We start from the raw sequence: 514,447 nt of genomic DNA on the forward strand, positions 1-514,447 counted from the left end.
CTATCTTCCCCGCCCGCACTTTCTCTTTCTCCTCTCCCGGCTGGGTCCCCTGCGTGTATCCCACGGTCTGATTTACTAAGAGAGTCATGTGGAACAGGGGAGGGGGAAAAGCCACTGAGAGCAATTACGGTAACTCGGTGGCTAACGCAAAAGGACTTATTTACATATAATTTGCATGCTCAGAAACGTATGGAAATACCCGATATGTCTGTACTTCCTTTCTAACAGGTCATCCGCACCCGCCTGCTTGCCTGCTCTTCTCTCCTCTAGGGCGGCAGCCCGGTCCCTTATCCAGTAACTTTTACGACCTTTTCGGTTACCCAGCCTGACACACGCTACCTCCTAGCCTTCGGAAGATTGACCCCTCCTCCCACCCGTAGGCTCCTCCCTTCCTCTTCTCCCTCTCCTGCTTTCAAAGGCCTCTTCCCCGCCCCCTTTTCTATTTCTGAACAGGCATGTTGCAGGCAGCTCAGCCGACTCCTTAGATTGCTATGGAATTGGTAGGGTCCTGAGCATCGAAGAAGCAGGAAGGCACATCCCACGAAGAGCTGCTGGGACTCACGAGAAGACTCGAGCCCTGCTGGGATTTTATTTATTATCTGTCTGTTATTTTTGGTCTTGCTTTTGTGGAGGGAGGGAGAGGAGGCTGTGCGGCTCGGTCGAACTTGAGGCAGCGCGAAGGCCCCCTCAGGCGGCGCCGAGGGCAGCCCCGAAGCCGGGGCCTGGCTCAGCCGCCGCGGCCGCTGTCAGGGAAGCGCAGGCGGCCAATGGAACCCGGGAGCGGCCGCTGCTGCTGAGGCGGCGGTGTCGGCAGCCCGACCCCGACCGCCCGCACCCCCTCTGCGGGGTTCTCCCGGAGGTAAGCGACTCCTACCCCGTGAGTCCTCCTGGCCCTTGTGAGTGGGGGTGGGGGGGGCCCTCTCCCACCCTGTCCCGCACAGCCTCTCCCCGCCCCCACACCTGGGTTCAACTACAAAACTGACGTCCTGGTGGCAGCTGCACCCCGAGTGTCTTCTCCACTCTTTTCCCTCAAGCCTAGGGTCCTCTTATGCTTTTTTGGCTTCCTCTTCTGTTTAGCTCCTCCCTCTGCCCCGGGGACCCCCCCCCCCGTCCCTGTTGCCTCTGTCCCGAGTTATTTTCTATTAAATCATGAACCCTTTCCACATCAGGACACCTCTTGTAATGCCCACCCTTGTTTGCCCTTCCTCGTCATCTGTGTTCTCGCCCCAAACCTTTCCCACAGCCTCCGCCTTCATCCCCTTTCCTATTTTGCCCCTTTTCTCCGATGTGTTCGTGCAGCCCCAGCACTGGGTTCCACTTCCCCGTGGCCCTCTTCCTCTGTTTCTGATTCCATTACCTCACTGCCACCCACCCAGCTCCTGGCTTTCAAGAATTGTCTCTTCCTCTCTCCTTAAGGAATCTCAGGCCCTCATCGGCATTCCCAAAGTACCATTTGCATTGTACTTTGACCTTAATTCTTACCCTTCTTCTCTAGAGTGCTTTATGAGCCCTGTAACTTTCTTTAGCTTCCCTTTCATCCCTCCTCAAACCCCCCAACCTCTGGAGGTTTGTTCCTATAGAAGAGAAAAGATCTGACAGTGCCCCTTCCCATTTGGGATTTCCAACTTTGACACCTTCTGCCTCGAATTTCAAGGATTTTTCTGATCCTTGTGACACTTGATTTTGTTTTCCATGTGGTCTTCATGTGCTCTCTGTCACATTCTTCATCTTTACATACCACTTATTTCAGGATCAGCTAAACCTTGAACTGAGATAAAATGTGTTGGGAGGAGGGGGAGCCTCAGCTGTCTCACTCAGGCTTTTCTGGACAGAAGGGTGTTTCTGAAGGATGGAGCAAGTTTTGAAGAAGTCCCTATCAGATTACACTTTGTTGACTACTCAGGATCAGCCACTAGGAGGGATGAACAGGCCTGCATGGAGACTGAATGAGGTTGTGAGAAATTTTGTTTTGGATTACTTAATTTTAGGCTTGTCTTTAAGGCATCACAGAGTAGAGTGTCTTCCCACCCCTGTCCAGATCCAGGAATCAGTTTACTGTCTGTGGCTTACTGGAATAGTTTTGGTTGATTCTATAAGAGCTTAGGCCTGGGGTGGGGTTGGGAGGTAACTGGGAAAAGGAACATGAGACATTAGAAAAAGGTTGTACATTCGGAATCAGGATTCCTGGGTTCAGCATATGACTTCCTCACTTGACCTCTAGAGTGACCTTTTGGGGAGAATGGCCCACTCTGTGGGCATTGGTGTGTAATAGGCTATTTGTAGGATGTGGGTTAGGGGAAAATTAGACTTGGTTTATTTGTTTACAGAATATTATGGGTTTCTCAGACAAAAGGCACTTATTAGTAGTGGCTTAGCTGACCTAAGACTTTTCCTTCATTGTGGTCTCTCTGTTGGGTCTTTCTAGTTGCCAGCTGTGGTGATAAGTCCGTTTGAAAGAACTGAAATTACTGACCACCTCTTCTGTTCCTCATGGACTTGGTCCATAATCCAAATTTTATAGGTGGGAAGTATGTTTGTGGGAAAGCCCTTGGAGGGAGATGGCTGGAGAAGAACTTGGAAACATGCTCCCTGTGTCCATGTCTCCCAGCCTATGACAGTGAAGAGGGCTGGTGAAGTTCCATTCATCTTCCGACTCTAGGCTGTCTGAAAGTAATCATGCTTCCTCTTCCCCCTTCTTCCTGGTCTCCCTCCTTGCTCCTGAGCCAGAGCACAGCCTCCTCATCTCCCCTTTTAGGAGGACTTTCACTCTTTTCAAATACCCCCAAAGAGAAATCCTGTTTCCCCTAGCTTCCCTGCTTCATTCTCAGAGCTGGGTCCACGCCTCATGAGAACATGTTTGCCAAACGCCATCCAAAGCAGCAGATTGAAATTCTTTGATTTGGGGAAGAAGTTTGGGTGGAACCTTTCAGCAATTGGCAGGAGACAAGACAGGGCCTAGTCCAAGCACATTTGGGGCTTGCAACAGGGAGTAACAGTTCAGAGAGAGGTGAGTGCACAGGTTACTTTCTTTGCCATCTGTCTCTTTCAGCAGGGGCTCCCAGAGCTGGCTTGGACTGTCTGGCTGGAATCTGCCTACACCAGCTCCCATGGCCCTGCACAGAGACTTCTCAGCCTGATTCAATATTGACTTAACTACCCTGCGACCACTGCCCTCCCTACCCTCTTGCTGGTAGCTTGAGAATGCCCTCTTCCCTGATACCAACTCCCCACTGGGGCCTTGGGGAAGCACTTACCTGGTTCCTGCTCGGGCCTGAGCCTGCTTGACTGTTCAGCCCGGAGTTTCTACAGGGGAAAAATAGTACTCAGTCTCTACCTTATCCATTGAGGTCAAGGGGGAAAGATGAGCAGAGACCTTCTTAAAGGAAGGTTTGAGTTAGACTTTAAGATATAAGAAGAAACTTCTCAACAGCACAACAGGCAGCCTAGGGTGATGTGGAGTCTCTTTGGAAGAGCAACCTCTTTTTAAAAATTACTATCAAAGGTGGGGCGCCTGGCTGGCTCAGCTGGTGGAACACACCTCTTGACCTCGTGCTTGTAAGTTCAAGCCCCACGTTGGGTATAGAGATTACTTAAAAATATAAAATCTTAGGGGCGCCTGAGTGGCTCTGTTGATTAAGCGTCTGACTCTTAATTTTGGCTCAGCTCATGATCTCATGGTTTGTGGGATCAAGCCCTGCACTAACAGTGTGGATGGAGCCTGCTTGGGATTCTTTCTCTCTACCCCTCCCCCCACACTCATGAGCTCCCTCTCTAAATAAACATTTAAATAAATATGTAAATAAATAAATGTTTGAAAAATTATTATCAAAGGCAAACATATACTGGGTAACAAATCCAGTGGCACTTTTATGATGAGATCAACAGTTCCTTTCCATTCATCCCTACTCCTATTCCTTTAATGTCTTCATTATCACAATATTTGTTTCTGAAGGTTAGCACTATAGCATTGGATAAAATGCTTGTGCCTCTATTTCTTGATTTATTAATTGTAACAAAAGAGGATTGAACTTTAGAGGATTTGCACTTCTCGTTTATATAATTGTCACTTTTATTTATTAGAAATCTGTGTAACTATAAATAACATATGTGACCCTCCCTTTCTTTTCCATGAACTTGTAAGGGTCTCTACTTTTTTAATGTTTTATTTATTTTTGAGAGAGAGACAGTACGGCCAGGGGAGGGACAGAGAGGTAGGGGGGACACAATACGAAGCAGGCTTCAGGCTCTGAGCTGTTAGCACAGAACCCGATGCTGGGTTCAAGCCCACGAACCGCGAGATCATGACCTGAGCTGAAGTTGGACGCTTAACCGACTGAGCCCCCCAGGCGCCCCTGTAACAGTCCCTTTCAGCTACTCACCTTGTAGGATTAAGATAGTGGCTTCACTACCTTTTTTTCTAACTCACATGATCCATCTCAAAGGGAGGGAAATTGAGCTTGCCAACCTGCTTGGAAATTCAGATGTTCTCTTAAGACTATTCTATGAAAATACAGGAACATGTAAAAACATGAGGTTTGGTTTGAACCAATCCGTATTTATCTATTCCCCCAAGAAGGGAATGGTGGTTAACTGGGTGAGAGGATTGATTTGGGACTTTTTACCTCCTATCCTAGCAGAGGCCAATCCAGGAAGGCCTTTAATGGAGACCAGTACAGGGGTGGAAGGTTGTTGCTTAGAATCTTTTGAGAAGTGGGAAACCAGGTTAAACATCCCCTCCCCCTAGAGGTTTTGCAGAGATTTACTTAAATCCTAGGTCACATAGAACACATGCATGTATAGCTTTTCTGTCTGCCCCTGCTGCGCTCTGCCCTGAACGGCCGCCTGATGCTCAGATGAGGATTCCCTACATTGCCCAGACAGTAAGCTGTGGAGCCCAGTCAGTTTTTAACACCCCCCACTCCCATCGCAGTGCCTAGAAGCCAGCTGCTAGACTGCGGCAGGGGAGGAATTTTCAGTCCCCTTTATCTAATTGGAAGGACAGTTTAGATTCCCAGTGTGAAATGTGGGGCTCAGTTGTTTGAACATCTTTGAGAGCATAGGAGCCATTTGATACTAAAGATTTGGATTTTCTTCTCTTTTTGCTTATTCTCTCTCTCTCTTTTGAGAGAGAGAGAACATGCAAGTGAGAGGGGAAGAGGGAGAGAGAACCTTAAGAGGCCATTCTCAGCATGGAGTCTGACTCAGCGCTTGATCCCATGACCCTGGGATCGTGACCTGAGCTGAAATCAAGTCAGATGCTCAGCAGACTGAATCACCCAGGCACCCCTCTTTTTTCTAATTCTCTTACAAGGGGAAGGGTGATGAATACAGGACCTGTTTCTTCGTTTCTTCTTTAGCTTTCTAGTCCTTTCCCTTTCTTTAGAATGGTTACTTACCAAAGCTATATTGTCTTTGCTTTTGAAAAGGAATGAATTGATGTTGAAGACCATATCAAGATTTAGGTTTTAGAAAATCCTTTTCCTGCTTCTTATTGTCTAAATTGGCAACTCAACACCTCCTTCCCCCCATGACTTGCTTCAGATGCAGGCAATCCCTGAGGCTCAAAGAGGCCAGGGAGGTCCACCTCCAGTTTGGTAGTTTCTAGTGGCAGAGCCTCCTACACAGGAGAAGAATCCAGTTTTCCTGCACCTCATGACACTGTCTGGTTCCCTAGGGAATAAAGACTGCTAGATGGGGGATCTGTTCAGTGAGGAGTCCCCTGAGTACTGTGACGTGGGATTCCTGGCTGAGTCCTGGGATTAAAAAAAAAATAATGGCAGGCTTACCTCCCTTGCTGGTGCCAGTAACAATCCCAATTGTGATCAATGTGGGCAGGCATCTGCTGCAGATCCTGGTGAGGTCTGTGGTGCTAAATGTGGGAGATTGTCTGAACTTCACATCTCTCAGAAGTTTTGAAAAGTGGATTTTAGGAGCTTTTGGTGACTTGGAAGTCTCTGGAATACAGGGAAGGGGAAAGATGTGCCACGCATAGACAGATTGAGGAAACAAAGTTAGTTGCATAAAACAGTTGAAGCTGTCATGTGAGTTTTTCAGCAGACCTAAAAGGTAGTGGTCTCAGTTGAGTTAGAATGACCCTCTGCTCAGAGAACCCTGCAAAGGTGTGGCAAGGGGAGATGAAACTTCCTTATGACTCCTGTGTCACCTAAAGCTGTGAGTAGGGACAGATCCACCTAGGCAGCCATGCTGGTTCTGCTGTTCAGAGGATGCTGCCCAATTTTAGGAGAGATAATGAACAAGTTGCCAAATTTTTACTGATTCCGAGCTCAAGCTGCATCGGAGAAATTAAATTCAGGGATGGGAACTTCTTGTTTGACAGAGTTGGGAGAAAGATAAACCGAAGAAGCCTTTTTTGGTGATCTCTGAGAACAGAAGAGTTCCTCATCTGTCTTCCAGCAAGACTTCAATGGGGACTGCTGGGAGGCAGGGAGCTGGGCTATAATAGTATTGGCAGAGCAGAATAGCTTTGACTTTTAATGTTTTAGAGGTTCAGGAAGAGGCCCTGGGAGGGTGGCAGTGGAAAATGGGGCTTCTCAGTGTGATCAGAGAATTTGTATCTTGAGCCTCTTTTCACCTACCCAAAGTCCTATGTCCCCAGATTCACAAGCATCCAAGGTGATGTCACTAATAGTTGGAAATTACCTGCATTCCAGCTCTACAGTAGATTCTGCCTTCCTCTTGCTCATGCTCTTGAGTTTATCTTAGATTCACTCTGTGTTTTCATGAAGAGGCCTCTGAGCCCATTGCTTACTACAGTCAGACTCTGGAGCTGGGTTGAGCTGACATTAACAATTTGCCTCTCCCAGTCCCCGTTTTGAAATTTCCTTCAGTTGTGCACTAACTCTTCTGATGTGGATTCGGTGAGGCTCTGAAGAACCGTTCTAGGAGAGCAGTGGCTTTTGTCACTCCAGAGAGGGCTTCTTGGTGATGTGATTCCTGTTCCTCCCTGTAGTTTGCATGTTATAGACCCATGAGCTCTGGCCCAAGTTCTTTTTTTTCTCTCAGCCCTTCCAGTTCTTGAAGTGTGTGTGTGATAATGGGGAAAGTAGTGTCGGGGTAGGAGAGAGCTGTCATAAATGTTTTGGAGGATTCTCAGACGAGTGTAACTCAAGTTCACTTTCCTTACAAACAGTATATGCGTGCGCACACACACACTTGCATGCGTGTACACTGTTTACTAGCCTGTTAGGTGATTGGGAGTCACCTAATATTTATTGACTGCTAACGTGTGCCAGGGACTATGCTAGATCCTTCTACACACATGAAGTTATTCCACACAGTAACAATGAGAAATAGATGTTTTTCCCATTTTCCAGTTGAGGAAACTGAAACTCAGAAAATAGATGGTTTGCATAAGATTACACATTTCATAATGGCAGAGCCAGGATCTTGAATCCCATCCCAGCCTATTTGACTCCAAGTTCAGGAGTCTTTCCACTTTACTTCAGCTACCACAGCACTAGAGAAAGAGAGAATGGTGTCATGAAGTCAGACAAGCAGAGAAATGACACACTTCTGCAGAGTTGATGATGGTTGTTTTAGAGCTGTTTTCTTCTAAGTGAAGCCTGGATATTATTTGCTGGCCCTATTCCTTGGAACTTTGAGTCTAAAGAGAAGGTAAAGTATCTGTGATTAGAAAAATATATGAAGACTTTGATACTAAATAAAGGTGAGATGCTTAGGACCTGTGTATGGAGTGTTATATGAGTAAGGAAATAACAGATTAAAGAAGAAAAGAAAAAGGTTATGGGCAGGCATGTCAGGGAAGACCCAGAAACAGTACAAAGATAGAAAAACATTTGAAGAGTTAGAGACAAGGGAGTAAGACGAGAATTGCTTCTCAGTCTATCTGCAGAATGTATACACCTATACAAACATAACATGTAAAGCAACATTTTGCAAATACAAGGTAGGAACAGAGGCTAAGCCGAGTAACTAAGTGCAGAAGGAAGGAAGAGTAATGTGATCAGCCATAGAGGTAGGAAGGGGAGGCTCCATGGGAGATGGCTTGTCGTCTGATTTTGAAGAAGTCCAGGAAGACAAAAAGAGGAGGGGCCTGGGAAGGTTTCATGGTGGGCAAAGGAAGACCCAAGGATGCCACCACTAACTGGTGTGTATGTGTCTCCCTTTCTGTTCCTTTCTGTCTCCTTCCTCCTCCAGCTTGGAAGCTCGAAGTCTGGCTGTGGCCATGGGAGACATGGTGGTGGAACCTGCCCCTCTGAAGCCAATTTCTGAGCCCACTCCTGGCCCACCAGGGAATAACGGGGGCTCCTTGCTAGGCGTCATCACGGAGGGGGTTGGGGAACTATCGGTGATTGACCGCGAGGTGGCTCAGAAGGCCTGCCAGGAGGTGCTGGAGCAAGTCAAGCTTTTGCGTGGAGGCGTGGCCGTCTCTAGCACAGGCACCCCACTGGAGCTGGTCAATGGAGATATTTTGGACAGTGCGATCCGTTGCCTGGATGATCCACCTTCCCAGATAAGGGAGGAAGAAGATGAAATGGGGGCCACTGTGGCCTCAGGCACAGCCAAGGGAGCAAGGAAGCGGCGGCAGAACAACTCAGCCAGACAGTCCTGGCTCCTGAGGCTGTTTGAGTCCAAACTGTTCGACATCTCCATGGCCATTTCCTACCTGTACAACTCCAAGGAGCCTGGAGTACAAGCCTACATTGGCAACCGGCTCTTCTGCTTTCGCAATGAGGATGTGGATTTCTATCTGCCTCAGTTGCTTAACATGTACATCCACATGGATGAGGATGTGGGTGATGCCATCAAGCCCTACATCGTCCACCGTTGCCGCCAGAGCATTAACTTTTCCCTCCAGTGCGCCCTGCTGCTCGGGGCCTACTCTTCAGACATGCACATTTCCACTCAGCGACACTCCCGTGGGACCAAGCTCCGGAAGCTGATCCTCTCAGATGAGCTGAAGCCAGCTCACCGGAAGAGGGAGCTGCCCTCTCTGAGCCCAGCACCTGACATGGGGCTATCTCCCTCTAAAAGGACTCACCAGCGCTCTAAGTCTGATGCCACCGCCAGCATAAGCCTCAGCAGCAACCTGAAACGAACAGCCAGCAACCCCAAAGTGGAGAATGAGGATGAGGTAAAATGCCTGGAAGGGGCAGTGGGGCAAGGTGGCATGGAGACAGGATGTCTGACATACAGTTCCTCTGTCCTTTTCTCTCCTTCCCTCTGTTTCATTTCACTGATAAAAGCATGGGATGTCAGAGTGGAAAAAGACCTTAGGATTCATGTATTCCAACTGCCTCATTTTACAAAGGAAGAACTCAGAGACCCAGAGAGATAAAGTGACCTCCCTCAGGTCATATAGCTAATAGCAAGACTGACACTCCTGACTCTGCCCGGGTGTTTTTACTCAACTTCCCTGCCTTTCCATTAACTGTTTACTGAGAACTGTGGCAGAGACCCCTCCCACCCTGACTTGATAGATACCTGGGGTATCTACCAGAACCTCTCAGAGCAGCAGCCATAGGGGAGGAAAAGGGATGGTGTGTGTGCTGGAGGGAAGGCGTGTTAAATACAGCCTTAGCTTCATTCTCCTTGTCCCTCCTCCTCATAATCCCTCTGCCCCACTCCCAGTGATCCTGCTTTTTGTCGACTTAAGAGTAAGGTTTATTCCCTGTCACTGAGGCATCTGCAGAATGCCCTTGTGCCTGCCTTTCCTCCAGAGAAGGGATGTCTTGCTGGGATCTTTCACTTTGCATTTGGGAGAAGCACAAAGGGAAGAGGAAAGTAGTCTTGGTGTGGAGTAAATCTTGGGCATGCCCAGAGGCTTGTCAGAGACTTGAAGGCTGGAAAGAGGAGAAGGCTGCAGGAACAGCTGGGGGTGTCCAGTTTAGGACCCAGAGCAGGGAGGAGATAAGCACATCAGTAGGTTATGCCCAACTGCCATCCCATGTCTGGACAGATAGCTTGGGAAGTTGCCAGGGGACAACCAAGTGTCAGTGACCTGGTGTCCCAGCCAGACAATGGTGCTCCAGTACCCCCTTCTGACTCACCACCATCCCGGCTCTCATCCTGGCTGCCAGCCCAGCCTACGAAAGAAGGGAGAAAAGAACAAGGAATTTGCACTTGTTGGAAAATGCATATAGCCATGGTGCTGGCATGTGCCCCTGTGGGGCACATAACCCACCCACGGTTTTGATACAATGAGACTTCTTTCAGCTTCTTTGAATCAGAGTGACTAAGGAAGGGAGAAAGCAGGAGGGACAGAGACTACAGAGCCTGCTTTCTGGAATTTTGGGATTTTGTTACGATAGTTTAATAATCGTGAAGCCAACAGAGCTAACATTTATTGAGCATCTATTATGTGCCAAGCATCATGCCAGGTACTTTACGTTTCATCCTCACAAAGTCCTAAGAGATGGGGATTATTTTACCATTGGGGAGACAGGTTTAGAGAGGCGAGGTGATTTGCCCAGGGCTGCTCAGCCAGGCCTCAGTTCACAGCTGGTACTCCTCCATCATTCAGCCAGGCCATCTTGCTTCTCAGCATCTGTTTTCCTAGGCCCTCAGCTGTCTCAGTCCACCTGGGGAAGAATGGCCTAGGCCTTAGCCATCTAGGTTTCCACAGTTCCGTGCACAGGCAGAAGAGCTCAACTGTTCTCAGAACCAAAATGGACCATTTCCTTTTCTGGTTGAGCTTGGCAGGGAAGTTCAGAATCATGAAGGGAGGTTGTTACAGAACAAGAAGAATCATTTCGATCTGGTGGGACTACGGTCATGAAGGGTTTGGGAGCTCCTCCTCTTGGGCTCAGGCCCATAGCAGTGTGTGTGTGAGCAGCTGGAAGTGAGCCCCATGGTGCCTCCTGTCAGGCGTGGCTTTTCTCTGTGTGCATTTGATGGTCCTCATCTTAGGATCAGAAAAGCTGAGGCCTCAGGGCTACTCTGTGCTGGTCCTTGATCTCTCTTCCTTGGTTCTAACTCCTTCCCAAGATGCAATCATGAATGACTCTGAGACCTAGGTATTCTGTTAAATCCTCTGGGATGGCTTCTCTGGCTGCCATTCTTTCCAACCTGGCACCTTATCGTGGGTCACTAGATCCAGGAAAGGAAGGAGATACCCCATCCCTAGGCATTCCTGGGTTATCTGATGCTGGCAGAATGAGATACCTGAACCCACTATGCGTTCTTAGGAAACGTGAGAGCAGGAGTGAGAGAATAAACATGAATATCTCTACGGGTCCAAGCACTGGCGTCTGGCACAGAGGTCTCTCCAAACCCCTTTGTCAATTTGAGGATACATCTGTCAAGGCCCAATACCAAGGGAATGGGTTTGCCTCCTCCTCCTCCTCCCCTGTTATGCAACATTCATTCACTCAACAAATGAGGTTGTACAGTGTGCAGAGTGTCCAGTGCCAGAGGCAGTGGGGGCTGGCCTGTCCCTCCAGGAACTTGGAATGTTGAGACCCCATTATCCGAGAAACCATTTAGTGTGGGACTCCCGATTTTGTTTCATGAAACTTCACTGAATTCATCAGTTCTAACAGTTTTTTGGTGGAGGTCATGACTCTCTTGAAAAGCTGTCTCCTGCGTATAAGGAGGAAGTCACCAGCTTACTAAACAAAGCACGAAATTATCTAAAGAGAAGCTCTGGAGAGTAAAGTGAGGCCGCACAAGAGGCGGCCCTGGGGCTGCTGGTCTAGCTGTCCCCCTGCCCGGAGTCTCCCTGCAGTCTTCCCCTCCCCAGATGTCACACAGGGTTCTGTTTTCCTCTAATGATGGGTCTTTTCCACTCTGGACCACAGCAGCCAAGGGCTCTAGCGTGGATTTCTCCCACCCCTCACCATTTCAGCCCCTAGGACGCACCGCTTCAAAGCAGTTTTTGTCAGCCTAACCAGAGGACTCTGCTCAGGTGGTTTTCCTTCCCGTTTGTAACCAAAATGCTGGACATTCTGACCTAGAGTAGGGGCCCAGGGAGCAGAGATGATTTAGGTACCACCCCCACTCCACACCCCGTCCCCATACAATGACAGTCCTAGTAGATGAGTTTTGTCTTTTCAGGACTGCAACCTTTGTACAGAGAAATCTGCTGCGTGTCACACTGGAAACCCCGGTGGGCCTTCCAGCCTGATGCGGTGTGATGTCAGCTTCTTGGCCTTAGCTTTTGTCCTGGAGCTGACTCAGTATGAGTGACTCAAGCCTACAGAGTAGGACAGATATACCTCCCTTCCCCCAGGGCTGTTAATGAGTCAGACAGGGCCCGTCTGTGGAAGACTCAGCTGGAGTGTTGCTCACAGAGCCAATATCCTGCCTGCTGTTTCTTCCCCAGCCAGCTCATAGGTAGAAATTGAGCCACTAAGTCAGAACAGACTCTGGCATCCTCCTCACTGCCTCAGCTCTCCCTCCCACCTCTGCCTACCTACCCAAAGCAGAGGAGTTGTTGCCTTGGGAGAGTGTTTGGCTTGCCTTCTCCCTCAAAGTGCCCTTCTCCCCAGATCCTTCAAGGAATGATCTGCCTGTAGGACCTCCAGCTAGAAGAGAATGTAAACCATGGAATGGAATTAAGTAGATGCTTGACATCCTGATTGCAAAGTAGAAGCTCAGTGACCACTGCCCTCCTGCCCCGGGACCTCCCAGGGCTTTGTCTCCTAAGGCCAGGCCCCTGCCCTCCTGCAGGTTGGTGCACAGGTATTGCCCCTTTGTCCCTACCCTGGGAGACCTTGGCGACAGAACTCAGGATGGGTCTGTGCGTGAGCTGCAACAGAGCCTCTGGAGGAGAGTTTGACTACTAGCCCTTTCCCCTGATTTGCTCTAGACACCAGTAAGACACAGGGTGAGATTTAGACAAATCCCCTCACCTGGGACCTGGATGGCTGCTACCCAGCTGCTCAGCTTTCTCAGGTGGATGCAGCTAGGGCCAGCTCCCCAACTTGGGTCCAAGAATTGTAATTTATTGAGTGGGGCATGAAATAACCTGATAGGAAGCCTGCGGAGGTTTGATAGATAGAGTCATCCCCTCCTTTATGCCCAGCAGCATCTAGCCCTGAGGTGTCATGCTCATGGCTCTGGAGTGTCCCTTGTCACCTGCTTCAGTGTTGGGACTGGTCTTCCCAGGGTGATAATGAGGCTGATTGGAGAGGAGACACCCTTGACACTGAAAATTTAGCTTTTCTCCTTCCTCCTTGCTGTTTCCAAGAAGCTGGAGGAATGCGGGCTTTCCAGTATGGGGGCCACACAGCTTGTTACATTCAGTCCCTTTGTGGTGGTTTCCACAGAGAAGACTCTGGGTGGGAGCGCATGAGTGGACTGAGTGGACGAAGAGAAAGGCAGCTTGCCAGGGCAGTTACTGCCCTGAGGCACCCAGATGTTAGAGGGAGAGCTGGGTTCAGGCAAGGAGAGAAAGGCAGAAAGTGAAAAGCACAGGCCCTCTGTCTCTTCAACCCTTCTTTTACGAAGGTCTGAGCTAGCAGCCTTCCAGTGTCTCCCACAAGTGTCAAGAATTGGGGCAAGTGGTGTTTCTGGGTTGACTTTCTCCTGTTAAAGCAGCAAGGTAGAGATCACAAGAGAAGCTGTTATGATCCAGGTTGGAGCTAAATTCTTTGCCTTTGTCTCTCTCCCCTCCCTCCCTGCCCCTCCTCCTCCCTTTGCCCTCTGGCCCTTTCCCAGGAGCTCTCCTCCAGCACCGAGAGTATTGATAATTCATTCAGTTCCGTAAGTGGGGCCAGGCTGGGACTGGGTGGCAGGCTCCCCCTGTGGCCGCATTTCCTCTCCGTCCCCAGGTCTTCTGAGTCCCCAGGCCAAGGCTGGAGTTAAAAGGTGCCTTTTTTTCCTGGGAGAACCGCCCCTCCCACCCGGCCTCCCCAGCCTGGAGGAATCCCCCGTCCTTTGCCTCTAGTACCCTGAGTCCAGGTGGGGCCTTCCCCCAGATGCACCTGGGATGCAACATGACTCAGCCCCTGTTCCTGGGTCTCTAGAGAAAACAGCTGGGAGAGAGGTAGAATTTACCCCTGGATTCACGCCAAGAACTGTTTGGCAGAAACCCCCAGGATCCTGTTTCCCCCACCCAGAACCCTTTCCCTATGGCTTCTGCCATCAGACCATCAAATATTTATTCAGCCCTTCTAAATGCTAGCCCCTGTGCTGGGGGAGCAGACTCCAAAAGCAAACAGGATTTGGCCTGAAGGAAAGTTTTACCTCCCCACAGCTGGTTTTCTTTTTTAGCTTCAACCACCTTTCTTCCAGGTCTGAGTTCTTCCCTTTCCCAGCTCACTGCCAGGAGGTTCCTTAATCTGCATTCTCCTTTCTTGTTCCCTCTGGACTAACCCCGTGACCCTCTGATCCCACAGGGTCTTGGACCTTGTTGCTGGGCAGAGACGTGAGAGGAAATGCTGGACCCTCTGGGAGTTTGGATGATTTTTTTACATTTTCTTTTTGATTTATCTACCCAGTCAATTTTCTCCGTTCTGTGCTGATTTCCTTTCAATCATGATTCCTATCTCCTCCCATGTGGCAGAGCCTCTTTCGAGGCCTGGGGTCACATCTCCAACATACTCAAGGAATGTAGGGGCCCCCGACCCAAATGCTGATTGGAAGATGGGAAGGAATTCTGCCTTTTCTAATCTAAGATGACTCTGAATTGGTTGGGGTGGAGAGTCCTTGGAACAGTGACCATTTGCCACCTGAGTGGATGGATTAGGGGATCAGGATGAATGAAGGAGTGAGTCTCCAAATTTCCTCGTCCTTTCTTTTGCTTTCTCCATGGGCCCCTGTGATATTTCCAGGGGCCACAGAAGCCCAGTTCTGCTCTCTTCCTGTCTTTATCTCTTTTCAACCCTGTTTCCCAGAGCAACCCTGATTGATTCTGATACCCTGTTTCATTATTGTGTGGAGCCCTGAGCCAGCCCCTCTGTGGGGCAGAGGCTGAGAGATGAGCTGTTCCTTTGAACCCTGGCCCTTTGCACATGCAGAGATGGGCCTGGTACTGCCCAGCTTTCAAAAGAAGCTCTTCTTTGCAGTGTAAGGGAGTGAGGGTAGAAATTCTCAATTCTCAGGAAACTAAACAGGACCCACAGAGAGGGAGAAAAAGGCCTGGTGAGTGAAATACTGTTTCTACCAGAAGAGGAGATACTGTTCTTACATAGCTGAGGGGAGCTGGGATGGGGCTGCTGGTTGGCTACCTTGATAAAGTGCCCTTATGATAGAAGGACTTGGACTGGGAAAAGAGCCCTTCTTTGTGTCCATCTTTCCTCCTACTCCCACCTCCCTCCCCAGGCAGACTTTGCCCTTTCTGAGAATGACGAAGTACCCAGCCTGCGGAGCCAGGCCCACAGCAGGGAGCTAATAAGGGGACGCTAGTCCCTGAGAAGGGGGAAGAGGACCTAAGGAAGAACCACTGAAAGAGACAGGCCTTCAGGGCCCTTGGCAAGGGCTGAAAGGAGCTATTGCTTTCTCCACCCACCTCCCCGCACCTCCCTCCCTCCATCTCCTTTTTCTGTCCCCATAGATTGTGCCTTCATTAATGCAAAGTCTACTCCCATCTCCTCCTCATCCCCTGCATGTGCAATGACCCCTTGTAAGAGACCGTGGGGTGGACCAGGGGGATGCCATGGAAGGTAACAGAAGTCATTTGAATGGTGTAAGTCCTCCTTCTTTGCAAGGGGACATAGTGACTCAGAGCTCCCCTCCCCAGCCATGTGGGCTCTGGCAGAACCCTGCAGCAGAGACTCAGCCCAAGAACCTTGAGCCGAGTGAAGCATGTCAGGTGTAATCAGCTCTTCTCTCCGTCCGCTCCACCCATCTTGAAACCTTGGGACAGTTCCTAAGGAACTCAGGGCCAAGAGAAGAGGGGTGCCTCCCAGTGACCCACATTCATGCCCTCCTCCCACCCAAGAATCAGCCTGTGGAGGAGTGGGCTGGCTTTTCTACGTACTCCCAGCTCAGGTTGTCTGGGGTGGAGTGGTGGGATCTGCTACCAGTGCTGAAAGGTAGCTCTTTCCCTAGGGTTCAGACATTGGGATCCCTGCCCTGCACGGCCAGGAGTGACTGAGTGGGTGGCCCACTTTTTTCTATGGTCTCTTCACTGTCTTTTACTTCACCCCAACCCCCTGTAGCCCGTCAGACTGGCTCCTGAGCGAGAATTTATCAAGTCCCTGATGGCAATTGGCAAGCGGCTGGCCACACTCCCCACCAAAGAGCAGAAAACACAGCGGCTGATCTCAGAGCTCTCCCTGCTCAACCATAAGCTCCCTGCTCGAGTCTGGCTGCCCACTGCTGGCTTTGACCACCACGTGGTCCGAGTGCCCCACACCCAGGCTGTTGTCCTCAACTCCAAGGACAAGGTAGGTGGACTCTGGCCCAAACCCATCCCTACATTTGACTCTTCTCCCATGGTTGTCCAGGTTTGTGTATATGCCCAGATATGCTGCACCAACATCCTGGATTCCTTCACAGTTCATGTGCGCCTGTCAATCTTGACTTTACCTCAGTGCTGTTGTGATCCTGGGGCCATCTTGTCCCCCTTCTTGGGCCTTTTTTCTGGTCCCAGAGAGGCCTAATCTTTCTAGTCCTCCTCTTCCCATGGTCAGGAGAGAGTTGCTCTCCAACCTCCTTCCAGCCCATCTTTAACTCTTAGGCTTTCCAGGCACAGTGACAGTGGGAGTAGAGAAATCTCTTGTTTCTAAGACCTTCTCTCATCACAGTGGGCAGGGAGGAGAGAGAAGTATGCCAGACACACGTTGGAGAGAATTAGCTGAACTTGTGTGCTGATTGGAACGAGTACTAAGGTTCGGGCTTTTTCGGAAGAAGTATTGAGGATTAGAACCCTGCTTGGAACAGCACCCAGCTTTTCCCCAGTCTCTTTGTCTATCTTTAGGACAAGCCCCCAGAGGCTTCCAGGCCTCTTTGATGGTGATAATCAATAGTTTTGCCTAAGTGCATCATCTGTACATGTGGGAGCTCAGCTGAAACATTCATTCATTCATTCACTCATTCATTTATTTATTTATTTTTAAAAATTTTATTTTGAAGTAATCTCTACACCCAACATGGAGCTTAAACCCACAACCCTAAGATCCAAGAGTCACATGCTCTTCCAACTGAGCCAGCAGGCGCCCCTCAGCTAAAACATTAAAAAAAAAAAAACCAAAACCTGTGCATGCTCTCACGCAAATTCTTTTTTTTTTTTTTTTTAATTTTTTTTTTCAACGTTTATTTATTTTTGGGACAGAGAGAGACAGAGCATGAACAGGGGAGGGGCAGAGAGAGAGGGAGACACAGAATCAGAAACAGGCTCCAGGCTCTGAGCCATCAGCCCAGAGCCTGACGCGGGGCTCGAACTCACGGACCGCGAGATCGTGACCTGGCTGAAGTCGGAGGCTTAACCGACTGCGCCACCCAGGCGCCCCTCACGCAAATTCTTGAAATGCGTTGCGTGTTCGCAGGACAAGTTCCTGCCCTGAATGTCGTGTTCACAGTGTCAAGGGACTGACAGGCAAGGGTTGGAGCTAGGAGTGGGCAGCTAGAAGGACAGTGTTAGCAGAGGGGAGATTTGGGAGACGATGGTGGAGCTAAGTGGCAAATACTGGTCTCACACCCACTGCACCCCACCCTGCCAGGCTCCCTACCTGATCTATGTGGAAGTCCTCGAATGTGAAAACTTTGACACCACCAGTGTCCCCGCCCGGATACCTGAGAACCGAATTCGGAGCACACGGTCCGTGGAGAACCTGCCTGAATGCGGTATCACCCATGAGCAGCGGGCAGGCAGCTTCAGCACCGTGCCCAACTATGACAATGATGACGAGGCCTGGTCGGTGGATGACATCGGCGAGCTGCAGGTGGAGGTGAGGGAGCTCCCAGGAGGTGGTACTAGGGCCCAGCACCCGTTCTCCAGGAGCTTTCGTTATATTTGAGACAGGACCACACACCCTGAGAGGCAGGCTGAGGCAAGTGCCCATACGAATGAGCTAGGTAGTAACGGGGATGAGGGGAAAGGCTCTGGACAGAGCTAGTCTGGAATATTCAGGTGGAGCTCGTTTTCCTGCTGAAGGAATTTAGGTTAAATATAAGGATGAATTCCTAAGCCCAAGGGAGTGAGGGAAACTTAGAGTATTTATTGAACATTTGCTATATAAAGCTGTCTTATGGAAGCAGAGAATGATAAGTCATACATTCATTCATTCAAGAAATATTTATGGGCCTTCTTTGTGCCAACCTTGAGTGCTGTGTGCTAGTGAGCACAATGGCCCCTGCCTGCAAGGAGTTATGACCTGAAAAGACAGACGACAAGACCAGTCAGCAGGTAGCTGTAGTCAGGCGAGACCCCAGTTGTGCTGCAGAGGGCAGGGCGTTAACGGGAGCACCTGAGGGTAGAGGTAGGACTTACTACAGACTTGGGCCTGGGCACACCTCAGATGATTTCCTAAGGAAGTAATAGGTCAATGGGGGCCTGAAGATGGGTAGGAATTTACTGGACGGAGCACTCCTGGCAGAGGGAGTAGCAAATGTGCAAAGGCTGGAGGACAAGAGAGCTCGGCCCGGTTGAGGAACTGAAGGACATTGTGTGTGACTGTGATGTGTGGTGTGGGTGAGAAGTGGTGAAGAAGGAGGCTGGAGAGGTTGGCATGGGCCCGGTTGTAGGAAGGATCCTATCAACCATGGAAAGAAACTTGGACTCTCGTGCAGAGCCAGAGCCACATTTTATGGAGGACTGTGACACAACCACATTTCATTTTGTGAAGACAGACTCTCTGTCCTTGAGCTTACAGTCCAATTAGGGAGACTGGACACAGACATCTAAGGGGAAAATTTTTGTTTAGGATATACAACAGGGCAGTGTGCAGTAAGTGCCGAGTGGAGTTGAGGAGAAGGGATCCACTGCGAAGGAAGGAGAAGGGAAAGGCCTTGCTGTGGACCCTGGGGTCTGGTAGAATAATTTGTATTTGAGAGAGATGGGGAAATAAGACTGAATGGCTGAGACTGAAGAAATGGTCAGAGACGACTAGTCGGGAGAGGCTCTGTTCTCTCCTAAGGGAGAATGAGGCCAAAGCTGTGGACAACACCTAGTAGAAGGCCCGAAGTCCAGCTTTCTGTGGCCGTTGTGGCGGGGCTGTGCAAACTTGAGCACACTTGGGGTCTTCTGAGAACTTGTTAAAAGTTCAGACTTCCAGATCCCATTCCCAGTAATTCTACTTCAGACTGATGGCAGGAAATAGGAGTCTGTGTTTTAGCAGCGTTCCAGGCAATTCTGATGCAGGTAGAGTCCACACCTGGAGAAACACTGCTGTAAGGCCTGTGTGAGTGCCTAGGCATTTGGGGTCCAGGTGGCGAGGATGGCATGGAACCAGGGCAGTCTTTTTGGAACAGCATCCATAAGGTGGTGGGGTGATTGTGACACAGAGGCAGCAAGCAGGCAGAGTGGCTGGAGGAGTAGATGACAGAAGCAAGGCCTGTGCTTGGCACTTCTGACTTGTGGTCCCCTCCTCTCTCAGCTCCCTGAAGTGCACACCAACAGCTGTGATAACATCTCCCAGTTCTCTGTGGACAGCATCACCAGCCAGGAGAGCAAGGAGCCTGTGTTTATAGCAGCAGGGGACATCCGGTATGGCCAGGCCACCACCCTGCCCCTTGTTCTTCCTCCCTCTCAGGCACTGCCTGTCTCCGTCCCCTTCCTGTGTGTCAGCCTGTCTTTCCCTCTTCTCTCTCCTTACTCTATCCTTGTCCTGAGACCATAAAACTTGAGGCAGTGAAGGTGCAGGTTGAGAAATTATTGGGCTACCGCAGAAGGACGTTACATTTTAAGAGGACTCCAAAGGGGTGAAAGCACCAGAGGAAGGAATTAGAACAGCGTTTCTCGGACCCAGTCTGAGGACTACACGTGTCAGAATCAAGGGAGAGGGGAGGAGAGCTTGCTGGAAACACAGATGCCAGAGCCACACCTGATCTGACTCAGAGTCTCGGTGGAGGAATGGGGCCTGGTAACCTGCATTGCAACATGATTAGAAACCACCAGGTTAGCAACACTCTCAGCCCAGGTTTCTAGCTCTGTGTGCCCAGAGTCAAGGAAAGAGTACAGGAAATTCCGGCATTGACAGGGACGTGAGGCTCTGGGGTGTCTCCTCCAAGCAAATGATATAGTTTCTTCCTGCTAGACGGCGGCTCTCGGAGCAGCTGGCTCATACCCCCACAGCCTTCAGACGAGACCCAGAAGACCCTTCTGCTGTTGCTCTCAAAGAGCCCTGGCAGGAGAAAGTAAGGTGAGTCAGGTGGGAGTGATCTCTAGGCCCTCCCAGAGCTTGCAGGCGACCCGGGACTCACCGCACCCCCTGTCTTGTCCATCAGCCTCTCCCAAACCATCAGGCTCCCAGGCTTCTGAGTCCTTGCCTTGTGGGGAGTTTGATCTGGGCTTCGGGCAGAAGCAGTGTCTGTCCTCTCCTGGCATCACCTTTTGCTTTTGCCTCTTTCTTCACAGGCGGATCAGAGAAGGCTCCCCCTATGGCCACCTCCCCAATTGGCGGCTCCTGTCAGTCATTGTCAAGTGTGGGGATGACCTTCGGCAGGAGCTCCTGGCCTTCCAGGTGTTGAAGCAATTGCAGGTAAGAAGGGGCAGGGGGGACAAAGGTGAAGAGCCAGCTGAGGTGAGCGTGCAGGTTGTCCCACAGGGCGCTTGCTGGGGCCCAGCTTTCTGCCCGGGGCTAACTTGGATGCAGACACAACTTGAGCTGGTGCTTCTTCCCCAGTGCACTTCCCCAGGAAGTACAACCATGGGAACAGCTCCACAATGACCCCTCGTGGCCTTTTCGTGGCCCGTGTCTGCTGCGATCCCTGAACTTTGGGGGCTGGGTTTGTCCTTTAGTCTCCGGACTGGCCTGTGGCAGGTGGTTTGCAGTGTGCTGTCGATCCCCTGAACCTTTGAATTGGTCGCCTGCAAGCAGCTTCGCCAATTTCATCCAGTTCTTTCTGAAAATATTGTCATTTTCTAGGGAGGGCTTTTCTGCACCTAAATCCTTTCTTTGCCTTTTTGGGGCTTTCTATCTATCCGATGCTTTTCTCACATACCTCCCTGTGTATTGTTGGGCCCTGGACTTCTTTCAAACCTCCCTGGTCCTCAGTGGGATCAGTGGGTTTTTACTCACTTGAAGATCCAGAATCCAAAACCATGGGGACTGTCCAAGGTTGAGGTCAGAGGGGGATTTTAACCTCCTCCCCCAGTTTGGAAAGATGATAGTCGCATGCCTCTGTGTCTCCTCACAGTCCATTTGGGAACAGGAGCGAGTGCCCCTGTGGATCAAGCCATACAAGATCCTTGTGATTTCGGCCGACAGCGGCATGATTGAACCAGTGGTCAACGCTGTGTCCATTCACCAGGTGAAGAAGCAGTCACAGCTCTCCTTGCTCGATTACTTCCTGCAGGAGCACGGCAGTTATACCACTGAGGCATTCCTCAGTGCCCAGCGCAATTTTGTGCAAAGTTGTGCTGGCTACTGCTTGGTCTGCTACCTGCTACAAGTGAAGGACAGGTGGGTGAACTCCTCATCCTAACCTCGGCCTTTCATGCGTGTTCTCACTCTTCCCCGCCTCCTGTTGCCTAGATGTCAAAGTGGAACGAACAGCACAGTTGAAGCAGCGACGTGTTTGCGCGCGGGTTCAGCAGGGAGGCAGACTTACAAGTACTAGGATACAGAGGCGGAGACCTGAAGGACCTAGGGGAGGAGCAAGGGATTGAGCAGGCAGTGTCTTGAAGGATGAGGACGACGAGGCTAGAGGGCACTGTGGGGCAGGGACTCTCCAGGAGAGGGACCAGCCCAGTGTGCTGAAAGCCGGGGCCACGCTGCCTGGCAGAGGGAGCAGAAGGCACCGCAGGTAAGCCGAGGCCAGGTCGGAGGGCCTCCCTTGTGAGGCCCAGGAGCCTCAGTCTGCAGGCACAGGAGTGACAGGGTCCAGTCTGTGTTCAGTGACCGTTTGGTGACCGCCCCTGTGGCGCTGAGGGTGAGGCTGGACTCATCCAGGTCTTCAGCAACAAAGCAAGAGGTACTGAGGCCCAGCCTGAGGGTGGTGGCGACGGTGACCGAGAGCAGGAGACAAGATGCATGTGAGGGACATGGTGGACACAAAGTTTTGCCTCCCAGCCCCATACTCCCTTTCTTGTTCCAACACATGACTTCCAAAGCTTTTAAGTGTCTGTTGTTTCCCCCAGAGTGGTCATTTCTTTCAATATCACATTGAACTTTGTGAGGTCCGACTTCACGTATAGGTGAACAACGTGTTGTACAGAGATAGTTACCCCTGAGAAAGTCTGTCTTAGAGAGTCTGTCTCCGGACAGTGAGTGACTCAAGGTCAGCACCCTGAATGTTCCTGTGACTTGCACCTCTCACTAGATAGAGGGCAGCCTCCTGGAAAGACAGGTGTGCAGTGGCCTGAGCTCCTAGGGCTCCCGGTAACATGGCAGTGTGTGAAGCTCTAACGGGATGTTTAACAGAAATCTCACATCCGTTAAGTACCTGTCATGGCCTGGCATTCTCGTATTAAAAGCCAACGAAAACCTTGTGAGGCAGGCGCTTCCCCCAAGGGAAATGAGGGTCCAGGAGCTTTCAGGACCTCTGCCTATTCTACCCAGCCAGCCCTACAAAGGAACCCAGCAGAGGCTCTGCATGCACAGGCCAACGGGAAATGTGATTATTTGTAAGGATTTTGGTTGCAAGCTTTAGACTATCCCTGAAGAAGTAGGATTTTGAACCCAAGGCCCAGAGAGCCTGGAGCTGAGCCCCGGATTAAGTGGGGGTGGCAGGCGGGCAGGTGCTAGTCAGGCCTTTGAGCTTTCCTGTAGGAAACTAGTGTGTTTGGAAGAGTAGAGATCATCCTTTAAAGAGGGTGAGGGGTCAGGCAGCTGATAAGCCTTGTAAAATAAAGAGCAGATGTCATCACTCTGTGAATGGATCAGCCACTGGAGAGAAGTGGTGACAGTGAACCATGTAGAATCAGGTGTAAGATCTCCTTAACTGCTGCAGAGAGCCCCGGACCACCTTGCAGCGGAGTGGATTCCAGCATTTGAGAGAAGCCTCCCCTCCATAGCCATGGGGCCGTGGGCATGAAATTCCCTTCTCTTGGAGCCTCTGTTTCCTCACCTGTACAATGAAAGGTTGGACTAGGACATCTAAAACCCTTCTCACTCCCAAGACTGCCTGTATTGCTAAATTTGTAATGCTTTCCCCAAGGGGGAAGGACTGAGGTGGGACTGGCTCCCCCTCTCTCCCCTTTTTTAGCCAGTCACACCAGACCTAGAGAAGGGGGCTCCAGACTAGGAGCTCTTAGCCTGCCAAAGCCTCTGTTGACACTGAGAGAGAGGGTCAGTTAGGCTGAATGGGCCGGGCTCACATGCTTGGCATGCTAACTGTTCCTCCTTCTGCTGGCCATTTTGGGGGGATCACGGAGACCTGGGATTTCTCTCCCTCTAACTCTTCTTCCTGCAGCTAGCTTGTAATAATTGTCTCCGGAGATTTTTTTTCTTTTAACGTTAGTGATCTTACCATGTAGTTAGAATCTCCTGCTCAGAGCCCCACGCTATTTTACACGTACACTCTGCTCAGCCTGTGCTCTTATAGTGGGGCTCTGCTCTGCAAGGGGCTGACAGGAATTACCATGAAAATACAGGTAAAGTATGTTCTGACTAGAGGCCTCCCACTGAGCAGAGGGCTTGGCCTCTGAGACAGCTGGCTGGAGCTAGAGACCTTTCCTTGCCTCCAGGTGCTCTATTTGGGATCAGTTTGGATGCCAGAAGCATGATTTTTGGAAAATGGGGATATTCAATTTAAACTGTTTTCAGTTGTTAATGCAATTTCAAAAATAATCATAATACAATTTCAGATTCCACGGCCTTTGATAGCAGTTTACTTTTCTGATTTCCCTTCTTTCCGCTGTTAGCTTTAGGTCCTAGGAGGTTGGGCCCAGAGTTCTAAGCAGCAACAAACGTGGCAGGAGGTGCCCCTGCCTGGTATCACGTGGCCAGTGTGTTGCATCTTGAGGCTCCCGCCTCAGTCAGACTTACTACTGCCTCTTTCTCTCCTCTGCCCCCTCCTCAGACACAATGGAAACATCCTTTTGGATGCAGAAGGCCACATCATCCACATCGACTTTGGCTTCATCCTGTCCAGCTCACCCCGAAACCTGGGCTTTGAGACGTCAGCCTTTAAGCTGACCACAGAGTTTGTGGACGTGAGTCAGGAAGGAGAGGTGCCTCACTGTGTCCTTTCTCTGTCTTGGGAGAGGGAGCTATGGGCTCCCCCCAAATTAGGGACAAACAACAGAAATGGCAGCAAGTCAGGGTGAGGCTGGATGTCCTGGGAGGCTTCCTGCCTGATAAGAGAGCGGGGAAGTCATGGAGTTTGGCGTGTCTGCCCCGACGGAGGGGGTCCTGGCTGGCTTATAGGACACTGAGCCCTGTGCACACACAAGTGTCCCTTCACAGGTGATGGGGGGCCTGGATGGCGACATGTTCAACTACTACAAGATGCTGATGCTCCAGGGGCTGATTGCTGCTCGAAAGCACATGGACAAAGTGGTACAGATCGTCGAGATCATGCAGCAAGGTGGGCTGGGAAGAGGCCGTATGTTTGGGGACAGGGCAATGCCCATAGTGCCTCAGGGTTCCCACTCATATTGGGGCCCTGGAGCATGGAACTTCCAAAAAGTGGATTCCACCTCAAGCCGGGGTGGGGGGGGGGGTACTCCCAGAGGGTTTCCAGCTCCCATGATCTAGTGCCATTCTTCCTTTGGGACATTCCTCCTGATTCCTGATAGAGCTGGAGGGGAGGTGGGAGGGTATGCAGGGGGTGGTGCACAGGCCACAGAAACCACCCTCTAGGCACACTCAGGGAAAGAACAGCATCCCTCCCTGTCTCCTGTCCCTTGTCTGCCTTAGCTTGTTTCCTTCCATGTCTCTGGCTCTTCTCTTTGCCACCCCATGTGTTTCTGGTCACCACTTTCCCCCCTGCTGGCCCTTGACCACACACTGCCCTGTCCCTAGGCCCCTTCCCTGTCCCAACACTGCCCTCTCCTGCTGAGCTGGAAGTATTCCCTCGGCTCTCCTCTTGATCCGCTCCCACGGAGCCATCTCCTGGCCACCTCGCCCTCCTGTCCCAGATCCCTCCTCTCCCAGCTCTTCTGGGCCCTGTCTCCCATCTCCCTTCTCAAGGCTGCAGTGCACACTGGGCTAAGCTGCCAGTGTCGTCCTCCTCCCCGCCCCTGCCCCCACCCCACAGGTTGTCGCCGTTGCTCAGGAGCGTCCCCGTCTGGCCCCGTGATGACGGTGGCCCAGATCATCTGTGAGTGTCAGACGTAGCATAGGCATTGGCCTGCGACCAGATAAGTGCCCAGCTCAGGGCCCGTTCCCCAGACCCTCTCCCCAGCCTTCCCTCTGGGTCCCGCCCTTGGCGAGATGGTGCTGGCCCTCTCCCCTTCTGCCCTCATGCAGCACCTGGAGGGCCTGAGGAGTGTGGGGTGCAGATGGGCTCAAGACGGAACTCCCCTTCCCAGGCAGAACTGTGTCCGCAGCCAGGGAAGGTGCTGAAGTGGGAGGGGAGGGCCTCGGCAGACAGCCCATGACCCGCGCCCTCGCCACTCCCCCAGGCTCTCAGCTGCCTTGCTTCCACGGTTCCAGCACCATCCGCAACCTGAAAGAGCGCTTCCACATGAGCATGACCGAGGAGCAGCTTCAGCTGCTGGTGGAGCAGATGGTGGACGGCAGCATGCGGTCCATCACCACCAAGCTCTACGACGGCTTCCAGTACCTCACCAATGGCATCATGTGAACCGGGCTGGCAGGGGTGGGGGACCCTCCCGGGAGGAAGCCCCGCCCGCCCATGGGAAATGGAAGGCAAGAAATACAGAGGATCATGTGGTAACTGTAGAGCTTGCTGGGAGTGGGAGTGCCAGCAGCGGCAGGGCCCAGACCTGCCAGGACCTCCCCTCCCGACAAACTGCAGGAAACTGCAGGACTCGATGCCCTCCCCCTCCGGAGGAGAGGCGACAGATGGGAGGGACACTGGGGCCTTTCTGCTCCTCACCAGGGTCCACAAGGTTCTTCCCTTAGGCCATCCTTGCTGTGTTCTGGGCCCCAGGAAGGGGGGAGGGTGGGGACAGTAGGTTCTTGGTACTTAGGACTCCTGTGGTTGCCCTTTGGCTGTGCTGCTGCCTGCCTCTGTCCCCTCCTAGCGGCTGGCTCTGACGTAGGGTCCTGCACGCGTGGTGGTTCCCAGTCCCGGGGTCAAGGGCGGGAAGGACTGGGACCCCTCCTGTGGATGAGGGGATCAGCCTAGCCACAGGGGATTCCTTGGCCTGATCCCTCCCCCACATCCGGGGAAAGAACTCTCAACTTTTTATTTTAATTTTTGTTTGAAATAAAGTCCTTAGTTAGCCATCTGTGTCATTACTGGGTTGTGTTTTTTTCAGGGGTTGGGGGGGAGGGGGATAGGTGAGGAAGTGTTGAGCAGATGCCTCAGTGTCCCTGATGCAGAAGGCACCACACAGAGCCAGGTGGAAGAGGACTGCTCCTTCCCTGCCTTGGCTCAATCAGTGCCTCCTTGTCCCTGGGAAGGGCCTCCCCGGTTTTGACTCTCACCAGCTCCCTGTCAAGTCCCCAATGTCTAGGTCACATAAAAAGAGGAGCCTGAATGGGGATTAAACCATGAGCAGTTTTAATGGTCTGGTTTTCTCCCTCCCATTTCCCCACTGTTAGTATTATTACTACAAGAATAAAGGATTCCTGAGAGCCTGTCCACTCCTCTCCCTTGGGCCCTCCCTTGACAACACTCATCCCCACCAACCCCCTCTGGATTTCTGGATTAAAAAAAAAAAAAAGTGAAAGGCACTGCAGGGGTGGGGGGCTCAAGTGCCAGGGAGTCTGAGGGGTGGTACAGGGGCAGGGCCAGGCCCTTGAGGGTGGAGAAGCATCCTGAGGGCCCCAGTGGCCTAGGAAAGTCCCTCCTCCCACCCCCAGACCCACCTCGGGGGTCTGCAGCAGGAGAGTAATTAGTGTTGGGCTCAGAAAGGAGGAATGGAGGGCCCATTCTACTAGGACCCACGGGCCAAACCCAAAGGGGACTGCAAACCACTATAATCCTCAAAAGCCTGTTGTGTTTGGGGGATGGGGGTGAGGAGCTGAACAAAATGTGAATTAGGATGAAATCCCTAGTCCAGGGACCACACAGCAGCAGTGACCCAGGCTCCCGGCAAAAAGGGAGGGGAGAGGGCTGGTCAACTCAGGCCCAGGCCTAGTTGTCCCCACTGCCCCCTTGCCGAGCCCTGATGAACGCCATGCCGTGTGTGCGAAAATGGGTCTTGAGGTTGAGGGGGCTGTCGCAGCTCTTGCCACAGACCTTACAGGTTAGCGGGCCCCCAGAGGCAGGCAAGGGGGACTCTCCCCCCTCTGGATCAGACCTCAGTGGAGGAGGGACCTCTTCCCCATCACCCAGGCCCAGGGCACTGGCACCACCCACACCCCGTTTCTTTTTGTGGCTGATGAAACGGTGCCGGCTCAGCGAGCCCGGGGAGGCGAAGCACAAGCCACAGTCGAGGCACTGCTGGGCACCGCCGTCCACCCTCAACCCCACCATAAGGCTCTGCTCCACTGAGCCACCACTCCGGTAACGCAGGGGCCCGTGGCCTCCTGAGCTGGGCCCACCCCTGGGGGACTTGGCCGGGGGTGTTGTGCTGTCAGGCTCCTCACTACAAGAGTCAGAGGACTGGCGGCGTTTCCGTCCTGGCCCCTGGAGGAGAGAGTACAGAAACTAGGCCTCCCCATCACCCCGCATGGTCCCGGGCACACCCACCTAGCTTCCCGAGGCCAAGGCCTAGAATCCTGCGGCGTTCCAGCCCCAGGGCCCTGACACAGTGGGCCGGGCCTCTGCCTACCTGGGCTCTGGCACCGGGGCCCCGAGCCAGGGTGCTCCCCCGGCCAGGGGACTGGGACCCGAGTGGCAAGCCATGCCGAACCTGGACGTGTTTCTCCAGGATCAGGCGGCTGCTGAAGGTGCGTTTTCCCTCTGTGCAATACCTAGAGGGGGAGAGTGCGGAGCGTGGGCACCAGGGGAACAGCCCAGAAACCAAGGCCTAGGACTCAAGGTTGGGTGGGGTGGGGTGGGGTGGGGCGGGGCGGGACGGGGGGGGGGAGTGGGGGGCTCCCAGAGAGGAGATCTCAACCTTCAGTCCACTCAAGACAAGACTCGGGTTGGCAGGTACTTAGTGGGGCTGGGGGCATGGGGTGGGCGGGTCACTTGCTGGGCAGAACGAGGAGGGGGACGAGGCGGCAAGCAGCCAAGGGTTACCTGCATGGGTAAACTCGCTTGATCCCCTCATGATTGACCCTGACGTGGCGCCTCAGGCTGGGGGCGGAACAGAAGGAGCGCTCACACAGGCGACAGGGAAACTTTTTCACAGACTGGGAGAGCAAAGGGCGGGGCAGCTCAGAGCCAGGCTCCAGGCCACTGCCCCTCCAAGGCAACACAGACCAATGCCCGAGGGGGAGCCCCACTCACCTTGCCATGCTCCTTCTTCATGTGAGCCACATACTCATCTCGCTCGGGGAACCAGGAGTGACAAAGGCCACAGGTCCAGCCTCCAGGGCCCCCGCCCCCACCACCCTTGATGCCTTTGCTCCCTAGCTCCCGCCGGGGCCGTTTGGTTGGGCGAGGGGGTGAGGGGGAGCTGGGTAGTTCTTCCTCTTCCGAGGATGACGACGACTCCTCAGTGGGGACGGTTGTTCCTCCCCGAGACACATCCAGCTCCTCGGGCTCAGCCTTGGGGGTCGTTAGGGCACCCGCGGCCCCTTTCCCAGCAGTGTCCTCCCCCTGGCGCCCGGACTGATGGGTGTTCTGAGAGAGGGAGACAAGGGTGCAGCCGTTGCAGGGGAGGGCCTGGCTCAGCCAGTGGCATTTGCTCCCACACCCCCACTTCCTGAAGGTCATGTGACCCCAGCCCCAGGTCACCACAGCTGAGCACACCACCCCACCCCCACCCCCGCCTCTGTCCCTTAACTTCTATACCTTGAGATGATCCAGCATGGTCCTTTTTTGGGCAAAAAGCAGAGGACAAGACGGGCACTTGAAGACGCTGACACGCTGGGGCAGCAGGTGCTGGTCGAAGTGTGAGGAGAGGAGGGGTTTGTGAGTGAAGACCGTGTCACACATGGCGCACTTGTAGATCATCCTGTGTGGGCGGAGAGGACAGTGCAGACACCCTGGCCAGCAGGGCCCCAAGCCCACTCCGGCCCGCCCCACCCCCTCCCAGGTCTCACTTGGCCTGCTGCGCATGGAAGCTGGGGTGCTGGGTGTACAGGTGGGCGTGGGCACTGGGTGCAGACTTGAAGGCCATGGGGCAGATGGGGCACTTGTGGAAAACCTCGCAGTGCGACGTCTGGATGTGGGACTTGATGGAGTTCACACCCCCAAACACCACTGCGCAGCTAGGGCACCTGGGGGGCACGGAGCGTGGAGGTAAGGTGGGGCAGCTCCAGCCTGTCCCCCAGCCCTCTCATCCCGGGAGCCGCTGGACTTAGAAGCTCATCGGCGATGGAGCATGAGCAAGGTGGGGACAGGAGGGGTGAATAGACCCTGCTCCTTGAGGGAGGCGTGTGGAGAGTGGTCTGGGGCTTTCTCTGCTCTCCATGGGGGCAGGGCAAAGGCAGACAGATCCCAGGAGGAGGGGTTCAGCAGGGGAGATGGGGCGCTCCCTGAAAGACCGGCTAAAAGGCTGGTACCGGGCCACAAAGTGCCGAGCTGCACAACGGTGGGCTTGGGGGGCGGGGATAGATGGTCTCAAGACAACGGGGCAGGAAGGCAGGAGGCACCTGTATCCCACACGGCGAGACAAATGCAGACAGGCCTCCCGGAGATGGGTCTGGAAATTGGCTTGCAGGAAGTTGCCCCCACACTCAGGGCAGACGTGGGGAGGCCGGTTCTTATGCATACGCTGGTGGGCGCTGAAGCTGCAGCGATTGGGGAGCATCATGGGACAGGTGGGGCACACCTGTCGAGGGGATGGAAACAAGACAGTGAGCAGTGGCCTGTCCGCTGTGACCTCCCCTAAGCTCCCAACCCCCTCCCAGGTCCTACTCCCCGGGCATCGGGCTCTACCCCGGGGAAGGGCAGTGAAAGGCAACTCACAGTGCTGTTGGCCCCAGGGGCGGAGGGCCCAAGCTGCTGGAAGTGGGCAGCCATGCCCGCCTTGTCCCGGCACTGCTCCTTACACTCCAGGCAGCGAAAACACGTGTAAGCCGAGGTGGCAGGGGCAGCAGGGGGCTCGGAGGAGAGCGGCAGCACAGGGGCCTCGGCAGGAACTGCGGTAATGGCAGCGGTGATGGCCCCGTCCCCCTTGCCCAGGGCAGGCAAGGCTGGAGGTCCGAGGGCAGGAGGGACAGCCAGCAGGGGCGTGATATCCGGCTGCCCCACCATCTGGTCCAGAGCAACGGGCCTCATGACCAGGTGTGAGCACTGCATGACAAGTCCTTTGTCCTTGTGCTCTCGGGCATGCAGCAGCAGGCTGCACTTGTTGAAGAAGACCAGGCGGCGGGCGCAGTGGTTGCAGGTGACCTCGATGCGCATGCTCCGGCGGTCATAGTGCCTCGCCAGGCTCTTCTCCAGTGAGAAGGCATCCCCACACTCAAGGCAGCGGTAGCCGGTTGGAGGCAGGGCCAGCCCGGCCTCGGCCGGAGGACTCAGGTTGGGCCGGTAGGCAGGCAGCAGGTTCTTGCTATTGAGGACCTTGTTGAAGGCCTCTACCAGGCTAGACTGAGTCCGCGAGATCACCGTGCCACCGCCCACCCCGGGCCCGGGGGCCGGCTTGGAGGGCTGCACCATCACCACCGAGGCACCGTTCACCTTCTGCCCCCCAGCCCCCAGCCCCACCCGCCCCTCGGCCTTGGGCAAGGTTTGGGGCACCAGACCTAGCACATTCTTAGCCATCGTCTTAGGGCTGGTGGCAGCACCTCCAGGCAGAACCACGGCCTTGCGGGCCACGCTGGCCGCCATCAGCATGGCCGTACTTGCGTTCTGGATGGTGGCCACAGGAAGCACGGTGCCTTTTAGCCGTGTACCATCACCCAGCTGGACGCTCACCACCTTTGGACCCTCAGGGGTCGGGGGCGCGGGGGATAGCTTCAGGAGGCCAGCCTCAGCTAGGAGGGTCCCTTCGGCCAAGGGGGCAGGGGGTTCGGGATCTGACGGGACCCGGGTTACCGTCCTTGTGATATTCCCGCAGGAGGTTTTAATGGTCTTGATCCGCACCTTGAGAGGCCTTGAGGAGCTGGAAGAGGCAGGGGAGTCGTTGCTGTCCTCATCTGCGGCCTCGGCTCCACTAGAGGGACTCTGGGGACTTCTGGGGGAAGACTTGGCCACCGGCCCCTCCTCCTCCTCTTCCTTCAGGGGCTGACAGCGGGGCACTCTGGGGGAGGCAGGAGGGCTCTGATGCCCTGGAGACTGCTTGAAGAAGGGCACCCCCGCAACCTGGGGAGGTGAGGCGCCGGCAGGAATGTCCATGGCCTCAGGGCTAGAGCCAGAGCCTAGCCCGGCTAGGCCCGGAGGATGAATGGGGCTGCAGCTGTCTTGCTTCAAGGTCCCCAGAGGTGGGGGAGAACCAGACGACAGCAAGGCTGGGCCATTCTCCCGGGACAGCTCAAAGGGAGAAGAGAAAGGAGGTGGGGTCATGGCCCCTTCCTGAGGCGGGGAGGGTGCAGCGGGAGGGAGGGGATCAGGGTGCTCCCCTGGCTCAGGCCCAAAATGAGCAAAAAGGTCCAAAGGAGCTTTGCCTTCCATGGCTTTTTCTTTCCAGGTACCCCCACTGGGAGGAGCTGGAGAGTGGGGTGTACCTGGAAGGGATGACTCAGGGCCCCCAAAACCATTCTGCATCAGACGATGTCCCACAGGCCCTTCCTTAGTCACCCCCACAGCCTGGGTCCCGTCCCCTCCTGAACTTCCAGCCGGGGACTCAGGCTGCTCGGGACACACAGTGTTCTTGACAATGACGCTGACTGCTGAGATGTCTGGGGGTGGCAGGCCATGATCAGAGGCCTGGGCTGGAATCTCGGGGCCATCCCGGGCAGCTGCTGCTGTTGCCTCTCCAGATTCACCCCCTACGCTGGGTTCTGGCTTCCCTGAGTCTCCGGGCCCCTCATTTTCTTCTGGCCCAGAGTGGATGGCTTCATTCGCATCAATGTCAGGGATGTCAAAGGCAGCAAGGAGGTCGTCGAAATCAGGGGTCTTCATGTCCCCCATGGCAGCGGGTCCCCAACCTGATGAAAACAGAAGAAAGGAGGAGAAACTGAGCCCTCTGGAGGCAGGGACCCCGGCCCTCCTCCCTGGAGAGTTCCAGCTTCACCTGCCCAGGACCTGCGCACAATGTGACCTGGGCACACCTTTACCGCTGCGCAAATCCTAGGGAGCTGGTGGAGGTCTGCCAAACCCTAAAACTGAAAGAGAGGTAGTGTGCACATTCCAGGGAAGACACCAAGATCCAGAAAAAGCCGAGGAAAAGGCACTGCTCAGAAACACAGCTGAGAGACAAGGGCAACAGAGACAGACGAGTTCAGTGAACATCTTGGTTAAAACTGCCTCAGCCCCTCCTGGGCCCTGCACAGAACCAATCAATTAATCAATAAAGGAGCAAAATGTACACAATGCTCTGGGGCTAAGGGCTCATTCAAGGCAGCACGGGACCCATTCACAATTTCTTCAGGGATCTTCTGGGGGTCCACAGAGATCTGAAAGGTCAGTGTACAAAGAGACAGTGACTTAGACCAAGATGTAAGAAATGATTCCAGTTCCAGCTTTATCAATGGCCTGCTGTCCACTGCCTTACTTTTGAAAAGGAGGGCCAAGTAATCCATACATTACAGGGTGAGTCTGAGCATGATAGGAATCGTAACCCTGAGAGTCAGAACCCAGAAGATTTGTTATTACAGCTGGGACAAACAAGGACTAGTCAGGTCAAGGAGGAGCTAGGAAGAAATAAGCACTGAAAATCCAGGACTGGGGTCAGAGAGAAGAATCAGGGGTTAAGTCTGGGGACTTGGGGTCATCACTGGCACCTGGAGATCTAGCTTGGTTACCAAGGAGAAGTGGACTGAGGGAAACCACCCAAGAGACCAAGATGGAAAGAATAAGACACAGGAACAGAAAGAGACAAAGAGACAGAGGGGAAAACCGTGACGGCACCCTGGTCACAAGGGCCCCAGCCTAGGCCTCTCCTGTCACAAACACCTGCTGCTAGCTCACCTACCTTCCCCAGAGTGCCTCTGCCCTCCCGTGGCCCTCCCTGGGCCAGCCCCTCCTCCCTTCCACTCTCCCTGGATCCTGCTCTCTCAGGGCCAAAACTCCAGGGTAACTTACCCAGCACAGCCGCCACAAAGGGGAAAAGCCAATCCCCCTCACTCCTGTCACTTCTGCTCTGAGCTCCGAACTCATACTCCTCCCCTTTTCATTTTCCCTTGGCAACACCAGTCCAGGAAGTCTCGCCCAACCCCAACCTGGCCCAGTGTATGCGCCCGCACGTGCACGCGTGCACACACACGCACGCGCACGCACACGCGCGCGCACACACACACACACACACACACACATCCCACAAGACTCATATGGCACTAAACCAACAAGAAGGATAGCCTAGGGCTTGTGGGGAACCCGGGTCTGTTCCTCACCAGTTTCTCCCCAAAAGTGTTTCCATATCTAAGAGGAAGAAACTGAAGAAGTCTCTGTCCTTACACATTCTCTGCCCAGGATGCAAGCCACTTCCCAGGGCCAATTCGCTCACCTCCTGCCAGCCTTTAGACCGAAACTGGAGACAGTCCCAGCAGGTGGCAGCTGGCAATGCTGGGAGGAAGGTAGGGTAGAGGAAGAGGGTACCAACTAGATTAAGAAAGGGAAGTTTCCCCTCATCACCCCCTACTTAATTCTGCAGTTTCTGGGTTTAAACACAGCCCTCCATCCCTTGCCTCTGCCCTGATGGAGAGCCAGGGCCCTCCTCTGCCTGGCTGTCTCCCCAACAGGAGAAACCCGAGCTACCTTCCACCCTGGCCACCAGAAAAGCGGGTTGGTGAAGCACAGATCACTGGGGACTACAAGGAAACATATGCCCACTCACCCTCCCCAAGCAACTCCCCCTTTGGCGTCCAAGTGACTTAGAGGTCATGCGATAGCCAGGAGCGGACAGTCCAGCAAGCAGCGGGAGCTCAAGGCCAAAGAGGCTCCCCCCCACCCCACGGCTGAGGCCTTTTCTCCGGCCGTTGTGCCCGAACTCTTGGGCTCCGGCCCTCCCCCCACCCCTTTCCTTCTGTTCTTCCCCAAACACCAAAGGAAGGGGCTGAACAGGAAGAGGGTGAACTGGCCTGGGTCGGGAGGGGGCTCCACTGCCCTTTCCCCTGGCCCGGGGCCTGCAGCGCAGAGGAGGGCGAGGGGCCGGCGGCCGGGGGCGATTAGGCTGCCGCCAAGCTGGGCAGAGGGTGGAATTAAGTCCCTGCCATCTGCCGAGGGCCGGCGCGGGGAGATGTCCGGGGTTTAGAGGAGGAGGCGGGGTGTACAGAGGAAAAGCCGCTGGGGAAACTGAGGCGCACCGCGCTTCTCTCGCTCCCACCGGCGTGCGGAGGGAAGGACGGGCGCCGGCCAGGCCAGGCCCCACGGGATCTGCCGCACAGCACCTCCCGGCCCAGGACTTCACAGGAGTAGGGAAGGCGCGTGGAAAGAGAGGAGTGGGGAGGGGACGGTCTTTGCGTGACTCGCAGCTCTCCGACCGGGGTCCGTCCCAACTCCGACCTCCTCCCCCCTCGTCCCGGCGCAGCACAGCCTCCTCCTCCCGCAGACTCCCGAGGATCCCTCGAGACTCGAGTGAGCCGAAGGCGCGCAGCGGACCGGGGCGCGAGCCTGAGTCCCGCCCGGGCCCGGACGCTGACCCGCACCCAGTCGGGGTGCAGGCTCCGCTCCGGCCAGGCCCAGCTCCCCCGCCCCCGCCCCCGGACACGGACACCATTTTAGGTCGCGACATCCCGCAGCCTCCAGTCACCGGGCCGCGCTTCGGACGCCTCTTGGGCTCGGGGCGCCTAGACTTGGGGACCCTGACCCTCCCTCCACGTTTACCCGGCAGGGGGCTGTGCTTTCAACAGGCTGGGAGTTTCGCCCATCCGCCTCAAGGGATGGAGGCGCCGGCGGGGCCTTCCTAGAAGCCGCCCCAGGGGGGCGGCGCGGAGAAGGGGGTAGTTGACCAAGTGGGGGAGGGGCGGGGGTATTTACCCGCCCCCCCGGGGGCGGGGCCAAGGGCGGGTATTACCCCAGGTATGCTTACTTGTTCCGCTCCAAGTGCGGGCCGAGACCCGGCGGTCTCTCGCCTGCTCCCACCGCCACCGCCACCGCCGCCGCCCTCCCCGCGGCCGCCGCTACTTCCTGCTTCTCTCCCGTTCAGCCTCCCCCTCCTTCAGCTCCCTCCGCGTTCCAGGTCTGGGCTGCCCGCTTCCGCACTCGCCATTGGCCCACGCTCCCGTCGTTCAGCACTGCGCCCCTCCCGGCCCCGCACTGGGTTGGTCTTAAGTACTGCCGCTCGGAACTAGCCCCTCACAGTCCTCCCAGCCTCATTGGGCAAGGAACCTAGTCCTTCTGAAGATGCCTCTCCCCATTGGCTGCGCCGGGCCCACCTGCCCCATCTGGGCATCTCAAAAATGACTGGCTTCCGCTACAGTCGCTTAGAAAGAAGCCAATCTGATCCCCTGCTTTCCCTCTAGAGGCGGTGACTACCCCAGGTGCGTCTCCGCCCCCTCACTCCCTATTGGCCACAATCCTTGAAGCCTGCAGTTCACTTATGCAAATTAAAAGAACTCTCAGCTTCTATTTGGTGGGCACTTTGAGGAGCGCCTCGTTGACTCCTAACGAAGCCCGGATGCGTAGATCCGCTTGCATTGTCTTCTCAAGCTAAACCCCAATGTCAGTCATGCCGTGCAGAAGTCACAAAATGGGACGTTACCCAAAACATTACGTCATCTGGTTGACCAGTTCCTTGCAGTCTTCCTACTGTCTAAATCGTCATATAACCTGCACGGATGGGGTTCTCGCGCGGGCCAGCTCCTGGGCGATGGCGTTACCCCTACCTTCTCCCTCTGCAGGAGCGCTTGCAGTGGGGGCGGGATTAGTTAAGAGTGTGGAAGGAACCGGCACCAGGAGCCCGGGACGGCTTTGCAGACCGGAAGTGGAGGAGAGGTGACGTTAGAGTGCTGGCGTGGCCTGAGCCATGTCGAAAGGGATCTTAAAGCGGCATGCTGGTAGGCTTCCTGAGCACGGGGACTGGATGGGACCGACCCTCGCTTCCATTTCCCATTTTAGGGCTCTCCTTTTCCCCGCCCCCAGCACGGGGTGGGGGTGGAGTCGAAGCCGGTTTTCCCGCGCTTTGTTGCCACGCCCCCTGGAGGCGGGAGAAGGGGTGGGGATCCTCCGTAAATAAGTTGCTTTGATATTCATAATACAGATGCTAGCACTGGCTGCCACCTCGCGCGCGGGCTGGCCTGTCCGCGAACCTCCACAGCCGGTCGCGTACGCAGCAGCTCAGCACCGGGACGCGATTACTAAAAGCGGTTCTGTTATCCTGCACAGGAGTCACTGGACCTCTGGACCTAGGACTCTCCTACGCGCCCCGAGACTTTACACGGGTAATAGCGACTGTATTGAGATGTCAATCAGAGTCTCTGAGTGGAAATCTTCGGGCCACCACCATGGAAATCTATGGTTCCATCGGGCAAGGCGCTCGACCTCCCTGCACCGATTTTTCTCTTGGATAAAATAGGGACTATAATACCCACCGACATGATTGTTTTTGTGAGGATTACACCCGTTCAGAACCTAAAAGTGCTTTGTAAAGTGATGGGCAAATGGAATCAGTGCTCCCCAGTCGGCCGCCTTCTTTGTGGAGGTTTGCCTGCAGTTAGTTACCCCGGCTCACAGTGTTCTTCCATGTCTGAACCACTAGCTAGAGTAGCTTCCTGGATGTGGCCAGACTGCATTCCATTCCCACCTCCTTCCCTGCGTCTTCCTGCATGGAATAATAATTACCACTGATGCACACGTACTATGTGTGGGACCTATTATAAGCACTTTATATGTATTAACTTATATAATCCTTGCCACAACAGCGTGAGGGAAGTACTATTATTATCTCCATTTTACAGGGGAAGAAATTGCGGCAGACAGGTTAGATTAGGTACCTTAACCAAGGTCAAAGGCAGTGGAGTTGAAAGTCCTAAAGGTCTGGAAAGCTGAACACTTTCGCAGATTCCTTTGTCAGGAGGATTGTGAATAGAAGTTTGTTCTTCAATTAGATGCACTATTCACTCAATTAAGAAATACTCTAATTCAGGGGCACCTGGGTGGCTTAGTCAGTTGAGTGTCAGACTTTGGCTCAGGTCATGATCTCCTGGTGGGTGGGTTTGAGCCCTTCGCGTTGGGCTCTGTGCTGACAGCTCAGAGCCTGTGAGCCCAGAGCCTGGTTCGGATTCTGTGTCTCCCTCTCTCTCTGCCCCACCCCTGCTTGCTCTCTGTCTCTGTCTCTCAAAAATGAATAGATTTTAAAAAAAATTTTTATAAAAAAATGTTATTGTTATTATTTTTTTTAATTAATGTTTATTTTTGAGAGAGAGTGCCCAGCTGGGGAGGGGCAGAGAGAGAGAGAGAGAAGGAGACACAAAATCCAAAACAGGCTCCAGGCTCCAAGCTGTCAGCACAGAGCCGGATGTGGGGCTCAAACCCATGAACCGTGAGATCATGACCTGAGCTGATGTTGCACCTAACCAACTGAGCTATCCAGGCGCCCCAGAAATATTTTAATTCAACCAATACCTGAGCACCATCTAGGAGTAAAATAATGTAGACACTGAGGATACAGCAGTGAACAAAGCAGACAAGAATTGCTGGCCTTATGAAACATACTGAGAAGACAAACGATAAATATGGCAAATAAGTAAGATAAATAGAAGCATGTTAGAATCTAACTGCCGGGAGAAAAATTAAGCAAGGCTATTAAGCCATAAAAAGAAATGCGAGGAGCTTAACTGCATATTGCTAAGTGAAAGAAGCCAACTGGAAAGTCTATATACTGTATGATTCCAACTATATGACATTCTGGAAAAGGCAAAACTGTGGAAGCAGTAAAAAGATCAGTGGTTGCCAAGTGTTCAGATAGAGGGAGGAATGAACTGGTGGAACACAGTGGATTTTTAGGCAGTGAAACTATTCTCTGTGATACTGTCATAGTAGATACATGACATCATACATTTGTCAGAAACCCTATTGTAAACTATGGACTTTAGTTAATAATAATGTATCAATATTAGTTCATTAATTGTAACAAATGTACCACACTAACACAAGATGTTAATTAGAGGAAAAACTAGGGGGAAGGAAGTATATGGTAACTCTAATTTCTGCTCAATTTTTCTATAAACCTAAAACTGCTCTAAGAAATACTCTATTAATCTTTTTTTAATGTAAAAAATAAAGCAGGAGGGGGGTACCTGGGTGGCTCAGTCGGCTAAGCATCTGACTCTTGATCTCAGCTCATCTTGATTTCAGGGTCGTGAGTTCAAGCCCCACATTGGACTCTGCACTGTGTGTGAAGCCTACTTAAAAAATAATAAATAAATAAATAAATAAATAAATAAATAAATAAAGCATGGAAGGAGTACAGGAAGTGTGGGAGGATTGTGATGGCCTTTCTGAGAAGGTGGCATTCAAGTAAAGGCAGAAAATTGGTGACTGAGCCATGCAGCTATCTGCATTGCTATCTGTGAGAACATTGCAGAAAGAGGGAACAAATACAAGGTCTTGAGATGGGAGCATGTTTCAGAGGGATAAGGGGTGAGATGAGTGGGTCAGGCCACCAGATGCTTTCGGAAGGACGTTGGTGTTTTCTCAGAATGGGATGGGAAGGAAACATGATGTAGTGGCCTGACTTAACTTTTAAAAGGGTTGAATGTGCAGGGAAGTGCAAATCAAAACCACAATAAGATATCACCTTATGCTTGTCAGAATGACTAAAATAAAAAACAAGAAATGGCAAATGTTTGCACAAATGTGGAGAAATGGGAACCTTCATGCACTGTTAGTGGGAATGCAAACTGGTGCAGCCGCTGTGGAAGACAGTATGCAGGTTCATCAAAAAATTAGAACTACCCTATGGTCCAGTAATTGCACTACTGGGTATTTACTCAAAGAATACAAAAACACTAATTCAAAGGAATACACATGCCCCAATGTTTATTGCAACATTATTTACAATAACCAAACAGGAAGCAACCTAAATATCCATTGATACATGAATGGGTAAAGAAGATGTGTGTGTGTGTGTGTGTGTGTGTGTGTATACACACAATGGAATATTACTCAGCCATAAAAAAGAATGAAATCTTGCCATTTGCAACAACATGGATGGAACTAGAAAGTATAATGCTAACTGGGATAAGTCAGTCAGAGAAAGACAAATACCATATGATTTTACTCGTGTAGAATTTAGGAAACAAAACAAGAAAAAAAAAAAGAGAGAGAAGCCAAAAAACAGACTCTTAACTATAGAGAACAAACTGATGGTTACCAGGGGTGTCTGGGGGTCTCAGTCAGTTAAGCGTCCAACTCTTGGTCTCGGCTCAGGTCATGATCCCACTGTTCATAAGATTGAACCCCACATGGCTGGCTCAGTCAGTGGAGGCCACAACTCTTAATCTTGGGGCTGTAAATTCAAGCCCCACAATGGGTGTACAGATTACTTAAAAATAAAATCTGGGGTGGGGGGAAGGCGGGGGGAGAACCAGGAGAATATCGTATCCTTAAAGTCACCAAAAAAAAAAAAAAGCGTTTCAAAGAGGAGGAGAAAAGAATGATCAACTGTCAGATGCCACTGAGAGATCAAATAAAATGAAGCCTGAGAACTGATCAATGGAATGGGTTAAGCAAAATTGAGGTTATGGGTGAGCACGATAAGGACAGATTAAATGGATTAGTGGCAACAAGAGCTTGCACATAGTGGTTTCAAAAGAATGATAAGGGGGTAGGGGAAACAGTGACTGTGGACAGTCCTTTCCAAGGAGGGAAGGAGAGGAAAGGGGTGATAACTGGAGGGGAAACAGAGGTGAGGAAAGGACTACTTCAAGATGAAGGAATTTCACTATGTTAGTACACTGAGGGGAAAGATCCTGGAGAGAGGAAAACCTGAGGTTGCAGCAGAGATAGAAAAAAGTTGTGGAGCCAAATGGTTAAAAAGATGAGGGGCGCAGTCTAGTTCCCGAGTGGAGGGACATGTAGAGTTCACCCATAAGGACAGGAGGGAAGGCAGAACGAGTGGGCTTGGCAAGGAAGCTGTAAAAATCTCTCCAGTTGCTTTTGTTGCTGCTTCAGTGTAAGAAGCAAAATCGTCCCTGGAAGTGGAGCTGGAGGTTTGAGGAGAGGGTGGGTAAGCTATAGGCATTCAGGAGCCAATCAAGGGGCTGAGAGGCCAGAGGGTTGGAAAGCTCATTGACAAGAATACTGAAATTAAGAAGATAGCTGTAGTGTGGGAAAGAGGGAAGGGAGCGGGGGCGCAGATGGCTGCAACCGAGAGAGGTGGTGGTAGTTTAATCACAAGGTACTACTACGTGTGTGTGTGTGTGTGTGTGTGTGTACGTTACCAGCTCCCTCTTAGCCCTTCCCAGGGAATAATTATTACTATCTGCTTCTATCACCATCGATTCATTCCATGTGTTCTTGAACTTCATATAAAATGAAATCATAGAGGGGCGCCTGGGTGGCTCAGTTGGTTAAGCGACTGACTTTGGTTCAGGTCATGCTCTCATAGTTTGTGAGTTGAAGCCCCTGCATCAGACTCTGGGCTGACAGCTGAGAGCCTGAAGCCTGCTTCAGATTCTGTGTCTCTGTCTCTCTCTGCCCCTCCCCTGCTCACAACTCTCTGTATCTGTCTCTGTATGTTTAAATAAACATTAAAAATTGCTTAAAAAAATAAATAAACTGAACAATTGACTGGCATTAGTATAACCATGATGTTATATAACCACCACATCTAACTGCAGCCATTTTCATCTCCCCAGAAGAGAACCCTGTATGCATTAATTGTTCCATTCCCCATCCCCCAAGCAATCTGTGTTGTTTCTGTGAATTTACCTATCTGGTTATTTAATATAAAGGGAATCATACAAGATATGACCTTTTATACCTGGCTTCTTTCACTTAGAATGTTTTCAAAATTCATCCAAGAAGTTCTTAATTTTAATAAAGTCTAATTGATCAACCTTTTATTTACAGTGAGTGTTTTTGTGTCCTGGTTAAGGTCAAGAAGTTTTTGTGGTTTTTTTTCTAGAAGCTTTATTTGTTTTACTTTTCACATTTAGGTTCAATGATCTATTGTGAATGGATGTATATGGTGTGAGGTTAGGGATCATAGGTCCCCCCGGCCCCATATGGATATTCACCATTTATTGAAAAGACCATCCATGGGGCACCTGGGTGGTTCAGTGGATTAAGCGTCCATCTTTTGATTTCTGCTCAGGTCATGATTCCTGGGTCATGGGTTAGAGCCCCATGTTGGTCTCTGTGCTGAGTGTGGAGCCTGCTTAAGATTCTCTCTCTCCCTGGGACGCCTGGGTGGCGCAGTCGGTTAAGCGTCCGACTTCAGCCAGGTCACAATCTCGCAGTCTGTGAGTTCGAGCCCCGCGTCGGGCTCTGGGCTGATGGCTCAGAGCCTGGAGCCTGTTTCCGATTCTGTGTCTCCCTCTCTCTCTGCCCCTCCCCCGTTCATGCTCTGTCTCTCTCTGTCCCAAAAATAAATAAACGTTGAAAAAAAAAAAAAAAAGATTCTCTCTCTCCCTTCCCTCTCTTGCCTTCTCCCCTTCTCCCAAGCATGTGTGTGCATGTGCGTGGGTGCTGTCTCTCTCTTTAAAAAAAATAAAAAGAAGAAAGAAAAGAAGAAAAGACCATCCTCTCCTCCCACCAAATTGCAGTGTAGTAGCATTGTGTTCTTGAAATGAATAGTTCCAGTAGTAACCAGTAACTTCCTGATATCCTCCCAACTTCCTAATCATGACAAAGATAGCAGTTTCCCTGGCAGACTGGTTCCGCCATTTTCTGAGAATCATTCCTGGAAACCCAGACTAGAGCCTGCCCCTGTAACCTTTCCGAGTACTTTGCAAACACCTGATTCAATACATTGAATTTCTTTCTTAAGATTGGATTTTGATTTTTGCACTGAACACTGACCAATTGAGCCCTCACACTTACGTGTGCTACTCATCAGGCTTGTCCCCAGTGTTGTTGGTGCATATATTGTTGCCTGGAGCTTAAATTTGTCTAATTTTCCCAGCAGCTGCCTTGTTACCAGGTAGGTGGAACTATGGTGACAAAGAAGGGAAAAGCCTTCTTGTGGTTTATTTTAGACTGTTGCTCCCAAGGGAAAAGTGAGCCACTGAAGTGGCCATAAGTGAGTGTGCAGAGTGTAGCCCAAGTCTGCTCAGTCTCATCCTACACACCACAGTACTCACCCAGGTAGACTCAGCCTTCAGACACTAGAAGTCCTCACACTCCCTGATGCCAACACACCCTCTTCAATCCACATCCTCCCCCTACGTACCTCATCCACAAGCATCAGCACCTTGGCCCCATGGCTCTGTGTGTGTGTCACTCATTCCAATCTCCCACCTGAGTTCCAGAGTGCCGCCCAGAAATGCCACAGACCCCACTCCCGAGACCCCACGATAAGAACCAAATTCACCTCTTTCTACCAAACGTCTCATCCCTGGTTTTACATTTTAGGGAAAGTTAACACTACTAATCCACACACGGAAATCTGGGAGGCATCTTTTACTCATCCCTCTTCCTTATCTATCACCCATGATGACCAAGCCCTGCCAATTCTACCTCCTTAATATTCTCATACCCACTTCTCAGGCCCATAATCACAACCCTTGTTCCAGCCAGCATCATGCTCAACCTGGTTGTTTGCAACAGATTCCTTATCTTTGCCCTACCCTAACTGAGGATTTTCTTCTATAAAACAAAGCTAATCATATTCAGAAGCTTAAAACCCTTCATCCTCTCCACATGCCTGCACATTGGAGGGTGCACATGTGAGGGTGAAGTAAAGACATTTTTACACCAACAGAAACAGAGAATTGAAAACCAGCATATCTCCACCACAAGAACTCTCATGGGATTGGCAGCTCTTTTTTGCTCATGGGTCTTGTCCCTCTGCTTTAATAAAATCACCTAAAGAAGAAGAAGAAGAAGAAGAAGAAGAAGAAGAAGAAAGACATTACAGGATTGCCTTCTGGGAGAATAAAAACTATCTCAGAAAGAAGGTCTATGAAGCAAAAATCAGTGAGAAAAAATTAATAAACTTGTGGGTTAAGCTAATGACTATATCTGACTTATGTGGTTTTAAAGCAGGACAGACTTCTGGGTGTAGAGGATATGTTATATATACTCATTTGTTTTTGCTCCTTCCTGAAATCTACTGCAATGATAATAAAGGAATTTAAAAAAAAATTTAATGTTATTTATTTTTGAGAGAGAGAGAGAGAGAGCGGGGGAAGGGCAGAGAGCGAGGGAGACACAGAATCTGAAGCAGGATCCAGGTTCCGAGCTGTCACACAAAGCCCGATGCGGGGCTCGAATCCACAAGCCACGAGATCATGACCCGAGCCAAAGTCAGCCGCCCAACTGACTGAGCCACCCAGACCCCCCAATAATAAAAGAATATTTAAGAACACATAAGTTCACAAAGACAAAGAGAATGGAAAGTGAAATTCTGGGAGCTAGAAAGCAGATTGATATACGTAACTGACTGCACAGACCAAAGAAAACTGAATTCTACGTCAGAGGCCAAAGCTGCAAGACAAGTTGGTTAGATTGCAGGTACCGAATCCCATGATTATCAGGAATCAGCAACGCCAGGTATTTCTGAAGGGGATGCTAAAGGCGGGGTGGAAAATAGGAAAACTATTTGAAACTCTAAGGAGGGTTGTATCCGAGGTCCCCTGCTCCATTCCATGCCCTTCTGTGACTGTCCCTCCTCCACCATGGCAGAAAGGTGGAGTTTAATGCTCCAGAGAGGGCAGGAATATCATCCTAAAAAAAAAAAAAGGAGGACCAAAAGAACATTTACATCCTGAATTCTGAGAACCCCAGCCCTTTCCCCAAACTCAGTACCCAGAATGCTAGCAATCAGAACCATACTTTCCAAGTAGGAGACTGGAATATGCTTGCTTGGAAGGATCTGATCTAAAGATCCTGACATCAGGGATTCCCCCAGGAAAAGGCCTGGCCAGATATGCTAGAAAGAACCTTACAGCTAACAGCTCCCCACCAAGGCTCAAAAATATCATCTCCCACACACCCCGAGACAGTAAAACTTAGAGGAGGTAAAACCTGCCCTGCCATTCATGAGGCTGAGATAAGAGATACAGAGAGCCCCTGAGGTGAACAAGAAACACTATTTCTCCCAAGGTACATAGCGATAAAGTTCGTAAAACTCCCTTTCTGTGACTATTGCTTTCTCACGCACTGAGAAACTCTGTTCTCTAAATTCATAGGCTAAAGAAACACTGCTGTTTGAAAGCATATCAGTGAGAGTGAATCATTCTTTCTTTGCCTGAAGGATTCAAGTCACCTTGAGACAGAGAAGCAGTTTTGATTTACAGCCCAGGTGCAGAGCCTCAGATAAGGGGTTTCTGGACACAGTATTCCACATCAATGTTTACTTCACAGTCCAGCCCTGATATTGACCTCTTTGCACGGATCCCTATTTACCTGGAGCCTATTAGAACACTGTTTCTTTCAAATTTCACCCAAGCCTGGGGTGCCTGGGTGGCTCAGTCAGTTAAGTGTCCGACTTCAGCTCAGGTCATGATCTCCAGGTTTGTGGGTTCGAGCCCCACACTGAGCTCTGTGCTGACAGCTCGGAGCCTGGAACCTGCTTCGGATTCTGTGTCTCCCTATATCTGCTCCTCCCTTGCTCACGCTCTGTCTCTGTCTCTCTCTCAAAAATAAATAAATGTTTAAAAAAATTAATTTCACCTAAGCCTTATCCTTGCCATAAGTCCTGTCGTACATGGATCTCTTCCTCTGGGGAGGTACCTGACAGTTCCTCTGGTCTGTGGTCTCCCTCACTGCACCACAGGCCGATCCGCCCATGTTGGCTGTTGGGTTGGTTGGGCTAGGACAACTCTTTCAAAGAAAACTAGAGGCTTTGGCTCAAAGCAAGAAGTAAACCAAAAATGAAGTCCAGTGTCATATGAGAAATGGGATCCGACACAGGCAAGAAGTAAGGAGAATCGCAGGGTGAGAGTGAAGGGAAGTCACGGGGGGGGGGGGGTGGCGGAGAGAGCAAAGAAGTCAGAGAGGATCAGGCCAGGAGCCTCCAGGAAAGACTTCAGGGGGAAGGTGAGATTGATTGGGTGCTTTCAGAGGAAATGCAGACAGTTGGAGAAGAGTTTGGGGTCAGTCAGCAACAAGAAGAAGAAAGGCACTTCAAGGAAGGAAAAGTATCATAGGGACACATCTATGAATAGCGTTTACATAGTCAAAATAATGTAAATTCTGAATAGTCCTTTAACCAAAGTTGTTATATAATTATATGGAGGAAGTGGGGAGGGAGGGTGAGAAAATGGAACAGGTGAGTCTTCCTCTTCCAGTTTAGAAATCCATGCATAATATTATAAAGTAAAAAATCAAGTATTCACAATGTAAGATGCTATTCAGAGATGCGGAGATAATTGATAAACTTTGAGGTACAATATTTGAAAGTGGTTGCTTCTAGGTAGGGGAGAATGGGGAGAGTGGGCTGGGATGTGTTGTTTATGACAAGTATTGTAACTGTTTAACTCCAAATTATGCACGTGTATAACTTAAAAGAAAATGAAAACAAGAAAAGGTAGAACTGGGCGCCTCAGTGGCTCACTCAGTTAAGCCTCCAGCTCAGGTCATGATCTCACGGTTTGTGGGTTGGAGCCCCGTGTTGGGCTCTGTGCTGACAGTATGGAACCTGCTTGGGATTCTCTCTCTCCCTCTCTCTCTGCCCCTCCCCTGCTCATGCGCATGCTCTCTCTCCCTCTCAATAAATAAATTTAAAAAAAGAAAAGACAGAACTAAAATCTTGAGCATAACTGCATATTAGTTGGGATGGATTGATTAAGGTTATTCTAGGGTTTTAATATTGATTGTTAATGGAGTGCCTGGGTGGCTCAGTCGGTTAACCATCCGACTTTGGCTCACGTCATGATCTCACAGTTTGTGAGTTGGAGCCCCCAGACTGTGCTGACAGCTCAGAGCCTGGAGCCTGCTTTGGATTCTGTGTCTCCTTCTCCCTCTGCCCCTCCCCTGCTCACGCTCTGACTCTCTCTTTCAATAATAAACGTTAAAAAAATTTTTTTTTAATTTTTTGATTGTTAAGTTAAATGTTCAAGTTAAATTTTTTCATTTTAATATTAGTAAAATAGAAGCAGAGTACATCATTTCCAAGAAGGTAGGGAGAAAAAAAGGAATGGAAGAGAACTCAAATAGTCCAAAAGAAGACAAGAAAAGAGAAAAATAAGTAAAAGACTTAAAAAGTTCTGGACAGATTAAAACCACAAAAAACAGGAGCACCTGGGCGGCTCAGTTGGGTAAGAATCTGAGTCTTGATTTTGGCTCAGGTCATGATCCCAGGGTCATAGGATCGAGCCTTGAGTTGGGCTCAACATGGAGCATGGAGCCTGCTTAAGATTCTCTCTCTCCCCCTCTGTCCCTCCCTTGCTCTCTGTCTCAAAAAATAAAAATAAATTTAAAAGAATAAATAAATAAAACCACCAAAAAACATTTGCTAGAAATGAATGCAATGATATCATAATCATAACCAACTTAAATAAATTCTTCAATTAAAGGTAATTTTTAATTATTAGGCTAAATCATAAAAAGTAATATCCAGCTATATATTGATTACAAGAGACATACCTAAAACATAAAAAATATAAAGGTTAAAAGTAGAAGAATAGAAAATATATTATTTTCTATTATAACATTATTGTATTTTCTATTATATATTATACTATTTAGGCAAATACTAACCAAAAGAAAGTTAGTGTAGATGTATTAATATCAGATAAAATAAAATAAAATTTGTAATAAAAATTACTTACAGATAAAGAGCTACTATATTGATTTGTTTCAATTCACCACAGACATGATAATTATAAATCTATATGTTCTTTTTTATTTTTTTTAATTTTTTAATGTTTTATTTATTTTTGAGAGAGACAGAGACAGAGTGTGAGAGGGAGGGGTAGAGAGGGAGACTCAGAATCCAAAGCAGGCTCCAACACGGGACTCAAACTCATGAACTCTGAGATCATGACCTGCGCCGAAGTCGGATGCTTAACTGACTGAGCCACCCAGGCACCCTTATATGTTCTTTTGTAATCAAAAAAAGAATTAGGTTTATGTATTTATTTTGAGAGAAAGAGAGAGTGAGAGAGCAGGGAAGGGGCAGAGAGAGAAAGGGAGAGAGACTCCGAAGCAGGCTCCATGCTGTCAGCACAGAGCCCGATGCGGGGTTCAAACCCACAAACTGTGAGATCATGACCTGAGCCGTAACCAAGAGTCAGATGCTTGACCGACTGAGACACCCAGGCGCCCCGTATTCTTAATAATATAGTGTCAACTTTATCAAGAAAAAATTGACAGAACCTTCCAGGAGAGATTGATAAACCCACCACACTTGTGGGAAATCTTAACCTACATCCCTCAGTTAATGGATGGATCAAGAAAACAGAACAAGTATATATAAATATATGTTTTTCATTAAGAATATGGAAGATTCAAACAACACAATTAAAGTTTTGACCTAATGAACTTATATAAAACCCTGCAGTCAATCACTAGAGAATACATTTTCTTTTTTCATATGCATACAACACTTTAAAAGATTTACTGAGGGGCTCCTGGGTGTCTCAGTTGGTTAAATGTCCAACTTCAGGTCATGATCTTGTGGTTCGTGGGTTCGAGCCCTGCATCAGGCTCTGTGCTGACAGCTCAGAGCCTGGAGCCTTCTTCGGATTCTGTGTCTCCCTCTCTCTCTGCCCCTCCCCTGCTCTCTCTCTCTCTCGAAAATGAATAAACATTAAAAAAAATTATAAAAAAAATTAAAAAAAAAGATTTACTGAGACATAACTGACATACAATGAGCTGCACATATTTAAAATGTACAATTTGATAAGTTTCTTTTTTTTAATTTAAGTATTAGATAAGTTTCAACTTAGCATACATCCATAGGACCATCACCATCATCAAGATAATGAACATATATTCATCAATCCCAGAAGTTTACCCGTGCATCTGTTACCTTGGGTGGCAATGGAACTAGTTTAAAGATGCCATTTTCCACCTCTTACAGCCGCTTGTGACTATGTGACTACAGTCCATGCATATAAGCATGAAAAAGAGTGCTGTTTACTGGATGGATCCTCCCAGAACGCTCCTTCAAGAAGGAACAGACAGCTGGCATATACCCTTTTTAGTCCTTTTGATCTTTTTCCCCTTTCCCCACTTTCTGTTTCCTGTTTGGAGCACAGACCTGACGATGGAAGGATCTTGTGATCTGGAGCCACACTGAGGATGGAAGACATGGAGAACTGCAAGGAACCTGGAAAGCTGAGGAAGCCCTGACACTATGTTGGCCCTGGGCTGTCTACGTCCAGACTTCATTCCCTTGAGAGAAAAGTTAACTTCCATCTTGTTTAAGTCTCTATTTCCAGTCTCAGTTACAGACATAGACGTAGTTCCAATTTGATGCAAGTTGGAGTAGTGTCAGTGACAGTACCTGAAATGTGGCGTTTGCTTAGGGGAAGTATGTTGGGCAATTGTTTAGGGGAGGATTGGTTCTACTGCCATATGGAAAGCTGGAAACGCCTGGTATTTGCAAACCACTTGATCAAATGGTCGCTCATTGTACCTTAGAAATCTACTAAGCAAGGGTTTTGTGTTCCGGTTTGTTGGTGCTGCTGCAAAATTCTGCATGAGACACAAAATTATGCTTGAACCAGTCTGTAAGCAGAAAAGAACAGAAAGAGAAGAGAAAAGAAAAAAGGAAAGGAAAGGAAAGGAAAGGAAAGGAAAGGAAAAGAAAACAGAAATAACACCACTAAGGAAAGCACTCTCTCTCCCGACACACACACACACACACACACACACACAGGAATATAAAAGTTGACGGAGAGTCTCATTATATGGATGCTTTTGGATTGAAAAAGCCAATTGCAAGGCGCCTGGGTGGCTCAGTCGGTTGAGTGTCTGACTTCAGCTCAGGTCATGATCTCACAGCTCGTGAGTTTGAGCCCCGCATCAGGCTCTGTGCTGACAGCTCAGAGCCTGGAGCCTGCTTCTGCTTCTGTGTCTCCCTCTCTCTCTGCCCCTAACCCACTCACATTCTGTCTCTGTCTCTGTCAAAAATAAATAAACATTAAAAAAAAATTTTTTTTGGGGCGCCTGGGTGGCGCAGTCGGTTAAGCGTCCGACTTCAGCCAGGTCACGATCTCGCGGTCTGTGAGTTCGAGCCCCGCGTCAGGCTCTGGGCTGATGGCTCGGAGCCTGGAGCCTGTTTCCGATTCTGTGTCTCCCTCTCTCTCTGCCCTCCCCTGTTCATGCTCTGTCTCTCTCTGTCCCAAAAAAAAAAAAAAAAAATTTTTTTTAAAGAAAGAAAAAGCCAATTGCTTCTCTACCCCAAACTGAAGCAGTTGAGAATGGCAAGTGCTAAACAGTCACTCACTAGGAGATAACACTGTGGCCCCCAAGCCTTTTTCAAGCACCTTTGGTTAAGAGTTCTGTGCTTGCCAACAGTGCAAGACCTGCAAAGATCAACTTAGCCGGGTTACCTTCCCCTTCAAGCCTTAACGAATTGGGGGAATGGTCAGGGCACAGAGGACAATATGCAAATCATGAGTTTCTAGCCTCAGTATGATATCTTTGGCCACAGTAACTCATGTTTAAGAATGGACTGGAAGCTATAATTATTTCATGAAACTATGTTAACAAAACAAAAACAAACAAACAAAAATCCATACCTGGCAACAGTCTGGCAAAACATCCTGGACCCACTACACATTAGTGGCTCCCTCTAGAGGCAGCTGCCAGAGATGTATAGCACTCAAGAAGAGAGAGCATCACTAGGGGGCACCTAGGTGGCTCAGTGGGTTGAGCGTCCCACTTCGGCTCAGGTCATGATCTCACTGTTCATGAGTTTGAACCCTGCATCGGGCTCTGTGCTGACAGCTCAGAGCCTGGAGCCTGCTTCGGATTCTGTGTCTCCCTCTCTCTCTCTCTGTCCCTTACCTGCTCTCTCTCTTTCTTATCTCAAAGATGAATAAATATTTAAAAATTTTAAAAAAAGAAGATATCTATCACCCACACAGGACTCTGCAGATGGTCAAGAGTGGGGATTTTCCCAGGAGCAGAACGAAAGTGAGCCAGACAGACCAACTAAGGCATGTACTCTCCTGTCAGGGCAGGTTGTCCTTGCCCCCTCCCAGACTTGATATACACTGTTGTTCTGGTTGTGTATTTCCATGTAACACAGCCCTCCAAAACTTCAAAATAGCAGTCATTTATTATCCCCACAGCGTCTGTGGCTCCCAAGGGTTTGGCTGGGTCCTTTGGCACAGGGCGTCTCGCGTGGCCGGAGTCACACCGCTGGCACTGGAGCAGCGGAGGGCTGACTAGGCATCATACCCTCTCCGTACATTCTCAGGGCTTCTCAGTGGCTCTCTGTAGAGGCTACTTTGGGCTTCCTCACAAGATGCTTAGCTTCAAGAAGGAAAACCATAGGCTGAGGATGGTGACACAGAGAGAAGGAGCCTGGGCCCTGATGAGGATGGGGCTTCTGTGAACGACCTACCTATGGACTTTTTACACGATAGAAAAATAAAACTTCAATCTAATTTAAGTCACTGTTATTTCTGGTTTCCATTATTGGCAGCCAAGTGGAGTTTCCACCTTAAAGAGTAAGCCTTTCGTACTTGACTATCCATAGGGGCAGGGATCCCTTTGGTTTTGGTCATTTTTATTCCCTGAAACTCATATACAATCTGGCACAGAAGAGGCATTCAGTAAATACTTGTTGAATGAATGCATGGCACTTTATGTTATAACTGGTTTACTGAACTGTCTGGATTCAATAAGTTGTGAAGCATCACCACCCCACCGCATGCCATCAGCCACTACTCTCATCCCTGCCCTGTCAGCAACCTTCCCTATCCCTGGGACACATTTCTCAAATATACTCCATGGCTTTCTGGTTGTTGTCATGGATTTCAAGTCTCAAACCACCCATTTTTAAAACTCATGAGGTGTGGAGTGGGAACCCTTAGAACTTGTAAAGACTTTAAAAATTAGAAATTCTTAGTCCTTTGAAAGCAGGGTCAGGAGGTTTGAAAATTCCTTTTGGGGGACAATGACCAAGGAGAAAAAGCTTACGGGAACTCAAAGACTGGCTCCTCCCTCATCCACCACACAGCAAGACCCACCAGCTGACTTTTTCTGGACCCTCTATGAGCTTTCAATTGCTCTTTGGACCTCACACTTAAGTCAGAACAGATAGCCAAGGATCAACTGAGAGTTGAAGGCAGCCTCAGACATGAAAGACAAGAAAAGGAACCAAGAGAGTAATGGAAAATGAAGGGATCAGAAGAAAATTCCAGGGGCACCTAAGTTGGCTCAGTTGGTTGAGCATCCAACTCTTGATTTCGGCTCAGGTCATAATCCCAGAATTGTCGGATTGGGCCTTGAATTGGGCTCTTTGCTGTCAGCATAGAGCCTACTTTGGATCCCCCTCTCTCTCTGCCTCTCCCCTGTTCATTCTCTCTCTCGCTCTCTTTCTCAAAAATTAATAAACATTAAAAAAAATCTCTATCACTGGGGTGCTCGGTAGCTCAGTTAAGCATCCGACTTTGGTTTGGTCACGATCTCATGGCTCGTGAGTTCGAGCCCTACATCAGGCTCTGTGCTGACAGCTCAGAGCCTGGAGCCTGCCTCGGATTCTGTGTCTTTCTCTCCCTCTGCCCTTCCCCCACTTGTGCTCTGTCTCTCTCTCTCTCTCTCTCTCTCTCTCAAAAATAAACAAACATTAAAAAATTTCTCTCTCTCTTCCTCTGCCCTTCTCCTCCACCCATGCATCCTCTCTCTCTAAAATAAATAAATAAATAAATAAGTTCCAAAAAACTGAATATCCTCAGAAAGATAAGAGAAGATAATGCACCCATCATATAAGAAGAGGATACTATTTTTCAAAGGAACATTCAGACAATAAAAGACTTCTCAGACATTAAAAGTATGAAAATGGAAGTAAATAAATTAGTAACAGGATTCTAAGATAAGTTTAGGAAATACCCTGGAATATAGAGTAAAAATACAAAGAATGGAAAATAAGAGATAAATACAAGAAAATTAGAGGTTCAATCTAGGGGATAGAATATTTGATTAAGAGGAGTTTTGGAAAGAGAGAACAAATAGAGTGGTTGGTAGGAAATTATTAAAGAAATATCTGGGTAACATTTTCCTGAACTGAACTTTCCAGATTGAAAGGGCCTAACACAATAAATTTAAAAAAATAAAGAAACGGGGGGCACCTAGGTGGCTCAGTCGGTTAAGCATCCAACTTCAGCTCAGGTCATGATGTCATGATGTCATGGTTCATGAGTTTGAGTCCTGCACTGGGCTCTTCGTTGGTGGTACAGAGCCTTGGGATTCTCTCCCCCCACCCCTGCCCTTGCTCGCTCTCAAAATTAAAAAACAAAGAAAGAAAAGAAAAGAAAAGAAGAAAAGAAAAGAAAAGATTTTTGAAAATCAAAAACCCAAGGGTTTTTCACTATGAAATTTCAAAGTAAATATTAAGAGAAATTTCTAAAGGCTTCCAGAGAGAAAATTAGGTTGCATACACGGAATAGTCAGTTGCATACACAGAATGGTACTGGATTTAGTAATACTCCCAAAAACTAGAAAACGATAGGGGCAATGCCTTCAAAATTCTAAACAAATATTATTTTTAATCTGGAATTCTATACTCCTCTAAGCTGTTTCCAGGCATGCAAAGACAGGAAATTTACTTTCTGTGCTCCCTTCATCACAAAGCTGTTAAGATGGTAAAGTATTAAAACAGAGCAGTGGGGTGCCTGGGTGGCGCAGTCAGTTAAGCATCTGACTCTTCATTTCGGCTCAGGTCATGATCTCACAGTTCATGATCTCAAGCCCCAAATCAGGCTCTGCACTGACAGTAGGGAGCTTGCTTGGGATTCTCTATCCCTCTCTCTCTGACCCTCCCCCACTTGCAAGCACTCTCTTTCAGTCAAAATGAATAAGTAAACTTAAAAACAAAAACAAAAACAAAAAAAAACAGGGGGCACCTTGGTGGCTCAGGTGGTTGAGCATCTAACTCTTGATCTCAGCTCAGGTCATGAACTCATGGTTGATGAGTTCCAGCCCCACATGGGGCTCTGCATTGGCAGTGCGGAACCTGCTTGGGATTTTGTCTCTCCCTCTCTCTGCCCTTCCCTTTCTCATACTCTCTCGTTCTCTCTCTCAAAATAAATAAATAAACTTAAAAAAAAAAAGCATGAAACGAGGGAAAATCAAAACATGGTATCCAGGAAATAAAGGATTGAGCCACACAGAAGAGAAACAAAGAAATTCCCTGGATGAAGATATAGGAAAGCCAAGACAGCTTTGCAGCAGGCCTCCTGCCACCAGATCAGCTAGACATCACATGAGGTCAATAGGCTACCTACTGTGTTTGACCAACTTGAGAGCTTTACACTTCTAAAAGAAGGAATGAAAAGAAAACCAACAACAAAAAACCCAAGGCAATTGTAAATTCCAGGAAAAACAAAAATGTGCGTAAGAGGCAAATTTAGTCTTAATATTCATGTGGCTTAATTGTAAACCAAATTTACATAGTCATAACTATATAAAAATAAATACTTATTTATCCTAAAACGCACCAAAACAAATGAAACCAAAAACCCAATAACTATGATCTACTATTGGAAAAGGTGATGAGTGCTGCATGTGGAGTATTTAAAGAATGAAATCCTAATCTTCTATCACAGAAAGTGTACTAAGTAAACTAAAGATTTTATTGATTTTTTTACCAAAATTTGTGATAAAGTCTTTTTATTTTATTTTTTTAATGTTTATTTATTCTTAAAAGAGAGAGACAGAGAGAGATCATGAATGGGGGAGGGGCAGAGCAGGACACAGAATCTGAAGTAGGCTTCCGGCTCTAAGCTGTCAGCATAGAGCCTGACGTGGGGCTCACAAGCTGAAGATCATGACCTCAGCCAAAGTCAGATGTTTAACCAACTGAGCCACCCAGGCACCCCTGTGATAAAATTTTAAAGTGACATTTATTCAAAGCAGTAAGACAAAATTTTATTTTGTTTCTGATGAGCTATGGGTCTAGTTTTTGTTTTTTTAAAGAATGTTTAAAGAATGCAGCAATTATAAGAACAGGGATGGGCCTATAAAGTGCAAGGAGAGGATGAACATTAAGCAAGATAAACCAGTAAGAGAAAGGCAAATATCATATGATTTCACTAATATGTGGAATTTAAGAAACAAAACAAAGAAAAAAAGAGAAAAACAAAAACTAGACTTGTTTGTTTGTTTGTTTGTTTGTTTGTTTGTTATATTGGGGGGAGGGGGTAGGCAGAGACAGAGGGAGAGAGCCCAAGGAGGCTCCACAGCATCAGTGCAGAGCCCAATGCAGGGCTCAACCCACGTTTGTGAGATCATGACCTAAGCTGCAATCAAGAGTCAGACGCTTAACCAACTGAGCCACCCAGGCACCCCAAAACCAGACTCTTAAATACAGAGAACTGGTAGTTGTTAGAGGAGCAGTAGGTGAAGAGATGGGTGAAATAGATAAAGGGGATTAAGAGTACACTTATTGTGATGAGCACTGAAAAATGTATAGAATTGTTGAATCTGAGATTTTGTGTCTCCCTCTCTCTCTGCCCCTCTCCTGCTCATCCTCTGTCTATCTCTAAATAAATAAATAAATAAATAAATAAATAAACTTTAGGGGTGCCTGGGTCGCTCAGTCAGTTAAGCATCCGACTTAGTCTCAGGTCATGACCTCACAGTACATGGGTTCGAGCCCTGAGTCAGGATCTGTGCTGACAGCTCAGAGCCTGGAGCCTGCTTTGGATTCTGTGTCTCCCTCTCACTCTGCCCCTCCCCCTGCTTGCGCTCTGTCTCTCTCTCTCTCTCAAAACTAAATAACTTATTAAACAATTGTTAATTGGGGCGCCTGGGTGGCGCAGTCGGTTAAGCGTCCGACTTCAGTCAGGTCACGATCTCGCGGTCCGGGAGTTCGAGCCCCGTGTCAGGCTCTGGGCTGATGGCTCAGAGCCTGGAGCCTGTTTCCGATTCTGTGTCTCCCTCTCTCTCTGCCCCTCCCCCGTTCATGCTCTGTCTCTCTCTGTCCCAAAAATAAATAAATGTTGAAAAAAAAATTTTTTTTAATAAACAATTGTTAATTGTTAATTTAAAAATAAATTTAAAAGTGTATATATAGTCCATTCCTCTCTCATATAATATGAAAATAGTGTAATCTTTGAAGCATCTTATGTCAGTTTTACCAGAGATGCTGATTTAAAATGCAGATTCATTACCCTGTCCAAGATGTACTGAACCAGTATGTCTCTGAGATCTGGCAGTGACATTTAACTGCATGACCCAGTGATTTTTAGGTATCCTAATGGAATCTATTACGAAAACACATCTTGAATTATCCTAAGGTATTTTCAATTACAATAATTTATTTTTTATTAAATTTATCCTCTCAGGATAGGAAGTTAATTTTCTCTCACAGCTCTGAGATATAGTGTTGATTCTATCAGTCTTTAACCACAAGGTCTCATTCTGTTGTTTCATCATTATAGTCTTAATTTATTTGTCATATTGCTCTGATTTCTCTATCCTTACTCATCAGATAATGGTCTTGTATTTTATACATATATTAATTCCATTGCATTCTCAGGAAGTCCAGTAGAAGAATACCTCACAAGTATTGTTCAAAAGGGGTGCCTGGGTGGCTCAGTCAGTTAAGCATCCGACTCTTAATTTCACCTCAGGTCATGATCTCACAGTTCATCAGATGGAGCCCCACATCAGACTCTGAGCTGACAGTGTGGAGCCTGCTTGGGATTCTCTCTCTCCCTCTCTCTCTATCCCTATTCTACCTGCTTCTCCCTCAGAATAAATAAATAAACTTAAAAAATGTGCCTTTCAAAAGAACCAAATAAGTATTGGTCAAAATATGACAGTGGAGTATAAAATAAAATCTGAGGAAAAAATATACTTTAAAAAGCTGTGAAGATTGACCCAAAAAAGGAAACAATAAACAGTAAAAAGTGAAGAGCTATGTGTTGTTCAATTCAAGAAATTAAAAACAAAATAGAATAAATCCAAAGAAAATGGAAGCACATAATAGAATTCCAGGCTGACATTTATTTTCCCTCAAGACTTTAGATATAATTCCAACATGTTTTTATATCTATTGTTGCTGATTAGAAGCTTGATGTCAGTCTGATTTTCTTTTCTTTTTTTCTTTCTTTGGTAGATACTCCACTGATATTTTCTTGCACACTAATATGTGTGATAGGAGAGGATGAATTTGGGGTATTTTAAGGAGGTAAGAGGGGCAGAACTTGACCACTCCTTGATAAGGAGGATGGAAGAAAAGAGAAAAACCAAAGATGATTCATTCCATTGGGAACAACAAAAATACAAGCAGATACGGGGTAAAGATGAGATGGGTTAAGTCATTCCAAGAGAAGATTCTTGTGTCTGGAAGCCTCTCTGGGTTTGAAACTCTGGAAGGGGTTTCCATTTATAGGTTGAAGCTACAGATGCAGGAGTTAGCATATAAAAATGTGATAGATGTTGGAGCACCCCACAAATGACATGTTGAGGATGTGGAGTGCAAGAGGGTACAGAGTGAGAAGAAAACCCAGGACGGGATCCTGAGGAATACTAACGCTTTAGGAAAGAGCAGTGAAAGAGAAGCCTGAGAAGTGTGTTGAAATGGGGGAGCCAGAAAGATGGGGGTGGAAATAGTGGAGAGTGCCATCAGAGAAGCCAACAGAAACAAGTTCAAGGAAGGGATGTTTAACCAGGTCAAGTGCAGCCGAGAGGGCAAGCAAGAGAAGGGATCAGTTTTGTAAGGAGGATGTCACTGGCCACCTCGGCCAGAGAGACATCTTCAGAAATGCAGAGCCGAGGAAGGTGAGGAAGGAAAGCAGGGAGAGAAGACTCTGGAACAGCTGAAGTGTGGCAAAGAAAGAGACGGGGTGGTGGCTAAAAGAGGAAGAGGCATTTTATTTTGGTTTAAAAACATTTGAGTTTTTCTGATAACAAAACTAGTTACATATTCTTGTCATAAAACCTGTGGAAAGCAAAACAAAGTGTAAAGAATAGAGAATTCTATAAACTCAGCTGACAGGGGTAGGTGACAACTATCCATCCCTAGGTGATGGTCCTTTCACCCACGTATGTTTAAATAAAAATTGGCTACTTTGAAGGATGCTTGTTTCATTTCATACATCATGAGCATTTTCCATTTCAATAAATAACCCATGGTTTTTATGATGAAGGAAATGATGTTCGTTGTAAGATAAAATGTCAAACAGTATGGTCTCAGATAAGGTTATTGGTGATGTGGGCTTGATGTGTGTCCACTGAGAGGAAAGCAGGGGCAGAGCAGGTGTTGAGGACAAAAGAGACTCTGCAGTGAGGTGGTGGCTGATGCCAGGAGGTGGAGGAGGAGGCTGGAGGGAAGGGACTCAGAAGCAAAAAGGTGGTATCTTCTGCTGAGGATGGGGGCATACACCAAAGTATGACATGATTGCTGCAGGGAAATGGTGACAGGGCTGACCACGAGGGCTGCTGAGAAGGGGAAAGAGCTGTTTCCTGGTGACACACCTTCCGGGGAGAGAGACCTGGGTTTTGATCCTGGTTCTGCCCCTTCATCAGCTAAATCCTTGGCCAAATTACCTAATCTCTCCGAACCTCAGAAGTTGAGATAAAAAGGTTGAAAAATAGATGGTTCGAGGATCAGTTCAGGCTTGGGGTTCAGCTCAGCTTGGGTAGAGTGAAAAGGAACTTGGGAGATGAAGTTACTGCCAAGACAGTGGTTTAAATGATAGATTACGAGACCTTTGCTCTTGACAGATGGGAGCAAAGCAAGGAAGAAACTAACAGTAAAAGAAAGGAAAAGGAAATTCTTTTCTTTTCCTTTTTTCTTTTCTTTTCTTTTCCTTTCTTTTCCTTTCCTTTCCTTTCCTTTCCTTTCCTTTCCTTTCCTTTCCTTTCCTTTCCTTTCTTTTGAGAAAGGGCATGAACAGGGGAGAGAGACAGGAGGAGAGAAAGAGAGAGAGAGAATGTCTTAAGCAGCCTCCACATTCAGAATGGAGCACAACACGGGGTTTGATCCCATGACCCGAGACAAAATCAAGAGTCAGACACTCAATCAACTGAGCCACTCAGGTGCCCCAAGGAAGTTATTTTCAATCTAGTGAAGTTATTTTTACATGTTTTACTGCACTGCAAATTTCTATCCCCCAGAAATAAATACTATGACATTTTCACTTATGTTTTGCCAGTGCTTATAGAAAGAAGGAAATGATTGATACAATGAAACATGTAAGAGTATGGACCCTACAGGGGCACTTGTCTGGCTCAGTCAGTAGAGCACGCAGCTTCTGATCTAGAGGTCATGAGTTTCAGCCCCACACTGGGCCTAGAGCCTACCTTAAAAAAAAAAAGCAAGGACTCTACAACCAAATTTCCTGGGGTCTGTCCTCTGTTCCATCACTTCTGAGCTGTAGAACAGTGGTTCTCAGGATCTCTTTCCACTCTTAAAAATGGAAGCTTCCCAAAAGGCTTCTGTGTATGTAGATTACACAGAGAGATATTTATTATATTAGGAATTAAAAAACTGAGAAAGATTTTAAATATTAATTTATTTAAAATCACAACAAACCCATTATATGTTAATATTCCTTAGTTTTTATGAAAAAATAACTGTATTTTCCAAAACAAACATTTAACGAGATGGGTATGCTATTTTACATTTTTGCAAATCTCTTTAATGTCTCATTAATGGAAGAAGACAACTGGGTTCTCAACTTGTTGCCATATGTTGTTTTGGTTGAAGGATATAAAGAAAATCTGATCTCACAAATATGTTGTTGGAAAAAAGGGAAACATCTTTTCCTTCCTTCTTTCCTTCCTTCCTTCCTTCCTTCCTTTCCTTCCTCCCTCCTTTTCTTTCTTTCTCTTTCTTTCTTTCTTTCTTTCTTTCTTTCTTTCTTTCTTTCTTTTCTCTTCCTTTCTTTCTCTTTTGTTTTAGTTTTTAATTCCAGTTAGTTCATATATAGTGTTGTATTAGTTGCACGTGTAGAATATAGTGATTCAAAGTAGGCATATTTCAATAGCTTTTTCAGATAGCAGTGGGTATTTTTTTATAGTATACCAAAACTTGACAAATAGTAGTTTCTTAAACGTTAGTTGCAACATAGAATCTGAAACCATATCAATGAACTTTTTGTAACCTGTTACATTTGAATCCATTTCTTTTCTTGTATTTGGAACAGATCATTTGGAGGCTATTGGTTCGATGTGTAATGCAGATCTTCCAAATGCTGGCACATTACCATATACAATCTGATACAGATGAAAAAAATAATATCATCATCCATCTCATTTATCCAAAGGATACAAAAATGCTGATTCAAAAGGGCACATGCACCCCAATGTTTACAGCACTATCGACAATAGCCAGATTATGGAAAGAGCCCAAATGTCCAACCACTGATGAATGGATTAAGAAGATGTGGTTTATGTATGCAATGGAATTCTACTCAGTGATGAAAAAGAATGAAATCTTGCCATTTGCAATGACGTGGATGGAACTGGAGGGCATTATGCTAAGCGAAATTTGTCAGTCAGTGAAAGGCATATATGATACAATTTCACTCATGTGGAATTTGAGAAATTCAACAGATGAACATAGAGGAAGGGAAGGAAAAATCAAAACAGAGAGGAGGCAAACGAGACTCTTAAATACAGAGAACAGAGGGTTGCTGGATGTGGCTGCGGGGTTGGTGGGGGGTTAAGTGGGTGACGGGCGTTAAGGAGGGCACTTTTAGGGATGAGCACAGGGTATCATATTTAAGAGATGAATCACTGGGTTGTACTCCTGAAGCCAAGACTATACTGTGTGTTAACTAACTTGAATATAAACTTTAAAAATATTATCCATCTCAAAACTTCTGAGAAACTTGTGGCACTTGGAAGAGCATGCGGCTCTTGATCTTGGAGTTGTAAGTTCGAGCCCCACGTTGGGTGTAGAGATTACTTAAAAATAAAATATTGGGGCACCTGGGTTGTTCAGTCAGTTAAGCATCCGACTCTCGATTTTGGCTCAGGTCATGATCTCACGGTTAGCAGGTTCGAGCCCCGCATTGGGCTCCACACTGACAGTGCAGAGCCTGCTTGGGGTATTTTCTCTCTCCCTCTCTCTCTCTCTCTCTCAAAATAAATGAACTTAAAAAAAAAAAGAAAATATGAAAGATGTGCACTCAAGGGTTGAGATGTAATAAAATTAATATGTTTTACTGCTTCATCAAGAACAGTATTTTGTCTGTTTTTTTAATTATTATTTTTTTAATGTTTATTTATTTTTGAGAGAGGGAGAGAGACAGAGTGTGAGCAAGGGAGGAGCAGAGAGAGAGGGAGACACAGAATCCAAAGCAGGCTCCAGGCTCTGAGCTCTCAGCACACAGCCCAATGTGGGGCTCGAACCCACAAAGCGTGAGATCATGCCCTGAGCCGAAGTCAGATGCTCAACCGACTGAGCCACTCAGGAGCCCCTTGTCTGTTTTTTTAAGCCATGATGATGTGGGGGTGAAGAATACCATGACTAGCGGTATAATTTGGTGCTGGTGTCTTGGATTTGTACTAAGGCACCAGCAGTTTCCCCTCACTGCCTTTGCATTGATGTAAATCCCAGCACAGCGGAGAGTCAAATGACACCTTCGTGTCATTATGAAAATACTTTTGACCTCACAACCCCCTTGAAAGTGTCTTGGGGATGCCCAGGGGTTTGTGGATCCCACTGTGAGAATCATCGTTTGCAGAGGAAGTTACCTGGCTTCACAGGGTTTCAATTTCCTCATTTAACAAACAGGATTAATAATGCTACACCTACCTCATAGGATTGTCATGAAAACTAAATAATTTAAAACACGTAAAACATTTAAAAATAGTCTCTGGCACATTATGTTATGCAAGCATTTACTAATATTATAGTCATATATCCAATGTCATCAAATGGTCTTCCAAAATAAGTTTATTGATAACTTTGGTCCATACTAATGTAACATAATTGTTGGATATCAGGTTGTTTCCAATTTTTCAATACCTTTATGCATAAATCTTTGGTACTTCTCTGATGACTTAAATTCCTACAGCAGAACTGCCCAAGGAGTATACCCATTTCTTCACAGTACTATTGAAAAGTGTACAGAGACTATCAAAGTAGGACAGCTAAAAAAAATAGGGGCCTATGGGCCCAGTGAATATTTGACTTCAACAGGGAGCATTACTTAAGGTGGACATGATCTAGGGTGTAGCCGTGAGTGTGGAAGATTTAACTATGATGATGATCACAGAATGAATATTTTTTTTAATATTTATTTTTGAGAGAGAGAGAGAGAGAGAGAGAGAGAGAGAGACAGTGAGTGGGGGAGGGTCAGAGTGACAGGGAGACACAGAATCCGAAGCAGGCTCCAGGCTCTGGGCTGTCAGCACACAGCCCAACGCAGAGCTGGAACTCACAAACTATAAGATCATGACCTGAGCTGAAGTCAGCTGCCCAACTAACTGAGCCACCCAAGGGCCCCAAAACTTTTTTTTTTATAAAACTCAGAAACAAGCAATACTGAAAAAACTATGAAAAGGAAAAATGATAAAATGTAAAATTCTGGATAATAGTTATCTCTGGGGAGGCTGTAGAGGTGGGTTCAAGAAGATACACCAGAGGAATGTGGCATTAGTAATATTCTAGCTCTTAAGTTGAATGCAGATATGTTCATTTTGTTGTTATGATTCATGATTTATATGTAGGTTATTTTATAGGTCAAATATCAATTACCTCTTTAAATATAATAAACAAGAGGATTACGTGATTTAGAAACTGAAGTAGAGCTGACAGTTACATTAGTTTCAGGTGTACAACATGGTGATTTGCCAGGTCTATATGCTGTACTCACAAGTGTAGCTGCTGTCACCATACAACACTAATACAACACCATTGACTATATTCCGTTTGCTGTCCCTTTCTTCTGTATGCTGCGACTTAATCATTCCATAACTGTTAGCCTGCACCTCCCAGTTCCCTTCACCTGCTCTGCCCATCCTGCAACCTCCACCCCTCTGGCAAACCACCAGTGTTTTCTGTATTTACAGGTCTGTTTCTGCTTTTTTTGGTGTTTGTTCCTTTTAAAAAAATTTTTTTAAGGTTTTTATTTATTTTTGAGACAGAGAGAGACAGAGCATGAGCAGGAGAGGGGCAGAGAGAGAGGGAGACACAGAATCTGAAGCAGGCTCCAGGCCCTGAGCTGGCAGCACAGAGCCTGACGCGGGGCTTGAACTCAAGGACTGTAAGATCATGACCTGAGCCAAAGTCAGACACTTAACCGACTGAGCCACCCAGGTGCCCGTTTGTTCCTTTTTTTTAGATCCACATCTAAGCGAAATCATATTTGTCTTGCTCTGTCTTACTTAGCATTATACCTTCTAGGTCTGTCCCTGTTGTAAATGGCACGCCCTTTTTTATGGCTGATATTCCAGTGAGTGTGTGTGTGTGTGTGTGTATCTCACATACATATCTCACATCCTTATCCATTCATCCACTGATTGGGTTGCTTCTGTATCTTGGCTATTATAAATAATATTGCAATAAACAGAGAGGTGCATGTGTCTTTTCAAGTATTTCTGTGTTCTTTGGATAAATACCCAGAAGTTGAATTAGTGTATTATATGGTATTTCTAATTTTTTGAGGAACCTCCAAACTGTTTTCACCAATTTCCACTCCCACCAGAGTGTACGAGGGTTCCCTTTTCTTCACATCCTTGTCAACACTATTCTTATCCTCTTGATACAAGCCATTCTGACTTGTAAATTGAGATCTCATTGTGGTTTTGATTTGCATTTCCCTGACGATTGGTGAGGTTGAGCATCTTTTCACGTATCGGCCATTTATATATCTCCTTTGGAAAAAGGTCTATTCACGTCGTCTTCCCATCGTTTAGTCGGATTGTTGGTTTTTTGTTTTTTGGTTTTTTTGGATGTTGAGCTGTAGAAGTTCTTTTTATTTAATTTTTTAAAGTTTGGGAGAGAGAGAGAATGCAAGTGGGGGGGGAGGGCAGAGAGAGAGAGCGAGAGAGAGAGAGAGAGAGAGAGAGAGAGAGAGAGACAAAGAATTCCAAGTAGACTCCACACTGTCAGCGCAGAGCCGATGTGGGGCTTGAGCTCACGAACCACAAGATCATGACCTACGCCAAAGTCAGGAGCTTAGCAGACTGAACCACCCGGGTGCCCCGAACTGTAGTTCTTTATATATTTTGAATAGTAACCCCTTATCAGATATATATTTGCAAATATCCTCCCATTTAGTAAGCTGCTTTGGGATTATGTGAATTTTGCATTCTATTCCATACCCTATGAGAAAACCGTCCTCTAAATGTGGTGCTCCAAGAAGATGAACAGGTTTATCTTGTGGCTTCACAGGCCTCACCTTGTCAAAGTCAGGTCTCAAGGATCCCTGGTCTTCAGTGTTTTCACTGCTGACCACTTTCCCATCTCCTCCACTCACCCAGCCAGTCTCTGAGCTACTCAGTCCTTCCCAAGTGCCTCTGTGTCATCAGCACATACGGTTCCTGCTGACTGGAAACATCCCCATCTCTTCCCTGTTGGCTGATGGACATTTCGCCCTGATGAACATGGAGGACTCAGGTGTTACCTCCAGGAGCCTTCCCAGAGACTGTGAGGGTTTGGCCCTTTCTCCCATTCTCACAGCGCCTCGTTCGTGGCCCTCTTTGGGCACTTTCCGAAGTGTGTAAACACACATTTCCAGGCCGGCCCTGCTCCAGACTCGAATCTCCAAAGGCCAATACTGTTTTATTTTTAATTAATTAATTAATTAATTAATTAGAGACCAGGTACTGAGGACTCAGTAGGGGACACTCCCCTTCGTGCCAGGCACTCCTCCCCTCTCTCACACTTACAGCTACTACTACTGGAGGCAAAAGGAAACAAAAGTTGCCAAGCTTTATTGAGGCAGCAGTGGTTACAGGTTAACATATCTAAGCCTACACCCCGCCCCACCCTGTGTGGCCCCTGAGCAGGCTCAGCCACCCTTGCCCCCAGTCTCATTTCTTGTCCTCCTCCTTCTTGTCTTTCTTGCCATCCTTGTTGGCCTGGGAGGCGAGGGACCCCATGGCATTTCGAATAGCTTCATTGTTGGGATCCACTCCTGGCAGGTTCTCCAGGACACTCTGAAGGAACTCGGGGTCCTGCATCACATCATAATCCTCTTCCTCCTGAAAAAGGGCAGGGTGGGCTTGGGGCAGGGGCAGGGGCTGGGCCATCTGGGGAGCACACGGCTGCCTGAGCCTCTCTCTCCACCTGACTGGGCGCGGGGACACCTCTGGCCAAGAGTAGGAAGGACAATTGAGGAAAATATCCAGTGCCTATATGCGGTACAAACTCACACATTTAGTACTGGCCAGAGAAACTGGAACTCAGCTTCCTGAGCATACAGCATAAAATCACATGCCATCACGTTCAGATTTCTTGCTCTCAGATACCCATTCTTTTTTTCCGCCTTTCACCCTGGTGGGAAGACAATATCCTACACACCCGTCCAGACTGCTCCCACCAAAAAGGAAGGACAATTACAGAACATGAGGACACTTACTCAACCTTGACTGTGAGTGTCCTATTGCCTTAGCAAAGTTTACCAACAAGAAACATATATACTTCTGTTTCTTTCCCTGTGCTCCTCAAAAAGCTCAGCTGTGAAACCCGAAGAGTGGTTTCAGGCCTGGAGGGTTTGAGGACATGAACACCAGGGGACTTTAAGCATGATGGGGATGGGGAGTCACTGCTGGCCCTCACCTTGGCAGGCTCAGATGTGTCCATGGCTGAACTGGCATCAATGTCGGCTGATTCTGCCTGGCCAAACTCTGAAGAAAAGAGGTCAGTGTGTTGAGCTCCATTTCCGGACCCAACCTCTCCGCCTGAGCACTGAGCCCCGGGGCCCTGACTCACCTGCACCCTGTAGGGACATCTGCATGGCGTAGGCAATCTGCTCTTCCTCGGTCATACTGCTCAGGTCGGGGAGCCCGGTGCGGCCAAACTCCTGCTGGCTGATGGTCATCTTCAGCAGGGCATCATCCGAGTCTGGAAAAAGAGAGTGGTAGAGTAGAACCGGTGCCAGGGTCCACACAGACCCACCCCCAAAGCGTTCCCCCAGCCCATATACTCCCGGGGCTGCTGGGCCTCCCCACTCCTTCTCCTGCACCTCCATCCCGGGCCACTGGGCACCCTTCAGCCCTATCCCTCACCTTCGGCCCCGGCTGTAGCAATCCCGGCCTCAGCAGCAGAGGCTGCAGCTGCCCGCCGGGCCTCCTCCTCCTGCCGCTGCCGCTGCTCTTCCATAGAGACACGAAGGGCCTGGCAAAGGGCAGGGCAAGGTCAGTCATTCTGCCCGCCCTCCTCGCGGGCACTGGGTGAGTCCCCTGAGGGGTGGGAAAGGAACACAAAGGGCAGCTTCTGGTTTATGTACATGGTGAAGAAGCTGGGAGGTAAGAGATGATATAGGGGAAAAGGGAGGACTTGGAAGAAGCCTGGGCTTTAATTACAAGTGAACAAGAGCACTGGCACTGGTGCCCCCGGAGATCACACAGATTTAAGGGGAAGAGGGACCCGAAGGGAGTATGGGAAAATGAGCAAGGGTGCTCGGGACTGTCTAGCCCTAGAGAAGCTAGCTATGTGGCGTGTGGGTGTGTGAGTAAGGAGGACAAAGAAGGACCCCTGGGCTCTACGTGAAGTCAATGTTTGCTCACCAGGGCCAGCTCAGGATCAGCACTGGGATCCACTCCAAATTCAAAGTCACTGGCACCAAGTCCCAGCATGGCACCACCTTCACCAGCCAGAATCGGAGAACTGATGAGGGCATCGGCCAAGCTGGGCCCGGGGGGCACTGTCACCAGATGAGAACCGGTACCATCTTTGCCATTCAGTGTGTTTACAAACGCTGTCAGCTTTTCTGTGTTCACTTCCTGAGGGAGGGAAGGACACAGCAGGCTCTCCTTCCCGCCCTACTCCCCGTCTTCTGCCACTTCAGCTTTTGTTTGTAGCTACTCTCTCACAGTGCAGGCACTCCTCTGGGGAAGGACTGTTCTGTTTACAGCCAAATCAAGTCCATGCCCCCCAACCTGGCCTTGCTCACCTCTTCCCCGAAGTTGATAATGTCAACATTCACTTTTTCCTTCTTGAGACGTTTAGCCAGCTTCACCAGCTAGGAAGAGGGAAGAGAAATGAGGAAATCTGTTCCATACCATGAGGGGAAACGACACACCTCACAAAAGCATATGGAAACTGGTTAACCTCCCCAAGGCCCCTCAACAGAAACACTGAATTCTGTAGATCCACCTTTCCCCGAAGTGATGAACCCAATGACTCTGCCAGGCTCCCTTAAGGCCTGAGAGACCCCATTCCCAAATGTCCCAGCTGTCACCTGGACTCACATCCTTCTCATTGTCCTCCACGGGACTTCCCACAAAGGCAATGATGCGCATCTTGTGATTCTTGCCCTGTCGGTGCTTCAGAGCCAGCTTGTAAAGAGAGAGGAAGTTCTCACAGTCAGCCAGAGGCATCACCTAGCTCACTCCCTGTCACTCTGCATTTTTTATGGTTCTTATGGTTTCTACATTCCTCAAGTCCACCATCCTGCTCACACACATTAGACACAGAAGGGTCTAATCCCTCCTTCACCCTTCCTCCTTGCTGTGCCTCTGTGTGGACAAGGAAGAGGGGTGAGTCTTAATTCCAGGGGTCTTTTCCCTCACCGTCATCACTGGTCCTGGAATTCTTCCCACCATATCTTTTCTACTCATTTCTGAGTCCTTTCTATTCCCCTGCTCTGGTTCTGGCTCAAGACTCCAGGGGAGAAATGAACAACGTTGGGGGCAGAACTTCAGAGCACGGAGAAACAATCAAAGGGATCCAGTAGGACTCACGTGGGCCACGCGGATGCCAGTGCAGAAGGTGATCTTGCCCTTGGGTTGGACAGTGTGAAGCTTGGAAAGGATGCGGCCGGTGTCAGGGGTGAGTGTGGTCAGCACTTCACAGTCACTGGGATGTAGGGAAACGGTTTCTGTGACTTCAGGTCAGGACAAGTGCCTCAAAAACTGTATTTGACTCTTCTTTTCTTTTTTTAAGTAAGTTCTACGCCCAATGTGGATCAAGAGTCACATGCTCTACCGACTGAGCCAGCCAGGTCCACCTGACTTGTCTTCTCTTTAAAGACCTTTATAATAACTGTAATCTCTACTTTTCTTAATCGAACGCCCAGTGTTTAGAGAGTAGACCTTAAAAGTTCTCATCACAAGCAAAGAAAAATTTGTGAGATATGGGTGTTAACTAAACTTAGCGTGGTGATCATTTTCACAATATATACATATATCAAATCATTATGTTGTATACCTTAAACTTATGCCATGTTATACGTCAATCATATCTCCATAAAACTGGAAATAGTATTCAGTAGATATGAGCGGAAGAAATAAGTAGTTGATTTTGCAAACTTGCCCTCTTCCTCCCAATTTCCCTTGAATTCCTGTTATGCTGCCTTCTGGGGGTAACATGACAATCCCTCTACCATAGCTCGATGCTATTGACTATGTCTCCCACCTGCTCCATCTCTAGACCCACTGGCCAGCTGACAACACGCATACTGCGATGGGAGGCTACTCATCCGAGGGTTATCAGTCCTTAGACCACTTCTAGGGTAAGAGGACATGTGATAAATGCCCTGGGGACCCTTATCCCAAATCACTTTTCATTGAATTTAAAATATATTGTGAACTCTCACCCCAGAAGATCTAGTTTCATAATTGTATTAAATTCAGATTAATATTAAACTCAAGTTACGATCTATATTTCCACCAAATAGTGAAGAAACTAGTCTAGAAGGTGGATAGGCAAACATAACTTCACAGAACCTACGAAAGGGTGGCAACCTGGATACCACAGTGGGTCACATGTGGGAAGCCACCCACCCACCTACCAAGCCCCTCCTCCTCTGCCCCATGTACTTGGCCAGTGTGATGAGGCCCACGTTGTTCTCAGGGTTGCTGCGGGTCTTGGAGTGACACACTATGTTGACAGCGTCCTGCTGGGCCTGCAGCCGGGTGGGTAAGAAGTCCCCATTCCGCATATATTCACTGTTGTCCACGCTGTCAGATTAGGAGAGAAGGAAGGGAAAGAAGACATATTGTAGGATCTCTCTAGTTCTAGGGACCCCTACCTCCCTGCAACACTTTTCCTTTGAGGGACATTGTAATGTACAGCAGTGCATTTATATGTGTGTGTGTGTATGTATATATATATACACATATATATACACATATACACACACACACACACACACACACACACACACACACACACAGACTTCCAAGCATTACACCAGACTTAGACACTCAAAATGAGAGAAGGGGGAAACAAAATTTAAATCTTCACTCCACAAGTGACTCTGATAAGCACCAAACATTGAGATCCACTCATGTACCACAACCACCTTCTCATAAGAGTCATGTAAGTGTTATTAAACACTGTCATGGATGTATATTCTAAATTTGCCTTTAAAATGTGAGCATTCCAAAAGTAGAAAATATTTATAAAATAATACATGATTGGCAGCACTGAGTGCAGGAAAACACAACGCAATCATTTGGTTAAATGTTCAACAGCTTTGACAGCTGGACTAAACTGCAAAAATGAGATTTCATGGATTTGGAGTCTCACTTCTTTTATCCTTGCAGTTTTTCCCAATCTAAGGTACCCAGATAATATGAAATATAAGCTCCAGCTTCCCAGAGACCATAAGAAGGCAAGTAAATGAAGCCGTTACACAAGCCCTGAGCAGGATCAATTCCTGATGACTCGAGATCCTCTAGAACTCTGTCAATGATTCCATCTGTGCTGAAGGGAGGAAGGAGTGGCCTCCTAGATGAGACACTTCATTTCCCCTGGCTAACAAAATATGGTCCGGGCGGCAATCTTTTTCTTTAGTATCCTCTGGCAATAAATATAAACCAAACATGATGAAGAGAGGTAATTAAGAAACTACCCTAAGAAACACAAATAGGAGTAAAGAACAGTGTTCAGGTTCAGGTTCAAATCCCCAATCTGTTACTTATTAATACTATGATCCTGAGGAAGTTACTTAATTTCTCTAAGGTCTAGTTACTTCATCTGTAAAATGAATTTTTACCTGTACAGGATTGCTACGATGATGAAATTCATAGAAAGTACTTAGCACAGGGCCTAACAATAAGCATGAAACACAGACTAGTTTTCATAGTGGAAACTCCATCTATGTAAAGGAGATCAAGGGCTGACTCGACTGACCATGCATTATATTCTTTTTTCCCTGATACACTGTTTCTGATTATTCTCCCAGCAGGGAAGTAACAGTCTCTCTAGCTTCAAATACAGTAGTGAGTCCAAATATAAAAAACAATGGAGGCATTGAGGACCATCCAACTGGACAGCTAGTAAGTATAAGGACTCTGGGCAACAAGGCAAGAGCAGATGGCTAAGGGCTGGAAGAAAGGCCTCATGCAAGCAAGGGGACTTGAGCAGTAGGGAGAACAGACAGTGGAGAATGCGGCAGCAGGGCTCCCACTTTGACAGACATCAGAACACAGGGAGGGTGATGGTAGTATGGTGGGATTAAAAACACAGATGCGGGGCGCCTGGGTGGCGCAGTCGGTTAAGCGTCCGACTTCAGCCAGGTCACGATCTTGCGGTTCGCGAGTTCGAGCCCCGCGTCGGGCTCTGGGCTGATGGCTCGGAGCCTGGAGCCTGTTTCCGATTCTGTGTCTCCCTCTCTCTCTGCCCCTCCCCCATTCATGCTCTGTCTCTCTCTGTCCCAAAAATAAATAAACGTTGAAAAAAAAAAATTAAAAAAAAAAACACAGATGCCTTGGGGGTGGGGGAAACACAGATGTCTGAACACCTACGTATGCATCCCTAGAAAAGTGTATGCACACTGTTTAGTTTTTCTAGTTTTGACCTCTATATGAATCGAATAATGTATCTATTTCTTGACTACTTTTGCTCAAAGGTATGTAATTTTTCCCAACAAAAACCCAACTCAAAATAAGGGCTTAGGGGCACCTGGGTGGCTCAGTTGGTTGAGCATCCAACTTCAGCTCAGGTCATGATCTCTCCGCTTCTGAGTTCGAGCCCCATGTCGGGCTCTGTGCTGACTGCTCAGAGCCTGGAGCCTGTTTCAGATTCTGTGTCTCCCTCTCTCTCTGCCCCTCCCCCACACATGCTCTGTCTCTCTCAAAAATAAAAACATTAAAAAAAATTTTTTAAATAAGGACTTATGATATTATCCACTTATTCCATAAAGTCTTCATTTAAAAAAGAATACAGATCCCTGGACTTCCCTGGCTGGGAGTCTGACTCAGCACATGGAGAGCAGAGTCAAATACTTGCAATTTTTAATAAACTCCTCCAAAGAATTTTCATGCACAGCAGACTATGAGGCTCTACAGAAAAAGAGGAGTGGCTCTCATCATTATTCTATGACTGGACTGCTACAATTGGCCACCAATATGTCTCTCTGGACCTAATCTTTCCTCCTATACGTCAAGCCAGGCCAATATTTTTTTAATGTTTATTTACTTTTGAGAGAGAGAGAGTGTGAGCACGCACAGGGGAGGGGCAGAGACAGAGGGAGACACAGAATCTAAAGCAGGCTCCAGGCTCTGGGCTGTCAGAAAAGAGCCCGATGCGGGGCTTAAACCCACAAACTGCAAGATCATGAGCCAGGCCAATATTCTTTTTTTTTTTTTTTTTTAATGTTTACTTATTATTTTGAGAGACAGAGTGCAAACAGGGGAGGGGCAGAAAGAGAGGGAGACACAGACTCCAAAGCAGGCTCCAGGCTCTGAGCTGTTAACACAGAGCCCAACATGGGGCTCAAACTCACAGACCGCAAGATCATGACCTGAGCCGAAGTTGGACACTTAACTGACTGAGCCACCCAGGCATATCCCATGCAATATTCTTTTTTTTTTTTTAATTTTTTTTTTCAACGTTTATTTATTTTTGGGACAGAGAGAGACAGAGCATGAACGGGGGAGGGGCAGAGAGAGAGGGAGACACAGAATCGGAAACAGGCTCCAGGCTCTGAGCCATCAGCCCAGAGCCCGACGCGGGGCTCGAACTCACAGACCGCGAGATCGTGACCTGGCTGAAGTCGGATGCTTAACCGACTGCGCCACCCAGGCGCCCCTCCCATGCAATATTCTTAAACGCCGTTTTGTATACGGCTTGGCCTCCCCATGGCGTGAACTCTTTCAGAAGTCCTCTGTGGAAGGTACCAGACAGAGGTCGACCTCCTGAGCCTGACATCCATCTACCTCTGAAAAAAGAAAGAAAGAAACTACCTCACACCAACAACCTTATAATCAAGTCACACTAGCCTATTTCCTAATTCCTAACCACACCTTGGGCATTTACACTTCAGCAGCTTGGTTTCTGCCCTTCCCCCTGTCTGTCTTTCCTCAACATTTGTCAAAATCCCTTCAAGGCCCCTCTTAAATTCCCTCTTGAGGACTCCTCAAGTACACTGAACCCAACAGATGTACAGCGCTGTACAGTTTACAGAGCACCGTCACAAACATTTTACCCACCTGTGCTATAAGGCAAGTGGAGGTCACTACTCTCCCCAGTGAGAGATTTACTACATTGTCAAGAACATAGAGCTGGTAAGTACCAAAACCACAGGATTTCGTATTCCAAATCCTGTCCTTTTTCTACTCTAACATGCTCTCTCCCAGAAGTTGCCAGATTTAGCAAATAAATAAATAGGACTCCACTCCCAGTTAAATTTGAACTATACATAATTAACAAATAACTTCCGGGGCACCTGGGTGGCTCGGTTAAGCTTCCGACTTTGGCTCGGGTCATGATCTCAACGGTCCATGAGTTCGAGCCCCACTTTGGGCTCTGTGTTGACAGCTCAGAGCCTGGGACATGCTTGGGATTCTGTGTCTCCCTCTCTCTCTTCCCCTCCCCCACCCCATCTCTAAAAAATGTTAAAAAATTTTTTAATTTTTATTTTATTTTTAATTTTTAAAAATGTTTATTTATTTCTGAGACAGAGAGAGACAAAGCGTGAGTGGGGGAGGGGCAGAGAGAGAGGGAGACGCAGAATCCAAAGCTGGCTCCAGGCTCTGAGCAGTCAGCACAGAGCCCAACACGGGGCTCAGGCTCAAAATCACAGACCGCGAGATCATGACTTGAGCCGAAGTCAGACGCTCAACCGACTGAGCCACCCAGGCGCCCCCCAGCAAAAAAAAATTTTTTTTTATTATTTTATTTTATTTTATTTTATTTTATTTAAAAAAAATTTTTTTTCAACGTTTATTTATTTTTGGGACAGAGAGAGACAGAGCATGAACGGGGGAGGGGCAGAGAGAGAGAGGGAGACACAGAACGGAAGCAGGCTCCAGGCTCTGAGCCATCAGCCCAGAGCCCGACGCGGGGCTCGAACTCACGGACCGCGAGATCGTGACCTGGCTGAAGTCGGACGCTTAACCGACTGCGCCACCCAGGCGCCCCAACAAAAAAAATTTTTAAGTAACTTTTTGGTATAAATGTGTCCCATGCAATATTTCGGACATTCCTATGGCCATTTTTTATATTAAAAACTATTGTTTATATGAACTATTCAAATTTAGCTGTGTATCCTATATTTTATCTGGCAATGCTATTCCCCGCCCACCAAAAGAAAACTCAGGTGGTTCTTCCATCCAACTGGCGATTTCTGTTTGTGTACTATTTTGTATTATATTTTACTCTCATACTTCGAAGAAATTGTTGAAACCTCGCAAAAGTTTGTGTCCTCATCTTCTACTCCAACTTATAATAAAATACTCAGCCCAAGTCTGAGACTGATTAAGAGATCTAGCTCACCAGATAAGGGCTTTAAAAATGTCAGAAAGCCTGGGGTTTAAATCTTGGCTCAGGCTAGTCATTTAAAATTGCTGAGACTCGGTATCTCCATCTGTAAAATGGACAGATATTTACCTAGGAGTGTTGTGAGGTGTAAGTGAGACAACGTAAATTCACGCCTGACACAGAGAAAGCAATTTATAAATAATACCTTTCGAGATGATACAGGGAAAGGTAATGGAGACAGAGATGAGCACCCGGGGCTGGGAAAGAATTTACAATTTCCCTTCCTAATACCCATTATTTTGAGAAGCGGAGGGCAAACTACACGATGAATCTGAGAAGCAGGACTCTGGCTACAGACAGCAGAGTTAGGGATAGTCTAGAGAAGATGACGCTAAACTAGAGCAAGGCAGCAGGGATCGGCTGGTCAATGACAGTCCGACAGCTGAGGGATACTGGGGGTGCTCCGGACCCATCCACCTCTCCCGGGCCCTAGGATGACTCAGGAAGTCGATGGAGCTCCTTCCTTCCTGGCCCTGGGCCTCATCTCGCCGACTGGTCCCCCCCCCCACCCCCATCCCAGCCCACCCGGCCTCCGCGCGACATGCGTCCCCCACCCCATCCCACCCCATCACGGGGCCCCGAGGCAGCTCCTCACCAGACCATAGTGCTTTCCAACACCATCTTGCCACCTTCCTCCCTCCCGGACCGGTTCTCCTAGACTGACAAACAACAACTTCTCCGATTGGTCCAATGCTCACCACCAATCATAAGGCCCCGCTCGGCGAGGGGCATTCGCCTCCAGCCTCCGCGTTGCATTTTGGGAATCGTAGGCGCAGCCAAAATGGAATGCATGAGGGACGTAGGACGTAGGTAACACGCAAGAGAACCCTTCTTTGCTTTCCGTGTCTTGCAGGTTCTGTGGTTGAGTTCTCTGCTGGCTGATCTACGAGAAGCGGGGAAGGATCCTTTGAAATTACTGTGGATGTGTCTGCCAGCATCGTTTTTTAGAAAGTGGCGGGATGGCCAATGACGTTCCAGCTCCGTCAGTTCCCCATAGCGTTTTGTGCACCCAACCACCAAGCCCTTAGCCTCCTGTATTGAATATGTATCTCTTCCTCCCATTTAATTAAGGGCAGGAAAAGTGTCTTAATCTTTGCAGTCCCTAAGCCCAGTACAGAGCCTGACACATGGTAGGAGCCAAGAAAAGGTTTGACAAATCAATCCTTTTAACTAATCTCCCAAAGAATGGGAGACAAACTAGTAAACCATTTTGGTTTGTTAATCAAGAACAATATTCATGGGAATGCAAGCTGGTGCAGCCACTCTGGAAAACAGTATGGAGGTTCCTCAAAAAACTAAAAATAGAACTACCCTACGACCCAGCAATTGCACTACTAGGCATTTATCCACAGGATACAGGTGTGCTGTTTCGAAGGGACACATGCACCCCCATGTTTATAGCAGCACTATCAACAATAGCCAAAGTATGGAAAGAGCCCAAATGTCCATCGATAGATAAATGGATAAAGAAGATGTGGTATATATACACAATGGAGTATTACTTGGCAATCAAAAGGAATGAAATCTTGCCATTTGCAACTATGTGGATGGAACTGGAGGGTATTATGCTAAGTGAAATTAGTCAGCCAGAGAAAGACAAATATATGATTTCACTCATATGAGGACCTTAAGAGACAAAACAGATGAAATAAGGGAAGGGAAACAAAAAATAATATAAAAACAGAGGTGGGGACAAAACATAAGAGACTCTTAAATATGGAGAACAAACAGAGGGTTACTGGAGGGGTTGTGGGAGGGGGCATGGGCTAAATGGGTAAGGGGCACTAAGGAATCTACTCCTGAAATCGTTGTTGCACTATATGCTAACTAATTCGGATGTAAATTTTAAAAAATAAGAAAGAAAATTTAAAAAAGGAAAAAAAGAATAATATTCAAAAATGCTTTGGATTACCTTTCCCTACACACACATGTAAAACTGGAAATTCCAGGCCTCTCCATTGGAGGGAAAGCGTAGCAAGGGACCAGGCATGGCTACAGAACACCATATTTAGAGATGGGAGAGTGGAGTGTTGTGGATATTACCTAAATGTTGGTTTAATAGATATGCTCAAAAGTTTTTGGTAGGCATCAGAGCTTGTATAGGAGTAAAATCTCCCTATTACTAGAGAAAAAAACTGTCAACATAACCATAGACAGGAATGGGGAAATAAGCACAGAAAAATAATTACAAGTTCAAACATAACCAAAATATTTTGCAAACAAGACAAGAAATACATTTAAAAACTAGCTACACATTGTAAATAGAGACACACAAAACTAGTGATAAAAAGTAAAAATTGGGGCGCCTGGGTGGCTCAATCAGTTAAGCGTCTGACTTTGCCTCAGGTCATGATCTCACAGTTCTTGAGTTCGAGGCCTGAGTTGTGCTTGCTGCTGTCAGAGTGGAGCCCTCTTTGGATCCCCTTTCCCCACCCCACCCCCGCCCCTTCCCTGCTCACACGCTCTCTCTCAAAAATAAACATTTAAAAAAGTTAAAGGGAGAGAGTTAAAAAAACTATATATATGTATACATATACATGTATATACATAAAATATATATGTATACTATATATGTGTGTGTATATATATATAAACACACACATATATATCAGGCAACAGTAATGAAAGAAACCGTGTATACCTATATTAATATTATACAAAATAGAAATCAACACAAATAGCTAAAGTAAGATCAGGAGAAGGGTATTTCATAAAATATAAAATCCATCAACAAAAAAATATTCTGGGTTACAATAATACAACTCCAAAGACAAATTGAATATCAAGGATAACTATAAGTATTCTTCTAAATGTATAAGTAAACAAAGACAAACATTCAACACAAACAAACTAGGAAATGAATGTTCTGGAATGTCATCACTGTTCTGGGAAAACATGATCCATGATACCTGTGCAGGGAAGTGTCACCATCTCAGCATTAGTCAGACATTTAATAGGTTGTGACCAGTTTTTAGTCACTACACTTTTTTGTTTAATTTTTAATGTTTATTTATTTATTTTTGAGAGAGAGAGACAGAGGGCAAGTGGGGGGAGGGGCAGAGAGAGAGGGAGACACAGAATCTGAAGCAGGCTCCAGGCTCTAAGCTGTCAGTAAGTACAGAGCCAGACGCAGGGATTGAACTCACGAGTCCTGAGACCATAACCTGAGCCAAAGTCAGATGCCCAACCGACTGAGCCACCCAGGCGCCCCTAGTTACTACACTTTTAAAAGTCTATGGAGATATTGCAAAGAATACAAAATATAATGACCATCAAAAAATGAGATAGTGAGGGGCGCCTGGGTAGCTCAGTTGGTTAAACGTCTGACTCTTGATTTCAGCTCAGGTCATGATCTGATGGTTGGTGAGATGAGCCCCAAGTTGGGCCCCACGCTGACAGCTCAGAGTCCCCTTGGGATCCTCTCTCTCACCCCTTCTCTCTCTGTGTCCCCCCCCCACTCCCCCTCTTGCTCTCTCTCTCAAAATAAATAAATAAACTTAAAAAAAATGAGAGTGAGAAATAGATTGACTTAATTCAACCTAGAGAATCAAGAACCAATACTCTCTTTGAACAGAGATGTCCTGTTAGCATTATGTCAGAAGCTGTTAAGAGAAATGAGAGTTGCAACAATGTGCACAAAAGACAAAATCTGATAGCATCACATTTTGGTAAAACGAGAGCTCTATAATGAAAAAAAGAACAAAACAATCCACTCATTTACCTGTGGCTCAGGCACTATTCTGGGCTCTTGGAGGGGAACAAAACAAAATCCTGCCCTCACAGAGCTTACATTCTATGGGGGAAGGCAGACAGTAAGCCAGTGAGGAAGCAAGCAAATAAATGAATAAATAAAATATAAATATTATGTATTTATATAATTTAATATATATACTTTTATATTTATATAATATTTTATATATTAAAATTATATATTTCTATGTGAAATACATTGCATTACATTAAAAATATAAATAAATATATAAATTTGTTTTCAAATAATGGTGATCACTTCAGAGAAAATTAAACCCGGGTGGATGTGGTTTCTATTTTATATAAATAGGATATTAGGGAAGCCTTATATTATAGACACCTAACGGATACCTGGGGAAAAGAACAAGTGAAAATGACCTGAGGCAAGAATGTACTTAAGAACTTGGAGTCTACTAGGGTGGGAGTAGAGGGACAGAGGGAGGGAGAAGAAGACCAGAGAAGCAAATGTAGTAAAGTATAGAGGTTGGTGTACAGTCTCATAGATCATTTTAAGGATTCTGAGTGAGTTAAGGAGCCGTTGCAGTTTTCAACAGACGATTGACAGGATTTGACTTGTGTTTTAACAGTATCACTTTGGCTGCTACAGAGAAATGACCTTGGGGAAAAGAGCAGGAGATAAACCGGTTTAGGAGACCACTTCAGTGATCAGATAATATGACGATGGCTTATTCTAGGGTGGTAACAAGGGTGAAATGGTAATACATGGTTGGGTTTCAAGTATTTCATAAAATACAAAACTGACAGAATTTGCCAATGGATCTGATGGAGGTTTTAAGGGAAGGGAGTGTTAAGGAAGACACCAGTTGATTCTAGACAACTAGAAGCATGGAGTCATTATTTTTTTTAATCAATTTTTTTTTTTTTAAAGTAGTCTCCATGTGCAATGTGGGGCTTGATCTCACAACCCTGAGATCAAGAGTGGCAGGCTCTACCGAGCCAGTCAGATGCCCCATCACTATTTCTGAAGATGGGTTAGGAGGGACAAGAACCAGAAATTCAGCTTTGGTCATGGTTAGGTTTAAGATGCCTATTAGACACCTGGATCTAGATGTCAAGTAAACGGGTGGATATAGGAATTTGCAGTTCAAAGGAAAGGTCTAGGCTGGAGACAGAAATTTGGGAGCTTTTAGCCGATACGGAGATAGTCTTTAGATCATGAGGTGATATGGGGTTTGAACAAATTATACAGGTCTTTAGGCTACTGTGAGGACTTAAAAAATTACTTAGGGAATGAATGTAGACTGAAAGAAGGGGTCCTATTATTGAGTTTTGGGGCACTTCAACATTTAGAGGCTAGAGAGGCAGGCACAAAAAAAGAGATGTAGCAGTGTAGCACCATGCTACAACCTAGTGAAAGTAGTATCCCAGAAGCCAAGAGGAGGGAATAAGAAGCTGTCAGATGCTGCCGCCATGTCAGAGGACGGACAGATTTAGCCAGATGGTCACCAGTGACCTTATTAAAAGTTTTGGTTGGGTGGTGGGGGCAAAACCTTAGAGGGAGTTCAAGAGAAATTAGGGTCAAAAAAACTATTAACAAAAATTCATCTGTAAGACAATTAGCTAACTCTGACCACTGGCTGGAGATTTGTTATTAAGAAAATTTTAAGGCATGATAATATAGTAATATATATATTAAAGTTTGTGTTTATTTTGAGAGAGCAAGCACAAGCAGGGGAGGGGCAGAGAGGAGAGACAATACCAGTCTGTGCTGATGGCACACAGCCCGATCAATGTGGGGCTAGAACTCATGAACCGCGAGACCAAGAACTGAGCCAAGACCAAGAGTCAGACTTAGTCAACCTACTGAGCCACCTAGGTGCCTCTCTCTCTCTCTCTCTATATATATTTTTTTTTACCCCATATATGTTTATTTTTTTATTTAAAAATTTTTTTTAAACATTTACTTATTTTTGAAAGACAGAGAGAGACAGAGTGCAAGCACGGAAGGAAGGGGCAGAGAGAGAGAGGGAGACACAGAATCCGAAGCAGTCTCCAGGCTCTGAGCTGTCAGCACAGAACCCGACGTGGGGCTCAAACCCACAAACCATGAGATCTTGACCTGAGCTGAAGTCGGACACTTAACTGACTGAGCCACCCAGGCGACCCTACCCCTATATATATTTTTAAAAAGGGTCCCTATCTCAGTTAAATGTTGAAGTATTTGTGGATGGAAGAATACGGTGTCTGGGATTTATTTTAACTTAATCCTCTGGAGGTGCAGAAAGAAAGTGGGGATGGACTAGAAAGTAATAAGTGAGGGGCACCTGGGTGGCTCAGTCGGTTGAACATCCGACTTCGGCTCAGGTCATGATCTCGCGATCTGTGAGCTCGAGCCCCACATCGGGCTCTGTGCTGACAGCTCAGAGCCTGGAGCCTGCTTCGGATTCTGTGTCTCCCTCTCTCTCTGCCCCTCCCCCACTCATGCTGTCAAAAATAAATAAAACATTAAAAAAACTAAAAAAAGAAAGTAATAGGTGAGATAGATTGGCCTTATTTCTGTTGATAATTATTGAAAGCTGGACAATGCATACATGGTGGTTCACTACTCTTTTGGTTGGAAATTTCCATTGAGAGAATTAATTGGAAAAAGATGCTGTATAATGAACTTCTAGAAAGTACTTTTTCAAATGATATTGACCTTTTTGTGTCCTTGAAAAACTAAAGAGGAGCACCTGGCTGGCCCAGTTGGCTTGAGACTCTACTCTTGATCTCGGGGTTGTAAGTTCGAGCCCCCACGTTAGGTGTAGTGATTACTTCAAAATAAAATATTTAAGAAAAGAGGAAGAAAAACTAAAGAATACACAGTTTAATCTGGAATCTATGGCAAGAAGGGATGAGACCCCAATTCTAGTGAATAACTTTCAGAATAGCTGAGATCGACATGCTGAAAAGAAAAACGTTAAACCATGGTCTCTTACTTTCCTAAACTTTTATGTGGAAGTAGCAGCTGCTGCTCATTAGAGGGGCCCTCTGACCATCAGAGGGTGTCTACTGCACCTATTCAGCATAACAGGTAAGAGTGGCAGAAAGACCACTTATGCCTAAAACATGTTCAGATTCAAGTCCTATTAGGGAAGAAGTTTTCTCCTTATCCAGTCTAAAGGAAGGCTGAGCCTATGGCTTACATTCAAAACTGAGAATCCCCAGTTCCTTTTACTCCAATTACTTGTTCTATCATAGTTTGCTTTTTTATCACCACCTCACTCCTGAATTATTATAGTCTAATCAGTCTGCTTCTCCTATCCGATACTTTGAGAGAACTTTGTCAACAGATTAGTCTTGGAATTATTTTGATCGTGTCCTACAGGCAAAAAACATTCTACAGTTCCTCACTGCCCATAGTAATTTAAAATAAAAAATTCCGGGGCACCCGGGTGGCTCAGTCGGTTAATCGTCTGGCTTCGGCTCAGGTCAGGATCTCGCGGTCCATGAGTTTAAGCCCTGTTGGGCTCTGCTGACAGCTCAGCTGACAGACTCTCTGTCTCTGTCTCTCTGCCCCTTCCCCCGATCACATTCTCTCAAAAATAAATAAACATTAAAAATTTTAAAAACAGGGGCGCCTGGGTGGCTCGCTCGGTTAAGCGTCTGACTTCGGCTCAGGTCATGATCTCACGGTCCGTGAGTTTGAGCCCCACGTCGGGCTCTGTGCTGACAGCTCAGAGCCTGGAGCCTGTTTCAGATTCTGTGTCTCCCTCTCTCTCTGCCCCTCCCCTGTTCATACTCTGTCTCTCTCTGTCTCAAAAAGAAAATAAACGTAAAAAAAAAAATTAAAAAAAAATTTTTTTTTAAACAATAAAATGAAATAAATTCCTTAGTCTAGCAGTCAGGGTTTCCTGTGTGTCCTCCACCTACACCAAGATTCTCATTCAAGTCTCCTCCACTATTGCTTCTGCTGTGCTCTCTTCCTTGTTCTGTTTTGGAGAGACACCTCTAGGACCTTGGGCTCAAGTACAACTTTCTTCAACACTTCTGGTCCACAGTGACCTCTAATTTTCTTCTTACATATTCCGTACCATTCTCCAGACAACTGAAATCCTTAACTGTATCCCATCTAACATGTTGTTTTTGTGTACACACATGTATGTACACTATACACTCTTGAAGGTCAATTACTTCTTTTGACCTCCACTGCCCAGTGCATTGCTTGCTACCTGCCGCTTATATATTTGTAGAATGATCTTAACAAGGTAAGGAATAGTGCTGTGGAAAGAATAGTATTAACTTGCTTCTCTCCAAAGCCCCCCACCTACAAGCCTTAGAATGAACACCCCCTCTTTGGCCTACTTTCCCATCACAGTAAAAGAGCCTAACTAAGCTCAACCTCACAGAAGAGGAAAACAGAACTGAGGGATGCTTTCTCTATGCTCTTCTAAGTGATGCCTTAGGGCCAGGTTGGGGGAAGGAAAGAGGGAATCTGAAGACCAACTTGTCTCAATCTTGCTGTGTCCCTCTCCTTTCCTCCTAAACTTGAGGAAGATTTTCGGTACTGGATCCCAAGATCCATCAGTTAAAATGGGTTGCCTTCTAGGCAACAGACCTACGGTAATTCCCTTCTTCACTCACCGCTTTTCCCTGTCAAATTGAAGTTGTTATGGTGGAGGGGTGGCTGGAAGGTAAGGAATGAAGCCAGCACCAGCCTGCACCAGACTGAAGGAACCTGGGGAAGACACAGTATTCGCTTAGAGAAACACAAAAAACATGGAGCCTGAACAGGGGCAGGAGATGGAGCGTACGGTGTTATGAAAAAGAATTAGGAAGAAACAAGAGGTCTAAATAACTGATGAAAGTTTAATACATTAAAACCAAGGATTTATCACTTTTATATTGCATTTGCGATTTCTGAACAATACAAAGTAGAGGCAAATAATGACACTTCATAAAAATGTTGATTCCCCATTCCCTTCCCTAAGACCCAGCCTCCCTCAAATATTCCCTCCCACCCCCTACAGAACTCTGTCCTGAATAAAACACTTAAATACATCATAAATAGTAAATTATGAAAAAAAATAGCAAGAATTGTTTCTTTCCTTCTTGTAAAAAAGAACATGGCAGCAAAGACAGGCAGCCAGAAACTGGCTGGGGGTGTCTAATATAGACAGTTACTTGGGGGATGGGCTACCCTACTATCAAGGTCGGGTGGGATGGACAGGAGAGTCTTCAACAATCTGCCTGAGATGCCAGGCCTCCTTCTTCCCCTGGCAGGAGTAGGAGGATCAGATGGGGAACCACAACTCTTGGAGACGGGAACAGAGGGATTACAAAGCTCCCATTTCCGAGTTCTCTGTATGAGAAGGGGCAGGGCATGTGGCACAGCAATGACCTCACCTAGGCAAGAATCTGCTGGCTCCCCGTGAGTCTAAGAGAATATCCTCTAGCCTCATAGCTAGACTGCCTGTTAAATGGACACAGGTGTCCCCTTTCCACTTGAACTCCACGAACACCAGAACTTTGTCAGAAAAGGTGGGAAGGGCAAGGAAGAAACCTTTCGAGAAGGATCCAAATTCATTTGATTAAGTCTTCGTATTTAGAAAAACAAGCAGAATATATTTCAAATTGCAGAACAGTAATAATCGTGATGGCCCCGCAGTGAGTCGGGTCCTGCCTAGGAAGGGCTCTGATCTTCCAGCCCCATGACTGCCCTTCTGTTTCAACCAAAGGGGTAAAGATTACCCCATGTCCCACTCTCTCCATTCCTTCAGGCTTAAGAAATTCATCAAGAGAGGTGGAGTTAAAGAGGTGCTGCTCTTGGCAAAGCAGTTCCACACTTCCATTTCTCAAACACCAGGGGGCTCTTCTGAGGGAACCCCATGAACAGGCAGCTCTCCAACACTTCTGGAGTTTTGATCTGAAACTAGCTTGAAATTGTGTGCTGTGCGCTAGTCTTTCTTTTCCTTTTTTTTAAGAAAAAAAAAAAAAAAAAAAGGAAGTTGGGAGTTGGTTTAACACCATTACTCCCCCAAAACCTTTACAAAAGTTACCAGGGTCTTCTTCCAGAGAAAGAGCTAAGGTGGAGATAAGGTGCCAGCCAGTCTGTCCTGAGGAAATAAGAGTCCAGCTCCTGGTGAAGGGTAGATGAGGAGGAAAAAAACCACCAAGTGCAGCAACCCCACTTCTAGCAGGAAGAATTGGGGGCTTGAAAACAATTCATTTGTGGAAGCCAAGGCTGGCCAGTTGAAAACTCATGCCACTCAACTCAGAAGTGGGGAGGACGCTGCTGTCCTCAACTGTCCAAGGCACTAAGGCCTATTTGTAAGGAAAGGGAGGGAGAAGACGATCTTCTTCAGGAAAGAGACAGCCCCCCCTAGCCTCCAATATGCTTCTTCTGTGATGACCACGAAGAAGAAAACTCAGCATTGCTGGGGCAAGGGCTGGCATCTTGGGATCACCAAGCTGGTAGAATCTTGTTCTAAGTCTTCTGAATTTTTTTGCTCACTGGAAAGGGAAAGAGTGTAAAATTAAGGATGTGGAGTATGAGATGAGGAGCCAGGAATGGAATTCAAGTTAATTTCAACCTGATTAGAAGAGTTAAGAAGTCTTCTTCTATTTCAGTCTCTGCTTGCAAGTACAAGGTTCCCAAACCACAAAATTTAAAAAGGCAAGATTTAGGGGGGCACCCAGTCCCTCTAACCTTGCCAATTAACTCCTTGTTCCACTCCATCAGTGATCATCTTTATACCCTTCAAAGCATTTACCTCCCCCACATCCCAGACACTCACATGGGTGAACTCTGACTCTGCAACTTCAGGCTTTTCCAAGAGGATTGAACTAACAGGAGAAAAAAAAAAATGGAGGCAGAGAGAAGTATTAGAAGATAAAAAAGAAAAAGGACCCTCCTTTCAAGTCAGATCTTATACTGCTTCTCCATATTTCACTTCAAGATCGATTTAGGATTCAGAAAGAAAAGGTTAAGAAACTACCAGATTTAGAAGCATGCCATTTTAATTAACTATTTATCATCTTGAGTACTACAAAGTATTTCCTAATATCCTCCCCTTCTGTTCTCAATTCCCAGGTGTGGCAGGCACTCAGTGATCACTGCTGCCTGATATTTATGCCATTGTAAAATTTTCTTTTGAGTGTAGGCTGGATTTAGTGATTCTCTTCTAGTGGACAGATGAGAAAACATCAATTCTGAGATTAGGTTACCAAATACCCTACCTAGCTTCCTCTTTGGCTCATGCTCTCACTGTTTGCTCTGAGAGAAGCCAGCTGCCACATGGAGAGAAGCATGTGACAAGGAACTAAGGAAGTACCACTGGCCAACAGCCTGCAAGGAACTGAATCTTGCCAACAACCACATAAGTGAGCTTGGAAATGGATCCTTCCTCAGGCGAGCCTCCAGATGAGGCTACTTCCCTTACAAACAGCTTGAATGTAATCTCCTGAGAGACTCTGAGCCAAAGGCACCAAGCTAAGTCACAATGAAGTATTTAAGCCACATAAAATCTGAGATAATAAATGTTTGTAGTTTTTAGCTGCCAAGTTGGAGGTAATTTATTACACAATCAATAATACAGCTTTTTGTACTTGAAAATGAAGTGCTGCTGAACTAAAAATCTAAAAAGTGGAAGTAGCTTTGGAAGAGGGAAGTGGGCTTTAAAGAGAGTTTTAGTGAAAGTTTAAGAGTGCCATGAAGGGGCGCCTGGGTGGCGCAGTCGGTTAAGCGTCCAACTTCAGCCAGGTCACGATCTCGCGGTCCGTGAGTTCGAGCCCCGCGTCGGGCTCTGGGCTGATGGCTCAGAGCCTGGAGCCTGTTTCCGGTTCTGTGTCTCCCTCTCTCTCTGCCCCTCCCCCATTCATGCTCTGTCTCTCTCTGTCCCAAAAATAAATAAACGTTGAAAAAAAAATAATAAATAAATAAATAAATAAATAAATAAATAAATAAAAATAAAAGTGCCATGAATATACTGTAGAATTTTAGACTTGAATGGGTGAGTGGCCAGTGTGGGCTGAAAGGAGAGTGAGAAAGATCTTACTGGCAAGTGAAGGAATTTAGTGGAACAAAGTTTAGCAACAATATCATATGCAGTTATGTGAAAAGTAGAATATGTACCTAATGAACTGGGTGATCTAGCAAAGGAGAATTCTAAGCAAAGTCCTGAAGGTGCCATGCAATTCCTTCTTAATAATGCTTAGAATAAAACTTAACAGAAGAAAAAGATTAAGGGAAGGACTATTAAATAAAAGGAGGACTTCCCAGGACTTAATGGTTTTGAAAATTCTGAGCCCCTCCAGATAGCACACCACGCTGAAGTTAAGAAACAGCTTGTGAACAAGCAAGGTTTTATAACCTGAGCACTACCAGGAAAATGTGCCCTAAAGACAAAGCCAATGGTATGACTGTAAAACATTTTTTTGAGACCTCAGAAAAATCAAAGTTTGTTGGTTAGAGTACTACTCAATCATGCAAAAGGCCATCCAAAAAGATTAATGTCTTGTAGATCCTCTCAACAACAGGATCTCTAAGAAGCACAGGACTTATATCAAGACGGTCAGTATCTGTGGGTGTGGCTTTTGTCTGAAGGACTGAATCCCAATGAGATTCATAGGAGGTCCACAAAATCTTTGAGGGCATTATAACAACAGAAACATTACCAGCTTGGACTGAAAGGGACAGAAACAGTACAAAATGAAGAGACCACTGGACCCTAAAATTGTACTGGCAAGAGAGCAGGCTGACAAAACTACTCAGCTGCAAACATTCTACCTTTTGTGAAAAGGTAAGACCCAGAAAGCAAAACCAAGACTCCAAATGGTGGAGCCAAGAGCCATGGAGAATTACCCCCATGTTTTGAGACTTGATAAAAGAAACTCCAACAATCGCTGGATTTTGGACTTAGCTATGCACCAGTGACTCCTCTGTGCCTCCTTCGCTCCTCTTTTTGTACAGGAATGTGTACAGTGGTTATCTCCTTACTGCCTCACCACTGTCTGCTGGGTATGAAGGGAGAAAACCTCTTTATTTTTCACAGGTCAAAAGACTGAGAGGAACTATACTCGAGGAACACCACCTGGGGAATTCGTTCAAACCAAGACCTAATTCAGAGGACAAAATTCTGGAATTTGAGCTGCTGCTATAATGGGGATGGGACTTTTAGAGACCATGGGAGCCAATGAACGCATTTTGCACATGGAGGGATGTGAATTATTGGGGGCCAGAAGATGGACTGTGACAGGTCGCTCGTTAGGTGGCTCCCCATGATCTCTGCTTCCTGATATTCATACCTTTGTGTAAGCCCTTCTCCTTGTGAGTGTGGGCGTGTGGGCCACGTTTAGCGACTACAATGCAGTACAGGTGACAGGATGTCAATCTTGAGGTTAGGTTACAAAAAGATTATGGCTTCTGCAAAGGTGCATGCACTCTCATTTACTCACTCTTGAGAGAAGCCAGCTGCTATGTGCTGAGTTGTCCTAACAGAGAGGCTCACGTGGCAAAGAACAGGGAGGTCCCCAGCCAATAGCTGGTGAGGAACTAATGCCCTCTGTCCAGTAACCCACAAGGAACTGAATGCTGCCAATAAGCACATAAATGAGCTTAGAAGTGAAGCCTCTCAGTCAAACCTTCCAGACAAGACAGTAATCCTGGCCAACACTTCATGAAAGACCCAGATTCTGACCCACAGAAACTATGATATATGCTTGTTATTTTAAGCCACAAGTTTTAGGTTAATGTTTTATGATGGAATAGATAATCAACACACCATGTTACAAAATTAAATCACAATCTTCATACTGGATTCTTTTGCAAGATTGACTGTTCATTTTCTTCACTGCCCAGGAATCTTCCCAGGCTTACAAAATAAGCAGAGAATTCTCATCTAACTCAACAGGAGATAAAGGGTTGGTTGGGGCGTGTTTTGACTGAATATCAGAAAAGTCTTGCACACCCCCCTAAAGATGGAGAGATACTGACACTTTTCCAAATCACTAAAGATCAGCTAAAAGAAAGTAAACCTGCAAAAATCTAGTGAGGAGCAAATGACAATGATCTCTTGAAGAAACAACTTATGGAGGTTCCTAAGGACCTGAAGAGAGACATGAAAAGATTATATGGAGAAAGGGGCCAAGGAACCAACCTTGTAGTTTGCATTTGTAAAGTCTCTCCAACTACAGGTGAGAAATAGGGGTCAGGAATAGTCGTGACCTCACTGATTTTCTCCAAAGGTGGAGTCTGAGGTAAAACATCAGGACGACCGAAGTGGACGCCTGGAAAAAAGAAAAGGGAAGAAAATCAATAAATAAAAAAGAAGACAAAATGGGGTGGGGAAAATACGGGGGGGAAAAAAATGAAGCAACTTGGCTTTTCCTGGACAGGAATGGAGAGTAGAGGTCCTAGGCAGATAAGATAGGGCTCCGAAGGAAGGGAGGGAGTGCCCACGCACAAGGGAGCCCCAGCCCTGGCGCTGACCTGGCTCCACTTCCGCCTTTGTTGTCACTTGTGCCTTGTGCTCCCCAGAGACCGATGTCTGGTAAGTAATGCAGGAGTTGCCGCTGGGGCCTGCTCGCCGAGAGAAAGATGAGCCAGACCGAAACTTTTTGGAAGGAGAGGGCTTCACTTCAAAAGGGAAAGAGAAAGCCTACTTAGCACCCACCTAAGAAACCATCACCAAGACACAGATACAAATCGCCAGCACCCCCAACACAAACCCAAAGGTGCTCTGCAAAGCGGGCAGAAGGACTAATGTCAACAAAGACAAGCTCTATTAACTACTCTTCAGAGGACAGGGTGTGCATCTTGGGTCACCTCACTTTGGAAAGCAGAGAACCTAGACGAAAGGAGACACACACACACACACACATCTTTCCCCTGCTACACGCAACCTCGATGGCTTTGCTTCCACCCGATGAGATGTCCTCTGCTCCGTCATCCCCTTGTTCTTTAGTAACGTCCTCCAGGTCAAGCTGACGAAGATGACCCTTTCACTCTGCATCCTCGTAGCACTTACGCACACAGCACCGTGATACTTTACACTTGTTTATATATCACTTTGAAAAGACTTTGAAAAGATTTTTCCATGTTTCTTTAAGACTGTCTGGCATGCCTAAGTCCTCTCTGCCGCACTGAGGGACGACTGAGGCCTAAGATGAGGAGATGGGAAGGAGGAGTTGGAAATGTGCCAGGGTCAACAGCATGGAAGGTTTGGGAAGAAGAATACTGGCGCTTTCCAGTCACAAAAGTTGAGGGAAGAGAGTGAGAAGGACTGCTAAGCAGAAATCAGTAAATGCTTCTCCAACCCTTTGATCCCACTCTGAGAATTCCTTGGCACTGGGGATACGAACAGAAAATAGAACACCTGTGATATCCTTGTCTATCTCTGTAAGTCTGGCTCTATCTCAGCCTGTGGCGTGGATCCTACTCCCACAACGACGCTCTTTCCCCACCAACCCCACTTCCCAGAAATGCCCCTCACCTCAATGACACACGGAGGGACAGCCAGGGGGAAAGCAGCAACTCGGAAACCACGGGGACAGACAGAGTGACTGACATAAAGACAGGTAGCAGTTCTCACGGGATGTGGGTAGAGCAGAAGAGGCTTTGGCAGTTCCCTGACAGAGGTGTCTTGCCCCCCCATCTCCTGGAGTAAGGGAGGCACTGGGGGGTCATCTGGTAGAAGCCACTTACAGGGTATCTTCTTGAACACTGTGTTGCACATGAAGCGTTGGAACCGTTCAGCATAGAAGCCTGGCCGATGCACCGATACGGTGTCCTGCAGAGCAGAAGAGAGGGCTGCAGAGTTAGAGATGGGGAGGCCCAGCAAGAGGGCCTCTATTTAGTCCTAGGGCTGCTTTCCCCTAGGCTGGGACCCAAGCAGAAGGGCAGAACCCACAAACGAAATAAGAACAAATGGAGGGGGCAAATCAGAACTGAAGGAGGCAGGAGAGCCTCTAGCAAACTGCTACTCACCCCATCATGTACCAGAGCTTTCCAAGAGTGCTCCAACTTCTTAACAAACCTGCCGAGAAAAATGTTTATCACACAGCCCCACAGTTTTTAAGTGAATGACACAGTTTTCTCTTTTAGAGTTGAAGAAGCTGGGAAAGCACTCCCTCTATAAAACTGGCTTTCCAAAGAACAGACACAGTCATGCTTGTTCAACATGGAGATCAAAGCTGTTTCCAGGGAAGTCACTTAGCTCCCCATAGAAAGAGAGCAGTAATTATGTCCCTGGTAAGTCAGAGACAAGAGCATTTATTACAAAAGGAGAACTGAAGGAATAGAGAACACTACCTCCGTTCCACAGGCTAACACTCTGCACAGAACACAGTGATCCTCTTGTTTTTCCTCTGAGGAAAGGGGAACGTGTTTCCAGTTGTATCCCTATGTGGAGTGTGACTCATCTCACAGGTTTCTCACAAAGAGCCAGACAGATGGTGTATTCTACCCTGGTGCTTCTGAGGACTGACTCAGCTCTCCACAGAGGTGTGTGTTATGTTTGGGGAAGTGGCAGGGTAATGAAGCCAAGGGAGACAGGCAAAATCAATGAACCAAACCACCATTTAAAACCTAATGAGGTAAGCAGCCGGGTTGCAACTCATTGTTCTTATTTCAGGAAGAATTTAGTGACAAACCCACCTGAAGGAGAAATGTGAGTGGTTATCTGCAACCATTCTGCCCCCTCATTTGGGATCTGTGCACTCCTCACCTGTAAGACTGAAGAATGTCAATGATCCCAATATAAAGCAGCAGCCTTTCCCCTTTACTATTGCGGGCCGGGATGCCACCCATACTGTTCCGGAAGACAAGAAGAAAAGAGTAAGAAAATCTTTGGCCTGGAACACAGGGCTTCTCTTAAACTCGAGTCAGATCAGGACAGGGAACTGAGACCTAAACATAACCGTCCCATCTCCCATAAACTGGGGAAGAGAACCTTCCTCCATCCCCAAGAACCACTCTGCAGTACGTATTACAACCTCTTTGCCTCCAAGTTTCACTCACCTTCCCCCTCCGACCCTAATTCCACCAAAGAGAATCTAAAATCACCTCTACTCAGCCATGTTGGAAACGTTCCAATAACTGAACTTCCTCAGTACTTTCATATTTTACTTCACGCCCACTAGGACACTCTTCTTGAGAGTCATGGTATCCTTTACCGTGACTTAAAACTGAAACTACCTATAAGACATTTATACTTCACGGTAAATATGCTTCCCTGATAGATCCACCGTGGTAAGAAGGACATCTTCCATAAAGCTGCCTATAACAAATTGCTTTTGGTGAAGTTTTAATATAATAGGCAGACATGTCTAAGACCCTGAGTAGATTCTTTTCAAAAAGTCTTTTAATTTCGAATAGCTCTCTTTCTCAGATGTGCTATAAATCCCCAACTTGAGACCTCTTCCTTTCTTTTTATATTCTTAAGAAAGTTCATTCTATAGTTCTATAAATACTAATACTGTCAACTTAACTCCTGAATCAGGGCTACTCTTATTCCAGAAGCTGGGTCCCCTCCTCAAGAAAAACCTACAGTGAGTCTATGCTCTCCTTTCCGGTGTCCCTGAGCCCACTCACTGGTCATCAGTCTCCATGGTGCCACCTCGCCGAGCCTCGCCCTGGATAGATTCCATAGCTGTGGAATAGAGAGCCTTTTGGGGGGCTGGTCTGCGAGTATCAACTGAATACTGTGTTTCATTGCCTAAGGGCTCTCGTTGGGCATGATCTATGTTATGGATTGACATCAAGAGGCTATAGTCCATTATCTTGAAACTCTGCAGCACCTAAGTGGAAAGAAAACAAAAACAAAAACCATGATCTGAGCCTTGGAGGTAAGAGAACTCTTTTTCAGGACCTCACAGCTTTCCTGATTCAATTCTTTTTTTGTTTTTTAAAGATATATTTTTTAAATATTTAATTTTTTTTAATTTATTTATTTTTGGGAGAGACAGAGTGTGAGCAGGGGAGGGGCAGAGAGACAGAGACAGAGACAGATAGAATTTGAAGCAGGCTCCAGGCTCAGAGTTGTCAGCACAGAGCCTGATGTGGGGCTCAAACCCACGAACTGAGATCATGACCTGAGCTGAAGCCCGACACTTAACTGAGCCACCCAGGCACCCCGATGTTTATTTATTTGAGAGAGAGAGAGAGGGACGGAGAGAGAAGTGAGAGAATCCAAGGAGACTCCACATCATCAGCATGGAACCCGATGTGGGGTGTGGGGCTTGATCCCATGAACCATGAGATAATGACCTGAGCCAATATCAAGACTCGGACTCTCAACCGACCAAGCCACCCAGGTGTCCTTCAATTATCCTTTTTTTTTTTTAATGTTTATTGGTGGGGGGTGGGGGAGCGAAGAGAGGAAGGAAGAGAATCTCAAGCAGGCTCTGTGCCGACACAAGGCTGGAACTCACAAACCGTGAGATAAATGACCTGAGCAGAAACCAAGAGTCAGATGCTTAACCAACTGAGCCACCAAGGTGCCCCTTGACAGTAAACCTTCAGGGTTAACTACATAGGCTTATCCTTTGCTCCTCCTAGTCCCTGAAGAAGAACATATTAACCTCCTCTGGTCACCGTTTACATCCCTTCAGCTTTCTTCCATTTGAGTAACTATATATTAGACCGCTGCCTAGCCCACAAGACGCTCTTTGTTCTTTCCTTGTATCTCTTTATTATTATTATTGAGCATTATTTTCTCAAGGGAACAAGGAATACATACTTGAATTGTAAAGAATCCACAAGGAAAGTCTGGTAAAGTACACTTCGTGATAGAACAGATCTGCTGCAGGACCTTATATGCCCAGCTTCAATTCAGTTCAGTATTTAGCGAAGCCCTAATATCTGTATGCGCTGTGCCTGCTTATTGGGGTACAAAGATACTTAAGAGGGGTTCTGTCCTCAAGGATATTATAATTTAGGAAAGAAAACAACTACAAAAATAAATGCAATACAGTCTACTATGTGCAACAACAAAACTGCTTACATGACTAAATAGTGTAGAAGTCAAGAAGTGATACATAAATAAGCTTATGAAGGATAAATTGGAAAATAAGTCCAAATAAAGGCCTGGAGACATGAAACAAACAGCATGTTACATCCTGTGAGATGTAATTTGGTACTACTAAAACAGAAAATGCAAAAAAATGGTGTGGCAGATTACAAGAGGTTGATAGGGGCAAAACAGTAACAGGCCTGATGTGTCATATTAAGGAGCCTCGATTGTGGGGTGCCTGGGTGGCTCAGTCAGTTAAGGGTCCAACTTCGGCTCAGGTCATGATCTTACAGCTTGTGGCTTTAGGCCCCATGTCAGGTTCTGTGCTGACAGCTCAGAGTCTGGTGCCTGCTTTGGTGCTTCTCTCTACCTCTCCCCTATTCATGCTTGCTGTCTCTCAAAAATGAATAAACATTAAAAAAAATTTTTTTTTAATAAAAAACAAGGAGCTTGAATTGTATCCCACAGTTCTCAACCCTCCTTCCATTCCAGAACACCATGTGAAAGGGTGTACTCCCACCAGTTCCAGTGGCCCACTTTGGTGATGCAGCTCAACCAAGGGTGTTTTGGTAGGTTGGTGGAGGAAGCGATGAAGAGAGCATAGGAGTGATTCTTTTTTTGTTGTTGTCATTGGTGGAGAAAGAGGGGGGTGGGCAAAGTGAGTGAGTGAGAGAGAGAGTGAGTGAGTAAGAGAGACAGAGAGACAGAGAACTTCAAGCAGGTTCCACACCCAGAGTGGAGCCCAACACAGGGCTCGATCTCACAACCTGAGATCATGACCTGAGCTGAAATCAAGAGGTGGATGCTTAACCAACTGACCCACCCAGGCATCCCAAGAGTGATTCTTATTTAAGTTTGAAACCAACTCTCTGCTCCATTGTATCTAGTCCTTTCAACCAAAGGACTCAAACTAACATAGGCATTGCCCTGTAAATAGATGCAGAGTAAGCAAAGAACAAGGATAGACAATGTTACGGAGTAGAGAAAGATCCTACAGTAACAGCTGAGGAAAAAAAAAATCAGTAGGAAAAAGTGTCACAAAAAACAAAAAAAAATGTACATTAAGAAAGTGGAAATAGGGGCGCCTGGGTGGCGCAGTCGGTTGAGCGTCCGACTTCAGCCAGGTCACGATCTCACGGTCCGTGAGTTTGAGCCCCGCGTCAGGCTCTGGGCTGATGGCTCGGAGCCTGGAGCCTGTTTCCGATTCTGTGTCTCCCTCTCTCTCTGCCCCTCCCCCGTTCATGCTCTGTCTCTGTCTGTCCCAAAAATAAATAAAAAAACGTTGAAAAAAAAAATTAAAAAAAAAAAAAAAAAAAAAGTGGAAATAGTCAACTGTCAAGCTGCAGAAAATTCAAGGAAAGACTCTGAAGTAGTCTCAGGGCACTTGGGTGGCTCAGTTGGTTAAACACCTGACTTTTTTTTTTTTAAAGCTTACATTTAAAAATTTTTTTTAATGTTTTTATTTATTTTTGAGACAGAGAGAGACAGAGCATAAGCACGGGAGGGGCAGAGAGAGAGGGACACACAGAATCCGAAGCAGGCTCCAGGCTCTGAGCTATCAGCACAGAGCCCAATGCGGGGCTTGAACTCACAGACTGTGAGATCATGACCTGAGCTGAAGTCAGACACTTAACCGACTTGAGCCAGGCGCCCCAGCACCTGACTCTTGATGTCAGCTCAGGTTATGATCTCAGAGTTCAGGAGCTTAAGTCCTGCTTTGGGCTCTGCATGGACAGCGGGGAGCCTGCTTGGGATGGTCTCTCAAAATAAACATTAAAAAAAAAAAGTAGTTGTCTCTATTTGGCATCCCAGGTCGTCACTGGGGAGAACAGTTCATGTGAAGAGAGAGCAAAAGCCAGGACAGTGGGTTGAGGCAAGAATAGGTGAAGATAAATGAAAAGGAAAAAATAGAAACATCATTAGATAGAGACACTGAAAAAGGACCCTCCTAACCTTAAGATAAAAGGGATAAAAGTTTGTACATAGAAAGAAAACAGTTGGTAGAGGCGGAAGCCAGGGGAGGGAAAGGAAGGAAGTTGTGAAGCAGGACCCTAAGGAAATAGTCCTGCAAAAGGGACTGACCTGGACTAAGACACCAAGTTGGGCAGAAAGGAGATTAAGGATGGGTGAGTGCAGACATGTTTATAAACTGGAGATGGGGGCAGGACAAAGGGATGGTATGGAACAGAAGAGTGAGGTAGTCTGTTGAGAAACAAGGCTGGGGGATAAAAGTTAGAAAATGGTTTGGAGACAGTCCCAATCATGTGACATCTGTGCTGAAAGGAATAGGAAGTGGACTGGTGGACAATATTGAGGCTGGACAGCATCAACCTATAGAGATGCCAGTAGACACAGGTGTGTGATTTCCTTCAGCAGCACACAGCTTCCAAGATATAAATGTGGATTTGGTAGGCAGGACCAAGATCTGAGGAATGATGGTGCTGATATGCAAATAAGAAGAATACAGGATTATGAGGCCTAGGAGAGGTAGAGAAGAAAATGAAGCCAGGTGTGGGGAGGATAAACAGAATGTAAAAATGTAAAGGCTCAGCAATGACCTAATGTAAAAGTTATTTTATTTTAATTTTTTAACTAATTTTTTTAATGTTTTTTAATGTTTATCTTTGAGAGAGAGAGGGCGGGGGAGGGGCAGAAAGAGAGAGAGATACAGAATCTGGAATAGATTCCAAGCTCTGAGCTGTCAGCACAGAGCTCGATGCAGGGCTTGAACTCGTGAAACATGAGATCATGACCTGAGCTGAAATCAAAAGTCAGTCACCTAACTGACTGAACCACCCAGGTACCCCGTAATTAATACGTTTATATAAAAAAAATTTTTTTTAATGTTTATTTTTGAGAGAGAAACAGAGACAGAGTGTGAGCGGGGGAGGGGCAGGCACAGAGGGAGACACAGAATCCAAAGCAGGTTCCAAGCTCTGAGCTGTCAGCACAGAGCTCGCTGCGGGGCTTGAACTCTCGAACTGTGAGATCATGACCTGAGCCAAAGTCGGATGCTTAACTGACTGAGCCACCCAGGCTCCCCTGTAAAAGTTATTTTAAATGAAGTCTGGGACATATAGAGCTAAGGAACTGAGTCCCATCTCCTACAGATTTGATGAGAGAATAATAACCTGTTTAAGTGACTGAAATTTTTGGTATCTGAGAGTGAAGGAAATATGACAAACTCACCAAACAGTCACGCTGTAAGGTCTTACATAGAGCATTGTACATATCAGCATCCAAAAAAAGACCATCTGGAATGTCTTGTAAGAAGTCCAGGTCTTTAAAGGTGGGTAGAGGCTTCTCTCGCTCTTTTTGGGAAGCCCGCCGTTTGTAGGTTGAGCCCTTGAGGTCATATTTGATGTGCATCTTGACTGACCGTGGTAAGAGATTGTTCATCACCACAATTCGAATGTTCTTACCACCTGCCTGCACACAGTACAGTCCATAGAATTTAGGCAGCAAAGTGCGAGGGTTCTGGTTGAGGTTCTGTGGGCATGAAAGTAAAAAGAAGTAAGACAACAAGTCAGCTGATTTTCAGTGAAACTCAAGAGCAAAAAGTTGCCACCCATCTTTCTTTGTCTGCTACATGGGGTTCAGGTCCAATCTGTCTGCCCATAAGGCCACATCATATTTGCTTACAATTTTCCAACACATCTATCTCAGTGATCCGATTATTATCAAGCTGAGCCACAGACCCTCCAATCCAGTAATCAGTCAGCATACTCAATGTATGATGGATACATTCTTTCAGAGAGGTTCAAGAGAAGATCGTATTGAAAAAGTCTTAACTCTAAGCCCTTGGTATAGCATATTCTTGTGGGTGTGGTGTGAAGCAAAACTAACTTCTCCAGAAGCTCCAAGGGCAGTCAATCAGAGTAAGATGGAATAGAGAACTATCAAGGTAAGTAACCAACCTCATTCTCCTGGTGTAGGAGGTAGACTAAGAACAGAAAATAAAATTATCACTGAATATCACCTTTGGGTAGGACGGTCTAAGCCAAATAACATTTAAAATATGACACATAAAACCCTTTTGGCCCCAGAGAGGCAAGAGAGATGGGCCCAAAAGCCCCAAAATGAATTACGTCTTTAAGACAGAAGTGCTGACATCGTGTTGCCCTGCTGACAAGAACCACCCCGCCCCCCAACCCCCACCTTGCCCAAGAGTGGAGTGGGCAGCACAGGTGGCCAAGTGCTCTTCTTTTCTCACCATGTAGTATCCTGGAAGCAGCTTCTGCAGAAACTCCGCCTCTTTATGCTGGACCGTTTTAATGATGAATTCATCGTCACTGGACACATAGAAGAGGGAACCACTGGCCCCAGAGCTGCAGAGTTCAATCAGTGGCTCACTGCAGAGGGAGTACTAGGACCCAGAAAAAAGAGAGCAAGAGGTTCAGAAATACCAGGGCTTGTCCAACCAGAAATTAAGTACAGATGCAATCCTAAAGTACAGAAATTAAGTACAGATGCTATTCTAAAGAAAGACTAGAAAAGCAAGACTGTGGAGAGAGGGTTTTCCTTTGGGAGGATCCCTCTGGTACTGGAGTCATAGGGTCCTGAGATCCAGAAGCTTACCAAGTAATCATCAGGCCGGATACCAAATAACTCCCGAAAGTAACGGAAGGCAACAGGTGCATAGGTTTTGAAGCGAAAGTCATTGTAGTGATGAGCAGGAGTCAAGTTGCTCCCTTCACTGTAGGGTTAAATAGAAGAACTTATAATTTACCAGTCCCTGTCAACCAAGGAGTCTACCCTGGACAGACACTCAGTCACCCAGAGGCAGGTCAGTACATCCCTTCTGAGAGAACCAGAGGTATTAAAAGAGTCGGTTACTTAACGGGACATTGGCACAATATGGGGATTAAGACACGGGCATAGAGAATCACACTGCCTCTTACCTAGTGCACTAAATTGCTTTTACGGCTCACTCCACAGGCCAGAGGCTCACGGAAGTACTCAAAAAACAGCATCTGCTCTCCAAATTCTCCAGTCCCACATCACCCCAACTAAGATCAAGTTAAGGACTGGACAGTGGGCACATGCCTATGTTAGATCTGACCCCTTAAAACTGCCCTCAGGTTGATATGAAAAAGCCACACTTCCCAGGAAATTCCCATGAACATTAACCTCTGTACCTGGGAAAGAAGATACTCTCCACCACATAGAAGTCTTGCATGAGGACATCACGCTCTGGTTTGGTACTCAGGCTTCCCACAGTGTGAGTAATGCCTAACTGGATGGCACCTTTCAAGGCAGATGAGGTTGTCTGAGAAACACAAGAGAAATGAGAGGAAAGATTCTAGTATTAAATCTGATCAGAACAATAAAAACTCTGGAGGGAAGAGCCAGAAGAAGCACTCCAAAGGCAAATGCCCTTTTAATACTTCAGACTAAGCTGGGGCAATCCAGTTCCTCCAACCTCTTGTTTAACTCGGCAGTTAAGCCTGGTAAAGACTGGCAGGGTACAAAGATACACAGTAGCAAAGGCAGACTGTCTGAGTCAGCCTCAGCTAGGCAAGGTGTTCCCGCCTATCCATATCTACATTTGGAAGATAACGTCCTGACAGAACAATCTTATATCTCACTCCAAAGGTTCCTGCCCCCAGAGTACCTGGGGCTTCTCCAAACATTTTATTCATGGAATATAGAATGTAACTAAAATTAACTGATATTTTGATTGACTACCTGGCTACAAAAGGCCTTTTAAGTCCTTTTAAGGCAGGGCCTGATTGGTGTCCCAAGGACAACAGAGTGGCACAAAATTGTTCCTAAGTGAAAAAAGCCTGAAAGACTCCAATTATTTCCGCGGGAAGTATTTAGAATTAAAATGATCACACTGTGGTCAAGAGCCCCACTCTTACAATCCTATAGGAAATTATCAGATCATCTAGATCTGTGCTGCCCAATACACCAGCCATGCATGGCTATTTGTCAACTTAAAATCAAAATAAACTAAAAATTCACCTTTTCAGTCTTACCAGCCACATTCAAGTATGACCAGTGGCTACTACCCGATAACACAGATTATAGCACATTTCAATCACTATGAAGTTCTACTGGACAGTTTTGCTCTAAATGATTTCCTTCATCCCCAATCCCCATCAAGTATTAAATTACTGGTACTTCTATTTAGTCCTCATTAAGCATTAAAATTAAAACTAAATAAAATTAAAACTAGAGGCTGGCTCAGGCGGTAGAGCATGTCTCTTGATTTTGGTGTCATGAATTTGAGTCCCATGTCGGGGGTGGAGATTGCTTAAAAAAATTTTTTTTATAACTAGATTTTTAAGTGTGTGCTTCTCCAATTAGACTAGAAACTCATCTTTTTGTCTCAATGTTCAGCACATAAACAGAGCTCGATATATATCTGTGGAATTGACACTGGGCCTTGGGCCCATTCCCAGGAGGGCCAGGTGCCTGACAGATTTCAGTCCACCTCTATTACTTGGGACAGTGCAATAAAGGCAGAGAACACATGTAAGAAAAATCTACATGGGCCAGAAACAGGACTCCAAGAAATCATCACACCCCATATTAAGCAAAGTATAGATGCTCAATGGAAGGTTGAATGCTGTCACTTGGGAAGCCTGAGAATCTCCAGAGTAGTCCAGAACTGCAAGTAAACTCTAAAGTCCAAGTTATATGATAGTTCTTGCACAAAGCCTTAGGATATCAAGGAATGAGACAAAATGTGGAGAATATCATCAAGGGGACAGAATTATCCCTTCCTGGAGTAAGATGAAAGGGTTCCACCCAGACATACCTTTTTTTTTTTTTAAATGTTTATTAACTTTTGACAGAGACAGAGAGACAGAGCATGAGTGGGGGAGGGGGAGAGAGAGAGAGAGAGAGAGAGAGAGAGAGAGAGAGAGAGAGAGAATCCGAAACAGGCTCCAAACTCACAGACCTCAAGATCATAACCCAAGCCAAAGTCAGATGCTCAACCAACTGAGCCACCCAGGTGCCCCCAGACATACCTTTTTATATGTCGTCTCTCCTGAGGAATCAACACCTCGGTGGCCTATTTTCTTCATGGGCATGCCAGAGGCATATGGCACCTGGAAAAAGACGAGTCAAAATTAGCACACGATCCCCATGCCATACACCATACAGCTACTGTGATGGTACATTAAAACAAACCAAAACACTCAACCTACCCTTTCTAGAAGAACATTTTGTAAAGTCTTCACAAGATTCATTCCGTGCAAATACACAGCTCTAATGTTGCTTCCCAATGAATTAACTGGCTAAAAGAACACAGAAAATTCCTAGGCCCAAATATTTCACTTTTTTTGAGAGAGAGAGAGAGAATGCAAGCTGGAGGAGATGGAAAAGGGGGGACAGAGAGAATCTTAGGCAGCCTCCACGCTCAGCACAGAGCCTGATGTGGGGCTCGATCCCATGATCCTGGGATCATGAACCCTAGTTGAAATTGGAGTTGGACTCAGCTGCCTGAGCCACCTAGGTGCCCCACATGCTTCACCTTTGATCCTCAGAAAGATGACGTTTAAAAAATGAGTACCAGGGTGCCTGGGTGGCTCAGTTGGCTAAGTGTCTAACTCTTGGTTTCTGCTCAGGTCATGATCTCATGGTTTGTGAATTTGAGTCCCTTATCGGGCTGCGCTTGCTTGGGATTCTCTCCCCGCCCCCCCCCCCCCACCTCCCCTACTAGCACTCACTCACCTATGCTCTCTCTCAAAAATAAATTTAAAAAAAAAAGAGTATCATTAAGGAAAAGCAGAAACAAGAGAACTACGAAATAGCTGCTCCAGGAAAAAGAACAAACCTCAGTTCACAGAAGGAGATAGGTTAAAAGTAGTTCCACAGACCTTTTTTCACCAACCTCCTTTCAGAAATTACTAACTCTCTAACCTTCAACCCGACCTGAACACTATTTGCCCAAAGTGAATTCACCAGTAACAATGATCTAGCCACTTGCAAATGAAAGTACTGCTAGTTGAGGCACTAAAAAGCTGAGGCAATAAGAGGACTCCTGAGACAGGGGCCTCAGGGCCATGAAGAGATTCCTGTGAATGAGATATGACTTTGTTTTCCACCCACATGACAGCCCCTGAAATGAGGAAGGAGTAATACAGTACGAGCAGCTGAGCCTAGAAGGCAATTCCCCACATCAAGATGAAGCACAAGACACAAAGGTATTCTTCATGAAGTCAATACTCCTTAAGTTAACAAGCCAGAGGCAAAAAAGCCCAGTGTAAATAGGGTGTGATGATCTTAGGGCCTGATATTCAAGTTTTACTGTTCTTGCTGAGGCCCTTAGTGTCAGAAAACCTTCAGTAAAGAATCTCAAAGATCTTGGAAGAGGTTCTCAAGAGAAAAATCTAAAATCACAGGCCAAAGGGGGTCTGCATTCTGAAGCCCTGTCATAAAACTGAGGAGAGAGGCAAGAAGTAAGAAGAGGTTTAGGAAATAATGAATAGAAAGAAAGGTAAGCAAATGGAAGATATTCTGCACAGAAAAGAAAAATTTAGGTAATTAACAGCATCTGTATAGTTAAAAGAAGTTCTTTAAATTCACTGAAGCTATGTAACCAGAAGGCAGTAACAGCAAAAACCAGAGAGTGAGCTTTAGTGCTGGACTTTGCAGGTTTTAACCCCAGCCTTATTGATCCCACTTATTAATTGTGTGACCCTGGGCAAGTTACAGAACCTCTAATTCTCACTCTTCTTATCTGTAACACATGGATAACAATGGTACTTAGTTCACAGCGGTGTTTACAGGACTAATTAAGAATAAAGGGCACTTAGGTAAATTATTTACTCTCTGGTACACTGTATTTGATACATTAAAAAAAAAAAAAGATAGGGGCGCCTGGGTGGCTCAGTTGGTTAAGCTCAGCTCAGATTCTGTGTCTCCTTCTCTCTCTGCCCCTCCCCCCACTCGCGCTCTATATCTCTCAAAAATAAGCGCTAAAAAAAATTTTTTGTAATCATCAATGTGAGCTATTAATACCTACAATAAACTGCAACAAAAGTAGTTGTATAATTTCTAGCTTACCAAAGACATGTCAGAATCTAGTCTAGCTTCCAAGATCCGAGGGTTAAAAATAAAGATGTTATAAACAGGTATCCTTCTATCCCAGAATTAAAGCTTTAGAAACATGATATCAATATAAAACTCACCTCAGATGCCATGGGTCTCTTGATTCCAGATGCTGTTAAAAGAATAAACAAAACACAATTACAAGTGTGTACACACACACTAGTACCCACAATCTCTATCAAGCACACTGAAACAATCGGGGTTTGCGTCAAACTAAACCCATGAGCCCCTGCCTCTTGCTCTGATACTAGATCCTTTTGGGAAGGGGTTTTAAATATTCATTCCTCTTCTTCCTCCATACTCACAGAACCCTTATGCATATTCCATTCTTGTTCTAGTCCCTTTTCTTACTCAAGTGATCATATTTTTTCTGGAAAATATATCTGTTCTTGATACATTTAACCATCAGTCAAGAGGGTCTCATTTGATACCGGGGCTGAAAGAGAACAGGTATAAGAGATAACTAAAGACCCACTGGAGAGTCTAGGGCTTGATAATTTTTCCTGTAGAGGTAAAAGGGTAAGAACTTTTAGAGCCTATCTATGGTGCTTTACTCCTAATTATTTCAGAAAAAAAGGTAAAGAGTTGATCTATGGAAATGAGGCAGCTAAAGACGAGAAAATGTAATGTCAAAATAATGAAGATTCTGCATCTCTACCTCCTCACCTTGATTTCTGCTGTAAACCCAACAGGAATTTGTTGGCATTTACTTACTAAAGTGAGTTTTACTTACCAAATATTTAATCAACGCAGATATGTAAGACAAGTGTGTGGTTCAATCTCGTATTATGACTTTTATTCACTTAAGTTTAGGAAAGATTTTAAGAATATATTTAGCTAAAGTGATTAAAAGAACCTATCTGTAGAAAACCTACCCTGAAAGGTTAAATCAATTCTCAAGGGTCTGTCATCCCCATAACTTTCATCCATGATCATAATGGAGACACATGAACACTCAGAGACAGACTGTCCTCCCCTTCATATTGGAGAATATTGATCTATACCTTCAAAGACTACTGATATATCGCTTTAATCTAATTCTAATGAATTCAAACGGAATAAAGATTAGCCATATTAAAGAAAATTAAAAAGAGGAGCCTGGGGGCGCCTGGGTGGCGCAGTCGGTTAAGCGTCCGACTTCAGCCAGGTCACGATCTCGCGGTCCGCGAGTTCGAGCCCCGCGTCGGGCTCTGGGCTGATGGCTCAGAGCCTGGAGCCTGTTTCCGATTCTGTGTCTCCCTCTCTCTCTGCCCCTCCCCCGTTCATGCTCTGTCTCTCTCTGTCCCAAAAATAAATAAACGTTGGAAAAAAAAAAAAAAAAAAAAAAGAGGAGCCTGATGGGATGATCTTCAATAATGTTAAGTTAATACTTGAGTAGGAAGACCCCAGTTCCACTATATGTATAAGGATTAATGGTGAGGCAACAGACACATGGGATTAAGGGCAATAAGGTAAAGCTCTAATTATGATTGTTTAAGACAACTGATCAAGGGCCCTGAGAATTTCAGAATACAGCTGGGCTCAGAGGCAAGGTTGTGATAATTAGCCCTTAGTTGTACAGAGGCCACAGACCAAGTATTTCTGTTACCAATAAACAGAGCAGTAAAATTTCCTTCCCTATAGTGAGTGAGTCAGGGTGGCAAAAAATGGGGAACAGATGGTTTTCACTCCTCTTCCCAAAAACAGAGGCAATGAAAATGTCACCTAGCTGTTAGGAAGATATGCTGCATAAAATGACCCAGAAAACTGAAAAACCAGTAGAGCCCAATAATCTATACCCTTTAGAGATGCTTCATCTTCAATCATCAACTTACTTGGGTAAAAGACTAAGTAAATTAGTAATGGAATCCTAAACTAAGCTTCCAAGGAACAATAAGCCAGGATGATTCAGATTTAGGATTAAAACTGCTACTGACCTACAATAAAGTGTCCACCACCAGCAAAAAAAAGTCTAACCTTTTATATCTTATAACCTTTTAGCCAAGAGTCAACATGCTGAGCTATTTAAAAATCAGAAGACCTGGGTTCAAATCTCTTTTAAATCAGGAAAATTGTTCTCTATACTTAACTAAAAAAGAACCTATATTAGAAGGCTTATGTAAAGACTAGATAAGCTAAATCAAATAGACTATAAAGTGCTATACAAATATGTTCTTTCTGCATGATTTCTTTGTTGTTGTTGTTTATACTTGAGACACACACACACACACACACACACACACACACACACAGGCGGTGAGAGAGTGGGGGAGGGGCAGAGAGAGCTGGAGACAGAATCTGAAGCAGGCTCCAAGCTCTGAGCTGTCAGCAGTGAGCCCCACACAGGGCTCGAACTCACGAGCCATGAGATGATGACCTGAGCCGAAGTTGGACGCCTGACTGAGCTACTACCCAGGCACCCCGATTTCTTTTTTCTTAATGTTTATTTTTGAGAGAAAGCGCACTTGTGCATGAGCGGGGGAGGAGCAGAAAGGGAGACAAAGGACCTGAAGCAGGCTCTGCACTGACAGCAGAGAGCCCGACGCAGGGCTCAAACTCACAAACTGTGAGATCATGACCTGAGCTGAGGTCAGACGCTTAACCGACTAAGCCACCCAGGCGCCCCAACTCTGTGATTTCTAAAGCAAGAGCAAAGTTGGGCCCGTAGCAAGGTTTAATGTTCAATTACCTAGACCTTCATGAAATTTTAATCAGCATCTCAAATTACTTGGCTCCTCCCAACGCGCCCCCCCCTCCCCAACCCTCCTGCAAGTGCATACATGCAACTATGGAATCAGTGATTCTCAATGAGAAAATCAGTAGGCTTTCAGTTGAGAAGACGAACACTGATTCTGCACTCCTTGGTCAATGCTTGGCCTATCCCTTCCTTTTTTATCCCAGAGGAAGAGGTTTGGAAGCGATCTGGCAGAACCAAGAAAAGCCAACATCCAGCCCTAGTCTGACAGTATTTCCTCCTCTGTAGAGAAGTAGTCACTGGACAAAGTTAAACAATGCAGATAAAAAGGCAGATTAAGTGATTTCAAGGCACAGAGTTAGGTATATGGCTTTCTTACTCTCTGAAAAGTTCTATTTTGCTAGTTTTATCCTTTCCTAGTTTTATCCCACAAAAATTGTAGCTCTACAGCTGCTACACTCTTGCAAAAGTACCCAGAACCAGGATGGGAGGAGTTCACTTAGCAGAATTTTGGTGCCAATGGCTTAGCTATCAGCAAGTGCAAAACTGGGATTAATCCCAAGGACACTATAGCTGAAGCAGTTAGAACGATATTGGGATCCAAATAGTAATAATCAGACCAAGTAATATTCTCTTCAAAGAGGAGAACATGGACCTAAGATTTACTCTATTCCTTGCTTGAAGTTCTGCCCCTGTGGCACAGACCGGAGCTCGAATCTAACAAAAATGAACAATGGAAGGGAAGAGAAAAATATCTAGAGAATTTTACCAGTGTTGCTGTTAACACCCAGGTTGGTCTACAAACCTAATAAAGAACAGAGTGACATTTCAAGGAACCAGATACCACCTGCTAAGGCTTGACCACTTGGTCCAAAGCTCTGCCAATAAGAAACTGTCTACTAGAGAAGTCCATGAGACCGAAGAGTCAACAGCATTGTACCTGTTCACCTGATAATCAAACTTTCTCTTCTGTAAGTACAGAAGGAGGAGGAAGAGAAGCTGAGGGAAGTGAAGGAGAAGTTGGGGGGTTGGGGGGAGACCAACTCAGCATGGCAACACCGGGCTTGGTAATGCCAGCCAGCCAATGTTTAAGGGAAATGAGATTCATCCCTATGGATAAGACTAGAATATGGTTTAGCAGAAAGTTTGTTTTCTAGCATCTTTGTGAAAAATTCTCTCTGATAAAGATACGTTATTATCTTATAATCCATATCCATGATCTATATATATCATTCTCTTTTTGGGTAGGGAAACAGAGTATAGGGCAGAGCTCCAATGTTAAAATTTACTTTACTCAGGGAAAAACTTTTCTCCTGAGAAACTGGGGGCCTGCCTCTCCCCTCTAAGCCAAAACTCTCAAGGATTATTATTAAAATGCCTACATATTGGGGTGCCTGGCTGGCTCAGTCAGTGAAGCATGCAACTCCTGATCTCAGGGTGATGAGCTTGAGCCCCACATTGAGTGTGGAGATTATTTTTAAAATACATAAATTTTGAAAAAGCCTACATCATCAGTCCACACCATGAAACGTGGCATGTGCTACAAGAAAGGAGAGCACATTACCCAAGGGGGGCAGATATGGAGGCTGACAGCTTAGCTATAAAGAAGGTCCTAGAGGGGCACCTGGGTGGCTCAATCGGTTAAGTATCTGACTTCAGCTCAGGTCATGATCTCACGGTTTGTGAGTTCGAGCCCTGCGTTGGGCTCTGTGCTGACAGCTCAGAGCCTGGAGGCTGCTTCCGATTCTGTGTCTCCCTCTCTCTCTGCTCCTCCCTCACTTGCACTCTGTCTCTGTCTCTCAAAAATAAACATACATTAAAAAAAAAAAATTTATTTTTTTTTATTTTTTTTTATTTTTTTTTTTTTTAAAAATTTTTTTTTTCAACGTTTATTTATTTTTGGGACAGAGAGAGACAGAGCATGAACGGGGGAGGGGCAGAGAGAGAGGGAGACACAGAACTGGAAACAGGCTCCAGGCTCTGAGCCATCAGCCCAGAGCCCGACGCGGGGCTCGAACTCACGGACTGCGAGATCGTGACCTGGCTGAAGTCGGACGCTTAACCGACTGCGCCACCCAGGCGCCCCAAAAAATTTTTTTTAAAAACAAAGAAGGTCCTGGACCCACCTCTCGCCAGCTCAATTTTAACACCTCCCAACACCAGTACAATGTTGAATTATTTCTGCTCCCCCACATCATTCATTTATTTAAAAACTATTAATTGATCATCTGTTACACGTCAGGAACGATGCCAGGCACTATGGACAGAGCTTTATGTTCCTGACCTAGAGGAGCTCACAAATTTTTCTTTTTTTCTGCTATCACTTGGGCAGATCCTCCTAGTTTTCCTTAATGCTGACTGCAAGACTCAAGGGAAATGCTGATACTTTTTTAGAAAGTATTTCTTTCCACTGGCAAAATGTTTATTTGTATAGCACTTTGAAAGCTTACAAACGTATCTCCTTTGACCCTTAAAACAGTACTACAGGCTTTGGGAACCATTTAAATTAAGGACTTAAGAGACATATCCACCAAGTATAATGTATGAAACTTGTTTGGATGCTGATCAGATAAGTAGTAAACTAAAAAGATTTCTGGGACAGGAACCTTGAGAGGAGAAATAAATACTACTAATTTTGTAGATGTGACAATACTACTATGGTTATGTCATAACTCCCTCCCTCCTTTTCCCCCTAAAATACAGTCCTGATCTGTAGGAATAACATTATGAAGTATTTATGCTGAAATCACATGAAGACTGGGATTGCTTTAAAATATTCCAAGGGGTGGAAGTAGGGAAATGGGAGAATAGATGCAACCAACTTGCAAAATATTGCTGCTGAAGCTAGATGATGGGCACAGGAGGTTCTTTATAGTTTTCGTTCTACTTTGTGTACAGCTTAAAAATTTTATAATTAAAAGTTTAGGGAAAAAATACCACAGAAGGAAACAAGTCTGGATAATCAACTTCTTCGTCTGAGCTGGCTTCTTTCTGAGAGGTTTTCTCTGGTAAAAAGCACCCAGATGAAGTTCTGAAGTAAAATTCTTTATATATTGCACTAAATTCCCAAGTCATGTCCATAGTCTGTTTCCTTCATGACTATGGGACTCCTTCTCATTAACAGGCCCTGGACCAAGAAACATTCTAAACAACTAATGTTGCAGCACTGAAAGCAAGAAATGAAGCCTTGACAAAAAGGCTGCATCAGAAAAAAATTAATCGTTCAAATAACTTATTTTTGAGTGGGCCAATAGATGATATAGAAACAACCATGGCAATATTGAACCCTGGTTACTCTGCAGAAAGAAGAAAATGTAAAAGACCTAGAGATGTAAGGGTGTACTCACTTTGGGAATTTTAAAAATTCCCAAAAAAATTTGGGAATTTTTAAAAATTGACAACACAAGCTCAGTGTGGCTAAAATCTACAGATGGGTTTTTTGTTTGTTTGTTTGTTTGTTTGTTTGAGAGAGAGAGAGAGAGAGAGAGAGACACCCCAGGATAGGGGGAGGGGCAGAGACAGAGGGAGAGAGATAATCTCAAGCAGGCTCCACACCCAGTGCAGAGCCTGACACGTGCGGGGCTCCCACAACTGGGAAAGTCGGATGTTTGACTGAGCCACCCAGGCGCCCCTGAAATCTATAGCTATTGATGAAAGTTGATTTTTAAACAAAACAAGTTGAAAACTCAGCTCCTTCAGTCATAATCAATAACCATTTATATTATGAAAAAAGTCATTCCAAAAGGGCCTTTGAGAATTTTAGTCTAACCTTCTTTTTATTTTTTTTCAACGTTTTTTATTTATTTTTGGGACAGAGAGAGACAGAGCATGAACGGGTGAGGGGCAGAGAGAGAGGGAGACACAGAATCGGAAACAGGCTCCAGGCTCCGAGCCATCAGCCCAGAGCCTGACGCGGGGCTCGAACTCACAGACCGCGAGATCGTGACCTGGCTGAAGTCGGACGCTTAACCGACTGCGCCACCCAGGCGCCCCTAACCTTCTTTTTAAGTAAAAGCAAAAGCATTAAGGGATGTGCTCAAAAATCACAAAGCAAAGGTAGTGACAAAGCCAGAACACGAATTCACATTCCTAATCCCCAATTCAACTCTCTTCTAAGAGAGTTTTGTTTTCAATTTCCTGGCCACCTAGCATCTAGAGAGCCCAAGCAAGCACCAAGGGAACTAGAATACTCTACTAAACTAAATTAATCTCAGAACTTCTAAGAGACAATATGAACACAATTTTCTTCCCCTGAGATCTCCCATTTCTTTGAGACAAGGAAATCTTTTTTTCATTTTCACTGGTAAGAGTCCTTCTCCTTCAGTCCTCCTCCTCTCCATCTTAAATTAACAATAACGACAATTCTGTCCCTCTGGTAACAGCCATCAATGTTACTGGCAAGAAGAGTAGGAAAATACCTTTTGCTTCTTTTAGTGAAGTTATCTTTGTTCTGGACCAAATAATGCCTGTATTCTAGAGCAGTAGAAACCTCTTTCAAGTCTAATATTTGCAAGAGCAGTTTTACAGACGTTAAGGTCCTCACTAGTAATAGAAAAGTACCTTTTTGTCTCTGTAATAAAACATCAATAACTTGGAGACAAAAAAAGAACTCCATCTCAGATTAGAGTTTTCTTTTTGGTGTGTGTGGGACCATGACTGGCTCTGATTAAAAGCATAAGGCTTTTATGATTACTGAATTTTCAGTGGACAAAAAAGAAGGCATCTGATAGACAAACTCTTTGTGTTTGTTTTGTTTTAGGGATCTTGGAACTGACTGCAGAATCGTTACCAATCCTTGGCACGTTAACTTCTAAGATACTTTCTGAAAGAATGAAAGAATCAATAACTCCACATCTTATGCACAGAAGAGCTCAGAATTTTGTTGTTTTTCTAGGAGAGCTAAGGTCAGAAGGGGAAGTTGTCTTCTGTACTACTCTCTCCTTCACCAAGGATTCCTGGTTCAGTCAGTAACCATTCAAAAATAAATAGTTAATCTGGTTTAAAATCACATTAGTTCACACACAGACTTTCAGATTAGTCAGGGGAGCAATAGCAGCACAGTGGGTAGAAATGTGGGCTCTGAAATCAGAACACCTGAGGTTTGAATACCTGATCCATCACTAACTAGGCAAGCTTGCACAAGTTAGTGAAAATTCTCTAGGCCTTGGTTACCTCATGTATAAAATAAGCATATAATAACATGTTCCTCATATGGCTGTTAAGAGAATTAAATAAATCACATATAGCATTTAACATATGATAAATGCTCTATAAATAACTAGTAACTATTATCTGCATTGTGAATTAGGAAACCTATCTACAGGATGGGAAGGGTCAGAGAAATGAAAAATGCAGTAGAAAGGGAAAAGAAGAAGAGTTTGGACTAATTTAATGAAACAAAAGGAAAGGAAGTTATGTGAAGATTTTGAGGGAGACAAAAAGGTAGTTGACTGATTTGTATCATACTGTGGAACTGTAAGAAAAGAACTTTCTGTGTTAAGATAGCATCTTTTTTGGGAAGGGCAGAGAGAAATGGGAGCTAACATCAAATAATGCTTGCAAGACACCCACAGCCTTCCCAGAAGAAGGCCATGTAGTGACCACTACACAAAGTCTGTCACTGTTACAGGGAAAAGAAGCTGGCTGCTAGTTACTGCGAGGAGCTCATGCTTCTTCAGCACAGATACACATCAGATCTACCTCTCTTACGGCTGACCCCACAGCACAGAAAGTTGAAACCTAAATGAGGAAAAACAGAAAGTTATCACTTACTTCGAGGGTTCTACTTGCTTACAGCAGAATAAGCATATTAAAAAACCAAAAACAAAACCCCTCTAAAGTTTAAAATTATGAACAGGGCTTACTTAACCCGATCCCTAGCACCATACTTGAAATGTACGATTTTTTTGCAGTTCTGAGTAAACATCCAAAAAACAAGAGAAGTTCTGGCAGAAAATTCCAAGAGTGGTCACAAAATTTGTAACCCAAATCATTTCACTCTGGAGTGATTTCATATTGACAAGAAAATTTCAGGTGCAAAGCTCATTTGTATACAGGCATCTACCCTTTTAAAAAAAAAAATGTGTGTACATTTTATTTGAGGGTCTTCCATTCTTGGAGGATAATCTGGTCATGCCTAGCAAAAAGTCTTAAAAACATATATGTACAATTGACCTAGAAGTGAGAATTTGTCCTAAAGAAATAGTCAAGTGGATAAAGACGTATATACAAAGATATTTACTGCAGCATTGTATGTAATAACTATTATTGGATAGATACTGTAATTAGAAAAAAATCTAAACAAAAGGAGATTGGTGATATAAATCATGTCATAAATAGAACATATAAACTATTATTCTTACGTATATTTAAGGATAGGATATGAAAAAAGTTAAAAAAATTATATAGTACAATACTTTTGTAAAACACTTATCTATAAATTCACATGTACTTACATACAATGAAAAGATCCAAAATTAGGTTCATTTTGTAATTTTAAATATTAATTTTCCCTTATCTATGTAAAATTTCTGGAAAAAATAATTACATAGATAATTTCATAATTAAAGAAAAGAGATACACAGGGATGGCTTTACTACTCCATTTTCCCTAGTAAACCACTACAAGATAGTCCCACACATACAGACCAATATCACTCCCTCCTCACACATTATCTCAAGCTCATTATAATCATATTGAGCGGCTGCAGAGATACACTAGAAGAAAAATGTGAAAAGAGAATGTCCAGAATGCACACAATCCCAAGCTACAAATAAGCATGACTCCTCTACACTCACTCTCTGCCACAAATCACTTTGAGATGTTTGTACAACCTGAAACATTCATCAGCACATATAAGAGGCTCTCTCTGAAGAGGTTTATCTTTCATGTCCTCCAGAATATCAGTATTTTCCTATAAAATGGGTACTTAATTTCAGCGCATCTCCTGGATACCAGGCCCTGAAAAATATAAAAGATCTACCCTCTAAATTATGAAAATAAGCTGGGAAATCTTTAATGTTACTAAAATAATTTCAAAACAGCTGAACCAGTCAAGTGCTAAAGTGGAAACAATCCAATCAATTTTGCTAAAATACAACAATTAATCATCACACCACGTCAGAGAGTACTTTTCTGAGAACTCTGGACCAGTCTTAAGAAAGCACTCCATTTTGGTCCTCAGCCCCACCCTAACTTATGTTTCTGATGAAAAAGGTACTGGAGGGGCTGGTTTCTAGTCACTTGGCAAAACACCAATGTGACTCTCCATATATTTGCTTGTTAGCACTGAACTACTTGCAGACTAATATTCACTATTAAGAAGGAGAAAATGTAGAGGAAAAGAAAAACCATCAATATAACTCTGAGAAGTATAAAAAGGCAAACTTCAGAAGGGGAAATGAGTTGACTTTAAAAGAGGAGATAACTGGGGCGCCTGGGTGGCGCAGTCGGTTAAGCGTCCGACTTCAGCCAGGTTACGATCTCACGGTCCGTGAGTTCGAGCCCCGCGTCAGGCTCTGGGCTGATGGCTCAGAGCCTGGAGCCTGCTTCCGATTCTGTGTCTCCCTCTCTCTCTGCCCCTCCCCCGTTCATGCTCTGTCTCTCTCTGTCCCAAAAATAAATAAACGTTGAAAAAAAAAAAAATAAAAAAAAAAAAAAAAGAGGAGATAACTGAAATATATTTCCCAACCATAAAAACCTCCGACATTAGAGTTGTTTCTCCCCCCACCAGAGTGTAGAACAAAACAGACTTGGCCTTAATACCAGAGCCTCTCCCTGCACTTTCAGAACAGAAGCATTTCCGTTGGAGATGAGATGACATCATCCATCAGATGAAAAACTAAGAGGCAGTGTGTGACTGACTTCAATGTTTGAAGTACACATATAATTTGGGGACGCCAGAGGCTGGCCGGATGTGCATTCCTCAGACAACTGGAGTTTCGCCTGGGCAAGTCATACAGAAGCAATCCCAGAGACCTAGTTCAATGACTTTCCAATACTACCACATCAAACGTGTCAAGGATACCTACACAGAGCACAAAGAGATATAAACAGACTTTGGGGAAGCAAAATGCTAACTCTCAGGGGTTCTCTTGGTTGAGAAGAGTGAGAGCCAGAGGTTTTAAAAGGAAAAAAAAGGCAAAAGCAAAAACCTACACAAAACAGAAACACAATCAGCCCAGTTATCTGCTGCACTTTCTAAAGCAATCTCTCTGGTCCTTGTTACCCTGAAATACTGAAAGCCATTTTAATTACACCCCTGTAGGTGCGAGGCACAACATGTTCTCCAAATGAAAATACTGAGAAATATGTTTGAGGTATCAGCCCACCTCCTAAGCACTCAAAAAACTGTTTAGAAACAAACAAAAAGGTACCATTACCACCGCCTCAATAAGGACTAAACCAAGCCACATCCCAGAGGAAAGCTAAATGTTGTTTCCTATCAAGTGTCAAGTTTTCCTAAGGATCGTCTAGAAAAAAGTCAGAAAGCCAAGGATGCTCCTAGAAACAAAAGCTACAAAGCAGTTTGATCTACCAGTCCTGAGGTCACCTCAGATAACAGCCAACTAAGTAGCAAGGAAATGAGTTACAAGATTACTAAAACTCATCCTGTAACATACAGCCTTTCTACAACACCTCTGCCACTAGTAACAAGCTCTCTGAACCTCAGTTTCCAGATTTGGAAAATGAGGTTAATTAAAATACCTCTTCATTTCCCTCTAGTGATAAACTTTTACTTCTACAAGGCAAATTTCATGGTTCTCAGGCCTCATATATGTTTTCTTGGCACTAAAACTTTGGTTGAAAAAAAATTGTGTCCTTCCAAAGAGACAGGAGTCTCCTGGATAAGCCACTCATGGCCATTGATTTCTTGGCAGATCACCACCTCCTATTTCCAAACCTGGCTCTATCTATCCTGAAAAAGCAAGGACTCTTGATGGATCGGAATGTACATGCTTTAGCAGAGAAATTTTAATGATATCATTGCCCCAAACAATGCACTTCAAGGCAATTACAAGGAATTACAAGGAAAATAAGAGATAATGTTACTTTGTTGTCATCCCTTTTATACAGGTTCTTTTTTTTTTTAAGTTTATTTTTATTTATTTTTTGAGAGAAAGAGAGCATGAGTGGGGGAGGGGCAAAGAGAAAGGGAGAGAGAAGATCCCAAGTAGGCTCCACACTGTCAGCACAGAGCCCCAAGCAGGGCTTGAAATCATGAACTGTGAGATCGTGACCTGAGTGGTATCAAGAGTCAGACGCTTAACCAACTGAGGCCACCCAGGTGTCCCTATACAGGTTCTTGTCAATGAAAATTTGAAGTTTACCAAGTTTGTTTACCTACATTGTTCACTGGAAATCTACTCTACTTCAGCTCATTATGTATGCTAAAAAGACCTCTTCCCATTCTTTCCCCACAACTTCCCTCACTTATCTTCCTTTAGACCACTCCCCATCAACACTGCTGATCTTTGGGATAGTGCTTCTTCTGGGTTAAACCCACATTGCTCAGTTAAGTATATAAGGTAAATAATAAGATATACTGAACTCCCTGCAAAGAACTTGCCCTCCTTACTCTTGCCAAAGTCTTCCTCAGACTCAACAGAAAGGAGCTTTTTCTGGAATCAGATGTTTACCAATACATTGTCTACAGGGACAACTGACTGGCTCAGTCAGTAGAGCATGTGACTCCTGACCTCGGGGTTCTAAGTTCGAGCCCGATGTTGGGTGTAGAGATTACTTAAAAATAAAATCTTCAGGGATGCAGAGCCTGCTTGGGATTTTCTCTCTCTCTGCCCCTGTCCCACTTGCGTGCATGCTCTCTCTCTCTCTCAAAATAAATAAACTTAAAAATTATCCTTAAAAAAAAAAATAAAACCTTTAAAAAGAAATACATATTGTCTACAGCCATTACAAACAAACAGACTGGAATTTCACAGGAGAAGAAAGAAAAATGACTGGGAGACAAGGTTTAAAAAAATGGAGGGGTTGAGGAAAAAAAGTTCATTTCAAATAGAAAACTGTAAAAAGAATGATGGAAGCTCACAGGAAGTATGAACAAAACCAATAAACACATACACAGAAACTAAACAATGCTCTCCTTTGATAGGAAAGAGTGGGGGAGTGAAGTGAGATAGGGGAAACTGGCTAGGAAGGGGTTTCCTCTAGGAAATAAATACCATCAACCCACTCTCTCTTTGAGGACTGAATGGTGGGCTGGGGTTTGGAACACAGAGAAACAGATTCCCTCTACCAGGCTATCAGAAAATAGTATACTTCCTCAAACATACTTTTATCCATGATCAAGAAACACACCCAGTCAACAGAAAGAGAGAAGAAACTAACAACTTTGCTCTTACTTTATGTCAAGCAAGAATATCCTAAAATTCTAGGAAAGAAAATATCCAGATTAAAGGATAAAAATAACCACCTTCTTTCTTTATCCCCAGTTCTGTCTTTGGCCTGGTTTTATCTCTGTTATTCACTTCACAGGCTACAGTTTCCATTATATTATCAAAGAAACACAGACTAATAAAACATGTAATAACTAGTAGCTGGCACCTATTTGGGCAAATATTAATCAGAAGACGTTTGTATCAACCCAGAACCGCACATAGAAACCAACAAAACATACAATTTTGAATCCAAAGCCAACTTATCAGTACATTATTACCAATTAATATCTGATACTAGACACCTAAAAAATCTGTATAATCATACTTGACCAAGTTTGAGCAGCCATGGCAGAAATAAATGGTTAAACAAAAACAGTGACATTCCGATATCAGTTTTCTGTCAGAATCTACCCAAGGGAACAAAAGTAAAAAAGAAGTGTCAAAACCCCAATGGAGAAAACAAACAGCAATATCTCTCCCTACTTACAAAATGTCAACCAAAATGGTGAACCTAGTCATATTCTGACTACATGACATTCTGTTCTATCTTTACATTTCCAAATTTCAGTTTCTCACTCCAGTAAAGTGGCTTAAATTGTATTACTATCCACTAGAACAGAAGCACTGAAGGGTAAAGGACCAGCGTACAAATGTTTTATACTGGACACAAAGAACACGGATGGGCACCTGGGTGGCTCAGTCAGTTGAGTGTCCAACTCTTGATTTCGGCTCAAGTCATGATCCCAAAGGTCATGAGATTGAGCCTTAGACGGAGAGTGGAGCCAGCTTAAGATGCGCTCTCTTTCTCCCTCCCCTCCCCCTCACACGAGTGTGCACACACACTCACTCATTCTCTCTAGAGAACAAGACAGAACACAGACAACAACAACAACAACAACAAAATACTCAACAAAATCCCTACCATTTGGAGTTATCAGATTATAGGCTAATTTACTAGTGGGGCTCTTCTGGGAAGAAGAGAGCCACCAAAATCAAGGATTTATGAGGCTGGCCCTACTATAAAGGTCCCAAGCAAAAATGCTTCAGTCCTGTGTTCTCTGGGGTTTCCTTCAGCAGTTACATGAAGTCAGGAAAGGAGCTATAAAGTTATTTCCAAATCATTTGTGCTCATGATAAAATCACATAGGTGAAGGGCCACAATTTCAGAAATGTTCTTGTCTGAAGCAAAAAGGAACTACAGGTTCATGATCTTCTAATGTTTCAAGTACTTTTTCTTGGGGGAGTCACGCATGATTTTATCACAAAGCTCTTATTTCAGAGAACAGTGTACACCTTAGCATTCTAACTTTACTTTCTAACTCCTTCAAATCAAGTCTCCAAAACAGAAACTCCTTACTCCCTTCATGGTAGTTTAAAAAAGGGATGCAGTGGCTTATTTCAAATCCTTTTTTTTTTTTAAGATTTTGTTTTTAAGTAACCTCTATACAGCAATGTAGGGCTTGAACTTACAACCTGAGATCAAGAGTCACATGCTCTACCAACTGAGCCAGCCAGGCGCCCCTGAATTTCAAGCTCTTGATAAACTAGTCAAACTACAGATAGGGAAACAGGCTCTCTGCACACTGGTGTGACAGATGGTCATACTGTCAACAGCACCTCATCAGGGCTAATTTTATTTTTAAGTGGTGCCACTGTCCAAATAATGAGGATGGGGAGAAAGCAAAAGAAGGAATAAATTTCCTTTGCACACCAAACAGCTGAGACTAGAAGGCAAACTGCATCAACTTTTATTAACAAAGTGTAAGAACAAGCACATGATGATGATGGCTGCTGTAAGCTGATATTCATTTATAATTGCTTCCCCCCAAATCCAAACATGGTAATTAATTATTCCAATGGGAAACGATGTCAAACATCACTTAGAGTGTATGGTTTGATCTAACCTCTGTATTTCACATGTCAGCAGAATAAAAGACCAGCTCTGACTTAATGGTGAAATACTCTAGACAGGGAATGACTGTTCCAAATAATCTGTCCTTTTTAATTTGAATTCCAAAAGATTTTGAGCCTCCAAAGGTTATAGGCAGCTTATCTAAGACATCAATCTATCCCTGAATCCTAACGTTCTTAACCTTGAATCTATTTTCAATATTGTCAAAGAGAGTTCCACCAAAACTTAAGTGAGCTCAGCTAAACATCTAAGAACAATAAATTGGTTTTAGAATGGTTACAAAACCCACACACACAATCTCCTACTTGAATTTCTACAAAGCCAGCCTTCTTACCTTTAACAATTTAGGAAATCATAAACCATCACTCATTCTTGTCAATGTCCTAATTCCCCTGGTACCATCCAGACACAGCAACACTCACCCCCAATCACAAATAAAACCCATTAAAAAAAAAAAAAATCAAAAAAATTCTAATAGCCTTTTTTTGCATCAGAATCTAATATCCTTCTTCTTCAATCACATCCTTAGAATGAAATATTTTACTAAATTAAATTTACTAAGGCCAAACCTAAGTGAAAGTGAAGATACACAAAAAAAGTCAACACTATGGATCTGGACACAAAAATCCCATCAGGTTTTCAGGACTATTTATAAACACTTTTTCTTAATTTCTTAATCCAATTGTTTCAACATTTGTCAAAGAAGCAAAGATGAAAGGTGTGAGAAACAAAAGTAAAAATAAGAATCTGAAGCTATTTTTAGACATTTTTATACTTTGACTTCTCATATGAACATCATGGAGTCAAGGAGCTGTAACGTCCACTGAAACCCAGTATTTTATTTTCTGGTGAAAACACAATAGGACAAAAACATTTACACAATCTGAATTACTAACTGCTAGCTGTAGGATCTGGCAGTAAACATAAAAACATAAAAATATCAAACAATGACATCTGAAAAAGACAGCAGGACTATCTGAAGCAGTAGAGATGGAAGAGGAGGAAGATGATTCCATTAAGTGACAAAAGAAATTTTCCTTTACTCCTAAATCTGCCCACATGGCCAATACTTCCATGGGACAGAGGCTGAATCAAATCCTGGAACATAAATACATGGTTTTTAAGGTTACCCTGGTTCTAATAGAACACCTAACTTCTTATAAGCTTAAGAACTACACACAACCTTCTTTTCTGCATTGGGGGAAAGAGAGAAAAGGTTTAAATTAAGGGACTACTCTAGAAAAACACCTGTTATTTTACCTCATCCTTCGCACTTAGAATGCAACACAAGTTGCTCTGGTCCTCTAATGCTTTTACAGGAAAGGCAAAAAACACCTCTCAAGAAACTAAAAATAGATGTACATAAATAAAACTGCAGCTTATGAAGAACATACTTGTGACCATGTAGCCAAGCTCATCCCAGCTGGAATATGAAAGCGGGAACCCTCTATTTAGCCAAGTCAAAAGGCAAGGATGCAATCCCAGGCCTAAGGAAATGTCAACCTCTCAAGTACAGCATCCAACATCTGACAGCTTCTCCTGCCTGTAGAGACAACAGTAACTGTGGAACACCAGACATTTCTGATGGAAGCTCTAGAACAGTTTCTGACTCAATTTCCACCCACCTCCCCACACTTACACACATTTTCCCTCCTACACACAATCTGCTGCTTTTCTTGTGGGCTCCTCTGCCCTGCCTCAATCTCCAGTAGTTTCTAACTACCCTGGCTCAGTGCTCCAAGTGCCGGTTTCCTGATACAAACTAAGCATTCTTCCAGTGCATTTCCTATTATGCAATATTTCTCCACAGCACGTACAACCACCTCCCAAGCACTCCATCCTTCCCAGGCCTAATTCCCATCACAACCTCTCTCAGCCTCTACTGTGCATCATTCCATCTTCTCCATCTGTTTTCTAGGGTCTTTTAACTCTAATTTTCCGCCTTCCTTCAAAACGCCCTATTCCTTCCCAAAGGTGGGCAGTCTGGAAATGGGAATCCTACAAGGAGGGTGTCTGATACAAATGCATGTGGGTACGAGCGCGTGTGCGGGGGTCGGCACTGGGAAGAGATGACGCACGAGGGGGGAGGCCTCTAAGGAAAAAGGTCTCCAATAACTCCCACCCCCAACAAAACCCACAATTCCCTAATTCCTCAGCAATCCAAAGAAAACGTCACATAACCCTTAAACATGTTTTAACCCCATGGCTTCTCTTCCACATTTTTATCCGATTAACCCCATAGTCAACTTGAATTCCACCTGCCTCTCACACTAAGTAATTCCTCTAAATACAAGGCCTCCGTTTACTTCAGTTTTCTCTACTTCTTTCGGTTTCCCTTCTGTTACCGTCCTACCCCCATTTTCAATCTCCATCCCTTTTCAAGTTCTCAAGTCGGTCTCCTAGAAGACAGCTTGTGTTTTTGAGAGCCTCCCTTTCCTCAATCAAATCCACCCTTTCCTCAGACTCCCCCTGACCGCTCAGAAAACCCTATTTGAAAACCCAACCTCCGTCCTCCTTACCGGCAACTCCTCGGACATCCCCAGTTACAGGTGCCCTCCCAGGTCTCGCTCTCGTTCCCATCGCACAGCCGCCATCAGCCCCCTGCCCACGCCCCGCCCTGATTACCTGAGGACGAGGCGCAGGAAGGGACGCCGGGATCCGCGGATGAAAACCCGACCGACGACGGCCCTGAGGAGGCCGACGCCATCTTGGCAGCCCCCTCCCCCTCAGCGGCCTCGCTCCCTTTCAATCGGGCTCTTCCTCTTCTCCGAGTCGAATTTTCTCCACGTCTCTTCACAGAACCCGCGTTCTGCGGGCCACCTCCCTGCCCCCTCCGGGGCCTCTCTCAGACACGTCGGGCTGGGTCCTGAAACAGCTCAGGGCCGCACCATTTGGCTGGCATAGGGGAAAACCGCCGTTTCGCACCCGCTCCGCAACTTCACCAGTGCTCCGAGGGAGCTACTTTCCCCTTTCACAAAGAAGTAGGCTCCAGCCCGCCGCCAGGACCCCGCGTCCGAACCTAACCACACCTAACGAAATAGGGGGCGTGAAAAGTCCCAGAGGAACAAATGCCCCCGCCCCTCCTCCCCAGCCACAGCCTGTTTATCGCCCAACCTCACTGCTCCACTCGGTGGCCAGGGGAAATCCGGGAACTGCTCATGCGCGTAACCTTTCCAGCGGTCCAGCCCACTCAATGGGGGGGGGGGAGAAGAGGGAGGCCCTGAGAGCCAATCGGAAGGCTGGTGTTGGTCACATTACACGGGTTCCTCTTGCCCTAACGAATCCACAGGTCGAAGACAAGCTCTTCCCCGACTGTGAACCAGCGCTACGGTGGCTCTGTGGGTCCAGTTAAATTCGTCTCTGTGAAAGGACCCGGCTGAGTTGCCGGAGCTCGGGATAAGTAAGAGTCGGCTCGGCTGGCCTTCAATTTTAGAGCCCAGGGTTAGAGCTCCCCACCGAGGCGCTGTTGTCAACTCAGCGACGTTAAGCCCTTGAATATCACAAAACATCACATGCGACTATTCTTCCGGCTTTACTGCTTGTTTACTGTTTGGCTTAACATGCGTGCTTGTCTTGCCTTCCTCTGAATGACATTCAAAACAGATCTACACTTTGCTTCAAGCGCAATGCTGGGCACAGTTATGGAATTCAGAAGACCTCTCAGAAAAAGCCACGGAAGGCGACCATATCACAATCTGCGATCCAGGCAAACCCTTGGTTCTGTTAATCGGTGCACCGAACTGCACAGAGAAATTCCGCAAACTCTTGGTTCTGTTAATCAGTGCACCGAACTGCACAGAGAAATTCCCCATTCTAGTCTAGCGTTCGAATTAATAAAGTACCCTGGAGATTGTGAAAACCAGATGGGGAGCTGAAGACTGATCGGACTGTAAGCTGCTGAAAAGCAAAGACTGTTTCACTCTTGTATCTCCAGCTCCTCCCATCTTGTGAGCCTGTACATGGTAGCGGCTCAATAATTATTTGTGAAATTAATGAATGAAGAGAAATTGTGTGTGGGGGGGTCTTGGTTTGCAGCCCCCAAGATGGCCTGGTTATCCTCTATCCGGATGTCTTCCGGGTCCTCAAAAGGGAACCTAGGACCATGAAGTCCAGAGACTACCACTGCCTATTTTCCTCTGCCTTCTACCCCTTTCTCAAGATAGAAATAATTGTTTCCCTGCTGCCACTTGCTGGATTATTCATATTCCATTGGGTATGAAGGTAGACAAACTACATGTTTGCGTTGCCATTTCATTCAATAGCAATGGAATTGAACGACACTGAAGTATTTTACAGTTGCCTATACATATTACCCCTCCACCCAACTAACAGTACAGGAACTAGACAGGTGGGAGCACACTGTCTAGCACAGGATTTGGCTCATAGGTCAAATAAATATTTATTGAATAAATTATACTTGTTTCCATAAAAGGCATGGAGTTGCTACCATTTCCTGAGTTATTTTAGAAATCAGCTGGTGTAGAACTAAAGCTGTTTCTGATTTAAAAATTGGAAATAGACCAATAAAGCCCTGACTCATACAGGCAGTAGGTCAAATAGAGGGATCTTCTCCCTGGGATTTGATCTATGAATTTGATTTCAGCCCTCCTGAAAAGAAGAGATCCCTGTTTTGTAGCTTCTTAGGGGTCTTTGTTTCTCTTTATGTACCAGAAAATGGCTGCTATTACTCCTACTACATGGTATTATGTCAGTCTGTTTACTTGTTTGTCTTCCTCACAAGACTGAATATTTCAGGGCAAAGATTACATCTTACCCATTTTCATATCTCAAGCATTTTATATCTCAAGCATCTTTGTGCCTGGCACAAAGTAGGTGCATAATACATGTCTCCTGAATATATGAAGGAATGAAAGCAAAATTCAAAAAGTGGGGCCAGGGTGTCTCTCATCTTTTCCCCCTTTACATTATCTCTGCTTCCACTCCCACTCAATCCCTGGGGTGTCCTCTGAGTCACAGAGCCACTCTTCCCCAGTAACATTCCTGGCATAGAAGACCTGGGGTGACGTGGCAGGGTGTGGAGGCAGAGGCATAGCAGGACATGTTGGCTTGGTGCCCCAAGGAAATTGAAAAAGGAGTTCACCAATATATATTTTGGAAAAGTAGAGCAATCTGGTGATTTCAAAATAGGTCCACGTATACAGATTTGACAGAAATAACGTGAGTGTGCACACACATGCATACACACACAGATTTTATCATATCTTAGAATAGTCCCTAAGGTTAGAATGGAGGGGGCTAGGGGCAAGCAAGATCAACGTAGACACAAAATAAGAGGATGAGTACCTTATTCATTCAATTGTCATTCATTAATTCATTCACTGAATTGACATTATTTACCCCCAACAATGTCCTAGGCACCATGAGAGTTCCTGGTATACCAGGTGAAGATAAAGTCCTCGCCCTCAAAAAGATCACAGACTAATGAGAGAGGCAGCCCCATAAATCATTAGAATAAAATGTAATAGCTGCCATCATAGAGTATGTACAAGTGCTATGGGTTGACAATCATACTCTCAGAATAAAAGATAGGAAGAGAAGTTGATACAGGGTCTTGACAATACCACAGACTATTTGATATTGGAACTATTCCAGAGAATCAAGGCGGCATGACCTCCGTGTTTATGGAAACTGTGCCAGGAAGAGAGATTGGCGACTGAGAAGACTTTACTGTCTTATAGAACCTATAGAACCAGAATTTGGCCAGGTAGACAAGTAAGGAAAAGAATCCTAAGAAGGAAAAGCAGGCAGGCACGACGAAGAATTGAAAAGTGATACTAGAATAGGACGATGAGGCAGGAGGTGAAGCTGGAAAGGCCGGGAGAGGCCAAACTATGAAGGATCTTGAATGCCATGTTAATAGTAGTTAGCACCTACTAACCATATGTGCTTACTAAATCCTGTGCTAAGCAGTTTACAAGATTAACATCTCTTAATCTTTGCAACAACTTTAAAAGATAAGTATTATTCGTCCCACCTTGTTATTTTCTTAAGTAGGTTCCACGCCCAACGTGGGGCTTGAAGTCATGACCCTGATATCAGGAGTCGCATGCTCTACCCACTGAGCCAGCCGGCGTCCCTAGTTCCAGTTTACAGATGAAAACTGAGATTCAGCAACTTGTCCAAAGTCACACAGCTAAAAGATCTTAAACTCAAACTCAGGTATGGCTGGCTCTAAAGCTATGCTCTTAAACACACTACTATTCTGCCTCAAGGATTTTGGACTTTAACCCGTAGATGATAGGGAGCCATTAAACATCTTCGAGTAGAAGAGTGACAAAGTCTGGGTTTTTAGAAAGGTTCCTACTAGAAGCAGAATGGAAAACGGACTGGAGCAGAGGTAAAAGACTGACCTCTTCTAAGTGAAAATTTGTTGACTCCTAAATTCTGGACTTAGGGTAGTAGGACTCCTGGAGTCACCGAGCCCTATCGTTCCACAGTCCAGGTCCGCGCGTGCTAGAACGGGTAGCTAGGTTGTCTCCGCGTTCCCGGTGGGCGGGGCTGCAGAGTGAGGAAGGCGCGGCTGACCGGACTAGGAGCCTCTCGAAGCTCTGCTACTTCTGCCTGTAGACTACTGGCTTCCGCCACCGCCTACCACCCGCAGGTAGTGGTGTCGAGCGCCGAGTTCCGCTACCCGCGCTGGGTGAGGGGCCTCTGATCGCGGCGCAGTCTCGGTAGGCGGTATGAGTTTGGCTGGGGGCCGGGCCCCCCGGAAGACCGCGGGGAACCGGCTTTCTGGCCTCCTGGAGGCAGAGGAGGAAGATGAGTTCTACCAGACGACTTATGGGGGTTTCACAGAGGCAAGAGCTGGGTCCAGGAAGAGGGAGGGGAGGAAGCTAAAGGGAGTCCTGAAGGGAGAAACCTCGGACAAAGAAGGGGGCGGGGAATGGAGTGGAGCCCTGGTAGCTGATACTCGCGACGGGGTGGGAGAGTTGGGGGTGGCGGGGGTTTAAAATGGAGTACTAGAAGGTAGAGCCCTAGATGGGGTTGGAGGGGTCGGGGATGGAAGGGTCTCCGGAGGCACCCCAGAGTATGGCAGAAACCGACAGCGTACTTTTCTAGTTGCCTGTTTTCACCACACTCTTGACGTCTAACGTAACGCGAGCTTCTCGCAGCCACGCAGTATATAGTCGTGGGCCCACGGTATGGTTCTTCACCAGAGGTATAGAAAGGAATCTCTTTTCAAAAAAAGGAAAAATAGAGGAGCTTAGCCTATGCTTTTTCCAGCTTTCAAGTCTCAATGTAAGTGTTTCCTTCGATAACCCTTCTTTGCTATAAAAAGTGTCCCATTTATTTCCTTCATAGTATACATTTCAAATTGTAATTAGATTTGGTTTGCCTACTTGTTTATACTTTCCTATTAGGTTGTCAACTCTGTAAGGTTAGAGATGGTCTGTTTTGTTCAACAGAATAAGTCTAGTGCCTGGGCTAGGGTCTGGATTGGATTGGCACTTGTATTGATTGAATCTGTCCATTCTTAAAATAGCCGTTGAGAAGCTAGGGCAAACCAACTACTGTGACAGGTTATAGGGAAGCAGAGAGTATTAAGAACACTTTTTCTTACCTATACCAGACCCCAATGGGGGAACCAGCTGAATTAACAGTTGAAATACTGTGTGATAAGGAGTAAAATAAGTGGTAAGGATAGGGTGCTGTGGTAACATGTGGCAGCCAGAGTCATTGGTGGGGATGGGCATCCTGGGGGACATGATGTTTAAACTTAGGATAGTATGAAAAGTAAGCTGTGGCTGTATGTACAGCAGTAGGGCTGAGAGCAGGGTAAGGAGAAAGGTTAGCCCACTGAGGGGGTGGAGCAGATATGTAAAGGTACTGAGTCTGGGTCTGGAGCCTGCATGTCTACTCATTCTCCAGACCTTGAAAGAGAATAAAGATTGGTAAGGCTGGAGAGAGTAGGCGTGGGCCAGATCATGTTGGGCCTTGTGAACCATGTTAAGGAGTTTGCTCTTCATCCAGAGGACTGAGAAGATTCATCAAAGTACATGATCAAATCTGTACTTTATATAGTTTTTAATGTTTATTTATTTTAGAGAGAGACAGAGTGCGAGCGGGGAAGGGGCAGAAAGACAGGGAGACACAGAATATTTTTAAAATTTTTTAATGTTTATTTATTTTTGAGAGAGAGAAAGACAGAGTGTGAGCAGGGAAGGGGCTGAGAGAGAGGTGGACACAGAATCCAAAGCAGTCTCCAGGCTCTGACCTATCAGCACAGCCCAATGCAGGCCTTGAACCCACAAACCACAAGATCATGACCTGCATGGGAGTTGGTTGCTTAACTGACTGAGCCACCCAGGCGCCCCCAAATTTGTACTCTAGAAACCTCACTCTAATGAAGAGAATGAAGGAGGCAGTGGGAGTAGAGAAACATGGGCAATAGGTTTCAAGACACATTAAGGAAATTGAATCCACAGGACTTGATGACTGATTGGGAGTCATTACTTACACAGCTATAGTTTAAAATAGAATGTTCTCTTCCCTCCCCCAAAGGCCATTTTCCTATTCCTGTCATTTTACGAGTCGTTATTTAATATGTACCCTTCATGCTTCCAAAAAGGATTAAAGGAGGCTTACCATATAAACAAAAAGTAGGAACAGTAAAAATAGAGACAGATCAGAAGTAATTGTACCAGGAGCCTCTGCTAAAATGGTAATAGCAATTGATACTAAATTTAGCTGTGAGCTTCCTGGCAGCCAAACCCTGAATTTCTTTTTTCAGTAAGAAAGAAGCATATACATTCTTTAAAAGAGAAAAACTTATTCAACGCTAAATTTTAGGAACTTAATCCTTAGATAAGATGTATAAACTAACAGGGTTTCGGCAGATGATGTAGAAATATCCTCTTATCTAGTCATGTCTATTAATGACCCTCAATAAGGGCCAAAGGAATGGTAGTAAATCCCTAACTTAATGAAAGCATTTTGATTGGACACTAAGCTAATGTGTAGTTGAACTACTATTCTCTGGTGAGATGACTTAATACCAGGTTAGAGCTGAGGGGATTAATGTGTTCCCAGGCTGTCTTTCACAAACATCAGTTGGGAGGAAATGATGGTCATCAGTGCAAGATTGAACTCTGGCTAGCTTGGAGTGTCAACTGTCTGTGCTATTTGCTTGCTTTGGCAGCATATGTACCAAGATTAGCCTGTTGGTCTACATCATTGATTGAAGAGAGAGCCACATGTTTGAGATGCCACCCCGCCCAGTTGACTCCCCTGCCCCCAAGTGTATTTTTCCCTTTACTTTTTAATGGGGCTGCCGTTCTAGACTTAACCTGCACTTTCTCAATTTCAATTCTAGGCCCCATGTTCTCTACTCCACTCAGCTAACCACCTCCAGAACTTTCTGAAACACTCCATGTATACAGTCTTCCTATCTCCCCAAGTCTTCATTGGCTCCCCATTACTAGTACTTGTACCCAATTATTTTTCTGTTCCAACACACCTGAGGAATGAGACCTATTTCTCAGTAACTTTAGTTTACCTCAACAATGATTATCAGTACTGGAACAAGCGAGGAGAGGGAGAGGATTGAGAATCCTTGGCCTGCAAATTAAACTCATGAGTTTATTAGCCTGATAATGTAAGTCTCTCTGTAGACTGAATGCAACCTTTTCAAGTCTTAGAGCCTTATAGGGCAGTCAGGAAATGTTGGAAGAAGGCTGTGCTGGAGTCAAAGGCAGCCAGCTAGGAAGATTTCTTGCCCAAGAAAAACTTTCTGCTTTACTTAGGTCTAAATCTTTATTCTATAAATAGGCTATGCACATTCCTGCTTCTGCATCTTTGTTCTTGCTGTTCCATCTACCCATGTTACCTCTGCCCTCTTGGCTGTCTAAACACTACCCACGTTTTATTTTATCTTATTTTATTTTATTTTACTTTATTTTATTATTTAAAAAAAATTTTTTTAATGTTTATTTATTTTTGAGACAGAGAGAGACAGAAAATGAACAGGGGAGGGTCAGAGAGAGAGGGAGACACAGAATCTGAAGCAGACTCCAGGCTCTGAGCTGTCAGCCCAGAGCCCGACGCGGGGCTCGAACCCACAGGCCGTGAGATCATGACCTGAGCCAAAGTCAGAGGCTCAACCGACTGAGCCACCCAGGCGTCCCTATTTTATTTTGTAAGTTTATTTATTTTGAGAAAGAGAGTGCACATGGGAGAGGGGCAGAGAGAGAAAGAGAATCCCAAGCAGGCTCTGTGCTGTCAGCGTGGAGCCCAAAGCAGGACTCGATCTTACAAACTGTGAGATCATGACCCGAGCTGAAATCAGGAGTCAGACGCTTAACTGACGGAGCCACCAAGGCGCCCCAAAACACTACCAGTATCTTAAACCATGGCTCAAGTTCTCTTTGTTCTTTAGAGTCTCAGCAAACTGTGATGTGATGACCAAATCTGGCCCGCTACCTGTTCTGTTTTAGCCCTTCACAGAAAAAGTTTGCCAACCCCTGCTCTAAAGGAATAAAGTCTAAAGTTTAGACCCTCCCAGACGACCAATCTATAGCAAGTGTGCCTTCCTTTGAGCTCCTGTAACACTTTAGTACCATTTGATACCTTATATGTTGTCTTGTATTTAAACTTCCTTTTATAATGATATCCTGTTCTCTGCCTGACTGTGAGACCCCTGAAGGTAAAGACCAAACCAAATCCTTTCTGTATCCCAGCACTTAACACTGTGTGCTACGGGTAAAGGGCAGTTAATGACTGCTGAAAGAGGTGGTGCTGGAGCCAGAGGCCATTACCTAGAAGGGCTTCTTGCCTAAGGAAATTGAAGAGCTGGGTTGGGAAGGAGAGTGGGGCAGCTCTTACCAAGAAAGCAAAGAGATTCTGTACCTGGAGGGGCACTGGTGACTCCAGTGACAGGGAGAACCTTCTCTCCTTATATCCTCAGGAATCTGGAGATGATGAATATCAAGGGGACCAGTCAGACACAGAGGATGAAGTGGACTCTGACTTTGACATTGATGAAGGGGATGAACCATCCAGTGATGGAGAAGCAGAAGAGCCTAGAAGGAAGCGCCGAGTAGTCACCAAAGCATATAAGGTGCAGGGGTATCCTGGTTTTCTTGGACTCCTGTAATTTCCCATAATTTCTCTTCTGCCCTTCATAAGGTCACAGGACTCCCCATGCTAGTCCTATTTCCCACAGGACTAGTTTTCTCTTAAAATCCTCATCTTTCTCTGTATTACTTCTGTTCCATGGTATCTGATTCCAATCTGTTCCCAGGAGCCTCTCAAGAGCTTGAGGCCTCGAAAGGTCAGCACTCCAGCTGGTAGCTCTCAGAAGGCCCGAGAAGAGAAAGCTCTGCTGCCATTAGAACTACAGGATGATGGCTCTGACAGTGAGTGTGGAGATGTTTGGGTCAATTGACAATTGGGTCAATTGGGTCAATCGGAACATAACGAAAAAGTATTGTATTCATGGCAAGTTAACTGAAGTTGACAACTGTACTATGGTTACATAAGGGAAGCCCTTATTCTTAGGAAATATACAGTGAAGTATTTAGGGTCGAGAACTAAGATGTGTGCAACTTAATCATTCAGGAAAACACACGCGATGCAAATGGGGCAAAAGGTTAACAGGAAGTGATCTGGGTAAAGGACACATAGGTACTTTCTGTGGACTCTTCTTACAACTTTTTTGTAAGTTTGAAATGATTTCCAAATAAGAAGTTTTAAAATTAAAAATAAAGGAGGTGGACATGAATTCAAAGATTTCTTCCTCTCTGACTTCTTCCCCAGGTCGGAAGTCCATGCGTCAGTCTACAGCTGAGCATACAAGACAGACATTTCTTCGGGTACAGGAGAGGCAGGGACAGTCACGGCGGCGAAAGGGGCCCCATTGTGAGCGGCCGCTGACCCAGGAGGAGCTGCTAAGAGAGGCCAAGATCACAGAGGAGCTCAACTTACGTTCACTAGGTCAGTCTGGTTTTGAGACTAGTGGGCAGAGGGAGGGGGAACCTTAGAAAAACGGAGACTGAAGGGCCTGAAGAGCTAGGGAGTTGAAGATCCAGAAGAAGGGAATCAGAGGAAGGAAATGGGGAGAGTGAGGGATTAGGAGCAAGGAGTGAGGCAGTTAGCTGGGCTCTAAAGAACAAGTTATATTGAAGAAAAAGTGTGTTTGTATAAAATAAGAATCGAATAGAACTGAGTTCAAATCCTAGTTCTGCCGTTCAGTTGCTGTAAGACTGCTGACAGATTGCTTAACCTACTTGCATCTTGCTGTCCTGGTTCACAAGGTGGGGTGATAATGCCTCCTTTAATGATAATCATGAAAATTAGAAATTCGCCAGAATTAGTCCATGAGATGAGCTAAAGTCAAAATTCTTTAAAATCCCTTCAGTTTATGTGCCGAGTACACTGTCACGTAAAGTAATATATTGTACAAAACATATATTTGTTTATAGGGCATTGAGAGTTGCAAATCATGAGAGGTACACGAGGGAATGGCAGGTTATACGCCTCCTGTCACATGCTCGATCTGGGGCATACTTCCATTGAGTGAAATAACACATACAATCACCTATAGTATGTGCTTTGTTCTCTCTGTCTTTCTCCCCCAACCCCCATCAAATCTTTCTCTCTCTGAATCTTTTATTTTTGGTCAAACACATATGGTTAAACATGGATAGCCCAAATGTGGAGTTGAGTATTGTTTACGCAGAATATCTGGGACCCATCCCATTCTACTTTTATATTTCTCAAATGTAGATAACTCCAAAAGAACACAATGATTGAGAAAAGATTTACTTCAGTTCCAACATCTTCAGGGTGTGTTTTCCTGTTTTGTTATAGTGACTTTAACATTGAACATTTAATCTTTGATGGTAATTCAGTACTTTCAAACAGTAGCTATCCTTCAAAACAGAAATGACTGAGAACCATCACAAACAGTGAGGTGACCTTGATGTCACTGTAATTACAGTCCTCATCCTTTGACCACATTGGTTGGTTTGGGCCACTGTAAGGAGGGTAACACCCGGGCTTCTTGTACCAGTAGCTGACATCGGAGACCCTGCAGAAGCAAGTTCTGCAGGGGGGACAAGAAGTTCATTTTTGAACATGTTGAATTCGAGGAGTTTTTGAGTGGTCCATGCAGTGCTGAGAGTTCAGTGTACACGTCTGGGCTTGGACAAGAGATCTAGGCTGGAAACAGAAATTTGGAAGTCTGTAGAGTATGGATAGCGTTGATGAGATTGGAGTGGGTCAGATCACCCAGGGAGAAAGCATGGGGAAGAGAAGATAGAGGCCGAAGAGAACCCTGCAGATGTACAAGAGGAGCTTAGCAGTGGCCAGGATTTGGAGAACTTCAGGAGAATTTATCTTAAGAATGCCAAGGAGGGGCACTTGGGTGGTCAGTCAGTTAAGTGTCTGCCTCTTGGTTTCGGCTCGTGTCATGATCTCACAGTTCATGGGTTTGAGCCCCACACTGTCAGCACAGAGCCTGCTTGGGATTCTTTCCTTCCCTCTCTCTCTGCCCTTCCCTCCCCCCCCAAATAAATAAATATTAAAAAAAGAAAAAGAACACCAAGGAAAGAAAATGTTTGAGAGAGAGTCTCTGCTGAATGCTGCAGAAATGCTACTCAAGAGGAGAACTGTGAAGTGTCCATTTGTTTTGATGACAAGGAGGTCAGATGAACTTAGGGAACACTTTTTGGAGACTACACCATTTTGAAGCCGGCTGGGGAGCCACACTTATAAAGCTTGGCTGTAAAGGGTGGTTTAAGGAGTAAAACCTATAGGATCTGGGGTCAATGTACAGTTTTCCTTATTTGTTTTATCTAAGATTAGAGGAACTCTTGTCTTTGGTGAGAAGCAACTGAAAGTTTAATGACAGAGAAGAAAGAAAGGATAGTTAATAGGGTGGGTTTTTGGAGAAGTGAGATGTGGGGGGAGTGGGGTAGCTAGAGTACAGGTGGAAGAATTGGCCTAAATTATGGAGGAGGAAGGAAGGATGGCTTGTAGTTGGAGGTTTATAAACCCATAGCAGGACATTGGAGTGGTTCTCATCTGATGTCTTTTAGGCACTATCACCTGTCAGGTGTTGGGCATAGAGTTGGAAGCTTGAGGATAGTGAAATGTGCTTGAAGTAGTTCAGGGGCGCCTGGGTGGCTCAGTCGGTTGAGCGTCTGATTCTCGATTTAAGCGCAGATCATGATCCCAGGGTTGTGAGATCGTGCCCCGTGTCGAGCTCTGTGCTGAACATGGAACCTGCTTAAATTCTCTCTCTCCCTCACCTCTTCTCCACTGCACGCACATCTTGTCTCTCCCTAAAAAAAAGTAAGAAGAAGAAGAAAGAAAAGAAATAGTTGAGATAGAATTATCTGCTGGCATTGGGGGAGTCTGTTGAATTTGGGGAACATGCATTCGTGGTGGTTCCAGTCTAGCCTGTTGTGTAGTATTTTTCCAGGAGCACTCAGCAATCCAGGTCTGGACCAGGGAGTGTAGATTGATGAGAGTGACTGAAATGATAGGTTGAGGAACCTAACCTTGATTTAAAAAGGAAACTGGAAGAAAAAAAAGAACAATGAAGACTGGAGGGGGCTGCCAGATAGAATGAGGAGAGATCCATGTATGGGAGGTATCAAAGGACAGAGGATATCTAGAATTGTGGAGCAAAACAACCAAAGCATAGGATGTTGCGGCCAGAGCCTGGGATGTGTGATTTTTAGTATTTCAGAGCTGGGGCAGTTCCCGGCTGTAGCCATAGTGGAATGGAGCAACAAATGTGTCATGGACAGGAAGATGAGATCCGTAAACTGTGGGGATGGGATGTTGAAGGGGCTACCCATGTGCATGCACTTTGAGGTCACTAGGGTGATGAAGGATAATAGGAGTTGAGTGGAGAGGAACAGTGGAAAGCATTGCTAAAGTCTTCAGAGAGTAAGGGAGTGAGCATGACAGGAAAGAAACATGATCTAGCCTGGTGGCATAAGTCTCCAGAGAGAAGTGGGTTTGCGCGTGGGGAGAAAAGCAGTGGTCTAAAGTTGCAGTGTGGGCTCAACAGGACCCAGGCACACCCTGCATGGGAGGTGGCAGGACGAGAGACCTCCACCAGAGGGCTGCAGGGAGAGCAGTGGCCTTGGGATGACAGGCTTCCAGGAAGACAAGTTGTGGAAGGAATTCACAGTGAGAAACTTGAGGACATAGATGAGTTGGCTGGTTATAGAGCAGGAGTTCCAGAAGGTACAGGGAAGTGTTTGAAAGGGGAAGTGTTGGAAGGTTGGCAGAAGGGAAAGAAAGCAACATTACCAACCAGAATTCCAAGTACAAGAGAGGCTAAATCATTGGTGGGGTTTCCAGAGCACACTTTTCTGGTCAGACTTTATCTAGAAGATTGGATGCACACTTAAGAAACAGAAATTTGGAGTTCATTCAGAGGAAAGGGATCAGGAATATTTTGACCTACTGAACATTAACAAATACTTGCTGAGTGCCTGTAATGGGTGGCACACCGCGTGGCCCTGATAATATGTAGGTAACATGAGTCACAGTCACTGCCCTTCAGGAGGAGACCTGTGTACCAGTGATGAACTACCATAGAGCAGTGTCACTGTCCAGACAGGGGACTGTGGCGAATAAGAGGAGCGCTCAGAAGGAGGATTGGTTCTTCTGCCCAGCTCGTTGTTGCCATGTGACAACGCAGATGCCAGGTTGCCCGATTTCCTTGTTAACTTTTTTTTATGTTTATTTTTGAGAGAGAGAGACAGAATGTGAGCGGGGGAGGGGCAGAGAGAGAGGGAGACACAGAATCCGAACAGGCTCCAGGCTCTAAGCTATCAGCTCAAAGCCCGATGCAGGGCTCGAACTCACAAACTGTGAGATCGTGACCTGAGCTGAAGTTGGACGCTTAACCTACTAAGCCACCCAGGCGCCCCTCCTTGTTATTTTTTTAAGAAGGATCAGAGGGGCACCTGGGCCGCTCAATCAGTTGATTGTCCGACTCTTGATTTCAGCTCAGGTCATGATTCCAGGGTTGTGGATCAAGCCGTGTGTCTGGCTCTGTGCTGAGCATGGAGCCTGCTTAAGATTCTCTCCCCTTCCCTCTGCCCTTTCTCCCTGTTTGCACATGTGCTTACTCTCTCAAAAAAAAAAAAAAAAAAAAAAAAAAAAAAAGAAGGACCAGAAATCTCTGTATTTAAATGTAATTTCCTCATTTTCAAATATCAGTAACTATTTCAAATTTTTTTTAAAATATAATACAGATCAAACAAAACACTTAGAGGAGCTGCCAGCATGCGGCCTCTGCCATAGGCTGTGAAAAGTACAGTAATGGAAGTGTCCTAGGCACAGGGGCTAGCAAAAAGAGAGTGTGTCTCAAAACCATGTTTTATGAGAAATGGTTCAAGGAATGGGTGTTGTGATCGGCCTGGAGGGAGAGACCTGGATACTAATTTCAACTATGTAAAGGACTGTCATGGAGAAGACAGGTTGGACCTGTGTCCTTTACAGCTTGAAAAGGTGAAACAGTGTCATCAGGCAACATATTTCAGCTGGAAATAGGAGAGAACTCTGTAATGACCAGAGATGCCTGAAGACGCAGCGCGCTGCCGTGGCTGGGAGTGAGCGGACAGGGCAGCTTGGGCAAACAGGCTCCTCATCCAAGGGTTCCTTCCAGCTCCAGAGTCCTGCTGTCTGAGTGCGTGAGGAGCTGAGTGGACGGGAGAGGTGGGCGGAGAGGATGTCGGGGGTTGGGGGTGGTCAAGCAAAGAATGTTGGAACTAGGAGGTGCTAGGGGGGCCTCAGAGGATTGGTGTGAGTGGCTTGGGCAGGCAGGGACTAGACAGGACAGACATGAGTGTGGGCATGGGGGAACTCACCGCCCCCTCATTCCTCCCTTTGACCCTGAAGAGACCTATGAGCGGCTTGAGGCTGACAAAAAGAAGCAGGTGCACAAGAAGCGGAAGTGCCCTGGGCCCATAATCACCTATCATTCGGTGACGGTGCCGCTCGTTGGGGAGCCAGGCCCTAAAGAAGAGAATGTGGATGTGGAAGGGTGAGTGCGTCACAGGGGAGAAGGGAAGAGAGCCTTCTCCCTGCCATCCTCAGTTCTCCTCACACAGCTCTCCAACACACAGATGTCCTTCAGGGTCCTCTTCCCTCAGCTGTGTTTCTTTCTGTTTTTCGTCTCTCTCCCCTCTCTCAGCAGTTTTCCCACCCAGCACAGCTTGCTTCTCCCCATCTGTCACTTAATAGATTCTCTCCGATTGTTGCCGTCATTCTGCCTCCTTCCTCTCTTTCCTCACCTGTCTTATCTCTTTGTCTGTTGTTTTCTCTCCTCAGACTTTTTGTGTTTCTCTGTCTCTCCCCTCAGACTGGATCCTGCTCCCACAGCTTCTGCACTGACTCCCCGTGCCGGCACTGGACCCATCGTCCCTCCTGCTCGCTGCTCCCGTACCTTCATCACTTTCAGTGATGATGCGACATTCGAGGAATGGTTTCCCCAAGGGCGGCCCCCAAAGGTCCCTGTTCGGGAGGTCTGCCCTGTGACCCATCGCCCAGCTCTGTACCGGGACCCTGTCACAGACATCCCCTACGCCACTGCTCGAGCCTTCAAGATCATCCGTGAGGCCTATAAGAAGTACATCACTGCCCATGGACTGCCGCCCACGGCCTCAGCGCTGGGCCCTGGCCCACCACCTCCCGAGCCCCTCCCTGGCTCTGGGCCTCGAGCCTTGCGCCAGAAAATTGTCATCAAATAAGGAGAGGAGTAGTCCTTAGAAACCTCTTTCCTGCCCTGACTTGGGGCTCTTAATGTTCCCCCTCCTCTCCCTGCTTCTCCTCTTGGTCATCTCTGACCTTTGCCTGGCCCTTTTCCATCTTTCTTTCCCCCCAGTTCCTATCGGTTTTATTTGTGTTTTTTAATCTAATAAAAGAGAAAGATCCCCTTTGTCTGGTGTCTCATTGAGTTGGGAGCAAGAAGTCTTTGTGAATGTCTGCGTATATATGGGTCTTTATTTTGTTTAATAGCACTTATTATGAGCTGCCCTTTTTAAATTGTAAGTATTCACTCCTCCAGCTGGATTATAAACACCTTTAAATTAGACCTCCAAACAAAATTCCTGTACTCCCCTTTATATCACCTTATATTCACTGCTTTGAATATAGCAAGACACCAAATAAGTAGGAATGACATGATTCCCCTAGTTTCTAGGACTCTGGCTTACATGCAGGAAGGGAAGGAAGTGCCATGGCTGTGAGTGGCCACTAGAGGCTCTCAGGGCTGGGCAGGGTATGGGGGCTGTGTATATGTGATCTCCCACCACCCCCCACCTGGCCAGAGCTAAAATAATAAAATGCTGAGCTCACTGTTCCCCCACCCTCTCCCCGGCACTGGGCTCTTCCTGCCGCGGGGACAGTGCTCCAGTAGCACTGACAGACCAACCGACAGAAGGGGAGGTGAGAAGGGAGGTGGCCACCAGGACTGGTAGGTGGGAAGGCAGGGGGCTTATGGACCAGAGCCTGGTGGGAGGTGGGAGGAGAGGAGCGGCTCCTTTCGGGAATGATGTGGAGTGTCTCCGTCCCTCAGCGTATGTTTCTGCCACTGTCTGTCCTATCCCTTAACCGTAGTGTACATTGTCCATGCAAGTATCTCACACACTTTCTGGATCTTTCATATTCAGTATGGTGTGTATGTGTAGCTTGTGTGTATTTTCTGTATTGTAAGAGATTGTGCAAGTTTAATCTTCCCACTGTTTTTAGAGAAACTTTATCGCATTTAGAAGGTATTTCCCACCCATTGGTCCGGTGTCACCTTCCCGTCCAAAGTCAGGGACAAATTATGGGGACTCAGCCCCTTCTCCTGAGACCATACCACCCTTCCCCCAACCTGGCACTCCCCCCAGCTCCTCTGAGCCCTTGCTTTCCCTTAGGATTTAGAGTTTTAGCAAACATAGAAAGTGAAATCTTGATTCCCCCACAATAAAAGGAAATGAGGGTAGGGTAAGAGAACTGTCTCTCTTCCCCCTTGCGTTCTTCGAGTTTAGGAAAAAAGACTGGATCATGGGGAAGAGAAGAGGAATTTCCCTGAAACTCTTTGTATGCCCCCCTTCCTTTCAATAGGAACTGGGCCTGGGGCCAGCTGTGTTGGCAGGGCCCTTGGCAGCTGTGCTTGGGCAAGAGGCACGGACGGACGAGGTTATAAGGGAGGGTGTTGCCAGGATTTCTCTGTCACACAATGGGCAGACAAATCACGCTTGGATGCCTGGGATCCCCATCCAGGGTGGCTGAAGCTGAGGAAGCAGGAAGAAGGAAGCTCTGGTTCTAACTAAACAACATAAGTCCCCACCTTCCCCTGCCCAGCTAGATTTCTAGCCTCCAAGGCATCCAGTTCATCGTTCTGCCCCCTGGCTCATCTGTGTCCTGCTGTGTCCATGTGTATCTTTCCATTCTCCAATCACTTTCCCCATTCCCCCCAGGCTCCGTGAGCACCAGAGTGGGGAGGGGGTGGGGCCATCATGTCATCGTATCAGAAGGAACTGGAGAAATACAGAGACATAGATGAAGATGAGATCCTAAAGACCTTGAGCCCCGAGGAGCTGGAGCAGCTGGACTGCGAGCTACAGGAGATGGACCCCGAGGTAGGGGCTCTGGCACAAGGAACCAACGAGGAAACGGGCAGCCTCCGAGCATTGGGGAAGGGGTGGTGGGCCCCGGGTGGCTGAGATCAGGGCTGCCTACAGGGCTTGGAATCCCAAGAGGGCCAGGGAAAAGGTGTGTGCAGATGTTTAGGGAGCCCTGGAGGTACCCCAGATCAGAGGTCTGACTTCCTCCCCAAAACTCATCCCGAAGAACATGCTCCTGCCCGCTGGACTAAGACAGCGTGACCAGACAAAGAAGAGCCCAACGGGGCCACTGGACCGGGATGCCCTTTTGCAGTATCTGGAACAGCAGGCACTAGAGGTCAAAGAACGTGATGACTTGGTGCCCTTCACAGGCGAGAAGAAGGGTATGGAGACACTAACAACCATGCCTACCAAAACCCAATGGTCATCTCTCAAGTGCACCCCCTCCAGCTTCCCTCTGACCTTCCAGCTTCTAGCTGCCCAGGGACCTGGCCACCCTGAAACACACATGCCTCTTTCACTCTCCAGCTTTTAGGAGAGATTAGGGGACCCAGGAGTCCTGAGCTGGTAGAGGACTTGGGCCTTACGGTGGCCCCTAGTGACCCAAGACTCCACCTCCTGGAGAAGGAAAGGAAGGAAGCTAGAGACAAGAATCGTAGGAGGAATGACCTCCACCTGAGCCACCCTTCATCTCCCCATCAGGGAAACCCTACATTCAGCCCAAGAGAGAAATTCCTGCACAGGAGCAGATCACTCTGGAGCCTGAACTGGAAGAGGCATTGGCCCATGCCACAGACGCCGAAATGTGTGATATTGCAGGTGGGTGGCAGTGGAAGGTTAGGGAGGGTGGGGAGATCCAGGGCAGAGCGGTTCTAGCCAGGCCATGGGACTAGTGAGGAAGGCCCTGAACAGGACACGAATGTTAGAGAAAGCCTCAGGTCATGGTTTTAAGTTTTTGCTTATGTATTCACTCATTCATTTTTTAATCTAATACATTCACATCTCAGAGACAAGTTTATAGGGATTATAAAGCAGATAAAAGTAGAACTATTCTGGCTGGAAATAGGAGGAAGTCTAAAAGACTCCCTCACTCTTTTCTCTTTTTTTTTTGAATGTGAAACACTGTTGTTTTTCCCTCCCTTACCCTCTAGGGGCTCCTTAGGGACCTTCCCTTAGCCCTGTCTCAAACTTGTTTGTTTGTTTTTTTTAAAGTTTATTTATTTATTTTGAAGTGGGGAGGGACAGAGAAAGAAGGAGAGAGAATCCCAAACAGGCTCTGTGCTGTCAGTGCAGAGCCCGATGCGGGGCTCAATCTCATGAACCATAAAATCATGACCTGAGCTGAAATCAAGAGTTGGACACTTAACCGATGGAGCCACGCAGGCACCCCCCCTCCCCCCCTCAAAGTTTTAAAAACTACCACCTTAAGCAGTTCATAGAAGGAAACCCTGGGACCTAGGGAGAGTGGGAACCTCTTTGGAAGAGGGGGGAGAAGTCAGGCTTTAAAAAACTGCAACAAATTCAGAATGAGAAGGGAGGGGATTTGGAACAAACTCCTTCTTCTCATTCCCTGTTCCCCCTCTACGTACTCTCTCCAGCAATTCTGGGCATGTACACACTGATGAGCAACAAGCAATACTATGACGCCATCTGCAGTGGAGAAATCTGCAACACCGAAGGCATTAGCAGTGAGTGTTTGGAAGCATGGCATCCAGGGCTTTGGGAAGGCAGTCCCAAGGTCTGATTAAAGGTAGCAAAGGGTGAAACGGGGATCATGGAGAGGTGATGGTACAGAAGTAATGGGAGAACCAATGGGGAGGAGGTTGTGGGGGACATGTCGTGGTTTCCTTCTGGCCCTTGCCCGCCAGGTGTGGTGCAGCCTGACAAGTACAAGCCGGTGCCGGATGAGCCCCCAAATCCCACAAACATCGAGGAGATACTAAAGAGCGTTCGAAACAATGACAAGGAGCTGGAGGAGGTGAACCTCAATAACATACAGGTATCTGACCCCTATGTTCCAAATAATAAATGGGATTAACTATGTGAGTCCCAGATATGTGGGTCCCTTAGCCTACCATCTCTTCTCCTCTGACAGGACATCCCGATACCCATGCTAACTGAGTTGTGTGAGGCCATGAAGACAAATACCTATGTCCGGAGCCTCAGTCTGGTGGCCACAAGGAGTGGTGACCCCATCGCCAATGTAAGGCAACTTGAAATCCCAGCCCCCTCCCCATACATGCACCCCTTGACATGCACCCCTGCCAGGGCTGTCATAAGGGGTTGGGGTTGTGCTGGGGATGCTATTCCCATCACATAATCTTAGGATGGCCTGATGAAGACTCCTACCCTCAGTCCCATGGCTCTTAGCTCGGAAATCCTCAGATCACCTTCTCAGAGAGCCACAGCCTGCTCTACCACCCCGCCAACTCCACCACACACTTAACCTCCCTGCTTCCCCTACGACCTGTGCTCCCTTCCATCTCCCTCTCACCCCACCTACAGCTCCTCAAGGACTCTTCTCAAAGAGCTGTGTTTCCCTCTTGCTCCTGTTCTTTCTCTCCTCAGTCATCTGTGAAACTGTCCCCTAATCCTAACCCAAGTCCCTACTACCCAGGCGGTGGCTGACATGTTGCGTGAGAATCGTAGCCTCCAGAGCCTGAACATTGAATCCAACTTCATTAGCAGCACAGGGCTCATGGCTGTGCTGAAGGCAGTTCGGGAAAATGCCACACTCACTGAGCTCCGTGTAGACAACCAGGTGAGCTTTCCCTCCCCTGGTCGCCTGATCATTCAATTAATATTCCCCGAGTCTCCTCCCTGAGGCTGCCACTGGGTCAGGATCTCACCTAATCTTGTCTGAAACCTCTTCGTTGTCTCTATGAGGGGAGCCAAGGTCAGCACCTCTTATCACCCCTTCTGATGAAACAAGCTTTTTCAACCTCCCAAAGGGTTGGTGGTATGGCGCGGTGAACAACACAGAGAAGGGGGCTGACAGGGTTCACCTCTCCGTCCCCCAGCGCCAGTGGCCTGGCGATGCAGTGGAGATGGAGATGGCCACCGTGCTCGAGCAGTGTCCCTCCATTGTCCGCTTTGGCTACCACTTCACACAGCAGGGGCCACGTGCTCGGGCAGCCCAGGCCATGACCCGGAACAATGAACTACGTGAGTAAATGCAGACATGCTGTATGGGGGCAAGTAGATCCTTCTGAAGCCTGACTTAGGGACTAATAGCCTGGGATACAGCCAAAGCAATATTCACACGTGAAGTTTAAATCCCCTAAGTGACTAAAAAGTATAGAAGAGTCTCCCTGCCCCCAAACGTATACCCGTAGAAAGGCAGGAAAGGAGCTAGACATACCCATTTGGGAGCATGGTACTTTTACTTGCCATGTCATGTCTTATTTGGTTTTGTTAATGTGGGGTGGGCGTGCTTGCTGGCCAAAGACACTACCTCTTTATGAGTCTGGCCTCAAGGACCTGGAAAGAAGAGCACCTCTGCAGGAAGTAAGAGATGGAAGAAAGACTTGTGTTTACTGTTTCCTGTTACAGGTCGCCAGCAAAAAAAGAGATAACACTTCCTTTCCCTTTACCAACCAGAGCTGGAAGCCCTGAATGCTTAAATCCTCATCTCTCCCCCTTCCTGTAAATAAAGGCCCTTCTGTCCACTCTGCCTGCCTCCTTCCTTGGGCTCTGGGGTGGGAATCTTGGCACCAACACCCAAGGGTTACTGCCAGTTCATCAGGGGATTATTTATACTCTGGGGATCAGCAGACAGAGAGGTTCAAGTTACTAGGAGGAGGTGGGGGAGCTCCCTCCCTTGGTGTTCCCCACACCCCTGTCTTTTCATTTAGTCCTTTCTGCTCTCACAGAGTACCTACCCCAACCCTCTTTCCAGACGTGGCCAGGTCCCCCGGCGTCTACCCACAACCCTCGTGTGATTTGAAGGAGGAAAGGACTTTGAGTGGCGGTGGGGAAGAAGGCAGACAACATGAAGGGCACAGACCTCCTTCTGACAGACTTATTAATAGGGCATTGGGCTACGTGCAGCTGACGCTTGGCATGACATTGGTAGAAGGTGGGGGAGGGGTTAGAAGTATGGGGAGTCATGTACATTGCAGGGAAGAATTGGCCAGGCTGAGAATGCAGGTTTGAAATCTTGAAATGGAACAAGGAAGGAGACTCGAGGAAAATTCGGCTTCCAGAGCCCACTGAAATTTACTTCTGAACTGAGTGGGGGAATGGAATGTGTCAGTCCAAAGGGAGATCAGGGGGTTCCTCTTCATCAGAGTCAAACTCAACATTCTCATCTTTTACCCATCGACCTTGTCCATCTGGGATCCATCCAGAGCTGGAAATAACAAAGAGAATAGGTCAGGAAAAGAGATTTAAGAAGTTAGTAGGGAATAAGGAAAAAAACAACAAGAACAATTGAGAAGGATTGAAAAAAGGAGAGTCAGAGAGAAAAGAGAAAACTTCACCTCACCTTCGAAGGGTGAGGTAATGATCCAGGGCACGTCTTCTCGTGGGGCTCATGGGTGCAGAGGATGAGACAGTTGCTGACTCCTTGGCCTGTGGGCCAGCCCCAGGCACGGGTTCCCTACTGATCTTCCCACTCTTGGGTTCAACCTCTGGGGGTGGCAAAGGGAAATGGGAGACAGAGGGACGAGGGGTTTCTGGTCTGGGTAGAGAAGAATCAACGTCTATAAAAGTGGTAAAGGATAAGGGCCAATTCTCTTATGAATCCCAACCCCTTACAGCAGTGCTTCCTAAAGTGTTTCCCTCAAGGGACACCTGGCTGGCTCAGCCCGTACAGCATGCAACTCTTGATCTCAGGGTTGTGGGTTCAAGCCCCACATTGGGTGTACAGATCACTTAAAAATAAAAATCCTAAATATAAATTTGTGTATCATATATATATATATATATATATATATATATATATATGTATATATATATACCATATGGTATATATACATATACATATGTTGTGTTCCTTAAGATGTTTTAGTAAGTGTTCTGCATGAAAAAGAATTTTGGGGGATGCCTGGGTAGCTCAGTCAGTTAAGCCTCCGACTTCAGCTCAGGTCATGATCTTGTGGTTCGTGAGTTTGAGCCCTGTGTCGGGCTCTGTGCTGACAGCTCAGAGCCTGGAGACTGCTTTGGATTCTGTGTCTCCCTCTCTCTCTGCCCCTCCCCTGCTAACACTCTGTCTCTCTCTCACAAATGAATAAACAATAAAAAAATGTTTTTTGGAATCAAATTGAGTTCTTTAAAGGCTAGGTTAAATTTTTTGAAGTTTTTTAATTTTAAGACTTTGTAGAGCCCTTAATATATACTAGTATTACTATCCAAATTAGGATTACAAAGTGCCATTTTTCCAAACCTAAAAAAAATTCTCTTTTTCCTGAAATACCAGTTAACATCTCTGGACTACTAGTATTCCTGAGAATACAATTTGGAATACAATCATTTTTGAGCCATCTATCTCCTCTGCCCTTTCCAACCTCTGGCTTTCCTACCCCACAGACCTGTACTTCCGGCGGCAGCAGCTGTTATAGTGAGGAGCTCTGTGCAGAGCACTTTGGGTGGTAAGTCGGGTCTGAGTTAACAGAGGAGCCTGGTATAGAGAGGGGAGACAGAGTCAGAGTCTTCAGAGCCAGAAAGAAGTCAAAACCCTTCAAGCAGACCCACTGGGAACACACTCTCCCCACCCTGATTACCTCAGCTTTGGTCTCTGACCTCCTCAATTCATTCTGCTGTCTTGGATTCTGCTCTGTTCCCTTCCCTGGCTGCTTCTTGCCATAGAAAAGCTGCAGGCCTGAGGAGACAGGGGAAAGAATTAAAAACAGAGAAGCAACAGTGATCTGCAGAGATCTGGAGGATTTCTTCTCTAACCCCTGTCTTCCCTCAAACTTACTGGACAGATGTTTCTTGCCTGCACGGTGGGCAGTCAGCATGGCCAGGGTGTCCAGGACAGGTCGGTGGGGACAGATGGCACAAGCAAAGCTGGACAGGAGGAGAGAAGATATTTGCTCCCGGGGGGGGGGGGGGGGAGAGGGGTCTCGGTTGTAAGTCCCACCTTGATCTAGCAATTAATCCTAGATACTCCGGCTCTCCCCCCTGATAAAATTTTATTGAGCCTCTAACTGCAGAACCCTCAGGCTTGATCACTCCTCGTCCTCACCGTCCATCCCGTAGCATCAGCGCCTCATCCTCTGGGATGTAACTGGCCAGCAGATCTCCGACTCTTCGTTTCTACAGGGGGATCAGAGAGTTAGGAGAAAGGATCGGACGGGAAACGACAAGGACGAGGATTGAAAGGGAGTAAGGACCATGAAAACAGAGATCACAGGGAGAAAAAGGGGTCACTACCCAGCTCTAGTCGCTCCCTCGCGCCGCGCCCCCCCACCCCGACTTGTTGCCAGAGCAGCAAAACAGCTCTTTCCCAGGGCAGTGAAGCTGCTCCCGGCGCTCTCCTCTAGCGCTTACTTTCAACACATTGAGTTGACTCCAATCATCACCTTCCCTCTTGAAAGACATCACGACGGAGGCCCAGAAACGAGCAATTCTCCTGGGTTGCTTCGCCTCTCCTTTCAGGCCACCGTAGCAAGATTGGGGCGTCTCCTTTCCTTCGGGTTCTTTTCCGGTTGGCCTCCTTACTTCCCTGGAAGCGCTTCCCAGCATGCACAGCGCTACCGCAAGCCGGCCCCAGCCTGCCGAGGGGCCCGCACTTCCTACGCCACCCGGCGACCGTGCGCGTGCGGGGCATTTTGGGAAATGAAGTCTTTTTTTTCAAAGAGCTTGCCGCCCAGCCCTCGCATCTTGACAGATTCGGGGCGTCTGCAGGGGAAGAACCTAAATGTGGAGACTGATTTTGAGAGTGTGGCGGATTTGGTGCTGTGCGGGCCTTAGAGGATCTCGGATTGGAAAGTGTGCTACGAGCTCTCGCACTCATCACGCGCCTAGTCTCCGGCCGACAGCCCACCGGGGGTGGGCCGGGTTTATTCCTGACACTAGTGGACCAACCCCAGGACGGGGCGGAGCCAGGGTGTGGGGGGAATTCAGGAGGTCGGGGCTGTCCGACAAGGGGGCAAACTGAGCTGAGTGTGGAGGCAGGTAACTAGAGTTCAAAGGTCAGAGGTTAGCGTAGCGATCTGTGGCGGCGGGGGGGCGGGGGTCGAAAGTCGGCGGGGTCCTGAGGATAGACACGGGTAGGGACTGAACACTCACGGTACAGATTTGTGGGAAAGGGGCTTGGAGGGAGGAGACGCGAGAGCGGAGGGGGTGCGTAGTACCGGAGGAGGCGGGAGAATTAGGAGAGAAGACAGAAGGGAAAAGGATCCTCTGGCTATCCATTCCTAGACCCCGGCCCCGTCACTATTGAGCGCTTAGCCGGGCCTCCCTTAGTTGCAACCCCGGCTGTCGGTAGGGTCAGGAGATGGCTTCTCCCTCTAGACAGGCCTCCCTTGGGGGGTCGGGACTGCTTCAAGGGAGCCGGGCTCGTTCTTACGGAAGCCTCGTGCAGTCGGCTTGCTCCCCGGTGAGGGAAAGACGCCTGGAGCATCAGCTGGCCCCCGGAGACACCCTGGCTGGACTAGCACTCAAATACGGGGTGACGGTGAGTCTTCCACGACTGGGATGCAGGCAACCATGTAGAAGAGATTTATTCCTCAAGAGAATGTCATGGCCCTTCTGGGCAGCTTCCCCTGAAATTGTCCCAATTCTGTTGTGGTCTGATCCACCCTTTATCTTTTGGTTTTCCCATCTCAATGTTGCATTGTCTGGTTGGGACAGATCTTGTGCCACTGCTCCAGTGGAGAGGAGCTTCTTCTGTTTATCATGTCGGTCTCTATCCTAGAGGCTTTCAATGTACATTAGCCCATTTGGTTCTCACAGTCCTATCGAGCATACAGGTATTGTCCCCTGTTTACAGATGAAGAAACTGAGACCTAGATTGGTTAACCAATGTGATCAAGGTCAAATAACTAATGAGTGTTAGAGTGGGAATTCAAACAAGTCTGTCAGACTCCAAGGCCTGTACTGTTAACCACACATAAACGTTTTAATTGCAAGTGATTAAACATTTACAGCAAACAGTCCAGGGCTGGTTTCTAGTTCTGAGTTTTTGTGAGACCAGTACTCTAATCCCTCTAGTTCTAAGTTTTTAAAGTCTTTCTCTTCTGGGTCTTTATACCTCATCAGTGCTCTGCCTTCTTCTTTCCAGTAAGGTGGCCTCCTTGGTGCAAAACAGGTACTCTCTACACCAGGCATTTCAGGTCACGCGTGGGGTCTCTTTGATAGGTGTAAGAAACATCGCATTAAAATGGATGAATTTTTTTCCATACCCTGTTGAGTTTAGCCAACATTTCTATGCTTGGTATGTTTCAACGGCTGTGCTAACCATTCTTAGAAACATAAATACAATGTGTTGTTGTTGCCCTTCTGTAATTTGCAATCTAGTGAGAAATGAACAGGGACGCAAATATGGATTGCAGGTGACAGAATGTGGTGACTTTGTAGAAGTATTAATAAAGGGTAGGAAATCAGAAAAGAAGATTAATTTTTACTTGGAAGGAGGCAGGGGAGGACATTAAGTGCAGTTTTTAAGGAGCCGTGAAACACTTAGAAATTCCTTGCTCTAGCTTCTCTGCAAGCCTATAATTCAGTTGTTTATACCTTTTGCGTGTTTGTCTTTCCAATAATCTGTGCTTTCCTTAAGGGACAGAACTATTTTCTTTCAGTTTTATATCTCTAGAGTCTGGCATAGTCCCTAGCACATAGAAGCTAATAGATGGTTTTTTTGAACTAATGAAAACGTGGCTAAGATTCCCACAGGTGGAGATTGGGAGGATTAGGAAAGCCACATTTCAAGTAGAGGCCATGGCCCACACCAAGGAAGGAGATATGAAAGTACTGAGCAGCTCCTGCATCCCAGGAGAGACTCTGAAGCTGTGAAAAGAAGGAAACTGTGCTACTGTAGATCGGTTATATGTGGAGGTTTTCTTACAGCCCTGTCCCCTCCTGAGTACAAAAAAAGCTCTGTAGCCTAGTGAAGGGTTCTAGGTTCTGGCCTCATTCTGCTGCTTACTAGCTGAGAGACTGCATAAGTCACTTCACCTGTCTGGGCCCTCAGCTTCCTTACCATTTGTAAAATGCAGAAGGTATATTAAATAATGATAATTACCTAGGTTATTACCTACCTAACACTAGGTAGTTACCTAACACCAGCTACCTTAGTGTTAACACAAAGTGTGTGCCAAGCTCTATATATTATCTCCATAAGACTTCAGGAGGTGGCTAAAACTATTCCCCAAATATTTAAAGATAAGGAAAGAAAGGCCTAGAAAGATAACCTGCTACAGATTACAAGTCTACTTAGTAGAACTAAGATTCAGACCAGGTTGTCTCATTCTAAAATCATCACTTTGAACTGCTCTGTTAAACCAGCTAGATTCTAGGGGCGCCTGGGTGGCTCAGTCGTTAAGCATCTGATTTCGGCTCAGGTCATGATCTCATGGTTTGTGAGCTCAAGCCCCGCTTCAGGTAAAACACAAGTCCTGCTTCAGGTGAGCCCCGCTTCTCCCTCGCTCTCTCTTTCTCTCTGCCGCTCGCTCATTTGCACCCTCTCTCTCTCTCTCTCTCTCTCAAAAAAGAAATAAATAACTAGATTCTAGTGGCCTTTCTAGCTCAGTGGACTGTGGCTCAGCAGTCTAGGACTCCTCTGGAGTTTGGCTTTAGTTACATTCTTTTTTTTCTTTTTTTAATTTTTGAGAGAGACAGAGACAGAGCATGAGCGGGGGAAGGGCAGAGAGAGAGGGAGACACAGAATCCGAAGCAGGCTCCAGGCTCTGAGCTGTCAGCACAGAGCCCGTCGCGGGGCTCAGACTTACAAGCTGTGAGATCATGACCTGAGCCGAAGTCCTACAGTCAACTGACTGAGCCACCCAGGTGCCCCTGGTTACATTCTGTTAAAAAGTGGAATGATGTTCAGGCGCCTGGGTGGCTCAGTTGGTTAAGCTTCCAACTTCGACTCAGGTCATGATCTCACAGCTTGTGAGTTTGAGCCCCGTGTCGGGCTCTGTGCTGACAGCTCAGAGCCTGGAGTATGCTTTGGATTCTGGGTCTCCCTCTCTCTCTCTGCCCCTCCCCCTGCTTGCACTCTGTCTCTCTCTCTCAAAAATAAACATTAAAAAAAATTTTTTTAAGTGGAATGATGTGGCCTTATATGGAATTTCTAGTAAATAAAAAAATAACAAAATTCACAGAACAATTCATAGCATCTTGGAGCTAGAAGGGACCTAGGATACTGTCTAGGCAAAATAAAATTAATAGCATCAAAACACTGGGCTAAATAAAAGTACAAAACTGCAAGCCAATTTTAACTTTTTTTATTGTTCAGATTAATCCAATTTTATTTTAAACACATTATAGCATATGATTTTTACTAATATACTACATCTGAGATTTCTATATTTTGTTATCTAGTTTATTTACTCATAAAGCATTAATGAACCTCTGCTGTATGCCAAATTTGTGTCATGCTGAGGAGTGCCTTGGGATACAGAGACAGCATCCCTGCCCTCAAAGGACTCACAGAGTTTGGGCAAGACAAATGTGCAAAGATGTGAATAACAGTACAATAGGGTGATAGGTGTTACATGGCAATGTTTACAATGTACCTTGGGAGTCCTGGAGAAGGTGACACAGAGGGAGTGACAGTTGATGAGTGGAAGTTTTCCCAGCAGAGAAGGGGATAGTGGAGAAGTGTGTCAGACAGATAAAGACACAAAGGTGTGGAAGATCATAAAATGTTTGAAAAACATGAAAAGTTCAGGATGGCAAAATGTATAGATGGCAGAAAGAGAGATGAGGCTAGACATCATATTGGGGTAGATCGAGAATCCTTGAATGCTAATTTGAATTTTATCTCTGAGCCAATGGGGGGCCATAGGAAGTTTATACACAGGGTAGTGGGTTGATCAGATTAATTTTTTTTAGGAAGATAGATGTCAGGGATGCCTGGATGGCTCAGTCTGTTGAACGCCCAACTGTTGACTTCAGCTTAGGCCATGATCTTAGGGTCATGGGATTGAGCCCCTCGTCCAGTGTGGAGCCCAGTGTAGAGCCTGCTTAAGATTCTCACTCTCCTTCCCTCTGCCCCTCTCCTCCTCTCACTTGCGTGTGCTCTCTCTCTCTCTCTTTCTCTTTCTCAATAAATAAATAAATAATAAATAAATAAATATCAATGTCAGCAGGGGGAGATGCATAGAAATGGAGAGAGGAAGACTGGAAGAGACGTTTTTTGCAGTAACTTGTTGACCAGCTGGGTATGGGTGGCAAAAGAAAAGTATAAGTTGAGGATGGCATCTACCCTTGTTTCTACCTTGGGCGGCAAGTGGATGGTCATGCCAGACACTATGTCCAGTGATGGATAAATAGGTACAAAGTAAATACTTTGGTCAGCAAAATTATTAATATTCGTGTGAAAAGCATTCCCAGAAGGAGTAAAAAGGCCCAGAATTCGAATTACACCTTTGTCATTAATTTGCTGGTTAATCTTAGGCAAGTAACAACCTGTCTGAGCCTCAGTTCCTTCATCTTTAACTGAAGTTCCCAGCATGAGACTCTTCAGGGATCCACAAGGTCAAAACTACTTTCATAGTAATGATAGTAAGACTTTGTCTTTTTCATCCTCATTCTCACAAGTGTACTGTATTTTTCAGAAGCTACATGACATGTAATATTATAGCCCATCAGATGTAAAGGCAGATAGGAGAATCTTCTGTTGTCTTCTGTTAAGTCACACATTAAACTGACTTGAAAAAATATAAAGCACTGCCTCTCTTTTTGCTCCATTTGTTGTTGTTTTGGAAAATAGTTATTTTTCATTAGCATATTTATGTTAACATGCAATGGGTTATTTTTAAATAAGTACACATTTTTCAATTTGTTCACTTTTACTTTATAAGAACGTGTATTGATAGCTATAATCTACATAAATGAAAGCTTTTTTTTTCCTCAATAGTTTTTTAAAATGCAAAGGGACCCTAAAACCAAAAAGTATGAAAACCGCTGATCAATAAAATAGGAATAGTATGGAAACCAATTTGACAATAAATTTCATATTATAAATAAATAAATACCCTAAAAAATAAAATAGGAATAATATCAACCCTCTGTATTTTAGCTTGGTTGTTATAGGGTCAAATAAGACTCTGTACAATCACTTTAAAAGGCCTGAGGTGCTGTACAGATAGAAGATTGATCATTACTACTGTCATTAATTGCGGTGACTTTTTTTTAAAGATGGAACAGATTAAGCGTGCAAACCGCCTTTATACTAATGACTCCATCTTCCTGAAGAAAACCCTCTACATCCCCATCCTGACAGAGCCCAGAGACCTGTTCAATGGTTTGGATTCTGAGGAAGAGAAAGAGGGAGAGGAAGAAGTACAGTCAAGTAAGGATGAAGTTCAGCCACACTCAGCTGACAGGAAGAAACGAGAAACAGGTTCAGGACGTGCTAACGGTGAAGCCCTTCCCACACCTGGCTGGGAACCCCACACTCCCATCCATGACCTCTCTGCCTCTGATTTCCTTAAGAAGCTTGATTCACAGATCAGCCTGTCAAAGAAGGCTGCTGCCCAGAAGCTGAAAAAGGGGGAAAGTGGGTGAGTCTTGAATGGTTCCTTTTACGCCCCCTCCATAGACTTCTTCATTCTTCCAGCCTTGCCTGACCAGACACACAAGTAAGTAAGCACAGTGTTAGCAGAAGCGATGTGAAGCCTTTCCCCCAGATGGCCCTGAAACAACGACAGAGCCAATGGCTGCTGGGACGGGTAGAGCAGCGGGAAATGGTTTTGTATTCTCATTGGAGTAAAATAGTTGAGTGTTGTTATGGCTGATGATCCATGAAGGAGCGTTAATGGTTAGAATTTACAGAGAGGGTAACGAGACTCCATCTGAGAGCAAGCAGCTCATGTATACTAGGAGAGGAGGACAGCTTCCCCTATACCTTTTCAGTGGGCCCTTTCTCAGGTTCTTCCCCTGACCTGTCACTTTGCCCCCTTTCCTCACCTGCAGGGTACCTGGGGAGGAGTCAGGCCTTCACCTGAGTTCCCCTCGGATGCAGCAGCGAGCAGTCCTAGGTCCGGTCCCGTTGACCCGGACCTCTCGGACCCGGACACTTCGGGACCAGGAGGATGAAATCTTCAAACTCTGATGTCCCCAGAAATGATTGGGAGAAGCAAGATGTTGAAGTAGCAACTTGAGGGGGAGAGGAGCCTGAGGTGAGGCTCAAGAACACGGTTTCCCGGCCCACCTCCCTCCCTCCTGCCTTCGTTCCAGCCTTCTCGTTGATCTAGAGTTCCTTGGCCCGGGGCAGCTTGATTGGCAAGAGTAGAGGATGGGGAACAGACCCCTCCTCAGTTCTTTGTCTGAATCTAGAGCTGTCCTTCAGATTCAAAAGGCTCTTTTTACGTCCCTGTTTGCTTCCCCGTCCCTTTTACCTTCCCTTGGCCTTAGAACAGGGTGGCGAGGACTCCCTCAGCCCCCAGCCTCCTTCCTCTCCGTCTCCAACTATGTTACCTAATTTATTTGGTGCTATATTGAAGTAGTATTTATTTGCTGTATCGTACGTTTCCCTCTTATAACTGAAAAATGGGATTTCTATAACTCTGGGGTGAAGGGAGCCCAGGAGTAGTAAGCCAATGCCCGCTGGCTCCCCACCTTCCCCACCTTCTTAGCCAAGCATGTCACTGAGGGTGGGGCAATCCGTGATCTAGCCCCTCTGCAGAGAATGGCAGACCGTGCTGGGGCTTTTCCCCAGTCTCAATGTAAAGAATTTGGGCTCAGTCTTAACCAACCAGTCCACTATAATTTGTTTATAACTCTTGCTCTGAGAAAAAGCAGCAACATAGGAACTGGAACTCTCCACATCACCAGTTCACCCTTCTGACCTGCTCCTCTGTTCAGCATGTGTGAGGCTAAGGGATGACAGAGGAATTACTTTGGAGTTTGAGGAGGAGGACAGTTGGGGGAGACTTGCTGGTGCGGGAGTTTCTTTGTTACACTCCCTCCCCACCAGCGCTGTTGATCTATGCCTTGCTCCTCACTGCGTATTTATTTGCAATCTGTAGCACTGATCTGTGGTACTGGTTTGTTTTGTTTTTGTTTTTTTTTTTTTTTTTTTTTTAGAGTTTCTTAAGCAGCAGTAGGCAAGGGAACCCAATACTACTGGCACTATGCCTCTGTCTCCTGTCTGGAAATGGTGAGAGGCTAGATAAGTGGTGTTTCTCTTTCCCTCACCTCTGTGATGGTCATAAGGTATAAGAAGCTGGAGAGATTAAACACTGAGCCCTGTGCATGCTTTAGTAGTTTTATTTCCCCTGTGAGAATCTCCCCTGCCCTAGCCCCTTCTTCCTGCACTCTGGAACAGAGCCTCTGGTGTCCATCCAGGCTCTACTTGGAGCTGGAGGTCTAGGATGGCTCTAAGGGGCCCCCACTCCCACTTCTGTCTTTAGGGTCCCCTGACGGGTTAGATGGGCTATGCCCTCTTACCCTGGTTCACAGGGGAGGGGGCTTCCCTGTTTCAAATGTCCCTTATGGGGGAAATAGAGATCCAAGTTTCACTTCGTCTTTTTCATGCAGCTTTGTTTCCTGTCCTGGGGCTGGAGTGGGAGAGAGGCCTCAACCCTCAGCTTTGCTTCTTCTCCACCAGCAGTTCGGGGGTGGGGTGGTCTCAGAGTCCAAAGCACTCTTAGGAAAGACGAAGCCGAGGACTGACAAGCATTAGTGCAGATGAGCAGGGTTAGAAAGCTCGTTCCGGGTTGTTTCCTCAGTCAGCTCTCTGGCCAAGGTGGCTTGTGCTGGGTTCCAGGGCCCTCAGAGTTTCCCCTCATCCAGCATCTTCCTGAGCCCATCACAGATCTTGCCCAGGTGCTGAGTGAAGTCGGGCCCGTAGAGGGCGGTGAGCAGGCCAGCGTCAGAGAAGTGATCGAACACGTGGCGGATGCGGCCGTGTGACTTGGGTGTGAGGTGGTGCTCCACCAGCTCCAGCAGCACATCCCGGCACTCGGTCAGCAGGCCAGCCAGCACCGCAGCCTCAAAGGTGAAGTCCACCTCGCCAAAGCTGAGTGCCGTCATGGCGCCCTGCCGCAGCTTTTGGCGGAAGCGGGCGGCCAGGGCCAGCTCACCGGGGCCAAAGCAACCGCTGCGGTGCAGCACGGCCACCTTGACCGCCACCTTGATCAGGTCCTTGATCACCCGCTGGGCCTGGGGCCGGCTGTGCGTGTACTCTTTGGAAACACGGTAGAGCTCATCTAGCACCGCGCTGCTGGTCTCGTCGATGAACAGATGAGCCACGGACCGACCTGCCATCTTACTCAGTAGCTTCTTCTCCGCCTGTAGTGCCAGACTCTTTGAGCTGAAGGACTCCATAGTGCCTGGGGAAGGGGGTGGTGGGGGCATGTGGTTAGTCGCCAGAAGACAGCCACAGGCATCCTTAGAAAGAGAGACATGGCTTTTCCCCCTTACTCTGGTTTCTTGCCCATTGTCATCATTTCATCTTTTTCCCCTGGGCCCCCTCGGTTCTCTAGGCCTGTTCCCATTTCTTTTCAAGTGGTACTGTAGGAAATTTTGATTTCTAAATCCAGAGGAGCAGTAATAGCTTTGGCTGGAGGAGTGAAGGCTCACAGGGGCCCGGCCTCACACGTGAAGTCTCAAGGGGAAGTAGGCCATTGCTGCCCTACAGTGGAGAAGATCCGCCTTACCTGGCTGATCATTCTACCCTTGTGGACGCTGACTGTGTGCCATGTGTCTATGAGGTGTGGCTATGACTCTCTGTTTTACAGCTGAGCAAACTGAAGCTCGCTTTAAAGAATTTACCCAATGTCAAACGCCACCGTTTTTCTGGCCCCAAAAGCCCATGTCAGCTCGTGTGCTCTACTGTCTGTAAAGAAATGGGGTGGGGGTGGGGGATCTCAGGAGTCCTAATAAAAATAACAACTAACGTTTATTGAGAACCTATGTGCCAAGTACTTTATGGGAATTGTCTTCCCGACCCTTCGTTAGGTCGGTGTCACCGTCTTACGGTGAGAACACTGAAGCTAAGAGGAATTAAGCAACTTGGCCAAAGTCGCTATAGCAAATGATAATGAGCTTTGAACTAAATAATCCGAAGAAACCTCCTTCCCTGGAATGTTCTCAGTGAGGTCCATGCACATGTGAGCATGAGAAACAAGCACCCCAGGGCGGGAGGGGGCAGGCGGTCCTGGAGGCCTGCAGTCTTCTACTGGGACTGACCCCAGGACCCTCCTGGTGGCACATCACTGGCATATATCCAGGGTTCTCTCCCCGTGGTCTTCGCCCGTGGTTCTGGTTGTTTTGCTTCTTACTTCCCCCTACCCTGCGCTGCAGGATGTGGCTGTGACCGCAGTGAGGAGCAGCCTCGCCCTCTCCCCCAAACCCAAATGGGAGCCTGAAGACTCAGGGCAGATGGGTGCTATTGACTGGGGCAGGGGTTTCTTCCCCAGCTGTGCCGGTTCAATGGGAGCCTGAAAAACTGCTTTGCTCCTGGGCCTGCCTGGGGTTTTCTGGCCCGGGCTCCACAGCCGGAAGAGGAGATTGCTCCATGCGAGCCTGCCTTCCTCCTTGGCCTTCCTGTTCCCCAGCTCTTCATTGCACCCGTTGTTATCTCCCATTTGCTCTACTGTCCTCTCCCTCCCTGTTTCAGTCTCTCTTTTTCTCTTGTCTGGGTCCTGCCCTGCGACCCTCTGCTCCAGCTCCCCCTCTGGCCCTTATGTCTACCCCCATGTTTCCTAGGACGTCCTTACATGTCTCCATACTCTGTTGCACACCCACATCACCCCCATGCCTCGGCCCTGCCTCTACACTGTCCCAAACCCTGTCTTTCTTTCTGAGGCATCCTTGCCCCAGGGAAAACTGAGTTGGACCTTTCTGCTGGGGACCCAAGAATTCTGTCAAGTGAGAGTCTCACGATATGGAAGGCTCAGGCTGGCAGGGCTGGGACCTTTCTGCCACCACCACCCCTAAAGACTACCCTCCTGTCATTGCTGGCCCCTCACCTGCTGCGTGCACTGGTGCCAGTCTTGCTTTGGGTGTCCCGGGAGAGCTGATAGAATGGAGAAGCTCCTAAGTGAGAGGCTCTTTGGCTTGGCCCCACCCCTGAAGCCCCGCCTACCAACTCGGTGCTCAACCTCCGGTTCATCACACTGTCTCTAAGAAGGTCTGTGGCCCAAGAGCCTCCCAGAAATACAACAAAGGTTAAAAGGAATACCAAGCATTCTGGAGGAAATAGCCTTGATTTGAGGTCATGAGGAGGGATTGCACATCCCCTGGTCTCAAATTGTTTGCTTCTTTCTTTCCTCGATGCCCAGTTCCTTGAGATCTTCGATTTTTGTGGTACTGGGAATGATATGAAGTACAAATTGCTGGAGTAGGGGTCAGTGGGGAAGGTTTTGAAGATTGAATTGAGCTTAGGCTGGAGATGCCAGAGGCAGACCAGAGACCAGCAGGTGTGAGCGTGTCCCTGGAGTCTCCAGGGGAGGGTGGTGCTTGGGGCAGCGGTATCACGAGCATAGGCCTCCAGTGCCTGCCTGGGTAAGGGGTGGCATGGACTGTCTCTGCCCTTAACCCTAGAGAGGAAGGTGCTGGGGCCAGGGCGACCAAGCCAGATGTGACCAGCAGGTGTCAGCACAGCACTGAACCACTACAGGAAACGCAGCTACTTAAGGTGCTTTGTAGCTGCTATAGGGATGAAGGTAAGACAGTTTCTGAATGAGGCCCAAATGTTTACCATCAAGAATCTGACAGTCTGGACAGGGAGATAAACTTAAGCAAGTGTAACTATAATGCAAGTCAAATGACGTCATTAGCTTTAGTAGAAATTGGAAGAATAATGAGAGTAAAGAGATGTTTAGATTATTTCTGAGAGGAGGGCTGACAAGGCAGAACGAGGAGAATGGATTCAACTATTTACGAGGCAGAGATGGTGGAGAAGTGCTTCCCAGATGATGGGGATAACCATAAGCCATCCAACAATTAAAGGTAATGTAGAGCATACTCAGGAAGCGCTGAGAGAGAAGTTGCTTGAGAGAGAAGGAAAGAAGGTTGCTTGAGAGAGAAGGAAAAGGCAGATCATGGTAGGCTTTAACAGATTTGCTCAAGGGTTCACACTTCTGTGGGCAGTGGGGAGACATTCAGCATTTTGAATCAGGAGAAAGAAATCATTAGCTCAGTGGGAATGGGTTAGAGGCTCCAATAAGTTTTTAGCGGAGGGAGGGCCCGCTGGATTGGCATATAGCTTGCACAGGATGAGGCCTGATGAGAGACCTTGGGCTTTGGTGATTTTACAAGAAGTTCTAGCAGAAGGGGAAGGGTTGGAAAGTGGGTTGGCTTGCAAAAGTTGAAGAGTAAATTGAAGTTCCGGAATAGAAGCCATCCACATGACACGGACTCCATGGTTGAGAGGCTTCAAGAGGTGAAATAACCTGTCCCCAAATTCGAAAGCTAGTCGATGGCAGATTAAGGGCCTTAGGTGATTCCCAAGCCTTCCCGGCTCATTTCCTCACAAGATGATGAGGCAGTAAATTCTACCTCATAATGAACATGGCAGGGTCCTGCTCCCGTATGCTCTGATTAATTCACTGATCATACATTCTGGGGACAGTGATACTACCAAAATCACAGGGACAGTGAGAGTCCTTTTTATTTATTTTTTATTATTTGTTAATGCTTATTTTTGAGAGAGAGAGTGTGAGCGGGGGAGGAGCAGAGAGAGAGGGAGGCACAGAAGCCCAAGCAGGCTCCGGGCTCTGAGCTCTCAGCACAGAACCTGATGCAGGTCTTGAACCCAGGGCTTCAACCTGAGCCAAAGTCAGACGTTCAACCCGCTGAGCCATCCAGGCTCCCCGAGAGTCCTTTTTATAATTTTTTTTTCAACGTTTTTTATTTATTTTGGGACAGAGAGAGACAGAGCATGAACGGGGGAGGGGCAGAGAGAGAGGGAGACACAGAATCGGAAACAGGCTCCAGGCTCTGAGCCATCAGCCCAGAGCCTGACGCGGGGCTCGAACTCACGGACCGCGAGATCGTGACCTGGCTGAAGTCGGAGGCTTAACCGACTGCGCCACCCAGGTGCCCCCCCCCCCCCGAGAGTCCTTTTTAAAAGGAATGTGCCATCTGGGGTGCTTGGGTGGCTCAGTTGGTTGAGTGCCCATCTGTTGATATCAGCTCAGGTCATGATCTCACGGTTCCTGGGATCCAGTGCCACGTCAGGCTCTGTGCTGTCTGCCCCTCCCTGTCCCTCCCCTGCTGGCGCTCTCTCTCTCTCTCTCTCTCTCTCTCTCTCTCTCTGTCAAAAAGAAATAAACATTTAAAAATGTGCAATCTAATTGGAAAATAAGAGATGTGTGAATACAAGAAATTGCAAATACTTTCTGAGTCCAGAATTCTCTGCCAATTCCTTACCCACTAACCTCTCCGGCTTCTCCTCTTGTGTGCTCCTTGTGCTCACCTCTCTCTGTCCCTTGTCCTGGGCTCCAGCTGTGTTGTAATTGTCTCAATTCCTCCAGTACTCACCGTGCGTGATTGCTGTTTCCCTCCTTCCACCTCATTCTGTGTTCTAGACTTTCCCCCTTCTTGTGTCTCTGCCTGGAACTCTTCACACACACACACACCTCTTCCCTGCCTACTTAATTCTACTCAGCCTTCGGGTCTCAGCTGGAAAGTCAAATCTGTGGAGCCATCACAAGTCCCTAAACCACCCTTCTGATGCATAGTGCTATTGAACCGTATACCTCCCCTATTATAATTACCCTCTTCACTGTAATTTGTGGCTTTTTAACTGCATCCCCACTAGACTGTAAACTCCATGAGGGCAGGGATGATGCCTTAGTGCCTGCCGAGTGCCTCACACACCCTGCTCAGTCAATATTGGCTGAAAGAATAAATTTAAAACCCACCCAAGAAGCAGGAGATAAGGGGGAAACAGTAGCAACACAACAGTCCCATGGAATATTGTTCATTTAATTCACTCATAGACAAGTCTTTTTTTTTATTTTCTCTTTTATTTATTTAATTTTTTAATGTGTATTTATTTTTGAAGGAAAGAGAGACAGAGTGTGAGTGGAGGAGGCGCAGAGAGAGAGGGAGACACAGAATCCGAAGCAGGCTCCAGGCTCCGAGCTGTCAGCACAGAGCCCGACGTGGGGCTCGAACTCACAAACTGCGAGATCATGACCTGAGCTGGTCAGTTGCTTAACCGACTGAGCCACCCAGGTGCCCCTCTTTGATTTTCTTTTAATCTATACCCATTTTTAGTAATCTCCAAACCCACAGCATATAATTAGCAGCAAATTAAAAGAGGAAAGAGGAGGTTTTAGAAGCAAGAACAGGATAACAATGAGAATTCACAGAGATCGAAAGAGGAGACTAGGAAAACAAAAAAATGAAAACTAGCATTCGTGGCCATACAGAAGAGGAGCCAACAGTATTAACCATGCATATTCTATCCTTCAGCATCCTCACTGGTTTCCTGTACAATTAAGTTCACGGTGCTTCCTCTGAGTAAGCAAAAAATTGGTTAAATGGTGGCATCTTAAATGTGTGAAACACTTTTGGATTTACCAAACATTTCACCTGCATTATCTCACTTGATCCTGTGAGGTAGGCAAGCAAGGAAAGTGGCCGCTCAAACAGATGACAGACTCAGCCTTAGAAGTGATTTATCCAAAACCATACTCCAATAGCTCAATTGAGGTCTTAACCACCCAGTCATGTTCTTTCCACTGTATAATCCACAGGAGATTAATAATCCCTTTTTGAATAAGCCCTATTTGAAACAGTTAGAATGAAAATGTTTTGCACGTAATTGGATAAACTTCAGTTATCTGGGAAAATAGGCAGAAGGGAACACTCCTATGTTTCTGTTTCACTGAGGATGCACCATGGTTAAAATCAGTACTCGTATCATTTCAGGAAAAGAAAATGCAGTGCAATTTGAAGCAGTCAACCAAAACTTCAGCCTGATGTAGCTGGAAATAGTTCACATCTTTGATGCGTTTATATCTTCCTCCATTAACCAAACTCTGGGCATTATCACTAAGTGCTGGGGATACAAAGATAAAAGACAAGCTTCCTGTCTTTACACTAAGTCGTAAAGACCTATGGCAAGTCCATATGGAAGTATCCAATAAACAATTGTAAAAGTGAGTTTAGAGCTCTGGAGAAAGACCCAGGTTGAATAGCTAGGTTTTATGGGGAACAGCACATTAGTCATTATTGTAATGTTTGGTGTGGGTTATCTTGACCAATGAGAATGTGTAAAGCAAGAAGAGATGGGTACGGACGTGACCCTAGGGAACACCAGCACATACGGAGAGATCAGACAAGGCTGAGAGAGAGGCCATGGTAATAGAAGTTAAGTCACTCATTCATTTAAGACTACCTATTTTTATTAAACGCCTAGTCTCTGTCAAGAGAAAGAAGGACCCAGGAGCCAAAAGAGGAGAGTGTTTCAAGGAAGGAGGGGCCAGTAGGGTCAAATGCCATAAGGAGGGCAAAAGGATAAAGTCTGAAGAACTGTTCATTGAATGTGACGAAGAGGTCATTAGTGGCCTTGATGAGAACAATCTCAGTGGGTTGATGGGGGCAAAAAAATAATAATATGATTGAGAAGTGAATGAGTAGAAGGAAATGCATACAGCAATTCTAGTTGACTCTAGAAGTTTAGCTGTGAAGGGAAGAAAGAAATGGAGAGATGGCTAAATACAGACAAGGATCAGAGGAAAGTTGAGAATTTTTTTTTTAATCATGTGAGATACTTGAGCATGTGTAGATGCTGAGGGGAAAATGTCAGTAAAAAAAGGAAAGGTTAAAAATAGAGGAAGGAGAAAGGATTTGAAGACCCAGGGAATAAAGCTTGTAAGTAGGAGATAAAGAGGACAGATTTATTCAACCAACGTGTTAATAGTTAACACCTGCTATATGCCAGGTAGTGTGCAAAATACAAAGTGTACAGTGACAGGCAAGATGGCCATAGCTAGGCCCTGGGTACATGGAACTTACAGGAAGGTGGGAAGGTGGACCTTGGACAGGAGATACAGATGCCTCATCTACTGGGATGACCAAGATGTGAGGATGTCCCTAAGGGCATCTGGAGAGGGCCCAAGAAGTTGGTGGAATTCTCACATTACTACTATTTTCTCTGAAGACAGATGTGGCAGCTGCTGAGATAAAGGAAGAAGTAGTGATGAAAGAAACTTGAGGAGGTGGAAGTTTGAAATAGCTACTTGTAAGGATTGGGAGAGGGTGATTTTCCAAAGTTGGAGATCCTGAATTTATTAGAGGCTCTGATCTGTGGGACTGTGGGATTTTCTCCGTAAGACCCCGAGAAGCAGGAGCAGAGTCATTTGGATTTGTCCTTTGATGTAGCTCTCTGGTTCATCCATTTCTTTCTATACCCAGTGTCACCATCCTTACCTGAATGCCTCTCTCCCCTCAACCTTGAACCCCCTATTTTCTTGCTGGTAGGTCTCCTTGTCTCCTTGCTAAAATAAAAGCATTTTGATAAGGAACACCCTTATTTGAGAACTTGAAATGACATCCTATTCCTGTCAGATTATTTTAACCTACTCACTTTAGCATTCCAAGCCTTCCATAATTTGTCTCCCTCTTCCCCTTTACTCTGATTGTTACTAGTATCTTTCTTACATCACTCCTGCCCAGCGTTTTGCTATCTATGCTTCAGGCTCCAGGCTTACCAAGTACAAATTTGCTTAAGCTAAGTTGCTCTTTAGAACATTTTCTTCTTTCGTTTGCACCAAACTGACTCCCACTAAAGTTCTCCATCTTCCATGATAAAATATATCCAATGGCTTTCCCTGCAGTCATCATGAAGAACATTTATTGTGTCTCTTTCATTTCAGAATTATATTCAATGTAGCTCTTTTTTCTTTCTCTTTCTTTCTCTCGAATGGGTATTGCATTTTAATCATTTAGTGCATTTAAGTTTTATTTTAACCTCAATAGATGGCTATTTTCTTTTTCAAATATTTTATTTTTAAGTAATCTCTACACCCAACGTGGGGCTCAAACCTGCAACCCTGAGGTCAAGAGTTGCATGCTCCACTGACTGAGCCAGCCAGGCACCCCAATTGACATTTTCTTTGTATTTTCTTTCCCTTTCTTTCTTTTTTAAGTTATTGTTTTTTTAATGTTTATTTATTTTTGAAAGAGATGGTGTGAGTGGGGGTGGGGCAGAGAGAGAGGGAGACACAGAATCCGAAGCAGGCTCCAGGCTCTGAGCTCTGAGCTGTCAGCACAGAACCCGATGTGGGGCTCGAACTCACGAGCTGTGAGATGGTGACCCAAGCAGAAGTTGGACACTTAACAGACTGAGCCACCCTCGCGTCCCTTAAACTTTTTAAAATGTTTATTTATTTACTTTGAAAGAGAAAGAGCACACGTATGTGAGCAGGGTAGGTGCAGAGAGAGAGGGGGAAAGAGAATCCCAAGCAGGCTCCCTGCGGACAATGTGGAGTCTGACATGGGGTTCCAGCTCACAAACCATGAGATCTTGACCTGAGCCAAAATCAAGAGTCAAACGCTTAACCAACTGAGCCACCCAGTGGCCCCTCTTTCTTTTTATTGAAGTATAGTTAACACACAATGTTACATTAGTTTCATATGTTCAACATAGTGATTCAACAAATTTGTAGGTTATGCTATGCTTACACAAGTGTCTGTCACCATACAATGCTAATACAATGCCATTGACTATATTCCCTATGCTGTCTCTTTCGTCCCCATGACTTGTTCTTTCCATAACTGGAAGCTTGTATCTCCCACTCCTTTTCATCTATTTTGCCCGTTCCCCAACGCTTCTGCCTCTGGCAACTATCAGTTTGTTCTCTGTGTTTATGGGTCTGTTTCTGCTTGTTGTTTGTTTGGTTTTTAGATTCTACATACAAGTGAAATCATATAGTATTTGTCTTTCTCCTCTTTTTTTTTTTTCTTTTGGTGATTGAGAATTTTATGTAGTGTTGTTTGGTTTTCTTTCTCTTCATTTTTTTGTGTATCTATTACAGGTTTTGGGTTTGTGATTAGCATGATATATCATGGCTTCTATATCACATCCTAAATATATAGCATTCTATATTGATGGTCATTTAAGTTTAAACACATTCTAAAAAGAACTTCTCTTGGGGCACCTGGGTGGCTTGGTTGGTTGAGCGTCTGACTCTTGATTTTGGCTCGGGTTGTGATCCCTGGGTGGTGAGATTGAGCCCCACATTGGGCCTTGTGTTGATTGTGGAGCCTGCTTAAGATTCTCTCTCTCTCTCTCTCTCTCTCTCTCTCTCTTTCTCTCTTTCCCTCTCCCTCTGCCCCTTTCCCCTCACTCAAGCTCTCTCTCTCTTTCTCTAAAATAAAAGAATAAAAAGAACTTTTTTAGTCCCTCCTCCTCACTATATGTATACATGTATGTATGTGCATATACACACACACACACACACACACACACACACACACATGTCTTTTGTCTGGGAAACGATTTCTCTGTTTCTATGTAAAAAAACATTTGTTTAATGTTTTATTTATTTTTGAGAGAGAGACAGAGACAGAGTATGAGCCGGGGAGGGGCAGAGAGGGAGACAGAGTCCCAAGGAGGCTCCAGGCTCCAAGCTTTCAGCACAGAGCCTGACACGGGGCTTGAACTCATGAACTATGAGATCATGACCTGCGCTGAAGTCAGATGCTTAACCAACTGAGCCACCCAGGCGCCCCTATTTCTCTAATTCTAAATGATCACCTTTGCCGGGTAGGGTATTCTTGGTTGTAGGTTTTTTTCCTTTCAGCACTTTGAATATATCATGCCACTCCCTTCTGGCCTGCAAAATTTCCACTGAAAAAAAATCAGCTGATAGGGGTTTCCCCTTGTACATAACTTTGCTTCTCTTTTGCTGCTTTTAAAATTCTTTCTTTATGTTTAAACTTTGACATTTTATTTTATTTATTTTTTTAATGTTTGTTTTTGAGAGAGAAAGAGCATGAGCAGGGAAGGGGCAGAGAGAGAGGGAGACACAGAATCTGAAGCAGGCTCCAGGCTCTGAGCTGTCAGCACAGAGCCTGATGTGGGGCTCAGACTTATGAACTGTGAGATCATAACTTGAGCCAAAGTTGGATGCTCAACCGACTGAGCCACCCAGGTACCCCCATAATCTTCGACATTTTATTTTAAATGTTTATTTTTGAGACAGAGACAGAGCATGAACGGGGGAGGGTCAGAGAGAGGGAGACACAGAATCCGAAGCAGGCTCCAGGCTCTGAGCTGTCAGCACAGAGCTTGACGCGGGGCTCGAACCCACAGACCCTGAGATCATGACCTGAGCTGAAGTCGGACGCCTGACTGAGCCACCCAGGCGCCCCTCTTTGACATTTTAATTATTATGTGTCTAGTGTGGATCTCCGAAGGTTCATCTTATTTTGGACTCTTTTTGCTTCCTGAACCTGGATGTCTATTTCCTTCCCTAGATTAAGGAAGTTTTCAGCTATTATTTATTCAAATAAATTTTCTGCCCCTTTCTCTCCTCTCCTTCTGAGACCCCCTATAATGCAAATGTTTATTCTCTTGATGTCATCCAACAGGTCCCTTAACCTACCTCATTTTAAAAATTATTTCCTGCGGCGCCTGGGTGGCGCAGTCGTTAAGCGTCCGACTTCAGCCAGGTCACGATCTCGTGGTCCGTGAGTTCGAGCCCCAGAGCCTAGAGCCTGTTTCCGATTCTGTGTCTCCCTCTCTCTCTGCCCCTCCCCCGTTCATGCTCTGTCTCTCTCTGTCCCAAAAATAAATAAACGTTGAAAAAAAAAATTCTTTCCTTTTTGCTGTTCAGCTTGGGTGCTTCCCATTATCCTACCCTTCAGATCACTGATCTTCTTCCGCATCCATTAATCTACTGTCGATTCCCTTTAGTGTGTATTTAATTTCAGTTATTGTATTTTTCAACTCTGATTTATTATTTTGTGTATTTTCTCTTTGTTGAAGTTCTCTTTGAGTTCCTCCATTTTCTCTCTCCAGTCTAGTGAGCATCTTTATAACCATTGCTTTATTTTTTTAAAGTTTTTATTTTAATTCCAGTTAGTTAACATGCAGTATAATATTAATTTCAGGTGTACAATATAGTGATTCAACATTTCTATACATTACTTGGTGCTCATCACTAGTGCCTTCCTTTTAAAAAAATTTTTTTTTAATGTTTACTTTTGAGAGAGAGAGAGAGAGAGTGTGAGTGGGGAAGGGGCAGAGAGAGAGAGGGAGACACAGAATCTGAAGCAAGCTCCAGGCTCTGTGCTGTCAGCACAGAGCCTGATGTAGGGCTTGAACTTATGAACCATGAGATCATGACCTGAGCCGAAGTTAGACGCTTAACTGAGCCACCCAGACGCCCCAACTAGTGCCTTCCTTAATCCCCATCCCCTCTTCCCCCCCTACCCCAACCTCCTCTCTGGTAACCACCATTTTGTTCTCTATAATTAAGAGTCTGCTTCTTGATATCTCCTTCTATTTTTTTCCTTTGCTTGTTTTGTTTCTTAAATTCCATATATGAGTGAAACCATATGGTATTTGTCTCAGACTTATTTCTCTTAGCATTATACTCTCTAGATCAATCCATGTCATTGCAAATAGCAAAATTCCATTCTTTTTATGGCTGAATAATATTCCATTTTATATATATAAATAATATATATATATATAATATTCCTATATATATATATATATATATATATATATATACCACATCTTCTTTATCCATTTATCAATTGATGGACACTTGGGCTGCTTCCATATCTTGACTATGGTAAGTAATGCTGCTATAAACATAGGGGTCTGTGTATCCCTTTGATTAGTGTTCTTGTTGATCATTACTTTAAACTCTAACAGGAATATTGATCATCTCCATTTAGTTCTTTTTCTGAGGTTTTATCTTATTCTTTCAATTAGAGCATATTCCTCTGTCTCCTCATTTTGCTTGACTTTCTGTGTTTGTTTCTATGAATTAGTGGAACAGCTACTTCTCCTAAACTTGAAGGAATGGTCTTAGGTATGGGTCATCGCTTGTGTAGACTCTATGTGCCTGGTGACTTTTGCTGGCTGGCTGGAGTTGTAGGGGACATGGGCTGGGGATCACGAGGCACTCCCTGCTAGGTCTGCTCTGGTAGGATGGTAGATGGCCATTTCTTCAAAGACTAGGACTGCATCCCACAGCGAATTGTATATGAAATAAGTGCTTAATACTTTATAGATGGAACTGAGATTTTAATTGGGCCCTAAAACTTTAAATAAATTACACTTCAGTCTCTATTCACTAACCTATTTAATGAGCATGTATTTGAGTACCTAAGTCCTTTGTTAGAAGCTGGGGAGATACATCTTGCTTACTCACTGTGAGGCTTAGCCCAGTCAGTGAGCCTGATCGGAGTTCAGTAAAGACCAGCAAACCCTTGTGCCTCCTTTCCTCTTGTCCAGAGACTAGTATGTGGGAGTAGGGGGCAGGAGGTGCCCACTCAGATAAAACTGTCCAAGAATGCCAATGTCTCCCAGGCCACCCACTATCCTGGGAATTTTGAGAACGTCTTTTGTCCCAGCCCCCACGCAGGGAAGAATCTTAGCAGGCGATACCAAGGTGGGAGCCAAGCAGTGCTGTCTGAAGTAATCTCATTCTCCCTCCCCACTGACCTTCCCAGAATCAAAGAGTCTTTATGGAGGATGGGGTTGGAGAAGAAGCAGTTTTGCTATTCGAAGGAATGTCCAGGGCCCTCTGAAGAAAGATGGAACACTAATCCTGTGTCTGGGACCAGTAAGGCTATACGTGGGGCTGGGACACTGGTCACTTTCCCTTTTTGGAGTCTCCATGTTGCTCCTCTTTCTGTGTGATTCTCTGAGTCAGTTTGTCCCAATCTCCACGTCTCTCTTTTGGCTTGAGCCTCACTCACCTGTCCTCTTCCATCAACCCAACAGCCCGACTGCCAGCCACCCTGGCTTCCTGGCTCCGTAGTTCCTGGCCTAGTGGCCTAAGCCCATCCTGCTCTGTCAGTAGGGGTGAGAGGGGAGGAGATGATGGGGACAAGGAAAACCTCCTGGTGACACCTTCCTTTCCTTTCCCAGGCCTCAAGCCCTCAAGCGCATGCTAGGCCTCCCTTATTGGGGTCATCATGAACCAGAGGAGGCACAAGGGAAGAAACAAGGAGGTCGAGGTAAAAACAGTAGAGAGGAGGGACAGAGGGTTGGGGGCAGAGGGGAGAGCCCCCCGAAGTGGAAGCCAGGTAGCCAAAGCCATTGGGGAGAAAGGAGGGAGGTTGAGTCGCGCGGCTCAGACAGTCCAGCCCAGCCGAGTCTCCGGGTTTCCCGTCGGTCTCTCCTTCCAGCTTCGCTTCCTTCCTCTCTTGTAAGATTTCTCCCAGGACCTCTCCGTGAGACCCCCTCCTCCGTACGAGTCTCGGCGATGGTCCGCTGGTTTCTCCATCTCGCGCCTGGCTTTGGTCTCCGGCTCAGCCTCCCGACCTGGCCCTCTCGGTGGGCGGTGCTCCTTACGCCCCGCCCCCAAGGAGGACTATTGGTGAAGAGGTGTCGAGAAGGTGGTGTCCAGCCAGCTTCCGAGAGCCAGATTGGTTGCGGCGACCCAGAGGCGGGCGGGAGGCGGAGCCGGCCGGGAGGCGGGCGGGGCGGCTGGGGCCCGGCCCAGAGCCCCGGGCGGTCGCATTGTTTTCCTGCACGGAGCCGCGGCGGGAGTGGGGGCTGCGACTGGGACCCGCGGCTTGCCAGACCCGACAGCGGCCGGGAGCTCAGATCCGGGCTCCATCCCATTCGGACGCTCATCTCTCCAGAGCCCCAATCACGGATTGCGAACTCGGCGTGGTGCGGGGCTGCTGCCCGCCCGCTGCGATCTCGGTCCCGCTGACCCGGATCTCGGAGCAAGTACCCCGGAGCTTGGGGAGATGGGGCTGCAGGGGAGGCCAGGAGGACGGGGGACGCCGCAGCTGGGGACAACGTTCCGAAGTGCGAGAGGGAACCGGGAGGGTGCCAGCGCGCTGTGTGCCTGGCTGGTGGAGAGGGTCAGCGGAGTTGGGGTGCTTGGAGGGAGGAGGGGACCGTGGCCGAGCCCCGTCAGTGCACTGTTGGGCGCATCGTCTGGCTCCTCTTCCCACCGGGCTTCTCTGAGTCGCGTCCCCTGGATTGGGGAGCGCGAAAGGGGATTATCTGAGGCGCGCACCGTGCAGAGGGTGGAAACCCTGGTGCCTTGACTCCCGGGCAGGGAAACTAAGGCTCCGAAACCCGCGGAGAACTGGACCCTCCTCTCGATGTCTCTGCAGGGATAGGAAGGGGGACGCGTCGTTCCGGACTTTGGTGTCACGGTTGCACCTCTGTCCTTGTGCAAGCGGGAGTCTGAGCACCTCTCAGGAGGTTGGCTGGGGCAGAGAGTCGGGGAAGGGGGCCCCCGAGAAACAACAGTCCCCGCGCCCTTCTCCTTTCTTCACCCCACTCGCCCCGGGGCTTTGTTAGACCAGGGTCTCCCAAGGAGGAGAGCCTAGCTGGAGACTGAACCTTTAGCCTGCGGACCCCGCTCAGCGCCGGCCGCAGGCCTGCCCTCTTTGGTTCCCAGCCTCTGGCCCTGTTTCTCTGGCCTGGGAGACCCGCCTCCGCTCCCCAACCCCCGCTCTCATCCTCACTCTGTCTGCGCCTGCAGGCCCCTCCAGCCCCTCCTCCCGCTAACGTGGCTCTGGGACCCGGTCCCGGCCCAGACTCTGCTGCCCGCCCCTCTCGGAGCCCCAGATCCAGTGAGGGGGAGACACGTCGAGCCCCTGGCCCCGGGCCCATCTTATGCCAGGCTCTAAACACCTGGATTATCCTCGTTGGGGGTTGGGTGGAAGGGAGAGTAGGTGCGGAACCAGGGGCAGAGGGTGGGAGAAATGTCTTGGAGAAGGGAATGCGCCTTCAGCCTGTTTCTCTCGAGGATCCTCACCGCGCCCCCCACCCCCTCTACCTCCTGTCTGCTCCCCCAGAGGAAGGTGGACTGGGGCGGGAGACCAGCCTGAGAGCTTCCTGCTATTGTCCCCAGCCCGGTCTCCCCTTCTCCATCCCTTCCCCAGCCTCCCCCTCCACCCGCCTTGACTCTGGTTGTGACTCTGGCTATGACCCTGGCCACTCCCCAGAGGTGGCCGTAGGGCCAGGAGGAGAGAGAAGGGCTGTTTTCTCTCCCAGCAAAGATAAGACCTAGGAGGGGAAGAAAGGTTTGGCCAGGCCTCCCCCATTTGCTTCAGATGGGGGGTATGATGCCTTTCCCCAGGCCCCGGGTGGGATGGGAACTGCTCAGATGCTGCTCCTCCAAAAACCAATGTGGGAAGCCTTCTTAAAGACATATCATACAAGTCTAGGGGGCCAATGCGAAGGCCAACCAAGTGTTTTCAGAGGCTGGACTAATCCAGTCCAAGGCAGGGGGTGGGGTGCAGAGACACTGGGCAGGAGGGAGGCAGGACCTGCTCTCTTAGGGAAGAAGGAAGGGGCTGGGGATGTTTGCTATCGGAGCATTTTGCCTAGAAATGAAGAGCATGTAAATGAGATGCAAATTAGCCTCTATTGTCCCCAGCTAGGGCGCTTTCTCGGTGAAGCCTGCTGGATTCTGAGGGTTTTAATGTGGGAGTGGTCGTCATGCCCCACAAACTCTCCCTGTCACCCTTTTCCCCAAGACTGGTCCTTCAGTTCCAGGAGTTTCCAGCTAGGGGCCAGCCCCTGCCCCTGCCCTCACATCTTTGGGTTTGAAGCGGCCAGCACCTCTGTAATCTAGCTCACTGTCAACACCCCGCCCCACCCCACCTCACAACACACCCACACCTTTCCAGGGCCGCACGTCCCTTTCCCTAGCTTCAGTAGACTTCTCCTAAATTTTCACATTTACTTCTAAGGGATGTGGTAAGGAGGTCTAGCTAAGCCTCTTCCCTTCTGTCCCTTCTTCCATCAGGTCACAGGTTTCCTATCCCCCTCAAACCCCCACAGGAGTCACGATCCCAGGTGAGGAAAGGGCAGCAGTTCCTGAAGGCAGGGGATGGAAACTGGCCTGGTCTGGGAGCAGGAAGAGGGGTCTGGCTGTTCTCCCCACTTGCCAGAGGCCAAAGTTGTTTCCTGGGTGAAGATACCAGTTGCCCAGGGCAACTTGGAGGGGGGGGGGAGCCGGAGGGGGAGGATAGGAGACAGGCTGGGTCCCTTTCTCTTCCCCTGGGAGCACCAGCATCCGGGGATGGGGGTGGGGTGGTTAGGGAGGCTTGGCCTTTCAGCACCAGAGGGTCGTTAGCTAGCTGACTGCTCTGCCCCTGGGGAGGGGGTCATCATTAGATGTTCCTACCCCTTCCCCTCCTCCAGCCCTCTTGGGACCCCATCTGACGTCAACCTCCCCACCAGTGACGCTGGACTGGGGGTGGGGTACACTTGGGTCCTGGCTCCAAGAGTGGATTTGGGGAGATGGAATGGGCTGGGCTTGGAAACCCAGGGTCTGTTCTTTAAGGGGACATGGTGGGATGAACAACTAAGGATTGGTGAGGGATAGCTGTCTATTCACAGAAAGGAAGTATTCTCACCCGACCTGGTTTCAGGAGCCACTCAGCCCCTCGCTTCAGTTTGAGGGGAGGGAGGGCAGGAAGCTGGAGTACACCTCCCACTGCGGGGGCCCAACCGGGGTCAGCTGGGGTGGGGTTGGCGGTGCCTGATGAGTGGGAAGGGCAGTCTCACCACGCTTTCACCATATCCATCTTTTCCTGGACTTTGGGCTACCGTTGCCTGTGCCTGTCGTTGAATTATTTATATTTCCATTTTGAGGCAGCCTGAAGAGGGAAGGAAGGGAAAGAGGGACATACGTGTTGAGCCATTTCTCATCACCAGTATAGCCAGTTGCATCCCTGGCTCCTCATAGGCGTCTGCTCCTCCTCATCAAGTACTTGCACTGGTTCTTGGGAGCCAGGGAGGGAGCAGGGGGTTGGAGAGGCTGGGAGGGGGCACAGTGGTCGGGCAGACAGCTGCAGCCAGAGCTAAGTTTAGCCTCTGATCTGGCTCTGATGCAGATGCATTTTTGGCTAAGGCAGCCCCCCACCCCACCCCGTACCCCTCCCTACCCAGCTTCTCCCTAGCAAAGAGAAGAGCCCTTGAGGCATGAACTTAGACTAAGACAACGACCCCTAGGCTTCCTGCCCCCACTCTGTCCTTCCCCAACCCTAGAGAGGGGATGGCTTCCTCGCAGCTGCCTCTTCCCCGGGCACAGCGCCTGAATGGCTCCCAGGGTGCCGTCCGGGTCTGTGAGGGAGGGTGAGGCAGACACGGTGCCCTCTTCCTCCTTCCAGTGCCAAGGAGTCACTATTTATAATTTTAAGGCTTCAGTGTCTAATTATAACTGAGAAGGGGTTAGTAAGAGGGGGGCCGGGAGGTGTCACCTACCGAATGTCCCAGGCCCGCTCAGAAGAAAGAAGAGGCCGTGTGAGGTTTGGAAGGGGAACGGGCGTGTCCTGTCCTTACCTGGGGTCATGCCTGCAGGTCTCACGCCAGCCAGTTTGGGCCAGTTGGAGAGAGAAAGGCCTGGAGTGACAGTGACAGCTGGCTGGGACCGAGGCAGTGCCAGAGAAAGGGTTGATTCCCCCGGCCCACAGGGTCCTCTAGGGTCAGACCAGGGGAGGAGCCCGCCTGGGCCAGGGGGGAAGGGATCTGGCCCCTTCCCCCACTTTTATCTGTCTCCTCTTTCAGGGCCGGCATATGGGTGAGGGGGCACCCCCTGGGGCCTGAGCTGCCCCGCACAGGATGCCCCGTGCCCCCCGCTTCATGCCCTTGCTGCTCCTGCTGCTCTCACTTCCCCATACCCAGGCTGCCTTCCCCCAGGACCCCCTCCCTCTGCTGACCTCTGACCTGCAAGGTGAGTGCCCTGGCCCGACACCCCGCTGGGTGAGCTCTGCACTCCAGACCCCTGTGTAGGAGGCCAGGGTACAGGAAGACACCCAGCAGGGGAAGCAGACAGGTAGAGGGAACGGGCGCTGCTGGCCCTGCTTCCTTCACTTGGAGGCAGTGCGGTCATTTGGTGGTTAAGAGCACGGACTCTCAGCCAGACCAAACCTTAGCAGGTTTGGATCCCTGCCCGGCGACTCATTAGCCTCACAACCTTGGTTAGATTGTTTAACTTTCCTTTGCCTCAGTCTCCTCATCTGCAAAATGAAGAGAGCAAATAGCATTCTGCCTCAGAGTTATGTAGGGATTAAATGAGGCGCCGAGAACACAGTCTGGCACATGGTAAGTGCTGCCTGTGTGTTTGCTATTACTGTTAGGTATGCCACAAAGGTTCAGGGCTGGTTCAGTGGTTCCCCACACCTCTTCCCCCATCTCCACCATTTGCACCACAACTAAGCCTAGGTCCCACTGTGAGGGAAACCATACACCCACTTTTTTCTGAGAAGAACCTTGATCTATTTGCAGGTTCCTGTTATGGATGTAGAATTTGGAGTAATTTTAAGGACCAAGGGACTGCAGTTGGGTCCCTGGGAGTAAGTGTTGGGGGATAAGAATAGCAAACACTTGCATGTGCCAGATGCGGTTCTGAGCACCGTATAAACATTAAAGCATCTATGTCTGAACTCTGAGCTGCCTCTGGGCGCTGATGATCATGGTTGCCATGGTCAGGCCAGCAGACACGGAGGGTGGTCAACGGAGACAGTGACCTGGGACGGCTGAGGTGGCTTCTGAAGAGCTTTGAGGGGATGATACCAAAAGCTGGGAGAAATGGAGTAAGTGCTCCAGACAGGACAGTGTATGGCACGGGAACGAGAGGGGAGCGCTAGCCAGCCCTACAGCCCTTCCAAGAAGGAACTGTGTTCAGCTCTGGAGTAGGACAGACCTGGATCTGAATCCCAGTGCCTTCTACTTCCCAGCTAAATAAACTAGGCAAATTCCTTAATGGCTTTAAGCCTCAGACTCCTCATCTGTAAAGTGGGGCCAATATTAGTATAGTAAAACCTTGCGGCAAGATAAGCAAACATTATTTTTAATTTTAATTAAAAAAATGTTTATCTTTAGAGAGATGGAGAGACGGAGCGCGAGCAGGGGAGGGGCAGAGAAAGAGGGAGACACAGAATCCAAAGCAGGCTCCAGGCTCTGAGCTGTCAGCACAAAGACAGATGTGGGGCCTGAACTCACAAATCGTGGGGGATCATAACCTGAGCCAAAGTTGGATGCCTAACCGACTGAGCCACCCAGGTGCCCCTCTAATAAATTTTAACTTGATAAATGAGCGATGTCTTGTGATACAAATAGTATGTGATACTGAATATCACTTGATCACAACTGAGCCAATGGTTCTTGAAATTCACTTTAATATACGAGTGCTTTGGATTACAAGCATCATTCCAGAATGAATTATGCTTGCAAACCAAGTTTTACTGTATTTCCCTTATAGGGTTGTATTAAACAAGGCATCTAAAATGCCAACATGGTGGTTGGCCGAGGTTAAGTGCTCAGGGCTAGCATTATTTTATTAATAGCTGTATTAATAGTTTTTTTAATACCTCACAACTTGTCTTCCTCATCCACAATGTCCATGGCTGGATTTCATCTGGCTGGAAAGGGTATTGGGGGAGTGCATGGTGTCCTGGCTCAGCCTCAGCACCCACCTCTCTGTGTCTTCTAGGGACTTCCCCATTATCCTGGTTCCGGGGCCTGGAGGATGATGCTGTGGTTGCCGAACTTGGGCTGGACTTTCAGAGATTCCTAACCTTGAACCGGACCTTGCTAGTGGCTGCCCGGTAAACTGGCCGTGGCACTGTTGTGGGGCCGACATGCATGCTCCTGGGCAGACATGGGACCTGCATGGCCACTGCAGCACCTTGCAGGGGACACATGCAGGTGTACAAGCCATGGGACGTGGACATGCTTGGACCCAGAGCGCAAATGCCGAGGCATGGAGTAAGGGGGGGATAGCAGGAGGTCTGCGATGTTTGTCTCTGACCACTGAGCCTGAGCAGGGTGGCAGTAAGGAGCTCAGGTGGGGTGCCTTCGTTTGGCTCTGATCCCTCCTTACCTCCCCCTGCAGGGATCACGTTTTCTCCTTCGATCTTCAAGCCCAGGAGGCAGGGGAGGGGCTGGTGCCCAACAAGGTAAGAGGCATGTGGCAGGAGGTGCAGGCATGGAGATGAGGCCTGGAAAGGTCTGCTGGGGGTCCAGCGGGTGGGAAAAAGAATCCAAAAGGAGCCGTCATGTGAGGGGGCATCCAGCTTGCCCCATGATGTTCCCTCCCTTCTGTCTCTCCCTTCAGTATCTAACATGGCGGAGCCAAGACATGGAGAACTGTGTTGTGCGGGGAAAGCTGACGGTGAGGAGCGTGAGGAGCGGGGTGACAATATCGAGGGGAGAATTTCCCGCCTCTCCAGGCTCTGTCCAGGACCACAGTAGTCCTCTGCTGTGCCCAGTTTTCCCGCCCACTTGCATCTGGGGTGGGGTGGGGGGGATGCAGGAAAGGGGATGAATAGTTTTTGCCTTCCTTCACAGAAGAGCTAGGCTCTAGCAGGCCAAAGAATCTGTCTGAGGTTGCAGGGTAGCAAATAGCTTGGCTGGGACTTTACCCCACATTGCTCTGACCGTCTCAGGGGAGGTGGCCTTACTTCCTGTGGCCCCCTGTCCCAGTCCTAGGGAGCCCTGTCGCTGACCTGGAATTTTGGCTTCTCTAGGACGAGTGCCACAACTATATTCGTGTTCTTGTTCCCTGGGACTCCCAGACACTCCTTGCCTGTGGAACGAACTCATTCAGCCCTGTGTGCCGCAGCTATGGGGTACAAAGGCGGAGGGAGGGGGTGTGGGGCAGGGAAGGGGTCATGATGGGAGTGGGAAGAGAACCCAAGGTGGGCAACCAGCGAGGGTAGGGGAACCGGAGTGTCCAGAATGCAAGGGTCCTGAAGGGGTTGGGGAGAGACGCAAGGGGACGCGGGGAGGTGGGTGATGGAGCCAGACTCCGAGACCCTGATGGTTCCAAGAATCTGTTCCCTCTCCCTCCAGATAACTTCGCTGCAGCAGGAGGGTGAAGAGCTGAGTGGGCAGGCTCGATGCCCCTTTGATGCCACCCAGTCCAACGTGGCCATCTTTGCAGGTGTGCACCTGGGCACGTGAGAAGCGGGCCTGTGGCCGGAGGGGGCTACCACCTCAGCCCTTCTCCCAATTTGGTCTCTCCCTATGCTCCTGAGTGGAAGGTTGAGGTAGGGGGCAGGGCCAGGGTGAGTGAGGTAGGGGTGTAGGAGGCCCAAGAAGCGCCAGATCCCTGGGCCCTCCCCTGACTCCCCCCTACCCGCCCCTCCAGAGGGCAGCCTATACTCAGCCACAGCTGCGGATTTCCAGGCCAGTGATGCTGTGGTTTACAGAAGCCTTGGGCCTCAGCCCCCACTCCGCTCGGCCAAGTACGACTCCAAGTGGCTCAGAGGTCAGGGCGGGCCTGGGGGAGGGAGGCTGCTCTTGGGGAGGAGGTGCAGGGGGAGGACAGGGGGAGGTTCAGGGAGCAGGCAGAGGGTGGTGGTACTGGTACTGTGCTTGTGTGAAAAGCAGAAGGCTGTGTGGGGCCTGGAGTCTCTGAGCATGCTGTTTCCTGTCTCCGCCCCCTCAGAGCCACACTTCGTCCATGCCTTGGAGCACGGAGACCATGTCTACTTCTTCTTCCGAGAGGTCTCGGTGGAGGATGCTCGGCTGGGAAGGGTAAGGAGGTGGGCACCAGGGGTGGGTAGCTAGAGAGTTCTGCTGGATCCTGAGGAGCCAGTCAAGAGTCAGTGAAGAGCTCCTGGCCCTAATCTCCACCATATAGTCCCTTGGACTCTGAGCCCCAACTTGGAGTAGCTCCCAGCCCTCTGCCCCCACATCCTGCTCTGTCCCTCATCCTTGACCCCAACCGATCTACCATGCTATACCCTTCCTTTGCTGTGCCCCTAACATTGGTCTCTCGGTCCTCCAACACTCCAGATTCGTGTCCCCGCCACTGGCCCTGGGGCCCTCCCTGTTCTCCTAGTCCTGGCTCTCCCCCCCCCCCACCCAGGTGCAGTTCTCCAGGGTGGCCCGAGTATGTAAACGTGACATGGGCGGCTCACCTCGGGCCTTGGACCGCCACTGGACATCCTTCCTGAAGCTGCGGCTCAACTGCTCTGTTCCTGGAGATTCTACCTTCTATTTTGACGTCTTACAGGCCTTAACTGGGCCTGTGAACTTGTATGGCCGCTCTGCTCTCTTTGGGGTCTTCACCACGCAGACCAATAGGTTAGTAGTAGACTAACCGACATGGCCCAATCTGTCCCTTGTCCCACCAGCGTCTGAGCCCCCCTCCCACAGCCTGCTGATGCCTTATAATGAGGGGAGACTCCATTCAAGGCCAGTTTACTATTCTGTTCATTTTTTTTTCTCCCAGCATGGCCCCCAGAGACTGTCTCACCCTCTCAGGCTCCACGTCCTAATATGGTGCATAAGGGCAGCTGCCGTGTCTCACCTGGGAGGGGCTGTGCTATCCCTCCCAACCCCCAGCCCACATCCTTTTCTGGCTCCTTCAGCATCCCTGGCTCTGCGGTCTGTGCCTTCTACCTGGATGATATCGAGCATGCGTTTGAGGGCAAGTTCAAGGAGCAGAGGAGTCTGGATGGGGCCTGGACACCCGTATCTGAAGACAGGGTTCCCTCCCCCAGGTACCCAGGATGGGGGTGGCTTTTTGTGGGGGCAGAAGCAAGCAGTGTGTTCCCACATGGGATTATGAAGAGAGGGTCTATGGGATTAGGGGGAGGGGGCTCAGTGGGTTGGCATGGGACTGGAGAGCTGTGGAGAAAAGGAAGGCAGTAGTTGAATGTCTGTGTGAAGGGGTAGAGCAAAGGTTACCAATCATGTTTGGGAGCAGCTGGGGGGGTGGGGTACTTAACTAAACCCTGGGTCCCCGTCCTAACATGGCTCCTTTCCATGTGCCTACCAGGCCAGGATCCTGTGCAGGTGTAGGTGTGGCTGCCTTGTTCCCCTCTTCCAGAGATCTCCCTGACGACGTCCTGACCTTTATCAAGGCTCACCCACTGCTGGACCCGGCCGTGCCACCTGCTACCCATCAGCCTCTGCTCACCCTCACCAGCAGGTATGTGGCTAGACAAATGACAGCTACTGCCCAACTCCCCCCCCCCCCCCGCCACTCTCTGTCTCCGACCTCACAAGCTAAATCATATTGGTGGGAAGAAGAACCCATGAAAGTGGAAGGGAGAGCGAGAAGAAGAAAAAGTCTGGGCGGGAGGAAGCACCCGGAAGTGGGCACCAGGATACATGGGCCGTCTTCCACTAGTCAGCTTGCCCTGACCCAAGGCCTATCCCTCCAGGGCTCTACTGACCCAGTTAGCTGTGGATGGTAGGGCTGGTCCCTACGGTAACACCACAGTCCTGTTCCTGGGCTCCGAAGATGGGACAGTGCTGAAGGTACTGCCCCCAGGGGGGCCATCAGGGGGCCCTGAGCCCATCCTGTTGGAAGAAATCAATGCCTACAGCCCTGCCAGGTGAGGCCTTCGTCTGGCAGTCCCTCCCAACCCCCCCCACCCCCCTTGCAGAGCAGGAATGGGAAGTGAGGTGGTGGATGGAGATGTGGGGGGATAGGGTGGGAACTCCCCAGAAGCTATAGGGTATAGGGATTTGGCAAGAAGCTGGGTGGTTTGGTGGGGCAGTCCTATGAGTTGTGTTCAGGGCTTGTGCACCTCCCCACCTTCTGTTCTTTAACCCCACCCCCCCCCCCCCCCACCGGGAGACAGGAGCCTCACCTGCGCCATCTCTGATTCCTTCTGGCTCCATCCTAGGTGCAGTGGGAAGCGGGCGGCCCAAACGGCACGGCGGGTCATAGGGCTGGAGCTGGACACTGAAGGTCACAGGCTCTTTGTGGCTTTTTCTGGCTGCATCATCTACCTCCCTCTCAGTCGGTGTGCCCGGCACGGGGCCTGTCAGAGGTGAGAAGAGGCTGAGGGCAGGCCTGCCTGGGGAGGTTCCTTGAGCCGGAAGGAGCATGGGGACACAGGCATGGGGGGTGGCAGAGAAATGCAGGGGAGGGTCAGGAGGGAGGGTTGCCTGGAGCATTCTGTAGGTATGCAGCAACCAGGGACTAGAATAGGAATCAGGGTAGGCAGGATGGGATCTGGGGCTGGGGCATGGGCTGTGATTAGAGGGGAGAGCCTCAGATGTCTCCGTCTCCCCCAGGAGCTGTCTGGCTTCTCAGGACCCATACTGTGGATGGCACAGCTCCAGAGGCTGTGTGGATATCAGGGGACCCGGTGGGTAAGTGAGGGGCCCCTGGACCTCCTGAGGAGAAAGCTCCCCACTACTAGGAGAGGGAGCTGAGGGCCGGGGCAGGGGCTGGGGGGCAAGATGGATAACTGCACTGAGACACCCCCATCCACCTCATTTCCTTCTAGGACTGATGTGGATCCGGCTGGGAACCAGGAATCCACGGAGCACAGTGACTGCCAAGGTAAATGGCCAGGGCAGGGGTGGCTGTAGCCACAGCTGCACATGGCTCTGAAGGCCCTCAGCGACCATCCCGGGTGTGGGTTTCTGTCCTTCTGTAGCACAGTCACCCCTTTCAGTTCTTCTAGAAGCTTCCCCTGCCCCTGTCTTCACCCTCCGATTTCCTTCTTCATAGATGGAGCTACTGGGAGTCAGTCTGGTACAGGGGATTCTGCTTATGGTGAGTCTGGCTATTCCAACTTCATCCCCCCTTGCCCGGCCCACACTCACCCGAGTCTGTGCTCCCTGGCAGCAGCAGACCAGCACCCCGGACCCACTGAGAGAGTCTCAAGGGTTAGCATCCTCCACACACCTGGCATATAGCTCAGTGCTTGGCATACAGTAGGGTGCTTAAATAAATAGTCTTTGAAAAAACTACATGAAAGAATGCCTGCATGGTGAGCCCTTCCCCATGCCCAGAAGAAAGGAGAGGCTGGAGTTCTGGACTTTGGGGTTCCAAAGGGGGTGGGTGGGGGTGGGGAGGACCCTCTGAATGGGTGTCAGAGGTGGAAAACAGGAGCCTCACTGGCTCTGACCTGGTCTCTGTCACCAGTGCTTCTGGGTCCTGGCCCTTCCCTTGAGACCCCCAGCCCCCTCAGTGATGCCCACCCCCGGCCCCAGTCTTCCACTATTGGAGCTCACACTCAGGGTAAGGGGGCTGGTTGGGAGGGACAGGAGTGAAGTGTGGGGCTGCTGATTCTTGAAGAACTCCAAGCCCCTCACTGACACGTTTGATGCTCACTAATGCCTGTCTGGTGTCCCCTCTCCCCAGAGCTGGGCATCTCCTACCCACCTCCTTCTGCACTGGCAGAGTTTGGCACCTGCTCTTGGCATGGCTCCAGGGGCCAGAGCTGGGTTGGGGACTCCCCAAGGCCCAAGCTCTAGCCTGTGTGTGAGGGCTGGTGTGATGGGCTGTGCGTTGAGGGGTCAGGGGAGGTCATTCTGAGGAGGGTCAGGCTGTGCTGGAGCGGAGGAGGCGAGCAGCAGCGGGAGCGAGGTGCAGCGCCCTCCCACACCCCCCTACCTCGGCTGAGCCTCCCTCCTCCCTCTCGGTCAGCAGGCGTGCGCCGGGACCTCCCCCCAGCCTCAGCCTCCCTCTCCGTCCCCATCCCACTCCTCCTGGCCTGTGCTGCCGCAGCCTTCGCTCTGGGCGCCTCGGTCTCTGGCCTCCTGGTCTCCTGCGCGTGCCGCCGAGCCCACCGACGTCGGAGCAAGGACGTCGAGACTCCGGGGCTCCCGCGCCCTCTCTCCCTTCGCAGCTTGGCCCGGCTACACGGTACGGGCCCGGAGCCGCCGCAGTCCAAGGACGGAGACGGGGCGCAGCCGCCCCAGCTCTACACCACCTTCCTGCCTCCCCCCGAGGGCGTGGCCCCGCCGGAGCTGGCCTGCCTGCCCACGCCGGAGTCCACGCCCGAGCTGCCGGCCAAGCACCTCCGCCACGCCGGGGGCCCCTGGGAGTGGAACCAGAACGGGAACAATGCCAAGGAGGGCCAGGGCCGCGTGCGGGGCGGGAACGCGGCGGGCGGCCCCGCGCCCCGCGTGCTGGTGAGGCCGCCGCCGCCCGGCTGTCCCGGGCAGGCGGTGGAGGTCACCACCCTGGAAGAACTGCTGCGCTACCTGCACGGTCCGCAGCCACCCAGGAAGGGGGCCGAGCCCCTGGCCGCGGCCGCGTTTACCTCGCGGGCGCTCCCGCCGGAACCCAGCCCCACCCCCACCCTGTTCGCGGGCCCCAGCCTCCTGCCCCGGGAGTGTGGCCCGCCGTTGAGGCTGGACGTGCCCCCCGAGGGCAAGTGCGCGGCCCCCTCCACGCGGCCCGCCCTCTCCGCCCCCGCTCCCCGGCTAGGGGTCGGGGGCGGCCGCAGAACGCCCTTCCCCACGCATCGTGCCCCCCCGGCCCTGCTCACTCGGGTGCCCTCGGGGGGCCCCTCTAGGTACTGTGGGGGGCCCGGGAGACATCTTCTGTACCTGGGCCGGCCGGAGGGCTATCGGGGCCGCGCCCTAAAGAGGGTGGACGTCGAGAAGCCGCAGCTGCCCCCGAAGCCGCCCTTCGTCGCGCCCTCCCCCCCGCCGGCCATCCCCAACGGCAGCCATTTTCACTTTTAAAGGGAGCTGCGCTGCGTCCTCCAGTTGGGCCCCTGAGGCCCGCGCCTTCCAAGGCCAAGAGCATGGACGCGTCTCCAAGGACAGTACCCCTCCCTCTCTCCGCGTTCCACACCTCCAGCCTTTCTGGACTCTGAGAGTCTCCTGGGGTCTCAGCCCGCCTCGGGTTTATTTATTGACTGTCTTTCCCCCTGTCCTCGAGAGAGGAGTGGGAGGTGAGAAGCTCGCCCCCTCAGTGAGCCAGCTTTTCGGGGGGAACTGGCGCACTCCTACTTCCCCCTCCCTCAGCCAAGCTGCCTTAACTCGCCCCTACGGGCTTCCTCCATAGACTGAGCCGCGGGCGGGCCGCAGGACGGATGGACGGACCGACGGGGCTGGGGCCGCGCGCGCGCTGTGTACGGAGTCCTCGGGCCTCCCGGGACGTGCCTCCTCCTACCGTGTAGGAGCCTCCGCTTCCCAATACAGCTTTTTGTCCCCGAGTCGTGCCTGACTTTCCTAGCGGAGGGGGCGGGGCGGGAACCGGTCCGTTCGCTAGGCGCCTCTGCCCCCGAATCTCTGCCTTTATCTTGGCCTCGCACTCTCCCGAGTAATTGGGATGGCTGCGGTCCCACCGGGGTTAATCAGGAAAGGTTTCCTGAAGGAGGCAAGCAAAGAAATGGTGTGTGGCGATGAACCGGGGCCCAGGAGACCCACGGCCAAGCTTAGGTGGGGTGGGGAGTGCACCGGAGCACGTTCCTGGATCGAGGACGTTTTCCTAGCTTGTTCCATGGGGTGGGGGAGGGTACTTTTTGAGAAATAAAAGGAAGCTGCAGCGCAAGTGATTTACGTTTCACAACAGGAAATCTTGTCCTAAAGAATTTGGAGTCTGGGTCGCATGATCGGGAGGCTGCACTGTCGGAGGCAGGGGCTACCCTTGGCAGTTCCCTAAGGAGCAGTTAGTTTCCCTTCACAGAGCGGGAGGGAGTATCCAGAGCGTCTGTTCCCTTGCACGCATGCGTAGCCTCCTCTCGCGGAGGAATCTTCGGCTGCACACCGTGTGCCGACGAGGTTCAGCTAGCGGGTGCCCGTTCGGTTGTTCATCTAGCTGGGGCTGGCTGAAGATACCTGTCTGTTACCCCGCGGGCCAATGGGAGGGGCTGACAGGACCGTCTGTCCCGCCCACTACCTCGAGTCTAAGGGCTCTTAAAGCCTCTCGGGGGCGGTGGCTGCTTTTGCGGATTTACAAGTCCGGGGTTTTGCCGGCGCGTGGCCCGAGTATCCGCCCAGTTGGAGCCCTAGGCCGCCGTCCCACTGGCGCCGCCTGGAGGCCGGCCCAGGCCCTGCCGCTAAGGAAGCCTTGGCAGTCCATTGCCCTGTTTGCCGCGGAAGGGCCTTTGATGGGAAACCGCTGAGAACAATTTGGTGAAGAACGGAGATTGTTTCTTGCTCCTCCCTTGACTACCTGTAATCCTGACAAGTCACAACTTTGCCCCAAACCTCAGTTTCCTCATCTGAAAAATGGGGTTGAGAGGCTCAAGTAATGATAATGTATGTAAAAATACTTTCAAAGGAGAAAACACGGTACCTTTTGAGATGGTGATTCTTCCAAACTCATGCTTAGGCGTCCTAACTTTGCGATCTTCTAAGCAATCGGTTTCCCTTTATATCCTCACAGTCTTAATAGATTTTACCCTCAATGTTTTTTGAAAATTACCCTCTGAACTTTCCTCACACCTTGTTCTGCCATATTTGCTCTCTGCAGTCTACCCTCTGCTTGGAGCTTGTTCTCCCAGGTTGGAGAGGTCCTTTAGGTCTTAGTTTAACCCTCTTTGGATGCCTTACATAAACCAAGATGTTTGAAAACCGTCGCTAGTTTCCTAGATGGTGAAGGAGAGCAAGGGAGGAGCGGAGAATCTTTCCAAACACGACTTCACTATCCTCTTCAAACCAAGGTGTTAAAGCCAGGACAAAGAAAAATGTTAGGGCTGCATCCTTTCTCAGTCTTCTGTTCTGAGGGACAAGGCTCAAAATACTTCAGTGCTTGCTCTGAAGGTGGTCACAAGAAAGGGGTAAATGTTCCTCAAGTTTATAGACTCAAAAGAGAGGTGCAAGAGAAGTTAATCCTGTGACTCTGTGCAGGCAGCAGCAATTTACAGGTTAAAGTCCTTGTTTCATTTTAATCATGAAGGGTGTTCATTTATTAACATTTACAAAGTATGACGGCTTCTCTAGCCTAAAGAGTGGACTAAACTGGATTCTCAGAACCTTCTCAGGGCTAGCAAAAGCAACTATGTTGCACTGAGAACGAAAGTCTTGGACTCTGCCACTTTAATAGTTTTGTGTGTGACTTTGGCAATTCGATTAACCTCTCTGAGCCTCAATTTCTTTTGTAAAGGATGTATGGCAACAGGGAGGTTATAATAAAGCACCATATAAATACATAGGTTTAAATTAAGTGCTTTGTGGGAAAAGCCCCAAATAGATTACTACCAAGTATGCAATTCGTTAATACTCATGAAATACCTCACCCTGGTAAAGAGTAGTGAATAAACTAAGGGAATGAATTCAAACAACTTATTGACACTGACAACAGAGGGATAAACATGACCTCTTAATTTAAGGATACTTAAAGATAATGTTGATACACTTTTTTTTTTTTTTTAAACTAAGATATTAGTTTGGGATGCCTGGGTGGCTCAGTCTGTTGAGCATCTTTTTTTTTTTTATAAGTTTTTTAAAAGTTTATATTTGAGAGAGACAGTGTGTGAGCAGGGGAGGGGCAAAGACATGGAAACAGAATCCAAAGCAGGCTTCAGGCTCTGAGCTGTCAGCACAGAATCCATCACAGCGCCTGAACTCACAAGCCATGAGATCATGACCTGAGCCGAAGTTGGACGCTTAACCAACTGAGCCACCCAGGTGCCCTGAGCATCTGACTCGGGTCATGATCTCTCTGTTCATGGGTTCGAGCCCTGGATCAGGTTCTACTGGCAGTGTAGAACCTGCTTGGGATTCTCTCTCTCAAAAATACATACATACATACATAAACAAACAGACTTTTAAAAATAAAATTAGGGGGGCACCTGGGTGGCCCAGTCAGTTAAGTGTCCCACTTCGGGTCAGGCCATGATCTCATGGTTCAGTTCATGACTTTGAGCCCCCAGTGGGGCTCTCTGCTGTCAGTGAGGAGCTGCTTGGGATCCTCTGTCTTCCTGTCTCTCTGCCCCCCCCACTCATATTCTTTCTCCCTATCTCTCAAAACGAAATAAACACTTAAAAAATTAGAATTAAAAAAAAAAAACAAAATTAGGATACTAGTTCAAACTTTGTCTTTAGAAAAAAACCAGTATGTGCCAGCAAGAGGATACAGTTGTCCCCCTGAGGGATTTCTATGCTGATTTCTCAGAGGCATCCTGGGAGGTTATGGAGAAACCAGGGCCCCAGTGGGCAGAGTGCATCAGCTTGTGTAAGACTTTGGGGATCTGAAACACAGAAGGTTCTATAGTCACAAAGCTTGAAAAGCTGTTCAACATCTTGGGTACTTTGGGAACTAAGTCACAGGGGCCTCAGCTATTACTGTCTCTCAGATTTGTATCTCCTTGATGGCACTACCCCACACTTGGGAACCATACAGGTATGAGTCACTTTCTGCTACTTAATCCAGCAGACCCTTCAGAACGGTTAACTCATAAGAATTTAAGGTTATATCCATGAGTTAGGTTGAAGTTCACGGATAAAATATGAAGCCTATGAATCCAAGGTTGCCTACCTCTACCACATATATTAAGGTCCCAACAGGAAATAAGACAACATACTCAAAATAACAAAGGACTGATTTTAAAGTGAGGGCAAGGGATAGGTCAGTAACTGAGGGTAGTAACAGCCTTGGGCCTGAAAGGATAAAGGGAGATAGTGGTTATTCGGAACTGGCAGGAGAGACTGCATTGAGAGGAGTGATGACCTTTAACCAAAGGGTACAGCTAGGCCCAGGGGACCCCAATGAATGGAACCTGGGCAATCCATATACCGATCCAAGTTTTTTCTCTCCCTCTGATCTCCTGCCAGAGCAGGAATCCAAGTGGAATCCAAAGTGCAGGGAGCCCACTGATGAAATGCATGCAGGATAGCCTCCCAGGATAGAGAAAAAGATATAGAGGGAGTAGTAGTCTAGAAGGAAAGATAGAAGCTATCCAGCATCCTAGAGCTGAAGACCCCACCCAGTCTTCACAAGCGAGGTTACCTTTGACTCTCCTTGTTCAAGTATTGCTGGCCAGCAACTTTGTGGAGATGCCTCCTGAATTGGTTCTGGAGCAAACCTGACTTTGAGTTTGCAAAAAAGGCTGAAGTTACGTCACCCCTGTTTCTTAACTATATGCCCAAAGTTAAGTGAGCAAGATCATATTCTGATTCAAGGACGAATTACACAGGAAAGAACACTGATAACAATGTAGGAACTGTAGTTTTATTATTTTTTTTAATCAGAGAGCAGGAGTGTGGGAAGGGGCAGAGGGAGAGAGAGAAAGAATCTCAAGTACGCTCCACGCTCAGCGCGGAGCTTGACGCAGGGCTTGATCCCACAACCATGGGATCATGACCTGAGCCAAAATTAAGAGTCAGACGCCCAAACCGATGGAGCCACCCAGGTGCCCCAGAACTGCAGTTTTAGAAAGTATATATATTTTTAAAGTTGAGGGACTCTGAGGGACTCTGGGCAGTCACAACTTTTTTTTTTTTTAATCTATATTCTGAAGATAATACATATCTTGCAAGATAGGTGTGTTTGTGTGTATGTGAAACGTCTAGCTCAATGGCAGACATGTAGCAAATCGTTAATGCATAGAGGGGCACCTGGTTGGCTCAGTCAGTAGAGCATGCGACTTAAAAAAATTTTTTTTTAATGTTTGTTTATTTTTGACAGGAAGACAGCATGAGTGGGGGAGGGGCAGAGAGAGAGGGAGACAAAGGATCCAAAGTAGGCTCCAGGCTCGGAGCTGTTAGCACAGAGCCTGATGTGGGGCTCGAACTCATAGAGTGTGAGATCATGACTTGAGCTGAAGTCAGACGTTTAACCAACTGAGCCACCCAGGTGCCTCAAGCATGTGACTCTTGACATTGGGTTGTGAGTTCAAGTCCCAAGTTGGGTGAAGAGTTAACCAAAAAAAAAAAAAACAAAAAACAAAAACACCACCAAAAAACCCTTAATGCATAGAAGCTGTTATTATTTATAATATTGGCCTCCCTCTCAAACAGCACATTTCTTATAGTAAGAACTTTCTTAAACTTTAGGAGTGGTTATGGGAGCAGAGTGCAGCCCCACACTTTGCTCAGGGGTCCGTTATAGTTTTTTTGTTTTGTTTTATTTTTTTAACATTTTTAACACATGTAAATTGTCTGCTGGACATGACTATTAATTTCCCAGTTATCTAGTTTCCTTTTTTTTAAAGTTGTCCCCTATAGTTATAACAAACTTAACTCTATTTATCTATCAGACATCTTGCACAAACCGTACATAGCTGTGGTTTTCACTCAGTTGCTCCCACTGCGACTTTCTCTTGTATTTTCTACCTACTGATCTTCTTGGAGTAGAGGGCTCATTTTCACAGAGGAAATCTTAGGAAAGTTGCCGTAATTCATGGTTTTTTCCCATCCTTTAAGAATATTACCCTTCAGAGAACTCCAGGTTCCCATCTCTCCAATTCCCTTCCAACCTTCCCATGCTCCTGATTTCTCACACTAGGATTTGAATTCAGCAAGACTTTTAGTTCTTTGTTTCTCAAGCCTCAAGTTCCTGCTCTTTTTCTCTCAGCAGAACAAAGGCTGTGTACACATTTATGAGGTATGCTACCAGATGTACCTTATAATTAATATGTACACAGGGTTTTTGACCATACACACACACACACACATCAAAAAGCAATTACCTACATGCAACCTAGTACATGGTAGTGTTCAATTTCCTGAATATTGACTTGGAGCCTTGCCTTGGAGGTTCTACTTGTTGAGCACAGATGCTTATATGTCCTTGGCTTTAGTATTATCCTCCTTTATTTAAGAAAGGCATCCTTGGGGCTCTGGGGTGGCTCAGTCCGTTAAGTGACTGACTCTTGATTTCTGCTCAGTTCATGATCTCACGGTTGTGAGATTGAGCCCTAGGTTGGGCTGTGAGCTGAGCGTAGAGGCTGCTTAAGATTCTCTCTCTCACAACAAACAGGGTTGATGGGGGTGGGAGGGAGGGGAGGGTGGGTGATGGGTATTGAGGAGGGCACCGTTTGGGATGAGCACTGGGTGTTGTATGGAAACCAATTTGACAATAAATTTCATATTAAAAAAATAAATAAATAAAAATAAAGAAGAGTAAACTTAAAAAAAAAAAGATTCTCTCTCTTACGCTCTCCCCCTCTCTCTCTCTGATCCTCTCCCTGGCTCTCTCAAATTAAAAAAAAAATTTTTTTTTGAAGAAAAACAAAAGGCATCCTTTCTGCCAATGGAGCAGCTTTGAGAACACTGTACCCTGGATGGGGACCCCCTCTAGCCAGCCAGATGGGTCTCTTCAGCCCTGGATACTAGTGGGGGTTGAGCCACAACCAGGATGCTACTTGTATTTACTTAATAAATGTATGCTGTATTGGACTGAGATAGCAAAACAGCACCTTATTAACTAAGAATGGCTGAGAAGCCAGCAGAGCAAATCTATTTCCAAGCCTTCTTGAACCTCATGTTCTCCCTCCACCTCATATCTTCGTGTTGACTTTACTCCCACAGAAGGCACAGAGTCATCTCCTTCAGCTCCTGTGCTCTCGTCCTGGTTGTTTGCTTCTAGGGAAGGGAGTGGGGGGATGACAGAAGGGAGAAAGACGTAAGTCTAACAAGCCAGTCAAAAGCTCTCTCCATTCTCATTTACCTCCAGTTGCTCTGCCTGTTAAGAATACCAGCTGAGGAGTAGCTAGATAAAGAAAATGCAGAGGCTGTGAATGGCTTACAAGAGACCCCAACAGGGGAAAGAAGACCCTCCCACACCCTCCCCCTGCTCTGCCTTCATTAGCTCAGCTGGACAGAGAACACTTCCTATTGGAATTTATCTGTGATCAGGAACGAGATGCAATTTTTGCCCAGGAGATGGAAAAAACTTCAATGACACCCTGAAATGGTAAGACTTTGACATTTTATTAAGAAACATCTTTACTTTAAATGATAGTACAAAAATTGTATATATAATATAGATCTGTATAGGTACATATACACACAAAGGCTCATCCACACACACATACACACAATCCTCCTCATCAAAATCAAACCCTATTAAAATCCTAAATAAAGAGAAGTATATTTAAGCTTTCCTAAAACATACTGTACATAAAGCTGTCAGAAAACCTGAAAAACTGAGGACATTTTCAGAAGAATCTAGGCACCCCACCCACCCTCTTTCTCTTCTCCACTAACATAAATGACCTTGGCAGAAGGACAGTACACAGGACAAAGCCAGAGAAGGGAGCTGCTATCCGTCCTTTACTGCTGATAGACCAAGATGCCTGAAAGCAACTGGGAAGGGAAGCACGAGGTATAGGCTGGGACCTAGATTAACTGTCAAAAACAAACCATTTCAGAATGAGCAGAAAATATGTAATAGGGAAGGAGGGGAGTGGAAAGAGGAAGGACAAGGCCCAGAGATTAGAAACGACCTATTAATTATTAATGCCTGGGAAAGACTCAATGAGATAAGACCAATGGGGTCACAGAAGCAGAAGTTAGAGGGGAAGGGGGAGGAGAGAGAGATAGGAAATCACAACTTCCTGCCACTAACAAGCCAAACTGCTACTGTAGAGTCTAGGAATGTCACCCCACCCACTAATCCTAAAGAAGCTCCAAGAAGAAAAAAAAAAGTACCAGAGGCTCAAAACTACTTAATTCAAACTCACATCCTTCTTGCTCCTGGTCTCTTGTTAAACATATTGGCATGGGAAAGAGAGTACTAAGTCAGAAAATAGCCATCACATAAAATGGAGATCGATAAGAGCCCAGAATAGCATATAGGTGGTCTTGACATATATTCCATTCTGAAGCTCCTTTTCTGGCCATACAGAGATGTCTGCACAAGCAGTAGAGAACAGGAGACCATTCCCCAGTAAATCTGGATAAAAACTGATTCCTATTCAACTTCTGGGAAGAGGTCAGTATCTGCCTGAAGTCCTCTAGCTCTGGAAGTCTATAATGATGTTTGTGAGGAGACAGCCATACACGTTTTCTCAAAATGATGCTTTCTCAAAAGGATGAGATTTCTAAACTGGGAAAGCAGGTATCCTGCGCCATGGCCCTTATCCAGGGTTCTTCCTGGTACAGAGGTGTCAGGGGTTTTACAGGTGCCAGTCAGCACGCCTACCTGCTGCCATAGGAGTGGATACAGGGGCTTGCTCTGCGGAAGGGCGGCTCCCTCTTTACCCTGGACACCACTCTGAGCTGTTTGGCTTACATGGTGTCATCACACCACACGCTAAACAAATCTCTGTAAAGCCAGAGATTGGTTTTCCCTGGGGCATGACTCCTCAGGTTTCTCATTATGCCTGTTACAGAGTCTCAGAGAAGGGCCAAAAGAAGGCTTTTTCTTCTTCAGCCCCTTTAGTGAAGCCACAGAAACCCTCTCTAATGTGTTTAATGAAATGAAAATATTTCCAGGTTATACCAGGTACTTTAGAGTTGAACCTCAAATAAACAAAGAGAAAAGTGGGAAAATCTGTATGTATTTATAAATGTACACAGTGATACGCACCCAACAAAGGAGTATTAAAAATGCCCTGGTCACAGAACCCTCTGGTAAATTCATTTCTCTTACATCAATATAAAGAAGTCATTTTGTATGCCATAGATTTCTAACACTACTGAGCAGACACAAAAATGTTAATAATTCAATGGTAAGGCTGAAGACAGGGGGGAAAGGCAAAGCCAAAAATAACTACACAGAGCTCTGACAGAGAAAAAGAACATCTTTTAAGGCTCTGGGTTCAAAACACAGAAATCCTAAAGTCAAGTTCTCCCATACTTCCATTAAGAGACCTCAACTCTGGCATTACAATTAAGAGATCCCACAGAGGTAGTGATAGGAAGGGAACGTTCATTTATATATTTATAAGTAATTTCCCTGAAGCCAGGAACAAGAACAGAAATATTAACATTTCTTTCTTTCTCTCTTGGGGGAAGGCTTATGACCAAAGTCAAATGTAGAGCCTAAAATTCATATATTAATACTGATATTGTTAAAGCAGCTTTATTTTAAGGTAGGCAATCATCCTAAGTTCCAGGTTTCTCGGCTTAAGCACCAACTCTGAACCACCTGTTATTTGATTCTCTGTAATCCAATCTTGCCAATAAACCAGGTGAATCCACCAACCCAGAAGAATCTAGTAACATTTTCCCAACATCCATTGCTGATCCAGAAGGATATGCTAAATCATAAAATGGTACTGCCATTAATGCATTTAATATTTAACTTCTAACTACTTCAAGCGATCCTGACCTACCATTCTCTTCAAGGCAATACAAAGTGGAGACGAAATCCTATTTCTTTTCCTAGGGATGCTAAATGGTGTATTTCAAGTAAATAACAACAAATACCTTTTTGCTACCCACCCCTTTCCAGACATTTCTCTTTTCTCTTTCCCTATCCCAACTCCCTATCTCAGAGACCCCATCATCAAAAATGACTTGGACTGTAGTAAAGATTTTTCTAGGTGAGAATGACAGCCTCCTGCAGAAAGAGAATAGTAAGAATTTCTAAACAGTTCCCCAAAGCAGTAAGGAGCTATGCTCAGCAGGGAGTGTTGGATGGCAACTCCCGTCCCCAATCAGAAGCTACCCCAAAGAGTGAGGGGGCTGGGCCTGGATATCGTCTGCAGAGTTAACCTCCACCCCCTTAACAGGAAAGGAAAAAAAAAAAAAAAAGAATTAAAGTCAATATATACACAAAGAACATTAGGAAATCATACCTAAAATGACCCTCTATCTCTATCTCTGTTGTTAAGCTAAGGCTCTGAAAAGGCACACAATAGCAGCTTATTGTTAGCACCTGGTTCACAAAGGGACTCAGAAAAAAGAAAAACATCACACACACACAAAAAAGGATGATTTGGCAGCAGAAGGCACAATTGTCCCCTCACCCTTACCTACGCTCCTCCACTGCGTTTCATCAGCCACCCTCCCCCACCCCCCCAAACCCAGAGTAATCTCTCAAGTCCCCGGAGAAAACCTAGTTTTATGGTGGCCAGTAGCCAAGACTCATTTCAAAACTGGTATTTTTGCCTATAAGCCTCTACTAGCCAATTCTGTTTGCTAAATCTGGTTTGGGGAGTTATGTTTTCAGTCTATTTTGAGCCCCAAGTGATTCTGCACCTCTGGAAAACTGCAGCAAATTACTTCACTAATCAAGGTAAATAGAGCCATGTTAACTGTCAAGTTTTATTCCAGATTAAAAATGTATGTTTTCCCCATGATCGCTAATTAAGAAAACCGTATTCTAAACAGTCATTCAAATGTTTACTTGGCACATCTCCCCCTGGTTTCTTCTTCTAATTTACAATAAAGCAAGCAAGCAGGTCGAGAATGATGAGGGCCCAATTTCAAAAGCAGTAACTTCTGTAATGTAACCTCTCCACAACCTCTCTCTCTCCAGCCATCCCCCCTTTCTTTTGAAAAAACTCCAAACTGGCACACGAAGAAAACCCAGCAATGAAACACTTTCCAGTAGTGTCTAGGCAGAGGGAGCAGGCATAGCGGTAGAGAAGGGAGTCAGGCAGACAAAGTTATCAGGCTAAAAGTTCTGGCTCCTTACTTTATGACACTGCTGATTTTTACTCCCTTTGCCATCACACACCGAGCACCTATAAGGCACGAAAGCTGTGCGCAGGGCCCGACCTTAAGGAAACAGAACAAGTTACTCATCCGAAGTGAAACATAAAATTCCAACAACACCCTCAGCACTCACCTGTCCCCTGACTTCTTTTGCAATTAAGAGGATACCACATAAACTCCACAGAAAGGCACACTTAGAAAACGCCACACAATTTTATAAAATTAAAAAGTTGATATTAAACCTTGGTATTATATAAATAAGTGTTTGGAAGCAAGTTGTTCTAGCAACAGACTACCCTCCTGATGGTGATTTTATAAAATCCAGCCAGAGCAAAGTTTGGATCTCGAGACCAGATTGTTTCATAACCCCACAAGCTCTTTCTGGCCACCTTCCAGCGTTGTGGAAGCACAGCCTGGAGGATTTTGGATTGACATACACTTCTCCCACGTAAACAAGTTCTCTTTCCTTTCCAGTTTTTAAATATTCCACTTCAGTTTCTTAAACTGGCATCTGAATTATGGACACATAATGGATGCAGAGTTAGTGAGGCAATTACCAATTTCTTTTCAGTGAAGTGAGCTCAGGACAGAAGGGAATGCCTGCTCCTTTGGAAGTGGAATAGATCTCTTTCTCTTCCCAAAAGCTTGCTTCTAACCCCCCTCCCAGTTAGTTTCCTTCTCTACCAGGTACACATCAATCTAAGGCATATTATATGGTCACCTGATGGTACGATTATTAAAGGCCCTGTGTGTGTTCATACTAGGAATGTTATCTTAAAATCTTCTGACAGAAAGTCAGTTGTTTAAAAAACAATCAACCCACAATATCCAGCACTCTTTTACCTCTAAGCTTAAAGCAGTGATGATGGGAGCTGGAAATTTGGTCCTTATTCTTTAGGTCCCCCAGAAGAAGTATTCCCCTGATTTGGCTTTGCATTTTCCAGTTGCATAGCAAGCCTTCCTGAGTCCAAGCACTGTGCCCTGCTATAGTTTTCTTCTTTAGGACATCCTTTCTTCTTTAGGACATGATTATACAATGTGAGTCCTCTGTATTTTCTTTTAAAAAGAGGAAAAAGACGGACACAGTCCAAGTTGTGGCCCTCACATGTTAAGATGAAACAGTTTCTATGGAAACTCCCGCATGTGGCCCTGTCGTCCCTGTGGCCCCCGAGGTCACTCCCGCATCTCTCTCTTTCAACTCTCCCTCCGTAACCACCACGGCATCTACCTCCGCCACCTCTTCGACCATGGTGAAATCAACTCCGTTGGGCTGCTGTCGGGCCATGGCCTCTAGCTTGAGGCGGTACTGTTCTGCCTCCTGCTCTTTCTTTAGGAGCTGGTGTCGGTACTCCTGAGCTCTTCGATTGGCCTCCTGGAGCTGCTGCTGTAGGAGCTCTCTTTCGGTGCCCTCCTGTAAAAGGAAACCGTATCACCGCCAGGTAAGAATTCCTGATCCCTGGTCATCCAGAGAGTAGACAAAAATATAAACAAGGGGGGCACCGGGGTGGCTCAGTCAGTTAAGCGTCTGACTTCGGCTCAGGTCATGATCTCACAGTTTGTGAGTTCCAGCTCCACGTCGGGCTCTGTCCTGACAGCTCAGAGCCTGGAGTCTTATTCGGATTCTGTGTCTCCCTCTCTCTCTGCCCCTCCCCCAGTCATGCTCTGTCTCTTTCAATAATAAATAAACATTAAAAAAAATTTTTTTTTAAATATATAAAGAAGGGTCCAGGCCTTCTTCCAAGTTTGCCTTTTGAGTATTTCCTGTCTCTTCTCTCTACCACTCCTAAACACGTTACCTTGCTTTCCTCCCCACTGTTTGTCATCTCTTCTATCCTTGGTTTCTTAGTCAGGGGCAACTTCTCTGCTTCTTCTTCCTCTTCTTCTTCAATTACAGTCTCTTCTGCAACCTGACCAGCAGGTACAGTTAGAACTACAAGCCAAAGGACACCAATTGGAGATAATGAATACATAGTAAAACAAAGAGGTTTTGCCTACTTTCAAGTTTGTTTTTTTTAATTTTTTTTTTTTAAATTTTTTTTTTTCAACGTTTATTTATTTTTTGGGACAGAGAGAGACAGAGCATGAACGGGGGAGGGGCAGAGAGAGAGGGAGACACAGAATCGGAAACATGCTCCAGGCTCTGAGCCATCAGCCCAGAGCCCGACGCGGGGCTCGAACTCACGGACCGCGAGATCGTGACCTGGCTGAAGTCGGACGCTTAACCAACTGCGCCACCCAGGCGCCCCTGTTTTTTTTAATTTTTTAAATTTCTTTTGAGAGAGAGAGAGAGAGAGAGAGCGCAAGCAGGGGAAGGGCAGAGAGAGAGGGAGAAAGAATCCCAAGCGGGCTCCACACTGACAGGCGCCTCACTGACTCCTACTGCTTGCTTTAAATTAGAAAATAAACTGCAAGATGTTATCTGAAATCTTATTGTTCATATCTCTTCGGATTTTAGAATCAACAGGTAAAGCACAGCCTTACAGAGAGAAACAGAAAGGATTAGAGAGGCAAATCTGGAAGCCATGCAGTCAACAACTAGGTCTGAGGCTCTTATATAAAGATGTCTCACTCTAGGTTAGAAGCTATGGCTGAGAAGCTTACAATTCTTTGCTTTTATTTTGTTTTTTTAAATGTTTATTTATTTTTGAGAGAGTGGGTGGGAGGGGCAGAGAGAGAGGGAGACACAGAATCTGAAGCAGGCTTCTGGCTCTGAGCTCTCAGCACAGAGCCCGATGCGGGGCTTGAACTCACAAATGGTGAGATCATGACCTGAGCCAAGGTCAGATACTTAACCGACTGAGCCCCCAGGCACCCCGCCTTACAATTCTTTAGGAGTGATTTGTCTAAAGAAGGCCTGATGTCTTTACATAAGATTTTTGAGAAACTTCACATGAAAGCAGCTGGCCATTCACTGTATCTAATTTGCTTAGATATTTATAGGTAAGTGAGTGAAGGGTCAAAACACACATCCTGCACTATACATCTATCAGTATGGCTAGAATTTTAATAATACCAGATACTGACGAGGATGTAGAAAAACTGGATTATTCATAAATTGCTGGTGGGAATGTAACACTGTACAGTCACTCTAAGAAACAGTTTGGCAGTTTCTTACAAAACTAAACATGCACTTACCATGCAACCCAGCAACTGCACTTTTGGGCATTTATCCCAGAGAACTGAAAATTTATGTTCCCATAAATCCTGTACAGTATTGGTCATAACAGCTTTATTCATAGATAGTCCAAAACTAGCAACACACTTAAATGTCCTTCAATGAGTGGTTAAACTCCATACCATGGATACTACTTAGCAATAAAAAGGAATGAACTACTGATACAAACAGCAACTTGGATAGCTCTTAAGGGAATTACGCTGAGAGAAAAAAACCCAATCTCAAAATGTTATATATTACATGATTCCATTTATATGATATACTTTTTTAAATTAATTAATTAATTTAGAGAGAGACAGAGAGAGCAAGTGGGAGAGGGGCAGAGAGAGGGAGAGAGAGAGAATGCCAAGCAGACTCCGCACTCTCAGTGTAATGTGGGGCTTGGACTCATGAACTGCGAGACCAAGAGTTGGACGCTTAACTGACTGAGCCACCCAGGCGCCCCTATAATGTTCTTGGAATGACAAAAGTATAGAGGTAGAAAACAAATGAGTTAGTGGTTGCCAGGGGTTAGGAATGGGGTGGGAAGGGAGAGGGCTGTGGACATAAAAGTAGCACAAGGGATCCTTGTGATTGAACTGTTCTCTGTCCTGACTGTGGTGGTCCTAGAACAAATCTACACATGTATTATCCTGCATAGAGCTAAGTATATACACAAATTAATGCATATAAAATTGGAAAAATCTCAATAAGGTTGGTAAACTGTATCAATGTCAATTTTCTATGTTAAAGCACTACTGCAAAATGGGGGAAACTGGGTGATAGGTACACTCGATTTCTCTGTTTATTTCTTACACTTGTACATAAATCTACAATGATCACAAAATACAAAAGCTTAAAATTCTATTTAGGTTTTAGGGTACCTTATGATTTTTGTTTAAAACAGAAGATTTATCTAGTTATTTGGTTTGGTTGATTTAAAAATTAGCTTGTGAGGTGCTTGCATGGCTCAGTTGTGAAGCATCTGACTTCAGCTCAGCTTATGATTTCACAGTTTAGGAGTTCAAGTCCCACACTGGGTGAGCTCGAGCCACACTTCGGGTAAAACACGAGCCCTGTTTTGGGTGAGCCCTGCTTCTCTCTCTCTCTCTCTCTCTCTCTCTCTCTCATCCTCTTTCCCTCTCTGCCTCTCGTGAGATTCTCTCTCTCTGCCCGCACTCTCTCACTTGTGCTCCCCCATCTCTCTCAAAGAAGTAAAATAAAATAAAATAAAAATTAGCTTGTATTCTGTGGGTACTCATCAATTGATGGCAATAGAAAACAGCTTAGATATCAGCTAAGTGGAAAAGGAACTTTAGTCTGGGTTTTAAAACTTTCTGCAGATAATTCACAAAATCTCAGCTGTCCTTCTGTCCTTCTGTGTGCCTGGTTAATACATTTGTAAAAAGCAGTGTAGTTCATCCAGGCAAAACCTCAATTTTTTTCTCTTTGAAACAACTCCATTCTCATTTATTTAACTCCATTATAAGCAGAGTCTCTCACCTACCCAATGAAGCCCCCAAAGCATTAAGTGATAATTATGTTCACAAAAACATCAATAATATATTTCCAAATAAAACCATTAAGAATTTATGATACCAAAACTTGGATTATAAAGGTTTAATTCCTACTCTGTCTTCCTATACAGCAAAGATCCACCAATTTAAAGTTTGAAAATTATAAAATCCCCATCATTATTAGGCCAAGTGAAAATTTTGGTGACTCAGATTCAATAAACCAACCCTCCTCTTTTCAAACTCCAATTTAAAAAAAATTTTTTTTAAATGTTTATTTATTTTGAGAGAGAGAGAGAGTGTGAGCGGGGGAAGGGCAGAGAGAGAGGGAGACATAGAATCTGAAGCCGGCTCCAGGCTCTGAGCTATTAGCACAGAGCCTGATATGGGGCTCGAACTCACAAACTGTGAAATCATGACCTGAGCTGAAGTAGGATGCTTAAGCAACTGAGCCACCCAGGAACCCCCATTTTTCTTTTTTTTAAAGTAGGCTTCACTCCCAGCACAGAGCCCACTGTGGGGCTTGAACTCACGACCCTGCGATCAAGAGTCTGACGCTCAACTGACTGAGCCCCTAAACTCCAATATTTTTAAAGAATGAAGTTGTGTGATTAGTTTCTTTCTTTTCAAAAAATAATTTACAGATGTATTTCTTGAATAAGTAATACATTCACATGGTTCAAAAACTAAAAGAGTATATATAGTGAAAAGCCTCCCATCCATCCCCACGTACTGTCTCAGCAGGCAACCAATGTTTTCAATGTTATTCTTGAATGTTCTTCCAGAGATGGTCTAAGTCTACAAATATATTAGCAAAAATACATATATCTCCCTCTTTTTAAAAAATACAAATGCAGCATATTCTATACTGTCCTGCATCTTGTTCTTGTAACTTCACAATATAGTTTAGAGATAAGATCATGCTAGTATATAAGGCATTTCCTCATTGTTTTTAAATAGCTGCATAGTATTTCAAAGCGTGGGTGTAACAATTTCTTTATCCAGTTCCCTATTGATGTATACTTAGGTTGTTTTAATTTTTCATTTTCATTAAAATTTTTTTTTTTATTTAGGGGCATCTGGATAGCTCAGTTGGTTAAGCCTCCAACTCTTGATTTTGGCTCAGGTCATCATATCGTGGGTTGTGATCAAGCCCCAAGTTGGGCTCTGTGCTGACAAAGTGGAGCCTGCTTGGGATTCTCTCTCTCCCTCTCTCTGCCCCTTCCCCACTTGTGCTCTCTCTCAAAATAAATAAATGAACATTAAAAATAAATAAATAAATAAATTTTTATTTAGGGGCACCTGGGTGGGTCAGTTGGTTAAGCATCCAACTCTTTTTTTTTATGTAAATAATTATTTATTTTGAGAGAGAGAGCACATGGGGGAAGGGCAGAGAGAGGGGGAGAGAGAATCCCAAGTAGGCTCCACACTGTGCGCAGAGCCTGACTTGGGTTCGATCCGATGAACTGTGAGATCATGACCCAAGCCGAAACCAGGAGTGGACGTGACTGAGCTACCCATTTGCCCCAAGCATCTGACTCTTGATCTCAGCTCAGGTCTTGATCTCAGGATTGTGAGCTCAAGCCCCGTGTTGGGCTCTGTGCTAGGTGTGAAGCCTAATTTAAAAAGGAAAAAAAAAAGAAAAAATGTTTTATTTGAGTATAGTTGACACATAATGTTACATCAGTTTCAGGTGTACAACACAGTGATTCAACTTTTCTGTGCATTACGTTATGCTCACCACAAATATAGCTACCATCAAATTAGGTTCTTTTTAATCTTTGATGATTACAAATAATGCTGTAATTAATAACTTAGTATATATTTCACTTCTGTGTGTGAATATAAATTCTTAGAAAACAACTTTTTAGCCAAAAGGTATGTGTATCTAGTACTGACAGATATTGCAAACTGTTCTTTAAAGAATACATTAATTTACACTCTAACCAGTGATTTTTTTTTTTTTAAGATCAAGTATTCTCTACACCCAACATGGGGCTCAAAGTTACAACTCCGAGATCGAGAGTCCCATGCTCCACCAACTGAGTCAGCCAGTGATTTATAAGAGTGTCTATTTTGGGGCGCCTGGGTGGCTCAGTCGGTTAGGCGTCTTGACTTTGGCTCAGGTCATGATCTCACGATTTGTGAGTTTGAGCCCCACATTGGGCTCTGTGCTGTCAGTGCAGAGCCCACTTCAATCCTCTGTCTCTCTTGCTCTATGTCCCTCCCCTGCTCACGCCCCCGGCTCTGAAAAATAAACATTAAAAAAAAAATTAAAAAGTGCCTAGTTCCCCACACTTTTGACAATACAGTATAATAATGGTATCTCAGTACAATGTTAAATTGCATTTCTCTTGCTATATATGAAATAGGTTGAACACATTTCCATATTTTAAGACCTATTAGTATTTTCTATGAACTATTGGTTCATATTATCTCCTCTTTTCTATCAGATTATTGGCTTTTACTCACAAGTTTTATATATATTAGGGAAATCAGGCTTTCCCAGCCTGATTTCTGTTTCTTTTTCTATCTTGGAGCATCTTTGCCCCATCTGGCATCTGGCATTCTCCTAGTCCCACTACTTGCTTTAATACCTCATTTTCAGAAGAATGTGGAGTGTGTAAAATATCTTTTAATACACATTTGCCTAAATGGGATAACTCACCTTGCTGTCCATCTTGCACAGTTACAATAAATGGCTGGCCAATGCTTCCGGCAGGGACTGCAGTTTGGATATTACCCAGAGGGACTCCATCAGTCACTATGGTGATGACCCTTTGGCCTCCACTCCCCACCACTTGCTGGATTGATGAGTCAATGGAATCTCCCTCTATGATTTCCTCTGAATTAGCTAGAGATGACAAAAGTGAATTTGAAATTTCAGCTTTTTAAAAAACAGGAGTTTAACAATTTCAGCCTCCTTGAAATTGATAATAAATAATCAGGGATAGGAAAACTTAAAAAAAGAAGTTAGATTCAACAGTTTCTAAAGCAAGCTTTTGTGAACAATGCTAAGTCAGAGGAGAAAAGAAAATAGTGAATGCTTTAGAACAGTATTTTCTAAAATGTCTTCATTGAGATGTTAATAGCTTTCACTAAGGATGGGCCCTATGCAGAAATGTATTTTCAAAATGCCAGTTTAAATATGCTTATATTTTTTGTTTGTTTTGTAAGAAGTATTAGAAACCCCAACAGGCTAATGAGCACTGTGATTCTCCAACAGGGGTAAGATATGCTGAGTTTCCCCAGCGTATCTGATCATGGAATTCTTTTCTCAGAAAGCATCTTGAAAGTCTAAATAAATCTATGGAACTTAGAAAAATAATTATAAATTAGAGTATATCTATTTCTGTAAGAAAATGGAGGTATTTAATAGTGAATTAACAATAATAAGTAGTCAAAGCACTGAAGAGGTCTGATAGACACAAATGGTAGGTGGCTTCTGCCATCTGACAGATAAACAATAATATTAATAGCAACTAACACCAACTACTTACAGCGTAGCCCAGGTACCTTTCTAAGAGCTTTATATATATTATGTTAAATCAAGATATTCATGGGGCACCTGGGTGGCTCAGTCAGTTAAGCATCCGACTTCGGCTCACGTCATGATCTCACGGTTTGGTTCGTGGGTTCAAGCCCCACATCAGGCTTTGTGCAGACAGTGCAGAGCCTGCTTCGGATCCTCTCTCTACCACTCCCCCACTCACACTCACATGCTCTCTCTTAAAAATAAACAAAAGGATGCCTGGGTGGCTCAGTCTGTTGAGCGTCAGATTTTGGCTCAGGTCATGATCTCACAGTTTGTGGGTCCAAGCTCCACATCGGGCTCTGTGCTGACAGCCTGCTCAGAGCCTGGAGCCTACTTCAGATTCTGTGTCTCCTTTTCTCTCCGCCCCTCCCCTGCTCACACTCTGTCTCTCAAAAGTAAATAAATGTAAAAATAATAATAATAATAAAAATTAAAAAATGTTAAAAATTTTTTTAATGTGTATTTATTTCTGAGAGAGAGAGAGACAAAGCGTGAATGGGGGAAGAGCAGAGAGAGAAGGAGACACAGAATCTGAAGCAGGCTCCAGGCTCTGAGCAATCAGTACAGAGCCCGATGTGGTGCCTGAACCCATGAACTGTGATATCATGACCTAAGTTGAAGTTGGTTGCTTAACCAACTGAGCCACCCAGGTGCCCCAAAATAAATAAATGTTTAAAAAAATGGCTAAGATGGTAAAATTTAGGGGCGCCTAGGTGGCTCAGTCAGTTGAACATCTGACTTTGGCTCAGGTTCTGATCTCATGGTTCAAGAGTTCAAGCCCTGTGTGGGGCTCTGTACTGATGGCTTTATGCTGACGGTTCGGAGCCTGCTTTGGATTGTCTGTCTCCCTCTCTTTCTGCCCCACGTGCTCTCTCTCAAAAATAAATAAATAAACACTTAAACAAAATTAAAATTCAGTTTGGTAATTAAAAAGTGGGGGTGGGGTGGCGTTGCGCCTGGCTGGCTCAGTCAGAAAAGCATGACTCTTGATCTTGGGGTCGTGAGTTTGAGCCCCACATTGGGTGTAGAGATTACTTAAATAAATAAAACTTAAAAAAAAAAAAGATTTTCAGTTTGGTTAGTCAATATTCCCAGTAACTATTAGGGAAAAGAGTTCTTACCACTATGGAATTTCTCTGTCTAAAGAGTCTAAGGTAAACTTTGCACTAAATGGGGTATGGACTATCCACATGAAACACATTCAGGTGGTTAAATGGAAATAGAGCATTCACATCTCTTAAAAACAAAACACAGTTAAATGTTATAGCTGAAAGAACCTCAACAGATAATCTGATCCAACCATCCAAACTCAGCCAGAGGTGAGGAGACTGAGACCTGGAGAAGTTAAGTAATTTATTCAGTCAAAAAGCAAATTAAGGGCACCTGGGTGGCTCAGTCGGTTAAGTGTCCCACTTTGGCTCAGGTCATGATCTCATGGTTCGTGGGTTCAAGCCCTGGGTTGGGCTCTGTGCCAACAGCTCAGAGCCTGGAGCCTGCATCCAATTCTGTGTCTCCCTCTCTCCCTCGGCCCCTCCCCCCGCTCATGCTCTGTCTCTCAAAAATAAATAAACATCAACAAAAATTTTTTTAAAAAGCAAATAAAAATAACAAACACAAGTTAAATACATTGTTTTTCCCTTTGCCATGACACTCACTCATACATGTGTGAATGGAGATCTTTATGATTGCTGCCAGTCGGAAAAATAGGATTGGAGGAATGTTCTCACACCCAAATGTCAATGGCAGAAAGAAATCAGAACAATCTGCCTTCATTTATAATGGAGCAGACTCTGCCAGAGGGCTCCAGAAAGATTCCTACATGACTATTTGCCCCTACCTATATGGAGCTCTAAGCCTTTTCCCCATAGACTACTGGCTCCCACTAAGTGACTTGAAACCTCTTTATTTTAAATATCAGAAGGGCACTATACAGCATATGTCGCCCCAACTCTATTAGAAATGCCAAAATATGGGGGCGTCTCGGTGGCTCAGTCGGTTAAGCATATGACTTCGGCTCAGGTCATGATCCCACAGTTTGAGTTCGAGCCCTGCATTGGGCTTTGTGCTGACACAGAGCTTCAGATTCTGTGTCTCCTTCTCTCTCTGCCCCTCCCCACTCATGCTCTGTCTCTCTCTCTCTCTCTCTCTCCCAAAAATAAGTAAACATTAAAAACAATTAAAAAAAAAAAGAAGTGCCAAAATATGATCTCCAGTGAAAATAAAAGGAAGCCACCCTGAAGTACCCAGGATATGACGAGAGAGGTAGCAGTCCTATGTATTTTGACGCTTTTATAAATACAACATATCTAAGCTGCTATTTTGAATCATCCTGTGATAGCATCAGTCAAAACATAACATAAAGTATTTCCCAAATAATCTTCTAATAGAAGACTAAACACTTCAATCTGAAGCAACTGGAGTCAGGGCAAACAAACTTGAAACTGCAAAAATACAAAGAAATTAACTTAGACATTCTCTAAGATTATTCAGCCATCTGATTATACTGCTTAGTCATTTTTCTTTCTGATGCTCAATGACTCTACATGCCTCTTTCCTAGATTTATCTAATTATACTTCATGCAAATTAAATCTGCTGGAAATGTGAAAACAAAAAGAAGAAATGGTGATTCAGGGTGTCTGGGTGGCTTGGTCAGTTAAGTGTCCGATTCTTGGTTTCAGCTTAAGTCATGATCTCACAGTTCATGAGATCGAGCCTCTTGTTAGGCTCTGTGCTGACAGCACAGGGCTTGCTTGGGATTATCTTTCCCCCTCCCTTGATGCCCCTCCCTCTCTCTCCCAAAATCAATGAATAAATTTAGAAACAAAGAAGAAATGGTGATTTGCCCAGCAGATATCCCTTACCTACCTGTGGCTCTGTGGGAGTTGGAGAGGGGGGCTGAGGCCTCAGCAAGAGCTGCAAGGGTGGCCAGCACCGAGGTGGTGGAATTTGCCAAGTGTGCTGCTGACGAGGCATGGGGGTCACCTATTTTGGTAAAAAAGGCAAATGAGGTCTGGTGTAGAAAATAAATGGAGATGAACTAAAAATGGCTTTTATTATCTGGGGTACCCGGGTGGCTCAGTTGGTTAAGTATCTGACTCTTGGTTTCAGCTCAGGTCATAAACTCAAGGTTTGTGGGTTCGAGCTCCAGGTTGGGCTCTGTGCTGACAGTGTGGTGCCTGCTTGGGATTCTCTCTCTCCCTCTCTCTGTCCCTTTCCTGCTTTCTCTCTCTCTCTCTCAAAATAAATAAACATTTTAAAAAATGGCTTTTATTAAATCAAAACCTCAGCTTTGCTCTCCCATACAAACTGATATAAACCAATGATTGTGGTATTAACAGTTTGGAAGGTTTAGAAAAGTTTTTCCTTTAAAGGGGATTAAGGTAATATGCTTGGTATAGGGCCACTACATTCCCCACATTTGCTCATTCTCTTGGCACTGCCAGTGCTGAGCATTAGTAGCCGGCAGCCCAGGAGTGCCACCCACTCACTCGGCTGGCTGTACAGAGCTCTGCTTGGCAGCAGGTGGTAAGGACACAGAGTATGACTTACCCTAAACTATTGCTGCTGCGGGAAGAGGCTCTGCCTGGGCTTTACTTAACCACACTGCATCTATCCATCAGCTAGACAGGTGAGAAAGCATAGCACTGACCTCTACTGCAGGAACAGTTAAAAACCTGACACTTCACTTACTGAATGTCAAACAGTAGTACGACCAGTTTGTGCTAAAAACAATTACTTACTTATCTCATGATGCACTTAAAAAAACAACTATGTTTATAACCTTGTATTCTTGTTTCTGTGTGCTATTCTTACAACTACGCTCCAGGACGAAAGTGCATTAGATCGGGCAACAGCCATGCCTAACTTTATTTACCAAAACTATTACTGAGGCGCCTGGGTGGCTCAGTCTGTTGAGCATCCAACTCTTGACTGTGGCTCAGGTCATGATCAACACACACATCGGGCTCTGTGCTGACAGCACGGGGCCTTCTTGGGATTCTCTCTCTCTCTACCCCTCCCTGGCTCATGTTTACGTTAAAAAATAAACATTAAAAAAAAGTATTACTTCACAATTTTGCATAAATCTAACTTTTATAAAATAAATTGCATTTCATTATGTCTTTCATTAGAACTTCAAAGATACTTTTGTGTCAGTTGTGAATTTATTGCTTCTCAGCTCCAAATCCCTGTTTTGCCTTGCCTTGTCATACTTAAGCTGGACCCTTATCAATATTTCTTGACAATTAGCATGAAACTACGTTTTGTCATACAGAAGGAGTGTCTGCTCCCTAAATTGGCTATTCTGGTATTCTTTAGAGTTCTCCTCATATCTTAGTAGTTAACCACTATTATTAATAATTTTTTATAAATTATACATACATTTAGGTATAACATATTCAAATTATGTGTTATACATTATAAAAAAATTATACAACTTGCCATGTAGTTTAGTCTCCTGACTGGGCTCTGATTGTTTTATTTAAAAAATATTTATTTATTTTGAGAAAGAGAGTGGGAGAGGGGTAGGGAGAGAATCCCAAGCAGGCTCTCACTGTCAGCGCAGAGCCTGACATGGGGCTCAATCTCACGAACCATGAGATCATGACCTGAGCTGAAAGCAAGAGTCAGATGCTCAATGGACTGAGCCACCTAGGTGACCCAGATACACTTACCCACTTTTTAAATGTACTCTTAATTTTCTTTAAGATTTTATGTAATCTCTACACCCAATGTGGGGATGGAACTTACAACCCTGAGACCAACAGTCACATGCTCTACTGAATGAGCCAGCTAGGAGTCCCAATACTTTTTAAATAATTTTTTTAAATGTTTTATTTATTTTTGAAAGAGTGCAAACTGAGGAGGGGAAGAAAGAGAGGGAGACAAGTATCTAAAGTGGGCTCTGTCCTGACAGCAGCAAGCCCGATGTGGGGGTCAAACTCACAAATCATGAGATCGTGACCAAAGTTGGACACTCAACTGACTGAGCCACCCAGGTGCCCTTTCAATGTACTCTTGATTTTTATGTTTTCTCACTACCTATGCTTAAAGATTCTTTCCAGCCTTTTGTCTATCAAAATGCCAGTTATCTGTAAAATAAAGAAATTCCCATTTAACACTCTTTGTAATAAATCCTTCCACAGAGCAAAGGATCCTTTTCTGATATGATTAATGTAGGTAATTTAACTGGTTTATAAATTTAAATTTCAGAAGATTTGCCTTAAAAAGGTGGATTTCTGGGGCACCTGGGTGGCTCAGTAGGTTGGGCGACCAACTTCGGCTCAGGTCATGATCTCACGATTTGTGGGTTCGAGCCCTGCATCGGGCTCTATGCTGACAGCTCAAAGCCTGGAGCCTGCTTTGGATTCTGTGTCTCCCTCTCCTCCTTGTGCTCTCTCTCTGTCTCTCAAAAATAAATAAACATTAAAATTAAAAAAAAAAAAAGGTGGATTTCTTGTATAGTACTCTTAATAGCTACAAATTATCTTCTTTTTAAGTAGGCTCCATGTCCAGCACTGAGCCCAGTGCGGGGCTTGAACTCAACACCCTGAGATCAAGACCTGAACTAAGGTCAAGCATCACACACTTAACTGACTGAGGCACCCAGATGCCCCCAAACTATCTTCTTTTAAATTTATTTATTTTTTTAGTAATCTCTGCATCCAATTTGGGGCAAAAACTCATAACCCTGAGACCAAGAGTTGTATGCTCTACCGACTGAGCTAGCTGGGCGCCCCAGCTACAAATGATCTTACTCAAAGCTTTTGCATGATGACGGTGGCAGTGGTTGATTAGGGTGGAGATAGTGATGATAACCCTGTTTTATTCTAATTCCTTCATAAAATATGCAGGGAACCAAACAGTCTGAGTGGAACACAGAGTGCCTGACCTCCAGAAAGGAATCGATGTCTATCCCATAACTTCATGCAGAGCAAGATCCAGCTATATTCTCTAATGTTCCTACTAAATTCATGCTTTTCCCATCACTCAACTTATCATACCAAACACTGACATAAGAAGTCACAGATGAGGGGGTGTCCGGGTTGCTCAGTCGGTTAAGCATCTGACTTTGGCTCAGGTCATGATCTCATGGTCCGTGAGTTCGAGCCCCACATTGGGTTCTGTGCTAACAGCTCAGAGCCTGGAGCCTACTTTGGATTCTGTCTCTGTCTCTCTCTCCTCCTCCCCTGCTTGCACTCTGTCTCTGTCTCTCTCTCTCTCAAAAATAAATAAATATTAAAAAAAAAAACTCACCAATGACACAAGGAACAATTTTTAGATATATATACAGTGACACCTAGAATTGTAGGTTGTTCTGTGAGTGTTCCACAAGACCAGCAAACATATCTAATAAATTTTCACTTGATAAACAAGTGATGTCTTGCAATACGAGTACTATGTGACACCAAACATCACATGATCACAACTGGGCCAATGGGTCTCCTCTCTCCTCTCTTTCTCACAGCAGCATTGTGGGTGATTGTCTCCCATGCTTGGATGCTTGGTCTCAGGGGCAATATCTGGCAGAAATCAATGGTATTTCAGAACGTTGGAAGGTGCCCACAACTGGCACTAGTGTATTTTTTGTCACTTCCAAGCACTTATAGACAGTCCTTTGCTTTTCCATACAAGAGTAAGCTTAGGAATGCTTTGCTTCATTCTAGGTCAGGCTGCCTGCAGATATGGACCTTTTCCTCTGCTGCCTTATTGCCAGTTACATTAAATACAGTAACAAAGAGTTTATGAATACTGTATTGTAGTCAACATCTGTGCAAACATATACAATGGCCCTCATGCAGGAAAAGATTCCACTGAGCCAAGGGAAAGCAGTGATTCCATTAGTGATAGTGAAAGTCGTCCTACAAAATAACCTCTTCTCTTTCTTGTCTCCCTCACACCAGCCATGAAGATTTTCAAAGGGAAGTACAGGTTAATGTGTTTATTTTTCTTTATATTTTGTTTTATTTATTAATATTTTATAAATACTATTGTTTATATTATTTTATTTGTTTATATTATTTTATCGATAAAATATATAAATATTTTCTTTATTAATTTGTATTACAGTATTATAATAATTTTTATATGAATATTTTGGGGTTGTAGAATGAATCATCTGAGTTTCCAGTTTTGTTTTTTGTTTTTTTTTAATGTTTATTTTTGAGAGATAGAGAAAGAGAAAGACAGAGCATGAGCAAGGGAGGGGCAGAGAGAGAGGGAGACACAGCATCCAAAGCAGGCTCCAGGCTCTGAGCTGTCAGCACAGAGCCTGACATGGGGCTTGAACCCATGAACCACAAGATCATGACCTGAGCTGAAGCCGGACACTTAACCGACTGAGCCACCCAGGCACCCCTCCAATATTTCTAATGGGGAAATTCACTTTGATATACAAGTGCTTTGGATTATAAGCGTGTTTAGGGAACAAATTATGCTTGCAAACCAAGGTTTTACTGTATATATATATATATATATATATATATATATATATCCCTCGAGGAGGGTAGAATGTATATGGCAATAAGTTACTAGCAATCCAAAAACAAAGTTGTTATTATTTTACCAGAGTTAACACACACACACACACACACACACACACACACACACACACACACAGCTGTTATAATTAAAGTTCAAGTAGGCCAAACCTCAGATAGGTCACTCAGCTAAAGTAGAAAAGCTAGGTAAACTACTTTTGAGAAAGTATTATATACTTTTCAGTACATGATGATACCAGGCTAAGGGTGTTCTCCCTTTCATTACTAACTTACCTAAGTCCACTCAACAGCAAAATGAAGAAAGAACATTTGTGAGAAATTGGGTTTAGTATTCTGACATGCACAGTTGAAACTGAAAAGAGATGATACCAATGATCTCCTCAGACTTATCCCAGTGAATTCTAGGAAAACAAGGTACTTTACTGTTAAACAATATTGCTTCCTTCTCCTCAATATAAGGCCCAACATCAAATAAAGTAGAATGTGCATGGATGCTGTTGTTTTGAAATGAAATGACATTATCAGTGAAGACTCTTGTTACCAATTCAGAATGTGGCTTCGACAAACTCTATGCCACGACTTAGGGGAGTGTGCTATGGTAAGCTAGGCAATTTCAATGAGTTGGTGAAAACTAGATCCAGAAAAACTACATAACTTGCCCACGTCACACAGGTAGTAAATGTCAGAGCCCAGATTAGAATGCAATTCATTACATTCCAAAGCCTGTACTCCTTATGAACTAATACAAGCTATTTATATTTGACTTTGGAGTGCATCTTATGATCCTACAGAAATAGGAAATTCATCTCCATAACTTTGTTTTGCCCTGGCTAATGTTTAATTTAGTCTAGCTGCCTTTTTGAATGGCTGCAGTTTGATGGTAGCACTGATGATCAGTGATATCTTTAGTCACAAATGGAAAAATGAAAGCAAGCTTTATAATCTGAATTTTATCAAAAATATCCATCAAAATGATAATTCTAGGATAATGTCAGTTAATTCTTCTTGTGTATGTGTGGTATCCCCTCCCTTTCAGTTAATTCTTAAAAATATTACTGGATGAAAAAAATATCACTGGACGATGGGAAACAAGCCACCCACCATTCGGGAAAAGAAAATCCTTTAACCCAGTTGAGTAATACAACCTGAATTTGTCTTATAACTTTTCTCATCTCTTTTATCTGCACTGATTATCTCCCCTGAAGGGGAAGAGCTAGGTAGAATTGTTTCATGCGTAAGACAACACTGGAGAGATCAGGTCTATTATGTAACGGTTTAGCAATCTCAATTTGTGGTCGGCAACATACAGAAGAGAGAAATGATAGGTCTGCTAACATACAGAAGAGAGAAACGATAGGTCTGCTAAAAGCAACATGACGAATACAATAGAGGCCCATGGGAAACAAGGCTAAGAAGCTCTATTCTAAATGTCTTCAACTTTGCTTATCATTTCAGGTCAGGGTCTGAAGGATTTCAATAATTAGATTATCAACTCTAGTTCCTTTCACGTATTTGTGAACATATAACTTAACTAGCTTCTTTTTTTTAAATTTTTTTAAAGTTTATTTATTTATTTCGAGACAGAGAGAGAGCAGAGGAGGGGCAGAGAGAGGGGGAGAGAGAGAAAGAGAGAATCTCAAGCAGGCTCCACATCATCAGCACGGAGCCCAATGCGGGGCTTGAACCCATGAAACGTGAGATCATGCTCTGAGCCTTACCCAACTGAGCCACCCAGGCACCCCTAACTTTACTAGCTTCTAAAGACTTTTGGATTATAAAGGCATTTGTTCTAATCACTGTGGCCTGAACCACAACAAATCCAAAAAGCTGTGGATATTCTGATTATATGTATACTTATTTTTAAGCTAAACCTTTTGAATCATCCAGCTGAAAGCAAAGCACAGTGATTTTAAATGATAGTCGATGGCCTACAAAATGAAGGTCTCTACTGCCCCCCTGAGGGCATAACTGAATTAACTTTCATTGAGAAGTTACATTTTCATTTAATACTATTACTGAAGTCCTGCTATAAAATGGAAATACAAATCTCACTTGAAGTCTCACAACCACCTCATAAAGTATGTATTATTATATCCCAATTTTGTAGATAAGTAAAGAAGGCTTAGACAAAGGTTTTCCCAAGGTCAAGCATGTAGTCAATAAATCAGTATTTGAATGCAGTTCTAAATGTAAAATTCTATGCATATCATGTATATGCTTGTTTCTTTTTGCCACACTGCCTTTCCATAATAATACTTCATTCACGGTCTTCCTTTGATATTATATAAACTTAACTAGGAATACAACGTCCTTTTTTTTTTTAATTTTAAAAATGTTTATTTATTTTTGAGACAGAGAGAGAGAGAGAGCGCGCGTAAGTAGGGGAAGGGCAGAGAGGGAGACACAGAATCTGAAGCAGACCCCAGGCTCTGGGCTGTTAGCACAGAGCCCGATGTAGGGCTCAAACCCACAAACCATGAGATCATGACCTGAACCAAAGTTGGACGCTTTACTGACTGAGACACCCTGGCACCCCACAATGTCTTATTTTTAAATGAAAGTCAGAAACAGAAAAAGAAACCAAGTCAGTTGGAAAATTTATTTAAATGAAGACACAAGTCCCCTCACTGTAAAACAAATATATGTAAGGAAATGTTGAAAATAGCTCAAATTGCTTTTTATTTTTTTAATGTTTGTTTATTTTTGAAAGAGACAGAGCAGGGGAGGGGCAGAGAAAGGGAGAAACAGAATCCAAAGCAGGCTCCTGGCTCTGAGCTGTCAGCACAGAGCCTGATGCGGGGCTCAAACTCACGAACCGTGAGATCACGACCTGAGCCGAAGTTGCACATAACCGACTGAGCCATCCAGACGCCCCTCAAATTGATTTGTATTTTTTAAAAATGTTTATTTACATTTGGTTTTGGAAAGAGCAAGTGGGGGAGGGGCAGAGAGAGAGGGAGAGACAGAGAATCCCAAGCAGGCTCTATACTGTCAGTGCAGAACCCGATGTGGGGCTTGAACTCATGAACCGTGAGATCACAACCTGAGCCAAAATCAAGAGTCAGACACTTAACCAACTGAACTACCTAGGCACCCCTATTTGTTTTAGATAGATGTTTTTGTTAAAAACATAAGGATCTCAAAAGGTGCTTTTCTCTATTTTGTTGTTACATATGTTCCCAAGATTGCAAATCGAAGCTCTTACACTTTATTCAAATAATCACATGTACCTCTTTTATAGCAGCACTCCAACACCTATTTATGTTTATTCTGGTTTATTTGTCACATTTTAGACTATGGTACTTAACTGTTTTCCTTAATGGTACCATGCTAAAATACCCTTATATTTTCATTTTGTGGTTACATATAACCCTTCCACAGATTAATCTGTAAACTATTTTACTTTTAATATAGTAAGCACTCATGTATAATCCCTGTGTATGATCTTCCCTTCCCCAAGAAAGAAAAAGTGCATTAGTTTTAAAATTTATTATAAATCTTCTATTTGTTACATATTTCAACAAAGGACAGGCTATCCATTCATCTCATAGGAAAAACAGGGGTTGTGTTAATTTCAAGTCTAAAATAAATGCCATGTTATCAAGATATTACCTGAGGTTGTTTTGGTGTTGGTTGAAGAAACAAGGCTGGCGAGGTTGACAACTTCTCCAGATGTGAAGATGAATGGGGTGGCCACAGTCATAGGGTTGGCTCTCTCGGGATGAGCATTCACCTGATTCTGCATCGCTTCCTACAAAGCAAGTCAGGATAGTTCAAAGTCAGAGCTCGTTAGCTTTAGTTATACAGTCACTGAGCAGCCGCTGCACCCCAGTGCCCTGTGGAGCAGAACTAGTTGTGGCACACAATGTCCCAGGGAGCTCAGAGTTCTCATTAAGACTACTGGTTTTGTTTTGTTTTTCCAGACCAGGGCAACAAAGATGTTAGGCTGCTTTCCCAAGTTTATTTCTAATTAAAAAAAAAGAAGTGTTATTATTTGCAAAAAAGTGTATTACTTGTAAAAACTTCTAGACAATTCACTTTACCTGTCTGGATCTTGTTTTTTATTTGGAAAATGAGGGAAGTGGCCTAAAAAGTAATTTGCAGCTCTAAAACTCTACGATCAATTAATTATGTACAAGTCAATGCGCTAGCAAGAGATCCCTACAGCGAATCTACAGAGAACAATATTCTCCAGAGTTTTGTCCAACTACTTGTTCCACTTTGCCAGTGAAGAAATTCCTAAGAGAATATATAACAAGCAAATAAATGAGTGCCAGATGTTAAAGTCTAGTGTCATACCTGCACTTTTGCTTCCAGGGGTATTTGTACAATTTAGGTGTAAAGATGCTTATCTAATTTTCTAACTTTCAGAAGCAGTTTTCTACAAGCATAGTATCTACTTCAAAAGTCCAGTTATGAAAGAGCTCTAAATAAGGAATTAAAGTTGAAGAGTACAACCAGTCTATAGGGAACCATCTGCCAGGAAAAACAAACCCCTGAAAATGCAACAGAAATGGCTACCTATTTTTTACATATAATTATCCCTATGACCAATAGCTTCAGGTGAAACAGATTATCCATTCTCTGCTTACTGTTAAATTCCTTCTTGAATCTGCCTCTTCTTCCATACTCCACTATTGTTTCCTTAATTCAAGCCCCTACTGGCCCTTCCCTGGCCTAATGAAAGTCACATTGAGTATCTTTTCTCTCAGGTCTGTGTATCACACTCCAAATGATCATCTTTAAAAAAAAAACAACAAAAACAATTCACAGGAGCACCTTGGTGGCTCAGTCGGTTGAGCAACTGACTCTTGATTTCCGCTGAGGTCATGATCTCATACTTTCATGAGTTCAAGCTCCACATCAGGCTCCACACTGACAGTGGGATTCTCTCTCTCCCTCTCTGTCTGCCTCTCCCCCGCTCACTCTCTCTCTCTCAAAATAAATAAACTTAAAAAAAAAAAAACAGCTTAAAAAATAAATAAAATATTTAAAAATTTTTAAAAATGGGGGTGCCTGGCTGGCTCAGTTGGTAAAGCATGGGACTCCTATTAATCTCACGGTCCTGTGTTCAAGCCCCACGTTGGACGTAAAGCTTACTTAAAAAAAAAAAGAAATCTCAATTTTCTATTTAAAAGCTTCTATTGGATCCCCATTACCCATAAAATAGTCTAAACTCTTTTGCATGTAACAGCCCTACACTCAAAACTCTGCCTAACCCTTAAGCCTTAGCTCCTTCCACTCCCAAACTCCATTTCCCTTGCTCAATCTCTAGTCACAAAACATATGCTTTCTTGAACATCCCATATCCTTTCATACCTCTATGTCATTGGCTTGCTCTTTTTCTAGCCTAGAATATAATTTTCTTACTTCTCTGCCTACTTCTTCAAAACTCAGTTCATGTTCTACATATATATATATATATATATATATATATATATATATATATAAATTTTTTTTTTTTCCCCAGTAATCTCTGCACTCAGTGTGGAGCTCAAACTCATGACCCCAAGATCAAGAGTGACATGATCTTCTGAGTGAAACTGCCAGGCGCCCCTCTATATACACTTTAATCTTTGCATTAAGTATCATTCATACTCCCTCTTCTGAGGCCCTGCAATGCTCGATAAATACCAATGTATCAATGTAATATTGTAATGCTTGATTTCTTATCCTTACTTTCATCACACTGTAAACACTCCAAGGGCAGGCATGTCTTACCAACCTTTGTATCCTTCATCCTATTACTCTCTGATATACAAGTGCTGGATTAAGAAATTAAGGGGTGAAATAATCACAGCTCCTTTTTAATTCTGAGATGGCTTCCTTATGACTCAATATGCATTAGAGCTATGTACTGCCTCGTATCAGTTGATGTACATTCAGAAAACATAAAGAGGCTTTTAGTCCCAAGTCACGCTCAATTAGAAAGGGAAATTTTCATGGAGAAAAAAACACTCTAAAACCAAAGAAATCTTGTTTTTATACTAGCCACAACACTACTCTTCAATCACCGTGAATAATTCAGGGCTATATAGAATGCTACTTTTTTTTAAGATACCAATAACAGAGTACCTGGGTGGTTCAATTGGTTAAGTGACTTCAGTTCAGGTTATGATCTCAGGGTTTGTGAATTCGAGTCCCACACTGGGCTCTGCACTGACGGTATGGAGCCTGCTTAGAATTCTCTCTCTCTCCCTCTCTCTGCCCCTCCCCTGCTCATGCTTTCTCTCTCTCTCTCAAAATAAATAAATAAACTTAAAAAAAAAAGAAGTCTGATGCTTCACCAATTGAGCCATCCAGGCACCCCTAAATCATAAACTTTTGGAGTGCCTGGGTGGCTCAGTTGGTTAAGAGTCCAACTTTGGCTCAGGTCCTGATCTCATGATTTGTGAGCTCAAGTCCCAAGTTGGGTTCTGTGCTGACAGCTCGGAGCCTGGAGCCTGGAGCCTGCTTTGGATTCTGTCTGTCTGTCTGTCTGTCTCTCTCTCTCTGTCTCTGTCCCTCCTCACCTCGTGCTCTATCTCTCTCTCTCAAAAATAAATAAACATTTAAAAAAAAAGAAATACTGGAGCGCCTAGGTGGCTCAGTCAGTTAAGTGTCTGACTTCAGCTCAGGTCATGATCTTGCAGTTTGTGAGTTTGAACGCTGCGTCAGGCTCTGTGCTGACAGCTCAGGGCCTGGAGCCTGCTTCAGATTCTGTGTCTCCCTCTCTCTCTGCCCCTCCCCTGCTCGTGCTCTGTCTCTCTCTCATAAAAATAAACATTAAAAAAAATTTTTAATAAAGGTTAAAAAAAATACTAACGACAGTGAGTCACAAGATTAAGACATATCAGATGTACTATCTTGATAAGATATAGAAAATTCAATTTTGAGTCAGCTCCTACAAAAAATCCTTAACTTGAGTTACAATATACTCTAGGGGTATAAAAAGAACCAGACCTGAAGGATGACCAGAATCTCAGCATTCTTTTTCTCCAGGGCTATGTCAAAGGCAGATTTATCAAACTTGCTGAAAGCATGCACGTCAGCTCCATACTTGATAAGCAGCTCCACAACGTCTCGATGGTGGTGCTCTGTGGCCCAATGTAAAGCTGTCATCTTCAGCATGTCCTTGGCATTCACATCTGCACCGTTCTGTCACACAATAGTAATTGTTTCAAACAGACACTGGTTACAGTAGCACAGGTGCAAGATCCCAAAACCCAAATAGAGAGGATTTCCATGGAGATTACACATATTCAAATTTAGATCACGTTTAAGACATATCAAAGGGAAAAGCATTCTTCAAATTCTCCTGAATGATGACAGACATAATGTCTTCAATGAGTAGGTCTTCTAAGGACAACGGGGAAATTATAACAGATGGGAAAAGAAGGAGAAAAGAGCAGATTTTTTGTCGCATTTATTAACAGAGAGCTGAGCGCCTAGAAAAACAGGCATAAGTAAAGAGAACACCTGCAGAAGGGAATGAAGAGAAATCAATAAAGTCTGCTTAGCCTGTAAAAGATTAGGCAACCCGATCCTCATAGCCATGACGACTCTTGAAAGAGATGCAAGTCTGTGCTATGAACTCTCCTAAACTTAATCTCTCCCAGCCTAGTTTCCTACCACCCATTCAAGTAAGAATACAGGGAGGTGGATATCTTTCTTACAATATAGATCCACCACTATTACCCTAACAAGCAGTTCCACGATGTGGGCATGTCCGTCAGCTGCAGCCATGTGCAAGGGGGTCCTGTCCACTTTGGTCCGGGCATCCCTGCTAACGCCTGCTCGAAGGAGCACTTCTGCTGTGGAATAATGACCATACTGGGCTGCAAGGTGGAGGGGTGATGTTCCAAGCTGTGGGAAAATAATACTCATTGAGTATCAACCGTGTGCAGAGTCCTAAATCATTGAGAGACACAAATGAACAAGAGGTACAGTCTATGGTTCCTGTCCTTGGAGAGAGAATCTGGGTGGCCAATAGGAGTAAAGAATATTAATTAAGAGCTTAATATACTAACAGGCAAATAAACATCCCACCAATTAAATAAGTGCTAATGGATTTAAGTCAGGTGGAGTTACCAGGTGAGATTCTCCAAAGGACATGATGTTAAGCAAGGCTTAGAAGAAGGTAAAAAAAATGGATAAACAGGAACATTCTGCATTGGGGTAAAGGTAAGGGATAGGCAAATTCAAAAGAATTCTTAGGAAAAGGGCAGAGGCTAGAAAGTTAGTGAGAAATTTGGGGTAAAAATTTAATTGGTTGGAATAGAAGTCTGTTGCCACCGTAAAACAAAGCAAAAAGACTGATGAGATGAAGAGGTGCTAAAATTTTAGCAATGGCATGTGAACAGCAATAAGCTATTGTCAAATAGCAATACGTCTGTATCATCTCAAAGTACATCTTTCAAGAGTTACCTATCTTTGGCCACTTTGGCCAGAGATCTATTCCTTTCTTTGTGTTACGTTCTTTATTTTAAGCCTATGTTGCTTCTTTGCCTTTCTTATATATTCAGCCTTTCTGCCTGACTGGACTTAATTCACATTGCTCTTTTCAGGTCTATTTATAGAAATGCTAATCTCATAGGTTTCCTTTTCTTCCTTTTTGTGAAGTGCTAACAATCTGCTGACCTCTAAAACTATGAATTAATCACCCCAGCATAGAGGACACTGGCTCATCAAATTGTTCAAATTAGGCAATGCCTGCGCCTGGCTGGCTCGGCTGGTAGATCACGTGACTGGATCTCGGGGTTGTGAGTTTGAGACCCATGTTGTGTGCAGATATTACATTTAAAAATTTTTTTTAAAAATTAAATTAGATACTGCTTATAAAATCCATGAATGCTTAGCAAGTCCACATTATAACCTGGACCTGGATCTTCTGAAACTGCTCTTCAAGCTGGCTGTTTAGGCTCATGAAATTAACACCTTCCTCTTAATGTATTTTAACACTGGTAAAAAGGTAACAAATGCCTAGACTATTCCTTATTAACCGGGATACTTTAGAGAAAAGGAAACAAGTAGTTTATTAGTCTAGAAATGCACTCTTATTATACTGATTTTGTTTAATTTTTAGCTAATTACAGAAGCCTATAACCTAAGTACACTCCAGGGAGAATTAAACCTTCAGAAAATACTCTAAGAAACATTATGGAAAATCACAAGTATATAATACCTTACAATTACCATCTATATATATCCACAGGAGACTCTTTCAATTTGGAAAACTAAAAGAAGTATTTAGGTAAAACGAAGAAAACAAAACTCTTGTAGGAGAATGAAGCAGAAAGGGAATGAGAAAAGGCAATACAGTATGTTCAGCCTTTAAGAAAAAGGTTGGGGGACACCTGGCTAGCTCAGTCTGTAGAGTGTGCAACTTTTGATCTTGGGGTTGTGAGTTCAAGCTCCACATTGGGTATAGAGATTACTTAAAAAAATTTTTTTTTGACACCTGGGTGGCTCAGTCGGTTAAGTGTCCGACTCTTGATTTTGGCTCAGGTCAGGATCTCACAGTTCATGGGTTCAAGCTCTGCATGGGGCTCTGCACTGACAGAGTGAAGCCTGCTTGGGATTCTCTCCCCCGCCTTCCCCCCCCCATCCCCTGCTCACATGCTCAATCTCTCTCTCAAAATAAATAAATAAACTTTAAAAAAATAATTAAAAAAATTAAATGTTTGGGGGGAAAAAAGAAATTGGCAACAGCACACATTGGGAATAATGAAAAGAGCTTACCCAGTCTGTGGTGAATGGTGCGCCATTTGCCATCAATGTTCTCACTTCATCATCTTGGCCTTTTCTTGCCGCTTCTAGTAACCTCTTCCCCAAGTCCACCAAAGACATCTTTATGCATAGGAACAAAAGTTTTCAGGAAGCTATAATTCAAACACAAGGAAAGCTGCCTGTAAAATGCTCTGAGAAGACCTCTTGTACTTAAATATATGTAAGATATTTCTCAAGCTGACTACCCAGTATGGCACTTTCTCTCCACCTCATCTAACAATCAGATATTTGGAAAAGTTTAGGCCCTAAACAATAGTTCCTTAATGTTCAGTATTCAGAAAAATACTTTGGAAACCTGTGCAACACATTACCACCTCTCTAGCTTAAGGAATCAAAAACAGCATTTCATCCCTTTGAAACAACTGTGGGTAGAAATGTACGTCAAGGGCACCTGGGTGGCTCAGCTGGTTAAGCATCTGACTCTTGACCTTGACTCAGGTCATGATCTCATGATTTGTGAGATCCCAGCCCCATGTTGGGCTCTGCGCTGACAGTGAGGAGCCTGCTTGGGATTCTTTCTTTCCCTCTCTCTCTGCCCCTGCCCCACTCCCATGACCACTCCCTCTCTCTCTCAAAATAAGTAAATAAACTTTAAAAAAATGTTATGTCACACCAAAGAATGATGAATAGACAATCCAAGGATATTGAGACTTAGTTATACAGCAGAAACTTTTTCAAAAATGAATAAAGTGAACCTGCCACTTCGAGGAAAACAATTGGCAGTGTTCATTTATTAATTATAATTAGAGCTTTCAAGCAAAATTAGAATTTTGGGAAACAAATCCACCACCATGAGTTAACAGCTTACTATAAAGTTTTCTGATGAAATTAGTTATGATACTAATGAATGTGATTTTTTAATATTGTAAAATAAAATGCATCAACATTTGGATGATCTGCGTAATTTGCAGAACCAATATTTTTCAAATGACCAATGCATGTTATAAAATCACGTACAAGTAAAAACAATAAAGTGAAAGAACAGTTGGTTTTAAGGTAACAGAGTATAATAATTTCATTCATATGGTATCAGATTCTTCACTGCAAGTAACTTTTAAGAAATCGTTAGTTTGTACAGTTTTTGTGTAGAATCAAAGAAGAACACCAGAATTACCCAAAAAAGCTATTAAAATATTCCTTTTTCCAAGTACATATTGCAACAGATTACATGCAATAGTAGATATGCAGCTGTTGTTTTTTTTCAATGTTCATTCACTTTTGAGAGACAGAGATAGAGTGCAAGCAGGGGAGGGACAGGGAGAGGGAGACACAGAATCCAAAGCAGGCTCCAGGCTCTGAACTGTCAGCGCAGAGTCCACCACAGGGCTCAAACCCACCAAAAGTGAGATCATGACCTGGGTTGAAGTCGGACGCTCAACCGACTGAGCCACCCAGGCGCCCCACTGCAGCTGTTTTCTATTAAGCCAGAGGTTAGAAAGATTTGCAAAAACAAAACAATGCCATTCTTCTCATTATTTAACTCGGAAGATACATTTCTTATAAAAATGTGTTATTTATGTTAACACGTACAGGATTTATGATTGTATTTTAATGAATGAACATTTTTAAATTAATTTCCAAGAGCACCGGAGTGGCTCAACCAGTTAAGAATCTGACTCCTGATTTCACCTGAGGTCATGATCTGACTGTCCTGAGATCAAGCCAGATTGGGCTCCACACTGAGCGTGGAGGCTGCTTAAGAGTTTCTTTCTCCTTCCCCCCCCCCGGCCCCCCCCTTGCACACACACACTCTCTTGCAAGAAAATAAAACACATCAGGAAATATGAAGTAATTTCAAACAAGTACCTGTCATAGTTAAAAAATAAATAAATAAAAATTAATTTTGAAAATAGTTAAGTACCAATAGATATAACACATTGGTGTCCTCAATAATTTTTAAGAATATAAATGAGTCCAAGGGTGGACCTGGACTCATTTACCTGGGTACCTGGGTGACTCCTTGGTTAAGCATCAGACTTCGGCTCAGGTCATGACCTCACAGTTCGTGGGTTCAAGCCCCGTGTCGGGCTCTGTGCCGACAGCTGAGCCTGGAGCCTGCTTCAGATTATGTGTCTCCCTCTCTCTCTGCCTCTCCCCCACTCACACTGTCTCTCTCAAAAAAATAAATAAAACATTAAAATATATAAACATATATATATATATATATATATATATAAATGAGTCCTGAAACCAGAAAATTTGAGGCTCATCAGCTTAGGCAAGTCATTCAGCCACCATGTGATTTAACCTTCCATATCTATATCCCAGAGCATTGTCCTCAAACCTGGGTGTCCAGGAGACCACCTGAGAGTGTTCAGAATGAGCACAGTTCACACTACAGTCCAGACCCTTTGAATGAGTATGTTCACAAGGAGAGGATGGACTTTAATAGCAAACTTCTATAACCTACATGTCAGTTTTCACAACTTAAGAAAATGCTAAAGAAAAAAATGATAGCAAAACCTTATTATAGAAAACCAACACTTTGTATTTCTCCGTAATCACCTTCCTTTTAAAATATCAAAATTGCCTTGCAATTTAATGATCTTATTACTAATACTTAACAATTTTTAGGAGGTTCATTAGTCATAAATGACTCCCTCACATTTTCTCAAATTACACTATACACATATATATACATACATACACACATATATATATGGTATGTATACATAATATATACATACATAACACACATATATATACGGTATATATAGTACATACATACACATATGGTATATATGGCGTATGTATACATATATATATATATATATATATATATATATATATAGGTAGATATAGATATACACAGTATATCACCAAGTCTTAAACACTTCCATAATAACTGGTCACAAAGGGAAAGACATGCTGGCAAAAAGCAGAAGTATCTTTCTTTTTCTTTAAGTTTATTAATTTATTTTGAGAGTGAGAAAGAGCGCAAGTTGGGGAGGGACAGAGAGAGAGAGAGAATCCCAAGCAGGCTCTACACAGTCTGCATGTAACTTGATGCGGGCTTGAACTCAGGCACCGTGAGACCATGACCTGAGCCAAAACCAAGAGTCAGACGCTTAACGGACTGACTGAGCCACCCAGGCATCCCAGAAGTATCCTAATAGTGAAATTTCAGCTGTTCTTTACCACAAAAAAAATACTGTTGAAGGTTGGGGTACCTGCCTAAGGAGAAATCTGGTTTGCTTTACATTCCAGGGAAGCTGATATTTCTAGAAAACGAGACCCTTTATATAAATAAGTTGATTTTATCCCATGGAAACTGTTGTCTTTAGCATGTGAACTCTTCCAAAGTATTTTTGAAGTCAATTTTTTTCACTATAGTCTGCCTTCATATATATATTAATTGTATTGTTTTTCTTTAATCATATTTGTGACTCATGGATCAGTACCTCTAAATGGCAATTGACTCAGATTTGTCATCCCATTCTTTTTTTGTTGTTATTTTGTGAGAGAGAGAGAGAGAGAGAGAGAACACTTCAAGCAGTCTCTACGCTGTCAGCACTGAGTCCGAAGTGGGGCTCAAACAGGGCTCAAACTCACAAATCATGAGACCATGACCTGAGTCAAAATCAAGACCTGGACCTTTAACCGACTGAGCCACCCAGGCATCTGTCATCCCATTCTTTAAATAGGCCATGAAAAGCCTTATTTCTTACTATACAAAGATATAGTTAAACTTTGGGATTAGAATGTAAGTAGGGAGTTATATTCATCACTGTTAAAAAAAAAAGTCTAGGGGCGCCTGGGTGGCGCAGTCGGTTAACCGTCTGACTTCAGCCAGGTCACGATCTCGCGGTCCGTGAGTTCAAGCCCCACGTCAGGCTCTGGGCTGATGGCTCAGAGCCTGGAGCCTGTTTCTGATTCTGTGTCTCCCTCTCTCTCTGCCCCTCCCCCGTTCATGCTCTGTCTCTCTCTGTCCCAAAAATAAATAAACGTTGAAAAAAAAAAAAAGTCTAGAAATGTGCTCTTCAAGGTTCTTTTCTCCCCTATCCTCCATTCTTTTGAGTTAACCTGAAGCATCTATCCAAAGTTAAAAATAAAATGTATTTTTAAAATAGTATTTTGGGGCTCATGGCTGGTTGTCAGAGGAGTGTGCAACTCTTGATCTTACGGTCATGAGTTCCAGCCCCCCATGGGGTGTAGCAATTGCTTAAATAAATAAAACTTTAGAAAGTAATAATAAAACAGCAGCATTTTGGGGGGACTGTATTCCCTTCTCCCATATCCTATGTAAATGCTGACAACACCCACCAGACAAGAGATGTGGCCAAAGAGTCCAGAGGAGCTTGAGGCACTTTCAAGCTCCCTGATTATTGAAAACACTGGGAAAACATTCTCCCTTACTGGACATACCTCTACTTTTCCTATATCGGAAGTGAAGAACAAAACAAAATCTGGTCTAACTTGTCTCTTAGGATTTTGGAGATGAATAAAATAACAAAGTACACACTCCCTCTCCCAAACAAACACACAAGAACTCCAAATAACTGTGGTTTTTTAATTAAAAAAAAAAATCTTTATTTATTTTTGAGAGAGAGACAGAATGTGAGTGGGGGAAGGTGGGGGGGAGGGAGGGAGACACAGAATCTGAAGCAGGCTCCAAGCTCCGAGCTGTCAGCAAAGAGCCCGACCCAGGGCTTGAACTCACAAACTGGGAGATCCTGACCTGGGCTGAGCTGAAGTCAGATGCTTAACCAACTGAGCCACCCAGGTGCCCCTAGATAAGTTTGTTTTAATAACTGATGAAGTGCTTGCGCTGTTGACAACAAAGTACTCTTATTATCATAGAATAATTACATTTGTTGAGGTAAGAATTTGTGGGGAGGAGAGGTAGGGGGTTGGGTGGCTCCTCTGTTAAGCATCTCACTCTTAGTTTCCACACAGGTTATGATCTCACCATTCATAAGACAGAGCCCCAAGTCTGGCTCTGCAGCTGACAGGGGGAACCCTGCTTGGGATTCTCTCTCCCGTTCTTTTTCTGCCCTTTCCCTGTTTGCACGCTATCTCTCTCTGAAAATAAATAAACACTAAAAAAAAAAAAAAAAAGATTTTGGATGGGGCAGTTCTTTCACTGCTATTAAAGAGTGTATGAAAATACATGCTTAATAACATCTCTATTGGATTAGGTGGGTCAAATGGCACTAGGAAAATATGGCCCCTGACGGCCAAAAATGTTGTTAAATTGTTGGAGGTAAGCCACGGAACGTCCTTTTCTGTAGATGTTTAAGAGAGAAAGAAGTCCTTGTGGGAAGAAGGAGGGGAATGGGATAATCTCTGCTGGCTCAAGGAAATCTGTGATAACAGAAGAAAGGTAACGAGAAGGAGAAATGGAATTGAAGAAACCACAGTATTGACGACCCATTTTTCTTTTTCTCTTGCACACGTCTCCACCGGGCAGCCAGCTGTACAAACAACTGTGCCACAAATGAGGGCGGGGCCCTTACTGCTCTTGCAGATTACTGAGCTCCCTCAAAATCTTTAAGCTACTATTGAAGTCAGACAGTTGAGAGTCCCCGTTTTTTCCTCCATCACAAACCCTCCAGTTGCAGACAGCAACACTGTCCTTCAGGAAGAAGACTCAATGGGGGTAGTAAGCCAAGGTCTTGGCCCGGCGGGGGGCGCTGAGCTCCGCGCTGCCCCCTAGCGGTCACCTCTGTGGCCCTAGCTTCCCTGGGTCCAGCTCCCCAGCCCCAGGTCTTACACCCACCCCCTTCTTCACCTCCTCTCAGTCCCCTCCCCTTCCTCCCGGCCGCATCCCCTTCCTCTTCGTCCCCCTCCCCGAGCTGCCCCAGCTCCGGTGAAGGGGCGCCGCTCAGTCTGCACCCAGAAGTTCGGGGCTGGGCTGGGCGCGGTGCGCCTTCCCACGGCAGTCTCCCTTCCAGCCCTCACGCCCCCCAGAGTACACATCTTCTTCCCCCTCACCTCCTCGTCCGGGACGCTGCCGGCCGCGCTTTCACCGAGCCCGCCAGTTTGGTCCCGTTTCCTTCTCTAGTTAAGACTCCCTGTCACTGACGGTTACTTTTTGGCCTTTTCATATATGCATATTTTGGGGGCCTTTAACCCCCCCTCGTGGAGAAATGGAGGCAACAAGATGGCGGACCCGGAAGTGAAGACTCAGCGAATACAATTTCTGGCGGAGGGATCTGTGAGGAGACAATGACCAGAAAACCCACATTTCCATTAGAACCGAAGAGCGGCGCACCACCGAGGCTCATTTTTTTTTTCCACCGAAGGCCTTTTGAAGTGGAAAAGCGTGTATCCGAGACGACCCAGAGAGGACTATTTGGCGAGGCGGAGGATTGTTGTTACGTGTCTTACGTGTCGTGTAGTTCCGGTAGGGGGATGGACCCGATGGTTTGTTTTGGCGCCAAGAGCCCGGCGTCGTGCAGAGGGCAAATCGGTATCAGCGTCGATCCTGTATCCTCTTGGTAACTTGTCTCGGGGCCAGCCTTAGGATTGATGGGAAAACTTTATCTGTCTCAGCCTCCGGTGAAACTGTTGGAGACGTTCCTGGCTTTGTGCTCAAGTTGAGCCCTGGTGTCTGCTCAGAATAGTGGAACAAATAACGGAGGCTTTTTTGAGGGGCCTGGAAGGGCATGCAGCTTGAGTTTGCAAACCCACTTAACGCATTTTACTTACCAGATGATTCTTACCTTCGCCCACCGATCGCCACTACCTAAGGGCAACGAGAGATCGGGAAGGAAGCCCTTCAAAAGTACGTGAACGTAGAAAAGGACACATTTCGGCTCTACTTTCATTAGATCTTGGCTTTTGTCGGTTTTGGTGGGCCTTTCAAAGCCAACTGTTTTCGCGTCTACCTCCTTTTCTGAACTTGGTAGTGCCATCTTTAAAGTATGGCATACTCCCCAAGTATGATCCACCTTGGTATTTACAGGTTCCCTTTTTTTGAGAGTCAAAATCTTGTTTCATTGCCGTGTGTACCCTTTTATTATCTCCTGGCTCATTGCCTTTCGTATAGTAAGGACCCAAAAACAAACGGCTTTGTTTTTAATGAGTTGAGTTATAAATAAGCAGATAACGTATTTGGATGACTTAGTTTCTTTTTTTAAGGCATCTATACTGAGATCATTAAGAGCACGGTTCGTTCCACAGATGCCTTCTGAGGCATCTAGAATTACTCCCTCAGTATGTTGGTAGCCAATGGTCAAGCAGAAGAGTGGTTGTTTGCATTTCTTCCTAAATAGCTTTGTAATTTTAAGTTGATTTCACCCTTGTTGATACCTATCCAACCTGATATTCATCATTTTTAATGTACAAAGGCTACTAAAAGAACTCTTATTGAAAGACAATATATAAGCTGAAGGTGAAAGCAAGGCTAATTTCGGAGATCTATACCGCTTCTCTTTGAAGAGAGAGAAAACTAGAATCCAGGCCTGGGATTGAATGTCTTTATTCAAGAAATGAGAAAATGGCAGCACAAATCAGCAGCAATAATTTTGGAAGGAATGGGGGTACAAGGTGTAGGGTCATAATGTGATTATTTCAAGGTCTCAAGGTAGCTGAGGAACTGTGCCTGAGGCCCATTGATCAGTATTCTCCATTGCAGACGCAGGAGGTGGCAAGACTAAAACACTAAAGGCCAAACCCTATTATGCCTTTTAGAAACAGAATCATACCTTACAAATTATCATAGTACTCAGCAAGATTACATTTTAAGATTTGAAATTGGAGTCATTTCCCTCAGCTAGCGTTAGGAGCAAAGTTGTAAAGTGCAAAGGTTTGAAGGATTACCCCTTTGACAATATAGTTATTTCTGAAACGATTCAATTCTTTCCCTTATTTTCGTTTTCCATGAGGTATTATCACCTCTTGTTTTATACCTTTCATTACACCCGATTTCTCTGAGGAAAAGAAGGTATTGTAAGGAGCAAGATCCAACAGTGAGACTTAACACCTTAACAGCCTTTTAGAAATCCTACTGTCTCGTAGTAGATAATCTCAAAGCTTCCAGGGTTTTCAGCGACTGTTGAAGAAAGATTTGTGTTTACCGATCTGGAGCAGGATATTAGGTTTGAACAATCTGAAGAAGATTAAAATGAAAAAAAAAATTGTCCCCCATTTTGAACTACTATACTACTCTCTGGCGCCCCCCACCAGGCTTCTTTCTGGAATTAGTGTCTGGGGGGATAACTTTGGGGCTTAAGGGCTTTTGAGAAAAACTGATAACATAAATAAATAAATAAATAAATAAATAAATAAATAAATAAATAATAAATACAACACAACTCTGGCAGATTCATCAGCACCACCTCAACACCATAGAGGGGAGAGAGCAAGATTCACAGGACAAAGGGTGGGAAGGGAGGGGCTTGCAAGGCAAGACAGGGCAAGGTGGTGGAGAGAGGAGTCTTGGGCTTAAAGCAAGTCCAATTCGAAGGAGTGGATGCTGGCAATGGGAGCTCTCCAGAAGTTGAAGGTGCTGTACTCCAGGAGGGCATCGCCTTCGGAGTGTTTCTCCTGTTCAACTCCAGTTGGTTGCCCGGTCATCTTGCCAGCGCTGCTGTCTTTGATCTTGTAGGTGGATGTATCTGACAGACCCAGGCCTTCCAGCTCCGACAGATCCAGCTCTGGAATGGGCATCCTCCAGAAAAGAAAGGAGCTGTACTGGCTACTCACAGGGTCCCTCATAACTTCCTAGAAAGGAACCAGCTGTTAGTCCTCATTCTATAGCAACCTCTTCATGGCCCACGGCCTTTCCTTACTTAAAAACTTCACAAGGGCACCCAGGTGGCTCCTTCGGTTAAGCATCCAACTCTTGATTTGGGCTCAGGTCATGACTTCACTGTTCATGAGACGGAGGCCCCCCCCCCCCCCCCCCCCCCCCCCCGCACTGGGCTCTGCACTGACAGCACAGAGCCTGCTTAGGCTTCTCTTTCCCCCTCTCTCTGCCCCTCTCCCACTTGTATGCACGCCCTTTCTCTCTCAAAATAAATGAAGGTTAAAAAAAAAAACTTATAAAAAAAGAAACCTTAAAAAAAAAAATAAAAACTTCCCATTATCATTTGCCTCTGTACGTGATCCAGATTTCCTAGGACAAGCTTTGGGAACCTTTCCTTTATTACTATTTTCTACCATTTCCTGCCTTCTCCCATCTTGGAAGGACTTATTCACTGCCTAATGCTTCAAGTCAATCTTGGGTCTGGTTTTCAAGGCTTTCTAGAATTTGGCTCATCCTTCCTAGCCATGGTACAGTCTCTGCTAGTTATGCTCATTTCTGTCTTGCTTAACTTTGTCTACTCTCCATCTTTTGTATTTATTATTTCTTTTACGTACAAGATCATCGGTTTACAACAAAAGGATACAACTCTGGAATGGCAGATGGAGGAGATACACAAGGCCAAGTACAGGAAGAGGGCGCAGAGCTCCCATGCCCTCTCCAGGTGCTCCACTCTCCCCACATCATGTGTTTCCACCAGCCTGGAAAGCTCCTCTCTGCTCTCCATCTTAAAATACCACCCAAGTTTCAAGACTACCACGAGTCCCTAGAAGAATTCAAGTCCTTAGAGAAATCATTCCCCTGAATTCTTATGTTTTTAAATACTTGGCTTTTTCCTAACTTTGGTTTAATAGGTACCTCTAAAAAGGGCTTTGAGAGAGAGAGAGAGAAAGCATGAGCCAGGAAGGGGCAAGAGAAAGAGGGAGACACAGAATCTAAAGCAGGCTCCAGGCTCTGAGCTGTCAGCACAGAGCCTGATGCAGGGCTTGAACCCATGATTGTGTCCTGAGCTGAAGTCAGACGCTCAACTGACTGAGCCACCAAAGCACCCCTAATTTTCTCTCTTTATCCATCCATAACTTGCCACTCCCATCTTTTAGCCCACAGGTAAGCCTGAACAGCCTGTATTTATAGTTTTCTCTAGCCTACCTCTCCTTCAAAACAAAGCCCAGGTAGGTGCTGAAAGAATTTTCCTATGCTATAACAAGACCTTGATTCTCTGATCCTAATGCTAGAATTTACCTGAGAGCAAATGGATTGGGAATTCCAGGTAAGGAAAGTAAGAGTTTAGACCAGAAGGAGAAAGTCCTTTGACAGAATTCGATACTTTTCTATGCTCTAACAAGTACTCCTATCATCTTTTCCCACCCACACCCTGATGTTATAGGACTAGTATGCCTCCTGCATACTAGCTGGTTACTAGCCAAGAAGGGGCAAAAGCATTAGTTGAAATGTTCCCAAAGAAGCAGAATGAACATTCCACTGCCTCCAAAAATAGAACCCCATTTTAAAAGGCCTTCCTCCCAGTACACTCCATTGGCTCCTACCAGGCCTGAGGCTTCTAAAGAGTGGCTTTAAATAGGTTCCCAACTGCCCCCATATAATGTGTTAGGCGAACATGAGAACCACTGCACTACAGGAACTATAACCGTATATAATGTGAACTGTCTCTACTGAGCCAGAACAAAAAAGCCTTAATCTAGAGCACAGTTATGTGTGAGTGTAGGGGCTTTAGGACTGGTGAGTGGGCAGACCAGGATGTTTTTAATGTTAAAAGCCAGTTCTCAGTTGCTCTTTTTCTTCTGAGGTTCAGGCTCCAAAATAAACCCTGGGAACTGAGCATTACTCAGCAGAGAAATTGCTTAGAAGGAAGGTTATGTGGGGACTGGAACAGGGTGGGGGAGGGTGCTGGAAAGGTGAGGTCATCATCCTATGATACTCAACTCTGATCATTTCCACAGTAATTTCCAGAGACATGTGCACAGAAAGAGTTACAAAAAATGGTTGGACCTATCAGACTACCTACTCTGGCTTCAGACAGGGACCACCTTAGGATCATCAATGTTACGGACTTCTGACCAGAGACTTTTTTTTTTTTACTCTTCTTCCTTCCTTCCTTTTCTTTTTTAACTAAATTGCCAGTTATTTGCCTACATTGCTGGCTTTTTTTTTTTTTTTTTAATATCTCCTCCCTTACCAGTCCTCTCCAGATCAAGCTTAGTATAATGTGGGCACATGATAGAGTCTTTAAAAAATAGAATCACAGGGGGGAAAAATCATAGAATTTTAAAACTAGAAGACATGTTTAGGGTTCCTGGATGGCTCCATCAGTGGAGTGTTTTACTCTTGATCTTGGGGTTGTGAGTTTGAGCCTCATGTTGGGTGTAGAGATTACTTAAATAAATATATTCTGTGCTGTAACATACGGTATATATATTTTTTTTTTAAAAAGGAAAGAAAAGAAAACATGTTAGAAATTATCTGCTGACTCGTGAAGCCTTCCAGCCAGTTAGAACATAGGTCTCATTCCCCATCTGGTCTTTGTTGATGTGTTGTACATAGATAGTTGCGTACAGTTTTATATAATCGTATACCAATATTCTCAAAACTTGCAAGAATTCTTAGTTGCTGAAGAACAGATACTCAGTAGATTAGATGTTGACTGTTCCTGTGATTCTGATCTGAATGATGAAAATGCAGAAGACAGTAGAGAGCAAGCTAGAATCTGAGACAGTGAAAAAGCTCTTTGACAAACTGACTCCTTTTCTTAAAACCAGATATGTATAAAAATTGTCTAAACAATCCCTGAGCGTCTGGCAGAGCGTATCTTGCAATAAAAAAATGCTAAAGGAAATTTTACAAAATATTAACTTACAAGGCCTAAAATCTCTAGCTATGCCATGAACTCGGAGACATGTACAGAGAGTACCAAATGCATAGAAAGACACTCATACAAGCATGTATGACATTTAAATTCAAGTCAAGAACACTGACCACACAGAAAATTGCAACTAAAATACCATTCACTCTACTCTCATCAGTAAGGAAATTCTGGTGTTTAATATAGTATGGATTTAATTCCCAAGTCTCCAAATTTTGTAGGAGGTCCCTGTTCAGCAAGCTTTCTCTTCCCCTCCCCAACTGTTCTCCATCCATACCTCATCTCTCTTTCCATTTCTTAAAGGGCTTGGACAGTGCCTTGTACCACAATATATGCTCAATAAATCCTTCCAAATGTCCTTCATTTTAAATGATCCAGATACTTTAGGCAAAGGTAATTTCTAAATATCACCCTTTGTATTCTTAGGGATACATGATTAGCAAATATGTAGTATAAAAAGACACACTCTCTCTGAGCCCCACAGACACACCCAAATACCCTTTGTCTAGACCCTCTGTGGGAACCCAAGGCCTACCTGCCTGACAGGGCCTTGCTGTGTCATGCTGCCACCATTGGGGGGAATGACAGGGATGGTGGTTGGAGGGGATGGAAGCTCTCTGGCATTTCAGTATAAGTGCCTCCCTCATTCTGGTCTTGGATTTCCCTGTTAGCCATGACCTTCCCCCATCTATTCTCACTGAGCTGCAAATAAGCATTCCTTCCCAGAATCTGCTATGTAGCTTTTGTGGGCTGTACTGATTTCAATATAGGATCAGGCAGTTCTCCAACACAGAGGCCCCCACCTTCCTACCTCAAGCTGCCTCTTTCTTTGGAGCAAAGGTTTGAGATGGGGAGTGAGAGGCTGTTAAACGAGAGGTCAGGATTACTTTCAATATTATGTCATCCCTTCCCCCAAATTCCCTCCTATGGAGACAAATAAATTTGGGGTGAAGGCAGACACATCAATAGAACACCACAGAAAAAAAGTATGTATATATATATATATATATATATATATATATATGGAAGTACAGGCTAGAGCAATACAGTAAGACTACAGATTCATCAAAAAACAGGTAAAACAAATTATAGCTTGAAAAGGAAGATGGAGATAACAAATGAAGATAATAAAACACCTAAGACAAATTATAGGCAAATAGATACTTGAAATGAGATAAACGCTGAGAAATAATAATTCCATGTAAATTGTTAGAAATTAATGTCTGTGTATTAGAAGGCAATAATGGAAATCTTAGCAAAGGGATCTAAAAAGGTGACCAAAACCTACCCATTGTTCACAGCGCCCCTTCTCTTGAACTGTCCCTACCTCATCCTTATTAAGGGTCTTCAACCTAACTAGAAGCAGCTGCTCTTTTATCTTTGCAGCCCCTTGCCCCCCTTCCCGCAATTTAGTTTACCTGTTATCAATGAATTACTAGTGTGTTCCCAAGATGGAAGGAGTACCTCGAGGCTCCGGCGTTTGCTCAGGGCTGGAGAAAAAGCAAGCTGTTGGGGCTTTGACGGCTTTGTCTTCTCACTCCCTCTCTCGCTCCAGTGGCTGAGTCTATCTGCTCAGTCTCCCCCTGCAATGCAGCCCCTCCTAAGAAGGGCGGAAGGACTCCCCGCCCCCTCCTTGCCTGACTCGGCTAATTCAAATGATAGGTTCCAGAACACTTAAGGGAGGGAGACAGGATTAAAGCATCTCCGTAGGCTTTATTGGTCGGCACAATTATTCCGGAGCTCTTCCCGCACCCCCCTGCTGCCTGGGGTGCAATGAATGAGTAGTTAATTGTCCCCTAATTTTAGGCTTATGGATTTAAAAAGCTTAATTCTGGATAACAATAGAGGGGTGTCCCTTTATGCCTCAATTTAAGGATTTCAAGTTACGAAATGTTTTATTTTTGAGAATCCGAAAAAAAATCCTCGCCCCTCCCCCCTCCAATCCCTACTCCTGCGACTCGCCTCCGCACCCTCACAATGAGTAAATAAACCTAGCCCCATTCCACTTCGGGGAGAGCACGGGAGGATGGGGTGGGGTGCTTCCACGAATCTCTAAACTTAGTCGGGCTCGGGGGATTTGGGGGCTCCTCTTAGTTTTGCCCCGCAATGCCTGGCGCGCAAGGGGGGACGTGAGGCTGCGGGCATCGCGGCTTGGGCGCCCCCCCCCCCCCCCCCCGCCCACGGCCCGCGCAGGGCTGCCAGCCGGCCGAAGCCGCCAGGCCACCTCCCACGGCCCCGTGTGGTGCAGTGCCTCCCCAGTCCGGGGGGGAGCAGTGCGCCCAGCTCCGGGCCGGACGGGTTTCGTAATCGCGTCGCCGCCGTTTCCGCCCCGAGCCAGCCCCACCTCTGCCGGCCCGCCCTCGGCTCTCCCACCGCGCCGCGGAGCCAGCCCGGGAAGCCCACACCGGCGGGCACGGCGCGGGAGCCCCCACCCGCGGCAGCCGCACGCCTCGACGCCGAAGCGCGGCAGGTGAGACCGCGGCGGGGGTCCCCGGGCGGTGAGCCCCGCCTGCGCTGCCGGGTGGAGACGCACCGGATGCTGGGGGTGGGGGGGAGGGAGGCTGGGACTGTAGAGATGCAGGGTTGGTGGGAAGAGGAGTGCGTTCCCAGAGGAACAGTCTCCATCCCCGCCCGTGCGGTGCGCAGGCCGTGGCCGCTGAAGGGCAGAGGGCAGGGAGGGACTGGGATGGGGGGGTGGGGGGACGGAGGCCAGAGGGGATAAAGTCTCCGAGACTCACTAACCTCGGCGGTGGCGTGTGCTGGACAGTGAAGCACACAGCTGGGTCCTGGGACGGCCAAATCTGAGGCCAAAGCAGCCACGGAAGACAGTGACAGTCTGGAAAATTCACAGCGGGATCCCAGTCCTAGTTCAGCGTTGGGAGGAGCAGAGGATTTCTGGGTAGAGTTGGGGAGTGGACAGAAATGCAGTCCATGGGACTGAGTCTCCTGGGGAGGGAGCTTAGGGCCTAGCTCCGGTTCCTAGTAAGCCCCCACAAGACCTTCCTTGGGGAAAGGCACAGTCGGTACTGGGGCAGATGCCTGTCACTTGATCGAAGAGTGCTGTTCCCCTACTTCCCCGGAGCCCCTCAGCAGCCCTGCGTGTCGGGAGGTTTCCACAAGGAACCAGCTGCAGCACCGGGCTGAGAGCCAAAATTGCCCACTCCATTCTCTCAGTTCTCTTTCTCTTTCTCCAGCTGCTTCTTGTGAAGGCTTGTTGGGCAGCGGGTTGGAGGCCTTGGGGCTGAAGGCAGCGGGACCGGGAAAACCGGTTTGGGGCTAGAACAGGACCGGGGAACTACCTCTGTACATCCTTTCCCACTGGAACCTTTCTCCCATCCCTCCTCCTGCTCACTCCCCCAGTGGTTGGGAAGCTCCTAAGTCCTAGTGTGACCTTGGTGTCTCCCAGCTCCATCGTTCAGCCTTCCTATTTGGGACTCAGGCCCAGTTCTCAATGCTACTAGGCTGTCAGGATATGGCCTTACACAGTCTAATGCTGAGTCCTCCTGCTCTCTTCCCAGCCCCTTCCCCTCCACTGGGGGGCTAAAATAGTGGGCAGTGAATGCAGGTGTCTCTTCCTCCTGGGCTTACCAGCTCCGGACTTCATTTTTCCTCAACTCACTCATCTCTAGATACTTTAAAGGAGAGTGGCAGCCCGTTGCTCTTACTTCCTTTTCTGGCCTGTACCCCCTGCCACCACCACATTCAGCCTGCCCACCCTTCTCCACACTCTGACTCCCCTGCCAAGTTTCAGAGACCCTTATGTTCTGTGTCCTGGGGAATGGAATTTCCTGGTCACTTCTCATCATCATTGGCCCTTTCGTGCCAAGTCCCACACACACATGCTTTCCCTCCACCCAGCTCTTGCCAGATCCCTGGAAAAGGAACAGAAACGTCCTTGTTCTCTCCACTGCCCCTTTCCCTCCCTCTCCTCTCCCCTCTTCTCTCCTCTTCCCTCCCACCGTCCACTTCTGTCCACTCAGCTGGGTGTTGGGGGAGAGTCCACTCTCTGTAAAGCCTGGCTGGTGGTATTGGGGGTTTCCTCTGATTCTCCATTGTTTTCTTCATTCCCCCGCCTGCAGCCCTTAACACCCGCCACCACCACCATTGCGACAAACCCTGTGACTGACTGACTTCCCCACTGACCACAGCTCCCCTCTCTGGACAGCTGTGTTCTGACTTCCGCCCCTGTCTCATTACTCCTCCCCTCCAGTGGTGGGAAGGGAAGTAAAGCTCAGGCTCCTAGGTCTTTCTCTCCCCTACAAGCCGTATCTTAGTGTTTGTGTGATCTCATCCCAAAGGTGTATTAGAAAATCCTCTCAGTTCTTAGAGCGGTCTTGGGCCCAGAGCATCGGGGTTCCAGGTGTGGAGGGGAGGGAGATTCCTATTCGTGCTAGAGTGTAATACTCATGAAGCAGCCCCATTTGGAGTCTTTGAGGCTGCCTGTATCATAGGACTGGGGAAGTGCAGTGAGCCCAGGGGAAACCCAGGTGTGCCCTAGCCTGGCTGGCCGGGAGGAAAAGGGAAGGAAGTTCTTCCCTGGACACTAATGCTGTTGGAAAGTTCCTCATGTCTGGTTGGCTGGTGAAGCTTGGGAATGGAAGTGGAGAGGAGGGAGGAGAGAACAGGTCACAGCATGAGAGTAGGAGGCAGGCGGGGAGGCCTGAGGCCCCATGGGGGATGAGGCAGAGCAGAGCGGCGCTGCACGATGGGACATGTGAAGAGGGTGGGGAGCTGGAGAAAGACGCCTTGTGGGACAGAAGATACCTGGTACCTGTGTCCCTACAGCCTGTGCACAGATCATCTGTCCAAGGCACACACGCAGGAATCCTGGCCGTGCCACATATGTGCACGCAGAGGTGCACACGCAGGAGTGTGGTGTATACAGCCTTCGGGAAAGATCTCAAGGTCGAGTAATAAAGGAGCTGTTGAAGGGAGAGGTTGGATCTCAATTGAAGGAAATGAGGAGGAACAAGGGCAGGGATTAGAGAGGGAAGAAACTCCTCACCATAGAAAGTCTTTCTTGAGGTCCAACCTGCTGCAGTTGGTCAACTACAACCTGGGCAGTCAAGGCCTCTCTTGGTCTTAAAGAAAATCTAGATGTTTAGGGTAAGGTAAGGAAAAAGGGAGGGACAAGGGTGGAGGCCCTGTTTGTGAGAACAAAAAAACCACCATTTCCTCTTAAAGGTCACTTAACTGCCCCTCCCCTTCTGCCCTAAACCCAGGGAGATGGGAGGAGGGACTTGTGGCACCCCCAAAACTGCTCCTTTGTGCCAGTGTCCCTTGGCCCCTCCCATCCTCACCCTAAATGCTTCTATTCCCTGCCTCTCCCTTGGTTCCAGCAGCTCCTCAACCGCTTGGTGCCCTTCTGGTTCTTTTCCTTTCTCTGGGCATCACACTGTGAGGTTCCTGTGTTTGGAGAGGTTAGTGTTGGGTGCAGGACCAGGGTCTTTAAGGGAGAACAAGAAGATCTAGGCTCATCAGGAGGCTTCTCAAGGAGGGGCTGGTGGTAGAGATGGGATTTCTCACCAACTTTCTTCTCTCTTTACTTTTTGCCCATCCAGGTTTCTGGGGCTGAGAAGACATAACCTTGTGCCTGCCTGCTCACCCCAGTCTCATCCTGCTAGTCCCTCAGGGTCTGAGACACTGAACTTCACTGCCCAGCCAAGGGTACCACAGACTGTGCTGTCTCCAGACCTGTCCAGCTGAGTAAACCCGGGTTGTCATTACACCTGAGGGCACTGAGGAGTGGGCAGTCAAAACACCAGAGCAAGAGCCCTCTGGGGCCTCAGGCAGAGGAGTGAAACTGGAACCATCAGGGAACATGAGTGAATTCTGGCACAAACTAGGTTGCTGCGTGGTAGAGAAACCCCAGCCGGTGAGTCCCCAACCCCCCACCCCCATCCCAGCACACACAGAAGTCAGTTACCGCGTCCTGTGAGGCAGACACAGCACCCAGAAAGCACCCTGCTTGCCTCCCTTTCCGTCACAGTAGTCTCTATGGCCAGGCAGGTGTGCACATGGGATACAGGGGAACTGGGAGACAGAGGAACTGAATAGCCCTAGCTGTCACTTCCTGTTTCTGTCCATGCTGGGAGTTGCAGGCGGAGCTTAATACCTGTCCGTCCCCCCCCTCCCTCCCCCCCCCCCATTGTTTCCTCATCAGCCAGAGGTGACTTTGATAAGTCCTTTCTTTGGCATTCACTCTGCAGGCTCCTGTCATTGTCACCCTGCCTGTGTCCTCTCTGTGTTTATATTGTTAGACCGTAGTGATTTCCCTGTTGTGATGCCACATACCCTTGCCCATCAGGCCCTTAGCTCTTCCTTTAGTGGTTTTCAAGACCACTAAAAGTGGTTTTCCACACTTCGTGTGGAAGAGGGGGCTTCCGACTTAACTCCCCTGTCTTCTCTAAGCAGAAGAAGAAGAGGAGACGAATTGACCGGACCATGATTGGGGAACCAATGAATTTTGTCCACCTGACTCACATTGGCTCTGGGGAGATGGGGGCCGGAGATGGACTTACCATGGTAACAAGGCAGTGGGGAGAGGTTGATGTGGGATTGCGGCCTAGAACCATTCCCCTTTTTTGAAGTTTAAGCAGGGGACATATGAATATCGATGGGGAAGTAAGAGGCTAGGATTCTAGTCCTGGTCACCAGCCACATAAACCTGAGACCTGGCATTTCAGGTTTCTGGCCTAAGCTCCCTCATTTTTATAATTAGTAAATTATTCTTTACTGGGACAGGGGATATATGTGACCCCAGAGTTACTTGGAGGGCTTTTCCCCCAAACCAGACCCTTCTGTTAGTTAAGAGTTAATAGTCATATTGTGGCCGGGTGCATTAGGACAAGAAAAAGACTGACTGAGCACCCCTGTCCTAAATAATGTCTAATACACTTTTCTGCTCTCAGAACAAGGGAAATAGGCCTGGAGATAGTGAAGGAGTCTTTTCACCAATTGTGAAACTCCGATAAATATGAGAGAGTCCTTTGTGAGAGTCTTATTAGTAGAAGACCCATTTTATCTCATCCTCATGAAAGTCAGTATGAAGGGAGACACTGAAACTTCCCTTGGAAGAATGGTGGTTGGTTTTAACCTTTTCAGATTGATTTTTTTTTTTTTTTTTTGCCAAAGCAATGGGGTCCGCCTCTTCCATGGAGAGCACAGGGGAGATCGCTTCCTGTGTGACATCAAGACAGGATGAGGGTCTCACGTGTGCTTTTTCACAGACAGGTGCTGTCCAGGAGCAGATGAGATCCAAGGGAAACCGAGACAGGCCATGGAGCAATTCTAGGGGCTTGTAGCTCCGACAGGAATGGTAAGTAACTAAGGACACCCATCCAACATCTCCAGCCCGATAGCACATCCTGACGCCCCACCTGAGAACCCCGATCCCCTGCAAGAATGGGAGGTGAGAGAAGCAAGTATTAGGATGGGGGAGTCAAGAATGGAGGACCCAGAAGGGCAGAGAGACAGCGAGGCACAGACAGAAATCGAGAAAAGAGCATGCTGCGGAAATAGCCGAGAGTCTACACTAGGTGGTGTCTTACCCCTAAGGCCTCAGTTTTCCTTGAAACTAATCCTCCTTCTTCAATTTCTTTTTAAATCAGGTTCTGCTGTCGAAGCCTCCACTCCATGTCCAGCCCAGAAGAGATGTTGCTCCCTCCTAGAACCAGTGACCCCCGGGTCCCTCTTTTCCCTATCTGCCTATTAGTGCCTCAGAAGGCTTGGGGGCTGGACTCCCTCTATTCCCTCTGGCTATAGCCCCTCCTGGAGATGGGGTCAAGGCAGCAGGACTGACCAAGTGACTACTGGTTGGCCAGAGGAGCTCAGCTGAAGCCCCGGACACTCTCAGATCTGAGATAGGAGTTTTCTGGGAACCCAGGATAAGTTCCCTTCTCCTGAATGACGGTCTAGGTGCCATCTGTTTTAAACTCTTAACCTGGAACTCCTTAAATGGGGTAGGTGAGTGAGATTCCCAAAGCTGAAGCTGGCTTTTTGCTGAGAAGCTCCTTACCTGCCCTTCTTCTTCCTCCTGGAATGAACTGAAGCAGACGTCAAGCAGGGAGAGGAGGGGAGGGTGACCACTGCCGAGTCTACTCTTTCTCTTTATATCTCAGACTTTAAGCTCACAGCCCCTCAGTATCTCTCTGCAACTACCAGGGTCTTTCTGTAATTAGGCCTCTAACCCTGTTTCTGTAGCATTGTGAGTCCCCCAACATCTTTAATTAAAATTTTAAGATGAGTTCTCTTAATGACCTCCCTCCTTCTACTACCTCTACCCTTGACCTCATCCCCACTAGGAACGTGTTTGTTTCCCATTGATTAAGACCTAGGTTAGAGGTGGATCTTAACCTGATGGTATTCCATTTAACTCTTGGGGACCTTGCCTGCCCTCTGCCAATCTCCCTGCTGGCCCAGGTGAGGAGAAAGAGGGATCTGGAGAGAAACCCAGAATGTTGCAAAACTAGGAGGTAGGTCTCTGAGTGGACCTCCAAACCACTGAAGATGGGAGGAGTGGTTGGTTGAAAACAATCGTCTGTAAGTTTAGGGATCTTCCAGTCCTTACCACATGGGAGTGGGGACACCTCTAGTGCATGGATTCTCAACCCAGACACTTTTGACATTGGGTTGGGTAATTCTTTGTAATGGGGGACTATCCTGTGCATCCTAGGATATTTAGTAGCACATCTGGCCCATCCTAGTTACGACAACCAAAAATGTCCAGGAATTGCCAAATGTCTCCCCCCGGGGGCAAAAATCACCCCTAGTTGAGGGCCACTGCTCAAGAGTCCAGGTATCTCTCTGTAAAGTGTTTTCCTCACCCTACACCCATTTCATTATTCATCTGAAGCCTGAGCCATAGATGAACTAGGCCCTCTGGAAAGCAGGCTCAACGGGGCCGCACATCATTTCTAAAACAGGCTCTTTATTCAGGGTATTGCTCTGCTCACATGGGTTCATGTCTCCGGTGGATGCGATGCCTACTACCCTTCTCTGTTCTTGTTTGTGGAGAAGGGGTTCCTGTAGTATGGAGGCAGGAACAGGGTTTGGTGAGATTGGGGGAGGGAGGGAGAAGAGGCAATAGAGAGAGCCACAGACACCCCGGTGTGTCCTCTGCAAACTTTAAGCTCTCTTTCTGTGCCCTGGTCCTAGAACCAGATACGAATAAGACTCAGGGAGTTTCGTCTGAAGACCAGGTCCCACTGCTTTAGGAGTCTGCTTTAGGTGGGAAAATAATGCAGGAACAGGGTCTTTAGGCAGTTTGTTTTCTCAGGTGTTTCTTCTGTCCCCTTCCTTGCAGGGTGGTGAGGAAGGCAGGACAAAACCGGTGAGCTCCCGCCTGCTCAGAGACTGAGAGGGTGGGGGTCTCTCATTAGCTCCGTAACAAGCAGCATCCTGTTTGATGGTGATGGGGTCAGGAATGTGGGAACTAGGATCCACTCTGCTGAGACCACCATCCATCCAGTGTGCCCCTCCTCTGGTGACAGGTTCTAATTGTGTTTCCATTTCAGTGTATTTCCTGCCCTTTTCAGGGTCTAAGATTGGTCATACATTCCCAATTTATTGTTCAAATCTAGCTAGTTGCTCTGAAAGTAGCTCATCTTGTCCTAAAGTAGCTTAATGGCCTGAGGGTTATACTCAATCTGAAGGGTTGACAGGATAGGGTAGAAAGATGGGGGGGCTCGTGGACTCAGGACACCCTGATCTTTAGCCTTATTCTGCTGTCTTTTCTTTGGACACAGACTTCTTTGGTGTTCTTTTGCCTTTAGCTACCTTTTCTAATGTGTATGCTACCATCACTTTAACAATATTTAAGAGTGATGGCAATGGGTTCAAGAGTCATAATTTATATTAAAAATGTGTTGGACTTTTAACTACATTTTTCAAATAAAAAACGTGTAAGCAAAATAGTCGCAGAGTGATCACTACAGGTGTGTGTTGGGTCAAAGGATAGATATGGTTGATGTCACTCCTAGGAAGTAGCCGACATGGAATTCTGTGCCAACATCACCCTTTCCAAGGAGAGAAGGCCAAGTACTGTGAAGATAAGAAGACTACCATCCTTTTCCAAGAGCTCACCTCCTTGTTCTTCCTGTTCCCTCTTCTTGGCTTTCATCTGAGATTTTTCATCTTTAAAAAATCACTAAAAACTTGGGAAAGGAGGAAGACGAGCAACATCAACAATTTATCCTGGGGTACGGGGTGGGGGTGAAATATGCTGGAGGACAAGGGAAGGGATCAGGCCCGATGGTGTTAGCTACACAGTTCAGTTTTAAGGTTGAAGAGATTTCTGGCCTCCACCCTCAGATACGTTTGTAAAGAGACACAAGACCAATATTTTTTCTAATTTTTTCTGTACTAAAAATATCCAGTAGGTTCTGGGATTGAAAGGGTGAGGAGGCTGAGATGCTGACACCTTCTCTTGAGGATGAAGTGGCCATTACCTGCGGTTTCTCTCTAGCTGGGTAAGAAAACAGAAGAGAAGAGGGGAAATGTTAGAACCACATCTATGTTTTCCCTTCCTTGCTTCATCTCCCTCTCCCCATAAGCCCTCATTCCCTCAACGCTACTGCCCCCTACTTAGGCTTCTTTATATTGAATCATTGGTATTGGATACCCGGGGAGAAGGACAAAAACAAACTTGCAAAATGACTGACCGTATATACTATTTTAGTGTCCTTCCTCTCTCCCACAAATGTCCCGAAATCCTATCAATTGAGAATATTTTATCAAGTCAATCAGAACCTTTGGTAGTTCATTTGGTAATGCAGAGGACTATCCTTCCCAAAGAATTCTTAAGTTACTGGAAATCATCCCAGGAGTTCTTTGGGATAGTGGTGGTGGAGGGCTTCGGCACTGGTGTCAATGCCCCCCATTTCCTCCTCTGTAACGGAATAACACCTCACAGCATTGTTGTGAGGGTCGATCCAGGTAAAGTGCACACAGTAAGACCTTAAATATTAGCTGTTGTTACTATTAGACTGCATTCATGAGCTGAGAATGATTTATATCTCCCACATCTATTGTTTGCATCAAGAATTGTTGATATACCTACAATCTTCACAATTTGGTCAATAATTCTCTAATGACCCATACATGTTACCCATTAACCAACCAGCAGTTGCCCAAGAAATGAGTGGAATCAATGGCTAACAATAATGTGAATAACTAGTATATTATGAATGAATGACCAAACAGATGACAGTTCATGGAAGCACACCGGCTGGTTGACCCAACAGGATTTTGGATGTCAGGACTTTTCATCAACAAAGGTCCTTGGCTATCACCAAACACTTACTGGTTGCATCTCTGTGAACACTGAAGACAGACTGTTCCAAATATCCTCCAGCCCGATCCGGACTCGTCTCCAAAAAGCAAGGGCTGGACTGGGGCTGGGGCTGGGGCTGGGGCCAAAGAAGAGGAAGGGGGTGGGTCTGAGTCTAGAGCTGAGGGGCGGTATGGGAGTGGTAGTGGTGGTGGTAGTGGTGGTGGTGGTGGTGGTGGTGGTCTGAGTGGTGCAGCTGGTGTCAGGGCAGAGACCAGCGTCCAGAGGGCACTCCTCCCTAAGCCGGTTGCAGGGACACTGCTGGTAGGTACAAGGCCGGTGCTCTGTGTGGAGTTGGCTCAGTGCTCCAACTCGAAGGCGCCCGGAAAGGCCTTGCAGCCTGCCTGCCCTGGACCGGCTCATGGTGCCTGACCTGCAGTGGCAGTGCCATGGGCCCCAGGGCATGAGAACCAGCCGCAGGTCCTCTGCTGGCGGCATGGCTGTTGGTGAGGGGTGTGGCCACGGTCTCGGGGTGGACCCTGCTGTTGACCACTGGCTCATGGTACTCTCGGGATGAACCAAGTCCTCAGTGGACATCCACGTGTTGGCCCGCTGGTCTGAAGAAGACATCCTGATCTCGGGCTCCTGGGTATTTGCTTTAAACCTTGGGTTGGGCATCCTCGCCGTATTGGAAGTCGCTCGGAGAGCCTCTCCGCTCACATTACTCTTTCTGGCGTTGATCACAACCCCCTCTTCCAAAGACTCATCTTCCTCCGGCGATGACACAATTGACTTTCTGACGCCTGTGGCCACCGTGGAGGCCAAAAGCTCGGCCGCGGCCGGGCCTGCCAGGCGGTCGGCACGGGCCACGAGGTCATCCTCGTCCTCCATTGTTACCCTTATCTTCTTGGGAGCGCCGGTCCGGGGGGTGGTCCGGTAGTTGCGGGGGGACATCGGGACCCCGGAGCGGAAACTTACCCGCTGCGACTCGGTGGAAGTCAGGCCTTGGGCCCCCGCCAGCCGGGGCCCCAGACTCAGCAGCAGGGCCCAGAGCAGCGCGCCGGCGGCGGGGACCATGGGGCCGGGCAGTGGGCGGCTGAGGAGGAGGCCAGCGAAGGAGGCCGGGTCTCCCACCTCTTCCCTCCCTTCCACTCTCGACCCAGGGGGTCGTTGGAACCGAGGCCCGTGGGGTTCCTACCGCGCGCCACGCCCCTCCCCCAGGCCCTCTCGGCGTAGCCCGAGGGGCTGAGCTAAAATCCCAGGAACTCCAGCAGCCAGAACTCCTGCGGAACCACCAGACGCAATTGTGACGTAAGGGCCTGGTCAGGCAGTGCACTTCCTCGGAGCCGAGCTTACATCGTGCATCGCAGTTTATTAACCGCTACGGATCTGAGTTTACGAGACAGGACGAAACTACAGGCTTTGAAAGCGCTCCTTCCCAGGCTCACAGGCAGCAGACGTGACGAAGAAGGAAACAGCAGTTCTTCAATACGTAGGGAGCTGACTCCTGGTCCCCCAACAGACGGGGTGGGGGTGGGGGGCTTGCCGCGGTCAGTTATGCCCCACCCACCCTGAGCTTCACAGGCGACCAGGGGCTCCCATTTGAAGGGGGAGGAAAAGAGGACACTCAGCGAGATGCAGTTATTTGCCCAGGGTTCTGCAGCTCAAGCAGGACTAAAACCCACAGCCTTGCCCTTTCCCATACAAGACACCCCTACATGCACCCCTACTGCTGAAATGATGTGTCGCCTCCTCCCCCCCCCCCCCCCCCCCCCCGGAAATCAGGTTCCAGACCTCAGAACTTTGAAGGCAGGGTTATGAGAGGAATGACACCCCAATGATATGTGAAGGTCCAGTGGCACTAGGGTTGAAGATGAGGTGGTTTAGGAAGCAGCCCAGATATTTCAGGGTTAGGGCATAGGCAGATCAGTATCTTTGCTTGGTTCTAAGGTCCTTGAGTCCTGTCTTATACTAGGTGCCTCCTGAGCCATGGAGATCCCTGTCCAGCCTAGGAGAGAGAGAAAAACAAAAAGGTGGTACAGGAGCAAGACCTGGATTTTACCTACTGGTTTGGGGAGAGAAGCCAGAGAATTGAAGGAGAAGATCTGCTGCTGGTCAAGCTGGAGGTCCCCTAGGACCTCCCCCCAACACGTTTTCTCCTTTGCACTGCCAACATATCCCTTCTTGACCTCTAGGGGTGATCTCAGTCTCCTCTAAATTCGGTGCTGTGAATATTCCTTTATTCTTGGATGCCTCAGCACTTACATGTATCGTTTTTTATTTAGTTCCCCTGCATCTCTCCCAAGGCATTAAGAAAACGGGAATGGGCTTTATACGTCCCACCCCCAACTTTTATCCTTAAGCTCGGAACTCACTGTCTGACAGCTTCAGGGATGTGAACCTGATCCAAGGAGATGAGTTGGGCCAGCTCTCGCAGGCTGTTCAGAAAACGGATCTTTCGTGTGAACTTGGAACTGAAAAGAGAGGATAAGCCAAGTGTGTGTTGTACTGGGAAGAGGGCTCCTGGAGAGGCTTACAAAGGGACATGTGACAAGTATAGCATGGTTAAGGCTAGAAGGAGCCAGGGTGGGGCAAGATCTTCTTAATCTTGATTTTGAAAATGGGAGCAGGTCCTGGTCCCCAAAGCTTGTACCTGATGAAGGGTCGCAGCAGTGCCAAGAATGCCTTCACATACCATGTGGTGTGGACAACGACCAGGCCACGCAGGTTTTTCCGGAGGCTGCAGAATAGGAGATTGTTCTGTTCTCCCACCTTCATTCCGGAAAATCAGGTGGAGCTATCTTCTGTGCTTTCAGTTCTGCAGTTTCTAGATTTCTCTGGCAGTTGGGGCTAGTCCCTGCTCCTCGGCCACAGTCTGAGCCCCACCCATCATGTTTAGCCCTGCAAAGCTCCTCAGTTTTATTTCTTTTTAAATCTTTTTTTTTAATGTTTATTTATTTTTGAGAGAGAGAGAGAGAGCAAGCAGGAGGAGGGACAGAGACAGAGGGAGACACAGCAGAATCCGAAGCAGGCTCCAGGCTCTGAGCTGTCAGCACAGAGCCCGATGCGGGGCTTGAACTTGTGAACTGTGAGATCATGACCTGAGCCCAAGGCCAGAGCTTAACCAACTGAGCCACGCAGGTGCCCCAAGGCTCCTTGGTTTTAGGAATCTCTTGCCAGAACTCTTCAGCCTGGAGTCCTCCTCTGCCCCACCTCCCTCCTGTGCCCTACCCTTGCCTAAGTCCTTGGCGACTCCCCTGTCCCCTCCCCTGACAGAACTCCAGGTGGAGGAAGGCCAGTGGGGGAGAGGGGGGAAGAAACAAAAAGAAAGAGAAAAGTGAGCAAAGGGAAGATGGGGGAAAGAAAGGAGGAAAAGGGAACATCGCATGGAACAAAGCCTTACGGGTCAGGGAAGCAGGCAGAGAAGAGAGGCAGAGACAGTGGCTCCTGGGAAGTGAAATAAATGGTGAGATGGTGACCAAAGGGAGCACCTTCTGCGTGCCAGGCAACATGCCACGCTGATTTATTTGATTTTCACACGTGCGCGATGGCGAAGGTATTCTTGTTGCTGTTCTGCAGAGAAGGAAATGGAGTCCCAGGGAGGCTAAGTGACTTGCCCAAAGTCATACAGCAGGTAAATGGGAAAGGCAAGATCTGCGACTAGATTTCCCTGACTCCGAGAGAGGACGGAAGACAGGAGAGGCCTGGAAAGGGGTGTAGAAGGACAAGGTGAAGAGGAAGGGGCTACGTGGAAGAAGAAAGAATGGAAAGAGGGAAAGAGAAGGCACAGAGAGACTGGCAGCCCCGCTGCCCCGTGGCTCACCGCCGGTCCAGAGCATGGTAACACTGGCGCATCCAGCCCAGAGGTGGGACCTGGGCTCTAGTCGTGGCTCCGCTCAAGTGGACAAGCAGGTAATTTTCAGCTACCAGCAGCTCCAGAGTTCCCACCATATACCTGGGGGGCACACAACTGTCAAGGAAGGGACATGCTTCAGGATGTGGGGTGTCAGGGGGACATGACTGTAGACTTTCCAGTCAGCTGCTGATCACAGGGTGTTCTTGTTGTTGCTTTTCCCTCCCAACATCCACCCTGGGGCCCTTCAGGGCGTCGGACTCACCTGAACAAGTGCTCCATGACATAGGTATAGTTGGGGATGCTGCTGCTGGGTAGGTAACAGGAAGCAAAGACAATGACAGCATTGAGGCCATCACCATGGTAACCTGGAGAGGACAAAGGGACCATTTATTCAGTTAACAGGTACACATTGACAGTACATCTGTTTAGGTTGAAGGACTCTGAGGGTCTCTGAAAGTTACAGGAAGGATTTTGTACCCAGTAACTGAGTTTCCAACTCAAGCCTTTTATTCAGTCAGTCACAGTTCTTACCCCTCCACTTATGGTAGTCATTACCTCCATGAGAGAGGGCTTTCTTATAGGGCTCAATGACCGTCATGTCCACTCGCTGTTCCCGCTGTCCTGTTCGGAACACTCTCCAGTGACGACCATCTTCTCCAGCTACATCCCACACACAACCCCGGCCCAGCCTTTCTGCTGCTTCACTGGCCCCCAGACCCTCTGCACGGGGCAGCTCATCTAAAAGAGAGGGATGGGGAAGGGTCCATAAGGCACGGTACATACCTTCAGTGTCTTGTAACTTCCCCAGGTTCTTAGAGTTGATTACTCCAACATCTCATTCCTCAGTGTTTTCCAGGACTCCAGCCCTAGTTTGTCCAATCAATACAACCGCTTGCTGGTTTCTATTTCCTGTGACTCATGATCCTCACTTTTTCACTAGACACTGGCCTTGAGGTAACCCTGCACTATGGTAGGTCCATGGCCCTTGCCAGTATTAGTTTTTTTCCGGATTCTTCTTTCCATGCTTTTCCTTGGGTGAGCTCATCTCTTCCCATGTCTTCAATCACCACCAGTAAGATGATGATTCCAAATTTGCCTCTCTAACCCACACGTCTCTCCTAACTCCAGACCCATGTCCCTAAACGCTTAGAGTGGACATCTCTAGTTTGTGTCATCTTCAAGTCACCAGACCCAGCTGTAAGTCAGACTCATTCTCTTCCTCCTCTCTCCCATATTTCCTTTTTTTTTTTCTTTTTTTTGGGAGAGCACAAGTAGGGGATGGGTAGAGAAAGAGGGACAGATGATCTGAAGTGGGCTCTGCTTTGACAGGCTGACAGCAGTGAAGCTGACGTGGGGCTCGAACTCATGAACTGCAAGATCATGACCTGAGCCAAAGTCAGACACTCAATCAACAGAGCCACCCAGGTGCCCCGGCCATATTTCCTTTCTTGATGACTCCATCCATCTAGCTGCCTGAGAGAGAAAACTGATGTCATCCAAGATTTTCTTCTCTGTCAGTGCTCAAGCCAGCTGGACCCCATATCTTCTTCCATCTATCTCCATTATATTCTCTTATTATTCTTTCCACTATTGCTGTCCTGATTCAGGTTCTTAGCATTACTCACCTGGCTTTAGTGCTAACCTCTTAACTGGTCTCCTTGCCTCTAGTTTGTTTACTTCATTCCACCTTCTACCCCCTTGCTACAGCAAGCTTTGTTTTCTACCCTACCTTTCTTATTCAAATGGCAATATACCATATCCAGCAATTCTGCATGATCCTTCCATAGCAATGGAAACAGCCGCTTCATCTTAAGAAATTGTTGCCTAGTATTTAGTATTCCATTGCATGGACACACCGTATTAGATTTAATACTCGACTGATGGACCTTTAGGTTGTTTCCAACCTCTTTAGAGCCGTCAAATCTGATCATGTTACTCCCTTGATTAAAACCATTCAGTGCCTTTTCATTGCCTACAGGATAAAATCTAAACTCCTCAGTATGGTAGCAAGGACCTCCATGATTTGACTCTTGCCAACTTAACATAGCACCCTGATTCAGAAGCTCAAGTGACAATTTGGACATGTGGTTGGCATCTGAAGTCCAGGGCAATCCTGTAGGGGAGCCCTTAACCTGTGGGGTCTGTGCTGACTCCAGTCAAGCAGCATGGCTGAACTGTAAGACACCCTTTTGATGTCTGGAGAAGTGGAGAATTGGTTGGGGTGGGGAAAACCCACACATCTGGTGTCGGAAGCGTTGTGAGTAGAGAAGAAACAAAGTTTTCCTTAATATCAAAATAGTCATGCTTAATACTTTGAATTCTCCAACATGCCACGTTCTTACCCAACTTGTTTCTTCCACCTAGAATGCCTCCCCAGCTACCTGATAAAGGCCAGCTCAGAATCACCTCCTCTGTGAAGTCTTTCCTAATGTTTCTCAGGCAGAATTGACCTTGTTCTCATCCCTGCTGACCATAACCTATACATATGGAGACCATAATCCTTAACTATATTTATTTGCATAAAATATGTATATTTTAATTTCCTATTAAACAGAGAATTCCCTGAGGATAGGACTATCTTATTCATCTTTATAACTCGGTTCTTGCTCAGTAATAGCATGTAACACTCACCGGATAAAATTTTCCTTAATAAACAAAGGACCCTCCCCACCCCTCTACTGATGACTCTCGCATGGGATCTATAGGCTCTAGCTTTCTGTTCTGAGGAAAGTAATTTTGCTGACCTTATCACTTGGTCCCCACATTATTGCTTCTAACTTTAGTCCGATTAAATCCATCCTGAGCTGCTTTAACTCTAGCTTCTACTCCTACCAGCTCCAGCCTCAGGTTTCTTTCCCACCTTCCCATTCAAATTCATGTCCACTGTCCAGCTGCTCCGAGTCTGAAGGTGTCTCCAGTTCGTCTACCTCCAGGTCAGAACTGCCATCAGGAGAGGAAGGTTCGGAATGAGTGGGAGAAGCTCCACGGCCTCCAGTCTCCTTAGTCAGATTCAGCTGCAACTCTGGGGCAGAGAGACGCTTACGCATGGGGTGTGGGCTACACAGGGCTAAAGTGCTTGGTGTACCTGGGATTGGGAGAAAGGAGAAAAGAATAAAAAAGTATGTGTGTGTTGGCAAGAAGAGATGGAATTCCTGCATATAGAAGTAGTGAGATGGGATAAATTCTAAAGAAGAACTAACATGGGACATTGGGGAAAAGAGAAGTAGAACTGTGATGGGATGAGGGCAGCAGTCTGGGCTAGAATCAAGAGCTTGAGGCCTACTTTTTTTTTTTTTTTTTTAATGTTTATTTTTGAGAGAGAAAGAGCATGAGTGGAGGAGGGGCAGAGAGAGAGAGGAAGACACAGAATCCGAAGCAGGCTCTAGGCTCCCAGCTGTCAGCACAAATCCCGACACGGGGCCTGAACTCATGAGCCGTGAGATCATGACCTGAGCCGAAGTTAGACACTCAACCGACTGAGCCACCCAGGGGCCCCGAGACCTATGTTCTAATTTACCAACCTGCCTGTGAGTCTCTCTTGGGATCCTCAGTATCTTCAGAATGGTCAACTTCTTCAGGAAGAAGTCTAGAGGGGAAAGATTCCAAGGGGGAGCAGAAATGAGGGTAACCGCATCGAGCCAGGTATCAGTTTATCAGTCCTCTTGCCCTGCCACGATTTTCTCACCTCTGCCTCCCTCCCCCGCTCCTTCCTTCAAGTCCTAAGGAACATCCCTCAAAGTCCTCACCTGGGGAATCCCTCATCCTGCCACTCTTCCTTCAGCTCCAGCTCCCCGAGTCTCAGGGGTGCTGCTGGCCCTGCTTCAGCATTCTCCCCAGCCCTAAGAGTCCCAGGGGAGAAGAGGTGATCGTGAGACAAACTCGGCAGTGTCTTCAGGGAACTGGATCGTAGGTAGGAGACACTGGAATGAACAGTAATTAAGGTACAGAGCAGAGAGCAGGCCTTAAGAAAACCCTCAGATCTCTTGTCTTCTGGATACTTCTACTACCTCCACCCCTTCCTGGAAACAGATCACCCCCACGGTGGGGTTTTCAGAGCCCAGGGAGGGTGGAATGTAAAGCTAATCATATAATCGTATTTAACTCTGTGGCCCTGCTCTACCTACACGAGAGTGGTAAAGATATTCCTTGTTACATACGATTGGGTGGAACTTGACAGACCCGCCCAGCTGTCACCAGGCAGGGCTGGGGATGATGGCACCTCGTCAGGCCTGATGCTGGGGAGTGGTCAGGGCAAAGCCTGGCAGAGGTGGAGGGGTGGGGGAAGAAGGTAAGGAGGAAGATTTGCTGGGAAGGAGTACCTGGACCTCAGCTTCTTTCTGGGTCAGCTTTCCTGAGGGCCATTCTGGGGAGTGGATATTAGAAAACACAACAGGCAGGCTTTTCTTTCTTTCTTTTTCTTTCTTTCTTTCTTTCTTTCTTTCTTTCTTTCTTTCTTTCTTTCTTTCTTTCTTTTTCTTTTAAGCTTATTTTGAGAGAGAGAGAGAGAGCGAGCAGGAGAGGGACAGAGAAAGAATCCCAAGCAGGTCCACACCATCAGCACGGAGCCAGATGTGGGGCTTGAACCCACGAACCATGAGATCATGACCTGAGCCGAAACCAAGAGTCAGGCGTTTAACTGACTGAGGCACCCAGGCCCCCCAACGGGCAGTTTTATCAAATACAACACAATAGGGGATTATCCTGAACCCCCAGTTCCCCATTTTCTACCTGAAGCCACCCTACTCCTCTGCAAATTCCTTTTCTTGAAGTCGGGTCTCTTCCAGGAAGCCAAGATTTGCCCTGGTCAGAGCTCACAACTATTCATTGCTCGTTTCCAATCCAGTGGGCCAGATCTTACTTACCCAAGGTCTAACGTCTTTTCTCCCACCTCTTGTGTGGTCCCCATCTTGCCACGTTGGTCTGTCTCCCTTAAATGCTTGCAGCTGTCTTGAGAGTGGGTTGTCCTGGCTCCCCAGAACTTTCGTGGCCTTCTCTGTCTCACTGCTAGATGCTCCTGCCTCCAAGGAAGGCAACCTCGCCTTCAAACAGGTTTTGCCACCTCCCTTTCCCTTCCCAAGGAACAGGTTTGCCCAAGAGAAAAACCCTGCCTATGTGGGGGCGGGCTTTGGAGGAGAGAACATTTTCTAAAATGGCTAGTCTCAGGGGAGTCAAGGAAGGCAGTTTGTTTTCCCTTCCAGACTCCTTATAATCTTCTGGAAGCTACTCTTTATTTTTTTTAAAACTTATTTATTTATTTTGAGAGAGACAGCAAGCAGGGGAGGGGCAGAGAGAGAGGGAGAGAGAGAAGCCCAAGCAGGCTCTTGCAGAGTGAGTGCAGAGCCCGACATGGGGCTCAGTCTCACAAACCATGAGATCATGACCTGAGCCGAATCAAGAGCTGGACCTTAAGCGACCGAGCCACCTGGAGGCTGCTCTTTAAACAAAAAAATCAAAAAAACAAAAACAAAAAGCAAAAGACAGTGGTAAAAAAATATTTTGGTTTTGAGACTATCTTGGCCCCACTTTTTGAGCATAAGCAAGATTGGGAAAGCCATCTTTAGGAGCGTTCTGGGTTCCAGAAGAAGAAACAAATGAAAGGCTGAGGATAAGGAGAGATAGAAGGCTGTCACTCCTCATTCCCAAAAAGAGTTAATGAAGGGAGCTGTCCCCTAGAGCAGGAAGAAGGGAGATGCGTCTTGAGGAGACTGAAACCATTATCAGAGGGAAGGGCCTGATGACAGTTATAAAAAGAGACAATGAGACCCCAAACAGGAAAAAAAAAAAGTATTTAATACTTTAACAAAATGCAAAATAAGGTACCCGAGTTACAAAACATAAATTCCTTTGGTTCAGAAATCACACAACTATTTTTACCTTCCAATGGCTACAGACATCATCCCCTAAAGCGAAGTCACATCATCCCCCTCTTACTGAAGACGTCATGCCAAAACTGTCACACATCCCACTGTTCGGTGGAACCACTGGCAACTTACATGGAATAGGGCCGTGGGGTAGGAAAAAGGGGAGCAGGTTGGTCTGAAGGCAAAAGGGAGACTCTACACATGCAGAACGAGTCAGTGGGGGAGTGCTCTGTGGGTCACTACGGTATGAATCACACCCCTGTACATGCTACATGAGGCTGAGTCCCTTGGTACAATCACATATAAATACAATTCACCCACCCTGAGCTTTCCCAGGGAAAACAGAAATAAAATACACACACACACACACACACACACACACACACACACACACACACACAAGCAGGGGAGAGATGGCAAAAGAGGCAGATCCCAGAATACCAGAGAACATCTAGTCCAGACCCTTGGTCTTACAGATGGGGAAAATGAGACCTAGAGAAATGAAGGGTCTTGCCAAGAGAGACATAGTTCACGGCACTGTATTAGAACTCCATGTTCCCTTCGATATGAACAAGAAGAGAACGAGATGGACAAGGAATTTGGGGCCACCAAAGCAGGGCACAGAGCCGGGGCTCTCACTGCACTTTTGCTGTCTTTTGGGAAGAGTGCCTATGTGGTCTTAAGGCCTTCCTGGGTGTCTCCTGAACTCTCAAGAACCAGGGGTCTTCTGGGTCTTTTCAGGATCCCTGTGGCTCTGGGGTATCCCAGAAACTGAGAGCCAGGCCAGCTGACCAGGACAGAAGATAATGGCCTCCAAACAATCCTAAAAGAGTCAGAATGAGCTCAGAACACAACTGTGGCCACCTCGGCCTTAGACACCACCACTTAACTGGGGGCAGAAAGAGGAATCATGGGGCCGGATTCTGCTGAAGGCTGAAAACAGCAAGAGAAGTTTCCAAAAGCACACTCTTCTATCTAGCTTAAAGGAGGTAACCAATAAATACCTGAATGAATAAGAGAATAAATGAATACAAGGAGACAATGATTGCTTGGTTTCATGAGAGATACCGGTTCTGTTGAAGAGCCTTACTGAGGGCACTGCTGGGGTATGCTTTCCTGTGCCGCTCTGCCGCAGCTATGCAGGTACTACCTTGTGCCCCTGGCCAACGAAACAGAGGAGAGTCAGTGCAGATTTGGAGAATTAAATAATATAATCTGTCTAATGGGTAGAGATCTGGAGAAAAGGCCAAAAGCCATCCCTCAAGCAACTGTTTTCTTTCACTTCTTTCTCCTCCCAGGTTCACGAAAACAGTACACCAGACCCCAGAGCACCGAAGTCAGAACTGCTGACACATCTCAACACGTGCAACTGAGGTGGTTCGAGCAACCGCCCTCCCTACCCCGACCGCCCCCAGCAGTCACTTCTGAGACAGTGAGGCAGCAGTCGACTGTGACAGTGAGATCTGACTGCACTTCTCAAAGATGGCCTCAGCTGAGAGTTTTGGCAGCCCCTGATCCAGGGGGCATTCGTCCACCAGGCTGTTCATGGGCGTGGGGGGCAGTGGAGGCTCCTCCTCATCTTGACTCAGTCCAGGCACCAGGGAGCTCCCCGCCCTGTCCAAGTCCTTGTCCGCCTGCTCCCTGCACACACCCTCGGTCTCGGGCTGCCCTGACGGGATCTTCACAGAGTCAGAATATGCTGACAGGGCCTCCTGGAGCAGAGGCAGAAGTTTCTTCCGAGATACCTGGGTGTTGCCCTGAAGATAGGCCTGGAGGTTAGGGTGGGTGCTTGGGGCAGGGGTCAGCTTCAGGGACGGAGAGTGGGAGCATTCCAGAACTCCACAGATCTAAAGAGGAGACAAGATGGGGAGATGGTACGTGAGGTGGTGAAGCAAACAGCTGGGGTCTCTTAAGTTAGAGGCTTCCCTTATAGAAGGAGAAACACTTTTGATTAAATCAGCCAGAGTTCAGTATTACTGCGAATACATACAGTATTTAGAAACAGAAGAAACATTTGATGTTTATTTTTAAGACAGACACAGAGAGAGAGAGAGAGACAGAATGTGAGTGGGGGAGGAGCAGAGAGAGAGGGAGACAGAATCCGAAGCAGGCTCCAGGCTCTGAGCCATCAGCCCAGAGCCAGACACGGGGCTCGAACCCATGAACTGCGAGATCAGGATGTGAGCTGAAATAGGACGCTTAACCGACTGAGCAACCCAGGCGCCCCAATTGAGATCATATATTTAATTTTTGTAAACCCAAGCCTGGAGAGATTAAGCATCTTGAGCAAAAGCACGTAGATGATGGGAGTCTGAACCAGAACCCAGGACCCCTTGACCTAGTGTTGTTTCCAATTGTATATCTGTGCTCAAAAACTTGAACTCTATCCTTAGCTAGAATGGGACACACATGTAGACTGAGGTCAGGGGCAAGACAGAGGCAGAAAGAATGAACAGATCAAAGTGGGGGTGGGAGGTACATCAGGCATGGTGCTGAGCCTGACCACTTGCACATATTACCTCATTTAATCGTCACAACTACCCGCTAAAATTTGGATTAGTATTACCTTCATTCACAGGTAGGGAAACAGAGGCTTAGATGAAGTAACTTGCCTAAGGTCATAGTTTGAATGAAGCAAAACTGACACTTGAAGCCAGGTCTGCCACCAAAACCAGTGTTCTAAACCACTCTCTTCTATCGTTTCCAACAGAGGAGGAAGAGACGAAATGGCAGGACACGCTGTGAAACCTCTTTCCCATTTCCCAGTGCAGAGGCAGCCTGGACAGTGGGGGAGCCCTCTGTTATCTGCAGAACTTTGCAAGGGTGTGGTGGGAGGGGAAGGTGGGGACACTTAGGAAGGTGGGAGAGACACTTCCCATGGCCAAAGCACCCTTTCCTTCTGGACACGATTAGTGAGAGCCACCATTTATTCAGTGCTCACTCTGTCCCCAGCAATGTACTTTACGTACGATATTAGGTTTAATGAGCACATCAGGCTAATCAGTGGGTAATACTATGCCATGTACAGATTCAGAAGTCAACTGACTTGCCTGAGCTCAGAGAGCAGGTAAGTGGCAAATCTGGGACAAAAAACGTGTCCATCTGCCTTTTAAAACTGTAGTTCTGGGGTACCTGGGTGGCTCAGTCAGTTGAGTCTGCTTTGGATTCTGTGTTTCCCTCTCTCTCTGCCCCTCCCCTGCTCATATTCTCTCAAAAAATAAAACGTTAAAAAAAACCCCAAAAACACAAAAACTACTTCTTTCCACAGTGCCAAACTACCTTCCACTGAATGAAATCACATTTGCTTTGTGGAAGAGAAGAAAGGGTGACATACCTTCCATGGATGCAAAAGATTATCAGGCTGTATGCAGACCAGTCTTTAGCAGCTTCACGTAGCCCAATAAACCCCAAAGTCCCTGGACTGCCTCACATCCACTTTTTTTTTTTTTTTTAATTTTTAAATGTTATTTTTGAGAGAGAGGCAGAGAGAGACAGAGAGAGACAGAGAGAGACAGAGCATGAGGAGGGGAGGGGCAGAGAGAGGAGGAGACACAGAATCTGAAGCAGGCTCCAGGCTCTGAGCTGTCAGCACGGAGCCTCATGTGGGGCTTGAACTCACGGACCGTGAGATCATGACCTGAGCTGAAGTCGGACGCCCAACCAACTGAACCACCCAGGTTCCCCTCGCGTCCACTTTTAAATTCTTCTTCCCTGGGCTAATTGCCCAGTAACCAACAGAGGAAAAGAAAGGGGAAGAAGTGGGAAAGGTGGCCAAACAGATCAGGAAGGAACACCTGTGCTTCAATCCCTTTTCTACAGAATTAGCATTAGACACTCTCATTCATCGCTGCACGGTTAAGTAGTAGAAAAGGCTTCTCTTGAGTTTCCCATTTTCAAGGCCATAGGGTAAAAAGGAAGGAACTGATTTTCTGGGGTGAAGATTAAAGATGAGGCTAAGAATCGAATTTTAACTCCAAATTTATAACACTGTCTTTTAATCTGATTTCAAGGTCCTTCTTCTAAGTGGGAACTGTGTCTCTAATTCCCTTTGAATCTCTCTTAACAGTATGACTAAGGCTATTCACATATAGAGAGAATGGGGAAGGGCAGGGAGGGAGGATTCTGGAAAGAGGTCAAAGGACTTCTGTGTAAACACAAAAACCAAGCAGAGGTCTTTACAGCACTGGGCAGTGCTCACAAGCAGAGCTCTGTAGGGACCTCAGGCTGGAGAAGAGACAGAGACTCACCATCATTCGGAGCGCTGCATGGGGACAGAAAATAGCCAGCTGCCGCACTGGTTCATTGTGAGTGTTGAAAAAGATAGTCATGGCGACCAGGACATCACAGTTGTGCACCTGGCAGAAAGCATGGAGGTCTGCAATGAGGCCAGACCTCTGCAGGAAGGCCTGAAAAAGAAGAAATGGGGCAATGAAAAGGGCTACCGCTGGACTCTCCTTGTCACCAGTAACAAAACGTGTTCACAAAGGGTATCTTTCCGTGTTAACCTGGGTCTTGTTCTCCAGAAAAAAGGTATCCAATATTTACTCTGTGTTCTCTGTGTGCCGTGAAGCAGTATGTAGTATGGGGAAAATATAGGTTTTGCGTTCAGACAGAACTGGTTTGAAGATCAGCTCTGATAGGTAACTATTAGCTGTACCATCAAGGAGTTGTATCAACCTCCCTGGACTTAAGTTTGAGGATAAAACATTTACCATGTGCCTATTTTAAGAATTAAAACATGATTGCGTATGTAACATGCCTGGCACGTACAACGCTCTCCTGCTCTTGCCATTTTTTAAGCAAGGTCTTCGCCTCATGGGTATTTTCATTCTAATAGAACAATGGCACACACCGGTAACACACACGGGACAAGTGTATCATTGGCTCTTCATTCTTTGCCAATCTCTACTCTTCTCCAAAGTCTCATGTGGTATTTCCTCTACTGAATACTACTACCAGCCGATCCAGATCAGGGCTTTTCTCTGTCCTTGGCATATCTCACGTGTCAATTTCTCACTGTGTCAACTTATGCTATTTGGCAAGCCTTTTCTACTCTTATGTTTGTTTCCCAAACTAGGCAGCAAGGGAAGAGACCAGGCCATTTTGTTTTATTAAAATTATTCACTAGTTTTACACAGTATTTATAGAAAGCTATACAGACTATGGCAGGATATGTTCAGATCCAGTTGCCAAATGATTTAAAATGAATATGATATGGAACCAGGTAGTAAAATACCGTTATCAAAGTTACACTCATTCACCCATTCAACAAAATTTACTGAGCACCGGCTATGCGCCAGGTACTGTCAAAGGTGCCGATACAGAAGAAACAGAAGAAACAGGGCTCCAGCCCTGGTGGAGCTGATAAACTGGCAGAGGAATGTAGACAATAAACAAGGAAACCATGAAATTGATCACTTCAGTCCATTAACTGCTAAAGATAAAACAAAATTTAAAATATTTTAGAGATTTTTGAGCACGAAGGATATTATGTTAGTCACAGTGGTCAGGAAAAACCTCTTATAAGAGGAGACATCTGAACTAAGACCTGAGTGATAAGGAAGAGCCAGCTCCGCAGAGGGAAAAGCCAGTGCAAAGGCCCTGAGGTGGGAATGAGCTTAATGGATCCCATGAACAGAAAGAAAATGAGTGTGGCTATAGCACTGTGAGTACAGGAGTGGGGCTGGAAGGAGATGAGGTCAGAGAGAGAGAGAGAGAGAGCCAAATCAAGGAGGGTCCTGTAAACCCCAGTAGGGCTGTTATATTCTTTTTTTCTTTTTTTTTTTTTTAAGTTGTATTTAAGTAATCTCTACACTCAACGTGGGGCTCGAACCCACGACCCTGAGATCAGGAGTTGCACGCTCCTCTGACTTAGACAGCCAGGTGCCCCTGGGGCCTTTAGATTCTATCAGGAGCGCAATGAAAAGGCAGCAAAGGAAGGGAGCTGATGTGATCAGAATTACATCTGTTTTGTTTTGTTTTGTTTTTTCAGACTTACACCTTATAAAGACATGACTCTGGCTGCTATGGGGAGAATGGTTTGTAGGGGTGCAAGAGCAGAGGCAGGGAAACCGGTATGCAGGCTATTGTGGTAGTGCAGTGAGAGGTCACGGACTGTGGGAGTGACAGCAGACCTGTCTGCTGAAAGGGAAAGGTACATGGGTACAAGATTTATTTTGGAGATGAGCCAGCAATGAGGGGCAAGGTTACATATATAACTGAAGATTTTCTCTCCCCACCCACGCCTTGCTCTTACCTCCAAATCCATATATATTGCACTAATGGCCACCTTAATGCCTTGTCTGCAAATGGTCTTCTGGTCCTTTCTCAGCATTTGCTCAGTGGTCAGTCCTAGACAGTGAATGTGAGACCAGGGGTCAAACAAGAGAGCCCAGGGTCCCCAGCCCAGGAAGGTGAGGACACCAAGATGGGTCAAAGGTGAGAACAAACACAGCCTCTCCTTGGGCCAATGAATAGGGGAGATAACTAATTATTATATGATTATAAAGAGATTATTTTACCCCTTTCTGTGTTGTTTTAACCTTCTGTAAGTACATGTGGTACTTTTTTTTTTAAGGTCAATAGGTAGTATCTGGGTAACAAACTATGGAAGTTTTTTTGTTCTCTTCCTTGTCCTTTGTATATTTACCCTAAATGTTTCTTCTGCTTCCCTAAACAATTATCTAGATCTCACTCAGATAATTTAGCATTCCCTCAGCAGATTTTACTCATATACTTTCTGATTAGCCCAGAAACCTCTGACACTCTTAATATATTCCTCCTTCTCCTACCCATTAGCCAGGATAGTAAATCAATTGATTAGCTCATGATCAGACTCACATACTACCTCGGTTCTCTCTGATTAAAGCATTATACATGCTCTGAAAACTGTTTCAATAGTGTTCAAAAATACTGTGAACAAGGCTTGTCCATCTGTTTTCTCATGCGGGAGGGAGAGAAGTCAGTTTACTGTTTCACACCTGATACATCAAACTTTGCCTTTTGTAGAGAATCAAAGATGTCATTTCTCTTGGGCAGATCTGGGAAGAGGGCCTCCAGCTTCTCCACATATGTGCTGTCCTTTGGGGTTGCCTTTCCAACTTTCAGGTCCATGTTGACACAGTCCAGGATGATTGTTCCTGTGGAGGCAGGAGGCAGGACTCAAATCCCATGGCCTTCCATTCACAACCACTAGAACACACACAACCCTCCAACCAGGTGGACATAATACAGGGAAGAGCGTGCGGCAAACACACTGGAAACGAAATGAGGAACTGGGACTATGTGCTGAGTAAGACCACCCAATTCCAAACTAAAATGTGGGCAGGCAGAAAGGGTGCCTGAGCAGCTCAACCCTCAGAGATCTTGAGACCGAGTCAGAGAGACACGATCTCCCTTCTGTAGCCAAATTCCATTAAAAAAACCTAGAATTTGGAAGAGATAGTCTAGTTCAATCTCTCTCTCTCTTTTTTATTTTTTACAAATGGAGAAAATGAGAACAAGAAAGGTTGAGAAATCTTTGCTCAAGGTCACATAGCCACCAACAGGCAGCTTCTAGGTCTGTCTTCCTTTCTGCTTTCACCACAGCCTTTTCATGCCTGATTGCCCCCTGAAAGAACCCAGCCTTTGATATGAGCTGGATAGCTTTGAAAGGGTATGATTAAGCTAGAAGAGGCTAGACGTTTCCACTCTCCTCTGGGGTGGACACAGAGGAACTAACCAGAAAGCCACCCTCACCGTGCAGAAGGGCTGCAGTTTGCCTGTCCAGGATCTCTGGTGCCCCCTGCAGGATTCTCTCGGTCACCAGGGTAGCGCAGGATCCCACCAGCTCAACTGAAATGTGGCAGGGAGGGCAGTGTCTCTGCTCGATGGGTCGATGGTCTAGCACCTCTGCAACTGTCTCCTCTAGGGCCGAGTCACTTCTGTGTGGGAAAGTGGGTGTGGGGAAAAGAGAAAGAAAGATAGCTGGGGGGACTCCAGCTGCTTCTAACCAAAGCTCCACCTCACCCATGAAGGAAAATGCACATCTTAGGCAAACACTTAAGAACTTTGGTCACTTCCACCTCGGCCTCACTGCTCTCAATTCTTTTCTTTCATGTGAGAATGGAAGTCATCTTTAAATAGCATATAAACGGGAAAAAATAGTATATAAGTGAACTTGGTGAAGTATCAGCGACAAGCATCTCATCCACGTATTTGATCTCCTTAGGAGCTGCCTTTCCGACTGACACGCTTGGCACCCAGTATTTCAGTCTCTCCTGTCACTCAATCTGCTTAATACCCAAATGGCACACAGTTCACCAGATCCTATGGACTCTACCTCAATCCTTATCCGTCTCCTCCTTTCTAACCCTCTGCTATCGCCTTATTCTAAGCCCTCAATATCTCTCACCTAGATCGTTCCAACAATTTCCCAACCAAACACCCACTTCCCGTCTCAGGCCCTCCTAAGCTATCCTCCACAAAGCTGCTGAGTGATCATCTGAAAAATGCAAATTTGATTCTGTCAGGATCTGGATAAAATATAATTCATAATAGCTCCCCACTATCCTAACATCAAGTCTAATCTCCTTGGCAGGGCCTAAAGGGTGTCCAAAATCTAGCCCCACCCACCTCCCTAGTCTCACCTCTTCCTATGTCCTACTTCTGGGTCACATTTTATGCTCCAGCCACGCATAACAAATTCCATTTCTCCCAATCTACCATGCTATTTCATGCCTGCCTGCCTTTGCTTATATTAATTCCTCTCTCTGCCTGGATGCTCTTCCTAACTACCTCACCTCCCCATTCCAAGAGCAAACACTCAAGAGTGAGATCAAGGGTCAACTCTCTTAGGAAACTTTCCCTCGTATCCTCTGCTCCCCTCCAGTATATTTCACTACTCTATCCTCTACACACCTATTTGTCCTCTCGAGGGTCAGTTACCACACACTGCTAACACCCATCACAATGACACTGAGATATTTTCTTTTGTAGGAAATAATTTTGCTTTAAAAAAAAATTTTTTTTTATGTTTATTTATTTTTGAGAGAGAGAGAAACAGAGCGTAAGTGGAGGAGGGGCAGAGAAAGAGGGAGACACAGGATCCGAAGCAGGCTCCAGGCTCGGCTCTTAGCTGTTAGCATAGAACCTGATGTGGGGTTCGAACTCATGAACTACGAGATCATGACCTGAGCCAAAGTCAGACGCTTAACTGACTGAGCCACCCAGGCACCCCCCCCTTTTTTTTTAATGTTATTTATTTTTGAGAGAGAGAGAAACAGAGCGTAAGTGGAGGAATTTTGTTTTTTTGTTTTTTTTTTTAATTTTATTTATTTATTTTGAGAGGGAGAGAGAGAATCCCAAGCAGGCTCCAAGCTGCTTGGCACAAAGCCTGATATAGGGCTTGAAATCACAAACTGTGAGATGACCTAAGCTGAAAATCAAGAGTCAGATGCTTCACTGACTGAGCCACACAAGCGCCCCCCCAAAATAATTTTGCTTTTTAAAAATTAAGAAAAGGGGGGCGCCTGGGTGGCGCAGTCGGTTAAGTGTCCGACTTCAGCCAGGTCATGATCTCGCGGTCCGTGAGTTCGAGCCCCGCGTCGGGCTCTGGGCTGATGGCTCGGAGCCTGGAGCCTATTTCCGATTCTGTGTCTCCCTCTCTCTCTGCCCCTCCCCTGTTCATGCTCTGTCTCTCTCTGTCCCAAAAATAAATGTTGAAAAAAAAAAATTAAGAAAAGGGACCCCTGGGTGGCTCAGTCGGTTAAGTGTCCAACTTCAGCTCAGGTCATGATCTCACAGTTTGTGAGTTCGAGCCCTGTGTTGGGCTCTGTGCTGACAGCTTAGAGCCTGGAGCCTGCTTCAGATTCTGTGTCTATCTCTCTCTCTGCCCCTCCCCTGCTTGCATTCAGTCTCTCTCTCTCTCTTTTAAAAATAAACATTAAAAAAATTAAAAAAAAAATTTTTTTTAATTAAAAAGAGTTGGGGCACCTGGGTGGCTCAGTCGATAAGCATCTGACTCAATCTCAGCTCAGGACATGATCTCACAGTTTGTGGGATCAGGCCCCACATCAGGCTCTGCGCTGACAATGTGGATTGCGATTCTCTCTCTCTCTGCGTGTCCCTTCCCTACTCCCAACCCCACACACACATGCTTTCTCTCTCTTAAAAATACATACATAAACTTAAAAGAAAATAAAAATATATTTAAAGATTAAAATTAAAAAGACCTGCAACTGGGGCGCCTGGGTGGCTCAGTCAGTTATGCATCGGACTTTGGCTCAGGTCATGATCTCACAGTTGGTGAGTCTGAGTCAGAGCAGAGCCCACTTCAGATCCTCTGTCCCCATCTCTCTGCCTCTCCCCCAAATCTGCACACATGCTCTCATCTCAAAAAATATTAAAAAAACCCCAAACAGTTGCAACCATTATTCAAAGGCTTCTGTTACAGTGAATCTGCCACAAAATAATGGTACTAAAGGCAGTTTTAAATTATTTCTGAGTTATCCTTTAGTTTGACTTCTCTGTGTTTCTATTTCTTTTTGTTACTTGCATAACTGGAGAACTAACAATATTTTCTGTTGATTTTCTATATCTGATATAACCCAGCAATTGCAATTAGCCTGTGAGATCCCCAAGAGCAGAAATTCTTCCTCTCTTTATTTCTTACTCATCAGAGCTCAACATGGCACATGTTAAATATTGGCTTAACTTCCTTCCACTTACTTGGGTAAGACATGATGGTCAACAAGGATAAGGGTGAGTTGGCCAGCCTGGTGCAAGGCATGGAGGTCAATTTCATCCCGGAAAATCAAGAGGGACTCTGGAATGTGAATCTTCTGAAGGAAGAAGACGTTGTCACCTCGTAGAGGTAGCTCAGAACGTTTTATATTTAAAACTGGCACAAAGACTTCCTCAGTCTCTGTTGTCTGGATAAGGAAAGTGAAAAGAACATATGGCAGTGTTTTGGCATAGACAGGAAAAGTAACAAGATTATTGGAACCAGAGGAGATATGATCTTGGAGAAGTAATTGCCTTTCTCAAAGCCACAACTACCCAGTTGATAAAAACAAAAGGACAACTCTTGCCCTCTCTCCTTCTTAGTATACATGAAGGTCAAGAAGACAATTCATGGAAAAGACCTGGTTCTAGATGCTGTGGAGAAGGGATTATTAATCCTTAAGAGCTGACCTGGGCATGAGATCACTGGTACCCAGAAGAACTCAAATAATAAACAGCTTGAATTTGCCTTATGATTTACAAATTCTTCAACATACATCTACTCATTTGATCCTCCCAGGGGCACTGCAAAATAGCATCATTTCAGATTTTAGAGATTGTGACCTAAGACTCAGTAAGGTTAAGGGATTTAACTGACCCAAGGGTAACTGGTGTAAAGTGGCAGAGCTGGGTCTTGGATCCAGATCTTTTCATTCTCAAGGACTCTGTTGCTAAGTACTCACCTTTGCCAGGTAAAAAGCCAGGGCAAGAGCTGACACCATGGAGTCCAAGTCACAGGCTTCATTTCCCAGCACAACATGTAGCGGCCGGGACTCCTGTTGAGGAATGAGAATGGGACGCTAGCAGACATACCTTTGTCCGTTTCCACTGCCCTTACACCTGAACAGGGCTTCCCACACTCCCTCTCACTGATCTTCACAGAGGAGGTGGGTCAGCCAATCTTATGACAGTCCTCATTTCATGGATGAGGATATTAGCAGACAGGCTACCTGTGTGTTGCTAAGTTTAAGCATTCCACATCCAACCAGGAGGTAGAAAAGTGCCCTTTCTTCTACTATGCTGTCTCCTTGATTGTTTTTTTTTTAATTTTTTTAAAAAATATTTATTTATTTTTGAGAGAGACAGAATGCGAGTGGGTTAGGGGCAGAGAGAGAGGGAGACACAGAATCCAAAGCAGGCTCCAGGCTCTGAGCTATCAGCACAGAGCCCGATGCGGGGCTCAAACTCACGGGCCGTGAGATCATGACCTGAGCCGAAGTTGGACACCCAACCGACTGAGCCACCCAGGCGCTCCTCCTTGATTGTTAACTTAAAGAACAGCAGTAAATAATTCTCTAACGTCTTATGCCTCTTTGGGCACTCGAGAAATCAAAGGTAGAACAGTTGGGATAGGTGATAGTCAGGCTGCATCAACCCCAGTTTCCTCCCCTGACCCTGCTGTTTTCAAATAGGGAAAAACATCCATACACTTCTAAATCATAAGAGGCGAAGAGCTTTTGAAAATAAAGGTAAAATAAAATCCAGTTACCCAATCCATGAAAATGCCCCCAACCCTTTATTACTATCATTATTATTATTTTTGAAGTAACCTCTATACCCAATGTGGGGCTCGAACTCATGAGCCTGAGATCAGGAGTTGCACATTCTACCGACTGAGACAGCCAGATGCCCTGGAACTTTTATTTTTAAAGCTTTGAAAAGTCCAGCTGCTGATAAGAACTGAGGAGGGAGGGATATCTGCTGTTAGTATTAACCTTGTTCCCTTGTGTCTCCCTAGCTATCAGAGTCTTAAATAACAACCTGAAGAGGTAGGTACTTTAAGAATTATGTCCATGGCTCAGTTTAGGGCACAAGAATTCTCTCTTACAAATTTACTTTGGAACTTACACCTCAGCGTGCTTCTGAGAGAGGAAGAGATAAAAACAAAATGAGACCTACCAGTTACAGCAGAGTTTCCTAATTTCAGCACCAGTGGCATTTTGGCCTGGATCGTTCTTTGTTGTAGGGGCTGTCCTGTGTGGGAGAAGTTTGGCAGCAACCCCAGACTGTACCCACAAGATGCCGGTAGCACACCCAGTCATGAGAATCAAAAATGTCTCCAGATGTGCCAAATATTCACTGGGAGCGCAAAATCACTCCCAGTTGAAAACTGCCAGGTTTTCAGGTAAAAATCCAAACACTCTGACTTCTTCAATCAGGGAAGATTTACTAGATGCCAAGAGTTTAGAAAAGTAGGATTGGGGTTCAGAGGAACAAAACATAGCAAGCAATAGTTATCAAGTAATATAACTATAGGAAGAAAAGGAATCTGGGGGAACCTAGAATCATCTTGCCTGTTTGGCTGTTACCCTCCCTCCCCCAGAGAGCTACAGCTAGAAAGGTACAATTTTAGAGGACTTTTGGTGGCAAAAATCGCCCTATCCAGTAACTAAACAGGTTTTTTTTCTCCTTAAGTTTTATTTATTTAAATAATTTCTACACCCAACATGGGCTCTACACCCAACATGGGATCCCACAACCCCAAGATCAAGAGTCAGATGATTTTCGAACTGAGCCAGCCAGGTGCCTCAGGTTTTTTTGTTTGTGTTTTTTAAGTTTATTTACTTATTTTGAGAGATAGCACAAGCAGGAGAGGGGCAGAGAGAGAGAGAGAGAGAGAGAGAGAGAGAGAGAGAATCCCAAGCAGACTCCACACTGTCAGTGCAGAGCCCAACATAAGGCTCAAACTCATGAACTGTGAGATCATGACCTGAACCAAAATCAAGAGTTGGATGCTTAACTGATGGAGCCACCCAGGCGCCCCCCCACACAAGTTTTTTTATTTTAAACTACCCCCCCACCCCCCACATCTCCTACTCCCACCCTCAGAGAAGTACAAAAGGCAGAGGTTTCGCACAAAGGACCTGCGGGGAAAGTCCGCCCTTAGGTTCTCCCCTGCACCCATTTCTCTAAGCCTACCTCAAGAGGGTGGCAGGCCAGACCCACTCACACTGAACGACACAAGGGAGGGGAGATTCTTTTCAATATTAAACTCTTTTCAGGGGCGCCTGGGTGGCGCAGTCGGTTAAGCGTCCGACTTCAGCCAGGTCACGATCTCGCGGTCCGTGAGTTCGAGCCCCGCGTCAGGCTCTGGGCTGATGGCTCAGAGCCTGGAGCCTGTTTCCGATTCTGTGTCTCCCTCTCTCTCTACCCCTCCCCCGTTCATGCTCTGTCTCTCTCTGTCCCAAAAATAAATAAACGTTGAAAAAAAAAAAAAAATTAAAAAAAAAAAAAAATATTAAACTCTTTTCCTACATAAGGGGAGAATTCAGTCCTATATTAACTCCTCTAACTTGCAATTTCTCCTTCGGATACCGGCGAAAGTCCCCCTGTTTCCCGGATACCGAGAACTGCCCAGATGGCTGCAGACCAGAGTGACAACACAGCACTTGAGGTAAGTGACTGTGGAGATAGCTTGCTCACTGAAGCAGCAAGGGGAGGCACTGTGTTCACTGGAAAGGGAACTGTGTAAACACGAGCGGCCATATGGCCCGGACTCTAGAGAAATAAGGTAAGAGGAACAGAGAAAAGGCAGAGCAAGTGGGACCCCCCTCGTGCTGGGCCCTCTGAGAAACTTTCCAAAACTCACTCACACTAGTGCTGCTCCAGCTGAATGAGGATGGGTCAGATCCCCAGCATGGAGGGGGGCTAAGCAGGAGAGCAGGAAGTAGGGGCCACATACAACTCTGTGACTCTGAGAGGATATCCACAGGAAGGGGAATAACTAGCCCCTTGTGCTTGTTCAAGCCCAGATGGCAACCCAAAGGAATGAATATCAAAGGAGTCCTCTGGGCTTTCAGCCCATCTTGAAGCAGGCCTGAGCAGAGGCTATGGTGGCATTCCCCTCCCCTGTCACGGTCCACCATCATCCCAGCCTGTCCGGTCTACTCACCACCCACAATACATGCTGTGTATATTCCCAGCTCTGCCCTTTAAGCGGCAGAACTGTCATGTGAAGAGGTCGCAGACTAGGGTTGAATCCCAGCTCTGCTTAATTTTTTTTTTAACATTTACCTATTATTGAGAGACAGAGAGAGACAGAGCATGAGCAGGGGAGGGGCAGAGAGAGACGGAGACAGAATCTGAAGCAGGCTCCAGGCTCCGAGCTGTCAGCATAGAGCCTGATGCAGGGCTTGAACTTACAAACTGCGAGATCACGACCTGAGCCTAAGTCGGAAACCGACTGAGCTACCCAGGCACCCCTCCCAGCTTTCCTTCTTACCTGTTATGGGACTTTGGCCTCTCCAAGCCTCATTTAAAAATGATAATCGTGTAACCGATTTCATGCAGTTGTGACGAGGATTAAATGAGATAACCCATAAGTGTCTGCTCTGTAGCTGCCTTCCATCTTCTCCTTTCCCTACCGGTCCCTGCCTCTTCATGCCACCTGAAGGCCCTGTCTCTGGGATGCCTCCCCTGGCCACCCAGGCCAGAGCAATACTCTTCCGCTAGACCTCCAGCTTCCAGCACCTGCAGCCCTCATATGGAGCTTCTACCCTAAGGAGCTCGCCCTCTTTTCGTGGGCATGTATCTTAACTTTTAACATAGTTTATGACTTAGTGACCATACATTGTTATTCAAACGGGGACACTTGTGAGGATAAAAAAGGGTGCAATAAATGGCTATATCTGAATAAACTAAACTGTCCTGGGCTGCCCAACTTATAAGGCACCCTTCTCTTCATCTAGGAGGAGTGTGTGTATCTCTTAACCCTCCACCTCTCCCCCCCCATCCCCCACCAGTTGAAAGCAAAGCCAAACTGCTTTGGTTTTCTGACCATCAGAGGAAGAGTTCAGGACAGATATAGCTATACTTAGAGCAGGAGGAAACCTGAGCTGCCAGTGGAAGAAATGAAATCTGAGCACCCCAAGTAAATATAAACTTTTCTTTCTTAAACAGACAAACAAAAACACCCAAAGCTGGTAGTAACAATGACTGTGTCCTGATGTTCTTTGTGGCCTCGTGTGGGGAGAAAGGATAGGCTCTAGGGCTGGCAAAGTCAACCACTTCCCTTCTGAAGCTGAATATGGTCTGACACCTAGTCTACAAAATAGTTAATGAGGGAAGGAAAAAAAGAGCCAGCGATAGAGAAGCCCTCCCAGCACAGAGAATGGTATAGATATTGAGGAAAGGACTGTGCTGTCAGAAGGACAGCTGGCCACTCCTGATTCCTGCCCTATGCATACAGGAGGGCAGACAACACACATTATCCGAAAGCAGCTGGATGGATACCACCTATACTTGAACGCAGCCCCGCCCTGAGGCAAAGGTTTTTATCCACTAGACGTGAAAGATGAGTCACCATGAATACGATATTTAGTTAAACAGGATTTCTTTTAAAATGGAACATCCTAGGGGCACCTGGGTGGCTCAGTCAGTTAAGTGTCTGACTTCGGCTCAGGTCATGATCCCACATCGGGCTCTGTGCTGACAGCTCAGAGCCTGGAGCCTGCTTCGGATTCTGTGTCTCCTTCTCTCTCTGCCCCTCCCCCACTTGTGCTATCTCTCTGTCTCTGTCTCTCTCAAAAACAAATAAACACTAAAAATAAATAAATTAAATGGAACATCTTACTATCGTTGTGGCAGAGGCTGTAGAAAATTTCTCTGGTTATCAGGGGTGCTTGGGTGGCTCAGTCGGCTGAGTGCCCCTCAGTGCCGACTCTTAATTTCTACTCAGGTCGTGATCCCAGGGTCATGGGATCCAGCCCCACGTTCAGGCTCCAAGCTGAGTGTGGAACCTGCTTGAGATTCTGTCTCTTTTTCTCTTTCCTTCAGACTCCTCCCCTGCTCAAGTACGCATTCTCTCTCTCTCTCTCTCTCTCTCTCTCTCAAATAAAAAAAATATATATTAAAAAAATTTCTCTGGTATCAAATAACAAAAATAAATCAATAGGGGAATTGGCCGGTTAAACGCTGTCTCTATCCTATGTAAAAGTCAAGCATTCACATTTCCCTAAAAGTTATACCAAAGCTTAACAGAAACACTCAAACCTAATAGAGTCTGTCTAAATCATGTATCTCTTTACACAAGAAATCATGGTGCAGCTTCTGGGGAATTAGATGGGGAGAAGATAAACGATCTTTTTCATTTCGTATCTTTTTTGTATTTAAATCTTTTCACAGTGTACATTTACTACTTCTATAATTAAAAACAATCTAGTATTTATTTATTTTAAGTTTATTTATTTTGAGAGAGAGAGAGCACTAGCAGGGGAAGAGCAGAGAAAGAGGGAGAGAGACATTCCCAAGCAGGCTCTGCTGACCACGTGGAGCCTGATGCAGGGCTTGATCTCACCAACTGTGAAATCATGACCTGAGCCGAAATCAAGAATCGGACGATTAACTGACTGAGCCACCCAAATACCACTCTAGTATTTATCTTTACTTTTTTAAAGTAAGTGATATGCCCAAAGTGGGGCTTGAACTCATGATCCTGAGATCAGGAGTCACATGCTCTACTGACTAAACCAGCCTGGCACCCTATAAATTAAAAGCAATCTACATTGTTGGCAACCACCTGTATGTCCTGTCACCAGTTCCTCCACTAAGATTCCTAGAGTCTGATTTTCTCATTTCTTCCAGCCCTGGCTAGGCTGTGTGATAATAAGAACTCTAAGATACAACTTCACCTTCACAACTTCACAAGTTTGGAAAAATAAAGATCTAGATCTTGCTTCTTGGGGCATGAATGCAGGCAGAGAAAACTCAGGATACCAGCAATACTGGAAAAATCCAGTATTTTTCAGCTTCATACTGCTGTAGGAGATATACTGTTAACCTGGGGGGACTCTGGAGTGAAGACGACTTAGGATAGATGCATGCAATGAAAGGCTATTTGGTGAGGTTTCAGATCTAAGGGCTCTTTACCAAGTGGTAGAAAGGAGACCTGTCATTTGGGTTCTGCAGCAGGGGGGGGGGGGGTAGTTCCAACTGCATAGCACTTGGAACAGTGCCACAAAGATTCTACATTAGTCCTCCAATGAGCTCCCTATGGTGCAAATCAGATGTAACCTAACGAATTGGTTCCAAACTGCCCTACGCATTAGGTCAACTTTCCCAAAGTTTGTATTTCACAAGGAAAAATTTGGTGCAATTGGTATTAAAATTGTCCTTTGTCACCTATACTTCAGGTGAGGACATTCATTTATGCCAGAAGCCGAATCTGCAAAAGGAAAGAGGTGACTTTAAGGATTTGTTAAAGACTAGAATCTGTCGCCCAAGGGAATCTGCAGAGTTTAAAGATACTTTATCTTTAAAATATCAAAATAAAGTATCAAAATAAAGATACTTCAAAAGGAAAGCATAGTCAACCATCTGTCTAGGTCTCCACAGGGGCAGTGTCACTTGAGGTAGCAGGGGCCAAGGGACCTCTTCCAGCCTCTGTCTGGTCAGCTTTGTGCTGCTAACTGGGAGTAGCAGCCTAATGTGCATGACCAGTCAGCATGGCTGGGAGATTCCAACCAGCTCAGGGCACCGTAAATAAGCCACAAAGCATTCAGAAATCAAGCTTATAGTTTTGATTCCAAACACACTTTGGGCTTATCCCTTCCTGGCGAGGGATTCTTATGTAATTTACATGTGGGTTAAGGCCAAAGAAGAAAACTGAAGGCAAAGGAATGCAAGTTTTGGGTCAACAACTGATACGCCTGCAGTACTGAGCATGTTTAGCTTAAAACCAGATTTAAAGTAAAACACCATGACCACCTCAAATCTAGAATGAGTTCGGCCCGCCAGACAAAAACAGCCCTTCTGAGGCAATAAGGCTGTGGACACTGGTTCCCTCCTACCCCCGGGGCTCACTGGGAGGCCAATGGGCCAAGGAGGCCCTGCGAGCGGAGAACTGAAAGAGGGGCGGGGAGAAAGGGATAAATACACCCCGCGGGGCACGACTGGCGGCACCACAGTCCTTCACCTTTTGACGGAGCTGACCCAGGCGACAGCGAGCAGAGGCTCAGATGCAGTTCCCAGACCCACGATTCCCCCTCCCAGCTCTTGGGGAAACCCCAAAGGCAGGAGCCAAACACGGGGAGACTGAGCAGCATTCCCCCGAGCTAGGTTCTCGTTCCTCACTCCTCCGGCCCCAAGGCTGATCTGATCCCAAGCCCCCTCCCCACAATTCTATGCTCCTTCCCCACACACCCTCGGGGGTCCCCAGATTCCACATCTTCGTTCTTCCTGGACCTCATACTCCATTCCTTACAGTCACAGACCGGGATCCGTTACCTGCAGAGCGGCTCGACAACCCTGCAGGTAGTCCTCCATGGCGAAGTCCCAAGGTGTGCCACCGCCCCTGGCCGTGGAGACGTTACCAGGCGAATGCTCCCCGCCTCGGACTCAGGGGCTTGGGGCGAAAGTCAGGAGGCGGGACTCGAACCCGCCACACAGCGATTCGGCCCCAACCCCGGAGGAAGTGCGTAATCCGACACTCCTGGAGTCCGACGTCGCCCCGCCCCCAGCGGCGGAGGCGGAGCTCTGCGCCCAGAGACTCACGGGACCCCTTCCCGGAGGGGCGAAGTGGGGCGTGGCGCAGGGCGTGCTGGGAAACGTAGTTCAGAAGCTCCGAAATGGCCACAAGAATCGAAGGAAGGCGAGTTTTCCGAGATTACTCATTTGACAGAGAAATGTATATGTGTCAGTGTGACCTATATTTGTGGCATCTGAACTTCCCCTCTCGACTCAGGCTAAGTATAGTATCTTTCCATACATTACATGGAGCATCTGGTTGACGTCTTAAATTATACATGGCAAAAACAGCTCTTAGTCTTCCTTTCTCGAATTCTCCTCTTCACCAAACTGACCCTTTGCCACCAATTTTCTGATTGTCTGTGTTATTAAAACAATAGAATAATCTTTGACATCTCTTTTTAATACCTACTACGGTCTCTTGCCAACTCCTGCTGCTTTACAACTTGGTGGCCTGTTTTTTTCCTATAGCCTCAGCAAACGTCTCCTTTTCCTGGACTGTTGTAACCTGGGTTTTTTGCTTCCTGCCTCCCTAATTGTTCAAACTGACGTTTCAGCCTTCAGAGTTGCTTGAAGTTTCATCCTGACACAGCCCTGCCAGTCGAGTTAGGAGAGCCCTTCAGAATGTAGAGCTGGGTTCCAACCTCCCTCAACTGCCACCTTCCAGCGCCACAGTATGCAGACTACTACAAATAAATGTACTCTCATCATCAAATACCCCCTCCTTTATTGATCCATCCCTTTATTTCTTACCGACAGCTTTTCCTGCTGGACCCTCCCTGCCCCCCTAGGAACTTAGAGGAGGTGACTGATGAGAAGCTGAGGCCTGTGCTGGGAACAAGGACCAGGGCACAGGGGTATTCATTCGATCTCCTGCTTGCTCAGCTAGTTCTGTCTCTGCTGCCTCTCTTCCCAGAGCCTGGGGAGTCCTCCACACCTTCTGCACCACCAGGGGCACAGCCCAACCAGTTCCATTTCTAGAAAGAAAGAAAGAAAAAAAAAAAAAGATACAGTAAGGACTTAGAAAGTAGCAGGATTTTTTAACTTTAAATGAGTAAATATGCAAATGTTATGCTCCGTGGCCCTGCTTCTGTGGATCCAGAGCAAAGGCCCGCCATACCCAGGGAGAAAGCACAATCCAGCCGGCTGCTGCTGTCCAGCCCTGCTCCTCCCCATGCTCAGCAAGGGCAGTGTTCTTCCCTGTTCTCACCAGAGAGGCACAAGCGCTCCGTCCCTTCCAGCGGCAGGCGGAGGGAAGAGAAAGGGTCTGTTGTTTTCCTCTCCTTGTTTCTCTCTCCCTCACTGCTGATCACCCAGCTGCTGACCAGGTCAGAAAGCCCTGATGGAAATTCTTCAGTGCTGGGCAAGCCCCTCCTCCTCCAGGGAGCTCGTCCTTGACTAATATTTTTCTTTGTCCTGATGGGAAAAAAAGAGAGAGAAAGAAAAAAGAAAAACCACAAACTTCCTTTGAAAACCAGCGTGTAGTCTGGGCCTGGAGCGCACGCCCTAGACTCAACAACTCAGGGAACCCGAAGACGCTCTGGGGCGACCTGGGAGCACCTAGGCTGCACCCCAGCCTGCCCCCACCCTTCTCTGGTGACCCCAGTCGTGGGCGTGGGTCCGGAAGTGGCCTCCACCAAGCCGGGACCGCCGCTCATAAACCTGTGTAGACCTGTATAAGCTCTGGCCTTGACAGCTGAAAGGCAGCTGGGACTGTGGCAGCGCCCCTCACTGTAGCTACTTCCCCCATCGAACTGCCACAGCTGGACCCTCCTCCTCAGTCCTGGGACAGCAGCAGCGTCTTTAAGGTAAAAAACTTTGTTTTAACCATTTCCTTTACCTCCCCTCCAACCCCCAGTTCTCTTTTTCCTCTCCAGCTCTGGGGAGGTGACATGGACTCTCCCTCCACTCCTGGTCTCTACAAGTCTGGATTTTGAGAGGAGGTAAGGCAGGAGGGCTATGTAAAAGGGACGAGGCGTGGTCCCTTCGTTTACTTCTTGTAATGAAAACTTCCCCGTCTCTCCTGCAAGCAAATAGACAGGGAATGAGAGGGGCGGTTGACTTATTGGGGGGACAAAATTTTAACCCGGAGTTGCATGAAGATTTGGGTCAGACTGAGAAGGAGATTGCAGTAGGAAGGTTCCTGGGGGTGTGTATGGCTTATTGAAGCTACCCACCCATATTATATATTTCTTGCAACTTTTGACTATTTACTGCCACTGCGAGGGAGGGGCCAGGGCTATTTTAACTCCCTCACCCACCACCAGAGGATAATTCCAGCAGGAGAGAATGTGTGGGACTTAGAAAAGAGGAAAATAATGAAATCCTGGTTTGTTTGAGTGCCCTCCCTCTCCTCCTTTCCTGTTCAGACATACTCCGTGCCCACCCCACCAGGAGCTCACCTTGTAGCGTAGAAATCCTTCATTCCGTCTCCTGCCCCTCCACTTAAGACTTAGCTTACTTAGCTTTGCCCAATTTGTCTGGGACTCAGCTCCCTGTGGTGTCCAGCTCCTGGTTTCCTTTGGCTCATTCCCCTCACCAGCTAGCTGCCCAACCCCCACTGAATTATTGATCATTTCTGGCATTGGACAGAAAAGATAAGAAACAAACGCTGCTTTTCTCCAAGCTCTTTTAACTTTCCCAGGCTCTGGTTTCTGCTTCCAAGGCTCAACCTAAGTGTCATTTGGGAGGGGAGGAAAAAACGAGAGAGAAAAAACAGTGTAAGGTGTGCAGGCAATTTTTGCTAGTCTGATTCTAAATTAACAACATGTAATGAGATGCAGCTAGCACGAATTAGATTTGAATCAGGAGTATCAATTTGGGTGACTAGACTCCTTTTGGTAACTTTTACGTCTTTCAACTTCATGTCTCAGACCTTTACCTAGCCCTGAATTCCTGCCGCTTTACAAGAAGGAAGCATAGTGTCAGGTTAGGAGGGAGCTGGAGAAAAGACAAGATTTCTAACAAGTCTTAAGCTCTCCCCTTTTCTTACCGTGAGTGAGGGGCAGAGGGGAGCTAAGAGATTGAAGGGAGATGTTTTCCAGGGGACAGCGTTTGTGGCTTTTTATATATTTTTTTGCCATCCACAGCCTTAATTAAATGTCTGTGCTAGATTTGATGCTTAGTGCTGATAGAGAGCAGGTTAAACAGGCCCAGGGTTTATATCTAAAACAATCTACATGGGAATAGGAAGAACATGTACACAGGAAGATGAATGTAAGGGGGGTATTTCCTTTTTTTTTTTTTTAAGTTTTAATTTTTTAACAGATTTTTAAAAAATGTTTAATTATTTTTGAGAGACAGAGTGAGAGTGGGGGAGGGCAGAGAGAGAGGGAGACACAGAATCCGAAGCAGGCTCCAGCACAGAGCCCGACGCGGGGCTTGAACTCATGAACTGAGAGGTCATGGCCTGAGCCGAGGTCGGCCGCTTGGCCGACTGAGCCACCCAGGCGCCCCCTTTAAGTTTTAGTTTTAATTCCAGTTAATTAACAGTGTTATATTAGTTTTAGGTGTACAATATAATGTTTCAATACTTCTGTACATGACCCTGTGCTTGTTACGAGGGAATATTTCTTATGTAAGTCAATAAAAAGCATTTCACATTCCATAATATATGAAGAGTGGACAAGAGAGTATCTCCAGGTTTAGGTGATTGGGGAGCAGAGAGGAACTGAGAAACTGACTATGCCAACTACAGCTGTCGAGAGTGTACTGACAGAATTTGTGGGGCAGTGGTTTTTGTGCTGGAATCTGAAGTTGCCTATCAGAACCTGTCTCTGATTCAAGTCCACATGGCCTACATTTCCCCTCTCTGGCTTACAGGAAGCCCCTCCCAAGACCTTTTTGCTGCAGTTTGGGATTGTGTAAAGTTCAGTAGAGTCCTTGGAGGAGAAAGACTTCTTTCTCACTGGTGTTTCATCTTTTAGGGGATGATTCTGTCTGTCTGTATCTCCACTTTTCACCCCAAGCACTCTGTGATTGTTAATCTTTTCACCCTTGGGATGAAGCAAAGAGAAGGTAGCTCTAAGGATATAAGCAGCCTGTGTGTGCTCTGGATGATCCACGAACAGCCAGGGAGTGGGGTTTGGTGTAGGGGAGAGGAATTACCACCCTCCTGGCTATGTTGGGGGTTACCAACTTGACACCATTACAGGGTGAGCTAAAGATCACTGTATTAATAACCATTAGTACAGATGACCCTTGAACAATGCAGGGGTTAGGGACACTGACCATTCATGCATTTGAAAATCTGGGGTGCCTGGGTGGCTCCATTGGTTAAGCGTCTGACTTCAGCTCAGGTTATGATTTCATGGTCCGTGAGTTTGAGCCCTGCGTCAGGCTCTGTGCTGACAGCTTAAAGCCTGGAGCCTGCTTTGGATTTTGTGTCTCCCTTCCTCTCTCTGTCTCTCCCCCACTCACACTCTGTCTCTCAAAAATTAATAAATATTTTAAAAAATTAAAAAAAAAAAAAGAAAACCTGTGTATAACTTTTGACTCCCCCCAAACTGAACTAACAGCCTAACATTGACTGGAAACCTTACCAATAACATAAGCAGTCAATTGGCACATATTTTTTATGTTATATGTATCATATACTATATTCTTACAATAAAATAAGCTAAAGAAAAGAAAACGTTATTAAGAAAGTCGTAAAGGGGGTATCTAGGTGGCTCAGTTGGTTGAGTGTTGGGCTCTTGATTTCGGCTTGAGTTGTAGTCTCCCGGTTCATGGGGTCAAGCCCTGAGTGGCGCTCTGGGCTAGGCACAGAGCCTGTGTGGGGTTCTGTCTCCCTTTCTCCCTGTCCCTCCACCACCCCTCAAAATAAATAAATAAGAGTAAAAAAAAAATGGAAACTAATGTAAATTGTGTGTCAACTATACTTCAACAACAAAAAGAAAATCATAAGGAAAATACATTTACTGTACTGTTCACGTATTTACTGAAAAAAATCCACATATGGTGGGTCTGCTCAGTTGAAATCCCATGCGGTTGAAAACAGTGTTGTTCAAGGCTCAGCTGGACAGTTTTAACATTTCTTTCTCCATCTCTTTCCTTTCTTTCTGCCTTTACTTTCCCTTTCTCTCCATCCTTTTTCCATTCCTTGTCCGTATCATTTCAGGAAAGTTGACTCCATCCAATGATTTCAATCCTGCTGAAATCCTTCCTCCCAACCTGAAAGCCCTGTATCCTCATTGGTCCCATGTGGTCACATTAAGTTAGGGGTGACAAGAGCTCAGGCTGGGGTCCTTCTGCTTCCCCAGCTAAGTAAGAAAGACACATACTCCCCATAGCCAGGAGTGACTGTACAGACACTGTCCGGGCTTCCACACTGTATTCCTTTAACAAGACTTTTCTGGGTCCATTTGTTTTCCAGCCCAATGACTTCCTCCTTATTGGATTGGTCTCTTTTTCACATACCAAGCCTAGATTAGGCAACTCCTAGAGGGCAGGAAAATCCTTTGGTGACTCTCAGTTGACTTCTTCTGACCATGGAACACCATCAACCTGGGCATCCAGCCTCTGGTAAGGCCAGGATTATAGAAGCAGTCAGCCCTGAAAACCGTGAGGTCCTGTCACAACCAGATGTGCACCCCCAGGACAAGGATGCCGGAGATGCTGATGGGGCAGCTAGAGAACAGGAGACGGTAGACCAAACTTCGCCGCTGGCCCAGGGCCAGGATAACCTTGAGTCACCTGCACCTAATGCTAGTTCAATCCAACTGGGGCCAGCCCACGGGACACAGCCTGAGGCAGAGACAGGAGGGGCGTGCTCCAGACCCCAGGAGCTTCCCCAGCCCCCCAGGGCCCGACAGCCGGAGGTAGATTTCTACTGTGTAAAGTGGATCTCCTGGAAGGGAGAACGGACACCCATCATCACCCAGAGCACTAACGGCCCTTGCCCTCTCCTGGCCATCATGAACATCCTCTTTCTTCAGTGGAAGGTAAGAGAGGGTCCAGATGGGGGCTTAGACATTGCTGGGGAGGGTACTCTTCCCTGATCCATCTCCTCGATCATCCCGATCTCCTCAAACCTGGCAACACGTTCCAGATTATTCTCCATAGTTTTCCAGCTTGAACAAATGAGAAGATATTCACAAAAACAAGACAAAATGAAACAAGTTTCTGCCTTGCTCTTGTATTTTCTATTGTCTAGCAAATGGGAATGTCTTCACATGCATTCCCTCACTCCAGTTACAAGCCTTTTTTCCCACGACTCCCTCCCCTTCCCCCAGTCCTTCTATGTATTTCTGCTTCAGTGCTCTGTGAAGGAAAATACACACATGGCTAACCCTTTGGTCGCCCCTTCTGCCTCCAGGTGAAGCTGTCCCCTCAGAAGGAAGTGATCACATCAGATGAGCTCATGGCCCATCTTGGTGAGTGCCTAGGCCTTGGGGAGGTTCAAGAGCTATCCACTCAGAAATCCAGAATAGGAAGGGACTGACCATTTGGGGCTCAGAGTAGCAGGGAAGGTAAAGGTGTACAGGGCGTCTCTGCAGGGCTGGGGAATGAAAAGCAAAAATCAAGGTGTCAGGAGCCTGGGATCATAACCCTACTTTGCCCTGAGCAACCTGGGATTGTAACCCTACTTTGCCCTGAACTTTCACACGTGACCTTGGGTGAGCTCTTCATCTTTGTGAGTCTCTCTTTTCCTTGAGAAGTGAGAGGTCTGGATTAGATTCTAAGGCTGTTTCCAGCTCTGAAAATCTGTGGTCCATGACCATTCTCTAGGAGAAGAGGAAGTAGGTTTTGGGGGAATTGGGGTAAGCTGAAAAGGGACCCTGTCTTATAGGAGACTGCCTCCTGTCCATCAAGCCCCAGGAGAAGTCAGAGGGACTTCAGCTGAATTTTCAGCAGGTGAGGCAAAGGTCTGCAGACGTGGGGATTTGCAGGTTCGTGAGGGGACACTGAGGCTAGGAAGAGAGGCCTTTCTTCTGCTTCTCAAGAAGGGCCCTTAAACTATGATTTCTGTCTGTGTTTCTTTTTTATTTCTTTCTGGAGGAGGAGGGTATATCTTTGTCCTAGAAAATATATTCCTTTATACAAGATAAAGACTGGTTGAGACAAAAAAGAGGAATGGAGTAGCCTGGAAGCGAACCAGGGAGGAAAAGCAACAATTTTATTATTTTTATTTCTGGAGCTAGGTGTCGGGAGAGGGGAGGCTAGACTAGCCATTATTGTCTTCTTGTTTTCTGCCAGCTTTATTGAGATATAACTGACTTATTGCGTAAGGTGAAGATTATATCTACCATGTTGATGTGACATAGTCATCATTTTCTTTCCTAACCCCAGAATGTGGACGATGCAATGACAGTGTTGCCTAAACTGGCCACAGGTCTGGACGTCAATGTGCGATTCACAGGGGTCTCTGATTTTGAGTATACTCCTGAGTGCAGTGTCTTTGACCTCCTAGGCATACCTCTGTACCACGGCTGGCTGGTCGATCCACAGGTGAGGGTGAGACGGCCCAAATGAGGCTCCTATCCAGCTCAAGCTGACAGAGGATCAGCATTTTGTGGGGTGGGTGTTGGGGAGTTAGGAATTACATTGGCTTGAGAAGAGAATAGGCTTTAGAGGCTGGACCCAGTGCAGAATTCCTTGAATTTTAACCTTTCTGGGGAGAGGGGTAACACTCAAATACGGGCAGACCACACGCACGGAGGTCCGTTCTTTGAGTACAGAAAATGTCAAGACTCTTTGGTTACAGGGTTGTGATCCTTTCGGGCTTGCTTCATTTCCTTCCTCAAAAGATCTTAATTGTCTTGGTACCACCCCGCCCCACTGCCCACGCAGAGTCCTGAGGCTGTGAGCGCAGTTGGGAAGCTGAGTTACAACCAGCTGGTAGAGAAGATTATCACCTGCAAACACTCTAGCGACACCAACCTTGTGACAGAAGGTAACAGCCCTGCCTTCTCTCCTGCGGATCTTAGTGGAGGGAAGGACTCTTAGTGGAGGGAAGGACGGCTGCTTCAGTTTATTGTTTATTGTCTGCCTCCCCCACCAAGTCCCCCTAGAATAAACACCCCACGAGAGAGAATCTGGGGAACTGTCGGTTGCGTACAGTACCCAGCATGCTGCCTGGCACAAAGTACAGGCACAAGGAACTACCCGTTGGGTGAATGAATACCGCCAGGCCCCAAGGGATTTCAGAAGGTGGGACCATCCCTAGGGCTTTATTTTTTTTTTTAATTAAAAACAATTGTTTTAATGTTTATTTATTTTTGACAGACACAGAGCAGGAGTGGGGAAGGGGCAGAGAGAGAGAGGGAGACACAGAATCCGAAGCAGGCTCCAGGCTCTGAGCTGTCAGCACAGAGCCCGATGCGGGCTTGAACTCACAAACCACGAGATCATGACCTGAGCCAAAGTCGGTCGCTCAACCAACTGAGCCACCCAGGTGCCCCTCATCCCTAGGGCTTTTGACAGGGATTCTATGAATGATCCTTCCTCCTGTTGTGGATTTTGGATTTAAGCCAAGCCTCTTGCCCCGCAATTTTGTGCCCTTCCTTCCGGCAGGCCTGATCGCAGAGCAGTTCCTGGAGACCACTGCAGCACAGCTGACCTACCATGGACTGTGTGAGCTCACAGCCGCTGCCAAGGAGGGTGAACTTAGCGTCTTTTTCCGAAACAACCACTTTAGCACCATGACAAAGCACAAGGTAAGGAGGCTTTGGGGATGGGGGCTGGGGGGTGGCGTCCTGTCACTGCCCCGTGGCTTTTTCTTCCTGGTCAGTGTTTCAGACAGGAGAGGGTAGATTGAGTTCAGGTAACAAACAAGCCCTGAAATCCCTGTGGTTTCCTACAACAAAGGTTTATTTCTCATGCGTGCCACGTGGCCATTGCAGATTGGCTGCAGTTCTGGCCTATGTTCTCTGTGCTCTTGGACCCAGGCTGACAAAACAGCTTTAATCTGGAATATGAGAGGGAAAAGAGAGAGAGGGACACCACGCACTCACTTTTAATGCCTCTGCCTCGAGATGACGGGTGTCATTTCTGCTAACATCTCACTGGCCAGAGCAAGCCAGAAGGAATAAGCCTGTCGTCAGTGGAACAGGAAATCGCTCCCAGGAAGGGAATGGAATTAAACGGAAGAGGGAAAGGTCTTTGGCTCTCAAAGGATTTATCCTCAGAGCCATCAGGCGAGCCCAGAGAACCATGGGAAGCAGGGTAGGAAGCAGCATCTTGTGTGGGACCCGTAGCCCTGAGGACTCAGGCTGGACCACAGCGATCGCCATACTTACCCCCAGCTGACCATATGCTCAGACATCCCTTCCTTCTCCCCACGGCCACACGTATTTGTCAAAGACACACATGCCCGCGCTGACAGGTGGCAGCCAGCACACCAGATGACTCAAATGGTCCCTGCATCCCAGGTGATTTCTGGCCATCACATTGCCTCTGTGTCACCTATCCTACCAACGAGCTTTGTCCTCTTCTTTGCAGAGTCACTTGTACCTGCTGGTCACCGACCAGGGCTTCCTGCAGGAGGAGCAGGTGGTATGGGAGAGCCTGCACAACGTGGATGGGGACAGCTGCTTCTGCAACTCGGACTTCCACCTGAGTCACTCCCTTGGCAAGGGACCTGGAGCGGGAGGTGGGAACGGCTCCCCCGAACAGCAGCGGCTCGTAGACCAGGTGTGTGGGGCCTCCAGGAGGGTGCAGGGAGCACGGCTGCCTCGGAGCTATTTGCTGCAGGCAGGGCATGCGTTTGGTCATCTAGAGATCATGACACATGACAGCTGTGCCCCTTTACTGTTTACTTCGGACTGCCTCCATGCCTGGAGTGTCACCACACACAATGTGCTTGTCTGTGTGTTCTGCTCTGGAGGAGGAGCTGGAGAATTTGAAGGAGAAGAAAAACGGGTCTTGGGGGGCTGGGGGGGCTGAGTCGGTTAAGCGTCTGACTTCAGCTCAGGTCAAGATCTCATGGTTCGTGGGTTCAAGCTCTGCATCAGGCTCTGTGCTGACTGACAGCTCAGAGCCTGGAGACTGCTTGGGATTCTGTGTCTCCCTCTCTCTCTGCCCCTCCCCTGCTCGTGCTCTGTCTCTGTCTCTCAAAAATAAACATTTTTAAAAAAAAAGAAAGAAAAATGGGTTTGGAAACATAAAGCTGGCCTGAATGTCCCCCAGGCCCCAGCCCACCTCACCGCTCTTGTTCTGTCGCGACTCTCTCTAGGACTACCTAATCGCCTTGTCCCTGCAGCAGCAACCACAAGGCACATTGGGTCTTAGTGACTTGGAACTGGCCCAGCAGCTTCAGCAAGAGGAGTACCAGCAGCAGCCAGCAGTCCAGCCTGCACCAGGGCGGGCCGCCCCACAGGTGAGCGGTCACTGCCTAGGGGCCTTCCCACTGGCCCAGAGCTGTGCCCTGCTCCTCGCATCCGGACACTTGTCATTGCTAGTCCTGCAATGGTCTCTTCAAGGTGTCTCTCTCCCCTGGGTCCCATCTTATCTTTCTCTCCCCACTGCCAAAGCAGGCTCCAGGCTCTGAGCTGTCAGCACAGAGCCTGACGCAGGGCTCAAACCCGCGAAACGTGAGAGTGTGACCTGAGCCAAAGTCGGATGCCTAACTGACTGAGCCCCCACTTCCATCTAGAGCCTTTGTCCTTGTGCTCTTCTGAGCTGGTGGGTGACCCACTGTTCAATCCCATACAGGGGAGAGGAGCCACGTTGGGACGTCCAGCCGGGGAGCGTCGGCAGAGGCCGAAGCAAGAGTCAGACTGTGTCCTGCTGTAGCTCTGCCCAAGGCTGGGCCTGCCCTGCCTCCTCTTTCAGAGGCCATGGCTCTTCTGCTTGCTTCCCCAGCTCAACTCCTGAGATACGCAGGGTAACTTATTTATGGACTGGTGGGGATCTCAGCAGGCAGTGAACGCCAAGGTCCTGCCCTTATGTGCTGCCACCTTCTCTGCCTCCAGGTCATCCAGGGCAACATTGGGGGTGGTGGGGGTGAGGCTTTCTGGTTCCCAGATCCCCTTCCCCGGAGTAGTCATACTAATATACACACTCAGGCTCCAGGGTGAGGGCTCCGTCTAGAATGTGTCTAGAATGCGTCTCCCCTGCTTCCCACCCCTGACTGGCTGGGTCTCCCTGGGGATCCTGCAGGCCTGTCTCCCATTGTTTCAGGGTTTGATTTGGGTTTCTATCTCCGTTGTTTGTAATGCCTTCCTAAGGTTTGGAAATAAAACTTCTTTCCTGAGATCTGTTGTTTGCCTTGCCCTGCAGCAGTCAGGTTAAGTATTTGACCCAATTAAGGAATGCAAAAAGGTGGGGTGGGTGGGGTAAAGAGGTGTGGGGCGGGGGTGGGGGGGGGGTTGGGGGGGGTGGGGGGGTGGTGTGTGCTTTGCTTGTCATTTCTAATAGGGCCAGCAGGGGGAACCAAAGCCTGGTTTTTTTGTTTCTTTTTTTTTTGTTTCTGTTTATGAGTCTTTGATAGATCTTCAATGGGAATCCAGTTTGGGAGGTGGGTTTCCAAGTCCCTGCTTTGGACAGATGCAATTTGGGGGTTATGCTCCCTTAACATAAGACTTTCCAGGCGGGAGAGGGCAGCGCGATCAGATGGTTCTTTGCTACTTCTGACCATTTCTGACCTTGTTCTGGCTCCTGTTTCTGTTTCTTTGCCTGAAATTTCCTGGGGAAGAGAGAATAATGGGGGGAAGGGGGGACCTTGAGGGGAGGGGCTTATTGCTTACTGCAGCACTGGAGTGTCAAACAGGATCCCTGTTGCATATGCAAGTGCACATCAAAGGCACCTCCAACTTCAAGACCTCCTCCCAGCCCATGTCCTGCTCCACCCAAACTCTAATCAGGGCACACAAACAACAGCGAGGTTTGCCAAAAGAATTCAAGAATCAGTGAGATGTTCTGGCCAGGGTACTGGAAGGATGAATAGGGCAGAAACCATCAAAGAGATGTCTATACCCAGGACAGAGCTAGGGGACCCACATATAGACCTCACTTTGAGATGAAGAAATTAAGGGACTTGAAAGAAACTTCAAATTCTAGCCTCCACAAGAAGCTGGAGCATGTGGTGTTCAGTGAGGGGTTATCTTATTTGGAGCCCAGCTGGTTTCCTGCAGGCCCAGCCAAACATGGGGATCTCATATCCTTGAATGTCTGTGGTGGGGCAGGGAGGGCAGGGAGGTCTCAAAGGTCTTCAGCCCTGCACAGGGCTAGTAGGGCAGACCGGCAGTCCCCTTTCACTGCATCCTGTAGACAAGAGAGTCAAGTGTTAGAAAGACCCCACTGCCACCATGGCCCAGGCACTCTGTTTCCTCCCTTGTGCTGGCCCACAACTATCTGATATCAAGATTTCTGTACTAAATTAACCAAAGACTCATGAGTTCTCCAAGGGCGTAAATACACTCTGCCGTGTGCAGTGAGGGCAGAGTGGCAGTGAGGGGCGAAGCTCTGAGGCTCCAGGTCAAGAACTAGCCAAGTCTCACCTGGAGAGAAGAGTAGAGGGACTTCCCAAATTTCTTTTTGAACTCAGCTCGGATGCTTAGAAGGTCAGTCTCACTTCGAGAGATAAGGATGCGCATCAGGACTTGGTAATTGGGCCCCATGTCCTGGTAGAGAGTGAAACAGAATGGAGAGAGGTTGGTAGTAAGATTCTCACAGAGCAGAGACTGGACGGCAAGGTAAATTACTCTAGAAAGGGGAAGCAAGGTGTGAGTGCAGGGAAAAGAGACGTGTGCATTATCTAGGAGCAAAATTTGTCTCTTTGTCCATCCTCGTGGAAGATGATGCAGCAGGAAAGAGGAGTCTCTGGGAGCAGTTGGGGTAGGTGTTGTTCTGGCCGTGTACCCACCGTTCCTGGCCAGGCCTCTAGCTTAGAGTCTCATTCCTCAAGAGTTCAGTGGTGGGCAGCCCCAAAGGCACGGACAAAAAAAAAAAAAAAAATCAGAAGCTGCAGGGGAGCGGGGCCGTGGAGAAGGTCCTGAGCCGCCAGGACTCCCAGGAGCAGGGCCTGACCACACAGGTCCCGGATTCCTCGTTCCTTAGTTTCAGCACCAGATTGAAATGGTTTCTCATTCGATTCGCGTGCAGCATTTTCTTCTCCATCTGTGGAACTGGATTGCTGTGGTTTCCTGGTGGCATAAAGCTTTTTGCAGCGTTTTACACCCTTGGAAGTATTGGTGCATTAGCTGGTACGTGCTTTATTTATTAAAAAATTTTTTTTAAATATTTATTTATTTTTGAGAGACAGAGACAGAGTGTAGTGGGGGAGGGCAGAGAGAGAGGGAGACCCAGAATCTGAAGCAGGCTCCAGGCTCTGAGCTGTCAGCATAGAGCCCGGTGTGGGGCTTGAACTCACAAGCCATGAGATGGTGACCTGAGCTAAAGTCAGACACTTAACCAACTGAGCCACCCAGGCGCCCAACCCCCCTTTTTTTCTAATTTTTTCCCAATATCTTTTTTTTAAACTTTAAATGTGAAAGTTTTTACTTTAAGCTAAAAATTGCTTATTATATGTAATAAGTATTTGTATTGTATGTAACAAAATACATATAAAGTAATAAAATCCATATAATTGTATTATATGTGCTATTATATGTAATAAAAAATAACATAAATCTTTATAATTTTGAAATAAACCCAGACTTGGAAAAATGAAAAATATAAAAATATAAAAAGGATAGGAAAGACTTGCTACCTATAAAGACTTACAGCATGAAAGCCAGGAACTTTATAACTTCCAATTTAGTGAATGTCCAAGGAGCATATACCCAGCCTATCCCCAAACTGAATTGATGGGGTTCTGATAGGGAGCAGGGTCATGTGCCTTCCGGTTTGAATCCTGACCTCCCAGGGCCACCTCACATCCTCATCTGTATCTATCAGTTTCTCCTGGCTGGACCCCTGGGGTTCAGCATCACTCTCTTCCTCCTAAACCTGTACCAAGCCTTCTGCCTTTTGGTTAAAGAAGGTAATGGAGGATTCTGTTTAGAAATAACAGAGGTACAATACAGTATCAAATTGAATTATAACTGATTATAATAAATGTGTAACCATGACAGATTTCTAAATAAAAAATGTGCACTGGTGCGGTCACTATTTCCTATGAGCCCCTTTCCCAGAGTTTCCTGTTGCTTGACTCATAAGACCCTTCCCAGAACTGCCTGACACCCATACTTATGGCACCAACACAGATCATACGTTCCCATGAAAAAAATAGAAAGGAAAATGAGGAAGTAACAACAGGATGCCATATTTCATCTGGACTCATGATCTCATTGTCAGTGTGCCTAGTAGCTACTTTATCTTAAATTTCATATATCACCAATTTTGTATTATGATAAAGGATTGTGTTTTTTCTTTTCTTTTTAATGTTGATTTATTTATTTTTGAGAGACAGAGCAGGAGCAGGGGAGGGGCAGAGAGAGGGAACACAGAATCGGAAGCAGGATCCAGACTCCCATCTGTCAGCACAGAGCCCAACGGTGGGCTTGAGCCCACAAAACATGAGATCATCACCTGAGCTGAAGTCAGACGCTTAACCGACTGAGCCACCAAGGTGCCTGCCTAATGAAAATTCATTGTATGGTTCATATTGGTCTGAATTTTCCTGAATCAGCCTTCACTGAAGGTCACTTCTCTGAATAAATATTTGTCACAATCTATGTTTTCACATATTTCTCATAAGAGAATAAGATAGAAGCATCTGATTGAGTTTTTCCTTTTTAAAAAAAGTTTTCAGGGCACCTGGGTGGCTCAGTCGGTTAGGCATCTGACTTCAGCACAGGTCATGATCTCACGATTCGTGGGGTCGAGCCCCGCATCGAGCTCCACGCTGACAGTGCAGAGCTTGCTTGGGATTCTCTCTCTCCCTCTCTCTGCCCCTCCCTGACTTGTACTTTCTCTATCAAAATAAATAAATAAACTTAAAATTTTTTAAAAAATAAAAAAGTTTTCAGAAAAACAGGCCTATATTATTTTTTGACTTCTACTTCTAAGGGTCAACCTGGCATTTACATCCAAGAGTATGGGTCCTATAGTCTAAATACATTACAATCATTTACTGCTAGGATTCAAATTTGTTTTTATAACAAGAATTTAGACAGATAACCACAACTCTTCAAATCAGTCTTAGTGTTGGCTCAATACAATAGTACAGACTTCATGGGATAAATACAGTGGAAATCTCCATTGATGATAAAATAAGGGCATATACGTACTGTCTTTTGAATAGCTGTCAATAAGGCATGATGGTTTCTCAAACAGTCCTCATGAAGCTATGCCATCTACCAAAATGATAACTGCTTTTATCTTCTTAAGAATTGGGGTGAGTTTTTTTATTTATAGGTTTCAGGGGACATTTATACTAATAGGAGACCTAGCTCAGTGAGTAGAATGATTGGATTCTGTTTATTAAATTACTCAAACCAACATCACCAACTTAAGTGTGGATAATATGGAACAAAGTCCGACCAGAGTGGAAAAGGTGGTCCTGGATGCTAAGAACTCTTATGGTATAGCTTATAGTATAGACCAACACCTATGGTATAGACTATGATTTGACACATGGCAGTTAAATGTCCTCTGGCACCATTGTGTGTGTGTATGTGTGTTTAATTGTGTTTAAATTCCAGTAGAGTTAACATACAGTGTTATGTGTTAACATATGTGTTTTGTAGGAAGCCTGTATGATTTATTAGCTGTGTGACCTTGGGCAAAGAACTTAGCCTCTCTGTACCTCAATTTTTTCATCTATAAAACAGGGATGGAATGTGGCCATGAAGATTAATTGAAATGTGTGTCACAAGCTCAGCATAGGCCCTGGGACACAATGAGCACCCAAGAAATGCTGGCTCTTGTCACCATTCTTGCTAGCATTATCACCATCATTATTCTGGCCACCACTGAAATTGGACAAGATGCTGTCTTATAGAGCAAATTTATATCTATGTTTGGCCATCTAACACCAATTAGGCCAAAATTTTAGCCTTAGTGCTCTTTTGCTTCGACTAATTTAGCTCTAACCACAGCTCAATCCTCTGCTATTGACAAGACAGTTAGTAAACCTAGGAGAAGAGAGCGGCTTTATGATTATAAAACAAATATGAGATTGTTACACTAGCAAAAGCGTGAAACTTCCTCTCTGTTGCCCAGAAGTTGTCCTCCCTGCTACCCCACCCTGGTTTTGGTTCCAAAGGGAGGGAAAAGAAGTGTCTGTCTCACCTGGAGGGCTTGATGGAGTTTATCAGCAAAGTACAGCGGTGTGTTCTTGATCACGGAGACTGCAAGCAAGGAGAGAACAGTGGGGAGATGGCTCCCCATGCCAGGTGAGCACCCTACCCCACATGTCCTGAGCAGGTCCTACCTAGGCTGAGCAGAGCCGCCTGGTCATCTCCGTGGAAAATGTTCTGGATGGTCTTCTCTAGCTCGTGCCCACTGCACCGCTGGTACTGATCGAACACTTGTGGTGTGTGTGGGAAGTAGTCAGAAAGATAAATGAGAGCAGGGGGTGATTATCACAGAGAAGGATGAGCCCTCCCCACCTTCCTCAGCCAAAGCTCATCATTAGAGTAAGCTGGGAGGACCAGACGTCCCGTGTGTACCTCGGACAAGGTGTTCAGGATTTCTCTGCGTGAATATTATGACCCATGTGCCCTCTGTGCCGGGCCTTTCAGCCTGCTTTAATGCCTGGGAGGGAGGAGTAAATCAGGATCCTTGTTTGGGGGCTGGGGAGCCACGGTTGTGATGTTCCCAGAATCCATCATCATGATGATGGGAACAGGATTCAGAGTAGAAATGCTTATTTGAAAGTGTAAAGTAGTTGCTTTTATTTATGGTTAAAACAAGCAAACAAAAAGGAATAGGGCTAAGACAGAGGCTCTGCCCTGACAGCTCAGTTCCCCAATTTGGGGAAATCCTGGCACTCAAGGAATTCAATGATCTACAAGGAAAGGTGTGAGGAGGGTTCCCCCACCCAAATGCCCAAGAGAACGGTCATCCGTGACGGGCTCACTTCCTGGGAGTTCAGGAGTCAGAGGCTAAAGGAGTGAAAAGGCTTCAGATGGTTACTACCCAACAGGTCATGTCCTCACATGTCACTAAGGACTCCTTCCCCCAGGCAAGAAGAGGTCTGCAGGACAAGTGGGTACATAGGTCACTGGCTCTAGGATATGGTGGGGGAGGGTGTCTTACGTTCGTGGCTGTGCAGACTCCTCACCCCTGCTCACCTGGACATCGTCCTCCACCAGGTTGTAGTCAATGATTCCAGAATAGCTCTCACGGGCCCCCTATGAGAAACTCTCTCAGGAGGACTCTTTGAGGGGTAGCTTTTTATCTCCAGGCAAACTGACCCCAGCCTGTTCTCCTCCCAAAGCCTTCTCTCCTTAATTATACCATTGCAATGCTCCCCACCCCACCCCAGCTCCTTCCCTGGCAGTATAACTCCCTCCCCTGCAGGCCAGTCCCCCTCACCTTAGCCAGGGCCAGGAGCAGGTCCCGCAAGATGCCACTGGTCTCAGATTTGATGTCCTTCTCCACCTCCAACTGGAAATCTGGGGTAGGGTCAGGAGCTCTCTGAATCCTCCCAATTTTTTCCAGTATAGATATTCTGTCAAATGCCCAACCCACTGTGCCTACTGCCAGCCCCTGCTTGGGGTAGCTTGATGGCCGGTAGTTCCCAGGATGTAAGGCAGAAGCACCATCGTGGGTACTCTGAAAACATCCCTAAACTGTGAGTAACCCATGCCCTACTTAGTGGAGTAGCCTTATCTCCAGGAGCCAACCTGCCCTGGGCAGGAGGTGTCTGTGATTCGAGTAGTAGCCAGGTAGTCAAGGGGGATAGGGAAACCTACATTATGAGGCCAGATGGCTAGGGCCCGGTCCTCTCACTGGCGGCACAGAGAAGTGATCCGGGAGGAAAGATGTGAAGACGTGAAAGACAAAAGAGAAGGGGAAAAGAAAGACAGAAGCAAGAAGTGAAAGAGGCAGGAGAGGGATTAAGACAGGCCAAGAATGGACATCAAAGGAAAATTGGGGAAAGCAAGAAAAAGGGGGGGGGCTTGCTAAGATGGTGAGAAAAGGCCAGTCAGCAATTAGTGGGTGAGCCATGTGGCAGCCAAACAAGGGCCTGAGGGGTAACACTCATGACTTAGGGAGAAGTACCCCCCCACACACACCTCAGCTGTAGCAAGGTTCCATTCAGTCTGGGATGTGATATGATGGCAGAATCAGGAAGGGGTTGAGAAGATGACATGGGCACCCTTGGGGCTGTCATAGCGCCCAACATTGTCATTACCTTGGGATCCGCCCTGGGGCCCCAGACTAAGATGGTTAATCACTGCTTCTCTTTCTTTAATGATCACATCTGGCTCTTACCCTGGGGAGACTGAGAACCGGTAAGGGTGGGTGGGGGGAGAGACCCCAAGGGAAAAGCTCTGAGGCAGACAGGTTCCAAGAGGGCTCACCTAACCTGTCACCCACCCCACCCCCACTCCATGTTCCTTACGTGCTCTTACTATGTTTGTAGACTGTCAGGCACTCTTGCAGCTGGGGTGGGCTTCGGGTAGCAAGAATTTCCACAGCCACATCCTCAGTGGAACCTGGGTTCTGTGGGAAATTGGGAGGCCACTCTGAGACTGGGCCATGTCGGCAGTATGGCAGAGAGCAGAGGATGACCCCTTGTCCTTCTAAGGGTCAGTATGGGTTGTTTAAAGGGGGCCTCTGCCAAGTGGACACCTCTGGAGTGGGCAAAGGCCAGGCAGTGAACCCTCTCCTCCCTTCAATGGTGTCCTCATTTCCTAGAAACCCAGAGAGCCTCTTCTGGTACCTTCAGAGCTGTCCTCAATTCCTGGGCATCGAAATGGGCTGCAGGCTGCAGCAAAGCCATCACCATCCTCTCGAGGTTGCCAGAGAGTGCTGCCTGCAGGGACTTCACCAGGTCCTGTGATAAATGGCCCCATGGCAGAGGAGAAGATATGAGGGGGAGGTCCCTGAGGCGCAGGGGACATTTGGAATATCTGGCTGGCTTTTATCTAAGGCCAGAAGCACCAGCCACCCCCCCTCCAGCTTGTACTGCTGCACCCCAAGATTTCGGGGCGGCCTCTCACCCCAGTCCACTGCTCCTGGGAAGTCAGTGGCCTCACCTGTTGGGTGCGCTCCTGGAAGGCTCGAGAGATGAGCTGTCTTTGTTCCCTACTCCGATTGGTCAGCACACCCACAATGGCGCTGCGGTCCACACCTGAACAGAGGTGAGGGCTAGGCCATCAGCTGGTCACAACCCAGCTGAGTCTTTACGGGGGGGGGGGATCCCCTTCCTCCTCACGCTGGAAGCCTCCAGAGGAGGAGAGATGGAGATCTAGGAAAGGGCCATGAAAGACAGGGGCAGGGGCTGCATCACCCCAACTTCCATTTGGCCTCGAGAAGATGCGAATAAGATGCCAAAATGGCATGCGAACCTGGCCCCGAATTAAGTGTAGGTGGCCTGGTATGCTGGGGGAGAGATGGCTCTGGGGATCACAGACTTGGATTAGAGTCCCGGCCCGGCCCTGCCTTCGTGACCCATGTGACCTCGGGCCAGCCCCTTTGTCTCACTGTTTCTTCATCTGTAAAATGGAAATAAGCCTTACCTCACGGCAGTGTCCTGAGAATAGGAACCACACACCCACCACAGTACTTGACAGACAAGAATTAAGGCATTCCACAAACGTTTATTGAACAACATCACTTCCTCCTTCCTGGCTCCTTCTTGGTCTGCAGACTGGTTCCTGTAGGGAAGAGCCCCAGGTGCAGAGGGAGAAGGGCTCACCTTGGCTTGCAATTGCCCTCAGCAGCCTCTGCACATCCTTGTCCACGCTGAAGCTCAAGAATGTCCTGAGGGTGCCCAGGGTCCCCCACGCTGCAGTCTATAAGAGCACGAGGGGTGAGGGGTTGGGGGGAGCATCGCAGGTCTGTGCACGCTTACCCCAGGGCCTTAACCCAGCCCTTGGCAGGGTCTCAGGGCCTGCTCTCCCTTTTCCTGTCCCCCATCCTCTCATCGCCCTGCAGTTGATACACCAACCATGATTCCAACCATTACAGCCCCTACCTTGTTGGCAAGGCCCAGATGGCTGAGGATCTCCTGGGTCAGGGATGGTCTTGTCTTCCCACTGGTCACAGACATGGTGTCACTGGCTATGCCAGGGAGGGAAATGGGAGCCAACTGAGGAGAGCCTCCTGGCCCTTTGGGCCTCTTTATGACCCCCAGACCCCGGGGCTCACCTCCCATGCTTTCTTTCCCCTTTTGCAGAAAAAGAGAGTATCGACTTACTTGGCAGCTTTGAGAGCACAAGTGGAAGGGTAGAAGGGGAGCCCCCTTCTTTCCCAGCTCTCACCCCTCCTTCAGGAAGCAAGGACTGGTCGGTCAGGAATGCTGCTGGAGCTAGCCCTCAACAAACCCTCCCTGACTCCATGGCTCCCAAACTTTGGACTCAGGTGCATGACCCCCTTCTGAGAGCCACATCCCTTCCTTCCCGTAGACTGGCTAGGTGTTCCTGGGGTGGCGCAGGGGAGGTGAGGCAAGGTGGTAGGTTTAAGTATGTGGGGTGGGAGATAACAACTCCTAAAACACCTCCTCACTTTCAGCCCCAGCCCACAAGTCAGCCCCTGTTCCCTGCCCCCCAGGCTACCTGCCTGCCACCGGCCTTTCACCTTTAGCCTTTCACCCTTGGCGTCTCTGGCAGGGATCTTTAGGTAAGCAGGTGCACTCTCTGAGCTGATGTATATATGTGTTCTTGCGGGCACTTGGGTGCCTAGACAAGGGAGGAAGCACCCACACTAGAAAAGGAAAACTCCTTTCTCCCTCTCCCATGGGATCATCCAGATTTCCCCACCTCCTCCAACACGAGGGCCCAGGTTCCGGTGCTTACCCAGAGGTGCTGGAGGCGAGGTGGCAGTCGTCACAGCCTGGCGGCTGCCTGTGTGGACACCAGCTTCTGTGTGGCCTGCTAGAGGAGAAGGGGCGTGTCAGCCCAGGCTGGGCAGCCAGTCAGATGACCTCCCTGGCAGCCCAGCTCAGCTGTCGCCTCTAGCTCTGGCCCCTCCCAAATGTGGGAGAGGACCAAGCTGTACCTGGTCCCCCGTGTAAACCCCTCCCCACAGAGCATCTTTCCTCCCAGGGGCCCCGGCCTCAGCCCACGGAGGCCTGCTCAGCCTCTCAGCCTCTCAGCAGTTGAGAAGACACAAGAGGCCTTGTGCCTTGCTCTCCCTGTGGGGCCAGGAGGGACCGTAAAAACCTAGTCTCTAAATCCAGCTTCTGACCTGGCTCTGCCTCTGGCTCCAGCTCTCTGGGGGGACAGGTCAGACAGGCTCTAGGCTGATTTTGAGGCTGATAGAGAAAAACCTGTTGGGGCACATACCAGCAGGGCACCCCAGCCTGCACCCCAGAGGGGTTCTTAACCCCCAAAGTCCCTGACTACTACTGCCTTATCAGAGCCAGCCAGCCTGACTGGGAAGGGCCAGGGGACTGTTTATATCTGTGGGGAAGGAAGAACACAGGTATTAGAGGGTGGGGAACAGATCAGCAGAGTCAAGAGAGAAAAATGCAAAGGGTGTTCCCTGTGGACAAGAGCATCATACTCCCAAAAGGCAACAGGGAGATGGGAGAGGCTCCCTGGGTCCCTGTGTCTTAGATTGCTTCTGTTGCCTTTTGGCTGCCAGAGATGTTGTAGCTGTAAGTGATGCAACCCCAGCAGCTGGGGTCAAAGTCGTCAGTGCAGGGAACAGCAGGTAAACAGCCTTGGGGAGCCTGAGGGGCTCCTGAGCAGGCAGTCACTGGAAACTAATTCCCAGTCAGCTCCCTGGGGTCTATCTAGGAGCCGTTTCCTTCCTGCCTCCCTAGATAGGTCAAGCAGGGGCTGGGCACATTAAAAACATTTTTAAAAATGGGAATATTGGGAGAAGTGTATGGAGGGGACATCCTAGACATCTGAGAATAGCCTTACAGGGAGGATTAAATTAGGTAATATGTGTGATGTCATTTGGCAGAGAAAAATGCCTTGTAAAACAAGGCTGCCAGACTTACTAAAAATACAGGATACCCAGTTAAATTAGAATTTCAGGTAAACAACAAATAATTTGTTGGTATTAAGTCTGACCCAACTGTTTCATGGGAGATACTTATGTCAACAAAGTATTAGATGATTTTTTTTTTGACGTTTGTTCATTTTCTTTTTTATTTTATTTTATTTTATTTTATTTATTTTTTATTTTATTATTACTATTTTTTAAATTTTAACTTGTTTTATTACATTTGTTCATTTTCAACGTTTTATTTATTTATTTATTTATTTATTTTTGGGACAGAGAGAGAGACAGAGCATGAACGGGGGAGGGGCAGAGAGAGAGGGAGACACAGAATCGGAAACAGGCTCCAGGCTCCGAACCATCAGCCCAGAGCCCGACGCGGGGCTCGAACTCACGGACCGCGAGATCGTGACCTGGCTGAAGTCGGATGCTTAACCGACTGCGCCACCCAGGCGCCCCACATTTGTTCATTTTCAAGAGACAGAGAGAGTGAGAGGGGAAGGGGCAGAGAGAGGGAGACACAGAATCCAAAGCAGGCTCCAGGATCTGAGCGGTCAGCACAGAGCGCAATGGGAGTGAGGCACGGGGCTCGAAGCTACAAACAGTGAGATCATGACCTGAGCCGAAATCTGATACTCAACCGACTGAGCCACTGAGATGCCCCAAGACAGACTTCTTAGACTAGAATTCCAGTCTGCTGTGTGACCTGGGCAATTATTTCAACCCTTCTGTGCTTGGTTTCCTCATTGTTGAAACAAGAGGTAATAATAGTGTTTATATTATAAGCTATTGTGAGAAATAAATACATGTAGAGCACTTTAGAAGAGGGCTGCTGCACAAAGCAGTAGGTACACATGTCAAAATGTTAACCAATACATAACAATAAATATTGAGGGGCGCCTGGGTGGCTCAGTCGGTTGGGTGTCTGACTTCGGCTTAGGTCATGATCTCACAGCTCGTGGATTCGAGCCCCACGTCACGCTCTGTGCTCAGAGCCTGGAGCCTGCTTCAGATTCTGTGTCGCCCTTTCTCTCTGCCCCTCCCCTGCTCACACTCTGTGCCTCTCTCTCTCTCAAAAATAAATAAACATTTAAAAAAACAATAAATATTGCCATAATGTTATTTTATAATGGTAACTGTTTTTGTTAACTTGTCTCCCTTAGGAGTCCAGTCTTGGCTCTCTTCTGCAACTTCTATCTTGCCAATCTTCAATCTGGCCACAGGAGGGCATTAGAAGCCACCGGGAGCCGGGAGCCCCCTAGTGGCCACTAGAGGTCTCCAAGGCACTGGCTCCGCCCACAGATCTCCAGGGGCTCCGTTTGCTCACTTGTTGGGAAGTGGAGTCTCTGGAGGACACCAGGTTCCTAGGTGGACTTGGTGGGCAGGCAGGATCAAAAGAAGAGCCTCCAGCAGACACCGGCACCCCCCCACCCCCACCCCTGCACACTCTGAGACCTCAAGACACTTGCAGGAGACTTCCTAGTCTGGGTTACCGCCATACAGTGGCTTTGCAGCCTGGTCCCATGTCTTTGACCTTCTCTACCCTTCTCTGCCCATATGTCTCTTCTGGGCACATGTTCCAAGTAGGCTTAGAGGAAGATGAAGGGAGAGAGAGGGCTTTTGTTTCCCCAGTCCAAAATTCTGCAAGGGATTCCTGGCAGATGAGCAAGGCTGAACCCCATATTTGAAGAATGCAGGCCAAACCCGAGCCGCATGGTGGAAGAGTAGTCCTTGTGGCCCAGAAGTTCAAGGAGGGAGTGTGTGAAATGCATTTACAACTGCTCCACTGAAACTTGCTGGAATCTCACTCCTTTGGTCCTGGCGTTTTGTTTTGTTCAATTCCAGGGTTAGATCGAGGTTGTTTTTAGATTTACTAACCACTTTTCACCCCCATGCTCTCAACTTTTAGAATTTCAGAGAGGAGGGGTTGTTGGAGGTGATTAGCCTCCCCCCCTCTTGTTACTGATTTAGGAGGTGGAGTGACTTCCCAAGGGCCATGGCTTGGAACAAGATCCAGGTCTCCCAACTTCTCCTGTGTTTTCTTCACCACTTAGATGAGGGCATGGCTGATTTGGGGCCCCTCTTAGTGGAATATATAGGGGATAAGCAGTAATATATAGAGACTCAGCTGTTGACTCATGAATATTGGTTCAACTCCAACTCCATATTGCTTTTCTGCAAAATCCTTGCATTGCATAATTTCAGAACACATAGAAATTCCTCCTGGTTATTTTTCCTCTTGTTATGAAACCTTTTCTCCCCAGAACTCCTGGCACCTGAATTCCTCTGCTTACATGGTGGCCAAGCTCTACTCCTTTACCCAAATAGGCTTCTGTGTTGCACAAGCCAGTCTGACCTGGGTCAGGTTGACTTTCTTCGACTGGAGTCCATGTCTCTTCTTTCCTAGAAGCCTGCCCAGATACTTAAATCCCAGGCTGAAGGCCTGGTGTCCTCTGCCTCAGGACACCTCACCAGCCCATATAGAGGAAGTGAGTCACATCAGGGCAGGCAGCTTGGGGCACTGTGGGTGTGGCCATGTCTGCCCTGGGCACTGGGGGATGGGTCAGAAAGGTAGTGATCAAAATCTCCTGGTCCAGTCAAGGCAGGAGTGTGTGTACTCCCGCTCTGTTGACCAGACGGGGTAACATCATTCTAATGCTGCCCACAGCCACTGCCCCCTCCTCCATCCACCTTCTCTTTTGTTTCCTGGGGGAGTGATACACCCTCTTATCTTTATTTCTCAGGCCTTGACTATCCAACTCCTGCCCCCAAACTTCCCCTGCCCACTGCTATCTTAAAAAGGTTCAACGGTCTTCGGTCCTCTGAGCAATCATTTAAACCGTCTTGTGCGGGGGTGGGGGTGGGTGGGGGGCACCTGGGTGGCTCATTTGGTTGAGTGTCGGACTCTTGATGTCCCCGCTGGGGTCATGATCCCTGGGTTGTGGGTTGGAGCTCCGCATAGGGCTCTGCGCTGAGTGTGGAGCCTGCTTAGGATTCTCTCACTTCCTCTGCCCTTCTTCCCCACTCACACGCCCTCTCTCTCTCTCTCTCTCAAATAAATAAAATAAAGTCTTGTGGGCACCTTTGGAGAAACATGGCATCTAGGAAAACTGCTTGAGAAAAGGGTTCAGAAGCTACAGAAAGGGAACCAAATAGTACAAGGTGTGAGGAGGTAGAGAGGCACCCAAAGGTTAGCTGGAGCCCAAACAAGAGACACTGCACCCAGCTGGAAAAGGGCCTGTGGGTGTGTAGCACAGAGGAATCTGGGGAGGACTCTCAAGAAAGGTAGAGGGAATTCTGGATTGGAAGGCAGAGGGAGAGGGTACAGGGAGGTAAAAAGATGTAAGCGGTAAGGGTCAGAGAGGAATTCAGCCTGGGGCAAAGGAAGACAGGGCTGGAGGGCTTGCTGGGATCTGGAAAATCAGGCAGGCCTGGGCTAAAAAACTGCAGAAGAGCCCACTGGGGGCTGGTTCGGTGAGAGGTGGGCCAGGGGTTGGGCCGATAGTTCTCATTTCTCCAGTGGTAGGAATTCGCTGAGGGTCCTACTGCAAAGAGCAAGTGAATAAATAGCTTGGAAATCAGCCCCTGCTTCCACAAGTCTCCAAGACAGAGCCTCAGGTGAGGGCCAAGCTCTCAACTGGAATAGGTGGGAGGCCACTCTCCTTCCTAGCACAGCTGTTAAAACACCCGAACTTGACTAGATAAACCATGAACGAAATTATTGTCAGAGGTTCTAACTGTGATAATATAAAAGCACCAACATTTCACCAGGGTAAAAATTAAACCAAACCAAACGAAGTTACCTCTAGTGGCTCAAACTCTAGATCTCTCTTTAAGCAAATCTCTCAACACATCCTAGCCACATTCTGTCCATGCTAGGAGATGCTAGGAGTCAAGGTCAGTTTTCCAGGATAATAAGCATGTGGCATCTTCCTGAAACATCAATTCTACCAGAGCAGGAAGGACATTTTTAAAACGTGAATCAGGAGAGGGGGAAATGGTGCAGATTGCAAAGTCAAATACATTTTACAAAACAAAAGTTGGGGGTTGGCCCTTTCAGAGCGTCCACTACAGTGGGGTGTGTGTCCACGGGGGGTAGGTTTCACCGCACTTGGGCGGAAACGTGGGTTTTAAGGCGGGGATGCAGCGGGGGACTTCGTAGGGGCCGCAGGCTCTGTGAGGAATCACCGGCGCCCGCCACCTGGGTCGGCCTGAGGGGCGCGCCGCACTGAGGTGGAGGGGCTCGCCCGAAGCCGAGGCACCTTCCCCCCTCTGCTGCCCAGTGCGGCGGGAGGTGGAAGGTGGCAACTGGTCGGGGGCACCTGGGCTGAGGTCGCCGACCGCAGTCGGGAGCCGGCAGGTGCGGGTTCGCGGGCATCTCGCGGGTCTGCCCCCCGAGGGGAGAGCCCAGCGCGGCCGCCGGGCCCGCACCTGCCTCCCCTGCTCGGGGGCTGCTCCGGGGTGCGGCGACCGCAGCGGGCACGGGTCCGAGGGCCGAGGAAGAGGCGGCGGGAGCGGGGCTAGGCGCAGAGGCCCGGGCCCCGCCGCCCGCTCTCCCTCCCCGCCCCTGCCTCTGCCGTCGCCGGGCCGCAGGCCCACGCCCAGTCTCCCGGTTCCTGGGCCGCCCGCGGCCTTGCTCTCCGGCGCTGGGCTCGGACGCAGCCGTGCAGGGCTCGGCGGGAGGAGGAGGAAGGAGGGAGGGAGCGGGCGGGCGGGCAGGCGGAAGGGGGAGGAGAGGAGCGAGCCGAGCCAGTCCGGAGGGGGGGGGGGGTGCGGAGCTCGGACGCCCGGAGACACGGAGCAGCGGCTCCCGGCCCGGCCAGCCCCGCGACGCCGCTGCCGCCGCCGAGTGAGTGGGGGACCCCGGCCCGGGAGCCGCAGGCACTGCGCGCAGGGGCGGGGAGCGGCCGCCGAAAAGTTGGGAGAAGTGGGGCCCGCTCCGACGCGGCTCCGCGGAGAGGGCCCTGGCCGCGGAGGGGGCGGGGGGGCGGCCGGGGCAGGGGCACCGGGGCGCGAGCTCTGGGCAGCGGGGCTGGGGGCGGGGGACGGCGGCCCCGGGGCGCGGGGGCGCGTGCGCGGGGTGCTCATGGCGGCGGGCCGGGGGCAGGGCGGGCCGGAGCGCCTCGCGGGAGCGGCCGGGCCCCCAGCGCCGCCGGAGGGCAGGCTGGCCGGGTGCCCCGGGCCTGGAGAAGCCAGCCCTCCTGGCAACAGGTAGAGGCTGGAGGGAGGCACCCGGAGCCGCTCGCGGAGGGCCCGAGCCGCCGGCGCCCCTTTGTTGGGGAGGAGAGTCTCCCCCCCAGCCCCCCCACCCGCCGCCCCAGCCTGGCGGCGGGCCCGCGGCCAGGGTAGGAGGGAGACGGGGGGTCGTGCCGACTTTTTGTGGGGCTGGTCCTCAGTGCCCGCTCCGGGAGGGAGGTCAGAGCGTCCATGTGCTTAACGGGAAACAGGAAGGAGTGGCTCTTGCGTCTGCCCCGGCCCCCCAAGGCTAAGGCTCCTATACCGTTATGGGGTGTGTGTGGCGGGGGGGGGGGGGGGAAGCTGCCGGTGAAACTGGTTTTCTGGGCCACAGCTTGTTAATTACCGGCCTGGAGGCTCTCTGGCAAGTAGGTTAATGGCAGGTGTGTGGCGCTAATCTTTGGCCTGAGCTTGGGGGGTTTCTCTCTCTCCCCAAGCCAGGCCCCTGGCATCAAAACCTGGGCTTAAGTCACTTGAGTTGCTAGACTCAGTAGTCAGGGGGACTCTGGGGACCCTGAGAAATGGAGGAGGGAGCTGAGTCTGGGAAGGCCTCCAGCAGGCAGTCACCCCGCATCGGTGCTGGAAGGGTCGCTGCCCCCGTACCAAAGTCCAGATCACCTAATCTAAATGTGGGTGGCCAGCTGCACTTGTGGTGGGGCTCTAGGGATAAGGACTTGTCTGCAGCTTTGTGTCTCTGGGCCTGGCCTTAATCATAAAGTGACCTGCACACACTCTCTGTTCTAAACAGAGTTCCTTGTCTCCCTTGGCACCCTACAGTCCACTCCCTTCACTGGGGCCTTTGCACGGCTTTCCCCCTGGGAGGGCCGGCCTCCTCTCTCCCCTGTCACTGGCCACAGGCCACTGATTCTTTACAGCACTGCCCGGCTCAGCCTCTTCAACCTGCCTGCCTCTCCCTGCCCCTGGAGGCTGTAGTCACATGCAGTATTTGGGTGTGTTGGGGCCTCTAGCGGGGCAGCTTAGACAAGCTAAATTTGGGGACCTACACTGCGGCCTGGAACAATGACACACCTCCTGTTGGCTTCATCTAGTTCCTGAGGTGCTGTTGCTGCCTGAAAAGAGACTTTTCAACTGGAAGACCATTTGGGTCCTCCTGCTTTTTTGTAGTCCCTCAAGCCTGTGGGACCCTGTGTTTGTCACTCTCTCCTTTGCTGATCCTGTTTTCCTCAATCATATCTCCAAACTCTAAGAGCCAGAGAGACTTTTCACATTGAGTCGGACATCCCTTCCCCACCAACTCCAACTTCTGCCCTCTAAGCGTTCTGGGTTTACAAGCCCCCATGGGTACCCTCTGCCCCTTTTCATCCATCTCTGAGTGTGTGGGAGGGGTCAGTCAGAGTTGGGGTAAAGGGTGGGGGTGGGGCAGAGCCCTGTTCAAGTTCCTGGTAATCCAATGCCCATGAAATCCCTGCTCTGCTGGCCCCTTTCCAGCCTGTGTCTCAGAAAGTGGCATCTGTGTCTCTGAGGCAGGTGTGTATGTGTGTGTGCGTGTGTATATGTGTGTATGTATGTGAGAGACACACACAGATGCATACACACACTATCATCTCTTCATGTGTGTGTCAGGAGTAAATTCTGTGAGTGGAAAAACATCTGTAGGTGTGATTTCTCCAGCAGAAAATCAAGTATCTACCCTGAGGGCCAACTTGCTGGAAAAGCAGGGTTGTCTCCTTAGGCCAAGTAGATATCCTGCCTTCTTGGCTTGATGCGCTGGTGCCAAGAAGCCACCAGGGCTCCCTCTGGGAGCAGACTTGTTGCTTCTGTGGGGGTGTGTAAGCAAGCAGGGCGCTGGGAGCCCCTGTTGCCCCCCCCCCCCCCCCCCCCCCCCCCCGTGTTGAGTCAGAAGTCCTGACCCTGCTGAATCTGGTGCTTCTCCCTGCTGGGCTAGGCCCAGGGTGGGGAAGGGTGGGCAGGGAGGGGGTAGCATTCCTCTGCTAATGGAAGTCCTAGGCTGGGCCGCAAGGGAGGGCTGTGGTCACAGAAAGACTGAAAGCCAAGTGTGAGAGAGCCCCCATGAATCTGCATCTCTGAGCTCCTGACACACCATATTCTTTGGCTTTCCCTGTTTGGGATGGGAAGGGGATGAGTGCTATCTTGTCCTGGGGTTGAGATAGTTGCACTATCCTGGTGATTGCCCTTGACCACTCTCTGACACTTTTTCTGCCAGCTTCCCCAGCTTCTCACTTTCTTTGGAGAGATAGACTGGCAGAAGACATTCCTGGACCCCAGGAGTCAGGGAGAGGGGCCCCACTCCTACCCTCTGGGACCCCAGCTGGCCTTCTGAATCTTTAATCCTCAAAATGTCCCTGACAAGAGAAACTTCCTGCCAGTTTTCACTGACCAGTGTAGGGATGGGGCCCAATCTCCAGGCCTGTCTGTACCTTTGGCTTTAGATCTCAGTGAATGACAAGTTGGGCTCTAAGAGACAGCAGTCAGGGGACATGTCCGGTGTACTTCCCTACCTCCAATCTAGCTAAGCTAAGAATGTGGAAAGGAGGATCCAGAGATGTGCTAGCACATCTAGGCCTTTTACCTTGCCCCCTCTCCATTAAATTTTCTCTATCTTTTCTCCGGGATAAAAGTGTGTCGTACACATGGTCGTGTGGGTAAAGTTCCACTGTGGATAATTATGTTTAATTTTGTTCAGTTCAAAAAGGTTCCATCTCTTTAACTGATTAAATATTTATTCTGGCTAAGGTGGAGGGGGAAGGGGCAATGAATGCCCTCAGGAGCTGAGGCCTGGAGAGAGAGAGAGAGAGAAAGAGAGAGAGAGAGAGATTGGGGGAAGGTGAAGCTGAAGCTCCTTTATTGTCAGTGCTGACCTCTGATTTCATCTGAGAGCAGTGACCAGGAGTGGGGACAAGAGGGTAAAGTCCTTGAGCTGGAATAATGACCTGTGACAGGCTGAGAGGGATTTCGCAAGTGCTTCTGTGGTGGGTGTGGGCGGAGCTGTTGGAAGAGCAGCCGGAGGACCAGCCCAGCTCAGCTGAGATCTGATCAGCCTTCAGCCAGTGGCACCAACTGGTGTCCAATTCACAGTGGAGAACAATCTCCCCACTCTCTTCCCTCCCTGGGTGGGAGGAGACCACCTTCCTTCTGTGTCAGCGCTTCATTCCAAGGCCAGCCTGAATACCACCACCTCTCTTCCCTCCTGGGAGGATGAGGGCTGGGAGCCTGGAAACTTCTGCCCTTGCCATCCTGCTGGCGTTCATTGCTGAGTCCCAGGACTGCCAGGTATTGTGTTGGTACCGGCATCACTGACGCTTCAGGACCATCTTGCTCTTAGCTCCAAGCAGCTGCTGTCCCCCTCGGAGCCACAGACAGTGGCTGTGTAGGATACGTCAAAGGAGGTCTGTATCCTCCCTCATTCTGGTATCCAAGTGGTTGGTCACTACCACCCTGATGATCCTTTCTCTAACAGTGGAGGAAAAGGTGGGGCGGCGGAGGAAGCAACAGCTTTTATTATCTGAGAGTATTTGTGATGGCTGTTCCCCTGCAGACTAGTTAGGGTTTTATTTTCTAGATGAGCCTTAGGAAGAAATAGTTCCTAGTCCCACCAGATGTCTTGGTCTGCTGTCACCATGGTCTGTCCCCCAATCCCTGATCCTTTGCAGCCTTGCTTTCACTTTATTTCTGAAAAGAGGCTTCAGTTAAGAGTTCTTCAGCCTTATTTGCTGGGATTGGATGTCTCAGCATGGGGTGTTAATCTTGTGTGTGATAGTTTGAGGTCCACTGATTGTCCTGGGGCTCAGCATCCTTTAGGGACATGATTTTCCTTTACTTCGGCCTCTTAATTTTCCCTAGGGACCTGTTACCTGGATGGGTTGTAGGGAAGGAGGAGGTAGGGTTCGCCTCAGCCCTGCAATCTGTTTTCGGGGCTTCCCTGACAGGGAAGCTTCCAGCTGTGGGTTGGCTTGAGGGATGGAGGGGGTAGCTGAAGAGTGGGATGGGGGAGGGTGCCTCCTTTACTCAGATTGTTGGTTACAGCCTCTAGGGCCATATCCTGCCTGTCCTCGGTGCTGGGGTAGCAACATGACCGGAAGACCCCAAGGTTCTTAGTTCTAGAGAATTGGGACTCCTGGGGGTTGTCAGCATCACCCTTCAGTTGCTAAAAACAGTAAATGTTGGAACTGGAAAGGCACCATGTTGCAGATGAAGAAGCTGATTTGTCCGAGGCCATTGGCCAGGACCGGAATCCAAGGCTTGAATCTCTGTCCCCTTCTCCTTTGTTACACCATGGAAACTTTCATCTCTCTTTTCCCCCATAGCTGCCCCCTGTGATGCCCTCTCCCTTCCCCCCTCCTCACTCAGGATGCTCCAGACCCTGTATGACTACTTCTGGTGGGAACGGCTGTGGCTGCCTGTGAACTTAACCTGGGCTGATCTAGAAGACCGGGATGGACGTGTCTATGCCAAAGCCTCAGACCTCTACATCACACTACCCCTGGCCTTGCTCTTCCTCATCGTTCGATACTTCTTTGAGCTGTGAGCATACTGCCCCTACCCCCATGCCTTCCTTGGCTGCCAGACACAGTGAAATTTCTCGCACTTCAAGTCCATCTCTTGCTGTTTAATTGGTGCTGGGTCCCGCTCTTCTGGCCACCCCAATCCCTGCCTACTGTGCGCCCCCCCCACTGATCCCTGCCTACTGTGCACCCCCCCACTGATCCCTGCCTACTGTGTGCCCCCCACTAAAGGCAGCATTGTCTTCCTGAGGGTTCAGCACCCCCAGGCCCTCTCCTTCAATGGTCGTTTGTTCTCCCCCTCCCCGCTCCCGCCCGGTCACTTGTGAACACAGGCAGCTTTGTCAGCTCTGGGCAGCCCATGGAGGCCAGAGAGAGGGTTGCTGGGAAACTGAGGCCCAGGATAAAGTTGCCTGAGCTTGCAGTCCTTTCCCCTCCCAGTGTAGGGGCTACTGAGACACTGAGGTGCTTCCAGAGAGCCAGACACTTCTCACTCCTATCCCTTCCTCAGTTACGTGGCCACCCCATTGGCTGCCCTCCTGAACATAAAGGAGAAAACTCGGCTGCGGGCACCTCCCAACCCCACCTTGGAGCATTTCTACCTGACCAGTGGCAAGCAGCCCAAACAGGTTTGAGCTGCAGACCCCAGCCTGGCAGTCACTGGGTGCTAAGGGGGGGAAGAGCAGGGGGAGGGGGCAGGCTGCAGGGCCAACCCTGGTGGGTGAAGAGAGGAGAGGGCAGGGGTGCCGACCCAGCTTCTCACTGGGAGAGGGCGGGAGGGTGGGGGAGCCGAAGCCGAATGGTAATGGGGCTTCCTCACGACACCCAGGCAGAGGTAGAGCTCCTGTCACGGCAGAGCGGGCTCTCTGGCCGCCAGGTAGAGCGCTGGTTCCGGCGCCGCCGCAACCAGGACCGGCCCAGTCTCCTCAAGAAGTTCCGAGAGGCCAGGTAGGGGAGGCTGGGGCAGGAGAAGCTGGGCGGCAGAGGAAGCTCTGATGTATCTTGCTGGGAGGGGTGGGCCATGGCCCTGTGCGGGGAGAGGCTGTACCTAGGTGAGCAGGTGAATTTGGTTATTAATGATATTGAGAGGATATCTGGGGGCACTTGGGGGTGGCTGGAGGGCTATGCCACTCTTCCAGTCCTTTCTGCTTCCTCTTGCAGCTGGAGATTCACCTTTTATCTGATCGCTTTCATTGCTGGCATGGCCGTCATTGTGGATGTGAGTGGGGATTAATGGGAGGTGGGAGTAGGCTCTCTAGCAAGGTGGGATGAGGCCACAGAACTTGGGTCCCTCCTCTTTTAACCTCTCACTGTCTCTCTGCAGAAACCCTGGTTCTATGACATGAAGAAGGTTTGGGAGGGATATCCCATACAGGTATGAAATGGGGTCCTGACTCATTGTATAGCATCAAGGTAGGACAGGACTAGGACACACACACCCTCGTGAAGAGAGGATCTCTGGAACACATGGCAGAAGGCACTGGAGTTGTGTTGCTAAAGCACTTTGGGCTAGAAGGGCTGGGTTTGGACAGGTGAGACTCTTGGGATCTGCTGCTCCAGGGCCCCTTACCTTTCTTTCTCTCCGCTCTTCCAGAGCACCATCCCTTCCCAGTATTGGTACTACATGATTGAACTTTCTTTCTACTGGTCCCTGCTCTTCAGCATTGCCTCTGATGTCAAGCGTAAGGTGGGTCAGGGAGCTGTGCCATTAAGCCTAAAGAACCAAGATAAAACCCTGGGAGGAAGAGCCCCCGCTTTGATTTCTGGGTATTTGGATGGAGCTGTGGGTTGAGGGGCACAAAGGGGAAGGGGAGGTAGGAATAGTGGGGGCTGGGGAACAGTTAATAGTGCCCTGAAGCCTGCGTCTTTCCTTCAGGATTTCAAGGAACAGATCATCCACCACGTGGCTACCATCATCCTCATCAGCTTCTCCTGGTTTGCCAATTACATCCGAGCAGGGACTCTGATCATGGCTCTTCATGACTCTTCTGACTACCTGCTAGAGGTCAGGCTTCCTGGGCCATTTCTTCAAACCTAGAGACTCTGGTGCAGGTTCTCCCATCCCTCTCCCTTTTTTGCAGGGGGTGGTGGTGGTAGTGGTGGTGGTGGTGGTGGTGCTGGTGCTGTTGACGTTCCTGGGACCAAGGAAGCGGGGGGCACAGAGCCAGCATGTGTATGAACATATATGGGAGAGTCAGGAGCCTGTGATGATGGATGGGGCTATCTATGCAGTCGGCCAAGATGTTTAACTATGCGGGATGGAAAAACACCTGCAACAACATCTTCATCGTCTTCGCCATTGTCTTCATCATCACCCGACTGGTCATCCTGCCCTTCTGGTGAGTAGGAGGCCAGAGAACACTCCTGTCCTCGAGGAATCAGGAGTCTTGCCTCTCCCTGCCCCCTCCTCTGTGTGTTTACAATTCCCTCTACTTTCCCACTGCAGGATCTTGCACTGCACCGTGGTGTACCCACTGGAGCTTTACCCCGCCTTCTTTGGCTACTACTTCTTTAATTCCATGATGGGAGTGCTACAGCTGCTACATGTCTTCTGGGCTTACTTCATTCTGCGCATGGCCCACAAGTTCATAACTGGAAAGGTGAATGCTCTGTAGGCCCCACTACCTTCAACTCTAGAAACCGCCCAAACTCCCTCCCGTACCAGCAACCTGCTGAGACTACTGTGGAGCCCTGGGTAAAGCAGGACAAGCCTGCTGAGAGAGGCATTTCTTGGGGGTTTGAGGACAGAGCGTAACCCTTCTTATCCCTTCCACAGCTGGTAGAAGATGAACGCAGTGACCCGGAAGAAACCGAGAGCTCAGAGGGGGAGGAGGCTATAGCAGGGGGAGGAGCAAAGAGCCGGCCACTAGCCAACGGCCACCCTGTCGTCAGTAACAACCATCGTAAGAATGACTGAACCATTGTCCCTGCTGCCCCTCAGATTAATGCGTAAAGCCAAGGAACTAGTCCCTCCTCCCCACAGGGCCACTTTGAGCCCTGGGGGCTGGGGAGGGGGGCTGGGAAGCAGAAAGCAAGGAGAAAGTTCTTCTGTGTCCCAGCCCCCTGCTTCTTTGTCACCCAGTTGCCTTTAAACCAAATTCGAACCAGCCAATCCCCAGGTAGAGGGGAGGCTGGTACATCCTTTGTTAGAGGGGGACGGACTTCTTTTCCTCTCTTTTTTTCAAGGTGTACTGTTGTTTTTGAGGCCCTTCCTCAGCTCTGGGGGTGGGGGTTACAACTCACATTCCTTATTCTTCAGAATTTGGCCCCAGCTGTTTGCCTCTGACCCCCTGACCTCCAGAGCCAGGGTCGTGCCTTACTGTGCCACCTGTGGGCCTCATTCTGCCAAAGATGGACCAAGGCTCACCTTTCTAGGCTCCCTAACTTGGGCCAGAAACCAAAGCTGAGCTTTTACTTTTTTCCCTCCAAAGACACAAATGAATTGAGTGTAGGAGGGTACATATGACCCCTGCCCTACCTCTGCCAAAAAGGAGGAGCCACACTGGGACTGTTCAGCCGGTCTACATGTCACTTCTCTGCCAGCTCTCTCTAGTCACAGGTCCAAGATCTTACTGCCTCCTTTCTCTGGCCTCTTTCCCTAGGCTAGCTGGTTTGGAATAGAATGGCAACTAGTTCTAATTTTTATTTATTAAACATTCGGTGTTTTGGTTTTCAAGCCAGAATTACAGCTAGCACCTGGCATTTGAGCAGAGGGACCACTTCAGACCAAAATGTACTGTTAATGGTGTTTTTTTTTTTTTTTTAATTAAAATATATTAAAGATGAAAACATGGCAACAAGTGTCTGAGACTAGCAGGAACTGCGAAGGGGGATCAACTAAATAAACTAAGGTAGTCTTCCTCATGGTTATGTGATGTTTTCATTTTTAAATTTCATATGGCAAATAAGAAAAAGCCAAGGTAGGGAGGGTAAGAGATTAATGACAGCTGCACCTTGGGAAGGGTGGGGGGGGGGAAACAGTGCTGTTCTAGACAGACCCAGAACTAGAAGTGTGGGGACCAAGAAAGAGAAATCAAATCACAATCTTAGTTTTAACATCTTGTTAAAAGACGTTCAAGAAACCATACAAATGAAGGATAGTAAACGCACAGCCCTCATTCCAGGAATAAAGTCTGTCAGAAGCATGGACACTTGAACACACACAGGCTGGGAGGGAGGAGTAACAGGAGGACCGACAGATGTCAGGCCCAGGTTGGTGTGGTGACCTCTCCCCACCCCTGGCGCTTCAGGAGGTGGAGGAGGGACCTTGCCTGCTAGCACCACATTGGAAGGGACCTCCTGATCCAGAGCCCCCATTTCTACCTACTAGGAGCCGGGGGAGGGGCGCGACTGGAGGCAGGGTCAGAGTCGGAGAGTCAGGAAGACCCAGTTCCTGAGGAAAGGATGCTTTGGGAAGGGTTCGGGACGTTGAGAAGAAGGCTGTCCTCTAAAGAAGCCGCCCCCTGCATTCAATGGCCCCGCAGCAGCACAGCAGCTCCTTGCCTTCCACGCTGCCCACCTCATAGTTGTAGTCCCAAGTCAGCTCGGTCCCGGCCCGGATCCTCCTGGACAGGAAGGAAAGGACAGGTTCGGTGAAGGCAGCCCATCACCAGGTGCACGCGGTGCTGGAGCACAGACAGAATGCTGCTCTTCCCTCCCACCCCCTCCCCGATCCCCTCTTACTTGCTGGCAAAGAAGGCCACCCAGGGGAAGCGAAGATCGTGAGTGTCCACAAAGACATTCTGGACAAACAGGTTGGGGCTGCAGCTGTGCTGTGGGTTTAAGAACAGGATGCATAAGAAACGAGGAAACAGAACCTGGCTTTGTGGGGTAAGCAGGAGTTGGATAAAATATGCCATGTGCTCCTCCCCATCACAGTGGAGTTTTGAAAGAAAGCTACCTCTTTAAGATGCTCGAGATCAAGAATTGCTGACAAGAAAAGGTGGGTTTATACAGTTAAAAGAACAAAAAATTTGACGATGGTACAATAATCCAGCATCTAGAGGTGAGAGGGAGGGGGGGTCTCACATTGAGGTAGCGGCCCAGGTTGCCTTCGAGCTTGGCGTCAATGATGTAGCAAGACTCCTCCCCATCGTAGAACTGGCGTGTGTTCTTACGGACAGGTGCGCTTTCCCCCTTTTCCACGGATGCCATGTTGGTTGATTTAATGGCAATCCCATGGGTTGACTTAAGAGCAAAGCCCCGGGTTGATTTTACTGCCACCTGGCGCTTTGTTGGACCTGGACAGGAAGGAGAACGGGCTTAGGCCCTATCCCATTTCGCGACATTCTACCCCCCCCCCCCCGCCCCCGTTTCCATCCCACCCACTGCACTGCAGGAATACTGGTTAGCTGGGCCCTTGGGGCAAAGATCCTAACTGGCAGTTTTTTCAAGCAGGAATACATCTGTTGGGTAAAGCTGAGAGGAAAGAGTAGGGAAGTGGAAAGGAGAGAGGAAGGAGATGCGTCGAACAGTTGAGCTGGGAGTCAGAAAACCCTCCCAGACATGTGTCAACTCTTAAGATCTGAATTTTTTCCTCCTACTTCCTTAGCTTCCTTAAAAAAGCCTCTATCCCAACTTTCCGATCGTTCCTTCCTACCACCCCCAACATTCTAGACTACCAGACATGTTCTTCTTGTCCTCAAAGTCATCTGCTTCAGAGCCAGAGGAGATGGTCTGGATATCATCGCTGTCCACTGCTGTGGCTGAAGTCTGGCCGGCGGTAGGCTTCCGGCTGGTCCCACTTTCCCCCTCGCTTTCTGTGCTGCTGGACAGTGTTAAGACATCCTGGAAAACAGAAGAGTGAGAAGAAAGAAGAGTAAATGGTGAAGACCCACTCAAGTTCTCGCTCTTCCTATGGTCAGGCAGGAAGAGGCTAAGACTACAGCAAGAGAAAGACTAGACGCTGGGCAAAGAAAGACAAGGCAGGAAGTCACAGCCAAAGAAATAAGAAGGGATATACTGGGAATTATCATCAAGGACCTGAGGAGGTGAGGGGAATATTCCTGACTCAGCGCCAAACACAAGGCTGGGGGAGGTACAGCTTGAGGAACAAGGTCACTTACATCAGCGTTAGACTGAGCAGAGGCCATGAGTCGTCGGCTCTGATGCATACTAGTCTTACTAGGTGGGCGGCGAAGTCCTTCAAGTTTCATGGGAGAAGGATTGTAACCATAATTTCGAGAGCTTTCAGTGATTCTAAAGGGAGGGGAAGGAATAAGAGGGGATCAGATTACTGGCTGTTTCTCAGGCTTTTTTTTTTTTAACATTTATTTATTTTTTTAAGAGAAAGAGAAAGAGCACGAGTGGGGGAGGGCAGAGAGAGAGGGAGACACAGAATCTGAAGCAGGCTCCAGGCTTTGAGCTGTCAGTGCAGGGCCTGATGCGGGGCTCAAACCCACAAACCATGAGATCATGACATGAGCTGAAGTCGGACACTTACCCGAATGAGCCACCCAGGTGCCCCTTTTAAAAAAAAATTTTTTTGGGCGCCTGGGTGGCGCAGTCGGTTAAGCGTCCGACTTCAGCCAGGTCACGATCTCACGCTCTGTGAGTTCGAGCCCCGCGTCAGGCTCTGGGCTGATGGCTCAGAGCCTGGATCCTGTTTCCGATTCTGTGTCTCCCTCTCTCTCTGCCCCTCCCCTGTTCATGCTCTGTCTCTCTCTGTCCCGAAAATAAATAAACGTTGAAAAAAAAAAAAATTAAAAAAAAAATTTTTTTTTTAACATTTATCCATTTTTTTTTAAGAGAGAGAGACTGAACATGAGTGGGAGAGGGCAGGCTTCTTTTACAGGCTTGAGAGAAGACAGATTTGGAAACAGGTCAGAAACAGCAGCACTTACAAGGACATCTTGTTTCGGTCATCGGGGTCCTGGAAAAGAGCAAGTGAAGGGTTAGATGTTTTCATGGCGCTGGGTGACAGATCCAACAATCAGAGTTCATCTCAAATGACCTCCAAAGACATCGGCCAGTGAGAAGTACACTAAAGAGATTCCTCTGCAGCTCAACAGTAACAATTGTGTTCTCATCAGGACACCCCCTGAGAAGGGTTCTCTAAATCTTCCCAATGACAGACCATAACACACTCAAGGCAAACACCGTGGGCAGATTTTATAAGGACAAGAGTTCACCACCTGTGCTATGTTAAGTTTCAACATCATTAAAAATACATCTATAATCAATTCTTGGTTTTTAACTCTAACAAAAAACAGCAATGTTGTAGATAACTTGACATAACACTAAGTTAAAAAAAAAAATTACTTATAAATCCTTTACTTCGGAATGAACCAGATACTTTTGCCCCCCAGCAGATTGATTTAAAAAATAATTTGGTTCTTGGGTGCCTGGGTGGCTCAGTCAGTTGGGCGTCCGACTTCAGCTCAGGCCATGATCTCACAGCCCAGTCCGTGGGCTCGAGCCCCGTGCCGGGCTCTGTGCTGACAGCTCAGAGCCTGCTTCAAACTGTCTCCCTCTCTCTCTCTGTCCCTCCCCCATTCGTGCTCGATCTCTCTCAAAAATAAACATTAAATCTGCCCCTCCCCCGTTCATGCTGTCTCTCTCTGTCCCAAAAATAAAAACGTTGAAAAAAAAAAAAATTAAAAAAAAAAAAAAAAAAAAAAGGGGCGCCTGGGTGGCACAGTCGGTTAAGCGTCCGACTTCAGCCAGGTCACAATCTCGCGGTCCGTGAGTTCGAGCCCCGCGTCAGGCTCTGGGCTGATGGCTCAGAGCCTGGAGCCTGTTTCCGATTCTGTGTCTCCCTCTCTCTCTGCCCCTCCCCCGTTCATGCTCTGTCTCTCTCTGTCCCAAAAATAAATAAAAACGTTGAAAAAAAAATTAAAAAAAAAATAAACATTAAAAAATAAAAATAAAAAAATAATAATTTGGTTCTTTAAGCACCAGGAATGTGTTGGGTGCAGGGGGAAGATAATCAGGTTTGCCACAGAAATAAACATCCAATAAATGATCTACACGTGAAGAATCAGTGTGCCATGTCAAGTTGTTCCATTACCAAAGTTCTACAAAAGCTCCCGCTCTGAGAGTCTTCTGCCACCACTTACCTCTTTCTTGGCCTGCTTGAGATCTCCCTCATCCTTGAAGCCCAGCCCTGAGGTGGAGGCCTTCTCAGCCTCCCCTCTGCCTCCCCCAGCCCGGCCTTCCCCACCTTCGCTAGTCTTGAAGGATGAACGGCTATCAGAGTCAGCAAAGCCACCTTCACTGACACTATTGCAGCTCAACCATGAGGCCACCTTATTCTTGGGTGTCTCTTCAGAGGAAGGCGGATTGCAGCCACCCCCAGGGATCGCTGGAGGGACAGGAATATGGGGGGGCCCAAGGTCTGGGGGGCGGGAGTCCTTGGAAGCCGTCTCAGACAGTCCGTTCTCCTTTTGGCCCCGGGTCTGCCTCCGGGTAGCATAGCTGCGCCACACAGAGCTGGTACTGAAGTCCTCATCTTTACAGAAGTTATCATCGGAACTGTCGTCATTGGACTCTTCGGGATCCTCTGTACCGCTGTTGCCATCTTCCTGGTCCTTCAAGTCCACCCCGCTGCTGTCGGACGAACAGGGGGCATCACTCTCATATCCTTCCTTGAAGTTCTCCACACTCTCGATATGGTCCAGATTGGCAAAGTACTCATCACCCATCTCCAGGCCCTCCTTGTCCGCAAAGTCATCTGTCAGGATCTTGCCTGGGAATGAAGAGAATTAAAGGCCTTCTAGGGTTATGAGGATCTTTTAGAGAGTGTAGGGGTCCTTCCCACAATACCTAGCCCAGCAGCACACAGTCAAAAACACCTCCATCATGGGCTCTCCCTTGTCTCTGACGATGCCCTCCTCCTCGGGGTTGTCACGAGAGGCTGGGGAGCTTTACTCTGGTTTCAAATCCTGCCCTCTCTACCATCCCTTTCTGCCTCTTCACTTGGTTTACCAAAAGGGCGTCTGCAGCTATGCTGAAAGCCTCTGGGTGGAGGAGGGTGATGTGGGATAAAATGACGTACTGGACTCTGCTCCCACATCCCTCGTCTGAAAAATCCTCTGTCCACTTTCACCCCTTTTCTTGCTTGTCCTTCTGTCCCTCCCTGGTCCACCTCTCTCTGATTCAATTCCCCGTGGTGTCCTAACCCCAGGGGCAACTCTTTCATCACCAACCTGCATAAATACAGACGAAGGATCCTTTGGCAATGTCATCCAAGCAGCGAATACCCCAGCCCTTGTTCTGTGTCTTGAATAGCTGTAGCCGAACCTGGAGTCCGTGCTGCACCAACCGGTTTGTGCACATGTTTGGGTCACATTTACAACGTTTGTTACACTCATAAACTCTGGGAGGAAGTTACAATAAAATCAGTCATAACGTGATCACTAGAACATCCACGCAGTCCTGTTAATTGTAACAGAACTGTTACGACTCTTGAGGTATCATCACTTATTAGGTAATGATCTAAGTGAGTGAATTTACTGAACTCTTTATGCTCTTTGATTCATCTGGGAATATAGCCCAAGGAAGTAATTCAGAACAGGGGAAAGTGATTTATACAGGTATTTATGGCACTAGTAACAGTGAATTCCAGAATGTCTACTGCCTGGAGAAAAGCCAAGCAAACTAACGTGAATACAGGTTAAGAGCCATTAAAATCAGTAGACAGGCGGGGCACCTGGGTGGCTCAGTCAGTTAAGTGTCCCGACTTTGGCTCAGGTCATGATCTCCACAGCTTGTGAGTTTGAGCCCTGCATCAGGCTCTGTGCTGACAACTCAGAGCCCAGAGCCTGCTTCAGATTCTGTATCTCCCTCTCTCTCTGGCCCTCCCTTGCTCACGCTCACTCTCTCTCAAAAATAAACATTAAAAAAAAAATCAGTAGATAAGCTACATCAATGTGCAGAAATAGATCTATAAAATAAAGATATGTGAGGAAAGCGGAAACCAGCATGACAGATCCTGAAAGAGACTAAAGAGAAGGAGTTGGAACAAACGTTCACGGGGCTCTTCTGGTAAAGCTGATTTTCATTCTTTTATTTCATGAACATTTACTAAACACCAAGAGCTGTGCTACATACTGCAAACCTGACAATGGAAAAAAAAATCACAATCTCTCCTCTCAAGGAGCTCATATTCTATCAAGTTTAAGGAAGTGCACAGTTTATTTAAAAAATAAACTACTGAAGTTAGTACCAATTTTTCTGCTCCATCTACTTTGCTCAGTGTTAGGATTTTACTTATTTTCTTGATAAGGAGATTTAAGGGAAACATCTACTTTTGGCAAGATGACACCAGTATAATTACAGAGGTGATGACATTAGTCCTATCCCTTTGGACAAAGATGGTAAGAACAACTTCTGGTCACTGAACATTTACTTTGCGTTTGGCATTATGCTTTACATACTCTATCCTACTCTATCCTCAAAGCAGCCCTATAAGAGTGTTAAATTTTTAACTTAAAAAATTAACTACAAAGTGGGGCGCCTGGCCAGCTCAGTTGGCAGAGCACACAACTCAATCCCGGGGCTGTGATTTTGAGCCCACACTGGGTATAGACGCCACTTTAAAAAAAACAAAAAACAAAAAACCTACAAAAGCATAATATACACAGAAGTACCCAACTGTTCATGTACATGTTTACAGCTCAATGAATCTTCACAAACTGAACATACCATGTCACTAGCAACTTATCAAGAAACAACTTTGTTAGGTCCCTTAAAACCTCAGTGGGGATGGGGGTGTTCATGGTCTTATCCTCTGTTTACACCTAATAAAACAAGATCAGCTAAGAATGGAAAAGTGAGGATTTGGACTTAGGTCTAATCACCACCATAGGAAACTTTCAGAGTAGCTACACTGAATATCATTCAACAAAATTTGAGCGATTACTATGTGCCAGGCCCTGGGTAAGCTGGCTACATGGGGAACAAGACCGGTCCCCATCCTCGTGGAGCTTACGTGCTAAAGGGAAAAAACAGAAAAGCAAGTCAAAACATAAATGAAAGCAGCCCAGCTGGTATAAAGAATACAAACAGGGTGCTCAACGAAAGAATTAAGGGAGTGAAAACGACCTAGTTTTAGAGTGACCAAGAAAGGTCTCTTTTGAGGAGGTGCGATTAAAGCCGAGAACTCAAGGTTAAAGAAGATAACCATGCAAAGAACAGAGGGCGGATGGCAAGCAGAGGGCACAGCATGTACAAAGGCCCTTGAGGTAGGCTGGCACACACTGGGCAGACTGGATCCAGGAACTAAAGAGTATCAGTGTGGCTGGAACAATTTTGGAGGGAGAGAGATACGAAGGGGCCAGATAGCACAGGGTCTTGTGACCCAAGATTAACAGTTAGAATGAAATCTACAGCACAATGGGAAGCTATTAAAGTTTCAGGCAGGGAAGTGATGTATTATTTGTGGTTATATGAAAATATTTTTATGAAACATTTCAAACAGGAAAAAAGATACAATGAACGTTCATCTACTGCCCAGCATTAGCAAATCTAAACATCACTGGAAGATTCAAATTTTTTGATTATAATTAAAACATACATGATACAGTGATGCAGCTAAAGCTAATTAACTGTCTTTTCCTTTGCTTCATTTGCAATTTGCATTCAGCGCGAATTCATCTGACTTCCCTGGTAGCCTCGGTCTCCTGCGAAGATGCTCAGACATACCAGGTTTCCTACCAAACCCATCTTCCCAGAGCTTCCCTCCCAGCTGGGGCTGCCCTGCTCACACTGGCCGCGGTGTCCAGGGCACGGCTGTCAGCCTGGAAGCCCCCTTCACTCCACCGTCTGTGGGATTCCCCCTCAATCCTCTTTTGAGGTAGAGCCTCTCTTTCCTGGATCAGCATGCTTTCTTCTCTCTTGACTTTCCCCCTTATTTTGGCAAACAATTCCAGTAACTTTCTGAGAAAGGGAATAATGGACAATTTTGAGGTATTTCATGTCTAAAAAATGCCTTTAGCTTACTTTCACACTTAAAACTGCTGGCCTGGGGTTTAGAACTCTAGGTTAGAAATAATTTCCCCTTAGAATTCTGAAAAGAGTCCTTAATTTCCATCTAGCTCCCAATGTCATTTTGAGAAGGCTGAAGATATTCTGAGTCTTTATTTTTGTGGTCTACTTCTCTTCTCTAGAAGCTTTTAGGACTTTTTTTGTCTTCAGTGTTCTGTGGACACAATGATTACATTTTATTATCCTGTGTTTTAGTGGGGCTCTGTTTTCATCCTTTATGCTGGGACGTGACCGGCATTTTCCATTTGGAAACATTTCCCATTTTCCACTATGTGAAAATTTCTGAATTACTTCATTGATGTTTTTCTTCTCCTGTTCTGTTAATTATGTATCCTGAACACAGGTTTGTTAGTTTCCATGTTCACATATAACCATTTTACCAAGTTTTACCCCACTCTTTCATTGTCTTCCTCTTTCCCTTACATGCTGGCTTCACCTCCTCTGCTCAGTCTTTAGTTAGAGGGCCCAGGGCTTATCTCTTCTGTTATCAATATTCTCTCTGGGTGAACTCATCCAGGATTTATGTACCACCCCTCTGTTCAGGATTCCGAATTCTTTTTTTTAATGTTTATTTTTTTTTGAGAGAGAGAGACACACAAAGTGTGAGTGGGGGAGGGGCAGAGGGCGATAGAGGGAGACACAGAATCCGAGAGATCCAAAGCAGGCTCCAGGCTCCGAGCGGTCAGCACAGAGCCCAACTCAGGGCTCGAACTCACAAATGGTGAGATCATGACCTGACCAAAGTTGGACACTTAACAGACTGAGCCACCCAGGTGCCCGATTCCTAATTCTTCATGTCCAGCCCTTATGCTTCTCTCCAGAAACCTCACTGCCTTCCTGACATTTCTCCTTGGATTGCCTAGGAGGCACCGCAAACACAACACGGCCAAAAGATGAGTTTCAACCGGATTACCACTCCCCTAGCCTTCTATCTTAATAAAAAGCACCAACACCCACTTTGTTGCCTCACTATAATGTTTAGAGGACTTGTCCTGGATTCTGCTGCTTCCCTCCCAGTCCAGTCTATCAAGTTCTGGAGCTCTATGTCCAAATGCATCCCAAATCTACCCTCTTTTTTTAAAAAAATGTTTGTTTATTTCGAGGGGGGAGAAGAGGAGTAGAGAGAGAGGGAGAGCAAGAATCCCAAGCAGGCTCTGCACTGTCAGAGCAGAGACCAACGTGGGGTCGAACCCACAAACCGTGAACTCATGACCTAAACCGAGATCAAGAGTCAGATGCTTCACTGAGTCACACAGGCCTCCATCAAATCTACCCTCTTTCGTCTCCACTGCCACGTGTACTCTAGTAAAGCCCCAGCAACCACTGCTTCTCACCTGTATTCCCATAATTATCTCCTAAGTGGACTTCCTAATTTTACTTTTCCTGCCCTAAGCCCTAGTCTCTATACAGAAGCCACAGTAACCTTCAAAAGGCAGACGGAATCAGGGCGCCTTGGTGGCTCAGTCAGCTAAGCATCCGACTGCTGATATCAGCTCAGGTGACGATCTTGCTGTTGTGAGATCAAGCCCCTCACTGGGCTCTATGCACTGGGTGTGGAGCCTGCTTGGGATTCTCTCTCTGCCCCTCCCGTTCTCTCGCTCTCAAAATAAAATTTAAAACAAAACATTAAAAAAAAAAGGCAGATGGCATCATTTGCCTGCTTAAAATTCTCAAACAACTTCCTAGCGCACCATGAATTTGGTTCTAATTTTTTTTTTTTTAATATTTATTCATTTTTGAGAGTGAGAGGGACAGACCATGAGCGGGGGAGGGGCAGAGAAAGAGGGAGACACAATCTGAAGCCGGCTCCAGGCTCTAGGCTGTGAGCATAGGGCCCGACACGGGGCTCGAACTCACAGACTGTGAGATCATGACCTGAGCTGAAGTCGGACGCTTAACCGACTGAGCCACCCAGGCGCCCCGGTTCTAATTTTTATTCTGATATACAAAAGTCCTATATAATCAGGTCTCTGCTTCTCTCTGAACAGATCTCACTTCCCAGAGTAACTGTAGTCTGTTAGGATATACACACACTATGAAGTTAAGATCATCTTTAACTAAAATTGCTAAATTCTATTCAATCTTATGTCTTCATTTCAAGGAAAGTCTGAGGAAGAAACGTGTTGGAAATTCAGTAAATAAGGTTTAACTGATAAAATACCTGGTTTCGGTTACTCTATTTTTGGTTCCAATGTTTAGAAATGTCTCTGAAGTGCTTTGCTTTCCCCTACTTACCCTGTGGGCAGACACTCTTCTAGTCTCTTGTACTGGTAACCAGAATTAGGGTTGATCTGGCCGCCCGGGGTACAGGCTGTGGCCTGGATAGTTAGCTGATGACAGGCACACTTGGACCTGAGTAAGACAGAAGGGGACAATGGCTAGAGCCGTGAGGCTTCCTTTAGAGGTAGGAAGTACTACAGAAGTGCAGGGAGGTGGTAGTGAAGTTTCCTTTTCTTCTGTCACACATATAAATGAATAAGGAAAAGACAAGAAAACACAGCAGAGTGAGAATAAGACAAAATGAAACCAATGGCAATTGAAAGCACGATGGGAGGGACACAAAGGAAAAAGGAGAATCAGAGAAAGAAACAAACACAGGACACAGGTACCCAGGGTCATGCAATGGGGGCCAAGTTAGACTCCAGCCTTCCCGGCAGGAGCTCCAGCTAAGGGAGGAAGTAAAGGGGTGGGGGGGAAGGAATGCAGATATAAGACAAAGGAAGAGATGGAGAGAAAAGGCAAAGATAATGAAGTTGGGGACAGGGTCAGCAATTACCCTCCCAACTCACTTGTCACGGCACCCATCCTTGCAGTCACAGCCGACCAGAAATTCTGGGCCTGTGTTAATGAAAACACCCTTGCCAGGGATTCGTTCCTTACTATAGGCCACCTGGGGTGGGGGGGTTGTGTCAATCTCATTGACACAGGATAGGGGGACATCTTCCTTCCCATAGGTGATGTCCAGAATGTAGTAAAAAGGTTTATAGGGCTGAAACTTGCGGTCCACAAGAACATATGGATCCAAACAGAACATCTCCAGGAAGAGGAAGTCACAGCCAGTCTCAAAAAGATAGCGTTCAATCTCCTGCATTGTCCGAAGGCAGAGGCCACAGGGTGTCTTATAGATCACGTGAAATCCCATCTTGCGGTTAACTCGGCGACGGGCTGTCATCCGCCGGAAGTCATAGAGCAGCGGGACCAGCAGTGGGTTCTTGCCCCGGTACTGTGCACTTCTCATAGGTCTAACTCGAGACAGACACGTATAGCTGCACACATGAGGTAAATAGAAGAGCTTCTCCATGGGGGCACGGTAGGAGGGCTCCGCTGGGGCCCGTTCTAACATGCCATGGAAGGCTGGGGGCACGGGAGGTGCTGGGGGTGCTGCTGGGGCAGAGGCTGTTGGGCCTAAAGGTGATCTGCAAATGACACGCAAGAGATCAGGTAAGACAGCAACAGGACCTCCCTGCTGCGTACGGACCCCTGAAGCTGGCTAACCCATTTGTCTCCCAAACAGCTGTGCTCTTGAAGCTGTCAGGTTTCCCGTCGCTTCACCAAACCTGGACAATGAAGGGCCCCGGTTACTCCTCACTGACTGAGAATATCTCTACCTCAACAGTGCACCTTTTTTCCTAACACGTTTTTGGCCTGTGAATTATGGAAGTAGAGTCTAGTCTTCTACCAATGCTTTTTCCCCTTTTGTGTGTCCTACAGATATCTTTACTAATTCCTGTGATTCAAAGAAAGAGGCAATAGTGATCCCTTTCTATTGTACCAATGATGATGCCACATTCAGTGACAAGTTTTAACAAATGACTTTCTAGTGATTCCTTATTTCTTGGCACTTAGTTCCTAATTCAATCATTTTACATTCTGTTTCTTGGAAACTTTCCAGGTTAAAGCTTTCCTTTCAAGTTCAAACTCCTCACCATTATAACCTTAACTAAGCACCTTGGAGCCAAGTAACGTCTCCATACAGTGACCATCTAGTCCACACTGCCACCTCCCCACAGAGAGCCTGGGAGTTTCTCACCTATATGTCTGGTTGCTCCCAGGTTTCCCAGCAGGAACATTTTCACTGAGTGCAGGAGATGTAGGGGAGGAATGACCAGAGCCCACAGATCCTGGTCGGAAGGATGTGCTCTTTTTGGCTACCTGCTTCCGAGATTGGGCAAGCTGACTTTCCAAGCTGCTAGGAGATCAGACATCATACAGTAAAGGATATGGAAATGCAATATGGAAGAAACTAGCAAATAAGAAAAAATGTCACTCACTCATTGTCACCTGCCTGCGGGGACACAGGGGGAGCAGGGGGGGCAGGGGGAGCAGGGGGGGCAGGGGGAGCAGGAGGGGCTGTAGGCTGTGGGGGCTCCGTTGGCTTGAACTGGGTCCCAGTACTGGTCAGATCCTGGGTGTACTGGACCACAGGGCCTTTGCTCCTCACAGCACCTATATAGGAAAAAGGTATTGACCACTGAAGATGACAGCTGTGTCATATATATTCATGCACACATGTTCTCAGTTTACATGATGTGAAAAAGTAGCAACATTCTGAGTGTTAAGACCCTCGGTTCTCATGATTTACACCAAAGAGTGAAAATACTGGCATAGGCTGGCTTTGACTCAAATAATACTTTATCTTCCTGCCCCAAATGATTTACGTTAGTAATTATGTTACACTTTAGTGAAAGCTTATAAAAACATATTCTTTGATCAACTCATGTTATCAGGAAAACTCAACCAGAAAGTATGCCAGGAACATGTGAAAACAAAAGCGCTTTTGGCTTTAAAAAAAGTCCACGGATAACATACAAAGCAGTTATCCTCATGTGGACAACAAGGGCAACTACTACCACCTCTACCCCTAACCTAAGCCAGTCGTTTCAGATCTGTATGGGGTCGTTTAGAAAGAATCAGAGCCACGGCGTATGGGGGCAGGACCACAAACCCATCGCCACAACTGGAAACAACTCAGGGCACAGGTCCCGTTTCCAGGGAGTCACTAGTGTCATGCTGGTAAACAAAGAACACCTTTTGTGTGTAATCTCCTTTGCTTTCGTCCATTTCTTTCCTCCCCCAGGGTCCTTCAGGACATACCCATATTTGGACGTGTCCTGAGCGGTCCCCCTTGCTTCTTCTCTAGTGCGGAGGCTGAGGAGGTCTTCATGCTGAACATGGGCTCTAGCCGTGTGGAGCCTCGATAGATCCATTCGCATCTTTTGTCATCCTAGGGGATCGGGAGGCGTGAAGGATAGAGGGAAACGGGTTAAAGGCTAGAATCTATCCTGCCATCTGTGGAGAATACGCCTCCATGTGCCTCCTTGAAGGAAATCTTTCTGATGAGTCCCCAATTCCCTATCTAGTCAATAAACTTATGTTCCAGGCTCCATGACAGCCATCATACACTCCTTAGGAAATTACGGGAGAGACAGGTGTTTATATTGACTCTACGAAGCGTGACAAGGATCGTAAGGCCTTAGGAACAAAAAGGACTGTAATTCTAAGAAAAGTATGAGAGGGGGAAACAGGACAGGTACAGAAGATCCAAGAGTTAACCTGGGCCTTGAAAGGTCATCAACCCCTAATTCCTTGATGCCTCCTTTTGTCCATGCTACTAAAACCCTGACCCTGAACAAGTCGAACTGCCTGCTGTGTGCTTACGTACAATAGGAGTATCCTTAGGAAGAGAAAAAAACCCCAAAAAACAAGCCAACATGCAGATTAGCATCATAATTAAATTCAGGGAATTTATCTTCAATAACCATCACAGAAAAATACAAAAGGATGAAGCAAAATCTGACCAGAAATGGTGAGAACAGGGAGGAGGACAAGAAAGAAGAAAGTTATGGAGGATGACAAAATCATCCTCATTACTGCCTCTTATGCTCCCCCATGCCACCCTGACCCTTCCTCCAAACCACGGGGGAACAACAGTACCAGGAAGAGGATCCTGACTAGGCTGCCGTCCACCTCCTCGACCCGGGACTTCCACCATGTGCCTTCCCACTCAGTCTTGATAAGCTGGCCACTCTTGAGTAGCACCATAGGGCGGTTGGGGTAGGCTGTGATGTACTCCTCTATGAAGTCTCGGCAGGAGATGTCTTCTATGTCCTCCCATGTCTTTTTCACTGTCCCAAGGAAGAATGAACGCTCAGAGAGGGCAGGTAGGGCAGGTCTTTTTTTTTTTTAGAGTAATCTTTACACCCAGTGAGTCAGCCAGGTGTCCCAAGGCATGTCTTGATAGGAAAAAATGAATAGTTGGCCAGGAGATGTTGGGTATTTTTCAAGTTGGGAGGGAGAGAAAAAATAAATGAAGAAAACATAACCTTAAGGAAGCAAAACCAAGACTACCTGAAAGTCCTGAACCTAATGTGTAAGTGCACACACAGATCAGGTAAATACTAAGCAGGCAATATGCAAATAGAGATGAGTCACTCATTTCATAAAAATGGATGTTTGGTTTAGGAAAATTCAAGTGGAGGGGCGCCTGGGTGGCTCAGTTGGTTAAGCATCCGATTCTTGGTTTTGGCTCAGGTCAGGGTCTCATGGTTCATGAGTTTGATCCCCTGCATCGGACTCTGTGCGGACAGTGTTGAAACTGCTTGGAACTCTCTCTCTCCCTCTCTCTCTGCCCCTTCCCCACTCTCTCTCTCTCAAAATAAGTAAAAACTTAAAAAAAAAAAGGAAAATTCAAGTGGAAATTCTTGCTAACTTTATATAAGTCTAGAGGTAAATAAAAAAAAAAAGCTCAGGCGGCATCATGAAATTGATAAAAAAAAATATTCGTCCTTCCTTCTCATTCTATCAGGCTACTTCTATGGACCCTGAATGCATTTACTGCCATGTTATGCGGAAACACAGCAGTGTTAGTTGACTCTTCTGTAATTAAAAATAAGTGCTCTGTAACAGTCTGTTCCCAAGCCAGAGACACGAGTGTAGAGGACAGCATGAAGCTTCCATCTAACACAGCTTCTACAGAAAGCAGATTTATACAGATATATACAAATGTCAGATGAAGCATAAGACTAGGAAAGAAGTAACACTTATTCCATTTAGAAATGAAACGAAAACATGCTACAATACGAGCATCCACTGAAAGTCCGTCATGATCTCTTAGTGTGCCACTCTTTGGCTATAAAGGCCCCAGCAGCACTAGAGATGGACAAATAGAACTGATCTCCCAAAGGATATTAATCAAACTTACACTCTTTGAGACAGAAGCACCAAAAATATCAGGGCTTTTCAACTGATTATCTTAAGAAATACAAGGTAGAGATGGAAATGGATGGAACTCAGAAAGAAGGGAGGGACACTCACGTGGCCGGCAAATGGGATACAGTTCAGATTGTGTGACATAGGAAGCGTACCCATCATCAAAGAAAATGAGAAACCTGTAAGGAAGGTGATGGTAGAAAGATCAGGGGTTCTGATATTTTTTAGCACGACCTACAGAAATCATAGTTTCCACTCTTGATCACAAATAGGACACACTCTTGTGAAGATGTTCCAGTCTACTACTTTCTTTTTATTATCGTTCCTTCCAAGGGTTAGGAAGCCTCTCAATCTAACCAACTTATCTCCACTTTTCCAACAGTTATTTATTCTTGTTCCACTACCAGGTTCGTATTCTGCTAAAACCATTTAGTCTCCCCTTCCTTCCTATTATCCTAACAATCTTGATGCCTCTCCTAGTTTTCCTCCAAGTTTTCTCCTTGAGAAAAAAAAGAAAAAAAGAAGGAAGAATCACCCACATGACTCCTGTGGCATAGAAAGAGCAAGGGTTTCTGGCCACTGGGGACTAAACACAAAAGCTAATTGTGAGATCTGTGATCGAATAGTCACTCTACTGGACTTCACTCTCTTTACAATCCTCTGTCCAGGTACCTGAGCTTGTTTTTGACGTTTGGTGTCTCAGCTACAATGCCAGCATAGAGCCAGACCTGATTCCCATCCTTGTACTTGGCCACCACTCGACTGCCCACAAACAGCTTGTCAGCAGGAGGGTGGTAATCATAGGCAATATGGTTCCCTGACAGTAGACTCTTCCCTTTGTTGTCAAATTTCACCTTGTACTTCTTTCCTGGTCCTGAGTAAAAAGAAAAGATACACAAAAAAATTTTAAAAACCATTGGTTTCCATGTAAATAGGACTACTACATGGGAGACAAAAGGCAAGGCTGTGGGGAAAAGAAATGATCGGCAATGGAGACCTGCAGGTTGCCTTTCATTAGCTCTTCTTCTAGCTTGAACATACCGACCGTCTGGATGGCAATAAGGGTGCCTTTGTGCCATGTCTTAGTTCTCTTCTTGCCCAGGATGCGCATGCTGACTATTAGGTCACCATCTTTGCTCAGTTCTCCAGACATCTGACTCAAGGTTCCTACGGAATAGAGCAAAGTTGTTCTAAAGAGATATGGCATAGACTGGGAACGTGAATGGAAAAGTAAAGAGGGTATAATATAGTAACCATGGAAAAGGGGGTAATCAATGATCCTTATCACTTCTGGGGCTCTCTCAGGCAGACACAAAAAACTACAGATGACTCAACTATTTATGCCAATAGGAAAAACTTGCAAAAATTGAAATTCACATTAACAAGAACATCTCACATCAAGTGTCTCTAGCTCTTTATTAACAATATTAATTACACTCATTAAATGCTAAGTAGCATTTACAAAACATTTTTCTGCAGGGGATCTAACAACAGCCCCATTCAACAAAGCTTTCTTCAGACCTCTTTACAAGAGTTTGAGTTGCTTTTTTTTTTTTTTTTAAGTTTTTATTTATTTTTGAGAGAGAGAGACAGAGAGACAGAGTGTGAGCGGGGGAGGGTCAGAGACAGAGAGGGAGAAACAGAATCTGAAGCAGGCTCCAGGCTCTGAGCTGTCAGCACAGAGCCCGATGCAGGGCTTTAACTTATGAATTGCGAGATCATGACCTGAGCTGAAGTCGGACGCTTAACTGAATGAGCCACCCAGGCACCCCTGAGTTACTCTCTTCTAATCTCTATCTAGAAGTAGTCCTGACCACAGAGCTAAAATGGTATTTGGATAATACGCACATCGGAAAATCAGCAGACAAAAGACTTAAGCAGACAAGGAAAACCTTTGGTGTCTAAAGAACCCAACAGAGGGGCGCCAGGGAGGCTCAGCCGGTTGAGCGTCCAAGTGCTGATTTCAGCTCAGGTCATGATCCCAAGGTCCTGGGATCAACCCCCGCATCAGGCTCTGTGCTGAGCATGGATCCCGCTTAACATTCTCTCTCTGCCCACCTATGCCCCTTTCCCCAGCTTGCACACTCTAAAATAAATAAAATGAAAAAAGAAAAAAGTATTTTAAAGAACCCAAAAGAGGTGAAGGAGGATTCTGAGATGCTAAACCAAAGCCAGTTATCCATGAAATCTCTGTAGGAATTCACTCCCCCACCTATACTGGGGAACCTCCTGACCCTAACCTTTATGTAGATCTTGGGAGCTGCTCTTTTTGTTGACAGCATCCATGAACTTCTGGACATCTTGAGCTGACTTTCTTAAGGCAGCCATAGCCTCACGGAGCTGTAAGAAAGATGATGAGGGAAACAAGTTTTAAAATAGCATGGGTTAAAGGCACTTGGGTGGCTCAGTTGGTAAAGCATCGGACTCCTGATTTTGGCTTAGGACATGATCTCGCAGTTCCTGAGATGGAGCCCTGCCTCTCTCCTCTGTCTCTGCCCCTCCCCCACCCGTGTGTGTGTGTGTGTGTGTGTGTGTGTGTGTGTGCGCTCTCTCTCCTTCTCTCTCAAAATAAAATATCTTTTTAATTAAAAAAATAGCATGGCTTAGACTTGAGAATAAGAACTTGTCTTTCAAAAAAAAAAATAAAATGAGCTATATTTGGAAGGTCATGGTTACTTTATCAGGCGAAACTGCCCTTTCTTATAAATCTGGTTCAGAGATCAGCTTCAGGGAGCCTTCCTTGGTTAATCTCACCTAGCTGGTCGCCACCAAATTCTACATTCATATAGCACTTGTGCATGCATTTCTAAGTAACCTCTTTTGCATCCTTAGAACATCTACTAAAGGACTAGAACCCACAGGACTGATTACAGAGTGGATGATTATGTTGATGGCTGAAGCAACTGAATGGTCAGGCCAGAAGTTTCTCACATTTTCATATTCTTACCTCTCACCTTTACCTTCCCCATCCCAACTCACCTTCTGGTCTTTGGGTGTTCTGCTCCCAGCATCACCTATGGATGAGAAAAACTCAAATGAGCATAAAAGACTTACAACATAAGAATTTCCAAGAAATCAACAAACTGAGCTACTTAAAAACATTATCACAGAAGCATTACTAATAACACATGACAACTAAATATATAAACATATACATTAAAAGTACTAAATGGTCCAGAAAGATACACAGCAAATAGGTGACAGTGCTTACCTGGGGATAAAGTACTGGGATAGGTGGTATTTTACAGGAGTTTGGTTTTTCACTGCATTATTTTTCTTTTTTAAAGTAGGCTCCATGCTCAATGTGGGACTTGAACTCATGACCATGAGATCAAGAGTTGCACACTCTACTGGATGAGCCAACCAGGTGCCATTATATTTAAATTTTTATAACAACAATTTGCTTATGGATTATCTGAATGATCTGACAAATGAGATGTGGTCAATGAATGAAGCAAAAGTATGTTTATTCTTGAGTAGTGCTGTCCAATAGAACTTTCCGCTGTGATAATGTTCTATATTGTACTGTTAAATCTGCTAACATTTGGCTACTAAGCACATTAAATGTAGCTAGTCCAACAGAGAAAGTAAATTTTGAATTTTATTTAAATTTTTTAAAAATTCAGATATAATTCACATACCATAAATGTTTAATTCAGTGGTTTTTAGTATATTCACAAAGTTGTTGTACAACTATCGCTACCACCTAATTCCAGAAAATTTTCATCACCCCGGAACAAAATCAACTAATGAGTATGAGGTTTCTTTCTGGGGTGAAGAAAACACCCATTAGCAGTAATTCCCCATTCAACCTTCCCACTAACTGCCAGTAACCACTAATCTACTTTCTGTCTCCATGGATTTGTCGATTCTGGACATTTCATATAAGCGAAATCATATATGTGGCTCATCACATGAAATTCCTTTTTACGGCTGAATAATATTCCATTATATGAATATGCCATATTTTGTTTATCCATTCACCAACTGATGGACATTTGGGTTGTCTCCACTTTTTAGCTATTATGAACAATGCTGATTTGAACATTTCTATAGCCATTTTTATATGGGCACAAGTTATCATTTCTCTTGGGTATATGGCTAGGAGTGGAACTGCAGGGCCATACAGTAATTCCATGTTTAACCTTTTGAGGAACTGAAAGACTTCCAAAGTGGCTGTACCATTTTTTAATCCCACAAGCGATATAGAGGATTCCAGTTTCTCCACATCAACACTTGTTACTGTCTTTTTTATTACAGCCATCTTAATTAGTATAAAATGGTTCTGACTTGCATTTCCTTAATGATTAATGACATCAAGCATCTTTCCATATATTTATTGGTCATTTACGAATCTTATTTGAAGAAATAACTATTCAAATGTCTTGCCCATTTTTTAACTGGGTTGCCTTTTTTCATTCTTGAGTTAACAGGTTTTTTTTAAGTTTATTTATTTTTTAAGTTTATTTTTTAAAGTCTATTTTATTTATTTTAAGCTTATTTATTTTATTATTGAAGAGAGAGAGAGAGAGAGAGAGAGAGAGAGAGAGAATCCCAAGCAGGCTCTGTGCTGTCAGCCCAGAGCCCAATGTAAGGCTGGATCCCACAAACTTGATGTCCAAATCAAGAGTTGGACACTTAACTAACTGAGCCATCTGGGCACCCTAACGGTTCTTGGTATATTCTGGAAAATACCAGACCCTTCACATTTTGCATGATTTAAACAGTCACATGTGTATAGCGGCTACTGTATTGGATAGTGCCGATTTAGAGATTTATAACATCTGTTTAAATTTTAAAGCAGGGGTGCCTAGGTGGCTCAGTTGTTTAAGTGTCTGACCCCAGACTTCAGCTCAGGTCATAATCCATGATCTCGCGGTTCACAGGTTTGAGCCCCATGGGCTCTGGGCTGACAGTGTGGAGTCAGCTTGGGATTCTTTCTCTTGCCTCTTTCTGCCTGCCTTCCCCCTCCATGCTCCCACACAGGCATGCGCTCTCTCTCAAAATGAATAAACTTAAAATAAATAGATAAAAATGGAAAGCAATGGTGGTAATCATTTCACAATATACACATATATCAAATCACTGTTTTACACCTTAAACTAATAATGTTATATGTCAATTATATTTAAATAAAACTAGGAGAAAAAGGCAGCAAAAAAAGAAAAAACTAAAATTAAAAATAGAAAGCAATGTAAATGCTCTAAGAACAATGTCCACTTAACAAAATAAATAAACTGTAACATCTCCAGATGAGGTTCATAATGAATCTTCAGTAACAGGAGACTGCTAAAGATATATTAAGTTTTAAAAGTTGGAACACATAGTCATTTGTTGGATATGAACTCAACCTCAGAGAGAATACAGACATCCCTGTGCATTCCTCAAAGAGCTGTGAATATAGTATATGATTAAGGATCTGTTATCTTACGCCTCTCACAACTGTAAAAGGCTTCAAAACACATCCTACATTTCTTTCAGGAAGGACAGTTCTTAATCTTGTAGGGCCTTTGTATTTAAGCGCCCCTTAAAAGTAGAAGTATTCATGTGGTAAAAAAATTCAAACATTATTAAAAGGACACACAGTAAAAATACACTTCCCTCATACTCCTGCTTCTAGTTCCTCTCCTCAGAAACAACCAATATTATCAGTTTCTGTTGCAGCCAAAGATAAATGTAAATATGTACTCTTTCCCCTATTCTTTTACTCACTTTCAACATCAGTTTTTATGTTGCTTTTTATCCTTATACCTCAAGTATCTAGGAAAGTATTTCCTCTTAGTACCTATAAATCTGGTTCTTTTTATCCCTTTTTTTTATTGTGGTAAAATACACATAACATAAAATATACACCACCTTAACCATTTTTAAGTGTACAGTTCAGTAGTTTAAGCACATTCATACTGATGTGCAACCATCAATTTTGCTGAAAAATATTAAGGACTAAATAAATTATTTTTATGTAGAACAACTGAATAGCATGAAATTATCAGCTATTCCTAAATTGATCTTTTAATAATGTCAATAGTTTTTGTTTTGGTTTTTGTGGTTTTTTTTTTTGTCAGGGAGGGAGGGAGTGGAGAATATGACACGCTGACTCTCAAATACATATGTAAGCACAAAAGATAAAAAGAACCAAGACAGGGGCGCCTGGGTGGCACAGTCGGTTAAGCGTCCGACTTCAGCCAGGTCACGATCTAGCGGTCCGTGAGTTCGAGCCCTGCATCGGGCTCTGGGCTGATGGCTCGGAGCCTGGAGCCTGTTTCCGATTCTGTGTCTCCCTCTCTCTCTGCCCCTCCCCCGTTCATGCTCTGTCTCTCTCTGTCCCAAAAATAAATAAACGTTGAAAAAAAAAAAAAAAGAACCAAGACAAACATGAAGAACAACAAAGTAAGGTGACTGGAGTTAACAGATATAGAAACTAATAAAGTCCAGTTATACATAATACAGAACTGAGATAAGAAAAAATGACAGACCTGGGAATGCAAGCTGGTGTAGCCACTCTGGAAAACAGTATGGAGGTTCCTCAAAAAAACCTGCTAAAATAGACTAAATAGACTGCTAAAAATAGAACTACCCTATGACCCAGCAATTGCACTACTAGGCATTTATCCATGGGATACAGGTGTGCTGTTTCAAAGGGACACATGCACCCCCATATTTATAGCAGCACTATTAACAACAGCCAAAGTATGGAAAGAGCCCAAATGTCCATCGATGGATGAATGGATAAAGAAATGTTTTATATATATATATATATATATATATATATATATATATATATATAAACACACACACACATAGATAGATAGATACACACACATACAATGGAGTATTACTCGGCAATCAAAAAGAATCTTGCCATTTGCAACTACGTGGATGGAACTGGAGAGTGTTATGCTAAGGGAAATTAGTCAGAAAAAGACAAAAATCATATGACTTCACTCATATGAGGACTTTAAGAGATAAAACAGATGAACATAAGGGAAGGGAAATAAAAAGAATATAAAAACAGGGAGGGGGACAAAACATAAGAGACTCATAAATATGGAAAGCAAATAGAGGGTTATTGGAGGGGGTGTGGGAGGGGGGATGGGCTAAATGGGTAAGGGGCACTAAGGAATCTACTCCTGAAATCATTGTTGCACTATATGCTAACTAATTTGGATGTTAATTTGAAAAAATTAAAAATAAAATAAAAAATACAATAAAATAATAAAAAAAGAAAAAAATGACAGACTAATGAAAAAGAACAGAAAATCCAGAAACAAATCGATACATATGGAAATTATTTTTTAATGTTTATTTATTTGAGGGTGGGGGAGGGAAAGAGAGAGGAGGCAGAGAATCCCAAGCAGACCCCACACTGTTAGCGCAGAGCCCGACACGGGGCTTGAACTCACGAACCATGAGATCATGACCTGAGACAAAGTCAAGAGTCGGTTGCTTAACCAACTGAGCCACCCAGGCGCCCCTGGAAATAATTTATGATAGAGCAGACAATGCAAAATCAGTAAGGAGGGATTCATTTCAGTAGTGGTGCTGAAACATTAATAACCATATGGAAAAAAAATTTGATTTTGACCTCAAATACTACACAAAAAATAAATTCCAGTTGAATTAAAGACTTAAATGTGACAGGTGAAACTATGAAACTTTCAAAGGCAACATAAATGACCTTTATAATAAAGCCTCAGGGCAGAAAGGATGTAAAACACAATGACCATGAAAAAAAATCCTAGAGTACAACACCTGTTTTTCAACAAATAACATAACAAATAAAGATAAACTGTAAGCTGGGAGTGATATTTGCAACACGCAACTGCATAGGATTAGTAACGGCAATGATCACTGAGTGAGCAAACAAACAAGAGACATGAACAGACATTTCAAAGAAAAACTACAGATGACTCACAAACACATGAAAAGATTCTCAAGTTCATCAGTAGGGAAATAAAATTTAAAAATCACAATACCAAGTGTTGTCAAGTATGTGTAGCACAGGACACTCTCATCCACTGGTAGTTACAAATATAAATTGGTACAACCACTTTGGAAAGCTGTTTGGCCATTGCTTATCCAGTAATGTTAAAATTTCCATATCCTAAGAATTAGCAACTCCTTAGAGTGCGTATATATATATACATATATATATATCTCCTAAAAATTTAGTAAGACTGCCAAAATTTAGAAAGATTCTTGCATATGTGGATTAGGAATCATGTATAAGAATATTTACAGCATTATTTGAATTGAAAACAAATGAAATGCAACTGACAGGAGAATAGATATATTGTGTCATATTCACAAGATGGAATACTATGCTGTAGTAGTTACTGAGTTAAACATCACACATCAGCAAGATGTTAAAGAAATGACTGAAGAATGTATGTATACACTATGTATGATTCCACTTCTACAGTTAAAAAAAGGCAAAACTATGGCGCTTCTGATAATAGTGATATGAAAATAGTGATATAGATGACTCCCCTATGCAGAAAACAACTATAAAACTGGAAAAAAAAAGTTACAATCATTTCATGGCACTGGAAATTGACCAAAGGCAAAGAATTAATTCAAAGTGTTTGTTCTGAAAAATTGCTTGAATTCTGGTAAGAAAGAGAAGTCTGTGGCCTGCTTGCCTGGGGTGGCTCCCATCCCCACTCCACTCCTTGTTTGGTGAGAGCAAACTACGGCTTTACCATTGAGGCGCTAGCCATGGCAATGAGCAGCTTTACTAGTCTGAGCTTGCAGCTCTTGTTTAGGGTGAGCAGCAAACCAGTCAGAAACTTAACAAGGAGATCCTGAAAATGAGAGAGCCATGGACAGGCTTAGATAAATTCTCTATGCATTCTTGAGTGACTGCTAAACTGTGCAAATGCAGACAAGACCCAGGAGTCCATGGAAACTTGAGAACTAAATGCAACTCTGAATGTATTCTCTATACCTCCGTAAAACTCACTGGCTAAACTATGCAAAAAAAAAAGGGCGGGGGGGGGGGGAGCAATTGTTAAGAGCCAAGTTAATATATATAAAGTTATATACACACACATATATATATATATATATACACATACACACACACACACACACACACATAAATACATATATAAGAATCTGTGGGTGACTGCTAAACTATGCACATACAGAAAAGATGCAGGAAACCCAATGGAGACTTGAGAATACATGCAACTCTGAATGCATTCTCTATATTTCTATAAAACTCACTGGCTAAACTATGTAAAAAAAAAAGGGAGCAAAGGTTAGGAGCCAAGCTAATATATATAGTTCAAATTTAAAAACCAAGCAGGGACATCAGCTGTACACTACAAAGAAGACACAGTTGGCATCATAAGAAAAAAAACTTGAAAGTATCCAGCTTTCAACAACAAAAATAATGAAACATTCAAAGAAATAGGAAAGTACGCCCTATACTCAGGAAACAAAACTCTAGCAATGGAAACTGACTTGCCATACGGGCCTAGGTATTGGATTTATAAATATGCTCAAAGAGCTCATGGAAATTACATTCAAAGATTTAAAGGAAAATATGCTAATACTTAATAAACAAAAGACTTGACTATAAAAAGAAGCAAATGGAAATTCCAGGGTTGAAATTACAAAAACTGAAACGAAATACAGTAAAACCTTGGTTTTTGAGCATAATTCATTCCAGAAACATCCTTATAATCCAAAGCACTTGTATATCAAAGCAAATTTCCCCATAAGAAATAATGAAAACTCAGATGATTAATTCCACAACCCCAAAAATTCATATAAAAATTATTACAATACTATAATACATAATAATAAAGAAAATACAAAATACAAAGAAAAATAAATTAACCTGCACTTACCTTTGAAAACCTTTGTGGCTGGTGTGAGGAAGACAAGAGAGAGGAGGGTTATTGTGTAGGACGACTTTCACTGTCACTAATGGAATAACTGCTATTGGCTCAATGGAATCTTTTTCTTTTTGTGCAACTTTAACAAGGAACCTATCCAATGCCTCCTTTTGAGGATTTCACAGAAATGTGAGATTGCATTGATGATGACCCACAATCCCTCAGAGAGAGAGCTGAGTTGTGATCATGTGACTGATGTTCAGTGTTATGAACTACTTGTATTCCAAGACACTACCTGCTTATCAAGTTAAAATTTATTAGAAATTTTTGCTCGTCTTGCAGAACACTCACAGAACAGACTAGCCACAATCCAAGGTTTTACTGCATTCACTAGGGGGGGCTAAAAAAAGCAAATTTAAAATGGCAGAAGAATAAATAAACTAATAGATACCTATATAGAGAAATTGCCCCATCCAAAGCACAAAGAGAAGAAGGTTGAAGAAAAATGAACAGTGTCTCAAAGACTTATAAGACAATGTGAAGCATTCTACCATATGCATAATGATGAGCTCAGAAGGCCAGGGGAGAAAGGGCTAGAAAAAAATATATGAAGAAATAATGACCGAAACACTTCTAAATTTGATGAAAAATGTGAACCTACAGATCCAAGTTCCATGAATCTCAAATACGACAAATACGGAGAGAATTATACCTAGACACAACCTACTGAAACTACTAAAATCAAAAGAGAAAATCTTAAAAGCAGTAAAACAAAAATGCCTCACATCCAGGGTACACCACATTCATCTAACTTCCTATCAGAAATAACTGAGGCCAGAAGGCACTGGAATGGCATATTCGAAATGCCAAAAGAAAATAGTGAACCAAGAATGCTATATCTCAGATAAATGAAATGACTTTTAGCAGGACCACAAGAAATATGCTTTAAATATTTATTTTGAGAGAGAGAGAGAGAGAGAGAGAGAGAGAGAGAGAGAAGGGCAGAGAGAGAGGGAGAGAGAGAATGCCAAGCAGGCTCTGTGTGGTTGGTACAGGGCCTGACGCGAGGCTCGATCTCACAAATACCCTGAGCCAAAATCAAGAGTTGGACACTTAATCACTTAAGAGTTGGGACACTTAACACCTGAGCCACCCAGGTGCCTCAGAATTACAAGAAATATTAAAGGAAATCTTTCTGGCTGGAAAAGGATGACACTAGATCCTAACTCAGATCCACAGAAAGAAATGAAGAGGAATAGAAATGTAAACATCTGGGTAAATATGTATTTTTCTCTTTTCTTCCCATAACATCTTTAAAAATAAGATTACTCCTGGCAATAACTGTAACACAAAATTGTTGGCTTTAAACATACGTAGATGCAATATAGTTGACAACAGTATCACACAAGAAGAGAGTGAAAACGGAGCTATCCCAGTGCAAAGCTGCTATATTTTACCAGAATTAAGTCAGTATTAACTTGTAGTAGTTAATGACCAGATAAATATGCAAGCACTTTTTTTAAAAGCCAAAAAAAATCAGAGAAATTAAAATGACTTACTGAAATATTTGTTCGACACAAAGAAAGCAGCAAAGAACAGACAAATATAAAAGACATGGGACATAGGGGGAGAAAATGCAAAATGGCCAATAAAAAATCCACCCATAAGGATTCATATTAACTGTGAATGCACTCAATACTAATTAAAAAGGCAGAAACTGTGAGAATGGATTAAAAAAAGACAAGATCTGGGGCACCTGGGTGGCTCAGTTGGTTAAGTGTCTGACTTCAGTTCAGGTCATGATCTCATGGTTTGTGAGTTCGAGCCCCGCATCAGGCTCTGTGCTAACAGCTCAGAGCCTAGAGCCTGCTTCAGATTCTGTGTCTCACTCTCTCTCTGTCCCTTCCTCACTTGTGCTCTGTCTCTCTCTCAAAAATATACATACATTAAAAAAAATTAAAAAAAAAAAGAGATCTAACTATACATATATTGTATGCAAGAAATACACTAAATTCAAGACAAAGATTTTAAGTAAAAATACAGAAAACGACACAATATACAAACAGTAATCATAACAGAAATGGAAATTCCACATTAATATCTGACAAAATAGACCTTTTTTTTTTTAACTTTTTTTTTTTTATTTTTTTCAACGTTTATTTATTTTTGGGACAGAGAGAGACAGAGCATGAACGGGGGGGGGGGGGGGCAGAGAGAGAGGGAGACACAGAATCTGAAACAGGCTCCAGGCTCTGAGCCATCAGCCCAGAGCCCGACGCGGGGCTCGAACTCACGGACCGCGAGATCGTGACCTGGCTGAAGTCGGACGCTTAACCGACTGCGCCACCCAGGCGCCCCTGACAAAATAGACTTTAAGACAAGGGATATCACTTGAGACACAAAGAGATACCTTATAATAATAAAAAAAGTAACTATAAACATATACATAACAGAGTCCCAAAATATAGGAAGCAAAAACTGAAAGAATTGAAATGACAAACAAGTCAACAATTTTAGTTCAAGATTTCAAAACTCCTTTCCAAGTAATCGTTAAAATAACCAGACAGAAAATCAATAAGGACACAGAAGACTTGAACAGCGCTATCGGCCAACTTAACCTAAAAAACATTTATAAAATATTCCAATCAACAGCAGCAGAATACAAATTGTTTGCAAGCACACATGGATCATTCTCCAGGACAGATAATATACTAGGCCATTAAAAAACATTTAAATACATTTAAAAGGATTAAAATAATACAAAGCAGGTTTTCTGACCAAAATTATATTAAATAAAAAAGTCACAACACAAAGAAATCTGGGAAATTCCTAAATACTTGGGATAAACCATTGGTCAAAGAAAAATCACACAGGAAATTAAAATTATAAGTTAAAGGGAAACGGAAAATACGGGGTGCATGGGTGGCTCAGTCGGTTGTGTCTGACTCTTGATTTCAGCTCAGATCACGATTCTAGGGTCATGGGATCAAGCCCTGTGTCAGGCTCTGTGCTAAGCATGGAACCTGCTTGGGATTCTCTCTCTCTCCCTCTCTTTCTGCCCCTTTTCCACGCTCACATTCTCTCTCTAAAATAAAAATTAAAATATAAAAAAAGCATATATATTTTTAATATTAAAAAAAAAAAGTGAAAATGTAACAAAAAAATTTACGAGATGTAGTAAAGCAATGCATAAATTTTATATTAGAAAGGAAGAAGACCTAAAACCAAATCAATAATCTATTTTCATTTTAAGAAACTAGAAAAAGAAGAGCAAATCAAACCCAAGTACATGGAAGGAAGAAAATAATAAAGATCAGAGTAGAAATCAGTGTAACAAAAAAACAGGAAAACGGTAGAGAAAAAGAAACAAATGAACACAAAAACTGGTCCCTTGAAAAAGAGCAAAAAAAAACAATAATCCTTCAGCTAGATTAACCAAGGGAAAAAAAAGAGATCCAAATAACCAATATCAGGAATGAAAGGAACATTGCTACAGAACCTACAGAAATTCAAAAGAATCATAAGGGAATAGTATGAACTTTATGGCAATAATTTAGACAACTAAATGAGATGGAAAAATTCCTAGAAAGATACAAATTAACAAAAATGACTTAAGAAGGAACAGAAAATACAAATAGACATATCAGGTAAAGAAAATTAATTAGTAATTAAAAAGCTTCCCACCTGGAATGGGAAAAGCCCAGAAATCCAAAGCGTGGAGTTTAGATAAGTTTAGATAAGTAACGCACCCATGTTTGTTTTTTAGTTTGGGCCAATGTATCACAGTAACAAAATATTAACATTAGGGGTGCCTGGGTGGCTCAGTCCAACTCTTGACTTTGACTCAGGTCATAATCTCGCGGTTCGGGAGATCAAGTCCTGAGTAGGGCTCTGAGGTAACAGCACAGAGCCTGCTTGGAATTCTCTCTCTCCCTCTCCCCCACTTGTGCACATATGCATGCTCTGTCTCTCTCTCCCTCTCAAAATAAATAAATAAACATTAAAAAATACTAACATTGGAATAAACTGGTGGAAGGTATACAGAACTCTCTGCATTATCTTTGCAATTTACACAAAAATATAAAACTCTTCCAAACTGTGGCGCCTGGGTGGCTCAGTCCATTGGGTGTCTGATTTCGGCTCAGGCACAATCTGGTGGTTCAACAGTTTAAGCCCCATGTCAGGCTCTGTGCTGACAGCTTAGGGCCTGGAGCCTGCTTCAGATTCTGTATTTCCCACCCTCTCTCTGCCCCTCCCCTGCTCACATTCTTTCTCAAAAATAAATTAAAACAAACAAACAAAAAACAAAAACTATTCCAAACTAAAAAGCTTATAAAAAAAAAAAAACTATCCAAAAAAAAAAAAAAATCATCCACAAAGAAAGGTCCAGGTCAAGACAGTCTCAGTGCTGAATTTATCAAACATTTAAGGAAGAAATAATACTATTTCACACAAATTCAGAGAAGGGAACATTTCCCAACTCATCTTTATAAGGTCCATAATACCCTAATACCAAAGTCAAAAAACCACACCACAATAAAACTAAAAACCTATAGTCCTCATGACCATAGATGCAACAAAAATTTTTTTTAAAGTCCTCCACAAAACTACTCTTTTTCCTTTTTAGTTTATTTATTTATTTTGAGAGAGACACAGAGAGGGGAAAGGCAGAGAGGGAGAGAGAATCCCAAGCAGGCCCCCTGTCAGCGTGGAGCCCAAGGCAGGGCTTGAACTCATGAACTGCAAGATCACAACCTAAGCTGAAATCAAGAGCCAGACTCTTAACCAACTGAGCCACCCAGGTGCCCCAGGTGCAAAAATTCTTAACAAAACATATTAGCAAATCCAATACAGAACAGAAGGAACTTCTTTCAACCTGACAGTTTCTAGGAACAGAAGCAACTTCCTTCAACCTGAGAAAGGATATCTACAAAAACCTTAAAGCTCACATTATAATTAATGCCTAAAGACTAAATGCTTCCCCCTAAGATCAGAAGCAAGGAAAGGATGTCTACCCTCAAACTTTTATTCAACATTGTACTCGAGGTTCTACTGAGTACAATAAGGCAATAAAAAAGAAATAAAAGACATTTAGATTAGAAAGAAAGAAGTAAAATTGACTTTATTTGCAGAGACAGCATGGTCTAATATATAGAAAATCCCAAGGGATCCACAAAAAACTTCTAGAACTAATAAGTGAGCTTAGTAAGGTCAGGGCTACAAGATTAATACACAAAAATCAACTATATTTTCATATCTTAGCAACAAACAATCCTAAAATGAAATTAAGTAAATAATCTCACTCACATTAGCATTAAAAAGAATACAACACTTAGGACAAATGTACCACGTTAATGCATTAGAAGACTAGTCGTTAAAAAGGTAATGCTCTCCAAATTGGCCTTTAGATTCAATAGAGTTTCTATTAAAAATCCCAGCAGGCTTTAAAAAATGTTCTTGATAGAAACTGACAAGCTGATTCCAAAATATATTTCAAAGTCATATGAAATACATTTGTATTTGGAGACTTCCACTAGGTGATTTTAATACTTACCATTGAAACTATAGTAATAAAAGCAGTGTGGTGCTGGTATAACAACAAATATATAGATCAATGTGACAGAACAGAATCTGGAAATAGACCCTCATATACGTGGCCAGATGATTTTTGACAAGGATACCAAAGGATAGTCTTTTCAACAAATGGTGGTGAAACAACTAAATAGTCATAAGCAAAATAAACCAACCACTCTCAACCTCTACCTTGAGAATTATTACTGTTAAAAGACACCATTAAGAAAATGAAAAGACCACATTTGAGAGAAAGTATTTCTAAAATATATCTGATAAATGAACTGTACCTAAAGCCTGAGTTCTCTAAGTCAAAAGAGCGGTTCTCTAATAAAAAGACAACCCGATTTTTTAAAAAAGCCTCAAGATTTTAATGGATGTTTTCCCAAAGAAAAAACAAATGGTAAATTAAGTATGTGAAAAGATGCTCAACTTCCTTCAGGAAATGCACACTACAATCACAATTTGATACCACCACACTCACACTGCAAAAGCTAAAATAAAAAACTGACAATACCAAGCACCAACAAGGATGTAAAGAAACTGGAACCCCCATACTTTGCTAGTGGGAATGTAGAATGGTATAGCCACTTTTGAAAACAATATGGCAGTTTCTCAAATGTACACTTACCCTAAGCCCTAACAATTCTATTCCTAGATGGAATATCCAAAAGACATGAAACATAACGCCCACATAAAGACTTCTACACAAACGTACATAGCAGCATTACTCATAATCGCCCCAAACTAGAAACAACCCAAATATTTATCATCAATTACAGAAGATAGTATGTGGTATATCCATTGAATGGAATACTGCTCAGCAAAAAGAAAAAAAAAAGCAAACTACAGATACATGGAACAACATGTTCCACAGCAAAAATGTTATGCTAAATGACAGAAGCCAGATACAAAAGACGACAAATTGTGATTCTATTTAAATGAAATTTCTAGAAAAGGCAAAAAGGAAGTAAGCAGATCAATGGTTGGGGTGAAAATGGAGAATGCAGACAAACAGGTAAGAGGGATGTTTTGGGGTAATCCAAACATCTGTGGTGAAGACTGCACTACTCTATAAATTTACTAAAACTCAAACTCTACACTTAAAGTGGGTAAATTTTATAGTTTGTAAATTATACATTAAAAAACCCCTCAAAAATAGACAAAACCAAACAATCTACTGTTTTGAAATATATATATAGGTGCGAATGCCACCTAAAAACAAAAGGAAGTGAATTCAGAATAGAGGTGACACAGAATGGGGAAAGGAAGGTCATTCAATCAGAAAGTAGCACGTAGAGGACATCTATGATACTAATAATGTTCTATTCCTTTTTGGTAACGGGTAAGTTCAACAGTTTAGAATATGGAGTTAGTGACAACAATTTCTGCTCTCTTCTTTTATCTGTTTGTCTTCCTGTGTCTCAATTTCAATCCTGAGATTTTCCTACCCAGAGTCTTATCTCTTACCTGAATCAATACTGAGGACATCATCATCTTCATCAGGAATCTCGATTATTTCTGTAGGCCGGGAGGCTTCATCCTCAGAGCTACTGTCCCGGTATTGTAGTCCCAGTTTGGAATAAAAGTCCTTCACCAAAGACTCACAGTTAGTCACTGCCCTAATATTGGAACACATGTAGAAAAGGTCAAAGCCAGCAGAAATAGGTATAAAAGCCATCAGAATTTATATATATTTAAGTATACACTGACCTCAATTTAAACAGGTCATATTCCAAAGTGTCTCCATTTAGAATTTAAGATGCTTTTCTCAGGACACCTGGGGGGCTCAATCGGTTAAGCATCCAACTGCGGCTTAGGTCATGATCTCACGGCTCATGAGTTCGAGCCCCGCATTGGGCTCTGAGCTGACAGCTCAGAACCAGGATCCTGCTTCAAATTCTGTGTCTCCCTCTCCTTCTCTCTCTCTGCCCCTCCCCTGCTGGTGCTCTGTCTCTCTCTCTCAAAAATAAACTTAATAATAATAATAATAATAATAAAATGCTTTTCTCATTAAAATATGTTTAGTGGTTTCAGACTAGGCCCTAACAAAATCCAAAATAACCTGAAAGTACATTAACCATATCTCATCATTTACCTTGCTATATGAAAAGGTGTTCTAAGTGACAACTAAGGCATACTAGGCACCAATCTTCTGGGAATTTATGAGTAGATACAGGGCTCATGTTCCACAGTTTCATAAGACAGCAACGACTTACAATCCTCACTCCCTAGATCATCCTACTAAGAAAACTGTGCAGTTGTTCTGAAGCAGAGTACAGGAGAAACAAGGGGAAAAGACTCAAGACCTTGACCATTCCACTGTAGACCATACACTGGCTTCCAATAGATGAATATTCTACATATAACGGGTGGCTGTGAGGTCGGATTTTTTTAAATGTTTATTTATTTATTTATTTATTTTGAAAGAAAGAGAGACAGGGTATGGGGCAGGGGCAGAGAGAGAGGGAGAGAATCCCAAGTCGGTTCACGCCATTAGCGCAGAGCCCAACATGGGGCCAGATTCCACGATGGGAGAGATGATGACCTGAGCCAAAATCAAGAGTCAGATGCCCAAATGACTGAGCCACCCTGGCGACCGTGAGGTCAGATTGTTGGCCGTAACCTTTGAGAAACAGAAAGGTCCTACACGTCTGTACCTTGTAAAGAATAAAGCGACTGGCACAATGTCATGAGCAATTACACTTCTAAAATGTCTGCCCAGGGGAGATCTCCGATTTTCCGTGTAGTCCTCACCTGGATGCATCATCAAAGAGCTGATCAACATGGGCCACCTCAGATTCCTTCTGTATTACCCACGTCTCCAACTCCGCTAGTTGCTTCTTTCGCTGCTGTACACAGTCCATCTTCTCCAGTTCTTCATCGATGAACTGTCTCAGTTCCTCCATTGAGATACCCAGCTCCTCAACCACCGCTTGTTGCAGCTCTGCGATCTCATCAGACTCCACTGCAGCTGCGGCTGCACCCAAACCAATGCACCCAGGGATGGAAGACATGCTGTTGTCCCCTACATGGAAGAGAAAACTAAGATTACCTTTGCAATTATTATAACCGCCAAACTTCAGTCTCTAAAACTCATTCCTACACTACTATTTCTCATTCAAATACAATTAGGTTCCATTCTATGTTCTCCCTCTCCGTTCCCCTGTATCCGATGCTAAGATTTTGTACCGATCTTATTCTACAGAAGATGGGCCTGGATAAGGTTTAAAAGCGTGAGGGCATGGAAAACATATGATACGCAACAGAGGCTACCAAAAAATAATGTTTTAGGAAACAGAAGAGAACCAATTTGCTGAGGAAGGTATTTCTGTGACCTGTGTTCCTTAACTGACTAAAGAGAGAAATCTTTGTTTGCATGCTATGCCTAATTTGAACAAATATCTCCACTTGGATGGGGGGGGGGCGTTGGTTTATAATTCACTGTTTTCTCTTTAATTACTTGTTCGCTTTACATTACCTTGCTTCCACGTGGAAACTTACTTTTTAAAGTCTATTCACACTTATGCATACAAAAGCAAAGAGGCTTCCCAAAAGTAAAGGAAAATTAAAGCAATCTGGGAATAAAATGTGGCTACCTAAAAACTACAATCCAAATAGCCTACGCATTAGTGTTAACTGCTTTTTTGATCAAACGGTTGGAGCAAAACTGATGCCAGAATGCCGTGCGACTCCAAGACCAGTTCTCACCGCCTCCATTTCTCCTTTGCCCACACACCAACCCCACCCCCGCGCTACCCTTTCTGGGGGTGCGTCCCACCCACCCCGCAAACCCAGCTCAACCCCGCCCCCGCTCGCCTCTCGCGGAAGACTTCCTTCCCACCCTCGCCCAACCTCCTCCCACAAACAAAACATTCCAGACGGGCCCCTGATCTCCAAATACCTCAATTAACAGTACTTCCCACACCTCCCTGCTTCCAACTACAACACTTCTTTTCACCAACCAGACCCCAGACTCGAGACTCTGGGGTCGGCCTCGACGGGGAAGAACGAAACGGTACGGAAAAGGGAGCAGGGGGAGGGGATGAAGCGTGAGGGAGGGAGGGAAAGGGAAGCAAAAGAGACGCCCGGAAGCAAACCTCAGGTGCCGTTCCGGTCGCCGCGACGGTAGCCTGCCGGGGTCAAATCCTAAGCCTCTGAGCGCCCCTCCAAGGCCAGGAAACCTCGGGCAAGTACGCATGCGTCAAAGGGGAGCCTTCCAGGGCACACGTGAGAGGCCACTGGGCGGGTGAAGTAGGCGTGGCCTAGAGTATATTCTCGAAGCTCCACCTCTTCCGCCACCCCAACCCCTGACAGTCACACTAAGTTTACTGTTTAAAGACTCAGCAAACCGTTAGGTTTAGGTGTTTTTCTCACTTTAGTTTTATTACGAAGTGGTACAAATTGTAACAAGTGAAGGAATATCAAGATAGACTAAGACAAACGTGACAATATCCTCTCCTCCCCTCTCATCACTACATCTGCAGCTTTGAGCTAAAATAGCTTAGTTTTCTAGGCTTGTACTTACAAGGTCATGAATCTGGATTTTTTAAAAAGATTTTATTTTTTAGTCATCTTTACACCCAATGCAGGGCTCAACCCTGAGATCGATAGTCGCATGCACTGCTTGCTGAGCCAGCCAGCCTCCCCTAAATGTGGATTTGTTTTGTTTAGTTTTTATTTCACATGTGGATATCCTTTGAAGTCAACATTTGTCTTTTTCATAATTGCATAATCCTTAATAGTGTGGATAAACCATAATTAGAAAGATGCTCTCACTACAGCATGTATTCATTATGAATAATGCAACAATAAACATTAACGTGCTTTTGAAGTAGTACTTTTATTTCTGTGGAAGAGATTCCCCATAATGGAATCTGAGTTAAAATATATACACACACACATATATGTTCACATATATATGTATATATATGTACCTCTTTTCATTTTAATAGAATCTACTGTCAAATTACTTTTCAAAAAGGTTGAAACAATTTTTACTCCTAGCAAATCTCTGAAAGTATGTTTCCCCACACCCTCATTAGGATTGGATGTTAAGTGTCTATTTAATTTTTAAGAATTTGATAGGTCTTTTTAAATTTTTTTTTAATGTTTAATTTTGAGAGAGAGAGAGAGAGAGAGCAGGGTAGGGGTAGAGAAAGAGGGAGACGCAGAATCCCAAGAAGGTTCCAGGCTCCGAGCTATCAGCACAGAGCCTGACATGGGGTTCGAACCCACAGACCGTAAGATCATGACCTGAGCCGAAGTCGGATGCTTAACCAACTGAGCCACCCAGGCGCCCCTAGAATTTGATGGGTCTTAAAATAGTATCTGCATCAGGATAGACTATAGTGTTGTGGAAACAAACAACTCCCAAACTTTAAAACAAAAACTGTGTACTTGTTGCTCACACTGCATAATCATCTCTAGAAAGTTGACTTTGGAGCTCTGCTAGGATAGCTACTCAGGAACCCAGGCTGATAAGTAAGTCAGGCCAGAGGGAGAGACTGCTAGATGGTCTCATATTGGCAATTAAAGTGATTCAGGACACTCTCATTAACAACTCATTGGCCTGACTGAGTCATAGGGCCCTACCCAACCACAAGGGGGCCAGGAAGATCAGTCATGTCTCACATTTGGAAAGAGAGAGAATTGGGCATATTTGATGAGCCAGCACTATTGACTACATTATCTCATTATTGCTCTAACTTGTTCAGCTATATTTACATTAATGATACCTAACTTCATTTAAAAGGCACAAACCTGGGGCGCCTGGGTGGCTCAGTCGGTTAAGCATCTGACTTCGGCTCAGGTCATGATCTCGCGGTCTGTGAGTTTGAGCCCCACGTCAGGCTTTGTGCTGACAGCTCAGAGCCTGGTGCCTGTTTCAGATTCTGTGTCTCCCTCTCTCTCTGACCCTCCCCCATTCATGCTGTCTCTCCCTGTTTCAAAAATAAATAAACGTTAAAAATAAATAAATAAATAAAAATAAAAGGCATAAACCAGAGGGGCACCTGGGTGGCTCAGTCAGTTGAGTGTCTGACTTTGGCTCAGGTCATGATCTCACGGTTTGTGAGTTCGAGCCCTGCATCGGGCCCGTGTGCCAACAGCTCGGAGCCTGGGGCCTGATCCAGATTTTGTGTCTCCCTCTCCCTCTGCCCCTCCTGTACTTGCACTCTGTCTCTCTCTCAAAAATAAAAATATAAAAAAAATAAATAAAGGTACAAACCAGATCTTCTGTGTAAGACTGGAAATGGGGCCCAGGCAGCCTTGATAACCTCCCCTGTATCTGTGCTCATTTCGCCTGTCCACTAGTTTCCTGGGACTACTGTGAGCGCCTGTTTCCAATTGCTAAGACCCTAGGAAATGAGGTCCAGAAAAGTGAAGGTGTCCTCTAGACATTGCAAATTCAGCATGTTCCCAACTCATCTTATGGTATTATTTTCTAACTTGAACTAGACATTTTAGACATATTACTCCCTAAAAAAACACTCGCGCGTGCACACACACACACCATATTTATTGAATGTTTACTTGATACCAGGCACTGTTCTAAGCACTTTACGATTATTCATTTTAGTCCTCATAATAGTGCTGTGAGGTAGGAACTATTATTGGATCTTTTCTGTGGATGAGAAAACTGAGACACACAGTTATATTTCCCAAAGGCACAGAGCTAAAAAGTGTCAGCGCCAGGCAGTTTGGCCCTAGAGCTTGTGGTCTTAAACCACTATTCAATACAGCTCGTTTATCCTACTTTGGAAATGTTTGACATATATTTTCTCTCTTTTCTATTTTAATTCTATTGTATTTAGCTCTTATTTCTTGCCAGGACTAACTAGCCTCTTAATTGGTAGCCTCATGGTAGACCAGTCCCACACAGAGCTTTAAAATACATTTCTGATCACTGTCTCTCCCCTGCTTTAAACCTATATTTTCTTTATGTCTATAAAATAAGGTTCAAACTTTACAGTATAAAATTTGAGGCTCTTTAAAATTTGGCCCTCATTTGCCTCTCTGGCCACATTTCCCATGTTTTCCCTTCACATACCTGCTTAAGCGCTATTTCCCCAACATGTTTACACATTTCAATTTCTCATCTCCATACCTTTGTTCATTGTGATCTCCTGGGATGCCCTTCTCTTTCTGTCTGCTGTAATATGAATTCTCTAAGGGTCCACCTCAAATGTCTCTTCTGTGAATTTTTTTTTATGCTTATGTATTTTTGAGACAGAGAGAGACAGAGCATGACTGGGGGAGGGTCAGAGAGAGGGAGACACAGAATCCGAAGCAGGCTCCAGGCTCTGAGCTGTCAGCACAGAGCCCGACGCAGGATTCGAACTCACGGACCATGAGATCATGACCTGAGCCGAAGTCGGACGCTTAACTGACTGAGCCACCCAGGCGCCCCTCCTCTGTGAAATTTTCATAGACCCAGCAGTTGTCAAACGTTATCATGTATCGGAATTACCTTGAGGGTTTGTTGAAACACAGATTGCCACCCCCACACCACCTTTGGAGTAGACTTGGGTGCAGTCTGAGAATCTTCACATCTAACATTTTCCCTGTGATGCCCATGCTACAGGTAGGGGGGACCAGAGTTTTAAGAAACACTGTCCTACCATACAATCTCACTTATATATGGGATCTAAAAAAACAAATGGAAAACAGAAACAGACTCATCAATATAGAGAACAAACTGGTGGTTGCCCGAAGGGAGGGCAAAACAGGTGAGGGGATTTAAGAAGTACAGACTATACAGGGCGCCTGGCTGACTCACTGGGAAGAGAGTGCGACTCTTCACCTTGGGGTGGTGAGTTCAAGCCCCACAGTGGATGTGGAGAGGTCTTAAATAAATAAAATTAAAAACAAGAGGTATGAACTTCTAGTTATAAAATAAGAAAGTCATGGGGATGAAAAGTACAGCCTGGAGAATATAGTTAATATTGTAATAGCTTTGTATCATCATAGATGGTAACTACACTTATCACGGTGAGCATTTTGTAGTGTATAGAATTGGGAAATCACTGTTGTACACCTGAAACTAATATAATATTGTATGTCAATTATACTTCAATTAAAAAAAATCATTGTATCTAGGCTATCACTTGCCCTCTGCGGAACTAACTTCTGTCTCTGTTTCATTACCTTAATTCCTTCCACTTGTGAGCTATCTCTATATGTCTCTATCTCCTTTGCTGGTTAGTGATCAACTTAAAGCTGAGGACCTGTCTTAAAAAAAAAATTTTTTTTTAACATTTGTTTTTGAGAGAGAGTGAGTGTGAGTGGGGTATGGGCAGAAAGAGGGAGACGAGGATCTTAAGCAGGCTCCCTGCTGTGAGCACAAAGCTGGATTCAGGGCTTGAACTCAAAACGGAGATCATGACCTGAGCCAACATCAAGAGTCAGCCACTTAACCGACTGAGCCATCCAGGCACCCCAGACTAAGGACCTTAGTCTTAATCATTAATCATCTTTGTTTCCCCTAGCATCTGACGTATTGCCCTGTACATGTGGTGCCCTGTCATGTGTGATAAATGAAGGGAAATGTGTTCTGTCCTGATTATGTTTCTATTAGTTAGATTCTTTCAGCTTTCTGCTGTGTGTCTGGAGGGGGTGGTTTGCGGGGAGAGAATGAAGAATGGACAATGTTGAAGAGAAACAGGAGCTATTTAGGGTATCATATTCAAACTGATTTCTTCATTGCCTTCAAGAAGTCTGGTAGAAATCAGCAGAGGGACTTAGGAAGTGTCTTCTTTTTGTTTGTTTGTTTGTTTGTTTTAATTTTTTTAAACATTTATTTACTTTTGAGAGAACGAGGAAGGAAGGGGCAGAAAGAGGGAGACAGAGGATCTGAAGCAGGCTCCATTGATGTGAGCACAGAGCCTGATGCAGGGCTCAAACTCACAAACCATGAGATCATGACCTGAGCCAAAATCAAGAGTCCGCTGCTTAACTGACTGAGCCACCCAGGTGCCCCAGGAGGTGTCTTCTAAGACCCTTGCTACTCAACATGCAGTCAAGCGGCTTGTTAGACATTCTAAATCTCTGACCCCACTCGGGATGTACTGAATCAGAATCTGAATTTTAATAAGATCTCCAGGTAATTTGTTTGCTCAAATTCGAGAATCACTATAGGAAAGGCAGGTTTGAGCTGTGTAATCCTTTCTGGGGTAGGGCCCCAATATTTAGGGAGCCAAGCTCTGGAGACTAACTTTTGTCAGAAATGATCAAGTCCTGGGGCACCTGTCTGGCTCAGTTGGTTAAGCATCCAACTTTGGCTCAGGTCATGGTCTCATGGTTCATGAGTTCGAGCCCCGTGTCTGGCTCTGTACTGACAGCTCAGAGCCTGGAGCTTGCTTCAGATTCTGTGTCTCCCTCTCTCTCTGCCCACCCCCACTCACACTCAGTGTGTGTGTGTCTCTCTCAAAAAATGAATAAACACTAAAAAAAAAAAGAAAGAATCAAGAACTGGGGCACCTTGGTGGCTCAGTCGTTAAGTGTCTGGCTCTTGGTTTCTGCTCAGGTCATGATCTCACGCTTCGTGGTTTCAAGCCCCACATCAGGCTCTGTGCTGACAGTGCAAGGCCTGCTTGGGATTCTTTCTCCCTCTCTCTCTGCCCCTTCCCCTTGCACTGTCTCTCTCTCTCTCAAAATAAATAAAGAAACTTAAATTTAAAAAAAAATCTTCATGTATTCCTTGAATTTAACTGAAGATTGACATACGGGCAGGGAACCAATGTATCTGGAATATCTTTAAAAAAAAGAAATGGGGGACGCCTGGGGGGGAGTTCAGTCAGTTAAGTGTCCGACTTCAGCTCATGTCATGGTCTCACAGTTCGTGGGTTCAAGCCCTGTATCAAGCTCTGTGCTGACAGCTCGGAGCCTGGAGCCTGCGTGGGATTCTGTGTTTCCCTCTCTCTCTTCCCCTCCCCCAGCTCATGCTCTTTCTCTGTCTCTCAAAAATAAATAAATAAATAAATAAATAAATAAATAAATAAGAAATGATCAACTCCTGATATAAATGATTCATGTTATTAAAATGTACAAATAATTGAAGTAGACAGTTTATTGCCAATTTAATAGTATAAAGTAATGAATAATTGCTATACCGCTTGGAATACTCACGGTGTGCTCAGCACAGTCATTCCTGTAATCCCTTGTGATGCATTGAAAAATCACAACCATGTGCTACTTAATACTTAAGCACGAGAAATCGTAGCACAGGGTTCAAAACCTTGGAATGTCAAATGATCCTTTTCCTACAGACAGACTTAAGGGAAATTAAATCATAATCTAAACAATGTTGAGTGATCTCAGAATCAAAATGAAAGAATATGGGGATTAAAAACTCAAAGGGTTTTAGGCATCAGGAAAGTAATGTAAAGGAGCCAAATGGGGTGGGTGAGGACTGTGGTCACCTGAGAAATACGTGTCTCATCAAAGGGGTCAGTTGCTACTTAGCTCCAGCTAATTTTTGCTCTGTGTCATAGACACGGTGTTGCTGGACTTCCAATTTTTCAAGTGAGCTTAAAAATCAATATTTTTTCATATGAAAGCGTTTGAGTTTTGAATGTTGACAACTAATTAAAAAAATATTGGGGATGTCTGAGTGGTTCAGTCAGTTGAGCATCCAACTCTTGATATTGGCTCAGATAATGATCCTAGGGTTGGGGGATTGAGCATGGAGCCTGCTTAAGATTCTCTCTCTCTGTCTCTCTCAGAGTACCTGGATGGCTTAGTTAGTTATGTGACTCACTCTTGATTTTGGCTCAGGTCATTGTCTTGCAGTTTGTGGGATCAAGTGCTGCATCGGGCTCTGCACTGACAGCATGGAGCCTGCTTGGGATTCTCTCTCTCTCTTTCTCTCTCTCTCTCTCAAAATAAATAAATAAATAAATAAATAAATAAATAAATAAATATTAAAAGAAAAAATATATATAAAGATTCTCTCTCCCTCTGCCCCTCTCCCCACTCATGCTCTCTCTCTCTCTCTAAAAAAATTTTTTTAAATGTTCTGCTATACTTTTTAAATCAGCAATTCAACTTCTAGGAATTAAACTACATATATTAGAAATTGAATACATTTGAATATTCATACCTTTGATATGATGTAAGTGCTAAATTATCTTCTGGAACATTGTGTGAAATAGCAAAGTATTTAGAAACAAAACAGATTTCCATCAGCTGGTGTTGGTTAAACAAATTATGGCACACTCAAACAATGGAATACTCTTCAACTATGTTTTTTAAAAAAGGAAGCTTTTTGTGCATTGATATGGGGTGATCTTTAAGAAACATTATTAATGCGGAAAGGGAAGGGGAAAATAGTTTCAAATAGAGAGGGAGGCAAACCTATAAGAGACTCTTAAATATAGAGAACAAATGGGATTGATGGAGGGGGGCGGGGAAGAGGGAAAAATGGGTGATGGGCATTGAGGAGGTCACTTGTTGAGATGAATACTGGGTGTTATATGTGAGCTATGAATCATGGGAATGTGCCCTGAAACCAAGAGCACACTGTATACACTGTATGTTAGCTAACTTGAAAATAAATTATATTAAAAAGCAAAAGAAAGAAAAAGAAAGAAAGAAAGAAAGAAAGAAAGAAAGAAAGAAAGAAAGTAAGTTAGTTTAGGAGTTTCACCAGAAAAAAAAAAGAAACATTATTAAATACTTTTTAAGTTTTTATTTATTTATTTTGAGAGAGAGAGAGAGAGAGAGAGAGCGCACATGAGCTGGGGAGGAGTAGAGAGAGAGGGAGAGAGAGAATCCCAAGCAGACTCTGCACTGCCAGTGCAGTGCCAGATGTGGGGCTCAAACTCACAAACTGTGAGATCATGACCTGAGCTAAAACCAAGGGTCAGACGCTCAACCAACTGAGCCACCCAGTCGCCTAAGAAACATTATTAAATGAGAAGAGCAGGTGTAGAACATGGTATATAGCATGCTATTATTTGTGTAAATAATCCGTTTAAAAATATATTTTCCTTACATATACATAAAAGATTACTGGAAGGATACATAAGAGATTAATACTGGTTTCTGAGAAGAGGGCAAAAATGGAAGGTGGCAGATAAGAATGGGAGTAAGGGTTTTCACAGTATACTACTTTATACCTTTTGAATTAAAAAATTTTTTAAGTTTATTTATTTTTGAGAGAGAGAGAGAGAGAGAGAGAGAGAGAGAGAGAGAGAGAGAGAGGCAGAGAGAGGGACAGAGGGAAAGAGTCCCAAGCAGGCTCTGTACCATTAGCATGGAGCCCATCGTGGGGCTTGAACTCACAAACCATGAGATCATGACCTGAGCTGAAATCAAGAGTCGGACACTTAATTAACTGAACCACCCAGATGTCCCTATACCTTTTGAATTTTAAAACATGACAATGGATAGTATATTCAAAATTATGACATTAAAAATGAAAAGAAAAGGAACATGCCTGGAGGGACACACACGCATACATTAAAAAAAAATGCTACCTTAACTTCAGTTACCTCTGAATAGAAGGATTAGGAAACAAGACAGTGTCTAGGAACTTTTTGCATTTTTACCCTTAAGTAATGTTTGAAAAACATTTTTACAATGTGCCTTTTTTACTTTCATAATAATAATTTTAAAACATCAACTCAAAAAAACACATATGGATCCCAACACACACCCACACCCACTTTGTAGATTTTAAACACTGGAAAGGGTCTAGCCAATAAAACTTCACAGACCACTTAGATCTGTAAGCTGCCAGTTTAAGTTGAGTGAAAGGAATGTTTAAGGACATCAGATTAACAGAGATGATATGAACAATAAAACCAGACAGACCCAAATTATGTGGGTTTCAACACCCTGAGTACACACGCCAAGGACTATCTAGCCATTGAGACTGGAAATACTCTACTGACCAATGGCTAAGCTGCTTTCTCCCCTGAACAGCATTCACACTGGCTGTGACTTTGCCTTGGGTAACTCTTTTTTTTTTTTTTTCTTCCACAGATAATTCACTTCTGACTGATGCAATTTTTTCTCATATAGGTTACTGTAGAAAGTCAGGTAATAGTCAAACCTGTGACTCTCTAGTGACTGCATATTGATGCTCTCATCAATCATGTGTTCACCTTGCCTTTTTTTTTTTTTTTAAGGGGTGGGGGAAAGGTTACTATCTGATTTCCATGGGGGAATACATGGTAGCCTTCCAGTACTGACATCAATTGTGTGGTTTTTTTTTTAATTTTTTAATGTTTATTTATTTTTGAGAGAGAGAGAGAGAGAGAGAGATTGAGAGAGAGAGAGAGAGAGAGAGAGAGAGAGAGAAAGAGAGAGAATCTGAAGCAGGCTCTGGGCTCTGAGCTGTCAGCACAGAGCCTGATATGGGGCTTGAACTCATGAACCAAGAAATCATAACCTGAGCTGAAGTTGGATGCTTAACTGACTGAGCCACCCAGGAGCCCCTAATACTGACATCAATCTTAATCTGCTTTCATTTTACCCTGACCTGCACCTTGTCCTGAATTTCTTTTTATCAAATCAGTGTACAAATCACCTTTCTCTCTCCCTCTCTTGCTCTCTCCCCTTAGTTTATCCAATATAGCACATTCTGTTCTGGTGAAGGCATAGTCTAGTATCTCCATTTCAAAGCTTTGGTTCCCCTGCCTCAATTTTCAAATAACCCTGGGAACTTACTCAGGCCAAGGAGAGGGCAGTTCTGTTTCAAGGAGTCAGAAAACAGAAACAACTATCAAGTCTCTGGTAACAGTGCATGACTGTTTATTTCTCCATACCATTTGGTATTGCTGCTAAAGTCTGGTTCAGCATTGTCCCATGAATACATGTCTCCTCTGAAGGGACTGCATGCTGGTCCAAGTTCCTGCACAAGCCCAATGATGCCCCACACTTAGCTTCCAAGGTTATGGCTGTCTTAGTTCACATCCACATGCTAAGTCACTGTTACCTAGAACATTTGGCCAGTATAGACCTAAGAGTTTTCACTATCACTATCTCTATCACTTACTGGGCCAGACTCAGACTCAATCCTCTTCAGCAAAACCTGTGTTGAGCATTGATCCATGGCCTAGATGCCCTCTCTCCTTCTAGTGAATTCTCTTATGCACTTTCCTGCCAGTTGACGATGGTCTACCAAATTGCCCTAACTTCAGACTTTGGAGAGTACAGATTATAATTTCCTTCCTTCCTTCCTTCCTTCCTTCCTTCCTTCCTTCCTTCCTTTCCTTTCCTTTCCTTTCCTTTCCTTTCCTTTCCTTTCCTTTGTTTCTTTCTGAGAGAGCACAAATGGTGGATGGAAAGAGAGAATCTTGAGCAGGTTCTTTGGGGCTCCGTCTCACAAACTGTGAGATCATGACCTGAGCTGAAATCAAGAGTCAGACTCTTAACTAACTGAGCCACCCAGGAGTGCCTTTTCTGTTTTCTTTTAAAAGATTCTTGGACTGATCATGATAACTACCACCATCATCATTGTGTATTACATATGAGTTTCCTGTGATTGCCATAACCAATTACCATAGACCCGTTAGCTTAAAACAACAGGAATTTATTCTCTTACAGTTCTAGAGGCTAGCAATCCAAAATCAAGGTGTTGGCAGGGCTGTGCTCCCTCCAAAGGCTCTGATGAGAATCTTCCCTTGCCTCTTCCAGCTTCTGTTGGTTCCAGCCAAGTGTTCTTTAGTTTGTGGCTGCATGACTCCAATCTCTGCCTCTGTCTTCACAGGGCCTTTTCCTCTGTCTCTCTGTATCTTCTCGTCTGTCTTTTACAAAGGACATTTGTCATTGGACTTAGGGCTCACCCAGCTAGTCCAGGAAGAATTCATCTTGAGATTCTTAATTATATCTGCAAAGATCCTTTTGCCAAATATGTAAAAACATTCATAGGTTTCCAGGGGAAGACATGGACGTATCTTTTGGAGGGCCCCTTTCAATCTACTAGATATTATTTTATAAATGAGGAAATGTGGGGTTGAGAAAGATTAAGGGATTCCCTGAAGACAAATTGCTCCCCCTCTACCACACAGCTCTGCCCACTTGAGAAGGGTAGCAGATTTTTTTAAAACCTCACACACTAAAAAGGTCCTGTTAGACTCTTATCAAAGAACAATTTGTTCCTGCTGGCCTTATATTTGCACAACCAGAGGGATCTTCTAGGACCACCTCTAGGAATTCTGGTTTTAATTTAGGTGGGCCTTCCAAGCATTATTTTTTTAATTTTTATTTATTTATTTTGAGAGAGAGAGTGTATGAGCAGGGAAGAGGCAGAGAGAGAGGGAGACAGAGAACCCCCAAGCAGGCTCCATGCTATCAGCACAGAACCTGATGTGGGGCTTGAGCCCACGAACACAATATCATGACCCGAGCCAAAATCAAGAGTCAGGCGCTCTACTGATAGAGCCACCCAGGTGCCCCAGCATTATTATATTGTATTGCATTACATCAAAAATTATGTCCAACTATCTTAAGGACATTTGATACTGGAGAATTGAAACCCACGGCCTTATTTTAATCAATGAGTTCAACCTGTCTCTGTCCCACTTTGTAACCATTTCCCTGAATAGGAATATAAACTGGCTGTGTTTCATCCTTTTTATTATTCTCAACTCACCCTCCTGTACCTATTGTGGAATGCCAGAGTGAGAAGGCTGACACACAGAGAGGGGAACCAATATGAAGTCCAGATCATAAACACCTGTATAGAAGATTTAATATCTCCCCTGAGGAGGAGTCTGTCAGGCTTTTTCATAGTTCAGCTCAGCGACGGTTCTGCTGTTGTGGAGCTGGCCTCATAGGGGTTCTTCACCAACTTGGCACACCGAAAAATCATCACGATTAGGAACAGAAACAGAAGAACAACAAAGGCGATGGCAAAGCCTTTGTCTACATCAATACTGCTGGACAGGCTTGAATCATCCATGGGAACACACACTTCTTTACCCTTGTACAGCAGTAGCTACCTCCTCAGGTATCTTCAGGTTTGTCATATTCCTAGACAAAAGAGGATAAAACAAGTTGATTGGTTTGTATGTGTATGTGTGTGTTTTGTTAATAACATGTCAAAACCAAAGGAGATTTGCAAAAAAAAAAAAAAAAAAAGCAAGGCTTATTTAAGAAGCACTTATGAAATTGATAAAGTTAGTATGGGTGATGTTCAAAATATATACACATAAAAGCATAAAACCTCTGGAAAAATACTCCAAGGCAAAACATGAGCAAACATGTATAGCTCAGAAATCAACTAGAGCTTCCTTGGCTGGTAAGAACCAGGGAAAGCTACCTTGAACAGCCCAATTCTGTGTTACATCCAAATCTTTCTCTAAGATTTTTTTTTCTTCCAAATTCTAAGAGTACATATTGTAACTAATTTGTTCTGGAGTCTTAACTTACTGGGTATGAACATAAAATTATTTTATTTTTTCTAATTACTATGTTTAACTGTGCTGTCATTCCCATTGTTTTTACAAAATATGTTTATTTATTTTGAGAGAGAGAGAGTGTGAGAGAGAGCAGGAGATTGGCAGAGAGAGAGAGGGAGAGAGCTAATCCCAAGCAGGATCTGCGTTGACCCACAGAGACTGACGTGGGGCTTGATTCCACGAGCTGTGAGATCATGACCTGACCCACAATCAAGAGTCGGACATTTAACTGACTGACCCACCCAGGTGCCCCTGTCATTCCCATCTTTTAATGAAAAATGAAGTACATCCCAGAAGGGATCAATTTTGGTTATTAAAACTTAGTCCACCAAATCAACACTGAAAGGAAGAAAACCAGAAAACTCCCACTTCCCGATTTCAAAACTCACTATAAAGTTACCGTTATTAAGACAGTGTGGCACTAGCCCAAGGATAGACATATAGTTAGGTGGGATAGATTTGGAAGTCTAGAAATAAACTCATATATCTCTTGTCAACCGATTTTTGACAAAGATGCCAACACCATTCAGTGAGGAAAGAAAACATTGTGCTGGGACAACAGGACAGCCACATGCAAAAGAATGAAGTTGAACCCTTACTTCACACCATATATAAAAACTACCTCAAAATAGATCAAAGACCTAACTCTACAAAGCTCTTAAAAGAAAACAAAAGAGTAGATCTTCATAACCTTGGATTTGGCAAAGAATTTTTAGCTATTACATCAAAAGCACAAGCAACAGCAGAGAAAAATAGATAAGTTGGAATTTGTCAAAATTTTAAGACTTTTTCAAGTGTCTGTCAACAGATGAATGGATAAAGATGTGGTGTATATATGTATATAAAATGGGATTTTACTCAGCCACAGAAAGGATGAGACCTCGCTGTTTATGACAACATGGGTGGACCTAGAGGGTATTATTCCAAGTGAAATAAGTCAGACAAAGACAAACAACGTATGATTTGTTATATGTGGGCTCTAAAAAAAAAAACAAAAAAAAAACCCAACCAAAAACAACCTAAAAAACAAAGAATTAAACAAATAAAAAGCAGAAATATATCCATAAATATAGAGAACAAACTAATGGTTACCAGAGGGGAGGGATGTGGGGTATGGGCAAAATGGATGAAGGGGAGTGGGAGGTACAGGCTTCTAATTATGGAATGACTAAGTCATAAGGATAAAAGGGACAGCATAGGGAGTATAATCAGTGGTATTGTAATAGCATTTATGGTGACAGGTGGTAGCTATACTTGTGGTTAGCAAAGCACTAGCATATAAATTTGTCAAATCACTAACCGTTGTATACCTGAAATTAATGTAACATTGTAACATTGTGTATCAACTATACTTCAGTTAAAAAAAAAGAAAAACATTTAGGGGCACCTGGGGAGCTCAGTCACTTGAGCGACCAACTCTTGGTTTTGGCTTGACTCATATCATGCTCTCATGGTTGATGAGATTGAGCCCCAAGTCTGGCTCTGCGCTGACAATGCAGAGCCTGCTGGGGATTCTCTCTCCCTCCCTCTCTGCCCCTCCCCCACTCATGCTCTCTTTCTCTCAAAATAAATAGATTTGGAAAAAAAATGTTTAAAACTTCTGTTCTTCAAAGGACACTATCAAGAACGTGAAAAGACAACCCAAAGAATGGGAGAAAATATTTGCAAGTCATATATCCGATAAGGGACTTCTATCTAGAATATATAAAGAATTCTTATAACTAAATAATGGGAATACAAATAACCTAATTAAAAATTGGGCACAGGGGGCTCCTGGGTGGCTTAGTCAGTTAAGTGTCCGACTCTTGATTTTGGGTCAGTTCATGATCTCACAGTTCGTGAGTTTGAGCCCTGTGCTGACAGCACAGAGCCTCCTTGGGATTCTCTCTTTCCGTCTCTCTCTGCCCCTCCCCTGCTTGCACTCTTTCTCTCTCTCTCTCAAAATAAATAAACTTTTTAAAAAACTGGGCAAAGGATCTGAATAGACATTTCTCTAAGGGAGTTATACAAATGTCCAATAAGCAGATGAAAAGATGCTGAACATCACTAATCATGGGGAGTTATCAATCAACAGGCATAAAATTGTAGTTAAGCAAGATGAACCAGCTCTAGAGATCTGCTGTACGACATTGTACCAGTAGTAATGATAATGTATCGCACACTAAAAATTTTAAGAGGGTAAATCCCATTATGTGCTCTTACTATGATAAAATGAAAGAAAGAAGTTGGCTGAAGCAGGCTGTAGCAACAGAAAAGAAGGCAGAATTGGGGCCCCTGGGTGGCTCAGTCAGTTGAGCATCCAACTCAGGTCACGATCGCATGATTTGTGAAATGGAGCCCCTCGATGGGGCTGACAGGGTAGAGCCCACTCTGGATTCTCTCTCAGCTCCTACCCCACAGGCATGCATGCACTCTGTCTCTCTCTCTGTCTCTCTCTCAAAATAAATAAATAAACTTAAAAAAAAATTTTAAATAAAAGAAGGCAGAATTGAGATTGATCAAGGAGAATTTTTTTTTTTTTCCTGAGGGCCAGATAATGACCCCATAGATAGGGACCAACCCCGGGCATCATTCGAAAGAGGATCTAGCCTGAAAGGGATTCCCGCTGGAAGGAAGTTACCTTAACAGAAAGTGGTTGGAGGTAGACTTGGATTCAGTGCTGTAAAGCCAGTGGAGGGACATTGATTCTGAGGGATCTGCAGTTAGATAACCCTAGTGAGGGAACTTCTGAGTAACCCATGAGAAGTACATCATGAAAGAAAGAACCCTGAACATCCTCCAAGCCTAGAGAGAAAGAAAATGCAAACAGATTTGTTTTGAAAAAAAAAAAAATGGTTTAGTGAATCTTTTGGGAACACAGAGAGAATGCTTGTTTCATAAAAGATTAGTTTGGGACAGCTGGAAGCTAAGCAGCTCTGGGAAACAATATCAGTAATTGTCTTCACGATGGGCAGACTTATACCTTTGGCAGAGAATTATAAGGAAGTGGTTTTGAGACTGAGGATAAAAGATGGGGCGCCTGGGTGGCTCAGTCTGAGTGTCCAACTCTTGGTTTCTGCTCAGGTCATGATCTCATGGTCATGTGAGTTCGAACCCCACGCTGACAGCGTGGAGCCTGCTTGTGATTCTCTCTCTCTTTCTCTCTCTGCCCCTCCCCACCCCTCCAAAATAAACTTAGAGAAAATGCTTATAAAAAAAAGACTGGGGATAAGAGAAAAACTAGTCTGGGGCTCCTCCTGGCAGCTGGAAATGTGGGAAAATTGGTAGATATTTGTATTCCCCTTAATATCTCATGTACATATATATCACATTATTGATTTCCTCACCTTTCTACAGTGATTTTCAGAGCAGGGTCATGTGGAACTCTTGTGTTCCACATTTCAGTAGCTTCTTACTCCCTATATCTATTAATATCCTTTTGGGCCTACTTCCAAAATTCTCTCTCAAGTCATCTTTCTTTCTTTCTTTCTTTCTTTCTTTCTTTCTTTCTTTCTTTCTTTCTTTCTCAATTCCCTTTATTCCCATGGTCATCACTGTACTCTAGGTCATCAAATACCAGACTCCTGCAAATACTCTCAGAATTCCTGAAAATACTTGTGTTCCCTTCCAAACCACAAAGTGGTCTTTAATAAATGGAAATCCATCAGTCTTCTGATTAAAATCTGTCACCAGCTGCCTACAGTCTTCAAACTTTTTTTTTTTTCAGCGTTTATTTATTTTTGGGACAGAGAGAGACAGAGCATGAACGGGGGAGGGGCAGAGAGAGAGGGAGACACAGAATCGGAAACAGGCTCCAGGCTCTGAGCCATCAGCCCAGAGCCCGACGCGGGGCTCGAACTCCCGGACCGCGAGATTGTGACCTGGCTGAAGTCGGACGCTTAACCGACTGCGCCACCCAGGCGCCCCCAGTCTTCAAACTTTTCAATGGGGTTCCAAGTCTCTCCATAATTTGATCTAACCTTGTTTCTTGCCACTCTCTCCTTCGTACTTTGTGACCCAGAAATGCTGGACTTCTCACAGTTCCGTGACTTTTGCATGATCCTCCTTTGCCTCTAAGCCTTGTCATTAATATTCTCTTTGTATTATTTCCATCCTTCTATATTCAACTTTTAGGCTTTAGATTAAATGTTAATTTTCCAGGGAGATATTCTAGTAATATTCACTATGGTTTACTACGATTACTTCAGAGTCTGTCTTCTGTGACAAAATAGTAATCCGACCTGAAAGTAGGATTTGTATTTTATACTAAAAGTTTGGGATATATTGGCTATTCAATAAATATCTGTTCAATGAGTGGATGTAGCACTACACTCTGCTAAAGTGGGCATGTAAAAAATGCTGAACAAATGAATGACTTTGAGAACGTGGCATTGAGTTAAGACAGGAAAAGACTATTGGTGATCTCAAAGAAAATAGTGTCAGCAGAGTGGTAAAGAAGTAATCCAGCCTTCGGTGGATTAAGCAGGAAAGGGCAGTGAGGAAATGAAGACACTAAGATTTTACATCATTTATGAGGAGTTCAACTGGGAAAGAAAGAAGAGAAGTAGAATAGCTAAAAGCCTACTGCAGAATCAGGCAAAGGATTCCTTTTCAAAGACGGAATGAAAAGGTATCAGGTAGGATGCATTTGGTTGCAAGTGACAAAAAGTTCACATGAGTGATATTAAACAATACATGGAATTTATTAACTTATGAGGCTGAAGTCCAGAGTAAAGTTAACTTTAGTTATGGTTGGATCCAGAGATTCAAGGTGTTACCAGGGTTCTGCCTTGATATGTCTATTATATTTCACAGTCCCACCTTTCTTCTCTGTTGAGTTTATACACAGGCTGATTTCCTATAGTAGCAAGAATGGCCCCAATAAATCCAGACCTCTTATATTCCCTCTTCACATTCTCTCTTCCTCCCCAAGTCCAGAGGAAGAAAGAATACTTTTATATCACTCAAGATTCTTTGTTGCAAGCAACAGAAACAATGTCCCTCACCTGAGCAAAAAAAAAGTATTTATTGCAAGGAGGAAGAGGCTAGTCAGCTTCCAGAATGAAGTAGAATTGGTCTTATAAAATAGGCAGAAATGAGGGGCGCCTGGGTGGCTCAGTCGGCGTCCGACTTTGGCTCAGGTCATGATCTCACAGTCTGTGAGTTCGAGCCCTGCGTCGGGCTCTATGCTGACAGCTCAGAGCCTGGAGCCTGCTTCTGATTCTGTGTCTCCCTCTCTCTCTGCCCCTCCCCCATTCATGCTCTGTCTCTCTCTGTGTCAGCAATAAATAAACATAAAAATTAAAAAAAAAACAGGCAGAAACGAAGGGAGACGAGGCATTGGGAACCAACCACAGTCATGTTCAGCACAGGAGAAGTCTGGTTAGGGCACTGCTGGCACTGGATGATTTTGTTGGGCACCGAGGCTACCATCATTCGATACGCCCACTTCCGCCCTGCCTGAATTATAAATTGTGTCATCTTTGTGTCACTCAACATTCCAGTCCCTGGCCCCTGTGCAAGGATGACACACAAATTCATGAAGCCTTCCATCCCCCCCCTTTTTTCTTTTCCTTTATTTGAGAGAGAGGGAGAGAGAGACAGAGACAGAGACAGAGAGAGAGAACATGTGAGTGGGGAGAGGGGAAGTAGGAGAGAAGGAGGGAATGTTAAACAGGCTCCACGCTCAGCATGGAGCCCGAATGGGGCTTGATCCCACGACCCTGGGATCATGACCTGAGCTGAAATCAAGAGTCAAATACTCAACTGACTAAGCCACCCAGGGAATGTCCTGAAGCATTCCATATTTTTAAGTAACTGGAATTTAAATAAAAACTTGGGAGGAAAAACAAATCATAATGAGCCTTGAAAGTCAACATAAAGAATTCGAATTTTCTTTTCCAGGCATGGGGGAACCATTGATGGATTTAGAACAGATAAGTGAGAGCAGGGGCCATATCTTACTGTACCTCCCACTGACCCTAACTGGAATGTAAGCTCTAAGCCTTAGTCTGTGTCCCATTAGTGACATAGCTTCAGTGCCTATGGCAGGGCTGGCACATTGTAGGTGTTTAGTATACCTACATAAATGAATTAGTATCTATATCAGTGCCGGGAATATTGGACATATACAATTCATGCTTGTTGAAGGAAGGAAGGTAAATCATCAAAGCCATGCTCTAAAAAGATAGCTGGCAACAGTATATAAAAGATATTGGAGACAGCAAATAGACACCATAGGGTGGAAAACAATTAGAAGGAGTTGTAACAGTCTTAGCAAGAGGCAAGAAAAGTATAAACTAGGATAACATAGTAACAAAAAGGAAGGAATGGATGAGAAAGGATTTGACATGACTTATACATTAAATGAACATATGGGAGGAAGAAGAAGTGATAAAGATGACCTGGGGTTTGACTTTGGATGGCTGAAAGAAAAATGCTGCCATTAATAGAACAATTTGTTTTAGGAATTAGCAGATATTCAAAGGGAATATGATGAGTTCGGTTTGGAGTAGGTTGAATTTAAAGGCACTGGTGTGATATGCTCAAGAGGCAGAAATGTGGGACTGAAGTTTAGGAGTAAAGAAGAGCAAGATCTTTAGAGCTGAGTCACCCAAATGCAGGGTAGTTGAAATCATAGAAGTAGATGAGATGGCCAAAGGAGAATTTGAAACAAGGGAATGTCTGCTTCTATGGTGGAGGAAAGAGAGCTAGAAACCACAGATGGAATAGTTATAGTAGGAACACCTGAAGAGTGGAGAGTCATGAAATTGAAGCGATGAGATAATTCAAGGAGGTGTGTTACCAAGAGCCTCAAATATTGCAGAGGGATGGAAAACGTTCAGCATTTGGAAAGTCATCTCTGATTTTCCTCCTTATCTCATTGAATCTGAATTTCTGAATTTTTTTTATTTTTATTTTTTTCAATGTTTATTTATTTTGGGGGGGAGAGAGAGAGAGAGAGAGAGAGAGAGAGAGAGAGAGAGAATCTGAAGCAGGCTCCAGGCTCCGAGCTGTCAGCACAGAGCCCGACGGAGAGCTCCAACTCATGAACCGTGAGATCATGACCTGAGCCAAAGTCAGACGCTCAACCGGCTGAGCCACCCAGGTGCCCCTTGAATTTCTGAACTTTGAATCAAAGGTCTCTAGTTCACTTATTCAAACTTCTCACTCACAGATGCTAAATTCCAATAAGCTAATTTTGATCCTGTTAGGCTGATACCTTTCCTCCCTCCACCTCAAGAAGTAAAATACAGGGGCGCCTGGGTGGCTCAGTAGGTTAAGCAGCCGACTTCGGCTCAGGTCATGATATCGCAGTTCGTGAGTTTGAGCCCCGCGTCGGGCTCTGTGCTGACAGCTCAGAGCCTGGAGCCTGTTTCAGATTCTGTGTCTCCCTCTCTCTGACCCTCCCCTGTTCATGCCCTTTTTCTTATTAAAAAAGGAAAAGGAAAGAAAAAGGCTGATGTTGTTTTGGTTCCAAGTATGCCATGCATGCTCTTGGCTCTTATTTTCATATTCAGGGATCATATGTAGGTTTTATAAGGCCTGAAGTTTATACAAGTTGGAGGTTTCTCTTAAAAAAAAAAAGCAAGATTTTGAATACAAAATTATGTAAAAAGTTTTTTAGAATGCAAAAAAAAAAAATCACAAATTATTGCAGCTTTGGATATTCAGTTTCCTTTCCTCTAAGACCTCTTAGGCAGGGGTGCCTGGGTGGGTTGAGCAACAGACTTTTGATTTCAGCTCAGGTCATGATCCCAATATTGTGGGATTGAGCCCTGTGTCAAGCTCTGTACTGAGCATGGGTCCTGCTTGAGATTCTCTCTCTATCCCTCTGCCCATTTCTCCAGCTTGTGGATGCTCCTCTCTCTTGAAAAGAAAAAGTCTTTAAGACCTTTTAGGTAAAGTCACTTTTCTTGGCAGATAAATCCAAAACCTTTTTTCCATGTCCTAGAATTTTTAAAGTGGTTCTTAAGGTTCCTGTTTTATTTGAGATGAGCAGCAGAACTGCTCAGGACTAGAATAGGGAAAAGGAGATAGGGCAGGAATCTATCGGTTTATGTAAAGTTTGGTACTGCTAAAGTAGGACACACAACAACAGCAGTTACAAATCTGTATCGGATGTTAGTTCCACTTTCACTTGATACTTCCCCGAAAGATTAATCCCCTCTTCCTTTCCTATGTTGCCTTCTCAAATCACTTCATTTCCCCCATCTGTTGCCCTGTATTTCTTAAAGATAAATATACAAAAACCAAAACAAGACGACAACAAAAACAACCTAAAAAGTCCTAGCTTTTCTGTCCGGGCCATAAGTTTACTCTAAAGGGAGAGGTGATGATGAAGAAATACAATAATGACGCTCTCCTACTATAATCCCTAAAATCAAAGACATCCTCTAGACAATAGGACCCACAGGGGTTCCCCAAGCCTGTTTCAAAACAACGCTGTACCTTGTAAAGTTTCACTTTTGCATAAAAGCCCTTTACTTTTCCCTCAGTCATTTCCCTAGTACTTCCCAAGTTTGCAGAGAAGCTCTACAAAACTCAGAAGGATTGTTGTAATTATTCCCATAAAAACTTCACTAGAAAGACAATACAGATAGTTATTTACCTCTTGAGAGAGTGATAGCCAAGGCTGGCTGTTGGCAGGGCAGTCTCTTCCTGCTCAAGCACATCTCTTGGCAGCCTCTCCCCTTTTTATCAACGCCCTCTTACGAAAGGAGAGTGATTGGTAGCTCTGTCCCTTCCCCACTCCCACGCTGAACTCAGAAGCTTCATGAATAGTTCAACTAAAACATGATCAAGTTTCAGACACTCCCATAGTGAGTGAGAAAATGATCCACTAGATTAAATTGGAGCCCAGGTCAGTAGAAGAATATTTCCACAACTCTCCAAGGGCTGGGGCAGCCAAGGTTAATAGCTCAAGTAATACCTTGTAAGTGGATCACATGGGTGGTAGAAGATGAGTCAGGAGCCAGCTTTTTGGTCTCTGCAACGGTTCTCTGGATTAGTGGTGACATGTGGGACATTGTTAGAAATGCAAATTCTTGGACCCTCATCCATGCCTTAATGAATCAGAAACTTTAACCAGCCCTTCTAGGGGGACTGTAATGTATGCTCAAGTTTGGGAACTATTTACCAACAAGATCAGTTGAAGCTCAAAAATCTGCTTTTTCTCAAAAAGAATTTACTTAGAACATTTGAATCAGAAAAGTCTAAACTATTTTACTTAGTATTAGGTGTTACATGTGTTCGTATATAGCGAAATTTACTATTTCCTCTAAGGTTTTATTTGGTTCATCAAAAAACTTTTAGGGGTGCCTGGGTGGCTCAGTCAGTTAAGACTAACTCTTGGTTTCAGCTCAGATCATGATCTCCTGGTAGCTGCGTGGGGCTCGGCGGCGTGACAGAGCAGAGCCTGCTTGGGATTCTCCGTCTCCCTGTGTCTCTGCCCCTCCCCAACTTGTGCTGTCTCGGTCTCTCTCTCTCAAAAACAACAACAACAAAACAAACAAACAAAAAAAACGTTTATAGGGTGTATGTATGTGTGTGCATGCATGCTCTCGTGCAAACTTGTCTATCTGTATTTACATATGCTTATAAATATACAGAATATTTCTGGAGAGAATTATTCTGTGGCTTCAAGATGAGAAATTGGGTGGTTTATATTGTACCATGTACATATTATCTACTCAAAAAATTGAGTATTAGACAAATTTTCAAAATATTATCAACCTTTAGAAAAGTAACTCTTCTGGAAGAGGTGCTATATTTAATAAATTTTACTGAATGCCAATAATTTGTCAGTCATTTGCTAGATGCTGGGGACAGAATGGAGAATGAGGTATGGTCCCAGCTCTCACTTTTATTTTTCCAAATAATATGTAGCAATTTAAATTCTAAGTGTAGCAATTTAAATTTGGAGTTTCCAAATTCCAAATGTAGCAATTTATTTTTTTTTTTCCTTAAGACTCTAAAATATCTTTATTTTTTTTTATATGAAATTTATTGACAAAATGGTTTCCATACAACACCCAGTGCTCATCCCAAAAGGTGCCCTCCTCAATACCCATCACCCACCCTCCCCTCCCTCCCACCCCCCATCAACCCTCAGTTTGTTCTCAGTTTTTAACAGTCTCTTATGCTTTGGCTCTCTCCCACTCTAACGTCCTTTTTTTTTTTTTTTTTTTTTCCTTCCCCTCCCCCATGGGTTCCTGTTAAGTTTCTCAGGATCCACATAAGAGTGAAACCACCAAATGTAGCAATTTAAAAATATTTGGTGGGGGGGATCTGGGTGGTTTAGTTGGTTCAGAGTCGGACTTTAGCTCAGGTCACCATCTCAAAATTTGTGAGTTCGAGTCCTGCATCAGGCTCTGTGCTGACAGCTCAGAGCTGGGAGCCTGCTTTGGATTCTTTGTCTCCCTCTCTCTCTCTGCCCTTCCCCCACTTGCACTCTTATCTCTGTCTCTCTCTCTCAAAAATAAATAAACATTTAAAAATATTATTGAAGAAAATAATCTGTCACTAATTCTTGGAGAAAAATAAAATAAAATAATTTTCTGTTTCCAAATTTCTCTTGCCCCTGACCATACAATCACAAATTGTGTGGGAGAGGTGAGGGTACTACCTCTCAGTTTTCAGGGTAGGAAAAACTAAAGTCTGAAACAAAACCAGGCTTTGCTGCTCATTATGACAGCTACCATTGTTTAGTGATGGACCTTAAAACAAAATTGCTGCATATTTCTGTTTTTTTTATAATTATAGATGTCCTTCAAACATTACAGAAATATGTACCAAAAGATAGAAATCTCCTATTAATCCTATGCTCCAGAGACAAACTATTAATAGTTTAGTGGATTTTTCCAGCTTTAATTTCTATATTTATTATAATTATTATCATTTACAAGATAATGCTCATTTTATGCTTTTTTCCCCATTTAATAATATACCTTGGACATCTTTCTATTTTAATACATTTAGATCAACTTAATTCATTTTAATGGCTGCTAAGTATGTAGGTACTCCATTACATACAAATCCCTGATTTTTTTTTCACTATTAGTGGGCATTTGGGTTGTTTCAGATTTCTTTTTTTTTTTTTAATTATTTTTACACTTATTTATTTTTGAGAGACAGAGCACAAGTGGGGGAGGGGCAGAGAGAGAGGGAGACAGAATTCAAAGCAGGTTCCAGGTTCTGAGCTGTCAGCACAGAGCCCGGCAAGGGGCTCAAACTCACAAACCGTGAGATCATGACCTGAGCCAAAGTTGGTTGCTCAACCAACTGACCCACCCAGGACCCCTCAAATTTCTTAGCAACATTGCAATGGGTATCCTCTCACATATTTTTCTGAGCACTTGTGGAAATGTTTTTGTGAGATAAATTCCTCAAAATGGTAAAAATATAAATGCTAGGTTGTAGGATATGAATATTTAGAATACTAACAGGTATTGCCAAGTCACACACTAGAAAGGTTATTGTAATATACAAAATAGGTATGAAAGTGTTTATTTTTCCAGTGTCACCAATATAGGTTACTTTCAATCTTTGAAATATTCGTCCAGCTAACAGGCAAAAACAACATCTCAGTTTTTAAAAACTTGCATTTCTCTGGGGCGCCTGGATGGCTCAGTCAGTTAAGCATTTGACTTTGGCTCAGGTCATGATCTCGCGGTTTGTGGGTTTGAGCCCTGCGTTGGGGTCTGCACTGACAGCTCAGAGCCTGGAGCCTGCTTCGGATTCTGTGTCTCCCTTTCTCTCTGCCCTTCCCCTGCTTGTCCTCTCATTCTCTCTCACTCAGAAATAAAACAACAACAATAAAACAAAAGCATAAAAAAAAAAAAACCCTTGCAGTTCCCTCATTAGTATGGTATTTGAATTTTTGTTTGTACATCACTTTCAGATATCCTGTACCTATCCTTTCTCTTCTTGTCATTGGGCTATTCCTCTCTTATTCATTGATTTAAAGGTTATATATATACATAAACACACACATACTGACAATATATTTTTACTTTTGTGATATATGTTCTCAGTTTCTATCCTTTGACACTCCCACTCCCTCACATTTGAAGGTGCTATCAACATCAGCTTCCAGAATTTAACCTTTCTGCTCAGCCCCATAACCTCTCTTAGCTTCTCTTGTTTCCCTGACCAGTCTCATCTCCTTCTGCAGCTCTAGAATCTCCCACCCCCAAGATACTGACCTAATTTGTCAACCTGTTCTCTAATCCTGGGTAAATTCCTCAGTTTACTTCCTTACCTCTGGCTTCTGATATTGGCAGACCAAGTAGTAACAATGCTCTGTAGTTTCATGAACATTTATGCCTTCTGACTTTAGGGTCTCAGAGAAGTAGACCATCATTTTATGTATACATTCTTAGTCATACACTTCCCCAAATTACCCACAGCTCTGTAGCTAGAACCAACAGCATTTCTACCTTTTGTTCTCAGCAGAAGTTTAACCTATTAACTCTTTGAGCATCAAAGCCACTGCATATGAGTCAACACCTCTCTTTCTTCCACTTCAAAATGTTTACACATTTTCAGCAAAATGTGCCTTGGTTTTTTGAGAGTATTATGTCCATATGCGGCCTAACCTATCTGCTGGTCTCCTCCAGCACCAGGTCTTACTTGTTTTCTCAGGCATATATATTTTCTTCATCTTTAATTTGCAACGCTTTTCACAAGCTCAGTCTGTAGACATACTTTTCTATTTGTACTCTACGTACCCATCCCAGCTACCATCTGATTACTTTGCCTTCGTTGCCTTTCTTTCTTTCTTTCTTTCTTTCTTTCTTTCTTTCCTTTCTTTCCTTCTTTCCACCCTTCCTTCCTTCTTTCCTTCCTTCCTTCCTCCCTTCCTTCAAGTTTTTATTTATTTGGAGAGATGGAGAGAGTGTGCACACGCATAGAGGAGGGGGAGAGAGAGAGAGAGAGAGAGAGAATCCCAAATAGGCTCAATACAGTCAGCACAGAGCCCAGAGTGGGGCTGGAACCCATGAACCGTGAGATCATGACCTGAGCCAAAATCAAGAGTTGGACGCTTAACCAACTGAACCACCAGGTGCCCCTTCATTGCCATATTTCTTAGTGTTTTTTTTAAATGTTTATTTTTGAGAAAGTGTGAGTGGAAGAAGGGCAGAGAGAGAGGGAGACAGAGGATTAGAAACAGGCTCTGTGCTGACAGCAGCTTGGACTCACAAACGGTGAGACCATGACCTAAGCCCAAGTCGGATGCCCAATCGACTGAATCACGAGGTGCCCCCATATTTCTTGAAAAGGTGTTGTATGCCAGCTATCTGACTACGTTTACTCACTTTCTGTACACTCTCACTCACTCAACTATGGTTTCTGCTGCATCTACTCTCCTTAGATTTGCTCATCCTCATCTCTGAACACGTGATGCTATTGCCCAAAATCTTTTATCTCGAAATTCCTTTTGCTTCATTGCCTTGCTTCTTCCAGATTGCCTCTTCCTTCTTCCATCGTCTGAAATAGGCATTTCTCTCTTTCTTTCTTTTTTTTCTTTCTATCCTTTAATTTCCAAAGCATGGCCATTCACGTTTGACTGCATAAATGGTGCATAAATATTCTCTTACAGTAGGCCAAGACATCTATGGTATCCCAATTATACAAAAACAGATGCAAAATAGTGTTAAACTTCCTTGTCTGAAATTATAAGACTAAGTGGGTGTGCATATATTTTTCAAAATTTTTAATGTTTACTTATTTTGACAAAGAAAGACAGAGCATGAATGGGGCGGGGTGGGAAGGGCGCAGAGAGACAGGGAGACATAGAATCCAAAGCAGGTTCCAGGCTCTGAGCTGTCAGCACAGAGCCTGACGCGGGGCTCAAACTCACGGACCATGAGATCATGACCTGAGCCGAAGTTGGATGCTTAACTGACTGAACCACCCAGGCGCCCCTGTGTGTGCATATATTTTTAAAATCCCTTTATTCCCATCCCATCCTTTCAGCTGAACTTTATTGATTACTCTTTGCCCTTCTTATGTTCCCCTATCTTGTGAAAGGCATCAATTATCCAGTCAGTCAAGCTAAATCTCCTTCCCATCCCCCTACCTCTAGTCATCAAGTGCTGAAAAGACATCTTCCTAAAATTTTCTGGAATGGATCTCTTCTCCATGAGAGTTCTCTTTGGCAAGTCCATTTCTTCATAACTCTGACATGTGAGATTTTAATTGCTCTGCCACAGTTTTCTTTTTAGTCCACAGTGACAGCTCCAAGTCTGTTTGCTTTTGTAGTTCTTGTATTATGGTCGTAGTCTTAAGGACAGTGGCACAAACACAGCTCTTAGTCTCTTTCTGCCCAACAGCTAATGGCTTAAAGCATGCATGCGAAGTTTGATACTGAGACTTTATTGCTAATGATTCCGTTAAGAGTGTAACTGGATTTTTCTTGCTTGCTGACTCAGGATGATTAGTCTTGATTTCATATTCTGGTCTGTACTGAATGTAATCTGGATCAGAGTCAGCTTTCTGGAACATCAGTTTCATCTTGTTGACCTCTGCCTCCATCTTGAATAGTTGACATTCCTCAGACTGAAACAGGCATTTCTTGAGGCATTTTTTGTGTCCTTTAGCCTCTCTCTTTTAACTAAGGTGCTAGCATTCTATGAAACCACAGTGTCTTGCAGTTGGTGAAGTTTACATCTAGGTCCCAACCTCTCTTTTGGGCAGATGCCCTATGATTTCATATGCTTAATAAGCATTTTTACCTGGCTGTCCTACCAACCAATCCAACAAATAAATATGAACAGAACAAACCTGAGCTTCCAGTTAGCCCCTATCTCTGTTATTGATATTATCCCAAATCCTTCTTTTGACGTCACAGCTTCCTTTCATTCCATACACGTACAGTTCCATGGCAAACCTTTTTGATTATTTGTCAAAACGGTACTTGTGGCAATCATTGTCTTTTCAGTTTCATTGACCTGTGTCAGATCCTTGTAATTGCTGTCCTGGGTTTCTGCAGTAGCTACTTACCTAAGTGGATTTTCTGCCTGCAGTCTCCACCCCCGCCCCCCCCCCGCCCACCCCTGCAAAAAACCTGGATCAGTGTTCCTTAAAATTTTAACCTCCAAGAGTAGGGTTTTTGGATGAAAGATGAATGTTTAAAAACACATAAATATGTCCTATGCGACATTTGGAACATACTTTTACCAAAAAAAGTCACTTGTGGGGCATCTGGGTGGCTCAGTCAGTTAAGCATCAGACTTTGGCTCAGGTCATGATTTTGTGAGTTTGAGCCCCCCATGGAGCTCTGTGCTGACAGCTTGGAGCCTGGAGCCTGCTTTGGATTCTGTGTCTCCCTCGCTCTCTGCCCGTCTCCTGCTCGCACTCTCTCTTCTCTCTCTCAAAAATAAAGTTAAAAAAAATTTTTTAAGTCATTTGTCATTTATCTGAAGTTTAAATTGACTAGGCAACCTGTATTTTTATTTGCTAAATCTGGTAACTATATCTGGAGACACTAAAACTGGTGCATCCGCAGATCACCATTTTAAATAATTAAAAAAACTGCCTTGCCATCATTATCAAGGTAACAAAACAACTTGTAACAGGTAAAAAATTAATAGTAGCAATAGTAACTTTAATATCGGTAAGCTGAAAACATGTGCAATAGGTCATTTTTTAAACAAATTTTTAACAGTGTTGATTTTTGAGAGAGAGAAAAAGAGAGCGTGTGTGCAAGCACGCGAGCGTGAGCGGGGAGGGGCAGAGAGAGAGGGAGACACAGGATCCAAAGTGAGTTCTGGGCTCTGAGCTGTCAGCACAGAGCCCGATGTGGGGCCTGAACTTGTGAACTGTGAGGTCATGACCTGAGCCAAAGTCAGACACCTAACCAACAGAGCCACCCAGGTGCCCAGGTATTTCTTAATCAACTTCTTAATTTTCATTTCTACTAGAATTAGAAAATCTGAATTCACAGTGGGTTGTCAGATATTGCAATGAGTGGGGCTATCATCAGGTCATTCTGAATGAATGGTTTTTTATCTAACATGGACTTTGTATGATGTAGAGTTTCTTTTTAATTTTTTAAATGTTCATTCATTTTGAGAGAGAGAGAGAGCCAGACAGAGCATGAGTGGGGGAGTGGTCAAGAGAGAGGAAGACACAGAATCCAAAGCAGGCTCTAGGATCTGAGGTGTCAGCACAGAGCCCAATGTGGTGTTCAAAGTCAGGAACCGTGAGATCATGACCTGAGCCAGTTGGTTGCTTAACCAAGGTGCCCTGATGTAGGGTTTCTAACTGAAGGACATGTGTAGAAGGGCATACAGCATACAGCAACCTCAAAAGTGGAATGTTTCAATTTGGGAGAGAGCAGGAGTTGTATTTAGTTGTATGGGTTACATTCAACTTTGAAAAGTTTTTCTCCCCCCATTCAGTTGTGACATTTTGATGTGGTTAAAACATGTTCAATAATGTGTCATTCGTTTTTTTTTTTCTCCAGTGAAGAAATAAAATTATCATATATTGGGAAATCATAAACTCTTGGTGGTCAAGGCATTTGCACAACTGTCTGGTTTTCTTTTTTTTTTTAAAAATTTTTTAAAAAAAAAAATTTTTTTTTTCAACGTTTATTTATTTTTGGGACAGAGAGAGACAGAGCATGAACAGGCGAGGGGCAGAGAGAGAGGGAGACACAGAATCGGAAACAGGCTCCAGGCTCCGAGCCATCAGCCCAGAGCCCGACGCGGGGCTCGAACTCACAGACTGCAAGATCGTGACCTGGCTGAAGTCGGACGCTTAACCGACTGCGCCACCCAGGCGCCCCAACTGTCTGGTTTTCTTACAAAATCCTGATACTTTGTTCTTAAGATTAAAAGTCATGGCATTTTTAACTTGAAGTCATAAATTCAAGTTAGTGAAAATACTGAAAACGGTGCTCAGATAAATCTACTTGGAAAAAATGCTTTTTGTTAGTATTATCTGTATAGTAGAAAAGGGATATTCTACTTCAGCCCTTGTGACAGCATCTTCGCCATTACTTGCCCCTTACTTTACTGCAGAAAAAAGTCTTCTAACATTTACCCATTTCTTTTCAAAGATTATGCTCACTGGATGCTATTTTACTATATTTACAGTTTTTACTAATTTGTTCTATACTTAAGCAGGCTCAGGAGAACTACTCCTTGGCTACCAACTGTTCCCTGAATAAAACAGAAAGTGGACTGACATTTTCTTTTTTGTAGAAATAATGGCCTTCCCTCACCCAAGGCTACAACTCTATCAGTGTTGATCCCAAGATATTTTTTCAGACTTTCTCACACCTCACAAAATAATTCTATTTTATTTTATTTTATTTACTATTTTAATGTCTATTTATTTTTGAGAGAGACAGAGACAGAAGACGACTGGGTTGGGGCAGAGAGAGAGGGAGGCACATAATCTGAAGCAGGCTCCAGGCTCCGAGCTGTCAGCACACAGCCTGACGCAGGGCTCAAACTCATGAGCTGTGAGATCATGACCTGAGCCAAAGTCGGATGCTCAACCGACTAAGCCACCTGGGTGCCCCTTTATTTATTTTTTTTTAACGTTTGTTCATTTTTTGAGAGACAGAGACAGAGCGTGAGTGAGGGAGGGGCAGAGAGAGAGGGAGACAGAATCCAAGCAAGTTCCAGGCTCTGAACTCCCAGCACAGAGCCCGATGTGGGGCTTGAACCCACAAACCGTGAGATCATGACCTGAGCCCAAGTCGGACGCTCAACCGACTGAGCCACCCAGCCGCCCCCAAAATAATTCCTTGTTAAATGAAAGTTTTTCTAAATGAAAAGGTCTTTTTCTGCAACTTCAATTTTTTTTTCTTTTTTACTGTGTCAGTGTTTTTATTTCTCTTAGCATTCTCCAGACCTACATATAAGCTTTTTACCTTTCAAAATATTACAAAAAAATTCAGTGGAAACTAAGAGTTTCTCCCATTTAGACTCCAATTTGTTGCCCTGGAACTAAGTATAGGTAATGGTTTTCTGTGCATCCTTTCAAAAGTGTTCTTTTTTCTTATCTTTACTATGACATATACTTTAGCAATGTATAAAATATATATGATTTTTATTTTATTTTTAAACAAATTTTTATTTATTTTTTAATTCCAGTATAGTTAACATACAGTGTTATTTCAGGTGTTCAATACAGTAATTCAACAATTCTATACATTACTCAGTGATCATCAGAGGAAGTGTACTCATTATCTCCTTCACCTATTTCACTTCTCTCCCCCCCACCCCAACCCTTTTGGCAACCACCAGTTTGTCCTTTACATTTTGAGTCTCTTTTTTTCTTTGTTCATTTGTTTTGTTTCTTAAATTCCACATATGAGTGAAATCATATGGTATTTGTCTTTGACTGACTTATTTCACTTAGCATTTTATTCCCTGGATCCACCCATGTTGTTGCAAATAGCAAGATTTCATTCTTTTTTATGGTAATATTCCATTGTATACCACATCTTTATCCATTCATAGGTCCATGGACACTTGAATTGCTTCCATATCTTGGCTATTGCAAATAATGCTGCAGTAAACACACAGGTGCATATGTCTTTTAGAATTAGTGTAACTTTAATTTTGAATGATAATCCTAACAGGAAGTTTCTGGGCATTTTTCCTTATGTGCTGCATATATGCTGTGAAACGGTTCATATTATGTACATTGGTGGTGTCCACTGTTAGCAAGTACAGGGCTAATATTGCCCTTTCATGCTCTATACCATGATTCTGTGTGGTATTTGATTAGGGATTTTTGCCAATAGCTTGTTAAACTTTCTCTAAGCAAAACATTTGTTGTTAACTTTTTTAAATTTTATTTTTTATTTTTTAAAATTTACATCCAAACTAGTTAGAATGTAGTGCAACAATTATTTGAGGAGTAGATTCCTTAGTGCCCCTTACCCATTTAGCCCATCCCCCCTCCCACAACCCCTCCAGTAACCCTCAGTTTGTTCTCCATATTTATGAGTCTCTTCTGTTTTGTCCCCCTCCCTGTTTTTATATTATTTTTGTTTCCCTTCCCTTATGTTCATCTGTTTTGTCTCTTAAAGTCCTCATATGAGTGAAGTCTTATGATTTTTGTCTTTCTCTGACTAATTTCACTTAGCATAATACCCTCCAGTTCCATCCACGTAGTTGCAGATGGCAAGATTTCATTCTTTTTGGTTGCTGAGTAATACTCCATTTTGTGTGTGTGTGTGAGTGTGTGTGTGTGTGTGTGTGTGTGTGTATAAATAAATAAATAAATAAATATATATGTATATACATACCACATTTTCTTTATCCATTCATCCATCGATGGACATTTGGGCTCTTTCCATACTTTGGCTATTGTTGATAGTGCTGCCGTAAACATGGGGGTGCATGTGTCCCTTAGAAACTGCACACCTATATCCCGTGTATAAATTCCTAGTAGTGCAATTTCTGGGTCGTAGGGTAGTTCTATTTTTAGTTTTTTGAGGAGCCTCCATACTGTTTTCCAGCGTGACTGCACCAGCTTGCATTCCCATGTTGTTAACTTTGTAGCTAGTTGTACAAGCATTGCTGAAACAAAATGACTTTTGCCATTTTTAAACCAGGGATGTAACTTGATCTTTTTTATCCACAAATTCATCTATTTCATACTGGAAAACATTATTTTGCATTCATTCTGGAAAAATACATTTTACATGGCAATGAGGTCATTGTATTTGGTTCAAATATGACTTGAAAGCTTTGATGGCTTTTTGAGTCACTGACAAAGGTTCCTAACAGCCAAAATGTAGCAGGCAATAGACAAATGGATTGCTGGCCCAATAAAATCCAGTTTAGTTATTCATAGTTGTACTTTCTATTTACATTTTTATTTATTCATTTATTTATTGCTGCTTGGATGAACTTACCACATGAAAAGGCACAAAACTTACAGTCTATATAACTGCAGACTTTTAAAAAATGTTTATTTATTTATGTATTTATGTATTTATGTATTTATGTATTTATGTATTTATTTATTTATTTAAAGAGCTTGTGTGTGTACAGGGAAGGAGCAGAGAGGGAGAGAGGGAGAGAGAGAATCCCAAGCAGTATCTGTGCTGTCAGCATAGAACCCAAAACCAGGCTTGGTCTCATCAACCACGAGATCATGACCTGAGCCAAAATCAAGGGTTGGCTGCTTAAATGTTGAGCCACCCAAGTGCCCTCTAAACTGCGATCTTGTTTAATAGCTGGCTATCTTTACTACATAATTTTGATTCTGTTTTTTTTTTTTTTAATGTTTATTTATTTTTGAGAGAGAAAGAAAATAGAGTGTCAGCTGAGGAGGGGCAGAGAGGGAGACACAGAATCCAAAGGAGGCTCCAGGCTCTGAGCTGTCAGCACAGAGCTCAATGTGGGGCTCCCACTCAGGAACCTTGGGGTTTGAACTCAGGAACTTTGAGGTCATGACCTGAGCCTAAGTCAGACACTTAACTAACTGAGCCACCCAGATGCCCCTAGCTTTACTACACAATTTTGAATTGAAATACCGTACTTGTGACTTTTTTTTATCACTACTTCTTATGTTTCAGTATACTTCTTTTGAGTGGATGATTTTTCTTCTATGATGAATTGGAAATACAACACAACAAAATAGCAACAAAGAAAAAATTAATTTAACAAATGTAAACAATAATATACAAATTATGTTAAGCTACCTCAGCTAAGATAAACTGTGCTGTTAACTAAACGAGAGAAATGGATCAATGTAATCCTTGTATTACATATATAACCTATAAGAATGCAAAGATGCTCAATAGCATGACGGAGTTTCTGTTAAAATTCGAGTTAAATTTATATTAAACAATTTGTGAAAGATATGTAAGGTGAGCTAAAACTGTAGTGCTAAAACATGTCCCTGGAGTCAAACTTCTCCAGTTTGCCTCGCACACCATTACTTACTCGTTGGTTATCACTTGCTTAATCTCTTTGCTTCTGTTTCCTTATCTGCAAAATGTAAATAATAATAGAATCTACATCACTGTGTTGTGAGGACCGAATGAGTAAATACACATAAAACAGTTTGGACAGCTTCTGGAGCGAATGCTCAATGCTTTCCGATTATTAAAAAATTTGTTCAGTCCTCATCTTAGCACTTCCCTACTAAAATCCCATCAGTATGTCCCTAAGTTTGACCAAAGGAAGTCATCCCACTCACTTCTGCATACATTGCCTTCCGTTTTCGCAGTAGGTATCTATCTCCCTTACCAGACCTTAAATGCCCAGATCCTTTTACACTACCAAATCCATAGCAAGCACTCAAAAATTATTGAACTTTTTCCACCAGGGAAAAGATCCTTAAAGGAGAAAAAAAAAAAAAAAAACCTCTAGAAAGGATTACAAATCACTGGGTAAAGTTCAAGCATTAGAGAATCTAAAGATTTACAAAACCAATCGTCTGCACAGCGGTCAGCCAGCGAAACCACCACTTAGCGAAGCTTTTTAGTAAAATTGTTTTTCACTGACGTCACTTGATCACTGACCTCTGACGCACAGGAGGCGGGATTAGAGAGACAGCTGGACTTCTTTTCCAGGGCCCCTCCTCCAATGAACCGGCAGGCACAGTGGCCGGCCCTACCTCTTGGCGTTTCTATTCGCCAGTTTCCCCGAGCAGGCGGGTCTCGGCGAATGACTCCACCCACTCTGTGGGTGGGGTCTGTGCTCCGCAGGGGCTGGGGCCGAAGGGAGGGGGGGGGGAGGGTTGCCGCAGCCGCCATCTTAGATTCCGCGGTAGCGGTGGCGGCTGTAGGGTACCGCGTTTGGGGAGTGGCTCTCCCCTCCCCCTTCCCCCAGTTCGGTGGCGGCGGCTCCTCCCACTGGGAGGGGGGTGGTGCGACGGCAGTGGCATCTGCGGCCATGGCGGCGACTGCTGCTAACCCCGGTGAGTAGAAGGAGGGCTGGGGCTCCTCCAAAGGAAGAGGGGCTGAAGAGGTTGGCAGCTGAGGAGACCCTGGGCTGAGGGGCCGTAGTTGGGGCTGAGGGAGCTAGGACACGCGGGGACAGCGAGGGGTTTGTGGGGGAGGGGAGGAACGGGGGGAGGGGCCGACCTAGGGAACTGGGGAGACCCGGGGTGGAGGGAGGGAGCGTGCGGGTGGGACTTGCGTGGGGCGAGTGCTGCTGGAGCGGATCCCCGCGCTGGGCTTGGCCTGCCTCCCCTCTGCTGGCTGCGTGCTGGTGTGCGATGTGGTCGTCTTTCAACTCTGCCCGCGGAACGGCTTGATACAGAATGACTGTGGGCAGAATGGCTCGTTTTACCTTAAAAGTAATTCGGGTTTAGAAACACTGGACCGCCTTGCTGTTTAGCTGAAGTGTTAAACTTCCAAACGTTTAAACACTTACAATTAAAATAAAAAATTTTTGGATACTCTGTTTCTCTAGGCTGTACCCCCCCCCCCCCCCCGCCCCGAAACTGGTATTCACGTATTTAGTGCCTCTAGTATCTTTAGCTGCTGAGGACTGAAGTTTGAGTAATGGTTGTTCAGGGCAGATCTTGCCCTACAGCAAGAACCCCAGGTTTAAATCTTGTTTGGTGTAGACCGAGGCAGTCCCCATTCTTTAAGAAAAGTTCAGTTCCTTGTCATTTTTCAGTGAACATCTCTTCTAAAGGGGGAGCTTGAACATTAACAACAACAACAAAAATCTAGCCAATCATGTCTAAGTGATGGAGTGGGGTGTAGTGCAGATGAGGTCTCTAAATTCCTAGTCCTCTTTCCACTATATTGCAGTTATTTATCCCTGGGAAGTATTTCATTTTAGGGATCCTAGTTTACCTTGCAGACTTTGGCGATTCTCTTGCAAAATAAAATCCTTAAAAAAAGTCCTTAAAAAAGAAGCCAGAAGTTGGTGGTGAATTGCTTGAAAATACAGCAGGGGAAGGGATTCACTGGTGTTCCCACCTTGAAACTGAAATTGGATTTTTTCCATGTCTGTGAACTGCAGTATTATTTTGTGGTACCCAGGTTTTGCTATAAAAGTTGTCACTATCAAATTTATTACCTTTACTACCATGTTTTTGGGAACAGAGCTATTTAAAGAAGTTAATTTGTCACATGTCAATATCATATAATCTTTTAAAAAATTTAGAGGAGAAGTAGATAAAATTAATGGCTAAAGTTTTATTGCGGGAAGTTCTGAATGATGGAATAAAATTGGAAACATGCTATTATTACGGCCACCTGACCTTATAGAAGAATAACCTATGTGTTAAAACTAGGGAGTAAATAAACATGATTTTAAACTGATAACACATTGCAAAATAGTTACATAACCCTAGTCAAGTTGCAAAGCATTTCTCTTATTAAGAGGTGGCCTTGGTAAACAAGTTTAGTGCATATGTCAGAAGCTTTTTTCCAGCAGTGTGGGCGGGGCTGCTTTATTTTGTTTTTTTAAACAACAGTGACCAAAATGACAGTCTTTTGACCACATTTCATTAGCTGATCGATATCAGCTTAAATCTGAAGCAGAAAATAGTATTTATTTGTGCAGAATCCTTGCTGATGAAACATTTAGTTTTGTTTAATATCCTTTGACAGCCTGTTTCTGTATTTTGTAGATTTCCTTTTTGATGTTGAAACATTCTCACATCTCTTCCAAGTTATTGATACATTCCACACCTGATAATTAAATTAGAAAATGTATTTTCTTCCTTCCTTTCTTCTTTTGCCCCTTTATTTCAAAAGGAAGCGGTCATAGATGCATTGTGGACTTTTATAGCCTGCTGTGTTTTGGGATATGTGGACTGAGTGGAGGGACAAGGGTGGAAATGTACTGTGCTCAGTGAAAAGAAAGTAAATGGTTTTCAGGTCGGAATTTTTTATTGCATGGTCAAATCTTTCCTCAGAGCCATTTTAGGGACTAGAGACATTATACCTATTTCTTTGATTTTTTTTTCTGTTTTATCTTTCTGCTTTTTGTTAAGATTCCCTCCAATTCTTGCTAATTCCATCTTCACATATGTCTGCAAAAGATGTTTGTGATCATTATTTAACTTTTCTAAGGTTCATTTAAGTTCATCTGCAGTGTTAATAATGCGTGAAGATCGTGTCAATTGTACGTAGAGTATGATTTAGGGACTGTTGATGGCCATTCCGTATCTTGCAGGGAACCTGGTTCCTTTGCATTTTCACTATGTCTTAACATGGTGCTGGATCACAAGTAGAGTAAGATGTGGTTTATACTCTACTCTCTTACGAGTTATGTTAAAGTAATAGGTCTAATGCGATAATGCCTTTTTCTTTGCATGAATTGATAATTCCCCATATTCTGTTATTGTTCACTAATTCTACTTACCATTGGCAAGTAGAAGTGGGTGGGTAGGTAGTTAATGAAGGTAGGCTGGCTGTTTTTTGTCTGTGGAACACTAACAATTTTGAGGAACACTTTTTAAATTGCATGCATGATTCGTAATGCATTGGCTAAGGTGCTGGTTGGGGAAAGAGCAGGTATTTGACTTCTAATTCAGTATTCATACCAGAGATGTGAATGAATGTGTAGGAGTGTAGGTATTTCTTCCCTTGATTCTGGTATTCTCGTTAGTAGACACCTCCTCTTGTGCTATTAGGTACCACTTATTGTGGATGGAGAATGTAGCGGAAGGTAAAGGAAGGAACACTCTTTGGGTTTGTGAGGCTGACATTTAGGAAGAATTTTTCTTTTCAACTATTTAAATTATAGTTTTGAAAACATTAATTAACAAAATTCTTACCCATTACTTTTTTCAGATAGGGGAAAAGAATTTATGTGGTATAAAGTCAAGGTGTCAAGATACTTTATTGCAAAAACTTTTTGAAAAGTATATTATTTTCTTTTTTACAAAAGTGTTGTTTATTTTTTTTACCACTTATTTATTTATTTTTAAATTTACATCCAAATTAGCATATAGTACAACAATTTCAGGAGTAGATTCCTTAGTGCCCCTTACCCATTTAGCCCATCTCCCCTCCCACACCCCCTCCAGTAATCCTCAGTTTGTTCTCCATATTTATGAGTCTCTTCTGTTTTGTCCCCCTCCTTGTTTTTATATTATTTTTGTTTCCCTTCCCTTATGTTCATCTGTTTTGTCTCTTAAAGTCCTGATATGAGTGAAGTCATATGAAATTTGTCTTTCTCTGACTAATTTCACTTAGCATAATACCCTCTAGTTCCATCCACGTAGTTGCAGATGGCAAGATTTCATTCTTTTTGGTTGCTGAGTAATACTCCATTTTGTGTGTGTGTGTGTGTGTGTGTGTATAGTATATATATATTTATATATATATATACTATATATACATTTATATATAGTATATATATGTATATATACACACACACCACATTTTCTTTATCCATTCATCCATCAATGGACATTTGGGCTCTTTCCATACTTTGGCTATTGTTGATAGTGCTGCTGTGAACATGGGGGGTGCGTGTGTCCCTTAGAAACTGCACACCTATATCCCTTGGATAAATACCGAATAGTGCAATTGCTGGGTCATAGGGTAGTTCTATTTTTAGTTTTTTGAGGAACCTCTATACTGTTTCCCAGAGTGGCTGCACCAGCTTGCATTCCCATGAAATATAATTTACTAATTCAGCATTTGAAATACAATTAACATTTTTTAAAAAGAACCTTCATCCGTGTATTAGATCTGTGCAGATCTATGATTTAGATTTGTGGCATCAACTGGAATCTTCTGTTTTCTTAGAAATTAAGAAGTAGATACCACTGCATTATTGGAACTCTAGTTTTCTTATTGTTATAAAATAGTGGTCTCTAATCTTAGTTTTTGCATTCCAGCCTTACCCCTCTACTCAATCCACTAACAGATGAGAACAATATGTTGTTTATGGATGTTTTATGAAAAGCTTTTTGTGGTTCTCTGCTGTTGATGACTTTCTTAAGGCAATAACAGTAGGGATTTTCTTTTTTTTTTTTTTAATTTTTTTTTTTTAGCGTTTATTTATTTTTGAGACAGAGAGAGACAGAGCATGAATGGGGGAGGGGCAGAGAGAGAAGGAGACACAGAATCGGAAGCAGGCTCCAGGCTCCGAGCCATCAGCCCAGAGCCCGACGCGGGGCTCGAACTCACAGACCGCAAGATCGTGACCTGAGCTGAAGTCGGACGCTCAACCGACTGCGCCACCCAGGCACCCCCAGTAGGGATTTTCATAGCGCCAAGTGGTGATCTTCAGAAACTAAATTGTAATAGTCAAGGAAACAGACCCTTTTTTTCCCCTTGATTTTACTCAGGTCATGACATATTGTGGGTATTTCATTCCAAAACTAGTAAAATTTGAATCCTTGATAGTGGAAACTGTTTTCGGAGCCATCCTTTTTTTTTTCCTTCAAGCTGTTCACTCACAGTATTTATTTTAAAGGTTAATTCCTTAGTGGTACAATCCTATGTAGGGGTGCAAGGGTAACATTTCTATCTATGGTGGTATAGCAGATTTCATTTAGATGGAACAGAAAAAGAATACATTTTTTTAAAAAACTTCTGTTTTTTTTTTTTTTTTTTTTTAGATTTTGAGAGAGAGAAAGAGAGAGAAAGCATGTATGTGTGTGCAAACGCACATGTGGGAGGGGTGGGAGGGGGTGGTGTAAAGAGAATCCCAAGCAGGCTCTGAGCTGTCAGCACACAGCCCAACAGGTGCCTCCATTCCATGAACCGAACTGTGAGATCATGACCTGAGCTGAAATCAAGAATTGGATGCTCAACCACTGAGCCACCCAGGCGCCCCAGTAAAAAAATACATTTAAGACCTTTCTGAAATCCAAGGCTTGAGCTCACTGGATTGTATCTGGTGGGTCCATCAGGCACACCCAGTGATAGGCCTTGCTTGTAGAGCCATCTATTTTTAGGAATGATTAAACATTTATTAAGTTCCTACTATAGGCCAGGTTCCACTTTTTGTTTTGTTGGCTATTCTGTATGTTAGAAACGTCTCTCACTTTCCAAATTAATTCTCTAAATTTACATCTCTTCATCATTTCTTTCTTTCTTTTCTTTTTTTTTTTTTTAATAATCTCTACACCCATTGTGGGGCTCAAACTGACAACCCTGAGATCAACAGTTGTATGTTCTGGTGACTGAGCCATCCAGGTGCCCCTCTTCATCGTTTTTTCATTTTGCATTTTCCCCTCTACATTTTCACTATAGTTGAATGGACAGTTTATGACTTTTACAATTAATTAGAATTTAAGTTGCATGAGAACAGGATGTTTACCTTCCTTTTTCACCACGCTCTCCACTGCTCCCAGTGGTGCCTAGGATGTTCAGTGAGTATTGGTTGAATAAATGAATGTTGGGGTTCATATCTTTATGCACTGTTAACATGAAAATATCTCTGAAAGGGTAGTACTAATAAAGTCATTAACATCATGAATTAATTTATAATAGCATTTATTAATATATGCCAGTTATTCTAAATGTATTATTTCATTTAGTCTTCATATATATGTATGTATTATTTAATTTTTGCAACAGTCTTATGAGGTATGTATTATTGTTTTACAAATGAGGAAACTAAGGCACAGAGTGAATAAGTGGTTTGTCTGAAGTCTCATAACTAGTAGGGGGTAGAGACAATTTGATTGTTGGCAATTCGTCTACATTGTCAACATTTAAAAAAAATATTTTTTTAACATTTATTCATTTTTGAGAGACAGACACAGAATCTGAAGCAGGCTCCAGGCTCTAAGCTGTCAGCACAGAGCCCGATGAGGGGCTGGAACTTGTGAACTGCAAGATCGTGACCTGAGCCGAAGTCGGAGGCTTAACTGACTGAGCCACCTAGGCACCCCTATATTAAAGATTCTTAAAAAAAATTCTCAAAAATTTTTATTCCTGTTCTCTCACATAAACTTCTTTTCTATATTTTCATCTGTTTAAGAGCTATCTCTATTTGAATAATATTTAATACGCTATTTATGTATATACTCACAAGCATTTCCTTCAAATGTGTTGCCCTTCCTGACTTTTCTGTATCTTTCACGACTGTCACAGTTTTTCCAGTTCCCCAGGCTAAGCAACTAGAGGTGTTTTAGGTTCTTTCATGTATTTATCTGATTGGTTATCACGTCATCTTTTTTTTCTCCTCCATAAAACATACGTATATTTAAACATATGAAATGTTTTAATCATGTAAATATATTTAAAATATTTATTTAGGGGTACCTGGGTGGCTCAGTTGGTTAAGCGTTGGACTCTTGATTTTGGCTCACGTCATGATCTCATGGTTTGTGAGTTTGAGCCCACATCAGGCTCTGTGCTGACAGTGCAGAGCCTGCTTGGGATTCTCTCTCTCCCCCTCTCTCTGCCCCTCCCCTGCTCATGCTCTCTCTCAAAATAAATAATAAAATAAATAAACATTAAAAAAATGAAATAAAATTGGGGCGCCTGGGTGGCTCAGTCGGTTAAGCATCTGACTTCAGGTCAGGTTGTGACCTTGCGGTTCATGAGTTCGAGTCCTGTGTTGGGCTCTGTGCTGACAGCTGGGAGCTTGGAGCCTGCTTTGGATTCTGTGTGGGTGTCTCTCTCTCTCTCTGTCTCTCTGCCCCTCGCCAACTTGTGCTCTGTCTCTCCCTGTTTCTCAAAAATGAAGAAATATTAAAATTTAAAAAAATGAATTAAAATACATATATTTAAACATTTAAATGTATGTTTGTTATTTTAATCAAAATTATCCATCCATATATTTAAAGACTTAGTTTTACGTGATTTCTTAAAAAAACAGTCCTCTACTCCCTCTCTCAGTTCCTTCTCCCCAGTAACAACCATTTTCATCTCTTTTAACCAAGCTTTGTTGTTTTTGTTTAAAAGAATGTTCCAGCAGTAGAAGACATGAGTTTTCAAATTGAAGGGGACAGACCAGTGAATGAAAACACACCCACATCAAGGCACAATATCATGAGATTTCAGCATCAGATACAAAGAGTACCCTACAAGCTACAGGGAAAAAAAAATTGGTCAGTTCAAAAGAATCTGGAATCAGATTGGTCTTGTTTCTCAGTAGTCACACCCGACAGTAGAAGACAATGGAGCAATGCCTTCAGAATTCTTAGGGGAAATAATTTCCGATGTAGAATTGCATACCTAGGCAAACTATCAGTTAGTGAAATATAAGAAAGATGTTTTCATATATCCAAGCTCCCCCTTACACTGTTTCTCGAGAGCTTAGTAGAGGATACTCTTCACCAGTAGGAGTAAACCAAGAGGAAACATGGAATACAGGGAAGAGGCAGTACAGCAAGGGAAGAGTGAAGCACCCATTTTGCATACGCTGCTGTTAGTTTCCCTGTTTTCAGTATGGTACTCTCACTTCCAGCTTTGCCTGGTTTCCCCCGACTAGGGCAAATAGATCAAAATGATTTATACTCTCTAGAGAACAAATCAGTCTTTTGACAGGGTGGAATTAGGGCAGTTTCTTTCTTTTCTTTCTTTCTTTTTTTTTTTTTTTATCCGATAGTCAATAAGTTTATGAAAAGGTGTTCAACATCATTAGTTAAAGATAAACATCATTAGGGAAAGATAAACCAGGACGCCTGGGGGACTGTTGGTTAAGAGTCTGACTTCGGCTCAGGTCATGATCTCACAATTTGTGGGTTCGAGCCCTGTATCGGGCTCTCTGCTGTCAGCACACAGTCTGCTTTGGATCCTCTGTCCCACTCTGTCTCTGCCCCTTCCCTGCTCAATCTTTCTCTCTCTCTCAAAATAAATAAATAAACTTATTTTAAAAAGATGAACCATGATGAGATACATTATCAACCATCAGTGCACACCAGAATGGCTAAAATTAGAAGGACTGATGAGCAACCGGAATCCAATACACTGCTGATAGGAGTGTAAATGGGTATGGTCACTCTGGAAAATAGTTTGGAAGTATCCACTAAATGAAGCATATGTTTGCCATATGTCCCAGAAATTTAAATTCTGTGTATACCCAACAAAAATGAATACATATTTGTGTTCCCCAAAGACATATATAAGAATGTTCATAAAAACTTCATTCATAATAGTATGAAACCGGAAACAATCCAAAGGTCCAGTTACAATAGAATGTATAAAATAAATTATGACACAGTTGCATAACAATATTACACAGCAATAAACTACTATTTTGCAAAATATGGATAACTCTCATAGATGCAATACTGTGTGAAAGAAGCCAGATATATTCCATATGATTCTGATGATTTGAAGATAAAGATAGCAAAATTAACCCATAATAAACATAGGTCAGAAGAGTAGTTATTTTTATGATGGAGGGGGTAAGGACAGTGCACAAGAACGCTGTCTGGGGGCGCCTGGGTGGTTCAGTGGGTTAAGCATCCAACTTTGGCTCAGGTCATGATTTCGTGGTTTGTGAGTTGGAGTCCCACATCGGGCTCTGTGCTCACAGCTGAGAGCCTGGAGCCTGCTGCGGATTCTGTCTCTCTCTCTCTCTCTTTCTCTCTCTCAAAAACAAATAAATAAACTTTAAAAAAAAAAACCTAAAAAAAAGAAAGCTGTCTGGAGTGATGGTATTCTGTATTATCTGGGTTGTGGTCACATGGGTATATACATATATAAAAATTAATTGAGTTGTGTAATTAATATTTTTGCACTTTGCTCTGTGTAAGCTATACCACAATTAGAAATGAAAGGAAGGGGGCACTTGGGGTGTCTTTGCTGCTCTGCTTCTATTTCCTTTAGGTGTGCTGTTAGATTTTGTATTTGGAATTTTTTTTGTTTCTTGAGATAGGCCTGGATTGCAATATATTTTCCTCTCAGGACTGCCTTTGCTGCATCCCAAAGCGTTTGGATTGTTGTATTTTCATTTTCGTTTGTTTCCATATATTGGGCAGTTTCCCTGCTAGAAGGAACAGGGTGAGGACCTGGAAATCCACCTGCTGCTTAAGCAGATGTTGAAGCAATCCTTTTTTTTTTTAATTTTTTTTTAATGTATGTTTATTTTTGAGAAAGAGAGAGAGAGAGAGAGAGAGAGAGAGCGCACGCGAGCACAAGCAGGGAAGGGAGAAGGAGACACAGAATCCAAAGCAGGCTCTAGGCCCCGAGCTGCACAGAGCCTGACACAGGGCCCGAACCCATAAGCCATGAGATCATGACCTGAGCCGAAGTCAGATGCTTAACTGAGCCACCCAGGCACCCGGAACCAGTCCTTTTTACTTTAGCTTTCATTCATACACACCTCCCACTACTATACCTGGAGTCACCAGTTCTGAGACTTTGGGGGATTCTAACATATATTGAGGTAGTTTTCTGCTTCTCCCTTTGTTGGCTTAGGATTCAGTTCTCTTTTCTTTTCTTTTTTTTTTTTTTTTTGAAAGAGAGAGTGTGCATGTGCGAGTGTGCCAGAGGGGGAGAAGCAGAGAGAAGGGGGGACGGAGGATCCAAAGTGGGCTCTCTGCCGACAGCAGAGAACTGGATACGGGCCATCAACCAGAGCTGAAGTTGGATGCTTAACCGAATGAGCCACCCAGGTGCCCTAGGATTTAGTTCTTGTGGATCTATCAAGGCAAAGGTTCCAGTTTCCAAAAATTTGTTGCTCTTTTCTTTCTTCCATTTTTTCTATCCATGGATTTTATGTCTTGTATAAAATTGTTTTTCTTCTTTATATAAATGTTTAGTGGAAGAGAAAAAAAGTAGATGTATACACTTAACCTCACTATTTTTTTTTTTAATGTTTATTCATTTTTTTGAGAGAGATGGAGTGTGAGCCGGGGAGGGACACAGAGAGAGGGAGACACAGAATCTGAAGCAGGCTCCAGGCTCTGAGCTGTCAGCACAGAGCCCGACATGGGGCTCGAACTCACAAAACTGTGAGATCATGACCTAAGCCGAAGTTGGACACTTAACTTACTGAGCCACCCAGACACCCCTACCCCCTTATCTTTATTCAGAAGTTATATAGCTTAAAATTATAGAGGTTCCTTTACTTTTTATCCCACTGTCATACTATGCCTTTATCACCTCATTTTGGTTAGTCTCATTCATTTCCCTGCTTCTATTACTTCAAACTTTAAATATGTCAGATTAATCTTTAATTTACATTTTATTTTTGTCACTCTCACTTAAAGATATATTTTGTCTTTGTTAAATCTAAGATTTTATCTTGTCATTCAAGGCCTTCTCACAATTAACACTTGAGATCTTATTTTTTTTTTTCCCAAATACAGACTCTGTGCTCTGTATAGGTCTGACAGTTCTTCACAACTATTTTCATACCTCCCTTTAGGATTTGCTTATGTCCTTTGTCTATGTGGAATGCCTTTTTCCTCTCCTTTACTTTTTCTGAGGCCCACATTCACTTTACCTTTTTGAAACTGCTGGCTGGCTGCCCTGTTTCCTTTACTTTTTCCTGTTACTGAGCACCTTCTCTGTGCTACAGACTGTGCCGCATCTTAATTTAAACCATTTCAGAATCATCTTTTCTTTCTCTAAATTCCTCTAACTCATGGATTCTATATAAACCTATTACTAGAAGTGAGCTTTATTTTTTTATGGGAAGATTTTGCTTTTTCTTAGGGACGTTACATGTAATCACTATTTAAATTTTATAGGATGAAATAGAAAAAGTATTAGCAATAGTATAAAAATATACTCAGTCTTACTAATAACAGATAAATGAACATTAAACCAACAATGATAATCATTTTATACCTAGAAAATCAGTAAAAATTTGAAGGATTGCCAGAACCCAGGGCTGGTGGACACATGGATAATTTGATATTGTTGGTGAGGCTCTTCATTGGTGTAGCTTTCTTGGAGGGTAATGTGCAAAGTTTTAAATATGTTCCCTTACATCCAGGGAGTCATTTTCAGAAATTTGTTAGTGTAGAAATACTGTTACCATGCATAAAGATACAGTTATATTTATTGAAACATTTATGATAGTGATAGTTTGAATGTCATAAATATATACATTTGTACTGTGAAGTACCGTATAACTATTAAAAAGAGTGTGCTACCTGTATTTATTGACATGACACACCTTCCAGTATATTATTACATGGAAAAAACAAGATTCAGAATAAATATAATATGATCTCTCCCTGTCTTACGTAAAAATTACCCAAGCTATAATATATGATATATAGAAAAAGATTTGGAAGGTTTCAAAATATTAATACCATAGGGGGGAGGTGGGATTGGAGTACGTGTGTAGAGGATTTTACTTTTATTTAATCTTTTTTTTTTTTTTAAGTTGTCTCCATGCCCAGTGTGGGGCTTGCACTCATGACCCTGAGATCAAGAGTTGCATGCTCTAAGCCAGCCAGGTGCCCCAAGGATTTTACTTTTGATTGTTTGCTTCTGTATTGTTGAATATTTTTAGAGACTTTCACATTTGGTTTTCTGGATATGTATAGCATTTTCTGTATATCTGTAATATTGTGTGTGTGTGTGTGTGTGTGTGTGTGTGCGCAGTATATATATATATTTTTCTAAGTAGGCTCCACGCCCAATGTGGAGCCCAGTGTAGAGCTTGAACTCAAGACCCTGAGATCAAGACCTGAACTGAGATAAAGAGTCGGATGCTTAACTGACTGAGCCACCCAGGCACCCTATATATCCGTATTTTAATATATTACTTTTGTAATGAAAAAGTTAATAATAGCAAAATCAGTTAACATTTTGGTGTTTGATATATATTTATAAAGCTACTATTTAAGTACTACTTACACTGTGTCAGATGCTATGCTAAGTACTTTTCACTTGCAGTATCTAATATAATCTTCCCCAAAGGTAGGTATTATTATTAGTTGCATGTTACAGATAAAATCAGAAAGATTAAGTAATTTGCTTATATTCATACATGTGGTAAGTGGTAACCCTAGGATTGGAATCCAGGTTTATCTAATTGTAAAGTTTGAGCTGTGTTCTCTCAGATTTTCAATGCATGCCACACACACACACACACACACACACACACACACACACACACACTCATTTTCTTTTTTAAAAACTTGGGATCGGGGCGCCTGGGTGGTGCAGTCGGTTAAGCGTCCGACTTCAGCTCAGGTCACGATCTCGCGGTCCGTGAGTTTGAGCCCCGCATCGGGCTCTGGGCTGATGGCTCAGAGCCTGGAGCCTGCTTCCGATTCTGTGTCTCCCTCTCTCTCTGCCCCTCCCCCGTTCATGCTCTGTCTCTCTCTATCTCAAAAATAAATAAACGTTAAAAAAAAAAATAAATAAATAAAAACTTGGGATCATGTATTTCCCAGTTATAAAAGTAATATATGTTTAATGTAAAAGACAAAATAATATGGATATACAGAAAATTAAATGTAGAAGTCTCTAAATGCCATCTCAGAGATAACCACTATTAGTTTATTGTGTAACCTTTGCTCACTTCATTCTAGCCATGATATCATCCATACTATTTCTAGAACTTAACAGGCATGTTCTCACCCTGTGTCTTTGCACTCTGTCTGGAATGCATTTTCTCCAGATACCTGCATGGTTAATTCCTTTATCTCCTTTTCTTATCTCCTATTTCCTATTACCTTTTCAATGATGTCTTTCCTCACTATCTAAAATTGCTGTCCTGGGGCGCCTGGGTGGCTCAGTCGGTTGAGCGTCTGACTTCAGCTCAGGTCACGATCTCGCAGTCTGTGAGTTCGAGCCCTGCTTCGGGCTCTGGGCTGATGGCTCAGAGCCCGGAGCCTGCTTCGGATTCTGTGTCTCCCTCTCTCTCTGCCCCTCCCCCGTTCATGCTCTGTCTCTCTCTGTCTCAAAAATATATAAACGTTAAAAAAAAAATTAAAAAAATAAAATTGCTGTCCTCCTATCCTTCAACCTTATATACTTCTTTTTTTTTAAATATATATTTTTTAATGTTTATTTGTGAGACACACACACACAAGGAGTGCGAGCAGGGGAGGGAGAGCAAGAGGGAGACACAGAAGCTGAAGCAGGCTCCAGGCTCCCAGCTGTCAGCACAGAGCCCTATGCAGGGCTCAAACTCATGAACTGCAAGATCATGACTTCAGGTGTAGTCGGCTGCTTAACTGACTGAGCAACCCAGGTGTCCCGACCTTTATATACTTCTGATTTGACTTCCTATAGTTTATTTTTCTCCCTATTTATCACTGTATAACAAATTATTAGTTTGAACCATATGAAATTTGTTATTTATTTTTTCCTATAAAATGTCACTTTCATATTGTCATCTGGTTTACATTTTAATTATTTCTCTTGTTGATTTCTCTCTCCCACTAGCATATAAAGTTCGTAAGTATTGGGATCTTTGTTCTATTTATTGCTTTATATCTGGGATCTGCAACAGTGCCTGGCATATAGTAGGCATGCAGTTAATATTAAATGAGTTCTTCCAGGCTTTTGTTATACATATAAATTTTAAAAAAGAACATTTTATATGTTTTTTTCTGTAGCTTATTTTTTCTATAATCATATATGGTAGATAACCTTCCATTTCAGTGATACAGAGCCACTTCAAAATTTTTCTGGAAAAAAATTTTTTCTGATATATTATAGTTTTTTTTTTATTGTGGCAAAATACACATAACATAAAATTTGCTACTTTAACCATTTTTATGTGTACAGTTCAGTGCCCTTAGTATATTCACATTGTTGTACAGCCATCACCACCATCCACCTCCAGAACTTTTTTCATCTTGCAAATTGTCTTCAAGAAGTTACGAAATTCATTGTCATGATACTTTCCTCCTGTGCTTTCTTCTAAGAGTTTACTAGCTTTAGTTCTTACATTTAGGCGTTTGACCTATTTTGAGCTGATTCGTATATGTGATGTAAGTAAGGGTACTTTTGTATGTGGATATACAGTTTTTCCTGTGCCATTTGTTAAAAAAAAAATATTGAATTGTCTTGGAACCCTTGTTAAATCATTTAACTATACATATAATGGTTTATTTTTAGACTCTCTAATCCACTGGTATGTATATCTTTGTGCCAGTACCATACTGTTTTGATTACTGTAGTTTGCAATGATGCGTCATCATTTTAATTGTATTTAAGTACATTCTTTATCCAGTATTAAGGGCAGTTATAAATGCCTGGACTTATAATAAAAGACATGCATAAAAGAGGTTTTGTGTTTTTAGGTTAGGTGCAGTTTATTGTAAATATAGTTTGGAGGTAGATTTTAGGAATAATAAAGAAAAAATTAAAAACATATCCAAAGTAATTCATATTTTATTTTGCTTAAAGTTTATGTATTTATTTTGAGATCCACGACTGGAGGAGGGGAAGAGAGAGAAGGAGACAGAGAATCCCAAGCAGGCTCTGCACTGTCAGCATAGAGCCTGATGTGGGACTTGAACTCACGAACTGTGAGATCATGACCTGAGCCGAAATCAAGAGCCGGACGCTTAACCGGCTGCAGGTGGCTCCCAAAGTGACTCATATTTTAGACATTAAGAATATGATGGATTATTGTTCCAGTATTTCTTTATGAACAAATGTTCATATTATGTATTCAACTTTTTTCTTTTATTAAGAGAGAAAGTGGGAAAGGGACAGAGGGAGAGGGAGAGGCTTGATCTCACAACCTTGAGATCATGACCTGAGCTGAAATTAAGAGTTGGATACTTAATTGAGCCACCCAGGCACCCCTTGTCTATTCAGCTTCTAATGCTTTTTTATCAGTTCTGATTTCCTCAGTCCTGTTTTCAGTGAACTTAGTTTTGTATTATTCTCATATTTCAGGAAAGGAAGTTATGTTTAGAAGTAGCTTTTTGATAAATCTGGGAGACTATGTTGACTGACTAAAATATGTTATATTTATTGTTTTTCTGTACTTTCTGTCAAATTGTGATCTGAGTAGAAGGTACTTGACTTCAGTGGAATAAGAATATTCCTTAACTATGCTATCCTAAGTTCTTCTTCCATTTAAAAGGAGCTAATCTTGGGGCGCCTGGGTGGCTCAGTCGGTTAAGCATCCGACTTTGGCTCAGGTCATGATCTCGCGGTCCGTGAGTTCGAGCCCCGCGTCGGGCTCTGTGCTGACAGCTCAGAGCCTGGAGCCTGTTTCCGATTCTGTGTCTCCCTCTTTCTCTGACCCTCCCCCATTCATGCTCTGTCTCTCTCTGTCTCAAAAATAAAATAAAAACGTTAAAAAAAATTTTTAAAGGAGCTAATCTTAGTAAATCAAATCCAGAGTATGTTAAAAGAATCATACATCATTATTGTATTAGTTTCCCAGGCCTGCTGTGGCAAATTCACATACTTGGGGGTTTAAAACAAACAAATAAAATACTCTTTCACAGTGCTGGAGGCTCAGAATATGAAATGAAGATGTTGGTAGCTTTGGTTCCTTCTGGAGTCTCTGAGGCAGAAATCTCTCCTTCTTCTCTAGCTTATGGACATGTCACTCCGTTTTCTGTCTCCCTGTATCTAGGTTTCTCTCCTTGCTCTTATAAAGAGAGTAGTCATTGAATTTAGAGCCCACCCTAACCCATTTCGACCCAGTCTTAGCTAATTATATCTTCAGAGACCCTGTTTCCAAGTGAGGTCCCATTCTGAGATTCTACGTGGACATGGAGTTTTAGATTATTCAGTCTTCTGGAATTATTGAGTAAGGTTTAGTCCAGGAACTCAAAAGATGGTTCAACCTGAGAAAACTTCTATAATTTATGTCATTAGCAAACTAAAAGAAAAAACTTTTTTTTTTTTTTTAAATTTTTTTTTCTTTCAACGTTTATTTATTTTTGGGACAGAGAGAGACAGAGCATGAACGGGGGAGGGGCAGAGAGAGAGGGAGACACAGAATCGGAAACAGGCTCCAGCCTCTGAGCCATCAGCCCAGAACCCGACGTGGGGCTCGAACTCACAGACCGCGAGATCGTGACCTGGCTGAAGTCGGACGTTTAACCGACTGCGCCACCCAGGCGCCCCAAGAAAAAACTTTTATATTAATAAATATTTTACAAAAGTATTTGCTTCAGATTAAAAAAAAATCCATTCCTGATTTTTTTAAAAAAAGTTGTTAAATCCATAGAACTACCCCCCCCCCCAAATTAAGTCCAATGAAATCATGGATAAGTCAGAGATATATCCACGTTTGCTTTGGAGATTGTCTAGATCAAAGTTGCTTAACCTTTTGTAGGACGTGGACGTCTTTGGTGAGAACTGTTGAACCCTTTCTCACTTCCTTTGGGTCATTATGGGAATAAATGAGAGGCACACAGGTTGTTCACAGTAGTGCCTAACCCACAGTGAGGGCTGAGAAAAAAGTGTTAGGTATTACTATCCATGCACTCTCTACTCCCCCTTTACTCCTTGTAAAACTCAGGAGCAGAACTTCTGCTTTGTAGGTAAAAAAAATTCTTACCTCACTTTTATGTCACCCTTACCCCTAAATAAAAGGCTCTGCTTCTTCGGCCATGTTGGAACCCTTAGACTCAGCTGGCACGTGCTTGGAAAAGCTGGAATACAAGGAGACAGCTTGCTCTCCTTGTTGAACCTTTCTTAGATAATCCCTTAGTTATTCAGTGCATAAAATAGCAATATATAGTGGAACTACTAGAGATTGAAAAGTTTTATCTCCTGGCTTACTGCATGTTTTCTAATTTTTCTATAGTAATGCACTTAAATAATAAAAATATTTAAAAATGTTAATATTACAGGGGCACCTGGGTGTGGTTCAGTCGGTTAAGCATCTGACTTTGGCTCAGGTCATGATCTCACAGTTTGTGGGTTTGAGCCTGCATCTGGCTCTGTGCTGACAGCTCCGTGCTTACGGCTCTGAGCCTGGAGCCTGCTTCGGATTCTGTCTCCCTTTCTCTCTCCCCTCCCTTGCTCGCTCTCTCTCTTTCTCTCTCTCAGGAAAATAAATGTTAAAAAAAAAGTTTATTTATTTTAAATGCTTGTGCATGTACAAGCAGGGGAGGGGCAGAGATAGGGAGAGAGAGAAAATCCCAAGCAGGCTCTGTGCTATCAGTGCAGAGCCTGATATGGGGTTTGATCCCACGACCCTGGGATCATGACCTGAGCCGAAATCAGGAGTTGGAGGCTCAGCCACTCAGGCATCCCATAATTACCCTATTTTTGAGTAGTATTGGATGTTAATCCTAAATATTTTTAGTAATTGTGGTATAAAAATATCTGATTCCTACTGATGACAGTCACAGTTACTAATACTGTGGTGGTTTACTGTGTACTTTCATGGTTGAAGGAAATGCTAGATTTCAGTTAGAGATTAATGAGAATAAAGATAAAATTTTTCCTCCAAGTTCACAAACCAGCCTCCCCTGGTGGAGGGAGGGTTTTATCCATTGACCCATGGATTAAGAACCTTGCAATAATGCTGTAAAAGAAGAAAACAAAATACTGTAAATATTGAGTAAGGAAAGGTAAAATAATGATTCCTTGTAGATGATGTGATTTTATACTAAAAAAATCCAATAAATTAAATACTTTTAGGTAAGACAAATTAGCAATTTGGATACAATATAAATATACTGAAATCAATAGTTTTGTTTTATTCTAGCAAAAACCAGTTAGAAGTTGAAATGGAAAAATGATTTAATTCACAATAATACTAGTAACTATAAATTACCTAAAAATAATTAGAGGAAGAAATACATAAGACTTAGGAAGACTATAAAATTTTATTAAAGGACATTAGAAAAGATCTGAATAAATGTAACACATACTATATTCCTGGATGAGGAAATTCAAAGTCATGATGCTCTTCTTCTTTCAAAATTACTATATAAATTTAATGTCATTGAATTAATTTCATGAATTGTTTAATAGTACTTGACCGATTTTAAAGTTCAAAAGGAAGATGAAGTATATGACTTTAAAAGTGTTTTAAAAACCTTTACACTTGATCTTAGCCAAAAGGCCAAGAAGCGATAAAAGTGTTTTAAAAACTTTTAAACTAAATGTTACTATTATTTTAATGTTTATTTTTGAGAGAGAGCGACAGAGACAGTGTAAGCAGGGGAGGGGCAGAGAGGGAGGGAGACACAGAATCCGAAGCAGGCTCCAGGGTCTGAGCTGTCAGCACAGAGCCCAAAATGGGGCTGGAACCCACAAACCGTGAGATCATGACCTGAGCCAAAGCTGGACACTTAACTGATAGAGCCACCCAGGCGTCTCTAAACCTATTATTTTTAAAGTTTTGCTTATTTTTGAGAAAGAGTGTGTGTACCAGTGGGGGAGGGGCAGAAAGAGAGGGGGACAGAGATCCGAAGCAGGCTCTGTGCGGACAGCAGCAAGCCCCATGTGGGGCTTGAACCCACAAACCGTGAGATTATGACCTGAGCCGAAGTTGGACACTCAACTGACTGAGCCACTCAGGTGTCCCCAAACTTCTTATTTTGAGATAATTTTAGGTTCATATACAGTTATGAAAAGTAATACAGAGATCTCCTACCCTTAACTCAGTTTCCCTCAATGATAGTGTCTTGCAAAACTAATAGGCACCATCACGACCAAGACACAGATTTCTACCATCACAAGGGTCCCTAATGGTGCCTTTTGAAAGCCACACCTTTCTTTGTGCCCTCCCCCTCCCTCTGGGCAACCCCAATCTGTCCCTTATTTCTATAATTTTGTCATTTCAAGAGTATTTTATGAATAGGATTATACATAATGTAAGCTTTTATTGTTGGCTTTTTTCACTCACGTGATTCTCATCCAGTTGTGTGTAGTAATAATATTCCATTCCTTTTTGTTGCCGAGTAGTATTCAGTGATTTGGGTGTATATCACAGGTAGTCCACCTATTAAAGGACTTACCACCCCCCACCCCCTCCACCCCCAGTTTTTGGCTATTACAAATAAAAGTGTTATAAACATTTGTGGACAGGTTTTTGTGTAGATACAGTCTTCATTTTGGGGGATAAACACCCACTGGTGTAGTGGGGTTTGTATGTTAGTGGCATGTTTATTTTTTAAAGAAACTTCCAAACTATTTTCTGGAGTGACTGTGTGGCTGTACTATATTACATCCACCAGCAATATATAAGTGATCTACTTTTTTTTTTTTTTAAGTTTATTTTGAGAGAGATCGTACATGCTCGAGCAGGGGAGGGGTAGAGAGAGAGAAAGAGAATGCCAAGCAGTCTCCGTGTTGTCAGCACAGGTTTGATGTGGGGCTTGAGCTCATGAACAAAGCCATGAGATGTGAGATCATGACCTGAGCTGAAATAGAAAGTTGGATGATCAACTGGTTGAGCTACCCAGGCACCTCTCCTTAGGATTTTCTACAAAGACAATCATGCCATCTGTGAATGGGGACAGTTTTATATCTTCCTTTTTGATCTTTATGCCTTTTGTTTCCTTTTCTTGCATTTTTGCACTGGCTAGAGCTTCCCACACTATGTTTGATTTAGTGATGAGATGGAACATTCTTGCCTAGCTGCCAATCATAGAAAGCATTGTCTTTCACCGTTAAGCATAATATTAACTTTAGGCTTCTTTACCTACTTACTTACTTACTTACTTACTTATTTATTTTTATTTTGGGTTTTTTGGTGGTAGGGGGTAGATTTCTGTTACCAGGTTGAGGACATTTCCCTCTATTCTTATTTTTCTGTTTTTTGTTTGTTTGTTTTGTTTTGTTTTTTTAAGCAGAATTAGTGTGGAATTTCATCAAATGCTTTCTTGCATAAGTTGATGGATCATTTGTTATTTTTCTTCTTTGGCAGTATGGTGGATTATGTTGGTTGATAATTAAATGTTGAGCCAGTATTCTTGCTTCTCTAGAATAAATCATATTTGGTCATGTTGTATAATTCTTTTGCATATTGCTAAATTTTATTTGCTAGTAGTAAGAATTTTTGTTCCTTGGGGCACCTGGGTGACTCAGTTGGTTAAGCATATGACTCTTGATTCCAGATCAGGTCATGATCTCACCATTTGTGGGATTGAGCCCCACATTGGGCTCTGCACTGACAGTGTGGAGCCTGTTTGGGATTCTCTCTTTCCTTCTCTCTCTCTGCCCTTCCCCTGTTCACATGTGTGTACTCTCTCTGTCTCTCAAAATAAATAAACTAAAAAAAAAAAAAAAGTTTTGTATTTGTTTTCATGAGGAGTATTGATCTCTAGTTTGTTTTTATGTAGGCTTCACAACCATTGCAAAGCCCAACGTGGGGCTTGAACTCACAACTGTGAGATCAAGACCTGAGCTGAGATCAAGAGTCGGATGCTTAACTGACTGAGCTACCCAAGTGCCCCTGAGCTCTAGCTTTTTGTCAGTTTGTTTGCTTTGTTTTTGTAGTGAGTTTGCCTGGTTTTGGTATCAGGGTAATTCTAGCTTCATAAGGTGAATTAGTGTCTCCTTTCTCAACCAGTTTCTGGAGCAGATTGTGTAGAAATGATATTAACTCTAAATGTTTGGTAAAATTCATTCCATCTGGACCTGGAGATTTCTTTTTTGAGAGTCTTTAAATTATGGATTCAATTTCCTAATAATTGTGGGACCATTCAAGTCATCTGTTTTATGTGGGGTCAGGTGTTTTAGGTTTTTTTTTGTTTTTTTTTTTTTAAGGAATTGTCTGTTTTGTCCAACTTGTCAAATTTACATTTGTAAGTTGTTCCTAGAATTACCACTTATCTCTTTGGTTTCTTCAAGGTCTGTAGTGATATCCCTTTTTTTGTTTCATTTTTTTCCTTCTTTTCATTTCTGATATTGGTAGTGGGTTTCTTTGTGTCTAACTGAGGGCTTGTCAATTTTATTGATCTATTTAAAGAACCAGCTTTGAATTCATTTATTTTTTTAAAAATATTTTTCTGTTTTCAAATTCATTGATTTATGTTGTCTATTACTTCCTTTTGCTTGCTTTTGGGTTTATTTTGTTCTTTTTTTTGTTCTTTTTTTTTTTTTTTGAGAGAGGGAGAGCACACAGCCCAAGTGGGGGAGAGGGACGGAGGGAGAAAGAGAATCCTAAGCAGGCTCCACACTCAGCCTGGAGCCTGATGTGGGGCTCAATCCCACAACCCTGGGATCACGACCCAAGCTGAAACCAAGAGTTGGACGTTCAACCAACCAAGCCACCCAGGCGCCCTGATTTTGTTCTTTTTCTAGGTTCTTAAAATGGAAACTTAGATTATTTGACTTTTCCTCTTTCCACTGTAAGCATTTTAGCACAATAAAATTGTCTCTAAGTAACAGCTTTTGCTGTGTCCCACAAATTTTACTGTTTTGTGATTACATTCATATTTTATTTCTGTGTACTTTGTATTTCCTTTGAGACTTCATTTTTGATTCATTGATTTTTTTTAGAAGTGTGTTGTTTAATGTCCAAGTGTATGGTGATTTTCCTGTTCTCTGTTACTGAGTTCTAGTTTAATTCCATTGTAGTTGGAGAATACAATCTGTGATTTCATTCTTGTAAATTTGTTGAGGTTTGTTTAATGGCTCAGGATATATTCTATCTTGGTTTATATTCTGGGGACAGAATATAAAGAATATAAGTATGTGTACCTGCTATTGTGTGGTGGAATCTTTCTGTAAATGTTAATTAGACCCTGTTCGTTGAGGCTGTCATTTTTTTTTTTTAATCTTTGCTGATTTTCTGTCTAATTGTTCTGTCAGTTGAATGAGGGGTGTTGAAATCTCCAACTATAATTATTTTCTTCTTTCTGTTATGTCAGTTTTTGTTTAACAGATTTTGGAGCTCTGTTGTTTGGTACATACATACCAACTGTCTTCTTGGTGGCTTGAATATTATATAATGTGCTTTGTCTGTGGTCGGTTTATCTGATTATTAATATAGCTACTCTTGCTTTCCTTTGATTGGTGTTTACATGATATATCTTTTTTCATTCTTTTGCTTCCAACCTGTCTCTGCTGTTATATTTGAAGCAACTTTTTTGTGGACTGCATGTAGTTGGGAGTTGGGTTATGTTTTTAAATTTGCTCTGCCAATCTCTGTTAATTGGTATATTTATATTAATTACATAAAATTATTAATATGTTAGGGCTTAAGTTTGCTGTTTTATTTTTTGTTTTCTGTTTGTTTGGGTTTTTATTTCTGTGTTTTTTTCTCTGCCTTCCTGTAGGTAATTTGAACATTTTTTAGAATTCCATTTTGAGGGGCACCTGGATGGCTCAGTTGGAAGAGTGTACATTTCTTGATCTTGCGGTTGTGGGTTTGAGCCACATCATATTGGGAATGGAGATTACTAAAAAACAAACAAAAAATCTAAAAAAAATCTTAAGTAAGAATCCCATTTTGATTTGTTTATGTTTGCTGGTGTATCACCTTGTATACCTTTTCCAGTAATTGCTGTAGTGAGCATTGCATTATGTTTCATAACATCACAGTCTGTTGGTGTCATTTTAACACTTTAAGTGTTGACATCTTACCACCCTTTAATATCCTTATTTGTAATTGGTATTAATTATTTTTTCTGTATTCATTTAGAAACAGATAGTGTTGTATTTTTTTGCTTCAATCATTAAACATAATGTAGAGGACTCAAAGGAGAAGGAAAGCCTATTGATTTTACCCATATTTTTGCATATTGTGTGTTTTTTTATTTCTTTGATATATGTTGATGTGTTGTGTTCCAAAATTCCTTGTTATGTAATTTCTTCTCTGTTTAGAGAATTTTGTTTAGCCATTCTTTTAGGATAGGTCTGTTGGTGGCAAGTGCTCATTAGTTTTAAATAATTAGAGACTGTGTTGATTTCTCCTTCGTTCCTGAATGATATTTTCACAGGGTGTAGGATTCTGGGTTGACTTTTTTTTTTTTTTTTTTTTAACTTTAAAAGATACCATGCCACATTTTTTGTCTCCATGGTTTCTGATGAAAACTCTGCTGTTGTGAATTATTTTTCTTCTGTAAGTAAGGTATCATTTATCTCTAGCTACTTTTTAGAAGTTTAATTGTTATGTGTTGGGATGGATTTCTTTAGGTTTGTCCTTTTGGGGTTTACTCAACTTCTTGAATCTGTAGGTTACATCTCTTGACAAATTTGGGAACTTTTCAGATATTATTTTTTAGCTTTGTCCTCTTTCTCTTCTCTTTTTCAGGACTCTAATGGGTAATTTCTAGTGTTGTGTCTTACATTTCACTGATTCTTCTCTTTGTTCCTTTTATTCTGCTGTTGAATCAATCCACTTAACTTTATTTCAGTTATTTTTCAGTTCTAAAATTTCTATTTGATTCTTCTTTATATCTTATCTTTGTTTAGACTTTCTTTGCTGAGGCTTTCAACTTGTGTATTTGTTTCAACTGTGTTAGTAATTGTTGAAGCATTTTTATTGTGGCTGCTTTTAGAATCTTGTGAGATAATTCTAACATTTATGCCATATTGTTGGCATCTACTGATTGCTATTTTTCATTCAATTTGAAATCTTCTTGGTTCTTGGTATGATGAATGGTTCTTTCTTTTTTTTTAATTGAAGCTTGGATATTCTTGTGTTATGTGACATTGGATCTCATTTAAACCTGTTTTAGCCAGCTTTCACTGGCACCACTTTAGGAAGAGAAAGGTGAGTGAGGCTTTGTTATATTTGCTAGGTAGAGTTAGAATTCCAGTTTGTTTGTTTTTCATTTTCCAAATAAAATAAGTGAAAGGATATGTTACATGTTTGCTGCATGAGTAAAATGTATAAACTAATTTTGTGTGTGTGTGTGTGTGTTTTAGATTAACATTATGTCACTATCACAAGCTTTTTTTTTTTTTTTAACTGTTTATTTTTTATTTTTGAGACAGAGACAGAGCATGAACAGGGGAGGGGCAGAGAGAGAGAGGGAGACACAGAATCTGAAACAGGCTTCAGGCTCTGAGCTGTCAGAACAGAGCCCGATGTGGGGCTCGAACCCACGAACTGTGAGATCATGACGTGAGCTGAAGTTGGACGCTTAACCGACTGAGCCACCCAGGCGCCCCTCACAAGCTTTTAAAAGTAAAGGCTGCAGATAGAATATAGTACTCCCTTTTCCAAACTCTGTGAAGCAGGGAGAAGTGAAGTAGGGAATGTATACTTTCACCAGTGTAAGAATTTAAGAAGAGCAATGTGGATATGAGCATAAGGGTTTTCTAGCAAACTACTGAGATTTCACCCATAGCTTGAGCCTTTCTTCCAAGAAGCTAACTTGATGATGATGATGATGATAAGAAGACAGGACTATCTTTTTTAAATGTATATTTCCATTTTTCTTTGATAGAAATGACATCAGATGTACCATCACTGGGTCCAGCCATTGCCTCAGGAAACCCTGGGGCTGGGATTCAAGGTGGAGGAGCCATTGTCCACAGGGCTATTAAGCGGCGATCAGGGTGAGTTTGGATATCATGTGTTGTGAGTGTCTCTCCTGTAAGCCAGCCTGATTTAGTTAGTGGCTGAATCCTCTTGGCTATGCTTAACCCTTTCACTTCAACTGGTTACTTACTACACTGCTGTCAGATATCTTTCTTTAGTTCCTGGATTTTTTCCTTACACAGAATTAACATTTTTATCTAACTTTCTTTTGTGCAGGTTTTTTTTTTTTGATTTTATTTTTTATTAAGTTTTTTATTTTAATTATTATATAGTTAACATATAGTGTTATATTAATTTCAGGTGTACAATATAGTGATTCAACAATTCTGTACATCGTTACTCAAGTGCTCATCATATGTGTACTCTCAATCCCCTTCACCTATTTCACCTGTTCCTGCCACATTCCCTCTGATATGCTTTATTTTATTTTATTTTTTAATGTTTATTTATTTATTTTGAGAGAGAGAGAGCAGGGGAGGGGCAGAGAGAGAGGAAGAGAGAGGATCCCAAGCAGGCTCCACACTCAGTGGAATGTAGTGCAGGGCCTGATGCAGGGCTTGATATCACAAACTGTGAGATCATGACCTGAGCCGAAATCACGAGTCAGACTCTTGACTGACTGAGCCACCCTATGTCCCAATATGCTTTATTTTAAATGAGTACCCTGAGTTAAAGTATTTTTTTTTTCAAAAAGAGCATTTCTTTTTTTTTTTTTTTTTTTTTTTTTTTTTTTTTAAATGTTTTTATTTATTTTTGGGACAGAGAGAGACAGAGCATGAACGGGGGAGGTGCAGAGAGAGAGGGAGACACAGAATCAGAAACAGGCTCCAGGCTCCGAGCCATCAGCCCCGAGCCTGACGCAGGGCTCGAACTCACGGACCGCGAGATCGTGACCTGGCTGAAGTCGGACGCTTAACCGACTGCGCCACCCAGGCGCCCCTCAAAAAGAGCATTTCTTAATGATGCATACTTGAGAATATATGGTTCTAAAAGATATAATATATAAAACATTCCATCCAAGAAAAATAGAGTGCACATTTTCTTCAAGTACACATAGAAGTACACATAGAAGAATCCATTGGTTAATTCACTTAAGAAAAGGCATAACAAATATTACAAATTTAAGAAAACTGAAATCATACCAAGTGTATTTTCCAGCCACAATGGCAAAAAACCAAAGATCAACAGTAAAACAAATCTGGAAAATTTACAATGTAAATTTACGTTAAATATTTAATATGTAAAAACTAACACGCAACTGCATGAGCAGTGGGCAGAATAAGAAATCAAATGGCAAATGAAAATATGTCTCAAAACAAAAGAAAAAGAAGACACAATATTGCAAAACTTACGGGATGCAGCAAAAACAGATGTTAGAGTGAAATTTGTGCTGTCAGTCTTTGTATTAAAAACTCAAGACAAGTTAACATTACACCACAAAGGACTAGAAAAAAAAGAAACATAGCTGAAATTTAGGAGATGAAAGAAATAACAAAGAAAAGTCAGAAATAAAGACCATAATAAACAATAGCATAACACTGAAAGTAATGACCAGTTTTTCCAAAAAAGTAAACAAAATTGGAATTATTTTAACATTAACTAAGGGGAAAAGACTCAAAAACTACAATGAGTACCAAAATGGAAGAGAAAACAATACAACAGGTAACCACAGAAATACAATAGATAACATAGATTACTATAAACTATTATATACTAACAAATCTGATAATTTAGGAAAAAAACAAAAACAGATAATTCCTAAAAACATACAAGTTACCAAGATTGAATTATGAGTCTTTTTTTTATTAAAAAAAATTTTTTTTTTAAATGTTTATTTTTGAGACAATGCGAGAGACAGAGTGCAAGCAGTGGAGGGGCAGACAGAGGGAGACACAGAATCTGAAGTGGGCTCCAGGCTCTGAGCTGTCAGCCCAGAGCCCAGTACGGGGCTCAAACTCACGAACCGTGAGATCATGACCTGAGCCGAAGTCAGACGCTTAACCAACTGAGCCACTCAGGCGCCCCTGAATTATGAGTCTTGAATGCAACAAGTAGGAAGTCTTCTTAGACCACTGACATGAATGAAAGTTGAATTTAGGAATCAAAAATCTCCCAGCACAGAAAACCTGAGGCACATGGCTTCATCGGCAAACCCCACTAAACATTAAAAAAAAAAAAAAAAAAAAAAAATTAATGACAATCTTCATCAAAATCTTACAAATAATGGAATAAAGGGAACACATTCAGAATCATTCCACCAGGTCAGTACTACCCTGATACCAAAGCAGCACTAAAGCAATACAAGAACAAAGAAGTCTACTTTATCTGGTATAAGTATTGCTACTCTTTCTTTTGATATCCATGTGTGTGCTGCTTTTCCACTTCCTCACTTTCAGTCAGCAGGTATCGTTAGGTCTAAAATGAGTCTCTTGTAGGCAACATATAGAAGGGTCTTGTTTTGTTTTTTAAGTTTTTTTTAATGTTTATTTATTTATTTATTTTGAGAGAGATTGCAAGCAGGGAGATGTAGAGGGTGAGGGAGAGAGAATCCCTAGCAGGCTCCGTGCTGCTCCCACGTGGGACTGGATCCCATGAATTGGGAGATCATGATCTGAGCCAAAATCAAGAGTTGGATGTTCAACCGATTGAGCTACCCAGACACCCCCAAGGGTCTTGGTTTTTATCCATTCGGTCATCCTATAATCTTTTGATTGGAACTTTTAGTCCATTTACATTCAAAGTAATTATTGGTAGATGTGTATTGCTACTTTATTGCTTGCTTTGTTGTTTCTGGAGATTTTCTTTGATCCTTTATCACTTTTGATCTCCCCTTTGCACTCAAAGAGTCACCCTTAATATTTCTTTTTTTTTTTAATGTTTTTATTTATTTTTGAGAGAGAGAGAGCGAGAGTGAGACACAGAATTCGAAGCAGGCTCCAGGCTCTGAGCTTTCAACACAGAGCCCAACACGGGGCTCAGACTCATGAGCTATGAGATCATAACCTGAGCCGAAGTTGGACGCTTAACCGACTGAGCCACCCAGGCGCCCCATCCCCTTTAATATTTCTTGTAGGCCTGGTTTAATAGTCACGAACTCCTTTAGTTTTTATTTGGGAAACTCTTGTCTCCCCTTCTCAATGATAGACTCTTGCTGGTTAGAGTATTCTTGGCTCCAGATTTTTCCCATTCAACACTGAATATATCATGCAACTCCCTTCTGGCTTGCCAAGTTTTTGTTGATTAATCTCCAGCTAGCTTTATGAGTTTTCCCTTGTACATTAAGGACTTCTTTTGTCTTGGTGCTTTTAGTATTTTTTATCAGTATAGTTTGCAAATTTAATTCCAGTATGTCTTGGTGTTGTCCTTTTATTGATTTTGATGGGAGTTCTTTGTGCTTCTTGGGTCTGGAGGTCTGTTTCCTTCTCCAGATTAGGGAAGTTTTCTGCTTTCGTTTCTTGAAATAAATTTTATGCCCCCTTTTCTCTGTCTTTTTCTGAGACTCCTATAATACATATGTTACCATTGTTTGATCGAGTCCCTGAGTTCTAAGTCTATTCTTGTCTTGCATAATTCTGTCTTTTGTTCAGCTTTATTACTTTCTATTATTTTGTCTTCTAGATCAGTAATTCATTCCTCTGCTTTTTCCAGCTTCCTGTTCATTGCATCAAGTCTGTTTCCAATCTTTTTCATTGCATTCTTCATCTCTGATTGATTCTTTTTTAATTCTTTTATCTCTGTTGCAAGGGTCTCACTGATGCTTCTTTTCTCAAGCCCAGTGAGTATCCTTATGATTGTTGCTTTAAATGCCTCCTTTTCCTGAAAGTAGTGAAACCAGTAAAACCAGAAATGTCTGTAAAGCCCAAAGATTTCATGGTTGCTGAGAAAACTCAGTTTTCTTTAAACTTTGTGTCTGCATTTTCAAAATTAGAGAATGCTGAACTGCAGTGTATTTCTCCACTAAGGTATTGATATGTTGCTTGGTTTGGAATGCAGAGTCCATTCATTTCCAGAAGCGTGTATGTATTTATGTATTTCCAGAAGTATTTATTAATTGCCTAATTAGTATAAGATATTGTGCTGATTGCTAGTATGATACAAAGATAAATAAGATACGGTTCTTGTCTTTAAGTTGCTTATGTCCTGAAGGGAATAATCATTATACATATAAATAGAGTACAAGGTAGAATATGCCAAGTTTGCTAAGAAAGGAATGCTTACAGTACTGTGTATTTTTGTGTATGGAAATCCCATAATTAGTAAAGATTGGAAAAGCTTCAGAGAAGAGTTTGCTTTAGAAAAGCCTGAGAGAATTGGTAGTATTTTGTCCATTTTTTGGTGTTAAATTTCTCTTTCTTTCCTTTTAAAAACTGTGGAACCAGTATTACAACTAGTCTTTAAATTTCGCCCACTAATAGTAATGCAAGAGTGATCCCTGGGTTTAGGTGGTAACATGAGTAACATTTTAAGAGTTGCTACGTCTCCAAGAGTTTTACACATTTTTAACTCACTGAATAAGTAACTTACTCAAGGTTCTTGGCCAGTAAATGGAAGATCTTTGATATGAACCTTGGGAGGTTAGGGGGTTTAGCTTCAGAGTACACTCTCTTAAACACAGTTTATGTTTTTGTATAATAGCAAACAATTGGAAATGATATAAATATCAAAATTAGGGGATTACGTATTATATTTGAAAATGAAGTATTGTATAGCTATTAGAAGTGACAAGTATGTATCAGTACATGGTGTGCCTAGATGGCTCTGTCAACTAAGTGTTTGACTCTTGATTTTAACTTAGGTTGTGATCTCAGGGTTGGTGAGGTTGAGCCCCTGCTTGGGATTCTTTCCCTCTCTGCCCCTCCCTGTGCACCTGTGTGTTCTTTCTCTCAAGATAAAAAATAAACTTTAGAAGTGACAGATATGTATCAGTACAGGAAAATGTTCACAATATATTGGAAGGTTACAATTTATGTAATACATCACTCTGTCAGGAAGAAATATGTATAACGTGTGCGTAGCAAAACTGAAGGGATGCTCATCAGATTTCTAGATGATGAGATTATGGGAGATTTTTTTTCTTTTGTTTTTAATTTCTAGATTTTCTGAAATGAATGTATGTTGTAATCAGGAAAAAAAATTTTTTTAAGTTTATTTATTTTGAGAGAACGTGTGTGAGAGAGCATGAGCAGGGGAGTGCCAGAGGGAGAGGGAGAGAGAATCCCAAGCAGTCTCCATGCCGCCAGTGAAGAGCCTGACATGGGGCTCGAGCCCATGAACCATGATATCATGACCTGAGCCAAAATCAAGAGTCAGATGCTTAACCAACTGAGCCACCCAGGCGCCCCATCAGGAAAATATATTAAAAGAAGTAATACACATTCTTTTAAAGAAAGATTGGAAGATGGAAAGAATAAAATAGCAATAATCCTATTGCCCCAAGTCATGTCCTATCATTTTTTTTAGTGTAATTCCTTCATTCTTTATATGTAGATCTTTTTAGTAGTTGTAATCATATAATTATATAGATTTTTTTTGTATTTTGTATTTTTTTTTAAGTTTTTATTTATTTACTTAGAGAGAGAGAGAATGAGCCAGGGAAGGGCAGAGAGAAAGAATCCCAAGCAGGCTCTGTGCTGGCCACAGAAGACCCAGTGTGGGGCTCAGTCTCATAGACTGTGAGATCATGACCTGAACCGAAGTCCAGAGTTAGACACTTAACCAGCTAAGCCACCCAGGCACCCCTGTTTTTGTTTTTGTTTTTTTTTTTTAATTTTTTTTTTAACGTTTATTTATTTTTGAGACAGAGAGAGACAGAGCATGAACGAGGGAGGGTCAGAGAGAGAGGGAGACACAGAATCTGAAACAGGCTCCAGGCTCTGAGCAGTCAGCACAGAGCCCGATGCGGGGCTCGAACTCACGGACTGTGAGATCATGACCTGAGCCGAAGTCGGCCGCTTAACCGACTGAGCCACCCAGGCGCCCCTTGTTTTGTTTTTTAAGTGGGCTCCATGCCCAGTGCAGAGCCCCAGTGCACAGGGCTTGACCTCACAACCTTGAGATCAAGACCTGAGATCAAGAGACTGAAGCTTAACCAACTGAGCCACCCAGGCGACCCTAATTATATAGTTTTATATAGCCTGGTCTTTTCACCTAACCATATGTAACCTTTTTTTTTTTCTTGTTGTTCAATATTTTTTTTTTAAATTTTTTTTTAACGTTTATTTACTTTTGAGACAGAGAGAGACAGAGCATGAATGGGGGAGGGTCAGAGAGAGAGGGAGACACAGAATCCGAAACAGGCTCCAGGCTCTGAGCTGTCAGCACAGAGCCCGACGCGGGGCTCGAACTCACAGACCGCACGGACCGCGAGATCATGACCTGAGCCGAAGTCGGACGCTTAACCGACTGAGCCACCCAGGCGCCCCAAATATTTTACATAAATATAATTTTTCATAGTTATATAAGAGGATGTACTTGGTTTCCTATTTTGGAACATTTAAGTTGTTTTGAAGATGTAAATAAATGCTCTGTGAACATCTTTGTGTATAAATTTTTTTTCTTGAGTTATTTCCTTAGGATAGATTCTTAGAAATGGAGTTATTGGGTTAATAGGTAGATTTTGAACACATGATTAGGGGGCTACAGGGAGGAAGAGGAATGAACTGACTGAGCCACCTAGGCACCCCAGTATATAACCAACCCATCTAGAGACTCATAATGTGAGGTTATGATACTAGTAGAGATGCCAAGAGTGGTCACTGGGTTAAAGTGGTATCATTTTAGTTTAATAGAGTACAGAAATTAATAGGAGATTGTCCTATCTTGTTACCTATAATCTTCCTAATCCCTTGAAAGTCACTGCTGCTTTCACTAAATAACATGTCTTATAGCATATTGGTTTTGCTTCTCACATGGCACTTTTCTATTCTCACTTGTTTTATATTTTTGTCTACATAGACAGTCCCTTGAGGTCAAGTCTCTTGTTTTCTTCTCATCTAGCATTGTCTTGAGTGTAGCATATATTATATGTTTATTAGATGTATGATGGAAAGAAGCATTATTTGATAACTTTCTGAGATATTAAATTACTCCCTTATGTATCATCACTGTTTTGGAATATGTTTCAGAAAGCTGGTAACCTAGCTTAGCCTATAGAAATGAAAAATGGGGGCACCTGGGTGGATCAGTCAGTTAAGCATCTGACTCTTGACTTTGGCTCAGGTCATGATCTCATGGCTTGTGAGTTCAAGCCCCACATCCGGCTCTGTGCTGACAGTGTAGAGCCTGCTTGGAATTCTCTCTTTCCTCTCTGTGCCCATCGCCGCCTCCCCAAAAATAAGTAAATGAACTTTTAAAAACTTTCACAGAAATGAAAAATGGACCTGAATTATTCATATTAATTTTTCATTTTGATTTTTGAGTGGATTCCTGTTCCTTGGTAGAGGTTGTACTCTGATGTAAAACTTTGGCAAAGGTGGATTGCCAACTTAGGAAAATGTAAGGTAGCAGTGGGTACTCTTTTGATTGCCCAGTTTAGTGCAAGGAAGTCATATAGCTTTGTTTCACTTCTGTACACCTCCTCTTTTCCTTCTTCCATTTGGGTGAGTGTTCAGATAGCTTGTGGGTTGAGAATTTTTAATTTCATAATGCTCTGTATTGGCAGTAGGCTTATAATATTTACTCTTGGCTTTCTCCAGGTTGGATTTTGATGATGATGGAGAAGGGAACAGTAAATTTTTGAGGTAAGATTTTGAAAAATTTTCTCTAGATTTCTGATAATAAAAATTAGTTCACACACAAAAAAATTAGTTCATGATATTTCTGACTTGTAATATTTTTGTCCTTAGGCCTAAGGAGAGTGCTTCATCCTAAAACTAAAGTTTCCTATTATGTTATAACTCATAATAATTTTTTAAAGCAGTTTGTTAATGGCTCTAAGGGAAGGAGCTCAGTGAAGAGAGGGCAGGGAATTCCTAAGGCCCTCTGTTTCTGTTATCTGTTACTGTGTGGTTTAAAAATAATAATGATTTATAGTTTCTCACAATGCTGTGGATTGGCTGGGTTGTTATGGTGTTTTCTTTGTGGTCTTTTATCCTTAAGGAGGTCGTCAGAGTTTTTTTACATGCTGTTGGCTACAATCTAAAGGACAAGTCCCAGTCTAAGTGCTTAGCAAACCTTTGCTTTATGTTGACATTTGCTTGTGTCCCGTTGGCCAAAGCAAATCTTATATCCAAGTCCTGAGTCAGGGTGGGAGGAAGGTAAGGTATAATTCCTTGGGGGGGTCATTAATGTACCTTTCATACCTTCTGATACCTGTTGACTTCTACAGACCAGGAATTGGTATTTGTATCCTTGAATGATGAATCTTCTGGAACACTGAAAATGGATTTTTTTTTCTTTTTTGAATTTTATTTAAAAAAATTTTTTTTTAACATTTATTTATTATTGAGAGACACAGAGCGTGAGCAGGGGAGGGGCAGGGAGACGGGAGACACAGAATCCAAAGCAGGCTCCAGGCTCTGAGCTGTCAGCACAGAGCCTGATGCGGGGCTCGAACCCACAAACTGTGAGATCATGACTTGAGCCGAAGTCAACCCAACCAACTGAGCCACCCAAGCGTCCCTTGAATTTTATTTTTGAGAGAGAGAGTGTGAGCTGGGGAGGGGCAGAAGGAGAGAGAGAATCTTAAGCAGGCTCCATGCTCAGCCTGGAACCCACCACAGGACTCGATCCTGAGACCCTGGAATGATGGCCTGAACTGAAATCAAGAGTTGGACACTCAACTGACTGCCATCCAGGTGCCCCCTGGACTTTTCGATATATTGATGGAGGAGTTTTTTCAGAGAAGAGAAATACTTATTCTGGCTGAAGATCTATGATTTGGCTTTGTTTTTAAGTAAGGAAAGCAGTAAGAATCAAAGAAAGGAAAATAGCCTTGCCTGCAACCTGCCTTTTTTTCTTTCCAGAGTTGAAAATGTTACGTAGGTGGGTCTACTTTGCTGACTGACAAATATTTAATAAATAAAGTAGCCGTATTTAAAAAATATATGTGTAATATGAGTGTCCAGATTTCATTTATTTGTTTTATTAACTAAATCTTTAAAAAGTAATATATGTTGTTAGTTTTTAAGCAGTACAAAGTTATATATAGTGCAATTATATCTTCCTTTCACTTCAGACCCTTCCCCTTAGACAAGTACAGTTTCCAGTTTATTGAGTATCCTTCCAGAAATATTCAGTACATATGTAAGTGTCTTTCAGTGTGTTTGTGTGCATGTATATTCATAATCTCCTCAATTTTTGTTTTTGCATAGAGGATGCCCATATTATAAATTAAATTGCTTGCCATTGTTTAGTTTTATAATGCTTAAGTGCAGTCAGAGACATCTATTTTTTTTTTTCATTTTCTTTCTTTTTTTTTTTTTAAAGTAATTTTTAAAGTTAGGCTTGTATTTCTCACTACTTACTAGTTGCTGAATCCTACCAGATATTCTTGAAAACAACAACCATGACTTGGCTACCATAAAGAAATCATTTCAAAATATTGGAGAAAATAATTCTCCAAGAGAGCTCTTGAGAATTAATGAGTATTAATAAAAGTGAAGAGGGGAAGATATTTCAATTTTGGTGGAAGGATGGACTTTCTCAAACAATTCTGGAAATTCTTCCATTGGGAATCCCTAATTATGATGATAGATGCTATTAGTGGAACTGTGTTGTGCATATGAATGGCATAGTGGTAACCACTAGTCTTACTTGTCAATTAGCTCTGGCCCTGAGTCATTGCCTCCATTTCCAAAAAATCTAGTAGGTACAAGAGATATGCAATCCAGAAAAGTTCATTTTTCCTTTCCCCAATCATAAAAAAAAACAAAAAACAAACAAACAAAAAAAACTGTCACAGTTCATTTTACCAAGTGGGTCATAATGCCTGAGAGAGGCATCTCCAAATTTCTTTATCTTTTTTTTCTTTTTCTTTTTCTTTTTTTAAACAATTGCAATTTTCCACTCTGGTCAATGTATGAAAGCCTTACTTGCATTGTTTCTGTAAGTCAGCACTAAATCTCCTTGGTGGATGCTACTTTTGAAAGTTTTAATTTATTTCTTTCTATTGATTTGTTCAAATGCCATTTTGTTACATTCTCCAGACATCTATAACATAATTTTTAAGAATGTCAAGGCTTTGAAACTCTAGGTACAATATCAGAGTTACTAGTGTCTAGAATAGTGCTTCTCAAACTTTAATGCATGTACAGAGCCACCTGGGATTTCTTGTTACGATGAAGATTCTAATTCAGTAGGTCTGGGGTAGGGCCCAAGGCTCTGCATTCTGATTCACTCTTAGGTGATGCTGCTGCTTCCAGCTACTGACCATACTTTAAGTAGTAAGGATCTAGAAGACTCAGTCTTGAGATTCCAAGTTAGTATATAAATTATAGGTCTTTTTTTCAGTTTAGGTCACATGTTTTCACCAGGAGTTTATAGCATCTGATTTAAAGTGTGCTTGTGTCCTAGGAACAGACCATTTGTACTTGAGCTAAAATTCCACTACATCTCATGTTTGCCCATTCTTCTTCTGCTCTCCTGTTCTTTTTATTTTTTTTTAATTTTTTCTTCTTTTTTTATTTTAGAGAGAGAACACAGGCAGGGGAGAGGGCCAAAGAGCGCGTGCGCACGTGAGAGAGATGGAGAGAGAGAGAGAGAGAGAGAGAGAGAGAGAGAGAATGAGAATATTTTAAGCAGGCTCCACACTCAGCGTGGAACCAGACTCAGGGCTCGATCCCATGACCCTGGAATCATTACCTGAGCCAAAATCAAGAGTCAGAAACTCAACCACCTAGGTGCCCCTCCTGTTATTTGCAAAAACTGAAAATTCTTAAGGTTGGACTAGTTGAGGATACACAGCCTATGAAGAAACAATATAAATTTGGCTCTATTTTTTTTTAAACATTTGTTTATTTTTGAGAGACAGAGAGACACAGAGTATGAGCAGAGGAGGGGCAGAGAGAGAGGGAGACACAGAATTCGAAACAGGCTGCAGGCTCCAAGCTGTCAGCACAGAGCCCGATGTGGGGCTCGAACTCACAAACTGTGAGATCATGACCTGAGCCAGAGTTAGTTGCTTAACTGACTGAGTCACCCAGGTGCCCCTTGGCTCTAATTTAATAACTGGTTTAACTGCAAATTTCATGAGATTTAACCTTTCTCCCAAAAGCTCAAAGTTGATAGATCTTTGCTATATCCTGTAGCAGTGAGAAGAGGAAAATTTAAATGATCCAGAGAATAGTGTTTCTATTTTTAATTTAATTTTAACTTATTTTTAGATGATTTTTATTTCTATTCTTGAGTAATCTCTATACCCATCATGGGGCTCAATCTCACAACTCCTAGATGAAGAATTGTATGCTATACCGACTGAACTAGCCAGGCACTCCTAGAGTAGTGTATTTAAAGTTAGGTTTCTCTCCCCCAACAAATCCTGTAGTTTCTGTATTTAGCAGACATGGGTTATTGCTTACTAAGTACCAAAGTTGTTAGGATGAATGGATTGTTTCCTTGATCAAAGCGATAAAGAGCATTGTTTAAGCCATAACTAAAAATTATCTCTTAAAAATTTCTGTGGATCAACTAAAACAGTGAAAAGATAACCTATGGAATGGGACAAAATATTTGTAGAGCATGTATCTGATAAGAGGCTAATATCTATAACATGTGAAGAACTATCACAACTCAATAAGAAAAAACGCTACCTGATTATAAATGGGTAAAGGACTTGAATAGAAATTTTCCAAAGAAGATATGCAGATGGCAAACCAGATTATAAAAAGATGTCCTACTCACTAGTCATGAGAAATGCAAATAGAAACTACAGTGAGATACCACCCCACACCCATGATGATGGCCACCATCAAAGAAACAGAAAATAGGGGCACCTGGGTGGCTCAGTTAGTTAAGCATCTGACTTCAGCTCAGGTCATGATTTGTGAGTTCGAGCCTCATATCGGGCTCTGTGCTGACAGCTCAGAGCCTGGAGCCTGGTTTGGATTCTGTGTCTCCCTTTTTCTCTGCCCTTCCCCCACTTGCCCTCTTTTTTCTCTCTCTCTCAAAAGTAAATATTTAAAAAAAAGAAACAGAAAATAAACGTTAGATAAGGATGTGAAGAAATGAGAATCCTTGTGCACTGTTGGTCGGACTGTAAATTATAAATTTAACCACTGTCGAAAACAGTATGGATTCCTCAAAAATTAAAAACAGAATCATTGTATGATTCAGCAGCCCCACTTCTGGTTATAAATATCCAGAGTAATTGAAAGCAGAGTCCTTGGTACAAAAACAGACACTCAGATCAATGGAACAGAATAGAGAACCCAGAAATAGACCCACAAATGTATGGCTAACTAATCTTTGACAAAGCCAGAAAGAATATCCAATGGAATAAAGACAGTCTCTTCAGCAAGTGATGCTGGGAAAACTGGACAGCGACATGCAGAAGAATGAACCTGGACCACTTTCTTACACCATTCACAAAAAGAAACTCAAAATAGGTAAAAGACCTAAATGTAAGACCGAAAGCCATCAAAATCCTCTAGGAGAAAGCAGGCAAAAACCTCTGTGATCTTGGCCACAGCAACTTTTTACTCAACACGTCTCCGGAGGCAAGGGAAACAAACGCAAAAATGAACTATTGGGACCTCATCAAAATAAAAAGTTTTTGCACAGTGAAGGAAACAGCAAAACTAAAAGGCAACGGACAGAATGGGAGAAGATATTTGCAAACGACATATCAGATAAAGGGTTAGTATCCAAAATCTATAAAGAACTTATCAAACTAAACACCCAAAAACCAAATAATCCAGTGAGGAAATGGGCAAAAGACATGAATAGACACTTCTCCAAAGAAGACATCCAGATGACCAACTGACACATGAAAAAATATTCCACATCACTCATCATCAGGGAAATAGAAATCAAAACCACAATGAGATACCACCTCACACGTGTCAGAATGGCTAGCATTAGCAACTCAGGCAATAACAGATGTTGGCGAGGATGCGGAGAAAGAGGATCTCTTTTTGCATTGCTGGTGGGAATGCAAGCTGGTGCAGCCACTCTGGAAAACAATATGGAGGTTCCTCAAAAAATTAAAAATAGAATAACCTTACGACCCAGCAGTTGCACTACTATGTATTTATCCAAGGGATACAGGTATGCTGTTTTGAAGAGACACGTGCACCCCAATGTTTATAGTAGCACTATTAACAATAGCTAAAGTATGGAAAGAGCCCAAATGTCCATCAATGAATGAATGGATAAAGAAGATTTGGTATATATATACAATGGAGTATTACCTGGCAATCAAAAAGAATGAAATCTTGCCATGTGCAACTACGTGAATGGAATTGGAGGGTATTATGCTAAGCAAAGTTAGAGAAAGATAAATATCATATGACTTCACTCATATGAGGACTTTAAGACACAGAACAGATGAACATAAGGGAAGGGAAGCAAAAACAATATAAAAACAGGGAGGGGTACAAAACATAAGAGACTCTTAAATATGGAGAACAAACAGAGGGTTACTGGAGGGGTTGTGGGAGGAGGGGTGGGCTAAATGGGTAAAGGGCAATAAGGAATTTCTCCTGAAATCATTGTTGCACTATATGCTAATTAATTTGGATGTAAATTAAAAAAATAAAATTATTTTATAAATAAAAGAGTCTTAAAGAGATATTTGGACACTCATGTTCGCTGCCCCATTTTCACAATAGCCAAGAGGTGAAGCTACCCAAATAACCGTTTATAGATGAATACCTAAAGAAAATGTGGCATATATGTCCAATGGAATATTGTTCAGCCTTAAAAAGGAAAGAAATCCTGGCATATGCTACAATACGGATGAATGTTGGAGACATTATACTAAGTAAAATAAGCCAGTCACAGAAAGACTGTATAGTCTCACTTAATAAGAGGTATCTAAAGTAGTTAAAATTAGAGACAGAAAGCATAGTGATAGTTGCCAGGAGCTGGGAGTCAGGTGGGGAGGAGATGGGAAGATGATGTTTAGTGGCTACAGAGTTTGAGTTTTACAAGGTTAGAACCTTACATAGATCTGTTGCACAACAATATGAATATAGTTAGTACTACCAAAGTGTACTCTTAAAATTTACCATCTTAACCTTTTTTATGTTCCATGTCCCCCCTCCCCCTCCTAATAATTAAACAGAACAGAACTATCCCTAACCTCAGAGTGGTGCTGACAGGGCAGTCAGCTGGGCCCTCATGAGGTCATCATCTTTTTTTGGAGTGTTTGATAAATAAGGGTAAAGGAGAACATATAAGAGTCGTGGGTTTTTTAAGTTCTGTGGGATGCTATTACTGTCTCTGTTGTCTTGTGATACTTTTCCATTGGCGCTTTTTTTTCTATTGAATATTTTTACCCCTTTTCTAGTTTTTATTTCAGAATAAAATAGATAACAAGTATAATGCTTTGAGCTAATCCCATTTTTCTCCTTCAGGTGTGATGATGATCAGATGTCTAATGATAAGGAGCGATTTGCCAGGTAATGTAGTAGAGCATCTTGGGCCATCTTGTGGAATCAGGCAAACAAGCATATTGAGTTTTAATTTGATCTCATTGAGAGTTAATTTCTCTGTTCAGTCTTCTTCCTATTCTGAAAGCTGACAGAATTACGTATGACAGCTATTGTTAATGTTCAGGTAACATGGCTTCAAACTGATGGTAGAATTTACACAGTGTTTTTATTCATATGATAGGTAGCTATACATTGTGCTTGCTGGGTGTCCACAGGAACACAGGCTATGGATTTCTTGGTTGCATTTTTATTGAATGGGTCCACAAAATTTGTACAGATAATAGTTTTCTTTTAAAAATGACAACAGATTTGTAGCAACGTGGATGGAACTGGAGAGTGTTATGCTAAGTGAAATAAGTCAGGCAGAGAAAGACAGACACCATATGTTTTCACTCTTAGGTGGATCCTGAGAAACTTAACAGAAGACCATGGGGGAGGAGGGAAGGAAAAAAAAAAGTTAGGGAGGGTGGGAGCCAAACCATAAGAGACTCTTAAAAAGTGAGAACAGTCTGAGGGTTGATGGGGGTGGGAGGGAGGGGAAAATGGGTGATGGGCATTGAGGAGGGCACCTGTTGGGATGAACACTGGGTGTTGTATGGAAACTAATTTGACAATAAATTTCATATTTAAAAAAAAAGACAACAGAAACAATTTTTGTGGAGGTGAGTTTTGATTGGAATAAATTTCTTTAAATTTTGTCAAGATGATGAAAAATGCTTTTATTCAACAACAAATCCTTCTCAAGTCAGATGTTTTGTTTTTAGGAAGTTCATTCTGTATATTATTAAACAGTGAATTGGTCTTTTTCTTAATTGAGTTTGCAGCCACCTCAGAAAAACAAATAATCAAAAATCCAGTGCTTACCTGAGTTCTTAAAATATATTTACTGCTGATTTTGCTAGTCTAGGGACCATACTTTTGAGAACCACTGATGTAGAGGGCTAAGAAATGTCAGAGTAGCTTATAACTATCTGAAACAGTAAGATGCCATTATAGACTTGGAATAAGAGATTTTAATAAATAAAATATGTATGGGATTTTTCTCTAGTAGCACTGTACAGGATTGATTAAAGAGAAGCACTGTACTCAGGGAAGTAGATGGGAGGCTGTTGAAGTAATAAGATAGCTCTAAAATCATAGTGCCTAGGCTAGAGTGGAGGCAATGGCAATAGGAAAGAAGTGAATTTAAGAGATTTTCAAAGGGTTTATTTATTGAAGTAGATCCTTGTAAACACTTCAGGATATGAACCATCTCTAAAATGAGAAGTTAGTCATAGATGCTTGGGGAACAGTTTTTCGAGCTGCATTAGGGTTAAGCCCTCAGGGGCACCTGGCTGGCTCAGTCTGTAGAGCATGCAATTTTGATCTTGGGGTCCTGAGTTCAAGCTCCTTGTTGGGTGTAGAGATTGCTTAAATAAATAAACTTTAAAAAAAAATTAAAAAAAGAAAGTCAAGCCATCAAATAGTACTGATGGTACAGGTTCACAGTCTCTTTTTATTTATTTATTTTTAATTTTTTTTTAATGTTTATTTATTTTTGAGACAGAGACAGAGCATGAGTGGGGGAGTGGCAGAGAGAGAGAGGGAGACACAGAATCCAAAGCAGGCTCCAGGCTCCGAGCTTTCAGCACAGAGCCCCAATGTGGGGCTCAAACTTATGGGCCATAAGATCATGACCTGAGCTGAAGTCAGATGCTTAACTGACTGAGCCACCCAGGCGCCCCAGGTTCACAGTCTCTTGATTGAAATTCCAAAAAGCTATGAAAGCATTACTGAATTATTTTAGTTTTCATTTGTCATACTTAATATAAATATACATTCACATATTTCATTCAGAGATATGAGAGTAGATAAAGGGATTTGTAGTAGTAGGAATAACGATAATAGGAATTTTAGATATTTAACTTTCTTTCAAACAACTCATTCCTCTAAGAGAGGATTTGTTATGCTGTTCACCTCACATATCCTCCTTGGGAATTCAGTAGAGGGTCTTCAAAAACTGAAAATGTATGTATTTTCTCAAATCTTTGAAAAAAATATTTGTAGTTTGTTAAGGAACTGTAATAACCCAATGAACATTAAGTATGTATACTTAATATAATGCAGTTCTCTTGCGCTTCTTATCAACATATGTATATTTTTATATTTTTGTTCTTACTGTTACTGTGTTATTTTGAATCTTTTCCTGTTGACCATTTATTTTTATTTTTGTTTTGAAGTTTATTTTGAGAGAGAGTGTGTGTGTGTGTGCGGCACTGGTGTGCACATAGGTGTGCGTGAGTTGGGGAGGGGCAGAGAGAGAGGGAGAGAGAGAATCCCAAGCAGGCTTCCCCACTGTCAGCACAGAGCCTGACATAGGGCTAGATCTCACAAACCATGAGATCATGACTTGAGCCAAAATCAAGAGTCAGATGCTTAACTGCTTAACCGACAAGCCTCCCAGGCTACCCTCATTGACCATTTTATAGAAACTTTCCCATGTACCGATAAAGTCATGGTACATGTCACAAGTGAAAAATCTTTCAGCCTGTTAATATGTCATACTTATGTAGACATTTTATTTGAGGCTTCTTTATCTATATTTAAAATGGAGTTGATTACTGATACATTGGCCTACCAGCATGTTGATGTTTCTTCAGTTGCCACCAACTCAAAGTATTTCAGTTTTCCAGAAAAACTTAGTGGTAATCCTTTGTAGCCCCCTCCAGGGGAGTGGGGGCTGGCACTGGGGATCCAGCAGTGTTGGGGCTTTACAACAAAGAAATGGGAGAGTGACTAAATAGAAATATACTACTGGGGTGTCTGGGTGGCTCAGTCTGTTGAGCATATGACTCTTGATTTTGGCTTAAGTCATGATCTCATGGTTTGTGGGATTGAGGCCCGCCCTACCCGCCCCCCGCCATGTCGGGCTCTGTGCTTGGGATTCTCTCTCTCTCTCTCTCTCTCTCTCTTTCCCTCCCTCCCTCCCTGCCTCCCTCTCCCTCTTTTTTCCTCTCCCCACTACTTGTGCACGTACTCACTCTCTTACTCAAAATAAAAAAAAATTAAAAAAGAAATTTACTATTTAATTACAAAATCAATGATATGGGATGTCCCAGAAACCTAATTCTTAAGTTTTATTTATATAATTTCTCCAAAGAACCCTGTTTGGCTATTTTGTCTGTGAGTGCATGTGTATGCGTCTGTGTTACAGAGAGATTATATTTTGTGATCATTTGTGACAATGTGATATTCTCATCATGATTTACTCTTAGATTTTTTTTTATTAGAGAATAGCATATATGGGTATTTTATTTCCAAATTGGGAGCAGTGTGAGAATGGTCTTCCCTTGTTTGGTTCTTGTTCAAACTATATATATCATTGGCCTCTACAGAGATTGGCAAAGTGCTTTCTGTGTTAAGACTATGTTTATTTATAATGAATATTGGCCTTGCTTTTATGTCAACCTTTGTCCTGTAAGTTAATTTTTCTTTATCCTAACAAATGACTTTTGTAGGGTTACAGGCAAGGTTCCTGTCCATATTTTAATGTTCCTTTCTCTGCATCTATTTTGTTCTATTTCCTTTTTCTTTTCCTTTCCCCTCTCCTTCTATCCACCCATCCATCTTTCTTTCTTTTTTTCTTTCTTTTTATTTTTATTTTAGCTTAGTTCATTAATTCTATTTTTAGGTCGGATGATGAGCAGAGCTCTGCGGATAAAGAGAGACTCGCCAGGTAGGAGAACAGTATTTTCAGCATGATGAAGCAGATGCTGCTGCTTCTTCCTGTTTCTTACTCTGTTTTCTTCCCCTTTCTCTTTGTGTTTTTCCTTATCTGTGGCAAGAGAGGACAAGAGTTTTTGGAAGTTTGTGTGTAACAGGAACTTTGGCTTCCCCAATCAGAAAGTGGGTGCGTTGAGGAATTTAAGTAACTGCTAATAATTTTATAGTTTTCTCTTTTCCTCATTATCTTAGCACTAAGTTTCACAGAATAAAAGTTCTTAGAAAGGAGGCAGCTGTACCAGGTGGTGCTTTAGCAGGGAAATAATCTTTTATCAGAAGACTCATAGGGGCGCCTGGGTGGCCCAGTCAGTTAAACATCCAACTTCGGCTCTGGTCATGATCTCATGGTTCATGAGTTCAAGCTGACAGTGTGGAGCCTGCTTGGGATCCTTTGCCTGCCTCTGTCTTTCTTTCTCTCTTTTTCAAAAATAAATAAGCACTTGAGAAAAAAAAAACAAAAAAAAAACTAATAAAGTTACCTGTGTTTGAAATTAGTGTCCAACATTTAGGCCTTAATATTTATTCCACACTTTTCTAGAAAGCACACCCTTATTTTCCTGTGTAGACTCACAGGCTAGATTACTGTGTCATAGCATTACAGCCTTGCTTTGGTGCTTGAATTTTTCATGGTTTCCCAGAAAAGTTTTAACAGCCTTGATGTGGTTATTGAAAAGGTCAGCCTTGGGGCACCTGGGTGGCTCAGTCGGTTGAGCGTCTAACTGGCTCAGGTCATGATCTCGCGGTCCGTGAGTTCGAGCCCCATGTCGGGCTCTGTGCTGACAGCTCGGAGCCTGGAGCCTGCTTCGGATTCTGTGTCTCCCTCTCTCTCTTCCCCCCTCCCATCCCCCACTCATGCTCTGCCTCTCTCTCTGTCAAAAATAAACATTAAAAAAAGAAAAAAGGTCAGCCTTCTGGATTTCAGTGTTAGAAATCTGTCAGATTCTAGGAGGACAGGTGCTTTAAGTTTGAGAGTAGAATGTTTCTCAGGGATATTAACAAATATGGACCTATGTTGTGAGATCTTTTTGCCATTTAGAAAGGAGAGTCTAGAGTTGTCTTTGGAGATTGTTGTCAATAATGTAGAAATACTAGGATATTAATGTATTTGGATACCCAAGTTTTTCTATTTTCTGGCTTCTGTGATTTGGGACCACTCAGTAGGAGATAGATCATTGATACCAACTACATTCCCACCCCCCACCCCCACCCCCCGCCCCAGTCTATCATTTCTTTTTCACCTGGGCCACAAGCTCATTTTGTTGCCATTTCCTGCCAACTCTTTCACTCTTCAGAAAGCTGATTTGGCATGGTATGGTGGGAAGACCGTTGCATTCATTGGGATTGAGTGCTGCCCTTGGGAAAGTCACTTACTTAACTGCTTAACCGCTTCTCATAAAGAGATCAGTTTATGTTAGATCAGTTGTTTTCTGTTTTCTTTTTACACAAAGAACTTTTTTTAATAGGATCCTTAAGTGGTAATGGAAGTAAATAAAAAAGATAAAGCAAAGCTGCTCAAGTAGAAGCAGAAACGCAGCACCAGCACGTTGTTTGGTTGTCTCTGAGGCTTTGTGGGGCTTCTCAGAAATCCACCGTGAGAACTACTGGATTATTTTTAACAATGATGAGATTCTCTCTTGATTTGAGGAAATCAGCATTGGAGATGTGATCCAACTTGTCTCTTTTCAGGCCTTTTCCTCCCCACTCCACTTTCACTCTCCGATTCATTTTGTTCCAACTGGGGACCCACAAAGGACCTCTGGTAGATATCTTAAAATCTCAGTGCACTGGCATGGCACCCGGATAGACACACTAGGACTTTGTGCATTAGTGAGACAAATAAAACTTCAAAATCTTCCAATTCTGCTTTCTAGTATTGAGAGTTAGAAGCTTAGAACAAGCAACATTTTATAGACCAAAGGAATCTATACTATCAATTCTTGTATCAGTTGTTGGGCAACATACTTGTGTTGGAAAAAGCTGGTAATTTTGTTTTCAGCCTTAAAAAGTTGAATTAGTAAATATGGAATTAGCTAAGCAGAGATCACTTGTTTCAGGAACTAAAGTGAATAAAATCAACATTGACTTTCACACTATAATTTCATAAAATATTTTATTGTTCTGATGGACAGGTAACTTGCAGAGGAAGTGAAGTTACCAGGAGATAGAATTGTTGGTATCTGCTTATTTTCTGTGTGCCTTGTTAGCTTCTATTCCATTGCTCTGCATGAAGGTTGGCAGATGTGACTCTACCTTCTGAGATTTAAGCACTCCTAAATCTAAACACCATATTTCTTTAGCAGCTCGCTTGGTATTTATATCACTCTCTCTGCTCTCAGATGGCCAGATGTGACCACCTGGGTGGGGCATCTCTCTCTCTCTCTCTCTCTCTCTCTCTCCATGCAGGGAGAATCACAGTGAAATTGAACGGCGGCGACGGAACAAGATGACAGCCTACATCACAGAACTGTCAGACATGGTGCCCACCTGTAGTGCCCTGGCTCGAAAACCAGACAAGCTAACCATCTTACGCATGGCAGTCTCTCACATGAAGTCCTTGCGAGGAACTGGAAATACATCCACTGATGGCACCTACAAGCCTTCGTTCCTCACTGATCAGGTCACTGGGCTGCACAACTCTGAGCAAGTCTAGAATCTGTTGAAAGTTTTGATCTTTTGGGGATAGATAACCCTAATTCTATTTAGGGCCTTATATTGGGAGTCAGAGCAGAGCTGAGTCTGTAGACTGTTTAAAGTGCAAGAATTCAGCTGTCAAGGAAAAATTCAGACCATGGGAAAGTAGTTTCAATTCCTGGCTATACATTCATTAGCATTGAAACAGTGAGAAGTACAACAGACTTTTGCAAACTATTTGGCAAGCTTATAGGTATTTTAGATTTCACCCATGAATACAGCCTGTAAGGTGGAAAAAGAGTGGAACTGCAGGAAAAAGAGATGACTATGTCCATGGAACCAGACCTCTTCATTGGCTTTAAGGTTCTAGAAGATGGAAAAAATCTACTTCTTATTCCTGAAGCAGCGTTCAGTTTTAGTGATAAAAGGAATCTAACAAGGCAGTCATTGTTCCTTAGAGATGTACTATGGTGCATGTAATGAGAAAAATATAGAAGGTAAAAACATTTCCAGCCTTTCAGGAACTCAGTCTAAATATGAACATGTGAGTGGGTAGAAGTCAGTCTGAATATGACTATTTAAGTGGCTGGATACACACATAAGCGAAAAATGAGAGGAAAATGCATAGAGAAGAAATAAATTTTTAAAAAACTTTTTAATAATTTGGGGCACCTGAGCGGTTCAGTCGGTTAAGCATAGGACTCTTGATTTCGGCTCAGGTCATGATCTCACGGTTCGTCAGTTCGAGCCCCACATTGGGCTCTATGCTGACAGCTCAGAGCCTGCTTGGGATTCTCTCTCTCTCCCTCTCTCTCTGTCCTTATCCCGCTCATGTGCACTCTCTCAAAATAAATAAACACTAAAAATTTTTTTTTAAATTATTGATAATTTATATGAGGCTAGATAAATATATACTGGAGGGATGGCAAAAGTGAATAGAATGACCTGGCCTGAGTGAGGATGGTCAGCAAGACTTCTTTTTTTTTTTTTTTTTACATTTATTTATTTATTTATTTATTTATTTATTTATTTATTAATTAAAAAAAATTTTTTTAACGTTTATTTATTTTTGAGACAGAGAGAGATACAGCATGAACGGGGGAGGGTCAGAGAGAGGGAGACACAGAATCTGAAACAGGCTCCAGGCTCTGAGCTGTCGGCACAGAGCCCGACGTGGGGCTCGAACTCACGGACCGTGAGATCCTGACCTGAGCCGAAGTCGGCCGCTTAACCAACTGGGCCACCCAGGCGCCCCGCACATTTATTTATTTTTAATAGAGCATAAGTGGGGGAAGGGCAGAGAGAGAAGGAGACACAGAATCCGAAGCAGCCTCCAGGCTCCGAGCTGTCAGCACAAAGCCTGACACGGGGCTCGAACTCACAAACTTTGAGATCATGACCTGAGCCAAAGTTGGATGCCCACCCGACTGAGCCACCCAGGCTCCCCTAGTCAGCAAGACTTCTAAGAGTAAGGGAGCCGTGTTCTGTTTCAATGATTAAATATAACCCGTGGGGAAGGAGGGGGCACCTGGGTGGCTCAGTCATTTGAGCATCCGACTTGGGCTTGGGTCATGACCTTGTGGTTTGTGAGTTCAAATCCCATGTCGGGCCCTGTGCTGACAACTCAGAGCCTGGAACCTGCTTCGGATTCGTTGTCTCCCTCTCTGACCCTCCCCCACTCACGCTCTCTCTCTCTCTCTCTGTCTCTCTGTCTCTCTGTCTCTCTCTCTCTCAAAAATAAATAAACATTAAAAAAAGATTTTTTTTTTTTTAATAACACAGTGGAGGTACCTGGGTGGCTCAGTCAGTTGAGCATCTGACTCTTGATTCCAGGGTCGTGGGATTGAGCCCTGTGTGGGGATCTGTGCTGAGCATGGAACCTCCTTGGAGCTCTCTTTCTCTCTACCTCTGCCCTTCTCCCCCACTTGCATGTATGTTCTGTCCCTCTCTGGCTCTCTCTAATAATAATAAAAAATAACTGTGTTTTTGCAGAAAAATTTGGAAAATACAAGAAGTATAAGGAAGAAAAATTGACCCATAATGTTACTCTTTTTTTTTTTTTTTTTTAACGTTTATTTATTTTTTGGGACAGAGAGAGACAGAGCATGAACGGGGGAGGGGCAGAGAGAGAGGGAGACACAGAATCGGAAACAGGCTCCAGGCTCTGAGCCATCAGCCCAGAGCCCGACGCGGGGCTCGAACTCACGGACTGTGAGATCGTGACCTGGCTGAAGTCGGACGCTTAACCGACTGCGCCACCCAGGCGCCCCCATAATGTTACTCTTTTATTCAAGGGATTAGAAGGAAGGAATGTGGTTTGGAAGAAAGGAATAAGAATAGTTTTCCAGGGCGCCTGGGTAGCTCAGTCGGTTAAGCGTCTGACTTCAGCTCAGGTCATGATCTCACAGTCCGTGAGTTTGAGCCCCGCATCAGGCTCTGTGCTGACAGCTCAGAGCCTGGAGCCTGCTTCAGATTCTGTGTCTCCCTCTCTCTCTGCCCCTCCCCTGCTCATGCTATGTCTCTGTCTGTCTCAAAAATAAATAAAAACATAATAAAAAAATAATTAAGAAAAAGAATAGTTTTCCAAGTAGGGATTGTCTGTATGATAGCACACATAGTATGGATTTTATATATATGTATTTTGGAATAGTTACTTAGTTTGTTCTAACAACAGACATAGAGATACTGATTCAGTCGACTCCAGTCATGCACCTATTGTGAGTTAACCAAGTGTTTTTGTGCTATGAGAAAAATGAGATAAGAGATAAAGAGGAAAACAAAGAGATAAGAGATAGGCACTGGTGGAAAGAGGTAAATAAATAGATCACAATATAAACACACAATCAGTTCTATTCTAAAGGTATGGTATTAAGTCCTGTAGAAGTATAAACATGGGAGAGCAAGAGTAGGGGAATAGTATTGGGAGTAACCCAAGCAAATACCTGGTAAGAATGATTTGGTTATTCAAGGCAAATGAAGGAGCTTAGCAAGCCTTGGGAGATGATAATAGGTAGGCTGGGACCTGATGATCCAATATTTAGGTGTTCCGTTACCAAATTTAGATATTAATTTTTAGGCAGTGGGAAGCCATAAAAAATGTATGCATCATTGTAGCATTTTAAGGCTGGGTTGGAGAGAATGAAAGCAGGGAGACCATTTCATTAATTTGGGGGTAAGATGACGGACAGTGATGTAGTATTGGAAATGGAAATGATAAAAGAGAGTTCTCACTAGAGCATAAGAGAGAGTAATTAGATTTTGAGTCTTGTAGCCTGAGAGGAAGGTGATACTGTTAATCAAAAAAGGAAATGCTAGGGGTGCCTGGGTGGCTCAGTGAGTTAAGCTGACTCTTGATTTCAGTTCAGGTCATGATCTTGTGGTTTGTGAGATCCAGCCCCGAGTTGGAGAGCCTGCTTTGATTCTGTCTCTCTCCCTGCCTCTCCCCCCGCCTCTCCCCACTTTCGCATGCTTTCACTTAGAAAATAAATAAATTAAAAAAAAAATGCTAGAAGAGCACAGAGGATTGTTCTTTGGAGGGGGAGATAATGATATGTTTTGAGATGTTGAAATTGAATTGCTGATACAGTGTCTAAGAGGAAATGTTTAACAGATAGTTGGAATTCAGGAATTCAGGTCTGCTTAAAGCTAAAGAAGAAAAGTTTAGGCAAGTCTAAAGATGTAGATTTGGGTATCATTTCATAGCACGGAGGAGTGGATATGATTTCTCAGGGAGAGAGTATGGTATAAATAGAGAAGAGAACTTAAGATATAACTTAGGAAATACCTATACTTGAACAAAGAGAAGGGAGCCTGAAGCAGAGAAGGGACATTTAGAAGTGCAGCAAAAGTTGGAGGATGGTGTTGTAGAAGCTAGAACAAAATAAAACTTAAAAGGATAGAGTGGACAATGTTAACAGATTCTGCAGAAGACATCAAGTAACATGATAAAGACCCAGGAAAGAGGACTTGAATTGGCAATTAGGACATTGATAACCTGCTGGAAGCAACATGAACGGTTTAGAGTGAAGATTGTAGTGTGATTGAGAAATAATTGAAAGATAAGAGAATGGAGCCAGTGAATATAACATTTTTCTTAACATAAACTTGGCACTGAAAAGGAGATCATTGGGGCGCCTGGGTGGCGCAGTCGGTTAAGCGTCCGACTTCAGCCAGGTCACGATCTCGCGGTCCGCGAGTTCGAGCCCCGCGTCGGGCTCTGGGCTGATGGCTCGGAGCCTGGAGCCTGTTTCCGATTCTGTGTCTCCCTCTCTCTCTGCCCCTCCCCCGTTCGTGCTCTGTCTCTCTCTGTCCCGAAAATAAATAAAAGTTGAAAAAAAAATTTTTTTTAAATTAAAAAAAAAAAGAAAAGGAGATCATTTGGGCAAAGTTGAGGAAAAATTTGCATGGAATTGAGAAAACTTGATCATGTTTATAGATCTGAGGGGAAAGAGAGTGAAAAAGAACATACTTGTAGAGCAAGATCGTAAAAAGAAACCAAAGGGGGTGAAATCAAGAACTCAGTTACTATTAGTGGTGAGCTTTCTTACTCCCCATCTTAAGTCCTGAGATTGAGGAGGAGGTGGATACTGACACACAGAGGATGAAGAAATAATTGATAAGGAAAAGCTGTCGTGAAGGCACTTACACTTAGGTTGCAAAGCTGTGACTATGGATCAGGCAGGAGCCAGCAATTGCTTCTGGAGAGAGAAATCAATCATGTACTATCTTATTCTTTCCATGAATAATACTTGGCTTTTAAGAGTTCAGTATTAACTTGTATTTCTCTTCTTTGAACAGGAACTCAAACATTTGATCTTGGAGGCAGCAGATGGCTTTCTGTTTATTGTCTCATGTGAGACAGGTCGGGTGGTTTATGTCTCTGACTCAGTGACCCCTGTTTTGAACCAGCCTCAGTCTGAATGGTTTGGTAGCACACTCTATGATCAGGTGCATCCAGATGATGTGGACAAACTTCGTGAGCAGCTTTCCACTTCGGAAAATGCCCTGACAGGTGTGAATTATGTGGATGGAAAAAGAATGGGAAGTCCTTTTTTTTTCTGAAACAGAAGAGGTGTTTTAGCTCAATGTTCGTTGAATCTGGCAAGGCTTCTAGAATTTTCTCCTTTAATGAATATGGTCAGTTTTTTCTATGTACATGGAGATAATATAATTTGTAGCTTATCTTTATCTTTAATGATAGGGCACATATAGAAGTTTAATTTTAATGTAAATAAAACAGTAAGTAAAAACCAAATCTAATAAACTTTTTTTTTTTCATTCTAAAAGAATTAATTGCTTCATGTTTTTGTCTTAATTTGTATGGGTAATTACCTGGTATTTTTTTTCTACCTGTTTGTGCCTCTCTTTGGCTTTATACTGGGTTCTATGATAATAGATTTTTATTTTAGAGATGTTATCCGTATAAGTTTTTACTTTTTTCTTTCTTTTTTTTTTTTTTTTGGTTTATTTGTACTATTTTTCTGTTTTTTTCCCTCCCCCACTCCCCCACAACCCCATTTTAATGCTGTTCAGTCCTTTTGCCAGAGTTTGGCTATAGGAAACACAAGTGCTCCTTAAGCAACTCTGGAAAAAAAATTAAAGTGGAAGCAGATCAAAACTGGTATTTAAAATACAAGAAAGCCTACTATGGTTAAATTAATGTTGTTTTAGTTTTCCCTTCTTTTAGGTTTTTATGGATTTTATTTTTCTAGTTCTTTTCCCCAAAAGTTGCCATTTGTTTCGTTTCTCTGGAAACAGATATGTGTTTCTATAGCATATGAAAATACGTTTTTAAACAATGACATTCCCTCAGTGTGCATGTGTACATGCTTGTGTACATGCATGTGTACATGCATGTGTATAAGCTTTTCCTTATGTTCTTGTTAACCTTTCGCTTACCAACAATACTTTCCACTCCTACTTTCCTTCCTTGCACAAGGTTATATCTCCAGTGGTGGCTTTGAACTTAAGTATAAGATTCATTGATGCGAATTGAGCTATTTTAGACTTGAAAAAAATCCGTCCCCTCCTTGTTATAAGCAAGGAGATTGGAGGGAATGATTAGGATGCTTACCTTTGCCTCCAGTGTCTCTCCGGCTTTCCCCCTCGTACAAGAACACACTCCATACTGCTCTTCATTTCTTTTTTCAGGGCGTATCCTTGATCTGAAGACTGGAACAGTGAAAAAGGAAGGCCAGCAGTCTTCCATGAGGATGTGTATGGGCTCAAGGAGATCGTTTATTTGCCGTATGAGGTAAGTGTCAGGCTGTGGACTGTGATTTGACACAGGAATAGTAGCAGAGGGTTTGATTTCTGGTTAGAGGAGTTAAACTTTTAAATCCAAGCTCTAGTTGGATTAAATTTAAGTGTTACCACATGGGTTGTAACAGAATAAAGTGTTTGATAAGGAAACTAAATTTTAATGAACTCCTCCTGTGCCAGACATTATGCTAGGAAGTTTATTGCTATAGTCTCATTTCCCACATCTGTCCTTCAGAGTCGAATTCATGGTACCTATTTTGTTGTTAAAAAGGAAAAAAAGGACTCAAAAAATTAACTTCCCAGAATTACATAGATAATGCCTGATACAGGATTTTATTTTATTTTATTTTTATTTATTTCTTAAATGTTTACTTATTTTTGAGAGAGAAAGAGAGAGGCAGAGAGAGGGAGGCAGAGAACCCAAAGCAGACTCAGCACTGTCAGCACAGAGCCTGATGTGTGGCTCGAACTCAGGAACTGTGACATCATGACCTGTGCTGAAGTCAGACATTTAACTGATTGGGCCACCCAGGCACCCCAGGATTTTATTTTAATCCACAGTAATTGGATTCCAAAACCTATATGTTTTCCCCAGTACATCACAAGACAACATCCATGTACTCATGTCATTGCTGCATTTTTCTTTTTTTCATAAAATGTTGATACTTAATTATGTCTTTCTGTTAGTATTTAGTGTTTATAAATTACACATTTTAGTATTGTGAAGAAAGTATGGTGGTACATTCTACACAGGTAGGAAAGATCTCTCTTAAAATTACAAAATAAATTCAGGTTGTATAATAGAAATTTACTAGTTTATACCATCTACTAAGGATGCTTATTAGAAATGATGAGTAGGATATTAAGAAAGGTTTCCTGAGAGATTTACAGAATTGAATATTATGTGGCTTACTGGTTTAGAATAACTTCTGGAACTAGATTACTGGATTTCCCACTTAGTATCTTCTGGGACCTTGAGCAGATTACAGGACTACTTTGTGTTGTGATTTCGTCTAATGGAATTATATTAATATCAACCTTATAAAGTTATTTTGAGGATGAGATGAATAAATATATGTAAAGATGCTTAGAATAGTGCGTGGTACATATTAAACTCTGTATAAGTTTTACCTATTATTATTTTAAAGAAACGAGAGAAGGAAAGTGGAGAGGGTGGGAGAGAATGTCCCAGTATGTGGACATGGCCTACGTAGAGACATAGGCAGAAGCAAGAGAAATAATAAAGATATGTAGCAAATAGATTGGGATGTGGTATAGAACAGGAGTCTGCAAACCACAACTCTTTATTTGCAAATAAAGCCATATAGGAACATAGCATGTGCATTTGTTTATGTATTGTCTGTGGCTGTTTTCATGCCCTAATGGCAGAGTTGACTAGTTGCAACAGATTTTATGGTCCCCGAAAGCTGAAATATTTACCATCTGGTCCTTTACACAAAAAGTATTCTGGCCCCAGTGTAGAGAATTTCTGCATTTGAAGAGTATGTGGAACATTTTGAACTTCAGATTCTGGGCTCAGTTACAAGTTTTAGAAATACCAAACCTGGTTCATTTATCCTTCTGTGTTTCATTGTATCCAGAGCCTGTTATCTGGCTGTTAACGGATGAAAAGTTCTTTAATAGCACAGCGTAATTGCTTTTAATGTCTCCGTTCCTTGAAACAGGTGTGGCAATAGCTCTGTGGACCCCGTCTCCATGAATAGACTGAGCTTTGTGAGGAACAGATGCAGGTGAGATCCTAAACAACGAAGAACCAAAGGGATGGCCAAATTCCTGTAGAGATCATCACTTTTTAAACTATCTTACTGTGTGTAGTACTTCCTTCAGCAGCCCTTACCTTCATCCCTCACTTCCCAGTTACTTAATTTTCTGGCAATATTTTCCTGACCTTCTGCAGCGTCTTTTGCTCATCTTGTTTTAAAGAAGTGGCCCTACCACTTTACCAACTTTCTTTCTGCTGTAATACCTTTTGGTTGCTTTACTTTGGCAAGGCTCAGAAATATGGTGGTCACTTTGGGGTGGAAGAGGCCAAAAAGTGACCACTTTTCTAAACATCCAAGAGCCTAAAGTTAAAGGTACTAAACCAGCGTTGCCTTTTAAATGTTACTGGGTAGTTTTTCTCCTCACACATGTACTTCTTCTAGGAATGGACTTGGCTCTGTGAAGGATGGGGAACCTCATTTTGTGGTGGTCCACTGCACAGGCTATATCAAGGCCTGGCCCCCAGCAGGTAGGGAAGTTGGATTTCTTCCGTGGTGCAGCAGGATTGTCACAGAGTCTGAGAAAGTTAGCTCTAGCATTTGTCATGTACCTGGTACATGATATGTACTGTGGTATAAACTATAAGAAAACATGAAAGAAAAAGCAGATAGACTTCTGCTCCTCCTTTATAGTCCAGTTGGGGAGATGGATTACTCAGACTGGAAAATGACTCAATGTTGGCTATGTCACAGAATGCAATTTTAAATGTGCAGATTCATAATAATATATACTGAATACCTATTTTCTAAGTATGTGTGCAAAGAAGCAGTTGGCATTGAATGTAGTTAATTTGAGAAAGCTACATAAAGTAGGAGCACGACTTTGAGGGAAAAGAAGGAAATGGCTTGATTGTAGTAATTTACAAATGGGATATTCTCTGTAAAGGCTTTAAATCAGGATGTGAGCAGAGTAGCTTTACTAGAACTGGAAGTCAAACAGGGAATATGAGAAGGGTGGTTGGGGTGCAGGGGTCAGCCTTTTAAACTGGTTTGTCAGAATTTCCAGATCTTAGCCACTTTATTACTTCCCTGCTGGATGGGTATGATTGGGAAGTGGGATTGTAGAGAGAGGGAAACTAAGAGAAAAGGGAGGCAAGGTGGTATATTGGGGTAAGAAATTGAACTTTGTATTTGGAAAAACCTGAGTTTGATTCTGGCATTGTTACTTATTAATGGTATAACTTAGGGTAAGTTGCTTGACTTTATAAAAAGAACCCCTCAGATTTCTTACCTATGATTTGGAGATTATAACTCCAAACTCAAAATAACTCATGTAGAGTTATTTTGAGGATTAAATTTAATGTAAGAAAATCACTCATCCCAGTGCCTGGCATATAGTACGCATTCAATAAATGGCAGTTAAATGCAATTAAGAAAAATTTAGTTTTAAGTGTAGTGACATTTGAACTTTTTAATTTATATATCATGTAAACCATACTTTTGCAGTATGCATGGTCTTTCATTCTTCTGTATTGCTCTCAAAGAAATACTATTTTTCTTGGTAAAAAAAAAAAGATACATATGTAAAGACTAAAGAGAATGCAGTCTTCTTCCTTTTCCACACAAAATATTGAAACATTGGCTTCTCTCTTTTCCAAAGGACATAAATAACTGTTGGTGTTTGGTTTCATTTCATTTTTGGTTGTTTGCTTACTTTAAAAGACACAGGTTGGGCAAGACATCTGTTATCTGCCTATCATTATGGTCACAGAATGAATGACTGTCTTCATATATGTTTGGCTTGGCCAGCATGGTTTTTAAGAATACTTAGGGTGGGACTTGTACTCTGCAATTTATTACAATTAATATGGGTAAAATACATGAATTGTTATATGTAAAAATACTTAAAATAGTACCTGGCACATGTGGTAAGTTCTGTGCAATTGTTGTCTTACTGTTATTCTAATCATTCAGCACTCTCTATTGTGTTATACTTAGTCTCTTCATACCTACATGTATTTTAAATCTTTCTATCTGTATTGAAGGCAATTGAGTTTGAAATCCCTGTTAAACCTTTTTAACTTCACCTTCCTGAAGGTGTCTCCCTCCCAGATGATGATCCAGAGGCTGGCCAGGGGAGCAAATTTTGCCTAGTGGCCATTGGCAGACTACAGGCAAGTATGAATTTCCACACCTATATCATCTTTTTTTTTCCTTTTTTCCTTCTTTCTTTATTTTTCAGTTTTCTTTGAGTATTTGTTTTTTAACTTTTAATCCCAATACAGTTAACATATGGTATTATATTAATTTACTAGTGTATTAGTTATATTAGGTGTATAGCAGAGTGATTCAGTAATTCTATACATTACTCAGTGCTCATCATAAGCATATTCTTGGGGGGATGGGAATGGGTTAAATAGGTGATGGGTACTGAGGAAGACAACTTGTGATGAGTACCGGGTGTTATGTGTGTGATAAATCACTACCTTTCTACACCTGAAACTTAATTACACTGGATGTTAACTAACGAATTTAAATAGACACTTGGAAAGAAAATAGTGTTTTCTTAATCTTCTTCACCTTTTTCACCTATCCCCTGACCCAGAGTTTGTTCTCTGTAGTTAAGAATCTTATTTTTTGTTTGTCTTTTTTATCTTTGTTTTGTTTTTTAAGTCCACATATATGTGAAATCATATGGTATTTGTCTTTCTCTGACTTATTTCACTTAGAATTATGCTCTCTAGATCCATCCATGTTGTAAATGGGAAGATTCCATTCTTTCTTACGGCTGAGTAATATTCCATTACGTGGGTGTGGGTGTGGGTGTGTACACGTACATATATATATGTATACACACACACACACACACACACACACACACACACATATCATCTTTATCCATTCACCTATCGATGGAGACTTGGGCTGCTGCCATAATTTGGCTATTATAAATAATGCTGCAGTAAACATAGTGCATGTATATTTTCAGATTAGTGTTTTTATATCGTTTGCATAAATGCCCGGTAGTGGAATTACTGGATCATATGGTAGTTCTCTTTTTAATTTTTTGAGGAGCCTCCATACTGTTTTTCACAGCGGCTGCACCAGTTTTGCATTCCCGCCAACACTGCACAGGAGTTCCTTTTTCTCTTCATCCTGGCCAACACTTGTTTCTTGTGTCTTTGATTTTTAGCCATTCTGACAGATATGAGGTAGTATCTCATTGTGGTTTTGATTTCCATTTCCCTGATGATTAGTGGTGTTGAGCATCTTTTCATGGGTCTGTTGGCCATCAGTATGTCTTCTTTGGAGAAATGTCTGTTCATGTCTTCTCCCATTTTTTGGTTAGATTATTTGGGTGGGGTTTTTTTTGTTTTTTTTTTTGTTTTTTGGTGTTGGGTTGTATAAGTACTTTATATATTTTGGATACGAACTCTTTATCAGATATGTCATTTGCAAATAGCTTTTCCCATTCAGTAGGTTGTCTTTTAGTTTTGTTGGTTGTTTTCTTTGCTGTGCAGAAGCTTTTTTATTTTGATGTAGTCCCAGTAGTTTATTTTTGCTTTTGTTTCCTCTGCCTCAGGAGCCATATCTAAAAAAAATGTTGCTGTGGCCAATGTCAAAGAAATTATTTCCTGTGCTCTCTTCTAGGATTTAAAAAGAATGTGTATTCTGTTTTAGGATGGAGCATTCTGAATATATTTGTTAGATCCATCTGGTCCAATGTGTCATTCAAAGCCACTGTTTGCTTGTTGATTTTCTGTTTGGATGATCTATCCATTCAAGACAGTAGCATGTTAAAGTCCTTTGCTGTTACTGTATTACTATAGATTACTTCTTTTATATAATATATTAGCTGCTTTATATATTGGGTGCTTCCAATATGTTGAGTGCATAAATACTTACAATTGTTCAGTCTTCTTGTTGGTTTATTCCTTTTGTGATTATATAGTGTCTTTCTTTGTCTCTTGTTATAGTCTTTGTTTTAAAATCTATTTTGTCCAATATAAATATTGCTACCCTGTTTCTTTTCACTTCCATTTGCATGAGTGATAAATGCTTTTCCCTTCACTTTCAGTCTTCGTATGTCTTTAGGTCACAAATGAGTCTCTAATAGGCAGCATATAGATGGGTCTTGTTTTTTATATATTGTCACCCTGTGTCTTTTGATTGGAGCATTTAGTCCATTTACATTGAAGGTAATTCTTGGAGTGCCTGGCTGGCTCAGTCGGTGGTGGAGCATCTGACTCTTGATCTTAGGGTTGTGAGTTCAAGCCTCATGTTGGGGGTGAAGCCTGTGCTTTGTTTCTTCTCTTGCTCTCTCCTCTAATGATGGTTTGTTGGTTTTATTTAATGATATACTTGGATTCCTTTATTTTTTGCATATCTATTACTGGTTTAATTTGTGGTTACCATTAGGTTTGTGTATAACATCTTTTGCATATAGTAGCTTATATTAAGTTAATGGTCACTTAAGTTTGAACCCATTCTTTATTATACTTTACATTCTTCTATTTTATGAATCCCTGGACTGATATTTATAAACCTACTTAATTTTACTGCTTTTGTGTTTCCTACTTTTTTTACTCCTCCTTACTGTCTCAAAGAGCCCCCTTTAACATTTCTTGTAAGGTTGGCTTAGTGGTCATGATTTCTGTAACTTTTGTTGGTCTGGGAAACTTTATCTGTCCTTCAATTGTGAATGATAGCCTTGTTGGATAGAGTATTCTTGGTGGCAGGGTTTTTTCTTTTCAATACTTTGAATATATCATGCTGCTCCCTTCTGGTGTACAAAGTTTCTTTTGAAAAATCTACTGATTATGTTATGGTTTTCCTTTATATGTAACTGTTATCCTTTTCTTTTTTTCTTCTTGCTGCTTTAAAAATTTTTTTTTCTACTTTTTGCCAATTATTGTATGTCTTGGTGTGAACCTCCCTAGGTTGATTTTATTGGGGAATCTCTGTGCCTTCTGGATCTGGATTCCTATTTCCTTTCCCAGAAATTTGGAAGTTTTCAGCTATTATTTATTCAAATAAATTTTCTGCCCCTTTTTCTCTCCCTTCTCCTTCTGGGATCCCTATAATGTGAATGTTCTTAAGCTTGCTGGCATGACTGAGTTCCCTAAGGCCATTTTCATTTTTTATTTATTTATGTTTTCCCTCTTTCCTGTTCAGCTTGATTGCTTCCCATTATTCTATCCTCCAGGTTACTGATTCATTTTTCTGCTTCCTCTAGTCTACTATTTATTCCGTCTAGTGTATTTTTAATTTCAGTTATTGAGTTCTTCATCTCTGATTGTTTCTTTTTTATGTTTCCTGTCTTTTTGTTAAGGGTCTCACTGAGGTACTCCACTCTTTTCTCAAGTCCAGTGAGTATCTTTATGTCCATTACTTTAAATTCTCTATCAGGCATATTACTTTATCTCTGTTTTGTTTAGGTCTCTTGCTGTGATTTTGTCCTGTTATTTCATTTGGAACATATTCCTCTGTCTGTTTCTATGTATTAGGAAAGGCAGCTACATCTCCTGCTCTTGAAAGTAGTGACCTTATGAAAAAGGGGTTCTGTAGTGCCCTGCAGTGCAGTGTCCCCTGTTCCCCAGAACCTGGCACTTCAGGGGTGTCTCCTGTGTGTGCCCCGCTATTGTGGCTGGGCTGCTTTTGCTTCGGTCCAGTCGTCTGCAATGGCTCTTTGTCCGTTGTGGGCAGGTTTGGTCCCTGTGTTGTTAGTAGGCTAGTCTGGGGCCACCGTGGCCTTAAGTTGAGTCTGACCAGACGTTTGCCAGAGATAAATAGCACTCAGCCACGGGAGGATGCATGAGCAGAGTGCGAGGTGTTCACAAGGTTTGCAGGGTTCTGCTATGGGAGGAAACCTGGAGCTGCAGCCTGGCTGGAGGGGGTGTGCCTGGGTGGGGCACACTGTTCGTAAGTGAAGTAATGAGTGTTGGTACCACACTGCTTCTGCAGGTGTCTGCTTGTGCTGGGGGGTGGAGGAAGGTAACGGCACCAGCAAGCTCCATTGTTCCTGGAGAAGTTTTCAGATGATCCCTGCCCCTCCAGCCCATCCTCTGAAGTTAGTAAACAAATCTCCTTCCTGTATACCTCAGGTGTTTTTCATAGTGCTGCTTCCATGCTGTATCTCCCTGGGACTGTTTGTTGTGCTGTTTCTTTAAGAGCAGGGACTTAGTTTCCTCTTGCCCTCCCAGCTTTCCCTTGAGATTGCTGATTTTTAGTGTTCCAGGTTTTAAGCCCTGCTATTTGTAAGAATTCTTGAAATTCCACCCCTCTGGTTTTCAAAGCCAAATGTTATGGGGATTTGTCTTCCCCATAGGGGCTCTGTGGTGTGAGAGTATGTTTCTCTCCCTCCTGCTGACAGTCACACAGGTCCGCTTAGTGGGTCTGTTTAGCTCCTAATTGCATCTCTACCCTTCCTACCCTCTTAAGTGTGGCCTCTTCTCTACGTAGCTGTGGAGAGTTTGTTCTGCCAGCCTTTGGGTCATTTTCTGGATTATTTACACTGATGTGGCTTTTAACTAGTTGTATCCATGGGACAAGGTGAGTTTAGGGTCCTCCTGCTCCACCATCTTCCCTGGAAGTCCTATATCATCCCTATTCAGTGAGAAGAAATCTCCTCAGGACTTGTTCATGTTATTTTTATTTTACTCTCTGAATATAAATGAAGAATTATATAAAACTCTAGATATTTGGAAAAATATGGCATTCGTAGTTTGCTTCTCTAGATTTAGAAGAATCTGAAAAGGATGAGAAGAGGAGGGAGATCTTTTCCCTTTATCTTTCATACTTTGACCTTTACAAGTGCTGAATTTTCTATTTCCAACTAATTTCTTCTGCTTCTATCAGGAGAAGAGAGATCTTTTCATTTTGTCATTACATGACTAGAGAAGTGGAAGTATTTTGATTCTTCCCATAAAGTTAGATAAGTTTCTTGGTTACCGGAGACTATAATTTTCCAATCTGAATAATGAACACAGCACAGCCAAGCTGAATGATAGTAGGTGAGTTTTGGGTTGAATGAATTTTTATCTTCTTTACAGAGTTGGTAAAGAGTACAGATGTGGGGATGAAGCTAGGCCTCTTGGTCTCTCTAATTGTGATTGTAATTTTTTCCTTTCTGAGTGAGATGTGAAAGCACAGAAATTCCTTAAACTGGGATCCTCGTGTTTATGTATATGATCACGAGGACATGGGAAACGCATCTATAAAGAATGGAATCGTTTTATCTTGTTTTTATCTCTTTACTTTTAGGTAACCAGTTCTCCCAACTGTACAGACATGAGTAACGTTTGTCAACCAACAGAGTTCATCTCTCGGCACAACATTGAGGGGATCTTCACTTTTGTGGATCACCGCTGTGTGGCTACTGTTGGCTATCAACCACAGGTGAGGAGGTACAGCTGTTACACCACTAATACTTAAACCTGTTTACCTTGGCTTTGTTTAGATTATTCAGTCATGTAATTCCAGAATAGCCAAAACATGTTAGCCGCAGGTCAGAAAAAAGAGATGATCCTATTCTATCAGTAGCTAAGTTTATTCTCCGCTTCCTACCAGTGTTATTCATCTAACCTAGAAAAATACATCTTGTGAAACCAGGTTGGGGCAGCAGGCATGAATGTGTATTTATTTTTTCTTGTTGATATTAATATAGATAATAATAATGCAAAAGTGTCAATTTTTATAATGGTATGACCATTGTTAGATAATTTTTGTAGTCACCTAGGTACATAGTAACCCACAAAATATGCAGATTTGGCACCAGTTATTATGATTTTATTGAAAATTTTTTATTAAATTTTTTTTTAATATCCATTTATTTTTGAGAGAGAGAGACAGTGTGAACAGGGAAGGGGCAGAGGGACAGGGAGACAGAGAATCTGAAGCAGGCTCCAGGCTCTGAGCTGTCCGCACAGAGCCTGATGCAGGGCTCAAACTCATGAACTGTGAGATCAGGACTCGAGCTGAAGTCAGACACCTAACCGACTGAGCCATCCAGGTGCTCCTTTATTGAGATTTCTCATTCAACAGACTAGGAAGCTATACCCAGAGTTGAGAAATAAGTCATTATACAAACTTTCAAAGCCATATGGCCAGGAGGGACTTCCGATTATGGTTCTGTGAAGAAGTTGGTAAAGAAGAGGTCTTGGAAAAAAAGAACGAAGTTGGAATCACTACCTGATTCATCATCTGTCACATAGTTGTCATCAAGGTAGTGTGGGAGCAATGTAAAGATAGGTATATACATCAGTAGAACCAGAGTAGAGTGTCTTTTCACATTTATGGTCAGATGATTTTCCAAAAAGATGCCAACAATTAAGCAGGGAAAAGAAGGCTTTCTAACAGATGGTGATGGAAAAGTTGGATATCCACCCACCTCAAAAGGATGTAAACTCTTACCCACACCATGCACAAAGATCAACTCAAAGACATAAATGCATGAGAGCTAAAGTTATAAAACTTCTAGAAGAATGTAGGAGAATATCTTTGTGATCTTAAGTTAGGCAAAGATTTCTTATAAAAGAATTGGTATCCAGAATATATAAAAGAACTCTCAGAACTCATTAAGATAAACAGCCAGTAAAAAAGGGGCACAAGATTTGAATAGACATTTCACCAGAGAAGCAATAGGAATGGCATATAAAAAGATGTTCATCATGGGGCACCTGGCTGCTCAGTCAGGGGAGCATGCAACTGTTGATCTCAGGGTTGTAAGTTTGAGCCCCATGTTGGGTATAGCAATTACTTAAAAAGAAAATCTTAAAAAACAAAAACAAACAAACAAACAAAAAACCAAGATGCTCATCATCATTAGTCAATAGGAAGGTACAAATTAAAACCACAGTGAGATACCACTATATGTCCAATATTATCAAAAAGTGGGGCACCTGGGTGGTTCAGTCAATTGAGCATCTGACTCTTGATTTCAGTTCAGGTCACGATCTCACACTTAGTGAGATCGAGCCTCGCATTGGGCTCTGCGCCGACAGTGCGGAGCCTGCTTGGGATTCTCTCTCACCCTCTCCCTTTGTACCTCCCCCACACGCATGTGCAAATACTCGTGCTCTCTCTCTCAAAATAAACATTTTTTTAAAAAAGTGTTGTGAGAATGTGGGGAAATTGAAACCATCACATGTTGTTGGTAGACATGTACGATGGCATAGTCACTTTGGAAAAACATTTTGGAAAAATGGAAAAACAGTTTCATAAAAAATTAAATGTGACTTACTCTACAATGTCGCAGTTGCACTCGTAAGTATTTACTTAAGAGAAATGAAACATATGTGCCCATAAAGAAAGATTTTTATTCACAGTTGTATTTCATAATAGCCCCAAAGTGGGAAAACTCAAGGATACACAAACTGTGATACCTTCATGTTAGAATACTGCTGAGCAATAAAAAGGAATATACTTTTTTTTTTTTTTTTTTTTTTTTTTTTTTTAAATTTTTTTTTCAACGTTTATTTATTTTTTGGGGGACAGAGAGAGACAGAGCATGAACGGGGGAGGGGCAGAGAGAGAGGGAGACACAGAATCGGAAACAGGCTCCAGGCTCTGAGCCATCAGCCCAGAGCCTGACGCGGGGCTCGAACTCCCGGACCGCGAGATCGTGACCTGGCTGAAGTCGGACGCTTAACCGACTGCGCCACCCAGGCGCCCCAAAAGGAATATACTTTTGATACATGCAACAACATACATGAACTCCAAAAATCTTAAGTTAATTGTAAGAAGCTAGACACAAAAAACTACATATTATATAATTCCATTTGTATGAAATTTCTAGAAAAGGCAGCACTAAAGTAGAAAGCAGATCACTCACTGGTTGGCTAGGAGATTGGGAGCGGGTGTTGACTACGAACAGGCACAAGGGAACTTTTGGGAGCAGTGGACATATTCTAAAACTGGATTGTGCTAATAATGGTAGTTGCACAACAGTATAAATATGTTAGAGACCATCAAATTGTAGATTTAGAATGAGTGAATTATATGTTGTACATTAGACCTCAAATCTATAAAAATGCAGTTAAAGTAAATAATGTTCTGAAAAAGAAAAATGTTCTAGAGGCCATTTGCTTAGCAGATTCTGTATTTTGGTTTTGTTTGTTTGTTTTTCCTCCTCACTTGTAATCCTGGGATAAAGACAGGAGAAATAAAATCCAAGTCCTTTGCTGATGGGCCATGAAGTTAGATGATCATAAAAGTGTCCATCTTACTCTTCTTTTCCATTTTTAGGAACTCTTAGGAAAGAATATTGTGGAATTCTGTCATCCTGAAGACCAACAGCTTCTAAGAGACAGCTTCCAACAGGTAACTTTCTCCCCTGGTTTGGATCTGACTAATATTTTTATTTAATATTTGTTATCATATTAATTCCTCAAATATTTATTGACCACTGATGGAGTACTGTGACAGGCACCACCATAATCTTATGTTTGGTACATAGCCTGTATTTTTAAGGAACAGAAAAGAGAAAAGGACTGGTATTTTGAAACTATGGATAATGGCCATATTTTGGCTTTGGCTACTCACTGTCTTATATCTAGCTAGCTGTATCCAAAAGACTCTTTAAAGTATTTAAAATACTTTAGGCCTCACTGAACTGTGGATGCTAGTAGAAATATTCATTTCTTAGTTGTTTTATAGATAAGTAAGAGTCAATGGCTTTTTTTTTTAAACATCACAAGTAAGATTTTTTGTCACCATTAAATGTCTGAATTTTAAACAGATTTTGTAGATATTCTCATATCCACCAGCTCGTCCCACTTTAGTACCAGTCTTATCCCCAGTGGCTCTTCCAAAACTAATTTCTTAACCATAAAGCTCCATGAGCGTTTCCAATTCAAACTTGGGCTGCTTCAGCATTTTTACCTAACAGTTAAAGACATCATGAAGTGGATAAATAGATTGGCAAGCCTTTTCTATGTCTTTTCTGATGCTATCTGCAATCAGTTATTTACCATTTCTTTGAAGTCATTTGTCTGCACCTCTCAGGTTATGATTTCTGCCATCTTTTCCTGAATTTGACGGACCTGTCGGTGCTGAGCATAAGAGGTCTTCTGATTAATCTGATTTATGTGTTTTTTAGTGAAACCAACACAAAATAGACAAAGAAAATAGCCATCAGTAGTCTTAACATGAACATGAGCTTCAATCATTGTCTGCCATTTTTTGACCACGGAACACATTTTCTCATGGGTAAGATCTATGCCATAGAAATTAGGCAGTTTTTGCCCTGAACATCCTCAGTAATTAGCTTGAATTTTATAAATGCAACTTTATCATTTATGGCAGATCATCAGGGCTCACTTCAAAAACACGACCCTTGAGGCCATCAGATGAGATTTTGATTCCTTGATTTCTCATGAGTAGTGTTTTTCCAGTATTTCTTATATCCAGTGCCTTCACATCATACCAGTCTTTCTTAGAAAATGGATCAACCACTTTCTTCTTGGCTGCCTTTTTGCCCTTTTATAAAGCGTCTTTTCTTGCCAGCCTGCATGGCACTGCTAAGGGAGCCAAAAGGCAAGAGTTAACTCTTAGTTGTAAGCTGACTCAATTGTTATTTTCAGGCGCTAGATTCTGAAAATATCTGGTGAATTTAATTTTAGTACAGATTTGGCTTTAGGAAGCATTCTTATATTGGACTAATTTCTCTCTTTAAGCCTGAGTAGTGTCCTTAGGAATACAATAGGTATAATAACAGTACTTAAATTCAGAGGATTGTTGGGAATATTAAATAAGGCAATGCATTTAAAGCACATAGTCCAACTTTTTTTTTTTTTTTTTTTTAACATTTATACATTTTGAGAGACAGAGACAGAGCGTTAGCAGGGGAGGGGGCAGAGAGAGAGGGAGACACAGAATCTGAAGTAGGCTTCAGGCTCTGAGCTGTCAGCACAGAGCCCGACATGGGACTCAAACTCACAAACTGTGAGATCATGACCTGAGCCGAAGTCGGATGCCCAACCGACTGAGCCACCAAGGTGCCCCATGTATAACCCAACTTCTATAGAAAATCAGAAGATGGCAGTGAAATGTCTCTGTCTCCTGAGTCCTCAGCATTACCAGTTCCTTGTACTCCACTGCAGCTCACAGAAAAATCACATTTCGTATATGTGTAGGCTCAGAAAAACCATTCTGAAAACCATTCTGACTTCTGTTGAATCCATTCAAAACTAAGGACATGGACCTTTAGTGTGAGAAGATATTGTACAGTATATTTTAAATCCTTGAATAGACTATTATTTTCTATCTTGTGGAAAATGTTTATTCCAAAACAGCTTTAATGACTCATTACACACTGTATAATCTCAAAGTTATTATTCTGACATTAGTTGCTACTGTGACTTTAGAGTACCTAGATAAAGGTGCTTTTTAATGTGTGGTCTCCAGCTGCTTACTTGGTTGCTGATTTCCTGATATTGCTATTTAAGTCCAGTTGAATTTATATTTATTTTTCAGTAATAAATTTAGTTATTTCCAATGAAGCTTGTTTTCCTTTTTTTCTCTTCCATTTGAGTTACTGTAGTAACCAAGTGTTTTACACTTGATTTGTACAAGGTGTGTGTGTGTGTGTGTGTGTGTGTGTGTGTGTGTGTGTGTATAAAATGTGCCATTTTATTATTACTAAGTGAAGTACGTTCCATTTTCTGCTGTAATTATTTCTCAGTCAGCTTGTAACATCACCAGTTATTTCCACACTGTTTGCAGCTTAAATACAAATGTTACCACTTTTTCTTAAAATATATATATATATAAAGTAGGTATTTTGAAGCATTGGGCTTATACCTCATTGGAATAGATATATACTGCAATAAGCAGGTTTTCAAAGCCAGTACTTAGTTGTGTATAGATGTCATATTCATTCTGTATATATTACACAGTAAGCACATGTAAGAGTTAAAGGCTGCTTAGTATTATTAAAATGCAGTAACTCATATTTCTTTTTTATCATGTTGTTAATGTTCTAAACAAAAAAAATAGAAAAGCACAGAGCCCAGTGCTCAATGTATAGTAAGTACAAAATAAATGTTAGCTGCAAATATTATTTTTTTATTGTTAGGGAGGGACAGTCAAAGGTAATTTTTTCGCATGATTACTTTCTTTTAAAAAACAAAAGCAAAACAAAACTAAAGCCAATTTAGTTTTAATAGAAATCTCCATGGATGCTGTGAAAACAGAAGTCCTCAGGTTTGGAGTGGGAAGAACCTAGGATTGAGGAGCAACATGTAAGCTATTTCAGTGTCAAACTACAAATTTCTAGTATAGACTTGTAAAGCTAGATCAGCATATCTTTACGGGACTTTCCAAGTGGGGAAACAGTCTTTACTCTCCTGGAAAAAATTGTTTCTTTTGTTTGACTTTGACTAAAGTGGTCAGATAGCTACTTAGGACTTTAGGAAGAAAATAAATATACCTCTCATTATTTAGCACTCAGTTTTCACTGTGCATATTGTTTTATCTGTAACATTGAAAGAGACTGGTATATTTCAAGGACAGTGACACAAGAATCTTAGGTTTGTAGAAATGGGAAATTAAAAAATTCTAAAGAAAATTTTTTGTGGGTTTCACTGATAGCATGAAAACTTTTTCAGGTGGTGAAGTTAAAAGGCCAGGTGCTGTCTGTCATGTTCCGGTTCCGGTCTAAGAACCGGGAATGGCTCTGGATGAGAACCAGCTCCTTTACTTTCCAGAACCCTTACTCAGATGAAATTGAGTACATCATCTGTACCAACACCAATGTGAAGTATGTACCATAAAGGCCTTTACCAATATTGGGTATTTCTCCTGGGCCAAATCTGCTTAGCCTTACCAAGCTGTCTCCTCCTCTTCTACTTTTGTGGTAGTAAACACCATTAGTTTGAAGTTCCTCATCTTTAGCTTACTATAGAATTTAGAGTAATTCATCCAGGTAGAATAAGATTTTAACAAACAGTAGCTTAAAAGAGTAGGTTCTAAGATGTGAAGGGTTTGTATTTCAACTTTGTTTCATCCCCTTCTAGAAAGGATATTGTTTTGTTTTTTTAATTTTTTATAAACATTTATTTATTTTTGAGAGACAGGGAGAAACAGAGCATAAGCGGGGGAGGGCAGAGAAAGAGGGAGACACCGAAACCGAAGCTAGCTCCAGGCTCTGAGCTGTCAGCACAGAGCCTGACAGAGGGCTAGAACTCACAAACTGCAGGATCCTGACCTGAGCTGGAGTCGGATGCTTAACCGACTGAGCCACCCAGGTGCCCCCAGAAAACATATTGTTTTCTACACCGGTTTATTGCTCTATTCTGGTAGGATTTTCCTCTAGAGCAGGTGTCTCTAAACTTTTTTTGTAAAATGACAGATAATAATTATTTTAGCTTTGTGAGGCATATGGTCTCTATTGCAGTTACTAACCCTTGCTATTGTAGCATGAAAAGAGTCCTAAACAAATGAAATGAACAAAGATAGCTATGTTCCAACAGACTTTGATTTACAAAAACAGACAATGGACTGGATTTGGCTCATGGACTGTCGCTGAGAGCAGAGCTATCTGTGTCCACTTTTGTTAGTTTCTGTTCCTCAATTCCTTGATTCCTTTCTTTTTGAGTTTTTCTTCCTCAACTTTGTAAAAACCAGTTTTATTGAATTATAGATTGCATGTACCATATAGTTCACCCATTTAAAGTGTATAATTTTTTTAGTATGTCACAGGGTTGTACAGCTATTACCACAATCTAATTTCAGTACATGCTCATTCCCTCTAAAAGAAATTCTGTACTCATTAACAGTCATCCTCCCCACTCCCAAGCCCTTATGACAACTAATCTACTCTCGGTCTCTATAGATTTGTCTATTCTAGGCGTTTCATATGCATGGAATATAATACATGATTCTTTATGACTGGCCTCTTAACGCTTAGTATAATGTTTTAAGGGTCCTCTCTTGTAGCATTTATCTGTCTACTTCATTTTTTTTTTTATTGCCAAATAATATTCCTTTATATGGGGATACATTTTGTTTATCCATTCATTAGTTGATGGTCATTGGGTTATTTCTACTTTTTGGCTATTTGGAACATGGCTATGAACATTTATGTACCAGTCTTTATGTGGATGTTTTTATTCTCTTGGGTGTATACCTAAGAGTAGAACTGCTGGGTTACTTGGTAACTCTGTGTTTAATTTTTTGAGGAATTGCCAAACTGTTTTCCAAAGCTTCAGTACCCTTTTACATTTCCATCAGCAATTTAATGAGGATTCCAGTTTCTCCACATTCTTACTATCTTTTTTATTATAAGTGGATGTCAGTTGTCAGGTTACTACTTTTCCACTTAGTCTAGCTATATAGAATTGCCCTTGAGCTTAGCTCTTGAAGATATGCTTAGAAATAATTATCAAATACCTTGTGACAATGCTGAGTCTGTGTTCTTCTAATTTTAGGTCTTTTAATATTCTTTTCTAATTAGTATAACAGAGTGGATTGAGTTAGAAATTTCTATTTACTCAGGACTCGGATATATGGTCATGTTCACTGTAATTTTCTTTCTGTTTTTGCATCTTTATATTACAGAACAACCGTTGTTTTGTGTCTCCATTTTGTTTAAATTTAGAAAATTTTCAGTCCTTTTAAGAACTTGTTTCTGGAAATAATGGTGTTCCTCATTTTTACACACTGTTTTCCCCACCACTATTTATTTTAATTAATTCTTAATATTTTTAAAATAAATACTTTTACATAAAATTTGGAAAGTATGGAAAACTTATAAAGAGAGGGGAAATTTTTCTCACTATCCAAAAAGACTCTTTATGGTATTTATTTATTTATTTATTTATTTATTTATTTATTTATTTAGTAGACTCTGTGCCCACTGTGGGGCTTGAACTCCTAGCGCTGAGATGGAGTCTCATGCTTTACTGACTTAGCTAGCCAGGCTTCCCCCAAAAGAGCCTTTGTTGATGTTTGTGTATGTATTGTCAGTTTTTTTACTTATGCTTTTTAAAAACACAGTGTACGGATATACACATGTATACCAACTAGGTATTGTATACCTAGAAGGAGTTCAAACCCAAACAGGATAAACCATTGTGCCATGGGACACAGTTTTTATTTGTACCTTGTTGTCCATGGTATGAAGTATTTGCTGAATCTGAAGTCACAGGTTATTTAAAGGATTAGACTTCTAAGTGGAATTTATTAGTTATTGCCTCACCTATAAGTAAATGTATATAGCTTAAACAGTGCCTGACCCTTTTATTCCCCTCTGTTCTGTCTGCTCTCCCATTTTCCCAGGAACTCCAGCCAGGAACCAAGGCCTACACTGTCCAACACAATCCAGAGACCACAGCTAGGTCCCACAGCTAATTTACCCTTGGAGATGGGCTCAGGGCAGTTGGCATCCAGGTGAGAAATGGTGGAAGAATTCTTTATTGATGAGCCTGGGTAGTGGGTATCTGCAGTCCCATTTGTTTGTTTGTTTGTTTGTTTGCTTTCAGGGACTTACCTGAAATTCTCTGCTGGCCAGGGGAGATTTTTTCCCCAGATTTATTTAAAAAAAAAAAAAAAAATCTTTCTCTTCTTCCTGGCCTTTAAACATATAGGCAGCAGCAACAGCAAACAGAATTGGATGTGGTATCAGGAAGAGATGGACTGGCTGGCTACAATCATTCCCAGGTAAGTGTGTCTTTTTTTGAAGAGGCATGAGCATTTCCTTAGGAAATGTCCCCTAGTGCCAGTTAGAGTGTATGTGAATGTTACGGTTATTGAATTGTCATGTTACATTTTTCATGGTTGTTTTTATCATCGTATCCCACAGGTTTCTGTTCAGCCTGTAACAACCACAGGGCCAGAACACAGTAAGCCCCTTGAGAAGTCAGATAGTCTGTTTGCCCAGGATAGAGATCCAAGATTTTCAGAAATCTACTCTAACATCAATGCAGGTATGTTTCTTCCTCATTCTCCTCTTAAATTCTCATTTAGATCACTTACTGATGTGCCTACTACTGCCCAACATCTTTCTACTTAATCATAATACCTCGTGAGTAAATAGGAACTTGCTGGACTAATGTACTACAGCCCCTTGACTGGCCCTCCCCCTGCTCCTTTTGGTCCACAGATCAGAGTAAAGGCATCTCCTCCAGCACTGTCCCTGCTACCCAACAGCTATTCTCACAGGGCAACACATTCCCTCCTACCCCCCGGCCGGCAGAGAATTTCAGGTGAGCCCTTTATGTATGTGCTGCTTTAGGGGGCAACTGAGGCATTCAGTTGCTGAATCCAAGTTTTGTTCTTCCCTAGCTTTCTCTGGTTATTTCAGACAAAGCAGTGGAACTTGTAGGGCTTAAGACAAGGCAAGCTGGCTTTTCTTCCTCCTATTTCTTTGCACCTGTCCTGTTGCTATGTTATAGGTTCCATCTCTCTGTGTCCAGATCAGTGTGTGACTGTCAGTTTTCTCATCTTTTTCAAATTCTGTTATTAAGAATTCCTTAATCCCAGAGAAGTCAAGGGGATCTAGGGATAGTACTAGATTGTCTTGTGATACCTAGATTTTGTGGTAAACCCATCCTTTTAATCTTTTACTGCACTATGTGTTCATTCCTAGAAATAGTGGTCTGGCCTCTCCTGTAACCATCGTCCAGCCATCAGCTTCTGCAGGGCAGATGTTGGCCCAGATTTCCCGCCACTCCAACCCACCCCAAGGAGCAGCCCCAACTTGGACCCCTAGCACCCGCCCAGGCTTCTCTGCCCAGGTAAAGTGTCTGTCTGTCCCCTATGTACTAGTTTTTGTTTATTTGTTTGGTTTTTTTTCCATATGTAAAATTATTGTCATCTGTCTTAGAAATCTTCTTCCCAGCCCCTACCTTCCAATTTTTCTTTTTGTTGGGAGTAGCTAAATAATTAAAATAATAGATAATCCCCAAATATCAGAGTTTGTGGTTTTCACATATTCACTTTAAATCAGAATTGCTCATATAGAAGAACATGTTAAACAGGTTTCATTTACATATTTGTTTTGGAATCAATTCTGAGTTTCCATTTTGGTTAGTACTACAAAGTACAGGAGCAAAGGAGAAAACTACTAATTTACACGCAATGATGTCTATTTACCAAAAAAATGTGTTGAAAAACCTTATATAACATATATATGTTAAGATTAAAGCTACTGCTGTTTCATATATTCATGTATGCTTATATAGCACAGTAATTTTTTAAGTTTATTATTTTGAGAGAGCATATGCATGCCAGTGGGGGAGGGGCAGAGAGAGAGAGAGAGAGAGAGAGAGGATCCCAAGCAGGCTCCACACTGTCAGCGGAGAGCCTGACATGGGTCTCAAACTCATGAACTGCATGATCGTGACCTGAGCCGAAATCAGAGTTGGATGCTTAACCAACTGAGCCACCCAGGCACCCCAACACAGTAATATTTTAAATAAAAAATCCCCAACCAAAAAGCATACTACAAAATTATTGTATTAAGTATGATCTCAAATGCATAAAAAAGTGTGTAAGAAAATAACTGGAAAAAATTCTCACAACTCTGAATGTATAGTTTATTAGTCCCATAGTTCTTTGTGGTTTTTGTTGTTGTTGTTGTTGTTTTTGTTTTGTACTTTGTCATAGGAGATTGGCATTAATTGGAAGAAATATAGAGTGACTCTTAAATACAGAGAACAAACTGAAGGTTCTGGAGGGGCTGTCGGTGGGGGGATGGCCTAAATGGGTAAGGGGCATTAAGGAAGACAATTGTTGGGATGGGCACTGGGTGTTGTACCTAGGGGATGAATCACTGGAATATACTCCTGAAAACATTATTGAACTCTATGCTAACTAACTTGGGTGTAAATTATAGATACATACATACATAAGAAGAAGTATAGAGTAAAAAATAAATGATGAGCTTGGCTCAGAAGAAATCCAGTGATTGACAGAGGGTTGACTCATAGGAATGGCATGCACAATAACGTTTCTCTCTTTCAGCAGGTGGCTACTCAGGCTACAGCCAAGACTCGTTCTTCCCAGTTTGGTGTGGGCAGCTTTCAGACTCCGTCCTCCTTCAGCCCCATGTCCCTCCCTGGTGCTTCAACTGCGTCACCTGGTGCTGCTGCCTACCCTAGTCTCACCAATCGTGGATCCAACTTTGGTGAGTTCAGATTAGAAAGGAGGGCAGGGGTGCCTGGGCGGCTCAGTCGGTTAAGCATCTGACTCTTGATTTCCGCTCAGATCATGATCTCACTGTTGTGAGATGATGCCGCGTGGGGCTCTGTGCTGGGCACAGAGCCTGCTTGGGATTCTCTCTCTCTCCCTCTCTCTCTGCCTCCCCCACTTGCACACTCTCCCTGTCTCTCTCTGTCTCAAAACAACAGTAACAACAATAATAACAAAGAAAGGAGGGTAACAGGAAAATCACACTACTAAAGAGAAAGAATTTGGTGGTTCAAAGTTTCTTGTGTCCTGGATGCACTAACCTCATTATGGGGAAATCAGGTGATGGTCCATTTGGAATTTAAAACATACCCCCATGAAAAAGACTTTATCGTGTATTAAAAAGTTCGTAAGTTATTATACATTAAATAGTATGCAAATTTAATCTAAATGATCAAAAGACTCTTGGGAAAGGCTACCCAGAGAAGAAAAATTAATCTGGTGCTGGGTTTAAAATAAAAGAGGCATTGATAGTTTCTCCTCTCCAGTGGAATTAGTAGCTTAAAGTTGTTTGTCCTTCTTTGCTGTATTTCTAGCTCCTGAGACTGGACAGACTACAGGACAATTCCAGACACGGACAGCAGAGGGTGTAAGTGTCTGGCCACAGTGGCAGGGCCAGCAGCCTCATCATCGCTCGAGTTCTAGCGAGCAACATGTTCAACAGCCATCAGCACAGCAACCTGGCCAGCCTGAGGTCTTCCAGGTGAGAGGGTGAAAAGACTTCAGAAAGTTAGAAACTGGAAGAGAAACAGAGAGCAGAGACAGAGAAGGAAGCATGGATTGAGGTGTTTGGGAGTACCTAGGAGAAAACAGAGTGGGGACGTGTAGAGGTAAATGTCATTAACTGGAACTTACTGTGTGATGCACATCGTTAGTGATGCGAAGATGTTTAAGGAAGTCATTTTAGCCATTCCAGGAGAGCCACATCCCCACTGCACAGTAGCTTGAGTGTAAACATACTGATTATAGCTCTAAAGACCCATTTACCTAAGTCATGAGGGGACTGCAAGAGCAATTGGAGTAATCTTGGGACAAAGGAAGAGGTGTTTAAGACAGAGGTTGAAAGAGGCAAAGCAGGTTTTGGTGGAAAACAAATAGGATCAGAGATACTCCATATATGTGCATAGGGGGTTATGTGAAATGTGGCAAGCAGATTTTTCTCCTTTTGAAAATATGGGAGGACTAGAAAAGAAGGAAAACGTGGAACTGTAGGAAGAAGCCAGAGAAGGGACTAGGAAACAAAGTTGTCATAAAGGAGTCTGAGAGTTGCTGGGAGTAGGGAAGGCTCAGGGTGTTCAGCCCCACAGACACTGTGGGGCCAGGGGCGTTGCTTTAGGAGAAGTTGGGAAGAAGCTCAGTACATGTAAGGGATTATTAAGGTGTGTGACCCAGACTTGTTTTTTTCTCTTATTAGGAGATGCTGTCCATGCTGGGAGACCAGAGCAACAGCTACAACAACGAAGAATTTCCTGACCTAACTATGTTTCCCTCCTTTTCAGAATAGAACTATTGGGGTGAGGATAAGGGGTGGGGGAGGAAAGTCACAGTTTGTTTTTAAAAAGCAAATCTTTCTGTAAAGAGAATAAAAGTCCCTCTCCCTTCCCTTCCCTCACCCCTAATGTGTGCCCCTTCCCCTTCTGGCCTTTCCTTGCCTTCCTGCCTCTGAGAAGAAATGGGGTGAATCGTGAAGGCTTTGGGGATCTTTGAAAAACTGAGGCTGGGTGAAGTTAAGAATGCCTTTCCTTACACCTCCTGACCAGAGATTTATGCAGAAATGATTTGTGCTAGGGTCAATAGGCAGGTTAGAGAACCTGACATCCATTCATCCACTATTTGCCTTGGATACTGTGGCTTGTTTTTGGAAAGAAATTCTGAATAAGGTTAGGGGGAGGAGAAATGTCCTCATATCTGAGGACCATGAAACATGGTAGGTTACATATTACCTGTATGGCTTTAGGAAGTGAGCATAGGCTCTTTCTGCTGCCTGGTGAGTGAGGAAGTGAGAGAGGGAGAAGGAAAGAGAGTGTGTGTGTGTGTGTGTGTGTGTGTGTGTGTGTGGCATGCGCACACACGCGTATGCGTGTGCGCACACGTGTGTACGCGGTACGTGTGTGCACATGTGTGTTTCTGTGTCTGTTTCTCCCTATTAGGGAGTTATGCAAAATTTGTCTCAGATTTTATCTTTGTTTTTCCATGTAATTTTCAAAGAGTCCTAAGGAGTTAATCTTCTAGGTATTTTCCACTTAGTATTGCAGCCAAAGAGTATTTAAATAAATGTCTTTGCTGCACTTACATCTATGCCCGGCCAATATGCAACTGTAAGCAGATATATAAAGTCTTTTGATGTGGTTGGTCTCTCATTGAACACATTTAGTAGTAAAGCTGGGTCATTCCCGCTTTTGGTGCTCTCACCTTATAGAGTAGTAGATCTGGAAACATTACAGATGTTTAGGGTGGGAAGATAACCCCCTTTTAAAAGCCCCATACTTGGCCATACTTGCTGCATTTTTCTGTCAGAATCACATATGATGTGTGTTCTGTAGAGGTTATTTCTGCATGGAAACTCAACTTCTTGGATTAGCAGTCCCAGGGAAATCTTCACTGCTGGAGTTTAAACCAAATACCATGTCTTGCAAAGTAGCCTCCTTCATCCCATTCCCAGTTCAGTCTGACTAGAAACTGAGACTTGGGTCTGTTTTGGACCTATAGTTCTTCCTCTTTGCTCCCTCCAATCTTAAGATTGGATTTTGCTATGATACAAGAGTATGAATCCATGTGATAGATGGGGCCTGGACTCCCATTCTAACAGGGTCACAGAGTTAACTATAGCCATATAAATGCAGATACAGGTTACTACTCTCTCTGTACCTTCCTCAGGTAACAGTCATGTGTATCAGCCACTTTTTTTTTTTTTATTGGCTCAGGCCAGTAACTTAAGTGCAAGACTGAATTAATAAGGAGAAGACATATTAAACGTAGCCATAGGAGACTGAGGGGCATAGATGGCCTTAGAGAGGCTGAGAGAACATCATTACTGGGTTTCTCTCCCTTTTGTCTCCAGTCTGGTGCCAGGTAGTGGAGTTGAAAAGGAGACAGTTTATTTTTTTATTCTATGTGCACACATACCGTATACATATATATTTATATCACAGTTTAACAAGCCAAAAAGTTGAGTTTCCAATGGAATCCTTGTTTTTAATAATTGTTTTTAAATGTGATCAGGACTATAATATTGTACAGTTATTATAGGGCTTTTGGGGAAGGAGAGGGGAGGGAGAAGATGCTCTGGGGGTTTTGTTTCTGCTTTTCCTTCAGGGTTTTATTTTTGATTGTTTTTTTTTTTTTTCTTGTTGGCCATTTCTGTACTGCTGGCATCTGTGCTGAGCTTTACAGTGGCAAAAATAATGACATGTAGCAAAGATTTTAAAACAAAATATTTTTTCCTTTTGTAAACGTTCTTGTGTTGTGTGATCTTGATTGCGGCTTTATTATTCTTTTCCAGCTTGTGAACAACAAATACCCACCCACAACTAGTTGAATCCATAGCTTGAGCTCCAAATATGCAAACATAAAGCACAGTGTATCTATAATTTCAGGATTCAGAAATCATAAGGCCTCTGATCACTCAGCACTCCTTAGTTGTCCTCCTGATCCTGACTCACTGAGTAAAATCATCAGGGACATCTGACCATGAGATGGGGGTTGGGAAATTGCCCATGTCCTTCAGAGCAGACAAAGATGAGACTTGAGACCGGTATGGCACATCAGATTCCTTCCCCAAGTATCTCTTGCTCTCCTGGAATAAAAGGAATTAGGGATGGGGAAATTTAAACTATGCAGGTCTGGACTTGGTTTCCCTCTAGGATCATGTGGTTCATTACCAAATCTTAAAACTTACAGGAATAAACCTGTGTTCTTGAGGGTCTATATGCAATCCAGCTAGAAACTGAATCTATCCTATGTATTTTCTGTTCCAAGAACCATCTTTTCCTCTTCCTCCGCCTCTGTTTATGGAAGAAAATGGAATTTGGGGATGTGGCTTAGGGACTGAACTAGACTCTTATGATCTGTCACATGCCTGGATGTTGGGGGAATCATTTGGAGAAGCTCATATGACTGGTCCTGGATTGGGGATTTTAATAATTGAAACATAATGTTCAGGCATCCTACCATCTGAAAGTTTTAGCAACAAAGAAGTCACATGTGAGTTTGTCAGTGCTGTGCACTGATTCAAGTGCTGTCATTAATAACGAGGAGGGCTGGTTTGGGTTACTTTCAGAACCAGCTTCATCTGGGTGTTCTGGGCATATCCTTCCTCAGGAAAACCGTATTAGGCTGGAAGAGGTATTGACAACTTTTAGCCAACAAACTTATAACATACAAATGATTTTTGAGCCTGTGGTTTCCATTACACTCTTTTCTAGTCTTTCATGTTTATTCCCTCATTCTTGCTGGATGTCTGACCCTCAGGTCAGACAGAAATTTGAAAACTGAGGTTTCGAAGTTGGAGAGGTAACAGGAAAAGGGCAGGAAAAGATGTAGTCCCTAATACCATAAATACTATGTAATAAAGAAAGATGGAGAAGATCAGGGCTGTGTCCTATTAACCATCAAAGTGAAGGTAAGCCCCAGCTTGAATAAATGTGTATGGAAGTCTTTTTGCCCTCAAAGACAGTCATGAGAAACTACCCAGCAACTTTCCACTTTGGTGCACACACTTGACATGCACACAAAAACACTGCAAATCCACTGCTTCCTTCCCTCTCCGACCCTGCTTCTCTCAGCATTTCTTTCCCCGCCTCCCTCCCCTATTCAAATTTTCCAGCCAACAGCTGGAACTGACTTCCGCAATCCTAATGGAATAAATCCAGCACCCCTAGTCATCCGCCCACATTATCCACACTTCCCCGTCGAAAGGAGCCCGGAGCACAGAACCCCATCAGCAGGTAAAATTTTCTACTTCTCATTCCTTCCTTTGCCCATTTTAGGGGTATTAGGGATGATCATGGTGAAATTTGTAGTTGTGTGGGTGAAAACAACAATATGCCCTTCAGTCATTTCCTGGCCAAATAAAATTTGCTGGAAATTTTTAGGATTCCTTCTGTGCTTTATATGTATGTATACATGGTTGTTAGTGAAACCCTAGGATATAGGGAATCCTTCACCTATCCCTCAAGGAGTGGCCTCTCCCTTTAGGGTTTGCGGTTTTAGCAAAAGGTACCAAAAGAGCAGGGAGGAGGAATGGTGCCCAGAGGCACTTTTCTGCTTCATTTCAAAGCCCTTAACACTGCAGATATTAAATATCTTAGAGTGTTTTGCCAGTCTGCAAAGATTGCACAAAAATTAGTCTAAATTCAAAAATTTACTTCAGACTGTAAATTCTTAAAATGGAGAACATGGAATTAAGCAAGCTGCTGCAAGAAATGAGTGAAGCTAGAATAAACTTCTGAAAAGCTGTGAATTTAATGATCATAGAACACTGCTTTTGGGTCTTACATTTTTCTGACAAACTTTGGTTGTGAAGCTTTTTGTCCTGTGAGGCAGTCAGAGAGGTTTTTTGCTGTCAGGAAGAAGAAAGAAAACCTCCTTCCCATAGCATCTGGTTGAGATTAGGACAGTTTCCTGCCTGAGGAGGGAGCAGGAAGAGAAAGGAGGAAGAAATACATAACCAAGGAGATAGTAAACATCTCAAAAACAATAGGAAATACTTCCTTGTCCTCTCCTGGCAAGATCTGAAAAAGTATCAGAATTTAGGCAAGGGAGTGAATAATGCCTTGAAGAAATAAATAGGCAGCAAGATTTAGCTGGAAATTTCTCCTTTGTGTATTCTCCAACCCCCCTCCAACCTCGTCTGTCTCCAAGTCTGCTGGGGACATTAGAGGAGGCAGGTGCTTAGTCCATTCTGATTGTCCATTTTCTACCCCAGTTCTGGGTGTGTGTCTCCCTAGGTCAAAATGTTTGGAGTCAGATGTATCAGCACTCGGTCCAAACCCAGACCCTTCCTATCGTTTTATCATGCACAGGTCACTCTCAGTTCTTTGTATCCCTTCCTTATAAATTCTTTTCTTTTGTCTCATGGTCCCAAGGAAGAGGTTCTTCTCTTTGGTTCAGGAATTTCCCAGAATTGTGTGTGCATGCATTTTTCGGATGAGTGGGACTGTGATGGACTGTGAAATTTTATTAGCTTCTCAAAGAAGTCTGTGACTCCCAAAGGTTAAGAACCAGCTGTCTGGGAATATGGCTCCAGCTGTTTCCTCATCCCAAGCCAGGCTGTGAACCCCTTGGCACACAGAACTTCCCCTAATTATCCCCTTTCCCAGGATGTGGGGACTCAAGATTCTACTGCTGCTGCCCACAGCGACCTTTGGTCTATATCCTGAGGCGATACTGGACACACAATGGGAGCTATGGAAGAAGACCTATGGGAAGCAGTATAACAACAAGGTGCCTGGGGACCTGGAGGGAAGTGTGGTCAGGGAGCCAGCACTCGAGATGTCTATTCCTAATTTCCAGACTCCCTTCTTCAGTCTAAAAACCTTAACCACTCCAACCAGCCAACCCACCCCTGTTCTTGAACTCTTTTTTTTTTTTTAATTTTTTTTTTTAACGTTTATTTATTTTTGAGACAGAGAGAGACACAGCATGAACGGGGGAGGGGCAGGGAGAGAGGGAGACACAGAATCGGAAGCAGGCTCCAGGCTCTGAGCCATCACCCCAGAGCCCGACGCGGGGCTCGAACTCGCGGACCGCGAGATCGCGACCTGAGCTGAAGTCGGACGCTTAACCGACTGAGCCACCCAGGCGCCCCTGTTCTTGAACTCTTTAACACAGTTTCATTCCTCCTCTTCCACTCACCCTCCCTCAAGTTCTAGCCTTCCTTTTCTTCCTATTTCTCTTTGGGGAAGACTTCTCAGATTAATGCTATTAATCCATAAGCAGTTTTTCTACACATCTCTCCAGAGCTTTTGCATTCTATTATTTGTATTTGTTTACATTTTTTTGCATGCTCTTAATAATCCCATGGTCAGTTCCCCAACTAGACTGTAAACTCTGTATGATTGTAAATTTCATCTTTTTTCCTAAAAACCTCCACACTATTTTTTATGTAACTTTGTAGGACATAGTCCATGCCAGTACTGACTATGTTCTGTTTAGGTGGATGAAATCTCCCGGCGTTTAATATGGGAAAAAAATTTGAAGCATATTTCCATCCATAATCTTGAGGCCTCTCTTGGTGTCCACACATATGAACTGGCCATGAACCACTTGGGGGACATGGTGAGTTGAACCTCAGCTCCTGGCCTACCTGCCCTGTTTGCCTTAGTTTCCTGCTTATGGCTGGCCTTTTTGTTCTTTGTCCCAGACCAGTGAAGAGGTGGTTCAGAAGATGACTGGACTCAAAGTACCCCCCTCTCGTTCCCGCAGCAATGACACCCTCTATATCCCAGACTGGGAGAGCAGAGCCCCAGACTCCATTGATTATCGAAAGAAAGGATATGTTACTCCTGTCAAAAACCAGGTACCCTCCTTTCTCCTATGTAGGTATGTAAGCTGGCATGACCTATTTCTGTGTCTTTGTTCTTAACTAGGAGGGAACTGGGAGGATGGTAAGGAATTAAGGGATGTGTCCCACTGCTCAGAGAATATAGCCTATTCTATTTAAGTCATCACCTATTTTTGTACATGTATATTGTTTCTGTTTTTTCTTTTTTACAAGTCACATTGCTGTAAACACCCTTGTGCGTATGTTTATGAAAACGTGCAAATATTAATACAAAATAAAGCCTAAAATTGTAATTGCTAGGTCACAGAGAATCCTTTCCAAAAATTTTTTTACAATATTAACATTCTTACCAGCAAGAGAATGCCAGTTTTCCCACAACCCCAATGCTCATTTTATCAGCCAGATGAAGAATTGATTTAACACTCATTCAACAAACACACCTTTTTCAGAACCAACCAAGTGTAGTGCTAGCCAGTGGAGATTCAAGATAACCAAGACATACCCTATGTCCTCCAGAAATCCTCATTCTTCAAAAATAGAACAGGAAAGAAAGAAAAATCTACAATCTAGCTGCACAAATACTAATAGTTATGGCATTTTTTGAGACGTTGTATGTCAGAAACTTATAAATCCTTTACATGAATTAACTTTTTAAATCTCCATAATCCATAATTAAGTACATTATTATCCACATTTTACAGATAAGGAACTAAGGCACAGAGAGGCTTAGTAACTTACCCAAGGTCACATATCTTCTGGGTTGCAAAGTCAGTGCCCTGCTCCTCTACAGCTAATGGTGACAATGTAGCAATAGTTATCAGTGGAAACAATAGCAATAGAGCCATGCAGCAAATATTAAATGAAGGGAAATAGGAAGCCTTCACAGAAAAGGGGACACACGTGTGTTGGAATTTGTAACACATATGGGGCTCCAGCAGACAGTGTAGAGGGAAGAAACAAAAAGTGTGAACAGCAGTGACTGACAATTTCTGTTATGCTCCTCAGGGTCAGTGTGGTTCCTGTTGGGCTTTTAGCTCTGTGGGTGCCCTGGAGGGCCAGCTCAAGAAGAAAACTGGCAAACTCTTAAATCTGAGTCCCCAGAACCTTGTGGATTGTGTTTCTGAGAATGATGGCTGCGGAGGGGGCTACATGACCAATGCCTTCCAGTATGTGCAGAAAAACAGGGGCATTGACTCTGAAGATGCCTACCCGTATGTGGGACAGGTGAGACTGCCCGGTAATGGCTCCTCCTTCCCCAGCACAGTATTTTATGCTGGAGATAATCCCATAAATCTTGGTTTCTGTTCCCCTATCCTGCCTTCCTGATGGGATAATTACCTATAGAAGGCCAAGGAGAGTCCCATAGCTTTGGAGATTTGGGGGCCTTAGGCCCCACAGCCCTACCCACCTCTTTGCCTTAGAGAAGACAGAGCACAGGTGACCCCACGGACTTCTGGGGGGTCCTCTGCAACCTGTTACTCAGCTCCTCTACTCCCGTCACCGATTCCCCAAACCCACACATGCTAATTTACCAAATCGCATGTCTTTATTTTGCATGATCTCAGTGTGGGTTTGGGGAATGTTTATGCAAATTATGTAAGTTAACTACTGACATGTACAAAATGAGAGAAAAAATAAGTTGCTTCATGTTTGTTGCAACTTCAGGGTTCAACTCACTTCCTCCTTTAGGAATAGGAAGGTCTGCTGACCTTTCTTATCTAAAAAGAAGAGAATCTAAGGGCTTTTATGTACATAGGGTTGATAGATAATATAACATAGGGCCTTTGCAACAGGAGCCTTTGAAGCAGGGATAGCAAGTTTGAGTAATCAGGATGGCTACTATGTACTAAACCGTGTGCTTAGTTCATTTTCTCATTTAATCTTTGTAACAGACATGTAAGGTAGACTTATCCTCACTTCAGAGGAAATTGACACTGAAGGAGATAAAACAGATGATCAAATTCATAGCACTAGTCATGTAGCAGCACCAAGATTGATCTACCATATCTGTTCATCTGCAAACATGCTCAGCATATCTTCTGTGCAAATGTGCAAAAAATGTCTTTAGTAGAATATAATAATACCTTGGGGCACCTGGGTGCCTCAGTCAATTAAACGTCTGACTCCAGCTCAGGTCATGATCACACAATTCGTGGGTTCAAGCCCCGCATCGGGCTCTGTGCTGACAGCTCGGAGCCTGGAGCCTGCTTCCGATTCTGTGTCTCCCCCTCTCTGCCTCTCCCCTCTTTGTGCTCTCTCTCTCTCAAAAATAAATAAATAAACATTAAAACAACAACAACAACAACAACAACTTTATAATACCTTGGAACAGAATTGTCTGAGTCTTGGGATACATGCGTCTTCAACTTGACTAAGTCATGACAAATTGTTTACCAAGGTATTTTGAAACATTGATATTCCCACCTGAAGTATGTAAGAATTCCCTTGGAGTCCCATCTTCATCAGTATGTTTATCTAGCCATCTGCCTTTCTTCTTTAGTGAATTGACTGTTTATATTTTTGGCACATTTTTATTGGGTTATTTTGCTCTTTATCACTGATTTTTAGGAATTTTTTTAAAGTTTACTTATTTATTCTTTTGAGAGAGACAGAGACAGTGTGAGCAGGGGAGGGATAGAGGGAGGGAAGAGAGAGAACCCCAAGCAGGCTCTGTGCTGCCAGCTGCAGAGCCCAATGGTTGGTTCGAATACACGAACTGTGAGATCATGACCTGAGCCAAAACCAAGAGTCAGACACTTAACTGACTGAGCCAGCCATGTGTCCTGATTTTTAGGAATTTTAAAAAGAAATCTAGATACTAATACTGTGTGTGTTGTAGGTGAACATTTGTCTCTTTATTCTCTTTATATCTTTCAACTTTGAAAAGTTCTTCATTTCAGTCTAGTAAAATGATTGTTTTCCTCTGCAATTTGTGCCTTTAAAAAATCCAGTAGCAGTGAATTTTATTCATTAGTGTTTAGTCATCTGAAATGATGTCTGTTGCAATAAAATGCTCATTAATGTGAATGACTGAACAAATCCATTTCACTGGATACTCAACAAGTATGTTCACTTCAACACATCTTCATGACATTGGCCATATCAAAACAGTACATTAATCTGTACATTTCAGCCCATTACTATTCCATGCTGTGGTTTTTTAGCTGTCAGGTATATAAGGCAGAGAAATTAGAGGTTGTACCTGAAAAAAAAAAATTCTTTCATCCGTATACAATTTTTAGAACTCCTGGATCCCAAGTCCATGTTTGAACTTGGGCTGCTACTTACTATAAGGTGCTAACTTGAGGACACCGTACTAAATCTGCCCTAGCAGATTGGCTTTTAAATTCTGAATACTTCGGACCAATTAGTGAGACAACCCGAACATGGCAAAATACTCTTTTTTAAATTCTCAAATACTCTTTTGACACAGTTTTGTTGTCACTTGATATCGAAAAGTTAAATCCCAAGAGTATACACAAAACAAAAACAAAAACACCCCAAACCAGGCTTATGTTTACAATTTTTTCCATGTTGATTAACCCAGGCAGCCAACTTAAAGGATTGTATAACTATATTAAAGAAAAAGAAATTAAATACTATCAGAACTAATAATCGATCATTATCCATTGATACCTTATTTATTTGGTACTATATTAACGAGTTTTTTGAGAGGCAGTTTAATAGCTCAGAGAGTTGAAATAATTTGAATGAATGAAAATCATATAATAAACCTTCTTTTGGAATAGAAAGAACATCTGACTTCTTGGTGCACCTGGATGGCTCAGTTAGTTAAGTATCTGACTCTTCGTTTTGGCTCAGGTCATGATCTCAATGTTTGTGAGTTCAGGCCCCACATTGGGCTCAGCGCTAACAGTGTAGAGCCTACTTGGGATTCTCTCTGTCTCTGTCTCTCTCGTTCTGCCCCTCCCCCGCTCATTCTCTTGTCATTCTCAAATAAACTTAAAAAAATTTTTAAAGAAAGAGCATCTGACTTCTAATTTCTGCTAGCCTGCCCCCTCAAATGATCTCTTTAGTATTTGAGGGCAACGTGGAATGATTTTGGTCTCATAATCAATTAAAATGAAGAATTTGCCATATAAGACACATATTCTATTTTTAATATTCTGAATCTTGGGGGTTTGGATTATATGGCAGAGAACAAGGGAATCCTGAGAAATTAAGAAAGGAGACTACTGTGGTCTTAGAATATCATATCACATCCTGCCATTATTGTTAATAATTTGATAATATGTTCTCATAGATTCAGTTTTAGGGTTTTGAAAGGGTAGTCTGAGGAAAATGAATTGCCAAAAAGAATATACCATGTTGACATGGGTTGCCATTAGATTTTGTAACTGTGGCTTGCCAGTGAAACATATCATTGTTAACTAGACCTCCAAAGCACAGTGTTAGAAATTCACAGGCAAAATTGCCAAGTTCCTCGAAATGTTTTAGTGTCATGTTTTGTGGTTTTACCAAAGTCTCTCATGAGAGCACCAGCCAAAACTCTGCCTCACACTAGCCCCCCCAGTATATGTGTGTAAGGCCCAGGTCTTCCTCCCAGCTGGGTCTTGGCCTTGGCCTCCTCCCCACACAGCAGCTGGTCCCTCCCTGCCCTCTGAGGTTCACACATACTACATGGCCAGAAGATGATTTGTGCCTTTAAAAACAACTTATTTCAGATCTCTCTCTCTATCCTGAGGGAATAAAAATGTTCTCTCTTAAGTTTTACAGTGTTTCCTTTCACATTTATGCTTTAAAAAACCTAGAGCTGATTTTTGTGGATGTGCAAGGTATCCACTTTTCATATTCTTTTTTACAGTTGTCTAAAATGGTAAGGAGGGGCGCCTGGGTGGCTCAGTCAGTTGAGCTTCTGACTTCAGCTCAGGTCATGATCTCACGGTCTGTGAGTTCGAGCCCTGCATCAGGCTCTGTGCTGACAGCTCAGAGCCTGGAGCCTGCTTTGGATTCTGTGTCTCCCTCTCTCTCTGCACCTCCCCCACTCATGCTCTGTCTCTCAAAAATAAATAAATGTTAAAAAATAAAATAAAATAAAATGGTAAGGAGAGGACAGACCCTCTCTAAAGACTCTAAGTCGGCCATCCCAGTCAGTTCACCAACATCAAAGCATTGGTGGAGATTCTCACTTACCAGTTTCTGGCCTGTTGCTTTGTCCTAGTCCTATTTTAACCTTGTTTTTTCCAGGATGAAAGTTGTATGTACAACCCAACAGGCAAGGCAGCTAAGTGCAGAGGGTATAGAGAGATCCCTGAGGGGAACGAGAAAGCCCTGAAGAGGGCAGTGGCCCGAGTGGGACCCATCTCTGTGGCCATTGATGCAAGCCTGACCTCCTTCCAGTTTTACAGCAAAGGTAAGGAGCTATTCCCTCAGAGCTCAATGACCCACCTCATGTGATGCAGGCTCGGCAGCTCCTCGAAGGCCACCGAGCATCTGGAGTACTTAGTTTCCATATTTAGACTGAGTCTTCTGGAGGGAAACATAGCTGCCACCGTGCATCTCTGTCGTCAGTCCTCCTGGCTGGGCAGGATTTTGCAGAGGGTCTCCTAGATCCCCTCGGGGGGATCCTTGGCCTGCAGAAAGCTTCACCTCGACAGTTTGTTTCCTAGGTGTGTACTACGATGAAAACTGTAATAGCGATAATCTGAACCATGCGGTTTTGGCAGTGGGATATGGGATCCAGAAAGGAAACAAGCACTGGATAATTAAAAACAGGTATTGATTGGGGACACTAAGTTTGTCACTGAATCACTCTGTTAATGCTCAACCTCGACTCCAACTTCCCAGCATTCCTTGCTCTCATTCGAGAAAGTTGTCTCAGACTTTTTAGTTCTCCCTTCCCAGTTAGAGGCTATTAATTCTAACATTTAATGGCCAGACGGTAATACAGTGTGTGTCGGGCAGGTGCTCCACATGCGGGATGCTTAGTCATACACAAGTGAACAGGACATCTGCCTTTGGTGATCTCACGGCCCCCTCAGACAGGCAGACCTAACTAACCAGAACATCCAGGAGCACAGGAAACCAGGAGGAGGTCTGGAATTATGTAGTTTTTTCTTTCTTTTTTCTATAATATGACCAATTTCTTAGGGAGCTTTCCATCATCAGCATGTTTGAAAGCAGTAGGGAACCAAGTAGAGGTTTAATATCCTCCTGTGCAACTTTGTGCCCTTACATATACACTCAGGATAACACATATAAAAAGTGGCCCAACATTTTGAAGCATGTGAAGAGAAAGACTTTTCAGAAAGTAGGTATGAGAACAACAACAGCAACATTTAATGTTTCCTTCCCTATTGTTGGGAAGAAATAAAACTACAGGGTATTTCAGCTCCCCTTTTCTCTTCAGCCCCTTGTGACTTTGGGGGGGAAACTTACGAGAATTATGCATTTCCTTTCCTCACTGGCCAATACTAGCCTGGCAGCAGCACTAACTAAACTTGCTGTCCTTGGTGCCCTCCAGGGAGCAGGAGTCCTAGAGTCTGGGGAGTTCACAGCTCCCAGCTATCAGCACAGAGCCTGACACGGGGCTTGAACCCATGAACCGTGAGATCGTGACCTGAGCTGAAGTCAGACGCTTAACTGACTGAGCCATCCAGAGGCTCCTGGGCCTACTTTAAATGCCACCTCTTTCATTAGGTCTTCATCCCTTGATCACAAGCGATCTCTCATACCTTTGAGGCCTATAGCATTATGTCTTCTCTCTATTCCTTTACTTTAAACTCTTCAAAGGTAAAAACTTTTATTTATTTTTTATACTACTAGTACCTAGCTCAATAGTCAGTTAAGTGTTTTAACGAATAAATACACTGAGGGTACTAAATATTTTCCTTCATTGATCCCACAGCTGGGGAGAAAACTGGGGAAACAAAGGCTATATCCTCATGGCTCGGAATAAGAACAACGCTTGTGGCATTGCCAACCTGGCCAGTTTCCCCAAGATGTGACTTCAGCCAGCCAACCTCATCCTGCTTTTCCATTCCTTCTACGATGGTGCAACATACTGATGTACTTTGGAAGGGAGTTGGTGTGCCTGTCTTGAAGCAGATGTAGCAATATAGAAATTGTCCAATCAGTTTCCCGGTTTGTTTGTGCTTTGAGTGACACTCCTACTACTTTCCCTCCCTCCACCCAAGGCCTTTATTTTTCATTGTGGCCACAGTAGCAATTTTCCTAACAAGTGTACCTTCCTCAGCTAAGAGATATGACCACAGCCTGCTCTGACTGTTGTCGTCGGGCTGATGCTGTGCAAATAGTCTGAGGCTAGAGATCTTTAGATAGATTCTTATTCACAGGGACTAGTTTGCTTTAACCATCTAGAGGACTAAGGTGACCTGACATCTCAGTCTCCAAATTCACTTCTTCTGTATCCAGAAGGTAGAAATTTCTATGTTTTCCACCCCAATTCATAAATATATTCATAAATCTTTGGTACAAGTTTATGTGATATTAGAAATATGCCTTCTTTGCATTTTTAAAGTAAACCAAGTATTTATCTGTCTCTAATTTAATAAATACCTATTTAGTAAATATTCATTTTGTGGCAGATACTGTGCTAGGTGCTGGAGACAAAAAGGTGACCAAAAAAACCCCCCAAAACTCACATATTCCTTATATTTGGTGTGCTCCCGGTTTGCTTGGAGTGACTGTCACATAAACAGTTCATCCTAATTCACTCATTTGTTCATTTCTTCAGCCAACATTTATGAAGTGCTTACTGTCTACTAAGGACTTTGTAAATTTTGGGAATTCCATGGATATAAGGAGATTTCAGTATATAATTCTATCTGTGAGGGAGCCAGGTTAATGACACATGAACCTGAGTCTTGAAAAATACCTTAAGGCTCTTTCTGAAGTTCTACAACTTAAACGTTTGCTGTCATCAAAAGAGGAAACTCTTATAATGGTTTCCAAGCAGTATTAACTCTAAAAGACTGTGGCTGGCTAATAATAAATCAGCACAACACGTTTTGCCGTTTTTCACATTTTCAAAATGTTTATTGAGTACCTAATATCACCACTAGAGTTTGCATTTATTCAATACTTACCATGCATCAGGCACTATTTTATTTCATTCTATACAAAAATTATTTATTTTTGTGTGTAAATATTTATTACCCTGTTGTAAGCAGTACATTTACAAAAAAGTATTTATTTATTTTGAGAAGGAGAGAGCGAGTGTGAGGAGGGGAGGGGCAGAGAGAGAGAGAGAGAGAGAATCCCAACCAGGCTCCATGCTGTCAGTACAGAGTTCCATGTGGGGCTCGAACTCACGAGCCATGAGATCATGACCTGAGCCAAAATCGAGAGCCGGATGCTTAACACATTGAGCCACCACAGCACCCCATAAGCAGTGTATTAAACGGTAGGAGGATGAGGGGCGCCTGGGTGGCTCAGTCAGTTAAGCGTTCTATTTTGTCTCAGGTCATGATCTCACAGTTCGTGGGTTCAAGCCCCTCATTGGGCTCTGTGCTGACAGCTCAGAGCCTGGAGCCTGCTTTGGATTCTGTGTCTCCCTCTCTCTCTGCCCCTCCCCTGCTCATGCTCTTTCTCTGTCTCAAAAATAAATAAAAACATTAAAAAAAAAAAAGAAAGAAACGGTAGGAGGATGAAACAAACTAGTAAGACACAGCTCTGACTTCACGAACATTATAGACTAGTGAAAGACATATAGACCCATAATGAAATAAATGCTAATTATGCAAGCTCAGGAATGAAGTATTAATTCTTTTTTGTAATGTTTATTTATTTGGTTTGAGAGAGAAAGAGCAAATGGGAGGGGCAGAGAGAGAGGGAGAAAGAATCCCAAGCAGGCTCCAGGCTGTCAGTGAAGAGCCTGACGTGGGGTTCGATCCCACCAACCATGAGATCATGACCTGAGCCAAAATCAAGAGTCAATGGCTTAACCAGCTGAGCCATCCAGGTGCCCCATGAGTCATTAATTCTTTTTTTAATTTCTATTTTCTTATTAAAAAAATATTTTTTGATGTTTATTCACTCTTGAGAGAGAGAGACAGAGCACGAGTGGAAGAGGGGCAGAGAGAGAGGGAGACACAGAATCCAAAGCAGGCTCCAGGCTCTGAGCTGTCAGCACAGAGCCCAATGAGGGGCTTGAACCCACGAACTGTGAGATCATGACCTGAGACAAAATAGAACGCTTAACTGACTGAGCCACCCAGGCGCCCCATGAATCATGAATTCTTGTGAGCTTCATTGAGAACAGAGCTTTGAAAGATCTGAATGGGTGGGAAAGATGGAGGTGGGGTGGGTAGAGGGAGGGAGGGCAAATCAGGCAGAAAGTTTTGGGTGAACGAGGGGCCGCCGAGAGAACTAAGGAATGGTGAGGGAGTTGGGTTACCCTAGAGTAGGGTGCAAGGCATCTACAGTAGATCTGAGGTGAGCAAAGTGGATTGGAGTTCAAGCCTGGAAGGCCTTGAATGCCTTCCATGTCCAAGAAATTCATACTTTATTTTATAGATACACAGGCATTTAGTAGACATCAAATATTTTTGAGCAGGAGACAGACATGACCAGATCTATATTTTAAGCAACATTCCTCTGGCCATGTTGTAAAAAGCAAATAACAGATGGAGAACAAAATGGAGATGCAAGAAACTGGAGAAAAGTCAACACTTAGGAGACTGCACATACTCTTGTCTCCTCTCAAAGAAACACTACTGCACAGAATGACTCCTGAACTTTTTTGAAGGTTAAGTATGGGTTTGGCAGATGGGGACGTGGGAAAAGGCATTTTGGACCCAAAGAACAGCATATTCAAATGTGCAGGCATGAGAGAGAACTTTCAGCAATCTGCAAGTAGTTTTTGTCGAGCTTTGAAAGGGCCAAAGCTGAGCTTGAGAGATGTCTAACTCCCCACTGGGCAAATCCACACCATTCTGTTATTTTGATCTGGGATTTTTTTTTCCTTCTGCCTAAAGAGCCTCTTTTAGAATTTCCTTTGGTACGGATATATGGACAACAAATTTACTCTGCTCCTATATGTATTTGGATTTGTATATAGATTTTCTATTCCAGTGCACTAATATCTACACTTGACCAGTACCACACATTTATACTTGTTTTCATATCTAATGGTTTAGTCTTCCCCCTTATCACTCTCCTTTTCTAGAATTCTTCCTGAATATTCTTGCTTTTTACTTTTTCCATTTGCTCTTTAGAATCAGTTTGGCACTTTATAAAAAATCCTGCTAGTATTTTTATTTAGATCACATTAAATTTATATCTTTTTTTAAGTTTATTTTTTTATTTTGAGGAGGGGAGGGACAGAGAGAGAGAGGGTGGGTGAGAATCCCAAGCAGGCTCCGCACTGTCAGCGCAGGCTGATGTGATGCGGGGCTCGAACTCATGAACTGCGAGATCATGATCTGAGCGGAAGCCAAGAGTCAGACACTTAAATGACTGAGCCACCCAGGTGCCCCATATATATATCTTAACTAGGGAAAGTTGACCGCATCATACTACTGAATCTTCTCATCTAAGAAGGAGAGATGCCTTTATATTTTTCCTGTACTCTTTTGTGCCCTTAAAGATACTGTTCATTTCTTGCTAAACTTTTTTTCAAGTTTAGGATGTTTACCTGTTATTATTATTTTTTTTACAGTTTAAATGGGGTCTTTTCCAACATAATTTCTTGTTAGATGTATATTTGAAAGTTGTTGGTGGTTGTTGTTGTTATGTTGGTTTTTGTACTCAGATACCTTATCTTGAATTCTCTTTTTGTTTATATGTTTTTTGGTTGATTCTCTTCGATTTTTTTGAGTCAATAAGTGTATCATCCACAGAGGCAAATTTTACCCCTTTCTTTCTGATTTTTACATCTGATTTCTTCTTCATTTGTTCGCATTAGAAAAAACTTCCAAAATGATACCAGAATTGATAGGTCCTGACCTAAAAACATTATTATTTTTATAGGTAAAATTCCTGGATGTACATAATTAATTTAACTAACCCCCCAAAATCAAAATTTATATTGTTTCCAGTGTTCGCAGTTACAAAAAAAAAAAAGACTGCAATTAATGATTGACATTTTAACAGAGAAAACTTTAATCGTGCAATTAAATCTGTCATTATATAATTTTTTAATTTTAGAGAGGGAGAGAGAGTGCAAGCAGGAGAGAGGAGGGTAGAGGGGGGAGAGAGAGAGAGAGAGAGAGAGAGAGAGAGAGAGAGAGAGAGAATGAATGACTCTTATGCAGGTTCCACGCTCAGTGTGGAGCCCAAGACAGGAATCCATCTCACGACCATGGATCATGACCTGAGCCCAAATCAAGAGTTGGAAGCTCACCCGACGGAGCCACCCAGACACCCCTGAACATTTTAAACTATACAAAAGGTGAGAGAGTAGTAGAGTGAAGCCTCATTTACACATCATCCATCTTGAACAAGTGTCAACATTTTCCAATCTTATGTCATCTATTCCTCTTCCATTTTTTAAAATTTAGTATTTTAAAGCAAATCCCAGATATCATTTCACTCATAATCATTATATGTCTCTGAGGAATCTTTTAAATATAATCACCATGCCATTGGCATGCCAAACAAATTTAACAAATTAGCCAAACAAAATCGTTTCCTAATATCATTTACTGTTCAGTCCATTTTAAAATTTTTCCCGTTGTTTAAAGGTGTCTTTTTACTGTCTACTCAAATCAGTATCCAAACAGTTTTACACATTGCACTTGGCTGTTACTAAGTGTTCTGTATTCCATGACAGTCACACCCCTACCTGCACTCCCCCGAACACACATACTTTTTTTTCTTCCTATAATTGATTTCATGGAGAAGCCAGATCATTTGACCAGCAGAATGTGTCATACTCTAGATTTGGCTGATTGCTTGCTCTTTCTGAATCTAAGGTCCTAGCTCTCTTCACCACTGCAATACACCTTGTTTCTCACTATACGTCACAGATGTTGTGACGAGGAAATGAAAACTTGCAAGTGATAGCCCATTAAACTTTTAGTGACACAGATATTCTAGAAATCCTGGGCAGTTTCATTCTTTTTACAATATGTATCCTTTTGGCTGAATCTTCAGGCTCTTCTGCCCTTGAAAAGCCTTTATGAGTCATTGACAGGCTTCATAACACTTATAAGCTGAGTTTGTCCAAGGACTTCAAGAACCTACTTTTTCACTTCTGGGTGAAGTCTAAGCCTAAAGGCTTGGTTTCCTCAGACTCTATATATATAGGTTTGACAAGGTAAAGATGTTATGCTTTTGCAGATGACAAGATTGTATATATACAAAATTCTAAGGAATTAACTAAAAAACTATTAGAACTAATAAATGAGCTCAGCAAAACTGCAAGGTACAAGATCAATATATGGAAATTAATGTTGGGACACCTGGGTTGCTCAGTTGGTTAAGTATCTGTCTCTTGGTTTCAGCTCAGGTTGTGATCTCACAGTTTGAGTTCGAGCCCCGCATCAGGCTCCATGTTAACAGCACAAGCCTGCTTGGGATCCTCTCTTTCCTTCTCTCTCTCTCTGCCCCTCCCCCACTCGTTCTCTCCCTCTTTCTCTCTCAAAAATAATAGATAGATAGATAGATAGATAGATAGATAGATAGAAATTAAGGTTATTTCTATAGAGTAGCAATGAACAGACTGACAATGAAATCAAGAAAAAAAATGCCATGGTGCCTGGGTAATTCGGTCGGTTGAGCATCTGACTCTTGATTTCTGCTCAGGGCCATGATCCCAGGGTCGTGGGATCGAGCCCTGTGTTGGGATCTGAACTGAGCATGGAACTTAAGATTCTCTCACTCTATGGGGCACTTGGGTGGCTCAGTCGGTTAGGTGACCGACTTTGACTCAGGTCATGATCTCGCAGCTTGTGAGTTCAAGCCCCACATCAGGCTCCCTGGTCTCAGCAAGGATCCTGCTTCGTCCCTCTGTCTCCCTCTCTCTCTCTGCCCCCCGCCCTGCTCACTCTCTCTCAAAATAAAATAAAAGATTCTCTCCCTCTCTCCCTCTGTCCCTTTTCCCCTGCTTGTGCACTCTCTCTCTAAAATAATAATTTTTAAAAATGTCGTTTATAATAGCATCAAAAAGAATAAAATACTTAGGAACAAATCTAACTAAAGTGCAATATTTATCCTCTGAAAACTACAAAACACAGGTGAAAGAAATTCAGAAAACCCAAATAAATGGAAAGACATCCCATGTTCATGGATTGGAAGGTAATATCATTAAGATGGCTGTATTCCCCAAATTGATCTATAGATTCAAAACAATTCCTATCAAATCCCAGGGCTGCTTCTTTGTAGAAATTAACAAGCTGACACTAAAATCATATGAACATTCAAGGGACCAAGAATAGGTAAGACAGTTTTGAAAAAACAAAGTTGGAGGACTCACACTTGCCAGTTTCAAAACTTACTACAAACCAACAGGAATGAAGACAGTGTATTACTGGCATGATGATATAGATCAATGGAATAGGATTAAAAACAGAAATAAGCTCATGTATGTTCAACTGAATTTCAACAGGGGTACCAAGATAAATCAATGGTGAAAGAATAGTCTTTTCAACAAATGTGCCAGGGCAAGTGAATAACCTCATATAAAAGAATAAAGCTGAAATGCTACTTCACACCATATACAAAATTAATTCAAAATGGTTTAAAAATCCAAATGTAAGAGCTAAAACCATAAAACTCTTAGAAAATATGTAGGGATAAATATTCTTGGCTTTTCTTAGACATGACACTACAAGTACAAGCAACAAAAGAAAAAAAACAGATAAATGGATTTCATCAACACTAAGAACTGCATCAAAGTGTCACTCAAATGAGTGAAAGACAACCTAGAGAATGGGAGAAAATATTTGCAAATCATATATCTAATAAGCAATTGCTATCCAGAATATACAAAGAACACCTGCAACTCAACAACAAAACAACCCAGTGTAAAACTGGGCAAAGGACTAAACAGACATTTCTCCAAAGAAAATATTCAGATGATTGTTAAATATATGAAAATATGCTCTTTACTGGTTAAGGAAGTGCAGATCAAAACCATAATGAGATGTCACTTCACACCCATCAGGATGGCTATTACAAAAAAGCAGAAAATATTAAGTGTGGCAAGGGTGTAGAGAAGTTGTAACTCTTGAAATATTGCTGCTGGGAATGTAAAATGGTGAAACTGCTGTGTAAACAGTTTGATAGTTCCTCAAAAAATTAAACATAGAATTACCATGTGATCTGTGGTGTGTGGGTGCCTCAGCTGCTTGAGCATCTGACTCTTGGTTTCAGCCCAGGTCTGATCTTACGGTTAATGAGTTCAAGCCCCACATTGGGCTCTGCACTGACAGTGTGAAACTTGCTTGAAATTCTCTCTCTCTGCCCCTGCCTGGCTCTCTCTCTCTCTCTCAAAAATAAACATTAAAAAAATTTACATAAAGGGAATCATACAGTAGGAATTCTTTGTTGCTTGGATTCTTTTCATCAAAATTGTGTTTGCGAGATTCGTTTATTTTCTGAAGGCATAGTTCATTCTTGTAGTAGCACTAGAGTCTCTGGGAAAATATACTGCTATTTTTGTATCCACTTTACTTTTGACAGGCAGTTTAGTACCTTCCAATTTTAAATGTTTAAAAATGATGTTACTATTGGGGCAGTTAAGCATCTGACTTCGGCTCAGGTCATGATCTCACGGTCCGTGAGTTCAAGCCCTGCATTGGGCTCTGTGCTGACAGCTCAGAGCCTGGAGCCTGCTTCAGATTCTGTGTCTCCCTCTCTCTGTTCCTCCCCTGCTCACACTCTGTCTCTCAAAACTGAATAAATATTAAAAAAAATAAATAAAAATAAATAATAAAAATAAATTAAAAAGAACTGTTCATGCCTACATAAAAGACTACTTACCAGGGGCGCCTGGGTGGCGCAGTCGGTTAAGCGTCCGACTTCAGCCAGGTCACGATCTCGCGGTCCGTGAGTTCGAGCCCCGCGTCGGGCTCTGGGCTGATGGCTCAGAGCCTGGAGCCTGTTTCCGATTCTGTGTCTCCCTCTCTCTCTGCCCCTCCCCCGTTCATGCTCTGTCTCTCTCTGTCCCAAAAATAAATAAACGTTGGAAAAAAAAAAAAAAACTACTTACCAATACCCCCTCCCTGGTGAAAAAACCCAGGGCTTTACCTGGTTATTGTGTTCAGCTCTAAGACCAGGATTTTTGGCTGATGTATACACATAGTCTTCTTCGTCAATTTGGAAATGGCCCCTTGAGGCCTGGCAACCTAAAACATATCTGATATCTAATATAGCTTTAAGATAAAGAAGAAACAGGGTAACTATATGAAAAGCCTACCTCTGGAAAGGGGTGAATGTATGGAAAATAGCACACAGCTGTCATTTTTCTACAGCATCTATTATATCCTGATCGGCAGGAATATAGAAGAGTCTCCTTGTTGGTAAAGTGAGTTTCTTGGCCAGCCAACTGGGAACCTCTAGGTCTGTTCTCTGTAAAGATCTTCCTTATTGTCCACCATGACCTCTGGCTCTTCCTACTAGATGATCTTTCTGGTCCTTATTCTCCATGGCTATGCCAGAGGTGGGCATAGGGAAAATGCCCTTTTTGGAGACTACTCAACTTTAGCTGTGAGCCTAGAAAAGAAACAGACTGTTAGGTTTGGGGTTTCTTTGGAAATATAGTTCCCATAAAAGGTTCAATTCTTTCTGCTAGTTATCACAGCCAAAGAAAAGAAAAAAATTTTTTCCTAGTCACTATAGCCAAAGGGATGCAAAGATTTGAGAGGCTAATGTTGGAGCCTACACCTATTCCTGGAACTAGGGGTGAAGTTGATTCTATCTCAAGCCCAGGAGTGTGTGTGTTTTGGGGGATGGTCCCCATTTTAAGATCCCCTTCTATTGCCATTAGAAGGGGAAATGGAAACTAAGTGACAAAAATAATTTACATTGTCAGACATTCTTTGGGTCAGGTGTTTTCAACTTTTCTTCACTATTGCAGAGAAGACAGATGTTCACATTTATGACATATTTCCATGATACATTCACAGCATAATGCCAGTCTCTGATAGCTATCTATAAAATTTCCCCCCTTCCTCTCCCAGAAGGCATATTGAAATGCACACATATCAAAGTGATGTTATTATAGAGATAACCTGAATCTGCTCCAATTAATTCTTAGATATATCACTTGCAAATTTCAGTACTTTATTACTACTAACGAATTTATTGTGACTTAACTTGCAATTGATTGTTAACACACCAAGTGTATCACAGTCATTATATACTTGGGAGAAGGGTCTTATCTTTGGTACCCCAAGTACTCCTTAGTTATGTCTTAATTTATCTCTTGGTAAAACTAAACTTCCTCCTTAGAACAAACATTGCCAAGTAATAGAAAGAAACACCCAGGATAAAGGGGCATGTCCACTGGGATCAAGTATTTCTAGTGAAAAATGCACCAGATAATCTATACAGAAAGTATTAGAAATAATGTGTATTTTTAATTTAGAACATTCCTATTTTCCCCAATTATTCCCCATATTCTCTTTTGAGGGGGTCTGGGTACAGTATACTTTATTGATGGTCCATGACAAGGCATGACTCCCCAAACCCCTCTCCTTCTTCAGGGGATCTGGGATGGAAATGGTGTGGCGATTGGGAGATTCTCAGTGTGTTGGGGGATGATTTGGGGCAAGAATTCCCCAACAGCTAAGGGCCTCTCTCTTCATCTTGCTCTTGCTGAGGCTGGCAGCCAGGGGCTGTTACTCCTTGGAGGCCATATATACCATAAGGTCCACCACCCAGGTGCTGTAGCCAAATTCATTGTCATACCAGGAAATGAGGTTGACAAAGTGGTCAAAGTGGTCACTGAGAACGACGCCAGCCCCAGCATCAAAGGTGGAAGAGTGAATGTCTCTGTTAAAGTCACAGGAGACAACCTGGTCCTCAGTGTAGCCCAGGATGCCCTTGAGGGGGCCCTCTGATACCTGCTTCACCACCTTCTTGATGTCATCGTATATGGCATCTTTCTCCAGGTGGCAAGTTAGATCCATGACATTGGGGGTGAGGACATGGAAGGCTACGCCAGTTAGCTCATTCAGCTCGGGGCTGACCTTGCCCACAGCCTGGTGGCACCAGTAGAAGGATATGTTCTGGGCAGCCCTTCGGCCATCACACCACAGCTTCCCAGAGAGGCTACCCATGGTCTTCTGGGTGGCAGAATGGCATGGACTGTGGCCATGAGCCCCTCCATGATGCCAAAATTGTCATGGAACACCTTGGCCAGTGGGGCCAAGCAGCTGGTGGTGCAAGAGGCATTACTGACAATCTTGAGAGAGTTGTCATACTTCTCATGGTTCATGCCTATCACAAACACGGGGGCATCAGCTAAGGTACAGAGATGATGACCCTCTTGGCCTCACCCTTCAAGTGAGCCCAAGCCTTCTCCATGGTGATGAAGACCCCAGTGGACTCCACAACATACTCAGCACCAGCATCACTCCATTTGATGTTGTCAGGATCTCGGTCCTGGAAGATGGAGATGATGGGTTTTCCATTGACGACAAGTTTCCTGTTCTCAGCCTTGAATGTGCCACTGAATCAGTCATGGGTGAGCTTGATAGAAATAATAGAACTGCATTAGCTGTGGGTGGAATCATACTGGAGCATGTAGACCATGGAGTTGAGGTCAATGGAGAGGTCACTGATGTTGAAAGCAGCCCTGTTGACCAGGTGCCCATATAGCCAAATCCATTTACTCCGACCTTTACCATCGTGTCTTCGGGACACGCTGGCACTGCGCCAGAAGATGTAGCTGTCTGTAGAATGGGGAGGAGTAGAGAGTCCTGTTTTCTTTCCTCAAAGTGTAAACTGGATAATTTTAGCACAAAGGTAATTAATTTTCTAGTCTCCTGTATTCTATTCAGGGTATTCTTCATCTCATTTTTGTGTATTTCTTGGGCAGAAGGGTCAGTCATAAGTGAGCTATTTCAACTATGGAAATAATGTTATTTGTTACTAAACCCCGAGCACAAAGTTAATCACTTGGGTAAATTAACAGAGAATAAAACTAACATCAGTATCATCCTAAAATTCAGAGCCTTTTTCTTTAAGACTAAACAAGAAGTTCCTCAGAGAAACGTGAAACAGCTAACGTTGAGGGCACATAAGGCTAAGAGAGGGTGACTTTAAAACCTGGAGAAGGCACTAAGCTTCCTTATTCTGCTTTCATTTCCCTTTTCCATATCATTCAGGCTATGTTTCTTCATCTGTGATGGAAAGGAAGCAGCATTCTACATAAGATTTAGTACTATAGCAGATTTCTTTGTTTTTAATCTCTCTATAGATCTTCTTCGGCTTATGATGGGGTTACAACCACACAAACCCATCATAAATTGAAACTATTATAGTTGAAAATGCATTTGATACACCAAACCTACTAAACACCATAGCTTAGCCTTGTCTACCTTAAACACACTCAGAACACTTATATCAGCCTACAACTGGGTAACATCCTCTAACACACACAAAGCCTATTGTATAATAAAGTGTTGAATGTGACCTCATCTAATGTCTAATGTAATAAAGTGTTGAATAGCCGATGAATACTGTACTGAAAGCGAGAAATGGAATGGTTGTGTGGGTGCAGTTATAAGTGCCCTGGTGGTTTACCCTCGTGACTGTGTGGCTGATGCCCTGCTGCAGATGATGTGGAGTATCGTACCACACTTCACCAGCCTAGGGAAAGATCAAAATTAAAAATCTGAAGTAAGGTTTCTACTGAATGTGTATCACTTTTGTACCGTCATAAAGTTGAAAAATTGTAAGTCGGGGATCATCTGTGGCAAAGTAAACTTGCAACTGCCAGGGTGGCCCATTTCAAAGAAACCTACCATACAAAACCCCAGTTTACAGCGTTAGAGTGTTGCAGGATGATTTTGCTTTTATAATTTTTTTTTAAATTTTTTTTAACGTTTATTTTTGAGACAGAGTGAGACAGAGCACAAATGGGGGAGGGTCAGAAAGAGAAGGAGACACAGAATCTGAAACAGGCTCCAGGCTCTGAGCTGTCAGCACAGAGCCTGACACAGGGCTCAAACTCATGGACCGTGAGATCATGACCTGAGCCGAAGTCGGACGCTCAACCGACTGAGCCACACAGGCGCCCCAGATTTTACTTTTATAAAATGGATTACGTGTACATGGGGTAGACCAGGTAATGACATGCTCCCTTAATGTATTTAAATACTATACATTTTTGTAGACTTATACATACCAGGAAAACAAAATCTGCAGAGAAACTTGAGACTAAAAGCCTCAGGGGGAGGGAAAAAAAAAAAAAGAAAGAAAAAAGGCCTTAGAAACCACTGCCAAATGGGTTATGAATCAGAAGTGAAGATAAAGCATGTAGAAAATTATAATTAGGAAAATCAATCCAACAAATATTCCTTAGTTATGGCCTACATATGTGTTAAGCCACAGAACAATACAAAGATGAGTAAGATAGGATTCTGTATTCTCAAGTTAGCTGGTGAGATAAAACTATCTTATATGGGGTGCCTGGGTGGCTCAGTCGGTTAAGCATCTGACTTGGGCTCAGGTCATGATCTCAGGGTTCGTGAGTTCGAGCCCCGCGTCTGGCTCTGAACTGATAGCTCAGAGCTGGGAGCCTGCTTCGGATTCTGTGTCTCCCTCCCTCTTTCTCTGCCCCTCCCCTGCTCTCTCTCACTCTCTCTCTCTCTCTCCTCTCAAAAAATAAACAAACATTAGGGGCACCTGGGTGGCGCAGTCGGTTGAGCGTCTGACTTCAGCCAGGTCACGATCTCGCGGTCCGTGAGTTCGAGCCCCGCGTCGGGCTCTGGGCTGATGGCTCAGAGCCTGGAGCCTGTTTCCGATTCTGTGTCTCCCTCTCTCTCTGCCCCTCCCCCGTTCATGCTCTGTCTCTCTCTGTCCCAAAAATAAATAAACGTTGAAAAAAAATTGTTTAAAAAAATAAACAAACATTAAAGAAATAAAATGAAAACAATCTTATGTAATAAAATATGGAATAAGTTCAAACTCTGGGGTATAATTTGCAAGTGTCATAAAAGTATGTAGAAAAGAGGAGTGGGCTAGAGAAGGCTCCATGGAAAGGCAGTGCTTGCAGTAGGTCTTACAAGACAAGAGAAGTCAAGAGAAGACAACACGAATGACCACACAATGTGGGAGGCCCACAAGACCAGCCTGACCAGAGCAGAGGTTGAGTGTTAAAAATCTGTTCTAAACTGAGTAAAATGCTCAAGTATGGGCCAGATTATGAGGAAACGCAGCACACCACAGAAAGTATTGGATTGGCAAAAAATGGCATGACAAAAATGTGTCTTAGAAGTACAAGGTAGACTAGATTGAAGGCTGTTGAAATAATTTACATCACGTCAGTAAATACTTAGTACCTACTACATCATTGCCTTACATACTGTGGAGGACACAAAAACGAATACGATGTACACAACTCCTGAGCTCAAGAAGCTAATCTGTATGGCAAAGACATAAATAATTGTAAAACTAAGTAGAAAATTAAAAGGATGGGGGCACCTGGGTGGCTCAGTCGGTTGAACGTCCGACTTCAGCTCAGGTCATGATCTTACGGTTCTCATGGGTTAGAGCCCCGCATCGGGCTCTGTGCTGACAGCTCAGAGCTGGAGCCTGCTTCTGATTTTGTGTCTCCCTCTGTCTCTCTCTCTCTCTGCCCCTCCGCTGCTCATGCTCTGTCTCTGTCTCTCAGAAATAAATAAATGTAAAAAGAAAATTAAAAGGGTGATTTTTCTGTTCTCAGCATCTATGAGATTCTCGAAGAGTCTCGAGGCACTGTAGAGATTTAAAAAAAAAAGATATCAAGTTGGGGATAAAGAAAGGGGTTTTGGGGGGTTTTTTTGCTTAAAATTTTTTTTAAATGTTTTTATTTATTTTTGAGACAGAGAGAGAGCATGAGCAAGGGAGGGGCAGAGAGAGAGGGAGACACAGAATCCAAAGCAGGCTCCAGGCTCCAAGCTGTCAGCACAGAGCCCGACACAGGGCTTGAACTCATGGACTATGAGATCATGACCTGAGCTGAAGTCTGATGCTTAACCAACTGAGCCACCCAGGTGCCCCTCCCCCCGCTTTATTTTATTTTGTTTTATTTTTTGCTTTTAAAGGGGTGTATTCTTAAATGGGCCCTGAAGGAACAACAGGATTTCAAGAGGCAGAAGTGAAGAGAAGGAAATTCCAGACAGTAGGAGGCAAAAATAATACTGTTGGGAAAAACACTACTATGCTAACTGGGTTCAGTCCAAGGTCAGGAACCAGTTCTGTCCTCTTGAACAAGTTTTATAACCTCTCAGAACTTCAATTTCTCCCCTGTAAAATGAGGATGACAATTGTATCTAATTCATTGTGTTGTAAAGATTGAATAATAAAACATGGAGTGCTCGCTTCAGCAACACATATACTGAATAATAGTGTACGAAGAGCATAGCACATCCATCGACATATAATTGGCACCCAACAAATGTCAGCTGGGCTGTTATAGTCAGAAAGTTAGCGTGAACTGCAGAGGGTGGTAAGCACAGATGTTCTGGAAACATTAAGAAAACTAGTTGTTTTAAGTATGAGGTTCATGTGTGAGGATAGATGTCTTAGTTCGTTCAGGTTTCTATAACAAAATACCTAAACTGGGTAGTTTATAAACAACAGAATTTATTTATCACAGTTTTAGAAGCTGGGGAGACCAGCCCACTGCAATATAGAATCCTCAATCCAGGCAGCGAGGGGCAGTAAAAAGAGTGTGGACTTTGAGTCCCAGATCTACCAGTCACTTCCACAGTAATCTTGGACAAGTCTTGCTTAAGTCCCAGTTAGGCCATGTCCAGGAATGAAGGCAGAAAATACCTATCTTTTGCCCAATGACTACATCCATGCTCTGTACTGAGTGTAGGTTTATAGACTCAGTCAGGCAGAGAAATAATGACAAAAAAAAAAAAAGACCCTTCTAAAAACAGTTGTCTACATTTTTTCATTTTGTTGAAAGAAATTTGTTTTTATGTATATTTCCTCACTAAGGAAGTTATACCAGGAGGTATAAATACATATAAAGGCACCAAGGCTAAAAGCAAAAAATTAGATATGATATCAGATGTATAAAAAAGGACAGAGAAAAAGACAATCTGAGGTAATTGAGAGTCCCCAAATAGCTTTCTTCTGGAGTTTCTTCTGTTCCTGGGAACAACACCTTTCCAATCTACCTGCTGAGTCTCATCGCTTGTTTCTCCAAACTACACTCTCTGTGGATGTCATCATTGGGTTCATCTATCTGGGTGCTACAATTTATTTTAAAATAATAGGGATGCCTGGCTGGCTCAGTTTGTAGAGCTTGTGACTCTTGATCTTAGGGTCTTGAGTTCAAACCCCACATTGGGTGTAAAGCTTACTTTAAAAAAATTATAGGGGCGCCTGGGTGGCTCAGTTGGTTGAGTGTCCGACTTTGGCTCAGGTCATGATCTTACGGTTTGTGAGTTCGGGCCCCCCATCAGGCTCTGTGCTGCCAGCTCAGAGCCTGGAGCCTGCTTCGGATTCTGTGTCTCTGTCTTTCTCTGCCCCTCCCCCACTCGTTCTCTTCTCTCTCTCTCTCTCAAAAGTAAAGAAACATTAAATTTTTTTTTTTTTTAATTATAAGAAGCTCACAAAATCTCTGTAAAGGCCAGAAAGGCTTGGAGATTATGTCCCCCCTCTAAAATCCCAAACCACACAGAGAATGCTGCTCATCCTATAATGCTACTGAACAGACACAATGCTTGACGTGAACACTCATGCAGGTGGCACTGGGGACCAGATGCACGGGTACGGTGCAGCCACTGTGGAACATCTCCTCTATCATCCTCCTCGGAAGGCAGATTCTACAAGGCTTGGTTCATCCCATTCCCATCCTGAAACGATGTCTTACACGAGTGTGTCTGATTGGCAAAGACTAGGTCACTTTTCTGTGCCTTAACCGCAATGAAGGCTTGGAGACAGAATTTTGGCTTCTAATTTGGAGAAGCAAAATTTATAATGAGAGAAATTCTCCAAACCTGACGAGATTGTTCAAAAGATGGCCATAAAAATAAATGAGGACTATATATACTACTGTGGAGTTGTTTTCAGGATTAATTGCTTAAGTATAGTTTCCAAAAATATGAGAATATGACTTGTACAAATATAAAAAGAACATGGGTCAATATTTTATTCAACTCATCAGCTGGTAAGGGATCAGAAAGATATTAAAACTGGTTCAAGTAAGAACTGAAGTGACGGCTATTTACATTCTCTATTCAGTAGAATCTACTAGAGAAAATTCATTTGCATTTTTATGTACAAGAATCATCTCCATAGATATTCATTTTTTATAACCTACCTTTCTCTACAGAGTTATAAAACAGCCTGGTCGATATAAAGTCCATCAAAGTTGTGCACCCTCGTAGAATCAGATCAGCCTGCCTCCCTGCCTCAGAGTCTACTAGCCAATGCCCAGACTCCACTGAAAGTATGCCAAATAATCTCTTTTGCCTATTTCTAAGTATTGAAAAAATTTCTTAACACAAGTGGAAACAAGCTAGGTGGAGAAAGAAGTGATACTAATACATTTGCATATTTTCTTATTTTTTTAAATGGGAAGACAAACCATAAATTGTTTAAATGGGTACCTATTATCAAAGGAGGAAGAGAATAATATCGAGAGGACAGATCTACAAGCTAGACTTCTTTGAATATACTTCATTTTGCTAATTTGGCTTTGCATCCCTATAAATGTTTTACATAATTATAAAACAAAATTGCATAAATTCTAAAAAGTGTCTCTAAAAATTAGAAGTAAAATGAGGGGTGCTGGGTGGCTTAGTTGGTTCAGTGTCTGACTCTTGATTTCAGCTTGGGTCATGATCCCAGGGTTGTAGGATTGAGCCCCATTTGGGATTCTCTCTCTCTCTCTCTCTCTCTCTCTCTCCCTCTGCCCCTCTCCCCTGCTCACACACACACACACACCCTCTCAAATTTAAAAAAAAAAAAAAAGGAAGAAGAAGAAGTGAAATGAAACAAATGAACAAATGGTTATACAGGTGGTGGCATAACCATACAGGAAACTATTCCAGGTGACTTACATCCTTAGCAGAATATGGCTGAAGAGGGTGGGGGTGGGGAATCTGTCTCCCCCCCTCTAAAATCCCAAAATTATTCTCAGTAATAATCTTATTGGTGGTAGACTTGATATTATTATTATGGAATATTATGGGATAAACTGAGTACTTATGTTGATGTTTTAGAGAACTGAAATTTTCAGCATGTTTGAAAGAGGTACAGATGAAAGATTGGTGAAGTTAAGGTAAAAACTCCATAGCCTTCAATTTGGGTCTGAAGTATCAGTGTGAGCTTGGGATTTATTTAATCTATTTATATAATAATTATATAGAATATATATAATAATTTTATATAGAATATATTATAAAATTATATATAAATCAAATCCCCTAGCTCTGTCTATGGAAAGGCTTAGAAACAATGGTCAATCTGGTATCAGTGACACTCCTACTGCTTAGATTTTGGTATGTAAACATCATTTCCACTAAAAAGAACCAGATCTCCTTGGAGAAATGGCTGATTCCAGGTCTGAGGCAGGAATTGTTCAAAATAAGCCTACAACAGTTCATCATACTAGAAAGAAAAGAACTTATTAAAGAGTACTAATGTCATGCCAGATACAGAGACTCGAGAACGTAGGAGCCAATTTGAATAAGTTCCCACTGACCAAAGATGGGACAATATGGATATTAATGAGAACAAAACTGTAATGGGTCAAAACACATAAAATATGGTTAAATCCATGAATTCGTAATGATACAAAAATAGCTCAATGTTTTGTAACGTAGGGACCTTATTTGGATCTCAATTCAAACAAGTTATTTTTTAAAATGTATGAGACAGGAGAATGTGAATGCTGACATCGGTGGTTTTAAGAAATTGTTGATTTCTTTCAGACCTGATAATGGTCTTGTAGTTAGATTTGTTTAAGAATATTTTATCTTTTAGAGACACACACTGGAATATTTATAAAGGGAATAGTATGATGTCTGAGATTTACTTCAAAATAATCTGGGTAGTGTGAGTGTAAATAACACAAGATTGGTCATGTATTGATAATTTGAAGCAGGATAATGGTTTCATGGTGGCTCATTTCACTATTATCTCTACTTTTATATATGTTTAAAATATGAAAAAAAATTATTTTAAAGTTAAATGACCATAAACCTGAAAATGTCTACTACAGAAGATTCAACATTATAACATTGAGTCTCCCCAAATTTATAAACACATATACCTGTAATTATATATACAGCAATTCAATATAAATATAAATATAGCAATTCAAATAAAAACTCTGACAGAATTTTTCAGAAAACTGATTCATTTGGAAAATTTACATGGAATAGATAACATGCACAAAATACTAAGTCAAGTTTGAAAAAGAAAAACATAAGAGTGGTGGTGTGATTGTCCTATCGGACATGAAGAGATATACGGAGCTGTTTTAATCCCCAAAACTCTGTGGTATTGAAGGAGGAATAGAAAAAAAGAACAGATCGGTGAGCTCAGAAACTGATCTTTGTAGGGGCACCTGGGTGGCTCAGTTGGTTAAGCATCTGACTTCGGCTCAGGTCATGATCTCACAGTTTGTGAGTTCATGCCGTGTCGGGCTTTATGCTGACAGCTCAGAGCCTGGAGCCTGCTTCAGATTCTGTGTCTCCCTCTTTCTCTGCCCCTCTCCTACTCATGCTCTGTCTCTCTGTCTCACAAATAAATAAACATTAAAAAAATTTTTTTAAAAGAAAAGAAACTGATCTATGTATATATGAGAATTTGGTTTATGGGTTTCCCATCACAATGGGAAAACAAATAAAATAAGCTCCCTATTTCACACCATAAACAAAACTAAACTCCAGATGAAATAAAGACTTAAAAACAACAACTATAAAAAAGAAAAAATAATACACACTCTAAAACTATGAAAATTAAATGAGTGTATCTTCTTTATATTGGAATGAAAAAATTTTTCTTAAATAAGACAACTGGATGGCTCAATTGGTTAAGCGTCCAACTTTGGTTCAGGTCATGATCTCATGGTTTGTGAGTTTGGGCCCCTCGTCGGGCTGTGTGCTGACAGCTCAGAGCCTGGAGCCTGCTTCCGATTCTGTATCTCATTCTCTCTCTTCTCCTCCCCCACTCATGCTCTGTCTCTCTCTGTCTCTCAAAAATAAATAAAAGTTTAAAAAAAAAATTTTAAATAAGACAAAAAGCTTATATCATAAGGTAAAAGTGAATAAATTTTTCCATATCAACATTATAAAAGTCCACAGAGAAAAAGCCAATATAAGCCAAACACCTGTGAAAGACTGAGAGAAGATATTTTTAGTATTTATCATTGTCAAAGATTAGAAGCCAGAATACACATATGTATGTATGTATGTATGTATGTATAAAACAACTACAAGACACAAAGTAAAAGCAACAATACAGTAGAAAAGTGAACAAAAGATATGAACAGTCATTTCACAGAAAACCCCAACGGTCAGTAAATGTGTGAAAAGATGCTCACCCTCATTAGTAATTAAGAATATGCAATTTATAAAAAATTATAGTTCTCCCTGCCCCAGCTTCCACCCAGTTAACCACTCTAGCAGTAAGATGTACCTAGGCGTATCTTTTTTCCATAAATATGCTAACATACATTACTATCAATAAAGATATTTTGACTTGATGAGCCAAGGAATAGCTGAGCGAGAATTAGACAACAGTCGTCACGGATAGTCATGGGTTTTCCTAGGAAATCCTGGAGGAAGCTGGGGCTTCAGGAGTTTAATCCGCATCTCTTCGTAACTAAGTTTTTCCATGTGAAAATTGGTGTTTTTTTTTATTATTTTTTTATTTTTTTTTAATTTTTTTTTTTCTTTTCAACGTTTTTATTTATTTTTGGGACAGACAGAGACAGAGCATGAGCGGGGGAGGGGCAGAGAGAGAGGGAGACACAGAATCGGAAACAGGCTCCAGGCTCTGAGCCATCAGCCCAGAGCCTGACGCAGGGCTCGAACTCACGGACCGCGAGATCATGACCTGGCTGAAGTCGGACGCTTAACCGACTGCGCCACCCAGGCGCCCCTGAAAATTGGTGTTTTGAGTAAAGTGAATTATCAAAATGATGAAGGATTAAAGGGTAAGCTTGTGCTACTCCTATTTTGCTGAGTTTGTTCCACTGACCTGCTCTACTGGGGGCTCTTTGTGATGGCTTACTGTACCCACTTTGTCCCCAGAACCGTAGGATGAGGGCCAGAGGTAGCTGATCTGGTTAGATTTTAAGTGAAACTGAAATGAAAGTTAACTTCCTCATTGTGAATACCTCACGTGACAAGGTCTGATTTCTTTTTACAATCAATCTAACTGAAGTCTCTTTGCTGCCTTAAAATCTTTGGAGAGGGTCCACCCGCAAGTATGCTTAGTATGGGAGCTCCTGCCGGTTCTATCATGTATGTACTGTCTGTTCTTTTTCTCCCATTTGACCTTTAAACCCTCTGTTTATGTTTTTAACTTGCTGTATCTGCCAGGGTTTAAATCTTTGCTTTCAGGAAGTAAACTAAAAAATCGTGCCACTCAACTTGCCTCTTCTTTTTTTGACTAAAAAGAATCTATTTTTGAGAAGTTAATGTCTGCTTGCACATCTAAACCTGAGGCTGAAATGTAGCTTTCTTTGGAATATAATGTGAAGATTTACATGGTTAAATTCCAGCCGTTTTGAATGAAAAAGAAACAGAAAAGAAACTATAATCCAGTTTGAAGGAGGTAGTCACTGAATTTCTGTTAAAGTCTTTTTGTATTAAATATAGAAGTGGTGTTTTCAAAAGTAAAGTGCTTCCTTTGAAGTAGGTATTTTGATTGTTGGAAAAAAATGGTTAAAAACATAAACTGACTCTAGGATTTGAAAGCAATACATGGGAGTTGTCTTTCAACTACCTCTAAATGTTGTGGATATTTAAATAGACCAGAAGAACCCATATATCCAAAAGTTATGAAGGTAAACTGATTTTCCAAAGGTTTGCCCTCTTCTCAAGGATGAGGGTGTCCTGGGAGGATTTCCCTTGATTGGATTTATTGGCGAATCTTGTAAAAGTCCCTGCTCCCTCTGCTCCTACCTCCTACCCAATTCCTCCTACCTTGGATGAATGTTTGGTATACCAGACAGCAGGAAATTTCTGAAAATCACTTTTTAAAGTGCTACTAAGTATGGGAAGTGGTACTCTAGTCATAAATCATAAATTCCTGTGACAATATATCCCAGAAAGTTTCCTGTATAATTCTGATTTGTATTCTCCCTGTGACAGACTTTACATTGCTATTTTTTAAATGGAAAAATATCGTCACAATATATGCAGCTAATAACTACTCTTCTTATGTTACCTTTCCTTCAACAGCATGAAATGTCTGGTTTGGGTGCTCCTGGTGTGTGCCTATGCATTGGCACAAGCACATAAAGATCCCACTCTGGATCATCACTGGAATCTCTGGAAGAAAACGTATGGCAAACAGTACAAGGAAAAGGTAGGTGGGACAGTCACTTGGGCAATTTGCTTTTACTTGAGTAGCCTATGCTTTCTCCTCCTCAAAACTATATTCTTATGAGCAATGTTTTCCATAAATGCTTATGTGCTCATTTCTTGCCAGATTCTATTCTTGGTACTAGAGACATAGCAGGAAACAAAATGAAGTTCCTGTTTTTGTGCAGCTCATATCCTAGTAGGAGACACAGGAACTAGGTAAAGAAGAATCAGATATGGTATGTGAGGTGGTGATAAGTGCAGTACAGAAAAATCAAGTAAGGCATGGGGGTCTCGTGAGACCTAGTGCCAAAGGGCTCTGGTAGACAGCTGTGAAAGGTTGGAAGTGACTATTCTCTGCATGTGATAGAACGCTCAGGGAATCACTCTCCTCGAAGGTGACCTGTGAGCTGAGAATTCATAGAAGCCAGGGAGCAGTCATAACCACAATGAACGTTCCAGGTCAAGGGGAATAGAGTGCATGTTCAAGGACCAAAAGACCTTATTTCAGTCCCTGATGCATAGAAACGCTACCAGATGGTTTTGACTCTCACTTCCCACTTTGTACTTTTGTTTTGTTTTTATTTCAAAGCATACTTATTGATTTTTAAGACCTTAACCCTAGTGCTTCAAGTAACTAAGTCCTATAACTATATAATATTCCTGAGTTTGGGGTGCCTGGCTGGCTCAGTCAGTAGAGCGTGTGACTCTTAATCTCAGGGTCGTAAATTCAAGCTCCATGGTGGGCGTGGAGGCTACTTAAAAAAATTTTTTTTTTCTGAGGGCCACCAGGCTGGCACAGTCAGTGGAGCACGCTACTTTTGATCTCAGGGTTGTGGATTCAAGCCTCATGTTCGGTATAGAGATTACTTACTTAAAAATAGAATCTGTAAGTGGTCCCTGGGTGGCTCAGTCAGTTAAGAGTCCAACTTCGGGGGCGCCTGGGTGGCGCAGTCGGTTGGGCGTCCGACTTCAGCCAGGTCACGATCTTGCGTCCGTGAGTTCGAGCCCCGCGTCAGGCTCTGGGCTGATGGCTCAGAGCCTGGAGCCTGTTTCCGATTCTGTGTCTCTCTCTCTCTCTGCCCCTCCCCCATTCATGCTCTGTCTCTCTCTGTCCCAAAAAATAAATAAACGTTGAAAAAAAAATTTAAAAAAAAAAAAAAAAAAAAAAAAAAAAGAGTCCAACTTCGGTTCAGGTCATGATCTCACAGTTCATGAGTTCGAGCCCCGTGTTGGGCTCTGTGCTGACCGCTCAGAGCCTGGAGCTTGCTTCAGATTCTGTGTCTCCCTCTCTCTCTGCCCCTCCCCTGTTCACACCCTGTTTCTCTCTTTAAAAACTAAGCATTAAAAAATTAAAAATGGAATCTTTAAAATATATATATGTCTGAATTTGTAAGCAATAATTATGTATTTATTTATTTGATGTATTATTTTCATATAAAAATGATACTTTTAGGGGCGCCTGGGTGGCTCAGTCGGTTGAGCGTCCAACTTCAGCTCAGGTCACGATCTCGCGGTCCGTGAGTTCGAGCCCCGCGTCGGCTCTGGGCTGATGGCTCGGAGCCTGGAGCCTGTTTCCGATTCTGTGTCTCCCTCTCTCTCTGCCCCTCCCCCGTCATGCTCTGTCTCTCTCTGTCCCAAAAATAAATAAACGTTAAAAAAATTTTTAAAAAAAATGACGCTTTTAGTAGGATGTGGACTCTGAGTTGTTTTCTTAGTAATGATGAGTTTTACCCTCATCCAATCCCCTTTAGAACCAGGCCTCCAATTTCAAGGTTAACCACAGTGAGATGTTCAGTTAGCACCACTATCTGATTAAATGAATGCTATCTCTCTTTTTAATGATTCTAGTCCCTTGGAAGGGATGAAAATGACTTTTGATTAGTATCCTGTTTATAATCTATCTCAAAGTTCAAATACATAATGCTATTGGACACTTAATAGACTACAGTATAGTGTAAACATGACTTCTCTATGCACTGGGAAACCAAAAAATTCATTTGACTCCCTTTATTGTGATATTTACTTTACTGCAATGGTCTGGAACTGAACCTACAATATCTCTAAGGTATGCCTGTGACTATGTTCATTTTCCTTATATTTTAGAATGAGGAGGTAGCACGGCGTCTTATCTGGGAAAAGAATCTAAAATTTGTGATGCTTCACAATCTGGAACATTCAATGGGAATGCATTCTTATGATCTAGGCATGAACCATCTGGGAGACATGGTAAGTAAATTACAAATAGTCCTACTTTCATCTCTGGGTATGCATGATTTCCATCTCCCAAAAGGCAATTTGAAGGTAAACAGCAAAGGAATATATCTATATGTGTACAAAGTTAGAAAACAGTAGAATTTAAGGACATGAGAATTTGCCTTGTTTAATTTGCATCTGCCTTGTTTAATCCTACTGTAACCATTTCCCTTAAAAAATGTTTAAAGAAATATTTGAAGCTCATAGGCTACTACTGCTTTTGCTTATTTTTTTAAATTAATTCTAGGGGCGCCTGGGTGGCGCAGTCGGTTAAGCGTCCAACTTCAGCCAGGTCACGATCTCGCACTCCGTGAGTTCGAGACCCGCGTCGGGCTCTGGGCTGATGGCTCAGAGCCTGGAGCCTGTTTCCGATTCTGTGTCTCCCTCTCTCTCTGCCCCTCCCCCGTTCATGCTCTGTCTCTCTCTGTCCCAAAAATAAATAAACGTTGAAAAAAAAATTAAAAAAAATTAATTCTAGAAAGCGTTGTCCAAAGATTACTCACAATCTTTTAGAGTTAAGTTACCATACTTATGTAAGTCTAAACCGGTAATACAATATGGTCCACCTGCTGTCTTCATGAGGGAATGTCGGTATTTAATATCACAAACACTCCCCCATTAGTTTTTAGATTTTTTTCTATCCTATGAAACTTTACCACTGTGGCCAAAATTAAAAACCACAGTACCTCTTGGAAGAGAACACCCCAGGTGGATTAAATTTCTACTTAGATGCAGGCATCTCCTTTGTAATTCTTTCTCACGAAGAAAACCGGTTCCGTCCACTTTTTAGACAGTCCTCTTATAAAATTCTGCCTTGCTTTAAACCAAAAATCTGCTTCCCTGTAACTGCTAGTTTCTACCACTTTATTCTTCCTCTTGCCAATGCCTAACCGGGTGCTAAGACAAGTCGTGAAAGAGACCCTGATAATTCGCCTATCAGATGGTTAGCAGTACCTATGTTGGCCACAACTACCACTAATTTTTCTCCATTGTCAAATATATTCACAGTTACGACTATTAGAATATTGAAAAGGTCATAAGTGAAAGGAGATACATTTATTTGCCTTGTAGACCAGTGAAGAAGTGATATCTTTGATGGGTTGCCTGAGAGTTCCTAGCCAATGGCAGAGAAATGTCACTTACAAGTCATATTCTAATCAGAAATTGCCTGATTCTGTGGACTGGAGAGAGAAGGGGTGTGTTACTGAAGTGAAATACCAGGTGAGTATTGTCACCCCAGGCCTCTGTACCCCAGGAAGGGCTCTCTCTTCCATCAGTATTTAGTCTAGCTACATAATTCGGCAGTGAATCTTCCTTATGTTAGTTCTGATTATTTTTTTTTCTCATCTTTCCAACGAAATTATAAGTTCCCTGAGGACAATGATCACATATCATACTTTATTTGTATTCTCCAATTTAGTCCTTGTTTAGTCTTACTGTGACCACTTTCCTTAACAAAATTTCTAGAGGAATATTTGAAATTCACAGGCTACTGTTGCTTTTGTTTTTTATTAATTCTGGAAATCATTCATTAAAGATTAATTAATTAAAGATTACTCACAATCTTTTAGAGTAAGTTACCATACTTCCGCAAATCTAAATTGATATTAGACTTAGAACACCAATGGCTAGAGCCACGTAAACAAAACTGTCAACTAAGCAAATATGTCTTTAAGACAGACTTTTTTTTTAATGTTTATTTATTTTTGTGTGAGAGAGAGACAGACACAGCGTGAGTGGGGGAGGGGCAAAGAGAGAGACGCAGAATCCGAAGTAGGCTCCAGGCTCTGAGCTATCAGCACAGAGCCCAACGCGGGGCTTGAACTCATAAACTGTGAGATCATCACCTGAGCTGAAGTCGGACTCAACCAACAGAGCCACCTAGGCACCCCTAAGGCAGACTTTTAGTGCTCCTACTATCCATCAACTGACTGGACCCTCCACCAAGCCAATTGCTTGACAAACAATATTTTGTGTGTGAGAGAATATCAGGAAGTTTCTCTCTCCATTTCAGAGTTGAAGGAGAGGAAAAATCTAGAGCTAAGAGTAGCCTGTAAATTGTACCAGTCAACTTTACTCATGACCAGGCTTGCATTGTTAGAGTAAGAAATACAGTATGCATTTTATAAATTCATTCCTATGATTTTGTATTTCCTTTAGTTTGCTTGTTTTTGTTTTTTAAAGGCAGCCAAGATCCTAAATTAGTTAGGGATAACTAAGGGTAAAACCCATGTATCACCTTAGAGGTCAGAGGAAGGGAGAGAAATCAGTGTTCTGAGCAGCTGCCCCACCTGGTGACCAATGAAGAAAGTAAAACTTAAGAAGTGAATGGTACTGGGGCGCCTGGGTGGCTCAGTCGGTTAAGCATCTGGCTTTGGGCCAGGTCATGATCTCACAGTTCGTGTTGTTCGTGTGGTTCATGTAGTGCGGTTCATGTGTTTCAGCCCCACATTGGGCTCCCTGCTGTTATCACAGAGCCCACTTGGGATCCTCTCTTTCTCCCTCTCTCTGCTTCTTCCCCACTCACTCTCTCAAAACGAACAAACAAGCAAACAAACAAACAGAAATAAAATTGTAAAAAGCAGTGAATTGTGCTGCTAATATCTTGTTCTTTTCTACCTGGAAAATTTTCTTGCAATTTGTTTTGGGTTTCTTACTAGAGCTTCTCTACAATAAAAGTGTGGGAAGATGCAATAAACTACACACTGAAATGTTAACTACAAATAACTTAATGAGCTCTTTTCCCTGGGTGCTTGCATTCAAATGGGTGATTTTGCTTTAATCAAAAGCAAATTCAATTTCCTTCCTTTGGGTGGAAAGCAAAGCGGAATGAAGGAAGAAATGAAAGAGAACAATTATGATAGGGCCCTGGACCTTTTTTAACTAAAGCAGCTTTGTGTTCTTCTGTTTCTTTATGCTTCCCTGAAAAATACCTTTTTAAAATTTTATCTATTTTATTTTTTTTTTTTTTATTTTAAAGAGAGCAAGGGGGTGGGGGCAGAGGGAGAGAGTCTTAAGCAGGCTCCACACTCAGCACAGAGCTAGCCCAACGTGGGGCTTGATCCCACAACTCTGGGATCATGACCTGAGTCAAAATCAAGAGTTGGACACTCAACTGACTGAGCCACCCTGGCGCCGCAACTGTAAAATATCTTTGATCAAAAAATTATGGGGGCGCCTGGGTGGCGCAGTCGGTTGGGCGTCTGACTTCAGCCAGGTCACGATCTCGCGGTCCGTGAGTTCGAGCCCCGCGTCAGGCTCTGGGCTGATGGCTCAGAGCCTGGAGCCTGTTTCCGATTCTGTGTCTCCCTCTCTCTCTGCCCCTCCCCCGTTCATGCTCTGTCTCTCTCTGTCCCAAAAATAAATAAACGTTGAAAAAAAAAATTAAAAAAAAAAAAATTATGAAGCTAAAAATGTTTGAAAAAATTTAACCTTATATTTTCAGGCCTCGTTTGAAAGGAGAAGGGTGTTTTAGGTCAAGAGAAGATTTGAGCTGCTCTCAAAATCACTGTACTGTAGCTGCCTAATCTACCTCACGTATAGGTGAAGATAGCTGGGATCTGGTACACGCTCAGTACGTACTGTTTCTTAATATATTCGATTATACTCTGAGCTCAGCCATTTGCATCTCTCTATCAACACTGGACTTTGCTCAGAGATCAACCAAGTGTTTAGTCTTTAGGCCCATGTCTAGGAAACGAAGAAACTGTAGTGCGGGGAGCCGTTTCCCGTAACAACAGACACAGCTGACATGTTTGCATTAAGGAAGTCCTCCTTACGGACTCTCTGACTGCCTTTGTGACTTTGTCTCTGTTTCAGGGCTCTTGTGGTGCCTGTTGGGCTTTCAGCGCTGTTGGGGCTCTGGAGGCACAGCTGAAGCTGAAAACAGGCAATCTGGTATCTCTGAGTGCACAGAACCTGGTAGATTGCTCGACTGAAAAATACGGGAATAAAGGCTGCAACGGTGGCTTCATGACAGAGGCTTTCCAGTACATTATTGATAACAACGGCATCGATTCAGAAGCTTCCTATCCCTACAAAGCCATGGTGTGTCACAAGCCAACTTTTTAAGCTGCCCTGTGACCTTATGCTATCCCTTGACTAACTGAACTAAACTTACCTTGAGAAGCAGTGTATGAAAACCCCGATCAGGGATTCTTAAATTTTCAAGAGTTCTCTTCCTTGTTCAGTAGCCTTCTTAATTTATTAGTGGCACAATAGTTTTAAGCAAGTAGAATTCATGCTTTAAAAATGGATTTGCAGCAAACCTTAGAATTCCTTCTGTCCATTTGCCTGGTATTTCAACTTGCTTTTCCTGTGGTGTCCCGTGCTCACCCTTATTCTCAGATCATCAACCGTATCATTCTTCTACCTACTAAAAATCTAACTAATGGTCTCTTCTTCCTCCTCACCAGTTCATGACATATTTTGTTAAATGAATTCATATATCTTGGGTCGCCTGGGTGGCTCAGTTGAGCATCTGACTTCGGCTCAGGTCATGATCTCACGGCTCGTGAGTTTGAGCCCCACATCGGGCTCTGTGCTGACAGCTCAGAGCCTGGAGCCTGCTTCGGATTCTGTGTCTCCCTCTCTCTCTGCCCCTAACCCACTCGCATTCTGCCTCTGTCTCTCTCAAAAATAAATAAACATTAAATGAATTCATAGATCCATATTACCGAATATTTAGAAAAGATCAAAAATACCACTCCAAAACCTCCTCCCTTAACCACCATTACTTTGGTTTATTTCTTTCAAGTTCTTTCTCTTATTAAGCATTTTAAAAAACTAGTTATGGGGCGCCTGGGTGGCGCAGTCGGTTGAGCGTCCGACTTCAGCCAGGTCACGATCTCGCGGTCCGTGAGTTCGAGCCCCGCGTCGGGCTCTGGGCTGATGGCTCGGAGCCTGGAGCCTGTTTCTGATTCTGTGTCTCCCTCTCTCTCTGCCCCTCCCCCGTTCATGCTCTGTCTCTCTCTGTCCCAAAAATAAATAAACTTTGAAAAAAAAATTAAAAAAAAAAAACTAGTTATATGCACAACAAATGTGAATTTGTAACCCCTCTTTTGCCACTAAAATATATACTCTGTTTTTCATATTATACGGTCTTTAGAAACCATCATTTAAACTGCAGATCGTCTTGTTGGTATTATAGCATCAAAAAGATTTTTAAGTTCTAGTACAGAGCCTGTAACCTTTACGCAATATGCCTCCACAGCCCACCTGACCCTGAGGGACATTATCCGGTAACTTTACAGGCATGAAGATATCCACAATTTAAAACCATAGAATAGTTACGTATTTCCTCTGTTACTGGTGAAACATGGAACTGTCAGGGTTTGGAAGATTCGATTTTTCTTTCTTTAAAAGGAGGAAGGAACCTTAGACATTCGAAAGGCTAAACGAGGAAAGAAAATGTATTTGAAATCCAGACTTAGGATGTTGGCGATTTATAAAGGAAGTTGAAGTATACTTCTTCATCTGATTTATATTCTTTTTTACAGGATGGCAAGTGCCAGTATGACTCAAAAAATCGAGCTGCCACATGTTCAAAGTACACGGAACTCCCTTTTGGCAGTGAAGAGGACTTGAAAGAAACCGTGGCCAATAAAGGACCCGTGTCTGTTGCTATAGATGCGAGCCACTCTTCTTTCTTCCTCTACAGAAGTGGTAAAAACTCAGACACATCGTCCTCTTGTTACATGCTGCCCTGCGCTGTAAGAGAGAATATCATCCTTCCCCATCACCCCACCTCTGAATGTTGAGATGGGGTTAAACAGATTCCTCCATTTCATATACGTATTTTATATCCAGCTCTAATTAGTGAAGGAATACTCATCAAAGTTTACTAACACTACATGCCACGTACTATGATAAAGTCTTTCCATGCATGATCTTATTTAATCTTCACAATAACCCTATTTTACAGATGAACAAGTCTTAGTTAACTTGCCTAAAGTCATATAGTCTGAAAGTGGTCAGTTAGGATTAGAAACCCTGCTACTTGACTTCAGAACCTGTGCCCCTAACCCCTGTTGCCACTGTGTACTGTAGGGGTAGCACGGCAGAATACAAGGAGGGCAGGGCACCCATCAATGTTAGAGCCTTGTATTAAACAAAGTAAGTGGCCCTTTTATTAAAAAACAACAACAGCAACACACACCTCACCTTAAAGATCATTTCACCTAGTAAAGAATAAAAATGTATGGAACAAGCAATTTAGGAATATATACAAAGAAATATAATAACTGACTCTATGTTAAAAATCATTAGGAAAAGGTAGCCATTTATCAAAGATTTCTGAGGGAACTGTGATTGGGTTGATGCCAAACTTGGCAAGAAAACTGACAAGTGTAGCATTGATGGCAAAGAATTACGGTCTAAATAGTTTAATTAGAGTATATGTTTCTAAAATTATAATTAAACTTGCCATGTATCCAAAACAGTCTACTAAAAGCAATAGCATTTTCAAATGTCCTTCATTGCTACATACCATTTACTCGTTTTCCCACTCATATTTATTCTTAGGTGTCTACTATGAGCCAGCCTGTACTCAGACCGTGAATCATGGTGTATTAGTGGTTGGCTATGGTAACCTTAATGGAAAAGACTACTGGCTTGTGAAAAACAGGTAATGCATTCGCATGTTAATGTATATTTAATAAAATAAGGAATTCGATGGAGCTTCAACAAATGCTTTCTCGTATGATGATGATGATCATGATAATGACAATGATAAATATTATAGCTTTTTATAAAATGACATACTAAATTAATCACTCAGTGCCCCCATTTCCTCACTTCCTATTCTGGCTTCAACACTTTGTTTTCATGACTTCTCTCCTATAATATTTCTCTGATCATTCCTTCTCAGTCTCTTTGATAAATATCTATTCCTCTGCTTAGTCTGTAAATGGTGGTCTTTCCTCCACGACTCCATCTTTTGCTCATTACTCTTCTGATTCTACATTTTTCTTAGGTACCATCATTCCATTCTTATGATTTTAGTTATAACCTATGTACTGATGGCCTTCATATCTCTAGCTTGAGCTCTGACCTCTGCCCTGAACTCTATCTGGACATATCCACTTCCCTGTATCTTAGTTTCTCCAAACTCAGTATGTTCAAGGAGTTCAGTATCCTCTCTGCCATATCGTCCTCCCAAAACTTCCCATCTCGCTAAGTGGCAACAACACACAACACAATCACCCAGTCAGATATTATGGAGTTGTCATAGGCCCATCCAGATCTCATCAAGCAACAAGTCAAACTACTTTTCCATGTGTCTGTCCTTTTTTTCTGTCCCCTTTCCATCTCTTCAATTATTGCTTTGGGTCAGATGTTTCTTGCCTGGACTATTCCTACAGCCTTCAAACTGGTCTCCTTTACTCTCAAATCCATCTTTTACACTGCTTCAAAACTGGTTTGTCTCACATATGACAAACTGGGTTCATAACTGTTCTACTGGGTACCATTTGGTATAAAATTAATATTCCCCAGTGGGGAAGACAATCATCTATGTTGTGATCCCTACCCGCCCTGCCAGGCTCAATTGCTGGCACCTGTCTTACACTTTTTTCATTTCAGTTACATTGAACTGTACATGGAGTTCCCATACATACCATTTATCTCTAATATCTTCACATCTTGGTTATGCTGTTCCCTCTGTCTGGAACATCCTTTCTCCTCACTTGGTTTATCCCACCTTTTCCTTCAAAACCAGCTTGGGCATTCTCTATACCAGAAATTTCCCCCTAAATCCTTGGGCTGGGTAAAATATCTTTTTTCTATGCTCCCCAAATGTCTTATGCATCCTGGAGTATTTTATAGATTGTATTTAAATTTGTTTTTACCTATCTATCACTCTAATATTAATATTCTGTCTGTGCCTTTGGGGTAGGGATTTGTTTTGTCCTTGTATCCTTAGCTGTATGACCTGTTAGGAAAGTAGTTGCGGGAAATAACATTTTGCTTCACTTGTAACCTATTCATAGCACTGATCAGCTTGGGCCTAGATGAGTGATAACTTTTTTAAGTGAAGCAATATTTTTTCACTTACCTCTTTTTTTGTTGTTGACTTCCTACAGCAAATATTTTAACTTCTTTCTCTATTGAAACTGCTCTTCTTGAAGGCCATTTATAACTTTTATTTTATTTTTTAAAAATATTTTAACATTTATTTATTATTGAGAGACAGAGAGAGACAGAGCATGAGCAGGGGAGGGGCAGAGAGAGAGGGAGACACAGAATCCAAAGTGGGATCCAGGCTCTGAGCTGTCAGCACAGAGCCTGACGCGGGGCTCGAACCCATAAACAGCGAGATCGTGACCTGAGCCGAAGTCAGACGCTTAACCAACTGAGCCACCTAGACCTCCTGGCCAATTATACCTTTTACTGTTTAAACTCAAACCCCCTTCTCAGCACTTATTCATTCAATAAGTGTTTTCTAGGCATCTCCTTGTAGGTGGGGGGGCATTATCTAGGCCGTGGAGACACAAAAATTAATGAGAAGTCATCCTGTTCCAAATGAGCTCACAAAACAGTCCAATGGGGAATTAGATATATTTTTAAAACAATAAAATACAACACATCATGGTGTATGTATATGTCTCAATGGCTATGGGGCCATAAAAGAGGAGATGCCTAACTACCCAAAAGTTTCACAGAGAAGGCACTACTTATTTGCATTAAGTTCTCAAGTAAGTGGAATTGCTCATGTGTTGGTGGAGGGAAATAAATGGCCCAATAACTCAAAAAGGATATGCAAAGGCACAGAAATATGAAAAATTTTCTCTGCTTTATAAACTCTACTGCATTTATTTCTTTGGCATCTACAACATAACACTATCCTGACCCGTTTTGCTACACCAGCTTTAGCCTCATTTCCCATTTTCTTCCACTGGTCCCTTACAGTCTAGTTCTATCTGTATCAGAGAAAACTCTTTTGCTCCTTGAGTTTCAAGGTTATTGCCATTATGTAGATGATAACCAAATTCACAATCTCTAAAAATGACCTCTCTACTTAGCAACAGATATCCAACTTCCAATTTCATAGCTCTGCTGAAAAGTCCAAATTCCCCTCCTGCCTACCCTATTACTACTTACAACATAACTATCTCTCTTTCACACACACATACCCACACACACACACACACACTCAACAAGTCTAAAATCAAATTCCCTCTCTCCCTCCATCTCAACTCCCCTTCCTACTCCACCCCTGAAAAGTATTTTAGAATAAGCTCAAGGGAAACTCATTCCCTGTTTTGAGTAATGCATTACCATCTTCAGGTTATCAAAGCCACACCTTGGTGTCATCTGGGCTCTCCCCTCTTTCCCTCAATCCACACGGCCCTGTCCATTTGGCCTTTGAATCGTACTTCGTATTCTTTTCTATCCAGGCTCTAATTCAGATTCCAGTCTTACCCAGCCTGGGAAGTATCTTCTTAAAATATAGATCATGTAGGGGCACCTGTGTGGTTCAGTTGGTTAAGCGTCTGGCTCTTGCTTTCCACTCAGGTCATGATCTTGTGGTTTGTGAGTTTGAGCCCCACACTGGGCTCTGAGCTGACAGTGTGGAACCTGCTTGGGATTCTCTCTCTCCTCTCTCTCTCTCTCTCTCTGCCCCTCCCCTTCACATTTGCATATGTGCATTCTCTTTCTCTCTCTCTCAAAATAAACTTTAAAAAAATAGACAGGAGCGCTTGGGTGGCTCAGTCGGTTGAGCAACCGACTTCGGCTCAGGTCATGATCTCATGGTTTGTGAGTTCGAGCCCTGCATCGGGCTCTGTGCTGACAGCTCAGAGCCTGGAGCCTGCTTCTGATTCTATGTGGGTGTGTCTCTCTCTCTCTGCCCCTCCCCCACTCATGCTCTATCTCTCTCTGTCCCAGAAATAAATATTAAAAAAATTTTTTAAATAAATAAATAAATAGATCATGTAAACCCATAGTCAAAAGTCTACACTTGATCTTAGTCAAAGGCTAAGAAGCGATGCAAGGTCAAAAATTCTAAATAGTTTACCATTGTCATCATAACGACGTCCAAATTTCTGGCCAGGCATTCAAGATTCCCTATTATCTAGTTTCCAACATAGCTTTTTAGACTTTTCTTCCACTAGTTCTCATGCACCCATATTTACACTCTGGCCACAGTGAACTACTTACTCACCATTCCCTAAGTTTATATACAATTGGCTATTTCTATATCTTTACTTAAGCTGTTTCATCTTTATGAAATGCCCTTAAAGCCCATTGCTACCTATAGAAATCCCACCTGTGTGGGGCACCTGGGTGGCTCAGCTGGTTAGGCCTCTGACTCTTGATTTTGGTTCAGGTCATGATCTCACAAATTCATGAGTTTGAGCCCCACATCAGGCTCTGGGCTGACAGTGCAGAGCCTGCTTGAGATTCTCTCTCTCTGCCCTTCCCTCACTCTGCCTCCTTCCCTCTAAGTCAATCAATCAACCAATCCCACCAATATATGGTGAAATGGGCACTCTCATACATTCTAGGAGAAGAATAAATTGTTATATTCCTTCTTGGAAGCAATTTGATAATATGAATCAAGAACTTTTTAAATGTTTATACTCTTTGTCCAATTTTTCCTCATTTCTTGGAATCTATATGAAGGAAAGAATTCTACATATGGGGAAAACGTCATACCCAATTTAAGTAAATTGTAGCATTCTTCTTCTTTAACAGTGAAAGCCAGTAAACAACCGAAAGTACCTAACAATAGGGACACTATTAAGCTATTACACAATCAAGCCCATGTATTAGAAATTATATTAGGGGCACCTGGATGGCTCAGTCGGTTAAGCGTCCGACTTCGGCTCAGGTCAGTGAGTTCAAGTCCTGTGTCAGGCTCTGTGCTGACAGCTCAGAGCCTGGAACCTGCTTCTGATTCTGTGTCTCCCACTCTCTCTGTCCCTCCCCCTTTTGTGCTCTCTCTTGAATATTTTAAATAATGTTTTAAATAAACAAAAACATTATTTAAAACAAGGAACTGTATTTATTCAGACTATTATTAATACCCCAATAAAATACTTGGAATATATGTTTAAATTGAAAATACATATAAACATAAAACCTATGTATAATATAAATATTAAGTTTAAAATAATATGCCCAATTTCTTTGATTAATGTTATACTAAAGAATGAGAAGGAATGATACCAATTGTTAATAATGGTTATTTTTGTCTACCTTTATCTATTTTCCAAAGTCTTTAACATGTACCTTATTACTTTTAAGATGAAAAAGAAAGACACGAAAAATCCTATTCATTCTTCAAAACAGACCTGAAATGCTATCTCCTCCATATCCCATTAATTTACTCAGAACTGTTTCTCTAACTTCTGAGCTTTAGAAATGCTTTAGAAATTCTATTCTAGTATTTAATACATTGTGCCTTGTGTTATAGCTATTCCTGTAAAGCATGCTCCATTCACTACAATATGAACTTATTAAAGGTAGAATAGTTTCTTGTTCATTTTTGCATCTTCATTCATACGCTGATTCAACAAACATATACTGAGTGCCAGAGTGCCAAGCAGATATGGCAATGAAAATACAGCCTTTCTATCATCCTTCAAGATATTCATAGTCTACGAGAGTCAGGAAAACAGGCGGGTGCATGTACTGACCATTGCAATAGAATGTGATAAATACTAGGATAGAGGTTTGTACCAAGTCGCAGCGGAAGCACAGAAGAGTACTTGGCTGAGTCTGGGAAGTCAGGGAAGGTCTTTTGGCTGGGTTATTTGACTGAGTCTTGAAGGACAAGATGGAATTTGCCACATGAAAAAGAGCAATCAGAGCAGAGGAAGCTAAATGTGCACAAACGCTGAGTGAGAGAAAGTAGATGAGTTAAGGGAACTGCATGTTCTCTTATAAAGATTGTAGTATAAGGTGCCTGTTAGAGAAGTGAGATAGAAAGGGACCAAATTATGACAGAGCACAACGATCACAGACACTGAGTACTAACAAGGAGAGACCAGACATGGACATGAATTCTAGACTCTACAAGAGGTTGACTCAAACAAAATCCTCTTAGGTCATCAAAACTTTCTTACTGACCTCTTAAAAGGTTACTTTATATGTCATTTCCAGTGCTACCAGGTTAACCTCAAGTAAACGAATGTGAGTCTTCTATTTGGGCTCTTCTTTTATATCCTCCTTTTGTTTATACTTAATCTTTCTGGCAGGTGTATAACATTGATCCATGTTCCTGATTTTTTCCCCCTTTCTGGATATAGATATTTAGCTTCTTTATATAATACACTGTAGCATAGTGAGTAAAAGCAGTGACTTTGAAACCAGGCAGATCTTGGTTAGAATCCTAGTTCCATTTACTGTCTATATGACCTTAGGTAGTTATTTAACGTCTTGAATGTTCAATTTCCTCATCTGTAGAATGTGAATAATAGCCTCAAGGTCATTATAAGGATTAAACAAGATAATGTCTGTAAAACACATAGCACATAGTGCCTGACACGTAATAAGTGCCCAATAAATCATAGTTATTATTGCTATTATTATTCCACCCTTGAATCTCTCTCTATATATAAAAAACTATGCCCTCAGTAGCATGCCAAGCATAAAGTTATGTTTTATAGAATGCTTTCATAATGCCTAAAAATACAGACCAATAATTTAATGCCAAAGCATAATTGAGAAAAATTATTTTATGGGGGCAAAAATAATGCAAAGTACCTGATTGTACAACCCTCTGATGGTTTGCCTTAATCCAGAAACAAAATTTAGAGCATCTAGGTGAGGAATGGTGACCTACATATTCTTCAGGGACATCTCCTTAAACATGAAGCAGTAAAAATTCTGAGGTTATACTATCTGATAAGATCCTGAAGTATCTGTATAGTCTGTGTTGCCACTTGTGGGCAGATCCATAAATTTAGAAAGCTAGATACAATTGCTATCTACTTAGAAAAAGTTAGCAGAATGGGGCGCCTGGGTGGCGCAGTCGGTTAAGCGTCCGACTTCAGCCAGGTCGCGATCTCGCGGTCCGTGAGTTCGAGCCCCGCGTCAGGCTCTGGGCTGATGGCTCAGAGCCTGGAGCCTGTTTCCGATTCTGTGTTTCCCTCTCTCTCTGCCCCTCCCCCGTTCATGCTCTGTCTCTCTCTGTCCCAAAAATAAATAAACGTTGAAAAAAAAAATTAAAAGAAAAAGTTAGCAGACTAAGGAGCAGTGAAAGCCACCTCAGTCTAAGAGCCTGTCAACAAGAAGGGCCAAAATCATCTTTAGAAAAAAAAGTTCACTGCAGCATTATTCACAATAGTGAAGATATGGAAGCAACCTAAATGTCCATACACACACACACACACACAATGGAATATTTCTTGGCCATAAAAAAGAATGAAATCTTACTCTTCACGACAACAGGTATGAAACTAGAGGGCATTATGTGAAGTGAAATAAGTCAGAGAAATAAACACCCTATGATTTCACTTATATGTAGAATCTAAAAAATAAAACAAAACAAAAACAGACTCTTAGATACAGGAAATAAACTATTAGTTACAGAGGGGAAAGGGTTTGGGTGGATGGAAAAAATAGGTAAAAGGGGATTGAGAGATACAAACTTCCAGTTATAAAATAAATAGGTCATGGGGATGTAATGTATAGCATAGAAAATATAGTCAATAGTATTGTAATTACTTTGTAATGGTGACAGGTGGTAACTAAACTTATGAGGATCATTTGTAATGTATAAAAATAGTAAATCCCTGTGCTGAAACTAATAGGATATTATATGTCAATTATGCTTTTGTGTTTTTTTAGTTTATTTTTTTAATTTACATCCAAGTTAGCATATAGTGCGACAATTTCAGGAGTAGATTCCTTAATGCTCCTTACCCATTTAGCCCATCCCCACTCCCACAACCCCTCCAGTAACCCTAAGTTTGTTCTCCATATTTATGAGTCTCTTACGTTTTGTCCCTCTCCATTTTTATATTATTTTTGCTTCCCTTCCCTTATGTTCATTTGTTTTGTCTCTTAAAGTCCTCATATGAATGAAGTCAGATGATATTTGTCTTTCTCTGACTAGTTTCACTTAGTATAATACCCTCTAGTTCCATCCATGTAGTCGCAAACGGCAAGATTTCATTCTTTTTGATTGCCAAGTAATACTCCATTGCATATATATACCACATCTTCTTTATCCATTCATCCATCGGTGGACATTTGGGCTCTTTCCATACTTTGGTTATTGTTGATAATGTTGCTATAAACATTGGGGTGCATATGCCTATGCTTTTGTTTTTTAAAGGGAGGAGTTTAATCTAATGTACAGATCAATGAGTAATGCAGACCCAAAGTTATTGGGCATAGAATAATTTTAGCTTGGAGGAAAAAATTAAAGGTGTTAACCATGTACTCATGAGAACCTTAAATACCCACACACATACCACCAAGGAACTAAGAAACCATCCAGAATATCTTTAAGCAATATCTGGTGAACTCTCTAAGATAATCAGTTGTGGGGTGCCCAGGTGGCTCAGTCGGTTAAGCATCCAACTTCAGCTCAGGTCACGATCTCATGGGTTCATGAGTTCGAGGCCCACATCGGGCTCTGTGCTGACAGATCAGAGCCTGGAGCCCATTTCAGATTCTATGTCTCCCCCTCTCTCTGCCCCTCCCCTGCTTGTGCTCTGTCTCTGTCTCTCAAAAAGCGAATAAACATTAAAAAAATAAGATAATCAGTTGCAAAATAGATGGGCCTCTTAGACAATGAAGAAAGTTGAAGGAGTTGGTGGATGCGGGACACTAATGTTTCCTTTTCATCCATAAGTGGATTAAGTTAGTAAAATGCAAGTTGGAAAAAAGAATATATTCCATTTTCCCTCACTGAAAGCTACTGTCTGATCTTTCAAGAGATCCTGACTGTTAGAGTATACATTCTACATTAGACATCATGGGTACTTCCTCCTCTCCATGGAATCAAAGGCTGGAAAAGGGTTAAATAAGGAAAAAGTTATAATCTCATGATTTTTCTTAGATATTTATCTACAAAGATATTAAGAATGTGCATATTGGTTTATAACTCAAATAGAGTATTTATTGCCACTACTCCACAGAAATCACTCTTGTCAAGATTAGCAATCATCTCCACCTTGCCTCATTAAACAGTTTTCAGGTCTCATCTTCCCTGAACTCTTAACGTTTGATGTACGGTGACTCTCTATATTCTGAAGCATTTCATTTGACTTTCAGGGGACCATACCCCCTGGTTTTCTTCCTATTTTACTTTTCAGACTCCTGAGCTCCTTAGTTCTTCTTATTCTTCCTCACTTTTATAAATATTAGAATGCCCCAAGCCTCAATTTCTCTCCCTTTATGCTCGCTCTTTAGATGGTCTCATTTAGTCTCACAGTTTTAAACAATACCTGATGACTGTCAACTTTGTATTTTCAACCTAACTTCTTCCCTGAGCTCCAGACTCTGTGTCCAAAAGCCTACCATCTGCCTTTCCACTTGAGTATCTACAGGCCTCTTTAATGAACCATGTCCAAAATAGAATTCTTGACTCCCTGCTACTGCCCCAGTTTTTCCCCTCTCAGTATATGCCAACAGCATTTTCCCCAGGTCAGAATATTGGAGACATCATTTCTTCTTCGTCTGATACCCCACACCTAAACCATCCGCAAATTCTGTCATTTCTATCATCATTAAGTTGTCCCAAATCTTACCACTTCTCAATATCTCTACTGTTACCACTCTAATTCAAGCCACCATCCATCCATCTCTTGGTCTACCGCAATAATCTCCCAACTGGTAGTCACTTACCCCCTTATTTGCCTACAGTCGATCCAATACACAGTAGCCAGGGTGATCTTTCTAAAGCATCAAGCAGATTATACTATTCTCCTACCCCAAACCCTCTAATGGCTTTCCTTCACACCCAGAATAAAATCTGTGACCTATAAAACCATGACAATTTCTGGCCTCAGCCTGTCCCTCTAACCACTACCTTCCCCTGTCTCACTCAGCTCCAAGGACACTAGCCCTTTTTCAGTACCTTTTCTCAAGGTACACTTGAAATTTCTCCTACATCAAGCTTATCCCAGCTCGTTTTTCCAGACCTTTGCGTCATTTGCACCTTCACTTTACTAGATCTTTGCTCAAATATTTCCTCAGAGAAGCATTCCCTGACCACTCCTTCTAAAATGTAGCCCTGATTCCCAACATTCCATATCCTCTAACTCTGCTTTATTTTTCTTTATAGTACTTACATCTTGTCATATTATTTATTTGTTTATTGTATGTTTCCTGTGTAGGCTTTGAAAAGGCTTTGTCTTATTTACCTCCATAACCCTAATGCCTAGAATAGTGTCTGGCACAGTCTAAGAAGCTAAGCACTGTGGTTTATCAGAAATGAAATTGGTGTACATTCTAGAAGGAATGTCTAACCAATTGGTAGTCTATAATATGCAGAGAGAAGGTAGGGTGACCAACCATCTCACTTTATCAAAGACTAAGGGGTTTTCCAGGCCACAGGACATTTTTTTTTTAAAAAAAACTAGAACAGCTCCTTGCAAACTGGACTGTTGGTTACCCTAGAAAAAGGCTATCTTTTCTAAAAGGGGTGGACTCACACTTGGCTAACAAAAATAGCTACCTCTACTTATTCAGCATTTACTACATACAGACACTGTACAAGCACTGTACATACATTTTTCTCACTTAGTTTTTAAGGTAATCAATGAGATATCCATTTTATCTCCTGATAAACCTCTGGTATTGACAGAGTTAAGAAACTTGACTGCAGGTGAACAGATTGAATGAAAGGGCTATAGAGTTAGTAAAAATAAACAACTTGGTAAGGACTAGAATGAACATTTGGAGCTGACCTTGTACAGTTCTGAAGGAAAGAATTTGTCCTCATATATTTATTTAGCTTGAGACTTTTAAATCAGTTTTATTCTTTAAGAGAAGGTTACCAGGACTCAGTCAAAAAGAGTCTGGGATTTTCTACAAAGTTTGGGACAGTTGATCTTGGTCTATGAAGGCGGGAAGAGTAAGCTCTCCAGATTCTGAATAGGACCTCATTGACTGAATTCATACTACTAGTAATTACAACCTCAATTCAACTTTCATTACCAGAACTTAGGTCCAAACTCAGCTTGTCTAAAAATTGTTATCTACTTTTTTAAGGCAATGAAATAACTACAAAGCAAGGTACAGTAATATATCTGATATAATTAATACAAGGTCGTGGATGTTCTGGTCTGAATTTTATTCTTCATGCTACCTCACTCATAGGAATAATGTAGGGCTAGGGATAGTATAAATGTTAGAGTAGGCTTTGGAATAAAACAAGCCTAAATTTGCACCCTGGCTTCATAATTAACCATCTGCGCAAGCCATTTTACCTCTTTGACCTTTTCCCTCTTTAGTAAAAAGAAGATAACACCCACCTCACTGGGTGATGATTGAGATAGCATATGTTTGTGGGTTTTTTTCAAAATTTTAAAAATATTTATTTATTTTTGAGAGAGAGACAGAGTGCAAGCAGGGGGAGGAACAGAGAGAGAGGGAGACACAGAATCTGAAGCAGGCTCCAGGCTCCAAGCTCCAAGCTGTCAGCATACAGCCCGACGCAATGCTCGAACTCATGAACCATTAGATCATGACCTGAGCTGAAGTCGGCTGCCTAACCGACTGAGCCACCCAGGTGCCCCAGTGAGACAGTATATGTTAAGGTACTTAGCACAGAGTACTTGTTCAATGAATGATGGCTATTAATATTAATGATAGCTTCGCCAGAATTTATTATCATTGCTTTTAGATACTAAAAGAATAGTGCATCCATTGATGAGAGGTGACAGTGGAGTTTGGATTTTATTCTAAAGATATTGGGGAGGCATTAAAGGATGTTAAGCAACAAAGTAGCAATAAATTAAAGGAAACAATAAAGAAGCCCAAAAAGTTTTATTTTTTTTAATTTATTTTTTTATTTTTTTAAGTTTTTATTTATTTTGAGAGTGAGAGAAAGAAAGAGACAGCATGAGCAGGGGAGGGGCAGAGAAAGGATCCCAAGCAGGCTCTGAGCTATCAGCAGGGAGCCTGATGCGGGAGCCCATAAACCCTGAAATCATGATCTGAGCTGAGATCACCACCCAGGTACCCCAGCCCATCAAAGAGTTTAAGAGGAGAAAGCAGAGAGAGAAGAGAAAAATCAGGACACGGTAGCATCTTAAGGCCAGGAGAGAAGTAATAGATAACGGTGTTAAAATGTGCAAGAGAGGAAAATTAAGACCTGTAACGTGTCCACAAATGGCTGATACAGAGAACGTTTAAGGTCTGAGCACAGCCATTCTAAAGCAGCCACTTGTCTGCTTGCAATTAAGCAGCATTTCTTAGTTTCCCTGCTGCATGTTTTTACATGTTTTACACAATCAACCTTTCCTTCAAGTCTCGAGCAAAAATTTGCAATGGCTTCCTTTTGCCGATGGAATTAATACTACAAGTTCCTTAGCCTGGTGTTCTAAGCTCTTCACAACATGGCCCCAAACCAACTTTCTAACCTCTTTGTGTCCTACTACCCTAAAGGCCTCCAATTTTCAACTAAATGTCTCACTACTCTCCAAATATAAACACAGTAGGCATTTTCTCCGTTTCACGCTTTTATTTGTATCCTAGTTATAGCACTTAACAAAGTCTCTTAATATTAGCATTATTTGTATATCTACAATTACAAAACCTCAGAAACATAAAAAACTTAAGAAATTATTTCTCTTACAAAAAGTGTGACCAAAAAAAAAAAAAAAGTGTGACCATTTTATTTTTACTAGTCCGTGGAAAAATGAGAAAAAAAAAAAGAATATTTTGGTGTATCTTCCATAAAATAAATGTATCTGACTCAAAGGACTATCCTTAAATTAGAGACTATGTCCTCTTAAGTTTTCTTTTGGTGTTAAACATCCTTTCTTTTACAATATGATGGTGATAATAAAGAGTATGGGTTGTGTGTGTGTGTTTTTTTTTTCAATGTCCCTACTTGCTAATTTAAAACTTGGTAACCTTAGGGGCGTCTGGGTGGCTCAGTTGGTTAAGTGTCCAACTTTAGCTCAGGTCATGGTCTCGCAGTTCATGGGTTTGAGCCCCACATTGTGCTATCTGCTGTCAGCACAGAGCCCGCTTCAGATCCTCTGTCCTTCTCCCTCTGCTCCTCCCCTGCTCACACTCTCTCTCAAAAATAAATATTAAAAACAATTTTTTAATTAAAATCGGTAAAATTGCAAAATTTTTTTTTGAAATTATAAAAGTTGATGAAATCAAAAAGTGAGAGAACCGTTGATCTCTTCTAACCCTTACCTGACCCACGAATCCCCTCTGCAACATCTCTAACAGGTTACTCAAACCTCTGGATGAACACCTCCAGAGCCACTGAGCTCACCCCCTCCCAAGAGAGCATATTCCATTTTTTTCACAGCTTTACCTATGAGAAAGCCTTACCTCAGCTCCACTTCTATGTCAAAAAGCTGTTTGAAAGCTTCACTTTTTATTGCTTACTTTGGAATTCCCTGCCCTATGCCTTTTCCATAATAGTCACTCAAAAATATTTCTTAATTGACATTCTCTAAAGGAATTTAAGTTTGATAGAAAATTACAACCTATGATCCTACTATGCAAAAACATTTAGAGATGGGGCCTTGGAAAGGATAATAACACTCTTTCCCTGCAGAAGGCATATTTACAAAATAGGAGGATTAAAGGTTTGGGATGGACTTTATATTGTTTTCCTTAGGTATTAAGTCAATTCACCAACATAGCATTAAAGCCTTCCAAACTCGCCTTTGAAAATTGCCTAAAAGCCCTGGGGAAATTATTATATTATTTTGTTCTAATTTGGTTTTATACTTTTATATATAATCACTTTAGGAGAACAACAATTTAGGAGATAAAAAGCTGATAATGTGATATGATTATATTCATTTGTAATGTTGTGTTGTCTTTTTCTGAAGCTGGGGCCTGAATTTCGGTGACCGAGGATATATTCGGATGGCAAGAAATAGTGGAAATCATTGTGGGATTGCTAGTTATCCCTCTTACCCAGAAATCTAGAGGATCTCTTCATTGTATAACAAGCCAAGAAAAGAAACACTTTCTCTTGACTTAATTTTACCTGCCATAACCAGTAGAAATAAGGGAATCATGAACAATGTATATTTAACGTACTAATAAAATATATAGTTTGACTCTTCTACTTTTTTAATCTTGCAGTTATGGAAAACTTTTGCCAGGTAAATTAACAATACATTATAGATATAACTGTATGAGAATTAGTCAACCTAAGATAATCTGTCATGTTTGTTTTGTCACTGTCTTATTTTACATGCTTTGTCTTTTTAAGTTCCCTGATATACTTTTGTAATACGATGGCATATCAATGCTTAATAAATATCTGTTTTCATCTTTGTATCATTACCACATACCATTATTTTCTTATACTTAGGTAACTATTATAATCTATCATGAGAATGTAAACTGTAGGATGCTGGTGAAGGGCTTTGGCAACTTTAATGGAAAAAACTACTAGGTTATTAATGTCCTAGGGCTCAGATTGTATCTTTGCACATTAAAGGATTCAATTATTTTTTTTTAATTATTTTTTTTTTCAACGTTTATTTATTTTTGGGACAGAGAGAGACAGAGCATGAACGGGGGAGGGGCAGAGAGAGAAGGAGACACAGAATCGGAAACAGGCTCCAGGCTCTGAGCCATCAGCCCAGAGCCCGATGCGGGGCTCGAACTCACAGACCGCGAGATCGTGACCTGGCTGAAGTCGGACGCTTAACCGACTGCGCCACCCAGGCGCCCCAATTATTTTTTTAAATAAATGTTAAGGTAGGCAAATATAGTAAAACCTTGGTTTGCAAGCATAATTTGTTCCAGAAACATGCTTGTAATCCAAACCCCTTGGGTTTCCCCATAAAAAGTAATGGAAGCTCAGATGATTCATTCCACAACCCAAAAATATTCATATAAAATTTATTACAATGCTGTAATAGAATATAAAATAATTTTAAAAATACAAAATATAAAATTATAAATTATAAAAATAAAAATAAACAAATTAACCTGCACTTACCTTCAAAAACCTTCATGGCTGATGTGAGGGAGACAAGAGAGAGGAGAGTTATTGTGTAGGATGACTTTTACTATCACTAAGAGAATCACTGCTATCTATTGGCTCAATGGGATCTTCTTCTGCCTGGAGGCCATTGTATATGCTCGCAAGGATGTGACTATAGTACAGTATTAATAAACTTGTTGCATACTGTATTTAATGTAACTGGCAATCACGCAGCAGAGGAAAGGGTCTATATCTGCAGGCAGCCTGACTTAGAATGAAGCAAAGCATTTCTAAGCTTACTCTTGTACAGAAAAGCAAAGGACTGTCCATAGGTGCTTGGAAGTGACAAAACATACACTAGTGACAGTTGTGGGCACCTTCCAACATTCTGAAAAATCACTGATTTCTGCCAAATAGCGCCCCTGAGACCCAGCATCCAAGCATGGGAGATGATCACCCACAATCCCATAAAGAGAGGGAGAGAGAGAGAGAACCATTGGCTCAGTTGTGATTATGTGACATTCAGTGTCACGTACTCCTCGTATTGCAAGAAATCACTCATTTATAAAGTTAAAATTTATTAGAAATGTTTGCTCATCTTGCAGAACACTCACAGAACAAGTTACTCGCAATCCAAGGTTTCACTGTACTTAAGAGACAATCTGTTTTCAAGCACTTTGGAAGAATCATTTTAACAATCAACAATAAATATACTAATTCAAATTATTTTTACCTAGTCATTAGCAACTTGGCAAATAATTAAGTCAACCTGAATAAAATAAGAAATATTTTTATTTCCATTACTGGTATTTTATTCCATTACTGGTATTTTAATCTATTTCAGATTGAGCTTCCTCTCAACTGCTCTAGAATAGTATACAGGTTCTGAGGATGCAGCAAGAACTTTAAATTGTACAAGTTTATGCATATGACATGAAAAACATGTGGGATGATATAACTGGTTTATCTTAAAATGAACTTAAACTAATTTCACTATCTTTGGCTCCCTCTCTGCAAAGAACATTTTATTTTATTTTATTTTTTAATTTTAAAAAATGTACTTATTTATGTATTTTGAGAGAGAGAAAGATAGAGCATAAGCGGGGGAGGGACAGAGACAGAGGGAGACAGAGAATCCAAAGCAGGCTCTGCACTGTCAGCACAGAGCCTGACATAGGGCTCAAACCCATGAATCGTGAGATCATGACCTGAGCCAAAATCAAGGGTGGGTCTCTTAACCGACTGAGTCACCCAGGCGTCCCAAGACCATTTTAAAAAGCAAGGCTTGGGGCGCCTGGGTGGCTTGGTCGGTTAAGCGTCCGACTTCAGCTCAGGTCATGATCTCACGGTCTGTGGGTTCGAGCCTCGCGTCAGGCTCTGTGCTGACAGCTCAGAGCCTGGAGCCTGTTTCAGATTCTGTGTCTCCCTCTCTCTGTGACCCTCCCCCGTTCATGCTCTGTCTCTCTCTGTCTCAAAAATAAAATAAACGTTAAAAAATTAAAAAAAAAAGCAAGGCTTGCTAATTAATCAATAAAAACATGAACATAATATATGACTATCATTAAAAGTGTAGAGAAGCATTGTAATTAAAAAGTATTTAGTCAAGGGGTGTCTAGCTGGTTCAGTCCTTAGAGCATGGGACTCTTATTTTCGGAGTTGTGAGCTCAAGCCCCATGTGGATGTAGAGCTTACTTAAAAAAAAATAAGAAAAATAAAAGTGTTTATTAAATATATATATGTATATGTGCACATATATTTAGTTGATTATTCTTTAGTTTTTATTTTGCCCACAATTTTTCAAGCACTGTAAATGGAACAAAAACATAGGTCTTAACTTTATTAAGTCTGATGAAGCCTATAAACACTTTTTCAAAATAATGTTTTTAAGTGAAAAAACTAAAACATAGGATCACAAAGGAAACCAGTTTTATTGGAATACAGTTATTAAAATGTTAAAGTATAGGGGCACCTGGGTGGCTCAGTTGGTTAAGTGTCCAACTTCGCCTCAGGTCATGATCTCACAGTTCATGGGTTTGAGCCCTACGTTGGGTTCTGTGCTGACAGCTCGGAGCCTGGAATCTGCTTCCAATTCTGTGTCTCCCTCTCTCTCTTCTTCTCTCCCAGTCGCACTCTGTCTCTCTCTCTCTCTCTCTCTCTCTCTCTCAAAAATAAGTAAAGTATTAAAAAAACATTTTTTAAGGTTAATATATATATGTGTCATAGTAATACATATTCTTCTTTATAAATGCATTAAATAACAAGAGTTAATAACTATCTTAAATTTGAAGTAGTGATGAGTATAAATGATATTTGAAAGATATCTGCAGAAACTGTAATGTGATATGAAAACATCTGATTTTTCTTTTGGTGATAAAGTTACAAGTATTGCTAATATTATTGTTTTATGGACTATATTCAGAATTAAAGGAAATAGTAACTTTCCGTTAGAGGTTAGTGAAAAGAAAGATGTAATATTTTTCCCATACAAATTCATAATTTCTCTGAATTCTAGCCATGGAGACTTTAGACGTCTTAGATCCCAGGTAAAGAATCCTTGAACTAAATAAGCAGAGTAAGGAAATACTTAACAAAGATCTTTATTCTATGTGCAACATAAAGGGAAATTTTTAGCAATAAGTAATATCAAACTTATAGAAATAAACAGCTTTTTTGTTAAAAAATTAAAAATTTGAGGGTGTCTGCATAGCTCAGTAGGTTAAGTGTCCTACTCTTGATTTCAGCTCAGGTCATGATCTCACAGTTCATGGGTTCAAGCCCTGAGTTGGGCTCTGCACTGACAGCATGGAGCCTGCTTGGGCTTCTCTCTCCCCTTCTTGCGGCCCCTCCCCCACTCTCTCTCTCTCTCTAAGTAAATAAATAAACTTAAAAAAATAAAAATAAAAATTTAAAACAAAGAAGAAACCTAAGATTAAATTTATCCTGGGGGCACCTGGTGGCTCAGCTGGTTAAGTGTCTGACTCTTGATTTTGGCTCAGGTCATGATCTCAGGGTCATGAGATGGAGCCCCAAGTTGGCTGCACACTCAGCGCCAAGACTCTCTCTCTCTCCCACTCTCTGCTCCTCCCCCTCTGTTTCTCCTTCCCTCCCTCTCTCTGTCACTCTCAAAAAACACTTTTTTAAAAACCAGAATAAACTTATCCTGGAACCTGTATATAGGGATGATTTGAAGAAAATAAAAAGAAGGATACTACCCAGAAAGTATTACACTAAGTACATAATGTGAGGTGATATAAAACCCTGGACAACTTTAGCAGCCATGAAAAAGAGAAAAAATTTTTTAAAAGACACAACGAGTAAATCTAGGAGTCATAGACTAAAAGCTGACAAAACTTTTAACTGGATATTAAAGGTAAAGAAACAAGGATTTAAACATTGCAGAACTAGGAATCCATTGGACAATGCTACCATGAACATATAAGGAAAATATGAAGATAGGACTTATTTCCTTGAATAAAATTATCCTTTTTTTTTTTTTTTACTGTTCTCTAGATGAGAATCTTGATGATGCTTCAAATATGCATACTCTAAGTTACCAGAGGAACTATATAAATCAGAACACGCCAATCTTTAAAAATGAAAATACTCCTTCCTATCTTTCTTAGTCTTTCAGCAGAGGCAGGATAAGGCACCTCCACATGGAAAGAGACCAATTCATTCATACAGCAAATTCTAATGGAGCACCTTCTACACGCCAGGCTCTGCAAAGTATCAGCAAAGACACCACAGCTTTCTTGGAGCTTATCCCCTGGGTGGTGGGTGGAGATGAGGGCAAGGGTTAAATAAGTAACCAAATAAATAAAGATGATTTTGAACATTGAAAAACAAATTTTAAAAATTAAAACAAAGCAATCCTTAAAAGACATAACTACCCAGGATGAATCAATGTGTCTTTCCAGATGCCTGCCCCCCTCCCCAATTCATTCTCCAACCAACAACCAGAGTGATAATGTAGAAACATAAATTTGATATCTTTCCCCATCGTAAGCACTCAATTGCTCCCATTATACCTGAAATAAAACACAAATTCCTTAACATTGACTATTAAATTCTGCATATCCTGGTTTTCCTATCTCATCTGGAGTCAGTTTTCCACATTTGCTATGCACTTGCCATACTGGCCTTCCTTCAGTTTTTGAAGTACTTCTCATATTAGGGCCTTTGCAAATGTTTTTCTCCCTGCACAGCATACTTTCCCGCCACATTCTTCTTCTTTTTTTTTCTTTTTTTTTTCACACTCTTCTTCTAATAACTTCTACTCATCCTTCTGGTTGTAACTTAAATGTAATTTCCTTAGGTCTTCCATGACCCACCTTCTCATGTAAACTACTTTTCCACCTTTGACTCTTATTGAATCCAGTACTTACATCAAATTATAATTATATACATATTTATACTTGTTTGTATAACATCTCTCTCCTTCATTACATCATAGACTCAACTATGGCAGAAATCATGACTCTTGTTACCACTTTGTAACATACTGTAACTGTACATAGCACAGTGCCTGCCTTAAAGTACTCTGTTACTATTTGATGAAAGAAAAAATACACGAGTGATAGATGAATGCAAATGAATAACCAGCATATTGTGTTAGAAGTAAAGCTGTGTCCTAATAGTTCTTCCACAGTAATGGAAATCTAAAACTTGCAGAAACTATTTTAAAACTTCTATTAAAATTTAAAGGAACTTAAAGAAAAAAATTTTTAAAGGAAGCTATTATTCAAAACTTTCTTTTCCTTCTTCCCTCTCTCTCTTATCCCTCCTAGGCCTATACTTTAACCCAGATTTTGTTCCTCTTCCTTTCTACTTCACTGAGATAAAGATAATTAATGAGATTGCTTTAAGAAAACAGTAAGCTGGGACACCTGGCTCAGTTGGCTAAGTAACATACTGTAGATCTCAGCTCAGGTCATGATCTTGCGGGATCATGGGATTGAGCTCCGAGTCAGGCTCCTTGCTGATAGCCCGGAGCCTGCTTGGGGCTCTCTCTTTCCCTCTCTCTCTGCCTCTCTCCCACTCATGCTCAATGTCTCTCAAAATAAATAAAAATAATCTTTAAAAAAAACCAGTAAGTTAAAATTTTATAATATTCAGGTAGCAGTTCCTGGAGCTGGTTGTTTGTTTAATTTTTTTTTAGTAGAGCTAATACATTCACAAGGCTCAAAAATAAAAAAGTATTGTAGGGGAGGAAGAAAATATCTTTTTCCCACTACCCTTCTAGGTTCTCTAGCTGGAGCCCTGTGAATTCAACTACAATAGAAAAGCATACAGATTTATTTAATGTAAGTTTTACATGACACAGGAGCCTTCATAAGGAAACGAAGACCAGGACAAATAAATTTGACTGTTTTTATACAATGATTGATGAAGAATGGAAAGTCCTGGAAAAGTGTGATAGGACAAAAGGGTATGAGCTAATAGTACTGAACTACAGGAATCTTACCAAGGCCTGTTCATTTGGATTTCTCTTGGCATCCCTTTGTCTTCAGAGACAAGGATGCTCCTTTCCTTTAGGTATAGAGAGTACCTTTCACATGAAGGTCTTACAACATGCTTCAGAGGAAGAGAAGGAGGTCAGAGAGTCCTTCTGCCACCACTGTTTCTAGGCACTGGTTCAGGGGAAACTGGACAGATAAAGAGAATCCTTCCTGCACCTGCCATTTCTCAAAATCCTTCAACTTAAGAATTCAGTATGCTGGGGTGCCTGGGTGGCTCAGTCAGTTAAGCGTCTGACTTCAGCTCAGGTCATGATCTCATGGTTCGTGGGTTCGAGCCCCGCTTCCAGCTCTGTGCTGACAGCTCAGAGCCTGGAGCCTGCTTCCAATTCTGTGTCCCCTCTCTCTCTGCCCCTCCCCTGCTCCTGCTCTGTCTCTCTCTCTCAAAAATATATAGGCATTAAAAAAAATTCCAGGGGCACCTGGGTGGCTCAGTTGGTTAAACATGGGACTTCAGCTCAGCTCGTTATCTCACAGCTGGTGAGTTCGAGCCCCACCTTCAGGCTCTGTGCTAACAGTTCAGAGCCTGGCCTGCTTCAGATTCTGTGTCTCCCTCTCTCTCTGCCCCTCCCCTGTTCACATTCTGTCTCTGTCTCTCTCTCTCTCTCTCTCAAAATATAAAAAGATAAACATTGAAAAAAAATTTTAGGGGCGCCTGAGTAGCTCAGTCAGTTAAACGTCCGACTTTGGCTCAGGTCATGATCTCACAGTTGGTGGGTTGGAGCCCCACGTCCAGCTCTGTGCTAACAGCTCAGAGCCTGGACCCTGTTTCGGATTCTGTGTCTCTCTCCCTCTCTCTCTAACCCTCCCCTGCTTGTGTTCTGTCTCTCTCCATCTCAAAAATAAATAAACATTAAAAAAATTTCAATAAAAAAAAGTTTTTTAAACTCCAATATGCCAATGTCCCATATTTTGGGTAGTATGTTCTGAACTCTGTTAGTATATAATGTCAGTTCTCATTATTTTCCGTTGTTATGTGCAAATAATACCACAACACTGAATTATTGAATATTGAACCATTGCTTCTAAGGGAAATACAGGGTTACATTCCTGTGAGACCATGGTCACAACATTTTCATTAACTGATTAATATAAAATCTCATTTCATGTGTGATTCTGTTTAAGAAACTTTATTCAATATATTTTGTGGATATCATTAACATTGAACTCACAGCCAACACCAACAGCACTATAACTCATGTCTGAACAAAGCTTATCCAACACATGTAGTTTCCCTGTAAGGCACATCACAACTTTCTTAGGTCTAAACAGCATTTCAACTATCCATTTTAAACAGCAAAATTACCAAAAAAAAAAACAAAAAAACACACACACACACAAAAACAAAAAAAAGGAGAGAGAGAAAGGAAAAAAAGAAAACAAAAAGTCACAACAATGCAAAAACATGGTACTAAATAGACCACAAAAAGAACATTTGTTTACAATATGAGAGCTAAAACAAGAAAGCAGAACATCATCTTGTTCAACCTCAGCTGGGAATGTGTGTATAGAAAGACTCAAATTTTTTCTTTACCACTTTGAACGTGTCTGCAAATGAATGCAAACGCATTATATTGAACTGCTTTTTAATTTGGAGGTTACAAATTAATTTTAGTAAGTTTGCAATTTCACTGTTATGAAGTCCATGAATAATGAAGATTGACTATATATATAAAACAGTGAAAATTTTATATCCCATTCCTTTCCCCTAAAGGCTCAGATCCTTCCTCCTTAGAAGTAACCACTATTAAGAGTTTCTTGTATATCTTTCTAGAATTTATTATTCATATACAGGCAACTTAAACATATTTGTATGTTACTTTTTTATCATTATTTATTTATTTATTTATTTTAGAAAGAGAGTGAGCATATTAGTCGGGGAGAGGGGCAGAGGGAGAAAGAGAGAGAGAGAGAATATCTTAAGCAGGCTCCAGCACGGAGCCCAATGCAGGGCTTGATCTCATGACCCTGAGAATCATGACCTGAGCTAAAATCAAGAGTCAGCCATCCAATCGACTGAGCCACCCAGGTACTCCAAATTTTTTATTATTAATTTTGAAAGGGTCGAGACGATGCCACGGTGGCATAAGGATTATTGTGAACTAAAGACATTTTGAAAATCAATGGATGTGGGAAGAGGCTTTCTCTCCATTCCCCTTATTTTCCTAAAAGCAAAGCTTCCCAAAAGAATTCAACTGTCCTGAATCTCCTCCCAAGGAGTTTCACCACAGGGGAAGATTAACTCTTATAAAGACAAGAAGTCAGCACAAGTCAACACTGGATAAGAAATCACCTCAAGAGACATTGTTATAAAACTACCATATATCCCATCTATTCTCCTAAGGGCCCATTCATTTTTCCTAGAAGTCCTCTGTTCTCCCATAAGTGCCCCTCTACACCTCCCCATTACCTATTAAGATGGTATATAAACTCCAAAATCTAACTACATCCTTGAGTCACATTTCTTTGTGAACTCCTGTGCATATGTACATACTTAACATTTGTTTTTCCCTCTTGCTAAGCTGTCTGTTGTCCATTAAAATTGCAAGCCCTCAAGTACAAAATCTAAGAGGATACAGGAAGGGGTGCTTTGGTGGCTCGGTTGGTTAAGCATCTGACTCTAGGTTTCAGCTCAGGTTGTGATCTCACAGCTTTGTGAGTTTGAGCCCCACGTCCAGCTCTGTGCTGGCAGCTCAGAGCCTGCTTGGGATTCCCTCTCTCTCTCTCTCCCTCTCTCATTCCCACTTTCATAGCCCCTCCCCCACTCATGCTGTCTCTGTCAGAATAAATAAACTTAAAATTAAGATGATACAGAAAAATATTTTCCTCCCTAATAATTTCAAACAGCAAATGATAAATTGTACAAAAATTGATCCATGGGGCACCTGGGTGCCTCAGTCAGTTGAACACCCGACTCTTGATTTAGGCTCAGGTCATGATCTCATGGTTTGTGATAGAGCCCTGCATTAGGCTCCGTGATGTCAGTGCAGAGCCTGCTTGGGATTCTGTCCCTTTCTCTCTACTCCTCCCCAATTTGTGCGTGCATGTGTGCGCTCACTCTCTTTCTCAGAATAAGTAAATAAACACTTAAAAACAATGATCCATGGTAGATAGATATGTGTATTTGGGCAGCACTTGTGTCATGTAACCAAGAACTCATCAATTTCTAGATAGCAAAAATGTTATGGTCTTTAAAGTAAGTACCTAGTAGCTGTCATCAAACAATTCAGAGGCACATTCAAAATGGTACTATGATTAACACCATGCATAACTGAAGGTCGTTTGTTTTATAGTATCTCTAAAAGCCTAACATCCCGTTCTCTTAACCAATATTTTTAAAATCAGTATTATTTTTAAATCAGTGATAATTCTTTTAACTGTCTCTTCTAGTATTAACCTTCAGATTTCTAATATATTTGTATACTATTTTTTTTTTAGTTTATTTATTTTGAGAGAGAGAGTGAGCAGGGGAGGGGCAGAGAGAGAGGGAGGGAGAGAGAGCCCCCAAGCAGACTCTGCATTGTTAGCATAGAACCCAATGAGGGGACTCGATCACACGAACCATGAGATCATGACCTGAGCTGAGATCAAGGGTCAGACACTTAACTGACTGAGCCACCCAGGCACCCCTGTATTGCTATTTTTAATGGTATGTACTTACTATTATGGTAATCAATGTTTTAAATGTCTTGTCCCAACACCACCCACTCTCATCCTCAAAATATAGTCAGTGATCTAGTTGGTTAAATCAGTAACTACTGATTGCATTGAAGGAGTTCAGAACACAGAACCTCAAAACATGTTGCTGTGGCATACTGACTATGCTGCGTTAAAAGCATTTGAAAAATAGCACCTGCAAGGACATTCTGATTTTCCTTCTTTTTCTTAAAAGCAGGAGAGAAAATTCCCTCGTGAAAGATATCCTCCCTATATCAGAAGGAAAGAGAAATTCTTGCCACCAAGGACACGAGGTCAAGGCCAAGATCAACCTGTACAAACAAACCTTGTTAACCTAACCCCATATCACGTCACTCACTTAATGGCTCCAGCCAAAGCCCCTTTGCCTAGTCACATTTGCACAATTTAGTATTCTTTGTCCAATTCAGTATACAAGCATTCAACTTGATTCTTTAGGTCTTTGCTTTTCATGTGAAGACTCCCAGATACATGTAAAAAAGATGTAATTAAAACATGCACGTTTTCTCCTGTTAATCTGTCTTCTGTCAGTGAAATTCATAGGCCCAAGCAGAGACCCTAAGAAGGGAAAGAGAAATTATTCCTCCCCTACAGCATTATTCTGATTCTGTGACTCAGGATGAGTCCGACTCTTGATTAAAAGTAAATTACCTGATTAAAATAATTGATTAAAAGTAAATATACTTTTTCATATTTCTTTTCTATAGTTGTTAATAACTCAGAAGTAAATTTAGGGGCACCTGGGTGGCTTATTCTGTTAAGCATCCAACTTTGGCTCAGGTCATGATCTCACAGTTCATGAGTTCAAGCCCGCGTCAGGCTCTGTGCTGACAGCTCAGAGCCTGGAGTCTGCTTTGGATTCTCTCTCTCTCTCTCTCTCTCTCTCTCTGCCCCTCCCCCACTTGTGCTCTGTCTCTCCGTCTCTCAAAAACAAATATTAAAAACATTTTTTTAATGTAAATTTAACATAAAGCACCATATCATAAACCTAATGTGTCATCATTAGGTGGTGTCATGGCTCCCCCTCTGCCAAGGCTAAAATTAGTTGCAGTTTCAGGAAACCAAGTTTACCTGGATCAGTTTTCTCATCTCTAAAATAGGTGTAGGGGCGCCTGGGTGGCGCAGTCGGTTAAGCGTCCGACTTCAGCCAGGTCACGATCTCGCGGTCCGTGAGTTCGAGTCCCGCGTCAGGCTCTGGGCTGATGACTCAGAGCCTGGAGCCTGTTTCTGATTCTGTGTCTCCCTCTCTCTCTGCCCCTCCCCCGTTCATGCTCTGTCTCTCTCTGTCCCCAAAAAAATAAATAAACGTTGAAAAAAATAATAAAATAAAATAGGTGTAACAGGGGCGCCTGGGTGGCTCAGTCAGTTAAGCATCTGACTGTTGATCCTGGAGTAGGCCATGATCTCAGGGTTCCTGAGTTAGACTCATGTCCAGCTCTGCACCGACAGTGTGGTGAGGAGTCTGCTTTGGATTCTGTCTGGGGGTCTGTCTGGCGCTCTCTCTCTCTCTCTCTCTCTGCCCCTCCTCTGCTCATGCTCAGTCGCTTTGTCTCTCTCTCCTCCTCTGTCTCAAAATGAATAAACTTTTTAAAAAAAATAAGTAAAATAGGAGTAATACTTATGTCTTCTTCACAAGGCTCTTAGAATAAGCAAAGTAGGAGAAAGAAGTGAATTTTGAAAGCCATTTGTAAACTTGACCTGTGAGAGAACTATAAAGCAAAATAATTATTAAACCAGGGGGTTTGAATATTGAATTTGCGTGGGGCCAACGGGGAGCTTGCACTCATGATCCTGAGATCAAGCCCTGAGCGGCGATCAAGAGTGGAATGCTCTCGGACCGGGCCACCCAGGTTCCCCAGATACTGAATATTTTTCATTGAAAATGAGATTCTAGACTTCATTCCTCTAATTGACTTTGGGCAAATCTTTTCATCTTTTCATACAGACACATCTAAGTTAATGAATAATTATGAAATGTTTATACCGATAACACAACTTATTTGGATATGTAACAATTAGTAAACAATTTGTACTCTTCGACAATGTCCAACTACCTACCAGCTCTGATCGTGTTTGTAAATGCGACATTAACTACATTAATAGCTATGCACTGTCCCCACCGACAGCGCAGCGGAAATAACTAGGCCACTGCCAGAGCAACTGGCTTCCTGAAGACACAGGAGACTAAGGTGGGAGTGCAATACATATGTGGTAGATCGAATAACAAAAGCAAAAGTTCGAAACCGATCGGAAATTAGCAGGATTCATTAAATGACGGCCGAGAACACCTGGGTCACCGTAGGAAAGCTTTGTTATTTCGGGAAGCTTGGCACACGCCATTACTTAACGTTACCCTGCTGGCAATCGGGCCTTTCTCTGGCTGAGACGAGCTCTTCAGCCGGTTGGGGTTCCCAGCGCGCCTTGCGCGGCTCTTGGCGGGAAAGCGACGGTGGGGGGATCACACGGCCCTGTAGCGCCTCCGCGGGCAACCGTTGAAGGAAGGCGCCTGCGCGTCAGGCAAAGCGCGCGCCGCACGGTGCCAGGTTTCCCAGCGGCTGGCTCCCCTCAGACCTTACGTAATGTATTTGTTTTCTTTCCTGTTTGTTTGTGTCTTCTGCGTTTCAAGCTCTTTTTCTGTCGCTTCACAACTACTTTTAAGCTTCTTAAAGTCTTAATGGTGAAACGGGGCGGAAACGTGAGCCTGCTTCTTTTTCACGAGAGGTTCGAGATTAGGTTAACTCCAGTGTCTAGTCCGGGCTTCTTCAGGGTCAATGACAGTAAAGCGTGTCCTCTGGGACCTCTTCCAGTGGAATTGTCTGCTTAAGACAAGGGAAACTGGAACCCCCAAATGAAACTTACGTGAAAATACCAGTTGTAATTGAGAAATCAGAATCAGCCAAGAAAGATCTGGAATATTTTCCATTCCGCTTTTTGGGGTGGTTCCGCAGAGTAGGACAATATGTTTTTATACCCAGAGCTGGGGTGAATGAAGTTCACTTAAAGAACCTGACTTGAATCAGTCGTTTGAAACTATAAATGTAAAAAAAAAAAAACAAAACAAACAAACAAACAAACAAAAAACTTCTGAGGTTATTTTAAAGAGTCTGGCAGGGGCC

At 43.9% G+C, this 514,447-nt stretch overlaps 25 protein-coding genes, 1 long non-coding RNA gene and 2 pseudogenes across 55 annotated transcripts; 11 read left to right on the plus strand and 17 right to left on the minus strand.

Moving 5' to 3' along the window:
• Positions 1-248: 248 nt before the first annotated feature.
• Positions 249-26,387, plus strand: PI4KB (phosphatidylinositol 4-kinase beta). 4 transcript variants are annotated; one of them, XM_047082591.1, is made up of 13 exons: positions 249-859; positions 8,179-9,115; positions 13,642-13,686; positions 16,086-16,313; positions 17,589-17,816; positions 19,464-19,573; positions 20,124-20,228; positions 20,444-20,567; positions 21,226-21,491; positions 24,052-24,184; positions 24,438-24,558; positions 25,231-25,293; positions 25,598-26,387. In XM_047082591.1, the coding sequence occupies exons 2-13, from the start codon at positions 8,207-8,209 to the stop codon at positions 25,777-25,779; spliced, it is 2,514 nt and encodes an 837-aa protein (XP_046938547.1). In that variant the 5' UTR covers positions 249-859; positions 8,179-8,206; the 3' UTR covers positions 25,780-26,387. The 4 variants fall into 4 exon arrangements, with proteins under 4 accessions (XP_046938547.1, XP_046938549.1, XP_046938550.1 ...); XM_047082593.1 differs by lacking the exon at positions 25,231-25,293 and having other exon boundaries at positions 252-859; XM_047082592.1 differs by lacking the exon at positions 13,642-13,686 and having other exon boundaries at positions 258-859.
• A 254-nt stretch (positions 26,388-26,641) lies between these two features.
• On the minus strand, positions 26,642-36,161 carry ZNF687 (zinc finger protein 687). 3 transcript variants are annotated; one of them, XM_047082589.1, is made up of 9 exons: positions 36,090-36,161; positions 30,130-32,252; positions 29,814-29,992; positions 29,262-29,438; positions 29,011-29,173; positions 28,504-28,839; positions 28,294-28,406; positions 27,881-28,022; positions 26,642-27,735 (listed from the first exon to the last, which is right to left on the minus strand). In XM_047082589.1, the coding sequence occupies exons 2-9, from the start codon at positions 32,233-32,235 to the stop codon at positions 27,241-27,243; spliced, it is 3,711 nt and encodes a 1,236-aa protein (XP_046938545.1). In that variant the 5' UTR covers positions 32,236-32,252; positions 36,090-36,161; the 3' UTR covers positions 26,642-27,240. The 3 variants fall into 3 exon arrangements, with proteins under 3 accessions (XP_046938545.1, XP_046938546.1, XP_046938544.1); XM_047082590.1 differs by lacking the exon at positions 36,090-36,161 and adding an exon at positions 35,966-36,034; XM_047082588.1 differs by lacking the exon at positions 36,090-36,161 and adding an exon at positions 35,294-35,671.
• Positions 36,162-64,365: 28,204 nt separating this feature from the next.
• PSMD4 (proteasome 26S subunit ubiquitin receptor, non-ATPase 4) lies at positions 64,366-74,264 on the minus strand. 2 transcript variants are annotated; one of them, XM_047085026.1, is made up of 10 exons: positions 74,083-74,264; positions 68,437-68,577; positions 67,360-67,474; positions 66,868-66,954; positions 66,570-66,638; positions 66,184-66,399; positions 65,683-65,791; positions 65,387-65,518; positions 65,234-65,301; positions 64,366-64,656 (listed from the first exon to the last, which is right to left on the minus strand). In XM_047085026.1, the coding sequence occupies exons 2-10, from the start codon at positions 68,556-68,558 to the stop codon at positions 64,486-64,488; spliced, it is 1,089 nt and encodes a 362-aa protein (XP_046940982.1). In that variant the 5' UTR covers positions 68,559-68,577; positions 74,083-74,264; the 3' UTR covers positions 64,366-64,485. The 2 variants fall into 2 exon arrangements, with proteins under 2 accessions (XP_046940982.1, XP_046940981.1); XM_047085025.1 differs by lacking the exon at positions 74,083-74,264 and adding an exon at positions 73,980-74,071.
• Positions 74,265-81,923: 7,659 nt separating this feature from the next.
• Positions 81,924-119,259, minus strand: PIP5K1A (phosphatidylinositol-4-phosphate 5-kinase type 1 alpha). Of its 3 annotated transcripts, XM_047085023.1 has the most exons (15): positions 118,760-119,259; positions 101,232-101,263; positions 99,066-99,146; positions 97,224-97,354; positions 96,664-96,781; positions 96,299-96,451; positions 95,275-95,574; positions 90,666-90,871; positions 89,800-89,883; positions 89,061-89,109; positions 88,779-88,863; positions 87,564-87,710; positions 87,232-87,361; positions 83,872-83,920; positions 81,924-83,587 (listed from the first exon to the last, which is right to left on the minus strand). In XM_047085023.1, the coding sequence occupies exons 1-15, from the start codon at positions 118,839-118,841 to the stop codon at positions 83,585-83,587; spliced, it is 1,650 nt and encodes a 549-aa protein (XP_046940979.1). In that variant the 5' UTR covers positions 118,842-119,259; the 3' UTR covers positions 81,924-83,584. The 3 variants fall into 3 exon arrangements, with proteins under 3 accessions (XP_046940979.1, XP_046940978.1, XP_046940980.1); XM_047085022.1 differs by having other exon boundaries at positions 81,924-83,920; XM_047085024.1 differs by lacking the exons at positions 81,924-83,587; positions 83,872-83,920; positions 87,232-87,361; positions 87,564-87,710 and adding an exon at positions 87,719-88,234.
• Positions 119,260-122,778: 3,519 nt separating this feature from the next.
• VPS72 (vacuolar protein sorting 72 homolog) lies at positions 122,779-134,049 on the plus strand. Its single transcript, XM_047082544.1, has 6 exons — positions 122,779-122,952; positions 127,059-127,211; positions 127,395-127,509; positions 127,910-128,086; positions 133,019-133,163; positions 133,482-134,049. The coding sequence occupies exons 1-6, from the start codon at positions 122,836-122,838 to the stop codon at positions 133,867-133,869; spliced, it is 1,095 nt and encodes a 364-aa protein (XP_046938500.1). The 5' UTR covers positions 122,779-122,835; the 3' UTR covers positions 133,870-134,049.
• A 99-nt stretch (positions 134,050-134,148) lies between these two features.
• On the plus strand, positions 134,149-139,393 carry TMOD4 (tropomodulin 4). Its single transcript, XM_047082548.1, has 9 exons — positions 134,149-135,747; positions 135,959-136,115; positions 136,435-136,551; positions 137,331-137,420; positions 137,601-137,731; positions 137,828-137,935; positions 138,350-138,493; positions 138,753-138,897; positions 139,285-139,393. The coding sequence occupies exons 1-9, from the start codon at positions 135,625-135,627 to the stop codon at positions 139,305-139,307; spliced, it is 1,038 nt and encodes a 345-aa protein (XP_046938504.1). The 5' UTR covers positions 134,149-135,624; the 3' UTR covers positions 139,308-139,393.
• Positions 139,394-139,739: 346 nt separating this feature from the next.
• On the minus strand, positions 139,740-142,458 carry SCNM1 (sodium channel modifier 1). Its single transcript, XM_047082545.1, has 7 exons — positions 142,225-142,458; positions 141,920-141,990; positions 141,653-141,741; positions 141,456-141,553; positions 141,264-141,352; positions 140,219-140,413; positions 139,740-140,083 (listed from the first exon to the last, which is right to left on the minus strand). Exons 1-7 carry the CDS (start codon positions 142,417-142,419, stop codon positions 139,984-139,986), a joined length of 837 nt encoding a protein of 278 aa, XP_046938501.1. The 5' UTR covers positions 142,420-142,458; the 3' UTR covers positions 139,740-139,983.
• A 466-nt stretch (positions 142,459-142,924) lies between these two features.
• LYSMD1 (LysM domain containing 1) lies at positions 142,925-150,100 on the plus strand. The gene is made up of 3 exons (XM_047082546.1): positions 142,925-143,353; positions 148,042-148,406; positions 148,819-150,100. The coding sequence occupies exons 1-3, from the start codon at positions 143,174-143,176 to the stop codon at positions 148,955-148,957; spliced, it is 684 nt and encodes a 227-aa protein (XP_046938502.1). The 5' UTR covers positions 142,925-143,173; the 3' UTR covers positions 148,958-150,100.
• Positions 150,099-152,907, minus strand: TNFAIP8L2 (TNF alpha induced protein 8 like 2). Its single transcript, XM_047082547.1, has 2 exons — positions 152,820-152,907; positions 150,099-151,178 (listed from the first exon to the last, which is right to left on the minus strand). Exon 2 carries the CDS (start codon positions 151,171-151,173, stop codon positions 150,619-150,621), a length of 555 nt encoding a protein of 184 aa, XP_046938503.1. The 5' UTR covers positions 151,174-151,178; positions 152,820-152,907; the 3' UTR covers positions 150,099-150,618.
• Positions 152,908-168,258: 15,351 nt separating this feature from the next.
• SEMA6C (semaphorin 6C) lies at positions 168,259-177,995 on the plus strand. The gene is made up of 18 exons (XM_047084242.1): positions 168,259-168,701; positions 170,463-170,577; positions 170,865-170,928; positions 171,087-171,143; positions 171,499-171,600; positions 171,824-171,914; positions 172,122-172,241; positions 172,422-172,510; positions 172,845-173,062; positions 173,350-173,481; positions 173,760-173,912; positions 174,148-174,321; positions 174,616-174,762; positions 175,010-175,087; positions 175,225-175,280; positions 175,452-175,496; positions 175,869-175,964; positions 176,373-177,995. The coding sequence occupies exons 1-18, from the start codon at positions 168,590-168,592 to the stop codon at positions 177,416-177,418; spliced, it is 2,895 nt and encodes a 964-aa protein (XP_046940198.1). The 5' UTR covers positions 168,259-168,589; the 3' UTR covers positions 177,419-177,995.
• A 5,798-nt stretch (positions 177,996-183,793) lies between these two features.
• Positions 183,794-219,940, minus strand: GABPB2 (GA binding protein transcription factor subunit beta 2). Of its 4 annotated transcripts, XR_006963035.1 has the most exons (10): positions 219,639-219,940; positions 213,657-213,796; positions 211,614-211,781; positions 210,879-211,073; positions 207,549-207,687; positions 199,303-199,419; positions 195,570-195,755; positions 190,030-190,163; positions 188,214-189,644; positions 183,794-184,210 (listed from the first exon to the last, which is right to left on the minus strand). XR_006963035.1 is itself a non-coding variant. In XM_047085665.1 (9 exons), exons 2-9 carry the CDS (start codon positions 213,762-213,764, stop codon positions 189,342-189,344), a joined length of 1,350 nt encoding a protein of 449 aa, XP_046941621.1. In that variant the 5' UTR covers positions 219,639-219,940; the 3' UTR covers positions 184,538-189,341. The 4 variants fall into 4 exon arrangements, 3 of the variants coding, with proteins under 3 accessions (XP_046941621.1, XP_046941620.1, XP_046941622.1); XM_047085665.1 differs by lacking the exon at positions 183,794-184,210 and having other exon boundaries at positions 184,538-189,644; positions 213,657-213,764; XM_047085664.1 differs by lacking the exon at positions 183,794-184,210 and having other exon boundaries at positions 184,538-189,644.
• Positions 219,941-221,117: 1,177 nt separating this feature from the next.
• MLLT11 (MLLT11 transcription factor 7 cofactor) lies at positions 221,118-229,468 on the minus strand. Of its 4 annotated transcripts, none has more exons than XM_047085669.1 (3): positions 228,077-229,468; positions 226,753-226,824; positions 221,118-222,371 (listed from the first exon to the last, which is right to left on the minus strand). In XM_047085669.1, the coding sequence occupies exon 3, from the start codon at positions 222,363-222,365 to the stop codon at positions 222,093-222,095; it is 273 nt and encodes a 90-aa protein (XP_046941625.1). In that variant the 5' UTR covers positions 222,366-222,371; positions 226,753-226,824; positions 228,077-229,468; the 3' UTR covers positions 221,118-222,092. The 4 variants fall into 4 exon arrangements, with proteins under 4 accessions (XP_046941625.1, XP_046941626.1, XP_046941624.1 ...); XM_047085670.1 differs by having other exon boundaries at positions 226,799-226,917; XM_047085668.1 differs by having other exon boundaries at positions 226,753-226,917.
• CDC42SE1 (CDC42 small effector 1) lies at positions 227,693-235,246 on the plus strand. Its single transcript, XM_047085672.1, has 5 exons — positions 227,693-227,804; positions 230,896-231,209; positions 231,749-231,859; positions 232,564-232,652; positions 232,945-235,246. The coding sequence occupies exons 2-4, from the start codon at positions 231,156-231,158 to the stop codon at positions 232,636-232,638; spliced, it is 240 nt and encodes a 79-aa protein (XP_046941628.1). The 5' UTR covers positions 227,693-227,804; positions 230,896-231,155; the 3' UTR covers positions 232,639-232,652; positions 232,945-235,246.
• Positions 235,247-236,470: 1,224 nt separating this feature from the next.
• On the minus strand, positions 236,471-238,316 carry CUNH1orf56 (chromosome unknown C1orf56 homolog). Its single transcript, XM_047085667.1, has one exon. It carries the CDS (start codon positions 237,678-237,680, stop codon positions 236,622-236,624), a length of 1,059 nt encoding a protein of 352 aa, XP_046941623.1. The 5' UTR covers positions 237,681-238,316; the 3' UTR covers positions 236,471-236,621.
• A 75-nt stretch (positions 238,317-238,391) lies between these two features.
• Positions 238,392-245,365, minus strand: BNIPL (BCL2 interacting protein like). The gene is made up of 10 exons (XM_047082285.1): positions 245,348-245,365; positions 244,206-244,459; positions 243,981-244,045; positions 243,320-243,544; positions 241,015-241,197; positions 240,722-240,824; positions 240,427-240,558; positions 239,257-239,343; positions 238,979-239,077; positions 238,392-238,611 (listed from the first exon to the last, which is right to left on the minus strand). The coding sequence occupies exons 1-10, from the start codon at positions 245,363-245,365 to the stop codon at positions 238,575-238,577; spliced, it is 1,203 nt and encodes a 400-aa protein (XP_046938241.1). The 3' UTR covers positions 238,392-238,574.
• Positions 245,366-246,226: 861 nt separating this feature from the next.
• PRUNE1 (prune exopolyphosphatase 1) lies at positions 246,227-265,482 on the minus strand. 5 transcript variants are annotated; one of them, XM_047084642.1, is made up of 9 exons: positions 265,305-265,480; positions 258,981-259,055; positions 257,765-257,857; positions 257,028-257,230; positions 254,058-254,242; positions 253,301-253,459; positions 252,577-252,671; positions 250,568-250,726; positions 246,227-248,167 (listed from the first exon to the last, which is right to left on the minus strand). In XM_047084642.1, the coding sequence occupies exons 3-9, from the start codon at positions 257,801-257,803 to the stop codon at positions 247,739-247,741; spliced, it is 1,269 nt and encodes a 422-aa protein (XP_046940598.1). In that variant the 5' UTR covers positions 257,804-257,857; positions 258,981-259,055; positions 265,305-265,480; the 3' UTR covers positions 246,227-247,738. The 5 variants fall into 5 exon arrangements, with proteins under 5 accessions (XP_046940598.1, XP_046940596.1, XP_046940595.1 ...); XM_047084640.1 differs by lacking the exon at positions 258,981-259,055 and having other exon boundaries at positions 265,305-265,482; XM_047084639.1 differs by lacking the exons at positions 258,981-259,055; positions 265,305-265,480 and adding an exon at positions 265,221-265,276.
• Positions 265,483-265,622: 140 nt separating this feature from the next.
• LOC124515636 (uncharacterized) lies at positions 265,623-267,461 on the minus strand. The gene is made up of 3 exons (XR_006962853.1): positions 267,385-267,461; positions 266,755-266,960; positions 265,623-266,521 (listed from the first exon to the last, which is right to left on the minus strand). It is a non-coding gene; the product is annotated as an uncharacterized LOC124515636 (long non-coding RNA).
• On the plus strand, positions 267,235-276,738 carry MINDY1 (MINDY lysine 48 deubiquitinase 1). 2 transcript variants are annotated; one of them, XM_047084624.1, is made up of 10 exons: positions 267,235-267,352; positions 270,664-271,486; positions 271,861-271,918; positions 272,335-272,399; positions 272,835-272,993; positions 273,336-273,438; positions 274,059-274,201; positions 274,986-275,177; positions 275,719-275,862; positions 276,198-276,738. In XM_047084624.1, the coding sequence occupies exons 2-10, from the start codon at positions 271,034-271,036 to the stop codon at positions 276,276-276,278; spliced, it is 1,398 nt and encodes a 465-aa protein (XP_046940580.1). In that variant the 5' UTR covers positions 267,235-267,352; positions 270,664-271,033; the 3' UTR covers positions 276,279-276,738. The 2 variants fall into 2 exon arrangements, with proteins under 2 accessions (XP_046940580.1, XP_046940581.1); XM_047084625.1 differs by having other exon boundaries at positions 270,919-271,486.
• Positions 276,739-277,382: 644 nt separating this feature from the next.
• On the minus strand, positions 277,383-286,881 carry ANXA9 (annexin A9). 2 transcript variants are annotated; one of them, XM_047084125.1, is made up of 15 exons: positions 286,791-286,881; positions 286,400-286,477; positions 286,182-286,282; positions 285,580-285,665; positions 285,301-285,397; positions 284,639-284,733; positions 284,323-284,436; positions 284,012-284,102; positions 282,969-283,048; positions 282,725-282,784; positions 282,101-282,185; positions 281,863-281,958; positions 281,721-281,779; positions 277,985-278,107; positions 277,383-277,748 (listed from the first exon to the last, which is right to left on the minus strand). In XM_047084125.1, exons 4-15 carry the CDS (start codon positions 285,652-285,654, stop codon positions 277,686-277,688), a joined length of 1,038 nt encoding a protein of 345 aa, XP_046940081.1. In that variant the 5' UTR covers positions 285,655-285,665; positions 286,182-286,282; positions 286,400-286,477; positions 286,791-286,881; the 3' UTR covers positions 277,383-277,685. The 2 variants fall into 2 exon arrangements, with proteins under 2 accessions (XP_046940081.1, XP_046940080.1); XM_047084124.1 differs by having other exon boundaries at positions 286,160-286,282; positions 286,791-286,875.
• A 5,428-nt stretch (positions 286,882-292,309) lies between these two features.
• Positions 292,310-301,135, plus strand: CERS2 (ceramide synthase 2). The gene is made up of 11 exons (XM_047082449.1): positions 292,310-292,404; positions 297,120-297,293; positions 297,783-297,900; positions 298,101-298,219; positions 298,433-298,490; positions 298,596-298,646; positions 298,866-298,958; positions 299,148-299,276; positions 299,504-299,610; positions 299,718-299,871; positions 300,048-301,135. Exons 2-11 carry the CDS (start codon positions 297,121-297,123, stop codon positions 300,186-300,188), a joined length of 1,143 nt encoding a protein of 380 aa, XP_046938405.1. The 5' UTR covers positions 292,310-292,404; position 297,120; the 3' UTR covers positions 300,189-301,135.
• SETDB1 (SET domain bifurcated histone lysine methyltransferase 1) lies at positions 300,911-336,033 on the minus strand. Of its 5 annotated transcripts, none has more exons than XM_047082445.1 (23): positions 335,982-336,033; positions 334,639-334,909; positions 333,352-333,503; positions 326,323-326,340; positions 319,445-319,479; positions 318,706-318,805; positions 317,507-317,632; positions 317,138-317,339; positions 316,571-316,644; positions 315,191-315,381; positions 314,351-314,480; positions 313,528-313,702; positions 313,287-313,445; positions 312,046-312,672; positions 311,492-311,608; positions 306,418-306,587; positions 305,329-305,957; positions 304,114-304,142; positions 303,337-303,469; positions 302,893-303,058; positions 302,300-302,511; positions 301,955-302,043; positions 300,911-301,836 (listed from the first exon to the last, which is right to left on the minus strand). In XM_047082445.1, the coding sequence occupies exons 2-23, from the start codon at positions 334,896-334,898 to the stop codon at positions 301,719-301,721; spliced, it is 3,912 nt and encodes a 1,303-aa protein (XP_046938401.1). In that variant the 5' UTR covers positions 334,899-334,909; positions 335,982-336,033; the 3' UTR covers positions 300,911-301,718. The 5 variants fall into 5 exon arrangements, with proteins under 5 accessions (XP_046938401.1, XP_046938402.1, XP_046938400.1 ...); XM_047082446.1 differs by lacking the exon at positions 335,982-336,033 and adding an exon at positions 335,786-335,926 and having other exon boundaries at positions 313,287-313,442; XM_047082444.1 differs by lacking the exon at positions 335,982-336,033 and adding an exon at positions 335,786-335,926.
• Positions 336,034-346,291: 10,258 nt separating this feature from the next.
• On the minus strand, positions 346,292-356,967 carry CTXND2 (cortexin domain containing 2). Of its 3 annotated transcripts, none has more exons than XR_006963014.1 (3): positions 356,881-356,967; positions 347,567-347,862; positions 346,292-346,630 (listed from the first exon to the last, which is right to left on the minus strand). XR_006963014.1 is itself a non-coding variant. In XM_047085567.1 (2 exons), exon 2 carries the CDS (start codon positions 347,789-347,791, stop codon positions 347,624-347,626), a length of 168 nt encoding a protein of 55 aa, XP_046941523.1. In that variant the 5' UTR covers positions 347,792-347,862; positions 350,911-351,066; the 3' UTR covers positions 347,450-347,623. The 3 variants fall into 3 exon arrangements, 1 of the variants encoding a protein (XP_046941523.1); XR_006963013.1 differs by having other exon boundaries at positions 346,293-346,634; XM_047085567.1 differs by lacking the exons at positions 346,292-346,630; positions 356,881-356,967 and adding an exon at positions 350,911-351,066 and having other exon boundaries at positions 347,450-347,862.
• Positions 356,968-362,444: 5,477 nt separating this feature from the next.
• Positions 362,445-362,807, minus strand: LOC124516285 (spindle and kinetochore-associated protein 2-like). The gene has a single exon (XM_047085566.1). The coding sequence runs from the start codon at positions 362,805-362,807 to the stop codon at positions 362,445-362,447; it is 363 nt and encodes a 120-aa protein (XP_046941522.1).
• Positions 362,808-370,018: 7,211 nt separating this feature from the next.
• Positions 370,019-446,084, plus strand: ARNT (aryl hydrocarbon receptor nuclear translocator). Of its 3 annotated transcripts, none has more exons than XM_047085357.1 (23): positions 370,019-370,172; positions 394,383-394,494; positions 402,172-402,216; positions 408,991-409,035; positions 412,739-412,783; positions 415,234-415,447; positions 420,259-420,472; positions 421,612-421,714; positions 423,408-423,473; positions 423,888-423,973; positions 425,541-425,617; positions 430,707-430,841; positions 433,689-433,763; positions 437,051-437,202; positions 439,722-439,832; positions 440,030-440,102; positions 440,245-440,368; positions 440,545-440,647; positions 441,031-441,178; positions 442,407-442,569; positions 443,168-443,334; positions 444,046-444,145; positions 444,302-446,084. In XM_047085357.1, the coding sequence occupies exons 1-22, from the start codon at positions 370,148-370,150 to the stop codon at positions 444,133-444,135; spliced, it is 2,373 nt and encodes a 790-aa protein (XP_046941313.1). In that variant the 5' UTR covers positions 370,019-370,147; the 3' UTR covers positions 444,136-444,145; positions 444,302-446,084. The 3 variants fall into 3 exon arrangements, with proteins under 3 accessions (XP_046941313.1, XP_046941315.1, XP_046941314.1); XM_047085359.1 differs by having other exon boundaries at positions 441,037-441,178; XM_047085358.1 differs by having other exon boundaries at positions 370,020-370,172; positions 442,410-442,569.
• Positions 434,265-435,195, minus strand: LOC124516161 (40S ribosomal protein S3a-like; annotated as a pseudogene).
• A 106-nt stretch (positions 446,085-446,190) lies between the features above and the next one.
• CTSK (cathepsin K) lies at positions 446,191-457,692 on the plus strand. 2 transcript variants are annotated; one of them, XM_047085361.1, is made up of 8 exons: positions 446,191-447,577; positions 448,952-449,075; positions 449,787-449,909; positions 449,995-450,150; positions 451,141-451,359; positions 455,344-455,509; positions 455,766-455,871; positions 457,004-457,692. In XM_047085361.1, exons 2-8 carry the CDS (start codon positions 448,953-448,955, stop codon positions 457,101-457,103), a joined length of 993 nt encoding a protein of 330 aa, XP_046941317.1. In that variant the 5' UTR covers positions 446,191-447,577; position 448,952; the 3' UTR covers positions 457,104-457,692. The 2 variants fall into 2 exon arrangements, with proteins under 2 accessions (XP_046941317.1, XP_046941316.1); XM_047085360.1 differs by having other exon boundaries at positions 446,191-449,075.
• A 9,209-nt stretch (positions 457,693-466,901) lies between these two features.
• On the minus strand, positions 466,902-467,912 carry LOC124516183 (glyceraldehyde-3-phosphate dehydrogenase-like; annotated as a pseudogene).
• A 9,685-nt stretch (positions 467,913-477,597) lies between these two features.
• Positions 477,598-501,648, plus strand: CTSS (cathepsin S). Its single transcript, XM_047082896.1, has 8 exons — positions 477,598-477,704; positions 478,647-478,773; positions 480,876-480,998; positions 482,097-482,246; positions 484,845-485,072; positions 486,524-486,689; positions 487,548-487,650; positions 501,008-501,648. The coding sequence occupies exons 1-8, from the start codon at positions 477,670-477,672 to the stop codon at positions 501,105-501,107; spliced, it is 1,032 nt and encodes a 343-aa protein (XP_046938852.1). The 5' UTR covers positions 477,598-477,669; the 3' UTR covers positions 501,108-501,648.
• Positions 501,649-514,447: the final 12,799 nt, after the last annotated feature.

Source organism: Lynx rufus, unplaced genomic scaffold (assembly GCF_022079265.1).
Source record: "Lynx rufus isolate CCGP_SWC_20201006 ecotype Redwood Valley unplaced genomic scaffold, mLynRuf1.p SCAF_2, whole genome shotgun sequence".
Classification (NCBI taxonomy): Eukaryota; Metazoa; Chordata; class Mammalia; order Carnivora; family Felidae; genus Lynx; species Lynx rufus.

Bases quoted from the DNA above. Each gene is read 5' to 3' on its own strand.
- PI4KB (XM_047082591.1), top strand. From the start codon at position 8,207: ATGGGAGACATGGTGGTGGAACCTGCCCCTCTGAAGCCAATTTCTGAG. The intron at 20,568-21,225 runs GTAAGAAGGGGC...GTCTCCTCACAG, and splicing joins AGGTGTTGAAGCAATTGCAG to TCCATTTGGGAACAGGAGCG. The intron at 24,185-24,437 runs GTGAGTCAGGAA...GTCCCTTCACAG, and splicing joins TGACCACAGAGTTTGTGGAC to GTGATGGGGGGCCTGGATGG.
- ZNF687 (XM_047082589.1), bottom strand. From the start codon at position 32,235: ATGGGGGACATGAAGACCCCTGATTTCGACGACCTCCTTGCTGCCTTT. The intron at 29,993-30,129 runs GTGAGTTGCCTT...TCCCCTCGACAG, and splicing joins CCCCTGGGGCCAACAGCACT to GTGTGCCCCACCTGTCCCAT. The intron at 28,840-29,010 runs GTATAGAAGTTA...TCCCTCTCTCAG, and splicing joins CCATGCTGGATCATCTCAAG to AACACCCATCAGTCCGGGCG.
- PSMD4 (XM_047085025.1), bottom strand. From the start codon at position 74,005: ATGGTGTTGGAAAGCACTATGGTCTG. The intron at 66,639-66,867 runs GTGAGTCCAGGT...CCCTCTTCCTAG, and splicing joins TGGAGGACAATGAGAAGGAT to CTGGTGAAGCTGGCTAAACG. The intron at 64,657-65,233 runs GTGAGGGCCAGC...GCCCTTTTTCAG, and splicing joins ACACATCTGAGCCTGCCAAG to GAGGAAGAGGATTATGATGT.
- PIP5K1A (XM_047085022.1), bottom strand. From the start codon at position 118,841: ATGGCGTCGGCCTCCTCAGGGCCGTCGTCGGTCGGGTTTTCATCCGCG. The intron at 97,355-99,065 runs GTATGTCTGGGG...TGTGTTTCTCAG, and splicing joins GAGAGACGACATATAAAAAG to ACAACCTCATCTGCCTTGAA. The intron at 90,872-95,274 runs GTGAGTTTGTCA...CTTTCCACTTAG, and splicing joins CCTTACAGCGTGACTGTTTG to GTGCTGCAGAGTTTCAAGAT.
- VPS72 (XM_047082544.1), top strand. From the start codon at position 122,836: ATGAGTTTGGCTGGGGGCCGGGCCCCCCGGAAGACCGCGGGGAACCGG. The intron at 127,510-127,909 runs GTGAGTGTGGAG...CTTCTTCCCCAG, and splicing joins ACAGGATGATGGCTCTGACA to GTCGGAAGTCCATGCGTCAG. The intron at 128,087-133,018 runs GTCAGTCTGGTT...TTGACCCTGAAG, and splicing joins GCTCAACTTACGTTCACTAG to AGACCTATGAGCGGCTTGAG.
- TMOD4 (XM_047082548.1), top strand. From the start codon at position 135,625: ATGTCATCGTATCAGAAGGAACTGGAGAAATACAGAGACATAGATGAA. The intron at 136,116-136,434 runs GTATGGAGACAC...TCTCCCCATCAG, and splicing joins CTTCACAGGCGAGAAGAAGG to GGAAACCCTACATTCAGCCC. The intron at 137,936-138,349 runs GTAAGGCAACTT...CCTACTACCCAG, and splicing joins GTGGTGACCCCATCGCCAAT to GCGGTGGCTGACATGTTGCG.
- SCNM1 (XM_047082545.1), bottom strand. From the start codon at position 142,419: ATGCTGGGAAGCGCTTCCAGGGAAGTAAGGAGGCCAACCGGAAAAGAA. The intron at 141,353-141,455 runs GTAATCAGGGTG...TCTCTATACCAG, and splicing joins GGTCAGAGACCAAAGCTGAG to GCTCCTCTGTTAACTCAGAC. The intron at 140,414-141,263 runs GTCTGTGGGGTA...TTCTCTACCCAG, and splicing joins TGCTGCCGCCGGAAGTACAG to ACCAGAAACCCCTCGTCCCT.
- LYSMD1 (XM_047082546.1), top strand. From the start codon at position 143,174: ATGGCTTCTCCCTCTAGACAGGCCTCCCTTGGGGGGTCGGGACTGCTT. The intron at 143,354-148,041 runs GTGAGTCTTCCA...TTTTTTTTAAAG, and splicing joins CACTCAAATACGGGGTGACG to ATGGAACAGATTAAGCGTGC. The intron at 148,407-148,818 runs GTGAGTCTTGAA...CCTCACCTGCAG, and splicing joins CTGAAAAAGGGGGAAAGTGG to GGTACCTGGGGAGGAGTCAG.
- TNFAIP8L2 (XM_047082547.1), bottom strand. From the start codon at position 151,173: ATGGAGTCCTTCAGCTCAAAGAGTCTGGCACTACAGGCGGAGAAGAAG.
- SEMA6C (XM_047084242.1), top strand. From the start codon at position 168,590: ATGCCCCGTGCCCCCCGCTTCATGCCCTTGCTGCTCCTGCTGCTCTCA. The intron at 172,511-172,844 runs GTAAGGAGGTGG...CCCCCCACCCAG, and splicing joins AGGATGCTCGGCTGGGAAGG to GTGCAGTTCTCCAGGGTGGC. The intron at 173,482-173,759 runs GTACCCAGGATG...TGTGCCTACCAG, and splicing joins GACAGGGTTCCCTCCCCCAG to GCCAGGATCCTGTGCAGGTG.
- GABPB2 (XM_047085665.1), bottom strand. From the start codon at position 213,764: ATGTCTTTGGTGGACTTGGGGAAGAGGTTACTAGAAGCGGCAAGAAAA. The intron at 211,782-213,656 runs GTAAGCTCTTTT...ATTTTCCCACAG, and splicing joins CACCATTCACCACAGACTGG to CTTGGAACATCACCCCTCCA. The intron at 207,688-210,878 runs GTCTGGTTCTTT...CTTGCTTTGTAG, and splicing joins AGATTCTGGTCATCCTTCAG to GAAGCGATGCAGAATCAGGT.
- MLLT11 (XM_047085671.1), bottom strand. From the start codon at position 222,365: ATGAGGGACCCTGTGAGTAGCCAGTACAGCTCCTTTCTTTTCTGGAGG.
- CDC42SE1 (XM_047085672.1), top strand. From the start codon at position 231,156: ATGAGTGAATTCTGGCACAAACTAGGTTGCTGCGTGGTAGAGAAACCC. The intron at 231,210-231,748 runs GTGAGTCCCCAA...TTCTCTAAGCAG, and splicing joins TGGTAGAGAAACCCCAGCCG to AAGAAGAAGAGGAGACGAAT. The intron at 231,860-232,563 runs GTAACAAGGCAG...GCTTTTTCACAG, and splicing joins CCGGAGATGGACTTACCATG to ACAGGTGCTGTCCAGGAGCA.
- CUNH1orf56 (XM_047085667.1), bottom strand. From the start codon at position 237,680: ATGGTCCCCGCCGCCGGCGCGCTGCTCTGGGCCCTGCTGCTGAGTCTG.
- BNIPL (XM_047082285.1), bottom strand. The intron at 241,198-243,319 runs GTGGGAAAGAAA...CCTCTCTTTTAG, and splicing joins ACATGAATTTGAATGGGAAG to ATGAGCTGCCCCGTGCAGAG. The intron at 238,612-238,978 runs GTGAGTTCCGAG...TCTCTCTCCTAG, and splicing joins ATCCCTGAAGCTGTCAGACA to GCTGGACAGGGATCTCCATG.
- PRUNE1 (XM_047084639.1), bottom strand. From the start codon at position 265,274: ATGGAGTATGAGGTCCAGGAAGAACGAAGATGTGGAATCTGGGGACCC. The intron at 252,672-253,300 runs GTGTGAAACAGT...TTCACTGTCTAG, and splicing joins GGCAAAGTTTGATGTATCAG to GACTGACCACTGAGCAAATG. The intron at 248,168-250,567 runs GTGAGTCTCTGT...TCTCCTCTTTAG, and splicing joins ATGCAGCGCTCCGAATGATG to ATCTGTGGAGTTCTGGAATG.
- MINDY1 (XM_047084624.1), top strand. From the start codon at position 271,034: ATGGAACACCATCAACCTGGGCATCCAGCCTCTGGTAAGGCCAGGATT. The intron at 271,919-272,334 runs GTGAGTGCCTAG...CCTGTCTTATAG, and splicing joins TGAGCTCATGGCCCATCTTG to GAGACTGCCTCCTGTCCATC. The intron at 273,439-274,058 runs GTAACAGCCCTG...TCCTTCCGGCAG, and splicing joins CACCAACCTTGTGACAGAAG to GCCTGATCGCAGAGCAGTTC.
- ANXA9 (XM_047084125.1), bottom strand. From the start codon at position 285,654: ATGTCTGTGACCAGTGGGAAGACAAGACCATCCCTGACCCAGGAGATC. The intron at 285,398-285,579 runs GTAGGGGCTGTA...GTGCTCTTATAG, and splicing joins ATCTGGGCCTTGCCAACAAG to ACTGCAGCGTGGGGGACCCT. The intron at 284,734-285,300 runs GTGAGCCCTTCT...ACCTCTGTTCAG, and splicing joins GAGGGCAATTGCAAGCCAAG to GTGTGGACCGCAGCGCCATT.
- CERS2 (XM_047082449.1), top strand. From the start codon at position 297,121: ATGCTCCAGACCCTGTATGACTACTTCTGGTGGGAACGGCTGTGGCTG. The intron at 297,901-298,100 runs GTTTGAGCTGCA...CACGACACCCAG, and splicing joins GTGGCAAGCAGCCCAAACAG to GCAGAGGTAGAGCTCCTGTC. The intron at 299,277-299,503 runs GTCAGGCTTCCT...CTATCTATGCAG, and splicing joins CTTCTGACTACCTGCTAGAG to TCGGCCAAGATGTTTAACTA.
- SETDB1 (XM_047082445.1), bottom strand. From the start codon at position 334,898: ATGTCTTCCATCCCTGGGTGCATTGGTTTGGGTGCAGCCGCAGCTGCA. The intron at 315,382-316,570 runs GTGAGTGTCCCT...TCCTTGGGACAG, and splicing joins GTATCCCATTTGCCGGCCAC to TGAAAAAGACATGGGAGGAC. The intron at 304,143-305,328 runs GTAAGTGGTGGC...GCTCTTTTCCAG, and splicing joins TCAAGCAGGCCAAGAAAGAG to GACCCCGATGACCGAAACAA.
- CTXND2 (XM_047085567.1), bottom strand. From the start codon at position 347,791: ATGGATGATTCAAGCCTGTCCAGCAGTATTGATGTAGACAAAGGCTTT.
- LOC124516285 (XM_047085566.1), bottom strand. From the start codon at position 362,807: ATGGAGGCAGAGGTCAACAAGATGAAACTGATGTTCCAGAAAGCTGAC.
- ARNT (XM_047085357.1), top strand. From the start codon at position 370,148: ATGGCGGCGACTGCTGCTAACCCCG. The intron at 437,203-439,721 runs GTATGTACCATA...CCATTTTCCCAG, and splicing joins TGTACCAACACCAATGTGAA to GAACTCCAGCCAGGAACCAA. The intron at 441,179-442,406 runs GTAAAGTGTCTG...TCTCTCTTTCAG, and splicing joins GCCCAGGCTTCTCTGCCCAG to CAGGTGGCTACTCAGGCTAC.
- CTSK (XM_047085360.1), top strand. From the start codon at position 448,953: ATGTGGGGACTCAAGATTCTACTGCTGCTGCCCACAGCGACCTTTGGT. The intron at 450,151-451,140 runs GTACCCTCCTTT...TATGCTCCTCAG, and splicing joins TTACTCCTGTCAAAAACCAG to GGTCAGTGTGGTTCCTGTTG. The intron at 455,510-455,765 runs GTAAGGAGCTAT...TTTGTTTCCTAG, and splicing joins CTTCCAGTTTTACAGCAAAG to GTGTGTACTACGATGAAAAC.
- CTSS (XM_047082896.1), top strand. From the start codon at position 477,670: ATGCTTAGTATGGGAGCTCCTGCCGGTTCTATCAT. The intron at 480,999-482,096 runs GTAAGTAAATTA...TTTGCCTTGTAG, and splicing joins TGAACCATCTGGGAGACATG to ACCAGTGAAGAAGTGATATC. The intron at 485,073-486,523 runs GTGTGTCACAAG...TCTTTTTTACAG, and splicing joins CCTATCCCTACAAAGCCATG to GATGGCAAGTGCCAGTATGA.